This window comes from Conger conger, chromosome 5, assembly GCF_963514075.1.
Source record: "Conger conger chromosome 5, fConCon1.1, whole genome shotgun sequence".
Classification (NCBI taxonomy): Eukaryota; Metazoa; Chordata; class Actinopteri; order Anguilliformes; family Congridae; genus Conger; species Conger conger.
In genome coordinates this window covers 31,089,673-31,666,388 of record NC_083764.1, presented here as the reverse complement: position 1 = coordinate 31,666,388, position 576,716 = coordinate 31,089,673, and the positions used below count along the sequence as shown (strand labels likewise).

The 576,716-nt window shown below is 40.2% G+C and overlaps 5 protein-coding genes and 1 long non-coding RNA gene across 10 annotated transcripts; 4 read left to right on the top strand and 2 right to left on the bottom strand.

Moving 5' to 3' along the window:
- Positions 1–10,993: 10,993 nt before the first annotated feature.
- Positions 10,994–191,042, bottom strand: ahctf1 (AT hook containing transcription factor 1). The gene is made up of 36 exons (XM_061241130.1): positions 190,817–191,042; positions 182,480–182,605; positions 176,908–177,161; positions 174,809–174,989; positions 167,109–167,316; positions 83,496–83,612; positions 81,359–81,443; positions 80,832–80,982; positions 79,920–80,052; positions 78,874–79,055; positions 78,726–78,787; positions 78,486–78,614; positions 76,831–76,921; positions 74,972–75,061; positions 71,839–71,979; positions 67,449–67,553; positions 67,156–67,252; positions 66,450–66,573; positions 66,297–66,353; positions 64,045–64,191; positions 62,790–62,980; positions 62,082–62,226; positions 57,811–57,939; positions 55,128–55,269; positions 54,579–54,726; positions 44,649–44,756; positions 40,009–40,186; positions 38,708–38,905; positions 29,324–30,170; positions 27,883–27,991; positions 25,322–25,440; positions 24,675–24,898; positions 20,230–23,386; positions 16,898–17,013; positions 12,875–12,948; positions 10,994–11,535 (listed from the first exon to the last, which is right to left on the bottom strand). The coding sequence occupies exons 2-36, from the start codon at positions 182,598–182,600 to the stop codon at positions 11,340–11,342; spliced, it is 8,556 nt and encodes a 2,851-aa protein (XP_061097114.1). The 5' UTR covers positions 182,601–182,605; positions 190,817–191,042; the 3' UTR covers positions 10,994–11,339.
- Positions 191,043–212,584: 21,542 nt separating this feature from the next.
- Positions 212,585–251,678, top strand: nrbp1 (nuclear receptor binding protein 1). Of its 2 annotated transcripts, none has more exons than XM_061241696.1 (18): positions 212,585–212,684; positions 218,709–219,030; positions 220,639–220,761; positions 223,405–223,506; positions 223,679–223,768; positions 223,924–223,964; positions 226,302–226,396; positions 226,484–226,567; positions 226,686–226,744; positions 228,467–228,565; positions 232,695–232,827; positions 235,960–236,050; positions 240,317–240,367; positions 240,754–240,889; positions 241,167–241,220; positions 241,588–241,651; positions 241,856–241,911; positions 247,960–251,678. In XM_061241696.1, exons 2-18 carry the CDS (start codon positions 218,800–218,802, stop codon positions 248,053–248,055), a joined length of 1,605 nt encoding a protein of 534 aa, XP_061097680.1. In that variant the 5' UTR covers positions 212,585–212,684; positions 218,709–218,799; the 3' UTR covers positions 248,056–251,678. The 2 variants fall into 2 exon arrangements, with proteins under 2 accessions (XP_061097680.1, XP_061097679.1); XM_061241695.1 differs by having other exon boundaries at positions 212,600–213,246.
- Positions 251,679–259,499: 7,821 nt separating this feature from the next.
- Positions 259,500–351,144, top strand: micu2 (mitochondrial calcium uptake 2). Of its 3 annotated transcripts, XM_061241833.1 has the most exons (13): positions 259,500–259,737; positions 280,313–280,451; positions 281,349–281,380; positions 282,813–282,888; positions 287,029–287,076; positions 296,834–296,916; positions 303,289–303,342; positions 318,238–318,341; positions 342,610–342,781; positions 346,786–346,894; positions 347,005–347,162; positions 348,501–348,634; positions 349,494–351,144. In XM_061241833.1, exons 1-12 carry the CDS (start codon positions 259,543–259,545, stop codon positions 348,513–348,515), a joined length of 1,185 nt encoding a protein of 394 aa, XP_061097817.1. In that variant the 5' UTR covers positions 259,500–259,542; the 3' UTR covers positions 348,516–348,634; positions 349,494–351,144. The 3 variants fall into 3 exon arrangements, with proteins under 3 accessions (XP_061097817.1, XP_061097816.1, XP_061097815.1); XM_061241832.1 differs by lacking the exon at positions 348,501–348,634 and having other exon boundaries at positions 259,502–259,737; positions 318,241–318,341; XM_061241831.1 differs by lacking the exon at positions 348,501–348,634 and having other exon boundaries at positions 259,504–259,737.
- A 5,627-nt stretch (positions 351,145–356,771) lies between these two features.
- On the top strand, positions 356,772–516,326 carry LOC133128378 (serine/threonine-protein kinase MRCK alpha-like). Of its 2 annotated transcripts, XM_061241828.1 has the most exons (38): positions 356,772–357,943; positions 380,792–380,883; positions 386,972–387,055; positions 391,197–391,292; positions 393,433–393,581; positions 400,606–400,699; positions 406,701–406,901; positions 414,686–414,934; positions 418,644–418,723; positions 419,155–419,315; positions 427,281–427,403; positions 428,220–428,353; positions 439,759–440,001; positions 440,160–440,270; positions 446,073–446,320; positions 450,817–450,922; positions 453,721–453,845; positions 453,989–454,094; positions 454,343–454,491; positions 461,389–461,480; positions 468,213–468,289; positions 473,262–473,300; positions 478,329–478,448; positions 479,316–479,396; positions 482,013–482,118; positions 482,511–482,647; positions 483,539–483,678; positions 483,819–483,900; positions 489,161–489,380; positions 489,644–489,706; positions 494,642–495,235; positions 495,592–495,689; positions 496,852–496,936; positions 500,717–500,840; positions 503,479–503,596; positions 504,393–504,510; positions 507,752–507,909; positions 513,172–516,326. In XM_061241828.1, exons 1-38 carry the CDS (start codon positions 357,766–357,768, stop codon positions 513,301–513,303), a joined length of 5,313 nt encoding a protein of 1,770 aa, XP_061097812.1. In that variant the 5' UTR covers positions 356,772–357,765; the 3' UTR covers positions 513,304–516,326. The 2 variants fall into 2 exon arrangements, with proteins under 2 accessions (XP_061097812.1, XP_061097814.1); XM_061241830.1 differs by lacking the exon at positions 473,262–473,300.
- An 18,107-nt stretch (positions 516,327–534,433) lies between these two features.
- LOC133129394 (keratinocyte-associated protein 3) lies at positions 534,434–553,012 on the top strand. The gene is made up of 7 exons (XM_061243454.1): positions 534,434–534,573; positions 541,068–541,252; positions 541,382–541,441; positions 541,577–541,774; positions 542,371–542,505; positions 550,852–550,957; positions 551,177–553,012. Exons 1-6 carry the CDS (start codon positions 534,561–534,563, stop codon positions 550,936–550,938), a joined length of 678 nt encoding a protein of 225 aa, XP_061099438.1. The 5' UTR covers positions 534,434–534,560; the 3' UTR covers positions 550,939–550,957; positions 551,177–553,012.
- Positions 553,013–559,108: 6,096 nt separating this feature from the next.
- LOC133127913 (uncharacterized) lies at positions 559,109–562,549 on the bottom strand. The gene is made up of 3 exons (XR_009708686.1): positions 562,242–562,549; positions 560,360–560,560; positions 559,109–560,014 (listed from the first exon to the last, which is right to left on the bottom strand). It is a non-coding gene; the product is annotated as an uncharacterized LOC133127913 (long non-coding RNA).
- Positions 562,550–576,716: the final 14,167 nt, after the last annotated feature.

Genomic DNA, 576,716 nt, shown 5'->3' with positions numbered 1-576,716 from the left:
ATTCTAATATTTTAAGATACTGGTAAGCACTGCCACCACACAGCAAGGAAGTCCTGGGTTCGAATCCCTGTCGGCCGGGGCCTCTCTGTGTGGAGTTTGCATGTTCTCCCCGTGTTTGCGTGGGTTTCCTCTGCCATGCAGGTTAGGCTGATTGGAGAGTCTAAATTGCCCATAAGTATGAGTGAATGGTGTGTGTGCCCTGCGATGGACTGGCGACCTGTCCAGGGTGTATTCCTTTCGCCCAATGTATGCTGGGATAGGCTCCAGCCCCCCTGCGGCCCTGTTCAGGATAAGCGGGTTAGGATAATGAATGAATGAATGAATGAATATGTAACAAACAAATTTGGCAATTTAAAATGTATGTATTTGGTTGTAGCCACTGGTGTCACAGACATCCAACACCTACCCGACACCCACCCGCCCCCTGCTATATATAACACCCAGCATTAATGATCAGTAATTTCACTAATCCGTCATATTTTCACCTTAAAATTCACCAGAAATGAACATTTCCTTGATGTTCTTTTTAAAATTTTGCCACTGGTTATAGCCTACATAAAACCAGCATGACTACAAACAAGCAGTGCAGCAACAGTTATTTAAGTAGCCAACATAAACATGCATGGATGCATTTATTCAACCAACCGTTTCCAAATGGCATATTTATTCCCAATACATTTGTTAAGGACGTTACAGTGGGAAAAAAGATTTTTCACTGTGAACACTTGCGATATGCTGATACAGTACAAGTTTGTACACACCTTGCCTTTTTCTGGATTTTTTGATTAATGTTTTATTTCCACAGCAATGAAGCAATTCATATGTGGTCAAAGTGCAGATTCTCATATTTTAGTAAACCATGTTTTTATACATTTTGGTTGCACCATGTAGTAATTACAGCACTTTTTATACATAGCCCCCCATTTCTATGTTTGAGACAAATTAACATAATGTAAAATAAAATAGTCATGTTTTGTATTTGGTTGCATATCCATTGTATAGCACAACGTCCTGCTGTATGTGACCTATCAACATCACCAGAGTCTGGATATCTTGTTCTCAGGTTGCCCTACAAGTAATAATAAAACTCATTGCATTTGAATGGATCTCTATGGGAATTGGGGGGTGGGACTAGATTCGGCTGTAAATTATGCTGATACAGTATAGAATACATTTGTTGGCTAAATGGCTTTAAGTCATCAAGGGTCCGAGGTATCAACCCAGCCTCAAATAACCATGCTGCTAATAGATATACAGTAGATACTTCAAGGGTTGTTTCTCCTGAACTATTCTTCCATTGAGTTCAACAGGAAAATTAGTCAGCAGAAATGTCCCTTGTAGTATCTACAGCATATCTGGAAGCAGCAGGATGGTTTGAGGCTCATCTGATACCCTGTCTAGCTATCTAGCGCAGTGCGTACACTAGTTCACCGGGTTGAAAATGTCCTAGACTTAGTTACTGTAAAGTAAGCTAAGTTACATGGTCTCGGCCTCTGTCCAAGTGGGCAGGGAGGTGAGAGAGGACCTCTACCTCTGGCAGGAAGGTTAGTAAGCTGAGCAAGGCAGCAAAATGAGGGCTGGAGAATGGATTGTCCTTGCTTTTATGTGAAATCTTATTGCTCCTGGGGTTACAGTATTGGTTTAACCCTCTGGGGTCGGCGGTGTCACGATCAGATCAACTTTCCTTTCTATTTGGAAAATTTACTTTGTGAGTTTTATGCAGATTCAACTAACATATTGACAGAAACCTTAGAATCTTGACTTCGCATTGCACATATTGACATATAACATTAATAGTTTTAAAATGTTTTAAATTAGATGAATAAGATCACTTTGATTTCTTAATCTTTACTCATTAATATACAATAAAATGACATACAAAAGCATAGGCTATTCGCTTCTTTTGAGATAAACATTTTTAATCACAGAACACGTTTCATTATGGAAAATGGCACGGATGACTGGACGTCATTCAGCAACATACGCGTTTGTAAATTCCCACACTCTAACCTCTTGCATCTCAAAATAATACAAACGTGATGTGTAGTAGCATAGCCAGGATTCTAAAACTGGGTGTCCTCGCACAATTCATATAAGCATACTGTATCTACATTTGAGGAAAAAACAGAAATAACTCCAATAGCAAGTATATTTCTTACAATCATATTCGTAAATACGTGTGCTGTATTGCAACTTCTCTCTGTGTTTGTCTGAATATTCAGTAATGCGCTCTGCGTTTTTGCAAGACTCGCATACTCTGCACTTCCACATAGTGTTATTTTTCCCCAATGTCTATCCTGCAAAGAGTATGATGCCCCTTTGTGCTTGCAGCTACACATGAACTGTTTTGACAAATGGTACGCACGTGTTTGTGAATGGCATCTTCATTGTATGTAGTTTGTGCGGCGAAATGTACTTGTTTCTGTCTTCTAAATGAGTATTGCTTTGTCTTAGAGGTAGGGAGGGGTCAAGCCAGGTGTGAAAAGCCTACTTACCCGGCAGGACCGCATACCACATACCACATAAATATTCATTGAAGAAAGGCCATTAGCCCTCCCATTGTCAACTGGTGCTGAAAAATAGTAGAAAAATGTAAAACCTTGGTGAAAGAGTCAGCTGTTTTGTTAGTAAGTGATTTTAGGGAAGAGGTGTAACAGGAGGTACGGACACAGGTATCAGTGTGGCTATGATTCAGTTATTGTGGGGAGAAGCTATGAAGGTGTAAATATTAAAGCAGGTCGACCTGTGATTTGTGTTTGCTGCTGCTACATGAAAATCTAAGGGACTGCTGTAAATCACCTGTACATTATTCATCACCCCTTTGGTAATGAAGGTGTGCAAAAGGTAGAGCTTCTGCTGGAAGTAGAGTTGGAAGGAGACTGCAGCTATCTGACACGGACTGAACATGATTAGATAGTTCCTTGGAGTTGCTACTCAAAGAATGCACACTACTGAATCAAAGTTAGAGGCTTTAGTAGTCCTCTGAAGAGCTGAAGCTTTCTTCAGAGAAGTGGACTTTCTTGTCAGTCATGCTGGTGACTTTCAAGTTTAGGCGTACCTGGTCAGTCTTCTCTCCAGTTATGGCTAGAATTGGAATACGAGAAGCAACCACGGTGGCGCTTAACAGGGAAATTAAGCCTCGGCTGCTGTTTTGAGCTATTTGGCTTAAAAGTCGCAGTCTGTGATGTGCCAGAAGGCTTGCGTGGAACACCTTGCGGAGATGTTCCTAGCCCCTCATTCTTGGGCACAATCCTCAATGTGTCCCAGATCACTTGAGCCTTATTTCTAAACGAGTGTTGGCCTTTTGAAAACAAGTACGGATGTAGGGGTGCAGGTTGTGCACAAAGAGGGAATTGAAGGTTTCATCTATAACTGGTGAGTTTCTGCCCTGGAAAAATGCATGCCTAAGACACTGGTAAAACTGTTTAGGTTGTTCTGTGTGACCATGTTTAATCCCCACCAATTTGATCAAGGCTGTTGCCTGATCAAATTGGGGTCGAAACTCTGCTATCAATGCTTCACAGAGCTTTGGGTAGCTGGAACAAACAGAATTAGCTGTGGTTAGGAGTAAAACACTTACTCTACAGGTTACATACTGAGGAAGGAATTGGCCCTTTTTTTGATGCGTTGCTAAAAGCTGGTGTTGTGGTTCCCTGCTCTAACTCCACATGCAATACCCCGATTTTACCTGGAAAAAAGCATGATGGATCTTGCCGTGCAAGACTTACGAGTTGTAAACCTCACTGTTCAACACCATGCTCCAATTGTTCCCAACCCAACTACTATTTTGGCCCAAGTCCCAGGCAGTGCAACACATTTCACTGTGATCGATCTTGCAAATGTTTTTTTCAGTATACCGGTTGTTACTGATTCCCACTACTGGTTTGCTTTTACGTTTAAGACAAAACTATACACCTGGTCTAGATTACCCCAAGGGTATGCAGAATCACCGGCTGTATTCTCTGCTGCTCTGCAGGAAAATTTGGAACAGTTCCAATTCTCTTCAGGGCACAGTACACTAATTCAGTATGTTGATGACATTTCAATGGATTTTGACAAAAGACATGTCAGACTTCAATCATGTTAACGCTCTCGAGTGTGCCAAATAACCGTGTTGTATCCTTCTAACGTAATTTACCTAGCAACTGAACTCGCGGAATAACCAATAGCGGCCAAGAGAAATCAATGGCAATTCAGAAAATGTATGACTTTTAAAGGTTTAAAACAGGGGTGTCCAATCTCATCCGGTGTGTGTGCAGGTTGTTGTTTTTAGCACAGGACTAAGACAGCTGATTCTACTCATCAAGGTCTTGATTAAAGACCACGATTAGTTCATTCGTATAATCAGGTGTGTTACTGCTGGGTTAAAACAAAAACCTGCACCCACGCAGGCCCTTTTAGGATAAGATTGGACACCTCTGGTTTAAAACAATCCTATGGTGGGACTTTTGCCATTTATGGACGGTGCGACAGAAATTTTTGGTGCCGTTGAACGTAATTGAATGCTTTTATTTATATCGTTCGAATGACCAAGTGCCGTTAAAAAGGAAATTGTATGGCTTTGTGCTATTTGCGTATGCTAGCTACATCATGCTAACCTCGTACAGGGACCAGTAAAGGATTAGGATATGCTACCACTTAGTTATTGTAAGTTTGACTACATTCTAAAGCTCCACTTTGTCCTCCCTAATGACTCCCTCAAGCTGCTAACATTCCTAGCCACACAGGGTCACAAGGTCAAACGAGAAACTCTGTTACATATCAAGGTCACAAAATTTCCAAAGCTGGGAAATCTTTGGGAACTGAAAGAATCAGAGAGAATTAGAATTAGAAAGATTCTCAATCTTCCTAAACTCCAAAGTAAAAAACAGGTAAAGTTTTTTCTAGGCATGACAGGTTATTGTAGACAGTGGATCCCTGACAATGCAGAACTCGCACAGCCATTGCAGGACTTCAATCTCTCTGCTAACAATAAGGTTACATGGACAGAGACACGTCTTTTCAGAAATTAAAACAACAACTGGCATCAGCCCCGACTTTAGGTCTTCCTAACCGGAACAAACCTTTTCTTTTGACTCTGGATGAGAAGGCTGGTTATATGTCTGCTGTTCTTATGCAAAAGCATGGTGCTAGAAACAGGTCTGTTGCATATTATTTTCAGAGACTTGATGCTGTCACGTGGGCTTCCCCCAAGGTCTGCAATCAATTTCAGCAGCTGCTTCTGCCGTTACAGCTTCTGCATGGATTGTTGCTTATCACCCACTCACTGTTTTGGTTCCTCATGCAGGAGCTGAAATTCTGCTAAAGCAGAAAACTGCTCATTTCTCACCCAGCCCACCTACTCCATTACCATTGTGCTTTTTTCCCTGCCCAGTGAAACGTTGTACTGTACTGAATCCTGCCACACTGCTTCCTACCCCTCAGGATGGGGAGCCTCATAATTGTGTGCATGTTCTAGATCCAGTTCTTTCTCCCCCTCCTGATCTCATTTCCACCCCCCTTCACAATGCAGACTTGGAGATTTTTGTTGAAGGTTCTGCCAGCCAATGTCCTCTTACACATGATGGTTTGGTTGGGTATGCAGTCGTGACACACCACCCGATACTGGAATCAGCCCAACTTCTGGATCACTTGTCTGCCCAAGCTGCTGAACGTTTTGCTCCACTCGTCCCATGGTAAAACTGTCAATTTTTCACTGACCGCAGCTTTGCTTTTGGGGTAGTGCACGATTTTGCAGCATTATGGAAACATAGGGGTTTTCTTCCTTCCTCAGGAAACGTTATTCAGAATGGACATTTGGTCTAAAGCCTCCTAGAGGCCATTCTTTTGCCTACATCTATTGCAATATGTAAATGTCCCACTCACAGGGCAGCCAGACGCTATCTCTCAAGGAAACTCTGCTGCTGATTCAGCTGCCAAGGCTGCACGCACGCACGACTCAGTGTGCACGCACAGGCTGCAGCTCCTACTTAGAAACTGTTGCCCACTATACAGAACTGCCAAGTAGGTCCTTCACTCCAGGAGAAGGCCAGTTGGAAACGGGACAGCACCTGTACCAATGGGATCTGGCAGGCCCCACAGGTAAACCATGATTACCACGCTATTTGCTTCCCTACTATGCTAAATTGACAAATGGACAGGATCATGTGTCAAAAGCGGGAATGGTATCTTTAATTTCCAAAAAGTAGGACACGAGTGGTTTTTCAACTTATGCAAAACATTTTTTTATAAAAATGTGTCATTTGTGCTGTAAATAATGCAGGGCAGGGCCAGAAGATCCCAAATGCAGCCCACCCAGCTCCACAGGAGCCTTTTGATCACCTTATGATGGACTTAATTGAACTAACCCCATGCAGGGGGAAGAAATATTGGTCGGTGCTAATTGATATGTTTTCTAAATGGATTGAAGTTTTTTCTACAGGGAAAGCTGATGCGGTAGCAAAGGCCCTACTAACAGATTATTCCCAAGTGGGGGGATCCCCAGGAAACTCTCATCAGACAGGGGTACTCATTTTGTAAATAAAGTTTTGGAGGAGGGTAAATGGAACCATTTTGCAATATCGTTATCTATATTATATTGGCTGACCAAAGTAATGGGAGAAACAGGTCTGGACTGGGTCCAGGCCCCACCAAGGTCCTCACAGGTATCCCCCGATGAGGTGATTACAGAGTGGCCCATGAGAACTGGATGCCACCCCCCTAGGTTGATGCTGGACCTGGCAGTTACTGTGTTCAGCTAACCAATGTTCTGAGATCTGTGCATCAACAGGTTTGAGCAGCTCTCCCAGCACCACCCAGCAGCCCTCTGCACGATCTGTAGCCAGGAGATAAAAGACTTCCGGAGGAAGAAGTGGCACCAGCCTAGGTGGAGAGGTCCTTCCCAGGTAATACTCACCACACCCACAGCCGTGCGAGTGGAAGGCTGTGTCTCCTGGGTCCACACCAGCCACTGAAAAAGGGCTCCACCAGCACCTAAGGAGGGATAAGGGTCAACTGATGCGCAGGAACAGCTAGTTCTCACAAAGTTTAAAAACCTGAGAACCAACACATCAAGGAATACATGACAGTAGTCTCAGCTCCCAACATGGCATGCCCAGATAGGCAAACCGAGGGGTACAATCCCTTTAGAAGAGCAGGCTGCAGTTTCGAGGTAGGCCTTGCCCTATTAGGCCTCATCTCCCTCATCATTGTTCTGCCAATCATCTTGATCCACAAGAAAATCTGTGGGCTCAGCATGGTAGGCCGTACAGCTGAGCTGACGAAACGGTGCCCAAACGTTATGCGACTACCGGGGATGAAGCTTGGCTGACACCAAGAACTCTATCACATCACTATGCTACTAACTCCTGGAGGTGCTATGCTAAGTGGGCTGCAAAACAGCCCTCTAACCATTCCTGTTATGTTTGCCTCATTTTACATCGGCACTGCTGTTACAGGTATATAACTTGAGCAACGGTCACTCACAGTGTTTGATGGAACTGAGCATTCCAAGTGCAGGTAAATGGTGGGATGCAGTCCATTTCTCTGTTCCTTTGAATATGTCAAACTCACATTCCCCAATAGTCAATAGCAATTGTTATTTTCTGAAAGATTATCTCACATGACCACAGGTGTCATGGAAAATGCCCTCTCCAGTAGTGTTTAAACACAATCTGAAGTTTGGAATCTCTGTTCTAGGTAATGGCAAAAATAAGTTAGGGCAGCTGTAGTTGCCCCTCTATAAAACTGGAAGAATGTTTTGACTGTCTGCATAGCCTCATTTGTACCTGCAACATTACCAAGGTTGCTGATGTGTGTCGAAAGAAATTGTCATATGCAATCCTGTTACCTTGGGATAAAACACAGACTGCACTTTGTTCTGGTTTAGCACCCTCTCCTCGCCTTGGGACCCCAGGTGTTATCTGATTGGTATTGACTTTGTGGGCATGCTGTTTATTCAGCCCTCCCCGCTGACTGGAGCACAGTTTGTGCCCTCATTGCTTTATATGATTCCACATTTGTAATTCCTGACATGCACATGGGGTACAGAAAATGCTAAGATGTGGAGAATTTTTGAGAACGTTAATAGATTAGAGTTGTGCATGATTCTCCATTAAGATGCTTTTTCTTTCTTTAATATTTCATTAATAGTGATCATTTACAATATTGATATTATTGATATAAGCGCTTTTTATGTGTTAAAATGATCAGTAAAACAAAAAATGAATAATGTCAGTAAATTATCAGTAAAATGTTAGTTGCATGATCACCTATTTGATTCATACATGCTAATGTTTATTGGATCTTCTTTTCATCTACAACTTTTGATTTTGTTTATCTCCAATGTTTTGGTGTATCTGGTGTATAAAGATCATCCAGTGGTTAATGGAGTGCTGTGCGCATGTACGGTGCATCCGGAAAGTATTCACAGGGCTTCACTTTTCCCACATTTTGTTATGTTACAGCCTTATTCCAAAATGGAATAAATTCATTTTTTCCCTCAAAATTCTACACACAACACCCCATAATGACAAGGTTTTTTTTTTTGAAATTTTTGCAAATTTATAAAAAATCACATAAGTATTCACAGCCTTTGCTCAATACTTTGTTGATGCACCTTTGGCAGCAATTACAGCCTCAAGTCTTTTTGAATATGATGCCACAAGCTTGGCACACCTATCTCTGGGCATTCCTCTTTGCAGCACCACTCAAGCTCCATCAGGTTGGATGGGGAGCGTCGGTGCACAGCCATGTTTAGATCTCTCCAGAGATGTTCAATCGGATTCAAGTCTGGGCTCTGGCTGGGCCACTCAAGGACATTCACAGAGTTGTCCTGAAGCCACTCCTTTCATATCTTGGCTGTGTGCTTAGGGTCGTTGTCCTGCTGAAAGATGAACCGTCGCCCCAGTCTGAGGTCAAGAGCGCTCTGGAGCAGGTGTTCATCCAGGATGTCTCTGTACATTGCTGCATTCATCTTTCCCTCAATCCTGACTAGTCTCCCAGTTCCTGCTGCTGAAAAACATCCCCACAGCATGACGCTGCCACCACGCTTCACTGTAGGGATGGTTTGGATGGGTTATCATCGGGCCCTTGGAAAAATCATGGCAGGCCGACTACTTCCGGGAAGATTCAGCACTGTTCCAAGTGTTCTCTATTCGGACATAATGGCACTCACTGTAGTTTGGTGGAGTCCCAGTGCCTTCGTTCCTTGAACCCAATAGAAATGCTGTAGCAGGACCCCAATAAGCAGATAAGGCTCAAATACATTGATGTGAAAAACTAATATCAAATTCAAGGAAGAGATTGGTTACAATTATTGCTAGCTAAAGGTGGTTTAACCAGTTCAGTTTAAGGGGGCAATTACTTTTTCACATGGGTGTTTGATAGCTTTTTTTTTATTAAATAAATTTGTAAATGTGTTTTGTTTACCAAGGTTCCCTTTGTCTAATATTACATTCTGCCTTGAGACAAATATGCAATAATAGAGGAAATCAGGAAGGCTGCAAATGCTTTTTCCGAAAACTTTTGCATTCACAAAATAAAAATGCTAGAAATATACTACATACTCATTTTACGTCATGATCAGTATGCAGTCACAGCTATCGACTTGACTTGCGAGAAAAATACTATCAGATTATACCATGAACAGGTAAGGATCATTTTCTTAATTGATTCTTAATTGACAATGTGTGTTAACATAAAGATAATCACTTGATTAAAGATAACCTTTTATTATAATCCTTATTCCTATTAGACTACTTTCTGTGTTTAAAAGGGAGTCTTTCTTTGTCTCTCTCCCAGCAGACAGACAGCCTTTTACCTAGGTGTCTGTTTCACTCAGAAGGGGGTAGCTAGCACATTCTGGTCTTACAGAAGGCCAACAAGGGGTAACAGTGAAGACGAAATACTGATAAAAGTTAGCAGCCAGCCACCCCGGGGCAGTATACTGGTAGGCCTTCCACTCTCTTATTCTGTTTGATCAAATAAATGAGGAAGGTAAACTGAATAAATAGCTAAAATAGCTATTGTTGTTTTTACTGGGATTGTTCAATTGTTTTGATAGCACTGGTATTTGTTTGTTGATTTGGTATTCCTTTTAAGCAATTGAGCCAATAGAAAGCCAACGAGGCCTAGCCTATAGGTGTGCTTAGAGTAACGCTTGTGCCACTCGGTCCTAGTTTGTTATGTTACGTTTCACCCTATCCCAGTCTGCTCTCTCCCTCACAGACTTCATCCCTGCATATGCCCCCCTCCAGTTCCAACAATTCCTTGCCCTTACTGAGATCTGGATCACACCCGACAACACCACCACTCCCTGCTGCCCTTTCATCTTCTTCCTCCTCCTCTCACACTCCCCGGCCATGGCGGTGGTACTGGCTTGTTAATCTCCACCTCATGGAAGTTCTGTTCTCCCCCTATCTAACCCGTCAATATCCACTTTAAAGTACCATTCTGTCTCAATATCCTACCCTATTAACCTCTTTACTGCTGTTGTCTATCATCCTCCAGGGCCCCTGGGAAGTTACTTTGATGAACAAGACACCCTTCTCAGTTCCTTCCCTGAGGATGGCACACTACTAATCCTTCAATATCAACCTTGAAGCCTCCCAGGCTGCTGCCTTCCTACCACTATTCCACTCCTTCGATCTCTCTGCAGCACTCCCCCAACCCAGCGGGCAACGTCCTAGACATTGTCTTTGTGAGAAACTGCTTATACTCCAATCTCAGGGTTACCCCTCGGCATCTCAATTCTCCCTCCCCCTTTCTAAGACTAGTCACAGTAAAATTTAAATAAAATAAATTAATGAATTAAATACAATAGAATTTACACAGTCATAATGAAAACATTGTATTATGTATGTTCATTAAATAAACTGTATAGGAAAATTTCTGTGGGAAAATACTGTGTGGAAAGACAAAATAAAAAAATGGTTGCATCTGTGCTCAAAATCCATGAAACAATGGCTCTCGTGTGGTTAAAAAAAAAAAAAAAAAAAAAACTTTCACACAAATGAAACATTCACAAGTGTACAACTTTATTCAAACATTGTCTAAAAGACTATGCGATTTTATAAAAAAGTTTTTAGTTTCAGAAAATAAAATAAACTCTGCTCAGGAACAAGTCCCTTCTTCGCCCTCCCATTGTCCAGATTTTTTCTGTAAGCATTCATTAAAATAATTTCACCAAAATGTAGCTTTGTTTAGCAATTTAAAAATCATTCAATTTGTTAAAGTTAAATAGAAAACAGCTGGCAACAAACTTGAGAAAAAGAGGCCTCATTTGACAGCTTTTGGGAGTGTAGAGACTTGGAGCCCCCATCCCACAAATATAAAGCATTTTGTGGTATGCAATGGCACCATTATAACATCTTCCTCCTTGTGACAGGTTTTGGGAAGATGGTCTCCAGCAGTCGTTTCCTGCGGAGGTTCCTCCTCTGCAGTGGGGCCTCCCCCTTCTCCTCCCTCTCTACTCCTGGGGCTAGCTCTGTTGGGCTGGCCATGGGGGAGATCAGCTTTATTTTCATGGTTGGTGGGCTCCCAGCTTCAACATTCCTCCTGGAAACAAAATAGTCACACATCAGTAAGAGTTGCAGCTCACAGAGATCACCAGATTTGTCCCAATTAATCAGGAAATAGGGGAGTGCAGGGCAAATCAAAAAGGGTTAACCCATTCCACTTTACCCATTACATTACATGGCATTTAGCAGACGCTCTTATCCAGAGCGACGTACAACAAAGTGCAAATTAAACACAAGAACAAGTGCAAAGAGGACCTGAGAGGACAGTAGTTCCGAGTCCTAGTGTTAACATGCAGAAAATCAGAACCCTTCAAGAGAGTACAATCAACCCCCGCCTTGAGGGCAATTTCCACCTATTTTGTACTAGTCCTCTAAAAGTGTCAATATCTCAAAAACTATTTACTGCACACACATGGTTGAAGACTTAAATTAAAGAAGAGGCATGTACCATTCAGAACAAAGTCAGAACGCGTACGTACAGTGTAGACGAGTTACACTGAAATACAAAAAAGACAAAAAGTTTTTATAGTTTAGCAATGAATATCTCAGTTTCTAAGTCGATTGGAATCAGTTTTAGATTTTTAATAGTCCCAAACCCTACCCCCAGAGCCCAAATCTCCTCCCCCTCTGCGTCCTATGGTGAGCTCTCTATGCTAAGATTTAGCAAAATAATCCAATATATATGTCTACGTCATGTCATGTGGGAAATCGTTTTATAACGATTTGGTAAAGAATGTGCATATTTCTACCAAAATTGCGATAGTTGTAAATGAATCAGGAAGGAAGAAAAATCGAAAGCTCCAGGATGATATGAAAAGCTAAATAAAATATGCATGTGGGCCTTTTAGACTGACCTTCCCACCATAGACTCAGAAACCAGCTATTGCTCAAATGAAAGCAGGCACAACATGAAAGCTTCAGGAGATGTAAAAAGTCAACCCAAAAACATAAAAAATGTAACAAAGTTTAAAAATGTTTTTGCAATTATGGCTATAACCTTATTTGTAAGCATGCCGATAAGAGAACCATACGTATCTTAGTTTTATTTATTAAAAGAAAATTACGTACAGACTGTCTCTTCACAGGTAGATGGACGAACCAAGTTGGTCCGAATGAAAGGTTTGTGTTCTGATGCATTTTTATGTTCAATAATACTATAAATGGTGCTTCTCGTGAAGGCTGCAAGTGTCAGGGTTTTAGGCATTCAACAGTGATGGGGAAACTCCTGATCATTTCTTAGCAATTTAAAAGCACAACTTTGATGACCAATGAAATGTTTAGAGGAATAGATAATGGGTAAATTTTGTTAACTATTATGCAAACTACAAAAATCATGTAGATACTGGTGCTGAAGTAGATACTGTAAAAGCTTTTACCTGGTAGAATGTTTCTTTCTGGGTTTGGCAGTTTCAGTCTGCAGTTGAACAGCTGCAGCCGTCATTCCAGTTTCCTGCAGGCAAAGCAGACCTTTGTCACATTCGGAGAGATAAGAAAAATGGCTTGCTCTGGCTCGATTACTCATGCCTAATCCGCACATCCTGTTTGGTGAGTTGATGGAATAGTTTGTCAGAATTTGGAAAGCTTGGAGGACAATACTGTGCTTTCAAGTCTGAAATTGATAATAGTTTAAAGAAAGAAAACAAAGAAACAAAAACTGAAAATCATTGTTGCCATTCAAAGACAAAGAGGGAATTTCCCCTCCAGAAGCCGGTAATTTATTCACCTGCTTGATACAGGAGGTTTTCTGCCCTTTCATGAGAACACTTAACTGTTAGATAGTTGACCTCTATTAGTAACTAGCTAACTAAAAGGCCTGTAGGGGAAAATTCACAGAACAAAAGATCTCCCTCCTAGAAGCATGATAAAAAATCACAAGTCAAAATCAGACTACCTTAGTGAGCAGGCTGGTTCCTCCAAAGCGCTTGATGATGTATGCTAAAGGTGTATCAATATATCTGTATTAAAGTATGATATGTACCCTATATAGTTTCAAACTGATTAACTGCTAAATTGTGCTAGAATTACACAGCAGCCAGCTGGGGGGGGGGAGGCGTCTCGGACTGTCAAGGACACGGGCAGAGCGAGATATGACTGTACAGCTGATTTCTCCGGGACTCTCGATATTTTAATGCCAGAAGTGTATCTATATGCAAGTGACTTATAATCAATATATCCCATGTACGTTGCTTGTTATCAAATCAAATGAACCTAGAACATTAATAATAGCTGAGCTTGAAATGAGAGCAAAGAATGAAATGTAAATTTACTCCCTTAGAAGAGAATAATTAATGAAATGTTTAGTATGTCTGTATATTAGAAAAGTATATTAGAAGTGAATATTAATTAAATGTTTAGTATGTCTGTATATTTTCAATGATTACTGCTGCTTAGTTCGTCTTATAAAAGCGAAAGATACAGAGTGACGTGTATGGATGACGTGTGTGTTAGAGGGGGGGCATCCAGAACTTTATGAGGTCTGGTAGTTTGCCAAGAGCAGGTGCGGGGTGAAGTGAGGACAGGGGGAGTCCTGAACTTTGTTCGTAGCTGGCAGAACGCCCTGAACTTTGTACAGAGTTGGCAGAGCACAATGACGTTGTGGGAGGAGCGTTGGGAGGAGTTACGATAAGAACAGTGTGGGTGATTTGCCAGAATGAGGTTTGAGGAGGAGTTGTAGGTGGAGTAACTGTGTATAAAATGGGTGTAAAAATGACAGTCGGGTTTCAGTTCTGGAGAACTGATCCGGCTTTATGCAGGTGTGCTAATAAAGTCTGATTTTCCTGAAGAACTTGCTGCCGCGGTGTCGTCTTTTCCCTTGTGAAGATGTTTTTCGACAAATTGAAGATTTTGACTGTTGTTTCCTAGACAAGACAGGCCATGATTTTCCTCTCCAATTTATGTTGCTAGTTGGTCGGAGCCACCTTGTGCTTTTTAAGATCTGGTCTTGCTATCTTTGTCTAGGCAGTACTCAGGTGGAGATAGGGTGTAGTTTGGAGTTTGGAGGTTAAAATGTGGGGGTTGCAGGATGTTCACACTGTGAGTTAGTCTGTCACCTATGCCGGTTCATTCAGCACCTTGAAAGCAAGACCCTCGATCTTGAGGGCCAATTTGCTAGACTCCATTTCACAGTGTTCTGGAACAATAAGCCTCAGCAGTGCTAACACTAGTGTCCCTGCAGTGCCAAACAAAGGTGGCTGCATTCTAAATTGTGGTCAAACTGGTCAATGTGAAAAACTCTGATAAAACACATTATTTACACTAAACAGACTTAGTTGTTAATGAGGAACAGAAGATACACAGACAGCAGGGGTGCGCAATTCCATACCATATCATACAGGGACACAAGATCAGTCTTCGACTGTAATTAATGCCTTCATCAAGAAATGTAGCTAAAATGACCAATTAAGTCATTAGGACCAGCAGTTGGCATGAAAACCAGAAACAGACAAGGCCCTCAGTGCCCACCTCTGGGTTACAGTCATATCCACATTTCAGTTCTAAACACACTATTAGCTGGAACCAAGTCAAACTATATTGATGGGAACATAATTTATTTTCAGGGCTTTTCAGTTTGACTTATCAACTAGACCAAATAGTGAAAAGGTTTTCCTCAGTTAAATATTCATTCATTCAGACATTAACCTACTCACATCTGCAACTATGTGCAGAACATAGGCATGTTGTTTGTTTTATGCACAAGGGTAGCATACAAACAACTACGTACTGCTAGATGCATGGACACAGAATGCTGTTCATTGGATGGCTGATCATTTATTTATTCTTCATACTCGGCAAATCACGCATCTGCCGGGACTGGAGGCAAAAATTATTCTGCTATGAATTCTGCCCACTGCTTGTTAGTTGTTCTTAGTTGCTGAGTTTAAAACTCAGGCAATCTCTAACCTTTCCACAAAATCTAGTTGTGAGTAAAATAGTTCAAATACATTCTTAATATATGCATAATTGCATAATAAAGACAAAACTTCCTTGGTTCAAAAGAGCATGAACTAGCAACACCAATTCAGAATATCATTTTTGCTGATTGCAAGATTGGATGATTTGAGGTTTCGCATTTTTGTCTTGTTCGCAATCTGTGAACAAGAGACAGAAATTGCACCGCTTACAAATAAAGCCATGATGAAACAATTATTTGGGTACAAATGGAAACAAAATGTAGACTAATCATGATTTAAATGTTGACGTTTTAAATGAGTACATTTGAAGTCGTAAGTTTACATACAGGTAGAGGTCATTAAAACTAATTTCTAATCACTCTGCAGTTTTCATGTTCGCCAACTAAAGTGTTGGCAAGTCGGTTAGGACATCTACTTTGCGCATGATAAGACGATGCTTTGGTAGGAAAAGTGCAAATCAATCTCAGAAGAACAACAAAAAACCTTCTGAAGATGCTGGAGGGAACATGTACAAAAGTCTGTATCCACAGTAAAACGAGTCCTATACCGACATAACCTGAAAAGTTGCACTGTAGGTAAGAAGTCACTACTCCAAAAGCGCCATAGAAAAGCCAGACTACAGTTTGCAACTGCACATGGGGAAAAATATCTTACTTTTTAGAGAAATGTCCTCTGGTCTGATGAAATAAAAATGTAGGGGCGGCCTGTAGTGTAGTGGTTAAGGTGCATGACTGGGACAGGGAAGGTTGGTGGTTTGATCCCCGGTGTAGCCACAATAAGATCCGCACAGCCGTTGGGCCCTTGAACAAGGCCCTTAACCCAGCATAGCTCCAGGGGAGGATTGTTTCCTGCTTAATCTAATCAACTGTACGTCGCTCTGGATAAGAGCATCTGCCAAACGCCATTAATGTAATGTAATGTAACTGTTTGGCCATATTGAACATCATTATGTTTGGAGGAAAAACGGAATGGAATAGGCTAGTTGTTGGGAGTTCTTCAATCTCATTTAGAGTTAGTCAGCTATTTGACACATTGTTAAGCACAAGGAATTAATTGCCACCACTGGCAATTCTTTTTTTGGAGTTAATTTTTTTTTTCTTCTTGAGAATTTAAACTAAATTAACCTTTGTTACAGTAAAATATCATAAGCACAGTGATGCAAGGTCTCCTTTCCTTCAATTGAATGTTTTTTTTTTTTTCTTGAATTTGAACTGAATTTCTACATGTTCGTAGCAAAAAAACATTTAATGTGATAAAATAGCATTGTCCTGTTGCATTAATTGGTATATATAGGCCCAGTAGCATTAAAGTACTATTAAAAGGCACTTCAGGCTTATGTGGGAATCTCAGGATTTCCCTGGAGGGGGCACCTCATTCCGGGAATTTAGAAGCGGTCCGATTCGGGAATTCAGGGCAAAAAACGTACAATGTACTAAACAACTCAGCAGTTCATAGCGGGATTGCTTCTGCAAAGAGGAAGGTGTTTACCTCATTGTTCACAGTGTGGGACAAGGTGGAAGCAGCTGGCTGTCGGGTCCGTGTCGTGGGAACACGGAATGCAACCTGAGAGATGTCATTTTGAGGGGGAGAGTCCGCTCTCTTTCCTGCAAAGGACAAAATATTTTAACTAAGAAAACTAAATACACCATGTATGTTTAAAAAAAAGGAAACCTCTACAGCCCATGTGCATCTCAAGTATTAAATTCAGTTTCACTTCCTGTTGATTAAACCATTCAATAATGGCTTAAACCAGCAGTAATGAACCAACACATTGCCCTTCGATCGGCTGATAAAACCAACAAGTTGCCATTGGAAAAACAATGTTCAGTCCTTTTCAAATAAGGCAAGTATCAGTTCATTTGCAAATCAATAATCATTCAGCTTGGGAGCCTCTGCAGGGGGCTGTTCCAGCAGCATTTTTGTTTATTTTTTCCCATGAGCAGAGGGAGCTAACCAGCCTAGGTACTTGCCAACTGCCTAACCTACAAAGCTAACATTAGCCAGTTTAACTGAGAAAGCTATACCTACCCAGGTAACATGGAATCCACACTATCGCCGATAACGATTAGCTGACATTAAAGGTACAATCGATAAGATTTCTGTTAAAACATTGCTACGAGACCATTGTAAATCCCTTCCTATCATTGAAAAAGGTTCACTGACATGGTGACTCACCCTCTGCCTCTGTTTATAGTCCTTCAATTCAGGTTTCAAAGTAAGTGGACAGGCTGGCACTCTGTACCAAAACATTGTATAGTTGTACAATAATTCAAACTCATTGGTCGAAAATTGGTTCCAATTGCCACAGCCAATGGTGTTTCAACATCAGCGTGTTCACAGAGAAGGGGTGGGATAAACAGTGTAGTGGTTTGAGTGTTGCTGCAATCCCTCTCGACCATTCAAAGCCCAAAATTACCTATTGTATCTTTAAATTAAATGGTTTCTCAGATAAAACTAGCAAGCCAAGTTATGCAACAACAAACTCAAATATTTCCATTTTATTTGTTAACCAAGCTACCTGTTTTTCATAAAGACAAGCACTGCATAGCACTTGTGATGTTTCAAATTGAATTAAAAGCTATTTGATTTTAACAGAGAGGCTAACAGAGATTTTTTACAGCAATCTCCACTGTGAATTGCTTGCTTTCTCCTAGCTCGCATGGACAAAGCTGACTGGGCCTAGCCGTTTGGTCTGCCATCTTTTTAAAGATTACTGTATCTTCCTACAGCATAAGCCATCTCGCGCATGCATGTTTTTTAATAGAAAAACACAATTCTTGCCCAGACCCTATGGCTCAGTCCTCAGACCCCTCCTCTTCTCCATCTACACAAGATCCCTTGGCCCCGTTATCTCTGCTCATGGCATCTCCTATCATTGTTATGCCGATGACAGCCAACTCTTTCTCTCCTTCCCCCCATCAGACACACAGGTCTCTATCCGTATCTCCGCCTGCCTGAGAGACATCCAGAGCTGGATGGGCAACCACCATCTAAAGCTCAACCCAGGTAAGACAGAGGTAATCTTCATCCCTGCTTTAACCTCTCCCTTCTCTGATTTCTCCATCTCACTAGGGGATACCACAGTGACCTCATCCCCGAGTGCAAGAAACCTTGGAGTGGTGATGGACAGCAGGCTATCCTTCTCCGAGAACATCACTACGGTGACCCGGGCGTGCAGGTTCTTCCTGTATAACATCCGGAGAATCCAACCCTTTCTCACCACCTACTCCACTCAGCTCCTTGTTCAAGCAATGGTCCTGTCCCGCCTGGACTATTGCAATTCTCTGCTGGCTGGCCTTCCAGCATCTGCCATCAGACCCCTACAACTCATCCAGAATGCTGCAGCCCGTCTGGTATTCAATGTTCCCAGACATTCATATGTCACCCCCCTGCTCAGCAACCTCCACTGGCTGCCTGTTATGGCTCACATCAAATTTAAAACTTTGGTGCTCGCATACCAGGCAGTTAAAGGATCAGCCCCTGTATATATTCAATCCCTTATCAAGACCTATACACCAACAAGACCCCTCCGTTCTGCCACTTCGTTCCGTTAATTCAGATCAGATAGTATCACAATGGCGCAGAAATGTACTTTAGATTTTTTGAAAATCCTAGGAGTGCAACTGATGCCCAGATGACCCATAATGCTTGACCATTATTTTTGCTAGCACTGCCGTCAAGATCGCCGACAACACCCACAGTAGTCCTACCAAGGTTAGTGAAAAGTTTAAACATTATGTTGCTCCCGCACCAGCAGTCAGTGCGGGGGAAAAAGCTAGCAATAACCTAAAGCCATTTGAGGAACCTTCCCAGCCATCCAACTTTGATTTTCCAGGCTGTCGTTATGGAACAGACACATTTGATCGTGCATTCAAACCAGCTTGGTCCAGTAAATGGAAGTGGTTTGAAATCACACTGATAGACTGTGGCAAAAAAGTGGCATATGCTTATTTGGATATGATATTGTAAGCTGTGTAAGATTTTTGTTGCAATAGACTCTGGCAGAAATTATGGCATTCTTATTATTTTTATGCTTTTTGCAATCAATAACATGGGTATGGAGTTTATATTAAAAACGCTCATTTTCAGTCGGCGTACAACTAGGAATAGCCTGAGCAGCCACCAAGCCAGTATCATTTCTATAGAGAGAAACCCTGTAGGAGACTTCTCTCTATAGAAATGATACTGGCTTGTACATTAATAATAGAAATTAACCTCCTATAATGCCATGTCTTCCAGCTAAATCCAACGAAACGCAAACTTGCTTTGTATCCAGTACTCAGACCCATATTCACCAGATTTGCTAGAATACAAACCAAAAAGCTGCAGCAACAGAAATAACGCACTCAAGACCCTGGAAAACACTGACTGAAAATGAGCATCAATTCAAACTTTAACCATTGTAGCCTACAATATAATATTAAGCTGATCCTGAACATCATTATTTGTGAAATGACAGTTATTGCAGTTATGAATATTTCTAGTTTACATTAATTCAAACTGGCAGACTATCCAATATATTAGTCTGGCAAATGAGTTTTTTGTGAGGAGGGATATCTAATGACATTTCAAGTCTCTCGGTCAAACAGGACAGGAGTTATAATTGTTTAATAATTGCAATTTCAATTGACTATTACAGCGCCACTAAGTAGGTAATCTCCATTAAATTTGGTAAATTGGTACTGCAGACTGAGGTGACATCCTCTAGCAAAGGACCATATCAAAATATCATATCTACTTTCATAAGAATCAGCCAAGCGGTTAAGTCAGAAAAGCAACAATTGAGTAAAATTAATACGAAATATAACCACCTAGCTCACCTTTGGTTTTCCTCCTAGTTTGACGTAGTGAGGACAGTAAGGAGTCTCTCAGTGGGGATGAGTCGGTCTCTGAAGCCTTGCTCCCCAATGTGTGTCCGCTGGCTATCTGTACCTGGGACTGGGTTTGATTCTTCATGTCAGCCACTAGGCCTCTGTCCAACAACAGTTCCTCTGTACCATTTGGAGCCTCTATTATTGCCAGGGGAGGTGAGCGTGCCCTCGTGCCCTTCCTTCTAGCACGGGTGGGTGTGGTCTTGCTATTGCTTGTTGCCATGCCTCCTGATTCCTGAAGCCCCTTGTCCTTGAGCCCCCCAATTGGGGCATTGGCCACCGCCGCCCCTGGCTCCACACCCAGGGATGTGTCTAATACAAGGTGCTCTGCTTTTTTCTCCCCCTTAGAAACTGCCAGGTGGCTGCTCAGGCTATTCCTAGTTGTACGCCGAGAAAAGTTGGGTGATGGCAGGCCTTTGGCCGTGGCTGAAGAGTGTTTGTCCTGTTCAACTGCTCTGCTCCTGCTCACAGTCCTCCGGTTCTTTTTGGGTGTTGCACCTTTCCACTCCAATCCCACGATCTGCTCCTGGGTTGTCTCCAGGGCAAGGAAGAGGCCACGGGATGACTTTCTTGTCATCATGCCAGGTCTGTGGAGTGCCTCTTCTTTCGCCTCCAGGAGTGATGGAGTCTCACTTCCTGGAACCTCCATGATACTTGCACTTATTTTTCTTGCTTTTCTTGAGCGGGTCATGGGCAATGCCAGGAGATCAATCTCAGTTGAATCCTCTGTGTCTTGGATGTCTTCAGTGTTCTGGTGAGAATTTCTGGTTTTCTGGGTTCCCGGCCTTGGAAGAGTGTTTTGCGGGGTCTGCTTCTTGGAGGACTTTGGTTCAGAGTTGATAATGGTGTTGCTTACCATGGCTTTATCCTCTTTCTGGGGCACTTTCTCAACGGCTATCATCGTATTCCTCCTGGGTCTGAGAAGGATTTGAGAGTCCCGCTCATGCTTTGTGTGCCTGGTAATCCTTGTTGGCGTGAATGGCAAATTGGAGTCTACATCATGCTGAAGCTTCTCCTCTTTTGTTTGCATGTTGCTTTGGGCTTCGTCTATAGGTGAAGGAAATGTGATCACTTTCCTCTGCCTGGTCATCCTGCGTGTTTCAGCAGCAGCACATCTGATTTTTGATCCTGCACTATAACTCGCCTCCACTGATGTGTCATGGAGCTCAGCCTCTTCCATGCATTGTATCACCATTTGCTGAGAAACATCCACCCCTAATTGTGGCTCTGAATGCAGAGTAACGGTTTCCATTTCCTGAACTTCAGTTGCAGGAGCTGCATTTTTCACTATAACAACAGGCTTTATCTCTTCAGTCACAGCACCAGGCTCCACCTGTTCAACCACAGCACCAGTCACTGCCTCTCCAACCACAGCTGTATTCACTGCCTCTTGATCCACTGCATCCGTCACTGCCACTTTCATCACAGTTCCAGTCAATGCCTCCTCAACTGCAGCATCAGTCACTGCCTCCTCAACTGCAGCATCAGTCACTGCCCCCTCAACTGCAGCATCAGTCACTGCCCCCTCAACTGCAGCATCAGTCACTGCCCCTTCAACTGCAGCATCAGTCACTGCCTCCTCAACTGCAGCATCATTCAATGCCCCCTCAACTGCAGCATCAGTCACTGCCCCCTCAACTGCAGCATCAGTCACTGCCCCTTCAACTGCAGCATCAGTCACTGCCACTTCAACTGCAGCATCAGTCACTGCCACTGCAACTGCAGCATCAGTCACTGCCCCCTCAACTGCAGCACCAGTCACTGCCCCCTCAACTGCAGCACCAGTCACTGCCCCTTCAACTGTAGCATCAGTCACTGCCTCCTCAACTGTAGCATCAGTCACTGCCCCCTCAACTGCAGCACCAGTCACTGCCCCTTCAACTGTAGCATCAGTCACTGCCTCCTCAACTGTAGCATCAGTCACTGCCCCCTCAACTGCAGCATCAGTCAATGCCTCCTCAACTGTAGCATCAGTCACTGCCTCCTCAAGTGCAGCATCAGTCACTGCCCCTTCCACCACTGCTGAGGTCACTGTCTCTTCAACCACAGAACTAGTCACCATCTGGTCAACCACTGCACCAGTCACCATCTCCTGACCAACAGCTGCAGTCGTAATCTGTTCACCTATAGCACCAGTCACTGCCTCTTCAACCACAACTGCAGTCACTGCCTCTTCAACCACTGCATCAGTCACCATCTCCTCACCAACAGCTGCAGTCACTATCTTTCCACTAATGGCACCAGTCACTGCCTCTGCAATTATAGCACCAGTCAATGCCTCTTTAGGCACAGCTCTAGACACTGCCTCTTCAACCAAAACACTAGGTTGCACCTCCTCAACAATGTTACGACCAGCTTGTTCAAATACAGTGGCAAGTTCCACCATGACAGGGCCAAGTTCTGTAAATTTTACCATTGAATCCTGCCCAGAAGAACCTGGCTCAACCGCACTAACGAGACAAGCAGTTTCCTCTTCAAGGAATGACTCCTCTTTCATTCTTTCTTCCTCAAGCTCATCTTCACTGCTGCTTGCTTTTGATTCCTTTGTAGCTATACCGGGGCCTTGGCTCTCAATCAACATCGACCTCTCTTCTACCAACTGGGTGTCACAAATAACAGTCTCCTGATGAGCAGAGACCACACTATGCAGCAGCTCTCTACCCTCCTGTTCTATGAAGGCTGATTCTTCAGATGTTTGGGTCATAAGACCATATGTCCGGGCAGGGAGTGATGACATGTCTGCATTGACCGTGTCCAAGCAGATGAGATCCTGACCGTGGACCTGCTGCTGCAGCCGGGTTCCCTGCAGCTGGGGGAGTTGTACGATCAGCAGTGGGTCGCTAGAGCCCTCGATTGACCCAGTGAGCCCGTTCTCCAGAGACTCAACCTCCAGGGTGAAGCCATCAGGGCCATTAGTGTATGGTATTTCAGGCTCTCTGGCATCCTCCAACTTCTGCAGATCTAGGTGCTGCTCGTCATCTGGGACAAGGGGGACCAGCAGTGTGTCTGAGGGCCTCAACTCAGTGTAACACATCAGCTCCATGCTGCCTTCTGCCTCCAGATCAGTCATGTCCACCTCCTCCTCTTCCCCTTCTGCTTCCACAGTCTGCCGAAACAATTCACACAAATCATTGGAAATCTTAGACCCACAGCCTAATTTCTCCTCAGCTCAAACTAATAATAATAACATATAATTCCTGTGGCCAAAACACAAATAAACAGTACCACCTTCCAAACTTAAGGGGGTTTCTGTATTCAATGAGATCACATGCAGTCTCAAAGCTTGATGAATAAATGCAGATTTTTTGTAATGTTAGAGGAGATTTATAGCACCATCATGGACTGTGCATGGGCTGAAAGAAGTCATGCTACTTCTGTACAAATGTGTTCAAGGTTTCAGCAAAGTTACAAGCATTCAACAGTAATACCCAATTTTGTGAAAATAATTCATTTTTGTCTGGGGTATTTTTGTCTGGGGTATTCCATGTCTGGGGTTTTCAATCCCAATACAATCCCAAACAAAACTCTGTGCTTTAAATAAACAAAGGACTACTACCACAAGTACCACAACCTAATATAAAAAAACACTGGTATGAGCAGTATACTACCAGGCCTCGTCTCGAGATTTCATTGATTATACTCTGATGTTTGTGGTGCTCGTAAATTCCTCTGCAAATAAAATCTGGGGAAAACCATAAGTTTTACAGCATATTTGTTTTCAAGGAGAAGTAGAATCATTCTGAGGATAGTTTCAAGTCTGTACGTGATCGAAAGCAAACCTGAATCCTAAATGAGTCAATCATGAGACCTTTCGGCAAATTGTAAAGCAAGATTAAAAATGATATAAAAAAGGAAAAGGGCCCTGTGCAAAAGTCTGGGATGAAGTCAAGGCAAGATCTGGAAGACCAAGAAATAACTTTTGCACAGGGCCTTTTTCCTTATATTGTTTTGAAACTGAAAAATAAAAAGTAATCTTGGTTTAAAATTAAGAAATGTGTCATGTTTGACTTTAGAAGTATTAGCTTCTGTTCACTTAATGTTAATTGGCTTGCCTGGTCAGCTTTACCTCGTCTGAACATCCTTCTCATGTTTAAATTCCCTCAATTTTCAAAATTGCCCCTCACTATCCTCTCACCAAGGTATGATTGCTCTGATGATTCAGTCAGATTCAGTACCCTCCAAGTCATGTATTTGTGTGTTACATAACCTCCCAGCCAAACATATTTTTGGTGTGGCAAACAAATAGCAGACTTTTTATCAAATATTCTCAGGAGATTTTATGATTTTTATCCTATGATATTTCCAATATTACATGAGAATGCCCCTGAGAATGGGACATTAGAAAAAAACTAGCCTAATCCTGAAAGATGTGGTTGAAAATTGAAGTGTGTCACCTCCAGCTGTACATCAGGTGTCACCACTGAGGGCATGGCAGTAGCTTGCTCCTCGAGATACCACGAGCCAAGAGGGGGCTCTTGTTGGAATAAGCTGGCATCTTGGGGTAGCTGCTGGCATTCTTTGCCCTCCAACTGCTCAATGATCTCCACATCACTTCCAGAGTCTTCTTCCTCAGAGCTGGCCCTGGACAGCTCCTCACTGTCGTTTAGGCTTACAACAGCTGTATAGGAAGAGTTTAATCAGACAAATCAGACAAATCAGACAGTCACCTTAAATGCCCTACACTGGGTAGCAGAACATGGGGTAAACTGAATACAATGCTCATGATGTTTGGCACTACTTTTCCCTTGGGTGCTATGCAGTCAAAGAGTTGGACAGCACCGTAGTGGTTACAAATCTTAGCTTCTAAAGATTGCAAGTTCATACCTTCGATGGGCAATTGCCATTGTGTTACTCTAGATATTGTTTGGTGATACAAGTATGTGTACCATGTCAACAAACAAATTATTTAATGAAAAAAATAAATAAATTCTCAAGATACTGCAACAAGCTGTATGATAACTGAATGATACTCTGAATGAGGGCAACAAAAAAAAAAATCACCATTGTTAAAATATTAGCAACTTCTGGAAAAAATGCTTACAGTGTGAATCGGCAGTGATGTCCGCACTAGAGGACACCGAGGACTTCTTCGTCATCAGTGTTGGGGAGGCGGAGCCAACTGCCACAGGTGCCTCTTTTCCAGCATCAAACAAACACTCACTGCAAGGAAGAGGAAGCGCTAGAGCCTTAAAAAAATTGTTCTTTAAAGCACAACATATTAATTTTCTAGCCTTCATTTGATTTCAGACAAGGGATGTTAACTGTTAATAAATTGATTTTATTGTATTTTAAATTTTCCCTGAACATCAGCTGCTGGTCTCACCTTCAGCAGACTGTGCACCAGACTGACCACAGAGCACAGACACGCTCATATTCCTTAATATTCCTTTCTCATATCTTACTCAACTGCTAAGATAACGTGACCAACAGCAGTGAATTTTAACCACAAAGAGCAAACGCTTGTCTGCCTGAAAAATACATGTTAGGTGATCACATTTCAATGAAGTATGTGTGATGATTGCAACAGGTGTGGCACAATCGTAACAATATGTTAATATCTGTATTATTTTCAAGGACAAAAAACATGGCTCAAAAGAGCCATTGGTTTTTAAACCAGCAACCAATTAGGAATGTAATTTTGTTTGTTGCTGGATTGGATGAGTTTTGATTTCTCGTTTTTGTCTCGTCAACGTTCCAGAGATGTTCACAAGTCATCAAATGCAAGTCCGAATCAAGTCTCAAGTCTCTGAGCTAGACTCCAAGTCAAGTCTCAAGTCTCCAGAATGGTGCCACCTGAACAACAAAATTCATCACGATTCCTATGCCAATTATAAATATAGTTTGTATATGACATCAAGTGGGTGACAACTGAAGAAACAGTATTATCAGGGGCACACAAAAAGATGGTTATTTCATTTATTTATTCATATATCAATGAAATACCATGCCTGAGCCAATGTTTTGGCAAAGCCTTTCTCAAGATGGCTGGAGAAAGGCTTGCCAAAACCTCAGGTCTGGTGTGGTAGGTAATTGATATATGAATAAATAAGAATAAAATAAACAAACATTCTATTTTTAAGAACAATGTGTGACTCGTGATATAATGTAAGCTTTACCATGGGCTGTAATATGATGATGGTCAAGAACAAATGAGGGGCCGGTTACATGAACACAGATTAATCTTAAGCCTGGACTACATGCATTTTTTATGGATAATCTCCAATTAAATTTAGTCTAGGACTGGCCTTAATCTGTATCAGCGACTCAAGAATTATAATTATAACTTTATTCGTAAACAAAGTTAGTTGAAAATTGAAAAGTGTTGAAATTTGAATCACGTTGCAGTATTGGTTTATTAATATACTCGTACTTAAATTTTTTAATAAAAGGTAACTTAAGCATTTACTTTATTCAAAAAATCTAATGAGGGTAGGCATTGTTTATGCATGAAATCGGGAGCTATGATTTAAGGACTACATCTACATTATGCTACAGAAAAACCTTGAATCCAAAGGAATGCCATTGCACTACTGCATAGTAAAATTACAGTTCATATTTGTATGACACTGGAATACCAAACAATGTCCATGCAACTAGTACATAACGTCACTAAACAAGACATTAAAAATCACTCGCAGTCCATATCAAACTTAAAGACCAAACTAAATGTTTTTTTATTTTTTATTTTATTTTAATCTTTTTTAGATAGTGCAACCCTTGATCATGCTCCAGATCAAAATCGAATGACATGGCCGTTTTACTGAAAACGCAGCTGCTTGTGTGAACTACGTTAAATTAAAATGTAGGGGGGTTTTCAAGCTAACCTGAAGAAGTTTGTTTTAACGTTAATGTGCCTTACTCATGGTTCTCTAGCTCGCATAGCTGTTCAAGATCAACCATTTGAAATGCAAGCCAACATCACTACAACTTTCAACAAAAGAAAATATGTGCTTTTCTTATGCTAATTAACGGCCAACACAACAGTTTAGCTAACAGGAGTGGGATCAGCTCCAGTGCTGGTAAACTGACTCAGCTTTCCGTATGAGTTTTCAAATGTCTCTTGAAATTTGAAGTGGTTGCTCCCGCATCTTATCTTATTTTAATTCTGCACATTTTGTAAATTTCAATCATTTCATTCAATCATCAATCAATGAGCTGAATTATTTAAACAAAAGTTCAAGCAATGTTGACAAAGCAAACGAACATTGGTCAAAATAAAGGAAAAGCAATCACTGAATAGCAAATAATAAGTTCCTTTTGAAACAAAACATGATTTGTTTACTATTTAAATCAGAATGGTCCAGAGACGGAAATATAACATTTTCTATTTGACCAAACAGTAATTGCTCAACTCCCAACCAAGCAGTGACACATTTAATAACCCATGTATTCTCATTCACTAACATTTTGCTTTTATCGCTTAACTCAAATTTGCTCATTTAAACTGCTGCAAAATGTGTAAATAAGCAAGATATCAGATTATGAAGTTACCTGAAAGGCACAAATATCACAAGGAGAGTACTCGGTTATTAAACAGAGACACCAGAATACAGTTGGTTCTGACATAGTGCACATTAATATAAGTAAATGTATGATCACTACCTATAGGAGGAGGCAGCCCAACCCTGCGATGCCTGCCTTATGCTGGAACGGGTCAGTGGGGGAGAAAGATCGTTGCCAAATAAATGGCGCTCCACAAACTCATCCAATCCTGAGGAGAAGGTAAAATTAGGCAGTGCTTCAGCTATTCATTAAGCCAAATTTACATCTACTAATCATATATTGATATAAATGATATATTGAATCGCATCTTTTTTTTTTCCAACTGATATCTACTGGGTGCTGATAAGAAAGCCAATCAGCAGCAAGGCTTTGCAGCTTCCATGTGATTGAGAAAATGAAGCTGTACCACCTTGCTGCCGATTGGATGTTTATAAACACCCAGCAGATATCACAGTACTTCACATAGCCTCTCAGTAGTTTACTACTGCATCGGGTATGATTAAATGAAAAATAAAGATAGATCCCTATATGACCCCTGGTGGCGGTTACTCTTATTATGCTTGAGAATTACGTGATAACAAAACATAATGATGAGAACAGGCCATTCAGCCCAGCAATGTTCGCCTTTTCCAAACACTAAAGCGTACCTACAGTGTAGTTTGCCAAAACACTAAATGGTTACTAGCACCGTATCAAGCCTGGTCTGGAAAAATCACCAGTGTTTCAGCCTCCATTACATGTCCTGGCAAGCTATTCCACACAGTCTCTGTATCAAAAATATTAACTAATATCTGTGTGGAATTTATCCAAAATGGTAGATGGTCCTTTGCTAATTTCCATTTATACCCCCTCATTCTGCTAACCAATCTCACCCTGAAGAATCGGCTGTAGTTCATGAAGCATCTTAAATAATTCCTCATACCTTTTATCTTTTATACATGGAATTTGCCCTTCTTTTAACCTTTTCCATCACCTCTATATCTTTCTTGTAATACAGTCCTCAAAACTGCACACAGTACTCCAAGTCTGGTCTAACAAGAGTGCTGTAAAACGGGGGTATAACTTAATTAGATTCATACTCCAGACAGTTGGCTATGTATCCTACCATCCTGTTGGGCTTTTTACTGCTACTGCCGGAATGACTAGAACCTGAGGCTTTGACCAAATATTATCCCCAAATCATTTTCAACTTGAGCACATTCCAATTTTGTACCACCCATACAGTAAGCCTGCCATACGCTTTTATTTCTCACGCGTTGGCTTTATATTCAGAAAAATTAAATTAAATTTGCCAGTTGCCAGTTCCACCCACTTTTGAATTTGGTTTAGTTTTGTATCATCTGCAAATGTACTTTCAATGTCACAGTCATTTCTGGAAATGAGGAAAAGCAGTTGTCCCAGCACCGATCCTTGTGGGACACTACTTCCCACAATACCCTGCTCAGATAAGATCCCCCCAAGGACTACACGGTCTTCTACCCCGTATGATACACCGTGCAGCCTTAGTACAGATTTGAACAGCTACTTGAACTGAACTCACCTGTGGGCTCCATTTGTCCATGTTCTGGGCACTTCCCCATCTCTTCCTGCTGTAAGCTTTGCTCCACCTCTTCCTGCTCAGGACTCTTCCCTTGCTTGGAAGTCTGTGGTGCAGTCGCCTGCTCCAGCATAGATTGCGCTTCTTCCTTTTCTGGAATCTGCTCTACCACACCCTGTTCAGCACCAGGCTCCACCACACCCTGTTCAGGATCATGCTCCACCACACCCTGTTCAGGACCAGGCTCCACCACACCCTGTTCAGGACCAGGCTCCACCATACCCTGTTCAGGACCAGGCTCCACCACACCCTGTTCAGGACCAGGCTCCACCACACACTGTTCAGGACCAGGCTCCACCACACACTGTTCAGGATGAGGCTCCCTTGCTCCTTGCCCCATATTTAGCCCAGTCACTTCTATCCCCAGGTTAGGCACCGCAACTTCCAGTGCCGGGTTAAACTCCACTTCTACCTGCTCCAAGTTAGGCTCTAGCTCTTCTTGTTCTCCAGGAGTTTCATCAAGTTCCTCTGTGCATGTGGGGAGCAAGGGGAAGATCTCTGGGACCACACCTCTTACATTTACATCCACTTCCTCCTCCATCACTTGTTGCATATCCTCTGGGTCCTCAGGTGTGGGGGCCTCATGCAACTCCATCCTAGTGTCTATATAATGGGTGGAAGCATTGCTTACTTCACCCACTTCTCTCTCACGGTCCTCTTCCAACTGGGCATGTGGAACAAATGTAAAACAGTACTCTTCTTCCACTTCCTCCTCTGGAGGCTGCCCATTCCAGCCTTCCACTCCAGGGTTTGGGAGAAGAGAGGTGCAGATTTCATTCGCTGCAGGAATCTGTATGGAAGCAACAATACACAAAACAGTCTTAAAAAAGGACTCAAGGAATTGCATTTTCTCTATGTCAAATTCACAAAACAAGAAACTGTAGTCAAGCAAAAAAAGCAATTCAAACATAAGCCAATTACTTTTGATCCCCTAAAATGGGGGGGATTATGTATAAAAAGTGATGCAATTCCTACATGAAATACTCAATATGGAATCATAACCGCCAAATTATATGTGACAGTCTGCACTTCAACCCAATACTCATTGTTTAATTTCTAATCGAATGTGCTCGAGTGCAGAGCCAACACAGAAATTGTATCACGGTCCAAATATTTATGGACACATGGATGCACATTGACAATGCACAGGAATATATACAATTTTAAGTCTTTGGTTCACATCTCATTGGTTTAATAGTAACCACTTTACCAGTCAGCACTTGCTGGAACAAATGAGTTGAAACAGCAGTCATTTGAAACTTAACTCTTTAACCATAGCCTACAGATAACTTTAATAAAAAAGAAAAATCTGTACCCGTAACTATTTTAACAGACATATAAATAAAACTAGAGTGCTGAGTTAGAGGATGAGGTTAATGAGGCACCGTACTGCAAATTCATGTAGAGCTAAGCGATATGGCCTCAAATCATTATCATGATAATTTGATACATTTACCATAATAACACTAAATCCGCAATAATTTTTGTGGTTCAAAAAGAACACTTCCTGACTTCCTGACAATAAAGGAATGCTTGCATGCACTTCAATCTTATCTCCACGTATTACAAGCAATTTGAGGACATAAGTCAATGAAACAATCTTTTAACCCTCTGGGGTCTGAGGGTAAACTAAGGAACACTGGTGACTGTGCCATGCTCTGACATTTAAGTAATTTTAATCTACTTTATTTACAGTGATTCAAATTGTTTAATATTTTTGTTTTCAGCACTAACTCCGCTGCCATAATATGGCAGCAGTAGGTAAGTCAGAATCATATGTGGGAAGTAAGTCGCTATAAATCACAAATTGTGAAGAGTAGTTTTGAACATGTACAAGAATGTCGTAAAAACACACACCATCCAATATTAACAATGTTTGGATCACTGAAATTTGTTCATCAAGGTCTTGGGTATCAAATGTACAAAACATTTTATCAGATCCAATGAGAAATCTAAAATTAAAAACCAAAATGTAGTGTTGTCACAACGACGTTTCAACACCAGTTGCAGGCTAATGGCTGTTCTGCACTGAATATTTATGAGGAAGGAAGAACTACCTAGCTAAGTAGGCTATTAACCTCTGAGCTCACCACACCTCAGCTGGAAGACAAATCCTTATCACAAGCAGATGAGCTATGTCGAAGACAAACAAAGACATTTTGTAACAATTATTGAGAGCATTATTATTATTATAACATATATTATTATTATTATTGAACACTAACTAGTGGTCGACCGATATGGCTGATGCCAGCATGGTGGCTGATGGCTGATATAATGGCGATATACTTACAGTAACAGGTTGTACTAGATGGCATTTTATTCATTGACATTTGGATTAAAACTAAGAAATACTGTGAAATAATTCCATTCTTCCTACCACATAATCAAATACAAGGGTATCTTAGCTGAACAAATATTGGTTCAGATGGCATTTACTTTCATTAATATAACTCAATGGACTGTAACTTTCAGAACGGGGCTAGCATTGCAACCCAGGTAGCAAGGAATTGTTTTCCATCAAGTGAATGTCAACATATAGAAAGTTGTAGCACTCAGATAGCCTACTGTTGCTTTGGTCAGCAAAATTAGCCTCTAAAATGTACAGGTAGTCGTCGACTTACGACCTATGCAACTTCGTTTGTTTGCCTTTACGACCGCGACTGCGCGTAATTTCTAAAGAAAGATATAAAAAGATTGTACAGAAACAGTCAGCATTAGAAAAATATTATAATATCTCAAGAAAGATTAAAAAGATTGTTAAATTGACTAACTAAAAAAAGGTTGAACAATGTCGGAAGAAAAATGTCTGAAAAAGGGAGAATTTTTATATAATGTGTAGAAAAATAATACTGTAAAGTACATATATTGGTTATAACAAAAAGAACGTTGTTAAAATATGTAAAAAGATGATGACAGTACTAAGACTGGTGATATAATGGTTATAACAATAATGAACAAAGAAAAAATTGATAAAATATGACTTAAAGATGATTATAATATCATTACACAGTGTAATATATATAAGGTAATCATAACATAGGCCGACTTACGACCAGCTCCACTTACGACCGGTCGGTCGGAACCAATTACGGTCGTAAGTCGACGACTACCTGTATTTGAGTTGACAGCACAGCACACAACTGAAACAAATCGCTTCTTCATGGTTGAATGCTAAATAGGGGAGGAGGGCACTATCACATTCGTTTCAGTTGAGATTATTAGGATTAAATGCTTAAATTATGTGTGTAGGCCTTTTAGAATCACCATCAGTCTCGTGTTCTCTAACTATGGGGCAAAACTTAAGGGCAAACACGTCCGGTACTATGGAATTACCCAAAATAGCCTCGGCCGGTCAAAAATTAAAGAAGCAAATATTCTTCTTTGTCTTTTTGCCAAAATGTAGTTACTTTTGAGGGAGAGAGATGTAATCAATATTTCCAGATGGAAAATACTAAATTATCATAGCTGTATACATGTTTAAAATGATGGTTTTTAAAGAAAATTGCATAGTCAAACAAAGAGCCCATATATGCGATCACCAAGTTACTGTTAAATGTAATCAACTGAATGAGTCTTCATATTAACTTCGATGTTTGTATACAATGGAATAGCAATCGTTGGTTTAACTCACACTCAGCATATCAAAAACGTCAGCCAACATTATGTTCTTTAATGAATATTGCCTAAATTAGAAATATGAAACTCTGCTGCCCCCTACTGTTGGAACATTGCAAGTATTTCCAACAGCAATGAATTAGTGTGCTCACATTTGCCAATTGGTGGGGGATGTGAGAACAAGTAGTTACTGTGAAAGAAAAAAAGAAATCAGTCAGATCTTCCGAGGCAGGAGCACCAAACGCAAAACCACTGTAGACCACTTTTATTTGTGAATTCTCACTCAGGACTACGTGAATTCAATTCAGCAGGAGTCTGTCCCATTTCATTTACATGGTAATGAAATTACAATTACTAGATGGCAAGGAAGGGGTGAGGTCACGTGTGAGAACATCGACTGTAAAGCAAAATAAAATGTCATACTGAAGCATTGGCAAATTCACCAATACTTCCAGGGAAACCTTTCATTTTGTTTCTGGCAGAAATTGGCAGAAATAACAGGACTTGAAGTACTTCATACCCTGCAGGAGAGCAGTAATGAATACGCGAAAAAACTAATCATATCCTGACAGTGAAGACAACACTGAAGAGCAGAGTCATTTCAAATGGAGAACTGATCCAGCTGAGGACCAACATCACGAGTAAGAATAACTGTATTTCTTACATGTGTATTGGTAAATATGTGTGCTGTAGTGCAACTTCTGTGTGTTTGAGGGGATATTCAGTAATGTCCGGGTTCGTAAATTCCAAGTGTTCTGAATTGAGAAACTAAGGCTACAATTCAAACCACTGCATCTCAAAATAGTAGTCTACCTTTCTGTGTGTTTGTATTAGTCGCGGCTGGTAGAGACATATTCTGTGTTTGTACATATTGTAAACGTCACATTTCGTAACAATTTTAGTTTTATGTTATTTACAAAGATGACCAGAAAGTATAGGCTAACTTTATTTTCTTTACAATCGTATTGGTAAATATTCTTGCCGTGTAGTGGCGTAGCCATGATTCTATTATTAAAGATATTTTTTAGGCCTTTTTCAGCTTTATTGGACAGTATACAGTATAGAGAGACAGGAAGAACAGGAGCGAGAGAGAGGGGAAGACATGCGACAAATGTCAGTCGAACCGCCGACGTTGCGGCTCGCAATGAGCATGCGGTCAGTGCTCTACAGGCTGCGCCACCGAGACACCCGCGTAGCCATGATTCTAAAACCCAGGGATTTAGTTTAGCTAATGCGGTTTCAGTATCAATGTTAACTTGTATTATTCGAAAAATACAGTGCATCCGGAAAGTATTCACAGCGCTTCACTTTTCCCACATTTTGTTATGTTACAGCCTTATTCCAAAATGGAATAAATTCATTTTTTTCCTCAAGATTCTACACACAACACCCCATAATGACAACATGAAAGAAGTTTTTTTGAAATTTTTGCCAATTTATTCAAAATAAAAAACTAAGAAATCACATGTACATAAGTATTCACAGCCTTTGCCATGAAGCTCAAAATTGAGCTCAGGTGCATCCTGTTTCCACTGATCAACCTTGAGATGTTTCTACAGCTTAATTGGAGTCCACCTGTGGTAAATTCAGTTGATTGGACATGATTTGGAAAGGCACACACTTGTCTATATAAGGTCCCACAGTTGACAGTGCATGTCGGAGCACAAACCAAGCATGAAATCAAAGGAATTGTCTGTAGACCTCCAAGACAGGATTGTCTCGAGGCACAAATCTGGGGAAGGATACAGAATGATTTCTGCTGCTTTGAAGGTCCCAATGAGCACAGTGGCCCCCATCATCCGTAAATGGAAGAAGTTTGGAACCACCAGGACTCTTCCAAGAGCTGGCCGCCTGTCTAAACTGAGCAATCGAGGGAGAAGGGCCTTAGTCAGGGAGGTGACCAAGAACCCGATGGTCACTCTGTCAGAGCTCCAGCGTCCCTCTGTGAAGAGAGGAGAACTTTCAAGAAGGACAACCATCTCTGCAGCAATCCACCAATCAGGCCTGTATGGTAGAGTGGCCAGACGGAAGCCACTCCTTAGTAAAAGGCACATGGCAGCCCGCCTGGAGTTTGCCAAAAGGCACCTGAAGGACTCTCAGACCATGAGAAACAAAATTCCCTGGTCTGATGAGACAAAGATTGAACTCTTTGGCGTGAATGCCAGGCGTCATGTTTGGAGGAAACCAGGCACCGCTCATCACCTGGCCAATACCATCCCTACAGTGAAGCATGGTGGTGGCAGCACCATGCTGTGGGGATGTTTTTCAGCAGCAGGAACTGGGAGACTAGTCAGGAGGGAAAGATGAAAACAGCAATGTACAGAGATATCCTGGATGAAAACCTGCTCCAGAGCGCTCTTGACCTCAGACTGGGGCGATGGTTCATCTTTCAGCAGGACAACGACCCTAAGCACACAGCCAAGATATCAAAGGGGTGGCTTCAGGACAACTCTGTGAATGTCCTTGAGTGGCCCAGCCAGAGCCCAGACTTGAATCCGATTGAACATCTCGGGAGAGATCTGAAAATGGCTGTGCACTGACCCTCCCCATCCAACCGGATGGAGCTTGAGAGGTGCTGCAAAGAGGAATGGGCGAAACTGCCCAAAGATAGGTGTGCCAAGCTTGTGGCATCATATTCAAAAAGACTTGAGGCTGTAATTGCTGCCAAAGGTGCATCAACAAAGTATTGAGCAAAGGCTGTGAATACTTATGTACAAGTGATCTTTTATTTATTTATTTTTTTAAATAAATTTGTAATAATTTCGAAAAAACTTCTTTCATGTTGTCATTATGGGATGTTGTGTGTAGAATTTTGAGGGAAAAAATGAATTAATTCCATTTTGGAATAAGGCTGTAACATAACAAAATGTGGGAAAAGTGAAGCGCTGTGAATACTTTCCGGATGCACTGTATAATTTCTTGTTACTATTTTTTTTATTAGTGTGATTGCAAAGCACAGCAGCTTGTTCCCAATAAATGCTGCCCAGGTTTCATGCTATTGAGATAGTGTCTGTACCCCAACCTAAATTAAGCCTTGCTAAGAAGCCCATTAGGGGTGTCACATTACATTACATATGTGCTTGTATGGCTTATCTGAATCTGAAAAGAATCAGACGGAGTCAGTCTACTAATAATGCGGCCAACCAAACTGAGCTAAAAATTGGATTGATTAACACTACTAGCCAGATTTCACTTTTTTGAATTACTAGTCAGTTTTGCACATCCAGACAAAAAAGCAGTCAGTTTTATCCTCGTAATTGTATACAGGCCACCAGGGCCATACAGTGTTTTTTTTACTTGAGTTGGCCAATTTCCTTTCCAGCCTTGTTGTTAATTCAGATTACGTAGTAATTATAGGGGATTTAATATTCGCATGGATAGTGAAGGCAATACACTCAGATCAGCACTCCTGTCTATCATTGAATCTATTGACTTTGATCAACATATGCATCAGTCCACACATTCCCATAAGCATACTCTCGATCTGGTCTTAACTCATGACACAGAAATAGCAAATATAGCAGTCATGCCTAAAAATCCTGTGTTGTCAGACCATTTTTTAATTACTTTCCAACATTCACAAGTTTGTCATGTGTCATCAGATCCTACTATCTTCATTAGCCATAAGCTTTCCACCAGGACTGCAAATGCTTTTATTTATGAGCTCCCAGGCTCATTTGTACACTGTGGGGATTTTCTTGGCTCCAGCCAAAATGCATACACAAATTGAAGCATTAACTCAATTGATCAGCTGACCGACAATATAAATTACGTACTTTGCAGAACTTCGGATTCTATCGCACCTCTTAAGAAGAGAAAAGTCTGCCATAAGAAATTAGCACCTTGGTACAATGACAATATTCGTGCTCTCAAGCAAGCCTCATGCCAGCTTGAGCACAAATGGCGTTCTCCCAAATTGCAGGTATTCCTCCATGCCTGGAAAGACAGCCTCCTAATTTATAAACATACCCTCTCCACAGCACGTTCCTCATATTTCTTTACCTTAACTGATGAAAATCGAAACAATCCTAGGCACCTTTTTAACACTGTTGCCAAACTGACTAAGAATCATGTTCTATTACCAGGAATAGGGTTTGCCTGTCCATCCACTCAACACATGGATTCAGCATTTTCAGAAGGACGGGTGGCCTATCTGAACTCTTTCACTCTCACTGAATTTAATACCATAGTTAAATCTTCAAAATCTTCTACTTGTCTTCGAGACCCTATCCCAACAAAACTATTTGAGGAGCTAGTCCCAGTGATCGGAACACCACGGTTACATATTGTCAATGCTTCTTTAGCATCGGGACACATACCACACTCTTGGTTTAGATCATACCCATCAGACCTATATCAATTTGTGCATTTTAACAATGACTCCTCTTCTCAATCCAGGGTTAGATATGGATTACCACAAGGATCTGTACTTGGGCCCTTGCTTTTCCCTTTACAGTTATTTGCAAACATGGAATTAACTTCCACTGCTATGCAGACGACACCCTGTATGGGGTTAGCCTGAGCCAATGTCGCCCTCATTAGCCCTCCCATTGTCACCTGGTGTTGAAAAATAGTAGTGACAAATGTCAGAGCATTGCACAATCACCAATGTTCCTCAGTTTACCCTCAGACCCCAGAGGTTTAAGCGGCAGAGGCCACTGAATTTGGATGCCACTTTCCAACCAAAATTATTTAGCTAGCGAAGTTTATATATATATAATTTAGGCAGACCAAGACTCATTTATAGCCAATTATTTGCAGAGAATTAACATGGCAGCATATGATTATTTTGAAAAATTCAACAGATACAAGGAAAATTGTATATTCCAAAAAAATGTATTCCCCACAGTGAGAAGCAGTGATTTGTAGGTGATTGTTAATGCACAGTAGGCCATGACATTAATTGGTCAATTACCTTTGGAATATTAATAATTATGAATCGGTTGATATGCTTACATATATTCTAGCCCATATGTCAGTTTCCACACCTTTATCCAAAATGACACAGTTGGCCTATATAAATGAGATTATAATATACACTCTACAACACACTAATGCAGGATCTATCAATTAATCACACTAGTTTAAAAATGGTATGCTACGTAAGGGTGATATGTCGTCCCAAATCGGACACACATGCATGTTTGAAATAAAACATTGCAATAAAATAGTGCACTAATCTAAAATGTTGAATTCTTTGACAGGTTTGCATTTTAAACAATCTGTGAGCATATGTTTCATGTAGAGTAGACATTATACATGGCTGTAGCAGTTGCTGTACTGATACAGCTGGCTAGAGAGCAAGCTGATGTTAGCGTTAGGGCTCATCAATTCCCAATCTTGTGAGGCTGTCAGACATGCAAATACTTCACTTCAATTGATTTATGGAGAGATGGGCATTTCACAAAGCAGGATTAAACACTAATGTACCCTGATAACTTCCACAAACTATAATGAAAAAACTATCAGTAGTATGATTTCAATCATTATTAGCAATCGACTTAATAGGTATTATTTTCTAATTTTCTTTGGGCAGCACCAAAATATTTTATAATGCAGAGAAAACACTGCTTTCAGAGGCAGTGCTATTGGTTCTATGTCAAAAGGTAGTGGATAAAGGCTCAAAACAGCATGTTTTCGCAATCAGCAAAGAACCTGAAACTGTCTGTGGTGGCACTCTCTGGAGGCAAACTGGAGCCATAACATTACCACATTTGTCCAGAGGTCAGTACGCTTGCTTTCCTCGAAGGTGATGCGGCTCTCTTTGGGGCGGGGGGGTGGGGTGGTAGACCGGCCAGGGGAAGCCGAGGGGGAGCCCACTGGAGTGGGGCGCAGGCTGCTCCGAAGGATAGATTGTGGGGTGAAGCCTGGGAATACGGGACCTGTGGCAGCCAGAGCCCGTGCTCTCTGGGTGGACAGAAGTCAAAGAAAGCCATGTTCAGATGCAGAAGAAGCACTTTCACCGAAAGAATACAATCCCGTGCCAACTGCATTGCTTGAAAAAAGTGAAAAAAAAATACTAAGGCTTCTGGGTCCACTTGCAGTTCGCTGCAGTTGCACACCGGGGACCGAGGTTTGATTCCCGGTCCTGCCAAAAGCCAAGTTTGGCCGGCTCATGTGGAGTGGCATAATTGGCTAGCTGCTCCAGAGGGAGGGACTTGGCAGGGTTCGTAGATCACCGCACAATAAAGCACCTCACGGTCACGACCATAAGACGAGACGGCTTGAAGAAGCCGCGCCTTCGGGCCGCTGAGGGATTGCAGAGATACCCAGCCTCCCATAATGGTTTCCCTTTCATAGTGACAAAATTTCCACAATTGGACCATCCTAAAGCCACCATCATTTATTGTCCTGACTCGTGTGATTGAAAAGAAAAAAAAAAGGAAAAAAAAAAAATCAGACTTAACTGGCATGATTCTAACTTATAAACATGATTAAAAATAGGATACATTTATGTAATCAGTGGCATATCAATGGCAACCTGGAACTAATGTCAAGTGCAGTTGGGGAAAAAGACCCAATGGGCACGAATGTGTTGGTACGTCCTGTGAGACTGGCCATCCCAGGATAGATAATGTCATCTTTGTTGTTGCATTTGGTACACAAAACTGACCGTACACTCATAACTACGAACATTTTTTAAAAGCAATCAAAAGCTGCACAGCGATAATTTGCAGATGATCTGGACCCTTGTAATTTCGTATTTGTAGAAAGTCTGAATGCTTCATTTGCTTATATGAAGTTGTTTTTGCAGTCTATGATGAAATCAGCTAGCATAGCACTTAACAGTATACCGGCCGTATTAGCAGTATAAATGCCATTCACCAGGACTTCCACTTTACCTCCCTATACCAGTACAACCTAAGCTCATGCCAATAATATAAATTAAAAAAACGCTAAAACTTACTTTGAGTGTACTAAGGTCAGTATAGGCGTATGGCGTATCGGCTGCATTTCAGTCAATCAACGGAGGGAAGGGAGAGAAACCAACCAAATCAAATTGCACTTGCCTTCACAACTTGTGGGGTCTGCAGCAGGCTGAGTTCAGTGGTGCCTCGGAGGTTCTGGGAGGAGGCGGGAAGAGGGCTGGGCATGCCCTGTTTGATGACCTGGGGGGGCAGGGTCTCCATTAAACCAAGGCCCTCAGGGCTGGTCTGGGCAGATGGCCACACAATCAGATTAAGAATCCTGTACAAGGGGGGGAAAAAACAAGGTTAATGGCCTATTTTGACTCCATATACTTAATTAGCTACACAATCACAATCACAATCCCTTACCCTATGATTCCACCACCTACCCCTTCCAAAAATAAATGAACTGTGAAGCACTACCAATTCCCTTGACTGCGAAGCAGGGCAAAACTTTAACTTTTACCCAACAGGTGGCTGATCAACGCTGCGTTTCCTATATTGGTGATGTGAATTTGTTTGTCATACATTTCTCACAGCGCTTTAGTGTTTCACTATTGATTATACCGTTTGTTCGAGTTTAGTTGAAAACGAACAATGATCGATTTTCACACTATTGCCAACAACTACCATTGATTGATATTGCAACCCTTTGTCTTGAATTAGAAATACAGCTCTTTTTTACAGTTACTTTTTACGGTTTACTTTTTTTTTTTCTTGACACAAGTTTTAAAATAACAACCAGAATAAAATGGTTACCATTCTTGAACCATTTTGACTACAAGCATAATCATGGACTCTCCTGAAAGGCAGCCCTTTGGGGTCTGTTTGGCAAGAGTCAGAATAACAACAAATATTACTAAAACAAAGTAACAGAAGCTCAAACTGTTTTTCTCACTGAAAAGATTTTCTGTTTTTGACTGGATACAGATTATTGGGTCTGTTGCTGGTGCGCTTAGAAACACAATGAAGTCACAGCCAGAACACTTTCCAAATTGTTTTTTCGAAGCTGTCTAGGCATTTGGAGACTCATGAAAACAAAATTATATTATGGGTCTTATGAGGTGTAAATTACTGCATTTTGCTTACTAAACTACACAACCATTTCTACCAAGAAAAAATGCACAACCTCCTTTTCCTTGTGCCCTCCTCAAACAGCAAGTTAGAGAAGATAACACAATAATAACAATAACATCTTGTATACTGATATATTCATTGAGGTCCAAGTTATTGTCAATACACAAAACCACCATCAACAAGTCAAACAAATTCCACAATTTCACTTCCTATTCATTATTCAAAAGCAGGCAGGCTCCTTATTTATAAGCATACTGAATAAAAATAAAATATTTTGAGAATGCATTAAGATGCTCACTGATATAAAATGGGGTCACGTCACTGAAAATGCCCTCAATTGTGTCTTCCTCAGAAATATTCACTCAGACATGACAAGACAAGTCCTCCATTTAAATGTAGACATTGCAGAATACATTGTTCGTTGTAAAACGTCAACCTTTTTTGGCAGAAAGTCTCAAGAACTGTTTGTGCCGAAGCGCAACAGTCTGACCGCGCGTATTGAAAATGCTACGGTTTCATTACACAGGGGAAAAAAATGCTTTTTTTGACTTAACACAATAAGGGTTTGTCAGGTTATCATTTGCTTGCATCTTTGAATTCTTCATTACCAAATGGTTTGTTTTCGTGGTCATGTGTCCCCTCTTTCATCAATTAACAATGTGTTATTCACCATAGTCTTTAATTTTATCAGTTAAATAATTGAGTTGCCTCTTTATGCATTTGTTTGCAATATAGCATAGCAAGTATAAGCATACAACCCAGCATATTGAGGTTGGAAACCACTAGCCTGTATACTGTTCGGCATGCGATTGCTATGAGAAACTATGTGCAAATTTGGGCGGGTTGGCCTTTAAATTAGATGTGGCCTGCCATGGTCATTTTCAAAATAGTGCTATTTTAAGACAGCTGAAGGCGTTTTGTTATGACAAACCAAAACCTGGCCATCACTATTTTAACAAGGTAATATTAGGCTAGTAATGCGCCAAGATAGTGGGGTGCAAAAATTTTGGCACCCCTGGTTTAAATGTCTATTACAATGAATCTGTATGTACTGCTACTGCTAATAAATTATATAAAAAAAGAAAAAGGGCCCTGTGCAAAAGTTTGGGAACCCTTTTCGATTATTTTTGTTACTTTTTCAAAAGATGATTACTAGGGCCCAGACACAGGTGATTTACTTGTTAGGGCTTCAATGAGTCCGGTGAGTGTAATTCCAGGGCTGAACCTTTTACTCTGAACGTGCCTTCTAATGTATCCAACTGCAATGGCTGTTTTATCTGGTGTTAACAACCATGGGTGCCTCTAAACAGTGGTCCAAGGATTTCCACCAAGGGGAAGGCTACAAAAACTTTCCAATGTCAGAATCATTACTAGAAAATGAAAGCTAAATGGAACAGTTGAAGTCAAGTCAAGGTTTGGAAGACCAATACAAATTTTAGATGGAATGATCCAAGACCTGGTAAGAAATGCTCAGAAGAACCCACTCATCACAAAACAGCAGAGACAGGTCTAGCTGTTCACAGGACAAGAATACAATGTACTTTAAACAACAAAGACCTACACGGCAGAGTTGCCAGAAAGAATGACCTCAACACAAAATTAAGCATCTGAAGTATGCAAAAGAAAAAACTGAGAAGCCTGAAGCCTTTTGGAACAATGTGCTTTGGACTGACAAAACCAAAATTGAACTTTTTGGCCACCACCAAAGGCATATTTTGGATTAAAAAAAGGGTGAAGCCATTGTAGAGAAGAACACCTTGCATGCTAGCATGGAGAAGGATCCATTATGCTTTGGAGATATGTGACAGCTGGGGCAACTTGAAATATTGTGCAAGTGGAAGAAAGAATGTATTCCACCAAATGCCATGAAATTCTAGAGGCTAATGTTCAAAGGTTAGTCCAGATATTGCAATTGGAGAGGTTGGGTAATTCCAGCATGACAATGATCCAAAGCATACCTCGAAATCAACCATGAAGTAACATAACACAATCTAATGTCAAACAATGCTTGGCTTTTCCGACACCGCTGCTTAGCTTGCCTATGAAGACTAGTGAAAACCCCCAGTGTTTCTGCCTCCTCTACATGTCCTGGCAAGCTATTCCACACAGTGACCATCTGTACAGAATTTATCCTTTGCTCGTTCTGCAAACTGAACTCATCCTGAAGAATTGCCTATAGTTCACTTTCTTAAACCATTTCATGTATTTAAAAGCCTCCATCAAATCAAGCATCTTAAGTCTATCTTCATAACTCTCATCTTTTATACATGGAATAAATCTGGTCGCCCTTCTCTGAGCCTTTTCCAGTGCCTCCATATCTTTATCGAACTGCAAACAGTACTCCAAGTGCAGTCTAACCAGAGCATTGTATAAAGTGAGCATAACTTCCATAGGTTTACTCCATATGTATCCTAGCATCCTGCTGGCCATTTTTTTTATTTTTTTTACAGCTACTGAACATTGACGAGAACCAGAAGGGCTTTCATCAACTATTACTCCCAAGTCGTTTTCAACTTGAGCACTTTCCAATTTTGTACCACCCATAAAGCAATCCTGCCTACAATATCATATGGGGCGGCCTGTAGCCTAGAGGTTAAGGTACATGACTGGCACCCACAAGGTTGGTGGTTCGATCCCTGGTGTAGCACAGCCGTTGGGCCCTTCAGCAAGGCCCTTAACCCTGCATTGCTCCAGGGGTGGATTGTCTCCTGCTTAGTCAAATCAACTGTACATCGCTCTGGATAAGTGCATCTGCCAAATGCCATTAATCTCCAGGAAAGACGGATGAAGGTTTCGGAATGGCCACCACAGTCCCCAGACTTGAATATTATAATCTGTGGAGAGATCTCAAACATGCAGTACATGCAAGGACGATGAAGAATATTTCTGAGCTAGAGGTGTTCTGGCAGGATGAATGTGGAAAAATTCCAAAAACGAACTGAAAAGGTTCAATGTTTCTATTATTTTTTTCTTTGCACCACCTGACCCAACTTCGCAACATTGTTTGGAAGCCAATACCATAAAACTTTATCAGCTCATCCAGGAGGGCATTTATCTTTTTATATTTTGGCAAATACGTGCCCGTTCAAAAATCTTCTTCATTTTAGCACTCGCTTCCAGCTCAGCCAATCCATCTAGTCACGCAATACAGGCATCATAGAGGCAATAATAATGTTGTTCCGACCAGTGTGCAACAGGCCCTGTAAAGCACACCTATATTAAGCGAATTACCGGTAAATGAAGTGAAAGAAAGCAAGGTATCCTACCGTCTGACTGCGATCCGATCATAATCTTGCGAATGGCTGCTTCCTTGATATTTAATTCCAACAAGGCAGCTGTTCATTTAGCCATTTGAACTGGACATGGCAGACCTAGCTGCGATTTCAGATGCAGTAAGAGACTCGAGTGGTTGATTTGTAGATTCAGGCGTGTAAGTGCTTTGTTGGAATGAAAACCTACACCCACACCAGCCTTTATCTGTCAGGGGCACACTCTTTAAACGACCCATATAATTACATCTAGTGTGAAGTGTTTCCTGACTCGACTGCCTCTCTATTACAAGGCAGAAGTGTTTTTATCTCCCCAACAACCAACAACCGCCCCCCCCCCCCCCCCCCATGAAACATGCCGTTAAAAGTCTGTCTCTTGTCATGTTTGATTGTTACCTTGTCATCCTTTTTGAGGTCATTTTGACGGGAGTGCCTACAAAGGCCTCAGCCAGATCTGTAGAGGAGTGGCGTGAACTCGTCATGAGCAGTCCGGATGCTCTGGGGCTGAAAAGAGAGTGGCAAGACTGAGGTTAAGCAGGAGTCAAGACTATGCAGCAAAAACACCTGAACTGCTGCAGCAGATAAATTAACTGACTGACAGATCTTGCAGTAAAAGGTTTGTTAAACATGGTTTCATCAAGAATACAGCAGAAACTGCCAGAGTAAATGTGATGAGACTTAATACCAGAATGTGAGCCTTGATGGCCCAACCATAGATCTAGTTGACGCCCACAAAAACATCTCTCCAGGCTCAGTCCCAGAGGGAGAAAGTCTGGTGAAGTTTCCATAGGAAATTAACAAAGCAGTCGGTTTTTAAATGAGCACAAAATGTAGAGACTGTTTGCATTACTGCAAAGAAATGGATTTAAAACCCAGATTTGTACTTAATTTCCAAAAATCTGCAATTAAAAGTGAAACCGGTCCTGCCAAAAAGGCAAGTTAGGCCGGCTTTCGTGGAGCAGCATAATTGACTCGCTGCTCCAGGGGAGGGACTTAGCAGGGTTTGTGGGACTGCCGCATACAGCACCCTGAAGCGCATCGGAGTATCGATCGAATTGAGACGAAACTGCATGGAGAAGGCATGTCACTCTCAGGGTTGCAAGATCCTACTGGGCCGCCGAGGGACAGGGCCATAAGGTGGTCTATCCCTAGCTAGCACCAATTGGATCAGATGGGGTATAATTGGCTACCGAAATTGGGAAGAACTGGAAAGATTGTGATCAACTACGTATTCTGGTTGGGTAGACTAACTAGTTTTGGAAATCTAGTCTACGTTTCATGGTTATGGATCACAATGACTAAATGTAAATAATGTAGTTTACAGCACCCGAGTCCTCTTGTCGGGATAAATTAGCCTAAATTCCTCTGCTGGTCTCTAAATAGAACGATTGAAAGAGATGTGCAGACATTATTATTCATGAAAATGCTAAAATAGCGATTACCTACGATGGCTCCCTATTCAATTACTAATTTACACCTTGGAAGGCTCCATCTTGGCATGTTACCGACTGGATCAGTATTCAAAATCTTGGATTAAAGGATGGACATATAAATCATTCCAAATACTCCAAATATTTAGTGTCCAAAAACTTAGGGGCTGCTTGTCTTTCCCCCGTTTTCTCCCAATCTAGCAGCCAATTGTACCCTATCTATTCCAATGGCCTGTGTGTTAGTTAGGGATAGACCGCCTACACTCTGTCCCTCGGTGGCACAGACGGATGAGATGGATCCTGAGAACAACATGCAACACGCTCCAAGCCGCATTGTCCCGCCTGGGACCGTGATTCCGAGGCGCCTGGGGTGTTGTTGTATGCAACGATCTCACTAACCCCCCACGCTCAGAGCGGCAAGCCAATTATGCTGCTCCATGTGAGCTGGGCAAACTCAGCTTAAGCAGGACCGGGAATCGATTGTGGGCAACTGCAACGATCGATTTTTCCCCAGCAACAGAGACTTTTGTAATGCATGTGACTGGCAGGCTGCAGTAGGTGCTCTTTTGTTCTTGTTGTTTATAAATTTGCCTCCCATTAAAACCCTTTTCTTGAATTATCGTGGTCTCAGAGAAATTGTTGTCAATTTATACACAGTAGCCAACTTATAATGTGACTTGTGTTAACCATGCGTTTTACACGCAGATTTACAAAATGGTTAAACCTACACAACAGAGCTGCATTCCATTCGGAGTCGGAGGTCGGAATTTCCCAGTTGGCAAGCATTCCAGGTGCGGAACACAAAAAAAACAAACAACGTGTGTAGAACCACTTGAACTGTCCGCATTCCGTACTGACCCAACAGAAATGTACCAGTAACATTGCTTGTTAAATGTTAACACCCATTTAGCTCTTAGAGCATGATGTACTGTGAGCACCATAATTCAATAAGAGAATTAAAAAATTTGGCCGCATATCCTTTGCATGCAATGACTGCGACGCATAGATCTTCCCTGGGTATCTTCCATGGTGATGCTCTGTCAGGCTCTGTACTGCAGCCATCTTTAGTTCCTTCTTGTTCCTTGTTCCTTTTTGACTTCAGTCTTCAATTTAGCATGCTTATAAATGTTCAATTTCATTCAGGATAAGGTGGTATGCTTTGGATCATGGGTATTTCCCTTTTTTCTCTCCTTTTTCCATCACTCATGTTAATCTTGGTCTCGTCTGTCCACAAGATTTTGTTCCAGAACTCTCTTTTGTGAGGTGCTTTTTAGCAAACCATAAGCTTGCCTTCCTGTTTTTATGCTTATCAGTGGTTTGCATCTTGTAGTGTACCCTTTGTAGTCCTTTGACACATCTACACCTGCATCAAGGAGAGTGTTTTTGATCCGTTGTTCCGTTGCCAGAAGGGTTTTCCTCACCATAGAGGGTATTATCCAGTCTTATGACAGAGTTCATCAGCTGCTTTGTGCTTGTTAATAATGAACCAAACTGTTGACTTGGGCATGCCCAGGGTTTCTGCAATGTTCCTGATTGATTTCTGAGCCTTATGACAGCCTGCTTAATTTGCTTCCTCATGTTGTCACACTTCGCCTTTGTAGGGAAGAACACCTTCCCAACTGTGAAGCATGGAGGTGGGTCCGCTATGCTTTGGGGTTGTGTGGCAGTTCGGGGCACAGAAAATTTTGCGCAAGTAGAAGGAAGAATGGATTCCACCAAATAAAGAAATTCTACAGGCTACTGTTCCAAGGTCAGTCCAGACGTTGAAGTTGAAGAGAGGTTGGGTATTCCAGCAAGACGAAGGCAAACCATACCTCGAAATTAACCATGAAGTACATCCAGGAAAGACTGATGAAGGTCTTGGAATGGCCACCACAGTCCCCAGACTTTTTTTTATTGAAACTCTGAATAGATCTCAAACCATGCCGTAGATGCATGGAGATCGAGGAATATTTCTGAGCTGAAGGTGTTCTGCTTGGAAGAATGGGGAAAAATTCCACAAGATATGGTAAAAGTCAGAATGGAACTCTCCAAAAAGTGTTGACAAGCTGTTATAGTTGCTTGAGGAGGAGTTACAAAGTACGAACTGACAGGGTTCCAAAAGTTCTTCCCAGGGCCTTTTTCCTTTATTATTTTGAAACTGAAAAAATGAAGAAATGTGCCATGTTTAACATTGTACCATTTAGAGGTCAGATTCACTTCTGTTCACTTAGATATTACTTAAGGCTTTTTGATCGGGGTGCCCACGTTGTTGCAGTGCAATGCATACAATGATGTAGATACGGGTCAGGAGCTTCAGTTAATGTTCACATCAACCTCCAGAATGGGGGAAAAATGTGATGGAGTGATTGTTGGTGGCAGACAGGGTGGTTTGAATATCTGCTGATCTCCTGGGATTTTCACGCACACTAGTCTCTAGATTTGGCAAATGGTGCAAAAAACAAAACAAAATCCAGTGAGCCGCAGTTCTGCAGACAGAAATGCCTTGTCAATGAGAGATGTCAGAAGAGAATGGCCAGACTGCCAGGAAGGTGACAGTAACGCAAAATACGTATATTTTTACAAAAGAGTTAACCTAAGTTGTTCTTTATTGTAACTACTGCAGACCTGCTCCTTGAGTGCACTTTCGATCCTTGGTTAGTTTTGGAGGATTTCCAAAAACTGTTCTTGAAACTCCCCCACTGTCGGAGCATTGCAAGTATTTCAGACAGCAATGTTCACATTTGGTGGTTGGTGCATACAAGTACTTGCTGTGGAAAAATTAAAAAAATATATGCAAATTTGACAGATCTCCTGAGGCGGCAGTGCCAATTGAAACACAAAACCACTGAAAGCACGCAACAGCGACCTGCGTCCAATAATTTTCTGGCTTAATAAAACTGATAGGCCACAGACATTGTTTGATAAACTTTATATTTAGCTCCAGCCATTAGGATTTGAAATAACAATAAATACACTGTTAAAACACCTTTGAGGGTATTTACACCCATATCAGGTTAAGTTATTTTGAAATTGTTTTTGTCTAGTGAGACTAGTTTGTGTGGTCTCCCTTTTGCCAAGGCCTTACAATCCAGGTTGTGACAGTGAGAGGTAGTAGTGACGTAGCATGGAGGTTGTTAGGTGTTATGCCCCTCTGCTTTCCCTAACATTTTGTCTTTTCGGAGGCCGTGTTTCCAGTTTCCAGCTCTTGGGAAAGCAAGTGAAGACTGCCGCAATTGCCATGGTTGAAGCATGAGAGCTTCATTCTACCTGCTTGCTAACATTTTGTAAATTTTTTGTTTTGTTAACTCACCCATTAGAACATGTTTCTGCTGGTTCTCATGTTAGATGAAATGTGCTTTGTCTTGCTGTGGATTGTGAGCAGCAGTTTGGTACTACTTGTTATTTTTAGCTGTAGCACTTGCCTTGAAATATTTAAATTTGTTGCATGCTACCATGTGTCTTTGTAGCGTTTACAATTGCAATTTCGCTAATTCTTTTGGTTGGGATGCCCGCAAAGTTCCCAGTAACTACAATCAAAAGGTGCATCTAAAATGGTGCTTGGTCCAAACCGGACAAACTGCAGCACCGAGTCAAAGTGTTGCTGAAGACAAGCCTACTGCCATCAAAGGGGGCATTGTGTGGTTTTGAAAGTCCGATTAAAGAAAAGTTAATTAAATCACAAAACAAAAACTCCAATTTCCGTTGCCCAGAGTGGATGACTGTACAGACTATCAAAATTGCACATTAGAATGTAAATAAATTATATTTATAAAAAGATGGTAGTTTCTGCTAACCGACTGAGCACGGACCAATTCAGCTTTTGCTACTCCTGCTGTTTTATACAATCATCCTGTGATGCCATTTGGGATGCAACTCACCAGCTACATTTCAGTGCCTATCGAATTGTGTTGGCCGGCTTGAATGATGAAGTTCTGTATAGCTTGACCAGGATTGAGCACATCCAGCACATCACTACTTTGTTTAAGTGCCTGGCCACAGCAAAACTGACAGTTAACTTCACAAATTATGAATTCCGGCCAAGCCACAGTCACCTATTTGGGAAAAGTTGTTGGGCAAGGTTAAAAAAAGAGGCAATTAACCAGTTCCTTTGCCGAGAGTTACAGATTTTTTGGAATGACAGGCTATGGATCATTTTGCAAGAACTGTGCACAACTCGTTGCTCCACTTAATAGCTTGCTTAGCCGAAAGTGCCTTTTAAATGGGACCAGTCGTCAGCCTGCCTTGTAGGTGAATGCTCCAATTTGATCTGCCCCTGCATTTGATCACTCGTTTAAACTTTGTGTTGATGCTAGTGATGTTGGTGTCGGTGCGGTCCCTCTCCAGGATGACATAACTGAGGTAGAACATCCAGTTACTTTTCTAAAAGGTTCACGTCCTGTCAGAGAAATTACTATATTATGGTGGAAAAAGATGCTCTTGTACTGATTGTCTTTAAAAAAAAATGTAGGTCTATTTAAACCAGCCTTCTCCCACTGCAAGTTTTCACCGACGATATTGCCTTTGGTTTTTCTCCAGCGCTCCAAAATGAACAAGGTCTGGTCTGCGGGAGTTTTTTTTCTACAAAACTATAATTTACAAATTCCACACATTCGTGGTAAGGAAAATGTACTTGCCGATGCTCAGTCCCAAATTTAATACTCTTCATAGAAAATAGTTACTGGATACATTTTTGTTACTTTGTAGAGTTGACTTCCACAACAATAGTATTCAAGTGATAACTAATATAACATTTAGATGGCAATGTCAACTTTATCCTTCTTAAGGGTTATACCCCACTCTGGTTTCCCAAACAATATTACTGTCCTTTGGGAAGACCATCACTGCAGTAGTTAAAGAGGCTAATTGGTAAACTGGCAAAAACCTGTGGAAGAAGCCACAACATAGCATATGAGAGGTTAATACTACCATCTATTTGCTATCGGTCTTTGTTACTTTTAGTGACTAATTTGTGTTTTATATTATTGCAAGTTGCAGTTAGGATAAGGATAGTTCAGTGAATGGTTAAACAGTTAACCTAAACTGATTTGTAAACGGTTACAAAAAATTGATAACCGATAACCGTTTTTATTTCTTCTTTTTTTTTCTGAAGGTGAAATGGTAAGCTCAGTTTAAAATAAATGCATGTTCATCACTAGGCATATTATTGCGATTCTAAACTATTGTAAACTGTCAATCGACAAGCTTCAGTAGTTTGAGCAAGCAAAGCAATCTGGCCATTTCAGGGGGTTTAAAATGCACCACAGGGAATTGAATGAACGTTATGTTGTTTCTTAAGGTTCACAGAAGATCCGTGTTTATTCGTTGACACCCGAATTCAAACAACCCGCAAACTGAACGCAGCTTTCCACTATGCTATATCTACAAATAAACAAAGCAATACATTATTAGACAAATGTTGCACTAAATATTACAATACGCTGTCCACAAGCAATTGGCGGCCATTTCAGAGGGGTAAGAATGCAAACACCGCATGGAATTGAATGCTACAGTACTATAGTTGTCAAATATTTTTGTGTTTTAAATCTGTAGATGTTAGTTCACTAACGGCTTATTCTATGGCGTTTCTTCATCCGTGTTTATTTGTTGACATGCAAATTCAAACTAACAGCAAACTGAACTCCCCTTTCCACAATGCAGTATCTACATAAAAATAAATGAAGCAATACATTATCATTAGGCTATTTATGCATCGGATATTGAAAGCGAAAAATAGACACGTTAATTAGCACATTTCAACGAAAAATGGTCACATTAATCTCACAACCACAATTGTCCCACGCCATATGAAATTAATTTGAATATAAAATGCAAGTTTACTGTTACATAAAAAAATATAGCAAATTGCTCAGAGACCTGTATTGGCAGGAAAGTAAAATCATTAGACCAGTCACCTATGGTAAAATAGACCCAGTGTTACAGTCAGGTCCATAAATATTGGGACATCGACAATTCTCATCTATACACCACCACAATGGATTTGAAATGAAACGAACAAGATGTGCTTTAACTACATCCAAATCAGGTGAACAGTGTAGGAATTACAACAGTTTGTATATGTGCCTCCCACTTTTTAAGGGACCAAAAGTAATGGGACAAACTAACAATCATAAATCAAACTTTCATTTTTTAATAATTGGTTGCAAATCCTTTGCAGTCAATTACAGCCTGAAGTCTGGAACGCATAGACATCACCAGACGCTGAGTTTCATCCCTGGTGATGCTCTGCCAGGCCTCTACTGCAACTGTCTTCAGTTCCGGCTTGTTCTTGGGGCATTTTCCGTTCAGTTTTGTCTTCAGCAAGTGAAATGCATGTTCAATCGGATTCAGGTCAGGTGATTGACTTGGCCATTGCATAACATTCCACTTCTTTGCCTTAAAAAACTCTTTGGTTGCTTTTGCAGTATGCTTCGGGTCATTGTCTATTTGCACTGTGAAGCGCCGTCCAATGAGTTCTGAAGCATTTGGCTGAATATGAGCAGATAATATTGCCCGAAACACTTCAGAATTCATCCTGCTGCTTTTGTCAGCAGCCACATTATCAATAAATACAAGTGAACCAGTTCCATTGGCAGCCATACACGCCCACGCCATGACACTACCACCACCATGCTTCACTGATGAGGTGGTATGTTTTGGATCATGAGCAGTTCCTTTCCTTCTCCATACTCTTCTCATCATTCTGGTACAAGTTGATCTTTGTCTCATGTGTCCATAGAATGTTGTTCCAGAACTGTAAAGGCTATTTTAGATGTTGTTTGGCAAACTCTAATCTGGTCTTCCTGTTTTTGAGGCTCACTAATGGTTTACATCTTGTGGTGAACCCTCTGTATTCACTCTGGTGAAGTCTTCTCTTGATTGTTGACTTTGACACACATACACCTACCTCCTGGAGAGTGTTCTTGATCTGGCCAACTGTTGTGAAGGGGTTTTTCTTCACCAGGGAAATAATTATTCTGTCATCCACCACAGTTGTTTTCCGTGGTCTTCCGGGTCTTTTGGTGTTGCAGAGCTCACCGGTGCGTTCTTTCTTTTTAAGAATGTTACAAACAGTTGATTTGGCCACACCTAATGTTTTTGCTATCTCTCTGATGGGTTTGTTTTGATTTTTCAGCCTAGTGACAGCTCTTTGGATCTCATATTGAGAGTTGACAGCAACAGATTCCAAATGCAAATAGCACACTTGAAATGAACTCTAGACCTTTTATCTGCTCCTTGTAAATGAGATAATGAGGGAATAAGACACACCTGGCCATGGAACAGCTGAGCAGCCAATTGTCCCATTACTTTTGGTCCCTTAAAAATTGGGAGGCACATATAGAAACTGTTGTAATTCCAACACCGTTCACCTGATTTGGATGTAAATACCCTCAAATTAAAGCTGCAGTTAAAGCATATCTTGTTTGTTTCATTTCAAATCCATTGTGGTGGTGTACAGAGCCAAAAAGAGGAGAATTGTGTGGATGTCCCAATATTTATGACCTGACTGTATATTCCATCAGGCAAATATTGCGTGACGATGGAATTTTGAGTGTACAACCCGGTCTGCAACTAAATTGGTCACAGCAGCATATTTACAGATCACATGCCAATCAAGTCCATCAGGCAGAAGCCATAGGGAGGATGAATAGATTCATCTATCCATCTATTCTGGATGAAAACATGACAAATGAAAGTAAACTACAGGGATTTCTGCAACTGTGAGTTACACAGCACAATGTCAATGTAAATATTTAATTCGGCAATTAGGCTGACTTACTATTATCAGACTTACAATGTTGACATTGAACTATTCTCAGTAATTCAGTCAAAAAAATAAAATATATATTTTCAAAGATAAGACCCCTAGCGGTCATAAGCAGTATTGGTTAACCGATTCACTGTTTAAAAAATGGGATGGTAACTGGTTTTAAAAAAACTGATTTGTCACATCCCTAGTTCAGAGTACAAGTAGACTCACCCGTTTATGTTTTTCGGGAGATAAACAACTATTTTCCAGCTAGGGTTAGCAGTCTCCGTAGGCCTGGAGGCCCTGTTCTGGCCTGTCCACTGTCCTGGCCAACTACACCCCTGTAACCTGCTTGTGTATGTATGATTCTGTTTGTTAGTGTCCTGACCTATAGTGTTGAAGTACTGTAGCTTTTGTAGTACGTGAGGATAGTAAATATTGTCTTGCCTGCTGCAATTTTGGTTGCATGTCATTTGGCTGACGCTTTTAGACAATCCTCCCCTGGAGCAATGCAGGGTTAAGGGCCTTGCTCAAGGGCCCTGCTCAAGGGCCCGACGGCTGTGCGGATCTTATTGTGGCTACACTGGGGATTGAACCACAACCTGGCTGGTCCTTGTCATGTATCTACATTTACATTTTAGTCATTTGGCAGAACTATAACATGACCAGAGCTGGCAGTGATTAAGGATTGTATGCAAGGTGGGGCAGTATCTTAACCACTACACTACAGGCTGCCCTTTGTTTTTTGTTTCTGTATTTGTTTCTGGTTGCTTTCTGTTGCTTTTGTTACTGAAACACTTGGGACAGTTCGGACTTAACAAGTACGGTTTGCACAGGCTTAGAAATAAAACGATTTGCCTGAAGTTTTACTAGTGAGAACATCTTCCCAGTGAGCATACTACCTACATGATGTGTTGCAACTACCTCCCAGAGATGCTCAGCATGATAGAGCACCACCAACAGCTGTAAGGTAGGTGTGGAATTTGTATTTAGAGTCTGTTGTCTCAATGGCAGGCCCTCTTGAAGCTAGACAAAAGCAAAACATAGCCAGTGCCGCACACACGCAAATACACATATGGTATATGCATATTTACACTATATATATATATAAGCAGCTGAATAAAACTTCACAACATATTCCCTTTGATGAGCTTGTTTTTGGGGCACCTTTTCAGTGGAGAAGACTCAGGCTTGCTGTCTTTGACCTCCCACACCTCCCCAATCTTGGTGAGAACATTGCTGAGGAAGCTTGCCCTGGTGAGCACATCCGCCGCTGACCGCTTGGGCAATGTTGACAAGGGCTGCGGTCTAGAAACTACAGACAAAAACACCGCTCATACAAATTGTACCAGAGAAAATGAAGGACAAATAATTACTTCAGCTGATCAATGACTGCAGACCTAAGCTTTGTCTTCACGGTGGAAAAACATTAAATAAAAATAAAAAAAAGATCACATGTATACAATGTTCACAATACACGTTCTTGGAGACAGAATAAAGATAATGAAGATTAGTTTGTTATATGAACAAACCAGTGCATTGCAAGAGATAGTTTATTGATATAAATCTATGGTAATGTTAGTTACAATTACAGTGATCACATCCATCAGATTAATTGAATCATTTGGTCCCAATTCTGATTAGGTAGTTCTATGCAATTTCTGAAATTAATATTCATGAGCATTCTATGGACAAGGCTGCTGGAGACGCACACACCTTCTTTGTGTATGTTAGAGGAGTGGTGGTATGGTTTTACACGCTCTGTCGCAAGTTTTCGCTGCACTCTGGGAAGGACCTTGCCATACTGGTCCAGAATGGAGTTCCTTGTGTTAGACCTCTCCTTATACTTGGGATCATTCTGGAAAACAAAACAAACTTACTCAATCATTTCTCATTAAAGACAAACCTACTTGAAAAGAATGATGTTCCTACAAATACCCCCTAAATTATTAACTTAAGTCACAAATGCATTATATCACTATGGCTGAGTATTTTGAATGGAAAATAGCAAATTAAGTCACGGAGCAGTCACAGCAAAGTTGGAGAAAATCACAGAAAAACCAGAAAAAAGACGGAAGAAAAAAAAAGTAGCGGTGGGCAAAACTCACATTGTTCATGGTTGATTAATGACTATTGGTAAATCTGTTTTTGGCGACATTCATAAAAGCTGTATTTCATTGTGGGCAAACCATTATCTGAACGCAAAGAAACAAGCACTCGAGTGAAAAGTCAGCGTGATCGAACCGCCAACCCTCCGACTGCCAGACGACTGCTCTTACTTCCTGAGCCAATGTCGCCCCATTTTCCATTTCAACGATAATTCCGCTGTCTGAAATGCATTTCTTCAGTCAAATCTTAAGGAGACGCCAACTGTCTGCCATCAACATGGTATTCACATATGATGTTACCTTTCCTAGGGAGATTGTCTGTTTTCTCATATGTAACCTTAATGAGAAATATCAGCCAGTCAGCTAGCTAGATAATTTGTACAGAATGTGGTAGCATAGGTTGTCATCCTGTAAACTGACAGACTCTCTCTCTATAGAGTATATATAACATTAGAGCTAGGTGAAACACCATACATTTAAGTAACTTAGCTAGCTAACTTAGCTAATATAGGTGGAATGGCTTTTGTGTGGTCTAACAGTCACTTACTAGCTAGCTACACTATGGTATTAACGAGACTAGTTTGGCGTGTTGAACAAAACAGACCAATTTAGCTACTTGTTTTAACACAATTTGGATAACACAAACTAATTATGAAATGGGAGAAAATATAACCATGGTCACACCCCAGAACACACCCGGTTACATTGCGCTTGAGATATTGCAGCCCACAGGATGTGGAGTTGGGTAGCACTGCGCGAGAGCTACAGTCTGTGAGACTGTCAAAGGTGGACAGGTAGCCTACTGTTGGGGTCATCTACTACCTGCTCACAATACCAATTCTCAGGTGCGTTTAATAATAGAATGTTCAATTAGCCTAATTTGCATTAGCATGCGTCTCCTCCATGTTAAGTCGATGGGTCAAAATTAAGAATTCAAAATTAAGAGGTCTAATTGAAATGTAATAAAATGAAATGAGAAAATACATGTATATCTCTGAATTCGCTACAGAATGAGTGGTCTGTTAACCCCTTAAGTTGCACCGGTCCATATAAAACGCATAAACACTGCATTTTTTCACCTGCATAACAAAACTGCGCCGTTTTCAATACGCATGCCCAGACTGTCACACATCGGCAAAAGCAGTTCAAGCTTTCATGCCAAAAAAAAATTGCCGTTGGAAAATGGACTTTGCGATGGACTCCAATAGGGGACTCCATTTAGACTTTTGACAGGTACACAGCTTATCCAATGCAAAACATGGAAAACTCACACTTGACCAGAGCAGGACACTATTGCAACATCCTAAAGTTTAATGTACGCTCAGCAGTTTTTGCTGTAATCTGGTGATGCAGTGCTGGTCAAGCACTCTCTCAGAAGCAATAAATGCTGCTAATGCTGATAGTAAACAAGAAAATGCTCAGAGGGAGTGCTTCTCTGTGGGAGTCAGAACATACACCTTGTGGTGTGAACCAACTCCCCTTCTGCAGAATAATGTACAATTCCTGCCTCGCACCTTCTGTCTCTCTGGAGAAATTGTGTAAGCACAGTAGTTTTGGTTTTTGTGTTTTATTTAATCTTAAACAGAATTAGATCATACGATACAACCATGGAGTGTATATTTTACAGTTTTTGTATTGCACTTTATCTAGTGTATAGTTTATGAAGGACAAAGCATTTCCAGCCCACAGCAGAATTTTCTGTATGGAAAATTGACTGTTAGGGAAAGACCTTAACTAACTCGAACACTACCCCACTGGAGGGCTACCCCCAATTTTTTGGTGTCACACTTGATGGCATGAAGGTCCTAGGTTCAAATCCCAGCCTGGGCTTTTCTGTGTGGAGTTTGCATGTTCTCCCCGTGTCTATGCGTTCCTTCCACAGGACAAAGACATGCAGGTTAGGCTACTTGGGGGGGCATTAACAGGGTGTTTTTGCAAAAGAGCATGTGTGGCTCAGTCAACTTACCTGGCATAAATAAAGGTTAATAATAATCTACTATCACTTGTGTACCACTTTTATCTTGATCTTTCAGCACTTTCAAGTTGCATTAGAATCTTCATCTTGATGTTGTAGCTCGATCATATCTCTTAATTATGCCTCATTTCTGTTTTTTGAACTGCCACTGACTGAGTCTATACCTACTGTGTGCACTAGAATTGACATTCATGACCATGGATAACAGATACATTATGAAAATTCTACCTTATCTGACTTATGTTCTGTAGTTGTTCCAATGACCTTCAGCAGGTACTTATATGCTGCTTTGGATTAAAGTGTAAAAGTGAATTACCAGGTTCTTCTTCAGGGATTGGTTGAGCTGTAGTGCTGGAACATAGTTGGCCTGCTGAAGGTAGTGCACCATGAGTAGCTCTCGGTTTTGGAGCCCCCCACTGCCTTGCAGAAACCTCTCCAGACAGTCCTGGGGGAGAGAGAAAGATTAGGGTGAAATAGACACTTGAGCGAAACAGTATAGGTACAATCACAGTGGAGAGGTGTCAGCTGCTGGACAAAATAATATTGGAGCAATGCTTACCATATCTCTAAATGGTAAATGGTTGGCTTTTAATGGTTGCCGGTTTGGGTGTGTCAAAGTGTCCCTGAGCAAGACACCTAACCCCAAAATGCACCTGACGAGCTGGTTGGTGCCTTGCATGGCAGCCAATCCCTGTTGGTGTAAGAGTGTGTGTATGAATGGGTGAATGAGAAGCATCAATTGTACAGCACTTTGGATGAAGGTGCTATATAAAATCGTAATCATTATGCTGCTTGGAGTAAACTATGGAATTGCTTGGAGCACAGGGTGCATTTTGTCAGAAAGCAGATGTCAGGAATGAGACCATGCTTGAGGGGAATGTTTTATGGTAAGCCGGATTTACGATTTTGGAAAAGCTCCTTCACTTGACTCAAAGACAATTGACACATGGTTGGTGCTTGGATGGAAAATTACAAAGTGAGTCAAAAGAGTGTAAGAACTGCATCTGTTTATTAGTCTCTTAAAGGGTTCTGATTTTCTGCATGTTTACAATAGGACTCGGAACTACTGTCCTCTCAGGTCCTCTTTGCACTTGTTCTTGTGTATAATTTGTACTTTGTTGTACGTCGCTCTGGATAAGAGCGTCTGCTAAATGCCATGTAATGTAATGTAATGTAATTAGTTGGGGGGACACTCCTCCATACTTAGCTGGGTGTTTGACAAATCTTGAGTTTGGGGGACGAACTGTGTCCCCCAAACTAGTAATACAAATTATTTTTTAACGACATTGAGAAAATTCCATGACCGCAATTTGGCAACGAGGATGGGATCCTAACTTCACAGTCTCTGGAGCAAGATATGCCAACTCATATTGTCCAGCAAGCGAGTAAGTTTTCTTTTGTTAACTAGCCCACAAATATGACTTGGATAGGTTGGATAGATGGCTAATGCTAGCTCATTTTCAACATGCTAGCTAGAAGCATTTCTCCCTGGCTATCATTTGTAGCATGAGCACTTGTAGGCATTACAATGCTGGGGGTAGATGGTTGTGCAAAACACGATGTCACACTGGGTATTAAAGATGGTTATAGGAGGGAGTCGTGCCTTTTCTCTTCAATGCGACTTGTGATAAGAGCTTCGCCCATGTTTGCAATGTCAAATGACTTCTGGCACAATGTGCACTTTGCCTTTTTAACTCTCTGGGCTCTAAGGGTAAACTGAGGAACACTACTGATTGCCATGCTCTCACATTTGTGTAATTTTAATCAACTTTATATACAGTGATTCCAAAGTTTTTAGTTTTTAGCACAAACTCAGTTACAATAACATGGGAGCAGTAAGTAGGTCTGAGTCATATGTGGGTTGTAAATTGCTCTAAATCACACAGATTGTAAACATTTATTTGAAAGCACCAAACTATACATGGAAGATGCCATTCACAAATACACTTAACGAAGCCACCTCTCTTACATCCATAATCTCAGTGGCACATGATCATAACTGGGCAGTTTTACTTGCTGCACAATTTTTGTTTAACCCCTTAAGTATCGACCCTTTTCTTGACACAAGCTTAAAAATAACATAAAATAAAATTGTTACTATTCTTGAACCCTTTTGACAACAGGCATAATGCTGGTCTCGCCTGAAAGGTGAACCTTTGTGGTTTGTTTACTGAAAATATTGTCAAATATTACAGAAAACAAAGTTATCAAAGCTCAAACACAGTGAAAGTAGAACACGAACAACACTTTTCAATGTGTCCTTTTTGAAAGAAGCCATACAAAGCTGGCTGCAATTACAGTTTTATTCTCCAGCAATTAGAGAACAAATTTAGCAATAAATATGGTTGAACCCTAAAATACAAAGAATAAAGTGACTTAGTTCAAGTTTATTTTGTTTGGTTTTTTTTTTCCCCCATATTGAAGACAGGATACGTCAGTTGGCAACATTTACAGACATTCCGTAAATCCTCAAATTGTGGCCGGGGTTTTTTATTTAGTTAGGCTGCACAAAGCACAGGCCTTTATTTGGGGCAGGCTTGTATTCGAGGCAGGCCTTTATTTCTGCAATTGAGTACATGTGCCTTGCTTATCTGAATAAGAAATTGAGAGGATGGTATATACACCGATGAGCCAAAACATTATGACCACTCACAGATGAAGCAAATATTGTGGATTATCTTGTAATGGGGAACGTCAAGGTCTGGAATATATTAGATGGTAAGCAAATGATTGGCTCTCGTAGTCAACGTGTTGGAAAAGAAATGGGCAGGCATAGAGGGCCAAATTGTAATGGCCAGATGACTGGGACGGAGCATCTCCGAAACAGCATGGCTTGTGGGGTGCTCCGGGTCAGCATTGGCAAGTACCTACTGATAATGGTCCAAGGAGGGACAAAACCACAAACCGGCAAGAGGGTGTTGGGTGCCCAAGGGCAATGAAGGCAATCCCGTCTGGTCTAAACTGACAAAACTGTTATATTACATTAATGGCATTTGACAAACGCTCTTATCCAGAGTGACGTACAGTTGATTAGACAAAGCAGGAGACAATCCTCCCCTGAAGCAATGCAGGGTTAAGGGCCTTGCTCAAGGGCCCAACAGCCGTGCGGATCTTATTGTACTACACCGGGGATCAAACAACTGACCTTGTGGGTCCCACTCATGTACCTTAACCACTACGCTACAAGCCGCAGCAGGAAATTCTGACGATGGTTACAGAAGGAATGCGCTAGAACAGAGTGCATCGCAGCCTGTGTATGGCCCATGTTAACCCCTGGCCACCATCACAAATGCCTACAACCGGCATGCAAGCGCCAAACTGGGCCTTTAAGCAATGGAAGAAGGTTGTCTGAGCCGATGAGTCCCGTTGTTTATTACATCATGTGGATGACCGAGTATGTGTTCAGTTTCCCGAGGGAAAAGATGACACCAAGATGCACTGTGGGAAGAAGACAGAATAAGCTCTGGGCAATTCATGGGGGATTCATGTGGACCTCAATTTGACGTGTCACTTCCCAAAACATCGTTGGGGACCAGGTATTCCCCTTCATGTGACCGCTTACAGCAGAATAATGGGCCCTGACACACTGTACAAAATTGTATGAAAAAGGTTTTGAGGAACAAGTCGAGGAGTTCAAGGTGTTGTCCAAATTCCCCAGATCTCAGTCCAATCAAGCACTGCGGGATGTACTGGAACAGCAAATCTGATCCATGGCGGCTCCACCTTGCAACTTCCAGGATTTAAAGGTTCTGCTGCGAATGTTTTGGTGCCACACAGGGCACCTTCAGAGGTCTTGTAGAGTTAATGCCTCAGCGGCTGAGAACGGTTTTGGCAGCACACGGAGAACCAACAGCATATTAGGCATCTGGTCATAATGTTCTGGCTTATCAGTGTACAATCACATCAAGACAATCTACTTGAGGAAGTTACTGGATTATCCTTCCAAAAACCATCTTGCTGAAATGAATACAAGCAGATGCTGCCAGGCTGGGACACTTTTGTTGTACATAGCAACAGTCGCTATGGATGGCGGAACTTGTGAATATTTTGCAAAGATGTTCTGTTAACGAATAACGGATTACTTTTCATGTTACCGGAAATCAAAGAAATTCCTTCATTTTCATCCCTAGTTGTTATGCATACATGTTATACCCAACGAGCGGTGCTGTACGGCCAAGATGCATTCTAAAATTTGATTCTTCCCCAATCTAGAAATCACGATTCAATCTCCCGATCCGCAAAATAATGAAAATCACCACACCCATTTCACACATTCAGCATATTGAACTTTATGACAGCTTTTAAGATTGTTGAATAAATTAATTGTATTGTTCTGCAGGGGGGCTTTGTTTCTCTTCCACATCTCTTGTTCTAAATCCAAAATGGTTTCAAATGGTCGATTCTGAGGAACTAACTGCTAGCTGCTCCAGACAAGAGCTGGGACATTAGGATTTTGCAGAATAACAAGCTGGTTTTGTCCGACCCGACAGCTATTCCAATAATTATCAGACTTTAGGAGACCATTAGGTGACAGACATCATTTGATAAACATTATATTTAGCCATTTAGGAGAATGAAGATCTTTACCTGTTCAGCAAGCCCAAGGGGCAGTTTGAGCACCTCCTCCATCAGGCCAAGTTCCAGGCAAGTCTCATACAGGAACGTCAACAGCTCTTCCATGTTCAGCTTGTTAGAATGTTGCCTGAGCAGAGTCCAGGCCTCAACTATGCACCTGAATGCACATATGCACACATACAAACAAGACGCACACAACGGAACCGCACTAGTTAGATCGAGACTGTCAGAGTAGACAGGAGAACTCACATACTGGAAGTAGAAGCAGACACACCCACAACAGAAAACTAAGCACAGTAACGATCATTGCAACTGTATGGAATATTGTCTTTTTATTTTTCAGCGGCAACATGAAATGATTCAAGGAAAAAAAAAAAAAAATCACCACTGATATATATTGGATGTTCGGAAAACAGCCAATTGGCAGCAAGGTCATACAGCTTCAAGGTGATGTGTTTTTGTGAAGCACATGGAAGCTGCAAGTTCTGATCAACAACCAATAGACAGTGTTTTTCCTTTTTTCTGGAACCATTTCAAGTGGCTAAAGTTCAGATGTTCACTACTGCATCAGGTATAATTTACAAAAGACAAAGGCAATACACTCCACTGTGGTGCTGATGGTTATTGATCTTGCCCAGCTCTAGCAGAAACACAAAAAGGAAACGATGAACAATACCACGTACGGAGGCATACAAACACAAACAGAAATATCGCTGTTACCTGTTGTGGAGCAGGACCGAAAGGCAGAGCAATACTGGGCAGGTAGAGGAAATACGAGGGCTCATGGCGTGCAAGTAGCGTAAGGCAATGGCATGCTGCCCCTGGCACATCAGTGCCTGTAGGACACGCCCATGCTGCCATGCCCACAGGGAGCGACTGGTTGCTGGATGTAGAAGGAGCTCCACAGAGTTCTAAGGGGGACCAATCCAGCAAGTCAGAGGTCATGCAAAACAAACGCGAACAAACTGTAGAGCAGGACCTCTAATTGTTTTTTTGTTTTTTTTTGTAATCAACTAAATCCATGAACTGCAGATCTATGAACTAATAAATTTAATTCAAATGAATATAATTGTATTAAAGGAGTGAAATACAGATGTCCTACAGACCAGTGTCACACATTTCCTTTTACTTCATATGAAAGTACAACAGCCTTCTCAATATCATATCCCTTGTCAGAGGTATTGTCAATTCTGTGCTTTTGGTGTTATTCTGCGAGTCCATATTTAAGCATTCAAGACTAAAAAAAATAATACTGCCAGTGAAACCTCCCACATGTTAGATTCAAGTTCCAGCTTATGCCATCAGAGAAGCTGACAAGCAGTAGGCTCTAGAGCAGGGGTGGCCAACCCTGGTCCTGGAGAGCCACCGTAATGTAAATTGATGCAGTTTGCATCCATCTGAATATTTGACCACTTTTTTCTTTCCGAAATCGTTAGACTGAGAGAAACTGAAGTTTCTCTTCTTTGTTTTCTCCATTTTCTTCAAAAAAGAAATTGGAATGACAAACTGACTTATATGCATATCATATTTACGTGTGTTCCTTGAACCAATTATGGTTAATTGTGGGAGTTTATGGGGTGGGATACTAAGCTTGTGCACGAACATAAAATTTGAAGTTGATCATGAGAGATTTGTGGGCAGCTGAGCGTATGGAAGGTTTTTATAATCAGGATACACACAGGTTTCTCATTTTGTGCCGATGTTAACTTTTAGCATAGAAGTTTTACACGAGGCCCCAGGTGAGGTGAGCCAACTTAAATAGACTGCTTTAATTTAACAAGTGGAGAGAAAAAAGTAGCAGCAGACCGCTGTGCCTCCAGTAGTAGGAATGGCCACTCCAGCAATATGCCAATAATATGCCAATAATGTAGTTCTGGGGGTGATGTAATGTAGTGTTTGGCTCAACTAACTATTGAATAATTTTACAAAACCTTTGAGTTGACATCTTGTGAATGTGACACATTTGTCAGGTTACCTCATGGTCATGGTGATCCAGCAGCCACAAACCCTGTACCAGCTTCACCAAGCCAATGGGGATGGCAAACGCTGTGGGAAAAGACTCAATCGACGTGCCACTCTTATTGGGTAAAGAGTACATCACATCCAGCAACAAATATATAACCTGAGTGGAGATCACCGTCAAGGCAGCAAACATGGTTGATGTAAAACTGTGTATGGGTGTGTGTGTTTGCCCATGCTTGCAAGTGGGTACTAGGGCTGGGTTATAAAAAAAATAAATAATAATAATAATAATAATAATAATAATTGCATGTCATTTCCAGAAAGTACTGTAATAAGGATTAGACACATGGCTTGGTGATGGGGATGAATGTAATATACAGTGGATTAAAAAAATATTCAGATCCTTGACTTCTTGCATACTTTGTGCTCTAGATATAATTTTAAATGGATAAAATTGTTTTTACCCATCAAACTACACTCAATAACCCATAATGACAAAATAAAAACATGTTTTTAGACATTTTAGCAAACGTATAAAAAAAAAAAAAAAAAAAAACCTTAAATCTCTCATTTAGTATTCAGACCTTTAATTTAGGAGTCTCTACAAGCTTTGCATACCTGGGGCTGCATGAATAGAACTAGCGTGGATTTCATCTGACATTTTATCAGATGACCAGTTACGAAATCGTGCATACACGTGATTCATAAAATGGGTGTACGGATGAAAAGTAATTTTTAAGCCACATTTATGAATCACAAATATCCGTAAAAGAGCGCAGATGAGAACGGGCTTTGACTCATATTTAAGTAAATATTGTAAATCAAGTTGATTATTTCAGTTGCTACGTGATAAGTTAAACTATTTTCTTATTTTTCTTATTTCCTTTAGGCTAAATAACATGGTTTGTTAGTTACAAGTCTTCTTGCACGGTTACTCTGTTTGGCTGGCATTTCACAATTATTGATGCTAATGTGTTCCTGTGATCTAGGGAACACACAAAGCTTTAGGAATGGTTTAACACCCTTGGCCTCATCTATGCCTCACCACAATTTTATCAAGGAGGTCTACAGATAGATTAGATGGCTTTTTATCTAGGATTGCGTGGCTTGGTTTTTGCCCTGACATGCAGTGTGAATTATGGGACTGTATCTAGACAGGTGTGTGCCATGTCCAATCAATTCAATTTGCCACACATGGACTCAATTCTGCAGGAGCAGAAAGCTCGATGGTGGTTTTGCGGAAGGTAATATCTTTGTCAGAGCACCCTTACAGTACTGTGTGCAGTCTACTACAGAGGCTCTGAGAAAGGTTCAAAAAGGGCAACTAAACTGTCCCCTAGCATAAAAGTAATGAAGAAAGAAAAAAAGATGCTAAATTTCTTGAAGCTTAGTAAATCAAAACTTGAGGCAAATTTGATTTATGTATTTTAAATTCATAAAAGGGGTTAACAAAATTAACTACATAAGATTTCTTAGTTTGAGTTCTGTCGAGCGGGCATAAATAGAAATGAGCAAAATGTAAATTCCTCAAAGAAATTATTCATGCAGTGTAATCGCCAGTTCATTCTGCAGAGGCTAAGGATGGGCATCTGAGGTAATTTCACGTTTGAATATAGTCTTTTTTTTTTTGGACATTTGAATAATCAAAAGAGGGAAATAAAAGAAAGTGCTTAAGACTAGGCGTATTGTCTCTTCTGAAAAATAAAGGTCACAAACGCAAAATAAAATATTAATTCTTAACAGAAACTACAATGCGACCCTCCTTATAAAGTCATACTAATCATTCTTGCTTGCATGCCCACATGCTCAGGGGAGAGGCTCTCTAGATACCCTGCAAAATCCTAACAGGACATTTCTGTGAAATATTTTAGTCTGGATATTCGGTTATTCGAATAACCATGCACATCCCAAGTAGAGGCAGAAACTCTGGAGGTTTTTAACAAGGTTGATACTAGTTTGTGTGTAAGCACTAGGGTCCCCTTCCTGGTAGGAAAATTGCAAACACTGTTGGGCTGAATGGCCTCATCATTTTGTTATTAATTCTGTTATTAATAGTTATTTTCATATCCACTTATTACAGGTATTGTAACTGAAGAACTAAAATACAATTGAATTGATATCTATTAAAAATCGAATCTAAACCAAGAGAATCAAAATTGATTTGCAAGATTACTGCTAATACCCAGCCCTAGCGTGTAGTTAAACATGTGTATAAATATGTGAATTTCATTCATGCATTTGGACCATATATGGCAGTCAGGATACAACAGCATGTTTGGCAGACTGTTCCATATTTTCCAGTAGATGCATATCCAGCAAAGCCTGCAAAACCACAGCAGAAATAAAAGTTTAGCATAGTTTGCACATGAAGTGGTCAAAGACTTTGAGAAGAGGTGCATGGAGAGCATTTGGCTATACATGCAGTGTTGGGGGTGGGTACTGCCCAGTCCCTCCTTCGTCCCGTTTCCACAAGTCTCCAAGGCAGCCTGCATACTGGCCCACCAGACCATCAATAATGAGGCAGTCTGAACACCACTTCCCCCTGGAAGTTAGAGAGCAGGGTGGGCTCCATAAGGTCAGCAAAGTTACTTCAATGGGCACAAACAAAATACCGAGCTAGGAACCTCAATGAAATATTTAAAGAATGAGGGGAACCGAAGCACAGAGCACTTGATCGGTTGGATATAAAACAGGAGATGATTTGCCTCCTGTCCTGTTCACTAAATGTATTTAACAGCTGAAAAGCGAGTTACCTGGTTAAGTATTATTCAATTATCTTGGCTGAGCTTTTCTTTTATTTATATAATTTATATTCTCCCAATTTGGTTGGCAGTTGTACCCTAATCTATACCAATTACCCGTGTTATCTAGGATACACTGCATATGACCACGTCCCCCAGCAGCACGAATGGTTCTAATGATCCAAAAAGCGACACAACTTCACCAAGGTGCATCGTCTCCAACTGCGACTGTGACTCCGTGGCGATGTTTACACTGGGTATTACTCCCATTCGCTCAGAATTGCAGATCTGACTCAAGGCATACTGCTTTACCATTTGGTTCTGCCAAAAATAAACCTTGAGTGAAATAAATATCTAAACCAAAGCATCTAAAAGACTCCTACCTAGAGAGGCGTTGCAATTCCTCACGTCGACCAGTGTAGTAGTTTTTAATCACTGGGTAATTGTAGAAAGGCCTTGATATCTGCAGTACGTCATCATCTGTCAGATAAGTAACAAGTTAGGGTAGGCAGAAGGTGGAGGGGGGATTGAGAAGCAGTTGAGAGGGGTGAGCAAACAATGGACAGGTAGAAGAAATGGATGGGAGAGATGATGCCCACGAACTATAAATAATAAAATCATAGTATCAATGAAAACCAATATAAACGTGATTGTGATAACCGAATAAAGTGCTCACCTGACCCTTCGGGCAGAAGGCCAGTCCGGCAGAACCACAGCACAACCTGGGCATACTGAGAGATCAGGCTGGACACCACATTCTTGTTGATTAAACCCACCAATCCTGTAAGGCAGAGTACAGTCAAATTGATCATTATACCCATATGAACAGCCATGGGGAGCCTCCTGAGCACCCAAACAAAGACATTACTTGCCTTACTCATGAAAAATATTATGGAGGTAGAGCAGCAAGAACACGGCTACTATTTCTGTTACAAAGTGGCTTAACTGAGGACAAAGTGGCTTAACTGAGGATGCAGAGTGGTGCACCACCACAATTACATTCTTTGGGAAAGATCCCTGTATATTTTTGCATTGATGTTTCCCTATTCAATAAGCTTTTTGTTTAAAGAAGTAACATGTTGATTGGTCACATTTTCTAGGTTTTTTATGCGATCTGCACAAGAGGGCATTGAAGAAACACAGTGAAAGTATTAAATATGTCCGTTCTTTAGTTCTGGAGAAATCAGTGGTTAAAATGTATTGTCCTATTTTTAACCGGTTGAGAATGTGCATCACACAAGGATAACCACTCCCCTATAACTGGTGACCCACAGTTTGCGTCGCAGGCCTCCAGGCAAGACAATGCAAATATTTGAATAACATCAGGCTCACTTAAATGAAAGTGCCTTTTTAAGACTAAGGACTATTTCTGGTTATATTCAGGTAACTAGCTGGCTAACGTTAACTAAAGTTTACTTTCATGAGGTGACATTATTGATAAGGTTAGCTAGCTAGTTTGCTTTCATAAGAATGTTAGTTATGCTTTTATCTTAACTTGGCAAGCTAGCTAGCAATGGATAAGCCCGCGTTCTTACATTAGCTATCCATTGTTGATATACTATGTTAGCTAGCATGTGAACATTCAGTTTCCCAAGATGAGCACGTATCGTGGAGGTAGCTATGTTGATATGGTAAAAAAGAATGTGTGGAAAGTGGGGGCACAGTCTGTCAATCATAGCAAATTGACAGTTCTCATAAGCCAGACAGTTTGGGTGAACTTCAAAAAATGTAGGCTTCGAAAAATAAGCTAAAAACAATTAAATGATTGAATAATAAAAAAATTATGCACATTTGTTTTGTCATTAGCAAAAGACAACTGACAAATATCACATTCAACCAGCATGTTACCTTTAATATGCTGGCAAATTACCTCTTTTCTAAACAGTTGTCTTGGAGTCACTCCTTAACCGAACCTAGAGTGGGTTATGTCGTCACTCCATTCATTGGGATGTCGACTTCATTTTGTTACCTTGCAGCCCTGAAGACTGATTTTAACTTTTTGTGTTAAAATACTAGGCCACAGGAAAATAACAAAAAATCTACTTTGGTATTGGCATTTTGCCAAGACATTTAATATTGATACACCCATTTCGATTTAAACAATCTGCGATAAGGAGCCTGTCTTTAGTAGGCTACAATTACAATTGAAATCACGTTTTACGATAAACTGCAATTCCCTGTGCTCGTATTCTTTCTAAGTAGACCAACATTATATTGTAGGCCTCGAAATACAAACTTTAAAATAGATAATAAAAACGTATAGACACTGTTTAGAGAATGAGGTTGTGTAATTGTTTGCTCATAAGACGGTATGATATGGGGAGGGGGGAAATCGATGGGAATGTAGTTTTTAGACCGTGTCAGTGGAACGTGTATATTGGTTTGTTTATATCTGCAATGAGGATAAATAAACCCTTTCTTTTTTCTCTAACTTATAAGCCAGGGTATGTTTTTTTTTCTTGAACAAGGCACACAGCAACTGAGGTTTCACCTTATCAGGAGCATTGAAATCTACAGTCATTCAAGTTAACTGAACACACATTAGCACTCCCACTGAGGCGGGCGTGGGGAGGGTGAAGAAATGCAAACTGATCTGAAACCTCACTTTGTCCCTCATAAGTTCCCAAGACAGTAAACCCACAGCCAAAAATGAACACTATCATTGTTTTCAGGTCACTTGTAATGTTACATCCCTGTCTAGCTTTGCAAACGAATATTAACCCCAGCTGAAAAAAAAGAGCTCAAGCTAGCTTTTGAAACAACAGTAGCTGGTTGATCAGTTAGACCAGCTCCATACTCAACATGGTTTGAAACAGCAGGGTAGCTGGTATATCAAGCTAGTCATAGCTGGACTTTACACCATAGACAGCTAACATCAGCCAAGTGGTATAACAAACATTTGTTTACTTTAACGTTAAGTTAATGTTTGTACTGATGAGCAAAAGTTAACAACATCCCGTCTCTATAGGCTAATGTTTCCCATCAGCCTCACATGAAAGCTAGCATTAGCTAGCTATTTTCAATTTATTTGGATGAAATGAGTTAGTCATTCAAATTTAGTTATGCTTTCTGTGTCTGTTTGCAAGCATCACGTCATTACAAAAACTTTTTTAAATCCCTTGTTTTGACACGGTGAACATAGGCTACTCTTTAGGCTTTTTAAAAAGCCTAAAACTTTGTTCCTCTACATTTAATGTTTTTTCTGTAATGGCTATGCATGGGCATTGTAAAAAATAATAAAAAAATCATGAAAATAAAATAATAATTCATTTTCTGATTTAGATGATTAGAAAGAACTTTATTTGAAATATTATTTTAAGCAAAGTAATGATTATAAAATTTCTGTAAGCTGGAAGATAAAATAAAATGTTCCCTTTTATTATATACACAAGAAAGTTTCAAAATGTTGTTAGTCTTTTTGTTTTTTGCGCTTTCACACTCCGCTTTCTTACTTGGACATGTTCTTGGCAGAGTGGTGGCAGCCAGTAGATTCAGGGCAGCTCCTAATTCCAGCGGATGTTAATATGACGCTTGACGCACGTGACTTTGATACATTACCATTATAATTTCTTTGACGTTGAGATTTTGACTGAAGGCTGATACTGACAGTCAGAATTTTCTTTCAATTCTCGCGGTTTATTTACTTCTTTTTTTTTTTTTGGGTCTTTTACCACTTGGGGCCCATGGGTAAGCTTCTTCAGTAAAACTGCCCTGCTCGTTAATCTTAAGTGTGGAAAAAAAAAAACACCTTCATCCATATTTCAGTGAATATGAATCATAACACTAAACATGCTCGCTCATGTACAGTATTTTCATATTTTTAAGGTACAAAGAATGCATTTACAATACCTTTTTAGAACAAGAATCTACCCAGCACTTACTGCAATATACAAATAAGCATGAGTATAAATGAAAAACAGACTTCTCCATTTCAATGCATCCAAGCAGTTTTTCATTTGAAAATGCTCACTGTATCAGCTAACAACTCCGTTTCGCAATTTAGAACTTCGCTACATGCCACGACAAGAGCTGGTACTGGTTATGGGTTAGCCAACCCTTTTTCTGAAAGTCGTATTAAATTGTAAACGTGTGGTGCAGGGTGGAGCTGGTTCAAACAGCAATTAAAATGCATAATACAATGTATCAGAACTAGTAGTGTTATAGAAATGTGGATGTTGTTAATGTTTATACTTATCAGCTAACGTTAACTTAACGTTCAGTAAACAAGTTAGCTAGCCAACATTAGCTGTTGATATTTGCGTCTAAAGCCAGCAATATGTTACAAGCAATATATTATAAAGTTAGATAACTTCATGTAGGGAGGGCAAAAATGAGCTTTAGAGCGTAGACCGCTTTGTGTCACAGAAAACATAGTTTGTGCTACTGTGTTTTTGGCCTTAACTGGTCCCCATGAGGTTAGTATGATGTAGCCAGCATAAGCCAATAGTATTAACCCATACAATTAGCTTTTTAACAGTACTTGGTCAGTAGAACAATAAAAACTAAAGCATTCGATTACAGTCAAAGGCATTGAAAATTGCACCATCCATAAACAGCTAAATTCCCACTATACGATCGATTTAAATCTTTAAAAGTTATATTCGTGATGCCAGTGCCAAAGAGGATATAACCTATACTCTCATATTTGCCAACTGATGGTGGTTGCGTGAAAAGAAAACCATAAACCACAATGGACAATCCCATTCATGTGACCTAAAATAAACACTGATTGCTCCATCTCTTCTGTCTGCCCACAAAGTATGTCTATTACAATTCTAGCGATATTTAGAAAAATATTGGACAAATTTCAATTATTTTTTCAGTCTGCATAACCATTAGAACTCATATTCCACACAGGAAAAATATTTATTTTCTCTTGCGATGAGGATAAACTTTTCACGTCATGTCCACTCTCCTATGGAATAGCATATAGGATTACATTGAGCCTATAGAAATTAGTTTATTAACACACACCACCTACGTGTTACACTAGTTGTTACTGTGTTAATATAATCAATCAAGTGATCAAAAGAGTTACTGACACCAGCAAATACTTTTGGTTGTACCTTTCTGTGTGAGTTGATGAGCCTCATTCAGTAGGCAGTGGAAGATGGCACTGAGGTTACCCAGCAGGCGTTGGCTGTGCTGCAGTAGCTGGAGGGTTTGAGGGTCTGTGAAGTTGGAGGAGCAGTCAAACAGGGGGGCACCTGGAAGGTACAGAGAGAATATTGATGATTGAGCACAGTGTTCATTGAGTGCACATTCCAGCTATATTTATAGTGTTTTTCATACAATATGTTCAAAGCAATCTTCAAATAGGGTGAAAGATATTAGTAGACACTGAAAGGAATTGGCAATACAAAGGCAAAAGTAGCGGTTAATGTCAGGCAAAATACACACTAGACCCCTGCAATAGGATTGGGTCCAACAGGTCAGAAGTATGGGACAGATTTACTCTACTGCGGGCTGTCAGAATCATGTTTGCAGGATGAAAAATAGCATTTAACATATTACAAAAAACACTAAATTAGTACATTGCTTAAAGGTACAATAAGTAATATTTTAGAATTAAAACATTGTTACAAGATCACAAATCCCATTCGAGTTTCAAAATATGCAGTTTAACAAACAGAAATAAAAATAAATTGAGAATTCGTTCCGGCATGCTAGTAACTAGGGTGAGGTGGTTGCTATAGGGGTGTAACGGTATGTGTATTCATACGGACCTTATGGTTCAGTGCATGCAGTCGTACAGAGAATATGCGGTAGCCTATGTGCGAAGATTGAGGAACATAGAGCAAAACCAAATTTCGCAAAAGTGAGTTCAACCCGTAAGCCTTAAGGTGTAAGCCGTTAGCAAGTTAGCAACATGCCATGTTAAGCTTAGCTCAAGCTGACTGGTGTCTGACTGAGTCAGTCACAATATGGCGAGTGCAAATGACATACAGGAGCTAGAAATCAGCCGTACGGGAAGTTTTTGGGTTCCCGTGAACTACGACAGCAATGGAGAGTGAGTGGTGGATTGGACGAGGACGGTGTGTCGGCGTTGTTTGACAGTTGTAGGGTATGTGTGCGGAAACAGATCTAACTTGTTAAAGCATACAGTGGTGGAACTGTAACTGTCTGTTCAAAATGAGGCACAGCCTCATGCATTTGGGGTTTTTTGCTTCTTCCCGTTGTGCCGAACTGGTACCGAACCGTGATGTCCAAACTGTGGTGACTTCGGTGTACCGTTATACCCCTAGTTGCTATGCAACATTAGTAAACTGTAACATTCTACAGCCAAACTTGCGAGCTAGTTAGCCTTCAAGCTACCGAGTGAGCAAACAAAGGTATATGCCTTTTTTATGTTTATTTGTACATTCCCATTGTGCAAGCACTGAAAAACTGTCCAACATTAGAGGGATCAAAGCGAGCTAAGAAAAAAGAAAAGGGAAAAAAAACCCCCAAAAAACAATGTGTTTAATCGACGCATCTTCTGAATTGTATATTTTCGTTCTTATATTAGAACATGATTTTTTTACGTAGAGAAATGGTATCAAGGATTATTAGAATATGCCTATTATTGTCTGGTCAGGGTTGTAAAACATTAGCGTGGTGTGGGGGAGCCTGCTGTTTTATTGCCTTGCTTTGCAAATGAGGCATCTAAATTGCTGTTCTCACAAACAAGTCTTTTTAACAATCGGTATCACCATCACATGGTTTAATTACATCACAGTTTTTATTATCTTAGAAATATAAACCTAACAATAATTTGGGACGTCAACGACTCAACCAAAAGGGGGCAGCGTGGATGGGATTAATGGCTCAGCCCAGGTCAACCAACGTCACACATGACTCTGTTGCTATAGGTTACTTGATCTGTGCATGGTGCGATGTGTAAAAACTAGTCGGCCTTTTGACTGCCTGTAGAACATACAGTAGCTATATAAAATGGCAATCTCTATATTGGCTACATATTTGCAAAACTATTATCTTGAAGCATTCACACCTGAGGACCAGTACCAGTCTCCTATTGGTGGATAGGGGACTTGCATTAAAAAAATGGCACACTATGGCTATATTTCTAAAATTGTGGAAGGAGAAGCATATTGCATTTACAGGGTTTTACATTTTAAAGTCCAAAGCCCAATGGCATCTGCACTAGAATTTCTTGTGTTAATGCATCATTTTTACTGCCGTCAAGCACTTCCATAGCCTTAAATGCAGTGACAAAGGTACATGACTGGGACCCACAAGGTCAGTGGATCGATCCCCGATGTAGCCACACCAAGATCCGCACAGCCATTGGGCCCTTGAGCAAAGGCCCTTAACCCTGCATTGCTCCAGGGAAGGACTGTCTCCTGCATTGTCTAATCGACTGTATGTCGCTCAAATGCAGCCTCCCTCTCCTCTGTCCTCATCCTTCTAGATCTCCCTGTTGCCTTTCACACTGTGGATCACTCCATCCTCCTGTCCTCCCTGTCGGCAAGGGGGATCTGTGGCACAGCCCTGAACTGGATTAAGTCCTACCTCTCTGGTCACTCCTTCCAGGTTGCCTGGGCTAGTACAGTATCGACACCTCGGCCCCTTGCCACAGGAGTTCCCCAGGGCTCAGTCCTAGGCCCGCTTCTTTTCTCTCTTTACACTCGTTCCCTTGGCCCTATTATCACTGCACATGGTCTATCCTACCACTGCTATGCAGAGGATGCCCAACTCTTCATCTCATTCCCACCATCTGATACACAGGTTTCAGCCCGTATCTCTGCTTGCCTGAGTGACATCCAGAGCTGGATGGACAACCACCATCTAAAGCTCAACCCAGGTAAGACTGAAATGATATTCATCCCCATCTGGATCTCCATTTGCCTAGGGGATACCTCACTGACGCCATCACCCTGTGCGAGGAACCTTATATAATAATAATATTTTTTAAATCCAATGATCAAATAGGCCCTGGTCCTTATCTTTGTTGCGCAGGGAGCAGTTGAAATTGTACTTCCCTCTCGGGTCTTTCAGCGCACTTATCCCTGGTTACGGGTATGCACTTTGCACTTTGTTGTATGTCACTCTGGATAAGAGCATCTGCCAAATGCCATTAATGTAATGTCATATAAATTCTTCAGTAACTCAAAAAGAACCTGTGGGAAACTAAAAACAGTGTAATTTCATTCAAAAATGTTTCAATGGTGTTTGTTTGGGCACGCCTGTGAGACTCACAAATGCCATCAAGCTGTTCCTTAGCAAGCACCACCTTATTCCAGGCCCACTCTAAAATGTAGCGCAGGTTCACAGCTGATCCTGGTTGCTCTGGGTAAAAAGGAAGAGAACATTCAAGGGTTACTGCAAAGGAAAAACAGAATGACCATGACCATCTCCACAATGACAGTAGCCATCAGGCTACCCAGGGCTGCACCAGACTAAGGATTTTATTTTTTTATTTTTTCCCTGAGCCTGACACCTGACCTGATGGGTCGCGTATGCGTAGCAGTACCGAAACAAGTTATAGGCATTCTGTTACACCAGAAGCATTCTTCTATGCACAGTCCATCAGTGTATTCTCGAGGACCCCTCCAAAGTCTTTTAGCAATCCCTTGTACGTAAGTATTAATTAAACTTTTGTTAATATCACACTCACCTGCTTGCATTTTATAAAGAATTTAAAGAAGGCTACTTTACTCTTGTTAGCTCTAGTTTCATGTTTTTTCATAGTTATGTATGATTAGATTAGTCTTGACACATTTCAATTTTCCAGACAGTAACAGCATTTGCTATAAGAGCTGGGCTATAAGGCCTAAAATCTATGTCACAATATATTTTCAATTTTGGACGATATATATCATATGTGCTTTTTTCCCCCTCCTAATTTCATCAGATGCTGCTTTAAGAGGAATACAAGGTTCAGAGCTAACCATTCCCTTGAGTTATTGAGTTAATCAATGCAGTTATCAAAGTAATCCTCCTTTGTGAAACAGGGCCCAGAGCTGGACATTAAAGATTTTTCAATCAGTGTTACACTCTTTTTTCAGGAGATTATCCAGGGTGCCAAATTCCTTTCTCTTATTTACATATTATTCACGTTTTAAATGTAATACACTGTGTGATGTTTCAAATATGAATAATTTCGTCTATTCTAGCTGTTAAAAATATGCAACATTTACATTGCTAAGTTGAATTATTTACAGTGAACTAAATGCTGAGAAATTGGTTAATGTCTCTCAGAAAAAGGACAATTGAGGTTTTTCATTCATAATTTCAGTATAATACGTTTTAAATACTGTCAGTAGAAGTCACAATGTTTAAATAATTGGAAGCTAAAAGTGTGAAAATGGCAATTTACAGCACTGGTTTCAAAAATAATTAAATGATAATCTTTTATAGTGGTTTCGGCAATCAAGAAGGTTTGATAGCAGGTATGCCCATTCTCTGCTTTCCTGCGTTGCAGCTTATGGGACATGCAGTGCGAGAATGGACAAGGAGTGGTGTTTTGTAACCTCAAAAGCAATCGCAGCTCCGACAGCAGTCGTGAATTAAAATTAATTTGACTGAATTCAGGCAGCCTTGTCCATGACCTGCAAGTGGAAACCACTAGTAACGGAAAAAGGAGCAGAAGGCAGGGCAACCTGGACTTTTGTAGGGCACGCTACGCAGCCCAGATCACTCCACGTCACACGTGACGTTGTTGGCATACGTTACACAACCTGCGGCTGGTATGACGTGGAATATATTCAGTAGTGGGCGACATTAAGAGCAGTCGTCCGGCAGTCGGGGGGGTTACCGGTTCAATCCCGCCCTGTGTGCGTTTATGAATGGGCGAATGATAAGCGTTGTACAGGTGAATAACGGTGCTATTTAAATGCCAACCATTCACCATTTAGTTTAAACTGCCTCTGGCGGTCTGGAAGAATGAAATAGAACCACTGTTATCACGTAAATGTATTCAACAATTCTACCACCTAAATAAATATAAATAATCATCTGTGCTGGGTCCCATCTGCAAATTCAATTTCCCTCTATGGAATACGACAGATGGAAGAATGAAAACTGTGCCGGACAGGAAGAACAAATCCCTCCCTCACCTTCGGACAGCCACTGCTTGATGCAGCCAGTGATGAGCCCCAGAGAGCTGGTTTCCACAGCAGTGGACAGAATAGCATCAAGCTGCTCCTCCTGGAACCAGTGATAGAGAGAAAGAGTTAGCGGTGATAACTATCTTCAAAACCTGTCTGTATATTGTAATAGTGCGAACTGGGCTTGATCCCAGTGACTAGTTTTGAAAAAACAGGTCACTGCCTTAGTCTTAAAGCAGCAGTTGGTAAGTTTTTTAGTACGATACCGGGGAACGGAAAAGTTGAATTGGTAGCAGCCACAGAAAGAAAAGAAAAAAAAGATTGTATGCCTGACATTTTGGTTTATAACCAGAGTGCTTACATTTACATTCACATTTTTGTCATTTGGCAGACGCTTTTAATCCAAAGCGATTTACAAGTGCATAGGTTCAAAGTCAAAGTCAAAGCATCACATCCATAACTAGGAAAATACACATGGAATGCTGTACATATCGTCGTCATCATAAGTGCAATTTCTTATTTTTTTTGGGTTAGACAAGGAGGATAGGGATATCAGAAAGGGGGGTGGGGGAAATCACAAGGGGGGACTAACAGTGAGGGATTCTGCTGTCCTGACAGTGGTAGGCAAGTCATTCCACCACTGAAGAACCAGAACAGAAAACAGGCGTGAACGAGCAGCTCGACCGCCAGGTGCACGCAGAGAGGGAACCATAAGGCGACCAGAGCTGGCAGACCGGAGTGGTCTAGCTGGGGAGTAGGGAGTGATCAAGGATTGTATGTAAGGTGGGGCAGTCCCCTTAACAGCCTGAAATGTCACCACTAGGGCCTTGAATTGGATGTTGAAGAAGGATCAGCAAGGTTTGATAATGAGACAGTACTTGCCAAATATAGCACAATTGCCCCTTTCATTCTGCTTCACCTGCACAATTCTGCCACCTCAATGGAATGCTCCCAAAACTATTGCGGTGAAATAGTATGATGTAAACGTTAGGTTCTCCATATGCAGTATACCACTGCTCTCACCATTGCACCCCTAGCAGCGTTTGAATGCTCAAAATTGTACATTTAATCAATGTTGCCACCTAAGTATCATGGTGACTATTACTCATAACAATATGTAATTCGGTAGCTGTTTCTCAGAAGGAAATGTCAGCTAACGTTATCCATGTTGCAGGTGAAGTACCCTGCTTGCCGGATGTAACCAATAAGAGTAGTTATCAATGTGATCAGACTCCTGCATCAGGGAGAAAGTTGCCCCAAAACATGCTCTGCCACATAACGGTTCACCATAGCAGCCCATTATACTATTGGAATAGCGTTACATGAAGTTACTTTGGAAAATAAAATTAGTAGCCACTGCAGCTAGTAATGTTAACCTACAAAAATACACTCTCAATGCAGTGTGTCAAAATACAGATATATACGGCAAATGGGTTGCATGCAAAAAAGAATAGGTTACATTATGTTACGGAACTGGCATTGCAAATCCCAGTTCTTTCCAGCCAAGGGCCTGAAATGAATCACATTGTCACAAGGAAAGACCTGTACATCTTAAAAGCACAAGACATGGCCAAAATGGCTTGAACAACAATTTATTATTGTGCACAACTGTGCTGTGGGGAAGAAAGGAAGGAAGCAGGGAGCAAGAGAGAGAACAAATATACCTGCGAGAGTACATTAGGCTGCACATCCACCAGATGGGGGGAAAAGAGGCCTGACATCAAGCAGCGAGAGTAGCCATCTGGGATGGTCTGGCTCAGGCTGGGTGCAGACTTCTTCAAGAACCTCAATGTCTGAAACAGAGGAAACTGCATCAGCTAGTTTCTGGCTGCAGAGGTGTGTACATGGGGGGGGGGGGGGGGGGAAGAAGGGAGAAAAAAAAGCCAGACTTGGTCAAAACAAACCTCCTTCTGATATCCGGAACATGTCACGTGAATGATTCCAGAGTTCAGCAAACACGTTGCATCTGCAATGGTAAAAAGCATTACAGTAAAAACAAAAAAGGCACCACCACATCTATTGTAGTGAAAACCACTGGGTTGAGAAACTTGCCAAAGTTGTAGGTGGTGGGGTTGAAGAATTGTTCAGGAAGAGGGCACGTGTATGGCAGACCCCTGCTCAGGGTACGCTCGTGCACTGCAATATCCAGCAGGGAGCAGGGCGAGGTCAACTCCACCACAGCATCCAAAGACCAGACAGCCATGTATGGACAGTTATGCAGAGACTCGCCGGCTCTGATCACACAAGCACAGACCATAACTCATAAACAAAACTGTTAGTGATGGTTCACTTCCTGGGAGACCTGATTTTACTGTAAAGGGACATTATGCCTATGCATGGGGTATTATGTATATTTAATAACAGTGGAACCTTGTTACTATGCACTGCTGCAATGCTAGAATGCAAATTCAGAGGTCAAGTCAACAGAAGCATGGCAGTAATGAACTTGCAGTCTTAATCATTTTGAAAGCTGTTTTTTGGGAAAATACTTTCATTTGAAAATTCAAATAGACTTTGGTTGATTCTGAATAATTAATAAAACACACAACACGTTGGAAAGTAAAATTTGTAAGCTCTATTATTTTTTGGTTTAGTGTTTTTTTGCACATATTTAAGGTTGCCAATAATTCCAGAGCCCACTGAATGTGACATTTTGTTCATTTTAAAGTCCTCCAGTGCAGTGTGAAAGATATAAAGACTCACCATAATGGAGTAACAAACCCCTTTTTTTTGTATGGTCTTACAGATGGAGATCATACTTTATCGGTCTCTGAGTTGCAATGTACTCATATTTCATTTGATGTTTTGCCTACGTGGCAAGAATGCCGCGGGCTGGGAAAAATACTTGCGAGGTGCAACATGGAAAATGTTACATGAAAGTAATGAAACCAAGCCATCACTGCTTCATGGTTGGATTAGCACTGGCCAATATTTTAATCAACCAAGACAAAATTGGCAGCGCACAATGAAAAGCTTAATTTTAAATAAGCAATCCGTACCAGCAAACACGTGCCATGCACCTAGAACACAGTCTAGCAGTCTGCATGTAATAAACAGAAAGGACACAGTGTATAGAGGATATCGGAACTAGATCTTACCTCAGAGAGTCTGGCATTTGGGCATGGTACCATCTATTGATGTCAAAAAGCCCAACATATGTTGTGGGCCTGCCCTGCCCATATGACTTCACTTGCCAGCTGAATATTGACACACTGGTGTCAGGAGAAGCACCTGGAGAAAAAGTGGTAATACAACTTACTGAAAAAGATTAAATGTTTGACCCGTCAGATCATAATTGTCATTTTTATTGCTTGCTCAGGACTGGTGAAAAACTACACCACCCACAATACTAAAGCGCTATCACGGAGATGTCCACCACTCAGTTTTGTGGGTGAACTTTCTATGAAAAGCACAAAGTTTGCATCAGTCAGCAACTTGTTCCACTCCACCATGGACCAACACTGCTATATATACAAGAAAGTGCTAAATATAAAACATAACTAACCTAAAATATACACAATTACTATCCGTTTAAAACGCGAAAGTGAGTGGAAAGCGATTTGATTACAGTCTTTTTTCCCTTTTTCTAAAGAATTTTTTTCTTCAACAAATGTTTTACAATATCATTATTCGTCTGGTAGATGAATGGTTCACTTCATGGCTTATAAAGCTTCAGCTAACTTTCTGAAATATTTATGGCAAATATGAATGGCAAAATCTCTTTCGGAACCAAAGGGGTGCCAGTGAGCCTTTTTCAATGATCGAAAGGGATTTACAATGGTCTTGTAAACGAGCCTTGTAGCTTGCGATCACGACTGACGACCGACAAATCAACAAATTGTTAACATCCTTACTGGGGGTATACTGAAATTCATAGGCATGACTAAATCAGGCCTTGCACTCAAGCTCTCGGTGTTTGTGCCAGGTAACTTATTTTGATATATTTCTCCTTCCTGGGAATTTTATGTGACACTGTATGAGAAATGGGGATTGATGAGAAATGATGAGACCTTCATTCATGCTATCATCACGATCAGGGTGGTGCCGGAACTTCTCAATGGTTTGACAGTCCAGTAGGCGTGTGTGGGTGGCCTGAGCCCTGGAGGGGAAGGTGGTGACATTCAGGTCCTGGCTGTAGCGTTCCTCACAGTATTCCAGACCCTAAGGGACATACAGTGTGCATACGTTACAAACTTTTACAACACACTCACAACACAACATTTCTCATCTCACTCACAATAGAGGACCATCCACAACAGCATTCATCAGCCCGTCACTCACTCAAACACAGCCTTCTGAATTGCCAAAAATCACACACCACACTCACAGCACGCAACTCAGAAGATTGGTGTTTCAAACCCGAGTGTAGCAATGATAAGATCCATGCAGCTGTTGGGCCCTTGAGCAAGGCCCTTAACCCCACAATGTATCGAAGGTTATGATGGTGTAAGCCAGCAATGAAGGAACATGCTGCATGCTTCCTGAACTCATTAAAAGGTGTTTGCAATAGGCAGCAGAGTAGCCAGTATATATTTACCTCGTAAAGTATCTTTCCCAGGGCTAGACACTTCCTCTCTCCGAAGGCCAATTGAAGCAGGTGGAGACTGACAACATCCGCCTCACTGGACAAAGAACCAGTGGAAGATTTGCATGAGCAATTCTAAGAAAATTGCAACTGAACAATAAGTCAAAACACTGGCTTCTCATACACAATCCTGAAATTTTTTTTCAATTTAACATACAGTACTGTGCAGAAGTCTTAGGCACCCTAGATTATATATATATAATATATATATATATATATATATAATATATATATATATATATATATATATATATATATATATATATAATATATATATATATATATTTATTTTTTTGTGTGTGTCAGTATAAAAGAACACATTTGAGATTTCCAAATATTCATTTTCCAAAAGATTACATTTTAGAGAGAGATTTTTGTATTAAAAAGTAACATATTACTGTAAGTAAATGACCACTTTGTACATAACTTGATCAAGGCTGTCTGAGATCAGAAGCAAGGGGCCAACCAAAGACTGCAGAAGAACTGTGGCAAGTTCTCCAACATGCTTGTAAGACATCCCTGCTAATTGTCTTACAGAACTGCAGGACAGCGTTGGCTATCTCAGAGAAGTGATGCAGTTTTAACGCTGAAGGGTGGTCACAAAAAATATTGATTTGATTCAGTTTTAAACTATTCTGCCAAATTACTAAAATGTAATGTAAAATGTACAGTACGTTTATTTAGGACCTTTCATTGTATTATTTTCGAAAGAATCTTATCTTTACAGAATGTTATACAAGAGCCTAAGACTTTTGCACAGTACTGTAATTTAAAAAAAACGAATAAATTCCCCACTCATCATGAATTTGGCACATTTCTCCATTCCTGTTTCAGCAGTGTGTTCTTAGACAAAATGATATGATATCATTATGATATGATATAGCCTCAGTGAGCACTATTACCTATGTATTCAACTTATTTTTTAGACCTATTGGTCTTCTGCTGCTGTAGCCTACCCACTTTGATGAGTTTTGTGTGTCAGAGATGCTCTTCTGCATACCACTGTTGTATTGCAAGGTTATTTGTGTTACTGTCACCTTCGACCTGTCTGGCTGTCCTCCTCTGACCCCTCTCATTAACAATGAGATTTTCTGCCTGCAGAACTGCAGCTCACTAGATGTTTAGTTTTTTTGCACCATTCTTTGCGGACTCTAGACCAACCCTGGTCCTGGAGAGCTACTGGGTCTGCTGGTTTTTGTTTTCACCTTAAAATGAGCACCCTGCTGAGTCCCAGATAACCAGGTGAGGTGAGTTAGCTGTGTAATCATCTGCTCTAATTGATCAATTAAGTGCAGAGTAACAGCGAAAACCAGCAGACCCAGTAGCTCTCCAGGACTAGGGTTGGTGACCTCTGCTCTAGAGACTCTAGAGATCAGCAGTGAGATACTACCACCCTGTATGGCACCAACAATCATTCAACAGTGAAAGTAGATCACATTTGTTCCACATTTGACATGTGGTCTGAACAGGTAGACCCGTAAACCAGCTTGTTAATCCAAATATTTATATTAACAAGCTGGTGTACAGGTCTACCTAATAAAGTGGTCACAGTATTTATCTTATTTGCAAGCTGTGCTGTAAACTGTGTGAAATGTTGCCAGTGTACCCTGCATTGTGTAATGTCCATGGACGGCGAGCATGGAGCGTGTCTGAACTGTATGTCCAATGGGAATTACAAGTGGGATTCTGTTGAGCTACGATTACACCTAATTTAGGATAATTGCATTTGTTTCTGTATAAACTGAGAACACGCGTCGGCTGGACTGAACAGCTTTCAGACATGGCATTGGAAAATCGTTAGTTGTGCCGTGCATCACTACAAGTCTTTATATTCATAATGGAATATGAAAAAAAGCGTAAGACAGAAAATTGTTAGTAGTTGCCAATGTAGATGGGTAAAGAGGCGGGCAACAGAGGTTTGGGAACGATTTAACAACCCTAACCATGACCCAAAATCACCCCTAACCCCTCCTTGCACGTCCACTTCGAAGACATGATGGCCTGAGCACCACTACACAAGAATTGCTCCAAAAACAAGAACTTATAATGGTTTTGGCAGAAAATAGTATGGCGTATACGGGGAGCTCACTGATCCTGGGTTGACTGCACGGCCCACAGGTAGCAGCAGTTACGAGGGTCATTCTCAGGTTCTTGAAAGGTGAAGGCATACACAGGCACCTTGCCCCCCTCCAGTTGGGAATGGTACCTAAGAGACAATGCAGGAAAAACATGCAGCGATGGTAAATGACTGCAACATATCTCATTGTCTATTTGTGTAGTGAAGGTCAACATTTGCTCGAAGATGTTAACTGGCTTTTGCTAACAAAAACAGTGGTACAATTTATTTTCTTTTGGCTCTGTAGCTCACTGGATTTGAAATTAAACATTGCCTTGCTGTGGGATGAAGCACCATCCAATGAGTTGGGAGACATTTGATTGAACTCCTTGAAAACGGAGGTGAATGTTTCACTACCCTTGGTTTTTTATAGATTACGCAGGTTTATGTAATAAATAACCCCTCCGTGCAGCACCTATGGGGCGATCAGAAAGTCTCATACTTATGTTTGGATGATATTCATGAGTTGATGGGCCCTATTATTTGAGATAAAAATAAAAGAAAAGTTCCACATACTATATTCATTTGTACATTAATATATTCATTTGTTGACAATATTTCATACTTCACCAGTTGCCAAAAGAAAAAGCACCACCTTAGGCATATCATCTTACAAGACAATGTCAATAGGTCATTGCTTTATAAATTAGAAAAAAAATGTATTTGAATTTTATTACACAAACATTAGAAACAAACATAACCAATTTAAATCACGATATTCTTGTCACACTTTTATTTGAATTCCTGAAACAACATCTTCATTAACAGAATCAAATATGGCTTGAAGTGCCTATCGTAGTAACATTTTTTGGAGGCATGTTTCTGAAATATTACACTCCAGTGGGGCATGTTCTCAGTGCTCTTCACGCGTTTTCTGTGTACTACTGCTGGTGATGAAACGGCTGAAATTTAGTGATATGCATGTGTGGTTTTCCAATGCAACTCAAATGGCTGATCAGATGCTTCTGTACACTTGAGAATTAATTTGGCTGCTGCTATCAGCAGTTACAGTATTAATGACAGCAATTGAGCCAGCACCCGTGGCAGCCAAATATGCCCTCTATAACTATAACACTTCCAAACTCACTTCTCAGATGAGATGGGGGGGCGGGGGGTTCTTGGGCAGTTTCTTTTTAGCCTCCACACTTTGCTCTTGCCATCACTCTGATACTCTGAGTCTATCTTGGTCTCCACTGTCCACAAGACCTTTTACAGTACTGTGCAGGCTCTTTTAGGTACTTCTTAGCAAGCTGTAACCTGGGCATCATGTTTATGTGGCTAATAGATTGAGGGATGAGCACTGAAAGGACTTTATGAATGGATTTTCCATTTTCGCAAAGATTTTTTACAAGCAACTCCCCAACTCTCTTTCATATCAAAGTGTAATTGGTATTACGACAGAAATACCCTTACAGAAATTGATATTGAATTGGAAATCGAATCGGTTTCTTGTGAATTGGCATAAAGTCAAATTGAAAATGGAATCAAAACATTGTGATTCAGAATCAAATCGAATCGGGAAATCAGTGCTGATATCCAGCCATAGCGAAATGCGGGCATAGGCCGGCATTATATTTTGAACGCATAATTTTTTTATGTAATTTTGCCATTGAACATAATGCATTTTATTTTTAAATAACATATAGAACATTAGTAAATATGTATAACTAAATTATTTTCTGGGGAAAAAAACCCACTTATAAATACAATTTTATTAAATGCAGCCGAGTGAGCCAGCAGCATAACACGCCTTGCTTGGTATTTGGAGACATGCTCACTTTCTACACATTTGCTTTCCCTGAGAAAAAGGCATCCAAATTAATTAAATGGGCCACATCATGTCTCTAGACCCCATATAGACAAAGTTACTGAAGGAGCTTCTGCCTGTTCTTTGTAAATCAATTCTTCACATAATAACAGAAATTGGACCAAGATGGCGACGCAGCGTATGGTCTATGACAGATCTCTCTCCTCAAACAATACCAGCATTAGACTTAAATCTTGCTGCTAAGGTGCACGAATCATCCTGTTGTATAGGAATTATGTTACTTTCTTGAATAACATTGTTTTCTGACACTCAGCTTTCGTGTAGGTGCAATCATTTTTAGGGCCCAAGCACCGTAGAGTGCGAAGGACCCGACTGTTATTGGAAGGATTATTAGGGCCCAAGCACCGTAGGGTGCGAAGGACCCTATTGTTATTGGAAGGATTATGATTAGGGCCCAAGCACCGTAGGGTGCGAAGGACCCTATTGTTATTGGAAGGATTATTATTATTATTATTATTATTATTAGGGCCCAAGCACCGTAGGGTGCGAAGCACCCTATTGTTATTGTAAAGATTATTAGGGCCCAAGCACCGTAAGGTGCGAAGGACCCAATTGTTATTGTAAAGATTATTTAGGGCCCAAGCACCGTAGGGTGCGAAGGACCCTATTGTTATTGTAAAGATTATTATTAGGGCCCAAGCACCGTAGGGTGCGAAGGACCCTATTGTTATTGGAAGGATTATTAGGGTCCAAGCACTGTAGGGTGCGAAGGACCCTATTGTTATTGGAAGGATTATTATTATTAGGGCCCAAGCACCGTAGGGTGCGAAGGACCCTATTGTTATTGGAAGGATTATTATTATTATTATTATTATTATTATTAGGGCCCAAGCACCGTAGGGTGCGAATGACCCTATTGTTATTGGAAGGATTATTATTATTATTAGGGCCCAAGCACCGTAGGGTGCGAAGGACCCTATTGTTATTGGAAGGATTATTATTATTATTAGGGCCCAAGCACCGTAGGGGGCGAAGAACCCTATTGTTATTGTAAAGATTATTATTAGGGCCCAAGCACCGTAGGGTGCGAAGGACCCTATTGTTATTGGAAGGATTATTATTATTATTATTATTATTATTATTATTATTATTATTATTATTAGGGCCCAAGCACCGTAGGGTGCGAAGGACCCTATTGTTTTTGGAAGGATTATTATTATTATTAGGGCCCAAGCACCGTAGGGTGCGAAGGACCCTATTGTTATTGCAAGGATTATTAGGGCCCAAGCACCGTAGGGTGCGAAGGACCCTATTGTTATTGGAAGGATTATTATTTTTATTATTATTATTATTATTATTATTAGGGCCCAAGCACCGTAGGGTGCGAAGGACCCTATTGTTATTGGAAGGATTATGATTATTATTATTATTATTATTAGGGCCCAAGCACCGTAGGGTGCGAAGGACCCAATTGTTATTGTAAAGATTATTTAGGGCCCAAGCACCGTAGGGTGCGAAGGACCCTATTGTTATTGAAAAGATTATTATTAGGGCCCAAGCACCGTAGGGTGCAAAGGACCCTATTGTTATTGTAAAGATTATTATTATTATTATTATTATTATTATTATTAGGGCCCAAGCACCGTAGGGTTCGAAGGACCCTATTGTTATTGTAAAGATTATTATTATTAGGGCCCAAGCACCGTAGGGTGCGAAGGACCCTATTGTTATTGTAAAGATTATTATTATTTTTTTTCTAGCGAGCCAGTAGGCATAACGATGTATGATTTACAGCTGCAGCCTACGTGACAAAATGTATTGACAACACCCAGCCCGACGTTTCCACTTTCTCCCCCCTTACAGACTCTGATGTTTCTCAACTCCTGCTCTCCCACCGCCCTACAACCTGTGCCCTTGACCCTATCCCCTCTTCTCTTCTCCAAACTATCACACCTGACATTCTCCCATTTGTCACCTCCCTTGTCAACTCCTCCCTGTCTTCCGGCTGTTTTCCGGCATCCTCCAAGAGGGCCCACATCACTCCGCTGCTAAAAAAGCCTACCCTGGATCCCTCCATCATCCAGAACTACCGCCCGGTATCTCTTCTTCCTTTCCTTTCTAAAACTATAGAACGAGCCGCTTCTACTCAACTTTCTTCCTTCTTTTCTAACAACAACCTGCTAGACCCCCATCAGTCTGGCTTCAGATCGGGCCACTCGACAGAGACTGCGCTCCTCTCCGTCAGTGAGTCACTTCATGCCGCACGAGCAGCCTCCCTCTCCTCTGTCCTCATTCTTCTAGATCTCTCTGCTGCCTTCGACACTGTGGATCACTCCATCCTCCTGTCTGCCCTGTCAGCAACGGGCATCTGTGGCACAGCCCTGGACTGGATTGAGTCCTACCTCTCTGGTCGCTCCTTCCAGGTTGCCTGGGCTGGTTCGGTATCGACACCTCGGCCCCTCGCCACAGGAGTTCCCCAGGGCTCAGTCCTTGGCCCGCTTCTTTTTTCTCTCTACACTCGCTCCCTTGGCCCTGTGATCACTGCACATGGGCTATCCTACCACTGCTATGCGGACGATACCCAACTCTTCGTCTCGTTCCCGCCGTCTGATACGCAGGTTTCAGCCCGTATCTCTGCTTGCCTGAGGGACATCCAGAGCTGGATGGACAACCACCATCTAAAGCTCAACCCAGGTAAAACTGAAATGATATTCATCCCTGCTAATACCTCTCCCCATCTGGATCTCTCCATTTCCCTCGGGGATACCACACTCACGCCGTCACCCAGTGCAAGGAACCTCGGCGTGGTGATGGACAGCAGACTGTCCCTTTCCGAGAACATTGCGGCGGTGACCCGGTCTTGCAGGTTCTTCCTATACAACATACGGAGAATCCGCCCCTTTCTCACCCCCTACTCGACCCAGCTCCTGGTCCAAGCGATGGTTCTGTCCCGCCTGGACTACTGCAATTCCCTCTTGGCTGGCCTCCCAGCGTCTGCCATCAGACCCCTCCAACTCATCCAGAATGCAGCAGCTCGTCTGGTCTTCAACCTTCCCAAATACTCACACGTCACCCCCCTGCTTACTTCCCTCCACTGGCTGCCTGTCATGGCTCGCATCAAATTCAAAACATTGGTGCTAGCCTTCCAAGCAGTTAAAGGGTCTTCCCCAGCTTATCTGCAAAAAATCATCAGACCCTACACCCCTGCCAGACCTCTTCGTTCAGCCTCCACAGGCCGCTTGGCACCTCCCCCTCTCAGAACCTCCACCTCACGCTCACGACTACTGTCTGTTCTGGCTCCACGGTGGTGGAACGAACTCCCCGTTGAGGTCAGAACTATAGAATCCCTCCCCACCTTCAAGCGCAAGCTGAAGACACACCTCTTCAAACAGCACCTCTCCCCATCCCTCCCTACCTCCCTGTGAACCTTAATTGTTGTCTCTGTGACTTGTGTATCAGTAATTTAGTTGGCTAGGTAAGCAGTGTTCGGATAGTTAACTTTGGTGACTTTTGCTCTTTGTTTGTTTGTTCAAAAAAAAAAAAAAAAAAAAAAAAAAAATGGCCCTTGTCCTTATCATTGTTGTACAGGTAGCAGTTGAAATTGTACTTACCTCTAGGGTCTTTCAGCGAACTTATCCCTGGTTATGGGTATGCACTTTGTTGTACGTCGCTCTGGATAAGAGCGTCTGCCAAATGCCAATAATGTAATGTAATGTATTGGAAGGATTATTAGGGCCCAAGCACCGTAGGGTGCGAAGGACCCTATTGTTATTGGAAGGATTATTATTATTATTATTATTATTATTAGGGCCCAAGCACCGTAGGGTGCGAAGGACCCTATTGTTATTGTAAAGATTATTATTATTATTATTATTATTATTATTATTAGGGCCCAAGCACCATAGGGTGCGAAGGACCCTATTGTTATTGGAAGGATTATTATTATTATTATTATTATTAGGGCCCAAGCACCGTAGGGTGCGAAGGACCCTATTGTTATTGGAAGGATTATTATTATTATTATTATTATTATTATTATTATTATTATTCTTTCTCTTCCGTCAAATGGGCATTTTTGAGGGCCTTGCCCTGGCTAAAAAGTCTTGATATTTTGCAGACACATCAGAAGTGGTGGCCGTCAGGATGTATCAGATGCTCAGACCTGGGCGTGGCCGAGGGACTCCACAGCGCCCCCTAATGCTTTGTCTTCTATTGTGGACAGGCACTTTGACCTACCTTCACCTAATTTGGTGTGCATGTGGGCCTCCTCTGGACAAACACATTTCTCATTCGCATCGAATGAAATATGTGAACAGGAAGTTAGCCATTTTGAATTTTGTGCATTTTACACGTACTACACTTTTAAGTACTCCTCCTAGGGGGTTCATTGCATTCACACGAAATGTGGTCAAATTGGTCTCAGGATAGTCATGATACTAATTCTGAAGGATATTTTTGATATCTCAAACGGTATGGTCATGGCGAGGCGTACAATTTTCATGTCACGCCGCGCCAACAGGAAGTAGCCATAAATTCATGGTCTACATTGTCTGATCTGGCTGATATTTTACAAATATGTTCACTGTTAAAGTGTAATCACATCCATATACCAAGAAGAAATCAATGTTATAGCGCCACCATCTGGCAACGGAAGTGAGGTTTTTATCATGTTTGTATGCGTTCCTGCTAGGGTATTCATCACATTCACACCAAATGTAGTCATCATGATCTTAGAATAGTCCTGACCCTAAATGACGAAAGGATTTTTGATATCTCAAACGGTTTGGCAATGGCGAGGCGTATAATACACACGTTACGCCCAAAAACAGGAAGTGGGCTTAATTCCGTTCTACATCATCTGATCGGGCTGATATTTTACAAATATATTCACTTTTGGAGTGCAATCACATCCATATCCACATTCATCTGGGCGTGGCTACACAGCGCCCCCTATGGCTTTTTTCTAATATTGTGGACATATACTTTCACGTAAATGCACCACGTTTGGTAGGCATATGGGTCTCCTCAAGACACACACATTTCTCATTTGCATCCCTTAACTTTTCCCAACATGAAGTGAGCTATTTTGGATTTTGTGTGTTTTTAAGTGTTTTTTCACGTACCAAACTTTGAAATACTCTTCCTAGGGGGTTCATCACATTCACACAAAATGTGGTCAGCATGATATTATAGCCCTGACACACAACTATAAACTGATTTTTAATATCTTGGAATGGTATGGCTATGGTCAGCCTTAAAATTAACTTGTAATGCTGCCCAAACAGTTCATGTTTTAATACAATTATGTATTAAATAATTTCAAAAAGGTATTAAATTCTACATTGCCTGATTTTGAGGCTACAACTTTTCACATATGTTCATTGTTGGAGTGTCATCACATCCATTAAGCAATAATAGTTCACTATTTTCGCTGGAGACTCATTATATCCAGTCTTAAAACTTCAACGCAAGTCGCAAATGACTCTCCCATTTCTAATACGCGACTGCCATCTACTGGCAAAAGTTGGTATTGTTTCTCAAGTAATTCCTCAATGACAAGTTTTGTTTCTTCTTGCGAGCCAGTAACCATAACGATGTATGAGGAACAGCGGCAGCCTACGTGACAAAATGTACTGACAACACCCAGCCCACAGCAACGTTTTTTCTCATCCACCTTAATTATATGGATTGAATAACTAAAATAAAAGACAGGCTTTTACTGGCAGGAAAGTATCATATATTTCAAAGATTAACACATATAATGCATATCTTGCAATGACGTTCAATGTTATTTGGTTCATAAAAAACCGTGTTGTAGCATTTTAAGGACTCAATACAAAACAGCTGTTCGGAAAGTTAGCTTGAAAACCAAGAAGCCTTATTATGGATTTCGAGCCGTTTCTATTTGACTTCATTCGATTGAAGTGAATGCCGTAACCCAATTAAATGTAATTCGCGTCGGAATACACATAATAGCCTACACTGCCAACGTGAAATAAAAATATATAGAGGTTTAAATCGATCCTATATTGGGACATTTGTTATGATGGCTGGTGCAACGGGCATTTTGGGTACCGTTGACCATAATCGAATGCTAGCATTTATATCATTACACTGACCAAGTCCTGTTAAAAAGCACATTTTTGGTTCCTTTGTGGAAACAGTGAAGTTGTCTACACAATCTATTCTACTCACAGACTAACTGCGTCGCTGTAACTTCCCCCCATTTCTGATACGGGGATTCCATTTATTGGCAGAAAGTGGAACTTTTATATATTTCTTCCTTCAACTGATTTTTCAACGATAGGTTTTTTTTTTTTTTTCTAGCGAGCCAGTAGGCATAACGATGTATGATTTACAGCTGCAGCCTACGTGACAAAATGTATTGACAACACCCAGCCCGACGTTTCTTTGCATCTATTTTCATTATATGAATTGAATATCTGAAATAAATATTAAAGACATTTAATGACTGTCTTTAACTGGCAGGAGAGTAGCATATATTTAAAAGAGTCAAAAGTCAAAAAGAAACGTTAACGTTTGAGATGGCTCTGGTCGAACTCTGTGTTAACATGAGACCGTTATGTTCAACAAAGTTATCGCATGCAGGTCGTTGCGAGATGACGCGCATTGGCTAACAGCAGCCAGCCTGTCCACTGTCTGTGTGAGTCAAAAAACAGGTCAGCTACGTTTGTTTACATGAATAGAAAACTTTCAGTTAAATCGCCAGCTATGTTAGTTTATTTTGCTTGTCATTAAACACGAATTAAGAGAACATACAATTTCGCTAGGAATTTTTGACTTAATATGAAAATACCGGATTGAGGGCAGAGACTTGGCATCTCCTTTAGATTTGGCTGAACAAATGCGTTTCAGGCAGCATAATTACCGGTGAAATGGAAAAGAATGATGCTGGCTAACTCGACGTTTAATGCAATATTATCCGACACTTCGGAGAGAAATTATTTAACCAAGATAAAAGGAAACATACAACTTTTGGCCAATAGATGGCGTACGTGTATCAGAGGGCAGTAGAGCTTAATGGTTCAGACAGTGGATTAAGACATGCAAGGTCCGCGGTTCCATCCCCGGTGCAGCCACAATAAAATTGAACAGTTTCTTGAAGGTAATGGTTTTATTTTGAGTGCATATCTATAGCCTAATGACTTTTCAAGCATAAATTGTGCCTCCCCGTGTAAAAACTATGGAAATTAATTAATATCTGCTCTCCATACAGGACTGTAGCATGTTATCACAATGTTCAAGCTAGAAGTTATTTTTGTTTCATTCTACATTGTCTCATGTGGCTGAAACTTCACTCATGTTCATTTTTGGAATGTAATCTCATCCATATCCCAATAAAGGCTCAATGGCATAGCACCACCTCCTGGGAACAGGAAGTGTGGCTTCATTTCATTTCACATCGTCTGATTTTGCTGACGCTTTAGAGCAGGGGTCACCAACCTTTCTGAAACTGAAAGCTACTTCATGGGTACTGAGTCATACTAAGCGCTACCAGTTTGTTTTGTCACGTGCACAATACTGACCTTTGAACTAGAGTGGGTCAGAGTTCACCTAAACTTTTCAACTTCATGGATAGTAAACATATTTTTAAGATATTGTCATTTTTAAATCTATATAAATGCAAGTGTGATTAAAAAAAAATAGCAACAGAATAAAATTAAATTTTAGATGCAGCTCACTAGTGAGTTGTGCTATTTTTAGAACAGGCCTGCGGGCGACTCATGTGGTCCTTGGGGGCGACCTGGTGCCCGCGGGCACCGTGTTGGTGACCCCTGCTTTAGAGATATGTTCCATGTTGGATTATAATCACATCCATGTTCCAATAAATGCTCAATGTCACATCGCCACCTGCTGGCAACAGGAAGCGGCCTTAATTTCACTCAACATCTTCTGATGTGGCTTAGAATTTAGAAATAGGTTTATTATTGGAGTGTAATCAAATTCAAAAACCATACATGGTTCAATATTATAGCGCCACCATCTGGCAACAGGAAGTGAGGCTTATATCATTGATGCATTCCAATAGCAGCACCAACATCCTCATTGATCAAAGGGGAATTCCTGTGCACACTATACGTTGTCCAGGAAGGTGATTATTTCCAAAGTGTGTACATGTTGTGAAACATGTCATTGGCACAACTATGCCACCAAGGCGGTTGCGCCCATGGTGCTTGGGCCCGTTCATTGCTGCTTGCAGCTATATTTATTATTATTCTTTCTCTTCCGTCAAATGGGCATTTTTGAGGGCCTTGCCCTGGCTAAAAAGTCTTGAAATTTTGCAGACACATCAGAAGTGGTGGCCGTCAGGATGTATCAGATGCTCAGACCTGGGTTTGGCCGAGGGACTCCACAGCGCCCCCTATTGCGCTGACCCCCCCCCCCCCCTGCATTGTTGTCTATTGTGGGCAGGCACTTTGAGCTACATGAACCTAATTTGGTAGGCATGTGTGGCTCCTCAATTGAAACACATTTCTCATTCGCATTGATGCAAATATGCGAACAGGAAGTCAGCCATTTTGAATTTTGTGCGTTTTCACATGTACTACACTTTTAAGTACTCCTCCTAGGCGGTTCATCGCATTCACACCAAATGGGGTAAGAATGGTCTCAAGATAGTCATGATTCTAAATTGCCAGGATATTTTTGATATCTCAAACGGTATGGTCATGGCGAGGCGTACAATTTTTATGTCACGCCGCGCCAAAAGGAAGTGGCCATAATTTTGTGGTTTACATCGTCTGATCTGGCTGATATTTTACAAATATGTTCATTGTGTGAGTATACTCACATCCATGTCCCAAGAAGAAGTCAATGTTATAGCGCCACCATCTGGCAACAGGAAGTGAGGTTTTTATCATATTTGTATGTGTTCCTGCTAGGGTATTCATCACATTCACACCAAATGAAGTCAGCATGATCTTAGGATAGTCCTGACCCTAAAAGCCAAACGGCTTTTTGATATCTCAAATGGTTTGGCAATGGCGAGGCGTACAATACACACGTTACGAGCGAAAACAGGAAGTGGGCTTAATTCCGTTCTACATTGTCTGATTGGGCTGAAATTTTACAGATATATTCACTGTTGGAGTGCAATCACATCCATATCCACATACATCTGGGCGTGGCTACGCAGCGCCCCCTATGGTTCTTTTCTAATATTGTGGACATATACTTTCACGTAAATTCACCGAATATGGTATGCATATGGGTCTCCTCAAGACACACACATTTCTCATTTGCATCCCTTAACTTTTCCAAACAGGAAGTGAGCTATTCTGGATTTTGTGTGTTTTTAAGTGTTTTTACACGTACCAAACTCTGAAATACTCCTCCTAGGGAGTTCATCACATTCACACCAAATGTGGTGAGAATGGTCTCAGGATAATCTTGATGCTAAATTGAAAGGATATTTCTGATATGTCAAACGGTACGGCTATGGCGAGGCGTACAATTTGAGGTCTCGCCGCGGCAACAGGAAGTGGTCGTAATTTCATTCTAGATGGTCTGATCTGGTTGATATTACACAGATATGTTCGTTGTGGGAGTGTAATCACATCCATATCCCAAAAATGACTCAATGTTATAGCGCCACCATCTGGCAACAGGAAGTGGCTTTCATTTTACTCGACATCTTCCGATGTGGCCGAAAATTTAGAAATATGTATATTGTTGGAGTGTAATTAAATCCATATTCCAAAAACGACTCAATGTTATAGCGCCACCATCTGGAAACTAGAACATTGAATTGACCTTAATTTCACTCAACATCTTCCGATGTGGCTGAAAATTTTGAAATAGGTTTATTATTGGAGTGTAATCAAATTCAAAAACCATACACGGCTCAATATCATAGCGCCACCATCTGGCAACTGGAAGTGAGTCTCATATCATTGATGCATTCCAATAGCAACACCAACATCTTCATTGATCAAAGGGGAATTCCTGTGCACACTATACATTGCCAAGGAAGGTGATTATTTCCAAAGTGTGTACATATTGTTAAACATGTCATTGGCACAACTATGCCACCAAGGCGGTTGCGCCCATGGTGCTTGGGCCCGTTCATTGCTGCTTGCAGTTATATTTAGGGCCCAAGCACCGTAGGGTGCGAAGGACCCTATTGTTATTGTAAAGATTATTATTATTAGGGCCCAAGCACCGTAGGGTGCGAAGGACCCTATTGTTATTGGAAGGATTATTAGGGCCCAAGCACCGTAGGGTGCGAAGGACCCTATTGTTATTGGAAGGATTATTATTAGGGCCCAAGCACCGTAGGGTGCGAAGGACCCTATTGTTATTGGAAGGATTATTATTATTATTATTATTATTATTATTATTATTAGGGCCCAAGCACCGTAGGGTGCGAAGGACCCTATTGTTATTGGAAGGATTATTATTATTATTATTATTATTATTATTATTATTATTATTCTTTCTCTTCCGTCAAATGGGCATTTTTGAGGGCCTTGCCATGGCTAAAAAGTCTTGAAATTTTGCAGACACATCAGAAGTGGTGGCCGTCAGGATCTATCAGATGCTCAGACCTGGGTGTGGCCGAGGGACTCCACAGCGCCCCCTATTGCGCTGACCCCCCCCCCCCATTGCATTGTTGTCTATTGTGGGCAGGCACTTTGAACTACATGAAACTAATTTGGTAACCATGTGTGGCTCCTCAATTCAAACACATTTCTCATTCGCATTGATGCAAATATGCAAACAGGAAGTGAGCTATTTTGGATTTTGTGTGTTTTACACGTACTACACTTTTACGTACTCCTCCTAGGGGGTTCATCGCATTCACACCAACTTTGGTCAGAATGGTCTCAGGATAGTCATGATGCTAAATTGCCAGGATATTTTCGATAGCTCAAACAGGATGGTAATGGCGAGGCGTGCAATTTTTATGTCACGCCGCGCCAACAGGAAGTGGTCATAATTTCATGGTCTACATCGTCTGATCTGGCTGATATTTTAGAAATATGTTTAGTGTTGAACTATAATCACATCCATATCCCAAGAACGGGTCAATGTTATAGCGCCACCATCTGGCAACAGGAAGTGAGGTCTTTATCATATTTGTATGCCTTCCTGCTAGGGCATTCATCACATTCACACGGAATGTGGTCAGCATGATCTTAGGATAGTCATGACCATAAGCTGTGAAGGGATTTTTGATATCTCAAACGGTATGGAAATGGCGAGTCGTACAGTACACATATTTCGTGCAAAAAAATGACTTTTTTTTCGACATCGTCCGATCTGGCTGATATTTTACAAATATGTTCACTGTTGGAGTACAATATGAAATATATACATATCAATCGGGGCGTGGCTAGACAGCGCCCCCTATAATTATTATTCTCTTTTTTTTTCAATGTATTTAGCATTTTTGAGGTGCTTGCCATGGATGGAAACTCACGGAATTTTGCACACACATGAGAAGTGTTGGCTGTCAGGATGTATCAGATGCTCAGACCTGGGCGTGGCCGAGGGACTCCACAGCGCCCCCTAATGCTTTGTCTTCTATTGTGGACAGGCACTTTGAGCTACCTTCACCTAATTTGGTATGCATGTGGGGCTCCTCTGGACAAACACATTTCTCTTTCGCATCGAATCAAATATGTGAACAGGAAGTCAGCCATTTTGAATTTTGTGCATTTTACACGTACTACACTTTTAAGTACTCCTCCTAGGGGGTTCATTGCATTCACAGGAAATGTGGTCAAAGTGGTCTCAGGATAGTCCTGATACTAATTCCAAAGGATATTTTTGATATCTCAAACGGTATGGTCATGGCGAGGCGTACAATTTTCATGTCACGCCGCGCCAACAGGAAGTAGCCATAAATTCATGCTCTACATTGTCTGATCTGGCTGATATTTTACAAATATGTTCACTGTTAGAGTGTAATCACATCCAAATACCAAGAAGAAATCAATGTTATAGCGCCACCATCTGGCAACGGAAGTGAAGTTTTTATCATGTTTGTATGCGTTCCTGCTAGGGTATTCATCACATTCACACCAAATGTAGTCATCATGATCTTAGAATAGTCCTGACCCTAAATGACGAAAGGATTTTTGATATCTCAAACGGTTTGGCAATGGCGAGGCGTATAATACACACGTTACGCCCAAAAACAGGAAGTGGGCTTAAATCCGTTCTACATCATCTGATCGGGCTGATATTTTACAAATATATATTCACGTTTGGAGTGCAATCACATCCATATCCACATTCATCTGGGCGTGGCTACACAGCGCCCCCTATGGCTTTTTTCTAATATTGTGGACATATACTTTCACGTAAATGCACCACGTCTGGTAGACATAAGGGTCTCCTCAAGACACACACATTTCTCATTTGCATCCCTTAACTTTTCCCAACAGGAAGTGAGCTATTTCTGATTTTGTGTGTTTTTAAGTGTTTTTTCACGTACCAAAGTTTGAAATACTCTTCCTAGGGGGTTCATCACATTCACACAAAATGTGGTCAGCATGATATTATAGCCCTGACACACAACTATGAATTGATTTTTAATATCTTGGAATGGTATGGCTATGGTCAGCCTTAAAATTAACTTGTAATGCTGCCCAAACAGTTCATGTTTTAATACAATTATGTATTAAATAATTTCAAAAAGGTATTAAATTCTACATTGCCTGATTTTGAGGCTACAACTTTTCACATATGTTCATTGTTGGAGTGTCATCACATCCATTAAGCAATAATAGTTCACTATTTTCGCTGGAGACTCATTATATCCAGTCTTAAAACTTCAACGCAAGTCGCAAATGACTCTCCCATTTCTAATACGCGACTGCCATCTACTGGCAAAAGTTGGTATTGTATATATCTTGCAATGACGTTCAATGTTATTTCGTTTATAAAAAACCGTGTTGTAGCATTTTAAGGACTCAATACAAAACAGCTGTTCGGAAAGTTGGCTTGAAAACCAAGAAGCGTTATTAAAGAATTCGAGCCGTTTCTATTTGACTTCATTCGATTGAAGTGAATGCCGTAACCCAATTAAATGTAATTCGCGTCGGAATACACACAATCGCCTACACTGTGAACGTGAAATAAAAATATATAGAGGTTTAAATCGATCCTATATTGGGACATTTGTTATGATGGCTGGTGCAACGGGCATTTTCGGTACCGTTGACCATAATCGAATGCTAGCATTTATATCATTACACTGACCAAGTCCTGTTAAAAAGCACATTTTTGGTTCCTTTGTGGAAACAGTGAAGTTGTCTACATAATCTATTCTACTCACAGACTAACTGCGTCGCTGTAACTTCCCCCCATTTCTGATACGGGGATTCCATTTATTTGCTGAAAGTGGTACTTTTTTTTTTCTTCCTTCAAGTGATTTTTCAACGATAGGTTTTTGTTTTTTTCTAGCAGCAGTAGGCATAACGATGTATGATTTACAGCTGCAGCCTACGTGACAAAATGTATTGACAACACCCAGCCCGACGTTTCTTTGCCTCTATTTTCATTATATGAATTGAATATCTGAAATAAATATTAAAGACATTTAATGACTGTCTTTAACTGGCAGGAGAGTAGCATATATTTAAAAGAGTCAAAAGTCAAAAAGAAACGTTAACGTTTGAGGTGGCTCTGGTCGAACTCTGTGTTAACATGAGACCGTTATGTTCAACAAAGGTATCGCATGCAGGTCCTTGCGAGATGACAGGCATGGGCTAACAGCAGCCAGCCTGTCCACTGTCTGTGTGAGTCAAAGAACAGGTCAGCTACGTTGGTTTACAAGAATAGAAAACGTTCAGTTAAATCGCCAGCTATGTTAGTTTATTTTCCTTGTCATTAAACACGAATTAAGAGAACATACAATTTCGCTAGGAATATTTGACTTAATATGAAAATACCGGATTGAGGGCAGAGACATGGCATCTCCTTTAGATTTGGCTGAACAAATGCGTTTCAGGCAGCATAATTACCGGTGAAATGGAAAAGAATTATGCTGGCTAACGAGTCGTTTAATGCAATATTATCAGAGAAGAAATCATAGAGAAATTATTTAACCAAGATAAAAGGAAACATACAACTTTTGGCCAATAAATGGCGTACGTGTATAAGAGGGCAGTATAGTTTAATGGTTCAGGCAGTGGATTAAACACAATAAAGCACAATAAAGTTGAATAGTTTCTTTAAGCCAATGGTTTTATTTTGAGTGCATATTTATAACCGAATGACTATTCAAGCATAAATTGTGCCTCCCGCTGTAAAATCTATGGAAATTAATTCATCTCTGCTCTCCAGACAGGACTGTAGCATGTTATCACAATGTGCAAGCAAGAAGTTGTTTTTATTTCATTCTACATTGTCTGATGAGGCTGAAACTTCACACATGTTCATTTTTGGAGTGTAATCTCATCCATATACCAATAAAGGCTCAATGGCATAGCGCCACCATCTGGCAACAGGAAGTGGCCTTAATTTCATTCTAGATGGTCTGATCTTGTTGATATTACAGATATGTTCGTTGTGGGAGTGTAATCACATCCATATCCCAAAAATGACTCAATGTTATAGCGCCACCATCTGGCAACAGGAAGTGGCCTTAATTTTACTCGACATCTTCCGATGTTGCCGAAAATTTTGAAATAGGTTTATTATTGGAGTGTAATCAAATTCAAAAACCATACACGGCTCAATATTATAGTGCCACCATCTGGCAACAGGAAGTGGGTCTTATATCATTGATGCATTCCAATAGCAACATCAACATCTTCATTGATCAAAGGGGAATTCCTGTGCACACTATACGTTGCCAAGGGAGGTGATTATTTCCAAAGTGTGTACATATTGTTAAACATGTCATTGGCACAACTATGCCACCAAGGCGGTTGCGCCCATGGTGCTTGGGCCCGTTCATTGCTGCTTGCAGCTATATTTATTATTATTATTCTTTCTCTTCCGTCAAATGGGCATTTTTGAGGGCCTTGCCATGGCTAAAAAGTCTTGAAATTTTGCAGACACATCAGAAGTGGTGGCCGTCAGGATCTATCAGATGCTCAGACCTGGGTGTGGCCGAGGGACTCCACAGCGCCCCCTATTGCGCTGACCCCCCCCCACCATTGCATTGTTGTCTATTGTGGGCAGGCACTTTGAACTACATGAAACTAATTTGGTAACCATGTGTGGCTCCTCAATTCAAACACATTTCTCATTCACATTGATGCAAATATGCGAACAGGAAGTGAGCTATTTTGGATTTTGTGTGTGTTACACGTACTACTCTTTTACGTACTCCTCCTAGGGGGTTCATCGCATTCACACCAACTGTGGTCAGAATGGTCTCAGGATATTCATGATGCTAAATTGCCAGGATATTTTTGATAGCTCAAACGGGATGGTCATGGCGAGGCGTGCAATTTTTATGTCACGCCGCGCCAACAGGAAGTGGTCATAATTTCAAGGTCAACATCGTCTGATCTGGCTGATATTTTAGAAATATGTTTAGTGTTGGAGTATAATCACATCCATATCCTAAGAACGGGTCAATGTTATAGCGCCACCATCTGGCAACAGGAAGTCAGGTCTTTATCATATTTGTATGCCTTCCTGCTAGGGCATTCATCACATTCACACGAAATGTGGTCAGCATGATCTTAGGATAGTCATGACCATAAGCTGTGAAGGGATTTTTGATATCTCAAACGGTATGGAAATGGCGAGTCGTACAGTACACATATTGCGTCCAAAAAAATGACTTTTTTTTCGACATCGTCCGATCTGGCTGATATTTTACAAATATGTTCACTGTTGGAGTACAATATGAAATATATACATATCAATCGGGGCGTGGCTAGACAGCGCCCCCTATAATTATTATTCACTTTTTTTTCAATGTATTTAGCATTTTTGAGGTGCTTGCCATGGATGGAAACTCACGGAATTTTGCACACACATGACAAGTGTTGGCTGTCAGGACCTATCAGATGCTCAGACCTGGGCGTGGCCGAGGGACTCCACAGCGCCCCCTAATGCTTTGTCTTCTATTGTGGACAGGCACTTTGAGCTACCTTCACCTAATTTGGTATGCATGTGGGGTTCCTCTGGACAAACACATTTCTCATTCGCATCGAATCAAATATGTGAACAGGAAGTCAGCCATTTTGAATTTTGTGCATTTTACACGTACTACACTTTTAAGTACTCCTCCTAGGGGGTTCATTGCATTCACACGATATGTGGTCAAAGCGGTCTCAGGATAGTCATGATACTAATTCCAAAGGATATTTTTGATATCTCAAACGGTATGGTCATGGCGAGGCGTACAATTTTCATGTCACGCCGCGCCAACAGGAAGTAGCCATAAATTCATGGTCTACATTGTCTGATCTGGCTGATATTTTACAAATATGTTCACTGTTAGAGTGTAATCACATCCAAATACCAAGAAGAAATCAATGTTATAGCGCCACCATCTGGCAACGGAAGTGACGTTTTTATCATGTTTGTATGCGTTCCTGCTAGGGTATTCATCACATTCACACCAAATGTAGTCATCATGATCTTAGAATAGTCCTGACCCTAAATGACGAAAGGATTTTTGATATCTCAAACGGTTTGGCAATGGCGAGGCGTATAATACACACGTTACACCCAAAAACAGGAAGTGGGCTTAATTCCGTTCTACATCATCTGATCGAGCTGATATTTCACAAATATATTCACTTTTGGAGTGCAATCACATCCATATCCACATTCATCTGGGCGTGGCTACACAGCGCCCCCTATGGCTTTTTTCTAATATTGTGGACATATACTTTCACGTAAATGCACCACGTTTGGTAGGCATATGGGTCTCCTCAAGACACACACATTTCTCATTTGCATCCCTTAACTTTTCCCAACAGGAAGTGAGCTATTTTGGATTTTGTGTGTTTTTAAGTGTTTTTTCACGTACCAAACTTGGAAATACTCTTCCTAGGGGGTTCATCACATTCACACAAAATGTGGTCAGCATGATATTATAGCCCTGACACACAACTATGAAATGATTTTTAATATCTTGGAATGGTATGGCTAAGGTCAGCCTTAAAATTAACTTGTAATGCTGCCCAAACAGTTCATGTTTTAATACAATTATGTATTAAATAATTTCAAAAAGGTATTAAATTCTACATTGCCTGATTTTGAGGCTACAACTTTTCACATATGTTCATTGTTGGAGTGTCATCACATCCATTAAGCAATAATAGTTCACTATTTTCGCTGGAGACTCATTATATCCAGTCTTAAAACTTCAACGCAAGTCGCAACTGACTCTCCCATTTCTAATACGCGACTGCCATCTACTGGCAAAGGTTAGTATTCTTTCTAATTTTCTTGGATAAAGTGATTTCTCAATGACAAGTTTTGTTTCTTTTTGCGAGCCAGTAACCATAACGATGTATGAGTAACAGCGGCAGCCTACGTGACAAAATGTACTGACAACACCCAGCCCACAGCAACGTTTTTTCTCATCTACCTTAATTATATGGATTGAATAACTAAAATAAAAGACAGGCTTTTACTGGCAGGAAAGTATCATATATTTAAAAGATTAACACATATAATGCATATCTTGCAATGACGTTCAATGTTATTTGGTTTAAAAAAAACCGTGTTGTAGCATTTTAAGGACTCAATACAAAACAGCTGTTCGGAAAGATAGCTTGAAAACCAAGAAGCCTTATTAAGGAATTCGAGCCGTTTCTATTTGACTTCATTCGATTGAAGTGAATGCCGTAACCCAATTAAATGTAATTCGAGTCGGACTACACATAATAGCCTACACAGTGAACGTGAATAAAAAATATATAGAGGTTTAAATCGATCCTATATTGGGACATTTGTTATGATGGCTGGTGCAACGGGCATTTTCGGTACCGTTGACCATAATCGAATGCTAGCATTTATATCATTACACTGACCAAGTCCTGTTAAAAAACACATTTTTGGTTCCTTTGTGGAAACAGTGAAGTTGTCTACACAATCTATTCTACTCACAGACTAACTGCGTCGCTGTAACTTCCCCCCATTTCTGATACGGGGATTCCATTCATTGGCAGAAAGTGGAACTTTTATATTTTTCTTCCTTCAAGTGATTTTTCAACGATAGGTTTTTGTTTCTAGGGAGCCAGTAGGCATAACGATGTATGATTTACAGCTGCAGCCTACGTGACAAAATGTATTGACAACACCCAGCCCGACGTTTCTTTGCATCTATTTTCATTCTATGAATAGAATATCTGAAATAAATATTAAAGACATTTAATGACTGTCTTTAACTGGCAGGAGAGTAGCATATATTTAAAAGAGTCAAAAGTCAAAAAGAAACGTTAACGTTTGAGATGTCTCTGGTCGAACTCTGTGTTAACATGAGACCGTTATGTTCAACAAAGTTATCGCATGCAGGTCGTTGCGAGATGACGCGCATTGGCTAACAGCAGCCAGCCTGTCCACTGTCTGTGTGAGTCAAAAAACAGGTCAGCTACGTTTGTTTACATGAATAGAAAACTTTCAGTTAAATCGCCAGATATGTTAGTTTATTTTGCTTGTCATTAAACACGAATTAAGAGAACATACAATGTCGCTAGGAATTTTTCACTTAATATGAAAATACCGGATTGAGGGCAGAGACTTGGCATCTCTTTTAGATTTGGCTGAACAAATGCGTTTCAGGCAGCATAATTACCGGTGAAATGGAAAAGAATGATGCTGGCTAACTAGACGTTTAATGCAATATTATCCGACACTTAGGAGAGAAATTATTTAACCAAGATAAAAAGAAACATACAACTTTTGGCCAATAGATGGCCTACGTGTATAAGAGTGCAGTATAGTTTAATAGTTCAGGCAGTGGATTAAACACAATAAAGCACAATAAAGTTGAATAGTTTCTTTAAGCCAATGGTTTTATTTTGAGTGCATATTTATAACCAAATGACTTCTCAAGCATAAATTGTGCCTCCCGCTGTAAAATCTATGGAAATTAATTCATCTCTGCTCTCCAGACAGGACTGTAGCACGTTATCACAATGTGCAAGCAAGAAGTTGTTTTTATTTCATTCTACATTGTCTGATGAGGCTGAAACTTCACACATGTTCATTTTTGGAGTGTAATCTCATCCATATACCAATAAAGGCTCAATGGCATAGCGCCACCATCTGGCAACAGGAAGTGGCCTTAATTTCACTGGACAACTTCCGATGTGGCTGAAAATATAGAAATATTTTTATTATTGGAGTGTAATTAAATCCATATACCAAAAATTGCTCAATGTTATAGTGCTACCATCTGGCAACAGGAAGTGACTTTAAATTTACTCGACATCTTCCAATTTGGCTGAAAATGTACAAATATGTTAATTATTGGAGTGTAATCAAATCCATGAACCATACACGGCTCAATATTACAGCGCCACCAACTGGGAATTGGAAGTGAGGCTTATGTCATTGATGCATTCCAATAGCAGCAGCAACATCTTCATTGATCAAAGTGGAATTCCTGTGCACACTATACGTTGTCCAGGAAGCTGATTATTTCCAAAGTGTGTACATATTGTGAAACATGTCATTGGCACAACTATGCCACCAAGGCGGTTGCGCCCATGGTGCTTGGGCCCGTTCATTGCTGCTTGCAGCTATATTTATTATTATTATTATTATTATTCTTCTTTCTCTTCCGTCAAATGGGCATTTTTGAGGGCCTTGCCCTGGCTAAAAAGTCTTGAAATTTTGCAGACACATCAGAAGTGGTGGCCGTCAGGATGTATCAGATGCTCAGACCTGGGTTTGGCCGAGGGACTCCACAGCGCCCTCTATTGCGCTGATCACATCCATATCCACATACATCTGGGCGTGGCTACGCAGCGCCCCCTATGGTTCTTTTCTAATATTGTGGACATATACTTTCACGTAAATTCACCGAATATGGTATGCATATGGGTCTCCTCAAGACACACACATTTCTCATTTGCATCCCTTAACTTTTCCAAACAGGAAGTGAGCTATTCTGGATTTTGTGTGTTTTTAAGTGTTTTTACACGTACCAAACTCTGAAATACTCCTCCTAGGGAGTTCATCACATTCACACCAAATGTGGTGAGAATGGTCTCAGGATAATCCTGATGCTAAATTGAAAGGATATTTCTGATATGTCAAACGGTACGGCTATGGCGAGGCGTACAATTTGAGGTCTCGCCGCGGCAACAGGAAGTGTTCGTAATTTCATTCTAGATGGTCTGATCTGGTTGATATTACACAGATATGTTCGTTGTGGGAGTATAATCTAATCCATATCCCAAAAATGACTCAATGTTATAGCGCCACCATCTGGCAACAGGAAGTGGCTTTAATTTCACTCGACATCTTCCGATGTGGCCGAAATTTAGAAATATGTATATTGTTGGAGTGTAATTAAATCCATATTCCAAAAATGACTCAATGTTATAGCGCCACCATCTGGAAACTAGAACATTGAATTGACCTGAATTTCACTCAACATCTTCCGATGTGGCTGAAAATTTTGAAATAGATTTATTATTGGAGTGTAATCAAATTAAAAAACCATACACGGCTCAATATTATAGCGCCACCATCTGGCAACAGGAAGTGAGTCTTATGTCATTGATGCATTCCAATAGCAACACCAACATCTTCATTGATAAAAGGGGAATTCCTGTGCACACTATACATTGCCAAGGAAGGTGATTATTTCCAAAGTGTGTACATATTGTTAAACATGTCATTGGCACAACTATGCCACCAAGGCGGTTGCGCCCATGGTGCTTGGGCCCGTTCATTGCTGCTTGCAGCTATATTTATTATTATTATTATTATTATTATTATTATTCTTTCTCTTCCGTCAAATGGGCATTTTTGAGGGCCTTGCCATGGCTAAAAAGTCTTGAAATTTTGCAGACACATCAGAAGAGGTGGCCGTCAGGATCTATCAGATGCTCAGACCTGGGTGTGGCCGAGGGACTCCACAGCGCCCCCTATTGCGCTGACCCCCCCCCCCCCCATTGCATTGTTGTCTATTGTGGGCAGGCACTTTGAACTACATGAAACTAATTTGGTAACCATGTGTGGCTCCTCAATTCAAACACATTTCTCATTCGCATTGATGCAAATATGCGAACAGGAAGTGAGCTATTTTGGATTTTGTGTGTTTTACACGTACTACACTTTTACGTACTCCTCCTAGGGGGTTCATCGCATTCACACCAACTGTGGTCAGAATGGTCTCAGGATATTCATGATGCTAAATTGCCAGGATATTTTTGATAGCTCAAACGGGATGGTCATGGCGAGGCGTGCAATTTTTATGTCACGCCGCGCCAACAGGAAGTGGTCATAATTTCATGGTCTAAATCGTCTGATCAGGCTGATATTTTAGAAATATGTTTAGTGTTGGAGTATAATCACATCCATATCCCAAGAACGGGTCAATGTTATAGCGCCACCATCTGGCAACAGGAAGTGAGGTCTTTATCATATTTGTATGCCTTCCTGCTAGGGTATTCATCACATTCACACCAAATGTAGTCATCATGATCTTAGAATAGTCCTGACCCTAAATGACGAAAGGATTTTTGATATCTCAAACGGTTGGCAATGGCGAGGCGTATAATACACACGTTACGCCCAAAAACAGGAAGTGGGCTTAATTCCGTTCTACATCATCTGATCGGGCTGATATTTTACAAATATATTCACTTTTGGAGTGCAATCACATCCATATCCACATTCATCTGGGCGTGGCTACACAGCGCCCCCTATGGCTTTTTTCTAATATTGTGGACATATACTTTCACGTAAATGCACCACGTCTGGTAGACATAAGGGTCTCCTCAAGACACACACATTTCTCATTTGCATCCCTTAACTTTTCCCAACAGGAAGTGAGCTATTTTGGATTTTGTGTGTTTTTAAGTGTTTTTTCACGTACCAAACTTTGAAATACTCTTCCTAGGGGGTTCATCACATTCACACAAAATGTGGTCAGCATGATATTATAGCCCTGACACACAACTATGAACTGATTTTTAATATCTTGGAATGGTATGGCTATGGTCAGCCTTAAAATTAACTTGTAATGCTGCCCAAACAGTTCATGTTTTAATACAATTATGTATTAAATAATTTCAAAAAGGTATTAAATTCTACATTGCCTGATTTTGAGGCTACAACTTTTCACATATGTTCATTGTTGGAGTGTCATCACATCCATTAAGCAATAATAGTTCACTATTTTCGCTGGAGACTCATTATATCCAGTCTTAAAACTTCAACGCAAGTCGCAAATGACTCTCCCATTTCTAATACGCGACTGCCATCTACTGGCAAAAGTTGGTATTGTATATATCTTGCAATGACGTTCAATGTTATTTGGTTTATAAAAAACCGTGTTGTAGCATTTTAAGGACTCAATACAAAACAGCTGTTCGGAAAGTTGGCTTGAAAACCAAGAAGCGTTATTAAAGAATTCGAGCCGTTTCTATTTGACTTCATTCGATTGAAGTGAATGCCGTAACCCAATTAAATGTAATTCGCGTCGGAATACACACAATCGCCTACACTGTGAACGTGAAATAAAAATATATAGAGGTTTAAATCGATCCTATATTGGGACATTTGTTATGATGGCTGGTGCAACGGGCATTTTCGGTACCGTTGACCATAATCGAATGCTAGCATTTATATCATTACACTGACCAAGTCCTGTTAAAAAGCACATTTTTGGTTCCTTTGTGGAAACAGTGAAGTTGTCTACACAATCTATTCTACTCACAGACTAACTGCGTCGCTGTAACTTCCCCCCATTTCTGATACGGGGATTCCATTTATTGGCAGAAAGTGGAACTTTTATATTTTTCTTCCTTCAACTGATTTTTCAACGATAGGTTTTTGTTTTTTTTCTAGCGAGCCAGTAGGCATAACGATGTATGATTTACAGCTGCAGCCTACGTGACAAAATGTATTGACAACACCCAGCCCGACGTTTCTTTGCATCTATTTTCATTATATGAATAGAATATCTGAAATAAATATTAAAGACATTTAATGACTGTCTAACTGGCAGGAGAGTAGCTATTAAAGACATTTAATGACTGTCTTTAACTGGCAGAAGATTAGCATATATTTAAAAGAGTCAAAACTCAAAAAGAAACGTTAACGTTTGAGATGGCTCTGGTCGAACTCTGTGTTAACATGAGACCGTTATGTTCAACAAAGGTATGGCATGCAGGTCGTTGCGAGATGACGCGCATTGGCTAACAGCAGCCAGCCTGTCCACTGTCTGTGTGAGTCAAAAAACAGGTCAGCTACGTTTGTTTACATGAATAGAAAACTTTCAGTTAAATCGCCAGATATGTTAGTTTATTTTGCTTGTCATTAAACACGAATTAAGAGAACATACAATTTCGCAAGGAATTTTTGACTTAATATGAAAATACCGGATTGAGGGCAGAGACTTGGCATCTCCTTTAGATTTGGCTGAACAAATGCGTTTCAGGCAGCATAATTACCGGTGAAATGGAAAAGAATGATGCTGGCTAACTCGACGTTTAATGCAATATTATCCGACACTTCGGAGAGAAATTATTTAACCAGGATAAAAGGAAACATACAACTTTTGGCCAATAGATGGCGTACGTGTATAAGAGGGCAGTAGAGCTTAATGGTTCAGACAGTGGATTAAGACATGCAAGGTCCGCGGTTCCATCCCCGGTGCAGCCACAATAAAGTAGAATAGTTTCTTAAGCCAATGGTTTTATTTTGAGTGCATATTTATAACCGAATGACTTCTCAAGCGTAAATTGTGCCTCCCGCTGTAAAATCTATTGAAATTAATTCATCTCTGCTCTCCATACAGGACTGGAGCATATTATTACAATGTGCAAGCAAGAAGTAATTTTTGTTTCATTCTACATTGTCTGATGTGGCAGAAACTTCACACATGTTCATTTTTGGAGTGTAATCTCATCCATATACCAAGAAAGGCTCAATGGCATAGCGCCACCATCTGGCAACAGGAAGTGGCTTTAATTTTACTTGACATCTTCCAATTTGGCTGAAAATGTACAAATATGTTAATTATTGGAGTGTAATCAAATCCATAAACCATACACGGCTCAATATTATAGCGCCACCATCTGGCACTAGGAAGTGAGGCTTATATCATTGATGCATTCCAATAGCAGCAGCAACATCTTCATTGATCAAAGGGGAATTCCTGTGCACACTATTCGTTGTCCAGGAAGGTGATTATTTCCAAAGTGTGTACATATTGTGAAACATGTCATTGGCACAACAGTGCCACCAAGGCGGTTGCGCCCATGGTGCTTGGGCCCGTTCATTGCTGCTTGCAGCTATATTTAGGGCCCAAGCACCGTAGGGTGCGAAGGACCCTATTGTTATTGGAAGGATTATTATTATTAGGGCCCAAGCACCGTAGGGTGCGAAGGACCCTATTGTTATTGGAAGGATTATTATTATTATTATTATTAGGGCCCAAGCACCGTAGGGTGCGAAGGACCCTATTGTTATTGGAAGGATTATTATTATTATTATTATTAGGGCCCAAGCACCGTAGGGTGCGAAGGACCCTATTGTTATTGTAAAGATTATTATTATTATTATTAGGGCCCAAGCACCGTAGGGTGCGAAGGACCCTATTGTTATTGTAAAGATTATTATTATTATTATTATTATTATTATTATTATTATTATTCTTTCTCTTCCGTCAAATGGGCATTTTTGAGGGCCTTGCCATGGCTAAAAAGTCTTGGAATTTTGCAGACACATCAGAAGTGGTGGCCGTCAGGATCTATCAGATGCTCAGACCTGGGTGTGGCCGAGGGACTCCACAGCGCCCCCTATTGCGCTGCCCCCCCCCCCCCCCCGCATTGTTGTCTATTGTGGGCAGGCACTTTGAGCTACATGAACCTAATTTGGAATGCATGTGTGACTCCTCAATTGAAACACATTTCTCATTCGCATTGACGCAAATATGCGAACAGGAAGTCAGCCATTTTGAATTTTGTGCGTTTTCACATGTACTACACTTTGAAGTACTCCTCCTAGGCGGTTCATCGCATTCACACCAAATGTGGTAAGAATGGTCTCAAGATAGTCATGATTCTAAATTGCCAGGATATTTTTGATATCTCAAACGGTATGGTCATGGCGAGGCATACAATTTTTATGTCACGCCGCGCCAAAAGGAAGTGGCCATAATTTTGTGGTTTACATCGTCTGATCTGGCTGATATTTTACAAATATGTTCATTGTGTGAGTATACTCACATCCATGTCCCAGGAAGAAGTCAATGTTATAGCGCCACCATCTGGCAACAGGAAGTGAGGTTTTTATCATATTTGTATGCGTTCCTGCTAGGGTATTCATCACATTCACACCAAATGTAGTCAGCATGATCTTAGGATAGTCCTGACCCTAAAAGCCAAACGGATTTTTGATATCTCAAACGGTTTGGCAATGGCGAGGCGTACAATACACACGTTACGAGCGAAAACAGGAAGTGGGCTTAATTCCGTTCTACATCGTCTGATTGGGCTGATATTTTACAGATATATTCACTTTTGGAGTGCAATCACATCCTTATCCACATACATCTGGGCGTGGCTACGCAGCGCCCCCTATGGTTCTTTTCTAATATTGTGGACATATACTTTCACGTAAATTCACCGAATATGGTATGCATATGGGTCTCCTCAAGACACACACATTTCTCATTTGCATCCCTTAACTTTTCCAAACAGGAAGTGAGCTATTCTGGATTTTGTGTGTTTTTAAGTGTTTTTACACGTACCAAACTCTGAAATACTCCTCCTAGGGGGTTCATCACATTCACACCAAATGTGGTGAGAATGGTCTCAGGATAATCCTGATGCTAAATTGAAAGGATATTTCTGATAGGTCAAACGGTACGGCTATGGCGAGGCGTACAATTTGAGGTCTCGCTGCGGCAACAGGAAGTGGTCGTAATTTCATTCTAGATGGTCTGATCTGGTTGATATTACACAGATATGTTCGTTGTGGGAGTGTAATCACATCCATATCCCAAAAATGACTCAATGTTATCGTGCCACCATCTGGCAACAGGAAGTGGCCTTATTTTTACTCGACATCTTTCGATGTGGCCGAAAATTTAGAAATATGTATATTGTTGGAGTGTAATTAAATCCATATTCCAAAAATGACTCAATGTTATAGCGCCACCATCTGGAAACTTGAACATTGAATGAACTTAATATCACTCAACATCTTCCGATGTGGCTGAAAATTTTGAAATAGGTTTATTATTGGAGTGTAATCAAATTCAAAAACCATACACGGCTCAATATTATAGCGCCACCATCTGGAAACAGGAAGTGAGTGTTATATCATTGATGCATTCCAATAGCAACACCAACATCTTCATTGATCAAAGGGGAATTCCTGTGCACACTATACGTTGCCAAGGAAAGTGATTATTTCCAAAGTGCGTACATATTGTTAAACATGTCATTGGCACAACTATGCCACCAAGGCGGTTGCGCCCATGGTGCTTGGGCCCGTTCATTGCTGCTTGCAGCTATATTTATTATTATTATTCTTTTTTCTATATGCAAATGGGCCTTTTTGAGGTGCTTGCCATGCCTAAAAAGTCTGGGAATTTTGCACACACATCAGAAATGAGGACCTTCAGTATTGATTAGAGGCTCAGACCTGGGCGTGGCCGAGAGACTCCACAGCGCCCCCTATCGCATTGTCATCTATTGTGGGCAGGCACTTTGAGCTACCTTCACAAAATTTTGTACGCATATAGCACTCCTCGGACCAAAAACATTTATAATTTGCATCTAATCAAATATACAAACAGGAAGTCAGCAATTTTGGATTTTGTGCGTTTTACATGGACTGCACTTTTAAGTACTCCTCCTAGCGGGTTCATCACATTCACACCACCTGTGGTCAGAATGGTCTCAGACTATTCATGATGCTAAATTGCCAGGATATTTTTGATAGCTGAAACGGGACGGTCCTGGGGAGGCGTAGAATTTTTATGTCACGCCGCGCCAACAGGAAGAGGCCGTAATTTCATGGTCAACATTGTCTGATCTGGCTGATATTTTAGAAATACGTTTATTGTTGGAGTATAATCACATCCATATCCAAAGAACGGGTCAATGTTATAGCGCCACCATCTGGCAACAGGAAGTGAGGTCTTTATCATATTTGTATGCCTTCCTGCTAGGGCATTCATCACATTCACACGAAATGTGGTCAGCATGATCTTAGGATAGTCATGACCATAAGCTGTGAAGGGATTTTTGATATCTCAAACGGTATGGAAATGGCGAGTCGTACAGTACACATATTGCGTGCAAAAAAATGACTTTTTTTTTGACATCGTCCGATCTGGCTGATATTTTCCAAATATGTTCACTGTTGGAGTACAATATGAAATATATACATATCAATCGCGGCGTGGCTAGACAGCGCCCCCTATAATTATTATTCTCTTTTTTTTCAATGTATTTTGCATTTTTGAGGTGCTTGCCATGGATGAAAACTCACGGAATTTTGCACACACATGAGAATTGTTGGCTGTCAGGATGTGTCAGATGCTCAGACCTGGGCGTGGCCGAGGGACTCCACAGCGCCCCCTAATGCTTTGTCTTCTATTGTGGACAGGCACTTTGAGCTACCTTCACCTAATTTGGTATGCATGTGGGCCTCCTCTGGACAAACACATTTCTCATTCGTATCGAATCAAATATGTGAACAGGAAGTCAGCCATTTTGAATTTTGTGCATTTTACACGTACTACACTTTTAAGTACTCCTCCTAGGGGGTTCATTGCATTCACACAAAATGTGGTCAAAGCGGTCTCAGGATAGTCATGATACTAATTCCAAAGGATATTTTTGATATCTCAAACGGTATGGTCATGGCGAGGCGTACAATTTTCATGTCACGCCGCGCCAACAGGAAGTAGCCATAAATTCATGCTCTACATTGTCTGATCTGGCTAATATTTTACAAATATGTTCACTGTTAGAGTGTAATCACATCCAAATACCAAGAAGAAATCAATGTTATAGCGCCACCATCTGGCAACGGATGTGACGTTTTTATCATGTTTGTATGCGTTCCTGCTAGGGTATTCATCACATTCACACCAAATGTAGTCATCATGATCTTAGAATAGTCCTGACCCGAAATCACGAAAGGATTTTTGATATCTCAAACGGTTTGGCAATGGCGAGGCGTATAATACACACGTTACGCCCAAAAACAGGAAGTGGGCTTAATTCCGTTCTACATCATCTGATCGGGCTGATATTTTACAAATATATTCACTTTTGGAGTGCAATCACATCCATATCCACATTCATCTGGGCGTGGCTACACAGCGCCCCCTATGGCTTTTTTCTAATATTGTGGACATATACTTTCACGTAAATGCACCACGTCTGGTAGGCATAAGGGTCTCCTCAAGACACACACATTTCTCATTTGCATCCCTTAACTTTTCCCAACAGGAAGTGAGCTATTTTGGATTTTGTGTGTTTTTAAGTGTTTTTTCACGTACCAAAGTTTGAAATACTCTTCCTAGGGGGTTCATCACATTCACACAAAATGTGGTCAGCATGATATTATAGCCCTGACACACAACTATGAACTGATTTTTAATATCTTGGAATGGTATGGCTATGGTCAGCCTTAAAATTAACTTGTAATGCTGCCAAAACAGGAAAATTATGTATTAAATCATTTCAAAAAGGTATTAAATTCTACATTGCCTGATTTTGAGGCTACAACTTTTCACATATGTTCATTGTTGGAGTGTCATCACATCCATTAAGCAATAATAGTTCACGATTTTCGCTGGAGACTCATTATATCCAGTCTTAAAACTTCAACGCAAGTCGCAACTGACTCTCCCATTTCTAATACGCGACTCCCATCTATTGGCAAAAAAAAGGTATTGTTTCTCGTATTCTGGGATAAAGTGATTTCTCAACGACAGGTTTTATTAATTTTTGCGAGCCAGTAACCATAACGATGTATGAGTAACAGCGGCAGCCTACGTGACTAAATGTACTGACAACACCCAGCCCACAGTAACGTTTTTTCACATCTACCTTACTTAACTCGATTGAATAACTAAAATAAGAAACAGGCTTTTACTGGCAGGAAAGTATCACATACGTAAAAGATTAACACATATAATTCATATATTGCATTGACGTTAAATGGTGTTAAAAAATCGTATTGTAGCATTTTAAGGACTCAATACAAAACGGCTGTTCGGAAAGTTAGTTTGAAAACCAAGAAGCCTTATTAAGGAATTCGAGCCGTTTCTATTTGACTTCATTCGATTGAAGTGAATGCCGTAACCCAATTAGTAATTCGCGTCGGAATACACATAATAGCCTACACTTTCAACGTGAAATAAAAATATATAGAGGTTTAAATCGATCCTATATTGGGACTTTTGTTATGATGGCTGGTGCAACGGGCATTTTCGGTAATGTTGACCATAATCGAATGCTAGCATTTATATCATTACACTGACCAAGTACCGTTAAAAAGCATATTTTTATTTCCCTTCTGGAAACAGTGAAGTTGTCTACACGGTCTACTCTAATCACAGACTAACTGCGTCGCTGTAACTTCCCCCATTTCTGATACGGGGATTCCATTCATTGGCAAAAAATGGTACTTTCATTTTTTTCTTCCTTCAAGTGATTTTTCAACGATAGGTTTTTTTTATTTTTATAGCGTGCCAGTATGCATAACGATGTATGATTTACAGCTGCAGCCTCCGTGACAAAATGTAATGACAACACCCAGCCCGACGTTTCTTTGCATCTATTTTCATTATATGAATTGAATAACTAAAATAAATATTAAACACATTTAAAGACTTAAAGACAGGCTTTAACTGGCACGAGAGTATCATATATTTAAAAGATGAACACATGAAGTCAAAAAGAAACGTCAGCGTTTGAGGTGTCTCTGCTCGAACGCTGTGTTAACATGAGACCGTTATGTTCAGCAAAGGTATCGCATGCATGCAGGTCGTTGCCAGATGACACGCACAGGGTAACAGCAGCCAACCTGTCCACTGTTTGTGTGAGTCAAAAAACAGGTCAACTACGTTGGTTTACATGAATATAAAACTTTCAGTTAAATCGCCAGCTATGTTTGTTTATTAGGCTTGTCATTAAACACGAATTAAGAGAACATACAATTTCGCTAGGAATGGTAACTTAATATGAAAATACTGTATTGAGGGCAGAGAGTTGGCATCTCTTTTAGATTTGGCTGAACAAATGCGTTTCAGGCAGCATAATTACCGGTGAAATGGAAAAGAATGATGCTGGCTAACTAGACGTTTCATGCAATATTATCCGACACTTCGGAGAGAAATTATTTAACCAAGATAAAAGGAAACATACAACTTTTGGCCAATAGATGGCACCCGTGTATCAGCGTGCAGTGCAGCGTAATGGTTCGGGCGGTGGATTAAGGCACGCAAATTCAGCGGTTCCATCCCCGGTGCAGCCACAATAAAATTGAACAGTTTCTTGAAGGTAATGGTTTTATTTTGAGTGCATATCTATAGCCTAATGACTTTTCAAGCATAAATTGTTCCTCCCCGTGTAAAAACTATGGAAATTAATTAATCTCTGCTCTCCATACAGGACTGTAGCATGTTATCACAATGTTCAAGCTAGAAGTTATTTTTGTTTCATTCTACATTGTCTCATGTGGCTGAAACTTCACTCATGTTCATTTTTGGAATGTAATCTCATCCATATCCCAATAAAGGCTCAATGGCATAGCACCACCTCCTGGGAACAGGAAGTGTGGCTTCATTTCATTTCACATCGTCTGATTTTGCTGACGCTTTAGAGCAGGGGTCACCAACCTTTTTGAAACTGAGAGCTACTTCATGGGTACTGAGTCATACTAAGCGCTACCAGTTTGTTTTGTCACGTGCACAATACTGACCTTTGAACTAGAGTAGGTCAGAGTTCACCTAAACTTTTCAACTTCATGGATAGTAAACATATTTTTAAGATATTGTCATTTTTAAATCTATATAAATGCAAGTGTGATTAAAAAAAAATAGCAACAGAATAAAATTAAATTTTAGATGCAGCTCACTAGTGAGTTGTGCTATTTTTAGAACAGGCCTGCGGGCGACTCATGTGGTCCTTGGGGGCGACCTGGTGCCCGCGGGCACCGTGTTGGTGACCCCTGCTTTAGAGATATGTTCCATGTTGGATTATAATCACATCCATGTTCCAATAAATGCTCAATGTCACATCGCCACCTGCTGGCAACAGGAAGCAGCCTTAATTTCACTCAACATCTTCTGATGTGGCTTAGAATTTAGAAATAGGTTTATTATTGGAGTGTAATCAAATTCAAAAACCATACATGGTTCAATATTATAGCGCCAGCATCTGGCAACAGGAAGTGAGGCTTATATCATTGATGCATTCCAATAGCAGCACCAACATCTTCATTGATCAAAGGGGAATTCCTGTGCACACTATACGTTGTCCAGGAAGGTGATTATTTCCAAAGTGTGTACATGTTGTGAAACATGTCATTGGCACAACTATGCCACCAAGGCGGATGCGCCCATGGTGCTTGGGCCCGTTCATTGCTGCTTGCAGCTATATTTATTAGGGCCCAAGCACCGTAGGGTGCGAAGGACCCTATTGTTATTGTAAAGATTATTATTATTATTATTATTAGGGCCCAAGCACCGTAGGGTGCGAAGGACCCTATTGTTATTGGAAGGATTATTATTATTATTATTATTATTATTATTATTATTATTATTATTATTATTATTCTTTTTCTTCAGGCAAATGGGCTTTTTTGAGGGCCTTGCCATCCGTAAAAAGTCTTGACATTTTGCACACACATCAGAAGTGGTTGCTGTCAGGAGCTCTCAGATGCTCCGACCTGGGCGTGGCCGAGGGACTCCACAGCGCCCCCTATCGCATTGTCTTCTATTGTGGGCAGGCACTTTGAGCTACCTGCACCTAATTTGGTGGCCAAATAGCGCTCCTCGTTCCAAACACATTTCTCATTCGAATCTAATCAAATATCCAAACAGGAAGTCAGCCATTTTGGATTTTCTGAGTTTTACACGTACTACACTTTTAAGTACTCCTCCTAGGGGGTTCATCGCATTCACACCAACTGTGGTCAGAATGGTCTCAGGATAGTCATGATGCTAAATTGCCAGGATATTTTTGATAGCTCAAACGGGACAGTCACGGAGAGGATTACAATTTTTATGTCACGCCACGCCAACAGGAAGTGGCCATAATTTCATGGTCTACATTGTCTGATCTGGCTGATATTTTAGAAATTTGTTTATTGTTGGAGTGTAATCACATCCATATCCCAAGAACAGGTCAGTGTTATAGCGCCACCATCTGGCAATAGGAAGTGAGGTCTTTAACATATTTGTATGCATTCCTGCTAGGGCATTCAGCACATTCACACCAAATGCGGTCAGCATGATCTTAAGATAGTCCTTACGCTAAGTTGTGAAGGAATTTTTGATATCTCAAACGGTATGGAAATGGCGAGTCGTACAGTACACATATTGCGTGCAAAAAAATGACTTTTTTTTCGACATCGTCCGATCTGGCTGATATTTTACAAATATGTTCACTGTAGCAGTACAATATCAGATATATACATATCAATCGGGGCGTGGCTAGACAGCGCCCCCTATAATTATTATTCTCTTTTTTTTCAATGTATTTTGCATTTTTGAGGTCCTTGCCATGGATGAAAACTCACGGAATTTTGCACACACATGAGAAGTGTTGGCTCTCAGGATGTATCAGATGCTCAGACCTGGGCGTGGCCGAGGGACTCCACAGCGCCCCCTAATGCTTTGTCTTCTATTGTGGACAGGCACTTTGAGCTACCTTCACCTAATTTGGTATGCATGTGGGCCTCCTCTGGAAAAACACATTTGTCATTCGCATCGAATCAAATATGTGAACAGGAAGTCAGCCATTTTGAATTTTGTGCATTTTACATGTACTACACTTTTAAGTACTCCTCCTAGGGGGTTCATTACATTCACACGAAATGTGGTGAAAGCGGTCTCAGGATAGTCATGATACTAATTCCAAAGGATATTTTTGATATCTCAAACGGTATGGTCATGGCGAGGCGTACAATTTTCATGTCACGCCGCGCCAACAGGAAGTAGCCATAAATTCATGGTCTACATTGTCTGATCTGGCTGATATTTTACAAATATGTTCACTGTTAGAGTGTAATCACATCCATATACCAAGAAGAAATCAATGTTATAGCGCCACCATCTGGCAACGGAAGTGAGGTTTTTATCATGTTTGTATGCGTTCCTGCTAGGGTATTCATCACATTCACACCAAATGTAGTCATCATGATCTTAGAATAGTCCTGACCCTAAATGACGAAAGGATTTTTGATATCTCAAACGGTTTGGCAATGGCGAGGCGTATAATACACACGTTACGCCCAAAAACAGGAAGTGGGCTTAATTCTGTTCTACATCATCTGATCGGGCTGATATTTTACAAATATATTCACTTTTGGAGTGCAATCACATCCATATCCACATTCATCTGGGCGTGGCTACACAGCGCCCCCTATGGCTTTTTTCTAATATTGTGGACATATACTTTCTCGTAAATGCACCACGTCTGGTAGGCATAAGGGTCTCCTCAAGACACACACATTTCTCATTTGCATCCCTTAACTTTTCCCAACAGGAAGTGAGCTATTTTGGATTTTGTGTGTTTTTAAGTGTTTTTTCACGTACCAAACTTTGAAATATTCTTCCTAGGGGGTTCATCAAATTCACACAAAATGTGGTCAGCATGATATTATAGCCCTGACACACAACTATGAACTGATTTTTAATATCTTGGAATGGTATGGCTATGGTCAGCCTTAAAATTAACTTGTAATGCTGCCCAAACAGTTCATGTTTTAATACAATTATGTATTAAATAATTTCAAAAAGGTATTAAATTCTACATTGCCTGATTTTGAGGCTACATCTTTTCACATATGTTCATTGTTGGAGTGTCATCACATCCATTAAGCAATAATAGTTTACTATTTTCGCTGGAGACTCATTATATCCAGTCTTAAAACTTCAACTCAAGTCGCAACTGACTCTCCCATTTCTAATACGCGACTGCCATCTAGTGGCAAAGGTTAGTATTCTTTCTAATTTTCGGTATGGTTTCTCTTTCTTGGATAAAGTGATTTCTCAACGACAAGTTTTGTTTCTTTTTGCGAGCCAGTAACCATAACGATGTATGAGTAACAGCGGCAGCCTACATGACAAAATGTACTGAAAACACCCAGCCCACAGCAACGTTTTTTCTCATCTATCTTAATTAACTCGATTGAATAACTAAAATAAAAAACAGGCTTTTACTGGCAGGAAAGTATCATATATGTAAAAGATTAACACATATAATGCATATATTGCTTTGACGTTCAATGTTATTTGTATTTTTAAAAAACCGTATTGTAGCATTTTAAGGACTCAATACAAAACAGCTGTTCGGAAAGTTGGCTTGAAAACCAAGAAGCCTTATTAAGGAATTCGAGCCGTTTCTATTTGACTTCATTCGATTGAAGTGAATGCCGTAACCCAATTAAATGTAATTCGCGTCGGAATACACATAATAGCCTACACTGTCAACGTGAAATAAAAATATATAGAGGTTTAAATCGATCCTGTATTGGGACATTTGTTATGATTGCTGGTGCAACGGGCATTTTCGGTACCGTTGACCATAATCGAATGCTAGCATTTATATCATTACACTGACCAAGTCCTGTTAAAAAGCAAATTTTTGGTTCCTTTGTGGAAACAGTGAAGTTGTCTACACAATCTGTTCTACTCACAGACTAACTGCGTCGCTGTAACTTCCCCCCATTTCTGATACGGCGATTCAATTAATTGGCAGAAAGTGGTACTTTCATTTTTTTCTTCCTTCAAGTGATTTTTCAACGATAGGTTTTTGTTTTTTTCTAGCGAGCCAGTAGGCATAACGATGTATGATTTACAGCTGCAGCCTACGTGACGAAATGTATTGACAACACCCAGCCCGACGTTTCTTTGCATCTATTTTCATTACATGAATTGAATAACTAAAAGAAATATGAAAGACATTTAAAGACTTAAAGACAGGCTTTAACTGGCAGGAGAGTATCATATTTTTAAAAGATTAACACATGAAGTCAAAAAGAAACTTTAGCGTCTGAGGTGGCTCTGCTCGAACGCTGTGTTAACATGAGACCGTTATGTTCAACAAAGGTATCACATGCAGGTCGTTGCGAGATGAAACGCACGGGCTAACAGCAGCCAGCCAGTCCACTGTCTGTGTGAGTCAAAAAACAGGTCAGCTACGTTGGTTTACATGAATAGAAAACTTTCAGTTAAATCGCCAGCTATGTTAGTTTATTAGGCTTGTCATTAAACACGAATTAAGAGAACATACAATTTCGCTAGGAATGGTAAATTAATATGAAAATACTGTATTGAGGGCAGAGAGTTGGCATCTCTTTTAGATTTGGCTGAACAAATGCGTTTCAGGCAGCATAATTACCAGTGAAATGGAAAAGAATGATGCTGGTTAACTAGACGTTTCGTGCAATATTATCCGACACTTCGTAGAGAAATTATTAAACCAAGATAAAAGGAGACATTTGGCCAATAGATGGCACCCGTGTATAAGCGGGCAGTATAGCGTAATGGTTAGGGCGGTGGATTAAGGCACGCAAATTCAGCCGTTCGATCCCCGCTGCAGCCACAATGAATTTGAATAGTTTCTTGAAGCCAATTGTTTTCATTTTGAGTGCATGTTTATGGCCTAATGACTTTTCAAGCATAAATTGTGCCTCCCCGTGTAAAAACTATGGAAATTAATTAATCTCTGCTCTCCATACAGGACTGTAGCATGTTATCACAATGTGCAAGCAAGACGTTATTTTTATTTCATTCTACATTGTCTGATGTGGCTGAAACTTCACACGTTCATTTTTGGAGTGTAATCTCATCCATTTTCCAATAAAGGCTAAATGGCAAAGCGCCACCCGCTGGCAACAGGAAGTGAGCCTTATATTGCATTCTTAAGCATTATTTTTCAATGGGTTCATGACATTCACGGTAAATGTGGTCAGCATGATGCTAGGATGGTCCTGACAAAACAGATTTTTGATTTACTGGGATGATATAGCTATGGTCAGGCACATAAAAAAACACATCATGCCAGACAAACAGGAAGTGGTCATACTTAAATTCTCCAATGTCTGATGTGACTGCAACTTTACACAGATGCTCAGTGTTGGAGTCTAATCAAATCCATATTCCAAAAACGACTCAATGTTATAGCAGCATCATCTGGAAACAGGAATTGACCTTAATTTCGCTGAACATCTTCTGATGTGGCTGAAAATGTACAAATATGTTTATTTCTGGAGTGTAATCAAATTAAAAAAACATACACGGATCAATAATATAGCGCCACCATCTGGCAACAGGAAGTGAGGCTTATATCATTGATGCATTCCAATAGCAGCGCCAACATCTTCATTGATCAAAGGGAAATTCCTGTGCACACTATACGTTGTCCAGGAAGGTGATTATTTCCAAAGTGTGTACATGTTGTGAAACATGTCATTGGCAGAACTATGCCACCAAGGCGGTTGCCCCCATGGGGCTTGGGCCCGTTCATTGCTGCTTGCAGCTATATTTATTATTATTATTATTATTAGGGCCCAAGCACCGTAGGGTGCGAAGGACCCTATTGTTATTGGAAGGATTATTATTATTATTATTATTATTATTATTATTATTATTCTTTTTCTTCAGGCAAATGGGCTTTTTTGAGGGCCTTGCCATGCGTAAAAAGTCTTGACATTTTGCACACACATCAGAAGTGGTTGCTGTCAGGAGCTCTCAGATGCTCAGACCTGGGCGTGGCCGAGGGACTCCACAGCGCCCCCTATCGCATTGTTTTCTATTGTGGGCAGGCACTTTGAGCTACCTGCACCTAATTTGGTGGCCAAATAGCGCTCCTCGGTCCAAACACATTTCTCATTTGGATCTAATCAAATATCCAAACAGGAAGTCAGCCATTTTGGATTTTCTGAGTTTTACACGTACTACACTTTTAAGTACTCCTCCTAGGGGGTTCCTCGCATTCACACCAACTGTGGTCAGAATGGTCTCAGGATAGTCATGATGCTAAATTGCCAGGATATTTTTGATAGCTCAAACGGGACGGTCATGGGGAGGAGTACAATTTTTATGTCACGCCGCGCCAACAGGAAGTGGCCATAATTTCATGGTCTACATTGTCTGATCTGGCTGATATTTTAGAAATTTGTTTATTGTTGGAGTGTAATCACATCCATATCCCAAGAACAGGTCAATGTTATAGCGCCACCATCTGGCAATAGGAAGTGAGGTCTTTAACATATTTGTATGCATTCCTGCTAGGGCATTCAGCACATTCACACCAAATGTGGTCAGCATGATCGTAAGATAGTCCTTACACTAAGTTGTAAAGGGATTTTTGATATCTCAAACGGTATGGAAATGGCGAGTCGTACAGTACACATATTGCGTGCAAAAAAATGACTTTTTTTTTGACATCGTCCGATCTGGCTGATATTTTACAAATATGTTCACTGTAGCAGTACAATATCAGATATATACATATCAATCGGGGCGTGGCTAGACAGCGCCCCCTATAATTATTATTCTCTTTTTTTTCAATGTATTTTGCATTTTTGAGGTGCTTGCCATGGATGGAAACTCACAGAATTTTGCACACACATGAGAAGTGTTGGCTGTCAGAATGTATCAGATGCTCAGACCTGGGCGTGGCCAAGGGACTCCACAGCGCCCCCTAATGCTTTGTCTTTTATTGTGGACAGGCACTTTGAGCTACCTTCACCTATTTTGGTATGCATGTGGGGCTCCTCTGGACAAACACATTTCTCATTCGCATCGAATCAAATATGTGAACAGGAAGTCAGCCATTTTGAATTTTGTGCATTTTACACGTACTACACTTTTAAGTACTCCTCCTAGGGGGTTCATTGCATTCACACGAAATGTGGTCAAAGTGGTCTCAGGATAGTCTTGATACTAATTCCAAAGGATATTTTTGATATCTCAAACGGTATGGTCATGGCGAGGCGTACAATTTTCATGTCACGCCGCGCCAACAGGAAGTTGCCATAAATTCATGGTCTACATTGTCTTATCTGGCTGATATTTTACAAATATGTTCACTGTTAGAGTGTAATCACATCCATATACCAAAAAGAAATCAATGTTATAGCGCCACCATCTGGCAACGGACGTGAGGTTTTTATCATGTTTGTATGCGTTCCTGCTAAGGTATTCATCACATTCACACCAAATGTAGTCATCATGATCTTAGAATAGTCCTGACCCTAAATGACGAAAGGATTTTTGATATCTCAAACGGTTTGGCAATTGCGAGGCGTATAATACACATGTTACGCCCAAAAACAGGAAGTGGGCTTAATTCCGTTCTACATCATCTGATCGGGCTGATATTTTACAAATATATTCACTTTTGGAGTGCAATCACATCCATATCCACATTCATCTGGGCGTGGCTACACAGCGCCCCCTATGGCTTTTTTCTAATATTGTGGACATATACTTTCACGTAAATGCACCACGTCTGGTAGGCATAAGGGTCTCCTCAAGACACACACATTTCTCATTTGCATCCCTTAACTTTTCCCAACAGGAAGTGAGCTATTTTGGATTTTGTGTGTTTTTAAGTGTTTTTTTTCACGTACCAAACTTTGAAATACTCTTCCTAGGGGGTTCATCACATTCACACAAAATGTGGTCAGCATGATATTATAGCCCTGACACACAACTATGAACTGATTTTTAATATCTTGGAATGGTATGGCTATGGTCAGCCTTAAAATTAACTTGTAATGCTGCCCAAATAGGAAAATTATATATTAAATAATTTCAAAAAGGTATTAAATTCTACATTGCCTGATTTTGAGGCTACATCTTTTCACATATGTTCATTGTTGGAGTGTCATCACATCCATTAAGCAATAATAGTTTACTATTTTCGCTGGAGACTCATTATCTCCAGTCTTAAAACTTCAACTCAAGTCGCAACTGACTCTCCAATTTCTAATACGCGACTGCCATCTAGTGGCAAAGGTTAGTATTCTTTCTAATTTTCGGTATTGTTTCTCTTTTTCTTGGATAAAGTGATTTCTCAACGACAAGTTTTCTTTCTTTTTGCGAGCCAGTAACCATAACGATGTATGTGTAACAGCGGCAGCCTACATGACAAAATGTACTGAAAACACCCAGCCCACAGCAACGTTTTTTCTCATCTATCTTAATTAACTCGATTGAATAACTAAAATAAAAAACAGGCTTTTACTGGCAGGAAAGTATCATATATTTAAAAGATTAACACATATAATGCATATATTGCTTTGACGTTCAATGTTATTTGGATTTAAAAAAAACCGTATTGTAGCATTTTAAGGACTCAATACAAAACAGCTGTTCGGAAAGTTGGCTTGAAAACCAAGAAGCCTTATTAAGGAATTCGAGCCGTTTCTATTTGACTTCATTCGATTGAAGTGAATGCCGTAACCCAATTAAATGTAATTCGCGTCGGAATACACATAATAGCCTACACTGTCAACGTGAAATAAAAATATATAGAGGTTTAAATCGATCCTGTATTGGGACATTTGTTATGATGGCTGGTGCAACGGGCATTTTCGGTACCGTTGACCATAATCGAATGCTAGCATTTATATCATTACACTGACCAAGTCCTGTTAAAAAGCACATTTTTGGTTCCTTTGTGGAAACAGTGAAGTTGTCTACACAATCTGTTCTACTCACAGACTAACTGCGTCGCTGTAACTTCCCCCCATTTCTGATACGGCGATTCAATTTATTGGCAGAAAGTGGTACTTTCATTTTTTTCTTCCTTCAAGTGATTTTTCAATGATAGGTTTTTGTTTTTTTCTAGCGAGCCAGTAGGCATAACGATGTATGATTTACAGCTGCAGCCTACGTGACAAAATGTATTGACAACACCCAGCCCGACGTTTCTTTGCATCTATTTTCATTACATGAATTGAATAACTAAAATAAATATTAAAGACATTTAAAGACTTAAAGACAGGCTTTAACTGGCAGGAGAGTATCATATTTTTAAAAGATTAACACATGAAGTCAAAAAGAAACTTTAGCGTCTGAGGTGGCTCTGCTCGAACGCTGTGTTAACATGAGACCGTTTTGTTCAACAAAGGTATCACATGCAGGTCGTTGCGAGATGACACGCACGGGCTAACAGCAGCCAGCCAGTCCACTGTCTGTGTGAGTCAAAAAACAGGTCAGCTACGTTGGTTTACATGAATAGAAAACTTTCAGTTAAATCGCCAGCTATGTTAGTTTATTAGGCTTGTCATTAAACACGAATTAAGAGAACATACAATTTCGCTAGGAATGGTAAATTAATATGAAAATACTGTATTGAGGGCAGAGAGTTGGCATCTCTTTTAGATTTGGCTGAACAAATGCGTTTCAGGCAGCATAATTACCAGTGAAATGGAAAAGAATGATGCTGGTTAACTAGACGTTTCGTGCAATATTATCCGACACTTCGTAGAGAAATTATTAAACCAAGATAAAAGGAGACATTTGGCCAATAGATGGCACCCGTGTATAAGCGGGCAGTATAGCGTAATGGTTAGGGCGGTGGATTAAGGCACGCAAATTCAGCCGTTCGATCCCCGCTGCAGCCACAATGAATTTGAATAGTTCCTTGAAGCCAATTTTTTCATTTTGAGTGCATGTTTATGGCCTAATGACTTTTCAAGCATAAATTGTGCCTCCCAGTGTAAAAACTATGGAAATTAATTAAACTCTGCTCTCCATACAGGACTGTAGCATGTTATCACAATGTGCAAGCAAGACGTTATTTTTATTTCATTCTACATTGTCTGATGTGGCTGAAACTTCACACGTTCATTTTTGGAGTGTAATCTCATCCATTTTCCAATAAAGGCTAAATGGCAAAGCGCCACCCGCTGGCAACAGGAAGTGAGCCTTATATTGCATTCTTAAGCATTATTTTTCAATGGGTTCATGACATTCACGGTAAATGTGCTCAGCATGATGCTAGGATGGTCCTGACAAAACAGATTTTTGATTTACTGGGATGATATAGCTATGGTCAGGCACATAAAAAACACATCATGCCAGACAAACAGGAAGTGGTCATACTTAAATTCTCCAATGTCTGATGTGACTGCAACTTTACACAGATGCTCAGTGTTGGAGTGTAATCAAATCCATATTCCAAAAACGACTCAATGTTATAGCAGCATCATCTGGAAACAGGAATTGACCTTAATTTCGCTGAACATCTTCCGATGTGGCTGAAAATGTACAAATATGTTTATTTCTGGAGTGTAATCAAATTCAAAAAACATACACGGATCAATAATATAACGCCACCATCTGGCAACAGGAAGTGAGGCTTATATCATTGATGCATTCCAATAGCAGCGCCAACATCTTCATTGATCAAAGGGAAATTCCTGTGCACACTATACGTTGTCCAGGAAGGTGATTATTTCCAAAGTGTGTACATGTTGTGAAACATGTCATTGGCACAACTATGCCACCAAGGCGGTTGCGCCCATGGTGCTTGGGCCCGTTCATTGCTGCTTGCAGCTATATTTATTATTATTATTCTTTTTTCTATATGCAAATGGGCCTTTTTGAGGTGCTTGCGATGCATAAAAAGTCTGGGAATTTTGCACACACATCAGAAATGAGGACCTTCAGGATCGATTAGATGCTCAGACCTGGGCGTGGCCGAGAGACTCCACAGCGCCCCCTATCGCATTGTCATCTATTGTGGGCAGGCACTTTGAGCTACCTTCACAAAATTTAGTAGGCATATAGCACTCCTCGGACCAAAAACATTTATAATTTGCATCTTATCAAATATACAAACAGGAAGTCAGCCATTTTGGATTTTGTGCGTTTTACATGTACTGCACTTTTAAGTACTCCTCCTTGGGGGTTCATCACATTCACACCACCTGTGGTCAGAATGGTCTCAGGATGTTCATGATGCTAAATTGCCAGGATATTTTTGATAGCTCAAACGGGACGGTCCTGGGGAGGCGTAGAATTTTTATGTCACGCCGCGCCAACAGGAAGTGGCCGTAATTTCATGGTCTACATTGTCTGATCTGGCTGATATTTTAGAAATTTGTTTATTGTTGGAGTGTAATCACATCCATATCCCAAGAACGGGTCAATGTTATAGCGCCACCATCTGGCAACAAGAAGTGAGGTCTTTATCATATTTGTATGCCTTCCTGCTAGGTCATTCATCACATTCACACGAAATGTGGTCAGCATGATCTTAGGATAGTCATGACCATAAGCTGTGAAGGGATTTTTGATATCTCAAACGGTATGGAAATGGCGAGTCGTACAGTACACATATTGCGTGCAAAAAAATGACTTTTTTTTTGACATCGTCCGATCTGGCTGATATTTTACAAATATGTTCACTGTTGGAGTACAATATAAAATATATACATATCAATCGGGGCGTGGCTAGACAGCGCCCCCTATAATTATTATTCTCTTTTTTTTCAATGTATTTTGCATTTTTGAGGTTCTTGCCATGGATGCAAACTCACAGAATTTTGCACACACATGAGAAGTGTTGGCTGTCAGGATGTATCAGATGCTCAGACCTGGGCGTGGCCGAGGGACTCCACAGCGCCCCCTAATGTTTTGTCTTCCTTTGTGGACAGGCACTTTGAGCTACCTTCACCTAATTTGGTAGGCATGTGGGCCTCCTCTGGACAAACACGTTTCTCATTCACATCGAATCAAATATGTGAACAGGAAGTCAGCCATTTTGAATTTTGTGCATTTTACACGTACTACACTTTTAAGTACTCCTCCTAGGGGGTTCATTGCATTCACACGAAATGTGGTCAAAGTGGTCTCAGGATAGTCATGATACTAATTCCAAAGGATATTTTTGATATCTCAAACGGTATGGTCATGGCGAGGCGTACAATTTTCATGTCACGCCGCGCCAACAGGAAGTAGCCATAAATTCATGGTCTACATTTTCTGATCTGGCTGATATTTTACAAATATGTTCACTGTTAGAATGTAATCACATCCATATACCAAGAAGAAATTAATGTTATAGCGCCACCATCTGGCAACGGAAGTGAGGTTTTTATCATGTTTGTATGCGTTCCTGCTAGGGTATTGATCACATTCACACCAAATGTAGTCATCATGATCTTAGAATAGTCCTGACCCTAAATGACGAAAGGATTTTTGATATCTCAAACGGTTTGGCAATGGCGAGGCGTATAATACACACGTTACGCCCAAAAACAGGAAGTGGGCTTAATTCCGTTCTACATCATCTGATCGGGCTGATATTTTACAAATATATTCACTTTTGGAGTGCAATCACATCCATATCCACATTCATCTGGGCGTGGCTACACAGCGCCCCCTATGGCTTTTTTCTAATATTGTGGACATATACTTTCACGTAAATGCACCACGTCTGGTAGGCATAAGGGTCTCCTCAAGACACACACATTTCTCATTTGCATCCCTTAACTTTTCCCAACAGGAAGTGAGCTATTTTGGATTTTGTGTGTTTTTAAGTGTTTTTTCACGTACCAAAGTTTGAAATACTCTTCCTAGGGGGTTCATCACATTCACACAAAATGTGGTCAGCATGATATTATAGCCCTGACACACAACTATGAACTGATTTTTAATATCTTGGAATGGTATGGCTATGGTCAGCCTTAAAATTAACTTGTAATGCTGCCCAAACAGTTCATGTTTTAATACAATTATGTATTAAATAATTTCAAAAAGGTATTAAATTCTACATTGCCTGATTTTGAGGCTACAACTTTTCACATATGTTCATTGTTGGAGTGTCATCACATCCATTAAGCAATAATAGTTCACTATTTTCGCTGGAGACTCATTATATCCAGTCTTAAAACTTCAACGCAAGTCGCAAATGACTCTCCCATTTCTAATACGCGACTGCCATCTACTGGCAAAAGTTGGTATTGCATATATCTTGCAATGACGTTCAATGTTATTTGGTTTTAAAAAAACCGTGTTGTAGCATTTTAAGGACTCAATACAAAACAGCTGTTCGGAAAGTTAGCTTGAAAACCAAGAAGCCTTATTAAGGAATTCGAGCCGTTTCTATTTGACTTCATTCGGTTGAAGTGAATGCCGTAACCAAATTAAATGTAATTCGCGTCGGAATACACATAATAGCCTACACTGTCAACGTGAAATAAAAATATATAGAGGTTTAAATCGATCCTATATTGGGACATTTGTTATGATGGCTGGTGCAACGGGCATTTTCGGTACCGTTGACCATAATCGAATGCTAGCATTTATATCATTACACTGACCAAGTCCTGTTAAAAAGCACATCACCTTTGTGGAAACAGTGAAGTTGTCTACACAATCTATTCTACTCACAGACTAACTGCGTCGCTGTAACTTCCCCCCATTTCTGATACGGGGATTCCATTTATTGGCAGAAAGTGGAACTTTTATATTTTTCTTCCTTCAAGTGATTTTTCAACGATAGGTTTTTGTTTTTTTTCTAGCGAGCCAGTAGGCATAACGATGTATGATTTACAGCTGCAGCCTACGTGACAAAATGTATTGACAACACCCAGCCCGACGTTTCTTTGCATCTATTTTCATTTTTGAATAGAATATCTGAAATAAATATTAAAGACATTTAATGACTGTCTTTAACTGGCAGGAGAGTAGCATATATTTAAAAGAGTCAAAAGTCAAAAAGAAACGTTAACGTTTGAGATGGCTCTGGTCGAACTCTGTGTTAACATGAGACCGTTATGTTCAACAAAGGTATGGGATGCAGGTCGTTGCGAGATGACGCGCATTGGCTAACAGCAGCCAGCCTGTCCACTGTCTGTGTGAGTCAAAAAACAGGTCAGCTACGTTTGTTTACATGAATAGAAAACTTTCAGTTAAATCGCCAGATATGTTAGTTTATTTTGCTTGTCATTAAACACGAATTAAGAGAACATACAATTTCGCTAGGAATTTTTGACTTAATATGAAAATACCGGATTGAGGGCAGAGACTTGGCATCTCCTTTAGATTTGGCTGAACAAATGCGTTTCAGGCAGCATAATTACCGGTGAAATGGAAAAGAATGATGCTGGCTAACTAGACGTTTAATGCAATATTATCCGACACTTAGGAGAGAAATTATTTAACCAAGATGAAAGGAAACATACAACTTTTGGCCAATAGATGGCGTACGTGTATAAGAGGGCAGTATAGCTTAATGGTTCAGACAGTGGATTAAGACATGCAAGGTCCGCAGTTCCATCCCCGGTGCGGCCACAATAAAGTTGAATACTTTCTTTACGCCAATGGTTTTATTTTGAGTGCATATTTATAACCGAATGACTTCTCAAGCGTAAATTGTGCCTCCCGCTGTAAAATCTATTGAAATTAATTCATCTCTGCTCTCCATACTGGACTAGAGCATATTATTACAATGTGCAAGCAAGAAGTAATTTTTGTTTCATTCTACATTGTCTGATGTGGCAGAAACTTCACACATGTTCATTTTTGGAGTGTAATCTCATCCAAATACCAAGAAAGGCTCAATGGCATAGCGCCACCATCTGGCAACAGGAAGTGGCTTTAATTTTACTTGACATCTTCCAATTTGGCTGAAAATGTACAAATATGTTAATTATTGGAGTGTAATCAAATCCATAAACCATACACGGCTCAATATTATAGCGCCACCATCTGGCAACAGGAAGTGAGGCTTATATCATTGATGCATTCCAATAGCAGCAGCAACATCTTCATTGATCAAAGGGGAATTCCTGTGCACACTATATGTTGTCCAGGAAGGTGATTATTTCCAAAGTGTGTACATATTGTGAAACATGTCATTGGCACAACTATGCCACCAAGGCGGTTGCGCCCATGGTGCTTGGGCCCGTTCATTGCTGCTTGCAGCTATATTTAGGGCCCAAGCACCGTAGGGTGCGAAGGACCCTATTGTTATTGGAAGGATTATTATTATTATTATTATTATTATTATTATTATTATTATTCTTTTTCTTCAGGCAAATGGGCTTTTTTGAGGGCCTTGCCATGCGTAAAAAGTCTTGACATTTTGCCCACACATCAGAAGTGGTTGCTGTCAGGAGCTCTCAGATGCTCAGACCTGGGCGTCGCCGAGGGACTCCACAGCGCCCCCTATCGCATTGTCTTCTATTGTGGGCAGGCACTTTGAGCTACCTGCACCTAATTTGGTGGCCATATAGCGCTCCTCGGTCCAAACACATTTCTCATTCGGATCTTATCAAATATCCAAACAGGAAGTCAGCCATTTTGGATTTTCTGAGTTTTACACGTACTACACTTTTAAGTACTCCTCCTAGGGGGTTCATCGCATTCACACCACCTGTGGTCAGAATGGTCTCAGGATAGTCATGATGCTAAATTGCCAGGATATTTTTGATAGCTCAAACGGGACGGTCATGGGGAGGAGTACAATTTTTATGTCACGCCGCGCCAACAGGAAGTGGCCATAATTTCATGGTCTACATCGTCTGATCTGGCTGATATTTTAGAAATACGTTTATTGTTGGACTATAATCACATCCATATCCCAAGAACAGGTCAATGTTATAGCGCCACCATCTGGCAACAGGAAGTGAGGTCTTTAACATATTTGTATGCATTCCTGCTAGGGCATTCAGCACATTCACACCAAATGCGGTCAGCATGATCTTAAGATAGTCCTTACGCTAAGTTGTGAAGGGATTTTTGATTTCTCAAACGGTATGGAAATGGCGAGTCGTACAGTACACATATTGCGTGCAAAAAAATGACTTTTTTTTCGACATCGTCCGATCTGGCTGATATTTTACAAATATGTTCACTGTAGCAGTACAATATCAGATATATACATATCAATCGGGGCGTGGCTAGACAGCGCCCCCTATAATTATTATTCTCTTTTTTTTCAATGTATTTTGCATTTTTCAGGTGCTTACCATGGATGGAAACTCACAGAATTTTGCACACACATGAGAAGTGTTGGCTGTCAGGATGTATCAGATGCTCAGACCTGGCCGTGGCCAAGGGACTCCACAGCGCCCCCTAATGCTTTGTCTTCTATTGTGGACAGGCACTTTGAGCTACCTTCACCTAATTTGGTATGCATGTGGGGCTCCTCTGAACAAACACATTTCTCATTCGCATCGAATCAAATATGTAAACAGGAAGTCAGCCATTTTGAATTTTGTGCATTTTACACGTACTACACTTTTAAGTACTCCTCCTAGGGGGTTCATTGCATTCACACGAAATGTGGTCAAAGTGGTCTCAGGATAGTCCTGATACTAATTCCATAGGATATTTTTGATATCTCAAACGGTATGGTCATGGCGAGGCGTACAATTTTCATGTCACGCCGCGCCAACAGGAAGTTGCCATAAATTCATGGTCTACATTGTCTGATCTGGCTGATATTTTACAAATATGTTCACTGTTAGAGTGTAATCACATCCAAATACCAAGAAGAAATCAATGTTATAGCGCCACCATCTGGCAACGGACGTGAGGTTTTTATCATGTTTGTATGCGTTCCTGCTAAGGTATTCATCACATTCACACCAAATGTAGTCGTCATGATCTTAGAATAGTTCCGACCCTAAATGACGAAAGGATTTTTGATATCTCAAACGGTTTGGCAATGGCGAGGCGTATAATACACACGTTACGCCCAAAAACAGGAAGTGGGCTTAATTCCGTTCTACATCATCTGATCGGGCTGATATTTTACAAATATATTCACTTTTGGAGTGCAATCACATCCATATCCACATTCATCTGGGCGTGGCTACACAGCGCCCCCTATGGCTTTTTTCTAATATTGTGGACATATACTTTCACGTAAATGCACCACGTCTGGTACGCATAAGGGTCTCCTCAAGACACACACATTTCTCATTTGCATCCCTTAACTTTTCCCAACAGGAAGTGAGCTATTTTGGATTTTGTGTGTTTTTAAGTGTTTTTTCACGTACCAAACTTTGAAATACTCTTCTAAGGGGGTTCATCACATTCACACAAAATGTGGTCAGCATGATATTATAGCCCTGACACACAACTATGAACTGATTTTTAATATCTTGGAATGGTATGGCTATGGTCAGCCTTAAAATTAACTTGAAATGCTGCCCAAACAGTTCATGTTTTAATACAATTATGTATTAAATAATTTCATAAAGGTATTAAATTCTACATTGCCTGATTTTGAGGCTACAGCTTTTCACATATGTTCATTGTTGGAGTGTCATCACATCCATTAAGCAATAATAGTTCACTATTTTCGCTGGAGACTCATTATATCCAGTCTTAAAACTTCAACGCAAGTCGCAAATGACTCTCCCATTTCTAATACGCGACTGCCATCTACTGGCAAAAGTTGGTATTGCATATATCTTGCAATGACGTTCAATGTTATTTGGTTTAAAAAAAAACCGTGTTGTAGCATTTTAAGGACTCAATACAAAACAGCTGTTCGGAAAGTTAGCTTGAAAATCAAGAAGCCTTATTAAGGAATTCGAGCCGTTTCTATTTGACTTCATTCGGTTGAAGTGAATGCCGTAACCCAATTAAATGTAATTCGCGTCGGAATACACATAATAGCCTACACTGTCAACGTGAAATAAAAATATATAGAGGTTTAAATCGATCCTATATTGGGACATTTGTTATGATGGCTGGTGCAACGGGCATTTTCGGTACCGTTGACCATAATCGAATGCTAGCATTTATATCATTACACTGACCAAGTCCTGTTAAAAAGCACATCACCTTTGTGGAAACAGTGAAGTTGTCTACACAATCTATTCTACTCACAGACTAACTGCGTCGCTGTAACTTCCCCCCATTTCTGATACGGGGATTCCATTTATTGGCAGAAAGTGTAACTTTTATATTTTTCTTCCTTCAAGTGATTTTTCAACGATAGGTTTTTTTTTTTTTTCTAGCGAGCCAGTAGGCATAACGATGTATGATTTACAGCTGCAGCCTACGTGACAAAATGTATTGACAACACCCAGCCCGACGTTTCTTTGCATCTATTTTCATTTTTGAATAGAATATCTGAAATAAATATTAAAGACATTTAATGACTGTCTTTAACTGGCAGGAGAGTAGCATATATTTAAAAGAGTCAAAAGTCAAAAAGAAACGTTAACGTTTGAGATGGCTGTGGTCGAACTCTGTGTTAACATGAGACCGTTATGTTCAACAAAGGTATGGCATGCAGGTCGTTGCGAGATGACGCGCATTGGCTCACAGCAGCCAGCCTGTCCACTGTCTGTGTGAGTCAAAAAAACAAGTCAGCTACGTTTGTTTACATGAATAGAAAACTTTCAGTTAAATCGCCAGATATGTTAGTTTATTTTGCTTGTCATTAAACACGAATTAAGAGAACATACAATTTCGCTAGGAATTTTTGACTTAATATGAAAATACCGGATTGAGGGCAGAGACTTGGCATCTCCTTTAGATTTGGCTGAACAAATGCGTTTCAGGCAGCATAATTACCGGTGAAATGGAAAAGAATGATGCTGGCTAACTAGACGTTTAATGCAATATTATCCGACACTTCGGAGAGAAATTATTTAACCAGGATGAAAGGAAACATACAACTTTTGGCCAATAGATAACGTACGTGTATAAGAGGGCAGTATAGCTTAATGGTTCAGACAGTGGATTAAGACATGCAAGGTCCGCGGTTCCATCCCCGGTGCGGCCACAATAAAGTTGAATAGTTTCTTTACGCCAATGGTTTTATTTTGAGTGCATATTTATAACCGAATGACTTCTCAAGCGTAAATTGTGCCTCCCGCTGTAAAATCTATTGAAATTAATTAATCTCTGCTCTCCATACAGGACTGGAGCATATTATTACACTGTGCAAGCAAGAAGTAATTTTTGTTTCATTCTACATTGTCTGATATGGCAGAAACTTCACACATGTTCATTTTTGGAGTGTAATCTCATCCATATGAAAGGCTCAATGGCATAGCGCCACCATCTGACAACAGGAAGTGGCTTTAATTTTACTTGACCTCTTCCAATTTGGCTGAAAATGGACAAATATGTTAATTATTGGAGTGTAATCAAATCCATAAACCATACACGGCTCAATATTATAGCGCCACCATCTGGCAACAGGAAGTGGCTTTAATTTTACTCGACATCTTCCAATTTGGCTGAAAATGTACAAATATGTTCATTTTTGGAGTGAAATCAAATCCATAAACCATACACAGCTCAATATTATAGCGCCACCATCTGGCAATAGGAAGTGAGGCTTATATCATTGATGCATTCCAATAGCAGCAGCAACATCTTCATTGATCAAAGGGGAATTCCTGTGCACACTATACGTTGTCCAGGAAGGTGATTATTTCCAAAGTGTGTGCATATTGTGAAACATGTCATTGGCACAAATATGCCACCAAGGCGGTTGCGCCCATGGTGCTTGGGCCCGTTCATTGCTGCTTGCAGCTATATTTATTATTATTATTCTTTTTTCTATATGCAAATGGGCCTTTTTGAGGTGCTTGCCATGCATAAAAAGTCTGGGAATTTTGCACACACATCAGAAATGAGGACCTTCAGGATCGATTAGATGCTCAGACCTGGGCGTGGCCGAGGGACTCCACAGCGCCCCCTATTGCATTGTCATCTATTGTGGGCAGGCACTTTGAGCTACCTTCACCAAATTTTGTACGCATATAGCACTCCTCGGACCAAACACATTTCTGATTTGCATCTAATCAAATATACAAACAGGAAGTCAGCCATTTTGGATTTTGTGCGTTTTACACGTACTGCACTTTTAAGTACTCCTCCTAGGGGGTTCATCACATTCACACCACCTGTGGTCAGAATGGTCTCAGGATATTCATGATGCTAAATTGCCAGGATATTTTTGATAGCTCAAACGGGACAGTCATGGGGAGGAGTACAATTTTTATGTCACGCCGCGCCAACAGGAAGTGGCCGTAATTTCATGGTCTACATTGTCTGATCTGGCTGATATTTTAGAAATACGTTTATTGTTGGAGTATAATCACATCCATATCCCAAGAACGAGTCAATGTTATAGCGCCACCATCTGGCAACAGGAAGTGAGGTCTTTAACATATTTGTATGCCTTCCTGCTAGGGCATTCATCACATTCACACGAAATGTGGTCAGCATGATCTTAGGATAGTTATGACCATAAGCTGTGAAGGGATTTTTGATATCTCAAACGGTATGGAAATGGCGAGTCGTACAGTACACATATTGCGTGCAAAAAAAAGACTTTTTTTTCGACATCGTCCGATCTGGCTGATATTTTATAAATATGTTCACTGTTGGAGTACAATATGAAATATATACATATCAATCGGGGCGTGGCTAGACAGCGCCCCCTATAATTATTATTCTCTTTTTTTTCAATGTATTTTGCATTTTTGAGGTGCTTGCCATGGATGAAAACTCACAGAATTTTGCACACACATGAGAAGTTTTGGCTCTCAGGATGTATCAGATGCTCAGACCTGGGCGTGGCCAAGGGACTCCACAGCGCCCCCTAATGCTTTGTCTTCTATTGTGGACAGGCACTTTGAGCTACCTTCACCTAATTTGGTATGCATGTGGGGCTCCTCTGGAAAAACACATTTGTCATTCGCATCGAATCAAATATGTGAACAGGAAGTCAGCCATTTTGAATTTTGTGCATTTTACATGTACTACACTTTTAAGTACTCCTCCTAGGGGGTTCATTACATTCACACGAAATGTGGTGAAAGCAGTCTCAGGATAGTCATGATACTAATTCCAAATTATATGTTTGATATCTCAAACGGTATGGTCATGGCGAGGCGTACAATTTTCATGTCACGCCGCGCCAACAGGAAGTAGCCATAAATTCATGGTCTACATTGCCTGATCTGGCTGATATTTTACAAATATGTTCACTGTTAGAGTGTAATCACATCCATATACCAAGAAGAAATCAATGTTATAGCGCCACCATCTGGCAACGGAAGTGACGTTTTTATCATGTTTGTATGCGTTCCTGCTAGGGTATTCATCACATTCACACCAAATGTAGTCATCATTTTCCTAGAATAGCCCTGACCCTAAGTGACGAAAGGATTTTTGATATCTCAAACGGTTTGGCAATGGCGAGGCGTATAATACACACGTTACGCCCAAAAACAGGAAGTGGGCTTAATTCCGTTCTACATCATCTGATCGGGCTGATATTTTACAAATATATTCACTTTTGGAGTGCAATCACATCCATATCCACATTCATCTGGGCGTGGCTACACAGCGCCCCCTATGGCTTTTTTCTAATATTGTGGACATATACTTTCACGTAAATGCACCACGTCTAGTAGGCATAAGGGTCTCCTCAAGACACACACATTTCTCATTTGCATCCCTTAACTTTTCCCAACAGGAAGTGAGCTATTTTGGATTTTGTGTGTTTTTAAGTGTTTTTTCACGTACCAAACTTTGAAATATTCTTCCTAGGGGGTTCATCACATTCACACAAAATGTGGTCAGCATGATATTATAGCCCTGACACACAACTATGAACTGATTTTTAATATCTTGGAATGGTATGGCTATGGTCAGCCTTAAAATTAACTTGTAATGCTGCCCAAACAGTTCATGTTTTAATACAATTATGTATTAAATAATTTCAAAAAGGTATTCAATTCTACATTGCCTGATTTTGAGGCTACAACTTTTCACATATGTTCATTGTTGGAGTGTCATCACATCCATTAAGCAATAATAGTTCACTATTTTCGCTGGAGACTCATTATATCCGGTCTTAAAACTTCAACGCAAGTCGCAAATGACTCTCCCATTTCTAATACGCGACTGCCATCTACTGGCAAAAGTTGGTATTGCATATATCTTGCAATGACGTTCAATGTTATTTGGTTTAAAAAAAACCGTGTTGTAGCATTTTAAGGACTCAATACAAAACAGCTGTTCGGAAAGTTAGCTTGAAAACCAAGAAGCCTTATTAAGGAATTCGAGCCGTTTCTATTTGACTTCATTCGATTGAAGTGAATGCCGTAACCCAATTAAATGTAATTCGCGTCGGAATACACATAATAGCCTACACTGTCAACGTGAAATAAAACTATATAGAGGTTTAAATCGATCCTATATTGGAACATTTTTCATGATGGCTGGTGCAACGGGCATTTTCGGTACCGTTGACCATAATCGAATGCTAGCATTTGTATCATTACACTGACCAAGTCCTGTTAAAAAGCACATTTTTGGTTCCTTTGTGGAAACAGTGAAGTTGTCTACACAATCTATTCTACTCACAGACTAACTGCGTCGCTGTAACTTCCCCCCATTTCTGATACGGGGATTCCATTTATTGGCAGAAAGTGGAACTTTTATATTTTTCTTCCTTCAAGTGATTTTTCAACGATATGTTTTTTTTTTTTTTCTAGCGAGCCAGTAGGCATAACGATGTATGATTTACAGCTGCAGCCTACGTGACAAAATGTATTGACAACACCCAGCCCGACGTTTCTTTGCATCTATTTTCATGATATGAATAGAATATCTGAAATAAATATTAAAGACATTTAAAGACTTAAAGACAGGCTTTAACTGGCAGGAGAGTATCATATTTTTAAAAGATTAACACATGAAGTCAAAAAGAAACTTTAGCGTCTGAGGTGGCTCTGCTCGAACGCTGTGTTAACATGAGACCGTTTTGTTCAACAAAGGTATCACATGCAGGTCTTTGCGAGATGACACGCACGGGCTAACAGCAGCCAGCCAGTCCACTGTCTGTGTGAGTCAAAAAACAGGTCAGCTACGTTGGTTTACATGAATAGAAAACTTTCAGTTAAATCGCCAGCTATGTTAGTTTATTAGGCTTGTCATTAAACACGAATTAAGAGAACATACAATTTCGCTAGGAATGGTAAATTAATATGAAAATACTGTATTGAGGGCAGAGAGTTGGCATCTTTTAGATTTGGCTGAACAAATGCGTTTCAGGCAGCATAATTACCAGTGAAATGGAAAAGAATTATGCTGGTTAACTAGACGTTTCGTGCAATATTATCCGACACTTCGTAGAGAAATTATTAAACCAAGATAAAAGGAGACATTTGGCCAATAGATGGCACCCGTGTATAAGCGGACAGTATAGCGTAATGGTTAGGGCGGTGGATTAAGGCACGCAAATTCAGCCGTTCGATCCCCGCTGCAGCCACAATGAATTTGAATAGTTTCTTGAAGCCAATTGTTTTCATTTTGAGTGCATGTTTATGGCCTAATGACTTTTCAAGCATAAATTGTGCCTCCCCGTGTAAAAACTATGGAAATTAATTAACCTCTGCTCTCCATACAGGACTGTAGCATGTTATCACAATGTGCAAGCAAGACGTTATTTTTATTTCATTCTACATTGTCTGATGTGGCTGAAACTTCACACGTTCATTTTTGGAGTGTAATCTCATCCATTTTCCAATAAAGGCTAAATGGCAAAGCGCCACCCGCTGGCAACAGGAAGTGAGCCTTATATTGCATTCTTAAGCATTATTTTTCAATGGGTTCATGACATTCACGGTAAATGTGGTCAGCATGATGCTAGGATGGTCCTGACAAAACAGATTTTTGATTTACTGGGATGATATAGCTATGGTCAGGCACATAAAAAACACATCATGCGAGACAAACAGGAAGTGGTCATATTTAAATTCTCCAATGTCTGATGTGACTGCAACTTTACACAGATGCTCAGTGTTGGAGTGTAATCAAATCCATATTCCAAAAACGACTCAATGTTATAGCAGCATCATCTGGAAACAGGAATTGACCTTAATTTCGCTGAACATCTTCCGATGTGGCTGAAAATGTACAAATATGTTTATTTCTGGAGTGTAATCAAATTCAAAAAACATACACGGATCAATAATATAGCGCCACCATCTGGCAACAGGAAGTGAGGCTTATATCATTGATGCATTCCAATAGCAGCGCCAACATCTTCATTGATCAAAGGGAAATTCCTGTGCACACTATACGTTGTCCAGGAAGGTGATTATTTCCAAAGTGTGTACATGTTGTGAAACATGTCATTGGCAGAACTATGCCACCAAGGCGGTTGCCCCCATGGGGCTTGGGCCCGTTCATTGCTGCTTGCAGCTATATTTATTATTATTATTCTTTTTCTTCAGGCAAATGGGCTTTTTTGAGGGCCTTGCCATGCGTAAAAAGTCTTGACATTTTGCACACACATCAGAAGTGGTTGCTGTCAGGAGCTCTCAGATGCTCAGACCTGGGCGTGGCCGAGGGACTCCACAGCGCCCCCTATCGCATTGTCTTCTATTGTGGGCAGGCACTTTGAGCTACCTGCACCTAATTTGGTGGCCATATAGCGCTCCTCGGTCCAAACACATTTCTCATTCGGATCTAATCAAATATCCAAACAGGAAGTCAGCCATTTTGGATTTTCTGAGTTTTACACGTACTACACTTTTAAGTACTCCTCCTAGGGGGTTCATCGCATTCACACCAACGGTGGTCAGAATGGTCTCAGGATAGTCATGATGCTAAATTGCCAGGATATTTTTGATAGTTCAAACGGGACGGTCATGGGGAGGAGTACAATTTTTATGTCACGCCGCGCCAACAGGAAGTGGCCATAATTTCATGGTCTACATTGTCTGATCTGGCTGATATTTTAGAAATTTGTTTATTGTTGGAGTGTAATCACATCCATATCCCAAGAACAGGTCAATGTTATAGCGCCACCATCTGGCAACAGGAAGTGAGGTCTTTAACATATTTGTATGCATTCCTGCTAGGGCATTCAGCACATTCACACCAAATGCGGTCAGCATGATCTTAAGATAGTCCTTACGCTAAGTTGTGAAGGGATTTTTGATATCTCAAACGGTATGGAAATGGCGAGTCGTACAGTACACATATTGCGTGCAAAAAAATGACTTTTTTTTCGACATCGTCCGATCTGGCTGATATTTTACAAATATGTTCACTGTAGCAGTACAATATCAGATATATACATATCAATCGGGGCGTGGCTAGACAGCGCCCCCTATAATTATTATTCTCTTTTTTTTCAATGTATTTTGCATTTTTGAGGTTCTTGCCATGGATGGAAACTCACAGAATTTTGCACACACATGAGAAGTGTTGGCTGTCAGGATGTATCAGATGCTCAGACCTGGGCGTGGCCAAGGGACTCCACAGCGCCCCCTAATGCTTTGTCTTCTATTGTGGAGAGGCACTTTGAGCTACCTTCACCTAATTTGGTATGCATGTGGGGCTCCTCTGGACAAACACATTTCTCATTCGCATCGAATCAAATATGTGAACAGGAAGTCAGCCATTTTGAATTTTGTGCATTTTACACGTACTACACTTTTAAGTACTCCTCCTAGGGGGTTCATTGCATTCACACGAAATGTGGTCAAAGTGGTCTCAGGATAGTCATGATACTAATTCCGAAGGATATTTTTGATATCTCAAACGGTATGGTCATGGCGAGGCATACAATTTTCATGTCACGCCGCGCCAACAGGAAGTTGCCATAAATTCATGGTCTACATTGTCTGATCTGGCTGATATTTTACAAATATGTTCACTGTTAGAGTGTAATCACATCCAAATACCAAGAAGAAATCAATGTTATAGCGCCACCATCTGGCAACGGACGTGAGGTTTTTATCATGTTTGTATGCGTTCCTGCTAAGGTATTCATCACATTCACACCAAATGTAGTCATCATGATCTTAGAATAGTCCTGACCCTAAATGACGAAAGGATTTTTGATATCTCAAACGGTTTGGCAATGGCGAGGCGTATAATACACACGTTACGCCCAAAAACAGGAAGTGGGCTTAATTCCGTTCTACATCATCTGATCGGGCTGATATTTTACAAATATATTCACTTTTGGAGTGCAATCACATCCATATCCACATTCATCTGGGCGTGGCTACACAGCGCCCCCTATGGCTTTTTTCTAATATTGTGGACATATACTTTCACGTAAATGCACCACGTCTGGTAGGCATAAGGGTCTCCTCAAGACACACACATTTCTCATTTGCATCCCTTAACTTTTCCCAACAGGAAGTGAGCTATTTTGGATTTTGTGTGTTTTTAAGTGTTTTTTCACGTACCAAACTTTGAAATACTCTTCCTAGGGGGTTCATCACATTCACACAAAATGTGGTCAGCATGATATTATAGCCCTGACACACAACTATGAACTGATTTTTAATATCTTGGAATGGTATGGCTATGGTCAGCCTTAAAATTAACTTGTAATGCTGCCCAAATAGGAAAATTATATATTAAATAATTTCAAAAAGGTATTAAATTCTACATTGCCTGATTTTGAGGCTACATCTTTTCACATATGTTCATTGTTGGAGTGTCATCACATCCATTAAGCAATAATAGTTTACTATTTTCGCTGGAGACTCATTATCTCCAGTCTTAAAACTTCAACTCAAGTCGCAACTGACTCTCCCATTTCTAATACGCGACTGCCATCTGGTGGCAAAGGTTAGTATTCTTTCTAATTTTCGGTATGGTTTCTCTTTCTTGGATAAAGTGATTTCTCAACGACAAGTTTTGTTTCTTTTTGCGAGCCAGTAACCATAACGATGTATGAGTAACAGCGGCAGCCTACGTGACAAAATGTACTGACAACACCCAGCCCACAGCAACGTTTTTTCTCATCTATCTTAATTAACTCGATTGAATAACTAAAATAAAAAACAGGCTTTTACTGGCAGGAAAGTATCATATATTTAAAAGATTAATACATATAATGCATAAATTGCTTTGACGTTCAATGTTATTTGGATTTTTAAAAAACCGTATTGTAGCATTTTAAGGACTCAATACAAAACAGCTGTTCGGAAAGTTGGCTTGAAAACCAAGAAGCCTTATTAAGGAATTCGAGCCGTTTCTATTTGACGTCATTCGATTGAAGTGAATGCCGTAACCCAATTAAATGTAATTCGCGTCGGAATACACATAATAGCCTACACTGTCAACGTGAAATAAAAATATATAGAGGTTTAAATCGATCCTGTATTGGGACATTTGTTATGATGGCTGGTGCAACGGGCATTTTCGGTACCGTTGACCGTAATCGAATGCTAGCATTTATATCATTACACTGACCAAGTCCTGTTAAAAAGCACATTTTTGGTTCCTTTGTGGAAACAGTGAAGTTGTCTACACAATCTGTTCTACTCACAGACTAACTGCGTCGCTGTAACTTCCCGCCATTTCTGATACGGCGATTCAATTAATTGGCAGAAAGTGGTACTTTCATTTTTTTCTTCCTTCAAGTGATTTTTCAACGATAGGTTTTTGTTTTTTTCTAGCGAGCCAGTAGGCATAACGATGTATGATTTACAGCTGCAGCCTACGTGACAAAATGTATTGACAACACCCAGCCCGACGTTTCTTTGCATCTATTTTCATTACATGAATTGAATAACTAAAAGAAATATGAAAGACATTTAAAGACTTAAAGACAGGCTTTAACTGGCAGGAGAGTATCATATTTTTAAAAGATTAACACATGAAGTCAAAAAGAAACTTTAGCGTCTGAGGTGGCTCTGCTCGAACGCTGTGTTAACAAGAGACCGTTTTGTTCAACAAAGGTATCACATGCAGGTCGTTGCGAGATGACACGCACGGGCTAACAGCAGCCAGCCAGTCCACTGTCTGTGTGAGTCAAAAAACAGGTCAGCTACGTTGGTTTACATGAATAGAAAACTTTCAGTTAAATCGCCAGCTATGTTAGTTTATTAGGCTTGTCATTAAACACGAATTAAGAGAACATACAATTTCGCTAGGAATGGTAAATTAATATGAAAATACTGTATTGAGGGCAGAGAGTTGGCATCTCTTTTAGATTTGGCTGAACAAATGCGTTTCAGGCAGCATAATTACCAGTGAAATGGAAAAGAATGATGCAGGTTAACTAGACGTTTCGTGCAATATTATCCGACACTTCGTAGAGAAATTATTAAACCAAGATAAAAGGAGACATTTGGCCAATAGATGGCACCCGTGTATAAGCGGGCAGTATAGCGTAATGGTTAGGGCGGTGGATTAAGGCACGCAAATTCAGCCGTTCGATCCCCGCTGCAGCCACAATGAATTTGAATAGGTTCTTGAAGCCAATTGTTTTCATTTTGAGTGCATATTTATGGCCGAATGACTTCTCAAGCGTAAATTGTGCCTCCCCGTGTAAAAACTATGGAAATTAATTAATCTCTGCTCTCCATACAGGACTGTAGCATGTTATCACAATGTGCAAGCAAGAAGTAATTTTTGTTTCATTCTACATTGTCTGATGTGGCAAAAACTTCACACATGTTCATTTTTGGAGTGTAATCTCATCAATATACCAAGACAGGCTCAATGGCATAGCGCCACCATCTGGCAACAGGAAGTGGCTTTAATTTTACTTGACATCTTCCAATTTGGCTGAAAATGTACAAATATGTTAATTATTGGAGTGTAATCAAATCCATAAAGCATACACGGCTCAATATTATAGCGCCAGCATCTGGCAACAGGAAGTGGCTTTAATTTTACTCGACATCTTCCAATTTGGCTGAAAATGTACAAATATGTTCATTTTTGGAGTGAAATCAAATCCATAAACCATACACAGCTCAATATTATAGCGCCACCATCTGGCAACAGGAAGTGAGGCTTATATCATTGATGCATTCCAATAGCAGCAGCAACATCTTCATTGATCAAAGGGGAATTCCTGTGCACACTATTCGTTGTCCAGGAAGGTGATTATTTCCAAAGTGTGTACATATTGTGAAAAATGTCATTGGCACAACTGTGCCACCAAGGCGGTTGCGCCCATGGTGCTTGGGCCCGTTCATTGCTGCTTGCAGCTATATTTATTATTATTAGGGCCCAAGCACCGTAGGGTGCGAAGGACCCTATTGTTATTGTAAAGATTATTATTATTATTATTATTATTATTCTTTTTTCTATATGCAAATGGGCCTTTTTGAGGTGCTTGCCATGCATAAAAAATCTGGGAATTTTGCACACACATCAGAAATGAGGACCTTCAGGATCGATTAGATGCTCAGACCTGGGCGTGGCCGAGGGACTCCACAGCGCCCCCTATCGCATTGTCATCTATTGTGGGCAGGCACTTTGAGCTACCTTCACCAAATTTAGTACGCATATAGCACTCCTCGGACCAAACACATTTCTAATTTGCATCTAATCAAATATACAAACAGGAAGTCAGCCATTTTGGATTTTGTGCGTTTTACACGTACTGCACTTTTAAGTACTCCTCCTAGGGGGTTCATCACATTCACACCACCTGTGGTCAGAATGGTCTCCGGATATTCTTGATGCTAAATTGCCAGGATATTTTTGATAGATCAAACGGGACAGCCATGGGGAGGAGTACAATTTTTATGTCACGCCGCGCCAACAGGAAGTGGCCGTAATTTCATGGTCTACATTGTCTGATCTGGCTGATATTTTAGAAATACGTTTATTATTGGAGTATAATTACATCCATATCCCAAGAACAGGTCAGTGTTATAGCGCCACCATCTGGCAACAGGAAGTGAGGTCTTTATCATATTTGTATGCCTTCCTGCTAGGGCATTCATCACATTCACACGAAATGTGGTCAGCATGATCTTAGGATAGTTATGACCATAAGCTGTGAAGGGATTTTTGATATCTCAAACGGTATGGAAATGGCGAGTCGTACAGTACACATATTGCGTGCAAAAAAATGACTTTTTTTTCGACATCGTCCGATCTGGCTGATATTTTATAAATATGTTCACTGTTGGAGTACAATATGAAATATATACATATCAATCGGGGCGTGGCTAGACAGCGCCCCCTATAATTATTATTCTCTTTTTTTTCAATGTATTTTGCATTTTTGAGGTGCTTGCCATGGATGAAAACTCACAGAATTTTGCACACACATGAGAAGTTTTGGCTCTCAGGATGTATCAGATGCACAGACCTGGGCGTGGCCGAGGGACTCCACAGCGCCCCCTAATGCTTTGTCTTCTATTGTGGACAGGCACTTTGAGCTACCTTCACCTAATTTGGTATGCATGTGGGCCTCCTCTGGAAAAACACATTTGTCATTCGCATCGAATCAAATATGTGAACAGGAAGTCAGCCATTTTGAATTTTGTGCATTTTACATGTACTACACTTTTAAGTACTCCTCCTAGGGGGTTCATTACATTCACACGAAATGTGGTGAAAGCGGTCTCAGGATAGTCATGATACGAATTCCAAAGGATATTTTTGATATCTCAAACGGTATGGTCATGGCGAGGCGTACAATTTTCATGTCACGCCGCGCCAACAGGAAGTAGCCATAAATTCATGCTCTACATTGTCTGATCTGGCTGATATTTTACAAATATGTTCACTGTTAGAGTGTAATCACATCCATATACCAAGAAGAAATCAATGTTATAGCGCCACCATCTGGCAACGGAAGTGACGTTTTTATCATGTTTGTATGCGTTCCTGCTAGGGTATTCATCACATTCACACCAAATGTAGTCATCATTTTCTTAGAATAGTCCTGACCCTAAATGACGAAAGGATTTTTGATATCTCAAACGGTTTGGCAATGGCGAGGCGTATAATACACACGTTACGCCCAAAAACAGGAAGTGGGCTTAATTCCGTTCTACATCATCTGATCGGGCTGATATTTTACAAATATATTCACTTTTGGAGTGCAATCACATCCATATCCACATTCATCTGGGCGTGGCTACACAGCGCCCCCTATGGCTTTTTTCTAATATTGTGGACATATACTTTCTCGTAAATGCACCACGTCTGGTAGGCATAAGGGTCTCCTCAAGACACAAACATTTCTCATTTGCATCCCTTAACTTTTCCCAACAGGAAGTGAGCTATTTTGGATTTTGTGTGTTTTTAAGTGTTTTTTCACGTACCAAACTTTGAAATATTCTTCCTAGGGGGTTCATCACATTCACACAAAATGTGGTCAGCATGATATTATAGCCCTGACACACAACTATGAACTGATTTTTAATATCTTGGAATGGTATGGCTATGGTCAGCCTTAAAATTAACTTGTAATGCTGCCCAAACAGTTCATGTTTTAATACAATTATGTACTAAATAATTTCAAAAAGGTATTAAATTCTACATTGCCTGATTTTGAGGCTACAACTTTTCACATATGTTCATTGTTGGAGTGTCATCACATCCATTAAGCAATAATAGTTCACTATTTTCGCTGGAGACTCATTATATCCGGTCTTAAAACTTCAACGCAAGTCGCAAATGACTCTCCCATTTCTAATACGCGACTGCCATCTACTGGCAAAAGTTGGTATTGCATATTTCTTGCAATGACGTTGTTATTTGTTTTAAAAAAAACCGTGTTGTAGCATTTTAAGGACTCAATACAAAACAGCTGTTCGGAAAGTTAGCTTGAAAACCAAGAAGCCTTATTAAGGAATTCGAGCCGTTTCTATTTGACTTCATTCGATTGAAGTGAATGCCGTAACCCAATTAAATGTAATTCGCGTCGGAATACACATAATAGCCTACACTGTCAACAGGTCGTTGCGAGATGACGCGCATTGGCTAACAGCAGCCAGCCTGTCCACTGTCTGTGTGAGTCAAAAAACAGGTCAGCTACGTTTGTTTACATGAATAGAAAACTTTCAGTTAAATCGCCAGATATGTTAGTTTATTTTGCTTGTCATTAAACACGAATTAAGAGAACATACAATTTCGCTAGGAATTTTTGACTTAATATGAAAATACCGGATTGAGGGCAGAGACTTGGCATCTCCTTTAGATTTGGCTGAACAAATGCGTTTCAGACAGCATAATTACCGGTGAAATGGAAAAGAATGATGCTGGCTAACGAGACGTTTAATGCAATAATATCCGACACTTCGGAGAGAAATTATTTAACCAAGATAAAAGGAAGCGTACAACTTTTGGCCAATTGATGGCGCCCGTGTATAAGAGGGCAGTATAGCTTAATGGTTCAGACAGTGGATTAAGACATTCAAGGTCCGCGGTTCCATCCCCGGTGCGGCCACAATAAAGTTGAATAGTTTCTTTACGCCAATGGTTTTATTTTGAGTGCATATTTATAACCGAATGACTTCTAAAGCGTAAATTGTGCCTCCCGCTGTAAAATCTATTGAAATTAATTCATCTCTGCTCTCCATACAGGACTGGAGCATATTATTACAATGTGCAAGCAAGAAGTAATTTTTGTTTCATTCTACATTGTCTGATGTGGCAGAAACTTCACACATGTTCATTTTTGGAGTGTAATCTCATCCATATACCAAGAAAGGCTCAATGGCATAGCGCCACCATCTGGCAACAGGAAGTGGCTTTAATTTTACTTGACATCTTCCAATTTGGCTGAAAATGGACAAATATGTTAATTATTGGAGTGTAATCAAATCCATAAAGCATACACGGCTCAATATTATAGCGCCACCATCTGGCAACAGGAAGTGGCTTAAATTTTACTTGACATCTTCCAATATTGCTGAAAATGTACAAATATGTTAATTATTGGAGTGTAATCAAATCCATGAACCATACACGGCTCAATATTATACCGCCACCATCTGGCAATAGGAAGTGAGGCTTATATCATTGATGCATTCCAATAGAAACACCAACATCTTCATTGATCAAAGGGGAATTCCTGTGCACACTATACGTTGTCCAGGAAGGTGATTATTTCCAAAGTGTGTACATACTGTGAAACATGTCATTGGCACAACTATGCCACCAAGGCGGTTGCGCCCATGGTGCATGGGCCCGTTCATTGCTGCTTGCAGCTATATTTATTATTATTATTATTATTATTATTATTATTATTCTTTCTCTTCCGTCAAATGGGCATTTTTGAGGGCCTTGCCCTGGCTAAAAAGTCTTGATATTTTGCAGACACATCAGAAGTGGTGGCCGTCAGGATGTATCAGATGCTCAGACGTGGGTTTGGCCGAGGGACTCCACAGCGCCCCCTATTGCGCTGACCCCCCCCCCCCCCCTGCATTGTTGTCTATTGTGGGCAGGCACTTTGAGCTACCTTCACCAAATTTAGTACGCATATAGCACTCCTCGGACCAAACACATTTCTAATTCGCATTGATGCAAATATGCGAACAGGAAGTCAGCCATTTTGAATTTTGTGCGTTTTCACATGTACTACACTTTTAAGTACTCCTCCTAGGCGGTTGATCGCATTCACAACAAATGGGGTAAGAATGGTCTCAACATAGTCATGATTCTAAATTGCCAGGATATTTTTGATATCTCAAACGGTATGGTCATGGCGAGGCGTACAATTTTTATGTCACGCCGCGCCAAAAGGAAGTGGCCATAATTTTGTGGTTTACATAGTCTGATCTGGCTGATATTTTACAAATATGTTCATTGTGTGAGTATACTCACATCCATGTCCCAAGAAGAAGTCAATGTTATAGCGCCACCATCTGGCAACAGGAAGTGAGGTTTTTATCATATTTGTAAGCGTTCCTGCTAGGGTATTCATCACATTCACACCAAATGTAGTCAGCATGATCTTAGGATAGTCCTGACGCTAAAAGCCAAAGGGATTTTTGATATCTCAAACGGTTTGGCAATGGCGAGGCGTACAATACACACGTTACGAGCGAAAACAGGAAGTGGGCTTAATTCCGTTCTACATCGTCTGATTCGGCTGATATTTTACAGATATATTCACTGTTGTAGTGCAATCACATCCATATCCACATACATCTGGGCGTGGCTACGCAGCGCCCCCTATGGTTCTTTTCTAATATTGTGGACATATACTTTCACGTAAATTCACCGAATATTTTATGCATATGGGTCTCTTCAAGACACACACATTTCTCATTTGCATCCCTTAACTTTTCCAAACAGGAAGTGAGCTATTCTGGATTTTGTGTGTTTTTAAGTGTTTTTACACGTACCAAACTCTGAAATACTCCTCCTAGGGGGTTCATCACATTCACACCAAATGTGGTGAGAATGGTCTCAGGATAATCCTGATGCTAAATTGAAAGGATATTTCTGATATGTGAAACGGTACGGCTATGGCGAGGCGTACAATTTGAGGTCTCGCCGCGGCAACAGGAAGTGGTCGTAATTTCATTCTAGATGGTCTGATCTGGTTGATATTACACAGATATGTTTGTTGTGGGAGTGTAATCACATCCATATGCCAAAAACGACTCAATGTTATAGCGCCACCATCTGGCAACAGGAAGTGGCTTTAATTTTACTCGACATCTTCCGATGTGGCCGAAATTTAGAAATATGTATATTGTTGGAGTGTAATTCAATCCATATTCCAAAAATGACTCAATGTTATAGCGCCACCATCTGGAAACTAGAACATTGAATTGACCTTAATTTCACTCAACATCTTCCGATGTGGCTGAAAATTTTGAAATTTATTATTGGAGTGTAATCAAATTCAAAAACCATACACAGCTCAATATTATAGCGCCACCATCTGGCAACAGGAAGTGAGTCTTATGTCATTGATGCATTCCAATAGCAACACCAACATCTTCATTGATAAAAGGGGAATTCCTGTGCACACTATACATTGCCAAGGAAGGTGATTATTTCCAAAGTGTGTACATATTGTTAAACATGTCATTGGCACAACTATGCCACCAAGGCGGTTGCGCCCATGGTGCTTGGGCCCGTTCATTGCTGCTTGCAGCTATATTTATTCTTTTTCTTCAGGCAAATGGGCTTTTTTGAGGGCCTTGCCATGCGTAAAAAGTCTTGACATTTTGCACACACATCAGAAGTGGTTGCTGTCAGGAGCTCTCAGATGCTCAGACCTGGGCGTGGCCGAGGGACTCCACAGCGCCCCCTATCGCATTGTCTTCTATTGTGGGCAGGCACTTTGAGCTACCTGCACCTATTTTGGTGGCCAAATAGCGCTCCTCGGTCCAAACACATTTCTCATTCGGATCTAATCAAATACCCAAACAGGAAGTCAGCCATTTTGGATTTTCTGAGTTTTACACGTACTACACTTTTAAGTACTCCTCCTAGGGGGTTCATCGCATTCACACCAACTGTGGTCAGAATGGTCTCAGGATAGTCATGATGCTAAATTGCCAGGATATTTTTGATAGCTCAAACGGGACAGTCACGGGGAGGATTACAATTTTTATGTCACGCCGCGCCAACAGGAAGTGGCCATAATTTCATGGTCTACATTGTCTGATCTGGCTGATATTTTAGAAATTTGTTTATTGTTGGAGTGTAATCACATACATATCCCAAGAACAGGTCAGTGTTATAGCGCCACCATCTGGCAATAGGAAGTGAGGTCTTTAACATATTTGTATGCATTCCTGCTAGGGCATTCAGCACATTCACACCAAATGCGGTCAGCATGATCGTAAGATAGTCCTTACACTAAGTTGTGAAGGGATTTTTGATATCTCAAACGGTATGGAAATGGCGAGTCGTACAGTACACATATTGCGTGCAAAAAAATGACTTTTTTTTCGACATCGTCCGATCTGGCTGATATTTTACAAATATGTTCACTATAGCAGTACAATATCAGATATATACATATCAATCGGGGTGTGGCTAGACAGCGCCCCCTATAATTATTATTCTCTTTTTTTTCAATGTATTTTGCATTTTTGAGGTGCTTGCCATGGATGGAAACTCACAGAATTTTGCACACACATGAGAAGTGTTGGCTGACAGGATGTTTCAGATGCTCAGACCTGGGCGTGGCCAAGGGACTCCACAGCGCCCCCTAATGCTTTGTCTTCTATTGTGGACAGGCACTTTGAGCTACCTTCACCTAATTTGGTATGCATGTGGGACTCCTTTGGACAAACACATTTCTCATTCGCATCGAATCAAATATGTAAACAGGAAGTCAGCCATTTTGAATTTTGTGCATTTTACACGTACTACACTTTTAAGTACTCCTCCTAGGGGGTTCATTGCATTCACACGAAATGTGGTCAAATTGGTCTCAGGATAGTCATGATACTAATTCCAAAGGATATTTTTGATATCTCAAACGGTATGGTCATGGCGAGGCGTACAATTTTCATGTCACGCCGCGCCAACAGGAAGTAGCCATAAATTCATGGTCTACATTGTCTGATCTGGCTGATATTTTACAAATATGTTCACTGTTAGAGTGTAATCACATCCAAATACCAAGAAGAAATCAATGTTATAGCGCCACCATCTGGCAACGGACGTGAGGTTTTTATCATGTTTGTATGCGTTCCTGCTAAGGTATTCATCACATTCACACCAAATGTAGTCATCATGATCTTAGAATAGTCCTGACCCTAAATGACGAAAGGATTTTTGATATCTCAAACGGTTTGGCAATGGCGAGGCGTATAATACACACGTTACGCCCAAAAACAGGAAGTGGGCTTAATTCCGTTCTACATCATCTGATCGGGCTGATATTTTACAAATATATTCACTTTTGGAGTGCAATCACATCCATATCCACATTCATCTGGGCGTGGCTACACAGCGCCCCCTATGGCTTTTTTCTAATATTGTGGACATATACTTTCACGTAAATGCACCACGTCTGGTAGGCATAAGGGTCTCCTCAAGACACACACATTTCTCATTTGCATCCCTTAACTTTTCCCAACAGGAAGTGAGCTATTTTGGATTTTGTGTGTTTTTAAGTGTTTTTTCACGTACCAAACTTTGAAATACTCTTCCTAGGGGGTTCATCACATTCACACAAAATGTGGTCAGCATGATATTATAGCCCTGACACACAACTATGAACTGATTTTTAATATCTTGGAATGGTATGGCTATGGTCAGCCTTAAAATTAACTTGTAATGCTGCCCAAATAGGAAAATTATATATTAAATAATTTCAAAAAGGTATTAAATTCTATATTGCCTGATTTTGAGGCTACATCTTTTCACATATGTTCATTGTTGGAGTGTCATCACATCCATTAAGTAATAATAGTTTACTATTTTCGCTGGAGACTCATTATCTCCAGTCTTAAAACTTCAACTCAAGTCGCAACTGACTCTCCCATTTCTAATACGCGACTGCCATCTAGTGGCAAAGGTTAGTATTCTTTCTAATTTTCGGTATTGTTTCTCTTTTTCTTGGATAAAGTGATTTCTCAACGACAAGTTTTGTTTCTTTTTGCGAGCCAGTAACCATAACGATGTATGAGTAACAGCGGCAGCCTACGTGACAAAATGTACTGAAAACACCCAGCCCACAGCAACGTTTTTTCTCATCTATCTTAATTAACTCAATTGAATAACTAAAATAAAAAACAGGCTTTTACTGGCAGGAAAGTATCATATATTTAAAAGATTAACACATATAATGCATATATTGCTTTGACATTCAATGTTATTTGGATTTTTAAAAAACCGTATTGTAGCATTTTAAGGACTCAATACAAAACAGCTGTTCGGAAAGTTGGCTTGAAAACCAAGAAGCCTTATTAAGGAATTCGAGCCGTTTCTATTTGACTTCATTCGATTGAAGTGAATGCCGTAACCCAATTAAATGTAATTCGCGTCGGAATACACATAATAGCCTACACTGTCAACGTGAAATAAAAATATATAGAGGTTTAAATCGATCCTGTATTGGGACATTTGTTATGATGGCTGGTGCAACGGGCATTTTCGGTACCGTTGACCATAATCGAATGCTAGCATTTATATCATTACACTGACCAAGTCCTGTTAAAAAGCACATTTTTGGTTCCTTTGTGGAAACAGTGAAGTTGTCTACACAATCTGTTCTACTCACAGACTAACTGCGTCGCTGTAACTTCCCCCCATTTCTGATACGGCGATTCAATTTATTGGCAGAAAGTGGTACTTTCATTTTTTTCTTCCTTCAAGTGATTTTTCAACGATAGGTTTTTGTTTTTTTCTAGCGAGCCAGTAGGCATAACGATGTATGATTTACAGCTGCAGCCTACGTGACAAAATGTATTGACAACACCCAGCCCGACGTTTCTTTGCATCTATTTTCATTACATGAATTGAATAACTAAAATAAATATTAAAGACATTTAAAGACTTAAAGACAGGCTTTAACTGGCAGGAGAGTATCATATTTTTAAAAGATTAACACATGAAGTCAAAAAGAAACTTTAGCGCCTGAGGTGGCTCTGCTCGAACGCTGTGTTAACATGAGACCGTTTTGTTCAACAAAGGTATCACATGCAGGTCGTTGCGAGATGACACGCACGGGCTAACAGCAGCCAGCCAGTCCACTGTCTGTGTGAGTCAAAAAACAGGTCAGCTACGTTGGTTTACATGAATAGAAAACTTTCAGTTAAATCGCCAGATATGTTAGTTTATTGTGCTTGTCATTAAACACGAATTAAGAGAACATACAATTTCGCTAGGAATTTTTGACTTAATATGAAAATACCGGATTGAGGGCAGAGACTTGGCATCTCCTTTAGATTTGGCTGAACAAATGCGTTTCAGACAGCATAATTACCGGTGAAATGGAAAAGAATGATGCTGGCTAACGAGACGTTTAATGCAATATTATCCGACACTTCGGAGAGAAATTATTTAACAAGGATAAAAGGAAACATACAACTTTTGGCCAATAGATGGCGGACGTGTATAAGAGGGCAGTATAGCTTAATGGTTCAGACAGTGGATTAAGACATGCAAGGTCCGCGGTTCCATCCCCGGTGCGGCCACAATAAAGTTGAATAGTTTCTTTACGCCAATGGTTTTATTTTGAGTGCATATTTATAACCGAATGACTTCTCAAGCATAAATTGTGCCTCCCGCTGTAAAATCTATTGAAATTAATTCATCTCTGCTCTCCATACAGGACTGGAGCATATTATTACACTGTGCAAGCAAGAAGTAATTTTTGTTTCATTCTACATTGTCTGATGTGGCAGGAACTTCACACATGTTCATTTTTGGAGTGTAATCTCATCCATATACCAAGAAAGGCTCAATGGCATAGCGCCACCATCTGGCAACAGGAAGTGGCTTAAATTTTACTTGACATCTTCCAATTTGGCTGAAAATGTACAAATATGTTAATTATTGGAGTGTAATCAAATCCATGAACCATACACGGCTCAATATTATACCGCCACCATCTGGCAACAGGAAGTGGCTTAAATTTTACTTGACATCTTCCAATTTGGCTGAAAATGTACAAATATGTTAATCATTGTAGTGAAATCAAATCCATAAACCATACACGGCTCAATATTATAGCGCCACCATCTGGCAATAGGAAGTGAGGCTTATATCATTGATGCATTCCAATAGCAGCAGCAACATCTTCATTGATCAAAGGGGAATTCCTGTGCACACTATACGTTGTCCAGGAAGGTGATTATTTCCAAAGTGTGTACATATTGTGAAACATATCATTGGCACAACTATACCACCAAGGCGGTTGCGCCCATGGTGCTTGGGCCCGTTCATTGCTGCTTGCAGCTATATTTCGTTTTGCCACTCTTAACTAGAAAGCTAGCAACGGGCCTATAGCATTGAAGAGGCTAACGGTACAACAATATAGCATGGCCACAAGCAATACAATAAAGCGTAAAACTATGTTGATACTAGATACCAATGGAGACTTCAACAAAAAGTCCATCGAAGAAAAAGGGGAAGGTAGGCCCACTCGAAAATAAGAACATTGCTGAAAATATCATTGAAGCGCTGAAAGAGACAATTAATGAAAGAGCCGAAGGCCTCCAATCGAGTATTGAAACTCTACAGGTCTCTGTTAATTACATTTTCGAGGAAATCAAAAGCATGAAAGACAAGATTGCTAATACAAACACCAGAGTGAGCAGCTTGGAAGAAAAGACGCAAGAGTTAGAAAACCGTTTTCTTGAGCTTTCACGCTATAAATGGCGCTGGAACTTGAGATTGTTTGGTATTTCCAAAGTGAAGGGGGAGGATATTAGAGAGAAGGTAATAAACATCTGCCAAACGATAGCGCCTTACTGTAAAGGAAAACTCCCAGATGTAATTGATAGTGTCCACCGTGTTGGAAAGCCACGACAAGATGGCAAACAGAGGAGTCATCGTACAATTTACAATGAGACACTTTCGCGATAGCATCTGGAGAGCAGCCAAAAACGAGTTCCTTGAGAAAGAAAAGCTGCATTTCAAAGAGGATCTCTCACCAGAGGATCGAATGAAGCGCAGTCAGTTATGGCCACAAGTGGAGCGTGCATGCAAGGAGGGCAAGCTTGCCTACTTTGTGGGAGCTAAGGCCTATATTGAGAAAAAATAAATTTTCCTACCAAAAGAGTGAAAACACTAAAAATGTGACTCCTAATTACTTTATAGTGGGTCGCAGTGAACTATTATAGATTGTTTTCTCTTTTTATTTAATTTATTATAGACCCAACTATCTTGCAAAGCAAGTTAATGGCATAAAATAACTGTCTTGTTTTTGTATGCACCTTGGTAAAATTACTTGAATTTCAGCTGGTTCTGTTACTGAATAATATTTCAATTGTTGCTCTCTGAGGAGAGAGTTCTGTTGCACTAGGAGAGTACTGTTCTTTAACTCTCAGGGTAGTAAGCTTAGTTGTTAGTCTATTTTATTTAAACTTGTTATTTCTTCTTTAACCTTTGTATCGTTCAATGCTCGGGGACTCAGAGACAAAACAAGGCGCAAGGCCATTTTTCTTTATGCAAAAAGCTTTAATGCTAGCTTCTGTTTGATTCAAGAAACACATTCTGGTCCAGATGACTGCAATTTCTGGAGATCTCAATGGGGACAGGATTTATTGTTTTCACATGGGACAAACCGTTCAGCGGGGATTCTGACACTCAATCATAATTTCACCGGGAAGGTAATTTTTTCTACCACAGACCGAAATGGACATTCTTTTATTTTGGTTGTCTCTTTAAATGAAGTATTCTTAATTGTAAATCTGTATGGATATAATAATAGGAAAGAAAATGCTGTATTGTTTGTATCCTTAAGCACTAAAATTGATTGTTTGAGAAATAGATTTCCAGGTATAAGAATAATAATGGGAGGGGATTTTAGATTGGACAGATGGCCAGTAAGGGATGATACAGAATCCAATGCATTTATTTCCAATTTTCTAAATAGATTTGATTTACTAGAAATATGGAGCCAAGAATCCCAATTTAGTTGAGTACACATGGAAGAACAAAAGTGGCTCCCTACAACCCAGAATAGATTACTGGCAAATTTCTGAGCCTCTGTCTGATCTTTCATCCAGAGTGGAAAACCTACCCGCCCCCCTATCAGACCACAAAGCTATATTATTGGAACTGCAGTGGCCTGTTCATAAAGAAATCCAAAGAAATATTATACACTGGAAGCTGAATAACTCACTTTTGTTCAATGACCAACTGAAGAAAAAGATCTTAGACTTAATTCAGCTACAATGGCAAAAAAGTATTAGTGAGAAAACTTTCTGTAAACATTGGGAATTTTTAAAATATGAGCTAAGAAAATTAATAATGAAAACTGGAGCTGTCCTAGCAAGAGAGAAAAAAAAAGAACATAATTTGATTTCAGAAATTGTTTCATTATCAAGCATTCCATGTAGTAATATTTCAGAAGAAAATAAAGTTAAACTTGCTAAATTACAATTTAAGTTCGACAAATTATACATTTATAAAGCAAGAGGGGCTCATATTCGGTCTAGAAGAAAGTGGTTGGAAGAAGGAGGACAAAATTCGAACTATTTCTTTAAACTGGAAAAGCAACATTGTAAAACTAACGGAATAACTAGGCTTAAAATGAATGACACAGTGATCCACAGGAGATCTCCATTCTCTGTGAAAAGTTCTCCAGTAATCTTTATGAATCTAAATCTTCAGATTTAGCTCTTATAGATTTTTTAGAAAATTTGAATAATAAAAAAAACTAATAGCAACTGCAATAAGATTAATTGTGACTCTCCAATTTCTGAAAAAGATGTTGAAGAGGCTATAAAAAGTCTTAAACTAAACAAATCTCCGGGGACAAATGGTTTGACTTCCGAGTTTTATAAGCAATTCTCTAAGAAACTGTCTCCTTTCCGACAGAGTTTACACAGAGAATATTAATAATGGAAGTCTCCCCCCCACTATGACCCAGGGCTTGATTAACCTTATTCCCAAACCTCAGAAAGACACTCCGAATCTTGATAACTGGCGCCCAATTTCCCTTCTGAACTGCGATTATAAAATAATAGCAATTTGTCAAGCCAAAAGAATCAAAAAAGCTCTTATTGACATAATAGATGAAACACAGTCTGGCTATGGCTGGGAGACATATAACCAATAATATAAGACTGGTGCTTGATGTTATTGACTACTCGGAATTGGTTGATGGTAATTGATTGGTTTCATACTTTTCCCTGACTTTTACAAGGCATTCGATTCTGTTGAACATTCTTTCCTTTTTAAAGCCCTGGAAACATTTGAATTTGGGGATTTTTTCATTAAATCTATTAGAACTTTATATGCTAATGGAAATGCCTCCATCAAACTGCCGTACGGTACATCCAAAAGATTTGATGTAAGTAGGAGGTATTCATCAGGGATGTCCCATCTCCCCATTCCTATTTCTGCTGGCCATGCAACTTCTTTCAGACCATATCAAACATAATGGAATTATGGGTATATCCATTGCTAATAGAATTGTTACCATAAGCCAGTAAGCCGACGACACCATGTTGTTTCTAAAAAATAAAGCCCAAATTAGGGAATCTATCAAGGTGATTGGATCATTTTCCAAGGCCTCTGGTCTTTGTCTTAATGTACTTGGTGTATTGGATTTCTCCTCTCTAAATGCTACATTCAAAGTGAAATGGATCAAACAATACTTAAAAAACACGACATCCATATGGAATTTTATCCCTACACATATCTTTAATTCCCTTGGAGGTCTACACTTTTTACTCCGTTGTAATTATGATGTCACAAAAATCCCGCTTAAGTTATCACACCATCACAAACAAATGTTACTATGCTGGTCCTTAATTTATAAGCATAACTTCTCCCCGCACAAGTATTTTATATGGAATAATGACATAAGATTCAAAAACAAAACACGGTTTAATAAGAGTTGGTTTGACAGAGGTATTTTACTTGTTAGAAAATTGTTCAACAATGAAGGTGAATTATTTACTTATAATTTATTTCTGAATATGTGTTTCCTGTAACCCCACGAGACGATGCTGTTATATTCGATGCAATTCCAAACGGTATCAGAATACCATTATCATCTGCTCCAAAAGGAAAAGATTGCATCATTCCTCTGTTGGGTAATGAAAATCTATTTATTGATGCAGGCTGTCCTCTAATTAGTGACAAAGCTAATAACCAATGTATTAGGAACTCAATACAAAGGGATATTGAAATGTGTATCACCTTGACAAACATCTTGACTTCTGTTAAACAAACAGAAAACTCAAATAAAAACGGCAAATAAATCTCTAGCTATGTTCATTTACTAGGCAAGTCAAACAGCAAAAAAGTGAGTTCACTAGGCTAGCCAGCTAGCTGAAATGTAACATGGAAAAATGGCAGTGATAGTGTTCAGGGAAGTGAGCAGGCTGATTTTGGGCTGAGATCTATTTAATTTCCTGTCTTTTGAGGATCTCAACAAATTCAAACATTTAACTTAGTTTTTTTTTATTTTTTATAACTTTGTTTATTGGATTTTCTGCATAATCGACATTCACAAAATAATTGTCCTCATGAGTTGTTCAGCATGAACACAAAACACATCCAACAATACAATAACACACCAGAATATGATGAGGAACAAAAACACACCCTCAAAGAAGGGAAAAAAAATAAAAATCAAATCAAATCAAAACAAATTCATTAAAATAATTTAAAAGATAAAACAAATAAATAAATACGTATACATATTTCAATGCACTTGTCCGCAGGCCAGCCAACTCAGCACAGTCCTTCACAAGATCACAGACATCATATACACATACACCCTGCCTCCTACATCACCGGAGCTTGCCACGCTCCCACCTCCATCCAACAAGGACATCAATAAAGAGGAGAAAACACACACACACACACACACACACACACACACACACACACACACACACACACACACACACACACACACACACACACACACACACACACACACACACACACACACACACACACACACACACACACACACACACACACACACACACACACCACTCTGGAATAACAGGGAAATGAAGTCGCTTAACATAAGAAAAGAAGGGCGTCCACATTGCACAGAATTTGTCTAGAGACCCTTTGAGTGTGTGCCTAATTTTTTCCAGCTTTATACAATTTAAAACAGACTTAATCCAAAGAGCATGAGAAGGGGGCACAGAGGATTTCCAACTAAGCCAAATCAATCGTCTCGCCAACAGGGTAACAAAGGCAATTAAGTCCTTATTAAATATTGGTCATTTGCAACGTGGGTGAGGGCACCCCAAATAGCGCAATAAAATGGTCTGGCTTGATCTGTGTGTCACATAATTCCAAAAGTGTGTTAAAAATATCTTTCCAAAAACCATCAAGAGATGAGCAACACCAAAACATGTGCAGATGATTAGCAGGAGACTGGTTACACCTCACACAGTTAGCATTTACGTCTTTGTAAATTTTTGCTAGTCTCGCTTTGGTCCAATGAGCCCTATGAATGATTTTGCATTGAATGAGACCATGTCAGGCGCAGACCGAAGAGGTATGTACCCTTCCGAGTGCCCTCTCCCACAGCCCATCAGATATTCCCTCCCCCAGTTCCTCCTCCCATGAGGATTTAATGTCATTAAGTGAGGCAATTAAGAGAACAAATTTGTCTATAAATTATTGACAAGGTATCTTTCAGAGTGGGAAGCGGGGTAAGAAAGGTGTCAAACTGTGTTTCACCAGGAAGGACGGGGAAACGAGGATCCAAATTGCGGACGTAACTCCGGATCTGTAAAAATCTAAAAAAAATGATGCCTGGGAAGACCAAATTTAACTGCTAGTTGCTCAAACGTACTAAATGTATTGTCAATGTAGAGATCTCTAAACCTTTTTATACCAAGACTAGACCATATTGAGAAAGCACTATCAACCATGGATGGGGCAAAAGCAGGGTTCGAGGCCACCGGAGCAGAAAGAGAGGTTGTCTGAAACCCAAAAAGGCGTCTAAATTGATTCCAGATCCTCAATGTTGTTTTGACACATACATTCTTGGTGAAAGAGGAATAAGGGCCTGTAATGGAGGAGTGAGCGAGGGAAGACAATGATGCCGGTATAGATGAACCAGCTTCCATCTTTAACCAAATTGGGGGTGGGGATATCTCTCCACCTCGCAACCAGAACTGAATGACCCTAAGATTAGCTGCCCAATAATAAAATCTAAAATCTGGTAGCGCCAGACCTCCCTCCGTCTGACTTGGGTCTCTGCAAGAGCTGTTTTCGTATCCTAGGAGTCTTCTTATCCCATATGAAAGGTAGAATTAGGCCATCTATTTTTTTGAAAAATGTGTTGGGAAGAAAAATCGGTAGGCACTGAAAGAGATATAAAAATTTAGGGAGTGTGTTCATTTTAACAGAATTAATTCTTGCTACTAAAGAAAGGTGTAGCACCGACCAGCGTTCAAAATCATCCTTAGTGCGGGTTAAAAGCGAGGAAAAGTTAGCCCGAAAAAGGTTTTCAAATCGACTCGTGACCTGTACACCAAGATAAGTGAAACAACTATGAGCAACTCTGAATGGCAAGGTATGTAATGGGAATTTTTCTGCGGTCACATTAAGCGGCATCAATTCGCTTTTACTAAGATTCAGTTTATACCCTGATAAGTGACCAAAGGATGTAATAGTAGCAAGGGCAGCAGGAACAGAAACAGAAAGATTAGATGTGTACAGCAATAAATTATCTGCGTATAAAGACACCTTGTGCTCATGTCCGTATCTAACTATACCTTTGATAAGAGGGTTGGAACGAAGTGCTATTGCAAGGGGTTCTATGGTGAGAGCAAACAATAAAGGGCTTAGAGGGCAACCCTGGCGTGTTGACCGTTGCAGAGGGAAACAGCCTGACTGAGTGTTCTTAGTCCTGACAGAGGCTTGGGGGGACGTATACAGAAGTCTTACCCAAGCAATGAATTTTGAGCGAAAGCCGAATTTATTTAGTGTATAGAAAAGGTACTTCCACTCCACCCTGTCTTCTCCGCGTCCAATACTGCTTGCAAAGTTAAGCACTCCCTATAAATATCTGGAGATGGTGAAATGGAATATGCGTTATCTAATTGGGCAATGCAGCATGTTAGCATGGACAATTTATCTTTTTTAAGTTTGTTCTCATATGTGGTGTAGGAAATAATTTCACCTCTGAGATAAGCTATCAAAGTTTCCCATAGGGTAAACGCAGAGATATCTGGGGTTTTATTTGTATCTATAAAAAAGTCAATTTGGGCCGAAGCAAAGTTAATAAAATTTTTGTTACTGAGTAATTGAGTGTTAAGCCGCCAAGGCAGTCTCTGATTATTAGCTGTTTGAAAGACTACTCCCATAGTGACAGGGGCATGGTCCGAAACCACAATTGGATTATATAAACACGAAGTTATGGAATGGAGAAGTCTGTCATCTACAAGGAAGTAGTCTATGCACGTAAAAGTGTGGTGTACTGAAGAGAAAAAAAGAGTATGCTTTCCCAGATGGATTAAATGTTCTCCAAGGGTCTGAAACAGCGAAATCAGACATAAAAGTACGGACAACCCTAGCTGAGGTTGATAAAGTAGTAGATTTAGTGGAGGATCGATCCAAAAGTGGGTCCAACCAGCAGTTAAAGTCACCGCCTATGATCAGCATATGGGAGGACATATCAGGGAGTGTGGAGAAAACCGATTTTTAAAAAATCACCATTGTCCCAATTAGGACCATAAATATTAACAAGAACCACCTTCGTATTGAATAACCTACCACTGACAATTACATATCTACCATTGGGATCAGCTGTCACATTAGAACATGTAAAAGTTACTGATTTGTGAAGTAAGATAGCCACCCCTCTTGACCTACTCTGAAATGAGGAATGGAACACCTGACCCACCCATCTGCACCTAAGAATTGAGTGTTGTGATACCTTGAGATGAGTTTCTTGGAGGAAGATGATGTGAGCTTTCAACTGATGGAGGTGGTGGAGAACCTTACTGCGTTTAACTGGGTTGTTAATGCCCCTACAATTCCAAGTGAGAAAATTAAAGCCATTCCCTCCAGCAGGATGAGCTACGTTAGGCTGAGTCATGTCTTAGAGAGAGGACATGTTAAGGACAAGGCATAATGCAAGCTAAATATTTTGGCTGACCTCAATAGTGCAAATACAAAAAACAAAAACAAGTGACAAAACACAAGAAAACAAAACACAAATACAGAAGGAAAAAAAACCCTCCCGCAAAATCCCTCTTGCCGAAGCATCTCCCCAACTGAGATGCAAGCAAACCCCTAAATACAAAAAACCTTTAGAGCAATGCATACCAACTTAGCTAGCTTACTCTTAGCTACCTGAGATTTGTGACCATTGAACTAGAATAAAACAAATATGCATAAGTTGGTCTCCAGTAACATTAGGACCCGAGGAAAACTAACTCAGTTAAGAGAGATACAAAATCTATAAAGTGGCAAAACTGAGCCTCAACCATGTAAACAGCCAAATATTGGCAGTGCAGGCAGCTCAGATCAAAACAAAATGAGAATAACACAAATAGTAGGCAGTAATGTAAGTGGAATAAAATATATCTCCACATTATATCACATTAATGTGAGGAGTCCGCTATATACTCGTCAACATGTATTGAAAATAAAAATAAAAAACAAAAAACCCACTACGTTCAAGTGTCAACAATGAGCTCTGCAAGGCTAGCTTCACTCACCAACATGTACTGAAAATAAAAAACAGCTGCATTCAAATGTCAACAATGAGCACTGCAAGACCAACTTCACTAGCTAATCTGCCTACCAGCTAACCCGCTAACTAGCCTGCTAACCAGACCAGCCAACTGATATTTTGAGCTACAGACCGGGCGGTGGCATGACAGCTTTTTTCACTCGGTTTTTGATGAAATCGGCCGCAACAGCCGGGTCCTCAAATCTGTGTGTGGAGCTGTCCGGTAGGGTCAGTCTCAGAACCGCAGGGTAGATGAGACCATACTTCACGCCCGGACAGGCGCGCAGCTGGCGCTTCACATCTCCGAAGCTAGCCCGCTTCTTGGCCACAGCCGTGGTGTAGTCCGGAAATATCGAGACTCTTCTACCCTTGTAGAGGAGAGGAGACGCTTCTCCGGATCTCTTCAGCATGTCGTTCCGGACGTGAAAGAAATGCACCCTGATGACAAATGGTCACGGAGGTTCACCCTCCTGGGGTCGGCTCCGCAGGGTGCGATGGGCCCGGTCTAGCAGCGGCTTCTCATCCAGGCCGAGCAGCTCCTGAAGCAGCCCGGCTACAAATTCTGTCGGTCGCGGACCCTCCACTCCCTCCGGCACTCCCAGAAGACGGATGTTGTTCCTCCGCATTCTACTTTCCAGGTCCTCGCATCTGTTGTCCAGGTATGTCACCCTAGTTGTTAGTGAGCCGACGTTCGCCTCTAACTCAGTAATCCGAGTGCTGTGATCTGTAGCACCGCAGTCCAGCTCCGATAAAACGACTCCATGTGCGTCAAGTTTATTCTGGATCCTCTCTATAGATCTTTTAAGCTCGTCTTTGACCAGTATCATCTCTGATCTGAGAGTGGTAGATGAAGTGTCAATCTTACTGAAAATATCGGTTTTGAGGGAGCCCATCATGGATTGTAGCATTTCTGCGGTCAATACCGTCGTGCTGTCAGCACTAGCTGTAGCACCCGATGTTGGGAGCGGATCAGATTCAGGAGAGGGCACCGGCTTATTGCGGCCTGCTCTTGCAGACTCCGTTTTCGGTCGATTAGATGTCATTTCAACTTCAACGTCTTCAAATATAGTGTGAATCGTTTAAAGGACTCTTTAGACGCTTAACCACAAAAAGACATGCACGATTTAGCGAGATTAAATATATAAATTTGGTCACTAACTCAGGAGCAATAGAGAAACGTGTCCTACATCCTCGACGTCCCCCTCCCCCAACCCATTTAACTTAAAGTTTAAAGTTTTTTCTAATATACAGGACTTTTTCTGCCTTTTCTGATCAATGTCTTTTTCCACTCTGTTTGTAATAAAACAATTCACATGTGGTCAAAGTGCAGATTATCCGTTTTTATTAAAGGGTATTTTTATACATTTTGGCTTCATCATGTTGTAATTACAGCACTTTTCATACATAGGCCACCATTTCAATGTTTGAGACAAATTATGTTAAATAAAAGAAAAAATAAAAAGTCATGTTTTGTATTTGGTCGCATATCCTTTGAATGCTTTTACTTCTGATGACTTAAAAACATTGCCAGTGTCTTGATAGCTTACTTTCAGGTTGTTTTAGAGCAATACCAAAAACTATTTGCATTTCAATGGATTGTTATAGGAATTTGGGGATGGGACTCGATTCAGCTGTAAATTGCGCTGATGCAGTATGGAGCACATTTGTGGACTAAATGGTCTTAAGTCATCAAGGTATCAAACCAGTCTCAAACCACCGTGCTGCCAGTACATATGTAGTAGATACTACAAGGAACTAGTACTATTGTGGTAAGGTTCCTCTGGAAAAAGCGCATTTCAAATTACCTCCAACAGTCAATGGTAGGCTAATCTAGAATTAAAAGGCTACATTCGGCAATGCTGCTATGCTCATAATGTGATCAGGTGCTCTTGTACGATTCGTTTGTAATTCTTGGCCTTTTAATGTTGTATCTGTATTGCTAATTATTTTCTGCCTGTGCAAAGGCATACAATACAATTGTGTTGTTATTTTGCTTATAATGGCAGAAATACTAAGTCTATTTTGATCAGAACGCAAGCGAAATTATGTAAAATGCTGAAATATTCCATTGGTTAGAATGCCCCTAATGTCCATAATCCACTGCACCCCTGCACCCCCCCCCCTTTTTGCAAGGGCCTGAGCCCCACTCTGTTGAAATTTTGTTTTTTAAAGCCTGGGACCACATCTAGTTTCGATGGACCTGCACTCAAAAGAGGCTGTACTCCCTTTTAGAGTCTAGTTCTTCCCAAGACTCCTTCCGACATGCAATCTAAATTTTTCCTTGGCACGGTCACCAAGGAAGATTCAGCTTTCTTTGTGGGGGTTTAGGTAAAATATTATGTGTATTCTGACAAATAATTTTTTTAAACACAACATAAATAACATTTCATAGCTGTGACTGGCCAGGGGCAATGTGGGTGCAGTGTGCGGCAAGCTCACTCTTTTTTCAGCGTCTTCATGTTCCAGAGCTGTAGGTAGCCATTGGAGAAGCCCACCGCCAGCTGGTTTGTGCGGGTGACATACTGTAGGGCAGTGGCACTCGTGCCTGTGGGGCTGCACAGCTGAAGGCAGAGATGCCGCCCCTGCTGTGTTACCCTCTCCCGAATGTGGGGGATCTCTGCAGGGGACTTGTTTACCACTTCCAAGTCTAAACAAAAAAGAAATGAGAAATCAAGTGAGATTAGATCAACTGCAACTCCCAAAAACCTCCATGCCACTTCTTTCACTCACTCAGTCAATGAAATTGTCTTGTCTGACCAGTGAAAGCCAATTAATTCCAATAAAAGATCAGAGAGAGCACAAATCAGACTTCACAAATAGTTCAAATCAAACCTGAAAGACTACCTTTCCCGAGGATTTCAATGAAACATTGAGTAGATTTATCAATAATCATCTTTTCAAACCGAAAAAACACTATGGAAAGCAGTTATTTTTTAAAAACACACAAAATATATATTCTGTATAAACCTCCCCAATGGGAAGAAACCTCATCTATAAAGGGGGAGCCCATCCTCTGCTGGCCGGCAAGGTGTAATGGTAGAATGACATCACAGAAATGTGATAAATCTCATAGAAGCATTATAGCAATTCAAATGGGTTGAACAGGTTACAGGGACGGTAATGAACAAGCTGGAAAAGCCCAAATCAGGGGAAATACAGTGAGCAGGTTATACAGACAGGGTAGGGTGATTCACAGCTCGTAGGATGCGTCAAGGCATGGGCAAGAACCAAGGAAAGAACAGGGCTTCAGTGGTCCACGACCTAATTAGCCATCCTTTGCCAGAGATGTTATTGTCGGGATGTGAATAACGAATAATTTTGCATCTGATCACTCAATTTTTGTGACACGAATAGTATTCGGTTACTCATTTCATGGAGGGAGGTTGGGTTTGTATCAAGGAATTGATCCGATAGACCAGGGGTTTTCCCAATTAAGTAAGTGCATCATTCTGACCAGGTGTTTAGTATCGCTGCGGGTTTTCCTCTAGACGCGGTAACGTAGATTTTTTTAAATTGCTCATTTGAACAGCAAGGGTTAGGGCTTGAGCCAGGTTGTTTGTCTATTACCTGTTAATCACTTCTACTGGTTGCATACCTGTAGAGTGATTGAACATTTGTCTTAAGTAACTTAAATAGCTGTGGAATTTATCAGTAGATTAGCTTTGATTTGGTATTGCTTGTGAGCAATTGTAGGTCATTTAAATAGGCGTGTCAGAGCGACGCTCCGTCCCCGTTTGTGATGTTATGTTTCACCCCATCCCAGTCTGCTCTCTCCCTCGAAGACCCCCCCTGCGACGTGGGCCTCCACGGCGTCGGAACCCCTCAAACCTCAGCTATCCCCCGCTGACCCCCTGTGAGGACTTTGCTGTCACAGGGGGACTATGGAACTGCCAGTCTGCCACTCGGAAGGCTGACTTCATCCCTGCTATTTGCCTCCCTCCAGTCCCTACAATTCCTTGCCCTAACTGAGACCTGGATCACACCTGACAACACCGCCACTCCCGCTGCCCTCTCATCCTCCTTCTCCTTCTCGCACACTCCCCGGCCTTCTGGCCGTGGCGGTGGTACTGGTCTTTTAATTTCCCCCTCGTGGAAATTCTCTGTTCTCCCCCTCTCTGACCTGTCCATATCCACTTTTGAATTCCATTCTGTTGCAGTATCCTACCCTACTAACCTTCTCATTGCAGTTATCTACCGTCCTCCAGGGCCCCTGGGAAACTTCCTTGATGAGCTAGACACCCTTCTCAGCTCCTTCCCTGAGGATGGCACCCCACTGATTCTCCTTGGAGACTTCAACATCCACCTAGAAGCCTCCCAGTCTGCTGCCTTCCTACCGCTAATCCACTCCTTCGGCCTCTCCCTGCAACACTCTCCTCCAACCCACAAGGCGGGCAATGTCCTAGACCTTGTCTTTGTAAGGAACTGCTCATGCTCCGATTTCCTGGTTACCCCTCTGCATACATCTGATCACCACTTCATCTCATTCTCCCTCCCTCTTCCTCCCCATCCTCCTCTCCCTCCTCCCACCCACACTTCCTCAGCCCGCCGTAACCTCCGCTCCCTCTCACCCTCTTCCTTTGCCAGCACCGTCACCGCCTCACTCCCCCCTCTCGAATCCTTCTCCAAACTCCCCGCTGACTCTGCATCTGCCACCCTCCTTTCATCTCTCTCCTCCGCCTTTGACTCTCTGTCCCCCTGTCTCAAAACCACCTCGCACATCCCCTCCCAGTCCTTGGATATCTGTCACCCTCCGTACCTCCAGGGCCAGCCTCCGCGCAGCGGAGAGGAAGTGGGGGGAAATCCAGAGACGATTCCGACCTCATGACTTACCAGTCTCTCCTGGCGGCATTCTCTTCCGATGTCACTGCCGCCAAAGCGAAATACTATCAAACACAAATTCAGAACTCTGCTTCTAACCCCCGGAAACTTTTCTCCATTTTCTCCTCTCTCCTCAACGCACCGCCTCCTCCTCCTCAGTCCTCCTTCGCTGCTGATGACTTTGCTGATTTCTTCGATGAGAAGGTCACAGTCATCCGCAGATCCTTTACAACCACCGCCCCCCTCACTGTGCCCTTCCCCCCCTCTAGGCCCATCCCTTCCTTTTCCACTTTCTCCCCTTACAGACTCTGATGTTTCTCAACTCCTGCTCTGCCACCGCCCTACAACCTGAGCAAACTGCGCTCCTCTCCGTCAGTGAGTCACTTCATGCCGCACGAGCAGCCTCCCTCTCCTCTGTCCTCATTCTTCTAGATCTCTCTGCTGCCTTCGACACTGTGGATCACTCCATCCTCCTGTCTGCCCTGTCAGCAACGGGCATCTGTGGCACAGCCCTGGACTGGATTGAGTCCTACCACTCTGGTCGCTCCTTCCAGGTTGCCTGGGCTGGTTCGGTATCGACACCTCGGCCCCTCGCCACAGGAGTTCCCCAGGGCTCAGTCCTTGGCCCGCTTCTTTTTTCTCTCTACACTCGCTCCCTTGGCCCTGTGATCACTGCACATAGGCTATCCTACCACTGCTATGCGGACGATACCCAACTCTTCGTCTCGTTCCCGCCGTCTGATACGCAGGTTTCAGCCCGTATCTCTGCTTGCCTGAGGGACATCCAGAGCTGGATGGACAACCACCATCTAAAGCTCAACCCAGGTAAAACTGAAATGATATTCATCCCTGCTAATACCTCTCCCCATCTGGATCTCTCCATTTCCCTCGGGGATACCACACTCACGCCGTCACCCAGTGCAAGGAACCTCGGTGTGGTGATGGACAGCAGACTGTCCCTTTCCGAGAACATTGCGGCGGTGACCCGGTCTTGCAGGTTCTTCCTATACAACATACGGAGAATCCGCCCCTTTCTCACCCCCTACTCGACCCAGCTCCTGGTCCAAGCGATGGTTCTGTCCCGCCTGGACTACTGCAATTCCCTCTTGGCTGGCCTCCCAGCGTCCGCCATCAGACCCCTCCAACTCATCCAGAATGCAGCAGCTCGTCTGGTCTTCAACCTTCCCAAATACTCGCATGTCACCCCCCTGCTTACTTCCCTCCACTGGCTGCCTGTCATGGCTCGCATCAAATTCAAAATATTGGTGCTAGCCTTCCAAGCAGTTAAAGGGTCTTCCCCAGCTTATCTGCAAAAAATCATCAGACCCCACACCCCTGCCAGACCTCTTCGTTTCAGCCTCCACAGGCCGCTTGGCACCTCCCCCTTTCAGAACCTCCACCTCACGCTCACGACTACTGTCTGTTCTGGCTCCACGATGGTGGAACGAACTCCCCGTTGAGGTCAGAACTATAGAATCTCTCCCCACCTTCAAGCGCAAGCTGAAGACACACCTCTTCAAGCAGCACCTCTCCCCATCCCTCCCTACCTCCCTGTGAACCTTAATTGTTGTCTCTGTGACTTGCTTTGTGTATCGGTATTTTTAGTTGGCTAGGTAAGCAGTGTTTGGATAGTTAACTTTGGTGACTTTTGCTCCGTTTGTTTGTTTGTTCAAAAAAAAAAAAAAAAAAAAAAAAAAAAAATTGGCCCTTGTCCTTATCTTTGTTGTACAGGTAGCAGTTGAAATTGAACTTACCTCTAGGGTCTTTCAGCGAACTTATCCCTGGTTATGGGTATGCACTTTGTTGTACGTCGCTCTGGATAAGAGCGTCTGCCAAATGCCAATAATGTAATGTAATGTAATTTTTCCGCCTGGTGCAGTTTCTTGGATTCAAATGACTTGGCGGGCTAGCCCTCATTCAAAATTCAGGTTTATTGGCACAGTGTTGCCACCCACTGTACTTATGATTGGATAGATAGTCAGGTAGGTTTTTGTTTGTGTGCATATATATATATGTATATATATATATGTATATATATATATATCATTCTAATTAGTGAGCCCCTGTACTATTTATTTTGTTTAAGCTCTGTTTGCTTTTGCTACTTTGTTTTGGGCAGCCCTTCGTTTCACTGACCTCAGTTGTGTTGAATGTTACGATTATTATTGTTATATATTGTAAATATTGTATATACTGCACTTCCACAAGTAAATATTTTTCACTTACAATTTCCTTTGTCTGGCTCTGTATATAGTAGCTATACTACCTGTGCTTGTGGTATCCTGCTTTGGGGCTAAATATATTTAACACCCAACCCGCAACACAGCCAAACAGTTACTCACCCCCACTGGGGTCGTAACAGTCTCCATAATATAGAAATTGAGCAATATACAGTCTTCGTTCTGTATTCTAGCACTTTTGAGCTTGAAGTACAGACTGGCAGCTTTAATTTTGGGGTATTTTCATCCACAACGGATGAATGGTTTAGAAATGACAGCTGATACACTTTCTAAACATTTAAATTCTAATGCAGAAAGTCTGATATCCATGTAATGTAGGAGGTTGGCTGAAAATAAAAATAGCAATTCTGAAGATTTCCATCTTTGTCTTGATTTTTCTGAGGAGATACCAGCATTATGGATGTGACAACATTGCGTTAGGAATGTGACATCTGAAATGCATTGTTTGACAATCTACTTCCCAATAAAATTCTATAACACATTTGCTGTCATCTGAAATGGTTCGGAAAGTTTTAACATTAATTTAACATTAACATTGAAATGGTTTTCAATGTTTTCAAGATAGCCGCCATGTAGCACTGATTTCAACGGTAATGCGTAATACGATTTTTAAAGGTACAATAGGTAAAACATTGTTAGACCATTGTAAAAACCCTCCTGTACAATAATTCAAGCTAGTAATCAGCAAGTAATCCTTAGATCGTACATCTCCTGTGGTTAAACCATATAAAATGAGACCTAAGTGTCAAGTGCTTAGTGACAAATCTCGGGGCAAGACAAGGGTACGACTTTTCCAAAATGGAGAACACTGCAGGACCGATTTCGGAGAGATGCGGATCTGGCTGGATTTCTTCTGGACAGGTAAGCAAAATCCCCAGCTACCCTGTCAGCAAACTAGCCAATTTGCTTCTTGTTTCAGTGGTCGCTCATCTTGCCTGCAATTGCTACCGTGTTTCTATTGCTTCAGATGGATATTTGTTCGGAAATTCGGGATGCTGAATATAGCTACATTTTCTTGTTGCTATCGATAGCGATCTGGTATTGTTTAACAACTAGATATGTAGTCTTCACTTGGATAATAAGATTAGTATAGAGTTTCAGAGATAAGGAGTCTGGGGTGCAATTTTGGCAGCTATGCATTTTCCATTGATCTCTTTCCTTGTTCAATCATGTGTGTTTAGCTCAGACAAAATTTGTATCAAATTGTTAAGTTACAGTTCCAATGTTTAAGGAAGACCATTATATCTTAGTTACATAGCCAACTAGTTACATAGCCAAATAACTTTCTTGCTCAAAAAATAGTTGGTTAGCTAAAGTAAAAAAATATATATAAAGTTTTGTGTTGCACAATAAAGTCAACATTTCAAAAAGTCTGCATCAAGTCACCAGTTCGGCAAACATTTTCTTACTAGAACACTACGAAAAGGCGGCAGGCTCAGGCTTTCCAGCTATCGCCATTTGTCACTGTCAACATCAGCGTGTTCACAGAGAAGGGGGAGGTTACACAGTGTTGTGGTTTCAGGGTTTCTGTTGCTGCAATTCCTCTCTTGACTGCGAATAGTCCAAAATTGCCTTTTGTATTTGAGCATGTTCCTGTTCGCCTACAATTGATCAGATTTCAAAATGGTCACAATCGACTGTTTGTGGCATAAGTTTAATTGGGACGTAAGTTTGTTCATTGTTTTCATACTCAGGTTGACATTACTGTGGAATTGCCCATTTGCTTTATTTGCTTTCTTTTCACTCCTGTGGCACTCTGATGATGTCTGCAGTTCAGTTCAGTCATTTATGCAAATTAACTGTGCGCTCATGGAAGGCGGTGATGTCACAATAGCCTGTGCTATTGTTCATTAACACTCAGTGACCACTTTATAAGGTAGACCTGTACACCAGCAATCTAGGCATTTAAGCATCAGAGTATTAGCATTAGTAGCATTAGTCCACAGAGATGGCACAATCACACTCAGCATTGTCTTTAGGAAATGTACATCTCTAGTTTATTGTTTTATTATCGTCTTTACAGTGCTAAGTGGTATGTTTAACCTTTGTATTTCTCTTGTACCATTACGACTCCTGAATTGAGTTCGCTCATCCCATGCTGATGGAAGACAAAAGGATTTTGCATGCTAATGCCTTATGCTTTAACTCTAGTGAAACAAGTGACACGATTAACTAAAATAAGTCGTTATATTACCAATTTTACTTTGAATTTATTGAAAATAATTGCTAACCTTTTTTCTTAATTTTTATCAATAGAGGCAATAATTCTGGAGCCCACTGGAGATGGCGTCATCGTCAAACCATCCACAACAGCCAGTAACCTTCAATCATCTTTCGATTCCTCGCTCAGCTTTGCACTCCGAATCACCTCCCTCACTATGGCACCTGTTGGTCTTTACAGAGCGAAGAGTACAATGGAACAATGGAAATTGCCTTGCCAAAGTGAACCTCCGACCATTGGTCCCGGGACCGCGGGGAATTAAACACCCAGTCAAAGGGCTCGCGCTTTGCAGGGAAGCACTGTCTTTACAGCTTGAGCCACCCGGAGGCTCCAATTGTGTGTTGTTTTATGTTTGCTGTGTGCAGTCGGGACAATAGGACTAAAATTCCATACAAGCCATAGGAAACTCTTGACCCACTTTGCAAGTGACTTTGGACACAATCTCAGCCATAATTTTCAGCACTAATTCAATAAAACTACCAATAAAAAGAGGGGCAACATTCTCAAGACGCTCGACTCACTCTCTTCCCTCTCTCACGTGCAACATGAATAACGGGAACAGTTCCCAAGGCCTGCTAAACCAATTGACGCAAGCTAACATATGAGGGGTTGAGGAGCCAGGCTGTTAATTTTCAGATCCGAAAAACTATTACAGATCACATTTTGAGATCAAGACTAATTAGGAGAAACTGATTTATTTACCTTAAACATCACAACCCGAGGACTCTCACACACACACACACCACACATATATATAAAAAGAGATTTAACACGGTGTCAATAGCAGCTTATAGCAGGACCGAATGCACATGAATAAAGCAAAATACTAGCAGTCACAGAAACATTTAAAAACATCTGACCTGAGGCTTCAAGCTCGCTTTGGCTGCAGGACGGGTCATCCAGGCAGAGATCCACCAAAAGGACATGGCCCACGTCTGTGATCACTGCCACCACGCCAAAGAACCAGCGCAGACTCTGGTGCAGGTGCTGGGTGCTGGTGCTGGCTCCCCCATAGCTCACCAGTGGTTCGATGGCAGTGATCTGCCAGAGGGTGAAATGCGGTTAACATTTGCATTTCATTCATTTCGCAGACGTCCTTATTCAGGACTTTCAATGCAAGAGATGACGAGTCCATCCATGTTATATGGTTAATCCATTCCATCTTTTGCAGAAAGTATTAATGATGCTAAGAGAATGATGCTCATGAACAGACACATAAATCAGCACTAGTATATAGCTTCACTAGCTTCATAGCACTTGACAGGTGCTGCAGTAATACTGCGGGAGTATGAGGTACCGGGGCCGTTGTTACGGGCCATCCGGTCCCTGTATAACCAAAGTGAGAGCTGTGTCCGCATCCTCGGCACAAATTCAAGCATTCCAGTGGGTGTTGGACTCCGCCAAGGTAGCCCCTTGTCACCGGTCCTGTTTGTGATATTCATGGACAGGATCTCAAGGCGCAGCCTGCTGGCTTCATCGGACTGTGACCTTCAGCACGCACTGGAGCGGTTTGCAGCCAAGTGTGAAGCGGCCGGGATGAGAGTCAGCACCTCCAAGTCCGAGGCCATGGTTCTCTGCCGGAAAATGGTGGATTGCTCCCTCCAGGTTTGGAACGAGTCATTGCCCCAAGTGAAGGAGTTCAAGTATCTCGGGGTCTTGCTCACGAGTGAGGGTAGAAGGGAGCGTGAGATCGACAGGCGGATCAGTGCAGCGTCAGCAGTAATGCGGGCGTTGCACCGGACCGTTGTGGTGAAGAGGGAGCTGAGCCGGAAGCCTCTCAATTTACCGGTCGATCTACGTCCCAACCCTCACCTGTGGTCACAAGCTTTGGGTAGTGACCGAAAGAACGAGATCGCGTATACAAGCGGCCGAAATGAGCTTCCTCCATCGGGTGGCTGGGCTCAGCCTTAGAGATAGGGTGAGGAGCTCTGACATCCGGAGGGAGCTCGGAGCAGAGCCGCTGCTCCTTCACGTCGAAAGGAGCCAATCGAGGTGGTTCGGGCATCTGATCAGGATGCCTCCCGGGCGCCTCGCTTTGGAGGTTTTTTTATTTTTTATTTTTTTTACTTTAGTCAGCGGGCCTTCTTGTGAAGCAAGGTGAAGGGAAAACAGCGAAACAAGATTAACTCGGCTTAATATTGAAGGCTTTTTTAAAACTTTTTTTATTTATTTATTTGTTTATTTTTAACTCTATTTAGGTGGCCTGTACAATGTTCACAAATTTGGGGAGTTCCTTTCAATATGGCAGATAGATATTAAAAAAGATGAGAAATTACCATATGACATTTGCTTACATTGAAACACATTATTGAATAAGGCAGCTACTCTACCCCCTTTCCTCTCAACTGTACCAACATGCGCAGGTGCTGTTTCAATAAGAATTTGTGCACCTGCATATTTATCTAACCATGTCTCATTTAAAAACAAAATTAATTGAGAAGTAATTAAATTGTTAATTAAGTTTACTTGTTAGCTAAAGATCTAACATTTAATAGGGCTAGTTTAATTATTATCCATCTAACTATTATTAACAGGTTCAAAGCTGGCTGTTGTAGACAGGGTATTGAAACCAGATGAGAAAAGTTAACTGAACGATCGGAAAAGGATGCATTTGTTCTACATCTAGCCCTAGACATAACAGGGATTGGGAAGTGTAAAAACACATCAGTTACACAAGGTACGTGAAAATTTTTTTAAAATCCTGACAAATATGTAACAGAAAAAAAAACATTCAAATCTAAAAGGTTGAGATAAGAAAGGACAGCAAGCAAGCAAACTACACAGGCAAAAATAAAATACATTAAATAAATAAAAACTTCCAATGGTGTAAGAATTCATGAATACATTTCAATAGTTCCCCACAATCGATCAATCTCACTAATTAATGAAATAAAACTAACAGAATGCACTGAACTGATAAAGCAGAGGAAAGGGGAAGAAGGAGGGAAAAGGGACTCACCCTTCCTGGGATGACCACAGCCTTGACAACGCGGGAGATGGACAGATCATACAGGCAGAGGATGCTGCCCGCCGATTCCTCCAACGCAACCAACAGGCCCAACCTCTTCAGCCAGTAGAAGTCATGCACGGCCAGCACATTTGGTGCATTCTCATTCACACCACTGAAGCGATAAGCTGAGAACCGTTCCCCTGTGGTCGCCTGGATCACTTCCAGATGGGGCCCGCAGGCCAGCCAGGCTAGCCCGCTCTTCCCTGGGGGTGAGGAATTGGGTATCATGAGAATCAACAACTTTGGTAGGCCATACTTCAGGTTATGCCAGATAGCAGGCCCAATAAAAGCATAAGGTGTCACCGCAGAATATAGAAAAATCGCCCTTTCATTGGAGGGGTTTCAAACCTGCAGCAGTGATCAACTTCCTCACTTATACCACAATTTTACACCGCAGGAGCCACAAGTCACTAAAAACTGTAATTGGAATCAGCTTTTTCTATATCATGGTGTGCTGTGAGGTAAATGGGTCAATTGGTTGACACAAACGGGTAAATCGGTTGCCTGTATTTTCCTGCAAAAAATGTAGAACAAGGATCTTTTGCCATATTATTACTCCGTACTGCTCATTTACTTCTATAAGGCAACATGTTTGTTTCAGGAAGCGTTATTCTCTGGCGGCATTGTTCACGACCCCAACTGTTTCCCACTGGATCAGCAGTGCCTGTGGGTGTGCATCAATGAGTTGCAGGATTCTTAAGTCGATGCACCACTGCTGGAAAAAAATTACACAAGATGCATATGCAGCAAGTCTATTTGTTTCTAAATGTTTTAACATACAAATTTACTATAAAATGATACAATTTATGTTTTATCATTATATGACTGTGTGCATTTCCCAAGACCCCGCCAATGGTTATTTAAGCAGGTTAAATACCCATTTACCATTTAAGCTGGTATAAAAAAAAATACAATGAAAAAAAAGAAAGAGAGAGAGAGAACTTTGAAAATGTAGCATTCATGTCTTATTTTTGTCGAGGGGCTGGTTGAATTTAGTAATATACAACTGACAGACAGAAGTGAATGCACCAAGCCATAGTACAATGGAAGCATAGAAGCCTGAACTATGGCATATGAATAACTCCCTGTTTCATTTCATGAAGTGTTATGTTTATTGGTTATATAATTTGACTAACCTACAACAACACTTTTTCAAAAGACAATCATTAATACCCAATGGGTAGGCAAACAGATGACTATTCTGAAACTTAATTAGTTCAGATTAGGCTGTTATTCTCATCATTGAGGAATGTCGGCTACATTGTGACAGCAACAATTCAAAAGTTTGATTACTGTTGCTGTGAACTCACAAGCTTGTAGCTTCAACTTTAGAGCTTTTCAGTTAGTGATGTGCAAAAATGTACAAATAATAATATCGAAGTGAAAGTGAATCCAACTTTTAAATGGTACGAAGTTAAACAAATCAAATTTTGAAGCAAGATCACTTTATTGACATATAACATTGACAGTTTCAAAATAATAAAAAAGGATAAAGGCCCTGTGGAAAAGTTTGGGAGCCCTGTCACTTGGTACTTTGTAGCTCCTGAACACTTCTGATGAGGTTTGTGGTTCAGTTAGACTCTGCGTTTGTCACTGCTGGTGTTGGAATAAACAGTTATAAAACGTATCAAAATTTTCATCCCGAGAAATGTCACATCTATTTTTCATGAAAACTGGCGAGGAATTCCCAGGGTATCAGCCATCTATTTTAGTTCCAATCCTGTTGGTCACCTATTTTTACTCCAGCCCTCGAGGTCAATACAAACTGCAACACGTTCAAAGATGTTGGATGCGTTTCATTAGCTCAGTGTTCAGTGCTCTGAATTTCCCAACAACCAGAGAGCAAATAAATTAACGCAGCAGTCTTAAGTGACTGAGACATAAGCTACTTGCTTCTTTAGGCCGCTTTATTATTTTATAAAAAACATAAAATAAATATTTTATAAAAATATAAAATTATTTTGCATGTTGTTTTTTGTTAACTCGCCATTGTCAAATTGAATACAGCTCATTCAATGACATATCTGAGAATAGCAATGTTGAAAACGTTACAGAACTACATATACATAACAATAGCAAGCTAGATAACCTAGCATCACAGTTCCTGCATGCTTTCTTTTAAGCTGTTTGTGCATGGCCGTTGTGCTGCCGTTCGGCTTCGGGGTGCTCTTCTGGCAGAAGGCTGTGACCGGAGCACGTAGACAGTAAGCAAGTCTGTGAGAAGACCGACATTAAAGCAACCTGGCTGAAAGAGCAGATTAACAGCTTTCGCTTTTTTGAGTTTATACAAATGTATTTTCAAATTCTAGTTCATTATTTGTGCCAATAAAACATGAGGGGGATTGGTGAAGATTATCGCTTCCTTAGACATTTGTCTGGGTGTTTGAAAGCACCATCTCTCTTGCATAATAAATCGCCTGTGAAAATCATCATCTCACTCCCAAAGGAGAGATGTCACTGCGTATTAGCTACGCCTTTTTTAAATAATCTTTTGATGGATGCGTGCCTTAGCCTTTAAGCTTCTACCCCTGGGTTTTTATTTGTTTTTCAGTAGGACAAATACACTGGCCTCCTGCCTCTCCAGTCCCAATCTATTTCTCAGCCTATCAAATTGTCTTTATTGGCATGATACAATATGCATATTTTCAGATTATGAAGAATACAATAGATAGAATAAATGTATACGAAATACAAACATAAAGCATATGAAGCTGATTTGAATATTAGTCTTCTGAATGTATCAATAAAGTTAGCTACAGTAAAATTAACAGTTGGTTGGCCTCTCTGTTAACTACATTAAGAAAAAGAATATGAAAGGTCAATTAATTCAGAAAAGATTATATGAGTAAATGGTTCGCAAACCTTGCTCCTGGTTTTTGTTCCAACCAGAGTTGCAATCCCATAATTTTAACAGACAGTTTTACCTGGTTATGTGCGTTTCGTGTCTAGGGGAATCATTTACCCTCTTAAGACATATTGGAAATGGCTATGCAAGGCATGAAGAATAAAAATCATATGCGGTGTTTCTTGTGCTATATTGCAAACTACTTAAAAAGGCAAACAAAATGTTTCAACTGATCAAATTAGGTGAATTAATAGGCTCCTAATTAGTTGTTCAACACATGTTTCAGTCTGGTCACATTATTTAGTAAAGTTTTAGTCCACACACCAGAAGTTAAAAATCTTGCACCAAAATCTCATTAGAATTACTTTTTCCTTCAGACCAGCAATCATAAAATCAGCACCTCAGATCCAAATGTGGCCCTGGTTTTCCTTTTCCCCAAGGTAATTATCTGAACAATTAGTTCTTCTGATTGGCCATGACCACATTGGCTAGCTGTGCGGGATCTCCCTGAACATCTTCTGGGTCAGGGGAGTGTGCCGTTTCTCCAGAGCCAGCTGTTTGTGGATGATGAAACTGTTCACCACTGCGATGTCAACGAAATGGAGGAACAGCTTCCGGGACCAGCGTGAGGTCTTCGGTGTGACACTGTAGTACTGGATGAGGGCATCTGACAGGTTAATACTCCCCATGTTACACTGGCACATAGACTGCAACAGCCTGCCACGACCAGCTGCCATCAGGGTTCTTCACACGCCGCTGTGTCGTCCTTCCACTGTACGTCTTGTGAATGGAAGAGCACATAGCGACATCCATAGTTTCCCTCCACTTCAGATACAGAAGGGAACTATCCCTGATCCATGTTCCCTCGCACAGCACTTCGCACAGACTCGATAGTGGATCTGGTCGAGCGGCCTGAAGAGTGCCTCACTGGTGTAGTTACCACACAAACATGGTAACCCGTTCCAAGGTACGGCACCCGAATGAGATTCATGACAGCATTGTAGCTCAGACCATTTCATAATGGAGGTGGAGGGTCCATCATCTTCACTCCTGCAGAAATATAATGAAATGTTAGAATAAAAACAAATTACATGACGGAAAACGCAATGTTCTGCCCTGGGATGACATTGTTTTACAGTTCTTGCCACTTATCCAAGGGAAATTTTACATTCATTCAATTCAATTCAATTTTATTTGTATTGCGCTTTTTACAAAGGGCCTTTGTCTGCTCAAGGAAGAAACCTTGAGCAGAACCTGACTCAGTAGGGGAACCAGAAAACCAGATTAAATAAAAGTACATAAATGTCCAATAACTTGAAGCACAGATGGCAGGAACATGTGATGCATATCAGCACACCATACATTTCAATAAACATTCTATGCCCTAATGTACAAGTATAGCCCATAGATAGTAAAAACACAGTATTCCACCGGAATCAGAGAGAAATAAATTGGTTTATCATCGCTAGCTAGATACAGTAGCTATCCCTCATAAGAGGCATACTCAGTTTTATTGGCAAAGGCTATCGGTTGTTGATCAAAATGTGGCAACGGAGAGGGAAAAAATAAGGCATACAATTGAAATATTACAAACAGTAATACTTACAGATCAAGGAGCACATCTTCACTGTGTTCATATGCAGCATCTGCCACAGAATCAATGCTCTGCCAGATCTGAACAAAGCCCCTTGCTTTCTTCTTCGGATTCACTCAAACCCATTTCAGCTAGGCAAGGATATGCCGCAGCCATATCGAGAAGTTCCAAAAAAGGATAATTACACAAGGTAGATGCATGTCTTTTTCTTTCTTACGCTGTGTGTAAGCCGTATGGAAGCGCTAACAGGACACACCATACATCGTTGGAGAGCTGATTATATCCTTCACTGAATGAAGGATGTTTCACACCGATCAGAATTAATAGGAACAACCTGCCATAACCAACATGTGGTTTCACACGCAGCCATTTCAGACCAAAGAACGTTACAATTGACCACTGAACCTTGAAAGGGACATCTCAAAATGCAAAACCACTGGTAAGATTTCATCTGTATTCCATATTTAGTCTCAGATATTGATAGAATTATGTGGTCTAATTATACAAGAATTCATCTAGTTTATTTTGGTAATATTATAGTGTTTTTTCACAACTGCGATTAATGTTTTTTTTGGCTTCAACTTATTGCTATGACGGAATACACATTTTTGGTGGTTAAATATTTGCTTGTATAGCATGAGACTGGGCTCGGGGGGCTGTTTGACCGGCGTACTTGAGGTGGCAGTGGCACCATATTTTCAACCCTTTCCCTGCATCACTTAGAAATGAATTTGCAACAAAAACATTGAGGTTTCCTTTCATAGTGTGTTTTCATGAACACTGAATGTCTGAGTCAAGTAGTTACCCCATACTTGATTATAATTTCAATTCTTATGTGTGATAATGTGAGAGAAGGGGAATTGTCAATCAAAATAAAATAAAAAAACTACATAGGATAACAGGATAGGAGAACAAACAAAAAACAAAAACAAAGTTGAAACAAACTGGAGGAATAAAACAATTAGGCAGACAGAAGAGGGTAAAGAAAATAAATAAATAAATAAATGGTCCGGGAGAGTGTTCCACAGACAGGGAGTGACAGCACAGAAAGCCCAATCCCTCATTGAGGAGAACAGTCTTACCAGTGGCAAATTTCCCATGAAGGACAGAGTCAAGCCTGATCTCATCCTCTCCGAGTGCATCCATAGTCACCTCTGGAAAGGGCAGCAAGCTGCTGGTGACATGAGCAGCCAGTTCACACATGCTACCTGGGGAGAAGACAAACTTAGATCAACTACAATCTAGAACTTGAAACAACTGTGGAAAGCACATGCATCTCCGAAATCCACTATCTGCATGTCCATTTGGTAGGGAGTTGGTTGAATGAGCCTCATTCATGTCCTCAGTGCCTCACGGGAGTTCCCTGAACTTCCGCGTTGTTCAAATCTGAACATGCTGTACCTTTGTCACCACACTCCAAAGATAAGAGGTCTTGAAACACAATTTGTGAATGGTAATACAGGAACATTAACAGAAAATGTAGCCTTTTAGCAAAAAACCAATATTATTAATGAACTGAGTGAACGTTAAAATTCACCCTCATGCTGACATCTTGCTTTAAGACCCCAAACTTTACAACAGGCCTGGCTATTTACTTTTTGGTTAGAATTGGAAGTAACATCCGAGTCCTGCACCTTGATCTGGCTTTTTTCTTCTTCTTCTTTTTTTTTTTTTTAATCTCTGGCCTTTTTTGCCATTTTGGTAGGAAACAAGCTGGGGTTTGGTATTTACATTCATCCATATCAATTAACATTTTGACTCATAAGTCCAGAGAACTTGCTGCCATTTTTCTGCACCCCAGTTCCTTTGTTTTCGTGCATAGCTGAGTCATTTGGCCTTGTTTCCACGTCGGAGGTATGGCTTTTTGGCTGCAATTCTTCCATGAAGACCACTTCTGACCAGACATCTCTGCACAGTACATGGGTGTACCTGGGTCCCACTGGTTTCTGCCTATTCTGAGCTGATGGCACTGCTGGACATCTTCTGATTGCTAAGGGAAGTAAGCATGATGTATCTTAGCTGCACTAAGTTTCCTTGGTCGACCAGTGTGTCTACAGTCCTCAACGTTGCCCGTTTCTGTGTGCTTCTTCAACAGAGCTTGGACAGTACATCTGGAAACCCCTGTCTGCCTTGAAATTTCTGCCTGGAAGAGACCTTGCTGATGCAGTATAACTACCTTGTGTCTTGATGCCTCTTGTCATGGTGTATGTCTTCTGACATTAAACTGTCTTCAGCAACCTCAACTTGGAAGCTTGGAGTTTGGCTGTTTCTCACCCAGTTTTAACCCTCCTACACAGCTGTTTCTGTTTCAGTTAATGATTATGTTTCAACCTACATATTATCCGTCGTATCCGTCATCTTCTAACAGAGAAAGCCACCCAGCTCCTAGTCCAGGTGCTCGTCATTTCCCGCCTGGTTTACTGAAACTCCCTCCTAGCCGGTCTCCCAGCGTGTGCCATCAAGCCCCTCCAGCTGGTCCAGAATGCTGCAGCCCGCCTGATCACCAGTCAGCCCAGGTCGGCTCATGTCACCCCGCTTCTCATTGGCCTCCACTGGCTTCCTATTGCCGCATGCATCAGATTCAAGGCCGTAGTGTTGGCATTTCAGGTTGCTCAGGGGACTGCCCCACCTTACATACAATCCTTGATCACTCCCTACTCCCCAGCTAGAGCACTCCGGTCTGCCAGCTCTGGTCGCCTTATGGTTCCCTCTCTACGAGCAACTGGCAGTCGAGCTGCACGTTCACGCCTGTTTTCCGTTCTGGTTCCTCAGTGATGGAATGACTTACCTACCACTGTCAGGACAGCAGAATCCCTCCCCCTATTTCGACGCAGACTAAAAACACACCTTTTCAAACTGTACCTTAGTCCTCCCTCCTGATTTCCCCTGCCCCCCTTTCTGATATCCCTATCCCTTCTTGTCTAACCCCCCCAAAAAAAAGAAGAAAAAAAAAAGAAATGAAATTGCACTTATTATGACTATATGTTTAGAACAGCACTTCATGTGTATTTTCCTAGTGATGGATTTGATGCTTTGACTTGTGGAAGAATCTATGCACTTGGAAGTCGCTTTGGATTAAAAGCGTCTGCCAAATGACTAAAATGTAATGTAGGGTTTTTAATAAATGTCAGCAAGCGGATTTACATAAAATGGTAAATGGTTGGAATTTTTATAGCGCCTTTATCCAAAGCGCTGTACAATTGATGCTTCTCATTCACTCATTCATACACACACTCACACACCAACGGCAATTGGCTGCCATGCAAGGCTCGTCAGCTCGTCAGGAGCATTTGGGGGTTAGGGGTCTTGCTCAGGGACACTTCAACACAGCCCGGGCGGGGGATCGAACCGGCAACCCTCCAACTGCCAGACGACTGCTCTTACTGCCTGAGCCATGTCGCCCCCAATTACATTTTATAGTCATTCAGCAGACGATCTTATCCAGAGCAACATACAATAAAGTGCAAATCAGAACCAGGCACTTTGTGTTGAAAACGCGAGAGTTGAGTTACATGATGACAGATCCGAATTTCAGCTTTTATTTCCCGGTATTTTGATCTAGATTTGTTAAACTACTTAGAACATATCACCTTTCATATCAGACCACCAAATTTGGTGAGCAAAAGTATTGGTGTGACTGACAGGTGTTTCTTTTTGCCCAGATGTGTCCCATTAGATTGAATGGTTAAACAATAAACTGTTTCTACTCTTGGTTTTAGCATTAGGTTTTTCCTGTGTAGGCAATACATTAAATAAAAATAAATGTAATTTTATAGGCTAATGCAGTTAGCGGTTATTAGCCACGGGCTTCTTGGCAATTAAGTGCAAAACCGGAAATGTAAAATATTTCTGTGCACTAAGCCACACATTCAGCTTCCAGGTATTTAGCAAATTGCTATTTAATATACTACCTCATTTTGCGCTCACTTCAAAACTTGTAACCAACGTCTTTGTTAATTTCCTATGTCACACTTGTAAGCACCATGAGTTAAGGAAAAGAGAAATCACTCCTGGGTTTTTGTCATCAGTTTTTGTAACGGGTTCCGATCCAATTTTTTAAAAGGTTAACCGATATTGCTTATGACCGCTTAACTGAATTACTGAGAAATTTAATTGCATTTTCAAACTTTATGAAATGCATTGGTTAAAATTATTATTCTTCATGTTTTCATCCCTCATCCCTATGGCTTCTTCCTGATAGACTTGATTGGCATGCAATCTGTAAATATGCTGCTCTGAACAATTTTGGAACAGACCGGCTTGTGCACTCAAAATTACGCGGTCGCGCATTATTTGGCTGATAGAATATAACACCATGTCTATTTTACCATAGGCGACTGGTCTAATGATTTTACTTTCCTGCCAATACAGGTCTCTGTAGAATTTGATATATTTTCATGAAACGCTAAAAGCATTCATTTTATGTGGTGTTTCCATTTTAAACCCCCTGAAATGTCAAGATTGCTTGGTCAAACTACTGAAGCTTGTTGATTGCCAGTTTAGAATAGTTCAGAACCGCAATAATATGCCTCGTGATGAAGGTGCATTTATTTTAAACTGAGCTTACGATTATCGGTTACAAATCAGTTTCGGTTAACCGTTCACACCATTTCATGAGGTGAAACTTCAGTTGACACAAATTTAAACGAGCGTAACCACACCATCAGTTCTTGCAAATATTGCTTATTTCCATGATAAAAACCTGAACTCCCAATTTGGTAGCCAATTGTACCCTATGTAATCCAATTAGTGTTAGCTGGGGATTCACCACTTACGGCCCCGTCCCTTCAGCGGCCCAGATGGATGCGATCCTGAAAACAACACGCCTTCTTCAAGCGGTCTCGTCTCACAGCCTGCGACTGCAATTCCGAGGTGCATGCACATGGCGATCCTACTAGCCCCTGCTGAGTCCCTCCCTCAGAGCAGCGAGCCAATTATGCCGCTCTGGGCAAACTAAGCTTTTGACAGGACCAGAAATCGGACCCCGGTCCTCGGTGTGCAACTGTAACAAACTGATGCCTGCATCAAGGTCCGTTACCTTAGCTGGGCGCCACCGTGGCCCCTATTTCTTATTAAACTGCGAGTGCTTTCCTGGAGACATTAACCAATTTATCACCTTTTAGGTCACCTTAAATAATACACCTTAGCAATATAAATGGTCACGTTTTGAACAGCTAGAATAGACGAAATTACTAACATCACAGAGAAAATTTTTTATTCAATTTAAAATGTAAATAAGAGAAATATGAATTCGGCACCTAGTGTCTGTATAATCCACAAAAAAAGGGGCTATATTTTGGCCCAGTGGGAATGTCAGCCTACTCAGAGGAGTAGAATACTGATGAAAAAATCAGCTTAATGTCAAGCTCTGTGCACCGTTTCACAAAGCAGGATTACTTTGCTGAATAAATGTACTGATCAACTACATTAACTTAAGGGAACAGTCAGCCCTGAGCCTTGTTTTCCTCTTGAAGAAAACCGAAAATATATTGTGATATAGATTTTTGGCCATATCGCCCAGCGCTAAACCACACACAATTCAACTGCAGAGATTTATCTGAAACTGCTATGTTCCTGTCCACCAGTGGACAGCAAATTAAATGACGACAATAGTTTACAAACCTGCATGAACACTGGAATAATTATTTTGAAAAATACTGGACAAAGAAATGCACTTACGATTATAATAAACATTCTACCAGTAAGACACATTAGACTGCTCAATTGTGTACATGTAATAGCTTGCAAACAGGAAGGTGGAATGGTTATTATTTGTTTCAGAGAAATGCTAATTATTTCATTTGTATATGTTGTATATGTTGATATTACATCTCACATATATTATGGCAAAAAGAGAAATTCTTGCAGAATATTGCATTAATCATCAAACTGTGACTAGCCTTGAAATCGAAAGATTGGCTGTGGAGAGCAGTGATGAGCAGCATTTCGCCAGACAATTGCGCTACTTTGCTACACTGGTCAAGTGTAGTAAAGCACCACATTACATGACATATCCTTAAACAGTCACCAGTACCAGTCAAAAGCTTGGATAGACCCTGCCCTTTCTCCTTTTTATTATTACATTACATCAATGGCATTTGGCAGACACTCTTATCCAGAGCGATGTACAGGTGATTACAGTAAGCAGGAGACAATCCTGGAGCAATGCAGGGCTAAGGGCCTTGCTCAAGGGCCCAACGGCTGTGCGGATCTTATTGTGGCTACACCGGGGATCGAACCACCAACCTTGTGGGTCCCAGTCATCTACCTTAACCACTATGCTACAGGCCACTACAGGATGCTACAGGCCGCCCTCAACTATGCATGATTGATGACAGAAAAAATAAATGAAACAATTCACATTGGTTCCGCACTGAATCAGCATAATTTACAGTTGAATCAAGTCCCACACCTCAATTACCACAGAGAACCATTCAAAGAGGTTTTTGTATCACTTGCACGACAACCTGACAGTAAGACATCCAGTCTCAGGTTATGATGATAGGTCACAGACATCAGGAAGTCATGGCATATAGCCTAAAGGATATTCAACCAAATATAAAAACAACTATTTTATTTGACTATGTTAATTTGTCTAAAACATTGAGATGGGGGGCTATGGATAAAAAGTGCTGTGAAAATTATAGATCATATTCTCCAATTCAAAATAATGTAAATCGTCAATCTTCTGTGAAATCCAACTATGTACCTCCTTCCAAACTGACTGGTAAGAATACAACAGACGGTCAACTGTTTCATCGTCTTCAGAACAGAATGTGCATAGGTGCACTACAAAAAACTTTTAATCAAAAATTCCCAGTCATGATTTTATAATGGGTTTTTGTTCTTTTTTTGAGAGAGAAAATTGTATATTCGAAGTACACATAGCGAGTCAACCAGCCGCCAGCTGGCATATTCCGAGTACACATCGTGAGCACACATCCATCAGAGTGAGTCGAAACCCCATAATTCCTTTCCAGAACACTGTCTAGAACTTCAGCATTGTTATGGTGGATGACAGCAGCGGGATAGCAGACTCAAGTCCATCTATATCCTGAAGGGGCAAGTAGGGCCGCATCTGTTTCTGGATTTCAGACCTTCTGCTCTTAATTATCAAAATTGGCCAATCATTATGATCATTTTCTATTTTGAGAAACGAGAAGTTGAAATATCCGATTTGACTAATGAAATCACTTAATGTGTACCTACCATATTCATGTTTGTAAGTGTAAAGGTATTAAACCCTACCTTTCCTTATTAATAAATGAAATGAAGAATTATCATCTATCCCTTCAAAAAATACAATGTAAAAATAGGAATATTGAAAATGTCTCAGTCTTTGATATAATCTGACAGTATATGTGCACAGCATGGATTGTGTAATGTTTATACCCCAATGTATGGTCTGTGCTCTATTTTGTCATTTGATTAGTCTAAGTGCAATGTAGCGTTCCCATTTTGTATTGTGCATTGAATTATTGCAATAAATAATTTCCCTTCCCTCAGTGAAGCCTGGAAGGCAGCAGCTTTTAGAACTAGAAAACTTCATAACAGATTAGCAATCTAGCTAGTTGAGTAACAGATACACATTCATATTTGATAAAAATACATTAAAGAAAACCTGCCTGCAAAGGAGGCCAGGGTAGTCGTTAATTTAAATGGGCAAATCAGCTTTTTGGCACTAGAGGCTTGTTAACTTGCAATAGGAATTGTAAGCAGAGGTTGCTAAGATAAAATAATTTCAAAATCGACTGAACCAGAATTGTGTAGAAACAGTTAGCTAAATTGTGTTGTGCTTGGGGCTGTAATGCCAAATGTATTCAGGCACACAGTGGATCGGGATTTTTCCTCTTCTTAAAAGGGAGGATAACTCAGATCCTAGTCAATTTAGAGGGTGGTACCAGTTTTGACAGGTGCTTGGCACGGTCAACGAGAGCTGATACAGACATAAGTTTCAAAGTGTCAAAAGGATGGAGGAAAAAAACAAAACAAAACGGGAACTTATGATTGTATTGCTCATATCCTTCACACACGTTGTTGGCAGTTGACATTAGCTAATAAACACCAGACGTTCGGCGAAACACTGGGATTATAACTGTGCAAATATAAAACGCGGTGGTAACGTTACAGTAATAGTGTTTGCAATAATGGTTATTCTTGTTAATGCAGTTGGCTAGCTAACGTCAGCTACAACGTTAGGGAGGTGCTGACAGCTAACGTTGACGTTACATTACAGCTAGCTGGACCATATACATCATACATAGAATCATTTCATTCAGTTAAGACATCTTTATATTCCAATACTGACTTCGTTAAATGACATGGAAAACAATGCCTGCTATTCATATTCCTCAATGTCAGTAGGTAGCAGAGCCAGAGCCGTTATCAACCAGGAAGAAAGTTCTTTGCTGTTATGACGTCACGCTGATTACATCTATACCTAAAGTACATCCAGCAACCACTGGCTTCTGGGAGAATGTCAATCCCTGTCTGCAACCTTCGCACATCCCGCGCCTTCTGCACAACCCCTACAGAGACCCATTTTTACGAGTTCTCCGCAGAAGCATAACACAGCCCTAACGCTAAACAACAAATAGAGCTAGTCAAAAGTTTGACGCGCCAGTTTGACATGGTTACGAGGTTCCTCATGGGCCTAGCTAACCAAAATAGCTAACATTAGCTAGCCAACTTAACGTACACGCCAAATCCTATCATTGACAATCCTTGAGATATCGTTGCAAAAGTCAAGTAACGACGTTAACAGTAAGCAGACATGAAAAATGGACAGAAACGCATTTAGATCTGTTCCTGCACCATTTAAAAAGGTCCGTTTCGAACACGGAAATAACGTTCTAAGTTCGCTAGCTAACATAGCTGTCAACAATCAACGTGGAAAAACATAACGTTAGCTACTTTACCTGGTTAGCTATTACAGGTGACCACGTTACGAATCATGAGGAATCGTTTCGGTTAAGTAACAGGCTAGGAAGCTAGATAGTTATTAGCTATAGTTCACTTTTAGAGAATTGCTGTGCAATAAAGACGTCATTTCAATTAGCTAACATTCATTAACTTCGCTAACATTAGCCACCCGGGGTAATAAACAATTACACGACACCGAACACATTAAGCTAGCCCGTTGTAACTAACTGTAACTAGCTAGCTACCTCGCTAGCTACCAAGGAAAGTTCCCTCCCAAATTTCGGCTTGGGTAAGTTGCTGGTTTTTAACTCGCTTAACAAGGTAGACTAGCTAGCAACATAGTTAGCATAACTAACATAAAAAGACATTGACATTCGGTCCGTTAGTTTTTAGGCAGTTAGCAAGCCAATACCTTAGCTATGCGCTCGAAAGCATGTTTCACCAATTAAATTTATCCAGCGAACGAAACGCTAGTTGATAACTGCATCTTAACTTACCTGCGTCTCAGGCTCTATGAAATGATTTGCTAGCTAGCTAGCTAGCTAGTATAACTTAAAATACGTTAAATCTAAATGTAGCAACCGACTTGTGTTTGGTTACAATCCTATCTTCTCGCAGACACCTTTTTCTTCTTAATTTGTGAAAAATGACACCGCGTGATTCTCACCACGTAGTTACGAGGCCAGCTAACTGTTAGAGCCTCGACAATAATGAGCACATCGAAAGTACCTTCTTATTCTTTACATTTTTTGCGGATGAAACAAAGACGTTAAATCTGCATACCGCCACCTACTGAACTGGAGTGTGTATTTCGTGTAATTTCACCTTCGATATACAATTCTAAGAATACAGTGGCAACAGAGATATGAACGTAAATTTCCAAAGTTTTTTTGAGGAGTTTAAGTACCCAGTGCACATACTTATTGAACTGAAATATAACTGAAAAGGAAAATGATCACATGGTTCCATTCAAGCACATTCAATTAGGTTCTTCCACTAGTGGCCCTGCCATGAGATGGCTGCCATGGCCTGGAAATAGAATTATTGATGAGTCTGCCATGTATTTTCTATGAGTGTTGTCTAAACTCATCATACTCACTCCAGCGTGAATTACAGCCCCAAAGCTCACATTCCAGTCATCAATAGAAGCAGGTAATATCATTTTTTGGGTCAAATCTTTTTCTAGACTGAACCAAAAAGGATGAGAGATCATCAAAAAGAATGAAAAAATCACAGAATCAATGCAAGGAGTAAGCAAATCTCTGATTGGTTGAGGCAGGGGCTCATGCGTCCATAGTTACATCACTGTTTCATCACGTGACGAGGCCTCACTCCACTGTAGGTTCACACAAGCAGAAATCACCAAGCTGCAAATTTCACCAGGCTATTTTTTAACCTGAGATGGCAGTCAGGATTCGGGACCTGCAGCTGCAGCTGTAGTTTTAGCTAGCTCAATTCCAACTACTCAACTGTATAAGACTTGTATCTGGACAAGCTTGCACCAAGCCTCACCAAATAATGACTGGAGGCTGTTAAACTGACTCTGTGATCACATTTAATCAGTTACAATCTTGTATTAAATATATATTTTTGAGCACCATTAGGCACAAATTGGGCTATAGTTGGTTGTTGCCAATGGCATATTCCCACAATTGGTGTCATCCCACTTGAGGGAGGCACAGGGGAAAGGCCCCAGAGTGTTTGTCTTGTTTGTTTGTTGTGTGGATATATTTCCACAATCACAGAGTTTATTATTTTATTTCTGTATTCTTTTATCTATAACATGTTGTCTTTGTAATTCTTTGTAATTGGCTTATTGTAAAGCACTTATAAACAACTGTGCAGTGTGATAAGAAATTAAACCCCCATTCTGCTAAAACCCACAGCTGGAGTGCTACACTGTAAAACTTTGATGTAAATTTACAGTGAAATCTGAACAATATTGTGCTGTATTAATGTCATACAGTGTCATACTGTAAACTGCAATGCAATCTGGGAGATTCTTTTTTGACTACCGCACTTTAAGAGAATGCCATTATTTACAGGAATTTACTATAGCACTGTAAACAGCTGAGCATCTTGGGAAGGTTAAAGAAAAGTGTGTGATCTAAAATGAAAAAATTAAGTGACATAACAAGATCTTTTTTTATGCCAAAAGTTAGTTTTTGCAGCTTGCATTTTAATTTCTGTTGATTTCAACTTGGAAACAAATCTGCCAGCCAGTCTCTGTCACCACAAAGGCATGGCCACACTTCAACCTGCTGAGCCTTTTGTTACGGATGTCCCGAGCTGCATTGATAAGGCAACCTCCATTGCGTAACGTAAGTTAACCATTTTTATTCTGCCTTAAAGCATGAAAATGTTAGGAAATTGCATGCCATTATCCTTGTCAAGGAAACGAAAAAAATAATTGTGAGGCTTTCTCCAGTTGAATTTATATAACAGTGTTATAGCAAAGCTGTTAAAAAGCTTCATATTTGCAATTTTCTAGCTAGCTAGAAATTAGCACGTCAGCATTTTGTCTCAGTTTACATTAACATTAAAAGAACACTGTTGCTTTTGCTGGAAGATAATGTGACTATACTAATGTAGTGAGGTAGAAAGTCTAACCGAGTGCTTTGTGTTTTCCACATTGGCAAAAAGAGACCTTTCAAGAACTGTTTTTGTTGCTTTAAACATTACTGCTGCCTCAACTAATATTCATCATTCATTCATTTATTATCCTAACCCGCTTATCCTGAACAGGGTAGCAGGGGGGCTGGAGCCTATCCCAGCATACATTGGGCGAAAGGCAGGAATTACACCCTGGACAGGGCGCCAGTCCATCACAGGGCACACAGACCATTCACTCACACACTCATACCCACAGGCAATTTAGACTCTCCAATCAGCCTAACCTGCATGTCTTTGGACTGTGGGAGGAAATCCACAATATAAAAAATAGGTGTCAGCAACAGTACGGTACAAACTATGTTGCAATAATTAAAATGACAAAAGTGCTGTTACATTAAATGTCCACATGATGGCAGTCTAGCTTCACAAATGACGCAATCTTACGACCGCAATGGAGTTCTGAGAAATCGAAACTTAAGCAGTAACGGGAATTAGCATCCTACTAGCACTGAATGAACACTGCGGTAATTAAGCCAACATATTAAGATAATCAGATTGACATCATACACAGATAAGGCACTTAACATAACGATATATCCGTCCAACAACATCCTAGTTCGAAATGATAGCACAAACACAACATGGATGAGGGGACTACAGTTGACGTTAGTTAAGGAATGTCGGCTTTGTGCGGCTAGCGACAATTTACCACGGTTGAAGAACTAACAAATATTGGATAAGCAATTAACAGTGGTAAACGCAAATATACATCCTCTAAAGCTGTTACTTACTTAGTCAGTGACGCACACCAACACAAAGAAGGAAAATTAACATAAATACACCAGGCTAGCAGGAAAGAACTCGACTGCTATCAACAGCTCCGGATACAAACTGATTCCCGATGGGCCACAGTGCCCGCGGGAGCTCTGAGTCGACGACTTTGACGACTTGTCCAACTGCGAGGTCAGGAGTGGAGTTCCGCCACTTCTGGCGGAGCTGAAGACTGGGGAGGTACTTGCAGGTAAACTGCTCCCAGAACTGGTCGGCAAGCACCTGGCTGTGTTTCCACCACCGACGTCCTAGCAGGTCACCTGTAGACCAGAAGGGAGGCTGGTTAACTCTGAGCCATGCAGCAGGAAGGTCAGCCATTTGGGGAACCACAGGCTTGCTGCGCCACTTGCGGCACTCCCGACACTGACGTTGGTGTTTCTTGACTGCCTGGCGACCCTGGGGTATCCAGTAGGTTCTCCTGATCTCAGCGAAAACTCGCTCAGCACCCGTATGGAGTAGGTGGTCATCGTAATCCTGCACTAAGAGCTCAGGGGCGAGGACGATGGGGTGAAGAGTGTCTTCGTGTAGGTTTTCAGCTCTTCAGAGGCGTCCTCCGACCCTGATGAGGCCCAGAGTCTGATCGTATACTGGAGAGAGTGGACTCAGACAGCTGCTCGGACGTACAGGGTTAGAATGCTGTAAAGCATGCATTTCCTCTGGGAAACTCTCTGTCTGGGCTCGCTTCAGGAGAGCCACCTCTGTCTCGAGACGGGCGGAGGCAGACATCGGGGGTCCAGCCGCCCCGTGAATGGTCCCGTATGTGGCTTGTAGTAGGTCAGACCATGTGGTGCACTGAGCAGGGTCAGGTGAGGCCGCATCCGTGGCTGTGAGATGGCCGCAAAATGTGGTTTTCCTGCACTCATCTGATTCTTCTACTCTCAAAGTGGGGTTGGCTGGCCAGTGAGTCGGAGGCTGAAACAGGAAGTCAGGCCCTTGGCTCCAGCGGTTAGGTTGGGAGAGTTCGAGCAGTGTCTTCCCCCTGGTGATGTCATCGGCTGGGTTAAGCTCAGAGTCGACGTATCTCCAGCTCTCAGCACCAGTGAGCTCTTGAATCTTGGCTACTCTTGTCCCAACAAATACCTTGTACTGGTATGACTCTGACTGGATCCAGCTGAGCACTGCAGTAGAATCTGACCGCATGACAGTCTGCCTGATTGGTAGGGTGAGCTCGGTCTGGAGCACCTTTGCCAGTTGTGCCCCTGTCAGTGCGGCACTGAGCTCTAGACGAGGCATGGAGAGCTGTCTTTTGGGAGCCACTCGTGACCTGGCCATGATGAATGACACATGCACGTGCCCCTCAGCATCTTCAACACGTAGGTAGGCTACAGACCCGTAGGCTTTCTCTGATGAGTCGCAGAAGATGTGTAGGTCTACAACTGAGGTGTCTGTGTTGGCACAGGCTGGTGCATAACACCTGGGCATGGTTATGCTCTGTAGGAGGGGAAGCTCACTCTCCCACTCCTGCCACACCGAGAGAAGGTCATCTGTGATTGGCTCGTCCCAGCCCCTGTCCTTTCTCCATAGGGCTTGAACCAGGACCTTTGCTCGTGTTGTGAAGGGAATGATGTACCCGAGTGGGTCGTATTGACTGGCCAGAACTCGGTACACGTTCCGCATGGTGGGCTCCGTGGATGACACCGTGCAGTGACGATAGTCTGTGGGACAGTGCCAACGGAGGCCCAGGGTTGACTCTTGGGGGTCCACCTTGTCCGCTGTCAGCCACAGTTCACATCCCTCTGATCTGGCTTCTGTGGGAAGATGAGAGATTACCTCAGGTACGTTGCTGGCCCATTGCCTCACTTCGAAGCCTCCAGCAGCGAGCAGAGCTCTGATCTTGTCGAGGAGCTGTCTGGCTTGCTCTAAAGTAGGGAGCGACTGGAGACAGTTGTCGACATAGAAAGCTGTGAGGACAGAGTTCACCACGTCTTCATTGCCAGTGCTGTTATCCTTCACGTGTCGCTGGAGTCAGTATACTGCACAGCAGGGGCTGCAGAAAGGCAGGACACGCCACTCATAGATGTCTGGGCTGCGTTCTCTCTCCATATCACGCCACAGGAAGCGGAGTAGAGTCTGATCTTCAGGGAGGAGTCTGATCTGGTGAAACATACCACGTATGTCCCCGCTGATTGCGGTGACATGTTCTCGAAACCAGAGTAGAACACCCAGCAGGGATGGACTAAGGGTGGGCCCAGGCAGCAGGTTGTCGTTCAGGGCATGCTCCCGGTAGCGGAACGAGCAGTTGAATACCACCCTCGCCTTGCCGTTGTGATGTACAATGTGATGAGGTATATACCAGGATTCATCTGACTGGCTGGCCTCCTCCCTTGTGATCTTCACCGCATATCCAGCTTTCTCTAGCTTGTGAATCTCTTGCTTGTATGCACTGGCAAGCTCTAGGTTATTGACTAGGCGTCGTTCAGTAGCTCTCAGGAGAGGCATCACAGCAGCGGGGGGAGCCTGTAGTGGGTGCAGACTTCTTCCAAAGGAGTGGGGTAGCATAGCGGGTCACTCCATCCACTGTGACATGGACCGTCCTTTCCTCCAGTGTGTCTATGGCCACCTGGTCCTGTTTGGAGCGTGTCACCTCCTTCTCATTTCGGTACGGCAGTGTGTCGAGTTGCCACAGTCTCTCCACATGCCGGTTTCTAGTCCTGCCGAGGCTTCTCGTGGGCTATATGCAGGCAGGAGGTCTCACTTGGCGGATACTGGAGGAAATGCGTGGGTCCTTGCATAGCCCAACCGAGCTGTGTGCACACGGCCACGGGGGCGCCCGGTGGTCCTGTGCATATCGGGTATATCGGGGTTATCAAATGAGTGTGGTCGGACCCAATGAGGAGCATAGGCCGTACTCTGCTGAAGGTCTGGAGCGGGATACCTCTCAGGTGACCGTATCTCTTTTTCAGTGATTCCCACGTACACCATACTAGAGGTTGTGCTGACCGTGAGAACGTTAGCCGTGAGAGCTACCTCATGTAAGACCAGTAGGTGCTGCTCGTTACAGGTTGAACATGGCTTCTTGAGCGTACACGCCTCAGGCTTGTGACCACGCCCACATCTCCAGCATTTCTTCTTCCCCTTTACCCAAGCTGCCCTCTCAGTAGTGTTGAGCTTGGCAAACTCAGCACAGGCACTGAGGTAATGTTCCTGGGTGGAGCAGTAAGGGCAGTAGGGCTTGAACCGCTCTCTCTTCTTGGCGGAGGATGGAGATGAGCTGTGATCAGTAGTGGGAGGATCACCATGCTGAGAAGCGTTCTGAGTCTCCTGCTCGTTGCTGAGGTAGACAGTAGCTGACTTAGTCTTCCTGGCTGTTTTCTGTTCTTTGCGTTCGGCACGGGCAGGTTCAGGCTGGCTAGTCTCTGTAGCTCGTCTAGAGACCTGAATGGCTTGGGACTTTCTCTCGAGCCAGGCGGCAAAGTCCGTGAGAGTGTATGTCTGGTCGCTGCCACTGCGGATGATGCCTCGAGTTAGGCAGTGCTCGGCGAAGCTGTCTCAATAGTTGGGGAGCAGTTTGCGGAGGAGAGTGTCCACGTGAGAGCCACATCGCAGCTCATACTGGGACGGACCGTCCATATTGCTTAGCATCCCCACGAGCGTGTTCACAGCTGAAGCAAAGTCCTCAAATGCTTGGGCATCACCTTGCTTGATAGTAGGAGAGTTAAGGATGGCTTTGAGCTCTCCCTGGACAAGCTGTCGTGGCTGACCGTATCTCTGCTGGAGGGCATCCATAGCACTGGTGTATGGAGTTGGGTCGGCAGGGAGCTTGAGGTGGTCTAACAGCACCTGGTACGTGTAGTCCTCTGTTAGATGCCTGTGAGGCCGAGTACACTGTCTCTCCTAAAAAACGGTGAATCCCTATTTGCTCCCGTATCATTGATTCATCTACTGCTACAACATTTTTCAGCGTTTTCTAATCCTCTCCTTCAATTCCTGTCTCATTACAACAAATAGAGGAATTAGTCAACAACTTCAGCAGTGTATGCCTGGCTGCTTGTGACAGTGTTACCCCATTTAAAACTAATAACAATTGAGCTGCTACATGGAACAGGTTTTCCTCAAGAATTTACCTGTTTAGAACCATCCATCATTCTATAAATTCTGACCAGTTTCCTAGTCCCTGACGATGAAAAACATTGTTGTTGATGGTGTTATCGGGGTGATGGGAGGTGTTGGGTTTATGCCAGACAAAGCTTTCTTTGATGACCAAGTTAATTTTAGTCTCATCTGACCTGAGTACCTTCTTCCATATGTTTGGGGAGTGTTCCACATGCCTTTTGGCAAACTCCAAACATGTTTTCTTATTTTGTTCTGGCTTTCATAAAGCCCAGCTCTGTGGAGTGTATGGCTTAAAGTGGTTAGATGGACAGATTCCCCAATCTCTGCTGTGGAGCTTTCAGGTCCTTCAGGGTCATCTTTGGTCTCTTTGTTGCCTCTCTGATTAATGCCCTCCTTGCTTGGTCCCTGAATTTTGGAATTTTGGCCCTCTCTTGGCAGGTATGTTGTGGTGCTATATTCTTTCCATTTTGTAATAATGGATTTAATGGTGCTCAAAGTTCGGGATATTTTTTTATTGCCCAACCCTGATTTGACAAATTTGTCCCTGTCCTGTTTAGAGAGCTCCTTGGTCTTCATGGTGCCGCTTGCTTGGTGGTCCACCTTGCTTCGTGGTGTTGGAGACAGGTGCATGTTTACATAGATCATGTGACTGATCATGTGCACAGTTTTTTTTGGTTCACTTCATCAATTTGGACTATTTTGTGTTGGCCAATGACATAAAATCCAAATAAAAATCTATTTATTTAGTTTTTTAATTTTAGGCAACAAAATGGGTAAACAGCAAGTAGGAATACTGTACTTTATATGTACAGTACTGTGCAAAAGTTTTAGGCAGGTGTGAAAAAATGCTGTAAAATAAGAATGCTTTCAAAAATAGAAATGTTGATAGTTTTAGATTTTTATCAATTAACAAAATGCATGAACAGGAGAAGTGAAGGAACACAAGAAAAACCTGAATAAAGTCAATATTTGGTGTGACCACCCTTTGCCTTCAAAACAGCGTCAATTCTTCTCGGTATGCTTGCACACAGATTTTGAAGGAACTCGGCAGGTAGGTTGTTCCAAACATCTTCTGTGGATGGTATTGCATGATGGATAAGCATCTGCCTGTACTTCTCAGCATTGAGGAGACCATTCATTCTGATCAAATCCCCAACTCCATTTGCAGAAATGCAGCCCCAAACTTGCAAGGAACCTCCACCATGCTTCACTGTGGCCTGCAGACAGTCATTCTTGTACCACTCTCCAGCCCTCTCGCAATCAAACTGCCTTCTGCTACAGCCATATATTTCAGTCCTTCTGCCACCTTCTGCCATTTTTCTGCACCCCAGTTCCTGTGTTTTTTTGTGCATGGTTGAGTCGCTCGGCCTTGTTTCCACGTCGGAGGTATAGCTTTCTGGCCACAATTCTTCCATGAAGATGTTGAGGAAATATTTTTTGTCGCTTTTCCTCCTCGTCCCTTTTACGTGGGTGAAGTTGTATTGGCAGCAATGATGTTGAAGAAATATTCAGAGTCAATAGTTGCTCATTACAAATCTTTAGTTTAAAATAAAACAGATCTGGGGAATCTGTGTGCTCCGTGCAAGAAGCTTCCAGAGACCAGAGAATTCCAAAGTAACAGCAGGAAGTATCCTCGTCTTTATACATTATAGCTAACCAATCATTTGTCATATAACATCATATTGTCTCTCTTAACCCGCTGTAATATTTTCTGTCACTGTATGAACGCTGAGCTGTCTTAACCTTTCGCCTCTATAATGACGCAGGCAAATTGACTGGTGATCAGTAACTGAATACATTTCTCTGCAAAGACCCACATTGCTTGACCTGCATCACTTAGTCAAAACAGGTCGTATCCAATGGCATGGTTTGTAAACACCTGATTAAGTGTTCTCTGCACTTTAATTAAACAAACTCTGTACTTTGCAGCTCAGTGTGTTTGAACAGACACACATTTCTAATTACTCATGCTGACTTATTCACCTATTCTCAATTGTAACCATTTCACAGTTTTAATAAAAGCATTTAAATCTAACTTCATCATTATTCTAAACATTCCTGGTTAAGAGCATTTTGATCAAACTTCAACAAAGACCACTCCGCCATTCCATCATGTCCATTCTTTCTAATTCATATTTCCTGCAACTAATAAGTATGTTCTCTTCAGTTTCTGGTACCTGACAATGATCACAAACCGGTTGGATGCTTCCATATTATGTGAAATGTGTACCGTTTAGATTACTGTGTCCTATTCTTAACCTATTCATGATTGTCTCCTCTTTTCTATTTCCTCCCCTACTTCTCACATTACCAACTCTATTTTAAATGGAATGTAGCTGTCTTCCTCTTATCTCCTGATCCCATTTCTGCTGCCACTCTTTATTGATTTCCTTCCATACAGTGCCCTTTCCTTCTGATTTTGAGAGTCTAACGTGTGTATTGTGGCACCCCTGCTCCTGCATGTTGCACCACGTGGGTGGAGAACCCTGGAGGGGTCCGTGCAGGTCAACCGCGCAGACGTCACGCATTGGGAGAGGTGTGCGAAGGAGTATATCTGCCTAAAGAGGTGATAGGGAGATCAGCACCTTGGAGAGAGATCCCTCTACCTGCGGTCCAGGACCCCGGACAGCGCACGTGAGTGAGCAGAGTGGAAAATCACTGACTCAGCTGCAGCCTCTTTTCCTAATGAGCAGGGAAGGGGATTTAAGGCGCGGTCGAGGCTGCAGCCAGAGTCAGTCGGTGCCATTCCTGAGCGTGTGAGAGTGTGGAAGGCAGAGAGAGGAAGGACCGGCAACGCCCTGCCATACTGACCCTGAAGGAGACCCCACCTTTACGGACGGCAACACCAAAGACCTGGAACCGGACGCCGGTCACGTGAGCCAGATAAAATCCCTTCCTATTCACCCCCTGTCTTTGTGTTTCCCGCCAGCCCTGCCGCGGCCGAAGAGGGAAGGAGGGAGGAAGCCCTGTAAAATACCCCAGTCTGGGAAGAACCTTTGTTTATTTTTTGCCTAAATGGCCCCTTTTATTTCTCCATTTTCCCCTACCCTTGCCCCAGAGGGGGGGCGCTATCACCGATACCCTGAAAAAAAAAAAACACAGAAAAAATGAAAGTATTTTTTCTGACATCTGCCATCTCCTGTGTTGGTTTCTAGCTGTGCCCACCCACTGCACCTCAGGATCCACCCCGAGGCACCACAGTATCTATGTTTTCCTTTTTAACAGCTTGTTTAGCCAGTTTGTCCACTCTTTCATGACCAAAAATGCCTGTATGAGCAGGTATACAAATGAATATGACCTCAGTGCTTTGTTTCCTTATTCTTGTGTGTATTGACATTATTTCATGAAGTAAATCCTGTCGTTTACTGGATACACCTGACATGAGACTGTACAGAGCAGACTGTATCACTACAGATTAGGACTTTCTTTGGTTTGTTTTGGTTTCAATCCATTCCAGAGCCATCAAGATGGCATACAGCTCAACCGTATATACACTTAAGTAATTTGAGGTCCTCCTACATATCTCACCTCTAAGGCTTGGAACTGCAACTGCAGAACTTGTGTTTCCTGTAATTGGATCCTTTTAATCCATCTGTAAAAACATGTGTATAGTCTTTATTCTTAAATTCCTTATAGCCATACAATTCACTCACCAGATCTGTACTTTTATTTATTGCCTTAATTTCAAATCTACCACCGGAGTTTCCAGTATCCACACTGGGATTATAGGCCATATTACAGTTGGACAAAACTCCTAAATCTCTTGCTGCTGCCTCTCCTGTCCAGCCAAAACTTTATTTTTTTGTTCTCTCCCTTTCCCAGCTGGTCTGCAGCACTCTCTGCAGCGATCTCTATGCCCCCTCATATATATCCAGTTGTTTACCAGCAGCTGTTTCCGATGAAGACAGTGGCATTTCTCCTGCCTCAACTTGAATTGCACACACTGGCGATGTTCTCACTGCACCTAAACACACACTCAAAGCCTGAGCTTGTATTACATCCAGCCCCGCAAGCACAGATTTTGCTGCTGATCCATATACCACACTCCCATAGTCCAGTCTTGATCTAATTAGAGCTACATATATATATTTCAGTGATGCAATATCAGCTCCCCATCCCACTCCTGCAAGACATCTCATAACATTTACCACTTTCTTACACTTCTCCTCCACCCTTCTAAGATGCTCTCTCCATGTTAATGTCAAAATACACTCCCAAGAAACAAAAACTTTCAACTTTCTCGAAGTTACTTCCATATAATTTCAGATCATTAATTTCCCTATGTTTCTTTCTTGTGAAGAGCATAACTTTTTTTAAATCCCCATTTTGCGAATCCCATCTTGTATTTTCTTAACTATTTGTTCCACATTTCTCCCCTTTTTCCACACAGCCCCGTCATCTGCAAACAGTGATCTTCCCATATCCATTGCCATATTTACAAATATATAATTTATCATCACAGAAAATAAAGTGGTGTTCCATTCTCTACAACATGTTTACTTGACAGTTCTGATCCTATTTTAACCCGGATGGATCTTCCGTTCAGAGGGTCAGTAATCCAGTTAAAAACCTTCCCTCCAACTCCCAAAATATGTAATTTAATCATCAGCCCCCAACATGTCATACGCTTTTTCCACATCGAAAAACTGCCGCCACTGTCTCTTTATTTACTTGAGCTTTTCTTATTTCATCTTCCAGAAAGAACACTGGATCCATAGTGCCCCTTCCTCTCCTAAATCTACTTTGGTATGTAGCCACCATACCTCTTTTCTCAAAAATAAATATTAGCCTCTCATTGACCATCCGTTCCATCAATTTACATACATGTGATGTCAATGCGATAGGCCTGTAGTTTATTGGTTAACTGGCATCCTTCCCAGGTTTCCTTATCGGAATCGCTTCCTTCCAGTTCTCTGGGATGCTTCCTTCTTCCCATACTTTATTAAATAACATCAACTTCTTCAGTCCCTCCATACTTAAATGTTTCAACATTATGTGGCATATTTCATGTTTCCCTGGTGCAGTCTTCCCCATTTTAGCCAGCGCCTTACTTAATTCTCCCATGCTGAATGGGACATTTTGTTCATCCTCAGTGCTTTCCTTTCTCCTTAGAGCCTCCAACTTGTCAGCTTTGGTTTTCTCTCTGCCACCTCTTCCCTCCTCAGACAAATTATTGCAACTGTGTACTGCAACAAAAGTATTTACCATTATCTCAGCCTTTTCCTTATTGGATACTGCAACATTATTTCCACTACTCAAAACAAGATAACTAAACTCCCTCCTGTCCCCACCCATCTTTTTAAATCATCCTCCATACCTCTCCTACTTGAGTGGTGTTCCCAAGTGAATTGCAGTACTTTCTCCAGTATATCGGTTTTGCCTGTCTTATTGTTCTCCTTACTACTGCCTGAGCTTGTCTGTACTTTATCATTTGCTGGAAATTATGTGTCCTTTTCCCTAGTTTAAATGCTTTATCTCTTTTCACTGCTGCCTTACATTTGTCATCCCACCATGGGACTGTTTTCCTCTTTACTTTGCCTTTACTTTTAGGAATGCATGCAGCTGAACCATTGTTATCCATTCTCTCACTTCCCCACAGTGTTCTATTTGCATTAAAATCTCCACACCATATAACATTATTTCTATTCTGCCCCTCTATTTCCTCGTGTTTAACTCTGTTATGTTTCTGAGTCTGTCTGTTAGTTTATTTGTTTAATTCTTGTAATTTATTATTATATCTGGTTTTCTGTTTATCTTCCATTACTGTTCATTGTATTTCATCAACCCCTGTTATGTCTGTGTCAGGATGTTTTCAAGCCATAGTCACTCCCCTGTCTACGTGCTGCACTATTTGGGTGGTTTCGGAGAATTCCAGGTTTCGACGATTCCTTCCCAGTCTCGCATTTCCTTACTTCCTGCTTTCTTGCTAGTTAAATGTTGCATAGCACTATACTTACTAATAACTACTAATATAGCTATTGCACAGTACTAATTATATTAACACACTTACTGTCTGTCTAACTAATGAACAGTCACTTATTTTGGGTAATTTGGATTTAAACACAAACTAATTTACTAACGTTATCTCCCATTTCAATTCTGCTCCGTAACTCTGCCTCTGTTCTATCACTGATTACTTGCTTAGGTTAAGCGAAGTGTTCACACCCGTCTCTCGCTATCACTACGTCTTCTCACTCTATGCAAATATCCACTCCCTAATCCGGAGCCGTCTGTATTACATGTATTTAAAACTCAGTCTCCACATTATTCTTTGTCAGAACGTTGATCAATTTTCAGTTGCTGATTCATAGTAAGCCTGATTATTTGAGATTCATGAACGACACACTTTGCCATTGACTCCGAGTTTGCCTTACCGTTCTGTTTTGTTTGCCTTCTGATTATTTGGTTATTTTGACTTTTTCCTTCGGCCTTCATCAACTTCGTTTTTGCCTAGCCCTTTTGTACTTCAGCCTGTGATTTGAAACAAACCCCTGCTTCGTTTTTTGACCATTCTTTTGCATCTCGATTTTAGCATTGTTTGAACTCTGATTACCTGGCTTGAAATTGGACTGAATAAAGACAATGGGTCTCATTCATGAAACGTGAGCTGAACGAATTTGTGTGTAAAATGCGAGTAGAGGGAAATTTACGGGTTTTTGGCATTCATCAATATTTTAGTAGCTCCAATCTTTTCGTAGCTACTAACAAAATCTACACCTGCTGCTGACCACGCGTAGTGCTTTTGTAAATTCAAGAATGCACATAAACAATGCTTGTCACTATTGGAAATTTACGTTTTTTTCATATTGCGCTCTGTTATGTAAACAATACGCAGATGCCTTTGAAACACGTGATATGAACATGACAATTAAAAATATAATACATTTAGTTAAATTAGTTGGCAATTAGCAGGTTTAAGATCCAGATTAGGTTCATGATTGTGAATTATCTATGAAAATCAACTCAATAGATTACACATTCTTTGTGATGCATTTGCTTACATAAACCGGAAAAACTTTCATTCTGTTAATGTGCAACTGATCTGTGAGGCACACGCTGCTACTCAGGCCGTTGTGGAGCGCACAAACGGGGTCTTGAAGGCAAGATGGATCTGCCTGGACAATAAAGGTGGTACCCTTCTTTATGCACCCGTGAAGGTGTGCAAAATAATATTAGCCTGCTGTGTCCTGCACAATGTGGCCATTAAACAGGGCCTTCCCCTGCCTGAAGTCCCCAATGCAGAGGAACGACTGCCTCCGGAACCAGCTCTTGGGCCTCGAAATGCGGCTGCTATACAGACACACCAGCGACTTGTAGAGCAATTTTAAGGTAAGTGTTGCTAAGACTGAATAAGCTGTGCACATTTTAGGCCGACAAGCTTTGCAAAAAGTTAGTTTCATTTGTATTTTGTTTTATATTTACATACAACATCCTGTTTCAGTAGGCTACCTCAGTTCATTTTCAGGTCATGCTCTTTAAAATGTATACAAATAGGCTAGATTTAATTATCAGAGTAAAAGAGAGTAGCTTGATTATCTTGTAGTAAATACGTGTTTTCCCAGGATAAACACAGACATAACACTTTATTGTTGAGGACGCAAAAGTGCCTTGCAGATTTCCTTCAAGCTGGTGTTAATTTCTTGGAGGGACGTGTTGATTTGGTTGACTGCTGTAAGTAGACTTTCTTGATTCCTCAGGACCTCATCCGTAAGGACAGCCGGATCACCTCTTCGGCCTCGGTACCTGGGTGCAGCAGGAGCAGCAGCGGCGGCAGCAGGTGGTGGAGCCACATCATGGGAGGAGCACTCGCCAGCTAGAAATATGACACAACGTTTGTTTTTTTTCGTTTTATGTGTGGCTCTTTTTTCATTTGAAAGAAACATTAAATAAATCTTATTTGAAAAATGTTTAATTTACGTTGGCTGCAGACTGACTTATTTTTACATTACATTACGTTACATTACGTGGCATTTAGCAGACGCTCTTATGCAGAGCGACGTACAACAAAGTGCAAATCAAACACAAGAACACGTGCAAAAGTGGACCTGAGAGGACAGTACAGTTCCGAGTCCTAGTGTAAACATACAGAAATTCTGAACCCTTGAAGAGTTGTTTGGAGCTGTACAGTATAAAACAGAGCTTTAGGCTATTAAGATTCAAATAATTTGAAGACGATGCATACAAAACTGCAGTGGGCTATACGCTATCCGTATCCTTTCTTGAAATGAATGTTAAATAGCTCTACATTCCGACACTGATATCCATTACGCACCATATCGCACAATATAACATTACTGGTATCCCGTTTCCACTTCATTCAATCCGAAGAGAAACCCCCACAAATGTTCTGTTTGTTTGGTGGGACTGTACGACCTAGGTTAAACTACACTAACCACTAAGCTATCAGTGATGGTTTTCAGAATGTATTATGATACAACAATTATCACCTTACCATCTGGGTTTGATGTTGTCTCCAGTGGAGGCATGTCGGTGTCTCCGTCAGGTAAAATTCCTAACAGAGAGGTCTCCCCAATAATGCCAGCGATGCGCTCGTCAGCAGGTGATATTTGTGCCCGTGAGCCTCCTCCTCCTGTGGCTGATGCATGTTTTTTTTGTGCGCTTATGCGTTTCTTTGCCTCCAGTTTCATGTCAAACCATTTACGTTTAACCTCGGATATGGTTCTATTGTCTACAGAGGCAACATTAACAGCATCTGTCACCTCCTTCCAGGCCTTCGCTTTGCCTGTCCCTGTCACAACAACACTACTGATAGAAGAAAATGAAATCTTTTTTACCCAATAAAATATATTTCACCCAAGATGATTTCGATCTCCGCTTCGGAAAAGGATTTTTCTATATATATTTTTTCTCTCTCTTTCCTTGTTTGCGCCATGATGACTGACAGGTCGACTGGATGCGTCTACACCTCCTTATATGGCAATCATTGTCTATTCATGGGCGGGGATTTATGCCAATTGCTGATTACCGGGAGCGCGCTTTCACTTTACGATGGATTGGCATTCATGATCATACACATGTGTTTACGATCAGATCTGGGTTTCCCGCAGCGTTCATGAATCCGGAGTAGGTTTTTAATAGCGTGGACGTTTATGTGCAAATCTGCACATAGACTTACTAACGTTTCATGAATGAGACCTAATGTTTTTACATACTCCCCGGTCTGCGTCTGGATCCTCTGAACAATACCTCACACTCTTTTACATGGGTTGTAGTAATTTATGACTACTAACTTTTCTCTCTCACCCCACACTTCTAGTACCATATATTCCTGTTCATTCCCTACACCTAGTACTCTGTACAGAATACCCTTTTTTACAAACGTGACACACCTTCCACCTCCATCTCTCCTGTCTTGTCTAACTGCTTCACATCCATATAAGACAAAATCCAAGTTAGGCTTTAGCCAGGACTCTTCAATGCAACCATGTCTAGCTTTTCTCTTCTCCTGGCTATAAAGTGAAGTCTTGTCCATTTGCAATCAGGCTTCTTGAATTCCACTGAAGGAGTAAAATTATTAGAAGAACCCACAAATGCTGATTCTTGACTTGATTGTACACTGAGCTAATCCCTTACTTCCTCCTATTTCAACCTTATCATATCCAAGTGGTGCATTACTGCTTCAACAATAACCTGGATCTTTCCAGTTTTAGATTTCCTCTCAGATGTTGCATTCATCACCCTGCTATAAATTTCACCAGTTTCTTCTTTTCTCTCAATACATTTCTCCGCTCTTCTTGTTTTTCTGTCCAGCCCTCTTAACTGCCTCTGCATAAGAAACTTTTTCCTTCACTCTCATGTTCTGTACCTTCACCTCTCGTCTCATCACATGACAGCCCCAAAAGGCTACCCTGTGATTACCTCCACAGTTACAATACTTTGGCCTCACTCCCTCTCCACACTTCCTATATTCATGTTCCCCACCACACCTAGCACATCTTCTCTTTCCTTTGCATACCTTAGCTACATTCCCAAATTCCTGGCAGTTAAAACACCTCATAGGCTTTGATATGTACTCCCTTATACTGTATCTCATAAATCCACAGTATAGTTCCTTTGGGATAACCTTTGTCTGAAATTCAGCCAAAATGGTTTCCGTTCCCACTTTCTCGATTCCCCGTGTCATTCTTTTAGCACTTTTCACTACACTATTCCGCATCCTCAAGTTCTCCATTAGTTACTTCATACCAGGTAGGTACTCCAGACATTACCCCCTTGCAACTACCAACCCTCTTTTCCCCCACTATTACCACTTTGGCTACTTTTACTTTTCCAACATTACTCATTTCCTTTGCTTTCTCCATCTGCGCTTCAGTATTACAGCCTATAAGCAAGTTACCATCTTTAAAAACTCTTGCATATTTCACTTCTCCAACTTGCTCTCTAACAATTTTTGTTAGCTTTAGCGGATCAACTTTCACCACATGTGAACACACACTAAGCTGTAAGCAGCGCCATTTTGCTCTTACCTGGCAGAAAACTAACAAAACAGACAGGTTTATAAAGAGGGATAACAAGGGGAAATCACAATGAGGTGTGCATGATAACAAGGAAGTGAAAACAGGTGAAACGAATGAATGGGAATGAATGGGGAGACAGACAGAATACGGAAAGCACAGAGGGTAACAATACACAGAAACGCTAACAACTTAGACAAAACCTAGACAATGGTAACACAGAACATGACACTGGGTGGCTTTCTCTGTCAGGAGATGACTGATACGGCAGATATTATGGAGGAATTTTATCATCAGATTTTGTTTCTAGTTAAAAAATTAAGAACCCAAACAGATTCAACCTTTCTTCCAATCTTGCATTTTTACTTCCAGCTTTCTCTCCATTTCATGTTTGTAGATAGCACTAATATACTAATCCCAACTAACATAGAATTTGTACAGTACTAATTATAGTAACACACTAATATGTTTGACAAACTAACATTCACTAGTTTTTAGGTGTAATGTGAAAAGAAGTAGGTTGACCATTGTAGTTTAATTTGCCTAAGCTGATCTCAATGCTAAAGACTGAGTTTGGTGAAGTGCATTTTACACATTTCTGATTGCTATCCAACATGGGATGAACACCTATCAAAGTAAGTGACCTCTCACAGTGCTACATTGACCCTGTACAAATCTTGTAAAAATCTGGTGTCTTGCAAGACAGTTGGGCGATATTCCCAATATCTAGGAACAAGAAGCATCACCAGTGTAGCCAAAAGACTGCTGTGGCTTTTTAAGAATGTGATGAAAATCAGGAGCAAAGTTACATTTGCACAGCTGAATGTGTCTTAGGGCTGGTTCAGGCATATAGACCTGTAGTAATAGATGGAACGGGACACAGACTGCAGCAACTCATTTATTCTCTGTTCACCACTAGCCAACCAGATCTGTCAGATACATTTAATACATTTGTAACATCGATGTAAAACAGGCATATCAGACATTGTATCCTCCTATGTGGACGTTCTACTGGCGTCTTATAACAGATAAATAAAATAAAAGTAAAGTAAAAACCATGAATAATATGTTCATAGTAGGCTACCACCCCTAAAAGACCTGTCAATTACATAAAAACCCTTGCAGCGCCATAACAGGAGGCGGAATTAATAAAAGATAGGCTATATAGACTAGCCAAAAACATTGTATTATTTACAAAATCATGTGGTTGAATATATTTTAATAAGAAACGTCACTATTATTATATACCGTGCGTATATAATGATAAAAAAATTAGAACTGACAGACGCAGTAAGCTACCACAATCACCATATAACCATTTACAGTGATCATAACAGCTAAGTGTAGGCTGTGTATTACATTTTGGTTAAAGTAAATCTATATTAAGCGATGTATTTTTCAACTCTGGTAGCCTACACATAATAGCCTATATTATATCCGAACAACAGCGGAGCTCCAATGGGGGATAGTGGATGGGTGCACCCATGACCAACAATACAAGGAGCCTTTTAAACTCAGCTGCACTTGTTCTACGTGCCTGTATGTACATTGCTGCATGCACAATTTGATCACAACTTGATTCTTCTCGATGCAGCATCTTCATTGTTTTTGGCATTTTAGAATCACTTTATTGCTTCTTAATGTCTAGCCTTCCACGTTACCCTTATATATACATTGTTGCTGAGGGTTCTAATTGTGCCCCTAAAGCTGTGTCATATGCCAAAGCCTTGCTTGCCACAATGGAAAGCTTAGAATTTGCCATTATGCTGGTGTTCTGGAACACAGTTCTCCATAAAAAATTAGCTTTGTCTAATATCTTCAAAAGGAGTTTGTGGGAGCCAAGTTGCATGTTCTATGTTATATATGTTATATATGTTATATGTTATATATGCGTTTATATATGTTCAATAAATAAGCACTGTCTGTATTTTGTTTAACATGGACGTTTGAATAGAGACTGTAGGTTACCGTCTCTTTAAGAGATATAGACTCTTGTATTTGCTTAGGGTGAACCTGTGGATTTGTTTTTAGTTGAGGTTCTTACTGTAGTACAGTTTATGATGAGGATAACTTCACTTTCAATGCTCCTGTAAGAAGATATACAAACTGTGGAATAAATACTTGTTTATCCTTTTTGCATCGGAGTCCTGTGGAAGTTTTTCCTCCTCAAGTTAATGAACACAAGTTAAGCCAAGGCCATTATTGAGCTTCAACCACTGACAGAGTTGATAGATGTTGGCAAGTTTATTTGAGAAGCAAAATAGAGTTGGTGACTGGTCAGGCTTTAGCCTTCCTTGTTGCTAATGACATGAATAGAACATTCCCAAACCTTGCAACATTGTATCGCATTTATATCATAATTCCGGTGAGCAGTGCACAAGCAGAGTGCTCTTTCAGCAGGCAAAAGCTATTTTTGTATTATATATATATATATATATATATATTGTCTGTATACATAGTTTTTGAACAACATTGATCAGCATCGTTGTGTAGCCTTGAAAATTGTTGCATTGTTGATTCGGCAAAATTTTTCAGAATAACAAGTCAAATTAATTATTTCAATAATAACAGTCATTACTTTGAATGTTACGAAATTGTTGAATAATTGTTGGTGTATGCCTACGTAATAGGCCTAGCCCTAAACATAGCAATTCATTCATTCATTTTACCATGCCTCGCACCATGCCCTAGCAGTGGGTAGGCCTCTGTTGGTCACTTGATGTAGTCAGAACGGGTTAATCTGAAGTCACAGGTCACCAATAGCTTGTGCTTAAGTTCTCCGTAACAACACGTTGCATAGACTTATTTACACCTCACTTCCACTTCACCCGTGCTTGTCTGTCCACCATTCTTCACTCTTCAATTCAAAAAGGAAAACGATAAAAGGAATTTCCAAAAACCAACATTGGACAGTTTCTGGAATTTGGGTTTCGCGTTTTTCGATTCTGAAAAAAAAAAAATGTTTTGAAACTAATAACAGATTTACCGTTTTTTTGTTTTTAATTGCAAATGAATTACGGATTATCCAATGATACCTAGACCTAAACCCTCGACCCTTCTGAGTTTTGCCATGTTGATGTTTCCATTGAACATTATAATAAGTACAACTTGGCCTACCCTAAAATAACCTATTATACTATAAGACATTTTAGCTAAAATGTTACGTCTTATCGTTGACATGTTATTTGTAACGAACTAGTAGGTTACATCAGGTCTATTGACTAAAAGCACCTATTCTTCTAAACCTGTGTTCTGTTCAATTTTTGGTTATAAATGTATTTTTATAACCGAATAGACATTCGGTTAGGAATGTGTTTTCCCACACATAAAATAAGCCAAAGCCATGTAGTTTCATGTTTTTAAATATATACTTTTTCATAAAAATACATGTGGCTATATACAACAGTGCATAGCCCACATGATGATTGTTTGATTGTAAAAGACTGTAAAGTCTGCTGTCCAAATTAACTTTATTTAGTAAACTATATAGCGCACTATATGGACATTCACTAGTTAGGGAATAGTGATTAGTGAATAGTGAGCCATTTCGGCCTAATTTTACTCAGATTTTGAGGGCACTAGAAATATCCCACAATACATCATAAAATCTAGTGAACAACCATGGTCTCTATAAAGATGGATACGAACCACAATGCTTTGCGAACAGAATTTTCCCTAACTTTATTATACTCAAACCAATTTTCATTCCCAGGAGGAATTCAAATTAAAGAACTACACTTCTGGGTTCTTCAGTGACCTCGCTAACCCCATCCTCTCGCTTTGTAGTATAACCCCCCTGATATGCAGTGGAACGGTATAAACAAGGCGTTTTGGTGAAAGGGTTTGGAGGGGGTCAGACGCCAGGGATATAGGGAAATAATAAAGAATTGGAATACAGTTATGGGAGGATTTATTATTGTTATTATTTTTTATTTTATTTTATTTTATGAGAATTATGTACACATAATCCACTGGGTGACCGCGGTATCCCCCATACGGCATAACTGGACAATAAAACCCAAGAAGAACAAGAAGACTGAGCCATTTTTTGAAAAATAATTGATTGACAGTGAATAATGGGAATGACCGAGCATGTTTGTTTAAAATATTTTCACGGTGAAAGTCTTGCAGTGTGCCTTTAAATAAGACATTTCGTTTAAACTGGTTTAAACCCGGTCCATACTCCATTCCAGTAGGTGGCTGTAATGCACCTTTAGGTTATTTAAAAACCGACATTAAACACTAAGAGGAGGAGAAGAAGAAGAAGAAGAAGAAGAAGAAGAAGAAGAAGAAGAAGAAGAAGAAGAAGAAGAAGAAGAAGAAGAAGAAGAAGAAGAAGAAGAAGAAGAAGAAGAAGAAGAAAGTCAGCCGCCGCCATTATTCGATTGAAAGCGTAGGCATGAGTTGCATCTAACGTATTTGGCAAATATTGGATACGTGAACACTTTTGGCCTTTGTTTACACGTGCCCGATATTGTGTTAGCTAGGTAGCTTTATCTTCCGACAGAAAACGCACATCAAGTCACAGCTAAACTAGCTCACTGATGCTAGCTCGCTAGGTTAATCGGTAGCGAACCAGCTAACACTCACCATTTATTTAACTTGGCGTTGTTGGAAGCTAAACCTCACAGAGGAAGCTAGCGTGCCAATAACTTTGAACATTTCGGTTAATAAGAATTGATGTTTGTCGACAAAAAAAACAATACACTGGAAGTTAACGAAATAAGAACCGCTTACTAACTGTTGCGAAGCAAGTGCGCTTTAAGGGAATGTAGCTTTTGGTTAGTTCGCTAGCTAACGTTAGCTATTGGGGCGCATTACGGATCTCCTTGCCTGTCATCGCAAGCGGTAGATACGTGAGTGGACTGCTATCAGGAAGACGCCTTGGAAGGAGTGGCTATTTGACTGCTTTCATGCGGCGGAACTGACAAAATTCTTCTAATCAACAAGCGAAGGTAATTGTTTAGGGAATTAACGTTAGTTACCGCTTGCTAAGCAGAAACTGGCGATGTTCTGTGAGCTACATAACAAGGTAGCTTGCTAAGTAGTTAGCTCTGTATGGTGTACCTGTTCCGCATAAGGCCGCTGATTCTTCGATTGGTTCTTTTCAAAACATAATTTGAAGTACCAGCAATGGCTGACCAATGTTGGCTGGCTAACCTGCAGCCGGTTGTCTCAGGTAGCTAATAGGTATAGCTAGTTAGCTAGACTGATATATTGCTGCAAAATGTAGCTACGTGTGACTGGAAGTTTAGACAGGAACATTCACCAGGAGTCAAACGTAACGAAGTTTCATCGGTAGCTAGTTGCAATTTTGTTTAACTAATGTGGCTAGTTGGGGGTAGGTGAATTTACTTTGCGTTAGCTCACGGGTGTGGTTAAAATTTCTGCGTCACCTGAGATTTCCTGGTCATTTTGATGTATTGACCGACCGTTATTGGGTACACCTGGAGAGTGTTATCTGAAGCGAGATTACGGAGATTACGGGGTTAGCGAGATGCATGCCTGCAAGACTAACCTGGTCAGGGCAGTTTATGTTCAGGGCATCGTCTTGAAACATAAAAGCTAAGCTAAGTTTAGCTAAGCTAAGTTCACGTATGGCTTATTCTATGGCATTTGTTCATCCGTGTTTATTCGTTGACACGCAAATTCAAACTATCAGCAAACCAAATTTTGCATTCCACAATGCGGTATCTACATAAAAAATAAATAAAGCAATCTTATTATGCTTTTTTGAAAGCGAAAGTGGCCACGGAATTCGTGAGTGTATAACCCCATCTGTAACAGCAGCATATTGACAGATTTTGTGCCAATGAAGTCTCTCAGGCTGAAGCCATAGAGAAGAGGGATGAAAACATGAAGAATCATAATTTTAATTTTTTAAAAATGACGCACGATCGACCAGCATGCCTGGACGTAAACCACAGGGATTTAACTACAGATTTCTGCAACTGTGAAGTTACACTGCACAATGTCAATGTAAATGTAAATTTTTGCCAATAACTCAAGAATTCATACTTGCGTCTTGTCTTAATTATGACAATTTCGCCTGACACTTTACACCTGAGTCTGTGTGGCTATAACAGCCACCTCATTTATGGGAAGGCTTTCCACAAGATTTTGGAGTGTGTCTGTGGGAATCTGTGCCCATTCAACCAAAAGAGAATTTGTCAGGTCAGGCTCTGATGTTGGACGTGAAGGCCTGGTTCGCAATCGGCATTCATCCCAAAGCTGTTCAGACAGTTTGAGGTCAGGGCTCTGCAGGCCACTTGAGTTCTTCTGCACCAAGCTCGTCAAACCAAAACATGAAAGGGCTTTCCTCAAACTGTTGCCACAAAGTTGGAAGCACCCAATTGTCTAGAATGTCTTTGTACCCTGTAGCATTAAGATTACCCCTCACTGGAACTAAGGGGCCTCAGCCAAACATAACCCCAGACCATTAGCTCTTTCCCTTAACTACAGTAGGCACTATGCATTCCGGGGAAACGTATAGTGCATTCCAGATAGAGAAGCGTGATTGATCACTGCATTGCATTGCTCCAGAATCCATTGGCGGCGTGCTTCACACCACTCCAGCCAGCGCTTGGCATTGTGCGTGGTGATGTGAGGCTTGCGTGCAGCTGCTTAGCAATGGAAACCCATTTCATGAAATCCTGATGCACACTTGTGCTGATGTTGCTTCCAGAGGCAGTTTGGAACTCTGTAGTGTGTGATGGAACAGATAATAGGTGATTTTTACATGCGACGCACTTCAGTTCTCGGCGGCCCCACTTTGTTAGTTTGTGTGGTCTACCACTTAGTGGCTGAGCTGTTATTGCACCTAGACGCTTCCACTTCGCAATAATAGCACTTACATTTGACCTTGGCAGATCTAGAAGGGCAGAAATTGTATAAACTAACTTGTGGTGAAGGTGGCATCCTATGACAGTGCTACATTTAAAATCACTGATGCTTATTGTCATAGCAGCCACTTGGCAGAGGGGTAGGGCCAAAAAAATAATGTTAAAATATTAAGCCAGAAAAAATTAGAAAAATAAATTTTGTTATGGATGAGATGCAAAAAGACGTTAGGGGAGAATATACACTTTCTAAAAACACTGACAGTAGGTAAGTGTTGTTTTAAAACATTGTTACAAGACCATTGTAAATCCCTTCCTATCACTGAAAAAGGCTCACTGACGTTGACACCCTCTGCCTGTGTTTATAGTCCTTAAATTCAGGTTTCAAAGTGTACATTTGTAGGGCCGTCAAATGTATCAGAACATTGTACAGCAATTAAAGCTCATTGGTTGAAAAATGGTTTCAACTGCCACAGCCAATGGCATTCTGGGGGCTTATTTTGATTGTTTGTGTCCCTGCCCAAACTGTGTGTACTGTGTGTATTGCTTATTATCCATGCGAAGACTACGTATTTAGTTAAAACAATACCAGTTTATCAGTAGCAGCAAGCAAATTGTCTATAGTTAGCTTTAATAATTCACAAATATCCACTTATGGGTGATACGAACATAGCAGCGATTGCACTAGCGTTGTGCTTCAGGTGGATATTTGTACATTTAGGAAGCGAACTGGTAATCGCTAATTTGCTTGTTATAGTGAACTGGTATTATTTTTTAACTAACTAGATAAGCAATGGTATACACAGTTTCTGTGATCGCTTGTCTGGAGTGCAATTTTGGCAGCTACGCGTTCCTTTTGTCTCTTTACGTGTTCAATCATCTGTAAACCTTTATTTCTCTTAAACTATAAGTTGCAGTTGCATCGTATGTTATATCTTAATTATATAGCCAGGTCGTTACGTGGCCAAATAACTTACTTGCTCACAATATAGTTGGTTAGCTAAAGTGAAAGCTATAAATAGTGTTGTGTAGCACGCCAGTCAAGATCTCAAAGTTCGGCAAACATTTTCTTACTAGAACACTACGAAAAGACAGCATGCTCTGTTGCGTTTGTCACAGTTTTTAACTGGTGCATGAGATCACTGAACTGTATAATAACTTGCATTATGCGTTATATTCATAGACTGTGGGAATTCAATTACAATTCCTCTCTTGACCGTTTGAAGTCCAAAATTTCCTATTGTACCTTTAAAGTCGAATGCATGAATTTCCATGTAATGTAGGAGGCTTGTCTGAACATAAAAATAGCAATTTATATTTATATCTTTGTCAAATTTTATCATAACACATTTGTTGTCATATGAAATGGTTGTGAATATCAGTTTTGACATTGTGAACAATGTGAGCAAAAATATTCTTCCCAAACTGCGGTGTCCAAAACATGTTGTGAGAAGGTAGCTGCTGAACTGAAATCTGTTCGGTACTTTGCAGCCACGTCATGAATGAATGAATGGAACCTGCGAAACGGTCAACATATTTTCCAGATTCACACGTCAGAAATGATTGCACAGGGCCTGTAAAAAGACGTTTCAAGTGATGTATGCTTTGATTTTGACTGTTCAAAATATTCAATAAATAGTTAATCTGTGCGTTTCCTTCAATTATTTACAAATCAAAGATAAGATATGCACTCCTTCCTGTGAAAAGAATATCCCAAATTTAATAGTTTATATTTATAGTCCAGACTATAAGCGCAGTGTCTAAAAATAGAAAAATGTAATTATCAATATAAAATAAATAATTGTTCTTTCATCAAGTTAAAAGTTTTAAATAATTGTGTTATTTATTTTAAGTGATATCGCCCAGCTCTACTCTTACCCTGATAGGTAAGAGTAGGGTTGGGCGGTATGATTTAATCCTGAGAGATAGGATTTAATCTCTCTCGGGCTGTGCCGGGCCGCCGATTCCTGTTGATGGCAGGGGGGAGAGGAGGATGGGGTGGTTGATTGTGTCTAAGGCTGCGGAGGGATGAAGAAGGATCAGGACAGAGGAGAGGGAGGCTAGTGGGTGTCCAGCAGCTGCTTCTGTGAGAAGAAGGAAGAGAGGGAGGCTGCTTGTTCAATTGATTTGGATAGAAAAGGAAGGAGAGATACTGGATGGTAGTTCTGTATACATGAGGGGTCTAGAGTGGATTGGGGTGATGTAGGCCCTCTTGAAGGATGAGGGGAAGCATCCAGAAGACAGGGAGGAGTTCATAAACGAGTTGACAAATGGTAGGATGTCAGGTGTGATCACCTGAAGGAGGGATGAGGGGATAGATTTGAGAGAAAGGAAAAACGGGGCAAAAAAAAAACGAGGTGGTGGTGGTGAAGGTGCTGCGGATCTCTGCAATCTCTCATCGAAGAGCAAATTCATCAGCAGCGGGCAGACAAAACCATTTGCGAGGGGCCACAGTTAAATGTTTTGCATAGTTACACTGACCTACATGATAATATTTGAATGATTAGAAAGCCATGTTCTTAATATTAAATTAGCATTTGCAGTCTTAGAAATATGTATAACGGGTGCATTTCAAATTAAGCCACTTTCTGTATTTTTGTTTGAAGAAAAGTCTATGGCAGGGGTGCACAACTCCTACGATCTATGTGCTAGTTTTTGTTCCAACCAGTTACCTTCATTTTTGTTTTCTGACCGCTCTATAAACTACACATTTCATATTTACATTTGTCGTTTAGCAGACTCTTTTAATCCAAAGCGATTTACAAGTGCATAGGTTCTTCCACAAGTTAATGCATCACATCCATAGCTAGTAAAATACACATGAAGTGTTGTTGTAAACATATAGTCATCTTAAGTGCAATTATTATTATTATTTTTTTTTTTGGGGGGGTTAGACAAGAGGGATAGGGATATCAGAAAGCGGGGCGGGGGGAATCAGGAGGGAGGACTAAGGTATAGTTTGAAAAGGTGTGTTTTTAGTCTCAGTCGAAATAGGGGGAGGGATTCTGCTGTCCTGACAGTGGTAGGCAAGTCATTCCACCACTGAGGCACCAGAGCGGAAAACAGGTGTGAACGTGCAGCTTGACCGCCAGGTGAACACTGGTTCACTCCTGTACTGGATCAGTAAAATCTTTAGGATACACCTGCAGTCTGTGACTGTAGCTGGTGCTTATACACCTATTAAATTTAGACATGAAATGATTAAGAGCAGAGGTTGCCACAAAATCCTGAAACGGATCTATAGGAATGATGTCACCCAACCCGCCCTCACCCACCACTGAGCCTTGCCGCTGCTGCAAAATACAGTTTTAGCTTAATGGTTATCTTGGGAAAAGCTTCTAATTATTAAATAAATGTCATTTTTGCTTGACAAATCTTTCCCTCATGTATTCCAAGGATGAATGAATCCAAGAATGTTTCAAATTACTCGTGTTCTACAATCCTGCTTACTCCACTTTACCTCTCATTTGGTCATTTTTGTTGTCCTTTATGTCATCAAATTCAAGTTCACAGTATATCTCCTTGAGGAAATGTGCATATTTTTGGCAGTTAACATGAGCCATGCATTTGTTCTCCAGTGTATAAGAGCCTTGGGGTAAGAACGGTGAGAAGTGGAGAACAGTTGCAAGTAAGAGAGAGGGCAAGGGCTACGGAATCCCACCAGACGCCATGTCAGAAGGAGAAGGGAAACCAGCCCTGTCCTCAGCCCCAGAGGCCAAGCCAGAGACTGTGACCTTGGCCTCCATTGCCCAGAGCGTGTCTTCAGCTTCCCCACCTGTTTCGGCTGTGGCTCAGGGGCCTCCGGCCACTGCCACGGAGGACGAGGAGGAAGAGAGCGAGGATGAATCGGAGATACTGGAGGAGAGCCCATGTGGACGTTGGCAGAAACGGAGGGAGGAGGTACAGTGCTGAATAGCTTTTTATCTACGTTCTCCTCAAAAAGTATTGGAACAGCAAGGTCAATTCCTCTGTTTTTGCAATACACTGAATACATTTGGGGTTGAGATAAAAAGATGAACACGAGACAACAGTTCAGAATTTCAGCTTTTATTTTTTGGTATTTACACCTAAATGTGTTAAACCGCTAAGAACATTGCACCTTTTGTAACAAGACCACCCAATTTTAGGTGAGCAAAAATATTGGAAAAGAGTATTTAAGTAAATGAAACTCAATACCACTTAATATTTGGTAGCATATTCCTTGCGTACAATCGCTGCATCATGCATTCGTCTTTTGCGATGCTTTTCCAGACTTTTACTGCAGCCTCTTTCAGTTGTTTGTTTCTGGGGGGTTTTCCCCTTTCCTCTTCAGGAGGTGACCAGTCTACAACCTTACACTTTCTTCATAATGTTAAAGGGTTGGAATTTATAAAGTGCTTTTACCCAAAGTACTGTACAATTGATACTTCTCATTCTGCCATTCATACACACACTCATACACCAACGGCGATTGGCTGTCATGCAAGGCACCAACCAGCTCATCAGGAGCGTTTAGTGCTTAGGTGTCTTGTTTAGGGACACTTTGACACACTCAGGGCGGGATTGAACTGGCAACCCTCTGACTCCCAGACAACTGCTCTTGCTGCCTGAGCCAATGTCGCCCCCTACTGAAGTCTGTTGTGTTGGCAGTATGTTTTGGGTCATTGTCGTGCTGCATAATGAAGTTCCTCCCAATTAGTTTTCACACATTTATCCGTAAAGAATGTTTTTGTTGACTTCTGAATTCATCCTGCTGCTGCATGTGAGCCCAATCCAGAAGCATCCCCAACCACAAGCCATGACACTGCCACTGTATGTTTTGGATCATGAGAAGATCCCTTATTTCTTCACACTTTCCATCACTTTGGTAGAGGTTAATCTAGTCTTAGTCCATAAAACTCTGTTCTCAAACTTTTTCGGCTCATCTCTGTACTTCTTTGCAAATTGTAATCTCGCCTTCTGATTCTTACCGAGTCTTCGTCGAACGGTCGATTTGAGATCACTTCACTCCAGCCCTGTGGAGATTGTTTGTGATGTCACTGATGTTTTGGGGTTTTTCTTCTCAGCTCTCACAATGTTTCTGTCAACTACAACTAGATTCCCCCTCTTTTCTAAACTTGAAAATAACTTCCAAAAAACAGCTCTCTGGTTTTAAACACAAATGCAGTTTTCACAGGCAAACCCCAAGGCTAAACAATTTATTGTTTAACCAATCAATCTAACATGGGCAACAATAAAACACCTGTTAGTGACATTTTCCAATACTTTTGCTCACCTAAAAATGAGATGGTCAGATACAAAAGGTGATATGTTCTTAAGTTGTTTAACAAATCTAGATACAAATACTAGGAAATAAAAGTAGAAATTCAGATCTCATGTACATATTTTGACCTCAAACTCAATTGTCTTTGTACAGCAAAAACAATTGACTTTGCTGTTCCAATACTTTTTGAGGAAACTGTATGTTATGGTCATTTAAATCACCCAGAGTTGTCAGTTAACAGTGAACATTGATGTCCCCTACCCCAGGTAAACCAGCGCAATGTGCCCGGAATTGACAGTGCCTACTTAGCCATGGACACAGAGGAGGGTGTGGAGGTGGTATGGAATGAGGTCATGTTCTCTGAGAGGAAGAATTTCAAGCTACAAGAGGTAGGACACTGTTGGAATATTATTTGTTTTAGGCCCCCCATTATCATTACATTGTTTGTTTTAACAAGATCTAATAATTCAGTTAATACAATGCAGTCTGTAGGTATTTGGCCTGTGGTACTGTTCTATTCTTTTGATTTTAGGCATAATTTTTAAGAACAGGGTGAGACATAGGCCAAACAATAGGCTTGCCAAAATCAACAGTTTGGAACTTCACCATGCTAATGGGGCATTGTTTGACCTAAATAAACTTTTTATAATCACAGGTAGGCTAACACCTTTAGCCTGTAGTGTAAGTAAAATGGGCACTACATTCACAAGAAATACAGCCAAGAAGCAGATGGGCTTATATAATATGGGGCCAAGTAAATATATTGTGGCAAGAGGGTTTTTCCCAGTGAGAAATTGCAAAAAGGCTGAAGATTTCCAGTGTTCTGCACACACTCCGAAGGGTTCTTCTCTGTGCTCCCTTTCCTGATTTTTGATTTGTTTTCACATAAATGGTGAACTTAACAGACCTCTCCCAACACAGTTTACTGGTAATATCGATCAATCGGTTAATTGAAATGGACACTTGACCGAAACAGCCAACGTCTTAACTAATAAAAGTAAAAAATAATAATAAAATAGGCACCCGACTGTATGCTCCACGTTCACAGATTAGATAGGATGACACTTCCAAGTGTTTGCCAAGTTGTGTTCGACGAGGGGTATTGCCGACTTTCTCGACAAATAAGGGACGTCGACATCCAAACAAGCCCAAACCACTGGAGAGGATTTTGCAATTGCCGACCGTGGCTGGGAGGAGTTGCATACCTAAATCAATTGTAAAATTGAAACGCTTGTGTCCTTGAATAATAGTAGACTAGCCATAGACCAGACCGGCAACACGTCACAGCCATATTTTACCAAATTTAGCTATGTCTTTTGACAGCAAAATCCGATGTTTTTTTAATTGTATGTCCGACAAGCTGAAAATATTTTGAGTATTTCCATACCAATTTGACATTTTTACGATGAGTAGTTTTTGACACTTGCGCCAGTCTCCATCTGCACCTTCGCCAATCCGGCGGTACACTGACATTACAAAATCACTTCAGCTCATTCTCGCCGGATCGATGGATAGACAGGACAGGCAGTGGATAGATAAATAAGTTAGTTAGATAGATAGGATAGAGATATTCAGCACCAGTGTCAAGTAACTTTAGCTAGCTAGCTAGGTCCGTGTCTTGTGTATAACTTGTATCGACAGATATATCTATAGATTTCTATTTATATATATATGTAGATATTTTTATTGATTATTATATATGTTGATATTTATTATTGTTATTGAATATCTATTAATACAAATTATATACAGGACACAGAGCTAGCTGGTTAGCTAACATAACTTGACACTTGTGCTGAGTATCTATCTATCTATTTATCAATTTATCCACTACTGTCTGTATGTCTGTCTATTGATCGATCTGGTGAGAATGTGTTGGTGATTTATTGTTACAGATGGCGATGGCGATGAAGTTATAGCATGCAAGAGATAAGCTACCAAATATTAAGTGTCATTTACTTAAATACTCTGTTCCAATACTTTTGCTCACCTAAAACTTTGGTGGTCTGATTCTAACGGTGCTATGTTCCATGTAGTTTAACACATCTAGGTGTAAATACCACGTATGAATGCGCGTATATGCAGATGTAGGCCAATGTGCACATATCGTTGCTTGTGCATGTGTTTATATGTATGCGTGTGAGATATAAAAATGTATATGGGTGAGCATGTCTTGTATGTGATGTGTATATGCATAATATGCCATGAAGCATTTAGCATCTAAATGAGTTTAAGACTAATGTACACTATTGCTGTTATGTATCAACCAGTAGCTGCAGAGATGTACACTCACCTAACACTTAATTACACATACTTATTCATGCGATTGTCTAACCAGCCAATTGTGTGGCAGTAGTGCAATGCATGCAGTCATGTAGGTACGGGTCAGGAGCTTCAGTTAATGTTCACATCAACCACCAGAATGGGGAAAAGATCTAAGTGACTTTGACCGTGGAATGATTGTTGGTGGCAGACAGGGTGGTTTGAGTATCTCGGAAACTGCTGATCCCCTGGGATTGGAATGGTGCAAAAAAAGAAATCCAGTGAGCAGCAGTTCTGAAGACAGAAATGCCTTGTTAATGAGACAATCAGAGGAGAGTGGGCAGACTGGCCAAAGCTGACAGGAAGGTAATAGTAATGCAAATGACCACACATTACAACAGTTGTATGCAGAAGAGCACCTCTGGACACAAAACGCATCATAACTCTAAAGTAGATAGGCTACAGCAGTTGAAGTCTTAAAAAAAAAAAAAAAAAAAGTCTAAATACCTAATAAAGTGCTCGGTGAGTGTATACGCATATATGTATGCATGTTGTACATGCATGCATGTGTGTGCACGTATGTGGTCTATACATGCATGTATGTATGTGGTATTTGCATGTGTTTAGTGCTTAGGTGGAAGGGAGCCAAATACAGGAAGCTATGTATCATCAGGTTTAAGAAATCAGTTTCATTATCAATAATGTGAAATGTATTGTTAATAGAAATGCTAGAGTTGTTGAAAACCTTCTTGACCTTCTGTGCTAAACAGGAAAAAGTCAAAGCAGTTTTTGACAACTTGATCCAGTTGGAGCATCTCAATATTGTGAAGTTTCACAAATACTGGGCAGATGTGAAAGAAAACCGAGCACGGGTAAGTGTACACCAACAGTGATATGTGCCGTGAGGCAGAACAAAAACTGCATGTTTAATGCACACATGATAATGGTGTAAATGGGCATTATTCAAAGCTATGTTGGGAAGTAATTGTGTGACAAACTGACTGAGTAGAGAAAGCAGGTTTATGGATTTTCTTCTTCCAACAGGTTATTTTTATCACAGAGTACATGTCTTCTGGAAGCTTGAAACAGTTTTTGAAAAAGACTAAGAAAAATCACAAAACAATGAATGAAAAGGTACGGATTTTTTCATGTACAATGTGTTGTGTCTGTTAAGTCCAGGAAAACTCATGTTCAGACAAAATGAACAAAAGAAAGTCTGATGTTTGTAAAAGTATTCTCCCTGTTAGACAGCAGATGTGCAAAAGTCTCCTGTTTTTGTTTGCTTTTAGGCATGGAAGCGCTGGTGCACTCAGATCCTGTCAGCTCTCAGGTTTGTTACATTCTGTCATTGTCATTTCCACAGTCTGGCACATGTTCTTTTGGGATCATTCTGGGGGAAATGGCTCCTTTCCATCTTATCCTTTCCGATATGTGATATTTCACTTAATTTAATTCTATAACATAATGTAATGACCATTGTTATTGGGGAGAGTGGGCTGTGAACATATCAGGAAATGCAGTTATGATTCCTGGACTACATTACTGGACTAAGGACAAATTAAGAGTAGATTTTAGGCTGGACAGCCTGTAGCCTAGTGGCTAAGGAACATGACTGGGACCTGGAAGGTTGGTGGTTCAAGCCCCAGTGTAGCCACGATGAGATCCATGCCCCGGTTTACCCCACATTGCTCCAGGGGGGGATTGTCCTCTGCTTCGTCTAATCAACTGTAAGTTGCTTTGCATAAAAGCATTAGCTAAATAACTAACTCTTCTGTGTGAGGAGGTGAATCTACCGAAACTATTCCCATTTTTCTACGACAAACTGTTCAGAAGTTCAACTTCAGTTTCTTGGTAATCTCAAGCAAGGGATAGCCTTCATCTCACAAAACAAGAAGAGTAATGTGACCTCCTGGGAAGATGGCTGCCTAGTGCTTCTGCTCTGCGCTTCCTTTCCTGATTGTTGTTTCACATAAATGGTGAACTTAACAGGCATTTTGAAAGCATCGGCCGATGACTGTGGCCATGTGGCCGATGAACAAAAAGTGCCCCCACTTGTGTCAATTTAGTCATCTGCTAATGGAATGGTTGGAATTTTACTGCCAAAACTGGATGTGCTTGACAGAAAATGGAAAGATATTATTCCTAACTTTCCAAGCTTAATGTATTTAATTGGCCATTCTTAATATCATAGCTAAGCTATACAATGTTTATTATATGTTTATGCCATGGTCTTGGTGAATACTCTATTCTGATTGGATGCTGGGTGGTGGTTATTTTTGCATAATTGTTTAACGTTTGGCAGGTAGTCCAGGTCAAGCCCAATCACCGTTCTAAATGACTACGCTGCCTGCAGTTAGCCAAGGACAGACCAAAAGCCAGCAATGCGTTACGAGTTAAACATGGTTTTATTTATTAACCATGAGTTTGTCATGCCAATAAAGCAATTTGCTGTTTTTTTTGTTTTTTTTTGGGCACGTATGGATACTATAGTTATTATGACAGAACCTGCCAGACAGTCCAGTAAAAAGGGGGCTGTCTGTCGTGTTATTTAACCATGAGTTTGTCATGCCAATAAAGCAATTTGCTGTTTTTTTTTTTTTTTTGGGCACGTATGGATACTATAGTTATTATGACAGAACCTGCCAGACAGTCCAGTAAAAAGGGGGCTGTCTGTCGTGTTATTTAAAGTAAAATAGTAAAGCTGGACTTATCATGGTCACAATCATGAAAAGTCACCACGTAAGCTCAATTTTGAGCCGGGAAAAATCCCTACCTCGTATTTCTGAATTGAGTTAATGGTGCCCTAAATGTGTGGCCCTAAGTCTCGAACCCTGCTCCCAGAGACCAAAATCCGCCTCCTGTGGTCAGCTCTCTGTGATATTTAGCAACGTTATCTGATAATTATGCAAATACATACGTCTTGTATTGTGGCAAATTGTTTTACAAACAGCTCAGAGAAATTGCAATTGTTCAACTTGGATCAGTATGGAGCACAAATCAAAACCTCCACACACGCACACACACGCGCACACACACACACACACATACGTGCATACATACATGCATATACATACTTTGGCCACTTTATTTGCTTACAGGGTACATTGTACCATATATTTTAAATCTGGTATTTTTATTTTATTTTTATTATAATTTTTTTGTTATTTCTTATTTATATATAGTTTTATTTTTTTTATCTTGAGTTGGTCTTGTCGTGTTATGTTGTCATTTGCTGTTTATTTATTATGCACCGTGGATGAGAGGGAAACGCAATTTCAGCCCTTTGTATGTCTACATATATTGGATTGACAATAAACCCGACTTTGACATTGACTTGATATGAAAAGCTCAAAAACATGAAAAATGTGCGTGTGGGCTCTTTTAAATGACATTTCAAGAGACCATCCTTGTTTTTTTTTTTTTGTTTTTTTTAAACGCAGGTGCTACTATAAAGTCAACTACTTTTGAAATAATTTGCTCTTTTGGCTTTCATTGCTCGACTTAAGCGTTTCTCATCTTCTGCAGTTCCCATGAAATGGATATTAAAACAACATTAACTGTTGCATTCCACCAAAAGTTTTGTTGGGACTTTTATAATGTTTTTGTGTAGTAATTCTCACAACAGAAAACTGGACTCACTTGTACTTATCCTGTCTTTTTTTTCCAGCTATCTTCACTCGTGTGATCCGCCAATCATTCATGGGAACCTAACCTGTGACACCATCTTTATCCAGCACAATGGGCTGATCAAAATTGGCTCAGGTGCATAAGAACATGCACATAACAATGATCTGCTTTTTAAAGTGAGAAGAAGAAGGTGTAAGTGTAACTAATTTCTATTCCTTTCAGTGGCCCCGGACACCATTAACAACCACGTCAAAACCTGTCGGGAAGAGCAGAAGAACCTGCACTTTTTTGCACCGGAATACGGAGGTAAACACTGCACATCTTTCACCAGAATAGCACACCCTGCATCTCTCCATAAACTGGACTTTTGTTCACTGTTTTTTTTTTTTTTTTCATCTCTGTAATTCTCTTGCCATCTTTACAGCTGTAGCAGATGTCACTACAGCGGTTGATATTTATTCCTTCGGAATGTGCGCCCTAGAGGTGAGAAACCCGTCAGGGAGTTGTCCGGGTTGGCATGGTGGTCAGCAAGGCTTGGTCCTTAACTTCTACCACCAACCAAATGCCGGTAGAATTTTGCAGTGCCTTGTATCTTTATTCTTCTAACACTCTTTCTAGCCACTTTGGTGGGATACCTTTCGGGAGCATTTTTGATGGGGAAAAAAAATAAATAAATAAAAAGGCATCTGAAATTAAGTAAATTAGCAGTTAGACTACATGTTACTACAAATCCCATGAGCATTGTGTGATCAAAAACAGAAGCAACAATGATTGGCACAACAAACGCAGTCAACAACAAAGGCTTAGTCAAAGAGCATGTAATTCGATGGATGGATGATTTTAAAGTAGCTCTAGTTTATTTTGCACCACAAATAAATTTAATAAGAGAAGTAGGATTGTCTCAGTGATCACTTTAACCAGTGGCATGCATATATATATATGTATATATATATATAAAAATAAATAAATAAATAAAAGGGCATCATTGCATTTGTTTAATGAATGTACAGTGGCTTCAGAAAGTATTCAGAACCCTTAATTTATTGCACACTATTGTGTTGTAGATTTCATTTTAAATGGATAAAATTGCCATGTTCGCCCATCAACCTACACAAGTATACACTCCATAATGACAAAGTGATAACATGATCTTAGAAAGTTTGGCAAATATATTAAAAATCTCATGTAAGTATCAGGATTCAGACCTTTAAGTACTTTGTGAAAGCCCCTTTGGCAGCAATTACAGCTTTGAGTCTTCTTGGCTAAGTCTCTACAAGAGACACCTGGATTTGGGCAGTTTATCCCATTCTTCCTGGCAGATCCTCTCAATCGTGATCAGATTGGATAGGAAGCCTCGTCAGGTCTCTTCACAGATTCTATGGGGTTTAGTCAGTGCAGTGGAGATGGTCGCTCTTCTGGCTGGATTTGGATGTGAATTCTGGGACTTTATATACACAGGTGTCTGCCTTTCCAAACAATGTATAATCCATTTGATTTGCCACAGATGGACTCCAATGAAGTTCTAGACACATCTCAAGGATAATTAAAGCAAACAGGATGCACCAGACCGCAGTGAGAGTGGCGCAGCAAAGGGTCTGAATACTCATCCAAATGAGAGATTTGAATACATTTTTGAAACCTGTTTTCACTTTGTCGTTATGAGTTATTGAGTGTAGATAGGACAAAAAGTGAAGGGGTCTTTTTGAAGCCAATGGAAGCACATTATATTTGCGTTATGCTCAATCATGGGATATAATACATTTTATTAGCATTACGCATTGCATATTTTAATATGCATCACATATTTTAATCAACATTTCAAATTGCATACCTATGTACTCTTTATTCTTGACTCTTGAAGAGCTCTGGAATGCCCAGATTTAAGTGTTAATACAATCTTGAAACTTGTTTTGTTAGCCTGCATGTTCTGCTGAAAGCTTATGTGGTAGCTAACAGAGTAGTTTCTGTTCAAAATAAATATGTCCAAATAAATGCATGCAGTTACATTCTCATATTGTCTACAGTACATGCATTTCTTTTTTTTTTTGGTTCGGGTGGGGGTGCCGAGAAGTTAACTTCAAGCCCTGGTGGTCTGAATATAATAGGAGTCATGCCATGTTTTGTAAAAAAAAACAAAAAAACATCGGCATTTGTTTTATTTCTTCAGTTTTCAGTTATTTTCAGTCGCTTTGGCTTGTTTTGTAGATGGCTGTGCTGGAAATCCAAAGCAATGGAGAGTCTTCATATGTATCACAGGAAGCCATTAACAGTGCCATTCAGTCCCTGGAGGACCCGCTTCAGAGAGTAAGTGAGATGTACACAAACACTCAAACTCAAGGACACCATGATGTCTGTGTGTGCGGGGGGGATAATACGTGCTTTTGACCCCTTCCTGATTTTCTCTCTTTTGCATACTTGTCCAAATGGAATGGTTTCAGATCCTTAAACAAAATGGGAAACTGAGTCATTATTTCATAATATTGGTCAATTTTGAGGGCCTCTGTCCCTCTGGTCATTCTGGTTAATCAAAACCCATTTGAACACTTATTGTTTAACATAATTAAAATCTCAAAGGATGCGGACAAGAAGTGATTGGAATACCCCTGCCATGAAAGGTGGTGTAGCCAGTTATTAACCTTAATGGGGCAGTTACTTTTTCACATTGGAAATATGTGTGTTTGATAACTTTTTTCATGAAATAAATAAAATGTGGTTTTGTTTACTCACATTCTGATTGTCTAGTATTGCATTTGAAATTATTCAGTGTGACAATTATGCAATAATGAAGGTAATCAAGAATTGATTCTGAGGCTCCAGAATTATTGTCACCCCTGACTGGCAATGCAGTAAAAAAAACCAAAAAAAAAAAAACCAATATTGACGTACCCAAAACATAAAAAAAACCTAAATCAAGGTTTCAGAATTATCGCTACCTCTGGTTTAGTACTTGATAATGATATGGAGTCTCTTCCTGTAATGCTTGAGCAGGTTAAGGGACAACTGCCCCCTTGTGTCCACAGGCTTTTGATTGGAAACCATAGAAATACAGTTCCCTCTAAAATGATTGGAACAGCAAGGTCAATTCCTTTGTTTTTGCTATACAGTGAAGACAATTGAGTTTGAGGTGAGAATATTTACCTGATATCTGAATTTCAGCTTTTATTTCCTGGTATTTTTATCTAGATTTGTTAAAGAACTTCGAACATATCACCTTTTGTATCAGACCAACCAATTTTTACGCAAGGCAAAAGTTTTGGAACGTGATTGAAAGGTGTTTCTTGTTGCCCAGATGTGTCCTGTTCGATTGATTGGTTTAACAAATAGTTCTGAATGTCTACTCTTGGTATTAGCCTTGGGTTTTGCCTGTGAATACTGCATTTCTGTTAGGAAAAATAAACCAACATGAAGACCAGAGAGCTGTCTTTGGGAATAAAGCAAGCCACTTTGAAACTTAGAAAAGAGCCATTGCACAAGCATTAGGGATAGCTTGGACAACAACTTGGAATGTCCTGAAAAATAAAGAAACTGCTAGCCTACAGAGCAACATCGAACGGTTGACCAAGGAAAACAACATTTTTTTATTTTTATTTCAATCAACCGTTCGAAGAAGACTTGCAGAGACAGGAATATTGAGGCTAAACCGCAAAATGCAAACCACTCATCTGTAGTAAGAATTGAAAGGCAAGATTACGATTTGCGAAGAAGTTTTATGGACTGATGAGACCAAGATTAACCTCTACCAAAGTGATGCAAAGCCAAAAGTGTGGAGAAAGAAGGGATCTGCTCATGATCCAAAACATACAAGATTATCCGTGAAGCGTGGTGGAGGAAGTGTCATGGCTTGGGCTTGCATGGCTGCTTCTGGATTGGGCTATCTAATCTTTATTGATTATGTTACATGTGATGGTCGTAGCAGGATGAATTCTGAAGTCAACAAAAACATTCTGTCTACCAACTTAAGGAGAACTGCGTCCAAACTAATTGGGAGGAACTTCATCATGCAGCAAGACAATGACCTAAAACACTGCCAACACAAAAATGGGGAGAAAAATGGGGAGAAAAATGGAAGTCCCCTATTGAGCATGCATTTCACCTTGTGAAGAGGAGATTGAAAGGCCCCCCCTCCCCCCCACACACAAATAATAATAATAATAAATAATAAATAAATAATAAGAGACTGCCGTAAAGCCTGGAAAAGCATCACAAAAGAATACATCATTTTGGCAATGTCAACGGGTCACAGGCTTGATGCAGTTATTGCGAGCAATTATGCCAAAGGTGCTATGTTGTAAGTAGTTTAACACATCTATGTGTAAATACCAGGAAATAAAAGCTGAAATTCTCTTGTCTTGTGTTCATCTTTATCTCAACACCAAATGTATTCAGTGTATTGCAAAAACCTTGTATTGGCCTTGCTGTTCCAATACTTTTGGTGGGGATTGTATAAAGAGAAGAGTAATGGTCCTAACACTGAACCTTGTCGAATACCATATTGCATCTTCCAGCTTAAACTGTTTCCTATCATTCAAGTATGATCTAAACCAGGAAAGTGCATGTCCTTGAAGATCGATACAGTCCTGGTGTCTGTCCGGTAGAATCTCATGATCTTTTGTACCAAAAGCTGCAAAGGTCAAGAAGTACAAGAACTGACGCAGAGTTATGGTCAGGTGACCGTTATAGATCCTATGTCATTTTAACAAGTGCATTTTCAGTGCTGTGGCCTGGTCTAAATCCTGATTGGAATAATTAAAGGATGTGATTTGAGCTAAGTTGAGCACTGAGTTGCTTTGCCAGTTTTCGCCAGTACCCAAAAGGGAAGATTCAAACTAGGTTGATAGTTTTCCAGCTTGCCGGGTTCGAGATTTGGTTTCTTCAATTATACCTAAACTGCCATTCCCTGTTTCTAAGGATGTGTTTTAAGCATGTTATAGCCTAGTTTAGGAAAAAGGTATTTAAACTATTTTGTGGGGATTGGGTCGAGTTGACAGGTGGTTTGTTTTGCAGACATAACTGTTTTAGATGACTCATCCATGTCAATGGGCATGAAACAGTTTCGTGCCACTGTTAATGTTTCTTCCTGTTGCAGCCAAGAGGTTGCCTGTTTATTTAATGTGGCAGGAGTGATGCCCAGAGGAGGAGACAATTTGGTGATCTGGTCTTTATTGGCCTCATTTCAATATTCTGGTTGAAAAAGACCATAAAGTCATTGCTGCTATAATCGGAAGGATAGATTGCAGATCCAGAGGATTGTTTTTTTAGTTAACTTGTCTGCAATGCTAAACAGAAATTTTGGGTTATGTTTGGTTTGGTCAATTAGTTTAGAGAAGCTAATTGTTGTGAACGTTTTCAAAAAATTGCTAACTGATAGCCGGTAATTCTTTTCTGAACCTCACATAGGAAGCTCAGTTTAAAATAAATACGTGCTCACCACCAGCACCAGGAATTGAATGCTATTGTATTATAGTTATCAAAGAATTTCTGTAGCTGTTGGTTGACTTATGGCTTATTGTAACGTTATGTCGTTTCTTAAGGTTCACTGAAGATCCGTGTTTATTCGTTGACACACAAATTCAAACTACCGGCAAACAGAATGTAGCTTTCCACTATGTAGTATCTACATAAGAATTAACAAAGCAAAACATTATCATTAGGCTTTTTATCCATCAGATATCAGCGTAAAATGGTCCACGTTAATCTCACCACCTCGATTGTCCCGCACCATATAAAATGCATTGGCAAAGTTTAAAATCATTAGACCAGTCAGTCGCCTGTGGTAAAATAGACCGGGTGTTATCATATTATATCAGGGAAATATTGCATGGCCACAAAATTTGTCAGTACTCCAGTTTTTTTAAGGCACAGGTATCGGATCGGTACTTGGTTCGGATATTGGTATCGGCAGTTTCTGAGATACTCAAACCATCCTGATTGCCACCAACAATCATTCCACGGTCAAAGTCACTTAGATCACATTTTTCCCCATTCTGATTGTAGTGAACATTAACTGAAGCTCCTGACCCGCATCTACATGATTGTATGCTTTGCACTGTTGCTAATGCATACAATCATGTTGGATGCCACTGAACTGTGATAGAATCACAGGTTGCCACTGAACAATTATTGCAAAGCTTGCCCTGAGAGTAGGCACGATGGAACGTCAGTTAAAAAAATTCTTAATTTGGGCAGTGAAAGATTTACCATGGTCTATCTCTGAGACTCGGCTAATTAAAAAATGTTCAGCTCTCAAATTTGTTGCAAGACTTAATGTCTCAAGAGTTCCATAAGCTAATGTTTGAATTAAGTTATGGGTTTGCATGTTTAAGATGACATTCATGTTTGAGATTACTGTAATGGAGATTTAACCCTGTGTGCATGTTGAGTGTTTAATGGAATGTGTTTTACCTCATATAATGGGTGTTTGTGTGTATTGTAGGAATTCATACAGAAGTGTCTGGAGGCAGACCCTTGTAAGCGGCCCACAGCAAAGGAGCTGCTGTTTCATCAGGCTCTGTTTGAAGTGCCGCTGCTCAAGCTGTTGGCTGCCCACTGCATTGTCAGTCATCAGCGTGAGTCTCCAGACCATATATATATACTTACACATTTAAACCTCTTTAAGACCCATTTTGCTCCTGGACTTTATTGATATTGTGTGCCATATGAAATCCTCCTCCAAGTGTTTTTAAAGAGGTTATTTTCACAAAAGGCCGGACCTACTCTCCATTTTCAATAGCTCTCTCTTCTGGCTGTGTTCTGGATCTTTTAAAGACTGCGAGTGTCCCTCTTAAAAAAGACGAACCTCGATGCATCAGACAAGAACAATTACGGACCGTTCTCCAAATTACCTTTTTAGTTCAAATATCTGTGGTTGCTTAACAACTCCTTGAGGTAGTTGAAAATAGCAGCTCAGTCTGGTTTTAAGTGCAAATTCAGAATAGAACTGCTCTCGTCTAGAGCCGCGGTGGCGCAACAGGCTAAGATGCAGCAGACTTGCGGTTGCAGTTTGCTGCAGTTGCACACCGGGGACCGGGGTTCGATTCTCAGTCCTGCCAAAAGCCAAGTTTGGCCGGCTCACGTGGGGCAGCAATAATTGGCTCGCTGCTCCCGAGGGAGGGACTTGGCAGGGTAGATCGCCGCACAATAAGCACCTTGGGCGCCTCGGAATCACGGCAACGGGCACGAGACGAGACGACTTGAAGAAGGCGTGTCGTTCTCCTTCGGGCCGCCGAGGGACGGGGTACGGGCGGTACATCTAATACGACTACCTCCAATTGAATCAGACGAGGTACAATTGGCTACCAAATTGGGAGAAAAAGGGAAAAATCTGAAAAAAAAAAAAAGAACTGCTCTCGTCAGGATCCTAAATGACCTTTTGATGAATGCTGACTGGTGACTGCTCTGTTCTGGTTATGCTTGATTTTATCTGCATCATTCAACATTATTGATCATGCCATTTTAATTGATCGACTGAGAAGCTGTGTTGGTATCTCAGGGAAGTTCTCAGTAGCTATTGTAGTCTTCTCTAGTTGCAGTGCATTGCAGAAGTTAAAAACTGGATGTCCAGTAACTTTCTCCAGTTAAATATGGACAAAACCAAAGTCAAATCTGAGACCATTAACACCAGATAATTAAGCCTGTTTCAACAAATTTAGGTGTGAGTTTTGATCAGCACCTCAAAAAGCTAGTCCAGTCCTGTTTTGACCGTCTACCATTTCTATCATCTGAAATTCAGTATAGATTAAAACATTTTCCTGTCTACATACAGCCATATGAAATTTTTTTTTACAATTCATATCTTGGTGGACAGAAGTGAACCTGACCTCTAAATGGCACAGCGTTAAACTGCCTCCTTGCATGTACGGGGTGTTTGAGACCTTCATCGGTCTTTCCTGGGGGTAATTCATGGTTGATTTCAAGGTATGCTTGGGATCATTGTCTTGATGGAATACCAAACCTCTCTTCAACTTTAATGTCTGGACTGACCGACAGAACACCCACTGCAGTTGGATACTTCAGAAGACATGGAGTTACTAAAATCTTCAGCCCTGGAATTATATTAATTGAAGCCCTAATGAGTAAATCACCTGGGTCCAAACTTTTGCACAGAACCCTTTTCCTTTCTTTATCATTTATAAATAGTAAGAAAGTTTTTGTTTTAACTATGTAATATTTCCAATTCTGTGTAATATTTACAACAATTTGCTTCTTTTCACCAGGATATTAATAGTAAAATTGACCAGAGGTGCCCAAATGTTTGCGGACGACTGCAAAAGGCTTTGCATGAGCTGCCGCTGGTGTATATGGCTGTGTTGTTGGTCCCATACTCCACTGGAAGGGAGCTCAGGTCTTCAGACCAGGGGCTCCTGGCAGTTCCAGGGTCCAGGTTAAAATCGAGGGGTGACGGCGCTTTCGCTGTCATTGCCCCTAGAATCTGGAACAGCCTCCTTATATTAAATCTGCTAAATCAGTTTCAGCTTTTAAATCAATCCTTAACACCTATTTGTACAGGTTGGCTTTTCCCAATGTATGATTTTCTTCATTTGTATTTATTTATAATCAGAAACATAAAAATAAAAAACAATTTCACCAAAATCAAGGTTTCTTAATTATTAGCACCCCTGGTTTAGTACATCCACCTCTGGCAATGGCATGACATTTTTTCATGTAATGCTTGACAAGGTTAGAGAACTGAGGGATTTCAGTTTATTCCTCTTTGTAGACACTTTGCATGATCCTTCACGTTCTCGACTGCCCTCTTTCAGTTCAGTCCACAGATTGGATTCCGCCACCTGAGATTGTGTTGTCACTGAACCATTTCTGTGTGGAATTCAGGTATGCTTTGAGTCATTGTCTTGCTGGAAAGTCCACCTACAGCCAGGTCACAGCCTCGTGGCAACCAGATTGTCTGGCAAAATTTCCTGATGTTAATCCATGTCCCTGAACCTCAGGAATTATAGCAGGCAAAAAGCATCACTGACCACCACCATTTTTCACCATCAGATGAACAAATTACCAAAATGACCATTTAAATTACCAGATGAGACTAAAATTGAATGCAAAAACCTGTGGGTCGAACCGAGGAAAGCAGTTTAAGCGCAAATCCAAGAATGTGAAGGATCTTGAAAGGATCTGCATTGAGGAATGGAATTGTCCAACATTTTTCCAAATGCATTTCTTTACCTTCAAGCATTACAGGAAAAGACTCAATGCTGTTCTCCTTGCCTGTGGTGGATGCACCAAGTACTAAAAGGTGGCAATAATTATGAAACATTTTGATTGATTCTGGTATTTTTTTTATTAAATAAATGAATGATTTTGGTTGGTTACATTGAAACTATAGTTTTTGCATTGCCAATCAGGGGTGCCAGTAATTTTAGAGCGCAGCCATTATAACTAGGTGCGTGCTGTCTCAGTTTGGCCAACACGACAACAAACGCAAGCGGGAACTGTTTAAGTCTCAGGAACAAACTCGCACATTATGTCAATTAGTGTGTTAACGTATTCATTTCATATTTAAAGGCCGGCCAGCATCAGTATTCTCTTCCTGGTTCTCATATCTATGCCTAAAAAATATTTGCAAAGAGCAGTTCGGTAGGTTTTTTGAAAAGTCCCTCACCCTGCCCCCAGAGCCAAATTTGCCATGAAACCTGACCAGATGTGCCCCCCCCCCCCCTCCCTCTACTGTTCTTTCTATCTTTTAGATATGATTCCTGAAAATGCTTTAGAAGAAATTACCAAGAACATGGATCCACACCTTGTAATTGTTGAAAGCAAGGAAGGGGTTCAGCTGAAGTGAGTTTTCCATAACATTTAAGCTGGTCAGCTAATTATTTTGTAATAATGTTTGATGAAGTGCATCCATGTTAACAAGTAAGCAGTATTGTTTCCCATCATCTTCAGCAGTCAGTATTGTCCCTGCAAACTTCTAGATGGGGTATATAAGATTACAGCTGGTTTCGGAGGTAGTTCTTGGTTTGTGAAAAAAAAAAAAAAAGTTTCTCAATTAATAAAAAATTAAATGCAGTCGTCAAATCCAAGTAACCATATTTTATGATTCACAACATTTATTGGCAGGCAATAAATAAGCTTTAAAAGACTGTTTGTCTCACTTCCCATCCCAACTTTGGAATTTCATGAGGAAGCAGGATACGCTTATTAGCTTTGTAGTATTGTGAAATGAGTATTGCTGTGCTGCTGTGTTTGCCAAAGGTAACAAATTAAAATTGCAAGAAAATGTTTTGTATTTTGATACAACAACTCTTGTTACCTTGGCACACCAGTGCACAATTGGCTTAAATATGCAATGTTATGTGTGTCACTGACAAGTTGAGGTCATGTATCCTGGCCGAAAGGGATTAAAATTTTTTATCAGAATAGACAGTATTCATAGAAATATTCGACCGCCACTATTTTGTTCACATAGAAAAAAACATGTTACTAGCCTGATGCTGTTGATGCTAGCAACAGTTTTTCCAACAAAGAAGAGTTTAATTTCTTTGATTTAGTGGATATAAAAGACACAAAAGAAAAACCGAGCAAAACTAAACCTCTGGCATGGCGGGACGGCCCTCTACTTGTAAAACTCCCCAGGCTGGGAAAGTGTAACACAGGGGATAGAACTATTTTCCACAAATCTGGTAGGTGATTATGACCATGTAATACGACATGCGGTAAACTGAAGGCTAATTTATAGTCCCATTACGTATGAAAATGGATATCCATATCAAACGTTGCAGTTTGCTATGGGTAATAACAAGCAATGGTCCTGTAACAATGTTTTAACGCATCTTATTGTACCTTTATATACATCGCAACATGTGGATGCAGAATTCACTCATCCACTCATATACTCATAAATTCTGCCAAATTGAATGCGTAATGCGGCTTGAGGGCTCCATTCGTATACTTATCTAACGTTGGGCATAAATGAGCCTGAAGTCGTGCTTACTGGTAAATAGCAACAACATGTGGCGAGAATAACTTGTCCTTTATCTTTGACCGTTCTCCTCACATCAGTTAGATGGCCAACCTAAATCACATGTGGAACAGAAGTGTGTCCCGCTGCCTGCCATCACAGTAGCAAGTGCCAAAACAAAAAACAAAACAAAGGGGAAAAGTCAAAAGGAATGTCAGTGTGTAATTCCTACACGCATACATGCATACAAAGCCATTTAGCTTGAGTGGCTGCTGTCGCTCGCTATCTGAGCCATCTGCTATTTCACAAAGCAGGATTACTGTGCTTAATAGAACCCAAGAGTTGAGAATTTCAGCTTTTATTTCCTGGTATTTACACCTAGATGTGTTAAACTACTTAACATAGCACCTTTGGTATCAGACCACCAAATTTTTAGGTGAGCAAAGGTATTGGAACAGAGACTATTTAAGTGTATAAAATGAATAGCACTTAATTTTTGGTAGCATATACCTTGCTTGCTATGACTGCATCAAGCCTGTGACCCATTGACATCATCAAACTGTTGCATTCTATTATTATGCTTTTCCAGGCTTTTAATCCTTTTTTCGGTTGTTTCGGGGGGCTCAATCTCCTCTTCAGACGGTGAAATGCATGCTCAAGGTTGATTGACTTGGCCAGTCTAAAATGTTCCACTTTTTCTCCCTCATGAAGTCCTTTGTTGTGTTGGCAGTGTTTTGGGTCATCTTGCTGCATGAAGTTCCTCCCAATTAGTTTGGACACATTTCTCTGTAAGTTGGCAGACAGAATGTTTTTGTAGACTTCTGAAATCATCCTGTTGCTACTGTAGGGGTCCTCGCACGGGCTCCAAAATATGTAGAGAACCGGGGCGCCAGTTAATGTTGTGTAGCAGTATAACTGCAAAAAGTTATCAGTCTCATAAAATTACTGTTATCAGAAATATCCAACCACAAATTTAGTATTTCAATTAATAATTAAAATAACCAATATTAATGATTGAACATACTGATAACCTGAAGGTTGGAAGTTCTTCGAAAGACTGCTTTCACTCGGCTCTCATGTCTTTGTGATTCCAAAACGGACACCGGGGTTTAATCAAATATATTTATTAAACAACGTACAAACACAGAACAGATAAACTAACGGGAATTAGTAGGGGAAGTTAGGGTGTGTGTGTGTGCGTGTGTGGGCAAAAAAGTGGGAGTAGCTAGCTTGGGTAAGCTAGAGTTCTGGGTGTGTTAATGAGTTTCAGTGTTAGCTGTGAGAAGAGCAACTACTTGTATAGTTCACTCTATATATGCGTGAAAGACGACGAATCAATTCACGTACATACACGGCTAACAGAATACATTCAAATGGTAAGACTGCAAATATAGAAACACAGATTCAAAGTAACAGTTAAGACTAAGCTAACACTGGCTATGCCTGCAAATGCTTGTTTAGTCTTACTGAGTGCATACGCATTGCTGGATCCAAAAGACGTGCCGTCCTTGTAGGAGCTGCGATGGTGCTGTGAATGTGTGTCCTGGAGAGGTGCGCAAAGCTGGGCCGTTCCCGTCTTAGCTGCGCTTGCTTAGCTTGTCTGGTCCGTTCGGTTGCTGGAAGGATGTTCGTTGCAGTTGTTCTTTGGTGAGGGGGTAAACTGATGTAGCGTTCCGCGTACACCAGTTTCCACTCGCTATAGGCCACGAAGTTACCGCGAGGTAACTGGGTGTGTCCGTAGGCCTGGTAGTGCGCTGTGCAGCATTCAGCCTCTGTCCGAGTCTCGGAGCTGAAGCGAATGGCCAAAAAGGGTGCGTCGAAGAAGTGGGCAAAGAGAAGAAGCAGAAGAGAGATCCCAAGAATGTGTCTTGCTCTTATACGGGAAAGTTTATTGCTCCCGCCATTATGGGATTGGCTGAACCAAGCTAGACGTCATGCGGGGTGGACATCGCGGAATTGTCCTGTGGGAATGTGGAAGTTGTAGTTCCTACACTACCATTAACCGAAGATTATTGAGCCCACTCCAGAAGCAGCCATGCAAGCCAAGCCATGATACTTCCTTCACCGTGCTCAACATGTATGCTCGTATGTTTTGGATCATGCTCAGATCCCTTCATTCTCCACACTCTTGGTCTCATCATTCCATAAAACTTTGTTCCAGAACGTTTGTGGCTCTGTACTTCTTTGCAAATTGTAATATCACCTTTCAATTTTTACAACTGATGAGTGGTTTGCTTCTTGTGGTATAGCCTATATATTGCTGCTCTCTTAAGTCTTCTTCGAATGGTTGACCCCTGTCCCGTGGAGATTGATTGATGTTTTGGGTTTTTTCTTCACTGCTTGCGCAATGTTTCTGTCATCTACTGCTGTTTTCCTTGGTCGACCTGTTTGTCTGTTGCTCAGGACGCCAGCGGTACTCCAGGTTGTTGTCCAAGCTATCCCCAATGCTTGTGCAATGGCTCTGATCAATTTCCCCTCTTTCTAAGCTTCAAACTGGCCTATTTTCCCCCCAGCTCTCTGGTCTTCATGTTGGTTTATCTTTTCTAACACAAATCCTGTCACAAAAGACTGCCTTCACTGAGAAAACCCAAGGCTAAAGCCATGAGTAGACTCAGAACTATTTATTGTTTAACCAATCTAACAGGACACATCTGGGCAACAAGAAACTTCTCTTGTCACATCTTCCAATACTTTTGCTCACCGAAAAATTGGGTTGTCTGATACAAAAGGTGATATATAGATTTTATATATGATGATAATGCCGAGAAATAAACGCTGACATTCGGATCTGTCATCTCATGTGCGTCTTTTGACCTCAAACTCAATTTTCTTCAGTGTATAGCTAAAACAAAGGAATTAACCTTGGTATTCCAATACTTTTTGAGGGGACTGTATATTCTCTCCCACAGACTCATTCATTGTGGAGACCATGTGGTTAGTTATTTTGTAAACTATTTAAACCAGTAAATAGTTTAATCGTTGTTCAGATAAGATGCTTTATTTTAATGTATCAGCTTTTCTTCCTCCTTTGAGAGATATTTGGTGAGCAAACTTCATGGCCTATTTTTGTCTATTTTTGTCAAACACAAGTTTGACATGAGGTGTGGATCTGCTGTTGTATTTCTTACATTTTATACTTTTAGGCTTTCCCAGTTTCCTGCTCTTGAATTGGATAAGTTCCTGGAGGATGTGAGGTGAGTCCCCATCTGCTTTCACCTATTATTAATAACTAAGCTTATTTACACTAGAGGGCAGTAATCTTAGTATTCGATCAGGATATGATTTATTTTTTGCAGTTTTCAAGCATGTCATACAAAGTGCGTTACAAACCATAAAAAGAGGAATCAAATAGAAAGTGTCTGGGTGTGAGTGGAATGTGTCATATGAAATTAATAAATTAAATACCTAATAAAGTGCTCACTGAGTGTGTAATAAATTAAACTTTTAAAGCTCAGTATCTCACAACTGTTAAAATGGCAGATAACCCTGTGATTCTATGGTCTTTAGGTCTCTAATAATTTTATTTATCAAGGTTTGTGTGTTGTGGCCTGTTTGTACCCCATTGCCGTAAAATCAACAGGAATGGGATCTATCCACTCACGGCATTTGGGATGCCATGCCCACAGCAACCCCAGCAGGAGGCTGTGAAGTCACCCATTGTACCACCTTCTGTCAAAACCCCAACACCTGAGCCTGCAGAGCTGGAGACCAGGAAGGTGAGGGGATAGGAATGGAGCTGTAGTGGTTGAACAGAGGAAATTGGTGGAGCTAGGAGTGTAAAAAATGTAAATAAATTTTAAAAAAGCAAGAAAAAGAAAAAAGATGAGAGAAATAAGCAATTTGATTGAAGAACAGATTTCTAGTCACAAGCAGTTTTTCTCTTTGGCTAGAGCACAGTGCTGGTATATATCAAGATTATGTCAGTTGCGTGTTAACATTGTGTTGAATTTGGGCTGTGTGATCAATGCCTTAACTTTCATTTCTCTTTTTCAGGTCCTTCAAATGCAGTGCAATATCGAGCCAGTTGAAGAAGGGGCAAAACATCATGTAAGTTTCTCTTGTGGACACTTGTCAAGAGTACTGCTGTTGAAACTAAATATAAAAGTTTAAGTGCAATTGTAAATGTCACTGGTTCTTTAGTATTTCACTGATCTAAGTGATTTGCGGGTCAGTCATGATTCAAGTAACTTGTAGTGTACACAGATTGTCCATTGTTCACCCAAATCATTTTCATGTTATGTGGGCTTAGCCTTCTCCACTTCTCATCATGGCATCATTCTACTAATCAACCTTATGATCATATAGATGGACAAAGACAAGTTACATTTTAAAGTTAAGCTGCAAACATGTTAAATCAATCCTTGTTGCACAAATACGCATTCATTTTCCCCAAATGTCAATTGACTTCTTACAGCTTACCTTATTGCTGAAACTAGAAGACAAGCTGAACAGACATCTAAGCTGTGATTTGTTACCAAGTAAGCATTTTACATGTTGGAAAAATGTTTTACTCCAGCTGCCGCATTCTTCTAAATATGGCGTTCCCCATCTCAAAATATAAATAATTAATTGTACATTCCATATATCGCTGGCTTTTGCATAGAATATAAAGTATTACTTCTGAAGACGTGTTTGACGGGGCAGCACTGACTGACTGGATGTTGTGTTGCCTGATTGTTTAGATGAAAATGTGCAGGAACTGGCCGTGGAGTTGGTTCAGCTGGGATTTATCAGTGAGGTAAGGGAGTCACCCACATCCTCTTCAGACTGAATTTCATTTCTGCTCCAGTTTAAGACGGGTAATTTGCAGTGAGGATACTGTGTTCTAGGTGTTTGATCATTGATGATTGGTTGATATGGTTGAATTCTTGCAATCCCAACATTTATTTGTAATTGAATTATTGAATCAATATTAGGAGAGCTAGCTGTGAAGTAGCTATATTTTTCCAGAAAAGAACATCATTAGGGTTCCAAGCACCAGTGTGGTAATCTTATAACTTGCATCATTAGTTTCATATGAAACAGCTTTGCTTGAAAAAATAATGATCGCAATTGGCAAAAAATAAATGCACCAAATTAAGCATGTGGGGGTATTCTAGACAGGCAAATTTCACATTCGCAGCCATTAACTTTTCCGAACAGGAAGTCGGCCATTTTGGATTTGTGTCTTCTTACATGTACCAAACTTTGAAAGACTCCTCCCAGGGGGATTATCACATTCACACCAAATGTGGAAAGCATGATCTCAGGATAGTCCTGGTGGTGATGCTGGATGGGAGGGCTAAAAACTAAGTGTAATACCTATCAATAACTCACGCTCCAGCTTTTCTTTTGAATATGCCATTTCGAATTACCTTCATCAAGCTGACAGGTTAACGTTATGCATTTCCCCAGCATTGACAGATTGACGTTATTTCTAAAATGAGTTTCCAAATCATGGTTCCACATTTTCTCCAAAAAATGTATCGGCTGAATAAATTTAGCCCAAATGGATAACAAATCGAAGCGGTGTGTTACTATATATAAATCACATTCCATTACATTAATGGCATTTGGCAGGCGCTCTTATCCAGAGCGATGTACAGTTGAGACAACCCTCCCTTGGAGCAATGCAGGGTTTAGAGCCTTGCTCAAGGGCCCAACGGCTGTGCGGATCTTATTGTGGCTACACTGGGGATCGAACCGCCAACCTTGCGTGTCCCAGTCATGTACCTTAACCACTACGCGACAGGCCACCCTTCAGTCACACACGTCACACTTGACACTGCAATATGATGACCAAGTAGCCCTGTACCTAAAATATGTTTTTCTTATGACCATTAGATGGTGATGTTGTTCGTGGTTTTACCATAATTCGAAGTAACCTGCTTCATTTCATTTATTGACATGAAATAAGACTACAAATAAGACCTACACAAGGGAAACTTTCATGTATATCTTTTTTTTTTTTTCTTCAAAAGATAGGGAGGGCTTAGCCCCGTTAGCCCATTTATACCAGCTGCCACTGGTCCTGATACTAAACTGTGAACGATTTTTTATGTTTTGGAATGGTATGTTCGGAAGGCAAACCATTTACATGTCACGCAAAGTGGTCCTATTTTCATTCTACATTGTCTGATGTGGCTGAAATGTTATACATATGTTCATCAGTGTCATCACATTCATATACCAATAAAGGCTCACCGTCATAGCGTCACCAGCTGCCAACATGAAGTGAGGCTTATATAATAGTCTCATGTGTCCTCTTCTTAGAGGATTCATGAAATTCACACCAAATTTGGACAGCATGATATTAAATATTTATGATAGTAAGTTGCAAAGTTTTTATACATTCAACATTCAAATGTGCATTGTTTAATGTGGCAGAAACTTTACACGTTTATTGTTTGAGTGTAATCACATGCACATATCAATAGAGGCTAGTCATAGCGCCACCAGCAGGAAGTGAGGGTTATATAATATAATATAATATTTTTTGATTCTCCTCCAAGAGTACTGAGCAAATGCATACCAACTTCATTCAGCAAGATGTTTAAATGTTTATGCTACTGTATTGTACAAGAAATAGCTGGCACACGGTTGCCATGTGTTTTAGGTCAAATGCTGCTGAAACGGGTGGTGTGACAATTTCACTGTGTTCTGTTTGAAGTGGTTGAGAGGTCACAAATATAATCAGTGCTGGACTATCAAAGTTCCATTTTGGCATGCCTTTAAATGTTTTTGCTGAGCCATAAATTTAAGAAATGGATTTTATTAAACCTGGTGTCTGTTTTGATGTCACATGAACAACAACAAATTAGTCTTACAAAGAATGTATAACTTTTAGGTTATCTGAATATATTTTACCATTAATATTAGTACATTTAATTAATACAATTTCCACATTTTGATTTAGATATTAGACTGATTAATTTTTGCAGTTTGACTGCTGCACCACATAATTGGCACCATACGTGAGGATTATTAAGGTGGAAACGTCTTCATTATCTATAACTCGCAATCTACACAGTGTGTTGGGGCGTATCCCCTATCTTCAATCTGAGAATTTCACTAGGTACTGAAGGACTTTCTTGTCAGTACACTATTTTTGACTTAATATTTTTCATTCTAGTTATCTCACTCTTGGTTTATCCCCAAAGACCCTCCATGGACATTCTATGTCGATATTTTGCAGAAGTTGAGAACCATTACACCTTTTTTCAAAATGATCCGGGAAGCCCTTTCTCTATAATGAATCAGCTTTGGTTCATTTACCATACCAATATTTACCCTTTCATCAAACCTGAAAGACTAAGAATATGACACAAATGTGTGTGTGAATTACCATTGTAGTTTACGTATAACTATTCTGTGGCCTTCATATTAGCCGTCGTTAGCATCCCCTCAAGTACTTAAAAATGCCTCAACCTCCTCCGGAGATGCAAACACCCTCTGTGCTGTTGTGGACTGTATTCTTTTCGTCATGATCGGAGCCACTCACTGCGGCATACTTCATCTGCCGTCACATCACCTCCGCTGAAATGTCTGGGAAGAACATGATCTGATGTTAACCGTGCATCACTCTCACTCACCTTCTCGTGCTGCCCTCATCACGCTTACCTTATCTCGAAAGAACGTTAAAATTAGTGACCTTTGGGTTGTGGGAATGATGGGCTTTGGTCTATCGCCCAATGAGCTCGCTCGATTGTCAGTGGTGTCGGGAAGTTTTCGGCGCCCACCACCGCAGGTATCAATTTCTCCAGAAACAATTCTTCGTCACTGCTTTCAGCCTTTTCGGAGAGACCAATGATTCATAGATTGGACCTCCTTTGGCGATTTTCAAGGTCATTTTTCTGTGAGTGTTGACTAGTTTTCCCATTTCATTTGGTTGCTTCTCTTTGGGTTACGCTAGATCGGTGGCTCACGTTAGCTCAAGTGGTGCGAGCAGTGTCTATGTTGTGCTTAAATGGTTGGTTTCTGGAAGTATTCATACTTCAGGATTTTCATTGACTATTTTGATTACCATTATTTTTTATATCACATTTCAGTAGTGTAATGATTCATGATTCATGATTGCAAGTGGCGTCTATTTAGCTTTGAAAGAAAGACAGGAAGGAGTTGGATTTGTCAACTGTAAAGGAATGGGGCGATGGACAGATGGTCTATCTGATGGTTTAATAATTTGTTTTGCAGTGGAAAAAAGAGCCTTGGGTTTGCCAGATCCAGACTGTACTCAGGAAGAGTAGTAGGTGGAGCGTGTCGATTGGAGTCCTTCTACTTCAGGAGGTGATCTTTGTAGGTTTGGGTGTGTACAGTGAGGCCGGAGTTGTTAGAGTTGTCGTCCTTGTGATTTCAGCTGCTGGAGTTCAGGGGTGTACCAAGGAGCTTAGTTGGTGAAGGAGACCATTCTTGATTTGATAGGAGCAAGCTGGTCCAGGCAGGAGGTGGGTGTGTTATAAAAAATAACCCCTCTGCCACAGATTGGGTTTTTCAGAGGAGGGGGTGAAGTTTGACATTTTTCTTGAGAAAAAAGCAGAAGGTAATCGTGTCTTTGGTCCGGGGTGTGTCCATTTTTACATGTTATGTGAAATTGAAGCAGTTTAGCACTTCTAGGAAGTCTTTGGCAGGTTGAAATCACAGAGGAGCAGGATGGAGGATGAGAATGAGTTGTGTGAGGAATTCAGACAGGTCGGAGAGAAAGGCTATGTTGTGTTTGGGTGGATGATAATGGTGGAAATAACAAGAGTTTTAGGGCCAGGGAGTTGCCAGGCATTCAAAAGAGAATGGGGACGGGATGGAGATGGGACTGATTTTGATATCTTGCTGGGTGTGGCTTGTCCAAGTAATGGCAATTATTGGGAGTGGTCAGGTTGAGTAGAAAGTAGTCCAGTGGTTTGTACCAGGTTTCTGTGTAAATCAAGCTGATCTTCTGTGATAAATTCGCTGAGGATGAGGCTTTTGTTGTTCAAAGACTGAGTATTAAACAGAGCAAGTTTTACACTGTTGTTTTCTGATTGGTTGAGAGCATTTGACGAGAGGACAGAGAATGGCTCTATTTACGTTGTGCTTCGCGTTATGACGTCATGCTGAAATAGAGGTGGGGGTTTGTCGCCACGACCACAGAGAAGGGATGGACGGGATAAGATATACAAACCAACAGCCTCTGTGGGTATAGCGTGGTCGATGTGCAGATCCAAAATCATTTAGTATGACAGTTCATCGCTCTATCGAGCCGTGGTCAATCCCGAAAGCTCCAAAGCTGTGTAGCCCAGGACCACGACAGACATGGATTATATTAAGCTAGCTTTTTCTAAGTGGCTGTGACTGTAATTCAAATAAACCCTTCTCGTAGCTAGGTAATATTTTATGTCACGACAAAATACAACCAACAATTTATCCGGAATGCCTTTGTAATAGACTACAGTTAACTTTAATGTTAGCTACCCTAGCACTTAACAATGGAGACAACCTATCCACAACAGTTCAGGTTATAGTTTGGAATAGATGTTATTATAGTCCATTAACTTTGCCAAATGGCAGTAAGTTAACGCAAAGAAAAGAAACCCTTTTATGAAGTAGCTAGCCAACTCGCTAGTTAGTACTTTATCTGGAATCCCATTACAATCGCAAACTCTTTAACAACAGTTGGGATTTGCTTCCAGGAGGGTGAACAACCCTCCAAAAAACCTTGTTAGCTTGAGTTCGGTTGGATTGTCTAACCAGCTTGCCACTTAACGAAGGAAAAAAAACTGGCCCCTAACTGCAGCACAGATTGTCAACTTAAAAGCAAATCTATTTACCTTGCTTATAATATGGGTTCTTAAGATGTGAGCTAATATTAGCCTCTCACTTAAAAGCATGATTTAATCTTCTTTCTGTCCACGTCTCTGAGAAAACAACTCCAAACACAACCACTCAATATGTGACCAGCTCCATGCATCAGATGCATGATTCAAAATTTGACTTGGAAAAAGTCTTGAATAAGTTGAGGGACATAAAGCAGAACCGAGTTCCAGCTAAATTTAAGAGATTGATTATCTCATTCAAAATGCAGCAGCTCGTCATATATTAAACATCCCCAGACACTCCCATGTTGCCCCCCCTGCTCGTTTCCCTCCACTGGCTGCCTATTATGGCTTACATCAAATTCTAAACATTGGTGCTAGCTTTCCTGGCAGTTTAGTCAGCCCCAGCTTACCTCCAAAAGGCTCACGCCTGCCAGACCTCACCGTTCAGCCACTGCAGGATGTCTGGCCCTCCCCCTCCCCTCTCCTAACTTGCACCTCTTGGTCACGACTGCTGTCTATTCTGATGGAGGAACAACCTCCCCTTAGAGGTCAACAGCAGAGAGTTTGACCAACTTCAAATGTGTACACTTTATTATTCGTAGCATTGTCTTTCTCAAAACCAAAACTCAAGGCCCAAGTCCTTATCTTTCTGGTATTCCTAGCACGATTTACAACAAAGTGGGAATGCACTTTGTTGTAAATCGCTCTGGATTAGTGTCTGCCAAATGCCTATAATGTAATGTAATGATGAGGTAGCTACTGCACATCAAAGAAATCAAACAATGATTGTGGGGAAAAAAAAACCTGTCTGGTTGACTTGGCAGACAATGTTCCACTGTATCGTTCTGTGAAGCATTTAGAAGATGGAAAATGGCATTTTCATCTCATAGTTAAACAAGGGACCGAGTTTGACTCCTGGTCTGTCTGCTTGATTCAGAAATATCCACAAATGTTACTTTAAAATGACTCTCCCATGTCTCTCTTGGTCTCTCTCCTGTTTCCTCTTCCTCTTCCTCCAGGGGGATCAGATGCGACTGGCTTCAGTTCTAGAAGAGGCCTTCACAAAGTTCTACAGCCGCAACGGTTCTCTCAACCCAGTCACCGTGTCATCCTAGCAGAACAGCATCCAACCCCACCCTAATACTAGGCAGGTCCCTCTGCCATTCCCTCATGTCTCTGGGCATGGCATTGCAGAGGATGTTGGGATAGGTTAAGCAGCAATGTGGTGCAGAAACCTGGACCTGCTCCCAGCCCATCATCTTCTGTCCTCCTGAAGGAGTTGGGGTGACCTACCTCCAGCTTTTTATACTTCTCAGTGTAGACATCCACTTCTGTTTTCAGGAAAACCAACAACAACAAAAAATGCTTCTAATTAATATCAGTATTACCAGCTCTATTTAAAAGTTGTTTTCTGATCTCTGAGGTGGATTAGTTGCTGTTCATGATCACACCCTTTTTCTTGTGCCCAACAATAGGCATGGTATCTCCACTGAATTCTCTTCACGCCATCAAAGTTCTTCTTTCAGCTTTGTGCTACCCCCACCCCTGCGCATAGTTTTCAGTTATCACTGCCCTCATTCTTGTTAATCTGTTCCCTTTTGAAAAAACATAAAGATGAAAATATTATAAAGGTGTCCTCTTTTTTAATCTATTATGTTTTGTATAAATAAAGAGTTTACTGTGGTCTTAACCACATACCCAGTGTGTCTGAGCCAAGATGGGAAAATCGGAGATAAGCACAGGTTGAGTGAAGAAATGAATCTTCTTTTAAGTCTCAGTTTTGTAGTTATTCCACATCTGATGGCTAGAGGGTTTTCTTTTTCTCTGAATTTAGGTTTTTAAATGCTGAACAGTTTATGATTCACCAAAATTTTCTGGGGAAAAAATACTTGCATTGGCCTTGATTGTTCAATGTGTTCATCCTGTACCGAATATATAAGAATTGTTCAGTTAAATACCTCAACACTTTTTAAGTATGTTTGTGTGGCATCTTGTTCTTACATTTCTTTGAGGGGCTACCTGTTAAACATTTTTTGAGCATTTTACATTTTTCAATTGACCGGTTTGTAGCATACATAAGTGTTTAAAATAACATCTCCATGATGGCCAAATTCTGGCTGTACCATGATTTGTAATGTGCTTGAAATTGGATATATTCTCTTCAAAGATGCTGGTGGAGGAAAGTTGTTTTTTTCCCCCAGGAACAACAGTGAAGGTGTGCATTCCAAAGAAAAATCAGCCACAGTAACCTGCCTTATGGTTATTTAATGAAAAAAAAAAAAAAAAAAAAAATATATATATATATATATATATATATATATATATATATTTTTTTTTTTTTAAAGCACATTATCTAACTTACTGCTGGGCCGTTCCACACCAACTCAAGGAAGTTTGTGCTACAGTCTGTGTTGGTAGATATTTATGAGACATAAAATTCCTGAGAAACTTGAGCACCATTTTGTTTTCTCAGTAGATCTAAATTTTGCCGGGTGTAGCAATGAGCAATGAAAAATGTCATCACAAAATGGGATGATCAATTTCTTTGTTAATAAAATTCCTAAATCTTTGTGAATTTGTATGTAGGGATATTATTGTATCAATAATCCATATCTCACTTCAGAAAACATGCATCTACTTTGTTTTTGGAGATATTTGTCCCTAAAAATTCACCAGAGACCAATTGTGTAAACATTAACATACTTTTAGTGTAATTTCATTTGTAAATGCCTTTTAAACAGGGTTTAATCTATTACGCATACATCCTTGATTATCTTTAAAAAATGATCTGTTTGTTGTTTTTCATGTCATTTGGTAATACTGCATGAAAATCTTCAGGGGATTTATTGAAATAAACTTTCGTCATAAAACATTCATGTATTTTATTTTATTGTCCTTCATTCTATACCCATTTATTTCTCGTATTTTAGTTGATTGTAAAGCACTCTGTGTTGTTCTCAGGTGTATGAAATAAGCTTATTTCATACACCTTAGTGCAACAGAGTGCTTTATACTAAATTAAAAAACAAGATAAATGGGTACACAATGAGTACGTAAAATGCAAACTTATTTTATTATATATTTGTAGTATATATACAATATCTAATATACATCGATACATATTTCTACATTCATGACACATTTAAACATTTTTACCAATAGAATAATTGGTTTTGTCATTAGTTTTTTTGTAATATCTGTGAAGTAGAAAGTTGATCACGGATTTATGCAGTAATAGAGTACACCCCCATTTAAAAAGTGGAATAGTCCTCAGTGACAATACTAGTAATGGTAAACAGACTCCTCCATTTCAGATTATAGGGGTGTTACAGGTATGTAAAGATGTATGAAGTTGGAAGTGTTGAATAAACGGAACACACGGAGTACCATAGCTAATTTTTTTCTCAAAGTTCATTAAGGTTGTACCTTTAACATGTCCGAATTAGACAGTAGGGTGAAATGTGAGAGTTGCTGTGATGCAACCTCCTGGAGTTGGCATGGAATTGACCTGCTTTTACCAACTTACTGTAAGAGTAACCCTAACTTACTGTGAGCTATGATGACACCCACTTGACTCTACTTGTGTTTCTCTCTGATGGAAGGTCCCAGTTGCTGCTAATTACTATCGTATTTCCCTCTTAGTACTTTTCTCTTCAAGAGGCACTTATTAAGTTAGGTCTGCCAGAAGGTGGATTTGAAGGATACTGTGGATGGGACATGTCTTGTGTTCACCTTGCTTGTCCAGCTGGATGATGTGTCGATTGGTCAATGGTTGTGATTCACCAGGCTTACCTTGTAACTTTCTGCAGCATTCTTTTTTTTTTTTTTTTGTATCCTGTCTTGAAGTAAATACTGTACTGCAGCTTTCAACAGCCATTTTTGTGTTTATTTCATATCTGAAATTATATTCAAGTACATGTAAATCACCTGCTTGCTTCTAGGTTGGTGTGCCAGGCCTGGTACATTATTTTGAAGAACTATGATAATTGTTTTACCAAAAATTGAGGTAGATGGATCCCGGCATCCCTCCTAACTTCAGCTTGGTCAGGGGCTGTCATATTAGCTTGCTCTCTGACATTAGCTAGCGATGCAGTTATTTCAGTGGTAGTGAGAAATGCAAAAATGAATAATGAATAATTTGCCTCAGTCAAGTGCCCTTGACTCTTGCCTCAGGTGAGATTAGTTTTTTAAAACTCAAAATGCCACCAATAAATCCTGCCTCAAAAAAAGTTGTGTGAATCTACAGGCTTAAAATAATTGCCTCTTCTAATTACCAACTGCATGCTAGTGAAAGGCTACCCATATAAATACTAAAATATTTGTTCTCTTTGTAAAGCACTGCTTCTCAAAGCCTAAGCTATCAATTGATAGCCCTATCACTCTTAACTGTTTCAATGACAAATTGTCAGCAGATGGAGGGCTATATCATGACAAGAGCCTTGCACAAAAGCTGCAGAATTTTAGTCATCTTAAACAGTGCAATTTCCTTCTGAACAATTTTTTGTCGGTCTATTTCCACACTGTTCGTCTGGACATGGGAGCTTCATGGCTTGCTGAAGTTGTGCCTTTAGATTTTTGAACACATTGGCTGCTGGTTCTTGTTCCGTCTCTTCATCAACAGAGTTGCTTTAAGAAGCCCTTGCCCCCAGCATAATCCTTGATGGCTTGGTCTGTGGGATATGCTGTGTTGACCAGGTTGTGTAAGATACCCATGTAATAAAATGAACAAATAATTTGTTGCTTGTGTGCTTATGTTTTTGTTTATCGAAGAATTCAGTATGTCTCTCATACAACTGTTGTTAGGGGAAAAGAAAAACATTTCTCCTACCTGTAGAGCAATCATTCCCAAACTTTCCAGGCCCAAGGGGGACCCCTGCAAATAGTTTCCATTTCTGCAGCACCCCATATTGACATACTGTATGTAGGTTTCAACACTTAAGTGATAAAAAAATAAAAATAAAAACTATACAGGTACATTTCAAAAGAATTTGAATATCGTGGAAAAGTTCAAAAAGTGAAACTTATATATTCTAGATTCATTACACACAAAGTATTTCAAGCCTTTTTTTGTTTTAATCTTCAAAAATGCAGTATCTCAGAATATTAGAATATTATATAAGACCAATCAAAAAAAGGATTTATTTTACAGAAATGTCGACCTTCTGAAAAGTATGTTCATTTATGCACTCGGGGCTACTTTTGCACAAATTACTGCATCCATGCCGTGTGGCATGGAGGCAATCGGCCTGTAGTGTTTGTAAGCCCAGGTTGCTTTGATTTTGCTCGTCTGTATTGTTGGGTCTGGTGTCTCATCTTCCTCTTGACAATACCCCATAGAGAATCTTCAGATCAGGCGAGTTGGCTGGCCAATCAAGCACAGTAATACCATGGTCAGCAAACCAGTTATTAGTAGTTTTCGCACTATTGGTAGACAGCTGCGTTGACTCTGCACTTGATAAAACAGTGGACTGACACCAGCAGAAGACACGGCACCCCAAATCATCACTGACTGGAAACTTCACACTGGACTTCAAGCAACTTGGATTCTGTGCCTCTCCACTCTTCCTCCAGATTCTGCAAAATTTACTTTCATCTGAAAGGAGCAACAGTCCAGTTCTTTTTCTCCTTAGTCCAGGTAAGAAGCCTCTGACGTCTCTGGTTCAGGACTGGCTTGACACTAAGAATGCGACACTTGTAGCCCATTTCCTGGACACGTCTGTGCGTGGTGGCTCTTGGTGCACTGACTCCAGCCTCAGTCCACTCTGTGTGACGCTCCCCCAAGTTCTTGAATCGGCTTTGCTTGACAATCCTCTCAAGGTTGTGGTCATCCCTGTTGCTTGTGCACCTTTTCCTACCACACTTTTCCCCTCCAGTCAACTTTCCATGAATGTGCTTTGATACAGCGCTCTGTGAACAGCCAGCCCTTTCAACAATTACCTTCTGTGGCTTACCCTCCTTGTGGAGGGTGTCAATGAGTGTCTTCTGGACAACTGTCAAGTCCGCAGTCTTCCCCATGATTGCCCGACTAAATATTGAGTGCATAAATGAACATACTTTCCAGAACGTCTTATGTAATATTCTAATATTTTGAGATACTGGATTTTTTGTTTTCATGAGCTGTACGCCATAATCATCAAGATTAAAACAAAAAAAAAAAGGCTTGAAATATTTCACTTTGTAAAAAGTAAAAACATTTACTTGTACATTGGTTGTAAATCTGTATTAAGGTCATGAATAAGTCATTTTTATTCAGTATATACTTAATTTTGGGACATCACTGGACATGTTTGGTTTGAATCTTCAGCCTGTGTTTCCTAGAAGGTAACGGGTGCTCATACTCCACCCTTGAATGCAGAGACTGGTTTATGTACGGCCAGCCATCCGCTAAGGTTAAATCCATCCATCCATCCATTATCTGAACCCGCTTATCCTGAACAGGGTCGCAGGGGAGCTGGAGCCTATCCCAGCATACATTGGGCGAAAGGCAGGAATACACCCTGGACAGGTCGCCAGTCTATCTCAGGGCACACACACCATTCACTCACACACTCATACCTACGGGCAATTTAGACTCTCCAATCAGCCTAACGTGCATGTCTTTGGACTGTGGGAGGAAACCGGAGTACCCGGAGGAAACCCACGCAGACACGGGGAGAACATGCAAACTCCGCACAGAGAGGCCCCGGCCGACGGGGATTCGAACCCAGGACCTCCTTGCTGTGAGGCGGCAGTGCTACCCACTGCACCATCCGTGCCGCCGCTAAGGTTAAATGACGAAGCTAAATGCAGCACTCTGAGGGAAGGAATCCATTGTAATCAATGACAGCAGCTCCACTGTAGCCATTGCATCACGTTCGATGGCAGCGTCAAAGTTGCAGAATCACTGAGGTTCATTCCCATAGTGAATAGAATTTTATGAGAAATGTAGTTGTTCTGCTTGTTTCTTCTTATTGAACTCCATATAAATTATAAAGTGGGTGGCTCTGTCATCACAGTCTATAATTTAGCTAGCTAGTGAGCTAGCCCCTGTCTGGAGTGATGGAGTTAGCTTGTTAGCTAGCTACAACTGAACCAGGGCGTCACTGCTTATGTAAAGTGAGCTAGCAAAACACGACAGTTGGCTTTCAGATTTATTGATGATGGCAATGGCTGCAATGGAGCCGGTAGAATGTCAAAAAAGCTGTATAGTCAAACATGGAAGCCTCCATTGCTGATGGACCCAATTGATGACACTCAACTGTTCCACTTGACAATCAGGAAAAGAGGGCTGTCATTTTAATGTTTTCTTTTATTTTAATGTCTTGACCTATGATGCTATCGAGTTTAAATAAAGCATATTATTATTATCCCCCCCCCCTTTAATTCCATGCAGATATATGCAGATATTCACATGTGAAGGTGATTAAATTATGAATTCAATTAAGGAAAATGTGTTTTAATCACTCAGTATACCAAAAAAAAAAAACCCTCTCTGCTAACTACCATGTTTGCTTTCAGCACAGCCTTCTGTGCTTGTGTAATTCAAATATTTGTCATGAATATTCTTTGAGTGTGGGTCCTGAGGCCAAAGAGTATATGTATCCGCAATTGTAAATATTAAAATGTGCACAATTTTATGATGCTACAGACACTGCAGGACCTGGAGTTCAGTAGCGCTGCTATACTGACTGCCATAAACCTCAGAGTGACACACGACAGCAACCTGACAGCATTGGGTGAGTGAGCCAGGCTTGCAGGCAGATTGTTCCTTTTCAACTTCGGAAGAATACACTTCTTTGTCATCACCTCGTCCACTCAAAACACTGGTACGGGCCTACCTGGAAGGGAATGGCAGTCGATATACTGCTCGCATTTTGGCTATCGTATTACTTGCATTATACTGATTTTTTTCCAAGTATACCATTGGCTCTTGATAAGTGGGTTCAGATGTCTCACTCATAACTGCTTGGGTTTTCATTTACTGTCCTCGTTCCTATGCAGCTATAGATGCCTCCTGGCAGGGCCACTTTTACAATCCCCAATCCCCAATGTCCCTGTTAATAACTGCTGCTCTCTTCCCTAACAGCCGTCTCGATTTTTCCCTCTCCGTAGTGCCAGCAGGGCTCTTGCTCCCAAATCCATTTTGGTGCTGACAACTCCTGCCCTGCCATCGACTGCCTGGTAAGAAAACAACTGAACAGCTCATGAAAACAAAAAATCCAGTATCTCAAAATATTAGAATATTACATAAGACGTTCTGGAAAGTATGTTCATTTATGCACTCAATATTTAGTCGGGCAATCCGTAGTGCCAGCGGGGCTCTTGCTCCCAAATCCATTTTGGTGCTGACAACTCCTGCCCTGCCATCGACTGCCTGGTAAGACTTGGTAAATCTTCTTCCCTGCTCTAACCTCTCCCTTCTCTGAGTTTTCTTTTTCACTAGGGGATACCACAGTGACCTCACCCTCAGTGCTAGAAACCTCCTTCACCAAGAACATCACAGTGGTGACCCGGGCATGCAGTTCTTCCTGTAAACACCTACTCCACTCAGCTCCTCGTTCAAGCAATGGTCTTGTCCCGCCTGGATTACTGCAATTCTCTGCTGGCTGACCTTCCAGCATCTGCCGTCAGACCCCTACAATTGATGCAGAACTCCACAGCTTATCTGGTATTCTGTGTCCCCAGACATTCTCATGTCAACCCCCTGCTCAGCGACCTCCACTGGCTGCCTGTGGAGTTGAAAACTTTGGTGCTTGCATACCAGGCAGTTAAGGGATCAGCCCCTGCATACATTCAATCACTCATTAGAACCTATATACCAGCCAGACCCCTCCATTCCACTACTTCAATACACCTAGCATCTTTGACCATTTTCAAGCGCAGACTGAAGACTTATCTCTTCAGGCAGCACCTTTCCCTCCCAACCTCACTACCATTATTAGCGTTAATTGTTTGATAAATGTGCTATGCAAATACATTTTGATTTGATTATTTATTGGAACACTGTGTTATGCACTCTTGCGATATGTTCTTATGACTTTCAGATGTTGTGTAATGTTTTCAATGTTTTCTGTGTCCAACTGTTCATGTTGTCTCATATGCATGTATGTACCTTTGCTTTGAAATTTGCTCTCGATGAGAACATCTGCCAAATAACTGTCTTGACTTATACAAAATACACTTATATATATAACTTGATGGGCCCTCTTTTAAGTGGATAAAACTAAATGTCCGGCTAATAAAAGCTTGTAGAGGAAGCACTGAATTGCAATATACAGTATGTTTAAAAAAAAATAGCAGTACAACATCAGTAACCTGATGAGCCACTGTTATTAGTAGTAGTGATGGTTCTGCATGGCAAATTGCTAAGGAAAATGGGCCTTTCAAAACATTGTTCAGAGGAACAACATCATTTCATTAAAAACTTGATTGGAGAGGGGAAAACGTATAAAGAAGTGCCGCAAATTATAGGATGCTCAGCTAAAATGATCTCAAATGCTTTAAAATGGCAACAAAAACCCGAAAGAAAACTAACAACAACTGTTAAAACGGATCGAAAAATAGTGAGAATGGCAAAGATTCAGTCATTCATCAGCTCCAGAAAGATCAAAGATGATCTACAAATACCTGTAAGTGCTGTTGCAGTCAGAAGATGTTTGATTTGATTTGAAGCTAAGCAAAAAATGGCATGTGCAGAATCGGTTAAAATTTGCCAAGGAACACATCAATTGGCCCAAAGAGAAATAGCATAACATTCTGTGGACTGATGAGAGTAAAATTGTACTTTTCGGGTCTAGTGGTCATCGACAGTACATAAGGCGACCCCTGGGTACTGAATTCAAGCCACAGAACACTGTGAAGACAGTGAAGCATGGTGGGGCAAAAATCATAGTATGGGGATGTTTTTCATACTACGGTGTTGGGTGTTTCAACAAGACAACGACCGCAAACACACGAGTAAGCAAGCAATATCTTGGTTCCAGACAAAAATAATTCAGGGGTGAATACTTGTGGGGTGACATTAAAAATGCAGTTTCTGAAGCAAAACCCAAAAATTTACAGGAACTGTGGAATGTAGTTTGTTCATCCTGGGCTGAAATACCTGTTTCGAGGTGCCAGAAGTTGGTTGACTCAATTAAATGCACAAACAATGGTTATGCAACTAAATATTAGTTAAGTAATTTAAAGTGAAGTTAAGTGTTGAAAAATGTCGACACTACCATTTTTTTTTACAGATTAATATTCCTTTTCTTTGCTTCCAGTAAAAGAATAACGCAGACCTGATCAAATTTGTTAATGCTTTGATTTGGAATTGAATGTGTAATGTTTCCACTACATTTGAAATATGGAACTAAAAGCTATTAAAAAGTATTTGTAGTTTATTCACTTTTTTTAACACACTGCTATTTATTTGAACACAGCTGTATCTCTTGAGTGAGCTAATAAAAAACATTTTAATGAATAATCTGACTTGTGTGATCTGTCAATTTTCATACAATTACTGCAGTACAAGGTGTGCAGTATATATTGATAAATTGTCAATTTTGTCTTTTAAAAGCTATATGGTAGGTATATAGTAATGTTAGTATATGTATAGTAATGTATAGTAATGTTTTTTTTGTCATCACATGAATGTTAGAAATTGTACATATGATATAATAATGAGTATTCATTACATTGAGAATAATATCAATATAGAAAATTGGTTTAACATGATTACCAATACAATATCAGATCTTAACTCAGCCTACAAAGTAAAAAAAAACTTTTTTACAGAAAGCTGACACTCTTTTCATTTTTTTATGCATCTGCAAAATCTTTACAGGTTCCTGCATGCTGTTCACATGTCATACAAACTGCAGTCAGTATCGATATGCTGGATTTAGAAAGAATTAACATCCAGAAGTATCTAAGCTAATTATCCAAGTATTAAAAACGTGGTTATTTGAGTAGCCATTCGGAAAACACTGAGTTATGGAGTAGTGTTTGTGACGTCACACTCTAGCCAGTTCCACTGATGGATGACGTGAACATTAATCCAACACTGTCATATCAGTCATACAGTTCACCTTACCGTAGACTGTATGATAAAGCACACAGCCAATATGTTTATTAGGCATGTTTCATTCACTGAACAGAGCTCTCACTTCCTACACGTGATAAGGATAGGTGAATTCTGATTGGTTGGCACCATTTGGGCCAGTATTGTGAAATCAGTGTGGTTCTAAAAATATGTGTTCCTCGAGGGCCTGCAGGACCCCAGGTCCCAGCCACCCCTGTGGGCCCTGAAAGAGTTCCAACACCCCAAATCCTTGCTATCCTACAGGACCATATCAGGGGGGCCTCTAGTGGTCTTTTTGTTTAGTGCATGCAGACAGTGGAAATTAACTAACAGTGGATGTGCCTTCATACAACAATGCACGTTCACACATCTATATAGGTATATATTGTCTATGCATGTCTATTTCTCACATTTATCTGGATCTAAGTGCATTTTTACCAATCATGAGTGTATATATTGATTTCACATTTGTGGCTAACAATCACATTGTTTACATTAATCATCACATTAATATGGCTTCTGATATGAGTCCATATTAGGTACATATTGCCATACAGGTATATGATGTATTACATTTCAACTTAATATTTACAACATGTGGAAGCGGAGGCAGTCTGTTGCTCTGTGTCCCTGATCGCTTTAAGGCAACATTGTTGCAAGGTGATCGACGTGCATCGGCTTGCATGTAACAGGTTTTCATTTTGACTTGAATGACTGCTTCGCCGCGGAGTGATAATTGAAATAGAACTGTAAAGAAGCATTAGAACTCACAGCAGTGTATAGTTAGTCAATCGCTGCTATTAACCAATTAGATTGCGAGATTTGTCACGCCCGTTTTATAAAAAGAGGTAAACTAATGCTGCATTTCAGACCCGGAACAACTCGGAAGTCAAGTTTTTCGGACCGCTTACAAGAAAAAGTGCAATAGAACGTCACTCAAAGTCTGAATTCCTACAAATCCATCTACCCCGACTTCAAGAGAAGCATTTCTCTGACATCACACAACAATGGCAGCAACTTTGTTTAAAAAGCCTAATTTAACATCATAGTAAAACTTATTCTGCAAGTAAATTCATGTCAAAATAGGTTGCAAGTGTTATTAGTTAGCTGGTTCGGGCAAATGATCTCTGGAAGTTATCTTCTCTGCACGAAACTTATTTGGGAAAATGTAAAAACGACAAAAAACATGTTAACTTTGGGAAATGATACCATTTGCTGACTTTTGCAGATTAGCCACCAATGTAGCCATACGGTAGCACATTTAATGAGTGGTATATTCTGCCGTTTGGTCAGTGCATAATGCAGTTCATGTGGTTATACACTTGCCACATAAACACCACCAGTTTCTCACGTTGTGCCATGCTTTTTGTTTACGTTGGGCGTCGTGCACCTGGAACGCTTGGAGGTCGGAAGTTGGACATTTCAACTGGGAAATTCCGACGTCCGACTGTGAATGGAACGCAGCATAAGCACTAAGAAAGTCATACATTCAGTAGGTGGCGGTAATGCACCAAACTATTTTTTACAACTCCTAGAAGAAGAAGACGACCACAAATCCATCATGGCTAATTTAGGGAGAGTCGCAATTGCCCTAAGACATTTCCAACGAGTTTTCTACAGTAGAATATTCTCTCGTGGAGCACTTCGTCGTGGTGTTCTAGGGTCTTTTATATTTGGTGGCACCTTAGCACATCACCACTACGGAATCTCCTTGATCCGTACTCCCGACATTGTTCATGCCATTGAAGAAACCCCGGTATGTAGCCTAAACAAGACGAATGAATGCTGATGTGTCTACGTTTTAAGAGTTTTCCACTTTACTTTGCTAACTACACATTTTCTGTCTTTTAGTTTTCATTGCTTTACGACTAGGCTACTGTAATTATGCGACAGTTAACGATAGCTTGGTTTTGAAAACATTCTATAATTAGCCTGCTATTTTTTAATGTTAAAACAAAAACAAAAAACCTGTTAATCGGTCTGATCTGGATTAAACGTGTCTTTTAAGTAACGTTAGCTACACCATTACTTGCAACCTAAATAGTGCCCGTCTTTACATTGAGAAGAAGTCATGGGAATAGGTTTCTTGAAATAGAAAAATGCCTATGTTTTATGTTGTAACCTATGAAAGTTATATAATGTCGAAAACGAGCCTTCACGTTATCATGCGGGGACATTTTGGCTGTTATTAGAACGAACCAATTTTGTCACATTCGGAGTGCCTTTGCATACACTTCGAGCTCCTGGAAAGGTTCTGTTGGTAAATTGGTTGATTCCAGACTGTGTGAGAGGACCGTAAGATCGCTGCCGACACCGTAAAAAGCCGGTTCATACCAAGCACGAATTTCCGTGCGGATTTTTGGCGCAGAAATGTATATAACGCCATTTCTTGAGTTGCAATGGAAGCTTGTATAGACATGCATACACTGCATAGACTGTTGTTGCGCAGCCGTTATTTCCGCGTGGGTGCGTCCGCGTAGTTACGCCCCGAACCCACCAGACGCGCAAGCGCACAGACGCTTATTGAGCGCGCAGATTTGATCAGAACTGAACCTACCAGACGCATAAGGGCACAGACGCTTACTTCTTTTTCAGAGCGCATTCCCTGTTTAATTACTTAGGTTCTCCAAAGCCCTTTCTCGTCGTGTTTTGTCTCGGTAAAACTTGGATCGTATAGCTCTTCGTTTTTCCACCTCAATAATTAACCTCGTAAAGTCCATGTCCATTTTAATTATCGTTGGTTGAAAAACATTAATATTTGGTGATATGATGCATGATGCATTGTGCATATACAATGTTTTTCCTATGAGATTGCGCGTGCGGACGCCCAGTAAATTCCACCCAAGTTCTTGTGCGCAGCTTGCTGCTATGGTCAGCGTGCAACATTAACATGATCCACATTGAACCAGAACAGGGAGAGAGCTGGTTACTCGTTTCAGAGTCTCTGCTTATTTACATGTGATTTTATTTAATTCAGCATTGCCCACAACATTAACATGATCCACCTTGAACCAGGACAGGGAGAGAGCTGGCCACTTGTTTTCTCATCTTCTCCACTTTTTCTAATTGCCTTTGAGCATGAAATGTTTACCGTTCTAAACAAACCAAAAACACTTATCTGCTGACTGCAGTTTAGAATGCTATCCTGGCTATCGATAGGTTACATAGCGAGCTAGCACTGCCTGGTAATAATCTGGTAGATCTCAATGTAGTAGTGCTTATTTGTTACAAACCTGGTAGCCCCACTTGAAAATGTATGTTTTGCCATGCAAATTTCTTGTTTATTTAAATTATAGTATTCCCGTAAGTTCGATTGGTATGACTTGGAGAATTAGTTCCCGCACATAATTCATTTCTCCTCCATCTTGGGTTCGCGAAGTTGGTTAATTCAGTACCACCCACTCTCTTGCTATTGGCTGCGCTTTGAAAGGTCAGCGACCTGGAGGTATCAAAGTTTAATTTGGCTGAACTTTGAGTGCAACAGCAGGCAGTGGAGATGTGCTGCATTCACCACTCACCAAAGCGCAACGACTGGCAAGCGACAAATGACTAACATTGAAGACACACTGATCTCAGCAAAACTGGCTGGCACCGCACCTGCGTCCATCAATCAGCCTCTTGTGGGCTTACAATGCATTTACAGTAGTGTTCGTTTTAATAAAAAAAGTAGGGTCCTGTTTTAATGAAACCTAAAAATCACAAAAATTTAAGATTGCATTTTGTGTGTGGTTTGAGCTGGCCCTTTCTTCATGTTTTCTATGAGACTGTGGAAAGGGGTACTTCATTCATGAATTAGGTTACATTCTCAATTTGTTTTCTATCCTTATCGGGACATCGCGTGGTATTGTTTTTATTATTGTTTATTATTGGATTCATTGAAGAAGCCCATTGCGACTGGTGCAGTGTTGCAATGTTACCGTTCCTAGCCTATTGACCAGAATAGGTCAGCTTTAGTGCTGGTATCCTTCTCTTTAACATGAGACTTATGGCGAATGTTACAGCAAAGCAATGATGTTGTTCATATTGATCAGAACAAGCTAGCTTTTGTGCCGCTTTCCCCTTAAATGTGAAACTCGCAGTTAGCAATTCAGGTTATTGTATTAATGTCAGACATGTTCACAAGTAATCAAATGCAAGTCCAAGTCATGTCTCAAGTCTGTGAGCTTGAGTCCGAGTGAAGTCTCAAGTCTACAGAATGGAGATATAGACAAGAAGATATAGAAACCATAAGTGGAGATGACATTTTGTATATGACATCATGTGTCTGACAACTGCAAAAACCGTATTATCAGGGGCACACCACACCTGAGCCAACAGTTTGGCGAAGCCTTTCTCAAGCTGGCTGGGGAAAGGCTTTGCCAAAACCTCAGGTCTGGTGTGGCTGTTCATTGAATTATCATAAATAAACAAACAATCTATTTTTTAAAGAACTCTTTGTGACTAATGTGACAATGTTACCATGGGCCTGTAATATAAGACCTGTTACATGGATACAGATTAAGCCTTGAAATTAGCCTAGGACTCGCCTTAATCTGCATCTGTGAGTTAATAATAATTAGAACTTTATTTGCAAACATAATTCTTTTCATAGGATGCCACCTCCACTATAAGATCCATCCATTCCCTCAACTCTTGGGGGATTTCCAATTCCACAGTATCACTCTTGCTGCTGTAACAATACCAAAAAATCTTTTTGCCATTTATTATCCTGTTTGATCTCCAAGGAGGCATTGCTGTGGCAACAGCAGTAATTCCTGCCCCAGCCATCCCACAAAAATTCTAAGACTTCACATCAGAAGGGTTGGACCCCAAGGTGCATTCCCAGGTCAAATGTAAAAAGGTGCCAACTTCATTCTTCCATTTCCAACATGTATTATAATGAATAGTCTTTGCCTCTGATATTTCTACCAGTGTTTCATTCGCAGCCAATTTACATCAATTATACAGTTCAGATCAGCCATATTATTTTTATATTGTCACATGTGCCACTGAGTAATTGGTTAGAGGTGATGCCTTCTGACAGGGTGTGTTAAAGTAATCCAATTAGGGATTGTCATTGTCACTGATTAGAGATTTAGTGCCAATACAATTCCTAATTTGTAAATATCTCCGGAAATGTTGCATCCCTGGTAATTTGTATTTTTCCATTAATTCCGGGTAGGATATAAAAACACGCAGGCTGTATACATCCAGAATAGTATGTAGCCTGTTAGCTTGCCTTTGCTTCCAATATACCCTTCCCTGTTTTTATTTCTGGGCTATGTCAGAGTGACGCATAGGATTGTTTAAAATGTGACATTTTATGTATTCTCTTCCAGACCTCTCTGGAGTGAGGAAGAACAGGGTTTGATCAACTCAACTGGTCCTCTGGATGATGTGAAAGAGCATCAATAGGGCAAAATGGTGAAGCCAAGCTCTGCTCTATAGTTATCCATTCCAGCCCAACATCATCTCTCTTCCAAAGTTTAGCTAATTTAGTCGTTTGAAAAGATGAGTTATACAGCCTCACATCTGGTAAAATAAGGCCACCCCTGTCTCTTGGTATATATTTTACTCATTTTAATTCTAGGCTTTAACCATTTGTACCAGCCTCACAGCAAGGAGGACCTGGGTTCGAATCCCGGTCGGCCGGGGCCTCTCTGCGTGGAGTTTGCATGTTCTCCCTGTGTTCGCGTGGGTTTCCACTGGGTACTCCGGTTTCCTCCCACAGTCCAAAGACATGCAGGTTAGGCTGATTGGAGAGTCTAAATTGCCCATGTGTGAGTGAATGGTGTGTGTGCCCTGTGATGGACTGGCGACCTGTCCAGGGTGTATTCCTGCCTTTCGCCCAATGTATGCTGGGATAGGCTCCAGCCCCCCTGCGACCCTGTTCAGGATAGGTGGGTTAGGATAATGAATGAATGAATGAATCATTTGTACCACGTTGATTTTCCCCCATAAAGTTACATTTTTAACCATTTATCCCAAAAAAATTTTTTTATTCAATACTATCATTTAATCTACATTTTAATCGATGTTTTAATGGCATACTTTAGAGATTGGCAAGGCCTCTGATTTACTCCCAATTTACTTTCTAACCTGTTAAGTTTGAATACGATTGAATGGTATTCATTAATGATGGTAAAGAATTGTGAGGGTCACAAATGAATTTGCTCTTATAGCTATGGCCAGAGGTTCCACAGCAACAGTAAAAAGAGACAGCCCCCCTTGTCGTGACCCTCTAAAGATGGAAAAATAGAGTGAAATAAGGCCATTTGTTATGACTGCCGACCTTGGGGTTTGTATATAATTTCTTTATCCATGTATTAAAGCTAGAGCCAAACCCACATCTTGACAGAACAGGAAATTAAAATAGCTTCACTTGACCCTATCAAAAGCCTTCTCCGTGTCAAGAGAAGGCTTGGAGCACTACCTGAGGAATTTGATCACATATGGTGCAGTAGTCTTCTCACATTTTCAGCAGAGGATCTGTTCCTTATGAAGCCTACCTGATTAGTATGTATAATACTAGGCAAAACCCTCTCCAAATGCATTGCGAAGATTTCGGTTAAGATCTTGCAGTCTACATTATTGAGGCTGACGGGTCTAAAATTGGCGGGTTCTGTTGGATCACTGTTCTTTTTTGGGTTTCAATGATATCAGCGTCTCATCAAATGTGCTAGCTAGGGATCCAATCTCAAACACCTCTGAATACACTTGTGTTCGAATTGGGGCAATAATTTCACTATTTCTTATAGTACTTGTCTGGCGTTATTCTGGTTTCCAGAGAATCGGCTTGTTCTGAGGATAAATGAGATGGATCTATACTTGCAAATAATTATTTCAACTTTTCATGATTAGAATTAAAGGATGATGTGTACACATTTTTGTAAACATTTTGAAAGGCCTCATATATTTCCTTTGATGAAGAGACTAAGTCATTACCCTTCCTTATTGCTGGAATAACCCCAGAAGCATTCTGTTGTTTTTACTGTCAAGCAAGGAGCTTACCTGTTTTCTCACCCGCTTCATAAAAAAAGTTTCAGTCGAAACAATGCATATTCTGCTTTTCTATTATATAATTCATGTCGTTGGAATTTAAGTTTATGTATTTTCGTTTCATAAGGTATCAGAATATTGCTAAGTCCTTTTCCATTGCACAGATTTCCAATTCTAATTTCTTATTCTTGCCCATACTCTTCTTTTTCTGTTTTGATGTTTGTGCAATGATTTTCACTCCTATCAATCAATTCATTTTTATTTGTATAGTGCTTTTAACAAAGGGCCGTTGTCACAAAGAGGCTTTACAGAGAAACCGGAGAAACCCCAAGAGTACACCTAGGGCAACATTGGCAAGGAAAACTCCCTGGCTAACAGGAAGAAGCCTTGAGCAGAACCTGACTCAGTCGGGGAACCCATCTGCCGCTGGTTGACACCGGTTTGTTGGAAAAAATGGTTTTAAATACAAACAGATGAGTGAAAGTACATAAATGTCCAATTCGAATCAATTAGGTCCAAGCAGAGATGAGGGAGAGGGATGACAGGAACACCAATGGGTGGCACTGCCAGGCAAGGGGACAGCCTTGGTGCTACAGCTGAATCAGCAGTGGCAGGAGGGTGGTTTGGTCTTGGGCTGGAGCTCTGGGCCAGGAGGTGGTCTCAGGAAAAGTTGGGCTTGAGCTCCGGGCAGAAGAGGAAAGTATCATTGTTAGGGGGTTCAGACGGGGGTTCTGACAGTAATTGGTCCATCACAGCAGGAGAGAGAGGTGCCTGCATGCAATAAGGAAAACCCTGGCGGAATAAGGCTATGGGAGCATAGCTAAGGGAAACAGAGGCACTGCTCAACACAGCCATGAGGGCAGGCTTGATACAGCCACCACCAGACCATGACTGGTTCAGCTCAACACAGTACTACCAATAATGATCCAGTGACTGCTATGTCCACCAGAGACTATTACTTATGCCACTCCTGCCCCTCAACTATAGGACAGACTAAAAAGATACGTTTTTAGCCTAGCTTTAAATAAGGTGATCGTGTCTGCACCTTGAACATGAGTAGGCAATTCCACTGTTCCACTGAAGAGGAGCATGATAAGAAACGGCTCTGCCACCTATGGTGTTTTTAGCTATTCTATGAATAACAATGAGGCCTGCACCCTGCGAACGGAGCATTCGTAAGGGAGTATTTGGATGAAGTAAATCATTTAAATACAGAGGGGCAAGCCCATGTATGGCTTTTAACAGGAAACCAGTGAAGTGAACCACTGGGCTAAGGGCTCAAATCTCCTTGTTCTAGTAAGAATACGAGCTGCTGCATTTTTAATTAGCTGGAGCCCTTTCAGAGAGGAATTTGAACATATGTTTGCAAGGCATTGAAGTAATCTAATCTAACAAGCTTATACAGTCACCAAGCACTTTATTAGGAACATTTTTACTTTATTACACCTACTTATTAATGTGATTATCTAATCAGCCAATTGTGTGGCAGCAGTGCAATGCACAGTCGTGTAGCTAGAGGTCAGGAGTTTAAGTTAATGTTCAACCATCAGAATGGGGGGAAAAATGTGGTCTCAGTGACTTTGACTATGGTATGATTGTTGGTGGCAGACAGGGTGGTTTTAGTATCTCAGAAGCTGCTGATCTGCTGGGATTTTTACGCATACTTGTGAGCACAAATCCAGTGAGCAGCAGTTCTGCAGACAGAATTGCATTGTTAAAGAGGTCAGAGGAGAGTGGCCAGACTGGTCAAAGCTGGCAGGAAGGTGACAGTAATGCAAATAAACACATATTACAACAGTGGTATGCAGAAGGGAATCTCTAAACACACAACGCATCATAACGCTACAGCAGTAGAAATCTAAAAAATAATAAGTAATAAATACGTAATAATGTGCTTGAGTTGTGACAATAGGAATACAATGTACAGGTGCATCAAAAAAATCTGAATATTGGGGAAAAGTTATTTCCGTAATTTACTTAAAAAAGTGAAACTTTCATATATTCTAGATTCATTACACATAAAGTGAAATATTTCAAGCCTTTTTTTTGTTTTAATCTTGATGATCCAAAAATCCAGTATCTCTAAATATTAGAATATTACATAAGACCAATCAAAAAAAGGATTTATAATACAGAAATGTTGTTCTTATGAGAAGTATGTTAATTTATGCACTCAATACTTGATCAGGGCTCCTTTTGCACAAATTACTGCATCAATGTGGCGTGGCATGGAGGCAATCAGCCTGCGGCACTGCTGAGGTATTATGGAAGCCCAGGTTGCTTTGATAGCGGCCTTCAGCTCATCTGTATTGTTAGGTTTAGTGTCTCATCTCTCTCTTGACAATGCCCATAGATTCTCTTTGGGGTTCAGGTCAGGCGAGTTGGCTGGCCAATCAAGCACAGTAAATACCATGGTCGGCAAACCAGTTACTAGTAGTTTTGGAACTGTGGGCAGGTGCCAAGTCCTGCTGGAAAAGGAAATCAGCATCTCCATAAAGCTTGTCAGCAGACAAGCATGAAGTGCTCTCCTGGTTGATGGCTGAGTTGACTCTGGACTTGATAAAACACTGTGGACCACTGTGGACCAACACCAGCAGATTCACTGACTGGAAACTTCACACTGGACTTCAAGAAACTTGGATTCTGCGCCTCTCCACTCTTTCTCCAGACTCTGGCACCTTGATTTCCAAATCAATCATCTGAAAAGAGGACTTTGGACCACTGATCAAAGGTCTAGTTATTTTTCTCCTTAGCCCAGGTAAGACGCTTCTGACATTGTCTCTGGTTCAGCAGTGGCTTGACACTAGGAATGCAACACTTGTAGCTCATTTCCTGGACACGTCTGTGCGTGGTGGCTCTTGATGCACTGACTCCAACCTCAGTCCACTCCTTTTGAAGCTCCCCAAAGTTCTTGAATCGGCTTTGCTTGACAATCCTCTCAAGGCTGCGGTCATCCCTGTTGCTTGTGCACCTTGTCTGACCAGTCTTTTCCCTTCCAGTCAACTTCCCATGAATATGCTTTGATACAGCACTCTGCGAACAGCCAGCCCTTTCAGCAATGACCTTCTGTGGCTTAATATCCTTGTAGAGGATGTCAATGAGTGTCTTCTGGACAACTGTCAAGTCAGCAGTCTTCCCCACGATTGCCCGACCAAGTATTGAGTGTATAAATTAACATACTTTCCAGAAGGTCAACATTTCTATATTATAAATCCTTTTTTTGATTGGTGTTATTTAATTTTCTAATATATTGGATGCTGGAGCTGTAAGCCGTAATCATCAAGATTAAAACAAAAATGGCTTGAAATATTTAAATTTGTGTAATGAATCTGGAATATATGAAAGTTTCACTTTTTGAACTTTTCCATGATATTCTAATTTTTTGAGATGCGCATTTATGTTCCTTTTCACATGGATTTACCAGTCGCCATATATCCACAAGACCTATATCTTCTGTTAATGTGTGAATGGCAGCCCTATCCCTTGGCACCGGTGACGGCTTAAATTTGTTTACAGAATGCCATCACTTGGTTTAGATCCCCTGCCAATATTATTTGCCCCTCCATGTTCCCTAATACATTGTTCACCTTATGAAAGAAGGCTGGGTCTTCTTTGTTAGGAGCATATACACTCAGTGAGCACTTTGTTAGGTATTTATTAAACCTTTAGACTTCTACTGCTGTACCCTAGCCACTTGGAGTTATGATGCGTTGTGTGTTCAGAGATGCCCTTCTGCATACCACTGTTTCAATGTGCTTATTTGCATTACTGTCACCTTCCTGCCAGCTTTGACCAGTCTGGCCATTCTCCTCTGACTTCTTTAACAATGCAATTCTGTCTGCAGCAAAACAATTTTTTAAATGTATTTATTTATTTATTTATTTTTGCACCAATCTTTGCAAACCCTAGTGTGTGTGTGTGTGTGTGTGTGTGTGTGTGTGTGTGTGTGTGTGTGTGTGTGTGTGTGTGTGTGTGTGTGTGTGTGTGTGTGTGTGTGTGTGTGTGTGTGTGTGTGTGTGTGTGTGTGAAAATCCCAGGAGATGAATAAAGATCCCTAAATTCCTTTAGCATTATAAAACACAATTTCTTGTTTTAGAATTATTACCCCATTTAGTTTCCTGGAAAATGAACTGTGGAAGACATGTCCCACCCATTCCCTTTTGAATTTAACAGCTTCATTCTCATTCATAAGCGTTTCCTGGATAAATTCAATATCCTTCTGTTTGTCTTTAAGAATTTTTTTTTTCATTGCCGTTCTGCAGGCGTTAACATTCCATGACATTAACTTAATATAACTATTACTATCCTTTGTCTTTTGGGGGGACAACATGCTCCTTTGTCAATCGCATCATAGGATTATCAACAAAAAACCCACTGTCTGTCAAGCTGAATTATACTAAATCCCTTGATGTAGTAGTATGCTGCTGTACCGTTAATCAGTCTAAATATAAAACATTTCTGAATTGAACAGAGCAACGTTTAACCTATGGTTGCAACCACTTGGAACACAAACCAAACTAAGAGCTTAAAATAATAAAGAAATAAGAAACTTAAAAATACAGCATACACAATCTTTAACCCGTTAACCCAATTTCGTTTCGTGGCACGTAAAGCCTGTCCGCCTAGGCGGTTTTAAATGGCTGTATTTAATAACAGCATTCAAAAAAGGAGAGTCTGCACCCTTCCCATTCAATTCCTCCTTTCTTTCTCGCCGCCTTGAGCACCTTCTCCCGTGCTGATGAACATGAAAATTTGACCAACATCAGCCTGGGCATTGTTCATTATTTGGTCAGGTAGCGAGAGAGCAGTGTGCCCTCTCAATATCGAAATCACCATCCGGATCGATGTTGAGCTCCTTGAACAGGATTCTCTGTACACAATAAATCATTAGTCCAATCAGCCTTACATTGTTGTGCCAACTCCTATTCTCGAGATCTTCCACTCGATTCCGCAGTCTCCATTAGTTTATTTTGTTTGGCATTGAGACAACCGTCACCACATTGTGCAAAGTGCATTCATCTTGAATGAAATTACCAATCTCAAAAAACTACAGTGGTAAATTTCAACAGGGGACAAAAATGTTGGGGGAAATTATGGGGTGTTAATGAATTTGTATGATTTATTGGTGGGGTCTGAGGGCTCCGCTAATGTGCTGCCGACGTCGCTACATCTCGACAGTCAACAAAAGAAGAAATTTCTTTATAATTTATAATAATAAGTAATAATCAAAATTGAACAAAAAATCATTCACGATAGAAAATGTTGTACACTTAGGCACAGTATCAGTTTGACAGATTCATTATTTACCTTAATTTATAATCCCCAAGAGTAATTTCTGTTCATTTATTCCCTCCTGTTATTATTAGTATCCACATTCCTAGATATAAAGAAAAATGAAATATAAAAGTGAGTCATTATAGAATGAATCCATTTACATTTTATTGCATAACATGGATTCGAAGTTATCCCATATTTTTTCATGTTCTTTACCTTTGCCTTTTATATTAGCTCAATTGACTGTTCATCCACTCAGATGATGGAGATTCCTCTTCTTTCCAGTTCCTCAGTATTATTCTTTCAGCAAGAGTTAGAAATGTTTTAACTACTTCTGTATTTTTTTATCATATTCTGATGGCTGTAATCCTAACAGGATTATATTCTATTCCCAAATGCATTTACTTTAAGATATTCTGCCACCATATTTACTAGTCCTGCTTTATTCGGTCTACATTTCCGTGATTTGCTGTCTTTTAATATCCTGGGCCGAGTTTCCCCAATAAGACGCAGTCTCTTAGCATTTCAGGAAGATATAAATAGTATACTGTATTTATCGCTGGTGGGAACTCATTAATAGAATTCAAAACTTCGGTTGTAAGTTATACCTTAAATTCTACCTTAACGTTTCAGCGTGTTTTCTGAAACATTCTTAGCTAAGTATACCTTCTGTCAGCGGTATTGTCGTAAGGTTGACCACTCTTAGCTATACGTTCTCAATGTTGTCAGCTCACTCCGTTAGTGGTCACCACCGTTACTGCTGCAAGCCTGTGAAATCAGCTGTTGCTCTTAGTTACATCTCAATCTGTTAAGCAGTATGTACACTAATAATTATACAGTTGTAGTTGGCTAATAATATTACTAAAATACCACATTAATGGGACTGTTTTCATGCAAAGAATAAAATTGTACATTACGAAACCAACAATTTCCTGGAGCGATGTTTAACCATAGTTCTTTCTTTGTTTTGTTGGACACCATAGTCCTAAAACTGGAATATAATTTCCACACCACTCCTAACAATATCTCCATTTCATTTGCTGTGAAGCTGCAAATGCAAATTTTTTTTGCCATAGCTTATGTTTTTGTGTTGGTGCATTTTGCTTGTTATTGCTAGGTGGCGTAGCGGGACAAGGTGTGATACCACAATCAGATATCCCAAACCGTATAATTTGGCGAAATGTTTGGCCCACCAGTTGTGATTAATGCAAGTATTCCTGCAGTGTTTTATTCATAAAGAGCACTAATTTCTCTCATAACGCAGTCAAGCAGTCACTGCATGGGGTGAATAATCAATCTTAGGAAGGTTGATGGGCCTTTGTAACATCACACGTAGAAGCTATCCCTTAAGCAACCACCTGAGGGATAGTTCGGGAAACACGCCTAGAAAAGTAAACAATTTTTCCAGTCTTCGTAAAACGCGAGACACCGTTATCGGGAAACGCAGCCTAGATTGCTCAAACTACTGAAGCAAGCCGATTGCTAGTTTAGAACCGCAATAGTACGCCTGGTGATGAACGTGCATTTATTTTAAACTGAGCTTACAATTTCACCTTCAGAAAAAAATATTGTTTATTGGTTATACATTTTTTGTAACCGTTTACAAATCAGTTTTGGTTAACCAGTTAAACGTTTAACCGTTCATACTCCTAATTACTGGTGTAATTCACAATTCTCTCTGATTGGCTGACGTTTTCAATAAAAGCGCAGCAACATGCAAAACGCAGTAACACGAAAACAACATAAGCTATGGCGGTAAAAAAACAAAGGAAGAAGCGGTCCCCCAGTTTCACAGCAAAATAAATGGAGATATTGTTTGAGGAGGTGGTGCTGAATAAAGAAACATTGTTTTCCAGGTTTAGGACTATGGTGTCCAACAAAACAAAGAAAGAACTATGGTTAAACATCACCAGGAAGCTCCAGGGACGGCGCCGTCTTTGATTAAGCAGAACTATACATTGAATCACTGCCATAGTTTGGCCTTACTTATCACCATAATAACTCCTATATATATTGACTCCTACCCATTTATCCCCATAATTATTTGCCAGTGGATATCATTTTGGGGAAATATAATTTAAAAGGTATTTAGGCTACATGTTCAATAAAGTGCAACATGCATCCATCGTAATGTACAATTTTATTCTTTGCACTGAAAACACTCCCATTAATATAACATTATTAGCCAACTACAACTGTAGAATTATTAGTTGAATTGAGATCTCGTTTTAGCTTCAAAACAAACTGTTTTCTTATGAATAGGTATCTGGAGATCATTCCATATTGACGTTTGTGATTCCATATGAGACTTTGCATTTACCATCTACTACTTGAAGTGTATTCCAGAATGCTGAAATTTTGGTAATAATCCAGAAGTCATCAGTCAAAGTGGTTTTTGCCACACTTGATAAGAACGTTACATTAAATGGTTTCCTTGTTGTTAAAGAAATGTCTTATACAAGGCTGCAACTAACGACTATTTTGATAATCGATTAGTCTGTCGATTATTTCTACCAATTAATCAATTAATCGGATAAAATCGCAAAAAAACTTTTTTCCATAATTTTATTAAAAATAACAAAATGTCATTCTAACTTTAAAATATTAACACACACAACATACATAAATGTATGCTGTTACATGTTGTAGAGCATACATTTATGTATGTTATTTGTGTTCATTTTTATAAGTAATATTGCTGCAGTCTATAGCCATGCGGCTAACATTCTAGCCGGGTAGAGCCAAACTATTTCTCATTACAAATTAGCTTTCCAGACTAATGTTTTGGATCAGTTCTATCACTGACGTTTAATGCACTTTGTGCAATATTGAACTTCTTTTTTATTTTTCATTTGTTTTATTTATCTATTTATTTATTCATTTATTTTTCCTTTTTTGGCGATAGCTAGGGCAATGAGTATAGGTTTGGTATTTTGATTTGGTGGGTTGATTGTTGAGAGGTCTCCTAGTAGACAGAGTGGAATGCTACAGCTCATAATGAGAGATATTTGGTCTGTGACTTGTTCCAGAAATGGTGAGTTGGTGGGCGGAGCCTGGTCGAGTGGAAGTAATTATCTGGGGTGTTCAAAGAGCAGTGAGTGCAAATGTCCCATTTTATATATCTTTTGGTGGGTGTTATGAGTTTTGTAAATTACCTTATATTGTATTTGTTGCAGTTTAGTATTGGTGGTCATCGTGAAGGTGTTCCTACAGAGTCCAGAAGTCTGAATTGTAGCAGAGTGATCAGTCTTTTTCCCAGGCTTGGATGGGGTGTGGGATATTGTTAGGTCTGTGGTTGATATTAGTTTGTATAATTTGGAGTTGATTATTTTATTAATTTCATCCATTAGTGGAGGTGGCTGTAAGTAGTTGTTCATTATTTTAATTTTACGTTTTAAAACAGATTTTAATTGAAAGTACTGGGGGTATTGCTGTTTCCCAATATTGTACTTATGGACCAAATCCTGGAAGGTGATGAAGGTGCCATCCTGAAAGATGTGTTGAAGATGTGTGATACCTTTTTGTTTCCATGAGGTGAAGGAAAGTGGTGTTTTGTTAAGCAGGATTGTGCCATATTGGTGTGTATTTGCATGGGGTCATTGTGAATTTAAAGATTTTGTTAATTTTCCACCAGGCAATCAGAGTTGTTGAAATAGCAGTGTTTTTGAAGCAGTTGTTGCGTTTTATAGAAGGACTGAGGAATGGTAGATCGGAGATGGAAATGTCTTTACATTCTTATTGTTCTATTTCTATCCATAGGTTGTCCTGTTGGTTGGGATAAATCCAGTTTGTGTTTAGCTGGTTTGCCAAATAGTATTGATAAAAGTTTGGGGCTTCCAGTCCTCCTTGAGTTTTGAGTTTCTGTAAGGTAGAAAGTTTGATCCGGGGCGTTTTATTTTTGCAATAGAATTTAGTTGTGATGGAGTTTAATTAATTAAACCATTTTGTGGTGGGCAGGGTTGGAATCATTCTGAAGAGGTAGCCTAGTTCATTTTTGGTAGAATGGTCATTTTGCCAATTAGAGATAGTGGTAAGTTTGTCCAACGGTTTAAATCATCTTCAATTGTATTTATTAATGGAATGAAATTAAGGAGGAACAACTCTGACAGCTTGGTGGAAATATTTATACCCAGATATTTAATATTGCTAGTGGAGGTGAGGGGTGAGTTCTGAGATGTAGCATTCCAGTTGGCACTATTTATGGGTAAAATAGTTGATTTTGTCCAATTTATAGCATAGTCGGATATTTGAGAGAATTAATTAATGAGACTCATGACCTCATGCAGGGAGTTTGATGGATCTTGTAGGTTGAGGAATATGTAGTCTGCGTAAAGGCTGATTTTGTGGTGTGTAGAGGGGGTATGGATTCCCTTTATTTTATCGTTTTGACGTTTTTCAGTGGCTAGTGGTTCAATGAACAAGGCACATAAAGCTGGTGAGAGTGGGAATCCTTGCCTGGTCCCTCTGTGCAGTGTGAAACTCTGTGATGTTAGTCCTTAGTAGAAACTGGCCATTGGTGAATTATATAATATTTTTATCCAGTGAATAAACGATTCTTCAAAGCCAAATTTGTTGAGTGTTTTAAACAGGAATGTCCAATTTACTCTATCAAACGCCTTTTCTGCATCTAGTGAAGTGATTATTGTTTTAGTTTTGATTTGATGTATGAATTAAATTGAAGTCTATGCATATTGTTTGAAGAGTGTCTTCCTTTGATAAATCCGGTTTGATCTGGATGGATTAGTGATGGGGTAACCATTTCAATTCGGGTGGCTAGTGCTTTACTGATAATTTTGAGATCGGTGTTGATGAGCGATAGGGGGCAGTAGCTGGAACACAGGGTTGGGTCTTTATCAGGCTTCAGTAGTACTGAGAGGAGGGCTGTGTTGATGTCCGGTGGTATTTTTTAGTTTTGTTTGATGTCAACTGTCTGAAGAAGAGTGGTGAGAGTGCTTAAAGAACTCAGCGGGGAAACCACCAGGTCCTGGTGCTTTATTGTTAGGCATCTGGTTAAGTGCTTTATAGAATTCATCCAGTGTTAGGGGTGCATCTAGTTCAATTGCTAGTTTTTCATTAAGATGAGGTAGGCCTACACGGTTAAGAAAGGAGTGGGGTTAGGTCTACTAAATTTTGTTTGTGATTCGAGGTATATAATTTGCTGTAAAATTCCCGGATTGTATTGTTAATCGCAGTGGGTGTGCTCACGGGTTCCCCTGCTGAGTTCTTTATGACTGAGATGAGAGATTTGTCTTTATTTCGCTTGAGTTGGTTTGCCAGATATTTACTTGATTTGTAATTGTGTTCAAAATTGTCATGTCTAAGTCTTTGTATTAGGAACTGGGTCTTGGGTTTGTTTATGATATTGTTTAGTTGAGAAGTGGTTGCCGCTAATTCATTATGTATTTCCTCTGTGGGATTACAAGCATATATGCCATTCAATTCTTTGTTCAATTCTTTGAGTTTTTGTTGAAAAAAAGATTTCTCGCTGAAGTTCTTTTTTTTTCTTATGTGAAGAGTATGAAATTATTTTTCCTCTCAGCACTACTTTAGCAGTTTCCACTTGATTAAGAAGATTTCCAAGAAGGATGCCCGTTCTTTCGTGAAGAAGGTGTTAAAATCAGCATCTTTAAGCAGCAAGATATTGAAACGCCATCTAGTCATGGGTAGTTTGAATTGCTTAGTGTTTAGATTGAAGAAGGAGACGGGCATGGTCACTGAATATGATGGGGTGGATTTTATAGTCTGAAATATCAGATATGATTGAGTTACTTGTGAGGAAAAAGTCAATGCGAGAGAATGATTCATGAACTGGAGAGAAATATATGTATTCTCTCTGATGGGGTTTTTTAATAGCCAACTATCGCCAAGACCAAAATCACTCATGTACTATTTCAGTGTTTTGGTGGTATGCCAGTTTCTAGTATTACCTGTGTGGCTAGATCTGTCTAAAGCAGGGTTGATGACGGTGTTGCAGGCGCCTCTGATTATTATTGTTGAATTTGAAATATAATTTAGTGAAGAGAAAAATGTATTGAAGAAAGTAGGATAATCAACATTGGGGCCATATACGTTTGCAATGATGATACTGTTGCTATTAATGGAGGCATTGATGATAACATATCTTCCTTCAGGATTAGTAATTGTAGCATTATGGATTCATAGTATTCTTTTGTTTATTAGAATAGATACGCCTCTTTTCTTGGGGTTGTAGGTAGATGAGAACTTGAATGAATTGTGAGGATTTTAACTTCTGATGCTCAGAGTCTGTTAGGTGAGTTTCTTGTATGAGGCATTTAGCATGCAATTCGGTGAGGTGATTTAGAATTTTAACTTTCTTTGTTGAATTTAATGTAAAGTGTTCATACTAAAGAAGATTTTGGTCTAAGAACAGGTCTCTCCGCCTCCGCCATGTTTCAAATGCGTTTTTCTCTTTCTTGAAGTGGTGTACCCAGCCCCGCAAAAGAGCGTGCAATGACATGACCCAACGAATCGATAATGAAATTCGTTGCCAACTATTTTAATAATCAATTTTTATCGATGTTATCCATTCGTTAAAACCGACAATGATGAGCCTTGCATATTAATTAGTGTCTCAACGCAAAATGTTAATTCATTTCCTGGAATTCTTTCGAGATTTGTTAAACAACTTCAAACATATCACCTTTTGTATCAGTATCAATTTTTAGGTGAGCCAGAGTATTGGAACATGTGACTGACAGGTGTTTTTGTTGCCCAGATTTGTCCTGTTAGATTGATTGGTTAAAACAATAAATAGTTCTGAATATCTACTCTTGGTTTTAGCCTTGGATTTTGCCTGTGAAGACTGCATTTGTGTTAGAAAACATAAACCAACATGAAGACCAGAGAGCTGTTTTTGGGAGAAAAGCAATTGATGTTGAAGCTTGAAAGAGGGGAAATCGATCAGAGCTATTGCACAAGCATTGGGGATAGGTTGTACAACAACTTGGAATATCCTGAAAAAGAAAGAAGTTGATGAGAGAAACATTGTGTCAGTGACATCACAAACAATCTCCACAGTGTGTGGGGGTGAAGGTATCTCAATCAACTGTTTGAAAAAGAGAGCAGCAATATAAGGCTATACCACAAGATTCAAACCAAGATTCAAACCAATGAGTGTCCCCACACACACACCAACACAACAAAGGAATGAATTAGTGAGAAACAGGTTCTCACTAGGTTTTAGATTGGCCAAGTCAATCACCGGACCTTAACCCTACCCCGGGCAAAATAGGCTAATTCTTGCCTATTTCACGAGTGTCAAATAATGCTCTCTATCTCAAAAAATATACAGGCTACAAATATGGTTCACAGCTTTTATTTAAGCTAAGACCTGTACCGTTCTGACAATCAAAAATGCCCTCTGTGCATCATTTTGCCATTAATATAAGTAGTTAATGTAATATTTTTGCTGGTAAATATAACATTAACTAGTTCGGCAAATGTGAAATTCTTTGTTTTCTTGTAAGTCACAATTTCCTTCGATGCTTCAACTGTAGTGTCTAGGAAATGACAGAATTCTCAGTCCAATCTCTAATTTGTCGAAAAACAACTTCACGAGACGCCACGGCAGCAAGCTCTTCAGGAAAATCAGACTTTATTAGCACAAGTGCACAAAGCCGGATCAATTCTGCAGAATTGAACCTTGATTGTTGGTTTCACACACATTTTATACACTTCTTTCAACATAACTCCTCCTAAAAAATACCAGCTGATCTCTGTCACGCCACAATGATTCATCATTGTGGCAATCGCCCAAATTATAATTTCGCTTAAATGACGTTTTGTTTTGTCAGCTGTTCAACGTTCGCAAGCTAGCGAGGTTACTTGTTTCCAGAAACTTGTAGTATGTAGTGAACATAGCTAGCGAACACGGTTTGCAGCGGTTTGCTCTTTAGAAGAGTCCCCTTCAAGAAAAGCACTTGTCCAAAGACTTGCTGCAGACAAACTCCTCCAAAACCTAGACATGGCTTGCTAATGAAATGAAAAACACCCTTACATTGCAAAAAATGACTGTGAAAACTAAACTGAAACTGTTTATTATTTATAATTTAACCAGAGTGGCTACATAAGCTATCGAGGCGAATATGCTATGCCAGTGGTGCGCCTGTATATTACACATGGCCGTAGTAAAAGAAAGGGTACTACTTTACCCACAGTCATTGTAAAGTGCTTACGAAAGGCTGGGGGTCGTGAAATGTATTGGCTCTAGAGAACGGCAAACCCAGCCAACCAAATTACTTGTGACTAGCACTGGAAAAGTCCGTCTAGTTAATGGTAAAAAATAATACTGAAATTTCTTAATACTGAAAACAGCCATACTGAAAGTTTTGAAGTGTATTTTGGTAAAGACAAAAGGTATGACGATTTTTCAAGCGTAAGTTTTGTGAAAAACAATCAGTAGGAACAGTCTGTTTGGCAACTATTTACAGCCGCACAGCAGGGTGCATTAAATGTACCATAATATGGTGGATTTTCCAACGTCATTAACAACATTATATCTTGTCATTGGGGCTTAAAACCCACTTTATCAGAAATAATTGATGTCTCTTAAGAATATTTAATGAAAATATTGACATGATCATTTCATAACGTTGTAATAAATGAATAAAATATAAAGGAGATTAAAGGGCCAGAATCCCTCGAAACAAACAACAACTGCACTAAAAGCCGATTGAAGCAGTTGTTGCAAGCAAGGGATCTGCTGCCAAATATTAAGTGTTATTTACTTTCTTTTCCTTAAATACTCTCTGTTCCACTACTTTTGTTCACCTAAAAATTGGGTGGTCTGATACCAAAGGTGTTATGTTCTAAGTAGTTTAACACATCTAGGTGTAAATACCAGGAAATAAAAATGAAATTCGGAAATTCTGTCTTGTGTTCTTTTTAACTCAACCCCAAATGTATTCAGTGTATTGCAAAAACAAAGGAATTGGCCTTGCTATTCCAATACTTTTGGAGGGGACTGTTTATCAAAAATAAATCTTCTGTCACATGGTCGTTGCTCTCTTCCTCCCCAATATTGGGCAAAGTGAATTAATCTATTAATTTGACAGTTTAAAAATTGTGAATTGGTTACATTCAATGTGTTTTTACAATGCATTCTAAAAACATATTACATGACATTATTTTCTGGTTTTCAATGTAATAATAGTTGGAATTGATTTTACACATTAATCTTAAATTTTTGCATCTCATATATCCATTGGGATCACATTTTTATCTGGTATCTTGCAGCACTAGACTCACACACACACACACACACACACACACACACACACACACACACACACACACAATCTTGCTAAAAAGCTCACATGCAATATTGCTTAAAAATAACTATGTTTTGGCTGCTGTTTAGAGGCTAAAACAGTCTTGGATTTTCTTTCCAGAGAATAGCTATAGAGATCACTTGCCAAGATCTGCTGATTGGCAGAAAACATACTGATTGATCAAACACAGTGAAGCACGCAAGTATTTGTATTTAATTGTAGGCAGTTTTCACGGCATACCAAGCAGTAACCAGAATTGGCCTCATTGAGGTTCCATATTTTAAATTAATCTAATCTGTGATCCTTCTTGGCAATTTCTTCTCACTGTTGCTCTCTAATTGGTTGATCTATTGTCTTTCTTGCTCAGCAGCTGTGGTCTTAAATGGTGGTATGGCCACAACATGCATTTTGTTACCCTATTCCTGCTGCATGATTGGCTGTCCATATCATATTTCTTTTCATGCAAGCTACATGATGTTGAATTGAAAGTTTGTTTTTGTGGGCAAACTTATTTTGATTGACTGTTTTATTGCCTATCCTCAACTCTCTTAGAAAGTTCAATGTTGTTTGATGGACCCTGACAAATTCAAGTTACTGCCAGGAGTGTGCATTTGATTTTTCATTGTGAATACTTGCCTTCAGTTTGATGACATTAAATCAATAGTTTGCCCTGAAAATGGTTTAAACTGCTGCCTTTGAATAAACATTTACCTTTTCTTTATTCACAAACACATTTCACATCTCTAGACACTGATATACTTTATGAATCCAATTTTCTTACCATTTCAGCCTGTGACAGGGAATACCATCTCTCCATCCTCTGCCCGACGACTGCGCTTCAACCAGTTTGCCTCCATTGTGCATGAGCAGGAACCCTACATGACACCAAGGGATTTTCTCTTCTCTGTTATGCTCGAGAATGTGGACCGTAAGTTCTAGACAGAATTTAAATGCTTTTGCAGGACTCCCCTGATTAATTTCAGACAAAATAAGGTTTAGTGAATAAAAGTTATCACCCAGCAAACACCCTAGAGCTCTGCACAGAACCTACAGTGTGGAAAGACCAGCACTAACTCAATCTTTTTTGTTATTTAAATTATGTTGTATTATAATGATAGCTTAGTATTCCTATCGCTATACCTATTACATATGTGCAAGCAAATTAGACAGAACAACTAATGGGATAGGTATGAGTAATGGATGAATCGATCAGTCGCAAGGCTATGCATGTATTCATTATTTATGCATATTTAATTTAACATAAAAGAAGAGCCTCATTAAATAGGTTCTCTTCATCTTCTATATATAGCGTAAAGCAAATATATATTTTGAAATTCACATTTTGTTTTGTACATATATCCTGTTTTTGGTAAGCTTTTGTGTGAGGGGGATAAGGACTAAGGGCATAGCTTTACTTTGTTTGAATGCCCCTTGCTGCCAGAGGCGTATTTTCTACCTCAAACTGCGTAATGCCCTGACCATTGTTGTATAAGCAGACCAATATTCTGCTTGACCTGGTAAAGTGGACCACACAGGTCCAAAAATAAAAGAAACTCAAAAGGCCAAAGCAGGGGAGGTGGGCGGGACTAAAAAAAATTTAACCCACCAAGAATGTATTGGGTTTATATAGAGTTTTACCCTGAATGTATGGTGAGCAAAAATCACAAGCATTCTTGTTATCAGTTTAAATTGTGGGTCTCTTAATTATTAAGTGCTTGCCATTGTTCTACTGAAGGTGATTCCGTAGGTTTCAACTTTGTAAGTTCTACTTATTACCTGGAAATTTGGCAATTAACATAAGGCTTCTCTGTTTCTGTTTTTACAGGCAAGCTGGAACAGAAAGTTTTGAACAAACAGGTGAGTAGCTGCAAATGATCAATCTGTTGAAATACTGGCCTTTCTGAGTAATTTGATAGAGCCATGCATATGTACAGTTCACATTATTTTAAATGTTTTGTCAGTTTAGTTAAATTAAAATTTAACTAAATTTGTAACAACAAAAGCATTGCATTGCATGCACATGAATATGTCTCATCAGCTAGTCAGTTCTCCCCCAAAGAATGTAACCGTGCCGGTGTGCCACTCTGTTCCCTCACTTGTGCCACTAATGAAAAAAAGCCTGTATCACCAACATATTGTTGCCAGTCTACCAGCTTGCAATCAGGCGAGAGACCTAATTTCTGACTACTTTGTCAAGGCTGGTAAAAAAAAAAAAATCTCTTTTTTTAATAACCAGATTTTTCGTTACAGTTACAGGATTTAACACATGTTGATGTGTTTTTGGGGAGTTGGTGAGAAAAGCAGCAGAGTGTGGACACAGGAACATGGCAAAGATGCACATATTACTGCTAACAGTGGCTTCAGAAAGTATTTGGACCCCTTTACTTTTTGCACACTTTGTGTTGTAGATTTCATTTTAAATGGATACAACTGGCATTTTTGCCCATCAATATACACTTATAAACATAGATCTCTCATTTACATAAGTATTTACACCCTTTGCTGTGGCACTCGAAATTGTGGTCAGGTGTGTCGTATTTGCTTTAATTATCCTTGAGATGTGGCTAGTACTTGATTGGGGTCGACCAGTGGCACATTTACAGGAATTTAACAGGCAACCAGTGAAGTGAAGGTAACACTGGGCTAATGTGCTCGAATCTCCTTGTTCTAGTAAGAATATGAGCTGCTGCTTTTTGAATTAGCTGCAGCCCTTTCAGAGAGGAATTTGCACATCCAGACAGAATAGCATTGCAGTTGTCTGATCTTGAGGTAACAAAAGCATGGACTATCCTTTCTGCATTATGTAAGGACAGTATTTTCTGTCTTTTAGAAACATTCCTCAAGTGATACAAAGCACCCTGAGAGATATTTTTAATATGTGCATCAAATGCAAATCTGGATCAAAAGTAACACCAAAATCTTTGATGGCAGCACTTGAAGTGATGGAAATCAATTTGCATCTCAGGGACTTGGGCCCCACTACCTTTATCTCTCCATACCATTATCCTCTCCATAATCTCAGAAATTGCGCCCATTTCAAATAAGTTCTGAGTGGATATGCAAATTTGCCACTGCCCAGCAGGTCTCCCGAGGGGGAGCGCCAGATGAAAAAGATAACCACTGTATTGTGCATTCTAATACTAGTTGTGTTTTGGTTTGTTTTTTGTACTGCTATGGAGATAATATTTGAAGGTCAGATTTGCCCTTTGGAAATGTCATTGGCTTCAAGTGCAAATATTTTTATACTTTTATACAACTTGTCATTGTTGAATTTTTGCCACTTCCTCAGGAAGTGGATGAAATGCTGGACATTGCTTCAAAAGCTGAGGCTGGCAAGAACCTATTCCGAAGCTTTGGAGATAATGGTAATGTATTGTTTTTCATCTGAAAGTGCTGTAATATTCTTGTGTGGCTTGCCTACTTTTAAGTGATCTTTAAAACAGATTATCCTTTCTCGTGACATTTGAAGACCATTACTTTTGCCTTTGGATTTTTTCTTTTTATTGGATTTCCAGAATGGCATAGTCAAGCCATTAGAATAAACTAATTTCAAACGTCATCACTTTTCGTGTACAATGCAGAATGGCAGCATTAAGAAACATGGGAACGGACATCCATTAGAATAATGTTATGATGCCAATGATGTTGCATATGATGATATGATTGTTTGCATATGATGGCCATGATCCATGAGCAATATCATTTCCACGATCAAAAAATTGGATCAGGCAAATGTAGCCAAAATATCGCAGAATGAAGAATCATTCAATTCTTAAGAAGGCATATATGCCGATGCACTTTATCAATGAGTAGGGCTTAAGCAGACAGAATTCTAAAATTATTTGTTTGCTTTAACACATTTCCCTCACAATCCTTCCTTTTGATGAATCCATCACTCGTGTATTCATCTCCACTGTAAGCCAACATTAAAATAGAATTCTCGCCATTGTTGCCTCCTTCCTCTGTATCATACATAACATGACTATTAGTTGTATGTTTGCCTGTCTGTTTCCTGTGGGTAATCGCTTGAAACACCCTCGCTCTAAAGTGCTACCTTGCGGCTGCACATCTGTTGAACATTTAGAAGTGTGGCCTACGGACCCTCAACCTAGGCGTGGGTGTCACACATTCCGACATCTTCTGAAGTAAAACAAGTAACCTATTCAGATGAAAATGCCCGGCTAAATCAGGCTCACCTGGGGTCTTATTTATCAAGCATTTGTGTGCACAGTTTTGTTTGTAAGTCATGCTTACATACCGTAAATCCTCAAATTGTGGCCGGGGTTTTTTATTTGCTTTGGCTGCACAAAGTACAGGCCTTTATTTGGGGCAGGCTTGTATTCGAGGCAGGCCTTTATTTCTTATTAGGCTTCTGTTGTAGAATTTTATTCTTAGAAATAAAGTAAAAGGCTACACTTAAAGTGGGCCAACACTGTTCAACACTTCCTGTAACCGTTTAGAAATCAATTAGTGTACGCTAATCAGGAACACCGTTTGGTAAGTCATAGTGTCAGTCTTAACAGACTTAGTTTATTGCAAATATTCTCAAACACAATAAATCACATGCAAGTCCAGAATCCATAAAATAACAACTTGCCAGACACGCCTTCATGAACAATAACAAATTAGTGTAGATAACCGCAAGTTAAGGATCTTTTTTTCCTAAAGTGCTTTTTATTGTGAGACATGCGTTTCGTTTGGAGCAGCATACCAGTAGGCTATCAAAAGATTTTTGCTTTGGTTTGGGATTTAATTTATTTTTGGACTTTCATTCTATTGCTAAATGTTGGGACTGATGGGCACTGAAATCTGGGGGGTATTTGATGGTTCACTGTTAAGTTTTATGTAGTTGAAAGAGTGTCGGGATTTCCACCCGTCTCTTTACTGCGAGCCAAGGCAGCCGCTTTCATTCATTCATTGAATGTGCGCTGTGCTGTAAATACATGGAAACCTTATTGCGTAGCCAAGTAGCCTAAATTGAGTTCATTTTTTATTTTGCCTGATTTACTTTTTTATAAAAATGTGTAGGCTGGAATGCCTCGCGGCAACAATTGTGTTTAATTTATACTGCTTCAGCCTTTGGCAAGCTACTCAGAAGGAGGCGACAAGCGACTGGTAGCTTGAGAGCAACATGTTGGAGACCCATGGTGTAGGACAACGACTTTTCATTGGCAACAGTATTAAACCAACCAACAATATAAAATATTAAGAACAGCTCTAGGGCTGTCTCAGTCCTTTTGGTGCTTCCTAAACTCAGACCAAAACCTCTCATACACCTTTTTAGCCTGCAAGAAAATTGTTGAGCTGCATATTTCTCAAGGAACTTTGAAATGGCAGGTGAAAAGAATTACAGCAGAAGAAGCAAGGAAATAAAAAATAAGCCTAAAAGCAATAAAAAGAAATTGCACAGTGCACCAAAGAAAAACTAGGTGACATGAACCCCAACATTAAAACCTATGAGACTAGACCTGTGTAATCAAACTTGATCCAACAATAAAGTTCTAAAAGTAAAATAAGTAAATTGTAAAAAAAAAAGAAAAATAATAAATTATATTTATATATTTCAGGTTACCATGAATATTAAAGTGCAGACTGTCACCATTAATTTGAGGAAATTTACGTCCACGTCGGGTTATCTGTGTAGGAAATGTATCCCTTTTTCTTCAGTCCCTTCATTTTAGGGGCCGGAAGTGCCTGCAGGGGTGTTCTGCTGCAGTGCTACAGGACTCAACTTGATACAATTTAGCCCAGTGTGCGATATAAAGCTGCTTCAAGGATATGAAGTTGGACCCTGATACCCTGTTTCAAGCCATCTACTGCCTCAGAGACGGCACATCCACAGATTGTCAGACACAATATCAGAAACGGACAAAAAAAAAAAAAAAAAATATATATATATTTTTTATATATATATCTTTTTTTTTGCTTCAGCGCTGCTTATTAAAAAAAAGAGTAAATCAAATGAGCGGTTTTCCTGCAGGCTACAGGAAGAAGAGCGTATTTAACGGACAAAAATCTATATGAAATGGCTGCGCAGTTTAGCTTGAAAAAACATCAAAATGTACTGTGAAAGTGGCATGCAATCTAGAAAATGTATTTGGGAGAATGGGCACAATTGTAACAAATGCATTTTCTCATTGAATGCATTTTCTTTTCTTTTTTTATTAGACAACTAAGTTGTACACAGTTTTAAACATAATACCGTATGCTCTTTTGAACCATGAGTTTTGTCCTGAAATGCAGTTATTTTGCGTTGCTCCAATAGTTACTTCACCTCTGTTACAAACGTCCCACAGATTTACATTTGTTTAAATTGTATATGAACTGTACATGGTCACCGCAAACATAATGTGATTATTTGTAGCTGACATGTGCATGCTCTTTGTAGTCAAATTTCACGCCTTTTGATCACATTGTCTTTGAGTAACTGAGTAAGCAGTCAAAAATAGTTGTGCCCATTCTCCCGTCCCTTGGAAAATATTTTCATGGCAAAATGATTACACATTGCACAGCATATGTTCTGAAGGCCTAGATCCTGTCTCTACTACAATGGATGCATTTTTCCATTTCATTTTGACACTGGTTTTTATGTCCAAATTCAGTTTTTTCACCCTTGCTGCTCTGGTTTTCAACTGTGCAATGTTGGCACCTCTGTAATTGGACATTTGCCTTCTTGGCTGTTTCAGATTAGTCAGGTGTATTCCACTCTAAGTTTCAGTAATATGTCAAGACCATCAGAGATTAGTTTGTTCACATGAGCTGCTTTAGAGGTAAGTGATGTCATACAGTGCCCTCCATGATAGTAGATGTTATGTAAATGAAATGTCATGTTTAGTGGTTTGTTGTATATCCTTTGCATGCAATGAGTCTGGGATTCACGGATATCACCTTTTGCTGGGTGTCTTCTCTGGTGATGCTCTGCCAGACCTGTATTGCTGCCATTCATGATTGTTTCGGGGGCTAGTCCCCTTAAGTTTTCTTTCCAACATTTGCAAGGCATGCTCAATTGGGTTTAGATTGGGTGATTGACTTGACCACTCAAGAACTGACCATTTTTTAGCTTTGAAAACTCCTTTCTTGCTTTAGCAGTATGTTTGGGATCATTGTCTTGCTGGAGAATGCAATGTCTGCAGCCTGTCCTTTGGTCTGAGTAGTTAATTTCGAGAATTCTGACTGGAGGCTGTTTCTTGCTGAGAGTGGTGCCCTCCCAGGATTGATGAACACTGTCCCTTTTCAAAAGAACTAGCAGGGAAGGGAAGGGACCAGAGGATGTTACTGACTTGTCATTGTCTTTACCATCAAACACCATGACTCAAAAGAACTGTGGTTGGCTCAATCAAATGTCATTATTACTGGTGTGAAAAATAATTTTGGAAAATTAGCATTTACCCATATCCAGCTCTTTCAAATTGGCCTCTTTGTTAGTTGCTTTGACAGCTTTACTGTCTGTTCTGGAAAGCATTTGAAACATAATGTCTGAAATAATGCTTGATTTCTTTTTATAGGTTTGATTTCCTATACGGAATACCTGTTTCTGCTGACTATTCTGACAAGTAAGTTGAAAATAATTATTGGTGAAATTGTTTGACCTGCTGACACATTTCTTGCAGATTTTTGCAGCTTGGCTAAAATGCTTCAAGGTTCAATCGTTAATTTCGGACTTCTAATGGTCAAGGAATTGCAACAACAAACAACCTCAAACCATAACACCGTTTATGCATCCTACAGTCTATGTATATAACGCGTAATATCAAGTGTTATTATACAGTTCAGTGTTCTTGTGCACTGTTTTGGAAAGCTGACCACGACAAACGCAACAGAGTCTGCAGTCTTTTCGTAGTGTTCTAGTAAGAAAATGTTGGCCGAACAGGTGACTTTATGAAATCTTGACTTTTGTGTGCTACACAACACTATTTATATTTTACACTGTATACTATTCCTTATCTAGTTAGAAAACAATGTCAGTTTGCTATCAGTAACAACACGCAGATTAGCTATTACTAGTTAGCTTCCTGAATTTACAAATATCCACGTGAAGCACAATGCTTGTGCAATCGCTACTATGTTCGTATTGCCTATATTTTATCGTAATTAGATATTTGTAAATGTGGTCAAGCTAACTATAGCTAATTTTCCTGTTGCTACCGATAACAAACTGATATTGGGCAAAGTGCAATTTGGTTTCAACCAATGAGCTTGAATTGCTGTACAGCTGTACAATGTTTTGACACAGGGACGGCCTGATAAATGTACACTTTGAATCCAGAATTGAAGGACTATAAACACATGTGAGGCAACATGTCAGCGATTTTTCAATGATAGGAAGGGATTTACAATCGTCTTGTAACAATGTTTTAACACAAAACTCTTACCTATTATACCTTTAATGTACTTAAGTTTTGATGTTAATGACCAGTGAAGGCTTCTCCAGGTAGGGAGCCATTGCTTTTTCAGCTTAAAAAAAATAAAAAAATTTGCCAGCAATGCCAGCAATCTTTATTTTGAATAAGGTTTCTTATCAATAAATGTAAGCACCATGCCCTCCACAATGCTGGTTTTTCCGTTTTACAAATAATTGTATTACAAATAATCCTTTAGGACAAGTACCGGTCCCTATCTAAGCCGACAATGGTGGTCCCTGTGGTGGAGACTGCAGTGGAAACATGTATCATCCGATCGCATTTCCTTCATGCCCCCCCCAGTGATTGCAGATTGTGATTGCACCACCACGCGCAGTCACATTCACCCAAATGGCCAGGCAAAATAGAACAATAACATAAATATTTGTTCTGTTAACAAGCTTCTTTTAAGCCTGTTGCACCAGTATAACGTCAGTTCATTCGCAAATGTTATGTTGTAACTTTCGTTTAAAAAGTCGTTTGTTTGGTTGCACAATCCATACTCTACATCTTCACTAAATTGGCCAAAACATTGACGGATACAGTGACGTTTCTATATTCAGATCACGCACATAGACACATAGTCGCTATTCACTTCTTGTGTCCTTCTAATGTCAAGTGTCAAGTATGATGGCTTAATCATTCTATCTCAACCATTATATTACTAATAATAATAATAATAGCTAACAATAAGAACAATAATAACAATAAACAGCATGTGGGCTTGGATGGCACCACACAGCAGGGGGGAGATCAGGAGGTGGCAACAGTGTCATTCTTGTGATGTCCCTCTCTGCAGTGTGACTGGCAGCATCTGCTTCACAGAGTGGCATGACCTTCAGAGTAGACAGGCACTTGAAGGACTGAGCATGTGTCTTATGTAAATAGTTGTCAACATTTTTGATTATTTTTCTTTTCACCGTTCACTGTTAATGTTTTATGTCTCTTAAAGTCCAACCGATAGGAGTTGGTAACAGCACATTGTCTTCTGACAGGTTGATATTATAGTGGCATTATTTTTTGTTAATACTTATTGTGATAAGTAACTGCGCTTGCTAACCATGCTCTGGTGAAAAATGGCAATTAAAAATGCTTTATACTTGACAAAAAACATTTCCTTCTTGTTTGGGGAGGATTTGGGTAGGTTCGACCCCTAAATATTTTAAGACCCTATGCTGTTGAAAATATAGTAATTCTCACTCGGAAATGATGTAGAAGTGAGTTTCATGAGTCAAAACTACGAATCTGTTCTAAAATATACTTATTTTATGATTGACTGCAATGCACAATTTATCCATTTCAATCTTTATTAGTTCTATCTCTCATCCTCAGATTTTGCACACTGGTGAATGAGAAAAATGTATATATAAATGTGTATAATTAAGAAAATGTATAGGTTTACCTCATACCTGTTTGTGATTCTTAGTATTCCATTGCAAAATGAAGAACAACTTTATTTTAAGCAAAGGCGTTAACCAGACGTGTTAGAACCAGTCGTGTTTGGCTTTGCATCACAGAGACTTAAAAAATGGCTGAAATGAAGCAAGACACCATTGTACCATTTACAATCCTAACACAGTTCAGTTTAGTTACATCTAAATTATGAAAATAAAGTGCTACAAATTAAGTATTGGTAAGCCTGTACATTTTCTGAATCATAAACTACTTGACCATAAGTGTGCAAAATGCTGAACTAAGAAAGATCTACGGAGCAAAATGTAAGCTGTGTACCCTTGTCCCTTAATGTCTCCACATCTATCTACATTTTACTACAAATCAACTGTTTTGTAACCCACTTTTGCATATTTTTCAAGTGGGTATGACAATATTTTTGTCAGTATAGGTTTGAAGATATCTTGCTGTCAGACCTATCCAAACCCACTCTTATGGTGGTTTAAGATGAAGCATCAATACCACATTGAGAAATAATGTAACAGAAGTGACACAATGTGGTACACAAACCTAAAAATGTAATCGATTACTCTTGTAAGTTTTCTGTACTCTAGAGTATGTCAAGTTTTTCTACATGGGGATTTCAAAGCTCAATATTATTGTGACTGCAGTGAAATGAAACAAAGAATGCCACACTTCCTCAGGTGTTTTGGGGCCAATAGCACTAATCTGAACATGAGAACTTGGTTATAGGTTAATTATTTGATAAGGAGCTATTAATGACCAGTCTAACATTTTTTTCATGCTGAAGAAAGATGCAAACTCATTTGTTAGCCTATTAACAGTAGCAAATAAAGTATGGGTATTGCCGATGTTGCAGTTAATCTAAATAAAGGACTGTCTAGCCTTTTTGGCAGAAACTGACCTGTACTGAACATCCAGAGAAGTGAACAAATCAAAGAAAATGCAGGAATGGTCCGAGAGGGCCAAATCCCAAACAATAACAGTTTCAATGTTTGTACCTGCGGTGATAACCAAGTCCAGAGCCCCCAAGTGTGTGTGGCCCTTTCACATGTTGTGTTAGATCAAAGCATCAAATAAAGCAAAACTTTATTTCGCTGTACTGTCCTTGGGGTTATCTATCTGGATAACAGTCAAAATCAATGGAGATAGCTGAGAGCAGTTCAGCAAAGTCATCAAAAGGTGAGTAGAGCATTTTGGAAGCCTGTATATAATTACAGTAGAATTCTGGGCAAACCTTTCAGCACAGTACAGAGATATTCAAATGAACTGAAATCACGCATCACCGATCTGCTTGCATTGGAATGCATCCTTAAATGCATCCTTCCTTCATCGAACCCAAGATTCAGTTAAAAACATAAAATCCAGTTTATACACAGAATAAGATCATTAACTAAAAATGATTTATTCGAAAGTGATCTGATATTATGAAGAGCAAGCTGTAGTGTTAATAGTAGTCCCCAGGGCAGTGTGAATTTGAAGTGGAATAGATTGCAGATTTGATGCATTTGCCTCATGAGTTGAGTGCCCCTTGTTCATTCATTCATTCATTCATTACCAATCAAAATAGAAATGGAGAAAGGCACACAGGGTCCCGGCTTGTTCTAAAAACCACAGTCCTGAGTGCCATTCCCATCATAGCAGGGACCCTACTGAGTGCTGGCAGTGCCTAATATACTGAAGGGTGGAAATCCTTTGTTCTAGTTCGGCATCGTCATTGTTTTAAGATGGTCTTTTTTAAGATGATTACAGCTAAAATAATCAGAATAAAATAATAACGTAAGTAAACTAAACTAAATTAAGTGATAAATAAAACCGTGAGCTGTGAAAAAAGTCGAAAATGGATAAAATTTCAGGAGCTCACAGTGACATGTCCGCTCTCTTTAGAGTCAGATGTCAGAAGGTGATTCTTACAGATCTTACTAGGTGGTTGCGATGGTTTACTAGTTGGTTGTGAACATGTTAGTACATGGTTGCCAGGGTCTTAGTAGGTGCTTGCTTGGGTCCACTATGTGGTTGCTAGGGTCTTACAAGGTGGTTGCTCGAGTGTACTAGGTGGGTGCTAAGGCATTACGAGATTGTTGCAAGGGTGTTTCTAGGTGGTGCTATGGTGGTACTATGTAGTTGCTACTGTGTTACTTGGTGGTTGCTTAGGTGTGTTAGGGGGTTGCTAGGGTATTACTTGTGGTTGCTAGGGTGTTTCCAGGTGTTTGCTAGGGTGTCACGAGTGGTTATTAAGGTGTTGCGAGGTGGAACTTTATTTAATATTAAAGTGGCCTGCATTCTGTGTTGGGAATCTAGGAGCGTTTATAGACTTTGCATGATGACAATGTTCGGCAAATTTTATTCAAGGCCAAGGTCAGGTAATTCAGCAAGATTGATATTCAGTGCCCTCCATGTTTGGTTCAAAGCCATTATGTCTTGATTTGCCTCTGATATGCCACAATTTTAGATTAGCAATCTCACAATTATCATGTGATAAAAGTGTACATTCTCAGATTGTATGAAAGGGTATTTTTATACATTTTGGTTTCACCATGTAGGAATTACAGCGGTGTTCATACATAGTTCCCCAATTTCAGGGCAGCATAATGTTTGGGACACATCGCTTCCCAGGTGTTTGTAATTGCTCAGGTGTGTTTATGCAGATATAAGAGAGCTCTCAGCACCTAGTCTTTCCTCTCGTCTTTCGATCACTTTTTGAAACTATTATTGCTGTTTATCAACATGAGGACCAATGATGTGCTAATGAAAGTCACAGAAGCCATTATGAGACTGAGAAACAAGAATAAAATGGTTAGAGAGATCGGTAAAACCTTAGGCTTGCCAAAATCAACTGTTTGGAACATAACTAAGAAGATGAGCACTGGCAGCTTACAAAGGGACTGGCAGGCCAAATAAGACCTCCACAGCTGATGACAGAAGAATTCTCTCCGTAATAAAGAAAAAAAGCCTTTCTGACAGATCAGAAAACACTCTTCAGGAGAGAAGTATAGATTTGTCAATGACCACTGTCCATAGAAGACTATGAACAGAAATAGAGGCTTCACTGCAAAATGCAAACCACTGGTTAGCTGCAAAAACAGGATCTTAATTATGTGGTTCCAAATATAAAATTGTGACAAATCAGAGGCAAATCAAGACATAATGGGTCTTTGTGCCAAACATTATGGAGGGCATGGTACATTAGGACACAAACTAATCCTGTTCTAGTAGAACCGATATTATCATATCCTAATGGGATTTATATTATTGTCAGTGGTGCATTATGTACATTTTTAAACAGTAACTGCAATTACACAAAACAAAACACAAGACTGTTTCTGGCGGGTGTAGTGGTTAAGGTACATGACACAAGGTTGTTGATTCGATCCCCGTTGTAGCCACAATAAGATCCGCACAGCCGTTGGGCCCTTGAGCAAGGCCCTTAACCCTGCATTTCTCCAGGGGTGGATTGTCTCCTGCTTAGTCTAATCAACTGTACGTCGCTCTGGATATGCCATTAATGTAATCTAATGTATTCTGAAGTACATAGTTTATAGTGGCATCATGAGAGGATTGACTAATGTCCTCTAATGATGTCACAGACACAATCCATTTTCCCAGTATTTCAAGAATTTATTAATACACAGATTAACCAAAAGATCTTTCTGTGTTTTGAATATGATTCACAATTCTATCCATTCAGTCTTTTTCAGGGGTTCTTTCTGCAACTTGTTTTACAAGTTTCTTGATGGCTCCTAATGGTAAAACGTTTTGCCTTTTATTTTTCTTGTAGATTGTAGATTGTGTTGGTAGAAAAGAGTAGTCATTTTCTTCTGAAGATGTTTTGCATTGCTTTTATTACTGTTTTCCTTGCAAGTATGATCAAATTACTGGGCAGCTCTTAAATATATGCATTTTCTGCCAGCTGTTCTCCACATTTCCTCCAACATAGACATCTTTCCTCCTCTCCTCTCTGCACACAACTTAGATGTTTTATCACGACATTCATCCAATTCTGCCAGCGAATCTCTCCGAAAGCCTGAACTGGAGGTAGCCTGTACAGAACACATATTTAACCAGTCTTCCTCTGTAATGGCAAGTCCTGATTCTTTCTCCCATTTGAATCTCACTTTATGTGGGTTAAATACCGAAGTATAATTTTGAAACAAGTTTCCTATTTTACTTAATTTTACACACATCCATAAATATGCTAATTATCTTGGCATCACATTTCTGCATGGGTCCCCCCCCCCCCCGGTTTGTAAGTACCAAAACAAAACCCTAAAAAACAAAAAAAACATTATCTGACCCGATATGTGCCCAAGATTTTATGAATGCTATCCAATTGAAATCTGTTTCAAAGGCGACCCATCTCATGACTGTCTTTCAAGTAATGGTGCTTTGCTGTCCTTATACCAGATTTTAAGAAACTTTAGTCCATTGATTTAAACTGAGAGTGTTGCTCATACAAAGTATGATATTCTCTCAGTAAGCACTTTATTAGGAACTCTATACTAATACTAGGTAGGGCCTCCTCCCTTTGCTCTCAAAACTGCCTCAATTCTTCATGGCATGGATTCCACATATGTCGAGATCAAGATCATGTTCTTGGTGCCTCTGTGAATTTCCTGTCTTTTTTGGCTTTTGCCAATCGTTATGACATTATCTCTCACTTTACATTCAGTTTTTGGGTTGAATTTCCAGACTTTTTTTAACGGAAGGTAATGGAATCATATCTATATAAGCAGTGGTTGCCCTGACTGATTATATCTTGTGTTTTCAGAAAGTAAACCATTTGAAAATCAGCATTTTACAATATTCCACTTGCGTTCTGAATAAACTCCGCAAATTTTGTGATAATAATGTGAACTATTAATGACTAATATAATTTGTAGTCAACCATTTAAAAAGAAAAGAGAACCGAAAGTAGTTTAAGACTGTTACATATCAAATACATAATGGCCCTTACATGTGAATGTCACCGCAGAAGCCATTTTTTAAATGGTTAACTGTTTAACCGATACTGCTTATGATGCTAGTTTTTAATTTCTTTATTATTTAAGGCTTTTTAAGAGGCTATGGGGCAGACAACCTGGCCTTTTTTATTTGTATAGCTCTTTGTTTGGTTTGCTATTTTTAAACTTGAGACTATTACTTTATATTTGTGCACAAACTTGGTCTCAATGTGTGTCAAGTATCTACAGGCATTTAAATTCCACAAGTTTTTCTGAAACTGCACCCCGATGTCCTCAAGTATCCCCAAATCTCTCCAAATCTATGAAATAAAAAAAAATAAAACTTAAATTAAAACTGAAAATTAACATTCACGTGTGTTTCATTCACATATATGAGAGTATGTTTTCTAAACCATGCCGAAGGTGTTGAAAAAGGTTACTCACCCTAACGAACCTGCATCACATTTAAAATTGAACTTTATTTCAAAATTTGGATTACCAGATTCTCGCTAACGGGGCCAGTAAAATTATGGGTTTATCAATAGCGAACACTCACTTTGTGTTTTACAAGCGCCTGAATATTCATTCTGCTATGCGAACGCAGCAATATTCCTAAACTGTCCATTTCCTGAATATGACACATTATACCTTGTTGGAAAGGGTAGGCAACCCCGTACAATAGATCGCCATGTGTTAAATTAGTTCTGTACTGAACTGACCTAGCGATACATTTATGCAACAAATAATTCAAGACCGCATTTGCTTTGATATAGTCCCGGTAATAAAAAAAAAAGGTGCCTGCTATTTTATTGCCCTGCATTGCAATTAAGAGGCAGATAAGAATCTAAGTGCTGTTTTTGCAAGCGGATTCTTTTTAACGACCAGGCATCCGCAACTTGCGGCTTTATTATGTTGCAGTTTTTATTATCTTAGAAATATTAACGCAACAATAATTTGGGATGTTGATGACTCAACCAAAATGGGACAGTGGGGTTATAATTGGGGTTAAAATTATAATACTTTGTGTTTTCATCCCTCCTCCCTATACCTTCTGTCTGACAGACTTTATTGGCATGAAATCTGTAAATTTGCTGCTTTTAAGATGCTGCTTTGTTTCAGACAGGATTGTGTACTCGAAATTCCATGGTCACACAATATTTGATAACCCCGGGTCTATTTTACCATAGGCGACTGGTCTAAGGATTTAACTTATAATCTCTATGCAATTTGATATATTTTCATGTAACGGTAAACTTTGGCAATGTATTTAATATGGCGTGGGACAATCGTGGTGGTGAGATTAACATTTTTTTTTCCCCACTGAAAGCAGGTAATTTTAATATCTGATGGATAACTAGCCTAATGATAATGTATTGCTTTATTTTTATATTGATACTGCATAGTAGAAAGCTATGATCAGTTTGGCACTAGTTTTAATTTGCATGTTTTAACAAATTAACACGGATGAAGGAATGGCATACAATAAGCCATAGGCCAAGTGAACCAACAGCTACAGAGACCAGAGCTGGCAGATTGGAGTGGTCTTGCTGGGGTGTAGGGGGCAATTCAAGTTCCAGCAGCCTGGAATGCCAACACAAGTGCCTTGAAGCGGATGCATGCAGCAATAGGCAGCCAGTGGAGGCCAATGAGGAGTGGGGTAACATGAGCTGACATGAGCTGACTGGTGGTGAGGTGGGCTGCAGCATTCTGGACCAGCTGGAGGGGCCTTATGGCACAAGCTGGGAGGCCAGCCAGGAGGGAGTTGCAGTAATCCACCTGGACTAGGTGCTGTGTGGCTTTCTTGCAGGTTCTGGCAGTAGAGGATATATGTGGAGTGAGTGTGAGATGGCTGTCAAGGGTCACCCCAAGTTTCTTGGCTGAATGGGAGGAGGATACTACAAAGTCCTCGACGATCAGTGAGAGGTCTATTGTCAGAGAGGACTTAGCAGGGATGTAAAGAAGCTCAGTCTTGCCAAGGTTAAGCTTCAGGTGGTGGGAAGGCATCCATGGAGAGATATCAGCCAAGCAAGCAGAGATCTGTGTGGTGACCTGGGTATTGGGAGGGAAGGAGTGTCATCAGCATAAGAGTGGTAAGAAAAGCCATGGGAAGAGATAACAGAACATGGTGTATAGAGAGATATACACACTCACCATGGACTTTATTAGGTATTAATTACACTTTTTTTTTACTTCCACTGCTGTAGCCTATCCACTAAAGAGTTATGATGTGTTGTGTGTTCAGAGATGCTCTTCTGCATACCACATGTAATGTGTTTGTCATTTGGCTGATTAGATCACATTAATAACTAGGTGTAATAAAGTAAAAATGTTCCTAATAAATTTCTTGGTGAGTGTATGTATAGATATATGTAGTAATAGAGAAAATAAGGAAGGGTATACTTTTACAGCACTGTATATGGTAGCACCAAACAAATAATGAGACTGCTTTTATATTTGACTTCAATATCATATCTGCATAATAATCTGTCTTTGTTTGAAGTTACTGCACTTTCCCTCTCTGATTGTTTATGTTTTTTTTTTTTTTTTTTTTTTTTTAGAGCCGCACACAGGATTTCAAATTGCTTTCAAAATGCTTGATGTTGACGGGAACGAACATGTGGAGAGAAAGGAATTTTTGAAGGTATGCACTTCCTTTGCATATGCGGTTTCACTTTCGGTGCACATGCAAGTCGAAATTCAGTTCAAGATTATGTTGGTTTTTAATCTGTTTCTGTTCATTTTATTTGGATTAAATGCTGAAATTATATGTGTGCGGTGGCGCACAGCTAAAGTAACCGACCTTGATGCAGGCATCAGTTCATTACAGTTGTACACCGAGGACCAGGGGTTCGATTCCCGGTCCTGTCAAAAATCTGAGTTTGGCCGGCTCTCATGGAGTGGCATAATTGGCTCGTTGCTCCATGGGAGGGACTCAGCAGGGACTAGTAGGGATTGCTGTGTGCATGCACACCGGTGCGCCTCGGAATTAGCACCAGGGGGCGGGGTGTGGACAGTGTATCTAACGCTAACTCGACTTGGAATAGAGAGGGGGCTACAATTGGCTACTAAATTGAGGGAAAATGGAAAAAAATCGGAAATAAATGTATTTAAAAAAATAAAATAAATATGGGGCAAACGTGGATGTGTTTGGCTTGAATCTCCAGCCTTTGTTTCCCAGAAGGTAACGGCCGCTAAACTCCACCCTGGACTCCAGACTGGTTTATGGATGGCCACCCATCCAGGAAATCACATGACACACCCAGAAAATACGGTACTATTAGCATACAAATATCACAGAACCTACCTTGGCTATCCTGATGTGAACGACAGCTCTGACTTCCTGAGTTAGAGGATGAGTTATTCGATTTTGATGAAGAAATACAACCTTACAGTTTTCAGCTGGGATTTATAGAGAAAGAATTGCGAGAGAGACAGACAGCAGAGGAACATGGACAACCGAACATTGAGTTTGCATCAATGCCAATAATAACTTTGATCAGTGCTTGAAGTGGAAAAAAATAAGTGCCAGTACTCCTTATTCACGTGTTGGAAAGTGTATCGGCCGGTATCAGCAAACCCTTAAGTATTACATTTGAAGTTTTCAGTGAATAAATGATACTATGAGGTATTGCTTTTGTTCACAATATACTGTGTGTTTATTTTGAAAAGTGACACGCATTTAAAATTTTGAAATGCTCAAGGCAGCTTCGGTGTATGACGAAAGGTCAACAGGCCTGTAATGGAGAGCTCTGCGTAGCTGGGTGGGGCACTCGATGTTCACTATGGACAAACACAACACAGACACAGGTAGAAGAGGGAGATAAACAGAAAGAAAATGAGAGGGCAGTTAGTTATGCAGGTGGCAATGAATTCAGTCAAGTGATTTTTAGCAGGCAAAAGTTTTAAAATCAGAAATACATAGGTAATGTATTTTATTTTTTCAGGTAAAGCAATACTTTTAATAAGCATATTTAAATGATTCATGTGGATGTCTAGTTTTAATTTGTTTGTTTAAGTACAGAAATTACATTATATATATTTGATGGTAGCAAAAATTCTGAAAGCACTAAACATTTTTGGGAGGACAAACATTTATTGATAAGGAATAAGATGTTCACATACTTAAAGAAATGGCACCAGTATGCCCTGGGGATGAACTGAAGAATTGATGAACTGATGCATCTGTAGATCTTCTTCCTTTTGCCAGGCAGAGGCAGAAAGAGACAGAGAGAGATCGAGGCGGAAAGATACAGAGAGAGATTGAGCCAGAAAGAGAAAGAGAGAGATAGAGGCAGAAAATGAGAGGGTAGTTAGCTATGAATGTGGTGATGAATTCAGAGAGGATATCACATTGGAAATGGTGAATTAATTCAACAGCTCTTGTCATCTATTGTGAAATAATGATACACATTAGCAAGGTTGACCAAATACTCACTGCCAAAGACAGGAGAGGTAAGTAGCCTAAAATTGTCAGCAATGTTAAATTATTAGCCTAGATTTTACTATTCTGCATGCACTAAATAGGTAAAAGATGTCAACGTACTTAGAAAAGGCTCCAACAGGTCTTGGGCTCAGATGTGCTTGAGCGGTCAGGGGCTTTGCATGCTGTTTCGCTTGCAGAGCTTCTTCCCTTTGTCAGCCAAGACCTTACATATCTCTGCGGACTGAACTGCTCTAATGGTGGTCCATTGCATTTCAGAAAAACAAGGTTGGACAGTCGGCTTATAGCAAGGGAGTTCCTTTTGGCGGTAAGAATGTTGTTCATGCTGCTGAAGGCTCGTTCACATTCACTGGTGGAGACCGCAATGGTGTGGACAGCTTTAAGTAGAGGCTCCAGGGTTGCTGGTGTCCGGGATGCCCTTAGCTCCTTGTATTCCCGGAATCCCTGGATACTTTCCCTTTTATCTACTTTTAGTGTGTCACAAACAAAGCACCGCTGCATCACCATGGAGTATGTCCAACTGTCCCTCAGGCCAACTGTCTGGTTGAAGGACCTTCATGTCTGTCATCAGTTGGTCACCACCTCTATTTGAGCAGCTTGCTTGTGTGCTGACATGAGAGCTAGTTGTTGGAGCCATCCTGCATTTCAGATTTTCTGCAATGCTCCGGAAGAACTGTCCTGCATTGATTTTCACTATCTTTTCATTATCACGTAGGGCTACGTTCTTGAATGATTTCTCAGTTTGAGCTTGGAGGGCAGATGCTGTGTAGGGGCCAGGTGTTGAAACCATGGACTCAAAGACACGAATCTGTCGAGCCAGCAGCTTGTCCGCGTCAGGAAGCGCCATGTCTCTCTTTTGGAGCAACCTTGACAGATCACTCAGTTCTGTGAGGGCATCATACATAACTCCAAGATTACAAACAAAAGGCACAGATGTGAGAACATCATGGAGTCCCTTGTACTTTGCTTTCTCTCTTGAATCCCTGCTAACATCATTGGCAGCACTAGAAAAGTGCACCTGAAGCACTTTGTAGCTCTCCCAGACTGCTCTGACAGTCCTCTCACTCGAAGCCACCCAACGGATTGACAAAACACGTCCTATGACAAGTAGACGCTGCCCAACATCCTGTGCGCACTGAGCCAATTGTCTCTGATTTTTTGGAGATGCATGATATAATGTATACAGCTTATCAAAGAAAATCTGAAAATGGTTAAGTCCACTGACCTCTTTGACAACATCCCCAACTGCCAATTCTAGACGGTGATTAGAACAGTGCCATACAAACAGGTCCGGGAATTTAGCACAAAGCTGTGTAGCAACCCCTGCTTTTCTGCCAAGCATAACTGATGCTCCATCACATGCAAATGACACAAAACACTCACCTAATAAGTGTTCATCAAAACTATATTTGTCCAGGCATGCCAGCAATGTCTTTGTGATATAATTTGCTGTGGTCCCATCCAATTCCAGGAGTTCAAAAACTACAGTGTCTGGCTCTGCGTCAGCAAAAGCTACCCGCAAACAGACCACCAGCACAGTCTTGCCACTGATTGTGGTGGATTCATCAATCAACACACATAATTTCCGTCGGTTTGTGATGATGTCGTCGACCATTCTTTTCTTCATTTCAGTTGCAATATGGTCGATGATGTCAGCACATGTCTTGTTTGAGTGCAAAACACGGCCCATGTTAACTCCATTTAACTCTTGCAAGCTCACATCAATTGGCATGTCTGTAAATGGTCTCCCATGTTTACCAATTTTATAGGCTGTTCGGAACACTTTGCAGGTTGTATCATGTTCAGCCCTGTGCATTTCTTGAATCCTCTTGTGAATTTCATTACGTGTGGCCATCTTTTCAATCTCTGGTGCTTTTATGTGGGATTTGGAATCTTTGTGTTCCTTTATTTTCTTACGCAATGAATGTTGTTGTCTAGCCTTATCAGTGCCAAAGGAGGAAATTGAACATTCACTCCACTCAGTTGACAGCCTCAATCCATGCTCTTTATGAGCAGCCAGCGATGTAACTTTACTACATACTTTGCACCCAAGCTTTTTGTCTTTGACAATGAGCCAGTCATTCTGAGCGCAAAAATAAAGCATTTGCTCCTTTGACCAACAGTCGGGCCGTTCATCTTGACTCACGTTGTTGTTGATAACGTCGGTATTGGCTGCGGTAGGTGCAACGTTACCTTGTTGAAGCAGCTCCCGACCTTCATTTAATACTGGCTCTGGCTGGGGAGGATTTGACACACTGTCGTGTCTTTGCTCTGTTGTTTCGCACTCGGAACGTGCTCTCTTGCCCTTCTGTAACCAAGCTAACATAATGGCGGCAAAATTTACTGGACCGCGGAGAAGTTATGAGAGAAATTTTACTCCGCGTGCACCTTACCGCACACACCTTACCGCGCGCACCGAGTGCACCCTGGGTAATGAAGTTTAGGGGCTCCCAACAAAAGGCTGTTGTAGACGTAGTACATGACGATTCATAGCGAAACGTCATTACTAGGGTTGCCAACTCCCTGAAATGGAAATAAGGGACACCTAGTTTTTTTTTTTTTTTTTGCTAAACGATTTTTCACACTATACTTGTACAGAACTTTGGTCAATTACAGTTGTTTTAAATGTGCTTTATAAATAAAGTTTGAGTTGAGTTGAGCTCTGTGCTGCAGTCAGACGTCTTTGCTGTAAAAATAAGTATTGGGGGTGCAATACCATCTGTGAACACGGACACGGGGGCAGCATCGCGGTCGGGTGCTGTGGCGGCACCAGAAAGCCCCGCGAAGAAGACGTAATGCTCACTGAGCATAGCTGCAGAAGACTTGCCGGTTCCCGTTTGAAGCAACGAGGATTCCGATCAGTGATCAGAGCACAGTGTGAGTGTGCTGGTACTCCGCAGAGTAAAATGTAGAACTTCCGGTACTGCGTACCGGTGAGTACCGGCCCACTTCAAGCACTGACTTTGATCGAACCCTTGCTACATCCGGCAGTACTTACCAACTTCTTCTGCAGCAATAGGAGGATTCACGGCCAAGATTTTGATACAGCTTGTTAGCTAGATTGCTTAGTTGCTCTCCTGGACCTCACTCACGGAATTCTTCCTCTGTAAATTCCAGTTCATTTCTTGATGGTTGTTCATTCCCATATAGTGAATTGATTTTAATGAGAAATGTAGCTTGTTTTTTCTCATTTAACCCCATTCAAATTATAAAGTGGGAGGCTATTCAAGGCGGCTACGTCATCACAGTCTTTAATTTAGCTAGCTAGCTAGCCCCAGGCTAGACCGGGGTTAGCTAGCTAGCTAAATTAAAGACTGATGACATAGACGATGTGAATAGCCTCCCACTTTATAATGTGAATGGAATTATAGCTGGTTACAACTGAACCAGAGCATTGTTGCTTAATCTAATGAGCGAAAACATAGCTATCGACATCCAATGTAAAGTAAGCTAGCAAAACACAACAGTAGGCTATCAGATTTATCGATGATGGCAATGGCTGCGATGGAGCAGGTTGAATGTCAAAATGATGGCTGCAGTGGAGCCGTGCTGTAACTCGGTGAAGTCAGAGCTGTCATCATATCATTCAAGGTAGCCAAGGTAGGTTCCATGATATCTGTATGCTAAAGTTAGTGTCATGTGATTGCCTGGATGTGTGGCCGCCCATAAACCAGTCTCTGTGTTCAAGGGTGGAATTTGAGCTCCTGTTACCTTCTGGAGATTCAAGCAAAACACTTTTGTTTTGAGAAGTTTTGCCCCATATTTTGAAAACTGCTACACTGACAGTGATTTTATAAATGCCTACGCACATAATTTAAGCATTTAATCCAAATAAGCTCTACTGAAAAGCTCTACTCTACTTAAATTTCAATTACCGTAAATGTAGAGTTCCATTGAAGTGGTTTGCGAGCTTATTGGCCTGCCACCCATTTCAGGTCATTGCATTTATCATTTTGAAAACACAAATATCAGCTTGCTGATGTGGTAACAAGTGGATATCCTTTTTAGAATGAGTTGGTCAGGAATGAGTGCACAACAAAGAAAACCTGATTTGGAACTATTTAGAAAGGTCAACTAGTTATTTTTTATGAAAATCTAATTTTCATTATTTGCTGTCATTATATCCGGGATGAAATTAAGAATTCAACATCATAACATTTGTCCATTCATGTATTAGTGAGAAAAGTACTGAGTGATGCTATATTTATTGATAAAGTAATATACAGTATTTACTTCTTTTTCAATCATTAATTATGTTTTTGGTTAAACATATTCCAAGTTAAAGAAAATGTACTGTTTAACCATGAATTACATGTTGGTTAACCTTGATATTTGATCTATTTTAATTATTATTTTTGCTATTGCTGGCCTTCCATTGGATAATTAAGATGACAAAGAGGTATGTAATGAGTATGGTAATCATCCATGAATTAATTATATCGGAGCCTTCATTGGATCATTACCCACTTCGACTTTTGCATTATTTTATCATTGTGCTTTTTAATTCAGAAGACTATTTGGTTTGTAAAAGTGTTTTTAAAATTAATTAAAATTAATTCCTTTTCCCTGAAGCTGAAAAACATCATTGGGAAGAGAAAAGAAAAGGTTCAGAAGGAAAGTGCTCATGTAAGTAATCACCTGAACTTCCATTTGTAATTTTCTTCAGCAACAATACTTGTTGACATCCTGTTCTACACTCACCGAGCACTTTATTAGAAACATTTTTACTTTGACACCTACTTATTCATGCAATTATCTAATCAGCCAATTGTGTGGCAGCAGTGCAATGCAGACAATCATGTAGATACGGGTCAGGAGCTTCAGTTAATGTTCACATCAACCATCAAAATGGGGAAAGAATGTGATCTAAGCGACCGTGGAATGATTGTTGGTGGCAGGATGGTTTGAGTATCTCAGAAATTGCTGATCTCCTGGGTTTATAACACACGCTAGTCTCTAGAGTTTGCAATGGTGCTATAAACAAAATAAAATACAGTGAGCAGCAGTTCTGCAGACAGAAATGCCTTGTTAGTGAGAGTGTATGTGATCATAGAACCCAATTCTTGTGTAAGGTTATGTAAATCCGACAGATTTTTTGCTGGACCCTGGAGGCTGGCCTAGATTCGTGTTTGTCTCTTGACTGTCTCCTGACTGACCAATATTGTTGAAACGCACGTGTGAGAAGGCTTACGCAGTATGTCTACCATAGTTTCTGGCCCTGCATACATACAGCTGTAATAAGATGGCAGGGAAAACTCTTGCTTCAGGGATTGCAGTGATTAGCAGGCTCATATGGTCTGGGGGCAAGGGAGACGTGCAATTTTTTCCTCCAAACTGGGTAACTGGTGAATAACGATTGACTCACATAAAGAGGATCAGAGTCATGAAGCAATTCTGTTAAGCCCAAACTTGGCCATGCACAGTGGAAGAAAGAAAGCAATTCTTACAACCATGGAGTAAAAAAAATCATTTGAACACCTCAATTACAACACAATGCTTCTCTTTTCGAATAGCTTGCAGTTTTTCCGGTAGCCCACAGATAGCTTGGTTAACAGATAATGTGGACATTTTGAGTTTTCTGTTGCACAACAGTGCTTTGTAGCTGACTTAAGTTTAACATTCTCCAATTCATCCTAGAAAGAATATACTTTTATATATTTATTTATATATATTATCTCACATATACACAGACCTATTCAAGGATAGACTGTATATTTACATCTAAAGTGCTTTTATCAGAAATGAGTACTGCTGGGATCTGGCCAAATGTGATCTCAGATCGTTCAGCTGCATATTGTAAACTTGCTATTTCCACCATAACGCGTAGACCCAGGAGATGACGGTTTTACATCATACTGTTACAAAGCAATGATTTTTGCACCATGTATGAATTGAAACAAATGTTTCAATTTTAATTATGGAACGGTAAAGGATAATGCTCATCTATTTTGGGGCTAATCAAATGTTTGAATTAATAGGCCTCCTAAAGTGATGAACAAATATGTTAATTTACTTTCAATCTCATGCATTGGGGAAAAGAAAGAGTGTTGTATAGAACATTGTATAGCAACCACATGCTCGAAGTGCTTTAATAAAATAGGTTTACTATGCCGAAAAGCACAAAAAATGGGATTAAAAAAGGAGCAATGTACAGTTGTGGTAAAAAGTTTACATACACTTGTATGTCATGTCATTCTTGGGTTTCCAATAATTTCTACTACTCATATTTTTCTGCGATGGAATGATTGGAGCACGTACTTCATTGTCACCAAAAACATTCATTTTGGTTCTTTTATGAATTTATTATGGGTCTTCTGAAAATGTGACCAAATCTGCTGGGTCAGAAATATACATACAGCAATGCTAATATTTGGTTAAATGTCCCTTGGCCATTTTCACCTCAATTAGGCGCTTTTGGTAGCCATCCACAAGCTTCTGGCAGGCTTCTGGTTGAATCTTTGACCACTCCTCTTGACAGAATTGGTGCAGTTCAACTAAATTTGTTGGCTTTCTGGCATGACTTGTTTCTTCAGCACAGTCCACATGTTCTCAATGTGGTTTAAGTCAGGACTTTGGGAAGGCCATTCTAAAACCTTAAATGTACAGTAGGTAAGATCTTTGTGTTAAATATTCCTATAAAACCATTGTAAATCCCTTCTTTTCATTAAAAAAGGCTCACTGACATGTTGACTCACCCTTTGCCTGTATTTATAGTCCTTAAATTTCCAGTGTACATTTGTCGGGCCGTCACACAGTATCAAGACAGTGTACAGCTGTACAACGATTCAAGCTCATTGATGTTAATTGCCACAGCCAATGGCGTGGGGGCTTATTCAGATTGTGTGTAGCTTCCCAAATTGCACTCCAGACAAGCTGAAACTCTGTATACTATTGCTTATAAGACTACATGTCTAGTTATAAAACAATACTAGTTTGCTATTGGTAGCAACAAGCTAATTAGCCATAGTTAGCTTCATGAATTTACAAATATCCACCTGAGGCAATATGAAGATAGTAGCGAGCGTTGCGACCATTGTTGCACACGCGTTGTGTCTTTGGTGGATATTTGTAAATTCAGCAAGCTAACTAATAGCTAATTAGCTTGCTGCTACCAATAGTAAACTAGTATTGTTTTATAACTAGATATGTATTCTTTGCTTGGATAATAAGCAATAGTATACAGAGTTTCAGTGATAGCTTGTCTGGAGTGCAATTTGGGAAGCTTACACGTTCCTTTTATCTCTTTACATGTTCAATCATGCATGTTTAGCTAAACCTTTATTTGTCTAAGATATGATAGTGTACCACAAACTATGCAAGTTGCAGTTGCACCATTTGAGGTACACTCTCATATCTTAGTTATATAGCCAGCTAGTTCCAAAACAGTATTGTGGTTTGACGGTGTTTGTTGCTGGATTTCTCTCTTGACCGTTAGGAGTCCGAAATTACCTATTGTACCTTTAATTTAATTTCTTAACACTTTTGATGTGTGCTTGGGGGTCATTGTCCTGTTGGAACACCCAACTGCATCCAAGACCCAACCTTCAGGCTGATGATTTTAGGTTTTCCTGAAGAATTTGGAGGTAATCCTCCTTCTTCATTATTCCATTTTTTCTGTAAAGCACCAGTTCCACTGGCAGCAAAACAGGCCCAGAGCATAATACTACCAACATCAAGACATAATACTACTTCTTGGGGTTAAAGGCCACACTTTGTCTCCTCCAAACGTATTTCGGGTCATTGTGGCCAAATAGCTCAATTTCTGTTTAATCTCACCACAGAATCTCACCACAGAGGCCTTTTCTTTGTCCATGTGATCAGCAGCAAACTTCAGTCAAGCCTTAAGGTGCCACTTCTGAAGCAAGGGCTTCCTTCTTGCATGGCAGCCTCTCAGCCCATGGTGATATAAATCACGCTTGATTGTGGAAACTGACACCTGTGTTCGATCAGCTTCTAATTCATCGCAGATTTGCTTTTTGGTGGTTCTTAGTTGACTCTTAATCATCCTGATCAATTTTCTCTCAGCAGCAGGTGATAGCTTGCATTTTCTTCCTGATCGTGGCAGTGACACAACTATGCTATGCACTTTATACTTACAAACAATTGTTTGCACAGTCGATCTTGGGACCTGTAGCTGCTTTGAAATGGCTCCAAGTGACTCTCTTGACTTGTTCAAGTCAATGATTCGCTTTTTCAGATCCATGCTGAGCTCCTTAGACTTTCCCATTGTTGCGTTTGTGGCTGAGACTAATGAGTGTATCAAATGAGCCCTATTTAAATGGGCTCAGTGAAGTCACCAGCTGTAGTCAATAAAATGACTCACAAGAAATTGAGGCCGTGCCACAAAGCAAATGAAACAAAGCAAAGCAAACTTTTTACCTCATCAAAATTGATAATTCGATTTGTTGTCTGTATATTTTTGACCCAGCAGATATCCAGAAGACCTATAATAAATTTATAAAAGCAAAATGCATTAATATTTTTTGTGACAAAGATGTGTGTGTTCCAGTCGTTCCATCACAGAAAAAAAGAGCTCATTGGAAACTCAAGACTGCCATGATATACATGTTCTTTACAAGTGTATGTAAACTTTTGACCAAGATTTTGTGCTAACCTGTTTGTGTATCCAATGTCGCTTTTACAAGTCACCTGGGCACATCTTATAACATGCATTGTAACAAACGTGTAATTTCTGTCAGCTATTTGGGCAATAGCTAACTAACTGATATAGGCTACTGCAGCAAACTGTACTTCTTTATCCAGTAATATACAGTACATTAAAATGCATTGTGGGAAAATTATGCTAATGTGTAGTGTGGTCAGGCATGTGCACAGATTGGGCCCAAGGAGGGCTTGAGCCCTTATCCTTTTGCCCTCTAAAAGTGCCCTTTTTTTGGCTGGTGTTAATTGTGTTTTATTATTGAAATTCCATCAAATATAAAGAGTGAAATGTATAGTATACAAAAAAACACCAAATCCATTTAAAAGTACTCCGCTCTCCCCCTCCCCTCCAAATGGTTTTGTCTCAGTCAATCAATGAACGTTGCATCTTCCAACATTCTACATATAGCTTGTCATGAAAAGTACCGCATCCCCAGATTTCTGAAGTAGTTTGTTACGTTTTGCATAGTTTTGATCGTGTCGTGATTAGTCACCCCCTTTTGTTTATAGCCAGTTTTCTAAAAACATGTTTAAAAGTGTATTATTGTTTGGGCATGTCACAGTGTTTTCCCTGTTAAGATAGAAGTTTCAATCAATCAATATTGATTGGGAAATAAGAAGCACAGCTTGAAGAGGCAAATACAGCAGTCTCCAATGAAAGGCAAAATACTTCTCACTTAAAATACAAATCTGTCTTCAATGGTGCAGCTATGTTCGACCAGATAGATTTGCACTACTTCTGTTCTGGACATTGGTAGAAAAACACACTTTCTACAGTTGGTGTGGGAGAGTGAATTTTGATGGCTCCAGGGGTAAAAAGTGTTAACTTAAGTCACCATTAGGGACGCTGTGGACAGTAGGTTCCCCAATATTATATTCTCTGATTGGAAAGCCATTAGGGACTGAATAAATGAAAATAAAAGGCTGAATGATGCACACATTGGCCCATGGTAGAATTTGCCCAATAAACATTTTATTACAATTGACTGGCTTTTTCTTTATATTTTTACATACACTGCAAGAATGAATTTGTGTAAACTTAACATGCAAACAGTGGAGGCCCCTCCCATTATTAATAAAAAATAAAATAAAAATAGTAAGCAATCCAAATAAACATACAGAAATGTAAGCCTTATTAGTAACTGGCACCAATGAAACACTGACAAGAATCTGGTCTACTGTAAGTCTTGTTAGATGTATTGCTAGATATATTGCTATCCAAGAGATTTTTTAGAGTCACTTGAATGTTGAGTGCGCGGCACCTTTTATGGCTTATTGTAGCTCCACTTTTAGCAAAATAGAGAAAAAGAAAGACGTTATTTGTGGTTGGTACATGTCCCCTGGGTAGTCGATACATGTCCCCTAATGCGCTAGCAGGGTGACATCAGACTTGTTCTCTTTACTAGGGGTGGCCTGTAACGTAGTGGTTAAGGGACATGACTGGGACATGCAAGATAGGGGGTTCGATCCCTGGTGTAGCCACAATAAGATCCGCACAGCCATTGGGCCCTTGAGCAAGGCCCTGCAATGCTCCAGGACAGGATTGTCTCCTGCTTAGTCTAATCAACTGTACGTTGCTCTGGATAAGAGTGTCTACCAAATGCCATTAATGTAGTATCTAGTTATCCTACATAACTAGGTACAGAGTGCATATTTAGCATATTTTTAAATGGTTGCATATAGGTTGCACTCTGTTATGCAGGCTAATCTTCAGCTGATTAACCTTAACATTAAAAACTGATACCCTATATAAAAATATGTGTGTGTACATGCGTGAACAATTTTACAAGGAACACTTTTGGCTGAGCTGTAAAAGCCTGTCTGGTTTGTATTCTCTCGTTAGCAACGGCTTCCCCACCACAGTCACAGCGGAGCACCATTACCATGTCACTGTATGCTCAAACGGATCGTGGAATTGACTCATAGTTTTTATGAAAACAGAAGGAATTTGACTTTACACACACACACTAAAGGGCTGCAACGATTAGTGCGGGAGGGAGTTCATCTAAAAAATTTGAGCATCCAAGTGTGGGAAATTCTTTAAGCACAAACCCAATAATCACAGATCACACCCAGATCACAGCAGCACAACAACCATGCACGATAGCAAGCTTCCAGGAGCTGTAATGCTCGGTTATCTAGCTTGCTATTGTTATGCATATGTAGCTCTGTAACATTGTCAACATTGCTATTCTCAGACATGTCATGAAATGAGTGGAATACAAATTATTGTGTGATTTTAGTGAAATTAACCTAAAACCCCATGCATGTCTGAAATCTAGCTTGAGTTCTTGTATTCATGTAAATACAGCCATGATAATTGTTGGAAACTTAGACCTGGCATCAGCAATCAAGTGCTTTATAGGGCAAACAAAAGGCAACATCAGCAGTTGTTATAATTCTCAATGTAAATATGGAGATCCCGTTTCAAAAAAAATCTTTAAAAATCTTATCTAAATCTAAATCTTATCTAAATGAACTAGGTTAGTTTTATAACGTCTCTGATTTTACTTATGTGCCATCTTTGCAGTGGAAATGGCACACGTTCAAAGTCATAACTTGCGTGACATGTGTAATCTAACTAGTCTGCAATGAATGTGTCACATTCAAAATATAAATAACTTCTCTTTAAATGTTTATTCAACAATCTCCCTAATACACCCTAATAAACACATAGCCTAATAAACTGCTTGGTGCACAGATGAACACAAATAAGTAATCTGTAATCATAGTTCAGCTCCTCCATTGGATAATCTTGTTATAGACATAGCTAAATTGTATATAATGTTTATAAGAAAAAATATGTCATAGTAACTGGTAGGTGTTATATTATTTCAAGATAATAAAATATCTATAGTGAGTCAATAAATTAAAAGCAGTAAGACATGGCATGTAGGTGACTCGTCTATGTGCAAAATTGCGCAACTGCAAACTAATTCTGACACTTTTTTCTTGCACTTGCTTTTTCCTTGTAAAAAACTAATCCATGTGGATGATTTGAGCTCTTTACTCAAAGATGGTCTACTCTGGGTCTTCTGCAAGTGATGTAAGACAGGCAACTACCCAAGTGATCTAAGGATAGTAGTATTGCACTTCAAAAACATGAAAATACATTTGGAAATGTTCAACTGCAAATTGAATGAATCGATCTGGAAGTAATTTCTTATTTGATCATCATGAAAGTTGCACTGTTCGAAATGTTGTGAGCCAACTTGGTGTTCAGAACATGGTGAGTCTACATTACTGTACTGTACAAACTACGTTAGCTGTTCAACTGCATGCTAGCTAGCACACGAAACCATGCACACCCATTACAAAACTCAGTAGGCTGGCGATTACAAAACTGAGAATAATTCCATGTTGATATTTTTATTTTCTACTATCCAAATAGCATAACCCCCCAGTCTGTGATGAAAATATTTTTTCTTTTTCCTTTCGCCATTTTTTTAGTGTAAAAAATGTGAAATAAGTCGGATATTGCCCTGCGAGCACCGACCACCAGTTTTTCTCAATTCTGCTAAAAGTGGTACCATTCTAAGCCATAAAAGGTGCCGTACATTCAACTCGATTTGAACATTCACTACTTTATCTTTCAAAAGATATGTAAATTACCCTGTCTTCTTGGCAGTTTATTTTGTAACATCATCACCTAATAATGCCTGAAGCTAACTACGTGCGGGCTGCAGTCTACATGACAAAATTATTTTATAATACCCAGCCCTTTGTTCTCTCATCTACATTAATTATATGGATTGAATAACTTAAAGACATGTTAAAGACATTGATCATAATCATTATAGGGGCTAATGGAACTTATCTTTATAGTGCCTGTGCAGTCTCCTTTTTATGACATTTAAATTGTTTCTTTAGTTACTAAATTACTATATATTTCTTTCTACTCATTAGACTTTGAAAAGAAAAACTGCTTTGATGTAAAACTTGAGTTTCTTAATATAGCAGACTCGAGCCTTGCTGTCAGTTCTGTCCTAATTATTTATTAATTTACTTTTGCTCGTCAGCCTGGGTCACTCACTCCTTAGCTATACCACATAATTTGTGTTCCCTAGTAAGGTAAGACAAGATAGAAATGTTCGCGGAATATAAGACGGAACTCCCCTATAAAATCATCAAGCTAAGTAGGTTAGTATCTGGACTGTGGACTCTTCTGACTAGAACATGGGGAAGCGCCGCTTCCACCTGAAGTTAACGTTTGTTCAATGGTAGTTTTTCTCCTGAGGAATGTGGTTTATGATTATGGTTTCTTTTTTTACTCTCTCATATACTAAAACACTTTGATGTGAATTTGGCCAATAATTCTAGAGAAAGCGACTGCACAAGGTCCATGTGTTAGGAAGACTGTGTTAGCTCACCTTGGTCCGACCACCGCTGTATCAGCCTGCCCGGTTCATAGTCTCTCTTTAGCAACAGCTACCATAATGTGACATTGGAGCACTATTATCATGTCACTGTATACTGAAATGGATCACGCATGTGACTTGTACCAAGTTTTTTTTTAAACAGGACTTAGACTTCACACACACAAAAACCATTCATTGTGAAAGTTCCACTGTTCGGAACATGATGAGCTAACTTAGTGGTGAGTGAGTGAGGTTACGTTAACTCTAGTTGTATGTATGTATCTGTGTATGTATAGATAGATAATTAGATTGATGGACAGATTTGTTGATGCCTCTGATTGCGTGATTGGCGTTTAGCGAGAGACCCCACCTATATCTCTTTTTGGCAGCAGCATGAAGCATTGAGAATAAAGTAAACGCACCAGCTAACTTAGCGAGACAAGATGGACAGATAAGATGGGCTCTTTTTACCCCATACATAGTGCTGCATGTTCTTCCAAAACAATTCAACATTCCACAAAGCGTTTTCCCAGTAGTGTTTGTGAAGGTGCTGGTTGGCAAATTTTGGCGTGCAGTGATGTTTTTTTGAAAAGCACTGGCTTCCTCCTTGGTGTCCTGCCTTGGAGGACATGACAACACATGGTTCAAATCAGCAGATGCTTCTTGTGAATAATAAACTCAAAATTTTTGAGTGTTTTTTAATCAAGATAGGTCTCGCCCAAATCTCACATGGCCTCTCTCAGGTTTGATGCCTCCAGACTCCATTTCGCTTTTTCTGAAGTCATTTTCCTAGGGGTTCACATACTTTCTCCAACCTACACTGAATGTTTGAATTATGTATTCAATATGGACAAGAAAAATACAATAATGTGTATTTTTAGTTAAAACTGTATGCTCATAATTGGAACTTTGATCAAGATCAGACCTTATTTTATGACAAATTTATTCATAAATGCAGGTAATTCCAAAGGATTCACTTACATTTTCTTGCCACTGTAGATAATTGCATTGATAAATATGATTTTAATTTAAATACCTCAAACAATATTGGAACAGCAAGGACAATTCTTTGGCGAGCACAACATAAAAAGATGAGTTCAGAATTTCAGCTTTTATTTCATGGTATTTACACGTAGATGTGTTAAACTACTTTGAACATCGCACCTTTGCTATCAGACCCCCCACCCAATTTTTAGGTGAGCAAAAGTACTGGAACAGTGATTATTTAAGTAAATGAAAGTAAATAACACTTAATATTCGGTAGCATATCCCTTGCTTGCCATAATTGCATTAAGCCTGCAACCTATTGACATCACCACCAACTGTTGCATTCTTCTTTTGTGATGCTTTTCCAGTTTCAGTTGTTTGATTTGGGGGGTTTTTCCCTTCAATCTCCTCTTCAAGAGGTGAAATGCATGCTCAATTGGGTGATTGACTTGGCCAGTCTAACATTTTCCACTTTTTCTCCCTAATGAAGTTCTTGGTTCTGTTGGCAGTGTGTTTTGGGTCATTGTCTTGCTGCATGACAAAGTTTTCCTCCCAATTAGTTTGGACACATTTCTCCATAAGTTGGCAGACAGAATATTTTTGTAGACTTCTGAATTCATCCTGCTGCTACCATCATGAGTTACATCATCAATAAAGATTAGTGAGCCCACTCCAGAAGCAGCCATGCAAGCCCAAGCAATGACATTTCCTCCACCGTGCTTCACAGATGAGCTTGTTTGTTTTGGAGCATGAGCACATCCCTTCTTTCTATTTTGGTCACTTTGGTAGAGGTTAATCTTGGTTTCATCAGTCCACTAAACTTTTTTGTAATCTTGCCTTCCAATTCTTACTACTGATGAGTGGTTTGCATCTTGTGGTGTAGCCTCTATATTGCTGCTCTCCAACTTTTCTTTGACCGGTCGATTGAGATACCTTCACTCCTGCCCTGTGGAGATTGTTTGTGATGTCACTGACTGATGTTTTGAGGTGATCTCATCTTCTCACATTTCGGATAAAGTCAAGAAACATACAAAGACCATCTGCAAATGGCATTTAGCCACTCACATTTTTCATAACAATCCACTGTTTGCAGACTCCCCTCCTTTCTCATTTCCTCAATGTAGAAGACAGGTAATTCATACCTTTACTGTAATTTTTGAGCGAAATAGCCTCCATATGTTCCAGGATTTACAATCACACTGCAACTTACCTGCTACATGATGGCTGCACCAAAAAAAAAAAAACACCTATTCTACTGCAGCGTTTCCCAACTTATTCCCTTCCCTGGCACACTTTCCAAGTTTACAGATTCTGACAGCACACCACTCTCAAAATCGAGTGACATACAACGATGTGAACAGTAGGCCTGAATGTTCTTTTGAGGGTTGAATTCAGCGAGAATGCATTTTAGTTCAATTTATTTCAGCTTTTGACCGGGATTTGGTGTTTCACACAGGATTTTAGGAAATTGTGGTGACTGGAACCAAACAGGAGGACCCAGAGGCCAACTAGATTCTGGAAATAATATAATATTAGCCGTCTAGTAGAGTATACAACGTCAAGTATACAAGTATGTATGTAAGTATGTAGCTAACGCCAGTTGTTGTTAACAACTTTGTTCATATCAACATATATGTAAGCCAGTAGATGTAGACTTACATCAGAAGATAAACATGACTTTACTAACTTGTTGCTGGAAATTATGTTCAAACCAAAGGATGAGAAAGCCAGAGAATTAGATAATTAACTCAAACAATAATGTCTCCTCAAAATAAGTCCTGTAACGATGGCTTGCAGAATATGAGATGCAGCGCTCTCATATTCAAAAGACTACAGTCTGTGTCAAAAGCCTGCTCTCATCTCATGCACATGTATAGCAAGGGATTGTGCAAAGCACAAAGTGATCCATTACAGTATGTTTAGTGTGAGAGTTAAATACTTTTTTTTATTATTCATGTGAACTTCCTAGTAAGATCCTATTTGCATATAAGTGCCCTTGTCTAGCAGCTTGTTTGAACTTTTAATTAAGGACAACTTCTTTTTTAATCCCTTAAGAGATTTGTTTTTTATTGCTTTTGTTACAGACAAGCAATTTCCTTTAAGATGACAGTGTTACCCTTTAATATTGCCAGGAGATCCGATCAGTCATTGGAAAAAGAGGTTGCACCTTTCTTGAATCTATATCAAATGGACAGACCAATGATTCCTTTTCTGGGTGGGGATCTTTATAGTATTATCTCATCTGTTATGGATCACTTTATCAAGCCTGATATGATGGTTAATGCAACCAACCACTGTATAGAAACTGATGTCAGTAGATGTTGCAGACAAAATGTTTTATGGAAAGGGCTGACCCTTTCCATAAAACAATGGAGAAAGCCAATCAAAAACTGTGGAATGTGGTTGAGCTCCTCCTACTGCTCTCACATGGAAATGCATCTGTGGAGATGCCTCCAGAAAGATACTGCAGCCATGGAGGAATCTGCAGATGAACTTGCATTGAAGGTAGAAAGTACAGGGAATGTCACATTTATTGCCAAGTCAAACAGTTTAAGACAGCGTGAAACAAAGAAAAAAGTAAAAAGCAGAAGAGAGCCCCTGGGGTTGTCCACCTAAAATATCTGGCCGATTGGGGGGGTGGGGGGTAGGTCATGCCGAAGCTGCTATTGGTTGCTCGGAGTACATGCATAACTGATTTTTAAGAGCTAATCTTATCAAACATGACCACATTAGCCTCAGGTTAAGGTGTGATGATCAGCTAGCAAGCGCAAGAATGTGGTGCTACAAGATAACCACATACACTAGACTTTCATATCCGCTGAGTACCAGAAACTGTCTTGTTACTTGTATAGAAATGGCAGCATTGTGAGCTAGCCTGGAAAGCCGCTAACACTACAACAGTCCCTGCACAGGCGAGAGTGGCTTCTGAACGAGACCGCACATCCACATGCACACACAACTATTAAGTTAATTCATCTTTTCTTAATTTTCCATCCTATTTTTAATTTTAACAGCAACATGTATTCAGTATTTCCTAATATTTTGAATGTTGGTACTTAAAAAGAAACTACACTCACAAATAATAGTCAATTTGAGATGCATTTTAGAATTTATTTTCATACTGTGGACCCAAGCAATTCTGCCAGCTTTTCTCATCTCCTTTCCAGTTTGTTCTTTTCTGGAAGGACCACACAAACACACACACATACACACACACAACATAGCATGAACTAGCAAGCTAGCAAACATTAACGTTAATGTTAGCGCAGTCCTCACCAGAAAATCTCCCTCAGCTCCGTAGGCCTATATCTTCCTTGCAACTTTTTCTTATTTTTCTTATTTAATTTTTTTCTCCCTCCTTTAACAACTTTATTCATTCTTTCCTTCTCTCTATGTAATATTTTTATGCAGTTCAATGTTTGACACCAACTGTGTGATTGAATATTGAATAATAATAATAATTGATAATAATACAGTATATTTATCTAATCAACATGGTTTCATGGCAGCAGTGTGTTTGCTAGCCATTCCAAAAAAACACACCCCGCAACTGAATTTTTCAACTGCGACTGGACTGTCAAAATAGCCATGAAATTTGCTGTGAAAACCGTGGAAACTGGCAACCAAAACCAAAATGCAATGCTCTTAATGCCACAAAATACATTTTCTAACATTCTGTTGTAATACAAGTAACCTACTGAGAAGGAAATCTCAATGAAGGATGTAAATGTAGCCTATGGGGAAAAACGGGAGTTATATTAAATATCGCTTCTGGTATCATGGGAGAGCTGTTTCATCACCCATATAATGTTCTATGCCTTTATTATTAATTCTGCATTGGCAGGCATAGGTCTACCCATATAGTTTCTGCCACACATACTCCCCCTTTCCTCATCTTTGCTAGGGTGCGGCTAAACCAGGCTTGCCTGGTCTCGTTTTAATCATTCCCACTGCTGAACATGCAGTCAAATTGGCCTAATTGAATCAATTAACATTAAAACAACACGGCATTGCCAATCAATAATCTGCTTTATGTTCCCCTTAAAATTCACCAGAAATGATAATTTCACAGCTGTTCTTTTAATTATATTGACAGTTAAGTGGTTGTTGTTCTTGGGTGCTATGTATTCCAATATTCCAACTAAAGTTACACCCTTGGCTGCGCTAAGCAACTCAAAAGTTTTCATGCAAATACCTGCCACGTTGTGCAGATTTGCTGGTATGGAGGTGCCATTTAAAAAAAACAAAAAAACTTGGTGACACCAAGACACAACCACTGCCTTTCTTATGGCCTCCCTCACCATCTTCCTTGGTGTCCATGGGGATAATATGCACTTACATCCTCTTCCTGGAAAATTTGTAACCATTCAATATGTTTTACGCCTTTCTATTATTTTCCTCACAGTGCTAAGTGGTATGTTTAACCTTTTATGTATTTTTTGTACCCAAAGGGATTTTGCATGCTTGTTACCCAATTGTTATACTTTTAGTGAAACAGGAAGTGATGGAATGACACAATATAGTTTATTTAGGCTGAGATTAGCTAAATTAAAGTAATATTGTAATGGAAATGTATCTTTGATTTAATTTAAAATAATTGTTAGGGGTGCCAATAATTTGAGAAAAATTTAGATTACTAAATAGAAAACATTTAAACATTCTCAATGTATTGGAATAAAAGTATATAGTTTCCCGTATGTTTTAACATAAAATATAGATCATTATCCAGGTTGTTTTAAATAAATAAATAAAACTTATATGCAGCCTTTTCTCAATTTTTATTAAGGATGCCAATAATTGTGGAGCCCACTGTAGCTATGTTGTAATTTGGCATTTTATGTGTTAATTATTTTGTTATATTGTTTAATTTTTTTTATTGTATTACAATCCTGTATTTATTTACTGCCATTTGCTATTAAAATTTTGCACTGTTGATTTTTAGATTTGTTTATGAAAATGTATTCTCAGTCATGAAAATTAGAAATGTTTTTACTATTTTCCTGACTAACTTTTGTTTATAATGGCTTAAGCCTGGAAAACCACTTAAGAGCTTTAAGTGGTCTCATTTACTGCATTTTATTTTCTTTGTTCATTTCATTATCAAGGCGGCACGGATGGTGCAGTGGGTAGCACTGCCGCCTCACAGCAAGGAGGTCCTGGGTTCGAATCCCCTTCGGCCAGGGCCTCTCTGTGCGGAGTTTGCATGTTCTCCCCGTGTTTGCGTGGGTTTCCTCCGGGTACTCCGGTTTCCTCCCACAGTCCAAAGACATGCAGGTTAGGCTGATTGGAGAGTCTAAATTGCCCATAGGTATGAGTGTGTGAGTGAATGGTGTGTGTGCCCTGTGATGGACTGGCGACCTGTCGAGGGTGTATTCCTGCCTTTCGCCCAATGTATGCTGGGATAGGCTCCAGCCCCCCTGCGACCCTGTTCAGGATAAGCGGGTTAAGATAATGGATGGATGGATGGATTTCATTATCAAGACAAATTAATTATTCTAGTTTCCCTTTTTTTCAGAAGCGTTTTTCAGATGACGATAGTGATGATGTGAACACAACCTTGCAAGCATTCTTCTTTGGAAAAATGGGAAAGTACAAGCTTCAGTACAAAGAGTTTTGCAGGTAACACAGCTATTTAAAGGTGACAATTTCCAATTTAAATGGTTTTGCATAGGATGTAGACATTAGGTAACTTTTTTGGAAGAAGGGTGAAACTGATGTAGGATTAGGATTTTCAAATATATCTTTATTTTTTGAAATATGGAAAATTATTCATGTCCTGGAGCATCTGTTAAGATAGATGTCATCATGAACACCAGAACATATCAAAATATTTAAATAACAAACAATAACTCCCCCCCCCCCCCCCCCCCCCCCCCCATGAGCTTACAAGATTTCCATTTTCATTAAAAGATTTAACTTGTGAATGCAATTCACTTATGATTATCTGCTTATATACGTACACATATCATATAATGAGATATTAAGTGTTTATAGAAAGGTTTATACAGTTTCAAGCCAGAACCTGATGTGATGCTCTTACTTGTCAGTGTTGTTTGTTGAATGGAGTAGAGTAAATTTTCAACATAATCTGGGCACATAAGGGTTAAAAAGTCGCAGATTTGGACACTTTTCGGGGCTAGGGATCATAGCTTTGGTGCATTCATGGTTATTTCCTTGTTTCATCCATTTTAAATTCTGCTTTCATCGTTTATGTTTCCAGTGGCATCCTTGGTGATTTTGCAGCAGTTTCCTATGCCTTGTCCAAATAGATGGACTTAGAGGTTTCTGCAAAAAAGCACAGATGGAAATCGTGGGTTTTGCAACAAAAGGCAAACAAATGTGCTAAAAAATTATTAATTGAATAAAGTTACATTTCTGTGATGAATAACCTTTTTCATTGCAATTAAAGTGAAATTAGTGAACCTGAACTTAGAAACCGAATAACAATTGCTAATTTAAAACAAAAGATGTCAGGAAGTCTTCAATTTCTCACAGGGAATTTGTTCCCTTCTGGTAGTTTTTATGGCTGGAAAGCTGTAAACTGCTGTTGTCTTAACTGGAGGAGGAGGAAGCCAGGTCACTTCCAGTCCTGTTGGTGTCACTGGAGGTTTTAGCTGCATGACCATGTGTCAGAGGCTGAAATTCGTTTGGTTCAGTTCAAGATTAATCAGGGATAAATATCGTTGTTACGACCTGGTACTCACCGATGTTTCAATAACAAAGAGAGTTGATTACGGCATAACATTCACTATCACAAACCCTTCAGAAAGAAGTAACCAGTACGCAGCGTTATAAAGAAGTCCGAGAATGTTTAATAATTACAACGCTAAACAGAGTCCTATACTAATAATATCCTTCTTAATTAAAGGTCCGTGATTCGAAAGTCTCACCGTCTAAGTTGTTCTACAACGGGGTGAAACTTCTCCAAAGTTCGGTCTCTTAAAGTCACAGACAACTTGTTGGTAGCGGAGGTCAAAGCGGCGTAGCTTCCAGCTGCATGTGAATTGATGTAGACACGCTCTTGACAGCGTGCAGCTCCTATGTAGTTGCATTCTTCTTGGCATGTGTCCACGACGACCGCCGGCATTCTTAGCAACGGCTGCATCTGGTCCGGTCTCCAACATGACGAGATGCTGCATCCTCTTTGTCCAAGTGTGTCTCTCAGCAACGGAATGCATGCTCCCCTCCACCTGTATAGGGAAACACAAAAAACACAGGAGTACCCAGCTCAAAACAGCCAAAAAGCAACAGCGTTATACATCCCAAAACACTGGTACGTAACAATCGTCATGGTGGAATTTTAATGAGTGGCACAGAGGCCTCTTTTTCGCTTTGTCATGATACTGTGAATAAATGGTGTGTCCTTTGGATAGAATTGTAAGAAACGGTTCTGGGTCCCTGATTGCAGATTGCCGTCTAGAGCACATACAGTTATCATCTGACGACTGCATGATACAAAAATAATTTCCTCACTGCTATCGTAGTTGCATTCCACACAAGCGATTTAGCTTGCTATTTAACTGAAGTTACTCGTTTTTGGATTTAGCTAGTAGCTAGCCTATAGTTAGCTAAGATACTCTGTCTAAAATTCAGTAATAGTTGCATTTAAAGTATGCAAGTATGACTGACGCATCTGATTACAAAAACCATATGCAGAAATTATGGGGTATGTGTTTTGTTTTTTGCAGATCTTTGTCCTGTTAGTAGTAGTTTGTAACTTCATTGCACTTAACCATTTTATTTAAACTATTTACTTTTATCCATTGACTGTGATTAATTCTGACTGTGATCCTGGTGCTCATCTTTTAAACACTTAATATTTAGCATATCATATTATAGCTTACAATAACTGCAAGCCAAATGCTATTATTGTAATGTAATGTGATGCTTTTCCAGGCTTTTACTGCAGCCTCTTTCAGTTGTTTATTTTGGGGGGTTTTCCCTTCAATCTCCTTTTCAGGAGGTGAAATGCATGCTCAATTGTGTTAAGGTCTGGTGATTGACTTGGCCAGTCTAAAATCTTCCACTTTTTCTCCCGAATGAAGTCCTTAGTTTTATTGTCAGTGTGTTTTGGATCAGTGTCTTGCTGCATGATCCTTCCAAGTTCCTCCCAATTAGTTTGGACACATTTCTCCGTAAGTTGGCAGATAGTCTTTTGTGGACTTATGAATTCATCCTGCTGCAATCATCATGAGTTACATCATCAATAAAGATTAGCCCACTCCAGAAGCAGCAGTGCAAGCCCAAGCCATGACACATTCTCCACTGTGTTTCAGAAATTAGTTTATATGTTTTGGATCATGAGCTGATCCCTTCTTTCTCCATACTTTGGCCTTTCCATCACTTTGGTAGAGGTTAATCCTGGTCTCATCAGTCCATAAAACGTTGTTCCATAACTTTTGTGGATCATCTCTGTATTTCTTTGCAAATTGTAATTCTTACTACTGATGAGTGGTTTGCATCTTGTGGTATAACCTCTATATTATTGCTCTCAAAGCAATAAGCACCTTTTTCGAACGGTTGATTGAGATACCTTCACAATCAACCATTCGAAGACGTCACTGACTGATGTTTTTGGGTTTTTCTTCACAGCGCTCACAATGTTTCTGTCAACTACTGCTTGGTCGACCTGTTTAATGTCTGTTGCTCAGTATGCCAGTGTTTTCTTTATTTTTCAGGACATTCAAAGTTGTTGTTCAAGCTATCCCAATGCTTGTGCTCTGATCGATTTCTAATTCTCAAAATGGCTTGCGTTTCTCCCAACGACAGCCCTCTGGTCTTCATGCTGGCTTTTCAAACACAAATGCAGTCTTCTCAGACAAAACCCAAGGCTAAAACCAAGAGTAGACATTCAGAACTATTTATTGTTTAACCACCTAAAAATTGTGGTCTGATACAAAATGTGATATATTCTAAGTTAGCCCTGTAGCAGTCTAAAAGTTTTCTGCTTTATTTGGTCGATATTTCTATGGATTTAGCTTTCATTAATTTTTTCAAACTCCTGTTTGAATAACTTATTCTTTTGTGCCTTTTGGCAATCAAAGCTTTTCTCTGTTTTTAGTTATTTTAATGTTTATTGTTGTTTGCATGTGAAAAAAGTGAGTCCCAGAGACATCTGACTATTTTCCCAGCTGGTTCGAAACTCGATGGCGTCACTTACCTTGTGAACTAACATGCACAGAAAGAATAAGTATTTCATCCAAAAAAGTAGTTGGTAGTGATGGGAATGTTTGTTCATTTTGTTGAGCTGGATCTTTTGGCATTTGTTTAAAAGGTTTGTTCATTTGGCTCACTTGTTCATTCACTTGTACTTCCGGAAAGTACGCGCATGAGTCTCATATGTTACTTAGTTCATTGTTCGTTCACCGCATGTGGCTCCCTCAGAATATCACCCAGTCCAGTTACGGAATTAATTAATAATTTCCCCTTTTTACATTAATTAACCAAAGTGGTTAAATAACCATAATAATTACCCCTCTTTGAGACAGCATTCATTGACAGCACTTGTTGACCTGTTGTGTCGCCTAGCCTATTAATCTGAGGAAAATAAAACATTTGCAAAAGTCACTTGCTATCCGGGCAGCTGGTCAATAAATTGAACATTTGTTTAATTATGCTTTGCAGTATGGATGATACTGCAGAAAAGCCATCTAGCCTAAATAATACATTCATCACTTTTATTGCATAGCTTATCTGACTATATTACAGAAAATTAAAAGAGAACACGATTTAGATAAATATTATCTGTAATATCCTGTGATAACCATTCAGCTGGTCCGCGGAATGTACATGCGATGCTTGGCTATTTAAAAACATTAAAATGCTGGCCTAATAAGTAGCTATTTGACACTGTGTAAGTCACTAAAGTTACTGTCTTTGGCTAAAGAGATGAAGGGGGAGCAGGCAGATCTCAGTGCTTGGGGAGGAAGCCAAACAAATCATTTCAAAGATTTGTTCAAAAAGATTTGTTCATTTGCGAACTGCCTATCACTAATCGTCGGCTTACATGGCATATATTTTCCTGTTAATCAGATTGTCAAAAGATTTAGACAACCCTTTTAAACCAAATAAAAATTTTATCTGAATAGGATTTGTTTCAATTATGGATGTGAGAAATCATCAGTTTTTGTAAACGGTTACCATCCTATTTCCGATACTGCTAAAGACCACTAGGGGTCGTCTAACGCCGTGTACTAACAAATGTTATTGCATTTTCAAAACTTTATTTTGGGCCATCTTAATATTTAAATGTCAACATTGTAAGTCATATAATAGCCTAATTGTCAAATTAAAAGATTTACATTTATATTGACATTGTGCAGTGTAATCTCACAGTTGCAGAAGTCTGTAGCTAAATCCCTGTTGTTTACATCCAGACTGCCTGACAGACTTGATTGGTAGTATGTCTGTAAATATACTGCGAAGAACTCACCGATGTTTCAATAACAAAGAGAGTTGATTACGGCATAACATTCACTATCACAAACCCTTCAGAAAGAAGTAACCAGTACGCAGCGTTATAAAGAAGTCCGAGAATGTTTAATAATTACAACGCTAAACAGAGTCCTATACTAATAATATCCTTCTTAATTAAAGGTCCGTGATTCGAAAGTCTCACCGTCTAAGTTGTTCTACAACGGGGTGAAACTTCTCCAAAGTTCGGTCTCTTAAAGTCACAGACAACTTGTTGGTAGCGGAGGTCAAAGCGGCGTAGCTTCCAGCTGCATGTGAATTGATGTAGACACGCTCTTGACAGCGTGCAGCTCCTATGTAGTTGCATTCTTCTTGGCATGTGTCCACGACGACCGCCGGCATTCTTAGCAACGGCTGCATCTGGTCCGGTCTCCAACATGACGAGATGCTGCATCCTCTTTGTCCAAGTGTGTCTCTCAGCAACGGAATGCATGCTCCCCTCCACCTGTATAGGGAAACACAAAAAACACAGGAGTACCCAGCTCAAAACAGCCAAAAAGCAACAGCGTTATACATCCCAAAACACTGGTACGTAACAATCGTCATGGTGGAATTTTAATGAGTGGCACAGAGGCCTCTTTTTCGCTTTGTCATGATACTGTGAATAAATGGTGTGTCCTTTGGATAGAATTGTAAGAAACGGTTCTGGGTCCCTGATTGCAGATTGCCGTCTAGAGCACATACAGTTATCATCTGACGACTGCATGATACAAAAATAATTTCCTCACTGCTATCGTAGTTGCATTCCACACAAGCGATTTAGCTTGCTATTTAACTGAAGTTACTCGTTTTTGGATTTAGCTAGTAGCTAGCCTATAGTTAGCTAAGATACTCTGTCTAAAATTCAGTAATAGTTGCATTTAAAGTATGCAAGTATGACTGACGCATCTGATTACAAAAACCATATGCAGAAATTATGGGGTATGTGTTTTGTTTTTTGCAGATCTTTGTCCTGTTAGTAGTAGTTTGTAACTTCATTGCACTTAACCATTTTATTTAAACTATTTACTTTTATCCATTGACTGTGATTAATTCTGACTGTGATCCTGGTGCTCATCTTTTAAACACTTAATATTTAGCATATCATATTATAGCTTACAATAACTGCAAGCCAAATGCTATTATTGTAATGTAATGTGATGCTTTTCCAGGCTTTTACTGCAGCCTCTTTCAGTTGTTTATTTTGGGGGGTTTTCCCTTCAATCTCCTTTTCAGGAGGTGAAATGCATGCTCAATTGTGTTAAGGTCTGGTGATTGACTTGGCCAGTCTAAAATCTTCCACTTTTTCTCCCGAATGAAGTCCTTAGTTTTATTGTCAGTGTGTTTTGGATCAGTGTCTTGCTGCATGATCCTTCCAAGTTCCTCCCAATTAGTTTGGACACATTTCTCCGTAAGTTGGCAGATAGTCTTTTGTGGACTTATGAATTCATCCTGCTGCAATCATCATGAGTTACATCATCAATAAAGATTAGCCCACTCCAGAAGCAGCAGTGCAAGCCCAAGCCATGACACATTCTCCACTGTGTTTCAGAAATTAGTTTATATGTTTTGGATCATGAGCTGATCCCTTCTTTCTCCATACTTTGGCCTTTCCATCACTTTGGTAGAGGTTAATCCTGGTCTCATCAGTCCATAAAACGTTGTTCCATAACTTTTGTGGATCATCTCTGTATTTCTTTGCAAATTGTAATTCTTACTACTGATGAGTGGTTTGCATCTTGTGGTATAACCTCTATATTATTGCTCTCAAAGCAATAAGCACCTTTTTCGAACGGTTGATTGAGATACCTTCACAATCAACCATTCGAAGACGTCACTGACTGATGTTTTTGGGTTTTTCTTCACAGCGCTCACAATGTTTCTGTCAACTACTGCTTGGTCGACCTGTTTAATGTCTGTTGCTCAGTATGCCAGTGTTTTCTTTATTTTTCAGGACATTCAAAGTTGTTGTTCAAGCTATCCCAATGCTTGTGCTCTGATCGATTTCTAATTCTCAAAATGGCTTGCGTTTCTCCCAACGACAGCCCTCTGGTCTTCATGCTGGCTTTTCAAACACAAATGCAGTCTTCTCAGACAAAACCCAAGGCTAAAACCAAGAGTAGACATTCAGAACTATTTATTGTTTAACCACCTAAAAATTGTGGTCTGATACAAAATGTGATATATTCTAAGTTAGCCCTGTAGCAGTCTAAAAGTTTTCTGCTTTATTTGGTCGATATTTCTATGGATTTAGCTTTCATTAATTTTTTCAAACTCCTGTTTGAATAACTTATTCTTTTGTGCCTTTTGGCAATCAAAGCTTTTCTCTGTTTTTAGTTATTTTAATGTTTATTGTTGTTTGCATGTGAAAAAAGTGAGTCCCAGAGACATCTGACTATTTTCCCAGCTGGTTCGAAACTCGATGGCGTCACTTACCTTGTGAACTAACATGCACAGAAAGAATAAGTATTTCATCCAAAAAAGTAGTTGGTAGTGATGGGAATGTTTGTTCATTTTGTTGAGCTGGATCTTTTGGCATTTGTTTAAAAGGTTTGTTCATTTGGCTCACTTGTTCATTCACTTGTACTTCCGGAAAGTACGCGCATGAGTCTCATATGTTACTTAGTTCATTGTTCGTTCACCGCATGTGGCTCCCTCAGAATATCACCCAGTCCAGTTACGGAATTAATTAATAATTTCCCCTTTTTACATTAATTAACCAAAGTGGTTAAATAACCATAATAATTACCCCTCTTTGAGACAGCATTCATTGACAGCACTTGTTGACCTGTTGTGTCGCCTAGCCTATTAATCTGAGGAAAATAAAACATTTGCAAAAGTCACTTGCTATCCGGGCAGCTGGTCAATAAATTGAACATTTGTTTAATTATGCTTTGCAGTATGGATGATACTGCAGAAAAGCCATCTAGCCTAAATAATACATTCATCACTTTTATTGCATAGCTTATCTGACTATATTACAGAAAATTAAAAGAGAACACGATTTAGATAAATATTATCTGTAATATCCTGTGATAACCATTCAGCTGGTCCGCGGAATGTACATGCGATGCTTGGCTATTTAAAAACATTAAAATGCTGGCCTAATAAGTAGCTATTTGACACTGTGTAAGTCACTAAAGTTACTGTCTTTGGCTAAAGAGATGAAGGGGGAGCAGGCAGATCTCAGTGCTTGGGGAGGAAGCCAAACAAATCATTTCAAAGATTTGTTCAAAAAGATTTGTTCATTTGCGAACTGCCTATCACTAATCGTCGGCTTACATGGCATATATTTTCCTGTTAATCAGATTGTCAAAAGATTTAGACAACCCTTTTAAACCAAATAAAAATTTTATCTGAATAGGATTTGTTTCAATTATGGATGTGAGAAATCATCAGTTTTTGTAAACGGTTACCATCCTATTTCCGATACTGCTAAAGACCACTAGGGGTCGTCTAACGCCGTGTACTAACAAATGTTATTGCATTTTCAAAACTTTATTTTGGGCCATCTTAATATTTAAATGTCAACATTGTAAGTCATATAATAGCCTAATTGTCAAATTAAAAGATTTACATTTATATTGACATTGTGCAGTGTAATCTCACAGTTGCAGAAGTCTGTAGCTAAATCCCTGTTGTTTACATCCAGACTGCCTGACAGACTTGATTGGTAGTATGTCTGTAAATATACTGCGAAGAACTCACCGATGTTTCAATAACAAAGAGAGTTGATTACGGCATAACATTCACTATCACAAACCCTTCAGAAAGAAGTAACCAGTACGCAGCGTTATAAAGAAGTCCGAGAATGTTTAATAATTACAACGCTAAACAGAGTCCTATACTAATAATATCCTTCTTAATTAAAGGTCCGTGATTCGAAAGTCTCACCGTCTAAGTTGTTCTACAACGGGGTGAAACTTCTCCAAAGTTCGGTCTCTTAAAGTCACAGACAACTTGTTGGTAGCGGAGGTCAAAGCGGCGTAGCTTCCAGCTGCATGTGAATTGATGTAGACACGCTCTTGACAGCGTGCAGCTCCTATGTAGTTGCATTCTTCTTGGCATGTGTCCACGACGACCGCCGGCATTCTTAGCAACGGCTGCATCTGGTCCGGTCTCCAACATGACGAGATGCTGCATCCTCTTTGTCCAAGTGTGTCTCTCAGCAACGGAATGCATGCTCCCCTCCACCTGTATAGGGAAACACAAAAAACACAGGAGTACCCAGCTCAAAACAGCCAAAAAGCAACAGCGTTATACATCCCAAAACACTGGTACGTAACAATCGTCATGGTGGAATTTTAATGAGTGGCACAGAGGCCTCTTTTTCGCTTTGTCATGATACTGTGAATAAATGGTGTGTCCTTTGGATAGAATTGTAAGAAACGGTTCTGGGTCCCTGATTGCAGATTGCCGTCTAGAGCACATACAGTTATCATCTGACGACTGCATGATACAAAAATAATTTCCTCACTGCTATCGTAGTTGCATTCCACACAAGCGATTTAGCTTGCTATTTAACTGAAGTTACTCGTTTTTGGATTTAGCTAGTAGCTAGCCTATAGTTAGCTAAGATACTCTGTCTAAAATTCAGTAATAGTTGCATTTAAAGTATGCAAGTATGACTGACGCATCTGATTACAAAAACCATATGCAGAAATTATGGGGTATGTGTTTTGTTTTTTGCAGATCTTTGTCCTGTTAGTAGTAGTTTGTAACTTCATTGCACTTAACCATTTTATTTAAACTATTTACTTTTATCCATTGACTGTGATTAATTCTGACTGTGATCCTGGTGCTCATCTTTTAAACACTTAATATTTAGCATATCATATTATAGCTTACAATAACTGCAAGCCAAATGCTATTATTGTAATGTAATGTGATGCTTTTCCAGGCTTTTACTGCAGCCTCTTTCAGTTGTTTATTTTGGGGGGTTTTCCCTTCAATCTCCTTTTCAGGAGGTGAAATGCATGCTCAATTGTGTTAAGGTCTGGTGATTGACTTGGCCAGTCTAAAATCTTCCACTTTTTCTCCCGAATGAAGTCCTTAGTTTTATTGTCAGTGTGTTTTGGATCAGTGTCTTGCTGCATGATCCTTCCAAGTTCCTCCCAATTAGTTTGGACACATTTCTCCGTAAGTTGGCAGATAGTCTTTTGTGGACTTATGAATTCATCCTGCTGCAATCATCATGAGTTACATCATCAATAAAGATTAGCCCACTCCAGAAGCAGCAGTGCAAGCCCAAGCCATGACACATTCTCCACTGTGTTTCAGAAATTAGTTTATATGTTTTGGATCATGAGCTGATCCCTTCTTTCTCCATACTTTGGCCTTTCCATCACTTTGGTAGAGGTTAATCCTGGTCTCATCAGTCCATAAAACGTTGTTCCATAACTTTTGTGGATCATCTCTGTATTTCTTTGCAAATTGTAATTCTTACTACTGATGAGTGGTTTGCATCTTGTGGTATAACCTCTATATTATTGCTCTCAAAGCAATAAGCACCTTTTTCGAACGGTTGATTGAGATACCTTCACAATCAACCATTCGAAGACGTCACTGACTGATGTTTTTGGGTTTTTCTTCACAGCGCTCACAATGTTTCTGTCAACTACTGCTTGGTCGACCTGTTTAATGTCTGTTGCTCAGTATGCCAGTGTTTTCTTTATTTTTCAGGACATTCAAAGTTGTTGTTCAAGCTATCCCAATGCTTGTGCTCTGATCGATTTCTAATTCTCAAAATGGCTTGCGTTTCTCCCAACGACAGCCCTCTGGTCTTCATGCTGGCTTTTCAAACACAAATGCAGTCTTCTCAGACAAAACCCAAGGCTAAAACCAAGAGTAGACATTCAGAACTATTTATTGTTTAACCACCTAAAAATTGTGGTCTGATACAAAATGTGATATATTCTAAGTTAGCCCTGTAGCAGTCTAAAAGTTTTCTGCTTTATTTGGTCGATATTTCTATGGATTTAGCTTTCATTAATTTTTTCAAACTCCTGTTTGAATAACTTATTCTTTTGTGCCTTTTGGCAATCAAAGCTTTTCTCTGTTTTTAGTTATTTTAATGTTTATTGTTGTTTGCATGTGAAAAAAGTGAGTCCCAGAGACATCTGACTATTTTCCCAGCTGGTTCGAAACTCGATGGCGTCACTTACCTTGTGAACTAACATGCACAGAAAGAATAAGTATTTCATCCAAAAAAGTAGTTGGTAGTGATGGGAATGTTTGTTCATTTTGTTGAGCTGGATCTTTTGGCATTTGTTTAAAAGGTTTGTTCATTTGGCTCACTTGTTCATTCACTTGTACTTCCGGAAAGTACGCGCATGAGTCTCATATGTTACTTAGTTCATTGTTCGTTCACCGCATGTGGCTCCCTCAGAATATCACCCAGTCCAGTTACGGAATTAATTAATAATTTCCCCTTTTTACATTAATTAACCAAAGTGGTTAAATAACCATAATAATTACCCCTCTTTGAGACAGCATTCATTGACAGCACTTGTTGACCTGTTGTGTCGCCTAGCCTATTAATCTGAGGAAAATAAAACATTTGCAAAAGTCACTTGCTATCCGGGCAGCTGGTCAATAAATTGAACATTTGTTTAATTATGCTTTGCAGTATGGATGATACTGCAGAAAAGCCATCTAGCCTAAATAATACATTCATCACTTTTATTGCATAGCTTATCTGACTATATTACAGAAAATTAAAAGAGAACACGATTTAGATAAATATTATCTGTAATATCCTGTGATAACCATTCAGCTGGTCCGCGGAATGTACATGCGATGCTTGGCTATTTAAAAACATTAAAATGCTGGCCTAATAAGTAGCTATTTGACACTGTGTAAGTCACTAAAGTTACTGTCTTTGGCTAAAGAGATGAAGGGGGAGCAGGCAGATCTCAGTGCTTGGGGAGGAAGCCAAACAAATCATTTCAAAGATTTGTTCAAAAAGATTTGTTCATTTGCGAACTGCCTATCACTAATCGTCGGCTTACATGGCATATATTTTCCTGTTAATCAGATTGTCAAAAGATTTAGACAACCCTTTTAAACCAAATAAAAATTTTATCTGAATAGGATTTGTTTCAATTATGGATGTGAGAAATCATCAGTTTTTGTAAACGGTTACCATCCTATTTCCGATACTGCTAAAGACCACTAGGGGTCGTCTAACGCCGTGTACTAACAAATGTTATTGCATTTTCAAAACTTTATTTTGGGCCATCTTAATATTTAAATGTCAACATTGTAAGTCATATAATAGCCTAATTGTCAAATTAAAAGATTTACATTTATATTGACATTGTGCAGTGTAATCTCACAGTTGCAGAAGTCTGTAGCTAAATCCCTGTTGTTTACATCCAGACTGCCTGACAGACTTGATTGGTAGTATGTCTGTAAATATACTGCGAAGAACTTTGTTACAGATGGGGTTGTGCACTCAAAATTCTGAGGTCACGCAATATTTGCCCGATATTATACACCGGGTCTATTTTACCATAGACGACTGGTCTAATGATTTTACTTTTAAGCCAATACAGGTCTCTGTTCAATTTTATATATTTTCATGTAACGGGAAACTTTGCCAATGCATTCTATATGCGCGGGAGAATTGTGGTCCGTTTTTCGCTGAATTCTCGCTTTCAATATCCGAATAGCCTAATGATAATGTATTCCTTTATTTATTTTTATGTAGATACCGCATTGTGGAAAGTGATGGGAGGTTTGCCGGTAGTTTCAATTTGCATGTCAACAAATATTCACGGATGAAGAAACGCCATACAATAAGCCATAAGTGAACCAACAGCTAGAGATTTAGAACACACAGAAATTCATTGATAACTATAGTAGCCTACTGTAGCAGTAAATTCCCTGCAGGGTTTGAAGTCTTAACCCTCTAAAATGGCCGCAGATTGCTTTACAGTACGACTTGTAAACTTAGAATGTAAACAGTGTATTGTAATATTGTGTGCAACATTTGTCCAATGATGCCCTATGATTAGCACAATGATATTGTGATCTTGACACCGTGTGATGATTTGAATCATCCTTAATATCATCATCTGGCAAAAACAAAGCTATCATTCTGTAATTTAGAAATATTCCTTGAATTCTTACAAACAACACAATTTATAAGATTGTTTTGTGAATAAATGAAAACTGTAAAAGGAACTATTCATGTTATTATTTGATGCATAGATGCATGTATGCATAGATGATAGGAGTTAAAAGGATATATGTTACTTCGGGAGGTAACATAATTTGGAGAAATTGATATCAACAAAAGACCAACTGCTTAAATGGTCATACAAAAAAATATTTAAATCCAGTCTACTGTCATCAGGCTCCTTGTACATTATATTTATATATACAGACTGATAAACATTACATCAGTTTAACATTTAAAGCTAAAATGCATGGAATGCCTCTTCCCAGCTCAGCCCCAAATGTATTCAAACCTTGGTGATGCTCCCCTGACACACACAATACTAGTCACCACACTCTGATAAAAAGCATGGACAGCATTCCACACATTGGAATAGCACAACTTCATCACAATCTCCACATCTGTGCGCTGGATGGTGATGGGAATGGGTGGTGGCACCCTCTTTCTTCTCATATCAATCAGTTATTCTTGGACCAAGTGACAAAATTAAAAAATTTACAAACTACATAGTGATCTTTAGGTCCTTGTGAACACTGTCAGATCTTTATAAATGTTATTTTGAGGTGTCATAGGTGCACCAAGAGCCTTTTCCTATTGTTGAAATCCCGTTTGTCCAGACCAATGGACATGAGGTATGTTTGTTTTTCCAGGTAAAATTATATTGATAGCTTCAATATACCTCTAATTGCACCGGTTGTCTCTTGTTTGAAGGAGTGTATCGACCAGGAGTGTTGGCAAACTTCCCCCGGCTGCTGCTGCTTTGGTGTGGTGTGGCTTCATCATGCAGTATAATGTATTCCCAGTTGATATGGTTATTGGTCCCCATCCAGATTAAGGAGTCACTGAAATTGTTTATCTTATTACAAGATAACAGTATGGCCACTTTAAGGCAGCCTCTAATAAGGGTAAACTGGGTATTGTCACATGCTATCGGAATATAGAACACTATTTATTTGTACAATGCACTTTTTGAGATGTTATGAATTACCCAACTTGGTAGGTAGCCTGGAATTACCCCAAATTATTTTTTATAAATATGAGCGTCTCAGAAAAGGCATTATATGAGAGGGAAAACATAACATTTTGTTCATCACTTCAAATGATGAAGTTGAGTAGTAAGTATTAACATTTATATAGCATTTTCTCAAATTCAAAGCACTTTACAACCTCAACTGCCACCAATGTACAGCACCCACCTGGGTGATGTGACCACAGCTATATTGTGCCTGAACACTTACAACAATGACATTTATATGGGACTGTAATTTTGAAAGTTTGGTTGGTTTGAACGTGAGGCAGAGTGGACAGTGAAATAGTCTGCAACAGGTTAAAGTCACCTAAGATCACCAGTTTGTCATAGCTTATAACTAATGTCGTGTCTAGGAAACGACAGAGTCCAAATCTTCAATTTGTCGAAAAACATCTTCGCGAGGGAAAAGACGACACCAGGCAGCAAGATCTTCAGGAAAATCAGACTTTATTAGCACACGTGCATAAAGCCGGATCAGCTCTCCAGAACTGAACCCCGACTGGCATTTGTACACCCATTTTATACACAGTTACTCCACCTACAACTCCTCCTCAAACCTCATTCTGGCAAATCACCCACACTTTTCTTATCGTAACTCCTCCCAACGCTCCTCCCACAACGTCATTGTGGCAAATTGCCAACGGTCCTTATGCTCTGCCAACTCTGTACAAAGTTCAGGGCATTCTGCCAACTACGTGTCCTCACTTCACCCCGCACCTGCTCTTGGCAAACTACCAGACCTCAGAAAGTTCTGGATGCCCTCCCTCTAACACGTCATCCATACACGTCACTCTGTATCTTTCGCTTTTTATAAGACGAACTAAGCAGCAGAAATCATTGAAAATATACAGACAAACTAAACATTTCATTAATATTCACTTCTAATATACTTTTCTAATATACAGACATACTAAACATTTGATTAATTATTCTCTTCTAAGGGAATAAATGTACGTAGCATTCTTTGCTCTCATTTCGACAGTTTTCACTGTGGTTTCTTGCGTTTTCATAAGCTCAGCTATAATTAATGTTCTAGGTCAAATAGATACACTCCTGGCATAAAACATCGAGAGTCCTGGAGAAATCAGCTGTACAGTCATATCTTGCTATGCCCGTGTCCTTGACAGTTTGGTCTACACAGTTCAAGACGGGGCCCCCCCCCTCCCAGCTGGCTGGGCTCACCGTGTAATCCTAGCACAATTTAGCAGTTAATCAGTTTGAAACTATACAGGGTACATATCATACTTTAATACAGATATATTGATAAACTTTTAGCACACATCGTCGAGAGTTTTGGAGGAACCAGCCTGCTCACTAAGGTGGAGTCTGATTTTGACTTGTGATTGGTTATCATGCTTTTAGGAGGGAGATCTTTCGTTCTGTGAATTTTTCCCTACATTCCCCCCTTTCGGGGTCAAAACCTATGGCCCCGAATATCTCCCTTGGCCAATGCACCATACTAAGTTGGGTTCCTGCACATCCCCTGCTGCTATAGCAGCATCCAATTGCCTCAGACTCCTCAATATAACGGCGTTTCCATGGTTCCTCCAACACTCTCTGCACAAGTGCATCCCGCGTAATTTGACTGGCCATAGCCGTATCACAGCTGTATGTATTATCCTAAGTGACTCAACTATTAAAATTATCACACACTTCTTTTAATTTTGTTAACATGTTGATTCGTAGCACGAGGAATTGCCATAGTCCATGTAACAGGTGGGCTCCTGGATCCAACCAGTGGATGTGGTCTGCACGTCCCTCCACTGGTGAGCCGGCTTGATCTTCCAACCAGTGGATGTGGTCTGCACGTCCCTCCACTGGTGAGCCGGCTTGCAATTCTCGTACTGGGTCCGCTGGGGCACTGTTGGTGCTTCTGGCACTCCCAGCTGTAAGCTGGAATAAAGCGACCCTAAAAAAAACAAAACCAAAATAACAACATACAACCCAGAAAAAACACTAGGCACGGAAATAAAGAACCATGAGACGCAGCTCAGGAACACAAACCAAAATACAAATACCGGGGACAACGTCCCTCACCCACAAGCTCACATGAGCAAGAAAATAAAAAGAGACAAAGAACCTTTAGGAAGGCGTCTGGTTCTATGTGTTACTACTCTGTTTAAGTTCACCAAGTTTACTTTTATTTTTACTTTGATTATCTACTCCAATTAGAATCAGATAAATACCAGCTATCATAAATACTACCCCTACCAGCATCATCAAAATTGCGCTGATTCTGCTGCCCTTTCCCCTGATTGGCTTGCCCACCATTCCCTGGCCCTCCCTTCATTTGGTTCCCACCCATTTGTAGTTCCCCCCCTTGTATATTACCTTGCATGGCCACTGGGTGAGGGATGCCGGAGAAGTTGTAGACCACCGCTGGCGGGGCGCCATCGGGCTGCTCCATGGTTCAGGTGTGGGGGGTGCTTTTGTTCTTTGGCTTCCAGCTCCTTCAGCTGCACAGTAGTTTTCTTTGAATGTCTTTTGCTTGATCTTCCAACTCTTTTCCATCTTTTCGCTGTCTCTCTTCAGCATGCGCCACATGATCCACAAACTCCCTGTGTGTCATGGTGTTCAGTCCCACCACCTCATCGAGGCGGCACCCCACTCCTGGTGACATCGCCTCCCGTATGGCTTTACGGCATTATGGGATCTGTTTGTGCGTCCCTTTCGGTTATCAGCCTCCACCTGCGCAGCACGTACATTGTCAAATGGCCCACTGTCCACTGCTGTAGGTTTGCATCTGGGCTCTGACAACGCCAGCCTGCTCGAATATATCCAGCATTGTTTCCATCCCCACAACCTTCCCCAGGAGAGCCTTCAGGCCCCCGACAGCCAAGATTCGGCCACTCATCTCCTTCTCCAGCACCCTGAACCAGTGGCTCACTCCATTCTGTAACTCAGGGAGATTTGTTATTACATGTTGCATGCCCTGAGTGGACCAGGGAATGTATCGAGGTACAGCAACCCTAATTAATAATGGCCCTACTATTTTGGGGAGCTCCTCCTTATCGCAAAACCGTATGGGTTTCTGTGTTGTTCTTGTTTTATTTTAAAAAAATTATAGTTCTGTATCACCCAGCTAAGTCCCTCTGCACCTGTTTTGATCCCCCTTCTCCACACTCCTCCTTCCCAAGGCCACACGTCATACGGAGGCGGAGTCGCCTCTTCGCTTCAGTTTCTACCCGCCGCCATTACGCTCTCCTTCTCCTCCGCATATTTTTCTTATCAAACGGCCATTTTGCCACCATTTTCTTAGTTCTTTTTTTGTTTCCACTTATCGGAGATAGTTTCTATCTCCTGTATACATTTAAGATACACCCCCGCTATTATCTCAATCGCAGTTTTCTTTCCCTTTTTCATTTTCATATACTGCCCGTAATACTTTTATATTATTATCTATTTATTTATATTTTTTCCGCCTATTATTATCTATATTATTATGTCTTTAACCTTTATTTTCCCTATTATTATCTATATTATTATATATTTTATCTTTATTTTTCCGCCAGAGCCTGTATTTTCTCCCGTTAATACTTTTATTCACTCTTTGCGTTTCTTATCTTACACATACATAAATAACGATTTTTACCTCCGTTGTCTCAATACAACGTTATATCCGCACACGCACAAGCATTCTAAGCCTCAGCACAGCGTTATTTTTACCTTTGTTGCCTCAATACAACATTATATTCGCACAAGCCTTCGAAGCATCAGCACAGCGTAACAGTATTTTCTCTTACATCACAGCAATTTTTCTCTTACATCACACCTTGAGGTAACTACCTAGATATAGCTTGCAGGATCCCCTTTTTGGGTTTCTTTCCTTCCAAGTCTCTGGCACCTCTTATCACATAACTTAAAATCGTTAGCAGCAACAATATAACTTCAGTCCGCAGTATCAATACTTTTTAGACTTAATACAAGTTCTGCTAAAAAAACATTTTCCAACACAATTAATAAATTCCCACACCGTTTACTCACAGTTCACCTCGCGCACGTTTCCTGAAAAGTTTGCTACGTTTTTCCCCTTAATTTAGTTGCCGGGTTAGTTATACGAGAGAATGTTGCCTCCGGCGTCCGGGAGAGGAGATCAGAGTCCTTGAATACTTTCATTCCCTGATAAGCTGGAGCTGCAGCCTATCAAAAAGTACTCTCCACCCTGGTCTCCAGTCGCCGGGAGCTTCTCTTTCTCTTTCGTATCCCGGACGAGCCCCCAAATGTCGTGTCTAGGAAACGACAGAGTCCAAATCTTCAATTTGTCGAAAAACATCTTCGCGAGGGAAAAGACGACACCAGGCAGCAAGATCTTCAGGAAAATCAGACTTTATTAGCAGACGTGCATAAAGCCGGATCAGCTCTCCAGAACTGAACCCCGACTGGCATTTGTACACCCATTTTATACACAGTTACTCCACCTACAACTCCTCCTAAAACCTCATTCTGGCAAATCACCCACACTTTTCTTATCGTAACTCCTCCCAACGCTCCTCCCACAACGTCATTGTGGCAAATTGCCAACGGTCCTTATGCTCTGCCAACTCTGTACAAAGTTCAGGGCATTCTGCCAACTACGTGTCCTCACTTCACCCCGCACCTGCTCTTGGCAAACTACCAGACCTCAGAAAGTTCTGGATGCCCTCCCTCTAACACGTCATCCATACACGTCACTCTGTATCTTTCGCTTTTATAAGACGAACTAAGCAGCAGTAATCATTGAAAATATACAGACAAACTAAACATTTCATTAATATTCACTTCTAATATACTTTTCTAATCTACAGACATACTAAACATTTGATTAATTATTCTCTTCTAAGGGAATACATGTACGTAGCATTCTTTGCTCTCATTTCAACAGTTTTCACTGTGGTTTCTTGCGTTTTCATAAGCTCAGCTATAATTAATGTTCTAGGTCAAATAGATACACTCCTGGCATAAAACATCGAGAGTCCCGGAGAAATCAGCTGTACAGTCATATCTTGCTTTGCCCGTGTCCTTGACAGTTTGGTCTACACAGTTCAAGACGGGGCCCCCCCCCCCTGCCAGCTGGCTGGGCTCACTGTGTAATCCTAGCACAATTTAGCAGTTACATTACATTACATTATTGGCATTTGGCAGACGCTCTTATCCAGAGCGACGTACAACAAAGTGCATACCCATAACCAGGGATAAGTTCGCTGAAAGACCCTAGAGGTAAGTACAATTTCAACTGCTACCTGTACAACAAAGATAAGGACAAGGGCCATTTTTTTTTTTTTTTTTTTTTTTTTTTAAACAAACAAACAGAGCAAAAGTCACCAAAGTTAACTATCCAAACACTGCTTACCTAGCCAACTAAAATACTGATACACAAGTCACAGAGACAACAATTAAGGTTCACAGGGAGGTAGGGAGGGATGGGGAGAGGTGCTGTTTGAAGAGGTGTGTCTTCAGCTTGCGCTTGAAGGTGGGGAGGGATTCTATAGTTCTGACCTCAACGGGGAGTTCGTTCCACCACCGTGGAGCCAGAACAGACAGTAGTCGTGAGCGTGAGGTGGAGGTTCTGAGAGGGGGAGGTGCCAAGCGGCCTGTGGAGGCTGAACGAAGAGGTCTGGCAGGGGTGTAGGGTCTGATGATTTTTTGCAGATAAGCTGGGGAAGACCCTTTAACTGCTTGGAAGGCTAGCACCAATGTTTTGAATTTGATGCGAGCCATGACAGGCAGCCAGTGGAGGGAAGTAAGCAGGGGGGTGACGTGTGAGTATTTGGGAAGGTTGAAGACCAGACGAGCTGCTGCATTCTGGATGAGTTGGAGGGGTCTGATGGCAGACGCTGGGAGGCCAGCCAAGAGGGAATTGCAGTAGTCCAGGCGGGACAGAACCATCGCTTGGACCAGGAGCTGGGTCGAGTAGGGGGTGAGAAAGGGGCGGATTCTCCGTATGTTGTATAGGAAGAACCTGCAAGACCGGGTCACCGCCGCAATGTTCTCGGAAAGGGACAGTCTGCTGTCCATTACCACGCCGAGGTTCCTTGCACTGGGTGACGGCGTGAGTGTGGTATCCCCGAGGGAAATGGAGAGATCCAGATGGGGAGAGGTATTAGCAGGGATGAATATCATTTCAGTTTTACCTGGGTTGAGCTTTAGATGGTGGTTGTCCATCCAGCTCTGGATGTCCCTCAGGCAAGCAGAGATACGGGCTGAAACCTGCGTATCAGACGGCGGGAACGAGACGAAGAGTTGGGTATCGTCCGCATAGCAGTGGTAGGATAGCCCATGTGCAGTGATCACAGGGCCAAGGGAGCGAGTGTAGAGAGAAAAAAGAAGCGGGCCAAGGACTGAGCCCTGGGGAACTCCTGTGGCGAGGGGCCGAGGTGTCGATACCGAACCAGCCCAGGCAACCTGGAAGGAGCGACCAGAGAGGTAGGACTCAATCCAGTCCAGGGCTGTGCCACAGATGCCCGTTGCTGACAGGGCAGACAGGAGGATGGAGTGATCCACAGTGTCGAAGGCAGCAGAGAGATCTAGAAGAATGAGGACAGAGGAGAGGGAGGCTGCTCGTGCGGCATGAAGTGACTCACTGACGGAGAGGAGCGCAGTCTCTGTCGAGTGGCCCGATCTGAAGCCAGACTGATGGGGGTCTAGCAGGTTGTTGTTAGTTAGTTGTTAGTTAATCAGTTTGAAACTATACAGGGTACATATCATACTTTAATACAGATATATTGATAAACTTTTAGCACACATCGTCGAGAGTTTTGGAGGAACCAGCCTGCTCACTAAGGCGGAGTCTGATTTTGACTTGTGATTGGTTATCATGCTTTTAGGAGGGAGATCTTTCGTTCTGTGAATTTTCCCCTACACTAAGTGAAAGTGAAATTCTGAAAATTCATGAATAAAGCCAGGAAAGGGCCGGGGGGTCTATAGACTGTCACCAGAGTATGTGAAAAAAGGCGGACACCACCAGCATCTAGCTGATAAAGATTCATGACTAATACTCAAATTCATCCTGGGACTGAATGAATTAAATGAAGTGATTGTAAATAACAGCAACACTGCCCCCTCTTTGACAGAGATGGGGTTTTGAATATAAATGAAACCAGGTGGAGAAGATTCATTTAAAGTAAAGTTTGAGTGAGACATGGTACATCAAGACAATAATCTGCTTTAGAGTTAAAGGAGTAACATGGTGGTTGAATGTGACACTTGCCAGTTGTCTTTAGGCAACAACAAAACAAATGTGCATAATCTTTTTTTAATTCAGTCATTTAAATGTTTTTTTAAATGTATTTTTATTTAAGCCTACATTTCCCACTATAAATGTTCACCTAAACTGTCTGGGTGTGGTAATGAGAACTGTCAATTTGCTATGATTGACAGACCATACTCCTACTTTCCACACATTGTTTCCACACAGTACCATAGCTACCTCCATGATACGCGCTCATCTTGGGAGACTGAATTTTCACAAGCAAGCTAACGTAGTACATCAACTATTGATAGTTAAGGTAATGATGCTGGCAATTTTTGCTTGCTAGCTTGCGAAGTTAAGATAAAAGCACGACTATAATGTCCTTATGAAAGCAAATTTGATATAACCAAAAATAGTCTTATAGTCCTTAAAGGGCAATCTAATTTAACTGAACCTAATGTTAGTTAAATATATGCATTGTCTTGCCTGGAGGCCAGCAACGCTTGGTTCTAATAAATAGTTCAGAGAAACTATCAGACATCTCTTTAGGACAGAAAGTCTGCATCAGAAAGGGCCTGTCCTTTTCGAGAATTTAGACTGCAGGCCATGTTTCTGGATAAAAGAGCTGTGCCCTATCGAGATGGATGAACCCTATATCCCTTTTTATTCAAGCAGTAGTATTCACACGACTGTCTGAAGCACATGTTAAGACCCTCTTCTTGTTCCCCAATTATCTTAATTCAAATATCATCACTAGGCATGAGTTGGTCACTTTCTGAAATTTCTTGTCCCTTAAGATTTTCTTTTACATAAACAAGCACACCCCCATCTCCCTTACTGGATCTGTTTATACCTCTCTATATTATATTCATCCCCATCTTTATCCCAAGCTATGTCTCTGTCATCCCTACTATGTCATAGCCCCTACTATGAATATCAGCTTCTAGTTGCAGAAAAGTTTTTTATACTTGTGTATAAAATTGGTGTTATACTACCATTTAAACAGACATTTCAGACTGTTGCTTCTCCACATCCTTTCCCATTCCCTCACTCCCCGCTATCCCAAGACACAATTACTAAACTTTTGCTTTAAAAAGATTTTATTAGTGCTCTCACCATTTTTGTAGCCTTGATCGTTTCCATCTGGGCAGTCTGTGCCTCCCTGCCCATTTCACCCTCTATCCTCCCTGCCCCCAAAGTCCCTAGTTTAAATAATCCTGTGCTACCCTAAGCTTACGCTTACCCAGTGCGATGAAGTGAGATGATGTTTCTTCAAGGCTTCAATATGAACTTTAAACTTGGGGAAGGAATTAAATTGCAGAAGGAGATGAATCTTTTGTTGGGGTTATGGGGTGTTGGTAGAGGAATGTTGAAGACTATTAGGTTGTTTAGGTTGTGGTCTGATAAAGGGAAAGGTAGGAGATGTAAATTATTAATGGCTAGATCAGCAGAACATACCAGATCAAGTGTGTGAACTTTGAGATGTGAAGGGAAGTTGAAATATTGGGCCAGAGAGAAGCAGAAGTACACAAATGAAATCAGAGGTCAGTTTTCAACCAGGCAAATCAACATGGACATTACCAACCAGTAGAATACGAATAGAAATGCAATCATGAGTAAAGCCTGGAGTATTTCGAGAGGGTGTCCCCCAGCAACCTGTTTTGTTTTAACTGCTATGACAGCTTTGCTCAACATTTGGTGTTCAGTCTCTTTTGACCAAGTTCAAGATATTTGATATATTAACAGATGGCTGAATGATGAGCCAGTGAACTTGCTTCTGCTTCATGTAATGTGAGTGCCTTGACAATCACAACAAGAGTCCAGCCCTAAAGGACTGACTCAGTAAAATCAATTTTATACATTGTTTGAGCATATGTACACACTCACTGAGCACTTTATTAGGTATTTATTAGACTTATTTTTGGACTTCCACTGCTGTAGCCTATCCACTTAGAGTTATGATGTGTTGTGTGTTCAGCGATGCTCTTCTGCAAACCACTGTTGTAATGTGGGGTTATTTGCATTACTGTCACCTTCCTGTCAGCTTTGACCAGTCTGGCCATTCTCCTCTGACGTCTCTCATTAACAAAGCATTTCTGTCTGCAGAACTGCTGCTCACTGGGATTTTCACTTTTCACTTAGTTAAACCCCCCCCCCCCCCCCCAAAAAAAAACCCCATTTTGCACCATTCCTTCCAAACTCTAGAGACTAGTGTACGTGAAAATCCCAGGATTGAGATGCTCAAACCGCCCTGTGTGCCACCAACAATCATTCTACGGTCAAAGTCACTTAAATCACATTAGTGTTACATGATGCACAATCACATTTGATTGTGCATCATATATATCAATGGAAAATACAATTCTTCATTTTGGGCCAGTTTCACAGACACAGATTAAGCTTAATTGTGGGCTAAACTGAGTTTTGTATGGATGGAGAATTTAGTCTAGGACTTAATCTGTATTTGTGAAACTAGCCCTTAATGTTTATTGTCTTCTGACAAGGCTGCCATAATGCAAATTAAAATGTTTTTCCCCTTTTCCCTATGCACAGTAAAATTTGCATTCACATTTGCTGTTATATCTTGGCAGTGTTGGAGTGGCACAGATAGAGGCAATGAAATTGCTAACCCAACTAACCTCCATTTTCCATTGTCGCCATGTGCTACAAAGGAAAAGAAAATAGTAAATGTTGATAAAGCATTACAGTTTCAATATTGGCCTGTAATTTGCTGTCTCAAGAAGGAAATTTAATTAACATTCAACATAATTTCATTTAAGTAACATTTTATTTTTTGTCATGTCAGTCTTGGCCGGAGCATTAAAGGCGTCACAAAGTGCTGAAAATTGTGGCAATAATTGTGAGGTTTTTTGGAAATACATGATGATTTCAGAAATGAGATTTCTTGAATTTCTTGAATCACTTAATCATTAATACAAATATATTCCATTTTACAAAATTACTATATAGCTTGTTACTGGTATTATTTTTTATAATGGCTTTTTTATTCATCTTTGCCAATGGTTCAAATAATTTAGAAATCAAAACTTTGTAGATTCATGGAAGACCTGCAAGCTGAAGTGCAGGAGATGGAATTCCTGCAATTCTCCAAGGGAATGGACACCATGAGGAGAGAAGACTTTGCAGAATGGCTCTTGTACTACACGAATGCGGAGGACAATGAAGCCTACTGGGAGAACATGAGGAAGAGAATTCCTGCAGGCCAGGTAACATTCATCACAAGGGTTCAGTCAAAATCCCTGTCAGGTTATGCAATTCTCAATTGGAATGCAAAATATCAAATGCTAGTTTGGGCCCCTTTTTTTAACTCAAGCCTGAAAATGACATTACCAAAAATAAATGGTTACTATTCTTGAACCCTGTTGACTCCAGGCATAATCTCGGTCTCTGAAAGGTAACATTTCAGAGTTTGTTTTCTAAGAGTCAGAATTACTTTCTATATTACTAAAACAAAGTAACATAAGTTTTTATCTTTTCCGCACTTAAAAGATTTTTGTTTTTGAGTGAATTCTGTGTCTGCTGGGCTTAGAAACGCAGAGTCACTACCACTAGTCTGGAGAAATCATGTTTCAAATTTGATGACAATGTCACCACAAACATAATAATATTGTTAGATTGATAGAATAACTAGAATATGTAAATAAATGGAATACAGATTAATACTGATCCTCCTCCTAGTTTATACAGAACCATTTTATCACTTTCAGTATGTCCGGGGACTAGTTTGATTGAACATTTTACCATGGAAAAAAGGGATTTAATGCAAATTAACCCACTCGGTTGGTTAGTTGGTTAGCTGTGTTGGGAATATTCTCCCATTGTGGAATCAAGTTTGGACTAGCGAAGTAATACACAAACAACTACTTGGCATTTGAAAATCTTGAATTACGATGCTTAAAGGGATATTTGCGAGTGATGTGTCACTTACTACACTTTATTACATACACCTGTACACCAGCTTGCAAATGGCATATGTAAAAAATGTAGTATTAGCAGTATTGGTAATCGTCTGCAATCACACTCCATATTTTCTTGAGGAAATGCACATCTCTAGTTATTATTCTGTTTTTTTGACGGCTTACTCCTCCCACAGCTATCGAAACCAACCCAACTGGAAAACATCTGGTATGGTCCCAAATGGTGTCTTGCTCATAGCTTTTTGATATTCCCAATAAGTTCTGAGATATGTACGTTTTTCTAGGGAAAAGAGTGTGACATTAAAATTTTTTGACATGTTTTTGAAACTGCCATTACTCTCCCGATTTTTACACTAGATACAGTACTCTGCATAAGTCTTAGGCACCCTAGACTTTATTATATGCAATACTGTGCAAAAGTTTTAGGCAGGTGTGAAAAAATGCTGTAAAGTAAGAATGCTTTCAAAAATATAAATGTTAATAGTTTATTTTTATCAATTAACAAAATGCAAAGTGAGTGAACCAAAGAAAAATCTAAATCAAATCAATATTTGGTGTGACCACCCTTTGCCTTCAAACCAACATCAATTCTTCTTGGTACACTTGCACAAAGTCAGGGATTTTGTAGGCATATAGTTAGGTGTATGATTAACCAATTATACCAAACAGGAGCTAATTCATCAATGTAATATGTAGGTTGAAACTATCATTAACTGAAACAGAAACAGCTGTGTAGGAGGGTTAAAACTGGGTGAGGAACAGCCAAACTCTGCTTCCAAGGTGAGGTTGCTGAAGACCGTTTAATGTCAGAAGTCATACACCATGGCAAGGCTGAGCACAGCTACAAGTCACAAGGTAGTTAGTTACACTGCATCAGCAAGGTCTCTCCCAGGCAGAAATTTCAAGGCAGACAGGGGTTTCCAGATGTGCTGTCCATGAAGCTGTTGAAGAAGCACAAAGAAACAGGCAACATTGAGGATCATAGACGTAGTGGTCGGCCAAGGGAACTTAATGCAGCAGATGAAAGACACTTCATGCTTCCTTCCCTTTGCTATCGGAAGATGTCCAGCCGTGCCATCAGCTCAGAATTGGCAGAAACCAGTGGGACCCACGTACACCGATCCATCTAGTGGTCAGAAGTGATCTTCATGGAAGAATTGCGGGCAAAAAGCCATACCTCCGACATGGAAACATAGACAAGTGACTCAACTATGCACGAAAACACAGGAACTGGGGTGCAGAAAAATGGCAGCAGGTCCTCTGGACTGAATATTTGGCTGTAGCAGAAGGCAGTTTGTTCAGCTTGGAGAACAGTACAGGAATTAGTGTCTGCAGGCAACAGTGAAGCATGGTGGATGTTCCTTGCAAGTTTGGGGCTGCATTTCGGCAAATGGAGTTGGGGATTTGGTCAGAATTAATGGTCTCCTCAATGCTGAGAAGTACAGGCAGATACTTATCCATCATGCAATACCATCAGGGAGCCATCTGATTGGCCTCAAATTTATTCTGCAGCAGGACAACGACCCCGAACATACAGCCAATGTCATTAAGAACTGTCTTCAGCTTAAAGAGCAAGGAGTCCTGGAAGTCATGGTATGGCCCCCACAGAGCCCTGATCTCAACATCATCGAGTCTGTCTGGGATTACATGAAGAGACAGAAGCATTTGAGGCTGCCTAAATCCACAAAAGAACTGTGGCTAGTTCTCCAAGATGTTTGGAACAACCTACCTGCTGAGTTCCTTCAAAAACTGTGTGCAAGTATACCTCAAAGAATTGATGTTGTTTTGAAGGCAAATCAAAATATTGAATTGATTTAGATTTTTCTTCTGTTCATTCACTGTTCATGCATTTTGTTAATTGATTTTTAAAAAAAAACTATATATAAATATATTTTTAAAAGCATACTTTTACAGCATTTTTTCACACCTGCCTCAAACTTTTGCACAATTCTGTATGTTTTTTTTAATTTGAGATTTCCAAATATTCATTATCTTTATCGATTTAATTTTACAGAGACATTTTTGTATTTAATTTAAAATAGTAACATATTACTGTAAGCAATTGACTACTTTTAACATAAAAACTTGGCTGTCTGAGATCAGAAGCAAGGAGCCAACCAAAGTCTGCAGAAGAACTGTGGCAAGTTCTCCAACATGCTTGGAACAAACTCCCTGCTGATTGTCTTTTAGAACTGCAGGACAGCGTTGGTTATTTCAGAGAAGTGATGCAATTGTAACGCCGAAGGGTGGTCACAAAAAATATGGATTTGATTCAACTATTCTGCCAAATTACTAAAATGTTATGTAAAATGTATAGTATGTTTATTTAGGACCTTTCATTGAATTATTTTTGAAAGAATCTTATCTGTACAAAATGTTATACAGGTGCCTAAGACTTTTGCACAGCACTGTACATATATTATACATCAAAATATTCTGCGTTTTATTCTCAAATTTTTAATTATGAACATTTGTTTAAGAACATTACTCTGTCAAAATAAAACAACAAAATAGTGTCTCTGTCTCTCTCGGATTGTTCAATACAATAAATTACCACTGAATCTTGAAGGAGACATGCCTGAGTGTAAAACCAATGGTAAGATTGTATGTATATTTATTCCTTATTTAGTTGCCGATATTGGTATTACAATCATGTGGTATAATTACAGAATAATTTTTCTTCTGTATGTATATTTTTTGCCAATTGGTGGACTGCTCATATGATGGTGGATTTAGCAAGATGTCAAACAGAAATATTTACCTTTGAGGAAAAAGACCTGCTCCTGCAGGAGTCCGTTAAAATAGTCTGAATTGTATCATTTGACACATATTTGTTTTTAGTGTCTGAATTTTTATTTTTCTGAATAAGTATTTTAGTTCTCTTTAGAATCGTTTTGTTCAATTATGGAGAAACAGGTGAAATCGCCAGGGTATTTCATAACTTAATTTGTCAAGGTCTGGTCACTGTAATTAAAAACGAATGTTACGAACTAAGAATAGGGTTAAAAACTAGCGTTGAAATGGTGACATTCGAATTAATCCTGTTTTTAGAATGTTATCCAAATCTTGAAAATGCACAATGAATCCCAAGGACCAAAGAATTCACAGCATGCCACAGAGAATATCCAACTGATCTGAGGGCTGTGGTGTTATGTTCCACCTGACTTAGGTAAACATCTTAGGCACATTTTCAGCAGCCTACTACAAAACTCCTCTCTATTTGGCTACAGTGCATGTTTTCATGAGTTTTCCATTGAATGATACTCATGATATATAATTTTTCTTCCTTGCAGAGCATTTCTTTTCAGGAGTTCAAATCGTTTTGCCTCTTCACAAACAACCTGGAGGACTTTGCATTTAGTGTGAAAATGATCAGTGAAGCCAACCGTCCAATTGGAATGGGTAATTTGACTCTGAATATCATCTTGCTGGACAGATAATTAATAGACTATTTACTACCTTTTTTTTGGAACTTTGAATGTAACGTCTCTTTGTTTATCTTTTGCTTACAGCGGAATTCAAACGAGCAGTAAAAATTGCAACGGGCAATGAGCTTTCTGAAAATGTGCTAGATACAGTTTTCAAGATATTTGACCTTGATGGTGATAATCGCCTCAGTCACAAAGAGTTCATTGGAGTGATGAATGACAGAATTCTCCGTGGGCTGAAGGTAAAAATATATCCCAAAGTCAATGCCTACCTTTCTGTTTATGTAGTGTTGTATATTTCTAAACCTCAGAGTGAAAGACTGACCAATAAACTGAATAGAAGTGGCAAAAACAATTATACACTGTGTCAATGAGTGACGCATTCTATTGCTTAAAAAAACGTGCATGTTAGATCAATTTAAAACGGCCCCCATTCCAAACATCCTCATTCCAGAGGGGTTTATATCTCTGACATTCTCCTGTGTACAGTGACCTCCAAAATGTTTCACACCCATGATAATGGATAGAGAGGGAAGACGCACACCCAAAACTGTAAAGAAGAAGATCGTCACACACTATTATCCGCCAAGTAATTTATTACAAATAAAACTAGTTTCGACACAGTGTCTTCTTCATGTTATATGCTGTGCCAATGGTGTGTGGAGTCCTATGTATAAAATACAGGTGGTTAGTTATCTTTCAGAATTGCAGCTTTTATTTCCTCGTATTTACGCCTAGATTAAACTACTTTTCGTATCAGACCACCCAATTTTTAGGTGAACAAAAGTATTGGAACAGAGAGTATTTAAGTAAATGAAACTAAATAACACTTAATAACCTGCAACCCATTGACATCACCAAACTGTTGCATTCTTCTTTTTTCGATGCTTTTTCAGGCTTTTATGCAGCCTCTTTCAGTTGTTGTTTTGGTGGGCTTTTCCCTTCCCTTTAATATCTTCTTTAGGTGGTGAAATGCATGCTCAATTTGGTTAAAGTCTGGTGAATGTCTTGGCCAGTCAAACCACAGATACTTAGCAACACTTAAGCAAGTTTAGCCTGTGATGTCACAGTAGCCTCTGCCCTCTAGCAGAGTTCATATATACTCACTTTATTATGTACATCTGTACACCAGCTTGTGAATGCAAATACACTGCTCAAAAAAATGAAGGGAACACCTAAGTGACACATCAGATTTGTTCAAGTTGAAAATCTTTACTGATGTACATTCTATAATTTGTTGAGAACAAAATGACATAAACACAGTCAAAGGAAACCAAAATCATCAACCCATCGAGGACAGGATTCAAAATCACACTGAAAATCAAAGTAAAAAATTGAAATCACAGGCTGATCCAACTTTTTATCAATCCAAATTTTATCACGGCAGCTCATAATGTGGCTCTTTAGTGTGTATTGCCCCAGTGTGCCTGTACACACTCCCGACAACAACTGGTGTTCTGGGGGATCTCCTCCCAGACCTGGATCAGGGCATCAGTGAGCCCCTGGACAGTCTGTGGCGGTACTTGGCGGCGTCAGATGCACCGATACATAACGTCCCATATGTGCTCAATTGGATTTAGGTCAGGGGAACGTGAGGGCCAGTCAATGGCATCAATGCCTTCCTCATCCAGGAACTGCCTACACACTCTGGCCACATGAGGCCGGGCATTGTTCTGCGCCAGGAGGAACCCAGGGCCCACTGCACCAGCATAAGGTCTGACAATCGGTCTGAGGGTTTCATCCCGGTACCTAACAGCAGTCAGGGTATCATTGGCTATGACATGGAGGTCTGTGCGACCCTGTGTGACTTGGTGTTACACTGTGATGATTAAGTGTTCCCTTAATTTGTTTTGAGCAGTGTATTTAAAGACCATAGTATTAGCAGTAGAAGCAATAGTCCTCTGATTTTCCACAATCACACCGCATTTTCTTCAGAAAATGCACATCTCTGGTTATATAATGAAAACAGAAGGAGTAATTTCTTATTTATTTGTCATGCAAGTTGAACTGTTCGGAACTATCATTCCTCTACATTATTGCATGAATCAAGCTAAAATTGGTAATCTTTTAAGGCAAGGGTCCAAACAACCAAATCCTCAATACATTTAAATTCCAAACGCGGAGAAATATCAAACAAAAAACATTTAAAAAAAGAATTCAGGGGTAACCAGGGGTAACCGACAATGATGAGCTTCACATATTAGTTAATATATGTCGGGTGGGGGATAGGCAGGGGTGTCTTGGTTACCACTGAGATAGATTGTGAACAGTTCCAATACATGTAAAATGAAAATGAAGAGACTGAGATGGCCACTGCAACATAGTCATTTTATCGTCATTTAACCATTTCTTGAGAGATATTTCCTGGAAATATTGTAAAAAGTTGTATTAAAGAACTTTTCTATTTTAAAATAGAACCTGTATTGTTTGCTTCCTTGCTCATCTTCATCGAGGATGTGAAAATTGTATGGTGCATGTCTACGTGGTGTGTATAAAATTTGCATGTCAAAAGAAATGACAGCTACAATACTGTTAAAATGACTAGTGTAGTACTGAGTAATGTTTTTCTGCAGGTGCAACATCAGCATGGTATCACTGGCTACTGGCGGTGTGTAAAGAGAGAGACCCTAAAAGGTGCACAAGAGGTCTTCAGACAGACAGGAAGTCCCTTTTAAGTTATATTTACGGAAGCTGTGGTCTGCTGTGTTCATATCACTATTGTTACCCTTCATAATGTATACATCTTGCATGTAAATTATTGTTAACATATACTGTATCAGTCAAATGGTTGGACACACCTTTCCATTTTCTGCTTTTTCTGATTGATGAAAAACAGAGTAAATAAAACGTTCAAACAACTCACATGTGGTCAAAGTGCAGATTCTCAGCTTTTATTTAAGCATATTTTAATATATTTTGGTTTTTGTTGTAATTGCAGTGCTTGTTATATGTAGTGTCCCCCCCCCCCATTTCAATGGTTGAGATAAAATAACATAATGGGAAAAAAAATGGTTAAATGTTTTGTCTATTGTCGCACATCCTTTGCATGCTATGACTTCCTAAAGTCTGTGACATATCAACATCACCAGAGTCTGGATATCTTACTTTCAGGTCGTCTTACAACCAATACGAAAACCTCTTTGCATTTGAATGGATCTGGATTGGGGGGTGGAATGAGATTCAGCTGTAAATTATGCTGATACAGTATGGAGCACATTTGTTGGCTAAATGGTTTTAAGTCATCAAGGGTTCAAGGTATCAAATGAGCCTTAAACTATTGTGCTGTTGCCAGATATGCATTAGATACTGCAAGGGTTGTTTCTCCTGATAATTTTCCTGATGAGCTCCATGGAAAAATTATTCGGGAGAAACAACCCCTGTAGTATCAAACATTGAAATGGGGGCAATATATGAAAAGTGCTGTAATTAGTACATGGTGAAACCAAAATGTACAAAGATACTCTTTAATAAAAGGTGAGAATCTGCACTTTGACCACATGTGGATTTGAATGACAAACAGAGGAAATAAAACGGCAAAAAAAACAAAAAACTTTTGACTGGTACTGTACATAAACATTGCTTGTGACAAATTACATTTCATGAATCCCTCAAAATAGGACTTATGCTTTCTGTAGAAACAATTTTCGGTAACACTTTACAATAAGGTAACATGAACTGGCATTAACTAATGTAACTGGCAAACTACTAAGAAATTAATCTGTTTTTGTATTTATCATTAATTGATGTTCACAAATATGTTTTAATGCCAATTCATACTGGAATTAAAAAAACAGCTAATGTATTTGTTAATGGTTAACTGATAAGTTTAACCAATGGTTTGCTAATGTATACAATCAATATTCATGCATTAGTAATACTAATACATTAGTTAACAGATGCATTGAAATGTTAAAAGAATGCATTTGTATGTCAATTCATTCATTGTAATAACTCCATTATTTATTGCCAATCTATGTACCTTATAATAAAGTCTGAGGCAATTTTCTTTGCCTAGTTTTCTCCTTGTTTTCTTGTGAAAATGAACCTTTTTTCTTTTTTAATTGCTTTTTATTTCTTGAAATTCTATGTCATTGGAAGTGTCTCTTCAGTCAAATCAACTGAAACATTTATGTTGGCAATCTTTCAATTCTGTGGCTGATCTTTTGGAAATGTTCAAATTTTTACAATATACAAATAAAGGAAACATGCACCGGCTCCCATCAATGAATAGTGTCATAACTGAGTTCAACAATCTGCTATTTCTTACCAGAACTTCTCACATACCAATGCTGATGATGGCAGATACACATATATATGAGATGGAACAATTCTTGAATAACAAGTGGAGTACAAGTGTTCTTTGGATGTAGATGAGTAACTGGTGTTTCGGAGGAGGAAGGCTGCCTCTGGTAGACCCTGTACTTTATACTGTTAAACAAAATTTGATGAGGAAATACCTATATTTCCTTATACTGGGTACCACATATGCAGGTATAAAAAACACAAAAGCGGTATAAACACACAATTAGTAGAAAAAAAGTTAAAAGGAGAGACTGTTTCCAGAGACGTTCTACTAACTGTTGTTAAATGACCATTGTAAATACCTTCCTATCATTGAAAAAGACTCACTGACATGTTGACTCACCCTCTGCCTGTGTTTATAGTCCTTAAAGTCAGGTTTCAAAATATGCAGTTGACGGCCCGACACTACCAAAACATTGCCTAACTGTACAATAGCTCATTGGTTGAAAATTGGTTGAATTTCGAAGTAAAATGGGCCGTTCCAAACATTGTTCGGAGGAACAACGTCATTTGATTAAAAAGTCGATTGGAGAGGGGAAAACATATAAAGAAGTGTAGCAAATTATAGGATGGTCACCTGAATTCAAGCCACAGTACACTGTGAAGACAGTGAAGCATGGTGGTGCAAAAATCATGGTATGGGGATGTTTTTCATACTACGGTGTTGGGTTGCGTGTACCAGGGATCATGGATCAGTTCGAATACATCAAAATACTTGAAGAGATTATGTTCCCGTATGCCGAAGAGGAAATACCCCTGAAATGGGTGTTTCAACAAGACAACAACCGTAAACACAAGTAAGCAAGCAACATCTTGGTTCCAGACAAAAAGGATTGAGATAGTGGAGTAGCCAGCTCAATCCTCTGACCTCAACCCCATTGAAAACTTGTGGGGTGACATTAAAAATGCAGTTTCTGAAGCAAAACCCAATAATTCACAGGAACTGTGGAAAGTAGTTTGTTCATCCTGGGCTGAAATACCTGTTTCTAGGTGCCAGAAGTTGATTGACTCAACTGCTGCGCATCTGCGTTGCATTATCAAAAACAATGGTTATGTAACTAAATATTAGTTCAGTAATTTAAAATGAAGTTAAATCTTGAAAGATTTATTCAGTTTATATAGTTTGAAGAGCGTTTGAAGAGAAAAATGTTGACACTGCCATTTTTTGGAACAGATTAATATTCCTTTTCTTTGCTAAGACTAACACAGACTAGTTAAAATTTGCTAATGCTTTGTATCCTACAGTGCATGTCATGACTCGTCAGTGCGGCCTCTCACTCTGCCTTTTCCTATCTGGTGCCACCATTATTGAAATTTGGCACCAGCTAACGATTCTGAAAGAGAGGGTCTCTGATTTAGGTCCTGCTTTGATAGGCAGCTGCTCCTGATTGACCAGCCAAAGGAAGTTCTACTATTATCAGAACCAAAAGGTCTTTATGTTACTTCCATGTTCGCGAATGCTGAAGCATAAGTAGGAGCAATAAATATATATATTTTTTAAACTAGAATGGTAAAGTGTACACCAGGGATATCCAGGCCTCATTCCAGATGCTACTAGGAAGAGAGAGAAAACACCAGTTTTATGTATGGTGTGCACTGAAAACATGGCAATGGATGTAAAAAATGCGACCACTGCACTTGCCCGATGGACATTTCTGCACCTGACGAGTTAGCGCATAAATGAAGCGTGGAAAGTTAATTCAGGTCCAAAACCTGCATGTAGGCGACAATTTACTTGGGAGGACTGAAAAGTCGGCGTCGGAGCACACTTTCTGTTCCCAGCAGTCAATGATCAATACGAAGAGGACGGATTCTACCACAACATAACTGGCACCTGATTGGATTGCACTGTGTTAGTTTGTTTTGGAAAAACAGAACAATATGGTGTACCATTTATAAACCTTTTCTTATTCCTCTTAAACAGTTCACTAAAACATGTGAGACGGGTGCGTGGGGGTTGGACCCAAAATGCACGACTCAGAAACAATAGTTAGATAAAGTCCCGTCAGGGCTTTATTCGGGACGAATCCCAGGAGCGTAGTCAAAACAAGCAAAGTCCATACACGTAGATCCAGCCAAACAAACAATAAACAAAAAGCACGGTGCCGAGGGAAGAGGCAAACTCGTAGTCGGTACACGTGCAGGGATGTCCGGTAGTAGGAGAGCTGTCAGCGGGGCAGAAGTACAGGCGGACGGCAGGCAGGGTCGTAGTCGAGGGCGATGCGGAAGTCGAAACCATAAAACAATCAGCGAGGCAAAGGTACAAAAACGGTAGGCGAGGACGTGGTCAAAAACAAACGATGGTCAACGAAACAGAAATCAATAAACAGTGGTCGGTAAACAGGCTTGGATCTTAACGTGTAATCTATGACGGTAATGCTCAAGAGTTGCTTTGACGTACAAGAGGCAGACAATTTCGCAACGAACAGTAGCGCGACTGGGCTATAAATGCAGGTGTAGACAGGTGTAGACAATTAGTTAGAGCACAGCAAGGAAATGGAAAACAGGTGCGATGGATGACAAGTTTAACAAGGTAATTAGTAATCGTTAGTAATAAACCTATCCTGCCCTAGCATTAGTAAATTAGTAAATGACATGCACGAGTAACGTAAGGTAACATGAACACATGATTAGTTTGTTAGTTCTACCCAATCCTGATCTAGCGTTAGTAGTTTTAGTAATTAGACAAAATAGAAACAATTAGGGTGTGAATGACAGAAAGAGAGAGAGAAAGGCGGAACGCCAGGTTTGCGGAAAGACATGTAAAAGTGTATGTTTAACCAATGACTAGTCTACGTAACAATAAACATAAATCAAAACATAACACTAAACAAACTAAGACGATAACCACTCAACATAACAAGGTAAAATAATCCTAACTAAACATAACTAGACATGACAAGAAAATAAATCGTAACAAGAAACAAACTAAACAACATGACGAACCTAGACTAACATAATACATGATAAGACAATACGTGACTAAGACAAACTGAATAAACATAAAACATGGCAAGACAGACCTGAAACGTGACAACATGTTTCTGAAAACATTTGAAATAAGCAATATACAGTAAATCCTCAAATTGTGTCCGGGATTCTATTTGAAGCCGGGCCTCGGATAATAGCCGGGGGCGTGGTCGATTCGACAAATAAAGGCCGGCCCCCAAATACAAGCCGGGGTAATATTGCCTACCAGTAGGGCTATCAGTCCATGAGCACTAGAAGACATTGTTTCGATTTAACTCCATAAAAGAGCTCTTCTTAATATTTTATATTGTTGATTGGTTTAATACTGTTGCCAATGAAAAGTCGTTGTCCTACACCATGGGTCTCCAACACGTTGCTCTCAAGCTACCAGTCGCTTGCCGCCCCCTTCTGAGTAGCTTGCCAAAGGCTGAAGCAGTATACATTTAAACACAATTGTTGCCGCGAGGCATTCCAGCCTACGAATTTAATAAAAAGTAAATCAGGCAAAATAAAAAACTAACTCAATTTAGGCTACTTGGCTACGCAATAAGGTTTCCATGTATTTACAGCACACTGCACATTCAATGAATGAATGAAAGCGGCTGCCTTGGCTCGCAATAAACAGGCGGGTGAAAATCCCGACACTCTTTCAACTACATAAAACTTAACAGTGAACCATCAAATACCCCCCAGATTTCAGTGCCCATCAGTCCCAACATTTAGCAATTGAATCAAACAGTCCATCCATCCATCCATCCATTAGCTTAACCCGCTTATCCTGAACAGGGTTGCAGGGATACACCCTGGACAGGTCGCCAGTCCATCGCAGGGCACACACACCATTCACTCACACACTCACACACTCATACCTATGGGCAATTTAGACTCTCCAATCAGCCAACCTGCATGTCTTTGGTCTGTGGGAGGAAACCAGAGTACCCAGAGGAAACCCACGCAGACATGGGGAGAACATGCAAACTCCGCACAGAGAGGCCCCGGCCGACGGGGATTCGAACCCAGGACCTCCTTGCTGTGAGGCAGCAGTGCTATCCACTGCACCATCCGTGCCACCCTGAATCAAACAGTCCAAAAGTAAATTAAATCCCAAACCAAAGCGAAAATCTTTTGATAGCCTACCGGTATGCTGCTCCAAACAAAACGCATGTCTCACAATAAAACGCACTTTAGGAAAAAAAGATCCTTAACGTGCTGTTATCTACGCTAATTTGTTATTGTTCATGAAGGCGTGTCTGACAAGTTGTTATTTTATGGATTCTGGACTTGCATGTGATTTATTGTGTCTGAGAATATTTGCAATAAACTATGACTTACCAAACGGTGTTCCTGATTAGCCTACACTAATTGATTTCTGAACGGTTACAGGAAGTGTTGAACAGTGTTGGCCCACTTCAAGTGTAGCCTTTTACTTTATTTCTAAGAATAAAATTCTACAACAGAAGCCTAATGAGAAATAAAGGCCTGCCTCGAATACAAGCCTGCCCCAAATAAAGGCCTGTGCTTTGTCCAGCCTAAGTAAATAAAAGACCCCGGCCACAATTTGAGGAATTACGGTTGCTTATTCTTGATTCATATTTCATCTGCAACAGTTTAGTTTTTGTGAGCCATGCAAGCTGCAAATACAGAACCATTAAACTCACCGGAGTGCAAACTTCACACACTGCAAGGCACTCCATCGAAAATGAATGGAATGCGTTGCGCGCCTGATTAGGTCTGTGAGCATGAGTGTCGCATTGAAACAGTGACATCCGGTTTTGTCCTGCCGTCTACCGTTAGCTGTGTAAACGGCCCTTCATTTTCCCAATAATGCATATTTGTAAGCAGATGCTTGTAGCCAATGGAACAATGCATTTGTAAATAATGTTAATTGCATTGAAGGTCGTTATTTAAAATAGGCTATTTTAAACCTCTAAATTGAGTTATCCTATTATAAGCCCGTTAAAATAATTTAGTGTAGGCTATTGTAATTCTACATCAATGGCTTACAACAGGCTTATGGCTTAAAATATTACATAGGCTATGTCAGGGTAGCAGACAGCGTACGGTCTTACTACCGACAAGTAGCCTATGTGATACCGTGCTTGCTTTCTCTGTCTGAAAGCTATCTGTAAAAATACTTTTCTCCCTCTGTGTCTTGTCAGCATTAAGAACACTCACTCCCGCTGAAAAATGGGAAGTACACTCAGGGTAAAGTGATTTGTTTCTGTCGGTTATAATTTGCATCGGTTTATCATTCTGGTAAATTTATTAGTTTGCCTACAGTCCAGGCTGCTATAGACTAGATATCCAAAAGACAAGCTTGAAAGTTTAAATGGAGCCCACGTCACTTTCCATTTTTATCGTTGGCATTGGCAACTTGTTTTACTACTTTCGTGTCAGGGTGTTTACATTAACATTCTTTATTTATGTTTGCCCATGGTTGTAAATATTACAACTTGAGAAATACAAAATGAAATATAACATTTTGCAGAATAATGAAAAACGGTCTGGAATCTACCTAATTCGACTGGACCTTATGATACAGGCTACCACCTCAAAAGTTATCCTATTATCAGGCTAAATAGGCCTAGGCTACATCCTGAATGTCATTGAGCGGGGAATTCTTGACCGCATCGTTCCCTCTTAACGTCCGCAGTTCCCATTCATTACGTTTTGCCATTCCTCCAGTTTCCCTGCATTCCCTGCAGTAGGCAGAAGTTGCCGTGACAGTCGCCATGTTGGTCTCAGTTTTTGCCTGCAGTAGGAAGCAGTAGTAGTTGAGGCTGAAGATTGGACCTGCTGGAAATGTAACTCATAAGCGAAATGAGCAACATCGCCAAATTATTTTGCCGAACCAATGCACAATCCAACACGGGCATTGGGGAATAGGCGACAGCTACAATGATGAAGGAAGCCTTTATGAACAATGCTTTTTTCACCTGAGATCAAAGGAATTGACAAAAAATATGAGAATGGAATTTAGAAAAACTAGCAAAGCCTTTTTTTTCCTCGCAAACGTAGACCGAAAACAGAGGCGGGACATGGGAGCTTTGTGGCATTGCAGATTTACCGTCGATGCAGTTTTTTTGTGTCTGTATTGCTGACGATTCATTACTAATAATTCGTTTTCACGGTTATTTCTCACTGGGACGAATTTCTCGTGGTTTTCTGGAAGAGGCTAACTTTATATACGACAGCATTGTGTTGCCAGTGCGCTAGCTGGCTGCTAAGCTATCTAATAAGCTAGGTAGCTGGTTACGCTACGTCAAAACAGCTGGCCAGGGCAGGGTCTGCATTTGTGGATCTCCGTAATTGATAGTCCTCAGCAGAAAACAATAGTCTACGTTGAGTAAAATGAGGAAATACTGCATGCCTCCCCTTCGTCCTGTGTCCATTACATTGATTTGAAGATCATCGTGCTGAATCTAATTAACTACTAGCTCACCGGTGACATTCGAAGTTTTAAAAAGGTGAAACATTAGAAGTAGGCCTCTTTCCTGCTTCTGTGTAATAATTTACATTTATCACCATCTTCAAATTCTCGTTTGGAAAGCACACATTTGTACATTTTACACCATGTCTGGAGAGGTTCGTTTGAAGAAACTGGAAAAACTGATTTTGGACGGGCCAGCTCAAGCGAACGGCCAGTGTTTCAGTGTGGAAACGTTATTGGATGTCCTAATATGCCTCTATGACGAGTGCAACAGCTCGCCGCTCAGAAGAGAGAAAAATGTGTTGGAATTTCTGGAATGGGGTAAGTCATTGTTCTTTCACGATACGTTTTCCTGTACATAAACTGGCCAACACATTACTGCAATGTTCCTCCCGATGGCAGTTGCCTGCCCCTATAGCTACTCATCATTCATCAGCTTTATTTCGAAAATCACATGCTAAAAGCATTCAACTAGGGACGTCTTCTTTTGGGGTAGTGGACGTTAACTTGCTACATTTCCAAATAGCAGGTACTCGCACTACATGTAACGTTATTTGCGCTGGTGCTGTTTGCGTCTTTTTTGTTGGTAACTTTTTGTTGCCATTTAACACAAGAAACATGAGCAGCAATAATAATTTCTGACCTTGCAATTAAATGCAAATTTGTGCAATGCGTAATAATTCAACATTTTTATCTAGTATAGCAATGTTAGTATTTACAACTGAGAGGTCGTGTTTAAGCATAAGAAAATTGTTTATATGCGTTGGTTTGTTGCCAATACTAACCCTTGTTGCGGTAGGGTTAGTTTCCTTGTCCTGGTAGACTTGTGGGAAGGTAGATGATGTCCAAGTGTGCCAGCATGCTGACTTATGTCGTACAAATGTACGGAGGCCGAAAGACACGAATGAAGACAAGCTGAAGGGTCATTCCGTGAAAAATCAAACCGAGGTATTGGGAGTGACCACTGCAATTTTGCTCAAACTTTGTAAATGTCCCTTATATATTCAATAGAGAACATGTAAAATATTAGCCTCATTGGAGCACATTTGGACCTAGTTGATGGACTGACACTCTGTACCAAAACATTGTATAGCTGTACAATAATTCAAGCTCATTGGTTGAAAATTAGTTAATTGCCACAGCCAATGGGGTGGGGTTTGAAACTTTCTACCTTATCTACTTTGAATATCTCACACTTTTTTGTCATTTTCTGGCCTGATCCATCTTTGGTGTTGTACATTTTTTAAAATAAAAGATTTGACTTTATTTTGCTTGTGGCCGTTTCTTAACCAATGGAATAATATGGAATGGAATGGAATAACATACACCAAGTGGTGCTGATGTAGGAAGCTATCAATGTATGTTTTATTGTGAATTAAGGTTCTCTTTGAAATGATCAAAACATGCGAAGACATGGCAATAACAACTCACTTGTTTGTACAGGCTTAGGCCTTTTATGCCTTTTGAAGTACTCAAACTTTCATTTAGATCGGAAACTTTCCACCTTACCAAGTACTTGGTTGAATATGCAACGCTTTGTGGTCTTTTCTGGCCGGACCCTACTTTGGTATTGTATAATTTTTGAATTGATTATCTATTTCACTGAATTTTCCTTGTGGCTGTTCTTAACCAAATTATCTACTATAATATATATATAATATAACAGAATCTATATTATAGTAGAATCTATATATAAGTAGAAGTGTCCACAAACCCCAATTTCCACTTCCCCATTTTGGGTTCCACCCCCAATTTAAGTTTTTTTGAAGGAGGCAAACACATTTTACAATTTTTACTATTTATTTTAATACTCTGTGCAGTACAGAACATAAGCATGCACACAAAATAAAAAATGAATAAAAATACTAAATTGACTTGACGGCTGTACATGCATAACTGTTTTTAGACAGATCAACTGCATGATTGCTTGAACTTGTGCATGTCCAATGCATCACGCCTGTCAGTTGTACAGGGGACCTCTACGAATGGCCTTTGAGATGGGCCATATATTTGATGGGCCATGTTTAAACCTCTGCTTCTGCATATTCTGCAAAACATCCCTAGGCATAACACAGTGACTTAACATTTAAAATAGCCTATATGGTATCTTACAAAAATTAATTAAAATAGCAGCAATTCACAATGTAATAGTTTTTTACAGGAAATATATATATGAATACTGTACATGTGTATATATATATATATATATAATATGTATAATACACGTGTACAGTATTCATAAAAGTGCGTTATTTGAATGGGTCTTTTATAATGTAGCCTATTAATTCTCATTTACGTTTGTATTGTGTGAAAATAAATAATGTACTACTGATCATGTTCCATTTTGTAAAGCCAGCCAGAGTACTTTTTGTCCGTATACCACTCCGGATTCTACCCAGTCACTCTGTGGTTAGAGGTTTGCGCATTATCAAGCGGAGGAGGAAGCGGTGGTGAGGAAGATGGGGAAGTTTGGGTCTGCTTGTTCGGCTTGTCTGTGGCTGGAAGGAGCCTGATATTTTGGGCTGATTTTATCTGCCATCTCTGCTTACAATGCGAGAGAAATGGCAAAGGGCCCTGTGCCAAAGTTTGGGAACCCTGTCAGTTAGTACTTTGAAACTCTTCATCGGGCAACTTCACCTGTTTGTAACTTTTCCTCGGGCAGCTATCACAATTCCCCTTACTTCCTGGCAGAATTCGGCCTCTTTGCATGTACAGCATTTTTTAGATCTCACCACAGATTTTCTGTAATATTCAAGTCAGTGGACTGTGGTGGCCATTCCAAAACCTTCATCCTTCTTTCCTGGAGGTACTTCATGGTTGATTTCGAGTTATACATTGGATCAGTATCTTGCTGGAATACTCAGCCTCTCTTCAACTTCAATGTCTGGACTGATCATTGTACATTTGCCTCTAGATCTCTAGGATTTCTCAATATTTGGTGGTATCGATTGTTCCTTCCACTTGCACAATATTTTAGGTGCCCCCAGCTGCCACACAACCACAAACACGGTGGATCCACCTCCATGCTTCACAGTTGGCATAGTCTTCTTCTCTACAAAGGCTTTACCCTTTTTTCTCCGAACATGCAGTACTGTGCAAAAGTTTTAGGCAGGTGTGAAAAAATGCTGCAAAATAAGAAAGAGGAATGCTTTCAAAAATAGAATAATAGTTTATTAATAGTTTGTTAATAGTTTATTTTTTATCAATGAACAAAATGCATGAACAGAAGAAGTGAATGAACAGAAGAAAAATCTAAATCAAATCAATATTTGGTGCGATCACCCTTTGCCTTCAAAACAGCATACATTCTTCTAGGTATACTTGCACACAGTTTTTGAAGGAACTCGGTAGGTAGGTTGTTCCAAACATCTTGGAGAACTAGCCACAGTTCTTCTGTGGATTTAGGCAGCCTCAACTGCTTCTGTCTCTTCATGTAATCCCAGACCGATGTTGAGATCAGGGCTCTGTGGGGGCCATACCATCACTTCCAGGACTCCTTGTTCTTCTTTATGCTGAAGATAGTTCTTAATGACATTGGCTGTAAGTTTGGGGTCGTTGTCCTGCTGTAGAATACATTTGGGGCCACTCAGATGCCTCTCAACTCCATTTGCAGAAATGCAGCCCCAAACTGGCAAGGAACATCCACCATGCTTCACTGTTGCCTGCAGACACTCATTCTTGTACTGCTCTCCAGCCCTTTGGCGAACAAACTGCCTTCTGCTACAGTGGTCACACCAAATATTGATTTGATTTAGATTTTTCTTCTGTTCACTCACTTTTTTGTCAAGTGATAAAAATAAACTATTAACATTTCTCTTTTTGAAAGCATTCTTATTTCTTATTTTACAGCATTTTTTCACACCTGCCTAAAACTTTTGCACAGTACTGTACCTTTTTTGGTGGTAGCCAAAAACCTACATTTTGGTATAGTCAGTACAAAGCATGTTGTTCCAAAAGGCTTCAGGCTTCTCAGTATTTTCTTTTGCATACTTGTGTTGTTTGTTCTTTCTGCCATGTCTGTCTTTGTTTAAAGTAAGTTGTATTGCTGTCTTGTGAACATCTAAACCCGTGTTTGCAGCTCCACTTTTTTGCAGCTCTTCTGCAGTGTGTGGTTTCTTCTGAGCATTTCTCAGCAGGTCTGGGGCCATTCTGTCTGACCTCTTTCTTGGTCTTCCAGACCAGGGCAGCATTGGCTCAGGCGGTAAGAGCAGGTGTCTTGGTTGCCGGTTTGATCCCGCTCTGGGTGTGTTGAAGGGTCCCTGAGCAAGACGCCTAACCCCCAAATGCTCCTAAGAAGCTGGTTGGTGCCTTGCTATATGAATGCCAGCCTTGTACCATTTCCCTTGCCTTGACTTCAACCCTTCCATTTATTTAAAATTTTTCAGTGACAAAGAATAACCCAAAGGGGTTCCCAAACTTTTGCACAGGGCCCTTTTCTTTAAAAAAAAATAAATAAATAAATAAACTGTAAAAAATGTAAAACTTGCTTTAAAATTTGCAGAAATGTCTCATGTTTAACTGTGCATGTAGCCTAAAGAGGCTTTAAAAACAACTGAGATAAGAAGTTTGGGGAAAAAGCATTTTCTTTTTACAAACCACAAGTGAGCATAGTGGCTAGCCTTTTCCATTTCCTTTCCCAACTGATGTACACTTAAAATGGTGGAGCCAAACAGTTGCACCTGTGTTTCATTTCAAGTTAATCAATCAACCAATTCAATTAATTTACTGGTGACTGGTGAAGGGCCACTCCTTCACAGTGCCATTTAGAGTTCAGGTTTGCTTTCGATCACATACAGATTAATTGTAACAGACAATTAAACCGGGGGTTCCCAGATCTTTGCACCCCACTGTAAACTGTGTTTTAAACTTCTACATTACATTACATTACATTACGTGGCATTTAGCAGACGCTCTTATCCAAAGCGACGTACAACAAAGTGCAAATCAATCACAAGAACAAGTGCAAAAGTAGACCTGAGAGGACAGTACAGTTCCGAGTCCTAGTGTAAACATACAGAAATTCAGAACCCTTGAAGAGTACAATCAGCTTTCAAACTAGCATACCACTGTTGGCAGCTAGAATACAACAACAGTCAATAAAAACAACAATACCTATACAAGTAACGATATCTATACATAAGTGCCATTACGGTCTAAGGCTAATCACAGTGATTGTGAGTTGGGGAGGGAAAGGTGTAGCCTGAAGAGATGGGTCTTCAGTCTGCGCTTGAAGGAGGTCAGAGACTCTGCCGTTCTGACATTCACCGGGAGGTCATTCCACCACCGTGGGACCAGGACAGACAGCAGTCGTGAGCGTGAAGTGCAGGTGTGGCGAGGGGGAGGCGCCAGACGGCACGAAGTGGCAGAGCGGAGGGGTCTTGTTGGTGTATAGGTCTTGATAAGGGATTGAATATACACAGGGGCTGATCCTTTAACTGCCTGGTATGCGAACACCAAAGTTTTAAATTTGATGCGAGCCATAACAGGCAGCCAGTGGAGGTTGCTGAGCAGGGGGGTGACATGTGAATGTCTGGGAACATTGAATACCAGATGGGCTGCAGCATTCTGGATGAGTTGTAGGGGTCTGATGGCAGATGCTGGAAGGCCAGCCAGCAGAGAATTGCAGTAGTCCAGGCGGGACAGGACCATTGCTTGAACAAGGAGCTGAGTGGAGTAGGTGGTGAGAGAGGGTCGGATTCTCCGGATGCTGTACAGGAAGAACCTGCACGCCCGGGTCACCATAGCGATGTTCTTGGAGAAGGATAGCCTGTTGTCCATCACCACTCCAAGGTTTCTTGCACTAGGGGATGAGGTCACTGTGGTATCCCCTAGTGAGATGGAGAAATCAGAGAAGGGAGAGGTTAAAGCAGGGATGAAGATCACCTCCGTCTTATCTGGGTTGAGCTTTAGATGGTGGTTGCCCATCCAGCTCTGGATGTCTCTCAGGCAGGCGGAGATACGGGTAGAGACCTGTGTGTCTGATGGGGGGAAGGAGAGAAAGAGTTGGGTGTCATCGGCATAACAATGATAGGAGATGCCATGAGCAGAGATAACGGGGCCAAGGGCTCTTGTGTAGATGGAGAAGAGGAGGGGTCCGCGGACTGAGCCCTGGGGGACTCCTGTAACAAGGGGGCGAGGGGTTGACACTCCTCCAGCCCAGGACACCTGGGAGGACCGGCCAGAGAGATAAGATTGGATCCACTCTAAGGCTGTGCCACAGATCCCTGTAGATGCCAGGGAGGCTAAGAGGATGGAGTGGTTGACCGTGTCGAACGCCGCAGAGAGGTCAAGAAAGATCAGGGCAGAGGAGAGAGAGGTTGCTCGTGCAGCCTGAAGGGACTCGTTGACAGAGAGGAGTGCAATCTCCGTCGAGTGGCCAGGTCTGAAGCCGGACTGGTGGGGGTCCAGCAGGTTATTCTTATCACCATTGACAAATTTACATATCTAATTTATGGAAGGAGGCGGGCGACTAGTGTGTACTGTTGGTTGACCATGGGAGAAATGTGCATTGGAAGTGGGGGAAAACGTGTGCCAAAGTGTAAATCTAATTTGATTTTTGGTCTAATGGGCAGGCATTGTGTTGCATGTGGGCAGAGGGCCATATATGAGGTGAGGTTATAAAGGGCTTGTTTCTGCCGGAGCGAGAGAAACAAGGATATATCTAGTTAGCAGCAGGGCTTCAGGGCTCTGGGGCTGCATGCTGCTGTAATGGGAGCTGTTTAGGCAATTTTTAACATTTTTTAAACAACAGAATGAATTGGCCAATTGCGTCTTTTAAGCAATGTCAATTTTGCATTGTTTGTGAGCAAGCTTAGAGAAGGGCGTGCACTGCTGGAGTCCAGTGGTATTGAAGTGGATGGGTTCTTCCTGGAGAGTGGCAGGGATACCCCAGGAACTTTCTGTTAGGGGTGACCGAGTAGCGCATTACTCATATGTGTTTCCGTATCTGTTAAACCAATTAAATCAGCTGTTACTCGTTACTCGTCCTCGGAAGTGGGCATGACGTAACCCAGCAGACGAGTCGTTTAAACAATCCCCCGTATTACATTGCGTTTTGCAGTACATTGAAACAAAGACTTTCACCTGAACTACTACAGTTTTGCACTTCAAACCAAAATTTTAAATATAAAATGATGTGTGTGTATGTGTATGAACAATTTTACAAGCAGCACTTTTAGCTGAGCCGCATGCCCATTCGTATCAGAACCACTTTCTGCGTTGCCGTCATACTCGCCTCTTTAAACACACACCCACATTTTCCTGCAGCACTATTCTCTCAAACAGCACCTGCGTCACAGTTTGTTCCATAAATAAAATCATGCAGATAACAATCACTCATACCGTAAATCACAAACACATTTGTGACCAGCAACCACACTCCCGTCTAGATCCCTGGACCGCTAACTCTCATGGCAATCTGTGACAATGGCAATGGAGTCAATACACCTGATTCAATACACTCGGCTCGCATTGATTATCGGTACGCTTCAAAATAAGTTGGAACACAACTGCTCTATTCCCTTCTTTCGGATGATGTCTATCCATCACCCACACTACAGTACAGTTAGCCTAAAGTAGCCGGCTAGGCTACCGACCACTTAGGTTACAATACAATTATTTAAATTCTAAATAGGCTTATTTAAATTCAGCCTTTAGGAGCTAAAAATGTATTCATTGCCCTGATTATTAAAACACTGTATTCATAAGTACGATTGATTTCTTTAACAACCCCGACCGGAAAATTCTGCATGTGTAGGGCGTTACGGGTTTATTCAGAGCAGTAGCCTAATCCTGCTTTGTGACATACCTCCGGTTCAGATTGCTTACTAGCTAGCTAGCTACAGCAGATACTGTAGCTAAATTGCTATACATGTAGCAACAACAGCATTAAGCCAACAGGGTCCACCATGATAAGAGTTTAATGTTATATTAGACCAACTGTTGGATTAACTAACACGAAGGACCAGAAACCGAGCTGTTGAGTAGTTAAATGTTGGCGAAGAATGGCTTGAGATTAAGGATTTTCAGATGTCCTCACGCATTAAAGTATGTTCAGACCACTTCAGATCACAGGTAATCTCACCAGAAGTCAAAATCACTAGCTACATTAACAAAAAACTTGAACAAACAAATCAAGCCAATTTCAATCGCCCACATGTTCAGCACAATCCCAGTACCTATCCCAGCGACACAAGTCTCTTGATATGTGCAACAGAGAAGTGAGGAAAATAACAGCAGGCAGTAGTTTTTAGTGACGTACAGCTACTGAAACCAATGTAAACAAATAAAGCAGGCCAATTCTCCAATTACGAATAATGAATCCAATTACTCATTCAACATTTGTATTCAGAAAATCCATACTCGAAACTGAAACGAAAAATCTGCTCACCCCTACTATCTGTGTGTGTCTGTTGGTTAAGGGGGGGGGGGGCAGCTATACGGCAGAATGCCATATCAGCGAATTATTGTTTAAAGGGGCACCTTGATCACTCTAATAATTTTCTATATTTGATGTATAGATTGATGTGGTGTGTGTCAGCTTTAGGTTTGTGCTGTGCAATAATTACTTGGATTGTGTTGGATTGTGTTGTGTTTACCTGTAAAAATCAGTATTTTGTATTGATACATATATGGGCATACACATTCCACAGTAATGTTAACACTTATTTCCCAATCTTTCTTTCACTTTTACCATTAGGGTGTATATTTTAGTGAACAGTCTTAATTTGCCCATTGTATTAATACATTGTTATGCTATTGCTCTTAGTGCTGGATGCATTGTCACAAAAATAAGTATTTTCAGTCAACTACATTCAATGGCTTTTTGAAGGAGCTCACTGAACTAAAGGTAAATAAGGAAAAGTGAATCTAATTTTAGAATGTTAAGTTTTAATAGATAATTCTACAATCTTGTAAACATGAGAGGCTGACTGCAACTGCTAATGTAACATCCCTCATGTTTCTGGAAAATGGGTGTTTGAAATAGGATTGCATTAAAAAAGCTAACTTTCACAGAGCTTGAAATTCAAATTGTTAATATCTTTTTGAACATTATGGGTGTGACAGTTAAGGACGCTTCATAAAATAAGAAGACATCTGTTTATTGCAAATGCACATCCCATTGTTTGAGTGCTTTTGCGTAAAATACAGTGACACTTTTCTGTTTTTTGACCGAGTTTGTCATCTAGCTTGCTGAAGTACCGCCTCTCAATGTGTAGACTCTGCGAGTGTACTGTAGTGTCCTGCAATAATGAAGGTGTCATTTGGGCATAATTTGCAGCTGTTTGCAGCTTGGGACGCTGAGGGAACTAATCCATTGCAATTAATTGACAGCTGCTTTACTGCAGCCATCACATCAAGTTCGATGGCAGCATCAAAGTAAGAGAATCGCAGAGGTTAATTTCTTGATGTTTGATGCACGCATTTATTCCCATATAGTGAATTGAGTTTAATGAGAAATGTAGTTCTGCATGATTTCTTATTTACTTGATACAAATTATAAACTGGGTGGCTATTCATGTTGGCTACATGATCTACAGGTTGTAAACGTGCACAGCATTTGCACACATTTTCTCACTGCCTAAACTTCAAGCACTAATGGATGACGAGCGCCTTATTCTTGAGGTAAAAAAATAAAATTGTGTATGACCCGACTGTACATTAACAAACTAGTTGACATTTGATGGCTGCAGTAGAACCGGGAGAATGTCAAAATGATGGCGATGATGAAGCTGTGCCGCTTAATTGCATTACATTAATGGCATTTGGCAGACGCTCTTATCCAGAGTGACGTACAGTTGATTAGACTAAGCAGGAGACAATCCTCTCCTGCAGCAATGCAAGGTTAAGGGCCTTGCTCAAGGGCCCAACCGCTGTGCGGATCTTATTGTGGCTACACTGGGGTTCGAACCACCGACCTTGCGGGTCCCAGTCATGCACCTTAACCACAATGCTGCAAGCTGCCCTGACAAAATGACAATGACAAAATATGTTGGAGAACGCATAATTATGAATAGCAGCCAACAAGTAGTATGAACATGACAAAAAATCTTACGGAAATGTATCTTAAAGGTACAATAGGTAAGATTTTTCTGTTAAAACATTGTTACAAGACCATTGTAAATCCCTTCCTATCATTGAAAAAAGGCTCACTGACTCACCCTCTGCCTGCGTTTTATAATGCTTAAATTCGGGTTTCACAATGTACATTTGTCGGGCCGTCAAATCAAAACATCAAAACATTGTACAGCTGTACAGCAATTAAAGATCATTGGTTGAAAAATGGTTCCAACTGCCACAGCCAGTGGCATTCTGGGGTCACTGCCCAAATTGCACTCCAGACAAGCAATCTTATCCAGAGCGACGTACAACGAAGTGTGAAGAGGACCTGAGAGGACAGTACGGTTCCGAGTCCTAGTATGACCATACAGATACAATCAGAACCCTTGAAGAATACATCAACTTCCAAACTATCATACCACAGTTGACAGCTAGAATACCCTGAGTACAACAATGCAATATCTAATACAAAACACAACAATATCAATATAACTCCATCAGTGCCATTATAGTCTATGGCATATAAAGGCTAATCATGGTGGTGAGTCTTCAGTCTGTGCTTGAAAGAGGTGAGAGACTCTGCCGTTCTGACATCCACTGGGAGGTCATTCCACCACCTTGGGACCAGGACAGACAGCAGTTGTGAGCGAGAAGTGCAGGTGTGGCGAGGGGGAGGTGCCAGATGGCACGAAGTGGCAGAATGGAGGGGTCTTGCTGGTGTATAGGTCTTGAGTGATTGAAAATGATTGAAAATATACAGGGGCTGATCCCTTAACTGGCTGGTACACGAGCACCAAAGTTATAAATTTGATGCAAGCCATAACAGGCAGCCAGTGGAGGTTGCTAAGCAGGGGGGTGATAAGTGAATGTTTGAATATTGAATGCTAGATGGGCTGCAGCATTCTGCATCAGTTGTAGGGGTCTGATGGAAGGCCAGCCAGCAGAGAATAGCAATAGTCCAGGCGGGACAGGACCAATGCTTGGACAAGGAGCTGAGTGGAGTGTAGGTGGTGAGAGAGGGTTGGATTCTCTGGATGTTGTACAGGAAGAACCTGCATGCCCAGGTCACTGTAGTGATGTTCTCGGAGAAGGACAGCCTGTTGTCCATCGCCACTCCAAGGTTTCTTGCACTAGGGGATGAGGTCACTGTGGTGTGAGATGGAAAAATCGGAGAAGGGAGAAGTTTGAGCAGGGATGAAGATTACCTTACCTGGGTTGAGCTTTAGATGGTGGTTGCCCATCCAGCTCTGGATGTCTCTCAGGCAGGCGGAGATATGGGTAGAGACCTGTGTGTCTGATGGGGGGAAGGAGAGAAAGAGTTGGGTGTCATCGGCATAACAATGATATGAGATGCCATGAGCAGAGATAACCGGGCCAAGGGGTCTTGTGTAAATGGGGAGGAGGAGGGGTCCGAGGACTGAGCCTAGGGGGACTCCTGAAACTCTGTGTACTATTGCTTATTATCCAAGTGAAGACTACATATCTAGTTATAAAACAATACCAGTTTGTTATCGGTAGCAACAAGCAAATTAGCTATAGCTAGCTTGAAGAATTTACAAATATCCACTTATGATACAATATAGGCAATACGAACATGGTAGCGATTTTTGGCATGTGACTATTGGAAAACAATTTCCATTTCAACTATCATCTGGATGAGGTCGTATCTATTGATCAAGGTAAAACATTTGTCTTTGTTTATAGAGGTCAAATTAAATTCTGATTCTTATTAATAACTTAAAATAAATTGTGTGACTGCCATTGCAAAACATGACTGCCGTTGCTTGCGACTGCCATTACATTATGAAAGGCACAAAAAAAATCATGATCATGATGTTTTTTGTGACTGACGCCACGTACTGGAAAAATGTATTCAAAGTTTCTCTTGACAGATGTACACCTAAAAATTGGGTGATCTGATTTACAAATCTAGATAAAAATGCCAGGAAATAAAAGCTGAAATTCGGATCTGCCATCGTGTGTACATCTTTTGTCCTAAAACTCGATTGTCCTTCAGTGTAAACGGAAAACGAAGCATTTGACATTGCTGTGCCAATACTTTGAGGGGACTGTAAATCATCTTAAATCGTTTTTAATAGGGATTAGAGACTCGTTTTATGGGTTGAATTTTCTGATTGCATTTTGGCGGATGGCTGCAGTTAGAGGCAGAGATGTTCACAAGTCATCCAATACAAGTCCAAGTCAAATCTCTGAGCTAGAGTCAAGTCTCAAGTCCCCAGAATGGTGCACCCTAAACAGTATGGCTATAGAAATTAATCACGATTCCTATGCTCATTGAAGATATAGAAACCAGAAGTATAGAAGACATATTTAGTATTTGACATGAAGTGTGTGACTGAAGAAGCAGTATTATTAGGGGCACACAAAAAGATAGTATAGTGGTTATTTCATTTATTTATTGATATATCAATTAACTACCACGCCTGAGCCAACATTTTGGCAAAGCCTTTCTCTAGATGGCTGGGGAAAGGCTTGCCAAAACTTCGTAATTGATATATCAATAAATAACCATTCTATTTTTTAAGAACTCTGTGTGACTCATGTGACAATGTAAGCATTACCATGGGCTGTCATATAAGATGATGGTCAATAATAGGGGCCGGTTACGTGATGGTCAATAATAGGGGCTGATTAAGCTTAATCCTGGACTAAATGCAGCTTTGTATGGATAATCGCCAATTGAATTTAGTCTAGGACTAGGCCTAATCAGCATCTGTGACTGTGAATAATAATAATTTGTAACTTTATTTGTAAACTAAGTTACAAAGTGTCGAAATTTGAATCACGTTGCAGTATTGGTTTATTAATATACTCTTACTTTTTAATTTGAAAATGTAAGGTAACTGTTAAGCATTTAATCATTCAAAAAAATCAAAATGAGGCTAGATATTGTTTATGCAAAACATCGGGAACTATGTAATCCTAAGGAATGCCATCGCACTATTGCATAGTAAAATTATAAATTTCAAAACCGCATGCAACTACAGTACATGCCAAACTCGGGTTCTGCGGTAGCTTTTAATGTTAACGTGTATTAAAAGCAAGCTCTCTCAAATACAGTTCATATTTGTATGACACTAGAATACCAAATGTCCACGCTACTAGTACATAACATCACCTAACAAGACATTAAAAATAACTTCCTGTCCTGCTTGGATATCGATCTTAAAGACCATACTGAAAGGTTCTTCAAATGGTGCAACCCTTGATCAGGCTCCAGATCAAAATCCCATTACATGGCCGTTTTTACTGAAAACGCCAACCTGAAGAAGTTTGTTTTAACATTACTGTACCTTACGCTTGCGGTTCTCTAGCTTGCAGAGCTTTTCGAGATCAACCATTTGAAATGCATGCCAACATCGCTACAACTTGGGAATCAACAAAATAAAATATCCGCTTCTTATATTATACTGAGTCTGAAACGCATCATTTGGCCAACACAACAGTTTAGCCAAGTTACGTTAATGCAACAGTGAACAGCGGTGGGATCAGCTCCGGTGCTGGTAAACTGACTAACCTTTTTGTATGAGTTTTCAAATGTCTGTTGAAATTTGACGTGGTTGCTCCTGTATCCTTTATTTTAATTCTGCACATTTTACTAGTTGCAAACATTTTGTTTGGCTTGAAGAACCTGAATAATTTAAACTGAAGGGCCACAACATGCGGAACTGTAATCTTAGTGAGCTATGCTGCTAGAAATTCAGCGTAGAATGTTGGTATGGTTGAAACTAAAAGGCGCACGGTGTGGCGTGTAAAATGACGTTGGGTGTGTTTTAACTAATTAATATCTTTCATATACATAATTGAAAAATAATAATTGTCTGTGATAGTATTCACTTCGTCATTTTTACGATGCAATTTGGCAGCCTCTTATTGTTCACGAGTCTTTATTGTCGAGTCTGGAGTCTGTGTATGTGCGACTCGAGTCTGAGTCGTTGACTTGTTCCTTGTCTTGTTCCTTGGTGTAGGGAAGAGCTTGATGAGGTGGTGCCATTAGTTGACTGCAGTGTAGTTTATAGTGTTTTTATCCAATTACTAAATGATTCTCCAGAACCACATTTTTCCAAGGTATGAAACGGATATGTCCAGTTTACTCTGTCAAATGCTTTTTCAGCATCAAGAATTATGTGTTTTTGCGTTTTTGTGTTTCGATAAATTCACTAGATTAAAGAGGCAGTGTGTGTTGTTTGAAGAATGTCTACGTTTAATGATACCGTTTTTTGTCAGGGTGGATTCAGAGATGAATAACTGATTCAAATAGTGGGCTTTAACTTTTAAAATCTGTATAAATGAGAAAGAGAGGGCGGAAACTTGAGCAGCTAGTTGGATATTTGTTAGTTTTAAGTAACATCAGCACTGTATTCACATGGGGTTTGTTGATTTTTATTTCCTTTACAATTCTCATGAACAGTGGTGTGAGAGTTTCTAGAATTCCACAGGGTAACCATCAGACCCTGAGGATTTATGTTGGACATGGATTGAGTAGCTTTTTCTAATTCCATTATTAAAAGTGGGGTGTCAAGGGCTTCTGATTGTTCTTCAGTGACCTTTCGAAGGTTAACATTTCTTTAGGAATTAATGAATGTCTGAAATATTTGGGTCTCTGTCAGAAGTATATACGTTTCTATAGAATGCCCAAAAGGTGTTCGGCCTAATATATTTGTGTCTACATGATGTTGCCATCTGAATCCTTTAACTTCAATGAATGACTTCTCTTTTGCTAGCCGATTTGTGAAGAATTTACCTGACTTATTGCTATATTCAAAATGATGTCCTGACTGTTGGATTAGAAGCTGTTTTTTGGTTATAATATAAAAAATCTTTCATGTTTTGTTTTATTTGATTTGTTGAATTATCTGCATGAACGTTACGCTTTTTTTCCCCAGATTGTGTTTTTTCTTCTATAAATGAAATTATTTCTCATCACATTAATACTTCAGAGGTTTCCCCTAGTTTGGCCAGTCAAACAGTGCCTAGCCCAGTCTCATATGCAACTTCAGTGACCCACTGGATAATAAAGTATATGTGGAAGCATGAACACAGGGATACAAAGGAATATTTAACTAAAAATGTGTATTCCGTCATAGCCATTTTCTGATAAAGTGATGAAAAAGCTGTTCACTGAATAGAAAAATAAACTAGATTAATTCCTGTGTAGTTATACCACATTATTCTTCTCTCAATATCTGCCACTGAATATGGAATACATCTCAAATCTTACCATTGGTTTTACACAGAGATGTCCCTTTCAAGATTCAGTGGTCATTTGGACAATCATTGTCTTGGACAGTCAGCTTTTGAAATACACTCATTTGCAATGCCCGTCTACCTTTTGAAATAGCTGCGAGTAAAACCATGTGATGTTTACCTTGTTGTGGAACTTTCCAATGAATTATGATTTGAGTCACATACCTCAACCAGTAGAGTACCCGATCTCCTTTCCAACAATGTATGATGTCCAATTAGAGCTTCCATACAGCGTAACAGCAAGGTACTTTGTGTTACGCATTCTTAGCTTATCGTTTCTCGTCTTCTGTAGCAAAAAAAAAAAAAAGATTTTTGGGAACGTCTCGGCATGGCTAAGCCATATCCTCGCCTAGCTAATAGGAAATTGGAGAGTGAGTCAGAAGAGGGGAGCGAGGGAGGCTCTTCCAAGCTGGACTGCATTATTTCTCTGGAAGAGACTGCATTTGTCCACGTTGAAGACTGTAAGTATTAATTTTATTATTTGCACTATTTTATTGTATGAGTTTATTTGCCACGTTTTATTTATTTTTTATTTTTAATGTTAAAGAATTTTTCCCTTTTTCTCCAAATTTGGTAGCCAGTTATACCCCATCTAATCCAATTGGTGCTAGCTGGGGATACATCGCCTTATGGCCCCGTCCCTCTGTGGCCCAGTAGGATCTTGCGACCCTGAGAGCGACACGCCTTCTCCAAGCCGTCTCGTCTCAATTAGACCCCTCCTCTGGGGCAGTGAGCCAATTATGCCACTCCACGAGAGCCAGCCAAATTTGGCTTTTGGCAGGACCAGGTATCGAACGGTCCTCGGTGTGCAGCTGCAATGAACTGCAACCGCAAGTCCGCTGCATCTTAACCTGTTGCGCCACTGCGGCTCTAATATTTGCCACATTTTGATCTACAACTGATAGATGGTCTTTGCAAACCAAACTGAGCATACTTGTGCATTATTTCTTTGGGGGATTCATCTAACTAATAGCTATGAAAAACAGCATTCGTTCCCTCACCTGACCTAGGTTAGGTTTAAACAGGGCTAGGTTTTAACCCATTATGGACTAAGGTGCCCTTTGGAAAACCCATAGAAAAACCCAGAAATCACAATGCATTTCAACAGTCATGCGTCTTAAAATTATCATATTACAAATAGAACGCTGCCGTCGCATCTGTCTGTTAAGGGAGATGTAATGTGCAGGTTGCTGGTCATAAAGCTGGTCTAGCTGGGTATGAGCTGGTCAACCAGGTACTGCTGATAGCTTGTCTGAGCTCGTAGATGGTCAACCAGCTACTGGCTGTTTCAAAACATAGCTTCAGCTGGTCAAACCATGTCAAGCTGGGAGCTGGTCTGAACTGGTGAACTTGCCACCAGTTGTTTCAAAACCTAACTTGAGCTGTTCTTTTTCAGCTGTGTGTGTGTCCGTTGGAATAATATATTTTTATTGTGCTTAAGGCAGGCTCTATGACTCTATGAGACTGTTAGTGTATCTATTGGCTATACTTGTCAGGGCAATAGAAAGTACTTTTTTCTTGTGGTATGTGCTACACGAATATAAAATTTCCTGTGGACTGATTATATATAATAGTGGAATGCATACAGAGGAATGTCATCTCAGGGTAAGCAACAAAATATTAAATTCATATAAAGTACAGAACAAAAGTGTTTTTTTTTATTTTTATTGAAGTACCGCAGTGTATGATTACATATTCACCGAGCACTTTATCAGGAACATTTTTACTTTATTACACCTACATATTCATATACAATCATGTAGATACATGAGTTTCAGTTAATGTTCACATCAACCGTCAGAATGGGGAAATGGGATCTTAGTGACTTTGACCGTGGAATGATTGTTGATGGCAGACAGGGTGGTTTGAGTTTCTCAGAAACTGCTGATCTCCTGGGATATTCACGCACACTCGTCTCTAGAGGAAAAAATCTATTGAGCAGCAGTTCTGAAAACAGAAACACCTTGTTAATGAGAGACGTCAGAGGAGAATGGGCGGACTGGTCAAAGCTGACAGGAAGGTGACAGTAACGCAAATAACCACACATTACAACAGTGGTATGCAGAGGAGAATCTCTGAATACACAACGCATCATAACTCATAAGTGGATAGGCTACAGCAGAAGAAGTCCTAATAAAGTCCTCACTGAGTGTATTTATGTATGTGTACCATGGTGTGTTGTGCTTTTTGAATAATGTAATTTGTTCCTGTTCTAACATTTCACCAAATTTTTGCAGGGATGAAGATTCTGGACCCTCTACCTATGCTCTGACTGCTGCTCCTTAGGCCTGCTGCTTGCTGCTGCTACTGTGCCCTGTTACTGTAGCTGTTCCTCCACTTTATTGACATCGCAGTGGTGAACAGCTTAATCATTCTCAAAGAGCTGGCTCTAGAGAAACTGCACACTCCCCTGGCCCAGAAGAAGTTCAGGGAGGTCCTCTGCACACAGCTAGCTAATGTGGGCATGGATAGCAGTGCACAGCAGGTGGCAACAGTGTTGTTCTTGTGATGTCCCTCTCTACAATGTGGCAGACAGCATCTGTTTCAGAGAGTGGCATAACCTGTGGAGACAGGCACTGAAGGACTGAGCATGCAGTTCACTGTCTTATGTCACCTTTCATTGTTCAGTTTGTATGCCTCAAAGGCCAACCCCTTGTCCATGCCATAGGAAGTGGTTACAGCACATTGTCTTCTTACAGGTTGATATTATAGTGGCATTCTTTTTTCTTAACCTCAAATAATTATTGTAATGAGTACTATGCTTTCTAACAGGGCTCTGGTGGGAAAATGTCAAATATAAATGCTTTATACTGGACTTTTTGTTTGGGGACGTTTTTTGGACCAAGATATTTTAAGACCCTATGCTGTTGATATAATATAATATAGTAATTCCCTCTTGACAATGATGTAGATGTCATGAGTCAAAACGACAAATATTTGTTGTAAAATGTTTATTTTATGATTTACAGCAATGCACAATTTAGCCATTTGGATAGATTACATTACATTACATTATTGGCATTTGGCAGACGCTCTTATCCAGAGCGACGTACAACAAAGATTAGAGACACTAAGGGACACCAGCATACAGCGTTTACATTTTGTTTTAGACACTAGTCTTGTCTATTGCCCTCAGGTTTTGTGCACTTGTGCTCAAGGAGTTCATAATCCAGAAAATGTATAGGATTGTGATTCTTAGTATTTAATTGCAAAATAAAGTTTTTTTTTAATTTTTTAATTTTTTTAATTTTTTTTAACATTTTCACCTACGTTGTTTGGTATTTGTAGCACTTTATTTATACCAAAATGAAACAATTTTTGAAGTATCTCTGATGCTCATCTCTGGAGTTCTAAAGCCTCAATGTAGAACACTGCAAAATGGTTGGGTGTTGCCAGATTTTGCGTGATGAGTGGCTTTAGTCTTGCCACTCTACCATAAAGGACTGATTGATAGAGTGCTGCTGAGATGGTCATCCTTCTGGCAGATTCACCCATCTGTGCAGAGGACTTCCGAAGATCTGTTAGATTGATTGTTGGGTTCTTGGTCACCACCCTGACCAAGGCCCTTCTTGCCTGGTTACTTAGTTTGGCCGGACTGCCAAATCACGAAAGAGTGCTGGTGGTACCAACTACTTCCATTTCACAATTATTGAGGCCACTGTGCTACTGGGAACTCTCAAAGCCTTAGAAATGGTTTCATCTATGCGCGCCACAATTATCACAGATGTCTACAAGAGAGCTCCTTGGACTTCATGGCTTTGTTTTTGTCCTGACATCCTGACATGCATGTACTTAGGTGTGTACATTTCAAAACTCAAGGATAATTAAAGCAACCTGCAGCTGACCACAATTTGGAGTGCCACAGCCAAGGGTCTGAATACTTAAGTAAATTAGAGATTTCAGTTTGATTTTTAAAAATGAGCAAAAATGTCTAAATACGTTTTCACTTTGTTATGATGGGTTTTTGAGTGTAGATTGATGGGTGAAAATGGCAGTTTTATCCTTTTACATTTCATTCTACAACCCTATAAAGTGCAAAAAGATTTTTGTTTTCTTTGGGAATGTATCCATTTCATGTTTACTATATTCAATGCTAGGTCGCATTTATTTTCTCTGAAATTAATCTGTAGAATTAAGTTATTTATCGATTCAAGTGCTATAACCTTTATTTCGGTTGTGGCGTAGTCTTGTGTATCTGTGGAGGAGTCCATCCTTTTTTTTGGGTTTTTTTATTTTTTTTTTAAATTTTTTTATCATTTCACCTCTGCTCTTGTGGAAGTTCAGAACTCAGACATGCACTTGGCATACCAAGCACTGTCGCTGGCATAGCTTGGTCTGCGTGTGTCTGCGGTCGTATCCAATCAGGTTCCTTAATCCCGTGTCTCATAACCCGTGATTCCTCCCTTTCATGCTAAAGTCGAGCCATGTGAATCCCAGGTAATCCCAGGTAATTCCAGGTAATTCCAAGTAATTTCCAGGTCGTGGGCAGGGTCGCGGTCCTGGGGCGTTTGACCCTTTTCACCCCACCATCAAACACGGGACAATAACCGTGTTGTTGCTTCTGTGTGAAAGTAACAATGGACACTACTTTCCACGTTAGAAAATAAAGTTTATATCAACAATTTTTTATTTTTTTTTGCCTCTCCTCTCATATACATTTCTAATACAATCCTGTTTCAAACACCTGTTTTACAGAAATATTTCCTCAAAAATATGATGTTACATTAGTTGTTGCAGTCAGCATCTCACCTGGGCAGGTGTGAGTGCAAAAAAACTTGTCAGTGAGCTCTTTCAGACAACCATTAAATGTAGTTAAATGAGTACCTATTTTTGGGACATTGAAGTCTAATGGTACTAACATGCCATTTCTTTAGTCTACTCCAAAATATACACTGAGGGTAAATGTGGAAGAAGTTTTATTGGGATGTAAGTTTATTTATTTTTATTATTTTTTTTTTTTTCTCTTCTTTCTCCTCTCCTTTCCTTCCCATTTTCATGCTCAGTTTGTCATTACTGTGGAATTGCCCAAATACAATTGGATTCCAATCAGATTAATGATTTAGTCAGTCAGAATTTCCAGTTTTGGCTTTGACTTTTTTTGTTGCTTTAGCAGTATGTTTAGGACAGTGGTGCACAACAAGGGCTGATCCGTTTCATGATTTTGTGCCAACTGGTCTTAATTATTTGATTGACTCGATCATATCTTTTCTTACATGTGTATGAGTACCAGCTACAGACAACATGCTTGAACCAGGGTCATTTATAGGGCTGTCAGCAAATTTAAAACTAGGCAATTGGTTGGAACAAAATCCAGTACGCAGACCAACCAGGAGCGCTCCCCTGATTTAGAATCTTTGTCCTATGAGTTTGGCGGCATTTGCTTGAACCTTTACAGATCAGACTGCAGAATTAATTCTGTTGCTGCAATGAGCAATTTCTTCATCAATCAAGGCAAATTAGCCAGTACCTGTGACAGCACTACATAAAACACAAACCTTTACCATAACACCCCAACCACCATTCAGAGATGAGCTGGTGGGTTCCTTTAGTTCCCAAGACCTTTTTCCCCAAACAATGCCATACTCTATAGATGCATAAAATTGTACCCTTCACCGGCAATATGTATAAAGGGTACATTTGGGAAATGTGATTCTTGAAGAACAAAAATCTACCTCTACTGTCACTTTATATCTGAGAGGTGTAGCCTGGCCATCCTGTTTTTGTGGCTGACTAGTGGTTTGCTTCTTGCAGTGTAGCCTCTGTGGTTCAGTTTGTGAAGTCTTCTCATTTCAGATGGTCTTCTAAACTGACATTCAGAACAATTTCCAATGACAACAAATGTGTTATAATAGAATTTGATTGGGAAGTAGATCGTCAAATTATGTGAATTGCATTCACAACGCAATGGCATCACATCCATAATGCTGGCATTTCGTCATAAAAACAGGACAAAAATATTAATATGTTCAGCCAAGCCTCTTACATGGAATAGATATCAAACTTGCATTAGACATTAAAAATGTTTTATAAATCTGTATAAATTCTTTTTATCGAAGGCCTGTAGCCTTTAGGCTACAGTTGTGTTCAAATAAATAGCAGTGCGTTAAAAAAAAGTGATAAGTGCAAAGATCTTTTAATGGCTTTTAGTTCAATATTTCAAATGTAGTGAAAGCATTACACATTCAATTCCAAATCAAAGCATTAGAAAATTTTATCAAGTCTGCGTTATTCTTTTACAGGAAGCAAAGAAAAGGCAGATAAAAAATGGCAGTGTCAACTTTTTTCTCTTCAAACCCTCTTCATAAACTGAAGACTTCAAGTCAACCAAATTCTGGCACCTAGAAACGGGTATTTCAGCCCAGGATGAACAAACTAGATTCCACAGTTCCTGTGAATTATTGGGTTTTGCTTCAGAAACTGCATTTTTTAATGTCACCCCACAAGTTTTCAAGGGGGCTGAGGTCGAGGGATTGAGCTGGCCACTCCATTACCTCAATCCTTTTTGTCTGGAACCAAAATGTTGCTCGCTTACTCGTGTGTTTACGGTTATTGTCTTGTTGAAACGCCCATTTCAGGGGCATTTGCTCTTCGGCATACGGCAACATAACCGAACACCGTAGTATCAAAAACATCCCCATACCGTGATTTTTGCACCACTATGCTACTGTGACTTGAATTCAGTACCTGGGGTGACCGTGCTATAATTTGCTACACTTCTTTATTCGTTTTCCCCTCTCCAATCGACTTTTTAATCAAATGACGTTGTTCCTCCGAACAATGTGTGGAACACCCATTTTACTTAGCAATTCATTATGACAATATATTTTATAACGATGTGTGCAACATTTGCTTCCCTTCTTCCTTAATGAAGGACAATTAATGACACCTAATTAAATCTCTAATTAAACTCCACAGTGCTATTATTTGGAACACGCCCCTTTCAATGAATGAGTCAATTACTCAGAAGAAGCGGCGTGCATGTCATGAAATTTGGGTCTGTTGTTTTTCTATTATACAACTACATCCACAAGTAAAGTATTTGTCATGCAGAAATCAAATTGAACAGTACAGTAGATCCTGCACTCTCTTGTATTACTGCTGCGTGGCCACGGTACAGATGTCACTCTTAAACATGTTGGGTGGACGTGAAAGGACAGCCTCATCTGTATTATGCTGTGGGATTTGAAGTATGTGTTGTGTCGGTTGTTACTCATGCAAAGTTGTCATGTCAAAATGGCCTACTATAAGGTCCCAATTTGCCTGGATTGTAGTTGTTGGTATTATGATTGTGTTTTTGTTTGCTGACTGGGGGGGGGGGGGAGGGGGGAGTGGCATCAACACAGTAGGCTTCGTTATTAAATGGCCAGAAATGGTAGGCTTTTCACACAGCAGCAGGCGGAGATGTTTTTGTAAGACTGAAGCATACACTCATACTTCCAGCCTTTATTTCTTGCCTATTTTTGAGGTTGGTGTAAAAGAATACATTCAGCCTTTAAAATTTTTTATTTATTTATTTATTTTTATTGGGGGCTCAACACCCCCTCTTTCACATGACTTGAAACTTTTAACGAGTGCCAAACTTGACCAGCCCACTGTGATGAGTGGCAGCTGGTTGATGGACTGGTCTGGTAATTGCCAATTTTCCACTTATCCGAGTGACACTCAAGCTTTCCCACTCAGCTTGCACTAGTCTAGGACCCTTCATTCATGGTTTTGCAACACCGAACACAACCACTTCAGATCTGTTGCATGGGCTTAGAAATCATTGGCATCCTGCTAGTTTCATAATCCTTTTGTCTCCCTTCTTTTTCCTCTCCCTTCCTCTCTTCCCATCACCCCCAGCCAAACCATTTGCCTCAAAAGTGAAGCAGATGAGACTACACAAAGAGGACTTTGAGATCTTGAAGGTGATTGGTCGGGGTGCATTTGGAGAGGTAAGAAACCATGCACAACACCACAGTCCCACTGGTAAAAAAAAAAAAAAAAAAAACCCCCAAAGAGATGAAAGGGTGCGTAACAGAATGAGTTCTTCACCCAAAGGGTCTTTTCCATGTACAACCCCATGGGAACAAAGTGAATAAGAATTAAAATCAGATATTGTTCTGATCGGTGGAGGAGAAGAAAATAACATATTTAAGATGCAAGTTAACGTTAATAAATTGTCGTGGCTTATTACTTTCGTTCTGCATAGCTTGCCATTTTCAAACCATACCAAGCCATACCAAGCACCAGCTTGTTGGAGAAGAGGATCTATAACCGATTGAGTTTAGATTGATCTGCGGGGGTTCCCCGTCCGGGCGCCGCGGTGGGCGCCGCCTCGCCAGCCTGGGGGCCGGGGCTCGGGTGGGCGCTGCCGCGGCGTTGGGGGCCCGGCTGCCCCGGCCCGCCCCTGGGCCCCGCGCCCCGGGGGGTGGCGTTTCCGTCCGCCTGCCCCCCGCCGCCGGCCCCGCGTGGTCGGGCGTGTGGCCACCTGGGGCCGGGGTGTGCGCGGGGGGCCCGATGCTTGGGGGCCACTGGTTGGCGGGGCCAGCCGCGCCGTGTTGCGCCTCTCACGTCCACCAACGTTCCACAGGAAGTGACAAACCTGCTCACGCCCACTTACATGCGCGTATACACATATACCACTTTAGTGAATATTTGGTTAATCTTGATGCTAACCTCACCTCTTGTTACAGCCAAGTCTTTAGTGTTGTAGTTGTCTTTGTACTGTCTTGAACGTACGTCTTGTTATGTTTTGTGTCTCTCCCCATCACTTGTGTCCCCCTCCCTTCCCCTCTCCTATGCCACTCCCCCCCCCCCCCCCCCCCCCCCCCCCCCTCCCCCTCCGGCCCCCCTCAATCTGCGGCGTGGGGGAGGAGAGCAGTAACAGCCTACTCATGGAAGAAGACGAAGACGAAGACTCGCTACTTCACCCCCCCCCCCCATCTCATATCCCATCCCCATATGCCTAAATAAAGTATGAAATAAGCAACAGGGGGAACATCTGACACCTCTGGAGGAATACAAGGGTACCAATACTCCCCTGTTATAGATCAAACTGGCCCCAAAACACACGGCACCCAGATAAATCATACTGCTTGCCCAAGATACCGGGGACACAAAATTTTTTTTTTTTTTTTAATTAAGTAAGCATTACATTAGTATTGCTGTGGCAATTGTGGTCAGGTTATTTGCTTTAATTATCCTTGAGATGGGCCTTGTTCCAGAGCCTGACCCCAAGCCTAATGTCTTTTTTAGAAAATGAGTCCTTACCTGGCCCGAAGCTTCCGACAGGACTTTATTTACTTCCTTCAGACTCGGATCGGATTGCAGGCCTCTAAGCCTAACTAATACATTTGTTCGTCGTTAACGCCACTAACCTTAGCTAGCTTGCTAGTTTACGTTACACCAGAGACAAAAAAACATTTGATATCAGGACACTACCAGATAACGTGCAGTTATTGAAATAACTCGTTATGAGACATCATTTGCTTTGCCCGTGTTTGGTGGTTTTGCTGGTATTTCGATCCGAGGATGTTGTATTTTTTTTAGTGCCAACTCCTTTTGTAAATCAAAGGACACTTTAAACTCACTCATTTTATTTTACTTTGGTAGGCTACTAGCGGCGAGATGATGATAACGTCAAGTTACTTTCATCTTGATTTCAAAGTAGATAACAGTGATCTACAAACGCAGAGTAATATTAAAAGATGTGTGAACATTCCATTTAGCCGTGCGTATATCGTGGATATTGGCACGGCTGGAGCGTAAACTGACCAATAGAGACAATGGACCAGACCTATCTGTTGTATCATTTAAAATATATGATGGGTTAAATATCAGTGTAACCTCTGACTAAGAATATAGACCTATATGCCTTCTCTGTATCTTTGCATACTTTCCGCCAGTGTATTGCAAGCCCGGCAGCCTATGTTGACCCCTGCTGGGCTTTTTTTAAAGTTATTTTTTAAACAGTGGGGTGGCTTGGTTGGAAAGTTCACCAGTAACATCTGTTGGTTAAAACGTGAACGCACTATAGGAAAATGGCTGTTCTGAGGTCAGTGTGTAAAGTTACCTAGAAAGCCACCATTTCTTATTTAGTAGGCTAACTAACCTCGTTACAAACTGCCTTATAACCTCATCTCGTCAGTAAGTAAACTATTTTTATATTAACTTAAGCTGTGTAGGAAACATTAAACTTGTTGCATATGAGTGTAACGTTTGATACATTGTAACGTGACATGACTTTTTAATCGCCATTGAAATAGCGACTTCACTTGTTTATTAGTAACATTAGCATGATGACATTGATGTGCAGGACAACGTGGTCATTTAGCTAACTTCACTAGCTAGCCAAACAATCAGTAACATAGATACTTCCTGAGTGACATTTAGGGATAATGCCAAGGAGGAAAGGTAGACTAAAAGCCAAAAAACCTTGAACAGTATTTTCAGATGGCCAAATACTGGAGGTGATTGCGATGAGGAAGAGACTGGATAGTTTAATGCAACATTCTAGCAATACGACTTTGCTTGCTTACACCTACCCAGTCTCTTTTTTACTCCAGTGCTCATGTAGGAGAGTGCACAATTGTAATGCACCAAGTGCCGATTTTTCCATTTTTTCAATTTGCGTCTCTTGGTTGATCTAGCACAGTAGCCAATCAGGACTTGAATAAAGGCTAAAGGAGCCCAGTTTGGGGAGTTGTATTTTTTTCCCTCATGAGGTTTTTTTTTCCTAATCCCACACTGGGCCCCCCTACTGTGCAATGACAATAAAGCTATTCTATTCTATTCTATTCTATTCTATTCTATTCTATTCTATTCTATTCTATTCTAATACAAGAGTTTTGTGAGTGACATATTCTTTACTTTTATATTATTTATTTTCATTTATTTTGTTGTTGCATTCCAAGGCTGTACATTATTGTAAGATTCAGTAACCAATCATGACTTGAATACAAGTTGTTTGTAGAGTGCAAAACCTTGATATTATTTATTTAAATGTATTTTGTAATTGAAATGTGCCAAGCATTCCAAGGCTGTAAGAATCAGTAGCCTATCATGACTTGAATACAAGTTTTTTGTTGTGCAAAAACATTGATATTGTTATTTTAACTGAATGTATTTTGTTGTTTAAATCACATAATTGTACAGACTGTACATTGTTGTCAGATTTTTTGTAAGACTCTATATAGCTGTTGATTTTTTTAAATGTGTGTGAAATAAATGACTTATTTCACATTACGTAGGCATATTTTCAAGTCTGTGTTATAGCTTTTTTTAATATTCTCCGGGCCCCGGGATGCCGGCTCCCATCAAAAGATACTTGCCACCAGGTCTAACAACTTTTCTGGGGAAAACCCTGCTTTATATATCCCTTCATCATTCTGTCACTTCAGTACATTAACAGTAGCTCTTCCTATTGTTTTTTTTTTTCAAAGAGCGTATCAACGAGTGCATCTACTCGGCTCTGACTGCTGATGGGCTTCTGATGGCTGTTAATTCATTCCAAATGTTCTTTGGGGTGGTGTGGGGAAAGGAGGCAGTGTTAGTGCATATGAAGTCTTGAGACACTGAATTAGTCAATAAATGGCCATTTAATTGACCCAATAAGCTATGACCAGCTTGAAGCCAGCTGGTCAAACCATGCTGAGTATGGAGCGGGTCTGAACTCTTCAACCGTTCAGCAGGGTTGTAATTGGTAAATAGTCTGCATTTATATAGCACCTTTATCCAAAGCGCTGTATCAGCAACACTCTCACTGCCAGACGACTTACCTCCTGAGCCAGTGTCGCCTAATTGTCTCCCATCAACACGGATTTGTATTTGCTAGCAAGATCACGTTCTCTCATGTCTCATTAGAAGTATCCCAGTATCCCAATATCATCCAGTCAGCTAGCAAGGTAGATTAAAAACTACTTTTAAAAGCGTAACTATAACGAGTTATGTAGCAGTAACTATTTACTGCTATTTTTCTGTGTAGCTAGAGCTAGTTAGCTAGTGAATTCACTTTGTCTGTGTTTATGATCGTTTGGCCCAGCTAATGAACTAACATTGCTGGCAATTTAGCTGTAAGTTTTCGGTTTATTTATGCCGACCTAGCTGGTCTCTTTATACATGTTGGAAAACCTGCCAGGAACTGTATTATTTTTTAGTTTACAACATTTATCTAGGCTGCCAATAATTTGGAAGCCCACTGTAAATGGTGGCTTTATGCCACATAGTATTACATTTTTACATTTTACATTTTAGTCATTTGGCAGACGCTTTTAATCCAAAGCAACTTACAAGTGCATAAGTTCTACCATAAGTCAAAGCATCACATCCAGAAACTAGCAAAATACACATGAAATGCTGTTCTAAACATAGTCTGGATAAGAGCGTCTGCCAAATGCCAATAATGTAATGTAATGTAATAGTTGTCATAAGTGCATATTATTATTATTTTTTTTTGCAAACTGTTTATTATTGTTGTTTATCGCCCCCCCGGGTCCTCTGGGGAACTTCTTGGATGCTTTTCAGTTAAAGCAAGAAAGTCAAGGTTGAGGTGGGAGGCATAGGCAGATATGAAGTCTGCTTTCTGGACGGCGGACTGGCAGTTCCAGAGGCCACCAGCCACACAGAGATCAATACCAGGGGATCTGGGAGGGAAGATGAGGTTAGAGATATTCTGCCCATGTTGGCGGGAGGCGAACCTCCTACCTGACTGGGACCTGGGGAGAGGAGAGAGGACAGGGATGGGAAGGAAACACATGGAGGGAACTAGGGAGGACAAGAGGAATACTACACAGTGGAATGAGGGCAGGCAGCAAAAACAAAATCAAACATCAGGCTCTCGGACAGCCTGGATGGACACCCGTAGATAGACACCCCCGACTTTGTACACCTGCAACTTCGTATGCCGAGGCAAGTAGCCGAGGCTGCCTACACAACTGCTTAAATAACACTGACGCTGAATACAGAAAATGCAACCAACCCACTGCAGAACGCTAATGCACACTGAAGTGAGTTCAGGTGTGCCAGTAATTATACCCTGAGCAGGGTGCAAAGTATTGGCTCCTCCAACAACAAAAGCTGTGGCCTGCCAGCCAGTAAAACAATAGCCTAACTTAATAGCCTAGCTCACCTGAGAGAAACAAACACCTAACCCAGTTTCACTGAATCTAAATAAACACCACTTGTAATAGCTAACAAACAAACAAGTACACAACAGAACACTATAATGACAACTAAACTGAATTTAGAATCAGCAAGCAAACAAATAATACTTAACTAATCCAGGAGAAAATGCAACCAACCCACTGCAGAACACTAATGCACACTGAAGTGAGTTCAGGTGTGCCAGTAATTATACCCTGAGCAGGGTGCAAAGTATTGGCTCCTACAACAAAAGCTGTGGCCTGCCAGCCAGTAAAACAATAGCCTAACTTAATAGCCTAGCTCACCTGAGAGAAACAAACGCCTAACCCAGTTTCACTGAATCTAAATAAACACCACTTGTAATAGCTAACAAACAAACAAATACACAACAGAACACTATAATGACAACTAAACTAATGACAACAAGCAAACTAATCCAGGAGAAAATGCAACCAACCCACTGCCGAACACTAATGCACTAATGCAGGCTTATAGGCATCGCGTGTTTGCAAAGGATATTTCTCACACTGTGGTGCTGTGGTGATAGCCTAATCTATGTACATACAGTATACTGTATGCAGTGCAGTGTCATAGAAAATGTTACTTAAATAAGTGATACACTATCAGGCAATCTTAATGCTTGTTTCAGGATTATCTTTTGAATTTCATATGATAGTAATTTCCAGTGAAGGGTATATGCATAATAATGCCAAGTAGCCTATTAATTAAATGGTGTAAAAACTAAAGAAATTAATCACAACATTTAAAACATTTCACACATATTTTAGTGATGAATAAAATAACACTGTAAATGCTTCCAGTGAGTCTTGTTAAGTCTGTCTGCACCCTCTTCTTGTTGTCCTTATCTTTCTGTTTCTGACATTTCCCGTTGTGACTCAGGTCGCTGTGGTGAAGGTGAAAAATACAGACAAGGTGTTTGCCATGAAGATCCTCAATAAATGGGAGATGTTGAAGAGGGCAGAGGTACGGAAATAATACTCAGTCATTATTTAATGTCATTGTTTATTTTCTCGTGTCTGAATTATTACAGTGGTTTGAGAGTATTCAGAACCCTTCACTTTTTGCATATTTGTGTTGTATATTTGAATTTAAATGGATAAAATTGCCATTTTCGCTCATCAATCTACATTCAATAAACCGTAATGACAGCATGTTTTTAGAACTTTTTGCAAATGTATTAAAAATCTAAATTCAGGAATTTAGATTCAGGCCCTTAATTCAGTACTTTGAAGAAGCCACTTACACCTTACACCAGCAATTACACCTTTGAGTCTTCTTGGGTAAGTCTCTACAAGATCTACATACCTAGATTTGGGCAGTTTATCCCATTATCCCTGGCAGATCCTCTCAATCTCTATCACAGTTGATGGGAAGTGTATGTGAACTGCCATCCTCAGGTCTCCTTGCAGATTTTTTGATGGGGTTTAAGTCTGGGCTTTGACTGGGGCCACTCAAGGACAGTCAGAGACTTGTCCTGAAGCCACTCCAACGTTGTCTTGGCTGTATGCCTTGGGTCATTGTCCTGCTGAAAGATGAACCGTCACCTCAGTATAAGGAGCTGGTTTTCTTCAAGGACCTCTCTGTATTTGGCTGTATTCATCCTTCCCTCAATTCTGACCAGTCTCCCTGTCTCTGAAAAGCATCCCCATAGCATGATGCTGACCTGACCACAATTTGGAATTTGGAATTCAGAACAGGGTCTGAATACATGAGAGATTTCAGTTTTCGATTTTTAATAAGTTAGCAAATAATTCTAAAAACATGTTTTCACTTTTGCCTGCGGGCAGGCGGGCGGGCGAGCGATTGAGGCTGTATTAACATTTCTTGAGAATGTTGGGAGGAAAAAAGAGGGTTTGGTATTTTCACTCATCCATTTCCATTGTGACTGTTATATGTCTATGTTTGTAACCTTCATTGTTTTAAGGTAGATTAACTATGTCTTTAGAATACACATTAATAATTTTGTAACTAAATAAATCTGGTTGCAAGTTGTGCATTTTGATGAAGATTGATCCAACACGTTGCTCTGCCTATAACTGAATTTGGCGATTTAATTTATAATTCATATCTTTGATAATGATTACCAAATTAAATCAAACATATTTGACATGTTTGTTAAGTGAGGTGTTTTAACTGTTGACACACTTGTTCAGTATTGGACATTTAAATGAGGGTGTTGACTGTTACAACAGCTGGATTCAAAAGTTGCCGCTTTAAACACATTTGAATTAATCCTCGCTTCCCCGACACCTTCTACAATACCCTTGTCAAACCACATTTACAGTACTGTGTGCACTTCTGGGTACTGCACTATAGGAAAGATGGAGGCACTGGAAATGGTTCAGAGAAGGGCAACAGATTGATTCCATGTATAAAAGATAGGAGTAAAGACTTAAGATGCTTAATCTCTTTAAGCTTCGTAAAAGGAGACTTCTAAAAAATACAAATTAAAAAATTTAAAAGAATTGATTGAAGCTATTAAAGGAATTAACAAACTGAACTACACTCGATTCTTCAGGTTGATTTTGGTTAGCAGAACGAGAGGGCATAAATGAAAACTGGCAAAGGATAAATTCCACATAGATATCAGGAAATATTATTTTAACACGGAGAGTGGTCATTGTGTGTAATAGCTTGCTAGGTAGTAAAAAAAATGGCAGCCTTTCTATTGATGAAATAACCATTCACTACATGGTTGTGTTTCTTTGGAAGAAGAAACTTATGTTATGATTTAGCCCAGAACATACAATTAAAATATATACAATTGTGAATACAAATATAAGTGCAAATAGTAAAAAAAGGAATTCCAATTAGATTTTGGTGCAAGATTTTTGACATTGTGATCTTGCTTACTGAGTAAACTTGAGTGCACTATAAATGGGATAAACAACCAATAGAGACCCTGTATTCTTAATTCAATATAAATAGCCTATTTTGAAAGTTCAAAGAAAAACTCCCAACAAATGCAGGCAGGCTGATTCCACTATGTGTAACAGTAAAAAAAAAAAAAAAAAACCTATTTAAGAATTTGGCTTCATCTCTATTGAAGTCCACATAATTCCCTCCAATCTGAGGCAACCCAAGGGACCCAACTCAATCAACAAATCAATTTCAATTTCAACTGCTGACCAAACTGAAATTAGGTAAAATTATAGAAAATGGTGTAAAGTCAGAGTATAAAAGGGAGTAAACCTAATTATGAAACCAATCAAACACTCTTATTTGGAATGCTGTGATGCTGAAACAAAATCTCAATACAAATTTGAATGCTAATGGGCCCTAAAAAGATCATCATTTCATAACTGAAATTATGCTGCTGTACGGATACTTTTGTACTGCAGTGTACATATGCAAATAGGAAACACACAGGACAACCATAAACAATAAAACACTATAAATTTAAAAATGGTAGGCCAAAGTTTAGAGTCTAGATTTAAAAAGGGAGATGAACAATAATAATATGATAATTATGTTCAATAATAATAAATATTGCACTTACGATGACTGTCTTCTTGTTTAGAACAGCCCTTTATGCATATTTTACTAGTTACGGATTTGATGCTTTAACCTGTGGAAGAACCTATGTAAGTCACTTTGAGTTAAAAGTCTCTGCCAAATGACTAAAATGTCAAATGTCAAATGTCAGCTGTTCCACAGCCTCAGAGCAAATGCTGAAAATGCACGGTCACCCTTTAACTTAAATTGGGACCATGGAACAGCTAAGAACTTGATCTAAGAACCTCAGAGACCAAGGAGTCAAGTAAGGGGAGAGTAGGTTTATGATATATGAGGGAGCCAGCTCATTATGTGGTTTAAAAACAAAAAGTAAAACTTTAAAATGGATTCTAAATGGTGCGTTCCATTTGTACTGGGAAGTCGGAATTTCCGAGGTCCCAGTCGGACATTTCAACTGGAACGCCCCCTGAGGTGGGATTTCCGGAAAGTCGGAAGGACCGAGTAACCCCGAGTTAGAAATCCGAGATGGCTGCTCCGTGCGTCAACGGTTAATAAAATCTCTCGTAATGTATTATTTAGCACTTCTGTTTTGTTTTTGTGTAATTAAATAAGTGGTATACGTAGCACTGTCCAACGTCTATCTGTGGACGTGATTTTATACCTGCGCATACTATGTCCCCGGGGGGAGCATATCAACTCACTGACAACTTTTAGGATTACCTACTTAATCATGTGATTATCTAATCAGCCAATCATGAGCAGAAAAGCATCTCAGAGTGCACAACATGTTGAACCTTGCCACTTCTGCCAGCCAAGAACAGAAAGCTGAGGCTGCAGTGGCAGCAGTGCACGATGACTGACACTGGTCAGAGAAGCTCATATGGGGTCATTGTGTTCCGAAGATCCTATACAAAATGTAGATAATAGCATTGATATGTGCAATTACTTTTGTAGAAGTATACAATGAGGTAACAGACAGCAATACTTCCTCCAGAGAAATTATAAGTAAACAATGGACATTCTAGCAACGTTTCTCCCAAGTTTTTGGAACGAGAAACTATGTAGTTACCATAGTGATTTGAAAATGGCAACATGAAAAAAGGAATGAATGCAGAAAACCAGCCCAGCCCTGGTTGAACATTATAGGAAATCTGCCCTTGGTTTTAAAAAGTGTCAAAACATGAACACGAACAACATTGGTTTTCATGTGATGTTCATGTTCATGTAATGCTGGTCAGTTTATTAACAGAGCAATAGTCAGGCAAGAAACTTGCATGATTCTGGCTAGGATATATAATTTCTGAACAAACCTAATATTGATCTGGGATTAGGTTGTGGCTAGGGGAAGTAAAATGGGAATTTTGACGGTTTTGGATGCCGCTAGTTTTTTAACGTCAGCTTGGTGTGTCTGGGCCTGAACAGGCTTTGCCAATAAATACCACTTTCATTCACTGAGTCGTCTGCTCCACTGCTCTTTGGCAGTGACGCACAGAGAAAGTCATTTAGGATGACATGTTTTTGGAGCTGAGGTGGCTTATAAATCTGTTTTGTGATTTGTGGGATTTTTACCATGTTATATTTTCCTGCATAATAAAAAGATGGATGAATTTAATCATACATTTCTTCTGCTTGTTTTTGTGGAACTCAGACAGCATGCTTTCGGGAGGAGCGAGACGTGCTGGTCAATGGGGACAGCCAGTGGATCACCACATTACACTATGCCTTCCAGGATGATAACTACCTGGTGAGTCGTAGCACAGGCTTCTGGCCAAGGTTGTGCACAAACCTTTTGGGGGGCTCAAGCAATAAAAAAAATGGCACTCAGCCCACTGACACACACACTTCCCATCCCAATTTTGCCACACCACCGCTATCCATAATCGCACATTATGTTCATAACATTGGACCTGTTTAAGTTCTACTGAAACACATTATTCCATGAGGAAACCACAGATTTGATGTCGTAATGCAAGTCAGTCAGTGTAAGTAATGCAGTCAGTCAGTTTTTTAGACCAATTCATTCACATTAGATCAGTGGTTTCTTTGAGAAATAAAGTTAGGAAGGATGCAATGTAATGGTATTCAAAGAGATCATACCTTTCCAGTATGAACACTTCCAAAGTGTGGCATGGTTCATGCTCTATAGTTGTATCACCCTGTCTACAGCAGCAACGTCGAAATGTGAGGCTAACGTGAAGTATGTGCTTGGCAATCCGTTGACCTCCTGGAGCAATAGCAAGTGCTCGAACATTGAAAATATTTTGCCATCTTGCAATTGGCTTCCTAATTCACATGCCGTATGTGAATGTCCATGAGCCCTGTCCCTGGATTACCGGCTCTTTTGTTTGCTGCTACACAAGCCAGGTGTGATAATGAGCTGTTTTGGCTTTTGATGCTGTCAATTCGGTAGCTATTTGTTTGATGTAGGAAGCACGCTTTTGTCCACTCTGGTCAGAAAAGGTCTGCACACAGTGCAGTACATTGCAGGTATCGCATCATCTTCAAGCCAAATATGAAGTTCTCCCTGAATTAAGAAACACTTATTTCCTTTTATGGTTTTTCATACACACATGTTGGATTGTCCATTCTGTTTCCATGCCCCCCAGTAGCGTTTAGCAACATTCTAATGTACTTAGATTGTTTAATTGTTGTTGTTGCAGTGTTCGTGAGAGAGATGAAGCAGGTGCGCTAGCTGTTTTTTGGCAATTGTATTTGACTTGGCATGTCAGTGATAGGTTCAATTGGCCCGACTTACATTTTTTGTTGGATCCCGGGCAATCAGCAGTCCTTATTTTCAGATCATGTACATTATAGAGGTGCTTCATTTGCTCCTAACACAACCCCACTGAATTCCCCATCAAGTCATGTGGGAAGATTGGCCAACAGAAGCAAGTAATCTTAGTCACGTTATTACTGTGCAGTCTGTGTGTATTTAGACAGTTGGTACAATTTCTGTTCTTTTCTGTATTCCAGCACATTGGATTTGAAATGAAACAATAAATGTGTCCAAATACATACAGACTGAACTCTATCTTTGTTTTGACCTTATGGATGTGATTGCATCTGTGCTTTAGCCATAGTCAACAGTGACTTACAGCCTTTTTTTTTCTTTTTTTTTTGTGGTTACATGGTGGGGAATGATGGAATAATGTACTTATTACATTAGTAGGACTACAGTATAGTATTACTACATTTACAATAATTGCACCCATATTGAGGGCAACTTCTACCATACTAAGGCTAGTGTGATGCAACTGTAGAACTGTAGAACCACCGCTGCATGCACTAAACAAAACTGGGGCCACTGTAAATATTTTCAAACTTCAGCTTGTGACTAATTGCAGCTATATTTATTGTATTAGCCCAGTTTACTGGATTCAACTTGCCTTCACTTCTGCAGTAATTAACTTGGCATACAATGGCTTTTGGGTGACTAGCTTCATTGTTTTAATAACATATCTTCTTTCTGGCACTTCACAAAAGTAGGCAGCGAACACATTTAAACATGAACTTATTGAAGAAGACATTACCTATGCATCCTAAAGAACAGCGCTCACAATAATATTTTCAATAAAATTAAGCTTTTATCATTATCATAGGTAACAAAAATACATGTCTCTATGATGCAAATGCTGTGCACTCGCTATTTAGCGGCCCACTAACATGAAAAACAGGCCAGAAGAAGGTACGATAGAATAACTCTTAGAATCAAACCTCAGCAGAGGAGGAGACGCCAAATTATAAAGAATTATAAAAAATTAATTTAAAATCATTGCCCATATTTTTCTGTCATGCAATCATAGCCAAACAACAATTTTCAGCTTTGCACAGACATAGTTATGGGTGTGAAGTAGCATGAGGCTCAACCTGTGTGTCCTCCACAGTACCTAGTGATGGATTACTATGTGGGAGGCGACCTTCTGACCCTGCTGAGCAAGTTTGAGGACCGGCTACCAGAGGACATGGCACGCTTCTACCTGGCTGAGATGGTTCTGGCCATTGATTCTGTTCATCAGCTGCATTATGTTCACAGGTGAGTTGAGTGCAGCCTCTTGACCCTATATTCTCACTGGGAATCATCCATCCAACCATGATTTAATTAGGTCGTTTAGGAAGGCAGGAACTGCGACGCGCTCATCAGACATTTCAATCTGACTTCATTCACACTGACAAAATCAACTACAAACTGCCATGAGAACATTATGGGAAAAGGCTCATGCTTCTAGGCTGTGTGTTTGCCCTCCTGGCCCTTTCAGTACCCTGCTGCTGGGGTAACCAAGTCATGAACATGCAAGAAAATGAAGGACAACCACCTTTTACTCCTGACACAGTGAGCCAACAATCTATATACGAAGCGGCTGGGCTATCGCACAGATTGGACAAAGTTGCAGAAGTCTGGAGTTAAATCCCTGTAGTTTATGTCTTTGCATGCTGATCGATCGTGTGTATTTTTTTTAAATGCATCAGTTAAAATTATCATTCTTCGTGTTTTCATCCCTCTCCCCTATGGCTTCTGCCTGATAGACTTGATTGGCATGAAATCAGTAAATATGCTGCTGGTAAGAACTTTGTTACAGATGGGGTTGTGCACTCAAAATTGTGGTCACGCAATTTGCCTGATATAATATGATAACATTGGGTCTATTTTACCATAGGCTACTGGTTGAATGATTGTACTTTCATGCCAATACAGGTCTCTGTACAATTTAATATATTTTTATGTAATGATAAACTTTGCTAATGCATTTTATATGGAGTGGGACAATCGTGGTGGTGAGATTAATGTGGTCCATTTTTTGTTGAAAGCAGGGAATTCTCGCTTTCAATATACGATGGATAAATAGCCTCATGATAGTGTATTGCTTTATTTATATGTAGATACCGCATAGTGGAAAGCAAAGTTCAGTTTGCTGGTAGTTTCAATTTGCGTGTCAACGAATAATCACGGGTGAAGAAACTCCATACATCTAACAGCTACAGATTTAAAACATACAGAAATGTTTTGATAACTATAGTACTGTAGCATTCAATCCCCTGCTGTGTTTGCATTCTTAACCTAGCCGCAGATTGCTTGCTGAACAGCGTATTGGAATATTACGTGCAAGATTTGTCCAAATGGTTTTTGCTTTGTTTATTTGTATGTAGATACAGCATAGTGGAAAGCTACGTTGAGTTTTCCAGTAGTTTGAATTCGTGTGTCAACAAATAAACACAGATCAGAACCTTAAGAAACGACATAACGTTATAATAAGCCATAAGTCAACCAACAGCTACAGAAATCATTTCATAACTCTAGTACTGTAGCATTCACTTCCATGTGGTGTTTGCATTTTAAACCCCCTGACATGTAACATTACTGTAGCTTGTCGATTGCTAGTTTAGAATGTAAACCACACTAATACGCCTGGTGGTGAACGTGCCTTTATTTTAAACTGAGTTTACCGTCTTGGCTTCAGAAAAAAATATCGGTTTGCAGTTTTTTGTAACCATTTACAAATCAGTTTCGGTTAACCATTTAACCGTTCGCACCCCTAACATAAACTGCTGATTTAACTGATGGCGACCCTCCTTCTCGCTGGACATGTGGAACCGAATCCACGCGCGATGCCACCATGCAAATGGAAGCTGGGAAGATCTCAATCAATGTAACCCCTCTGTGTTGGAAAGTGTCTACCGGTTCATTTTCGAATGCCAGTGGGCTCCGAACCAAGGCCGTAACAAAATGTGACCGGCTCCATGCTTCAGATACTTGTTTCAAAATGGAACTTTTTCAGTTTATCATTGCATGTTAAAATACAGAATGAGAGCTACACAATAATGCATCACTTGGTGGGATTTTTTGGAGATATGACTGTTTGAATGTTGCATTTTTGCAAAACATAGTTTTGAGGAATTTTCGCTTTTTCTCATCAAAGAACACACCCACAAACCAGGAAGTGTTTGCTATGAATTTTATTGGTTTGATTATGATAGTGTTTTAACCCATAATTTAATGACAATATTAAATAGTACATGTCTCAGATTTAACCTCTAATTTAGCTTCAACTCTGAACCTTTTTCATTCTTCCACTCCCGTCATTATTTTGTCATGACTCCCCCCATTATCATATAACTTCATAACACTGATGACTGCTCTCCCTATTGAGATATTACAATAATACATGTAAATACTATTACAATAGTGCCCACAAATTTTGATAGCCCTAATCAACTGGTATTCACTTGTTTCCAGGTAGCTATTCCACAATACCTTGCATGTGAATGCTTGGCGAAAAGTGACTCCACCCAAACTACATTTGTAGTTTGTAAGTTGTTTATTTATTTGTTGTTTTCGCTAGTTCTTTAGAGTGTCTGGGATGGCCAAAAAGTAAAAAATAAATTACAGTACATAAAATAAAACTACCATTGAAAAGAAGTTAACTTTGGTGGAAGCGGTCGCTTCCCCGTTTTCTATTTGGAACACGACGGTGAGTCTACATTAGTCTATGTTTAGTAGTTTGATTTTGTATTAGTTTCAATAATTAATCCCATCTTCAACATCTTCGTCACTCGGCCCATTGCAGTGAATGCATTTTGAGTGATTGATTTTATGTACGAAATTACTTTCAACAATGCTTATTTTGCGATTAGCTTCAATGTGTTGACCATTACGTTGCTGAATTCGCTCCTGAAGATGGTGCAAAATTAACTGGGGAGTAGATGGGATTATATACTTATTTTCTAAAAGCTAAAATATCATATGGTTGAATGCACGTGACCTTTTAGAGTGTATGCACTGTTATAAAGACTGCGACCTGTGGTCAATACACATCCCCTGTGCTCATGCAAGCAGGGTGACATCCGACTTATTTAACATCCGACAAAGAAAATATAAAATTAGCCCTTTTGCGTGTAGTATCACAAATATGTGATCGCTCCAGAACTGGCCCAAACGCGTACAATCACAAATATGTGATTAGAACGCATCAGTAGAACTTGATAATGTTGTCTCAGTGGGTTAATTACAAATTATCGACATCTTACTGACAGCAAAACTGCGCTAGCTAAGCAATTTAGTAGTTCTTGACCACAGATCTAACACTTGTATCTTAATGTGATGTGTAAACATGATTCCGATATGATGCGAGTCGTCTTGTAGGCTACACATTTGCACCTTTACAAGTTTCAATGTGTTCTGAACAATTCACATGTATCCAAATGTTTTTGCATCTGGGATCGCCAATGGGCAACATAATCATAAATGGCATTCCTCTTGAGAAAAACTACCATTGAACAGACGTTGACTTCTGGTGGAAGCAGCCGCTTCCCTGTGTTCTGTTCAGGACACTGTTCTGTTCAGGACACAGCGAGTCCACGTTAGTCTAGCTAAGTTAACGAACTTCGCTTAAAAATGAACTAACTTGGCTATATGATCTGTTAGCTATGTTTTATCATGATGTGCCACCTAAAATGCAGCATAGTGAAGCACATTGCCGGAATTGTATTTTATGGAGGCGACAATTACACCATATAATTAAGCTAAATGAGCCATTTTGACATTTTGTACACAAATATATAGCAATAACCCCAATATAGGGTTTGCCAGGATATAACTACCTACATCTGAATCATCTAGTAAAGCTTTACTTTCCAATCAAATGTAGAAAACCAAGATCGGATTTCACCAGACTTTTCACCACAAAAAATGTTCAGCAGCTAACGTTAACTATAGGTAGTTGTACCATAATGTTACTTGGTTTACTTTGTATTTCTTCCAAGTTGTTATTTTTAGTCACCATTGAAATATATGTTGTCATTATCAAAGCACATTGTGACTGGACTGGACTGAACGGGGAGTTCAACAACATAATATAACGCTGTCGGCTTGAAGAAATGCCTCTGATCTCCAACAACAAACTATTATTTCTTGCAGTAGCTAGCTTAATGGAAACGTAATCTCATAGTTAGCTCACGATGCAACTTTCATGACGAATAAATAAAAAAATACTTCCACATCAGCTTTGGTTTTGTATGTGTGTTAAGTCTAATTCTTTCATTTTCATTAAAACTTACGAATCACATAGCCAATCCATTTCAGCACACAACGACATGGTAATGCTGATCCAAAGGTGACATTGACTATGAATTGGGCAGGCTTATACGCCTCAGCCGGCTTAAGAGAGTGAATTGGTGTCGGGACCAGCGTGAGCTAACACTGTCTTCCGAACACAGGGACGTTTTGCAGTTATTTGTCATTTTTTATTGAAATATTGGCGCAATTCACATCAATCAAAGGGTTTTGGTGTCTGGGATAGTCAATAAGCAACCTTAATCATAAAGCACATTTCAAGGGAGAAAAACTACCATTGGACGGACTTTAACTTCTGGTGAATGCGGCCACTTACCCATGTTCTGAACACGGTGAGTTTTTACGTTATGGGTAATGGATTTATAGCCGAATGATGGACAAGTATTTGAATATTCCAAATCTGCGCTTATGTCATTTTTGACCAAAATCGAATATGCACAGTTTAAGTATTCTGTAAAACTGAGAGCTGCGCGATGTTACCCCCTTTTCCTCCCGGCGTCACATTTGTCTGGACTTCATTTTGTGGAAGGAAAGGATGAATGAATAGCTGGCATGATTTCTTCTTTTTTGTCTTTGCTAATTCAGTGTACCCCTTATGACATTCTTCTGTTTTAATACTTGTTCTGCTTTAAGTATGATATCTTGCTGCGTTCTGTTAGATTTTCACCTTGTTGTCTCCATTATAATCTTAAAATACCATGTTATATTGTAGTCTACATTGCTAATGGTTCCTGTTTACAATTGTTGGACACATTTTTGTGACAAAAAAGAAGCAGGCCCTCATACCTGTGAACATATCTTCCCTGAATGGAGACACAAGTCCATCTGCTAATTGTTAACTGTTCTAGGAAGGCTTGCTGGGCCATCATTGTAGTTCCTCTTTATGGCACGTAGGTGTGCTGTGAATGAACATGACATAATATAATGACAAGAACAGGCCATTCAGCCCAGCAATGTTCACCTTTTCATACCACTAAAGTGTACCTACTTTAGCATCTCTAGTCTTTCCTCATCTTTTATACACAGAATCACTCTGGACCTTTTCCAGCATATCTTTCCTACCATCTTTCCTGTGTATTTTGCTAGTTTCTGGATGTGATGCTCTGACTTATGGTAGAACCTATGCACTTGTAAGTCGCTTTGGATTAAAAGCGTCTGCCAAATGACTAAAATGTAAATGTAAAATGTAAATGTAAATCTTTCTTGTAGTATGGTCGCCAGAACTGTATGGTCCCCAGAACTGTACACAATACTCAGGTTTGACAAGGGTATTGTAAAAAGTGAGTATTGCTTCCTTAGATTTATACCCAATACTCTTGGTTCCTAGCATCATGTTGGCCTTTCTCCTACAGCACATTGGCTAAATGTCTTTTTCAACTTGAACACCTTCTAATTTCGTACCACCCATAAAGTAATCCTGCTTTATGTTTTTACTTCCCACATTTAGTTGTATTAGATTACTTCAGTAGATTCCAAACTGTTAGCTAGCTCCGAGGTTTGTATCATCTGCAAATTAATTAAAGTACTTCAATGACCTTAACAGAGACAGTGAATGAGGAAAAGTCATTCACCACAATGCCATTAGGTGTAGATCAGGGCATGAAACCACTTTGAGTCTTCCTGAGATCAGACTGGCCTCAATAATTGTGAAATAGAAGACTTCTTAGAGTTGACCGTCCAGCTAAACGGAGTAACCGGGCAATAAGGGCCTTGGTCAGGGTGGTGACCAACAACCCAACGGTCACAATAACAGAGCTTCGGAAGTCCTCTGCAGAGATGGGAGAACCAGCCGGGCGACCATCTCAGCAGCACTCCATTGGGGGGTTGGGGGGGGGGTGTGTGTGTGACTGTGACTGTGCAACTGTGTGCGTGCATGCTAGGGCCTGTTTCTGGCTGCGTATCTGTCTCAAGGGGGGTGGCCTACCAGACCTCATGCTGACATCCTGCTTTAAGATCCAAAATCTTGCAACAGACCTGGCTTGTTCTTTTCTTTTTTCTTTTTCTGGTGTTCTACATTTTTGTCTAAGACTTTTGGAATGTTGGGCTGTCTTCTTGGTTTTGTCTTCTCTGGGACGAAACAAGCTTGATTTTCTTGCATCCATTTCCTTTGTGACTGTTATCTGTCTGTAACCTTCAAGGAAGTGAACCACGTCTTTAGATTAGACATTCATATTTTTTGTAAACTAAATAAATCTCTTGATTTTCACCTCATTGCATGTTGTACATTTTGATAAAGGTTGATCCAACAGGTTGCTCTGCCTATGAACAAATTTGGTAATTTTGATCTTGACCATAATTACCAAATGAAATAAAATCAGTATAATTTACATGTTGGTTAAATGAGGTGTTTGAATACTGGACACAAGTGTATCAACAATTAAGAGTGCCTGCCATTAAACAAGGGTGCTGACGGTTAAAACTGCTGGATTCAGGAATTGCATTTAGCTAAATCCTTGCTTCCCCGACATGAAGATAGATATAGATGATGGACAATGCAAGCTGGAAAAAGATAGTGCTGTCCATGAACTAACTTAGCTTATTAGAGGTGATTCTTTTCCACTCTATGACTTAAGATACCTCTGTTGCATGAGGAAAAGTCCATATTTTAGCAGAAAGGCCACACCATTGTGCAGTGGGCTTCACTTGCTTTGCGCTTGTTATATACTTGCATGTATCACTGCTTGCAGCTACATTTTATACATAACCATGATGTATAAAAATACCTTCCCAGCTTTCAATGTGAATAATTTGATTACAGATGTAAAATTGTGGCCAAATCAAGATATGTCTTTATCCATTTGGGACAACTAGATTTTTGTATGTCCTTTTTGTTTGCTCTTGTATTTTTAAATTTTGATTTATTTTTATTATTATTATTATTATTATTATTATTATTATTATTATTATTATTATTATTTTATTTAACCATTTGAAGGAATTTTAGGGTTTTTTGTGTTTTTTTGTTTTGTTTCGTTTTTTTGCCTCTCAGGGACATCAAACCGGACAACATCCTGATGGACATGAATGGACACATCCGGCTGGCAGACTTTGGCTCCTGCCTCAAACTAATGGAGGACGGAACAGTGAGTTCAGTGTGCTACCCAAAAACTAATCCTCTCTGTTCTTTGGAGCTCAGTCTTTATTATCACATAGAGAAGGCCAATTATAGGCAAAGGTGAATTAATGAGTGAGCTCAGTGCAGTTCAACACTGACCAATTAGCCTACATTATTTGATGATGATGTGATACTGAGTTCAATTTCCATGTATCGGGAAGTGAGGATTAATTTGAATAGGTTTTGCTCTGAAACCAGCTGTTTTAACAGAGATCATTACCCCTGTATAATCTCTGCACTCTGAATACTGAACCCAAGGGTTATTGGGTGTTCAAACACCTCACTCAACCTACATATAAATTATAATTACAAAGATATCAATAAAACCTAGAAAAAAGAAACAACAGGGCGAACGAGGGTGCGAGTTATTCTTATATTATTGTTGGCGGGTGTGTGCTCTGACCCTATTGTTGTATGGAAACCTTTCCTCCTTTGGGGTGGTCGTAACACCTTAAGTGGGCTGGACTCAACTAATAAATGGGTGCATTGTATTGTTATTTAAATATATTGGTACATACTGGTGTTCATGGTCATGTCTATCTTCACAGGTGCTCCAGGACCTGTAGAAGAAAAAAAAAAAAAAGAAAGCACTGCAATATTTCAATGGTATCTATTCCTACGTAAGTTTCTGTTAAGATGGATATCGTGAACACGGCTATGTACCAAAATAAGAAAACAATGCACCCCCCCCCCCCCAATGAGCTTCCAAAATTTCAATTTTCATTAAAAAATTCTACTTTTGAATGCAAGTCACTTTTGACTATCTGCTTATATAAGTATACATATCATATAATGAAATATGGACACTTTTTGGGTCTAGGGAGCATAGACTGCCATCCGTCTTAAAATTACATTTTAAGTGAAGTTAGTGAACCTGAACAGAGAAACCTAATAAAAATGGCTCGTTTAAAACAAAAGATGTCACAGACAATGCTGTCTACACCAGTAATAATTGATAGTGGGGGACTCAATTATTTGAGGTGTAGACAGCACAGTCTGTGCTCGCGAAAATGAATTTTGCACGGTGTGTTGCCTGCCTGGTGCCCAGGTAGGAGCGCATAAGACCAGCTCCTGGCCAGAGCAGGGAGGGATCCAGTTGTCATGGTCCATGTTGGGACCAATGACATAGGTAAGGGCAGGTTTGAGGTTCTGCTGCACAAATTTGTGGAATTAGCAGAAAGATTAGGAGCAGATCCTCCACGGTAGTGGAGCAGAGGGAAGAATAACTTTATCTGCAGGTTTAACATGTGGCTCTGACATTTTTGTAGGAGAGAGGGGTACAGGTTAATGGGGCATTGGAACTCGTTTTGGGACATGGGTGAGTTATACAAGCGTGACAGGCTGCACCTGAACTGGAGGGGAACCTTTGCACTGGGCCAGCGTTTGCTTAGGGTAGCGCAGGATTATTTAAACTAGAGACTTGGGGGCCAGGGAGGATAGAGAGGGTAATGGGCAGGGAGGTACAGACTGCCCAGCCAGAAACTGCAAAGGCTACATGTCATAGTGAGAGAAATAACAAAATCTTTTCAGGGCAAAAATGTAATGGCAATGGTGCCTTGGGACAGCAGGGAGTGAGGGAACAGGAAAGGATGTGTAGAAGCAACAAACTGAAATGTCTTTGTTTAAATGCTAGAAGCATAAAAAATAAGTTTTTGGAATTTGAGGCAGTTCTTATTAGTGGGGGCTATGACATTGTAGGGATTGCAGAGACATGGCTTGGGGATGAAGATGTGGATGAATATAAAATAGAGGGGTATAAACTTATTAGGAAGGACAGAAGGACAGTAAGAGGGGTGGGAATGTGGCTGTTTATGTAAGAGAAAATATTAGTGTGCAAGAGATTCCAGAAATAGACCAACACATGCCTAGTGAGGATATTTGGATTAAGCTTACAGGGGAGGAAGATGAGGGTCTTAACTTTGGAGTGTTACCGACCACCAGCTTCGGACTGTAATTCTCTTTTAAAATATGAAACAAGCTTGCCAGGGAGGCGAGACTATTATCCTGGGAAACTTCAATTACCCAAATATTGACTGGAATTTGGTTACCAGGCAGGGAGAAGGCGAGGAGGAATTTTCAGATGTTATAAATTATTTTTATATATTTAAATACTTTTTTGACACTGCATGTCAGTCAGCCGACAAGAGGGCAATTGATTTTAGATCTGGTGATATGTAATGATTCAGACAGAATTTGCACGATAGAGAGGTAATGGAACCACTTGAGACAAGTGACCATTCCACAATAAGTTTTGATATATTTTAGAAAATTAAGAGGAGTTCCTCCAAATCCAGGAAAGGGGACCGTACCCATCTCAGAAACTACAGGCCTTTCAGTCTAACTTGTATCACATGTAAAATATTGGAATCTATCATTAGGGACAAACTGAAATTATTTATTGAAAATGATAACATTCTAAGGGATACCCAGCATCGTTCAAAAGGGTAGGTCAAACCTTTTGGCATTCTTTGAGGAAGCTACCAAGTGTTTTGATGATAGCAGGGCTTATGATTATTGTGTAGTTTGATTTCCAAAAAGCATTTGATACTGTACCACATGACAAACTCATTATCAAAATGAGGACGGTCGGAATTGTAGGAGCCATTTCTAAGTGGGTTCGGAATTGTCTACGGGAAAAGACCCAGAGTAGTAGTAGGAGGGGCCTTATCCGAGCAGGGTATTGTGGGAAGTCCCACAGGTATCGGTGCTGGGGCCACTGCTCTTCCTCATTTACATAAATGACCTTGACATGGGCATTGAAAGTAATTTAGTTAAATTCGCAGATTATACAAAACTACGAGGTTTAGCTAACAGTATAGACTCTACTAAAGCAATCCAGGCAGAGTTAAACAGAATCCAGAAGTGGGCGGAAACCTGGCAAATGAAAAATGAAATGTACATGTAGTGGAGGCAGAAACACTGGGGGTTTTCAAGACCAGGCTTGATACGATGTTATTTAGCTTTTTGGAAAACTAGGCAGCACTGAAGGGTAGGAAAAGGCAAGCATTGCTGGCCTGAATGGCCTGTTCTCGCCATTACCTTATGTTATGTTATGTCATATAATTACAGAAGAGAAAAGAGAATAAAGTTCATGATCCAAATGTATTATCACATATAAGGTGTGGGGTGTTTACTGTTATTCTTGCCATGAGAATGATGGTGTTAGGAACGAGGCCCTTTGCTATAATGTTACTTTTTGCGAACAATATCAACAAAATGTCAATTTGCGCAATCGAGTATATCAACAATGTATCAATTACATTTACATTTTAGTCATTTGGCTGACGCTTTTAATCCAAAGTGACTTACAAGTGCATAGGTTCTTTTACAAGTTAAAGCATCACACCCATAACTTTTAAAATACACATGAAGTGCTGTTCTAAACCAAAAATACAGTCATCGTAAGTGCAATTTTATTATTATTATTATTTTTTGGGTTAGACAAGAGGGATATCGGAAAGGGGGGGGGGGGATCAGGAGGGAGGACTAAGGTACAGTTTGAAAAGGTGTGTTCTTAGTCTCTGTTGAAATAGGGGAAGGGATTCTGCTGTCCTGATAGTGGTAGGCAAGTCATTCCACCACTGAGGAACCAGAACGGAAAACAGGTGTGAATGTGCAGCTCGACTGCCAGGTGCTCGTAGTGAGGCAACCATAAGGCGACCAGAGCTGGCAGACCGGAGTGGTCTATCTTGGGAGTAGGGAGTGATTAAGGATTGTATGTAAGGTAGGGCAGTCCCTTTAGCAGCCTGAAATGCCCACACTAGGGCCTTGAAGCGGATGTGTGTGGCAATAGGGTATAGGGCATTCATTAAACAATAATATTTAGTGGCTTTTCGGCAAGTTTGTATAGCTTAACAGGCTCAATAATAAAATAGGCAACTTAAGTGCAGCAGCACAAATTAAATTAATTAATGACATGAAAGGCAGATGACAAGCATATATAAACTTTTCAAAATAAAGAAAAGCAAAAGCTATCATGGGCTTTAACACAAGATTAAGATATTCTATATCAAATCTACTCTAGGTTTTTTGGTTTAAGAAGAGATTGTGTGGGGCTTAAAATGTTGCCTGCTGTGCTGAATACATGCTCTGATGGAGTACAGGTGCATCTCAAAAAAATAAAATATCATGGAAAAGTTCCGTAATGTAATTCAAAAAGTGAAACTTTAATTTATTCTAGATTCATTACACATACAGTGAAATATTTCAACCCTTTTTTTGTTTTAATGTTGATGATTATGGCTTATAGCTCATGAAAATAAAAAATCCAGTATGTCAAAATATTAGAATATTAGATGAGACCAATCAAAAAAAGGATTTATAATACAGAAATGTAAACCTTCTAAAAAGCCTTTCATTTATTCACTCAATACTGGTTGGGCAATCATGGGGAAGACTGCTGACTTGACAGTTGTCCAGAAGACACTCATTGACACCCTCCACTAGGAGGGTAAGCCACAGAAGGTCATTGCTGAAGGGCTGGCTGTTCAGAGTGCTGTTATCAAAGCATATTCATGGAAAGTGCACAAGCAACAGGGATGCATTGAGAGGATTGAACTTTTCCACGATATGAAACATTTTATAGATGCACCTGTACTTAACAAAACATAGCATAAGGTAATGGCGAGAACAGGCAATGCAGCCCAGCAATGCTCGCCTTTTCCTACCCCTAAGTGTACCTACTGCCTAAATTGCCTGAAAGCTAAATAGAATCTAACACTGTATCAAGCCTGTTCTGGAAGACCCCCAGTGTTTCTGCCTCCACGACATGCACTGGCAAGCTATTCCACACATTGACCACTCGCTGTGTGAAGAAATACATACTAATATCTGTACGGAATTTCTCCTTTGCCATTTCCATTTGTGTCCTCTCGTTCTGATAACCGAACTCAACCTGAAGAATCCCCTATACTTCACTTTGTTAATCCCTTTAATGAATTTAAAAGCCTCAATCAAATCCCCCTAAGGCTTCTTTTACTAAGCTTAAAAAGATTAAGCATCCTAAGTCTATCCTCGTAACTGTTATCTTTTATACATGGAATCAATCTGGTTGCCCTTCTCTGAACCTTTTCGAGTGCCTCTATGTCCTTCTTATAGTGCGGTCCCCAGAACTGCACACAGTACTCGCAAGTGTGGTCTAACAAGAGTATTGTCTATGGTGAGTATAACTTCTTTGGACTTAAAATCAATACTCCTGGCTATGTATCCTAACATCCTATTGGCCTTCTTTACTGCTACTGCACATTGACTAGAACTTTGGTCAGCTATGACCCCCAAGTCTTTTTCCACTTGAGCACTATCCAATTTTGTACCCCCCATAAAGTAATCCTGCCTTATATATTTTTTTTCCACATGTTGAACTTCACATTTATTTGTATTGAATTTCATTTGCCAGGTTTCCACCCATTCTGGATTCTGTTTAATTCTTCCTGAATTACTTTAGTAGAGTCTATACTGTTAGCTAAACCTCCTAGTTTTTGTATCATCTGAAAATGTAACAAAATTACTTTCAATGCCCATAGTCATGTGCACACGTCACTCCCGAATGTTTTTGCTGAGATGCGTTCAAATTGGCAAATGACAAAGTAATGCATTTACTGCAAACATTTTCAGCTGTTCGCTGAATTTGAATACACCTCAAATTAGTTAACCTCGTCCATTATAGGTGAGCCCATTAGAACGACCCAGAGCAGTGACGATTAAAGGTGATTTAACCTACTCCTTGGTACATTGTAAAACATCATAGTATTTTACTTTTTTGAACGCTACGGGCCGTTAGAACAGAATGATGAAATACAGAAGTTGCAACTGCTGCATAATTATTTTGACAGTATTGTCGTGGAGACCATCAACCATTTTTTATTATCGCAGGGTAGCATAACACCGTGGCATTGAATGCCAACAGAAAACTGTGAATACAATTCTGCTTGTTGGTGGCCTAATCCTTGTTTCTCCATCCTTTCCCACAGGTCCAGTCATCTGTGGCTGTGGGCACGCCTGATTATATCTCCCCTGAGATCCTGCAGGCCATGGAGGATGGGAAGGGGAAATACGGGTCGGAGTGTGACTGGTGGTCTTTAGGCGTCTGCATGTATGAGATGCTCTTTGGGGAAACACCTTTTTATGCCGAGTCCCTGGTGGAGACCTATGGCAAAATCATGAACCACAAGGTGAGGAAAGTTGTGTCAAAGTTGCAGGTTAAAAATCAAAAGGGTAGAGACATGGCTGGAGTCCCAACTAGGGATGTGACAAGTAATTGTGTTAACCATGTACCAATACAGCTTTTGTCCGCTAGGGGTTGAATATTATTCATGAAAAAAAAAAAGCTGAAGTGGCCTATTGACAATAATGCAATTGCATTTTCAGACTTTATTTTGGACCATTTGAAATAGTTAACTTTAAATGTCAGCATTGTAAGTCAGATAATAGCCTCATTGGCAAATTAAAGATTTTAATTTACATTGGCATTGTGCTCACAAATGTCCGGCAGTCTGTAGGTAAAGCCATGTAGGCCATGTCCAGGCATACTGCTGGTCAATCGCAATGAATATGTAATATTTTTAAATGCATCGGTTAAAATGATAATTCTTTGTGTTTTCATCCCTCTTCCTTATGGCTTCTTCCTGACAGACTGAATGGCATGAAATCTGTTTCTGTTGTCAACTTTGTTACAGACAGGTTTATGCACTCAAAATTTCTTAACATAGATGTCCAATATTTGCGTGATATAACATAACTATAAACCTTTTAAAGTCTTTTTTTTTAGTCAGGGAGTCAATATAGGCTGCAATTTGGCTTATTTTTCTGTAACCGTAAACTTTGCCAATGCATTTGATTGAATTCTTTTTAATTTATTTTTTTAAAGATTTTTTTAGGCCTTTTTCAGCTTTATTGGACAGTATAGTATAGAGAGACAGGAAGAATGGGAGCGAGAGAGAGGGAATGACATGCGACAAATGTCAGACGGTCGGATTCGAACTGCCGACATCGCAGCTCGCAATGAGCATGCGGTCAGTGCTCTACAGGCTGCGCCACCGAGACACCCTGCATTTGATTTTATACGTTGCAGAGCAATCGTTGCGGTGCCATAATTAATGTGATCCATTTAAGGCAGGGAATTTTCACTTTCAATATCTGATGGATAATGATGCTACTGGTCTAGCTAAGGGTTCTTCTTTTATTCCAACAATTCTATTAGATTTTTAGAAATATTTATACTACGCAGTCCTGGAAAATGTAGGTAAGCTAGCTCTGGCTAACATTAGCGATATAGAACACAGCACTTAAATGGATTGTGAATGCTATTAAGTAGAAAAATTAATTGGAAAATTGTTGGATTTAATAAAGTTATTAAAAGTGGTTACACACAGTTATAGCCAACTTAATCCACTTGCGTACTTAGTAATATTGCCTACAACATTTGTTCAATGATGTATTGCTTTATTTATTTTGAAGTAGATACGGTATAGTGGAAAGCTACGTTCCTTTTGCCGGGCATTTGAATTTTCGTGTCACCTATGAACCTTAGGAAATGCCATCCAATAAGCCAAACGTGAACCACACAGTTTTCAAACACACAGAAATGATTTGATAATTGTAATACTGCAACATTCAATTCCCGGTAGTGTTTGCATTCTTAACCCCCTGAAATAGCCAGAAATTGCTTGCTTAGAACTAGCTTGTCGATTGCTTGTGTAGAATGTAAACAGCCTGACAGGGAGTTATCTGCATCCATAATCTTTCACTTGTCCAAGCACTTTGTGAGTTTTGTCACTGGTGGTGAAAGTGCATTTATTTTGAACTGAGCTTACCTTTTAAAATTCAGAAAAAAAGAATTGGTTATCGGTTAATATTTCTTTGTAAACATTTTCAACTATGTTTCGGCTAACAGTTTAAACTTTTAACCGTTCACACCCCAAGTACCAACCCAGCTAATAAGGAACATTTCAAGATTTTTTTTTGTAAGATAACATTATAAGACCATTTCCCAATCCACATCACTCTGCTCTTATGAGCTAGCTAGGTAATAGCTAATATCTACTACTAATACTAATAACTACTGTCCTGTATAATTTCTGCATTTATTCTGGATATGACTGCAGTTTGACCAATATTTGTTCGTGGAGAGAAGTTCCAGGTAGCAATTTTCACTAGATTCATGTCCAGTAAATTCCGTAAGTATTTTCTTTTAGTTTTTTGCACCATTCTTTGCAAAATCTAGAGACTAGTCTGCGTGAAAATCCCAGGAGATCAGCAGATTCTGAGATACTCAAACCACCCTGTCTGAATGCAACAATCGTTCCATGGTCAAAGTCACTTTGATCAACCATCAGAATAGGTAAAAAATTTGATGTGAACATTAACTGAAGCTCCTGACCCGTATCTACATTATTGTATGCATTGCACTGTTGCCACACAATTGACTGATTAGATAATCGCATGTATATATGCGTTAATGCAGAATAGGTGATGACCGTAGCTGTATATGCTACAGAGCAAGGTGGTGAACGTCATGTAAATGTTGCTGTGGCAATTTGGTGGGACAATTTTATTATTTTGAAAAGCCACTTGGTGTGCATGAGGAAGGACAGGACTTATTGTCATTAATTATATCTTACCTGCGCTGGGAAATGGGAGGGACAACAAAAGCTCATGTCAATTTAGTGTTGCTTCTAATCAACATCCAATTTGTCCCATTGAACTGTAATATAACTGGAAAGGAAATGTGGTCACATAGTTTCATTCAAGCCCATTCAATTTAGTTCTGCAAATGGCACCACTGTAAGATGGCTTCCATGCCCCGGAAATAGAATTACTGATGACCCTGTCATTTCTTTTTAGTGTTGTATAAACTCATCAGCCCCAAAGCTGACATTCCAGTCATCAGTATCAGTCGATAGCATTCAATATCAGCAGTCAATATCATTTTACAATTTTCCAGGGTCAAACTTTTTTCTAGGCTGAACCAAAAAGAGAACCATCAAAAATTCCTGAGGCAATGCATCGAATATGCAAACCGTAGTTGCATCACTGTTTCGTCACTTGACGAGGCCTCACTACACTGTTGCTTCAGTGACAGTCTAGCATATATCTTGATGCAGACTAGTCTCCAAATCACAGCTAAACAAATTACCCAAGTTACCAAATAATTGACTCCGGGGGAACTAGCTTCTTGGCTGTTTCTCAGCTAAAACTTATAAAGGTTCCATTGCTTCGCTAGCTAGCCATAATTGCCACTTATCGTGCACACAATGTTTTCAAATGCTTTGCCGCATGTAATATTTCTGAGGGCATATTTGACATCTGAAGTTAAATGTAGGTAACATTTTGGGGAGTTGCCTATAGTAACTCTCCGAAATGTCTAATGGTTAGCCTTTACAAAGCCAATGGTGGTAAGTCGCCAAATGGTCAACTAAACTGCTTAGTTAACCAGTTGTTTGAGCTAGCTAGTTAAAGAAAGAGTTATTTTAGTTAACTACTCGTAGCTTGTTTTCCTTGTTTTGTGATAGCATTTAGGAGTACGGCTGTATTGAAAACTTGCGTATGGCAAAATGCTGTGACTTAACTGGGCTATTCTGTTAAAAGCGAAGTCTCATTCCTGGGCTGCAAAATAGGCTATTTTTTTCCACCGTGGGTATTTTGTGAGCTCATTCGTGTCTAGTTGATAGCAAGGCAAGGCTGGCAGAAAGCCCAAGATGGGGTTTGGACAAGCTCCCAAACATCGTCCAAGAATGACAGATCAGACTGTTTGCTAACCTGACCATGATCACGTCTAATCAGTTAAAACCTTTTATTTTAGTTTTTTTGTGCAACATTTAGTATGATTTAGACTATTCACCCTGGTCCTGTTTCTTTACTTCATGGATTTGCACCTGGATGAAATCAAGGGCTTCATACAGAAGTTTCTTTGACCTGTCGGCCGCCTTCGATAGTCAACCATGAGATTCTGCTCTCATCGCTGACTGGGATGCGTGTCACAGGAGCTGCACTCGCATTGTTTTCTTCCTACCTCTCTGGTCCTTCCTACCAAGTGACTTGGAGGGGCTCAGTCTCTGACCCAAGCCCCCTACAAACTGGAGTCCTGCAGGGCTCAGTTCTTGGTCCTCTCCACTTCTCTCTATACACCATGTCTCTTGGTTCTGTTATCTCTTCCCATTACTTTTCTTATCATTCCTATGCTGATGACACTCAACTCTGTCTTTCCTCCCCCCCCAATACCCAGGTCACCAGACAGATACCTGCCTGCTTGGCTGATATCTCTGCGTGGACGACTTCCCACCACCTGAAGCTTAACCTTGGAAAGACTGAGCTTCTCTACATCCCTGCTTAAGTCATCTCCGACAATCGACCTCTCACTGATTGTTGAGGATTTTGTAGTATCATCCTCCCATACAGCCAAGAATGTTGGCGTGACTCTTGATAACCACCTCACTCACGCTCTACAATATGCACCGTATCCATCATCTCCTGACGGAGAAAGCAACCCAGCTCCTAGTCCAGGCGCTCGTCATTTCCCCTCCAGATTTCTGAAACTCCCTCCTGGCCGGTCTCCCAGCGTGTGCCATCAAGCCCCTCCAGCTGGTCCAGAATGCTGCAGGCCACCTGACCACCAGTCAGCCCAGGTCGGCTCATGTCACCCCACTTCTCATTGTCCTCCACTGGCTTCCTATTGCCCGCGCGCATTAGCTTCAAGGCACTAGTGTTGTGGCGCTACTGCCCCACTTTACATACAATCTTTAATTGCTCCCTACTCCCCAGCAAGACGACTCCGGTTTAATGCGAATTGGACCAATAATTATTGAGAAACTGAGATGGATAAAATCCCAACTACTTTCCTGTGTGTGGAAAATAACACATTATGCCTGGTGTTGCAAACACCAATTCACATTCTGAACAGTGCACTTGAAGCAAGGGCCTGTAGGGTTTTTTACACTTTACGAAATAGTGATATAATTATTTGAAACGTATACATCTCAGTCCTCAAGTGGGTGCCAAATATGTAGGTGAAGCAGTGTATAACTACAATTAGTAATCATTCTCAAAAAATTACGATTATCTGAAATATCTAACCACAAATTTTGTATTTAATTAAATTATATCATTTTTACCTTGCACTGGTAAAAATATATATCAGTGTTTGTGATTATGCACTGTAGCATACGTTGCATTTTGTATGGAATGAGAGGACAAATAAAGTTGTAAATATTGTATTAATCGCTGGAGGTAAATGATTCCCTAGCTGCTAAATCGGAGGCACTCATTAAGATAACATTAAGAGGTATTGTCGTTCTGAAAAAAACATGGTCCCTTCTAAATGCTCTTCTTACAAAGATGGCTTGTTTGTCGAAAAAGACAAGACCAGTGTGATTTCCCCAGGGAATCAGAACATCGCCGTGATTCAAAGGTCTGATTTGTGTCTGGAGTTTTGGGCTGCACACACAGCATAGATTTGTTACCAAATAGTTTTCTCGCATGATTTTTGGCATTGATTTGCTGCCATGTTTTATTTTTTCTGTTGGTGAAGAACTCATTCTCAGCAGAACATTTATTGAAAACCCTAAAGGGTTTCAACCAATCCCAACATTATTTTTGATAGCTTGCAATTTTGTCCAAATCCCTGCAATATTTCCGCATAAAATGGTCACAATGGCATTGCTTGCAAATTTAGTCAATCACCACACTTTCGTGGATTCTTATGAGCCCAGATCAAATCAAATCGCACCTTGACCTCAACAAACCAACTTTGACCCCTTTCAGTGTTTGTAAACATTGAAGCTGTGCTTGCAAACTGATTTTAAGTGGTGGCTAGCAAATCCAAAACAATTTCATGTTGATGGCTCCTCAGGAATGTTGCTCCACTAACTATAAAAGTTTATCGGCACAAGCTGAAGAGAGGTAGGGTAAAAAAAAGTGCTCCATTTAAAAAAAAAAAAAAGGAGACTACTCTTAGCACCGGAATTACGTTACATTCTTGCTGCCTTCCTGTCAGAACGGGTTCTTGCTTCTTATTTTATAGATTTTTGTTGAAAGAACACTTCTTTAATAGTCCCAGCTGAGATGTACTTGTGTATATATATTCTTGTTAAACTTATTGTTATAATTCATATTTTAAATTTTTTTTAAAGCAGTGAAGTAAAGATGGGATGATGCTGCTGATAGCAAGCAAATTTTCTTTTGGATGCTTGGTGGTTGGTTTGGGTGCTTTCCGATTGATGATGTAGGGCCCTCGCACCGGCCGCCAAATAAATGTAGGGTCCTTTCACGGGCCGCCAAATAACGTAGGGATTTTACTCTCTACGAAACCGTGGTGCCAATTAATGTTATGTAGCAGTATAACTGCAAGAAGTAATCAGTCTCATAAAATTACTATTATTAGAGATATCTAACCACAAATTTAGTATTTTAATGAATAATTAAAATAACCAATATTAGGGGCCGCGGCGGTGCAACAGGCTAAGATGCAGCAGACTTGTGGTTGCAGTTCGCTGCAGTTGCACACCGGGGACCGGGGTTCGATTCTTGAAAAAAAAAAAAAAAAATTGCTGCTCCAGGGGGAGGGACTTGGCAGGGTTAGTAGATCGCTGCACAAAAAAAAAAGCACCTCGGGCGCCTCGGAATCACGTTTACCAGCATGTGGCGAGACGGCTTGAAGAAGGCGTGTCGCTCTCCGTAGGGCCGCCGAGGGACGGGGTGTGGGCGGTGTATCTAATACTAGCTCTAATTGAATTAGACGGGGTACAATTGGCTACCAAATTGGGAGAAAAAAGGGAAAAAATCCGAAAAAAATTTAAATAAATAAAAATAACCAATATTAATGATTAAACATATCGATAACCTGTAGGTTGGAAGTTCTTCGAAAGACTGCTTTAACTCGGCTCTCATGTCTATGTGACGCCTAATCAGACACCAGGTTTAATAAAATATATTTATTAAACACAGAACAGATAAACTAACGGGAAGTTAGTGTGTGTGTCCCTTGGACAAAGGAAAGGTAAATTGGGCGTGTCAGTGATAGAGTTAGCTGTGAAAAGAGACTACTTGCGTAGTAAATACACGAAAGACGGCGAATCAATTCAGGTATATATATATATGGCTAACAAAAATACATTCAAACGGTAAGACGGCAAATATAGAACACAGATTCACAAACAGTTAAGACTTGCGATGGTGCTGCGAATGTGTGTCCTGGAGAGGTGCGCAAAGCTGGGGTGTTCCCGTCTTTGCCGCGTGTTGTTGTCTGGTCCGCTCGGTTGCTGGAACAATGTTCGCTGGTCCTTTTTCCGGGTGGAAAAGTTAGTTGATGTTGTTCCTTGGTGAGCTTTGCAGGGGTAAACTGATGTAGCGTTCCGCGTACACCAGTTTCCACTCGCTATAGGCCACGAAGTTACCGCAAGGTAACTAGGTGTGTCCGTAGGCCTGGTAGTGCGCTGTGCAGCATTCAGCCTCTGTCCGAGTCTCGGAGCAGATGAGCTGAAGCGAATGGCCAAAAAGGGTGCGTCGAGGAAGGGAATGAAGAAAGGGAAGAAGAGAGGGATCCCGAGAACATGTCTTGCTCTCATACGGGAAAGTTTATTGCTCCTGCCATTACGGGATTGGCTGAACCAAGCTAGACGTCATGCAGGGTGGACGTCGCGGAATTGTCCTGTGGGATTGTGGGAGTTGTGGTTCCTACAATGACTTGAATTAGTTGTGTATGACTATGCAGTGTACTTTGGTGATGTGGTTATGGGATTTTGAGGTGTTTTTGTGGGAGAGGCTCACAGAAGACCTTGGTTTGAAATGAATGGCCGGCTACTCATTTATATATACATTTTTTTACAGGAAGTTTGTAAAAAAAAAAAAGAACATTTAACATTCAAGTACATTTTGGTGTATTTCTTTGCCCATCCCTGTCTGTGACAGACCCCTAACCATTAACCCCATGCCCCATTCTTGTCTTGGAATCGCCCTGTAGGAGCGCTTCCAGTTTCCCATGCATATGACAGATGTGTCAGAGAATGCCAAGGATCTGATCCGGCGGCTCATCTGCAGTCGAGAACACCGGCTGGGTCAGAGTGGCATTGAGGACTTCAAGCAGCACCCCTTTTTCTTTGGCATTGACTGGGATAACATACGCACCTGCGAGGCCCCCTACATCCCCGAAGTCAGTAGCCCCACGGACACCTCCAACTTTGACGTGGATGATGATTGCCTGAAGAACTCTGTAAGTTGCTCCATGTTCAGTATCAGTTGATTAATAAAAATGCATACATTCTCAAAAATCAACTGTTGTCAGTTGAGCGGCTCAATCATTTATTTGATCAGAATTTTAGTTAATCTGATATGGATGTAAATATCCACTTAATAACTTTTAAGTGGATAGGCTACAGCAGTAGAAGTCTAAAAAATGTATAATAAATACCTAATAAAGTGATCGGTGAGTGTATATATGCCCGAATCCTGTGGTTCCCAAACATGATCCTGGGGATGCTGGATTTTGTTCCAACTACAGTTGCAATCCCTTTTTTCTTTTTAAAATCTTTTTTCTTAAAGGTACAGAATAGGTATGATTTTTGTGTTAAACATTGTTACAAGACAATTGTAAATCCCTTCCTATCATTGGCTCACTGGCATGCTGACTCACCCTCTGCCTGTGTTTTAGTCCTTAAATTCGGGTTTCAAAATATACCCGGCCCGACACTCTGTACCAAATCATTGTATAACTACAATAATTCAAGCTCATTGGTTGAAAATTGGTTCTAATTGCTGCAGCCAATGGCGTTTCAACATCAGCATGTGGACAGAGAAGGGGGAGGGATAAACAGTGTTGTGGTTTGAAGGTGTTTGTTGCTGCTATTTCTTTCTTGACCGTTAGAAGTCCGAAAGTACCTATTGTACCTGTAATAATCTTTTCTCAATTATGTGCTTTTTGTGTCGAGAGATTATTTACCCTCTTAAGCCACATTACTTCTGAAATATGATGCATTATGAAGATACCAGTTTGATGCTCATTATGCTATGTGGCATAATTGCATAAAAAGACGTAATACAATTATTCAACTGATCAAATTAAAGACTGGGGTAAATCATTAGGCTCCTAAATGGTGAAAGTGTAGAAAGTGTGGACACGTGGCTACTAAAACTAACAATTCGTAGCTGATAACGAGCCAAACCTGCATTATTTTAATAACTTTAAGGAAAAAATATGGCCAGACTGAAACGTGTTGAACGACCTAATGAGCCTCCAAATAGAAAGGAAAGTTGATCTGATCGTGTCGTAGTCACCAGCCGACGCCGACACCAGAGGGTTAACCACTACGCTACAGGCCAAGACAAATGGCATTGATTCTGAGAAGCAGATGGACTTTTCTATATTTTAGCTAGCTAAGTATTCATGAGTGCTTATGTACCGTTTGTGACCTGAAAATAAGAGCATCCATGGCATGAGCCAAGTTACTAAGATTACTTGGATTACTAAGATTTCTAAGAATAACCCGACACTACACCACATGGATACCTTCATAATATGAGTGTTCAGTACTACATAGGCGGCTGACTCCAGGCATTATATAACAAATGTACTGTTCACAGTGTAAAACCCGCCGGAACCCTTCCGAAACTCAAATATGGACTCAAGTAAAAACCATAAATGCCTGTTCTGGGTTTTACTCAGTGAACGTATCTAGCTAACTGGATAATCCTGCTTGGTGACATAACAAACATAAAATACATAACAGTTGTGCAGATGTAGGCATAGTTAATTGCCATGTAAGGCAGTTGGGTGGGTTTTACTGTAGTCGCGAACTCCACCTTTTTGTTCCACTGTGCTTGCGTTGGTTGCAAAAATCGCAATGGTTGCACAATTTTGGCATCATATGTCAGTGAGCTACCAGCCATAGAATGAGTGACACCACAAGCTTTTTGTCCATATTTTTAGACAGTCTTTAGTCTAGCTAGACTGCTGGTTGCTGTGGTTCTTAGGCAACTAGGGGATGATATGCAGTCGTGATTCATCTGGCGACTGAGATGGATCATTTTCCCACTCTGTAACCACATAAGTACAACACTCGAGTCATGTTTATTTAGGCAAAATACATCTGCTGGTCTTTAAATATAGCGATTGAATGCAGTTTGCTGACATTATTATCTGTTCAAATATGCATTGCCGACTAGATGTATAGCTGCCGTCAAATTAAATGTCTGACAGGATCTCAGGTAATGACTTTAATATGTACCTCCACTTGAATGGCTTGAACATTAGCAAGCTTCTCTCAAAATCATTGTCCAATTATGAATTGGCTACACAGGCTTATTCGCTATGCCAGCCTACTAGGCAAGCTATGTACAAGGTGGATATATCCTGCTTTGCTGGTCAGCAAATGCACCCACACATGCGCATTTGACGAATGGCTAACTACCTAAATAATCAACCACGCATATTAAAGTAATTATATGAGATCCTCTGTCAGACATTTGTTTGCCATGATAGCTTGGTAATGCATCATAGGCAGGTAGGCAGCAAGCTGGAAATCAAACCCGCATCTTCTGCGGTTCTGAATAGAGACCCATTATAGATAATGGCTATTTTAGTATTTTAACGAATAATAATGTCAGCTAATTGCGTTGTAAATTGCAAAGCTGACATATGTTGCCAAAATAAACTGAACAGGACTGTTGTCCTTATTTGGACAAATTATCCAATTACCGAAGAAACCATGACAACTAGTCTTGCTAGACTAGCGAAGTTATCATAATTGATCGGTTCCACTTTTACTAAAAATCCAATTTCAGAAGCAGTGTTAATGTTGTCCCAATTTATGGGCTATCGTTAGTGCCATTAGCTGTTGTTAGCCACAGGTTTTTTGGCAGATAAATGAAAGTGTAAATCCGTGTTTTAAAATCTGTTTGTTGCCCAATTAGCAAAACAAATATTTTAATATAAACTGAGTGCTTCATTGGTTTTCCTATGGAAACCACCACAGGCTGGCACTAGCCAGTGATGTCACGTGAGCATTGATGGTATAGACAGGCCTCTCCTCTAGTCCAACCCCTATGTAAAATGTGTGATATAGTATATTATCGTAGTAAGTATAATTAAAAAGGAAAAGTATAATTCAAAAAGAAAAAAAACATTAGAAGTGGAAGAATATATATATTTTTTAATTGGAAGAGTATTTAAAGCATGGAAGTTAGTGGTCAAGTTATCAAGTCTGTCCCTAACTGAAGGACAAACTGGTAAGTACACATCAAATTCACGGTTTTCTTGTACTTGGGGGGCAAAAATTGCTTCGTAGCATACTTTTCTTTCCTGGTTGTCATTGCATTTTCAGAGCGGACCGCAATCAAATATAACAGCATTTAAGCTATCTAGCTCAATATACAATGCAACAGTTAATGAGTGCTTAAAACCACATATGCCAGCTAACGCACTGACTGAAGTTGCCGTGATTATCAAGTTTTCTCTCATATTAACCTTATTTTACATATTGCTAAGTATTTCCAGTTGTAAGCTAAAATTCCAGTTTAGCTAATAAGAACATGAGTGCAAAGGGGCCCCCTAGTGATGAGGCCCAAGGTGGTATCTTTGTTCGCATCTGCTTAAGGCCAGCCCTGCTCCTCCCACTTCAGTGCACTGCAAGTCTCGGAATTACCAGAGAGGTCAGGATCATTTAAATCAAAAATACAAAGTCGGCAGTATGCCAGCCCACAACATGCCTGGCGCCAGTTGGAAAGTAAATCCCTAAGTTGAGTTGCAACAAAAATCAGCAGACCCAGATCAGGACCAGGGTTACTGTTGTCAGACATCATCTTCATGGGAAAGCCACTAATGTTTATGTAATGCATATTGTGTAAATGACTAGATATAGCCATATTGTAGTTGAACAGAATGCCATTAATCACTCACTCCTTACTCTTATCCTTAAACTTTTCAGGAAGCAATGCCCCCCCCCTCTCACACGGCCTTCTCTGGACACCACCTACCCTTTCTGGGTTTCACGTATACCAGCAAATGGTGAGCTTTTACCACACTGCAACAGTATCACATGACTTACAGCAAGGGTGTTATTTATCTGGCTTGTACATCTTTCTAAATTAGGGTCTGGGGACCAAAGCTACTTGATTCATGATTTGACACAGTAAAGCAATCGGCTGTTTTTCCATTTTATTTCTTTGGATTTGCATTTATCATTCCCATATACCAATATATGCAATCTTATTTGATAAGGGCTAGGCTGGGTGTGGTTTTTTTTTTTCCCCAGCAATAAAACATTGATTCAATTAATCAACTAATCCTTAATTTGCTGAATCAGACATTTTCTTGTTGAACTACTGAAGCCTACTCTTGCCAGCCTTTCTCAGGTGTGATTGAACAGCTCTGTCATTAATCATAAATATGACTAACTGTGTCACACTTTCTGATGAATGTGTCTTCTCCCCACTCAGCAACCTCTCTGACAGAGGCTGTTTGCGCGAGTCTGCTGACCCTACACGGATGGACATCAGAGTGCAGCGCAGCCTGGAGGAGAGCCTGGCCACTGAGGCCTATGAGCGGCGGATATGCCGCCTGGAGCAGGAGAAGCTAGAGCTCAGCCGCAAGCTTCAGGGTGGGAACTCTTTTTTGCTAGACCAGGTGTCTGCAAACAGTCCTGAGGCTTGCGTCTACTGGTTTTTGTTCCAAACACAATTGTAACCCCAAAATTTGAAGGTGGTAAAGGTACAGTAGGTACGATCTTTGTGTTAATAGATTGTTTTACAAGACCATTGTAAATCCCTTCCTATCATTGAAAAAGGCTCACTGACATGTTGACTCACCCTCTGCCTGTGTTTATAGTACTTAAGTTCAGGCTTCAAAATATGCAGTTGACAGGCCGGCACTGTACCAAAACATCGTATAGCTGTACAATAATTCAAGCTCATTGGTTGAAAATTGGTTCCAATTGCAATGTCAGCGCATTCACAGAGAAGGGGTGGGATAATCAATGTTTGTTGCTGCAATTCCCCTCTTGACCATTAGAAGTTTCCGTTATTTTACACTTATTTAGAGGTTGTAACAGTGGCTACTGGAGAATAATTTGCCCTCAATGCCACATTAGACCAAATACGTATATATTTTTAATGCCATGAAGAATAAATGACCCATTTACATTTCCACGGACAAGTCTGCAGAGGCTATGCAGATGGACGTAAAGGTGCAACACAGTCTGGAGGAGAGCCTGGAATAATTATCCCTATATTTTATTTTCTATAATGTTATATTAATGGACAGTGCAATGTTTATGCCTATTGACTCTTATGTTTAACACTAGAAAGGAGTTTTTTATGACTGAGAATCACCAACCATGATGCCCAGCGGCGTTAGGCATGTCCTGCATTGCAGCATTCATTTCTGCAACCTGGGCTGTGGTCAAGTCCGTTAAATGTTCTGCCGTTGTGCACTTCTGCTCGCCCTTTAGGGGAATCCCTTTAGAAACAGTAAGTTGTACGTGGCCTTTTTAAAGTACAGTCCAATCAGTTAGAAATGCAAGTGAAGTAGACAAAATAATTCCCTCGACCCTCTTCATGCAGTGAAATTACCTAGAATGCTTTGCTGTAACCCAAAACTTCCTGTTTCAGAAGTTTCAATTTCACCCCTAATCTCCTTGGAAAAATTGTAAAATTGGAGAAACCACCATAAATATATTTAAAAAAAATATATATATATTACTAAAATGTTAAATTGACGGTTTTCGTTGTAGTTTATCTTATTGGGAGGTATTTTATTACACACATTTGACTGTAGGCTATTATCCATTCCAGTTTACAAGCTTACATCTTACAAGTGCGGCCGTAATCCTAAACCTTATTTTTTAGTATTTGCAATAATTTGATTGTCAATCATTTCCAAGCATTCTCCTTCCCCAGAATAGACATTGGATATTGGTTGAAGCTTGCTGTCTTATGCAATGTATTGTGTTTTGCACAAACTCATTTGTGATGGACGATCCGATTTAGGGCAGCAAATTATTTGTTGGCTACGCATTATTTGTGTCAACAATGTAACAAAAATCATCATACTGACTTACATGAAGAGCTACAATGAATAAATAAAAAAATAAAGCTACTAATAAAAGCCTTGCTGGCTATTGTCAGGTATATTAAATATTATTTATCAACAACTATTATTTATACACTTCTATCTTAATTTAATTTACTCTCTGTGTCCAAACAAACTAAAGTGTGAAATAGAATTACATTTGTTACTCACACGAGGACCGGTGTTCGATTCCCGGTCCTGCCAAAGCCGAGTTTGGCCGGCTCTCGTGGAGCAGCATGATTGGCTCGCTGCTCCGACGGAAGGACTTGGCAGGGGCTAGTAGGATCGCTGTGTACAGCAGCGCCCCGGGCGCCTCGGAGCCCCAGGCTATGAGACTAGACTGCTTGAAGAAGGCGTGTTCGCAGGCTCGCTAGATCCATCTGGGCCACCGAGGGACAGGGTCGTAAGCGGTGTATCCCCAGCTAACACTAATTGGATTAGATAGGGTGCAATTGACTACCAAATGGGAGGAAAAAGGGAAAAAATAATAATAATAATTACATTAGTTACTTTTGCGAGGGCAGAACATTTTATGGATTGGACCGCAGCCCCAATTTCATAAAATACGTTCTGTGAGTTAATTGAGGTATACCTGTATCTTTTTACTGCAACAAAACACATTATGCAGATATTCGGCAGAAGAGACTGATTTAAAAGCCATTGCATTCTCCTCCGTTGAAGTGACAGGCAGAGTGACATTAGGCCACTAAAATGTATACTGCCATCATAGAATTAGATCATAATGATTCTGATCATTTTTTTTTTTTTATTCTAAGTTCCCCATACAGTATTGTGATGTTTATTGTAACTTCAGCAACATTAGCATTCTTACATTTGAAAAAACAACCTCCCATCTCAGCTACCCATCTCTCTGCACTTCTCTTTTCTAGGTCCCTCCCACAAATACCAAGCTTAATACGGTGTCAGATTCTATTTAGCTTTTAGGCAAAGTAGGCATTAGGTACGCTTGGGGGTAGGAAAAAGCGAGCATTGCTGGGCTGAATGGCCTGTTCTCACCATTACCTTATGTTGTGTTAAATACAGAGTACAGCATTAATTGTCTATTTACTTGTAACGTACAACCAATCAGTGGCGTAGAGCAATTCTGTGGGGCCTCCCCGCAATGTTGAGACATGAGGCCCCTCCCATATTCACTTACAATGAAGTACTTAGCCTGAGTATTGATAACATGCTGCAATAACGGGCATAGCTTTAGTTGGAATATTAGAGAAGTAGAATATAGCTGGAGAATGATTGGTATCTAGGGGGTAATTTTTAAAAGAACAGATAGGAAATTTCCATTTATGATGAATTTTAGGGGGAAAATATGACTGATTACTGATCATTAATGCTGGGCGTTATATATAGCAGGAAATACTCACTGAAGTGACGAGCAGACACACAGAGAAATTCATTTTTTAAATGGAATAAAATTGAGATCTCATGCACATAATTGACAATAACAACATGCACAACTGTAGCAACAGTAGGCCAACAAGTGCTTCAATTTTCTAATTGACCTGTATTCAAGTCCCCTTGCAAAGGAGATTTAGACCTCAGTTGGGTATTCCTGGTTAAATAAAGGTGAAAAAAAAAGTCTAAATAAAGAAAACCAAGGAGAAGTTGTCATAGGAGATGCTGCGGGACTGCAAACCCAAAGAGGCACATGAATCTGAGCTAGAGGAGCGTATTATTTTATTTAAGGTTTTTATCAGCAATCATATCAGACAAACTAATGATTACGATATTTGCAAAATATGAATATCGGAATCAGTCGACCCCGAGAGTAGATACTGTATGCAGTGACACTAAAACATTTATTGCCAATCATGTCAGGACCTTATTGATTTCTTGGAGGATGTGGACGAAATATGTCAGAGTCTGGCAATAAATTGAACTCCAACCAATTTAATCCCCACCTAGGAGTAGATGGAAATGTGTAGATTGATATACACAAGTCAATATTGTTATGGAAAATGTGGAAAATAATGATGCAAAGTTTGGTGGTACTATAATAACATAATAGTAGTAATAAGATTCTAGCTGGTGTCACTGCTGATGGCAAAACATACAATTTCCTCCTCCCTTCATCGTTGCTGTATTTATAGTTCTGCTTTTTGAGCTGCATGACCTCAGGCTGTTTCTTCCTGTTTAAACAAATAAAGACAGAACAAATCCATAAAACTGACCAGACAGGTCACTACATTTCCAAGCGACCATGAATGGTGCCCATATAATGAATGTGTGCTTGGATGGATAGGAGACAGCTAATGAAGAATTATGAATCAATTAGCTGATGCCTTAGTTGTGGCATTAATGTGGGCTGGTTAGCAACAGCTGAGCTGGTATACAGTACTTCAGCTAAGTTGTTAAGTTTGCTAGTGAGTTAACATAGTAAACTAACATAACCTCTTGCTCATGATTTTATAATTAAATCAACACAACATTACAGACCCCTAATGAGTTTAAAACAATGAAACATTGATTGACCTCCTTTTATTTTTATTTTTTTAATCACACACTTTTTTATTGCCCAAGTTTGGCCAGGCACCTGCCCCAGCAAATGGGAATGATGCCACAGCTCCACCGTTGCTGATGTTTCATATATATACAGCCCCTTCAAAAAGTATTCAAACAGCAAGGCCAATTCCTTTGTTTTTGCAATACACATTGGGATTGAGATAAAAAGATGAACATTAGATTCCCCTTATCCACCCCTTTACTGCAGTTCCCTCCATTTGTTTCCTTCCCATTCCTGTCATCTCTCCTCTTGCCAGGTCAGGTAGGAGGTTTGCTCCCTGCCAACATGGCCGGAATGTCTCTCACCTGATCTTCCCTCCCAGATCCGCTGGTGTTGATCTTTGTGTGGCCGGTGGCCTCTGGAACTGCCAGTCAGCCATCCAGAAAGCATACTTCATATTGGCCAATGCCTCCCATCTCATCCTTGGCTTTCTTGCTTTAACAGAAACGTGGCTCTCACAAGAGAACACTGCCACCCCGGCTGCCCTTTCCTCTGCCTTCTCTTTTTCCCACACACCCCAACCCACTGGCAGAGGAGGCAGCACAGGTCTCCTGACCTCATGGAGTTCTTGTGTCTGCTCTTCATCCTTCTCCTCTTTTGAATTTCATGCGGTTTCTGTTACTTTGCCGTGTAAACTCTTCATTATTGTTGTCTATCGCCCTCCAGGTCCTCTGGTGAGCTTCTTGGATGAGATGGACATCCTGCTTAGCTCCTCACCAGACAATGGCACTCCCCTGATCCTCCTGGGTGACTTCAACCTGAACTCAGAGTCCACCCAGTCCACCTGTCCCTCCCTTCTTTTGACCTTACCCTCACACATTCTCCTCTGACCCACAAAGCAGGCATCCTTCTTGACCTGGTCTTCACAAGGAGCGGCACAACAACCAGCCTCTCTGTAACACCCCTCCATATATCAGACCATTCCTTCATCTCTTTTTCCCTTCCACTTCCCTCTAACACTTATCCATCCCTCCCACCACCACTGTCACCTGTTAGCGCAACCTATGCCACCTGTCTGCCTCTACTCTCTTCTGTAATCCTCTCCTCCCTACCATTTGTGGAGTATTTCTCTCGACTGTCTCCGATGATGCTGCCACAACCTTCGTGTCCTCTCTCTCATCTTCATTTGACTCTCTGTGTCCCCTCACTATCAAACTGGCCTCCCTCTCCAGTCCTTTCTGATGCTCTACAAGCTGACTGAACCAAACTGCAGGCAGCGGAGAGAAAATGGAAAAGGTCCTGTCTCCCCAGTGATATTGCTTCCTTCCTTGCCCTCCTGTCATCTTTCTATTCCTCTGTCTCTCTTGCTCACTCTAAAATTAACGCAGCCGCCTCTAACCCTCGCAAACTGTTTTCAACCTTCTCCTCTCCTATCACCCCCCCACCTCCCTCACAGCTGATGACTTTGTCTGGAAAAAAAGGTAGTTGACTTTGCATAACTTTGCTAGGAGGAATTTAATTCCGTCTAATATATCAATTTGATAACATCCCTTCTTTTGTAACATGCAACACAAGGTCTGAAAACATAAATGTCATACCGCGATCCCACGTGTCATTGTTTTTGTTCTGGACATGTCTTGAGAGGGGAGTGAAAAATGAATGGAGATGGGCTTGGGTTGGAGAAAATGGTGGGGACGGGCAACCGCTTAACACTTTGTGCAAAAAACTCTGTGAAGCTGGTTTTTGTTTTGCACAGTGTGTGACAGGAAACTTATACATGCCAGTAGCAATGTTTATCTGACAAGTTGAAAAATTCAGGTTTTCCTTAAATGCTGATGAGTCTACAAGCCTGAACATGGATATAATTTTTAGCGTCCTAGTTAGCTGATGATCTTGGCAAAACACAGCATCTAGCTCATTCAGTGTTTCCCACAGCGGCCCTCCTTAACTATCGTAGGATTAAAAAATTAAAATCGATAATAATATAAAATTACAAGTAAAAAAATTAAGAAATCTGACTTCAAACAGCGGCATTTGCCAGTTTAAAATAAGATTGCACGTTTTGTCGTGAATCGTTATTAAATTGGAAAGTGACTAATCGTAACTCCGTAAAAGACCAGAATAACTTAATAATACTTCACTAATTAATCATAATAACTGATAACTGCATCAAGCCTGCGACCCATTGGCATCACCAAACTGTTGCATTCGTCTTTTGTGATGCTTTTCCATGCTTTTACGGCAACCTCTTTCAGTTGTTTGTTTCAGGGGGTTTTCCCTTCAATCTCTTCTTCAGGCGGTGAAATGCATGCTCAATTGGGTTAAGGTCTGGTGATTGACATGGCCAGTCTAAAACCTTCCACTTTTTCTACCTAATGAAGTCCTTTGTTGTGTTGTCCATGTGTTTTGGATCATGAGCAGATCCCTTCTTTCACTTTGACCTTTCCATCACTTTGAACAGCTTTTCCATAAGTCTCATTTGTCCATACAACTTTGTTCCCAAACTTTTGTGCCTCATCGCTGTACTTCTTTGCAAATTGTAGGCTTCTGAAAAGTGCACTTTCCGATTCTTACTACTGATAAGTGGTTTGCATCTTGTGGTATAATGTCTATATTGCTGCTCTCTAAGTCTTCTTTGAATGGTTGATTGAGATACCTTGATTGAGATACCTTCACCCCTGCCCTGTGGAGATTTATTATGTGATATCACTGACTGATGTTTTGTGGTTTTTCTTCACAGCTCTCACAATGTTTCTTTTATCAACTGCTGTTGTTTTCCTTGATCAAACTGTTTGATGTCTTGTTGCTCAGTAAGGCAACTGTTTCTTTCTTTTTCAGGACATTCCAAGTTGTCGCAGTTGAAATTGTACTTCCCTCTAGGGTCTTTCAGCGAACTTATCCCTGGTTATGGGTATGCACTTTGTTGTACGTCGCTCTGGATAAGAGCGTCTGCCAAATGCCAATAATGTAATGTAATGTAATGTTGTACAAGCTATGGCCAATGATTTCCCCTCTTTTCTAAGCCTCAAAAAATGTCTCTGGTCTTCATTTTGGTTTTTCTTTTCTAACGCAGAGGCAAAACCCAAGGCTAAGAACAGACATTCAGAACTATTTATTGTTTCACCAATCAATGTAATAGCACACATCTGGGCAACAGAAAACACCTGCCAGTAACATGTTCCAATACTTTTGCTCACCTATGAATTGGGTGGTCTGATACAAAAGGTGATATGTTTCAAGTTTAACAAATCTTGATCAAAAAAATACCAGGAAATAAAAGCTTAAATTGGATCTGTCATCTCATGTGCACATTTTGACCTCAAACTCAATTGTCTTTAGTGTCTAGCCAAAACAAAGAAATTGACCTTGCTCTTCCAATACAGGGGACTGTATCATGATACCCCCATGCAATATAGCCATGGTTTTACCTTGACAGTCACTTTAATTATTTGTTCATGGTGAGAAGGTTAAAAGGTTAGAACAGCCTTGAAACTGATGGCAGATGAGACTAAACTGGTGAGTTTTAAAATGTTTCTGAGTAACGATGCGGCAAGTCCAAAAAATTGCTGTTAAAATAATTAATGGCTTTGTCTTCATTTCTGGACTGAATTATTGACATATTGAATCTGGGAAACTACAGCAGACTTTCAAATATTTGTAGTTCACATATTTGAGGGGCGACATGGCTCAGGCAGTAAGAGCAGTCATCTGGCAGTCGGAGGGTTGTCGGTTCGATTCCCCGCCCGAGCTGTGTCGAAGTATCCCTGAGCAAGACACCTAACCCCCAAATGCTCCTGATGAGCTGGTCGGGGCCTTGCAAGGCAGCCAGTCGCCGTCGGTGTGTGTGTGTGTATGAATGGGTGAATGGAGAAGCATCAATTGTACAGCGCTTTGGATAAAGGCGCCATATAAATGCCTGCCATTTACCATTTGCCACAATGAACAAAATTTCTCAAGACATTTTTGGAAATACTGCAGCATTCTACCTTCATAGTTCTTAACCCTGCCCTAATCCTGCTCCTCCTCTCCCCACAGAGTCTGCCCAGACCGTGCAGGCTCTTCAGTACTCAAGTGTGGATGGGCCCCTCACTGCCAGCAAGGAGATGGTGATTCGTGGCCTGAAGGATGAGATTGAGACACTGAGGAAGCAGGTTGCAGGTGTTGTCTTGTTGTCAAGTTATTGTATTTCTTCTTCAAGAGCCAAGTAGACTGGAAATCTGTGTTCTGGGAAATGAAAACGGAGAGGTCAATCTGACAATCAAATGTCGAGATATAAAAATATAGTGATTAAGGGGCTCTCTTCTGCTTGAGGTACCATTGTTGTGTCTGATTGGCCCACCGTCTGGAATCATGCCAGTGTCAATTGTGGCTAGTCAAATCAAAATTAGCCACGATCCATGTTACCCTAGTTACCCAGCTAGTCAATCCGACAGTGTGGTCGTAAAAGCTGTGTTTGAAGTATATTCAGACTCTAATCTGTCCAACACTGGCGTGTCCTTGGTATCACATGCTTTGGAGGAGAGTGGGTGCTTGTCTGCCCTCTCCTGCATCAGCAGCAGGATCTCGGTGAAAGCATGGGATGTGGCATTTCAAATTGGAGAAAATGGGGGGGGGGGGGATGCAGTAATATCTGAAGAACTGTGATTCATCTTTTAATATTTTGATTATATTTGAACATCTACTGGAACTGGATTTTTCTCACAACAAGTGTATATCTGTTGTTTTGCAAGTTTAGCCACAGAGCCAAAACCACTGTCTGAGTCCATGATGGGCTAGGGATGCCTTGAACACTAATGGGCTAGGGATGCCTTGAACCTTGTTCATCGAGATGTGAAGCGTTTAATGATTCTTTGAAAACTGGAAAAGCACAGTGGCACTGATAAGGGGGATTGTGGGGACAATGAGCTTCTGGAAAAGGTACTGCATAGAAGCTTGATCATTGGACCTCACTTTGTGTATGCATGCATGTCTCAGACTCTGGACAGTTGGAACAGCAGTTGGAGCAAGCCAGCACGGTGCGCAGAGACTTAGAAGACTCGTCTAAACATATCAAGACCCTGGAGAAACAGATGAAGAGTATGAGGCAGGAGAGGGACGACATGCACAAGGTAGTCCCACATGCTAAATAACAGCCATGGAAAATCCATGTTCAGAAAGTAGAAGTCCTCCCTGGATTTGCTAATTGTCACAATTCTTCAGAAGGTAGAACTAATTAGTGAAATCAGCTGGTTGAGTTTATTGGTGGAAGAAACGCATTGCAGGACAACTGATCTCTTGACTTTCCATCTCTGCTAAAGAACACATCTGAAACACGCTCCATTATACACTGTCTCTTAATGGTAAAAGGCATCTAACATTTATAATTCAATCACATATCAACCTCCCCACATACAGTGCAGTCTGTAAGTATTTGGACAGTGACACATTTTTTGTTGTTTTTGCTCTATACTTCAGGAAACAAATAGTTGGATTAAAGCAATCACTTTATGTTTAGCGTGCAGACTTTTAGCTTTGATTTGAGGGTTTTTACATACATATTTAGTGAACACCATTGGAATTGTAGCTGTTATACATATTTTCCCCAACTTTAGTGGACCAAAAGTAATTGGACATTGGCTGTTCAAATGTTTCTTGGACAGGTGTGTTAAGTTTCATCATTACGTAATGCCTACAAGAGCTAGCAAAAGGTCTATAGTTGGTCTATCTGCAGTAAGTCTGTTGTTTCTGCCTCTCAACATCAATCAATGCCAGTAAACCTGGCCATCATTAGGCAGGAAAATAAATAAATCAGAGACAAAAAATTAGGAATGTCAAAAGCAACAGCTTGATACATTAAGAAGCAAGAATCGACTGGTGAGCTCATCACTAGTCAACAACCTGGTAGACCCCGGACGTCCAGTGTAGTGCATGACAGAAGAATCATTCGAATGATGAAGAAAAATCCTTTGGAACTGTTCAACAGATCAAGAACACTCCTGGATGTAGGCGTAGATGTGTCAAAGATGACTATCAAGAGAAGACTACACCAACATAACTCAAGTGGGTTCACCACAAGATGCAAAAACCTGGCAAGCCTCAAGAATTGAATGGCCTGGTTACACTTAAAAAATACAGCAAAAACTTACATTAAATAAACTGAAAACTGATTGAACGACGCTTCATCAACAGGAAGCATGATCCAAAACATACAGCCAAAGCAACCAGGGAGTTTTTTGTTGGACAAAAAGTGGAATGTTCTTAGCTAAGTCAATCACCTTACCTCAATCCAATTGAGCATACATTTCACTTGACCAGAGACCAGACTGAAGGCAAATAGGCTGCTGTACAGCTGTGGCAGAGCATCACCAGGGTATCTTCTATGGGTCAGAGACTTAATTTGCAAATGTTTTGCAACAAAATATTGAATATGATGACTTTTTCAGTTTGTGTTTGTCCAATTTCTTTTGGTCCTGTAAAATGGGGGGGGGGGGCTATGTATAAAAATGGCTGTGATATGGCTCTACATGGCTGTCGACATGGTTCATCCAATATGGATGTAAAAAGCTTGAAATGAAAGTTTTTGACTAGATCATAACAACTGTTTGTTTGCTAGTGAATAGAGACACTGTCCAAATATCCTGTAATTGGGATAATGACCTCAGGGATGTACGTTATGCAGTTTGAATGCCCTCCAGTTTGAAAGCTACCGCAAACAGGTGAAAATAAATCTGCACAATCTTTAATGATGCTAGATCACCTTTCACAAGGATCAGCATACTCATTGTGCTCAAAAGGACCACCTCAGTTAAGGCAAGCCTCCGACTCGCCCGTGGACTGAACGTACATGGTTGTGATTGGTTACAATCATCAGCGTCACCAGCATCAAGCTTTTGAGGGTGTTGCCGGGAATATTTTTTGACTAGCTCCAAATCTTTTTGGAAAAAATATAGGCCTTCATTTCATGAAATTCCATTACAACCTGGGCTTGAACCACATAAAAGTATGTCTCGCATTTTGTCCCATGTTACATTTGGGGCAAAATGCTCTCTTCTTCTCTACATACTGTAGGGAAAATACTTCCAATATTTACACAGGGCACCACTTATGTTGAGAATGTACGTACCTCTGTATTCTCGCACTGGGCACCACTTATTTTGGCGAAGCAGTTGTACGACACAATTCAAAATCAGTCTCATAAAATGTATTTTATTGAGAATATCTAAACATACATTTGGAACTTCAATTCATAATGAATATTACAAATATACAATTAAATATAATTATATTAAAGATTTACTAGATAATCTGAAGGATTCTCTGATAGAGTTCTTGGGCTATTCTGGCTCAGACTTGCATTCATACAACATCAAAACCGATATAGGTTTAATAAAATGTATTACCTAGACTACTAACAGAGGCATGGACTAATATTTAGTTTAGTTTAGTATTTAGTTTAGTATTTTGCTGTTTGTAACTAATCCGGTTATTCACTCACTACCGACTATAATATGAGTGTGATTGTTAGATGTAGTTAGGGGAAAGTTTGTCGCAACAGAACTGTACTCTCTCAGTAGCTAACCAATTTAAAACAAGTACACCATGTTCATAATTTGTTCAAATTATTACTGATAAAGAAAAACAGAAATGCACAGATTTAACACCAATCTCCAGTAAGACCAGTTAGCTACTGCCTGGGAGGTTTAGTCAGGAAGTCCATTCATACACATTGCCTGCCAGTACTAGGTCCTTGGGAGATCGCGGTCATGAGTGGTGCTTTCCTGCAGGTTTTTTTATTTTTTTAAATTTTTTTTTTTAAATTAAATTTTATAGATTTTATATATAGATTCATATATTACATTCCATGGGAGGGGGGCGTCAAAAAGCTATCCCAATTTGTACTGAATTGTACATGATACATAAAATGCACCTTTATTTTCCAAAAAGATACTTTTCTTTATCAATATTACTTTATTAGCTTTTGTCAATTTATTTATTTTTATACAGTGTCTGCAGACCATTAATTTCCCAGACATCTTAACTAGTTCTTTTTTCCAATTCTGTGGTAGAGACGAGAGTAAATTATTATTAACCAGCCTGTCCTCACATTTCTTTGAAATGTGAATTCTGAACAGATCTATATCACCATCTGTCCATCTAATTGGCAGAGAGCATGGTAATGTAAATGTCAAGACCCAATTCGTAATATGGTACATTTATCATAATTTTGTTGGTCTTCTAGAAGTCAAAAACTAAAGACTTTTATAAATAAAATCCAATCTTGCCCGATCCAATCTTACGCCTTTTCAAAGCTATAAATATTAGGCCTGGTTGTTTGCTTTGTCATAATTCTCTATGGTCTGAATTATCTGTCTTATGTTATCTTCAATGAAACAACCTTGGATGAAACATGTTTGATCACTGTGTATAATGTCTGACATAACATTTTTAATCCTGTAAGCGATCCACTTGGCAAATATTTTTGCATCACAACATTGTAAGGTAAGAGGTCTCCAAATTTTAGAAATGAAGGCATTGAGTAGTTAAATGTAGTCGAGGAATGACTAGATTTTCAGCCATCCTCACACATTAAAGTGTCTTCAGACCACTTCAGATCACGGGTAATCTGACCAGAAAAAACGGGAGGACATAAAAAGCAAGCTCACTAGTTAATTCATATTACAACAATCTAGGAAATCCACCGCAAGCAAAATCACCACAAACAGCTTCAACAAACAAATCAAGCCGATGGCAATCCCCCAGAAGTGTCACAGCTACATTCAGCACAATCCCAGTACCTAGCTAGCTGGCTTATGAACACATTTAAAAGTGAATAACTAAATAACAAGAATCACCATCAGTGATTCACCAAATTGACTAAATGTACTACTTTACCTCTTGCTAAAATAATGTCCATGTCCACAAAATTGTGACCACCTCCTCCGTCCTGAAATTAACTTGGGAATTTTTAATCCTGGATCATTTAGGTCTAACGTTAGCTCTGTACTGTAGCTCGTTTGAAGCACATGGCTGTGTGTTTACAACGGATCATGTCAGAGCTAGTGAGCAGAGCTGAGCGGTCAGAATATCCCGCTCCTCACTCAGGTGGCTGTTCACTCGGCCGCTCCTCCGCTCAAATTCGCGTCAGGCCGCTCCGCTCAATTTCACTCCGCACTTCACTTAAAAATCCTCCCGCTCCAGTGAAATCGCTCCACCCTCGCTCCAATTTGAAAGAGGAAGAAATAATCTACAAGCCGATACAAGAAGAACTAAGGCAATGGTTTCACTCATAGAACATTTATTTTTAAAGACATAGACAAGTGCAACAACGAACAAGCTTGGCAATGTCGATACACATAAGCCTAAAAATAAAGGGATCAGTGGGATTAATTGCCTAAAGAATACAGGCTAAGCATCTAAGTTGTAAACAAACAAAAACCGGATAAAAGCGTCTATGGCTAAGAAACCATAACAATAGCTATGCGGCCACAATCAGCCCAGAAATGTAGCCTATTGAACTGCCTTCATGTAACCTATTCCAAAAATCAAGTGAGCCTGTAATTACTGTCGTCCTTAACATTAAATAAAAATATGAATTAGGCCTAAAAATAAAAGAATTAGGCAGGCTAAGCATCCAAGAGTGCACTTTAAAAATGAAATGTGTCTGTAGGCTATGCCTAACAATTGCCATCCTATAGCCTAAATAATAGCCTAATAAATAAAATTTAGATAGACAGGCCTACATTAGTTATTTTGCATTCACTTTCAAGAAAACAAGTCTGGCCAAGGTCTGAGGCTTCAGACTAGTGCGGTGACTTCTGGACAGCAGGCCAGCAGCGGAAAACACCCTCTCGGCATTTGCAGAGCCACTTGGGATGCTGAACACTCTGCGAGCTACTTTGGCCAGGCGGGGAAAAGACATGGCATTTTCTTTCCAAAACAGGATTACCTCTGCGTCCGGGTTCTGCCTCGGAGATGAAAGATATTTCTCAACCTCACCTTTGGTGTCAGCAGGCGTGTGCAGCTGCTCGCTGTAATATGAGCCAAACAGTCGAGACTTTGGTTCAGAATCAGTGTCGGATGGGCCTGCAGTGTCGGTGTCGGGTGTTCCGCTGGAAGGGTTAATTCCCATGGTTTCCTCTATGAGGAGGTCGCGGACCTCTCCAACCTTGATGCACACAGACTCATCTCAGATTATCCATTCAGTCTTGAATCTGGGGTCTAATATTGATGCTAAAACAAGATGTTTATCTGTGTAATATCTCTCGTACCGAGTTGACATGTTGTTTGCCAATGTTTCCGCAAAGGCTGCGATTGTCATGGGCAGACCAGCATCATTAGAGAGCAGGGATTTTATTTCGGTGACTGCGGGGAGAATCATTCCCAGGTTCCCTAACTCCTTCTGTAATTTTTCAGTTAGGTCTGCCAGGGGGGTAAGCACTCGGACAAGGTGCGACCACAATGGGTCTTTCTGAAACAGTCGGAGGATCGAATCAATCATGTGTAACTGGCTGCTCCATCTAGTGATGCAGGCCGTTGTGGGCCGGACACCTAATCGGTCTGTTACCTCAGTGTTCAATGTGCTCTTGCGCACACTTCTCACCAGCTGACCTACTTTCAGGAGCAGCCTAGTAATGCTGCTGTGCATGTTAACGGCATCTTTGATTGCCAGCTGGAGCATGTGAATCGGACACCTCAGATGTATGTTGGACACGGTGAAGTACTGGTTGATCATTGTCTCAACGTTGGCCGCTACCTCTTCCACCTCCATCTGCGAGAGCGCAGGTGGTCTATCCTCCTCCTGGTCTTGTCAGCGCTGCTGCTGCTGGCACCTGCAGCCTCCTTCTCCCTCTCAGTCTCCTCTTCAGTGACAGGGATGAGGTTAAATGCCTTTACCATATTGCTGGCACTGTCAGTGACGACCCTGATCACCTGCCGCTCCACATTCCAATATTGCAGGACACTTTCGTATTGAATACGATCGGCGGTGTGGTTCCCCTGTATGTGGTCTCGCATCTCCTCAAGAGCATGCGGCATGAGGGTGTTGTAGCAGGGGGGTGTGTAGCCTGGCTGGGCCACGCTGGCAAAGTGTCGCATCCCTTCTCGTTCTCCTTTACTCAGCGGTTCATAGTCCATGTAGATCATTTTTAAAAAGGCTGTGTCTAGTTCCTTCTTTCTCGTCCTAGATATGGTTGGGGCTCTGGCTGCAGTGAGGATACTTTTAAATGCCTCACTTTTTTTCTGTTGTTGCTGCTGCTGCATTTCTTTCTCTATGAAATACAATTTCATGAACAGCGATGAGTAAATAAAAAAAAAATCGTATTAGGCCTACTTTGAATGGCAAAACTTAATTTATTTTATTTGTATTATTAGCCTGTATTTCATTTAGCCTTCTACTTGATATGAAGCATATTCAAATTGCTCACATTTTTCTTTGCTCTGTGTGTGTTTGCGTAGCACACGCTCATGTTTCCGCGAAATGTGTCTTCTTAGATTCCAAAATGAATCTTTACTCACTGAAACAATGTCACCACATGGTTGTTCTTGCTCTACGTTGTTGGTATCTAGTTGTTTGGTAGGAATAGTACACTTGTATGACTTATCAGTTTACTTTCTAAAATATTTGGCGAACTCCATCTCCAGCAACAAGTTGGCCAATGGCCAATTTTTTAAGTTTAACGGTCTTGGTTGTATTAGGAAGAAATTAATTCTGGGTGGATTTGGGCATGCCTCAGACTCGTGGTGTGAGCGGTATCGGAGCGAAATTGTAGCGAAACAGAGCGGCCGCTCCGGCCTCTAAATTAAAAAGCGCTCCAACAAAATTCCATCTGCTCCGCTCCTCGCTCGCTCGCGCTCCGCTCGCGCTCCGCTCACTAGTTCTGGATCACGTCTTCCATCCAGCTATTTCTGTTCACAGCACTACCTTTTCAAATTGTAACAGAAAAACGTTTTTATATGTTCGCTAACGTTTGTGATCACATGATGACAAGATACTAGTTAAGTAGTTATATCCTTAATCTATGATCAGAACAAGTACACACAACACTCTCTTGACATGCACAAGCAAGAAGTGAGGAAAATAACAGCAGACAGTAGTTTTTACTGATCTTAGGAGGAGGAACCAGAGGGGAACTGCCCTATCACGAAACAATGTTAACTTTGTTACACTTTCGTCACTGATGTACAGCTAATTCAGCCAATGTAAAAAATAAATAAATAAAGCTGGCCAACTCTCCGATCAGGGATAATGAATCCAATTACTTGTACAACATTCAAGTAAATACTTATTATGAGTACTTGTCTGAAACGAATACTAGGCTCACCCATATTGAACATGCAATGTGGGCTTTTGAATTTTCATTTGAATTATGGCATGGTTTTTACGTACATGGAATAAGAACGGAATGTATTTGCCGATTTACATTTGTATTTTGGCCCAGATATGCTTCCATACTAAGACAAATTATCAGACCACAGTGCAGCAATAGGGTCTTATACCACAAGGATACACTAGGGGGCTGTGTACTGAAAAAGTAGGCAGGCAGGCTTTAAAAATGATGTGAGAGCCACATTCTCAGAATCTGCACAAATTCTGCACAAATGACTCTAGCTGGGTAACTACAGAGGGTTTTTTAGATTTTTAGTTTTACTGATGAATCATTGAGAAACTATGTCGAGTGCCTATGGAAAGTCATCATACCCTGTGAAAATCTTTACCTTTTGTCACATTACAAATGTAATGTTGAAATTAAAATAAATTAAATCTAACTTTTTTGTGCTGTACGTGCAGATTATAACCCTCATCATCAAAGTGAAAATAACATTTTGAAACATTCTGGACAGTTATTAAATTACTATTAATTAGTGAAATACCTGGTTTGGTTTAGTGATCAGCCCTTTAGAGTTTACCCTTATAAGTTCAGGTGCAAGCAATCAACTTCCAGATGGAACACCAGGCTAATTGCCCAACCTGACATCAATTGTAGTGGTTTTGATTACTTCCGAATAAAACCAGCTGTTCCTTGAAGATTGTTGGGAAAGTGCTTTCAAAAGGCCTCTGGGATAAAGTTGTAGAAAGGCACAAGTTAGGAGAAGGCTACAAAAAGATTTTGAAGGCTTTAGCTATCCCTCTGAGTATCGTCCAGAGCATCATTAAGAAGTTGGAAGCGTATGGCACCACCAACGCCTTGCCTAGATCAGGCCGTCCGTCCAAACTGGATGACCGAGCTAGGAGGACATTGATCAGAGAAGCTACCAAGAGGCCAAAGGCAACGGTGAAGGACTTACAAGTCTTTATGGCTGGGACTGGTCGGTCTGTGCATGTGACAACAGTCTCACAAGCTTTACACAAAGCTGGCCTGTATGGCAGGGTGGCAAGAAAGAAGCCTTTTCTGAAAACGTGCCATACTCAGTCTCATTTGTGCTATGCAAAAACACACCTGGAAGATTCTGATGCCAGGTGGAAAAAGGTGCTATGGTCAGATTACACCAACGTTGGCCCCAAGCGGTATGTTTGGCAAAAACCAAACACACCACTCACCACCCAAAACACACCATACCAACTGTGAAGCATGGTGGTGGCATTATGTTGTGGGGGTGTTTCTCTTCAGCGGGGACAGGGCAATTGGTCAGGATTGAAGGCAAAATGCCAAGTACACACAAATTCTTGAAGAAAACCTGCGTCCCTTTTTTAGATCGTTTTTTTAATGGGCTTTGATTTCAGGCTGTATGACTAATGAAGTAACTATTTCAAAGGGGTATGATTATTTTCTATAGGCGCTGTATATGCCAGATAATTCTGATTGTCTGCTACTTTTCCACATAAAATATCCCATAAAATAGAAATGACATAATATATCAAGAGCCCCTCTGTAATTCCCCCAGCTAATTTTGTTCAGAAGCAAAATAAAAATTTGACAACTATATAAGTTTATATTGTTTAGAAAATTCCTATTAAAATCATTTTTGGTGCTTGGTTCAGTTGACACGGCTGGTATAACAATATCTGCAACTGAAAGTTGCTTCTGATCATTGGTTCATATAGAGTACTGTGCAAAAATGCTGTAAAGTAAGAATGCTTTCAAAACTGGAAATGTTAATAGTTTATTTTTATCAATTAACAAAATGCAAAGTGAGTGAACAAAAGAAAAATCTAAATCAAATCAATATTTGGTGTGACCACGCCTTGCCTTCAAACCAGCATCAATTCTCCTAGGTACACTTGCATGAAGTCAGGGATTTTGTAGGCATATAGTCAGGTGTGTGATTAACTAATTATACCAAACAGGAGCTAATGATCATCAATTTAATATGTAGGTTGAAACACAATCATTAACTGAAACAGAAACAGCTGTGTAGGAGTGTTAAAACTGGGTGAGGAACAGCCAAACTCTGCTTCCAAGGTGAGGTTGCTAAAGACAGTTTAATGTCAGAAGTCATACACCATGGCAAGACTGAGCACAGCAACAAGACACAAGGTAGTTTTACTGCATCAGCAAGGTCTCTCCCAGGTAGAAATTTCAAGGCAGACAGGGGTTTCCAGATGTGCTGTCCAAGCTCTGTTGAAGAAGCACAAAGAGACGTGCAACACTGTGGACTGTAGACACAGTGGTCAGCCAAGGGAACTTCATGCAGCAGATGAAAGACACATCATGCTGTTCAGCAGTGCCATCAGCTCAGAATTGGCAGAAACCAGTGGGACCCAGGTATACCTATCTACTGTGTGGAAGACAAATGGGCCAATAATGTTATTATTAGACAGGTAGTGTAAAAAGTAACTTGACTTGCCTGAACTTGGGACTCGTCTTGACATAACCTGTGACTTGACTTGATTCGACTTTCCAAAGACTTGCTTGAGCCTAGGACCAAATTACTTGAAATCTACTTGTGATTTGAATGAGAGACACTTGGTCCCATGTCTGCCATAATCTACAATGTCACCACGTTTTTCATGATGTCTGAACCAAAAATGTTGTATTAATGTTGCATTAAGCCAAACTTTGTCTTTAAGCCTGTTTTTGCCAATTTCAAAGGTAAGGTATCTGATTGGAACACAAGCCATAGTACCATCAAAGCCTTCTATTGTGATAGTCAATTATGGACAAATAGCACCCCTATCCATGAACCAATTATCGCATTGGCCTCCGAGTGTGCTTTTCATCTTCTAAATTGCTCCCTGCAAATGAACATTCTCTGCATTCAATTTTTTTATTTATTGCTGACTGTATACTATGGCTGGCTCAAACTGGAGTGATGGGGACCATAACTGTGAAAAGAGTTGCGTAGATTTCCTTAGCTATGTGTCCTTCCTTTCAACATGTATAACGTCTTCCATCAGAATTATAGCGTGATGGACTCTCTCCTCTTTGCTGCTAAATGTCATGTCACATATTCACTTATTAATTTCTCTGTGACACAGTCGTATGTGAAGTATTGTTATGAGGCCTTCCTCTAACTGCTGCTACAGGATTTCTTATTTACCAGCCTATTGTCTTTGGAGTTGGAAAGGTGTTGGAATCCGTGTGAAGTGTTAAGGCCTCCTGGGTGCATGTGCCACTCTGTGCAATCAATACAGACATAACAATAGGGTCTTGTGGATCAAATGTTGCACACCACTAGTTTGAGAGCTCCCCACAATCTAGAAGCATATGCTCCAGAACCTGTTAGCTTTGTCTGCATTCTTGTTTTGTAGTAATGAGCAGAAAGCACATGGAATTAATGTAAAACGAGCATCAGCATAAGTAAGTGTGTAGATCAACCGTGCATTCCAGTGATGCGATGAATTCGAGCAGATTTCCATTAGAAGGCTGAAAGTAACTTGTGTTTTTGATAAGCCATTCATTGGCACCGGGTCAGAGAAGCCTAAGTGTAGTAGTTGTGGTTGTTCGTTCCCTCTGTCCCCCCCTCCCCAGGCTGAATAGTAGTAATTGAATGCAATGGGGCCATAGGAAACTAAATTATGTAATCTGAATAGCCATCCCAATTATCCCATTCAGATGATTATCTAATTCAGTCACTTAATCCCTCAGGACATATGGCAGCAGTAGGGGTACCCCTTCCTATATCATATGTGAGTTCCAGGAGTGAGATTTGTACATTTACTAATTAAGTAATCATACATAGTTGTATGTGATTCAAATCATTCACTTTTTTCTCTCGTGATGACACAAGACTTGTTGAGTGTTGCATTCTCTTGATAACTTTTAAGAGTAACTGTATTTTCTTTGATTTGCTGTTGAAGTGTTTGGTTTTCTATCTCTGTATAATCTCTTTTTAGTAATTTTATAAGATGCCAGAATTGCATGTAATGCTGTAGCAATCTCATCCATCTTTTTTTTAAGGCAATTTAGGATAGTTTTCAAACTGAGACGATGCCTACTCTTTACTTGTCTGTCCCCGCAAGTGCACTGCACTTGCCATGCTTAACAATGTTCCACACACAAAGTTTTCCATCCTCTACTTTGCAGTTCACAAGACAAACAATATTGCCAAACCAGTGTTGCTGACTTGGAAAAAAAAAAAACTCCCATTTCTACAGGAGCTTCTGGAGTCAACTGAGAAGCTGAAGTCTCAGACCAAAGAACTGAAGGAGGCACACAGCCAAAGGAAGCTGGCAATGCAGGAGTTCTCTGAGATGAGTGAGCGGCTAACAGAGCTGCGCTCACAAAAGCAACGGCTCTCCCACCAGCTCCGTGACAAGGAGGAGGAGATGGAGGGGGTCAATCAGAAGGTGGAGGCATTGCGGGCGGAAGTGCGCAAGGCAGACAGAGTTAAGAAGGAGGTTAGTGGAGCAATTGGGCCTTGTGGCAGAGAGTGTCTGAATGAGTGTATGAGTGTGTGCATGACAGATTGTTTTGTCTGTAAGTATTTATGTGTGTGTGTGTGTGTGTGTGTGTGTGTAATATAATGGTATATAATAACACAAAGTAATATTTTTAGTTGGAGATGAAGGTGGAGGAGCAGGAGTTGGAGGCTCAGGGAGAAAGGAAGCTGAGGGAGCACAGTGAGCACTGCAGCAGACAACTGGAAGAAGAGTTGGAGGGACTGAAGGTAAAACATGCACAGAACACACTGTACAGTATACACACATGCACGTGTACACACATAAACACACTGCAAGAGTACTATTCTTCCTCAGGACTGCAGGTAAAGCACACACTGTACTCAGACGCGCACACACATACAGTGCAGTCCAGTGCAGTATTTGGACAGTGGCACATTTTTGTACGCTCTACTCCAGCACATTGGATCAAGCAATAAATATGAATATGTATATATTGAAGTGCAGACTGCCAGCTCTAATTTGAGCTGTATGTTCATCCATATCAGGTGATCTGTGTAAAAATTACTTATCTGTATATGGGGGACCAAATGTAATTGGACAGTTGACTTCTTAATGGTACAATAGGTCATTTTGGACTTCTAACGGTCGAGAGGAATTGCCGCAACAAACACGCTCAAACCACAACACTGTTTAACCCACCCCTTCCCTGAATGTGCTGACGTTGAAACGCCATTGGCTGTGGCAGTTAGAACCAATTTTCAACCAATGAGCTTGAATTATTGTACAGCTATACAATGTTTTGGTACAGAGTGCCGGCCCGTCAACTGCATATTTTGAAACCCGAATTCAAGGACTATAAACACAGGCAGAGGGTGAGTCAACATGTGGCTGCCCTCTACTGTCAGAACGTCAGAAGCACTTTTTCCCGGCCATTGGCATTCTCAAATGAAACACGAAACCACTGTAAATAGAAGCTAACAGTGAAGTGCTTTGGGTAAATTGGGCCAATTCAAAAAGTGCTTTACAAATATAAAAAGGAGATAACGATGTGTGCCTGCCTGGAACATCTGTAGTACTCTCAGTTGCAGGTGACACTGTCAACAGAATACACACTTGTTGGACTCCCGAGAATGTTGGCATGCTAAGATTTTTGAACAAAAACATTGTTTGCAGCTTGTTTAAAAGGAAGTATAGCCTGGAGTTCATGGAAATTAAAAATGCAGCCTATTAGCTTAATTGAACACATTTTAATTGATTTGAATTCATAAACCTTAAAGGGTAATTCTGCAACAGTTATTGTTGCATAAAAGTATGAACACGACAAATATTTCTGAATTGATTGATTGATTGATTTTGGTCCTTATATTGACAAAAAGGTTGCATAGGAGAGGGGAAGGGAGGGGGACACAAGTGATGGGGAGAGACACAAAACATAACAAGACACGTTCAAGACAGTACAAAAACAACTGCAACACTAAAGACTTGGCTGTAACAAGAGAAGAGGTTAGCATCAAGATGAACCAACTATTCAGCAAAGTGGTATGTATGTACGCGCATGCAAATGGGCGTGAGCAGGTTTGTCACTTCCTGTGGACGTGAGGGGCGCGACAGGGCGCGGCAGGCCCCACCATCCAGTGGCCCCGAAGCATCGGGCCCCCCGCGCACACCCCGGCTGGGTCCCGGGGCCCCCGCCGCCGGCGGAAACGCCGCCCCCCGGGGCTGCTTGTTCTGAGTAATTGACTCATTCACTGAAAGGGGCGTGTTCAAAATAATAGCAGTGTGGAGTGAAAATAAGCTGTCGTTAATTCTTATAAAATATATATTTCCTTCTGAATTGCTAAGTAAAATTGGCCATTCCAAACATTGTTCGGAGGAACAACGTCATTTGATTAAAAAGTTGATTGGAGAGAGGAAAACGTATCAAGAAGTGCAGAAAATTATAGAATGCTCAGCTAAAATGATCTCAAATGCTTTAAAATGGCAACAAACAAAAAACAATAGTTATGCAACTAAATATTAGTTCAGTAATTTAAAGTGTAAGTCTTGAAAAGTTTCTTCAGTTTATCCAGTTTGAAGAGAGTTTGAAGAGATGTTGACACTGGCCATTTTTTGAACAGATTAATATTCCTTTTCTTTGCTTCCTGTAAAAGAATAATGCAGACTTCCTAAAATTTGCTCATGCTTTGATTTGGAATTCAATGTGTAATGTTTCCACTACATTTGAAATATTGAACTAAAAGCTGTTAAAAAATATTTACACTTTATTCCTTTTTTTATTTTCCCCTTTTCTCACAATTTGGTAGCCAATTGTACCCCGTCTGATTCAATTAGAGCTAGTATTAGATACACCGCCCGCACCCTGTCCCTTGGTGACCCCGAAGGAGAATGACACGCCGCCTTCAAGCTGTCTCGTCTCATGCTCGTGACTGTGATTCCGAGGCGCCCGAGGTGCTTTATTGTGCAGCGATCTACTAACCATCTACTATCTACTATCTGCCAAGTCCCTCCCTCTGGAGCAGTGAGCCAATTATGCTGCTCCATGTGAGCCGGCCAAACTTGGCTTTTGGTTGGACCGGGAATCGAACCCCGGTCCCTGGTGTGCAACTGCAGTAAACTGCAACCGCAAGTCTGCTGCATCTTAGCCTGTTGAGCCACCGCGGCCCATTCACTTTTTTTAACCCACTGCTATTTATTTCAACACAACTGCATCAAAACATTTTGCAGCTGTACAGCAATGAAATCACATAGGTTGAAAATTGGTTCTAACTGTCACAGCCAATGGCATTCTGGGGGCTTATTCTTATTGTTCGTGTCACTGCACAAATTGCACTCCAGACAAACAATCATTGAAACTCTGTGTACTAATGCTTATTATCCAATCGAAGACTACATATCTAGTTATAAAACAATACCAGTTTGTTATCGGTAGCAACTAGCAAATTAGCTATAGTTAGCTTGTCAAATTTATGAATATCCACTTACGATTAAATATAGGCAATACGAACATAGTAGTGACTGCACACTTCAGGTGGATATTTGTACATTTGGGAAGCAAATTAGGGATTACTAGTTTGTTTCCCAAATGTACAAATATCCACCTTGTTATAGTGAACTGGTATTGTTTTCTAACTAGATTAGCAATAGCATACAGAGTTTCAGTGATTGCTTGTCTGGAGTGCAGCTACACGTTTTTGTCTCTTTACGTGTTCAATCAACCTTTATTTCTCTCAAAGTGTAAGTTGCAGTTGCATCGTTTGTGCATCTTAGTTATGTAGCCAGCTAGTGATGTAGCCAAATAACTGTCTTGCTCACAATATAGTTGGTTCGCTAAAGTGAAAACTATAAATAGTGTTGTATAGCACACCAAAGTCAAGATCTCATAAAGTCACCTGTTCAGTGAACATTTTCTTACTAGAACACTACGAAAAGATGGCAGGCTCTGTTGCATTTGTCACTATCAGCTTTCCAGAACAGTGCGTGAGAACACTGAATTGTATAATAATGATTTCTATTACGTGTTACATTCATAGACTGTTGGCAGCATAAACAGTGTTGTGGTTTGAGGTTGTCTGTTGTTGCAATTCCTCTCTTGAACTTTAGGAGTGCGAAATTACCTATTATACCTTGAAATGATATGCATGTTTTTTTTTTTTGTTTTTTTTTTTGTTTTTTTTGGGTGAAGCACTGCTTCAGCTGTTGTCTTAGAGGAGGCTCCGCTGATATACAGTCCCCTCCAAAAGTATTGGAACAGCAAGGTCAATTCCTTTGTTTTTGTTATACACTGAATATATCACCTTTTGTATCAGACCACCAAATGTTTAGGTGAGCAAAAGTGTTGGGACATGTGACTGACAGGTGTTTCTTGTTGCTCAGAGGTGTCTTGTTACATTGGTTGGTTAAAGAATAAACAGTTCTGGATGTCTGCTCTTGGTTTTAGCCTTGGGGTTTTCCTGTGAAGACTGTTTTTGTGTTAGAAAAGATAAACAACTTTTGTCCTGAAAAGAAACTGTGTACTGAGCAACAGACATTAAACTGATCGACCAAGGAAAACAACAGCAGTGTGACATCACAAACAATCTCCACAAGGTAGGGGTGAAAGTATTTCAATCAACCGTCCGAAGAAGACTTAGAGAGCGTCAATATAGAGGCTATACCACCAGATGCAAACCACTCATCAGTAGTAAGAATCTGAAGGCGAGATTACAATTTGCAAAGGAGTACTGAGATGAGCCACAAATGTTCTGGAACAAAGTGTTTTGGACTGATGGGACTAAGATTAACCTCTACCATAGTGATGGAAAGGCCAAAGTGTGGAGAAAGAAGGGATCTGCTCATGATCCAAAACATACAAGCTCACCTGTGAAGCACGTTGGAGGAGGTGTCATGGCTTGGGGTTGCATGGCTGCTTCTGGAGTGGGCTCACTAATTTTTATTGATGATGTAACTCATGATGGTAGCAGCAGGATGAATTCAGAAACATTCTGTTGCCAATTTACGGAGAAATGTGTCCTAACTAATCTTGCAGCAAGACAATGACCCAAAACACACTGCCAACACAACAAAGGACTTCATTATGGAGAAAAGGTGGAAGGGTTTAGACTGGCCAAGTCAATCACCAGACTTTGACTCAATTGAACATGCACTTTACCTCCTGAAGAGATTGAAGGCAAAAAACCCCTGAAACAAACAACTGAAAGAAGCAGCAGTCAAAGCCTGAAAAAACATCGCAAAAGAAGAGTGCAACAGTTTGGTAATGTCAATCTTTTTGACATTGCAGGTTATTGCAAGAAAGTGATATACTACCAAATATTGAGTGTTATTTACTTTCATTTACATGAATACTCTCTGTTCCAATGCTTTTGCTAAGTTGTTTAACACATCTAGGTGTAAAAACCAGGAAATAAAAGCTGAAATTCTGAACTCTCGTCTCGTTTCAACACTGAATACATATCCCAAATGTATTCAGTGTTTTGCAAAAACCAAGGAATTAGCCTTGCTGTTCCAATACTTTTTGAGGGGACTAGGGGACTATACATATATATATATAATTTATTTTTTTATTTCTAGGCTGCATATAATAAACAACATGGATATGATAAGGTTAGAGAACACATTTGGAGGGATCTTTGACTATTCCTCCATGCAGAATTTTTCAGAATCATTGATATCCTTGGGATACCCGTCTCTTCAGTTCAGACCACAGATTTTTCATGGTATTTAAGTCTAGAGAATGAGATGGGCATTGAAGATCAATGTTGCTGTTTTTTACTTAACCATTTTTGTGTGGGTTTTGATGCAACCAACCTGCAAAGATTTCCTGGTACTAGCTCATTGGAATTATGCCTGAAATAGAGGGCTATGGTCAGCTGAGAACACAATGGAATGCTTTGGCCATACACATCATTGATATGTTTGGCAGCAAAACAGGAATGCAAAAGGAGAAGCACCTTTTCCCTTCTGTGAAATGTGGCTGTGGGTCATTGATGCTTTGGAGATGTTTTGCTGCCAGTGGTCCAGGGACACTATTTAAGATCAATTCAATTCAAGTACCAAGACATTTTAGAAGAAAATCTGCTATGAAGCTGAGTACATTGTCCAGCAGGACAATGATTCCAAACATACATCAAAACCCACATAAATATGGTAAAATCCACAACCACAACCTAATGCATACACAATCTGTGGTCTGAACAGAAGAGGTGGGTCCATACATGCAAACTCAAGGATGTCAATGATTCTGAAAAGTTCTCCATGGAGGAATGGTCAAAACTTTGTTCTCTCACCTTATCACAAATTATAGGAAAAGACTAATTTTTTCTCGGTATTAAATTAGGGCTGCCAATGATGATGAAACATAGTTTGGCCTCATTTGGTTATTTAAATTATGATTGAACGAAGGTGTGGTCAGATGACATCATATATATTTTTTTAATTTAATGTTTGATTATTATTTTGTCTCCATGATTTTGAAAATTGTAATGTCAGTAAACGTCAGATCATGCATCATGACCAACTGTGAAACCGTGACACTATAACAACAGAAACACATTTGACCATCCCTCCCTCAGCAGAAACAGGTAGGCCGAGTATCTGGCATGGTTAGCTCGGATCAGAGCCAGGACCTGGGCAAACTTCGGGTGGAACTGGAGAAGAAAACACTGTTCTATGAGGAGGAACTGTCCCGCCGGGAGCTGCTCCACTCCAACGAGCTCAAGAGCCAGAAGAAGGAGTTGCGGGATGCCGAGGGCCAGCAGCTCACGCTCAACAAGGAGATCCTTGTCCTCAAGGACAAGCTGGAGAAGACGCGCCGGGAGAGGTGAAGAGATGCTCTGCACTATGTTCTAATTATACAACATAGTGAAACACTGTAATTACACAGTACTACATAACACCATAGACACAGGTTATAATCAGGAATTATAGTTCGATAAGGTCTACAGTCAGTGTTCAGACTAGGTGAAAAAATGTAAACGTTTCAGAATCATGCCTTCATCAGTGAAGTGCTGAAATATGCAGCTGGCAGTCTGGCTCTACAACATCACCACAGGTGTACAAGCTAATTTGAGAGGAATTGCCAATTAGAGGCTCTATTTTCAGGTTGGGTATAATGGGTACTAATCCCCTGGCAGAAAATCCTGACTAATACACTTTAAATAGCAATGGATTTGGTTCTTATTTCAGCCCTTTGGGTTAATTACATGACACTGCATCTTTTTTTAGCTGTCGCTTTTATCCAAAGCAACTTACAGTTGATAACACTTGATTCAGCAGGGGACAATCCCCAGTGGGGCAATGCGGGGTTAATAGCCTTGCTCAAGGCTACTTATTGTGGCTATTTATGGCTTATTGTGGCTACATCGGGGATTGAACCACCAATCTTGTGGGCCTGCAATTATGCAGCACTGCATAACAGCAATTGTCTTTTCTGTTCTGTTGGCATATTTGCACCTGTGAAACTGTTGTCAAATGCCTTGGTCAATTACACTCAGGACATTCAGATATTAAAGCAATACACAAAGAAATGTTTTGCCTAAATATTCTATATACACTCACCGAGCACTTATTAGGTATTATTAGACTTATTTTTTAGACTTCTACTTCTGCAGCCTATGCACTTAGAGTTATGATGCGTTCTGTGTTCAGAAATGCTCTTCTGCATACCACTGTTGTAATGTGTGGTTATTTGTGTTACTGTCACCTTAATTTATGCTTCCTGTCAGCTTTGACCAGTCTGGCCTTTCTCCTCTGACATCTCAATTAACAAGGCGTTTACATCTGCAGAACTGCTGCTCACTGATTTATTTATTTTTTTGCACTATTCTTTGCAAACTCTAGAGACTAGTGTGCGTGAAAATCCCAGGAGATCAGCAGTTTCTGAGATACTCAAACCACCCTGTCTGCCACCAACAATCATTCCATGGTCAAAGTCACTTTGATCATATTCTGATGGTTGATGTGAACATAACTGCAGCTTCTGCCCCGTATTTACATGATTGTATGCACTGCTGCCACACAATTGGCTGATTAGATAGTCGCATTAATAAGCTGGTGTAATAAAGTAAAAATGTTCCTAATAAAGTGCTCAGTGAGTGTATATTTAATAATTTTATCTCCATTCCAGACAATATTATCAATATACTCTATATTGTTAATGGCTGTCATTTACCTTGGCTGGATCATGTCATTCATTTTTTGTGAATGTCATAAAAATCCATTATAATGAACACATGGAGTATAAATCATTCCAGTTTGGAAAGCGTGAAAATTGGGTTCATTTAACCCCAACTGAGCATGAGGGTTAAGCAGAACTGCATAAAATGCCAAGCGATACTTCACAACACTTATGAAACAGTACTGCGTAACAGCAGAGAATTATGCAGCGCAACAGTAATTATGCAGTCCTGCATAATAGCATTGTGATATACAGCATGTATATTATGTAATTACTCAATACTGCCTCGTGACAAACGGCACACCTGAAGCTTCAGAAGCAGGTCCCCCAACCTTGACTTCTATCCCTGTTATCTGTATAGTTTGTTCCTGGATTAATTTATTTGGATATGTTGTAGATTGGTGGTGTTCAATTTTAAAGCACTATGAAATGTTCTGTTTCCAGTGAATATTTATACCAGGAGTTTATATCCTGTTAATAATGATCAGATCCTTTTTTCTTTTGTGTTATTAATTTTACGCTACCTGCTTTATGCTACACTCACTGATTATACTAATCCTGGGCCGGGCCTCCATTTTCTCTCAAAACAGCCTAAATTCCTTGTTCTGTTCCATATTGTCATGATTGCATCACGCAATTTCTGCAGATTTGTCAGCTGCACATTCATGCTTAGAATCTGTTCTATTGGATTCAGATTGGGTGACTGGGAAGACCATTTAACTCATTGTCATGTTCATGAAACCAGTTTGAGGTGACTTTTTCATTGTGACATGGTGCATTATTATGCTGAAGGTAGCTATTAGAAGATGGGTACATTGTAGCCATGAAGGAATGCACCTGGTCAGCAACAATGCTCAAATAGGCTGAGGCATTCAAGCAATGATTGATTGGTATTAACAGGCCCAAAGTGTGCCAAGAAAACATTCCCACACCATTACACCACTGCCACCAGCCTGGACTGTTGACACAAGGCAGGTTGCATCCATGCTGTTGCTGCCAAATTCTGACCCTACCATCTGTATGCCTCACCAGAGATCAGCAGTTACAGAAATACTCAAACCTGTCTGGCACCAACCCACGGTCGGAGTCACTGAGATCACGTTTTTTCCCCATTCTGATGGTTGATGTGAACATTAACTGAAGCTCCTGACCTATATCGGCAATTTTATTCATTGCCCTGCTGCCACACGATTGGCTGATTAGAGTATTGCATAAATAAGTAGGTGTAAAGGTGTTTCTAATAAAATGAGAGCACTTTATTAGGTAGGCCTGTACACCAGCTTGTTAATGCACATATTTAATCAGCCAAATGTGGCAGCAACTAAATGCATAAAAGCATGCAGATGCGGTCAAAAGGTTTGCTGTTTTTCAGATCAAATGTCACAATGGGGAAGAAATGTGATCTAGGTGGCTGACCATGGAATGTCTGTTGGTGCCAGACAGGGTGGTTTGAATATCTCAGAAACAGCTGATCTGCTGGGATTTTCACATTTGCAGAGAATGGTGTGAAAAACAAAACAGTGAGCAGCAGTTTTGCAGGCAAAACTGTGTTGTGAATAATAGAGTTCAGAGGAGAAGGGCCAGACTGGTCAAAGCTGACTGTTAAGTCAGCAAATAACCACGCATTAAACTGTGGTATGCAGAAGAGCATCTCTGAACACCCAATGCTTCCAGCTTCTCAGTGGATAGGCTACAGCCGCAGAAGAGTTAAGTCTAAAAAAAGAAGTCTCATACATACCTAATAAAGTGCTCACTGAGTGTATTCAGTGAGCTCCCTCGCGCTTGATAAAAATGAAGAAAATGCGATGACAGATAATTTATATGTAAAACAAAGATGACTGCCGGAGTCTGTTCCTACAATTTGTGATAAGGTTAAAGAAAACATTTGAAAGCATTTTTGACCTTTCCTCCAGCCAGAACTTTTCAGAATATCTGATATTCTTAGGTTTGTGCTGATGGACCCCCTCTTTAGTTCAGGCCACATGTTTTTGATGGGATTGAAGTCTGGAGATTGAAATGGCCATTGCAGAACATGGATGTTGTTTTCACTTAACCATTTCTGTGTGAATTTTTATGTATGTTTGGAATCTTTGTCCTGCTGGACAATCTACCTATGACCAAGTCTCAGCTTCCATGTAGTGATTATTATCTTGTTTGTTATATGCAGCCTTTTTTCTTAATTGCTCCATCAGAAAATCTGGTTTGTCTCTGGGAAGCTTGGTTGTAGGTAGATTGTCCAGCAGGACAATGTCTCCAAACATATATCACATCCATATAGAAATCGTGAAGGGAAAACATCCATGTTCTGCAATCCCATCAGAAACCTATGGTCTGAACTGGAGAGGGGGATCCATAAGCACAAACCCAAGGATATCAATGATTCTGGAAAGTTCTGCATGGAGGAATAGTCAAAGATGACTCAAAATGTGTTCTGGTAAATGTGTTCTCTAATCTCATCACAAATTGTAGGAAAACATTCATGGCTGTTATCTTTAGGGGTGGTTGCGTAAAGTTTTAAACCAGCAGTGCCAACAATGGTCAGTTTTTTGGGAAATACATTTTTTATTTGAAAAATGATTCCATTGGTTGATTCCTTTGAGTCTTTCATATAGGACACTACTTTACACAGGTTGGAAAATAAAGCTTGTCAATAACAGTATTATTTTATCGTTTTCAGTATTTTTGTGTATATTTATCAAGGGCGCCAATAATTCTGAGGAATTATATAATATAGAGACCCAAATTAGAAATACTTTTATTACCTGGACCCAAATTAGAAAATTGGTACGCATGTTTGCACAGTTTAGTGGACTGCGGACTCATTCCGGGACCCGTCCACCCCATACACTCCTGCAACTACACTCCTTGATCTTGACCTAAATAAGAGACTCTGGACAAGATTATTTTACTGTCACATTTACAAAAAAGAATTATTGTTAATATTGTGTGTAAAATATGCATTGTACTACAGTAAAACGAAAGTATTTCAGTGGCGTATACTCCCATTCCCACTGTGTAGCAATTGGGGTATCACCAGGCTCTCTCTCACTTCAGTGTATCTGACTGAATACCAATTACTGTTTAAAAGCAGCAACTGCACTTACTAAATGGTATGGCCTGTGTTGACTTGCCTCCCACAGTCAGAGCGAGCGAGAGGAGTTTGAAACAGAGTATAAACAGAAGTATGAAAGGGAGCGGATCCTTCTCACAGAAGAGAACAAAAAGCTATCCAGTGAACTGGACAAGGTAAGATACAGATACAGGATCAGTAACAAATACAGACGGGTGAAAATGTAGTGGAAGTTAAGATAAATATATTTTTCTTGACATACTTTCCTATAAATAAGGCCACTATGTTAGAGACATCACCAGATGCTCTTCCCTGTTGATGCTCTGCCAGGCCTATAATGCAGCCCTCTTCAGTTCCTGCTTGTTTTGGGGGCCATTTGCCTTCAGTCTGGTCTTCTGCAAGTAAAATTCATGCTCAACTTGATTGTGGTAAGGTGATTGACTTGGCCAGCAAATAACTTTCTGCTTTATATCCCAAAAATAACTTTTTAATAATAATAATTTGCTTTGGCTGTATGTTTTGGATCATTGTCCTGCAGCATGATGAAGCATCATCCAATCAGTTATGATGCATTTGCTTGCATCTGAGCAGACAAGATATTTCTGTATACTTTGGCATTCATCTGCTGTCAGCAGTGACATCATCAATGAACACATGTGAGCCTGTTCCAGTGGCAGCCATACATGCCAAAGCCATAACACTACATTTACCTTGTTTCACTGATTGGGGGATTCTATTCTCAAGGTTTGCGCTAGGTGTTTTGTGATTACAGTGATTTCATGTTTAATTTGGTGCTTTTGCCTTGGGAGATCTGCCAGGCGGTGGGAATTTTATTTCATTTTTTTCTCCACAGTAACTACTTTTTGTTTGCACAACCACCACCAGATGGCAAATGTGGGCACTCTAATCCGTCGATATCTGAAATAATTGTTAACCGGTTAACCGAAATGGACACTTGACCGAAATGGCCAACAGGTTTTTTTTTTTATCCTGCATTATAGCTATAATTATTATTATATATTATATATTATATATATATACAGTACTGTGCAGAAGTCTTAGGTACCCTAGAATTTATTATATATATGTTTATTTTTTTGGGGTGTGTTAGTATAAAATAACATAACATTTGAGATTTCCAAATATTCATTTTCCAAAAGATTTAATTTTACGGAGACATTTTTGTATTTAATTTTAAAAAGTTACATTTCTGTAAGCAATTAAATACTTTTCACATAAAAAACTGTGCCAAGTTCTCCAACATGCTTGGAACAACCACCCTGCTGATTGTCTTAGCCAACGCTGTCCTGCAGTTCTATATCTCAGAAGTGATGCAATTTTAACGCCTAAGGGTGGTCACAAAAAAATATTGATTTGATTCAGTTTTTAACTATTCTGCCAAATTACTCAAATGTAATGTAAAATGTATTGTACATTTATTTAGGACGTTTCATTGAATTATTTTTGAAAGAATCTTATCTGTACAGAATGTTATACAGGTGCTTAAGACAGTAATGTACACAGTGAGGCATGGTTCCATTACATTGGGTGATCGAGTTCGCCTTCCAGGTTGTTTGCAATCTCGTAAATAGATTGACATGCAAATCTATAATTCAAGAATTAACTTTTTTCGTCTGTCATGTAGTCGAGAGGATTTTCCCTATCATGAAAGGTTTTCTGAGGCACATTTTCCCTCAAATGGCTAAATTATTTTTTTTTTAGCTATTCCTTCGTTTACTGAGTTTAAGGTAATCTGTAGCTAACCTTAAATTCTGCTTAGGGAAATTGTCATTGAGGTGTTTTATGCACACTTTTAAGGGATTACTTAAGGGAAAATGCAATACTTAAGGCTGTTTTTGAGGGTTTCTGACATTTCACTTAAGGAAAGCCTTCAGTGATGCCTTCAGGGGAAATTACACTTTGTTAATACTTTGTCAAGGTGTTTTATGCAACTGGGCACAGATCCCTAATCAGTATGGTCTGAGCTAGCTACCAGCTATTTCAATCTACAGTAAGCTTGCCCAGTTCAGGGAACAAAAGCCATTTTTCATAGCTAGATGAATCCCCCAAACAAATACAGTAATTAATATGTATGCTTAATTTAGTTTGCAAAGGCAAGGCAGTTGTTGATCAAACAGTGGCTAAGGCAAAGTTGAAAAAATAACGTACCTAGCTAGCTGGCTATATAATTTCAATAGTACAAACAATAACATTAGCTAATACTTAGATTGTGCCATGCACAAATGCATGCTGTTCCAGTTGTGGAACAGTGCTTCTCTTCTCACTTCTCTCTTCTGATTCACTCTCCAAATTCATATTAGCTAGGTGAGGATATGCCTTAGCCATGCTGAAAAGTTCTCAGGAATAAATATTTTGTTTGATGAGAAACGGCAATTCCAGCCAAGAGGCACACACGATAAAACTCATGGTTATGCCAGCTTCTAAAAAAACTGTATGGAAGCGTACATATGATACATAGTTGGAAAGTAGTTATTGTACTCTACTGAATGAGTGGTCTGTCACTCACATCATTCATTGGAATGCCCCACAACAAACTCAACAGCATGTGTGGTATTACACACAGCTAGTTCAGACGATGGACAGGCTTTGCAAATGCGCCTGTTTTTCCAAATGTGATTGTCCAAGACGATAAATGACCACTGAATCTTGACAAGGTCATCTCTATGTACGATTTTGTATTTTGTAATTTATTGAGCAGCGTTTTTTTAAACAGCCCAAACTCATCACCCCTCCACCATCATATAGGTTGGTATGAGGTTCTTCTGGTGATCTGTGGTGTTTGGTTTTCACCAAACCATATGCATGTTGGTTTCACCTGTTCCAGAAGTCTTTCTGTTCATTCTGGTTCAATTTTGAATAAAATGAAAATGGCTCATTAATATAGCCACACTCAGTGGCCTTAGTTAGTAGAAATGGATACATTCATCCCAATTCCCACTCCCCATATTCCCAGCTGGCGACCATGTTTGAGAAACTGAGCAGCAGCAACAGGCTTCTGGAGGAGGAGATGCGTGAACTGGCAGACAAGAAGGAGAGTGTTGCCCATTGGGAGGCTCAGATCACAGAGATCATCCAGTGGTGAGTGGCACATGCATTGATCAGCCATTGATCCAGCAGCAAATTAACTACCATAGTTAAGAGAAAGGCAAACATTTTAAATCCATGCCAAGGATAATGTAACCTGACCTGAGTGGTGAGGTACACTTGTCCTCCTCCAACAGGGTCAGTGATGAGAAGGATGCACGGGGATACCTGCAGGCCTTAGCCACAAAGATGACCGAGGAGCTAGAAGGCCTGAGGAGTTCTAGCCTTGGTGCTCGTGCCACGGTGAGTAACTGCCCCATGTCCCTGACAAGTCTCAGAATCCGGAGAATCGGATCTTTACCTTCCTCTTTGCAAACAGAATTTACACCAGATAATGTCAGATGGAAATTGGGGAATTGTTTGGTACCTGCCTCTCCGAAGAAAATTGTCTTACAATTTTCTGCATTTACTGTTTTTGTTATTGGGAATCATGGACCGACTTTCACAGTTGATGTGATTATTTGAAAGATAATTGTTGCATCCTTTTTCAGGACATGCCCTGGAAGATGCGGCGCTTCACCAAGCTGGACATGTCAGCCCGGCTGGAGCTGCAGTCTGCATTGGATGCTGAGATCAGGGCCAAGCAGGTCATCCAGGATGAGCTCAACAAAGTCAAGGCTGCCAGCATCTCCACTGAATGGTAAGTACAGCTTTCTGAGATCTGACTCCAGGCATAAATGTCCTTTGTTCAGTCCTCATCTTAAAGGGTAAGCACCAGATATTACTAACTTCAAAAAGGTTGGTGGTTCGAATCCCGGTGTAGCCACAATAAGATCCGCACAGCCGCTGGGCCCTTGAGCAAGGCCCTTAACCCTGCATTGGGGAGGACTGTCTCCTGCTTAGTCTAATAAACTGTATGTCGCTCTAGTTAAGAGTGTCTGCCAAATGCCATTAATGTAATGTAATAATGTAATGGAAATGTTGAATTAATTGTGCCATTGATCTTAAATGGTGCCCCTGGAGAGTTGGCAGCAAAAACTATCCTAATTAGTTTCCCATAGCTAAATAAGACGAAGGCTACAGTTAACAAGCAAGCTATAGAAAACAAAGCAGTGAAAGTTAGGTCTAAGCAGTGGCTGTTAGGTTAGCAGATCAGCAGACAGGTGGTGTGTACACTCTGGTCATCATTTGGTGGTAGACTGACGTAAAAAAAAGATGCACTTATATTTATAGTCCTGCATCTTTTTAAAAATGGTGCTCCATGACGGTCCCTGCACCCTCAAAACAGGCATCACTTGAAGATAATTCTGCATGGTTTCCTTAACAACATGCGTCTCCAGGGAAGGGACGAGATACAGCTACGTGCGCCAGGAGTGCGTTGTCTAACATAGATCTCTGGAACGAGACTGTGACGTCATCCTCTCTACCTACAAGCGCAATAATACACAGCAATACACAAACAGAAAAATACTGGGATGTAACACCCCCACCCTTAAGACTGTAAATAAATTCTGTTAAATAATGTACAATTTAATTATTGTTAATCCAAATAGGAAATCTGCAAACACTTTATCAAGTCCTAGGATAACCATAACGTCAAAATCACAGACCGATATAAACAATAAAACAAACTCCACCGCATGAGATGTCAATTCTTGTTACGCATGCGATGAAGAAAGACGAGCAGGTGACGATAGCTCAATTGGGAAAATGTGTATATGCGCACTTTACAATGAGACATTACAAATTTCTGGCATTGTTATGTTGTGTGACACCGAACACTATTCCGCCATTAAACCCCAAACCAAGCCAAAATAAGTGATCTGCCACGTTCTTACAATCTCCAATCACCTGCATACAATCAGCCTGACAGTCACCAGGAACAAGACCAGCCACATCAGAAGGAAGTATTTACAATCAAAACTACTATTAACAATTTATGTAATTCTACAGCAATTTACAACTAACATATGATTCTGATCTACTTACTGTTGTCCATATTATTGTAGCTGAGTTTGTGCTGAAAACAAAGACGTGAAACACTTTGGAATCACTGTATATAAAGTTGATTAAATGATTAAGTGTGCATTATTGTTCTGCAGTGGGTTGGTTGCATTTTCTCCTGGATTAGTTAAGTATTATTTGTTTGCTTGCTGATTATAAATTCAGTTTAGTTGTCATTATAGTGTTCTGTTGTGTACTTGTTTGTTTGTTAGCTATTACAAGTGGTGTTTATTTAGATTCAGTGAAACTGGGTTAGGTGTTTGTTTCTCTCAGGTGAGCTAGGCTATTAAGTTAGGCTATTGTTTTACTGGCTGGCAGGCCACAGCTTTTGTTGTAGGAGGAGCCAATACTTTGCACCCTGCTCAGGGTATAATTACTGGCACACCTGAACTCACTTCAGTGTGCATTAGCGTTCTGCAGTGGGTTGGTTGCATTTTCTGTATTCAGCGTCAGTGTTATTTAAGCAGTTGTGTAGGCAGCCTCGGCTACTTGCCTCGGCATACGAAGTCGCAGGTGTACAAAGTCGGGGGTGTCTATCTACGGGTGTCCATCCAGGCTGTCCGAGAGCCTGATGTTTGATTTTGTTTTTGCTGCCTGTGTAGGGGAAAATTCACAGAACGAAAGATCTCCCTCCTAAAAGCATGATAACCAATCACAAGTCAAAATCAGACTCCACCTTAGTGAGCAGGCTGGTTCCTCCAAAACTCTCGACGATGTGTGCTAAAAGTTTATCAATATATCTGTATTAAAGTATGATATGTACCCTGTATAGTTTCAAACTGATTAACTGCTAAATTGTGCTAGGATTACACAGTGAGCCCAGCCAGCTGGCAGGGGGGGGGCCTGTCTTGAACTGTGTAGACCAAACTGTCAAGGACACGGGCATAGCAAGATATGACTGTACAGCTGATTTCTCCGGGACTCTCAATGTTTTATGCCAGAAGTGTATCTATTTGACCTTGAACATTAATTATAGCTGAGCTTATGAAAACGCAAGAAACCACAGTGAAAACTGTTGAAATGAGAGCAAAGAATGCTACGTACATTTATTCCCTTAGAAGAGAATAATTAATCAAATGTTTAGTATGTCTGTATATTAGAAAAGTATATTAGAAGTGAATATTAATGAAATGTTTAGTTTGTCTGTATATTTTCAATGATTACTGCTGCTTAGTTTGTCTTATAAAAGCGAAAGATACAGAGTGACGTGTATGGATGACGTGTTAGAGGGAGGGCATCCAGAACTTTATGAGGTCTGGTAGTTTGCCAAGAGCAGGTGCGGGGTGAAGTGAGGACACGTAGTTGGCAGAATGCCCTGAACTTTGTACAGAGTTGGCAGAGCATAAGGACCGTTGGCAATTTGCCACAATGACGTTGTGGGAGGAGCGTTGGGAGGAGCTCCGATAAGAAAAGTGTGGGTGATTTGCCAGAATGAGGTTTGAGGAGGAGTTGTAGGTGGAGTAACTGTGTATAAAATGGGTGTACAAATGCCAGTCGGGGTTCAGTTCTGGAGAGCTGATCCGGCTTTATGCACGTGTGCTAATAAAGTCTGATTTTCCTGAAGATCTTGCTGCCTGGTGTCGTCTTTTCCCTCGCGAAGATGTTTTTCGACAAATTGAAGATTTGGACTCTGTCGTTTCCTAGACACGACACCTGCCCTCATTCCACTGTGTAGTATTCCTCTTGTCCTCCCTAGTTACCTCCATGTGTTTCCTTCCCATCCCTGTCCTCTCTCCTCTCCCCAGGTCCCAGTCAGGTAGGAGGTTCGCCTCCCGCCAACATGGGCAGAATATCTCTAACCTCATCTTTCCTCCCAGATCCCCTGGTATTGATCTCTGTGTGGCTGGTGGCCTCTGGAACTGCCAGTCCGCCGTCCAGAAAGCAGACTTCATATCTGCCTATGCCTCCCACCTCAACCTTGACTTTCTTGCTTTAACTGAAACGTGGCTCTCACCAGAGAACACGGCCACCCCGGCTGCCCTTTCCTCTGCCTTCTCTTTTTCCCACACACCCAGATCCTCTGGCAGAGGAGGTGGCACAGGTCTCCTAATCTCCTCATCCCTCTCCTTCTCCTCTTTTGAATTTCATGCGGTTTCTGTTACTCTGCCGTGCAAACTGTTTATTATTGATCCTCCTGGGTGACTTCAACCTCAACTCAGAGTCCACCCAGTCTACCTTTCTTTCCCTCCTCTCTTCTTTTGACCTTACCCTCACTCTTTCCCCTCCCACCCACAAAGCAGGCAACCTTCTTGACCTCATCTTCACAAGGAGCTGCACAACAACCAACCTCTCTGTAACACCACTCCATATATCTGACCACTCCTTCATCTCTTTCTCTCTTCCACTCTCCTCTAACACCCATCCTGTCGACGGAACCTACGCCACCTGTCTTCCTCCACCCTCTCATCTACAATCCTCTCCTTCCTACCATCTGCGGAGTCTTTCTCTCGACTGTCTCCCGATGATGCGGCTACAACTCTCATGTCCTCCCTCTCATCTTCCTTTGATTCTCTGTGTCCCCTCACCACCAAACTAGCTCGGGCCTCCCCCCCAGTCCTTGGCTTTCTGATGCTCTACGAGCTGTCCGAACCGAACTGCGGGCGGCGGAGAGAAAATGGAAAAGGTCCTGTCTCCCCAGTGATATGGCTTCCTTCCATGCCCTCTTATCATCTTTCCATTCCTCTGTCTCTCTAGCTAAATCTTCCTTCTTTCACTCGAAAATTAACGCGGCCGCCTCTAATCCCCGCAAACTGTTTTCAACTTTCTCCTCTCTTCTGCCCCCCCCCCCCACCCCCCTCATCACTCACACCTGATGACTTTGTCTCCTTCTTTGAAAAGAAGGTCGATGCTATTCGCAATTCCTTCTCCCAACCCTCCACCCCTGCTGACCCTCCTACCCTCCCCAACTCCCTAACCTCCTTTTCTCCCCTCTCTGACGCCGACACACTGAAACTCCTTACTTCCCACCGCCCAACCACCTGTCCTCTTGACCCCTTCCCCTCTCCCCTCCTATATCTGATGACATTCTCCCTTTTCTCTCCTCTCTAATCAACACCTCCCTCTCTTCCGGTACCATGCCCTCTTCCCTGAAGAGGGCCAGAGTCACTCCCCTGCTCAAAAAACCTACTCGTGACCCCTCTGCCCTGAACAACTACCGGCCTGTCTCTCTTCTTCCCTTTCTCGCTAAAACTCTGGAACGGGCGGTCTGCTCCCAACTGTCCACTTATCTTCTCCAGAACAATCTCCATGACCCCAACCAGTCTGGCTTCAAGAGTGGCCACTCCACTGAAACCGCCCTGCTCGCGGTCACTGAGGCACTCCACTCTGCTAAAGCAAAATCCCTCTCCTCTGTCCTCATCTTCCTCGACCTGTCAGCCGCCTTCAATACAGTCAACCATGAGATTCTGCTCTCATCGCTGTCTGGGATGGGTGTCACAGGTTCTGCACTCGCTTGGTTTTCCTCCTACCTCTCTGGTCGCTCCTATCAGGTGACTTGGAGGGGCGCAGTCTCCGACCCTCACCCCCTACGAACTGGAGTCCCGCAGGGCTCGGTTCTTGGGCCTCTCCTCTTCTCGCTATACACCATGTCTCTTGGTTCTGTTATCTCTTCCTACGGCTTTTCTTATCATTCCTACGCTGATGACACCCAACTCTTCATTTCCTTCCCCCCCAACACCCAAATCACCACACGGATCTCTGCCTGCTTGGCTGATATCTCTGCGTGGATGACTTCCCATCACCTGAAGCTCAACCTTGCTAAAACTGAGCTTCTCTACATCCCTGCTAAGTCCTCTCCGTCAATCGACCTCTCATTGACTGTTGAGGACTTTGTAGTTTCCTCCTCCCGTACGGCAAAGAATCTTGGGGTGACTCTTGATAACTGCCTCACCCTGGCTCCACAAGTATCCTCCACTGCCAGAACCTGCAGGTTCTTTCTGTATAATATACGCCGTATCCGTCATCTCCTGACTGAGAAAGCCACCCAGCTCCTAGTCCAGGCGCTCGTCATTTCCCGCCTGGATTACTGCAACTCCCTCCTAGCCGGTCTCCCAGCATGTGCTATCAAGCCCCTCCAGCTGGTCCAGAATGCTGCAGCCCGCCTGATCACCAGTCAGCCCAGGTCGGCTCATGTCACTCCGCTTCTCATTGGCCTCCACTGGCTTCCTATTGCCGCACGCATCCGTTTCAAGGCCCTAGTGTTGGCATTTCAGGCTGCTAAGGGGACTGCCCCACCTTACATACAATCCCTGATCACTCCCTACTCCCCAGCTAGACCACTCCGGTCAGCCAGCTCTGGTCGCCTTACGGTTCCCTCTCTACGTGCACCTGGCGGTCAAGCTGCACGTTCACGCCTGTTTTCCGTTCTGGTTCCTCAGTGGTGGAATGACTTGCCTACCACTGTCAGAACAGCAGAATCCCTCCCCCTATTTCGACGCAGACTCAAAACCCACCTTTTCAAACTCTACCTTAGTCCTCCCTCCTGATTTCCCCTGCCCCTCCTTTCTGATATCCCTATCCTTGTCTAACCCCCCCCACCCCCCCCAAAAAAAAAAAAAAAAAAAAAAAAAAAAATGCACTTCTGATGACAACTATGTTTAGAACATTTCCTGTGTATTTTGCTAGTTTCTGGATGTGATGCTCTGACTTATGGTAGAATCTATGCACTTGTAAGTCGCTTTGGATTAAAAGCGTCTGCTAAATGACTAAAATGTAAATGTGATACAAATGTCAGAGCATGGCACAGTCACCAGTTTTCCTCATTTTGCCCTCAGACCACAGAGTAACCCTCTAAACTGGGGACCTGTTTTGTCTCAGAGTGGACCACACCTTAGTTTTTTGCAAGCTAATTAACCAACAATATTAGTCTTATAGTTTTATCCTCAGGTGTAAAATGCAAGTCTCTCTGCAAATATATGGATGGAATGTTCACACAAGAGGTTGGAGAGCTGGCTAGAACCATACTGAATAGTGTGTGCATGAACACTGTTATGTTCATCTTTATGATTCATACATGTTACTGTTCTATTAATATATCTTGTTAAATTGGGAAACAATGCTTGTTAATGGTGTTTTTGGCAATACTCCCTTTAATGGACCTAGCTAGCATAACACTAGATGTGTAATATAATTAGAATTTTTGATGTTATAATTATAATAAAATATTAACAAAATATTAACTGAGACAATCCTGAATATGTGAAAAATAACGTTCTTTATGAATGTTCCAAAATCAAACATTCATTTTATAGAAAATAACTAATGTCTTTGAAAAATTGTGTGCCAGCCCTAGTTTGCAGTAATAGCCCAATCGAGGCCATTTATTTGAAACATGCACGAGTGAAAATGGGTGTTAAGGAACTGATAAACGGAACCGAAATTCACATTTCTTATTGGTTGCCCAGTCCTTAGAATTTTGGATCCGCTTCTAATTTGGAACTGGTTCTCAGTTCCCAACCCTATGTAATAGTCAGGTTAAAGCTCCCATACCTCTGTACTTCTGGCGGTGGTAGGACTTGGTTGTGGTTGGTTGGTTGGTTTGTTTCAAATGCACAAGGAGAGTCTGATGTGTGCTTCTACTCCTTTACCTCACCAGCAAACTGCAGGAATCTGAGAGTAAAAACCAGGACTTGCTGTCTGAGATTGAAAAGCTGAGGAATGAGACTGAAGAGCTGCGCTTGGGGAAAGGTGAGAACAGTTACTTGGTTCACCGCACTGTTAACCTCATTATGCTCCACCTGTGGTCCCTGCGCTACACGACTGACCACTGTCGTCATTTTACATCTCTGGTGGCAAATCATTGAGGAGTTCAACTTTTCTGACAGGCACGCTCACAAACATTCACATATCTCCATACCTACAACCCGATTTTTAGCTAGAGCCGAAAAACATAAAGAGGTAGAACTTCGGAAGTGGAACATAAGCAGTTGGAACTTACAGCCGTTAACAGAACATTAGAGTGCACCTGATTTTCGTTGTATGTCTGTACAATGACAATAAAGAATCTTGATCTTGATTTGGTAATCAATGGAGTTTTTCATAAAACAGTTTATTTAAACCTGGATCCAGGCAGACAAAATCCATTTTGTTCCCTTTCATTTTTAATGGTATTTTTAATTCCCTTTAATTTTGTCCTCTTTCTTTTTTTAAATACCTTGGTAGCTGATAGACTATTATAAAATTTGTTAACGTTATTGCAACCAGATAATTAAGTCACTGCAAGCACCCATAATATGATGTTATGAGTTGATAGCTGTTGATAGCTGTCGCCCTTGTCTATTTTCGGAATAGAAAACCAAGCCTACAGCGGTACCAGCAAAACATGTGGTGGAGTCTTAACATGCACACTGTATCCTGAATCTGTGATCATATAATATATAACCATTATGTTTTGATGAATAGTGAAGCTTCTGCTTGGTCTGTATCTGTATCTGTTTTCAAAGCAATCGGAATAATGGAATTGTATCCAGTTACATCTAGTTTTTAGTATACTATTTTTGAAACATTGCGGTTTTAACAGTCAGTAAGTTATCGTTAACAATAGCCTTACAGGTGCATCTCAAAAAATTTGAATCTCGTGGAAAAGTTACTTTTTTCCGTCATTTTATTAAAAAAGTGAAGCTTTCATATATTCTAAATTCATTGCACATAAAGTGAAATATTTAAAGTCTTTATTTGTTTTAATCTTCAGAAATCCAGTATCTCAAAATATTAGAATATTACATAAGACCAATCAAAAAAAGGATTTATAATACAGAAATTTCAACCTTCTGAAAAGTATGTTAATTTATGCATTCAATACCTGGTAAAATTAAATAACATCAAACTAGTTAGCTAGAAATTACTTGAATGCTGTGTTTCTTTATTATAATATGGCCCCCTCGCTTACTACTAGCAAAATTAACTAAATCTATATAGCCACATCCCTAACTGATCTAGTTAATTAGCTAACGTAACGTTGTTAGAATGTGTATTTACATGATAATATTGTACCCACTGTGTAGGTGCTGGTACATAATTCTTATTGTATTGAGACATTTTGTGCGACATGTTAATTGATGCAAGTACTCAAGACAGTAATTCATTCATATAGTTTTCAAAAGCTCTTTAAAATGTAAACATTCTCCTCATGTCATATTGTGACATCGTTCTGACCCCTCTATTGTTTTAAAATATTTATATTTTTTTTGTTTGTGTTCTCTGTATTAATTCAGAAGAAGATTTGCATGAAGTGACTGGATAAGTTACATGCATGCTGGTGAGAATGTGATTTTGGACAAGCAATAATGTGTATTATCATCATTTTCATTCATTTAATTAAGAATTTTAATTATTAGCACAGGCTTAGTTATAGGTCAGAGCATTATTTATTGTAAAAAATCACAGGTACATCATGATGATAATACACTTTCTTGCTTTGTCCAAAATCACATTCTCACCAGCTTTGCATGTGTTACTTACCAGTTACATATTATTCTTCTTCTCAGATTGAAACAAGCCTGTAAAATGGTATTATGTTGGTGTAGCATGGCAAGGATGGCTCTACACCTTGTAGTTTGTTGTGCAGAATACAATCCATGACTTTAATGGCCTTAAGTATGGTCAAACAATTGTTTTTATTCTTGGTCCATAAACATCTAATTCTCTTATGATAACAATATATGATGTAATGTATGATATACTATGTAATTCAGTTTAGTCATATTTGGTGCAATTTTGAGGCTCTTCGGTGCACTGTTCACTAAAGCAGGCAGTGTGGTATGGAAAATGGAATGGTATGCTCTGAGTACTGTATGTGTATTCCATTTTCCATATGCTTAGCCCTTATACCATGCCACATGTTTGACACACTGCCTGTTTTAACGCTTAGAGCACTAAAGTGGTCATTGCCCATTGTGTCAATTTAGAGGCAGATAAAATCCAGGGTTTACATAATGCATTTTTGTTTGGTGGTTAGAGCATTTGTCTATTGAATAGCCTTAACTTTTGTAAGTGAGCTCAGAGAAGGGTCTTAGGCGATAGCCTGTCTTAGTAGACAAGTAATGCAGTGTTTTTTGTTTGCATGTGAAACAATAAAAACAACATGAATAACCCCCAAAATGTTTTGTGGACGCAAAGATATGGTGGCCACCCCCAGACAAAGATTTGGGCATCCCTGTTTTAAATGTCTTTTACAATCAATCTGTTTGTTATCGAAAGCAAACCTGAGTTAAACATGAGACCTTTCAGCAAAATTTCAAGGTTTTTACGGTTTATAAATGATAAAAAAAGAAAAGGGGGCCCTGAGCAAAATTTTGGTAACCCTTTTGGATTATTGGATTATTTCTTACTTTCTAAAAAGATGATTACTAAGGCCCAGACCCACGTGATTAGGTTAGGGCTTCCATGAGTCAGGCAAGTATAACTTCAGGGCTGATATTTTTATTCTGAAGTAACTCCATGCCTTCTAAAGTATCCAAATGCGGTGGCATGGTTCCTCTAAACAGTTGTCCAAAGATTTCAGAATGAAGATGGTTCATTTCCACCAAGAAGGAGAAGGCTACAGAAGCTCTCTCAATGTTTCAAACTACCTATTTTCACTGTCAGAAGCAGTATTAGAAAATTGAAGATAAATGGAACAGTTGAAGTCAATGCAGAAATATATTTTCTGATAGAATGGCCCACAAGCTAGTGAGAAATGCTCAAAAGAACCCACACATCTCTGCAAATACATTCACAGGACAACAATACAACATACTTTCAACAAAGTAACCTACATGGCAAAGTTGCCTGAAAGAAAAACCTCAACACAATATTAAGCATCTGAAATATGCAAAAGAAAACATTGAGGTGCCTGAAGCCTTTTCAAACAATGTGCTTTGGACTGACTAAACCAAAATGGAACTTTGCCTTTGGCCACCACCAAAGAAGGTATGTTTGGAGAAAAAGGGTGAAGCCTTTGGAGAGAAAAACACCTTGCCAACTGTGAAGCAGGGAGGTGCTTTTATTATGCCAGTCCAGACATTAAAGTTGAAGAGAGGTTGGGTAGTCTAGCAAGACAATGACCCAAAGCATACCTCGATATCAACCAGCACAGACGGATGAAGGTTTTGGAATTGCCACCACAGTCCCCAGGCTTGAATATTATTGAAAATCTGTGGAGAGATCTCAAACATGTCATACATGCTAGGAGGCAGAATGATATTTCTGAGCTAGAGGTGTTCTGCCAGTTATAATATCTATATTACGATAGAGATAAAACAGTGGGCCCCAAAATTATCGGCACCCCGACTGGGAATGCACAAAAAATATAATTACTGAGACAATGCTGAATATGTGAAAAATAACGTTCTTTATGAATGTTCCAAAATCAAACATTCATTTTATAGAAAATAGATTTCACCAAAATCAAGGTTCCATAATTATTGGAAGCCCTGGTTTCAATAGTCTTTTCCTGTAATGCTTCACAAGGTTAAGGAACATATTTGGATGGATTTTGGATCGTTCCCCTATGCAGATCCAAAACATAACTGACCCGCCACCAAATTTCACTGTGGGTATGACGCAAATCTTCTCTTATACGTCTCTTTTTTCAATGGCCGATATACCAATGCTGTATCTGATTTAGTTGTTCTGCACCAAACAAGTGAGACCAAGTGAGTGCCAACTATTCTGGAGCCAATTGTATTTTGTTAAAAGGGCAATTCAGAAAAAAAATGAAATTCAAGTATGTTTCCACTTACCCAGAGTACTAGCTGTGGAGCTTCTCCACCCTAGCTCCCCATTGGTGCAATGACCTCCCCAAGAGCTAATTTGCACCTGTAGTCCCTGAGCTGGAGGATGATTGAGAGGTGCATTAAAAATAATTTGTACAAGACACAATATAGCAAATATCAGACAATATAATGGGATAAATAACATACCATTACAGAAAAAAGAGAAAATTATACTAGGCATTATACTAATCGTATCCTTACTCAAAACATGTAGATAAAAATCACACTGCAATATTAACATACATAACATCTGAACAGATACTGTATGTGCCCTATATTCAAAACAAATTATCCAGTTGGAGACATTATTCATGTGTACATGCTTCGATTTTAAATAATATTTCAATTTAGTTAAAAATGTGCTCCCTCGCTGCCCATTTTCCGCTGCAGTCTGAAGACTCATCTCTTCACACTATACCTTAACTCCTCTGCTGGAGTCCCCAAACCTATTTCCCTTTACCCCCTTGTATTTTATTCCTTAATCTATGACTTTGGAATTTGTATTTGTCTTAGGCCAATTCTGTATCTACCTTGTGTACTGACAATGGCCCTACAACCAGTCCTATATGAATTGTACCTTATCATGTTTGGTTGTTAGTTGTATTATCTTGATATGCACTGTTTTGTACATCATTTGGATAAAAGCATCGCTAAATAAAATGTAATGTATCCATCCATATAGTTTCACTGACATGGAACAAATGTAGAAATATCTCTTATCTGCATGAAAGATCGAATTAATTTCATTTGGGACTTTCCAGTCATAGTGTAGTTTTATCTAAGATGTTGTACTGTCATTGGCCGCGTTTCCCGAACGCGTTAAGAACGTTCTTAAGCTAAGAACGTTCTTAAGGACCTTCTTAGGCCTCCCAAAAGAAGCAAACGCGTTTCCCGAAACACCTTCTTAGCCTAAGATGATCTTTCGTAAGAAGGTTTTGTAAGAAGGGTCCGGAGCGTTCTTAAGAGCCTTCTTATCTCTTAAGAACGTTCTTTATCGGGAAACCCGGCCAACTTAACAGGCTTCGTAGCGACCAAACGCTTGCAGATCCAGCCGCATCAGGCAACTGACACATGAAATTGAGCACGGCAGATTAAAGATTAAAGAGTAAAGATTCCTTTATCACTGTGCATTTGCATACAAGAGAATGAGACACCGTTTCTCAACCAGCAACTGCAGTGCAAATAAAAGAGTCAAATAAACAAAACTGTGAGATCCGTTATCAAGCAAACGTATTTTATTTATTGTGAGGGCTAAAGTTAGATACTCGTGCGCAGTAACGTTACGTTCTTTACCGCGTAAATCCTCCGTGAGTCAGCAGGCAGTCGATGGTGTAGTGGTTAATGTTACCGTTTTTCGTGTGGAAGCCTCGGGTTCAAATCAGACCTCCACCCTTTCCACAGTTATTTAACACCTTATTTCCGGTTTAAACATTTATTATTATTGTTATATTTGTGTAATTGGCCATGTTTCGCACACGAAGAATTTAGAAATGTTACGGGTGTGGAGTGTAACTCCAATGATTTCTACTGGGGAGTTGTTGACCCAAAACAACATGCAGACGGAAGGTTAAAAACAAGATTTATTATACTAAAACACAAGTTAAGAACAGATTAAAATGTCTCAGTGTTAAAAGAGTTCCGGGCTCCGCCTCCCTCCCTCGGCCTCACTCGCGGATCCTGCGGGATGTCAGCTGTTCCCGGTTCTTGCACTCTTGCGACCAGGCCGTAGGCTTGCAAACCGTAGCCGGTTTCAAGCCAATTTTCTGCTGTCTGTCTCATAGGGTCTGTCTTTGCCAAAGTGCCCCATGGTTGGGGTAGTAGTACCGGCAAGAATTTCAATCCACTTTCACCCCTGATTCATACTAAAATCAAAACTTTAAAGTCAAGTTATTTATTCTCCACATCCTCTTATTTCACTCAAAGGCCTTTTTGCCCCGAAAATGAGGAAATTCCTACCCTGTTACATAGCCTACACATGGCAAATTAGAAAAGAAAAGTGTGGATTCAGCCCGCAATTAGTATTATAATCGCGTTCTGGCGCCTCATTTCCCCGCGCGTTATTCTCAGTGTTGTTTTATTGTAGGATGCCACTTGTTACATCAGAACTTCATCTGGGAGCATGTAATTATGTGGAACAATGGATTAGCCTGGCATCGATTGTTTTGAATCCAGCACTGAGGGGGTGGACAGCTCCCATTAAGAACGTTCTTTCAACCCTTCTGAAGCGCAGTCTTAAGAACGCCACTAAGAAGGTGTTCGGGAAACACTCGTAACTTAAGGATCCTTAACTCCTTAAGAACGTTCGCTATAGGGAAACGCGGCCATTATTGGTACAGCAGTGCTTCACAGTTACCGGAAGCACCATAATTACTCAAATCCCCTCATTAAATATGATCCAAATGTTTCAATTAAAAAATAACTTTTGTTGCTATATTGTGCCCCCTAAGTTTGTGTACTTAGTATACCACATCTGTATTTCTATCATGTCTCACCTCCCCTTTCCCCAAGCAAGGCTTGTATTTTAACTGCTTAGACACCAATATACACAGTAGATCCCCTTTAACGCACAGAGCATTTGCATCTATAATTAGTGTATGCTAAATTCTCATGTTGCTGTATGCCCTATCATCAATATTTTTTTGTTCACTACCCTCCTCTTTTCTAGGTGTGAAGCACCAGGATTCCCAGAACTCATTTCTTGCATTTTTGAACGCTCCAACCTCCACCCTCGATCAATTTGATGTGAGTATTGAAAAGTCACTTTTCATAAAATGTATGGTTGTCATTCGCCGCTCTGGAGAAGACATGTCCGTCAACGGATTGATGTCTAATTATTTTGTGGCTATAGATTGTTCAATTGATAACAGAAGTTGAAATTTTTTCCAAGGCTGGCAATGTCAAAACTTTTGCACCATTGCCTTTCTCTATACTGAACCTCTCTCTTTTTCCCCCTTATCTTTAACTGAGTTTTGACCTTGCTGTTCCAATACATTTTAATTTAATTTGCCGCAATTCTTGATTTGGAATCACACAATTAACATGTCAGTCTCAGATTTTATTAAAGGGTATTTTTATACATTTTGGATTCACCACGTAGAAATTACAGCAGTGTTTATACATAGTCCCCCCATTTCATGGCACTGTATTGTTTGGGACACATGGCTTCACAAGTGTTTCTTATGTGTATTTAATTGGTTACCCCCTGAATGCAGGTATAAGAGAGCTCTCAGCGCTTAGTCTTTTCATCACCTTTGGAAACTATTACTGCCAAAGTTCAAAAGAATAAAACAGAGACATCAATCAAACCTTAGGCTTACTAAAATCAATTGTTTAGAACATAATTAAAGAGAGAGAGAGCACTGGTGAGCTTACTAATTGCAAAGGGACTGGCAGGCCAAGGAAGACTTCCGCAGCTAATGACTCTTCAGGAGTCAGGTGTGGATTTGTTAATGACCCCTGTCCACAGAAGACTTCATGAACAGAAATACAGAGGCTATACTGTAAGCTGCAAACCACTGGTTAGCCGCAAACTCAACTGAACCCAATTGAGCATGCCTTTCATATGCTGCCGAGAACTTGCATGAGCAAAAGATGTCTACAATACAGGCCTGGCAAAGCATCACCAGAGAAGACACCCAGCAAATGGCGATGTCCATGAATCCCAGACTTCAAGCAGTCATTGCATGCAAAGGATATGCAACGAAATACTAAACATGACCACTTTCATTTACTTAACATTGTTGACCTCCCTCACCATCTTCCTCACTGCCCGTGTGGTTAACGTGCAATTGCATCCTCTTCCTGGCAAGCACTTTTTTCCAGTCATAATTCCAATGAGGTTTGGCAAACTCCTGATGTTTTGTTTATTGTGCTCAGTAAGTGCTGTCTTTGTGCCACCCTTACAGAGAGTTTGTTGGTATGGAGGTGTCATTTTATGATTGACCCCAATTCTGAAACTGTGATCCTGGGTTTACTTATGGCCTCCCTCACCATCTTATTTTCAGTTTGTGAGAATAATACGCACTTCCTGGGAAGTTTTTCAACCATTCCATGTTTGAATTAATTTTATTATTGCCCTTACAATGCTGACTGGTATGTTTAAATGTTTCCGGATTTTTTTGTTCCCATTACCAGACTGTGTCAGTTACTTACGATCTGTCTCTTCTGAATTGACAGTTCTTTGGCTTTTCCCATGCTGATCGGTGACAAAGGAATTTAGCATGCTTATTACCTCATTTTTATATGCGATGTGATGGAATGACACAATATAGTTCCTCTGACCTGTACTAAATTAAGTTAAATTGTAGTGTTTATTTCACTTTGTTTGATTTGTTTGTTTATGACCCATTCACATCACAAGACAGCTGCATTCTTCTTCTGTGATGCTTTTCCAGACTTTTACTGCAGCCTCTTTCAGTTGTTGTTGGTTTTGGGGGGGGGTTACATCATCAATGGAGATTAGTGAGCCCACTCCGGAAGCAGCCATGCAAGCCCAAGCTATGACACTTCCTCCAACGTGCTTCACAGATGAGCTTGCATGTTTTGGATCATGAACAGATCCCTTCTTTCTCCAGTTTGGCCTTTCCATCACTCTGGTAGAGGTTATTCTTGTTCTCATCAGTCCATAAAACTTTGTTCCAACTTTTGTGGCTCATCTCTGTACTCCTTTGCAGAATTTGCTTGATTCAGTGCAATGCAGAAGTGCAGCAATCAAAAACAATAGTTATGCAACTAAATATTAGTTCAGTAATTTAAAGTGAAGTGAATTTAAATCTTGAAAGATTTCTTCAGTTTATACAGTAAGTGTTTGAGTTTAAAGAGAAAAGTGTCTACACTGCCATTTCTTTTGAACAAATTAATATGAATTTTCTTTGCTGTAAAAGAATAACGTTTGATAAAATGTGCTAATGCTTTGATTTGGAATTGAATGTGTAATGTTTCCACTACATTTGAAATATTTAACTAAAAGCTATTAAAAAATATTAGCACTTTATTCACTTTTTTTAACACACTGCTATTTATTTGAACACAACTGTAAGTGACCAGTAATTTTGGCAGCCATACATGCCCAGGCCATAACACCCCGACCACAGATGTGTCACAGATGAGTTGGTATGCTTTGGATCTTGGCAGTTCTTTCTCTCCTCCATACTTTACATTTTCTATCACTCATCAGTTCATCTTTGTCTCATCTGGCTGCAAGACCTTTTTCCAGAACAGTGTTTGCTGTATATTAAGTAAACTGTAACCTGGCCATCCTGTCATTGCAGCTAACTAGTGGTTGCATCTTGCAGTGTAGCCTTTGTATTTTTGTTCATGAAGTCTTCTGCGGACAGTAATAACAAATCCACATCTGTGGGACAGGTCTTTGGGGATTTACTTTATTATTGCAAGGATTCTTCTGTCATCAGCTGTGGAGGTATTCCTTGGCCTGCCAGTCCCTTTGTGATTAGTAAACTCCCCAGTGCGCTCTTTCTTATTAATTATGTTCCGAATAATAATGTTAATTTTTGTTTCATTCTTGTTACTCAGTCTCATAATGGCTTCTTGGGCACAACTTTACTCTTCATGTTGATAAACAGCAATAATAGTTTTCAAAGTTGATCAAAAGACAATGTGCTGAGAAGCCATGTGTCCCCCAACAATCATGGTACCCTGAAATAGTGCCACAGCAAAGGGTCTGAATACTTATGTACATAAGAGATTTCAGTTTTTAATTTTTTATAAATTTGCTAAAATGTCTAAAAACCTTTCTCTTTGTCATTATGGTTTATGGAGTGTAGATTGATGGGCAAAAAATGTGTTGAATTAAATTGTCTGAATACTTTCTGAAGCCACTTTAAATATTACCCCGATGAAACCCCTCACCAGAAAAAAAAAAAAAAGTATACATTAATGGACATGAATCTCTTTTATATTTTAATGGTACACACACACAAAATGGTGGCCTTGTGTGTGTGTACCATTGTGTGACTAAACAGAAACACTATAGCAATGGTCAAAAAATCAAGCTATTTTTTTTTGTACGCTAAAATGTTTTTTTTTTTTTTTGCCTTCCGTATGTCCATTCCCTTTCGTCTGAGTAGCTGGTACATAGAGGTCCTAGGAGAGGAGCTTGATACTCTGCTCTCCACTCCTGCTTCCTTCTACAGCAGATCCTCAAAACTAGTTAATTCTATTGGAATAGCTATGTGCACTTGTATTGATCTGCATACTGTAATGATCAAGCTTTGTTATTGTATTTTATTTAAAGGGTAAGCACCACATAATGACACACCCCACAAATATTAGACCAATTATTTTTATTATAGAAGTTTTTCATTAAATTACACTGATATTGTGGTTAGTATGAATAAGAATGTATCACTAAGAATGAACACCCAATGTCATGCCAGAAAATTACTTCTCTGGTGTATGATTCAAGCATTACACTAGATTACTTTAATGGCATTTTGGCAGACACTTATCCAGAGCGACGTACAGTTGATTAGACTAATCAGGAGACAATCCTCCCCTGGAGCAATGCAGGGTTAAGGGCCTTGCTCAAGGGCCCAACGGCTGTGCGGATCTTATTGTGGCTTCACCGGGGATCGAACCGCCAACCTTGCGGGTCCCAGTCATGTACCTTAACCACTATGCTACAGGCGGGTCCCAGTCATGTACCTTAACCACTACGCGACAGGCGGGTCCCAGTCATTTACCTTAACCACTACGCTACAGGCAGGTCCCAGTTATGTACCTTAACCACTATGCTACAGACTGGTCCTAGTCATGCATCTTAACCACTATGCTACAGGCGGGTCCCAGTCATGCACCTTAACCACTATGCTACTGGCCGCCCCAAGCAGCTCTGGTATTACAGGTTGAGAATATGGCAGAAATAGACTGCATCAACATTTATTCTGGATCAATGGACAGTGTCAATGGCCCGATGTCTCTGATGAATATGTAGAAGACATTACTGATCCTGAGACAGTCCTTGAAGTACTTTGACAATTCTATGATAGCATCGGATAATGGCACAAGTGTAGAGCAAGCTAATTAGTATAGTGAGGCTACTTATAATAGCTATCTCATTGATTAATCACAATTTGGGGCTTCATGGAAGTTTCATAAGTAGAGTTTCTTGAATACCTTCACCCCATTATACCCCTAATATTTGCATTTACGTTAAAAACGTTGGTGACCTATTCTGTTAAAAATAATTCCATCACTGCCAGGATATGTGCACTGGTGTGCCACTGTAACATCGGTTGCATCCGAAAACAATTATTTTAACAAAGGATACCTTTGGCGAACAATGCTATTTTCACAATGCTACAAAGCTAATAATGATATCTTTCTTGCTCACACCATTTCTTCACAAAATATGACGAATTGGCTCATTCCGAAGAAAATCAGAGGCGGGGTGAAAACATTAGGCAATTACATCTTTTCGGGCTTATTTATTGCAGGCCAAATTATGCTTTTAAACATTGTGAATCATAGAATCTTTCTCCATTTGACGAGTGTAGTTCATTTTGGAAAATATCTGGTGCTAATGGTGATAATGTTTGTTTCTCTCCTTGGTGATGCTTTATCTAAATTTGTTTTCCTTGTATGTATGTGTCCCATTCTCACTACCTCTCACCTTGTCTCTCTCTATCCCGCTTCCTTTGTCTTTCTGTTTTTCTGTCTTCCTCTCTCCTCCTGTTTCTTCCTCTCCATTTTGAAGCGTTCTACTGCCTCCGTGACCGCTAGCAAAGGCAGACGTGTAAGCTCCCGATCTCATTTCTATCTGTGCTCAAGATGTCATATCAACTCACACTGGCCAGTATGTTATGTTTGGAAGTGATGCATGGCCATGCACGTTGTGTATTTTTTCCCACAGTGTGCCATATGGCAGAAAACCACAAATTCAGTGCACTCACTCGCTCAGATACTCACTCAGTCGCTCACTCAGGGACACTCTGACATGAAACTGCTCACAAGCACCACAAGTATTGCACCAATCATTGGTTAGAAACATTTAGAACCCAAAAAACTACTAGGTAAGTGTGGCTGATGATACATGATTGTGTTCCTGGGAACTAGATAAGTGCATTTCCTGCGGGGTGTGATTGTGGAAAATCTGTGGACTCAGTGGCTACTACTTCTAATACTATGGAATACCTGGTCTTTGGTAGGTGGTTGCTAAGGTGTTGCTGGGTGGTTGTGAAGCTGTTGCTAGGCATTTGCTAAGAAGTTGCTTGGTGGTTGCTAATGTGTTGCTACAGTATTGCTAGGTGGTTGCTAGGGTATTGCTAAGGTGTTGGTCAGTGGTTGCTGAGGTGTTGCTCGGTGGTTGGTAGGTGGCTGCTAGGTTTTTATAACAAGGCAAGGTGTTACTGCATAATGCAAGGCAATTGGTTTATTGGAAGTATATGAAGCATATGAGCATTTTTGTTGAATGAAAGTCTCTGAAGCATATAACCATTATTTATATTTATCAGAAGTATTTAGGCTGCTAGGGTATTTTCAGTCAGTTGTGAGGTGGTTACTAGGTATTCATAACAGGCAATCACAGTCATGGGGTGTTATTGCATAATGGAAAGAAAAAAAGTTACATTCTGAGAATCAGTATGAATGTTGAACATTTTGATGTATAATATATTTATGTAGTGTAAAGACTCAGAGAATAATGTCAGTAAAAAAAAAAAACGTCTTAAAATTCCAATTCCGTCAGTCCACTATTCATTTTTATGGGACTTTTCCCCCGGAAAACATTAAATATCTTGGAAATTAATGGGAATAAGCTGTGAGCAAGCACGCCATTCGGGATCATGTTGAACGTTTTCCAGTTGGTTTGGTGTCGAAAACTGGGAGGAGATGATCAGTATTAAGAATGCAAAATATAATGTTAAAAGCAAAAGATCTGCAAGAGACAGGCGGTGTTAAACGTAACTACTATGCCCCACCACCATAGGTGGAGGGTAAACCAAGGCTGTGATGTATAGGAGAGTAGAGATTTGTCCTCCCACATATTAGAGAGTTTTCCTTTTTAATGTTATGAGCCTGAATTATTGTACAGCTATAGATGTTTTGGTACAGAGTGCCGGTTCATCAACTGCATATTTTGAAACCAGAATTTAAGGACTATAAACACAGGTAGAGGGTGAGTCAACATGTCAGTGAGCCTTTTTCAATGATAGGAAGGGATTTACAATGGTCTTGTAACAATATTTTAACACAAAAATCTTACCTATTGTACTTTTAAATTCCATAGGTATAATCACATACCATTATATAATGATAATTATTTAAGCTGATCCACTGCCAGCAGACATGGGTCATTACTAGCTAGTGAGGACTATTATATACCAACAATTCAACACACATATCCACTTCAGGGCTGCTCATGTTTTTTTTTAATGTACAATAGTCTCTCAACAAGTCAAACATGTGCAGAGAATGCAGATGCAAAACTTTTAATTTAATTATCTGGTAGCCTACTTTCTTTTAAAGCTGTAGGCTATTGTTTTCTCTTCTGATAATATGTAAAGATTGGGAAACACGAGGTTGTTGTCAAGTGACTATTTTTTCTGATGGTGCAGAATGATGGAGATAACCATAGCTAGTTTTCACACTGAAGTTTGAATGTCAGCGACAGCTTGTAGTTAGGAAAATAGCAAAGACGAGTGAACTGCACCATTGTTCTGATTTAGAGCGTTTGCCAAATTACCTATGTTATGTAATGTAACTACAGCGAAGCAAATTAAAATGCCTTTAAACACTAAAATGGAAAACATACCAGCAGAAAAGGTAGCCTTGTCCAGGTTGGATGGATTAAGAAAAAAAAAAAGGAAAGTAGGTGAGATATGATAATGACAGGGAAGCTGGAGCAGGTATGACACCTGATTGACCCTCCAAAGGACGTTTAAGGGCCCCACAAACTGGGGGCTCAGTTGGAGGTAAAGGTTCTTGGTGGAGAGTCAGACATGATCCTCAGGCTGATAAATGGGGGGCCTCACCGCAGTGCCAGTCAGCTTGCTTTTTCTGATGCTGGACTGCTCGCTGGAGTCAAATGTGGGCTGCGTTCCATGCTTCCTCTGAGTAATGGAACCACTCATCCACCGACCACTGGAGCCTCTGTCTGACTCAAATTTGGTGTTTACTCAGCCCAGGGAAGTAACCGGTCCCACTCACCTTGCTGGTTCTTGCAGTGGCTTTGGAGAAACCTGCCAGGCTCCTGGTTAGTCCACCTGCCTGTGACCAGACATGAGACTCACCATAACCCCCAGCTTCTCCCTGAAGGCTTTCCATACACACAATGTGAATTGGTGGCCACAGTCAGAGACAATGTCCTCTGGGAGGCCGTAGTGCCGGAGGCACTTCTCAGCCTTGACATACAGCTGGTTGTCCAGATGAAGTCTGAGGACTGTTTTTCGATGTGCTCCTCCAAGATGGCATAGTAAATTAGGATGTCATCTATATACTCAATGATCTGGGCCCAGTATTTAAATACTTTTAATCTAGAATACGAATTATCCAGATTTTTTAATCCCTTTTTTTGCTATCCCAGATCAAATTGATCCTGCCAGGTTTGTCAAATAATTTTCAAGTGGGATCATTCTGATCCAGATACCACAAGATCAGGATGACATAATTTAGATTTGCTTTTGTCTTTGGATATGTCTCTCTCTATTGGTCAAAGGCAAACATTTTTAGACATTTAAACATTAACCAAAACATGTTGGAAAATGTATAATTAAGTTTGCATAATTAGTCCTATTCAGATATTTTGGTCCATTCAAGGCTTTAAAAAACGAGAAGTACTTTAAAATCGATGCACTTTTCGACAGGTAGTTTCGGCATCTTGCAATCGCATCATATTTCAAATTTTAGTGATCCTTTGAAAGTGAAAGATATGTTTTTAATATGGACATCGAATGAGAGATCTTGATCAAAGCCTAGGTTCTTAATATATGCGTCAGTAGTAGCAGGGGAGTTCAAGCGGAGAACGTTGTGTGCCGTCCACTCTTGTGTACCATCTCTGAGACAAGCATCCAGATTAGAAAGTTGTGAAAGTTCATCAGGTTTGGCAGAAATATAAAGCTGCTTGTCATCTACATTGCAATGGAAATTGACACCATGTTTTTGCAACACATCACCAAGGGGGGCATATACAAAGAGAATAGGAGCGGCCCAAGCACAGAACCTTGGGGAACACCACGTCTCACCCTAGAATATGTGGAGGGCTCCTCATTTATTTGCACAACTTGATAACGATCTGTGAAATAGGATCTGAACCATGACAGTGCCCCATCTCTTATGCCAACAATGTCTTTGCATCTATTCAGAAAGATATTGCGGTCTACTTATCACACAAGGCACTAAGATCCAATAGCAAAGAGTGAACTTCATGAATTTGACCAAATACTGTAATAAATTATTTTGCCTGATTGGCTCAAGCATTACATTACCTGCTGTTGTTTTGTCTTTACACGAACAATCATATTGCAAGAGCACTTAAAAGCACAGATAAACCCAAGTACATATTTGTACTATTACAAATCGAGGCAACCAAAGAGTGCATCAGGACAACCAAAGGTTGCGATCAATAGCAGAAAAAAGATTGTTTGCTACCCTAAGGCTATCTTTATGTTCTAGTATGGTCTAAATCCAGACTGAACTACTTCACAACGCTATTTTCATGTAGCTATGAACGGAGTTGGTGTGTACTACAGATTTATCTAATATCTTAGACAAAAAGGGAAGATTACATTACATTACATTACATTATTGGCATTTGGCAGACGCTCTTATCCAGAGCGACGTACAACAAAGTGCATACCCATAACCAGGGATAAGTTCGCTGAAAGACCCTAGAGGGAAGTACAATTTCATCTGCTACCTGTACAACAAAGATAAGGACGAGGGCCAATTTTTTTTTTTTTCCTTTTTTTTTTTTTTTAGAGATTGATCTATAGTTTGACAAAGCCTCGGGGTCCAAATTAGGTTACTTTAGAGGAGGCTGAATTACAGCCACCTTAAATTACTTTGGTACATATCCAGCTGTCAAAGACACAATTGTGATGTTTAGTAATGGCTTGCCAATAGATGGTAAAAGCTCTTACTAATTTTCTAGGTATCTGGTCCAATAGACATGTTGAAGACTTTGCAGATACTATAAGAGCAGTGCAATCACGTAATTAGAAGGGACAAAGGATGCAAACTGCTCTGAATGTTGAGACCTGGCCTCCTCTGCACAGAGCATGTGACTGAAAGAAGTTAAAAGATCCTTTGTTTGGTCTCTAAACCTTTCAATTTCAATTACATCAAATAAAATCATAAAATCATCACTGCTACAAGTAGATAGAATTCTGGATTTGGTTTGTAAAAAGGAATCTTGTGTTATTTTTCTCGTCTTCAATAAGGCTGGACAATAAATCATTTTTTGCCATGAGCCATTAAAACATTTCATTGGAGTACGGTGTTAAAAGTCCCAACTTTATGATCACTTATTTGAATCTTTGTTGAAGGAACAGCTCACTTACCAAAACATGATTCAGTAATATATTTCTGAACACTTTTCTTAACCCCTAGATTATATTACCTGAAAGAGAAACTCACTTCTAGTGGCACCAGGTGTGCAATTTAGAGCTTGATTACAAATTGGTACTGTTGAATTTCAGGGTGGCTTTGCAGACCACTTGGGTTGCATGGTGTCTGACTGGGTTAGATCTCCCATGTCATATCTGTCTCTGTCTCTCCCTCCCTGACTCATTCTCTTTCTTTCCTTCTGACCCCCCTCTCCCTTCAGATTGACTCAATCGACAACTTCACTTTGTCTAACACTCCATCCCGAGATGAAGAATCCAAGTCCCACCTGATGTCCCACTCCCGATCACCCTCAACAGCCAGTGACATGGAGCCCATTGAGGTAATACCCTAATTCTGGCCCCTGTAAGCCTTATTAAGAACTCATTAATAAACACCCTTTTTATTTACACCTTCAGTTTACTTGCACTGTAAAATCTAGTGTTCCTCCCATATTCTGCGTTATTTCATTGCAGTTTTGGATTGACAATTAATAGCAAAGACCTATGTAATGTAAAAGCGAAGCAAATTAACATGCCTTAAAACACTAAAATAGAAAATGTACCAGCAGAAAAAGGTAGCTTTGTCAAGGTCGGATGGATTAAGAAAAAAAAATAATGGAAAGTGGGTGACACCTGATTGACCCTCCAAAGGACGTTTAAGGGCCCCACAAACTGGGGGCTCAGGTGGAGGTAAAGGTTCTTGGTGGAGAGTCAGACATGATCCCCAGGCTGATAAATGGGGGGTCTCACCGCAATGCCAGTCCGCTTGCTTTTTCTGATGCTGGACTGCTCGCTGGAGTCAAATGTGGGCTGCATTCCATGCTTCCTCTGAGTGATGGAACCACTCATCCATTGACCTCTGTCTGACTCGGGTTCCATGGAAACAAGGAAGGCTAGTAGCCAGAGACACACTGGTAGGGAGTCAGGCTGGTAGATGGAGGGTGGAGGGAATTTGGTGTGTACTCCGCCCAGGGAAGGAACCGGTCCCACTCACCATGCTGGTTCTTGCAGTGGCTTCGGAGAAACCTCCCAAGCTCCTGGTTAGTCCACCTGTCTGTCACCGGACATGCGACTCACCATAACCCCCAGCTTCTCCCTGAACGGGTTTTGTTTGGTTCATGGACAACCAGTTCAAAATCTGGTTCTGACAACCAGTTTGTCCACCCCTGCTCTTAGAACCTCACACCTTTTCCTTCTCTCTTGTCCAGGTGATAGACCACCCCCCACGCAGTATCCAGACCCCCACCATGAGGTCTGGATACAGTGCTTCTGGTCTTCTAACTCCGAAGGTAAGACCACCTCTCCTGCTGTATGGCGGATAAAGCCTCATACTCCTTGTTTATACTGCTACTGGTTTTACCAGGTAAATGGTAAATGGTTGGCATTTATATAGTGCCTTTATCCCAAGTGCTGTACAATTGATGCTTCTTGTGCACCCATTCATACACAGACACCAATGGCAATTGGCTGCCATGCATGGCACCAACCAGCTTGGGGTTAGGTGTCTTGCTCAGGGGTACTTCGACACAGCCTTGGTGGGGAATCAACCCCACCAACCCCGGCAACCAGCCAGACCTGCCAGAAAACTGCTCTTCCCGCCTGAGCCAATGTCACCTAGGTCATATAGTTAGAAATGCTGAAACTCTGGTTGTGTTCAAAACCAGACATGGCACAGGACTGGATATACCTTATATACCTGCTTAACCAATTAAGCTATCGGCCAGCTCCAAGTGGTGCAAAATTCAGCTGCTAGGCTGCTAACAAGGATAAATTCAACCTCACATATTTCACCAAATTTAGCTTCCTTGCACTGGTTACGAATTGCATTCATATTTAAAGACCAATGTTTTATGCGTCCAAGACCATGGGTTGTGTGTGGAGATAATCCATCAGCCTGGTGATAACAAGACCCCAGAGCAGTGATGTTCCACTCTGACCACACCCCAGAGCAAGGGCACACAAACTGTGTCCTACTGAGGTCATTTATGGACTTTAATAGTTCCTCAAAGCCTGGATTCCACCCTTATTTCAAAAGCAATACATTCTGTGCAACCCCCCTCAACACTTTAGAAATTAACCATATTAACCCAGTATATCTCATTTGTTTCTGTTGTGACTGATCCAACTTGTCTGCAACTTGTTCTAGCCCAAAGAATCAACCTCACAAGTGGTTGCACAATTGTTGTTTACCACAGTGTGCTTAAAATCCTATCTCGGTGGAATCTCCAATATGTATCAACTTTGAGATTTTCAATCAATGATTTCAGTTAGATGTCCTCACTTCAAATAAAAAGGTCTTTGTACCTTGCAGCATGCGTAATGTTTGGCGGCGGAGTTGGGGGGGCAGGATGGTATGTGTTCCTCTAATATGGCAGGAGTAATTCCAAGTGGAGACGACACTTTGGCGATCTGGTCTCTAATAGTCTTAATCTTCTGATTGAAAAAGAGCATAGTCATTGCTACTATAATCAGAAGGATAGATATAGTTTTTTAGTGGACTGCATGACTGCACTGGGTAAAACTCTCCCAAATCTGGAACATGTACTTAAGTAAAAAGAGTTAACAAATTATTCAAACTTCAAACTTACAGTGGTTTCAGAAAGTGCCCACTTTATAGTGTTGTAGATTTAATTTTAAATTGATAAATTTAAATTTCTGCCCATCAACCTACATCCAATAACCCAGAATGACAAATTGTTTTGCAAATGTATAAAAAAATCTAAAACTAAAATTTAATTAGTATTTAGACGCTTTGCTGTGACACTCCAGATTGTGGATGGGTGTATCCTGTTTTCTTTCATTATCATTGAGATGGGTCTAGAACTTGATTGGAGTCCACCTGTGGCTAATTGAATTGATTGGGCATAGTTTAAACAGGCACACACCTGTATATATTAGGTCCCACAATTCGCACTGCCATGAAGTCCAAGAAACTCTGCACAGATCAGGGCAAGAAGGGCCTTGGTCAGGGAGGTGACAAAGAACCCAACAGTCGCTCTAAGAGAGCCACTGTTGAGTAAATGGCATATGACAGCTCGCTTGGAGTTCGCAAATGGCATTTAAAGGATCCTAAGAGCATGCAGGGGCAGGGAGACTGGTCCGAAATGAGGGAAGCATGAATGCAGCCAAATACAGAGTACAAGCAACCTCAGACTGGGGCAATCCAGCAAAAACAACCCTAGAGTGGCTTTGGGACAAGTCTCTGTCTTTCCTTGAGTGGCCCAGCCAAATTCCATAGAACACCAGTGATATCTTTTAACTTTAAACTTATTTATTTGTGATTAATCTATGATATTTAGGGTGGCGGGGTAGCCTTGTGTAGAGTTGCTCGTTCAAGCCCCTGCTTAGGTCTTTAAATGAAAAATGAACCCTGCTCTTGGGCTCTTGAGTAAGGCCCTTCATCTCCAGGGCTTTACCCCTGTTCGGGATTAAGGGCCTTGCTCAAGGGCCCAACAGCTGTGTAGATTTTATTGTGGCCACACCGTGGCTTGAACCACCAACCTTCTGGGTCCCAGTGATATAACATAACCACTTGGCTACTGGCTGCCCTTACACATTCTCCACTGCTAAAAAAAATAATGGATCTTATTCCTCCCCTTCAATATCACTTCAAGTTATCTCAAAACAATGAGTAAACTTTGCAATTTTGTAGCAATACTATGGGAGTTAATGGCTTAACAGTGAAATTTAAATCATCATCATGGATGGTAATCCTGCAACTTCCAGTAGTCATTTGACATTTGTGATTTTGTTCGTTTACTGCTATTTCTATTATTTGTTCTGTTTTGGTTCTGTCCTATTTTTGTGGTATAAACAAAAGGAAATCATACTTTAATGTTCTGATGAATCCATTCTGGCATTATGTCTTATCAAATAATTTGGTTGTGCATCATGTTCCCTTGCAGCCCAAGGCTCACCAGTTTGTGGTTAAGTCCTTCAGCACACCAACTAAATGCAATCAGTGTACCTCACTGATGGTGGGCCTGATTCGACAGGGTTGCACATGTGAAGGTAAGGATGAACAAGGGGGATGAGAACGACTGAAAAAAGGGTGTGATGAATGGATGGGGATTGTTCTGTCGTAAATGCTCAGCTGTACTTTGCTTCCAAAATTTCAGAACTGTTATAACATTTCTTGTGACATTTTTATGAAGTGAGACGTGCATTCTGAAGTGTTTTGAACTTGAAGATTTTGATGGTTCCAAGGTTGCCTCCAGCCTCTAATTTGAATTGTTTGATTACCTTTCATTTCCATCTTTCACTCTTTTTAATTTTTAATTTTTTTTTTTTTACTTTGGTCCATTACCAAGCAGAGAATAGCAAAATCTTTTCTTTTTTTGTAAAAAAATTATTAAAAATTCAGTGGTTCACAAATCAGTTTATCTCTCTCCCCTAATGTCCAGTCTGTAACTTCTCGTGTCATGTGACCTGTGCGGACAAAGTGCCAGCAGTGTGCCCTATTCCACCTGAGCAGACCAGGGGACCTCTTGGTATCGATCCACAGAAGGGCATTGGTACAGCTTATGAGGGGCACGTGCGGGTAAGGAGGGCTGTCGCAGCTTCACAATGTTCCCTTGCTGCAGTTCTGATCAGCATATTTTAGTTTGCTTCATTCAGGAAGGAAGTCATACCATGTGGGATGTCATTGGGTAGGATATATCAGAAAGCCATTGCTGATACATCCTAATAACGGGCTTTGTTAACCTTGTAATCGATGTAGCTGACATTTGATGGCAATTAGTAATGTGAACTAATCAAAGGATAACGACAATTATTCTCCACAACATATAAATTTAAGGTTAAACTGATATTCTAAAGGAGTAACATGGCGGTAAATGTCTCCGTTCTTTAGTTTTGGAGAGTAAGAGTTTTACATTTGTTGTTCTATATTCTACAATGTTCTCATAGTGCGTCACATGACGATAACCACTCCTCTATCCACGCAGTTTGTGCCGCTGACCTCCAGGCAAGAGAATGCAAATATTTGACGTTAGGTTCACTTAAATTAGAGTGCCTTTTAAGGACTATTAAGACTATTTCTGGTTATATTAATTTAGCTAACTAGCTAGGTTGTTTGCTTTCATTAGGTGACGTTATCAAAATTCAGTCTCCAGAGATGAGCGCGTATCATGGAGGTAGCTATGGTAGCTATGTGTGGAAAGTGGGGGCATGGTCTGACAATCATATCTAATGGACAGTTCTGATTATCACGCCCAGACACTTTGGGTGAACTTTTATAGTGGTAAATTTTGGCTTATAAAAATGAGTTTTAGATTTAAATGACTGAATAATAAAGAAAATATACACATTTGATTTATTGTTGCCTAAAGACAACTGGCAAGTGTCGCATTCAACCACTATGTTACTCCTTTAATCATAATATTCATGTTGATTTCTAGAAATACATTTTGGTTATCCTCCCTACTCTCAGGTGCCCAAGCCAGCAGGGGTGAAGAAAGGTTGGCAGAGAGCCATTGCTTTCGTTTGCGACTTCAAGCTTTTTGTCTATGACCTGGCTGAGAGCAAGACAACCCAGCCCAGCGTAGTGGTCAGCCAGGTTATCGACATGAGGTGAGTGACTTCTGTCCTTCTTCTCCCCCACTGTCAGACAGAAATGAATTGTTTTTGACTCGGATGCAGTGGTTTAGTGGTTTAATTCTCTAGTGTGTTACCTAAGCAACCCTTATTCATACCTCCCACTTGTTTTGCAGGGATGAGGAATTCTCTGTCAGCTCAGTCATGGCTTCAGATGTCATACATGCCAGCCGGAAGGATATACCCTGCATTTTCAGAGTGAGTGTGAGAGTGCACAAAAGGGGAACAGAAGAGAGGACAGGATGATGGGTGTGTCAGTGTGACAGGAGGAATGTATCACCAGAGAAACATATTTTAATCATAATAATAACTAGAGATGTGCATTTCCTATTTTGTTTATATAGATAGTTGTGAGCCCAGGTCAGCATGCATTCAGAGGGCTCCTTAAGGCTACTTTGACAAGAACCGACATAGATCGTCCATGGGTTCTCTTCGCATCAAATCACCAGAACCATGCACCACCAATCCCGTTTTACTGGGGACTGTACTGAAGTACCAAGCCACTGATCAGTTGGTTTTTGGTGAAAGAAATTCCCCCCTGAGTATTCAGTCATAATTTAGGCTGTAAAAGGTATGAAATGGGTAGTCATGGAGATCACAGGCAGGTAGGTCATTAGCTTAGAATTTGGTGTGGGAAGTCGGTTACAATCTTCCCAGACTTCTTGTCTTTTTCTCCATATAATCAAAAATTAGGCCTTTGATCTTGACCATAAAAATGGGTCCACAATGAACAATCTGGTGTTTATAACCATTTGGAATTGAGGCAGTGAGATTTCAGTCGGGGTTGAGGCAAATGGCTTTCACTGGGACAGATTTCCGCAGTTTTCCCTAGGTTCCTGGATGGTTATGATGTCCTGGGTATACTGTTGTGGAAATTAGACCATTGCACCAGTCACACTGAAACAATCAGAACAATACCAAACATTTACTATGTTCTGATCTGGGATTGTCATGAAACATATTTATGCCATTTACACTATTTCAGCACTCCAACCCTGAAAGGAATGTGGGAGTAGGGGATGAATTACAGGGGGTTCAGGAAGACAGCTGTTTTGGGAACAATGCATGAGAGACTCCAGCCTGTATGGGTACCGAGAAAGTGGCGGCTAAAGATCAAGCTGCAATATGTGGCTGTCAGCTGACCAGTGCACTGAGTGACGACAGCAGATTTAATCTTTTCCGCCTTACAGAACGCAGCAGCATAACTTCCAGAATTGAGTCTGCTTGAATCGTGGAGAAACCATAGACTTGAATCATGGAAAAACGTTACAAGGCTGGAGTAGTCTCAAACAGCCCGCCCACAGTTAGACTCTCATTGGCTGTCTTCAATGTCAATCACAGGAGTGTGGACAAGGAAGTTGGCAAACAATTCTGAACACAGCAAGAACACTCAAAAAGATTTGGAGCTAGTAAAATAAGATTCCCGGCTGAAGCCCCGGAAGCCCGTTGCTGGTGATGGCACTGTTGCTGGATAGCTACCATTATAATTTTCATGTTTCTTTCATCAATAGACGTTTTATCTGAATATAATAGAATATGCCAAAGCCACAGAATGTTAATAAGTACATACTGATTAAAGTTAGTGTCTTGGGTAATGGTTCCTTTGGTAACTTGGTTAGTCTTTTTTTGCCAAGTTAATTTTCTACGCAATCTAGACATATGAAACGAGTTTGAAAACAAAACCCATGTTTTTTTTGTTTTGTTTTTATTTCAAATTCATTTAGGCCTCTTATTCAAATAAGACTTGAACTTTGAATGTAAATGTAAACAGACAAAAAATGCCGACAAACACATCTGCCCTGGACCAGTGAGGAATTTGCCAGGACCTACACATCTGCCCAGTACCTATCGATAGGGTAGGCTAGTTCATGCGTAAACAGCATGTGGATTTGTCAGTTACAAGCATGACTACAGCATCATAAGCCACATTTCTATTTCCATAGGGTGAAAGATGGACTGTGGTAAACAGAGTTAGAATGAGGAAGAAGGAGAGGAGAGTGAGTAGAAGAGTAGGAGCATGTAGATACGTATATGATAAAAATAGCTGACGGATTTAATTTACTTTTGGACTGTTTGATTCTATTGCTAAATGTTGGGACTGATGGGCACTGAAATCTGGGGGGTATTTGATGGTTCACTGTTAAGTTTTATGTAGTTGAAAGAGTGTCGGGATTTCCACCCGTCTGTTTATTGCGAGCCAAGGCAGCCGCTTTCATTCATTCATTGAACGTGCACTGTGCTGTAAATACATGGAAACCTTATTGCGTAGCCAAGTAGCCTAAATTGAGTAAATTTTTTTATTTTGCCTGATTTACTTTTTTATTAAATTTGTAGGCTGGAATGCCTCGCGGCAACAATTGTGTTTAAATGTATACTGCTTCAGCCTTTGGCAAGCTATTTAGAAGGGGGCGGCAAGCGACTGGTAGCTTGAGAGCAACGTGTTGGAGACCCATGGTGTAGGACAACGACTTTTCATTGGCAACAGTGTTAAACCAACCAACAATATAAAATATTAAGAAGAGCTCTTTTATTTCATTGAGTTAAATCGAAACAATGTCTTGTAGTGCTCATGGACTGATAGCCCTACTGGTAGGCAATATTACCCCGGCTTGTATTTGGGGGCCGGCCTTTATTTGTTCGAATCGGCCACGCCCCGGCTATTATCCGAGGCCCGGCTTCAAATAGAATCCCGGACACAATTTGAGGATTTACTGTATGTGTTTTTACAGCAATGTGTTCAAAACTGCTATTTACAATGGTAAATGGTAAATGGATGGCATTTACATAGTGCCTTTATCCACAGCGCTGTACACAGCGCTTGATGTTTTGCATTCACCCATTCATACAACCCTCTGACTGCCAGATGACTGCTCTTACCGCCTGAGATAATGTCGACCCATTATCGCCCTTTACAGCGTGAACACTCCGGTGTTTTATGAGATTATTTGAGAAAGAGAAACTCTTCCCACACTCTGCACACTTGAAAGGTCTCTCTCCTGTGTGAAGATACTTGTGTTTTTTAAGATAACCGGGACCAGAAAACCGCTTCCCACATTGGATGCAACTATATGGTTTCTGCCCTGTGTGAGTTCTCTGGTGTGTTCTAAGATTACTCATTTGGTTTAATTTTTTTCCACTGTACGTACAACTGTATGGTCACTCCCCTGTGTTAATGCTGAAGTGCGCTTCAAGAATTTGTGCACAGCTCAATCGTTTACCACATAAAGTACAAATCGTCCACCTCTTCTCTCTACATTGAATCTTACGGCTTGATGACGTGGTCAAGCTTTTACCAGACATGACCGTGGTACCTGAATCTGTTGGATCAATATTTGATTCAAAAGGAGACACATTTTGACCGTCCTCCAGCTCCAAATGAATGAAATGGTTCATGTCATCACGTCCTATCGAGTAAGAGCAAGATGGATGCTCTGTGTCTGCAACCTCTTGAGTTGTGGAAGGTAACTGTTGATTGTGTCTCTCAAAACCAGTGTGCCCATAAGCCAGTTTGCTTGGTCTTGCTGAACTTCTTGGTCCTGACAGGATCTCTTTGTTCCACGTGAAGCATACATCAGCTCCCATTTCAAAAGATACAGAATTATTTCCACAAAGGGATCCCGTGGATGACACACTCTTCCCACCATCTTTTGCTGTGGTAGAAATGAGTGGTAGCTCTGACTGAGCCAACAGGCTGTCGGAGTTGGGTTCTGTAGGATAAGAGTGGATAGGACCTTTGGCGGTTCTTTTTGTAAAGAATGTATCCACTGGACTGGGTGCTTCGTACAAAACATATGGTCCCATGCTGTTCGGTCTCCCGGCTGTGTGTTCAGATCTCGTATCCTGGAGGCTTACAGGCTTGAGAACAGAGCGCAGTGTCATCCCAAACACTGTGTTTAATACTGTGCTGCTCAGATAGCACAGATAGCTCCTTCAGCCCTTTCACTGCCACTGGACTCTGCAGTTCTTTTCTCACATATATTCAGTCCTTGATGTGGGTCACTGCTCTCCCAGTTTTCTTCAAGCCTTTCCACTTTAATATGATGCAATTCAACCATTTCCTCACCTGCATACAAAGACTTTTCTTCGCAATTCCTGTGATTTTTCACCGTTGTGCATTCATCTCCACGACGGGGGACTCCCAACGCAAACCTTTGTCGTCCGTCTTTTAACATCTCCATTAAACGGGACTCCACGATTCCTAGTGTTAACTACAGGTTTAAGAGGTCTGTAGCGTTCTCTTTTTGGTGTTCTTCTGAATCGCTAGTTGCCGCGTCAGCTCCTCGTTTTCCCAGCTTAATCTGCTTCTGCAACTTAAATAATAATAATTGTGACTTTATTTGTAAAGGACGATGGGCAATTCCAGCCTTATGGGTGTGACATTTGGGCACACAACGACAAAAAAAATCCCTCAGAAAAATGTATCTTCTTACATGATACATTTTCTTAATGCATATTACCACATGGCTGAGGGGATGTGATGTTGGTGGCTGAACATAGCAATATAGATATTTAGAAAAAAATGGATGTGACACTATTGCGTTATGCATGTGATATGTCTGAAATGCACATTGTTTGACAATCTACTTCCCAATCAAATTTTTATCATAACACATTTGTTGTCATCTGAAATGGTTCAGAATACCAGTTGTGACATTCAGAAAACCATCTGAAATGGTTCTGAATTTTTTCAAGATGACCGCCAAATAGCATTGATTTCAATGGTAATGCGACTAATAAATACATTTGTAAGCATTTTCCTCTTTTAGCCTACATTTTATCAGATTTCAAAATGGTCACAATTGACTGTTTGTGACATAATAAGTTTAATTGGAAAGTAAGTTTAAATTTTTCATGCTCAGGTTGACATTACTGCGGAATTGCCCAGTTACAAGGTGTGATTTTGTGACTATATCTGCATTATGCTATAGGAAAACCTAGAATCCTAAGGAATGCCATTAACCAATCCATAGTGAAATTATACATTTCAAAACCGCATGCAACTACAGTACATGCCAAACTTGGGTTCAACGGTAGCTTTTAATGCTATTGTCTATTACTTTAGAGTTAACTCTAAAATACATAAAGTTGGTGTAGGGCAGGGCCCACACATGGGTTGGTGTAGGACAGGGCCCACACAACACAGTTTTCTGCCCATGCGGGATAGACCCGCGAGTGAGCGGGTCTATCCCGAAGTTGGCTATAAAGTAACCCCCCACCAAGTGCAATAATGCATTGCATGCAGTTGTGTATTCCATTGCTGCCATCTTTAATTGGTGGCCATTTTGCAATATTGTTACTGATTTTCCTCTATTCATTCTATTTGGCCTAACCACATGGATCATTGTAATGAGATTTAGCACACTAATAGGCTGTTATGAATAGACAAATATTCCACTTCTACATCGCTGAGCTGGTGAAACCTGTCGCTGTCCTTCATCACATCCCATCCCATTCACAGGTGACTGCATCCCAGCTCTCAACCTCCAGCATTAACAAGTGCTCCATCCTGATCCTGGCAGACAGTGGCCAGGAGAGAAACAAGTGGGTGGGTCTTCTGAATGAGCTGCACCGCATCTTAAAGAAGAACAAACTGAAAGAGCGCTTTGTGTACATACCCAAGGAGGCCTATGACAGTACTTTGCCTCTTATCAAGACGACGCAGTCTGCAGCTATCATAGGTAATGCAGTCTCCCAGGCATCTCCCACTACGCACACAAAACATTCATGAAAGCCCACGAGAGTCCTGGAATACACAGACCAAAGACCATACTGTGTCACAAACATAGCTAGTCTTGCACAGCACATAGTCTAAAGACCATTAACATTATTGGAACCTCACTGTCCTGCCACTTATTATTGCTCTGTTAGGCTTCATAATTGTATTGTTTTAATTGAAGACTTGTTTTGATTGAACTGTATCTTCGTCTTTTGTCATCTTCAGACCATGAGCGTGTTGCACTGGGCAACGAGGAGGGACTGTATGTTATCCATGTTACCAAAGATGGTAAGAGTGAAAGACTATCTATTTCTTTGACCTCAGTGAAGTTGCCACCCCATGTGATCAGAACATAAATAAATATATTGTCATTTGTTTGTGCTGCACTGATCAAGAGAAGTTGAACACGGCCAAACAGTGCTTGTGGTAAAGAAAACAAGGCTAATGAAATCAGGTTGTTGAACTGGTTGGACAGTGAGGATGGCTCTTCTTGCCTCCACTTTGCGCCGATTCGGAGCATGTTGGGGTGGAAGATGATGTCATGGGTAATAATACAATGCTTCATATCTTAATAAACATAACAGCACTTAACACAACACAGCACAAACCGGCACAAACACAGCACAAACAAATGAGACTACGATGGAGCGATTTGGACAATGATGGGGTGGAAAATGACATCACTCGTTTCATATGTAAATAATAAAAATAGCTCTGTACAAAACACCACATTTTACACCACCTCCAGTTGTTAACTGTTAACAACTGTTATATGCTTTCTTACGGAGGGGAGTGAAAAGCTCCCGGATTTGCTTTGCACCGTTTATTTATTCCCTCCCTGAACTGAAATGCAAGTTGCCTACTGTTGGCCACAAATTCTACTTGCACTCCATCAGTTATGTGCAGGCTCCAGTAGGCTTTTCAATCTGTGTTTTGATGGCTCCCCATTCATCAATCCTAAGACCAATCATCATCATCATCATCATCATCATCATCATCATCATCATCAGATCATGTTATGGGTAGGATTCCAAATATACACCCCGCACACAGTCCGTTCAATGGCAATGGAAAAAGCCACAGGTAAATCCATTGGTAGTGTAAGTGAAAATATACCCATGTTTGAAACCAGTTAAAGTAAAGCCGACCCTGGCACACTGCACTGTGTTTCAATAGCCAACAGGGAAGGGTGAACAACTGTAAAATATATTGAGGTAAGCGTCAACTCACTGCTAGCTAACGAATATCGTAGGTAATGTTATCTTTAACCGCCATGAAGAATTAGCTAAAATACTATTCTCAAAGTTAAGTAAAGAATGTACCACTATATGTATTGCAATATACCATAGCTAAAAACCTTTTTGTGTTTGTTTCTGTATTAATTCATTTTACAATGGACTGGTGAACTGAAAAGACAGACATAGACATGATGAAGATACAAGATTTATAGGCAAATAGAATGGAGCGATGAACTGAGAAACATCCAAGGACAAACACTTCTCACTCACTACAATAGGCTAGTAGTGAGTAAGAAGAACAGGCAACCAGGGCCCTGTTATACGTTGCTAACTTTGTTAGCCCGATTACAGTAGATTGTTGATGTTTTGTAAAGTCTGCACGTTTGGTTTCATAAAGGGATTTCACAATTTAGACGGGTTTGTTGCGGGAACAACAGTGTCTTGAGCACAAAACTGCAAAACCTGAGGTTTAAGGTTTAGTTAAGAGGATAACATGTACGCAGCCAATGTAGTAAATCACCTGGTGAAATCACATTCAGAGTGCCTCCGATTTAGTTGTAAGGGAATCATTTGCCTCCAGTAATTAATAAAAGTACATATTGCAAAACGAAGCAAACCCTACAGATACTGTATTTCGCTCTCAAACAGGCACATTTTTAAATGCTCTTGGTGACGCTGAAAATATAATAAACTGTAATCTGTCCACTCGTTTCATACATACATACATGCAGTGTACAGTGCATAATCACTAACAAAGGTTAACCACTTGTCCAATAATGTTCACAAGTTATTGCTTAGGAATTTGCAATTTTATACATACGAATACTTTGACTTGATAATGCCACCGCAATGAAACATCTTCCCAGCACATGGGAAACCATGATAAATTATATAATTTAATGTTTCATTGTGCTGGCATTATTCAAAAGCAAGTAAATCTTATTACAAATTGAATTTATCTGCAAAAGCCTGCCAGTTCCTCTCTTATTTCTTTTTTTTGTTTGTTTTGCGAGTAAAAGACAACATAGTTTAAGTTATGAAAATTCAAAATATATTACTTTGTAATGAGTAAACTTTTTGGATCTTTGTGGGCTCTGTAGCCTACCCTATTTTGACACTGGCACTCGGCAGAGCCCCACCTCTCTTTGTATTTTTTGGGAGTATGATCCTTTTTTTCCCCCAAAGAGATTCATCTGCCCTTTATAGCAGAGCATGTATGTGCAGTAATCCGAGTTGATTCAATGCTAGATTCACTAATCAACTCGTAGTTCACGTTTTTGAAATTGAGTAAGGCCAAATTCAATTAATCAGATCATTTTAAATGAGGCCATCAAATTATCCCAGATTGTTCAAGCGATGCATATGAAATAGGGCCCAGGAGAGTTCACTTTATTTTTTAAATTAAATAAGTTAATTAGCAGACAGGGGAAACGATACTCAAAGGGTACAGACAACAAAATGTGACATTTTATATGCAAGATCAAGGGGGGAGTGTTAAGATTTTTGCTCTTTTTTATATGTGAATATGATGAAGATGCAACAATAAAACTGAATCTGAATCTGAAGATTCGGCATAGGTAGGACCTATTACTCATAATTCACATTCAGGAGCTGCTAAATAGGGTTATACTAGGAATAATAAGAGATAATATGCATATTAGAGAACTTTTTGTTTATTTGCGATTGCAATGATGGCGACAGCAGTCCCCTGTTGGTTAGCTACATTCATGACATGTCTCTCCCTGAAATGCCCTCTGAATCTCCCTGACATCAGTTTTGTCAACTTGGGATATCTGCATTAAGGCAATGGTGTTTTGCAAGCTTGGTGCTGACAACAATGTTGTTGTTGGTTTAATGTATATGCTTGACAGGACTTAATAACATAGCTTGCTAGCTAGAAGTTGCCATCGTAGCTAAATTGTCATGTTTAACGTTACATAGCTAGCTAGCTAACACAATTAGCAAGTAATGTTGACGTTACTTTGCCACCAAGCTGATATAGGCTCCCTAGGTTAGCATGGAGCTTGCTAGCTATCCCAACAAGACATACTGATAGATTTTCAGTGCCTAGAATAGCTACAGACTAACCAGAGATGTAGTTTTTTCTGGTGTAAAATATGTTACCCATTGATCCAGTGTCACAAATCAGATCCTCAAGTATAAATAGCTACCTAGGTAAGTAACCTAGCTGTTGGAAATGTAGCCAGCTAATCAGGTCAATACCTACTAGCAAAGGTTTTAGCTAGCTTATACGTTAGCTCTGGCTCGCTGAAAGCAGAGATGGCAGGGAAATTAGTAACCCCCTGAAATAGCCTAAAATTGCCTGCATGGACTAGCTTCTCAAGTGACTTTGATATGACTTTGAAGAATCTCAAGAAGACTTTGTGCAAAATACAATTTAAATAGCACCCGACACGATCCAAAAATTACCTTTCACCGCATCCATCGTATGGGCCATCCAAGGCCAATTGTGGCTAAGTTTGAGCACTTAAAAGGAACTAAAAGGAACCAATTTCGGTCTCAATGACCTACATATTTCCAAGAGAAATCTCAGAAAGATGTAAAAAACTGTAGTCTGCCCAGTCTTGAAACAAGAGAGAGGAAAGGGAAGACAACTAACTCGTAATAGTCGATAAACTTTATATACTACAGTGGATGGTGAGCTTTTCCCTGATAACATGGTAACACCATGGCTATACTGAAGTAATAGTAATTGTAGCGAGACTAAACAATAATGATCTCCTTTGCACTATTGTGCGCTACCATAATTGTTCTCTAAAATACTCAAAACGAATAACACTTAACTCGTAATATAAATCTGCGTCCCCGTATATTGTCCCTGCATCCATCTACTAGGGGAGAGCCGGGTCGAAAGTAACGTAGGGCAAAAGTAATATGTGCATTTTCTCAAAACGATGGGGGCTGCAATGACATGGTTACTTGTGCATGTGCAACAGTGCATGAATATCATACAAAATTTTGGTGCCATCAGAGCAGGTTTGGTGGAGCTACCATCGAAAAGTTAAGTAAAAAAAAAAAAAAAAATTTTTTATTAAAAACGGTCCTGTAATTGTTTTTTGGTTGTAGAATTATGTTTACTTGTTTAGGTTTGCAAACATATGTAATTTTCTTAACACATCTAGTGACTAAATGATAGCATAGTTTTCAAGTTTCATGCTAGCATGTTTTGGATTTTAGCCAGGGAGAAGTGACAGGAGGGAAGGGAGGGACAGACGTAATGTCCCATGGATGGACAAAAGTAACATTATTAATTTTGTCCCGTGATATTTTGCAATGACTTATAATGCATTATCTTTTGTTACATTTATAGAAAATGCCAAGAATTAGAATTAGGAAGACACAGCAAGGTCTCTTTTCAACAGAGACATATGTCCTAGTAGGAAACACAAATAACAACAGATTACAGCAGTGGTATGGAGAATAGAATCTCTGAACACACAGCGCATCATAACTCTAAGTGGATAGGCTACAGCAGTAGAAGTCTAAAAAATACCTAATAAAAAAAGTGCTTGGTGAGTGTACACCCTAAGGGTAAATGTGAAAGGAGTTTAATTGGGAAGTATGTTTATTTTTTTCATGCTCAGGATAACATTACTGTGGAATTGTCAAAGTATGTTTATTTTTTCATGCTCAGGCTGACATTACTGTGCAATTGCCCCCTCTAAAAAATGGAATACAAATACTGATTTAGAGAGTTACTCTAATATTTGAGAGTTGTGTATTTAGAAATAGGAAATTCACTTTAAATAAATGTTTGAATTTCATTAAATTGGATCTGCAACACCTTAAAAGCAGAAATAAGTAAAGTGGGGTGAATATACCTGAAGGCACTGGTGTACACTTATTTACATATCACTGCCTTCAAGTACACATGCATTTTCTTTTGTTTGTTTGTCTTTACTACTTGAATGCATTTAGTTACTGTTCAATTGCCTTAACTTTCTTAATTGTCCTTGTGTTGCAGAAATTATCCGGGTCGGAGACAACAAGAAGGTCCACCACATTGATCTGATTGCATCAGAGCAGCTGCTTGCTGTCATCTCCGGCCGAAATCGTCATGTGCGCCTCTTCCCCATGTCTGCGCTGGATGGGCGTGAGACAGATTTCTTCAAGCTATCTGAGACAAAGGGCTGCCATGTACTGGCATCTGGCCCCATACGCCATGGGGCTATAATCTGCCTGTGCGTCGCCCTGAAGCGGCAAGTGATCTGCTATGAGCTTAACAAGAGCAAGGTTCGCCACCGCAAACTGCGTGAAATCCAAGTTCCCGGTGTTGTCCAGTGGATGGCATTGCTGAGTGAGCGGCTCTGCGTTGGCTACCAGGCTGGCTTTGTTCAGTACAGTCTACACAATGAGGCAGCACCAATCAGCCTCCTGCACCCAGAGGACCACACCCTGGCCTTTATTATCCAGCAGGGGCTTGATGCTATCTGCGCAGTGGAGATATCTGGCAAGGAATTTCTGCTCTGCTTTAGTTGCCTGGGTGTTTATGTGGACTGCCAGGGCCGCAGGTCACGGCAGCAGGAGCTTATGTGGCCCGCCATTCCCACTGCCTGCTGTGAGTCACCACTGTTTATATCCCTCCATTATAAGCCTGCAAAAAGCAGTGTAGTTCATAAATCTGTAGCCAATATTTTGTTAGCAATCACGTCAATTCAGTGAACACAGGTCCCAACTTAAGACTTGAAGTGATTTAAACTCGCAATTCACACTATAACTCTATGGAAGTGTATGATCATTGAAAAGTGTGTCAAGTACTGTATGTCACACTTGTGCAAAACAGAATCTGCAGAATCTGTCATCACTTGACACCTGTATTGACAGTGTTAATGCATACTAAAAGTTGGGGGTTTGTCAGTGCACTTCTATCTATCTTCTGGGAATTTATTTGTATGTGACTTTTTTTGTCCTCAGGCTACAATGCCCCCTACCTGTCAGTGTACAGTGAGAATGCAGTGGATGTGTTTGATGTTAACACCATGGAATGGATCCAGACTATACCCCTAAAAAAGGTACCAAAAAGTTTTGCCACAGAGGGGAGACTGGGGATGATTCTCACACTTTTTTCTCTATGTATAACTCAATGATTGTTTATGCTTGGGCTTTCAAACTTTGACATAAGCTACCCATATTTGTCTGCTATAGATAGTTGTCACAGAATGTGTCAAATATCAGGAGTGCTACTGTTACAACCTACCCCACTCCCTGGATGAGTTGTAACACTAGATAGGGATGGATGTAACAGGAACAGAACATTTTCAATAAAACAACAGGAAAGAGTTTTATTCTTAAACAAGAAATCTAAAATGGCCTATTCAAAAATATAAATCACCCTTTTCAAAATTATTGTTTTCAAATAAAATAATTATTCTTTTTAGTCTTTAAATATAAACAGCTTTATTTCAAAAAATATTTTTCCAAAACAATATATTGTAACTTTGTGTGTGTCAAAAAACATTTCATTTCAATCAGAACTAAGTGTCACAACCATCCCCGAACCAGGCAGCCATTACACAGCCAGCTGTTCTAGCATGTGGGTTTGAAGCTAGCATGTATTTGAAGCATCACATTTGATGAGAGAAACTGCTTATTACTGCCATAGAAGTTTAAGACATTTTAAACGCCTGCAATAGTGTGGCTGCTAAACTTCTCCTCTGAACCCTAAGGGGAATATGGGTCTGGACATCTCTTATTGGTCAAATTGATGGCGTCAGCTAACCCAGTGTTTCAACCATCCCCGGTCTACCCTTCTCCGCCAGTCATACTGTTAGTAAATCTTAGTTTTACCAGGAACCAGTAAGATGACCGTTGTCACAGGAAGAAGCAGATCCGATGTTCATCATTAGAAAACAGGAAAGTTTATTACAATCAGGAAAATGTTCCAAAGAGCAATGGTGTTTGGGATGTTTTAAAGGATTACATTTACATATATTCAAATATGTCTACAAATCCAAGTGTAACCTCTGATTGGTGGTAAGGAATTGCACCTATCCCGAGCACCTCGGATTGGGCCATTCAAATCCTTAATGGTTGTGAGGCCTTGCCCCGCTCCCCCCTGGAGTCCAGTGGAAAATACACAGTGGTCCAATACACAAATTTGTCTGTCTCCCAACAATACACATACATTACATTTGGGTTCTTTGTTTCTTGTCTGATCCTGGCCATCCCCTGCAGGTGCGGCCCCTGAACACTGATGGCTCCCTCAACCTCCTAGGCCTTGAGACTGTCCGATTCATTTATTTCAAAAACAAGACGGCAGGTAAGCAAGCTGAGCGGGGAAGGGCGAGAAAGCAGGAGTGATACCAGAAATAAACCGAAACGTCTTCGTCCATCACCCTCATGGGATCTGGGTAAAAATAATAAAGGCAGAATAACAAAGGCAAAATAAATTAAACCAATCTGTTGCTAATACTAGCGAGATTCCGATAGCAGGGGGCAGTTGCCTAGCATTTTGGGGCACCTCGCTACATGTAGATTGCTCAGGTGGCAAATGTGAGCACTCTACTCCAGGCTGTCGTGAGCCCACGTGATTGACGGGGCTTTAAAATATACAGTACTGTCTACCATCTGGCGGTACGCTTACAGCTGTACAAGCTGCAAAATTAGCAGTACCAGTGTGCACCATTTAGTTTCCTGTGAATGCAGTTTTTGTATTGATTGCAAAACTGAGAGTTTAATATTAACGTCAATAAGGTTTTAAACCTGGAATTAAAGTTGTTTTTAATAAACATAGGCTAATAGGCGTATATTTGTTGGAATGTACATACATACAAAAATGCAGTGCAAACCATTTTAATTACATAAATATTAAAATCAGCTAACATTACCTATTAAGCTACTGTAAAGAATTTTTCATTCCCCACATCCCTTCAGTGAACAATTCACAGCGATCAGCAGTGGCATCAAATACTGTAGGAGCATATACTGAGAATCCTTTTTGACCATAATTGTTTAATTGTTTTTAAGACTTGTCAATCTGCCATTTAATTTCCCCATATGATTCCTGAGAGTTGGTGGCTGCGACAGCTGCAGCGTGATAATATTTATTTGCGAATCTTGACACATCTAGCTGTGTTAAATGTGAATCCTGATTAAATTCCATGTCCACATGTCTCCTATATTAGAAATCCATAAATCCAGTTCTCCTGTTTGGAGAGCCTTGGCCTTGTACGAACCAAGATACTAAAGTAATGGTTGTCATAATATGTCAAGGGAAACAATATTACACATTATCAAGTGACTATATATCAGTATTGAAAAGTTATACCCACTAATCATACCCATTAACTGTCTGCATGCTTATTGGTATATGTCCTGATCTCACTGGGTTCACATTTGTTTATAACAGAAATGGCATCAATTCCATGCACAGTACTGTATACACTTAGATGTGTTAAACTACTTTGAACATAGCACCTTTGGTATAAGACCACGCAATTTTTAGGTGAGCAAAAGTATTGGAACAGAGAGTATTTAAGTAATTGACACTATTTGGGAGCATATCCCTTTCTTACAACTGAAGCCTGCAACCCATTGACATCACTAAACTGTTGCATTCTTATTTTTGGCTGCTTTTCCAGGCTTTTTACTGTAGCCTCCTTCAGTTGCGGTTGTTCCTGGGGTTTTTTCCCTTCAATCCCCTCCTCAGGAGGTGAAATGCATGCTCAGTTGGTCTGGTGATTGACTTGGCCAGTCTAAAATCTTCCCGTGTTGTGTTGGCAGTGTGTTTTGGGTCATTGTCTTGCTGCATGATGAAGTTCCTCTAAATTATTTCAGACTCATTTCTCTGTCAGTTGGCAAACAGAATGTTTTTGTAGACTTCATCCTGCTGCTTTAGCTTTTTTTGTTGTTGTTGCCATTAGGGGACAGAGTGGGAATTTCCCCCTTTTTCCGTTGTTAGCACTCAGCCATTTAGATAATCAGACTGTATCAAGATTAGCCCTCTTGGAAGCAAATCCTGTTGGTAGTCAGTTTGCCTCCAGCGTAAAGGTTACCGTTAACTTAAGTATAAACGGAGTCCGGATAATATTTTGGGTGTATTTTTGTCCAGAGAAAAATAAAGGACTAGCTAGATAGCTAGCTGCGCATTGCAAGGGCACTTTTCTCTTCTTTCTGAAGTCAAGCAGCAACACTTAAGTTAGCAGTTCATATTGTTGATTTAACGTTAGCGCCTGATAGTTTTATTTGTGCAGTACAGTAAGTTAGCTAGCCAAGCTTATAGTTCAGGGATGTTTTTATCTCTCCAGTTTTCTGCTGCTAGTTTTTCAGTGCCACCCCTTGCTTTTTTTAAACTGTGGTTTTTGTGGTTCCATTTGGGCATTGGCTTTCCGATTTAGGGAAAGCAAAGGAGCTATGTGAGGGCTGCAGAATGATCACTCTGCTGGAAAGTGATTTCCTTGAGACGTTCGTCTTGTTGAGCATCTCAAGATTCTTGACCTGGAGGGCCGGCTCGCAGGCCAATTGCATAGCAACGCATTTGAAGAGTTCCAGGAACTTCATAGTACGTCCTTTAGGGAACTAGTGTGCACGCCACAGCCGGGAGGGGGGGGGGAGACTTCAGACCCCAGGCAGGACGAGAGAGATCCTTGGGGCATAAGTGAAGGAAAAGGCATGTTTTTTTAGTTAGAACTGCTATTTATGCCTGTTTTGCTATTCATGGATTGTATGTGTTTAACTTGTTGAAGATCCAGTGCACTTGTAAGTCACTTTGGATTAAAAGTGTCTGCTGAATGACAAAAATTTAATGTAAATGTAATAAAAGGCGGTAATACTTCTTTCTTTTAGCTTGTCTGGTCTGTCCACCTTGACCAGTGGCCAACCCCAGCTCTGCACACAACAGATACAAATACAAATAGTGCCCTCTCTGAACACCCTGATTTGACACTTCATATCTCCTGAAGTTTTCTTGTTGTGCCCACCATCAGTTGAGCAAAAGCAGACTTCTGAGTTTACAATTGGTATGACTGCTTAATTACATTACATTACATTATTGGCATTTGGCAGACGCTCTTATCCAGAGCGTCTGCTTTTTTTAATCATCACATGACTGAAACACTGAAAATTAAACTGAAATGACATAAAGAGGAAGCTTGAGTCAGCAAAATGTGTGTTGTGCAAAACAAGGTGATCTTTACTTTTTACATTACATACATTTTTTACATTAATGGCATTTGGCTGACGCTCTTATCCAGAGCGACGTACAGTTGATTAGACTAAGCAGGAGACAGTCCTCCCCTGGAGCATTGCAAGGTTAAGGGCCTTGCTCAAGGGCCCAACAGCTGTGCGGATATAATTGTGGCTACATCAGGGATCAAACCACCGACCTTGCGGGTCCCAGTCAGGTACATTAACCACTACACTACAGGCTGCCCCATGGGCTGGTTTTGCTTTGCTCAATTTGAATGTAGAAAGTATGTTCTGCCTGTTGCTACGGATGGCTCCACTGATGTGAGCACATCACCCAAATCAACCATGAGTTGTTCAGGATACTTCTTTCAGGGAAAGAAAATGATCTGGAAAGTGAATTTCTTCCTGATGTTGCTTCCAATCAACAGACCCCACTATACCAAGCGACAAGTCTCTGGCATACTGATTTCTGACATAGCCTTTAATTAAAGATCATCATCCTCAAAGAGTGTACTTTCACATTAATCTCCTGAACCATCAGTAGAGTAAAGTATTGCTTGATGTGCCTCTTCTAATAACATGTTTTTTGACGCATGTTTCTGGAGTATTACACTTCTAGTGCTCTGTGTTTGTGTGTTTCAGCCAGTACTATTGCTGGTCACAAAACTGGTTAGATTGAGTGAAATGTATAGTGGTCAAATTTACTAGTCACAATTAAGTCTGGTTATACCATCAGCCAATTCAACATGTTTGAGTTACAAGTCTCCCCTGCATAAAAAAAATATAGTACTATCCTACATTCAGTAATAAGAGTTATTTGTCTGAGATTTAAGGGAGTGCTTTATGATGCCAAATGGCATCATCCAGATTCAAGTTAATATTGATTGTGATCTTGATGCTTTTGTTGATACAGAGGGAGATGAGCTTGTCGTTCCTGAAACATCAGATAACAGCCGGAAGCAGATGGTACGCAACATCAGCAACAAGAGGCGCTTCTCTTTCCGTGTGCCTGAAGAGGAGCGGATCCAGCAGAGGAGGTTGGTCCTCATGCCTTGAACTCATTGAAATGCACTGCATCAATTACACACACTAACTCACTGTCTCTCTTACTTTCAACACACCCCAACACAGCTCTCACAAATAAATTCCCATGTAACACTCTATTACAGACCTCCTGTATCAATCCTGACATCCTGTATCAATTAATGCATTGACTTACTGTCTTTGATTTGTATTATTTTTTAAATCCCTCCACCACTGCCCCCCCCCCCCCCCCCCAAACTTCTTGGGACGACTTTTATGAATACTGAAATTTAAGATAATAACATAATATATTTACAGTAGTAATAGTTTCATCCTATTCCAACAATATTTACAGTTTTAGTGCTTTCTTTAGTGCAATTCATTCATTCTGACGAAAGGATTTCCTATCTCTTTTCTTCTCATTTTATTTCTTTCTTCCCTTTGTCTTTATTATTATTATTTTTTTGTCACCAATCCTCAGCCTGTCTGTTTTTTTCCCACCTTGAACCGTACTAACTATATTTATAATTTCCCTGAGATTTCCCTCTGCTGTGATGTTTACAATTGATTTAAAATGCCCCTTTTTTAATCCCCAAGCAGAACAGTCTGTACATCCTTTTCAGACACATTTGAATTTGAGTCCAGAAAAGGCTCACTATGGGACAGTACCAAATTCTGTTTCATCTTGGTATAATCTACATACTGGAGATTGTGTAATATAAAATGTCTTTGGTGGATAAATTTCTATACAATAGTTTAAACAGTTTATTATTGAGAGCTCACTCAAGTTCTTTGGAATGTGAATTCCTAACAGATCAATATCACCATCTGTCCATCTAATTGGCAGAGTGCACGGTAATGTAAAGGTTGTATTTTTTAAAGACCAAATTCGTAATATGGTACATTTATCATGATTTTGTTTTAAACCTGATAAGATGGCAAAGAGATCTAGGTCTTCTAAACGTCTTTTTAGGCAGTTGGACATAGAGACAGCTTGTTACATATGTGGATATCATGGATACAGTGGGGCAAAAAAGTATTTAGTCAGCCACCAATTGTGCAAGTTCTCCCACTTAAAAAGATGAGAGAGGCCTGTGTACCTATTTTCATCATAGGTACACTTCAACTGTGATAGACAGAATGGGGGGAAAGAATCCAGGAAATCACACTGTAGGATTTTTAATGAATTAATTCGTAAATTCCTCGGTAAAATAAGTATTTGGTCACCTACAAACAAGCAAGATTTCTGGCTCTCACAGACCTGTAACTTCTTCTTGAAGAGGCTCCTCTGTCCTCCACTCGTTACCTGTATTAATGGCACCTGTTTGAACTCGTTATCAGTATGAAAGACACCTGTCCACAACCTCAAACAGTCACACTCCAAACTCCACTATGGCCAAGACCAAAGAGCTGTCAAAGGACACCAGAAACAAAATTGTAGACCTGCACCAGGCTGTGAAGCCTGAATCTGCAATAGGTAAGCAGCTTGGTGTGAAGAAATCAACTGTGGAAGACATACAAGACCACTGATAATCTCCCTCGATCTGGGGCTCCACGCAAGATCTCACCCCGTGGGGTCAAAATGATCACAAGAACAGTGAGCAAAAATCCCAGAACCACACGGGGGGACCTAGTGAATGACCTGCAGAGAGCTGGGACCAAAGTAACAAAGGCTACCATCAGTAACACACTACGCCGCCAGGGACTCAAATCCTGCAGTGCCAGACGTGTCCCTCTGCTTAAGCCAGTACATGTCCAGGCCCGTGTGAAGTTTGCTAGAGAGCATTTGGATGATCCAGAAGAGGATTGGGAGAATGTCATATGGTCAGATGAAACCAAAATATAACTTTTTGGTAAAAACTCAACTTGTCGTGTTTGGAGGAGAAAGAATGCTGGGGGTGGAAACATCATGCTTTGAGGCTGTTTTTCTGCAAAGGGACCAGGACAACTGATCCGTGTAAAAGAAAGAATGAATGGGGCCATGTATTGTGAGATTTTGAGTGAAAACCTCCTTCCATCAGCAAGGGCATTGAAGATGAAACGTGGCTGGGTCTTTCAGCATGACAATGATCCCAAACACACCGCCCGGGCAACGAAGGAGTGGCTTCGTAAGAAGCATTTCAAGGTCCTGGAGTGGCCTAGCCAGTCTCCAGATCTCAACCCCATAGAAAATCTTTGGAGGGAGTTGAAAGTCCGTGTTGCCCAGCGACAGCCCCAAAACATCACTGCTCTAGAGGAGATCTGCATGGAGGAATGGGCCAAAATACCAGCAACAGTGTGTGAAAACCTTGGGAAGACTTACAGAAAACGTTTGACCTCTGTCATTGCCAACAAAGGGTATATAACAAAGTATCGTTATTGACCAAATACTTATTTTCCACCATAATTTGCAAATAAATTCTTTAAAAATCAGTGTGATTTTCTGGATTTTTTTTTTCTCATTTTGTCTCTCATAGTTGAGGTATACCTATGATGAAAATTACAGGCATCATCTTTTTAAGTGGGAGAACTTGCACAATAGGTGGCTGACTAAATACTTTTTTGCCCCACTGTATATACGTGGTGTAGGCCACAGATATCTAGACCATTAATTTGGGTATTGTCTCTGATCTTAATTGTCTTTGATTGCCATGTGGCTGTTCCGATTTGCAGAGAAATGCTGAGGGACCCAGAGATGAGGAACAAGCTCATTTCAAACCCAACCAACTTTAACCATGTGGTTCACATGGGGCCTGGCGATGGCATCCAAATCCTCAAAGACCTGCCTCTGGTAAGGGTGTATGCATGTCCCACACAGGGTGGTATTTGCTGCACATGGGCATCACACTGCTCAACCACCCTCACCATTCACCAGTCTAATTTGAAATGATTGTAAAGTTGCAGGTATATTTTATATCTCTTTTCAGTTACCTGTACACACAGAAAATAGTGTCTTCAGGATATCTACCAATTTGTCCAATATAAACTACACATCATTCTCTCCGTCTGCAGTGGGGGAAATTGTGATAATGGGCATCACGTGAATCAAAGGATTCACGTGTCTGCCATCTCTTCCTGACATTGGCAGAAACAGATACTGGTGAAGTCTGGGGGTTGGAAATATTTGAAAATCTGGAACACAGTGGCCTCAATAATAGCGAAATGGAAGAGGACTCTTCCTAGTGTTGGCCTTGCGGTATTCTGTCGGGGCTCCTTTTGTAGGCTGTCCACTCAGACCTAGGATTCCCCTCAGGTGTGCTGTGATTCTCTTAGCTTGTTGAGCATTAAGTCCCAATATGGGCACCCCTCACTAGTCTCTGCTGGCTGCCACACAGGTTAGTAGAAATGAACAGCCATCAGCTGTAAAAGCATACAAAAACACTTTGCCTTCCAACATATAAGGTAACTATGACATCATATACAGTCCCAGTAGCATAATGATAGAATTATTATCTGTTTATGGTTCATTTGCTAGATTCGGTTTCATTTTCTCTTATTTTAGAAAAAGCTACTTGCCTTAATATCCCCCTCCCCTCCTTTTTTTTGTCTCCCTCTGCTGTGGTGTGCCACTTGCACCTAATCCATAGAGCATGCGTCCCCAGGAGAGCCGAACTGTGTTCAGTGGGTCTGTGAGCATCCCCTCCATCACCAAGTCCCATGGTGAGCCCGGCCGCTCCATGAGTGCCAGCAGTGGGCTTGGCATACGTGAGTAACTGCGTTCCTACAGTTTCAACATCACCACATACTCAGCTCCCTATTCTAAATGGGAATGAAAGTCTCCTGACCTAAACCATTCCAGTTTGAACCAAAAACGCCTGTAATTGGGAAGAAGGAAACAAAGGAAACTATTTGATTGGGGAAGTGAAATTTAAGGTGGAATATGGTTCATTTCCAAATCCAGCAGTTTTATCAATGAACACCCTTGTTTAACCTTCAGCACTCAGAATACCAAACAAAAGTGCATCACCCCTTAATGCTCATGTGGTGTTTGTTTTAAATTTCATTACATTACATTATTGGCATGAGGCAGACTCTTTTATGCGGAGTAATGTACAACAAAGTATATATATATCACCGGGAATAAGTGCGCTGAAAGACCCTAGAAGGAAGTATAATTTCAAGTGCTAAGAGTAGGTAGGACTAGGGCCTATTTGATGAATTAGATTAATAATACATTTTAATAAAAGAAAAATTATATTCAAAATCTTACTCCATGGCCTAGGCTTATTGTCTGTGAAAAACATGTTAAAGATCATTTTATATTATGTAAATTTTCACTGAGTAGCCATGCTACACCTCCCCTGCAAATGTACGTCCCTGATCTAATCTTTGGGTCAGTTTGACCCGGGAGTAAGGAAAGGGTGGAAGCTCTCAGTGAAAACCAACCAGGTCATGGTAAATATGTTCCAAAAAGGGGACTTCACTGCTTGTCACATTACTTTTATCTCTTATTTGCTCTCTCACCTGTGCACACACATGTGCATGCATGCATACACCCAAGCACACACACATCATTTTTTCCTTTCACTCAATCAGATTTGCAGCATATTTCATGGATTTAACATACAGCCGAGACGTATTGCCTCAAGAAAATGTCCCATGCCATGTCCATATGCACAACACCCCCCCCCCCCCCATTGACAAGATCAGACCAACCTTCATTTCTATTTGGATGATTAACTTTGTGAGATTTTACCATACAGATTCAATGAACACATTGAAAGAAACCTTCGAATCTGGACTTCCCTACACCTATTGGCACATAATTTTAATTGTTTTTAAATGTTTTAAATTAGATGAACAAGATCACTGTGATTTCTTCATCTTTACTCATTAATATGTGAAGTGCACTCAGCACGAATTCCGGCCCCTCTCATTCACATTGAAATTAGGTGATAATTATTCTCTGGCAGGGGGAGGGGCGATGCCATGTGCGAGAAGACCAACTGTAAAGCACAATAAAATAACATACAGAAGCATAGGCTATTCACTTCTTTTGAGGTAAACATTTTTCATCACAGAACACATTTCCACCCTCCTTAACTCCACTCCTCCACTCCAGTGGAAGAATGTGGAGCAAAGGAGTAGATTGAACGAGTGGTGCAAAGAAGTGAACGAGTGGGAGTGAAGAAAATTTGGACAAGCTTTTCGGCTTCGGCGTCATCAAAGTCAGCGTCCTGTGTTGAAGAAATAGCCCTGTCATAATTGTTATTTTTTGCCGAGCCCACATATATTCCCATAACCAATTACAGATCATACATGTGGTCAGCCCATTTAAAGCTACAAAATCGCTTGTAAGTTTCAAGTACAAGTTGGATACAGAAGCCTGTAAAAACAGGAACCTGACATTATGGTTCGCCTTGAGACACTTAAATAATATGTAACCAGCAACATTGGATCAAACTAAAAATCTGTACAAAGAGTGTCCAATCTGAACACCATGTACTGTAATAGTTTATGTTCTTGGCTATTGTCAGTTGCATCTCGTAAACATGATTAGTGGAACGTAGCCTATCCTATATGGCGCATCATATGTGAGTTATCACGAGTGTTCACATTGAAAAACAAACCTGCTTCCCTGTTTTACATTGCCGAATTTGTTTGTCACATATGAACCACAAATTGACGTTTCACAATCTGGGTAGGATGATACGTATGATAATAACGACACAACATTTTGGTTAAATATTTTTGCAGAATTGGGGAAATTCAAGTTCACTGCCATCTCTGCATTCTGGATCTGGTCAGTGCCAAAGACTGCTGCTGAACACTCAGGGGGAGTGGAGGAGGGCGGAGTTGTAGCTGCTTTGGTCGTACACTTCGAAAATGGGACAGTAGAGGGAGGGAGTCCACAAAGATTGGTCTTCAGGGAAAGCAATGGAGGAGTGGTGTTAAGGAGTATGCATTTCCCTGCTAATGGGACACATTATTTCTGACCGCTTTCAAGATGGCAGTTAGCTTCTTAATTAATGTTAATAGCTAGCTATGCAACAAGGTACGACTAACACAGTCGTACGACTAACACTGGCTAGTTATCGACCAGCACATAGACCAGGAAGCCAGAGCTAACATGTAAGCTCAGAAAAAATCTTTGCTCATAGTTATTGTCCTAATTAGCTTGCTAAATTTCCAACAGCTGGGTTATTTACTGCTCTGTTCATTCAGATACACACTATGTACTTATGTAATTTGGCAGTGATTACCTCTTTTAGTTTCTTTTACAGAGCATGAATTACTTCAAACAACAAGACACATAATTGCTACATTTTACGTACATATAGCAACAAGATATTTACATAATTGATTTCTAGAAATTCTCTCAACTCCTGTGTTTTTCTGAAAATAATCTATTTTGTTGTTGATTCAAAGAGAATATTTGATTGAATCCTCAGCAGCCTGCCCAGTGGTACATGTTGTTTGAAGTAGTTCACCATAGTTGCAGTATCCATAGCAGGTATTAATGCATTCTGTGTTGGAAGCCTTGTCAGTCCATAGGTCAAGATAATGGTCTTGGTGCTTGTGTGAATTTCCTGTCTTTTTCGGCCTTTGCCAATCATTATAAAGAAGAATTCAAGTACAAAATTCAAAGAATTCATGTACAAAATCATAGGGCTGCCAATAATTGTGAAACCTTTTTCTAAATAACTGTATTATTGTAAAAAGGTATGCTTTTGTTTGATTTCCTTGACTCATGAATGAAGTGCAATATTTTCCATAAAATGCATCAGTGATGGTGTTATCTGTTTTCGAGTCTTTTTGTGCATCTTTATCAAGGGTACCAATAATTCTGGACTGGAAGGTACACCGCTTGCCAGCTGTATATGACGTGGGGATGATGTAGCCTTCATTGTATTTTTATATAAAGCCAACATATATCTTAGTGAATTGCATACCTACCATCCCAGTGAAAGATCCTCTAATGAACACCATCTCTTCTTCCACACAGGGACTTCACAGAATGGCAGTGCCCTCCGGCGGGAGTTTTCAGGTGGGAGCTACGGGTCCAGACGGCAGGCGATGACCTCGCCCTCTGAAGGGTCCCTGTCATCTGGAGGGGGGATTGACGGCGGCAGTGATGCACCTCTCTCTCAATTTGACCGAGAGGTGAGGGATTATAGTTTGAGGAAATATCAGTTTCATGGTTTTATGGTTATTATGGGATAATTTATTTTGCAACTCTATGGAGGGAAAAACATAAGCATTTTATGATTAAACATATATTGGATTTGGCCACACCATGGTCATGCAAATAAAACATGCCAGCCTACTTTATACTGAATATATATATATATATATATATATAGATAACATGGGGAAAAGTTGGCGCATTTTAGCGATGCTGTATCCCTGCAACATCAGCTTGAATGAAAATGAAAGTAAATTTGCATGGAGAACTGCTCCACTGTGAACTGCCCCAGGGTGAGTGTGGCCGCTGGGCTCGGTTTGCAGGAAGGAAGCAGGGCAATCTTGAGGACCATGCCTCCTGGTTAAGACGTTACAGGCGTGGTGAAGACACCACGCAGCTTTTAGTGCCAAAAAACCATTGGAAAATGTTTTTTTCAGGTGGCTCGCAACAAGCTGATTGCAGGTCATTTTTGGCAGGATAAGATGCATAAATGCATAATGGCACAATGCCCATTTTGACTCACAGCACATCAGAACTTGGCTTCAATGTCGTGAAACAGCTGCCCTTCTCTGTGCTATTTGTCAAGGCTGATGATGTTGCGATAACCACTTGACTATAACTTGCTACTTAAGTTAAGACCGGGGGTTGTGAGCAAAGAGTTTTTTTGTTTATCCATTTTTTTTATTTTTTATGTTTTGTTCTTGTGATCTGCACTGATTCAAGTTGTAGAGTGTTTGTATTAGCTGTAACCTACATCAAACCTTATGTTTTTGCTAGCCTATCCTAAATGACACTCCGGTTGCCTTGTGCAATCCAAAGACATGTCACCAAACTCACACGGGTCACGGATTCCATAATTTAGGCCATTTTTTGGCTTGGGGATGAAGATGGGAATTAATGTAATATAGAGGGGTATGAACTTATATGGAAGGGCAGATCCTGTCAGAGAGGTGGGGGTGTGGAGAGAAAATCTTACATAAGCTCATGCCTAGTGAGGATATTTGGATTAAGAAGAGGGTCTTATCTTAGGTGTGTGTTACTGACTGCCATCCTCAGACAATAGTGTGAATACAATGCTCTTTAAAAATATAAAACAAGCTTTTCAGGGGGTTGAGACAATTATCATCGGAGACTTCAGTTACCAAAATATTAACTGGAATTTGGTGACTGGACAGGAAAAAGTGAGGTGGATGTTATAAATGACCTTTTTTTTGACACAATAGCCTTCAAGAGGGCAATTGATTTTAAATCTGGTGATATGTAATTATTCAGACAGAATTTGCAATATAACGATAATGGAACGACTTGGGACAAGTGACCATTCCACAATAAGTTTTGATGTATGTATTTGATGTCCAGGATTTTTCATTTTAGGTGTGCCAACTTAAAAAAGAAAAAATGTGTTCACATTTAAGCAATGTAGACTGGGAGCAAGTTCTTGATTGCAGGTCAGTGAATGTAGAGTGGGGCAGGTTCAAAACGTTTATACTTGATGCGCCGTCTCCACAGTGGATGAATAAAGCTATACGTAAGAGTTTGCCAAAAAATAATAAACTATATTACATTACATTACATTACATTATTGGCATTTGGCAGATGCTCTTATCCAGAGCGACGTACAACAAAGTGCATACCCATAACCAGGGATAAGTGCGCTGAAAGACCCTAGAGGGAAGTACAATTTCAATTGCTACCCGTACAACAAAGATAAGGACCAGGGCCTGCCTTTTTCTTTTTTTAAACAAACAAACAACAAAGCAAAAGTGACCAAACTTAACTATCCAAATACTGCTTACCTAGCCAACTAAAAATACCGAAACACAAAGTAAATCACAAAGACAACAATTAAGGTTCACAAAGAGGTAGGGAGGGATGGGGAGAGGTGCTGCTTGAAGAGGTGCGTCTTCAGTTTGCGCTTGAAGGTCTTGAGCAGAAATAAAGCCTGCTCTCCACACTATGAAGGCTTGAAGATATCTATATAAGATATATAAAAAGGACAGCACTGAGTAATAAAGCTGAATATTGTAAAATGCGTGCTAAGGTTAAAAAAAGAACTAAGGTTAGCCAAAATGATATTTGAAAGGCAAATTTCAGATAATGCAAAATGCAATCGCAAATGCTCTTTAAATACTGTAGGAGGAAAAGGAAAGCTAAAGAGGAGGTTAAGTGCTTTAAGAATAACAAAGGAGAATAATATAACTATATAAGAATAACGATATTGCTGATGCCTTAAATGGCTATTTTGTTGTGAGTTTTACCAGGGAGGAGGTTAGTTTGCTGGAAGGCATACTCAATACTCAGAATGTCTTAGGCAGTATTAAGCTAGGGGTTAAATACTACATAAATACATAAATTACATAAACTAAAGACAAATAAGGCGGCAGGCCCCGATGGCATATTCCCAAGGCTACTCAAAGAGAGTAAAATGAGTGAGATCATTTTTAAACAGTCTTTAGAAACTGAAGAAATACCGGATGACTGGAAACAAGGTAATATAATAAGGAAGGGGGCCGTACCGATCTAGAAAACTATAACTAACTATGCATCACATGTAAAATACTGGAATCCATCATTAGAGACAAACTGGATTTATTTCTTGGAAAATAACATAACCAAATAACATTATAAGGGATAGCCAACATAGTTTTCGTAATGGTGGGTCATGTCTGACAAATGTTTTGGTGTTCTTTGAGGAGACAACCAAGTGTTGTTTGCAGGGCTTATAATATTGTATATTTCAATTTCCAAAAAGCATTTGATAAAGTACCGCATGACAAACTCATTATTAAAATGAGCACGGTATGAATTTCAGAGTGGGTTCGGAACTGGCTAGGGATAGAACACAGAGTCGTAGTAAACGAGTCGTTCGGGGGAGCGGTGTTACAGTTTGTGATCGATAAAGCCTAGTCTACTCCCCAAGGAGATCACCAACTCTCCAACCAACAATGTTTTTAAACATAATCGCATTGTAAAAAAGCTTAATTGACTCCATGTTGCAAGACATAACATTGCAAGCCCAAAATGCAAGCACATTAGCTGCTAACAGTCCTCAAGCTCTCACACTGAACGAACGAAGTGTTTGTGAACTAATCGGTCGGGGAACTGTGTGTGTTTCAGTTCGTGAACATTAAAGCCTGCTCTCCACACTATTAAACCAACTTATACAATTCATTTTATTTTACATTTTAAAGAGTGAGCTATTTGTGGATTTTTCAGGTTAAATATGTACTTTAAGAATTTTTAAGGGATGGTGGGGGGATTAAATATTATTTTATTTCATTTAATACATTTGATGAATATATCTTATTAATATAGAGGGGTAAAGTAATTACATTATACGATGTCCAGCACCTGAAATACATGTTCGTTGTAACATCAAGGGATTTTTTCTTAATTGGCATAATTGCCATCAATGAGTATTGCATGCTTTCAGGGGCAAATTAAGTGGGAATTGCACACATTTTAATGATTTCAAGTTTCGTTGTGCCAATGAATGAGAATCTCAATCTCGCCAACCAACCATGGTTTTAAACATAACTGTGCAAAAGCATTCAATAATGTGATGTTGCAGGACATTATAAACCCAAAATGCAAACACTTCACTTGCTGGCAATTCGCAAGCCTACTCAATGAGCTATGAACCACAAGCGCTGTTTGCCAGTCAGGGGGGTCCTATGCGCCCAGGTCTTACTGAATCAAGTGAACAAAGTGATTACTTCAAAAGATTCATTCTTTTGACTGAACGAATCGAAAGAGCATTCATGCTCTTTTGCAGCACTGCCCTGTTAATTCCCCACCAAGTAGTCTAATCTGCATGAAATCAAGACTGCTACCAAAAAAAAGGAATGTATTGCTTTTATTATGTGAAATGCGGTAGATGGTTCGCTAATGAAATCCGGTGCCTTAAACTAATAGTTTGGACAATAGTTTGTTAGACACAAGTATCTGTATCAAGATATTTCAACAGGTCAGTTATGGGGAAAAACATTTCTTGAGAATGAAATACAACAGATGGAATGTGTAATGTCATGTGGATGGCATCTTTTATACAGTGCTATAGTAATCTAAAATGCTTTACAAATAAACAAAATTATAGTAATAATACCAATACTAATAATAACATTAATACTAATAATTTAACAAGAAAGCAATAAATAAAATATGAAATACTGTTATGAATGGCATCTACATGGCATCTTTCATACAGTGCTATAGCAGTGAACAATACAATCACAGTTTAATAAGTAATTATTTCCCCTACATCTGGTGCTCCGTCTGAGGATGATTCCGGGGTTGATTACCCTGGGACTAATCAGGCCAAGGGTGCACGGATATGAGAAAAGACAGGAGTGCTTGTGGCTGGACTTTATTTTGCGTCCCACGAGTTGCGGGTGAAGGTTTATATGGTTTGATTTGATTTGAATGGGGACCCATTTATAAGCTGGAGTTTGAATGGGTTTTGAGACTCGAACACGGTAAGCTACGGGTGACAACATTCCTACAACTTCATAAGGACCTGAATCTTCTTCTGGTCTATAACATTTTTTTTAAAGGGCTAAATGACTTCCAGTCCAGTTCCATCTGGATGATGGGGTGACAACTGTGGAGTGGTGGGGTGATTTAGTAATGAAATACTCTATTTCTAGCAACGTTCTATTGAATTAACCCCTTCTCGGTTGCCCCCTAGTGGCCATGGTGCCAGCGCCATGAGACTGCTTGACTCAAACATTCAGTGCTCCTGCAACCAAACAATGAGAGGAGGCAACAAGATATTTAGTCCCATTTCATTACTAAGCAGAACACTGTAGGTTATTAAAAATATGAAGCTTCCCCTTTCCCAGTCTCATTTGCAACCAGCGTCTATCTGGGAGCATGAAGTCAAAGAAAAAAACACTTCACCACCAAAAATGTATTTTGCCTTAGCAACAAGATAAAGCCAAAAATGACCCCAAGGCATTCCAATACATTCTACAGACGAAGTGACTTAGATCACATTTCTTAACCTCTGAACCAACTGAACCTCTTGACCATGTCTGCACATGTTTATGCATTGTATTGCGAGAAAGTATCTACAAATCTCATCAGCACTATTGTCCAAATTTTGGCCAAAGTTTGGATTGGTCGACCCTTCACTTTTTTCTGTCTGTGAGGTGATGTCATGACTCTCTGTCCCTATTAATTATCCCTGGTCAGAACCAGTAAGTGAGTGATTACATCCCTGTGCATTTTCCCCTGTGCAGGACTCTGACTCCCCCCGGCACTCCACAGCATCCAACAGCTCCAACCTGAGCAGCCCCCCGAGCCCTGCCTCTCCGCACAAGACCAAGTCCCTTTCCCTGGAGAGCACGGATCGCATGGGCTGGGAGATGTGAGCTGCTGGCCAAACCACCCCCTCTCATGAAGCCCTGCCCACATCAGCACATCTGGAACTACAGGCGAACCCCTTTCGTCACCATTGGAGAGCTTTGAAAGCTGAAAAAATTGCATTGAAAGGAGATTCTTAAAAGTGGGGAAAAGAATGATGCGTAATCTTCTCCACCATTCCGCAAACAGGAACAGGAAATGTATGTATGTGCTTGTGTCTAAAAAAAGAAAAAAATTGCCCCCAAAATTTGCCCAAGATTGAGTGGGACAGCTGACGAAGAAAAACTCTCAGGAGTCATTTCACATTGATAGGACTGCAAGTGGGCCATATCCACTTCAGTCACCACATTGTCACATATCACAAGAGAAAAAACATGATTGCATTTGCAATATATTTAAATTTTGTATTAGAAGGGTTTCCCTCACTTTAAGAGAAGGGGAAGTGAGAGAGAAAAGGAGTATCTTGATCTTTTCCTTACCTTATTTTATTAGTTTATTGTGGATATTAGTAAAGTTCCCCGTCACTTCCCAACTAACATGAGAAAATTATGAACTTCAGAGCTTATAAGTTCAGAGTATGGAAATACATAGCAATATATCCAAACAAAACCAGTGCAAGAGGATTGTTTCTGTTGTTTTTTTTTTCCCCCTAATTTGGCTTTTGTAAATGTTGGTGAGTGTACTGTGAATTGTTGAAAACGACAAAAAACAGGAAAACAAAGCAGTCTGTATATCAGCTGTCCAGTAAGAACAGATGCCCACTTCTATAATGTACATAGGCTTAAATGAGAGTATAATATATATCAATTACTATAAGTAGTATAATTGCTATAAGGTAAAATTAGTATGACTACAAGAGCAAAGTGTACCTTTTAAACATGATTTCTAAAGCAAATATTGCTCCCTTGTGCATATACAAGCAAATGCCATTTTAAGCTCTGGTTATTTGTATCATTATTTGTAAGTTTATATTTTTATTTATCAGACATTTAGGAACCTGAATTGTTACTTTTTTATTTTTTATTTTGCTGAACTGGGTGGTCAAAACCCATGCTGTTTGCGTACGTACACACACACACACACACACACACACACACGCACACACACACAGACACACAAACACGCACACACAAACACACACAAACTAAATTCTCTAACATAATGCTGATAATTACAGACATATGCATACATACACTCACAGAGGAGCCTTGCTGTGCATTCCTTGCCTCCATCCCTCTGTGGTCCCTTACTCTCACTGAAGCAATAATGCTCCATTTCCAAAGATATTTTTAATGGGGAGGCAGGTATACCAAGCATTGCATTCAAGTGAATTGAAGAGACTATTTTAAGAGACTTTTTGTGTAAAAAGACTACATTTGTGCAACTGAATGTTTGCCTTGTTGAAAATTCAAACATTCTGATTTTGAGAGAGGAAAGTAAAACCAGGAAAGGGAACCAACTCTTTTAGAACTAAACACTTATGCCAAACATCTTGTTTTTCAATGGCTTCTTCTAATGAGATTATAGAGTAGAATGTGTCTCTGGGTCAGGCTTAAGTCAAGAATATAACGTAATATGCAAAATGAATATTCTTCTTTGAAATAGTATCATTCCTTAGAATTCATGGGCAAGACAAGGTAGCGCAGGGCTATTTGTTACAGCTGAAATATAATGGACCAACCACACATGGGGAAAACTAAACATGGTTTGGGACATTAACTCAAAGGCTTTGTACACAAACATTATTTTAAATGTACATGCTTGATAAAATGTTTGGTTTCATAACTGCCTTCATTTGCTTAAAGTTTCCCTCCAACAAAATATCCCCTCATTTTCTTCATGTTCAGCTAAGGAGTGACATCTTGGTGAGATGAAAATCCATCACTCATCTTAGAAATAGTTTATTAAATTAGTTTGAGATAAACAATTGAAATTGAATAGGAATCCATTTTTTATAATTCCTTGTGTGTCAGTTCAGTGGATGTGTTGAAGTGTATAAAACGATCAGCTGCTGTCAATTGTCCTCCTCATAGAGAACATTTGTCACTTTTTCAAATTTGGACCCAACTTCTCAGCTGTTACTGCTCTGAGAACTTACCATAGCTTGAGCATATTCATATATAAAAGCAATGCATATGTTTCAGTGCTCAAAACAAAAATCTGACTTGTCTGTGCTCTTGATTAAAGTTTGAAATGTATGCATTTGAGCTGGGCCACAGTTTATAAGCAAAGGAGTGTATAAGTATGTCTGTATCTATATGTATAGACACATTTACAGCAGTGGAGCTTTGACAGGATTTCAGCTAGGAAACCAACTCAGGAATGTCACAACCAATGATTATATAAGAGAATCTCAGTAGCCACTACAAAAAAAAGACATTCACAGTACACTATACAAGACATTGGCTACATGTGGATAGGGAGATTTTAAAACTTGCAAAATTGGGACAGATTGGTGTCTTGGTTGAAAACAATTGGAGTTGTGAAGGGTGTAATACAGCTCTTTGGCAGTAAACTGAAAAACAAAAGCAAATGTAAAACATTTGCATTTTAGTGATGTTTGAGCGGACTTATATGTTACTTCCTTTTTAATACCATATATTGAGTTTTTTTTTATTTTATTGTAAGAATGTGTACAGTTTTGCATGTCACTTTTATTGGAATGCTAGATTTTTTTTTTCCCATTTCAATCTCTTGTATTTGAAAGATTGTAGTGGTTAAAGAGGACAACCTGCTACTGGTGATATAGATTCTTTATTGCACAGAAATATTTAAGGAGAAAGGTCAAATTGATGGGACTGGCCACTGCTCCTTTTATGTGGGAAATCTCATATTAACCTGACTGATGCATTTCAATAAAACAGGGAACTGTTACCAGTTATGTTTACCATGTGTAATTTCTTAAATGGTGACATTTATTTGAAGTGATGAACAGTTAAATACAAAATTATTGGGACCTTGTTGGGATTATTGGGAATTGTTGTTCCTCTGTACTAATACGATGTAATAAAACACTGACTATGAGGCGAAATTCACAATGTTCGCATTTATTTCATGTTATTTATTTTTGTTTTGATCTATATTTCAACAATGCCAAGCAATAAACCAAGTGCCCCTGTTCCCAGTCATTATAAATCAGCATAAGTATTGAGACAAATGACTGTCAGCTGTTTCAAAGTTCAGGTTTACAAGATTACACAAATTATTTATAAATAGAAAGGGCATGGAGTATGTGCTTTGGAATCATTTGTAGTCTACTTTATAAGCTAAAAGATACAAGACAAGTGTGTAACACTTTGACATAATGACAGGAACAGGCCATTCAGTTCAGTAATGCTTGCCTTTTCCTACCACTAAAGTGTTCCTACTGCTTAGTTTGCCTAAAAGCTAAATAGTATCGAGCACCATATCAAGACACAGTGACCACTCTCTGTGAAAAAGTACTTCATGTCTGTGTGAAATTTATCCTTTGCTAATTTCCATTTATGCCCCCTTGTTTTGTTTTGTTAAACCCTTTAATGAATTCAAGTCAAGTCAACTTTATTATAAAGCACTTATAAACAACAGTATGTTGACAACAGAAAGTAAAAGTACATGTTACACACAATTGCACACCACTAGCCACACAAGAGCAATCTGTCATCAATCTAAGAGACGTGGAGGTGGGCTTGAGGTTGAAGCCTGCAACACAACACAAGTGAGAGGTGCCGAGGCGCAGAATTATCCAACCTTGACAGAAAACATTCTATATTTCAGGTAGGAGTCAAACCACTCTAGGGCAGAACCTTGAATGCCAATCCCATTTTTGGGCCGGTCCAAGGGAATGCAGCGGTCGACCGTAAACATGTAAAAGCCTCAATCAAGTTTCCTTTTACTAAGCTTGAAGAGATTAAGCATCTTGAGTCTTTGCTCATAACATTTAGCTTTTATACATGGAATCAATCTGGTTGCCCTTCTTGGAATCTTTTGCAGCGCCTCTATATATTTTTATATATTGCATACATTTCCATTCACCTTATTTCTAGCAGTTGGCTCATGATACTACTTGCTATAAGTATGTCAAAATCCTTTTCTGCACTCCATTGCACTTCGGGCATTTATTTTTTGCATGTCCTACAATGTGGAGAGTTCTTCTGTAATGGACCTGGGTTTGTTTCAATTCAATTCAATTTATTTTGTATAGCGCTTTTCACAGAAGACTGTCACATTGACGCTTTACAGAGTGAATTAAACATATCAGCCCCCAATTGCATATGAGATAAACGACTCCCTTAGGATAGAAAAACCTTCAAACAGTGGCAAAAAAAATTTTTACCGATGGGAAGAAATCTCGGGAATGAATGTTTCTTTATAATATTCAAATTGGATTGAGTTTGGACACTCCCCTATTCTGGCTAGGCTTGTCGGAACTATAGAATGTCTTCCATCCATCCATTATCTTTACCAGCTTATCCTGAACAGGGTCGCAGGGGGGCTGGAGCCTATCCCAGCATACATTGAGCGAAAGGCAGGAATGCACCCTGGACAGGTCGCCTTTTGTCTATTCTCATGCTACAGTCATAACCCCAACAAATAAAAATGAAACAAGCCTGCATATCTGGCAATATTTTTTGTGCAAGAAGATAACAAAAATAATTATTGACTTCCAAGTTGATTGCTCGCACACCCAAAGTCTCCGTTGCTGGGTAGAAAGGAGAGGCCCTCACTGATGGTGAAATAAAGAAATTCACACATACTAGTGTCCAAGTAGTGTAAACGTTTAATGTTGTTCTCTGATAATTAATATTGAATTCAAATGAAGTCATTAGTGCAGTTCCAAAGATGACACAAGACACTGTAGTCCAGCATCAAATAAAAACAGATGTCTTTTGTTTCCGCATTGTTAGTTGCAAGCAAGCCTACTCTGGCTATTCAAATGATTTGATTGATTGGCTAGAATCTAACCAAAGGGTAATTCTGTGAAAAATCAACCAGAGGTATGGGAGTTGACTCATATCTCAAGCTCTTAAAACTTGGTTCCTGAAAGTGGGGAAGCTTGAAATGGTCATTCTGGTCATGTCTCGAGCTCCTAAAGGTGTTTATGGCTAATGTGTGTATATATGACAGGGAACCTTCCACCATCATACATTTGTAATTTGGAAGCAATAAGAGTATTCTCTTCAAGATTTGCACATTTTGACGGACTAGGATTCTGAAAGCGGGGAGACCTAAAATGCTGATTATAGTCATATCTCAAGCTCCTAGAGGTGTATATGGCTAATGTGTGTATATATGACTGAGAAACTTCCACCATCATGCATTTGTCATTTGGAGGCAATTTGAGCATTCTGTTTTCAAGATATGCATAGTTTCAAAAACTTAGTTCCTGAAGGTGGAACTAAGTGTTCGTTCTGGTCATATATCAAGCTCCAAAAGGTGTACATGGCTGAATTAAGAATATATGGCAGGAAACCTTCCACCATAATACATGTCATTTGAGATCTCTTCTCTCTTCAAGATATGCTCATTTTGAAAAACTAGGATCCTGGAAGTGGCAAAGCTAGAAATTATCCTTATGGTCGTATCTCAAGCCCCTAAAGGTGTTTAGGGCTAAATTTAAAATATATGGCAGGGAACCATCCACCATAATACATATGTCATTTGGAAGCAACTAGTGTATTCTCTCTTTAAGATATACTAATTTTGACAAACTTGGATCCTGAAAGTGGCAAAGTTTGAAATGTTCATTATGGTCATATCTTAAGCTCCGAAAGGTGTTTTTGGCTAAATTAATAATATATGGCAGGGAACCATCCACCATAATACATATCTCATCTGGAATTAGCTAGTGTATTCTCTCTTCAAGATATGCTCATTTTGACAAACTAAGATCCTGAAAGAAGGAAAGCTTGAAATGCTCATGAGTTTTGTGCAAGATTTACAAGCTGCTGTTCAACACCATGCTCCGGTTGTTCCCAACCCAACACCAATTTTGGCCCAAGTCGTGGGCAATGCCAAACATTTCACTGTGATCGATTTTGCTAATGCTTTTTTCAGTATACCGGTTGATATTGATTCCCAGTACTGCTTTGCTTTTATATTTAAGACAAAACGATATACCTGGTCTAGACTACCACAAGGGTATGCAGAGTCACTGGCTGTATTCTCTGCTGCTCAGCAGGAGAATTTGGAACAGTTCCAATTCTCTTCAGGGCGTAGTACACTAATTCAGTATGTTGATGACATTCTTATCTGCTCACCAGATAAGGACAGCTGCATCCAAGACTCGCTCGAGCTGCTAACATTCTTAGCCACACAAGGTCAAATGAGAAAAACTCCAGTTCGGCCTGAGTGAAGTTATATATCTAGGCCACCAAATTTCAGAAGCTTTGGGAACTGAAAGAATCTAGGCAAATATTATAGATCAAGTTCTCTCTCCCCATTCTGATCTCACTTCCACCCCCCTACCCAATGCAGACTTTCGTTGACAGTTCTGCCAGCCGCTGTCCCCCAGGTGACAGTTTGGTTGGATATGCAGTCGTGACACACCACCAGACACTGGAATCAGCCCGACTTCCAGGTCACTTATCTGCAAATAGCGTGGTCAATATGGTTTACTTGTGGGGCCTAGCCAGACCCCATCGGTGCAGGTGCCGTTCTGTTTCCTATTGGCCTTCTCCTGAGGCGAAGTACCCACTTGGCAGACTGACAGCCTGTGAGAGAAAGCTTGCACATTCCAATCTTTTTGCAAGTTTGGACTTTATCTGAAGACTAAATATTAATAATCCTAAATTGTCAGCATCATGTCTTCTTTGTTTTTGTCTCTGCCCTTTGTCGAGGACCCGGCCCTAGGCCCGCCTGATGAGAGATTGACAGAGGAGGGGTTAGGCAGGAATGCATTGTTAACCCCTCGCACACACCGTTGAGGTGGTAGTAAGAAAGCTTTTAGATGTTAAAAAAGCCTTAACACACCAGGTCTTAACAAGATATCTATGGGCTGTTGAGGAGAGAGCAACGCGGGACAGTTATAATCAAGCTGGAGTGGCGAGCTCCCTCTGCCTAGTGATGTGTATCTGCAATTCCCCAACGACTTACGGAGGAATCTACGCATTACCAGGAATGTCTGGATATGGAGAACGGAGTGACGTACGCGGTGCGGACTCAGCCCAAGAACAGGACAGATAGCGAAGAGGTGTTCATGCGCATCCCTCATCATACAGAAAAGCTGGTGAAAGAGTTTAAGTGCTTTTACGACATGCTTGGAGCCATGAACTGCACCTGGCGGCCAACAGACGGGACGCGGGGTCCCTCCACGCTACAGAACACCTTCCTGCTGGACCCACGCAAGAACCTGAAGCCTCCCACATGCTGCGGCTGCACTGCAACCCCCCCGACGTGTTCGAAGACTGCTGGAAGTACACGTACCACTACAGAAGCAGCGGGTCCTCTGACTGGCAGGAGAGATATAGTTTACCGGACATACCAGTGCACATCCCATACAACAGGCACTCGCGGTACGAAGTGCAGGTGAAGGCTGTCTCCAAGGACATCTGCGGCATTGGAGCCAGTGACTGGAGCAAAGTCACGTCTTTCAAAAGTCGGGGTCCTGATCCTGCCACAGATTCCCAAACCAATGCAGCTGTTCAAAGACCTCATCAACAGCAAGGAGGAGGGATCAAATCCCGCGGAAAATGAGACGGCTATATTTAGGGCATGGGTGGTAATTATATTTTATATTACTTATAAGGTAGAAGGTAGCATTGTTAGGTAATTTAAAGTTATAAGTTTCCTTTCATTTTTATGTCTTTTATTTTTCAGTAAGATACTTTATAATCTAGGAAAAAAGTAGAGAAGTTTTAGGGTGTTTGTGCCCATAATATTCTAGGAATAGTTACGTTTATATCCCTGAAGGGGGAGCTATAGGATAAGGTAAAGGCCAAAGAGGATAGATATTTGAAGGGTGTATCTTGACATTAACATCCGGTGGAAAGGTGAAAGGTGAAAGGTGAAAAATCAACATTTCATAAAGTCACCTGTTTGGCAAACATTTTCTTACTAGAACACTACAAAAAGATGGCAGGCTCTGTCGCTTTTGTCACTGCTTTCCAAAACAGTGCACAAGAACACTGAACTGTATAATAATGCTTTGTATTACGTTTTATATTCATAGACTGTGGGAAGTCAGTGCTGTTGTTTGAGGGTGTTTGTTGCTGCAATTCCTCTCTTGACCGTAGGAGAAGTCCGAAATGACCTATTGTACCTTTAAAAACACATGCAATTGGGAAAAGCCATGGAGGATATTGCATTCATTGTGTTACATTAATTTTAGAATATAAACAAGGTGTGGCCTCCTGTACTGTTAATGTAGCACGTAATAGGGTTGTGACAATCGTGACATTTAAAAAAATCTCATTTTTATTCATAATACACACAGAATGCAATAACGGTGCAAGATGGGAAAACCAAGAAGGGATTTCACCAGACCTTTCACCACAAAGAATGTTCAGCGGCTAATGTTAGCTATAGGTAGTTGTACCATAATGTTAAAGGGACAATAGATAAGATTTTTGTGTTAAAACATTGTAAATCCCTTCCTATCATTGAAAATGGCTCACTGCATGTTGACTCACCCTCTGCCTGTGTTTATAGTCCTTAAATTTGGGTTTAAAAATATACAATTGACGGCCCAACACTCTGTACCAAAACATTGTATAACCGTACAATAATTTAAGCTTATTGGTTCCAATTGCCACAGCCAATGGTGTTTCAATGTCAGCCCGTTTACAGAGAAGGGTGAGGGATAATCAGTGTTGTGGTTTAAAGGTGTCTGTTGCTGCAATTCCTCTCTTGCCCGTTATAAGTCAGATTATTGTACCTTTAAGTTACTTGGTTTACTTTGTATTTCTTCCAAGTCATTATATTTATTCATGATTGAAATGTATGTTGTCATTATCAAAGTACTTTGTAACTGGACACGCAAACAAGGAGTTCAACAATATTATGTAAGGCTCTCGGCTTGAAGAAATGGTATTTGATCTCCAACAACAACCTATTATTTCTTGCAGTAGCTGAATTAATGGTAACATAGCTCACTATGTTCTGAACAGTGCAAATTTCATGACAAATCAATACAAAATTACTTATAGATCAGCTTTGTTTTTTTGTGTGTGTAAAGTGTAATTCCTTCTGTTCATAAAAACTGTATGAGTCACATACAGTTGTGTTTGAGAAAATAGCAGTACAACATCAGTTACCTTATGAACCACTGTTATTAGTAGTAGTGATATTTCTGCATGGCAACTACTTCACTTGTAGATGTAGTAGTGTAATAGAAAAACAACAGACCCAACTGTCATGACATGCACGCTGCTTGTTCTGAGTAATTGACTCATTCATTGAAAGGGGCGTATTCAAAATAATAGCAGTGTGGAATTCAATTAGAGAATTAATTAATTCTGTGAAAAAACAGGTGTCATTAATTGTCCTTTATTAAGGAAAATGGAAAGCAAATGTTTCACACATTGTAATTATTACCTTCTGAATTGCTAAGTAAAATGGGTCATTCCAAACGTTGTTCGGAGGAACAACGTCATTTGATTAAAAAGCTGATTAGAGAGGGGAAACATATGAAGAAGGGCCGCAAATTATAGGATGCTCAGCTAAAATGATCTCAAATGCTTTAAAATGGCAACAAAAACCTGCAACAAGCAGAAGAAAAAGAGCAACTACTGTCAAAACAGATTGAAGAATAGCCAGAATGGCAAAGTTTGAACCATTCATCAGCTCCAGAAAAATCTACAATTACCTGTAAGTGCTGTTACAGTCAGAAGACATTTGATCGAAGCTAAGCTATCAGCAAGAAGCTCCCGTAAAGCACCATTGTTGAAAAAAGGGCATGTGCAGAATCGGTTAAAATTTGCCAAGGAACAGATCAATTGGTCCAAAGAGAAATGGTGTAACATTCTGTGGACTGATGAGTTTAAAATTGTTCTTTTCGGGTCTAGTGGTTGTGGACAGTATCTCAGACGACCCCCGGGTACTGATTTCAAACCAAAGTACACTGTGAAGACAGTGACGCATGGTGGCACAAAAATCATGGTATGGGGATGTTTTTCATACTATGGTGTTGGGTTCATATACCAGGGATCATGGATCAGTTTGAATCCATCAAAATAGGATTGAGGTAATGGAGTGGCCAGCTCAATCCCTGGACCTCAACCCCATTGAAAACTTGTGGGGTGACATTAAAAATGCAGTTTCTGAAGCAAAAACCAAAAAATCACAGGAACTATGGAATGTAGTTTGTTCATCCTGGGCCGAAATACCTGTTTCTTGGTGCCAGAAGTTGGTTGACTTGATGCAACGCTAATGAGTAGCATTATGGTTATGCAACTAAATATTAGTTCAGTGATTTAAAGTGAAGTTAAATCTTGAAAAATGTCTTCAGTTTATACAGTTTGAAGAGAGTTTGAAGAGACAAATGTCGACTGCCATTTTTTTTGAACAGATTAATATTCCTTTTCCTAATTCCTAATATTTCCAATTCTTTGCTTCCTGTAAAAGAATAATGCAGACTGGATAAAATTTGCTAATGCTTTGATTTGGAATTGAATGTGTAATGTTTCCACTACATTTGAAATAAAAGCTATAAGAAAATATTTGCACTTTACTCATTATTTTAACGCACTGCTATTTATTTGACACAACAGTACACGATCAATTTCAGCATACAGTGACATGGTAATGCTGATCCACTGTGACATTGTGGTGGGGAAGCTGTTGCTAACCAGAGACTACAAACTGGGCAGGCGAATAGGTGTTCAGATCTTCGGTCTTATGCAGTTATTTGTCATTTTCTCTGTAAACATTGGCCCAATTCACATCAATCAAAGTGTTTTGGTGTCTGAGATAGTCAATATTTCTCAGGAGAAAAACTACCATCTAACTAACTTCTGGTGGAAGCGGCCACTTCCCTGTGTTCCGTTTGGAACATGGTGAGTTTACGTTATGGGTAGCAGTGTCTTGAAGGAATGTTTTGACTGTAGTTGCTAGAGTGGGCGGAGCTTAGGAACGGTCAATTACCATATACCTCATTTTCATCACCACTTCATTTGCAAAGCTACAGCTGATGCACCAGCAAAGAAGAATGTGAAGGACTGACAGGAAATGCAACCGGACTTGCATAGATTTTTTTTTTGCCGTGGGTGTCCCTACCAGCAGTCCAAGGACTGCATGCAATGTAGCTTTGAGGGTCTTCAGCACACGCAAGCCTCTACACCTTGCCAAGTAGAGGGCAGAACACAGGGAACAATAAATAATAATAATGTACAATAAAAGTGTCCTCCACTCACTCAAGTGGATCAGCATCCCTGGGCACTTTGCCCCTGAGCATCCTTCATCTCTGCCAACCACTCGTCCACAGACTTGCCGGCAGAATTGGAGCAGAATGCAGTGTTGCCGAAACAGCCGTGCCCAAATTCTTGCAATTTCAGCTGTCCGCACTTTAGGCAGACATACTGCTCTTGCATACCGTTTTTGTTTTGGTGGCCCGGTGTCCTCTGACTCTGCTGGCACCTCTGCCTTTCTCCGCCGCCATGCTGTCATCCATGGGATTAACGGTGGTATTGCACCAGCCGGCACGGTGGTGGCGGTGACAAGCCAGGGCTGGGCTGGGACGGAGGGTGGCAGGATGAGCACGTGGGTAGTCCTTCCTCACAGGGTGGCCTGGCGTGATCGGTCTTCTGGGGTGACAAAGACCAATGGCACTAGTCTGGTCGCTTTGTCACCCCGAAGGAGCTGCCGTGGTGGAGGCAGCTGCTGGGAGGCAGCAGCAGGGTACCCACCACGTCCTGCTGAAGCCCAGCTCTCTCCCACTCCTTCTGCCTCCAGGAGAACCTGAGAGTGATAAACACCACATGTTAGCATGTCAGCAGAAAGTTACACATCACAGGGTTATGGTGTACAGTTTCTGCATTGTGTCACCACTTACCACTGGGAGAGAGTGCGCTGGTTCAGCGCAAGCTCGCAGATGTGGATGTAATGCGCAAGCACTGCCGCCCACACATCAAAGTCAAAGTTGGCACCAACATAAGGAGCTACGCACCAGTGTACTCGCCAGGCTTGGTGTAATCCTTAACCAGACTGGTTAAGGGTCCCTTCAAGTTGTCCCTTCAAGCTGTTGAAGGTCTTGATGAGCTCACTGATGCATGTGGCGACAGTAGGGCTGCACAAGCTCCCTTTTGGTGAGCAACATCAAGACCTCAGCGTCCATCAGGTTGACCTGTGCCTCCCCTTCAGCTCGGATCGCTTCGCCTCCTGCAAATGGCAGATATCCTCTTTGTCAAAGTAAAAATCAATACAATCGATGCCATTGGTGTGTGAGTATGTGTGTATGAATGGGTGAATGAGGAGTGCTATAAAGTAGAGTACAGTGCAAAAGTTTTAGGCAGGTGTGAAAAAATACTGTAAAGTAAGAATGCTTTCAAAACAAGAAATGTTAATAGTTTATTTTTATCAATTAACAAAATGCAAAGTGAGTGAACAGAAGAAAAATCTAAATCAAATCAATATTTGGTGTGACCACACTTCGCCTTCAAACCAGCATAAATTCTTCTCGGTACACTTGCACAAAGTCAGGGATTTTGTAGCCATATAGGGTGAGGTTAAAACTGGGTGAGGAACAGCCAAATTATGCTTCCAAGGTGAGGTTGCTGAAGAGGTTTAATGTCAGAAGTCATACACCATGGCAAGACTGAGCACCGCAACAAGACACAAGGTAGTTATACTGCATCAGCAAGGTCTCTCCCAGGCAGAAATGTCAAGGCATACAGGGGTTTCCAGATGTGCTGTCCAAGCAACGTTGAGGACCGTAGATGCAGTGGTCGGCCAAGGAAACGTAGTGCAGCAGATGAAAGACACATCATGCTTACTTCCCTCTGCAATCGGAAGATGTTCATCAATGCCATCAGCTCAGATTGCGGCCAAAAATCCATACCTCTGACGTAGAAACAAGACCAAGTGATTCAACTATGCACAAAAATACAGGAACTGGGGCGCAGAAAAACAGCAGCAGGTTCTCTGGACTGATGAGTCAAATTTTTTATTTGAATCTAATATTTGGCTGTAGTAGAAGGCAGTTTGTTCGCCAAAGGGCTGGAGAGCGGTACAACAATGAGTGTCTGAAGGCAACAGTGAAGCATGGTGGAGGTTCCTTGCAAGTTTGGGGCTGCATTTCTGCAAATGGAGTTGGGGATCTGGTCAGAATTAATGGTCTCTTCAATGCTGAGAAGTACAGGCAGATACTTATCCATCATGCAGTTCCATCAGGGAGGCATCTGATTGGCCCCAGATTTAGGACAATGACCCCAAACATACATCCAATGTCATTAAGAACTATCTTCAGCGTGAAGACTAACAAGGATTCCTGGAAGTGAGCCCTGGTCTGAACATCATCGAGTCTGTGTGGGATTACATGAAGAGACAGAAGCATTTGAGGCTGCCTAAATCCACAGAAGAACTGTGGCTAGATCAGGGCAGAACGTGAGCGCATGAGACCTGGAAATTGTTGATGAACCAACGATATAGTGTGGCAGCATAGTAGTAGCGCCCAAACCATATGGCACAGTCCGGATTTGGGTGGACTTGAAATAAGAGTGCCCTGAGGGAATTTCATTGGTTACCCTGTGTGGAACACTTTTGGGCAGTTAAAGGACACTAAGATTTTCACCAAATTGGGTGCTCAGGCAAGGTTTTGCCAGATAGGGTTGTCAAAAGCCTCACAAAAACTAACTACATTCATTAAACCCTTCAGATGATACTCCTTTAAGAGGCTTCTGTTGGGTATCTCTTCAATCCCGGAACATTTTCAGCACCAGATGTCACAACTCCTTGATGGCCTTGAAAGTGTTGTCTGCCAAATTGTCAGCTGTCAAATGTCAGCTATCACTCCCCATGTGTGTGAAGTAAGGAGATGGAAGGAGACTTATGGGCTTAGTCAATCACCTGGGAAATCCATTCTTCACCTTGCAGACATATTCAGGCCCATCAGGGAGCTACTAAACAAAAACAGTGCATGGAACTGGGGACCCCAACAAAGTCAACTTCACTTTATCAATAAAGCCTATATGTGTTATTCAAGACTAGATTACATTCATGGAGATATATACTGACTGAAACAAATGGATGTTGATATTCCTCTATGACTATCTATTATTTCCTCCTCATACCTCGAATGTGAGTGATATTTTGTTTTTCTTCTTCAGAGCATTAATTACTAGAAAGTAACAATAATTTTAAGTACATATAGCAACAAAATACTTGCCTAATTGATTTCTAGAAATTAATCAACTCCTGCATTCCTGAATCAACTGTTGATTCAAAGAGAATATTTGATTGAATCCTCAGCAGCCTGCGCAGTGGTACATGTTGTTTGAAGTAGACCACCATAGGTACAGTACCCAGGTATTAATAGCAGGTATTAATGTATTGTGTGTTGGGAGGTTTGTCAGTGCATAGATCAAGATAATGTTCTTGGTGCTCTGTCTTTTTCAGCTTTTGCCAATCATTATCTCATCTTTAAAACATTATGACATTATCTCTCACTTTAACATAGTTTGTGTGTTGAATACATATATAAGCCACACAATAACAATACCAATACAAATATGCAGCATGTCATGATGCAAACAGGCAATAGACATCAATTTAATTTAGTGTAGAAAGGCACATATGCATAACCACACTTGTCAGAATTAGCCCAAAAAGATGGTCCGCCCACACACCCTGAATGGGGACAGAATAATGCCCCAGGTGCATGGGGTGTGTATTAAAGGTACTCTGCCCTGTAAACAAAAGAATAAAAAAGTTATGTTATTGTGGTGTACTTGTACTGTACTTCAGAAGAAGTAAAACAAAGTTATACATGTTATTTGATATTTGTTGACATTTTGGTATTGACTTCCCTCATACCGTTATATCACAGTATATAATAAATAGGGTTTTAGTCTTTTGTTGAGAGAACCCATGGGGATGCTAACTTCCAGGTTGGCCAACAAAAATACATTGTGGGCATCCCAATTCATTTTCTCCATGGAGAAAAATGTTTTGATCCAGAAATCCATAGTTGGGCGTGGGTTTCACAAAGACAACCCACAAACAAATGCTACCTAACTAACTAGTTAAGTTGTGTGCTACCTAACTAGTTAGACAGCTGGGTTTTAGGCCAATAGCTAGTTAACTAGCCAGCTTTTAGTGCAGCTAATTTGGTTGAAAGGGCAGCTAGCTGGCTAGTTAACAAATGTATGTTAATAAGCTGAATCATAGGCAGCTAGCTAGGGAAAATGGGCTGGTAGCAAAAATTAAAGGATAGCTAGTAAGTCAAATAACGAATGGATTGCCATAATATGATGCCCTTAAAATTGTGCTGTTATACAGAATGCCCTGACTGGTTGGTGAATAGTGTATCATGTCACAGCATATTGTAGCCTGCCAACCAGCTAATTTGTACAGAAGCACTGTTCTCTCTGAGAGGCTCTTGTTTTAAGCATGCAATGTATGTATCAAGTGGCCTAGGTGTTATGCTCGATGGGGGGCCTAGTGGTCAGCTCACACTTTAAGCACAGAGGGGCCTCACATTGTAAACGCTATGGGGCTGGGGCCCCTAGTGGTCAGCTCATGCTTTAAGCACGAGGGCCCAGGGACCCTCACACTGTAGGTGCCAAGGGGCCTGGGGGCCCTCACATTGTAAGTGCTGAGGGGTCTGGGGGACCTAGTGGTCAGCTTATGCTATAAGCACGCAGGGGCCTAGTGATCAGTTTGTGCTGTGCACATTGAGGGCCCTGGCATTCAATTTCCTTCTGAAGTCTCTATGCTCTTGTATTCTAAGTAGTTGACTTGTTGGTGCACTTGTAAGTTAAACTCATAATAACATGAGTGCACAGGTACACAAGTGTGCAATTTGAGACACAGGGTGTGTCCCATTAGTCACTCCTTCACTCCACTACCACCCTCCTCCACTCCGTGTCCAGGAAACTGATCTTTGTGGACTCCCTCCTCCACTCCCCCAGTGGAGTGTACAATGATGTACATTTCAGCTGAATTCTTTTCACATTTCTGGTGCCTACACACCATAAAAGCCCACCCCAGAAAATCTGAGCTGACATTTCACATGCAGAGAGCCAAAACAATGCATGATAAATAAATATTCAGAGGACACACAGAGATGGCAGGGAACTTCAATTCCCCCAATTATGCAAAACAATTTGCCAAATTTGTGTGATGTTATTATCACGTATAGCATCCTACCCGGATTGCAAAATGTCAGTTTGTTTTTGTGGCTCATATCCTACATATCGGAAACGGACAAACAACTTTTTCCAGATTTATGAAACACTTTTTTTGTATCTCGTGTATATGTTGATAAATACCAAGTAATCGTAATCGTTTGTGACTAGCATAAATTGATGCCCCTAAAACACCTTGTATGGAATTTTGGCTTTTTAAAGAGATAGATTGAAGTTAATGGAAGTACAACAAGCCAAAAACATACAGCCAGAACATTAAAACCACCTGCTTAAACCAGTTTTTTCATGATTAAAAATGCTTTAAGCTGTATAAGCTTGTATATACACACTTAATGGTGCATTGTTTTGTTATTTAAATATCTTGGTACATGCTGATATTCATGATCATGTCTATCTTAACAAGCGCTCCAGGACCTGTAGAATTTTTCATATTTAAAAAAATAAAGACCCATCATATTTAAAAATGCATGGGATCTATTCCGACATAAATTTCACCACATGCAGTACCATGCAATCCCAATGGAGGGAAGAAGGGTGAAACTGAAGTAGGATTAGATGCCATGCATTTTTAAACATGGCGGGTGGTCTTTACTTCTTGTAAAATATGAGAAATTATACAGGTTCTGGAGCATCTGTTAAGACAGACGTCATCATGAACACCAGTACGTACCAATGAGTTTAAAAGATTTCCATTTTAATTTAAAATTTTAATTTTTGAATGCAATTCACTTTGCAACCATGTGCTTTCATTTCCATGCACAATATGAACAGCTGTGTTACGGCAGGGCGGACAGAGGAACCAGAAGCAGACACAGGGGTGTGGAAAATGGCAAGTTTACTCACAGGTGATGGGGCAGACAGAGCGTAGTCACAAAACAAGCCAAGGTCAAAATCCAGGGGGTCAATCCAAACAGGCAGAGGTACAGAATTCCACAAAACACAAAGAATAGTCCAGGGAAGCAGGCAGGGGTCAAAACAGGAAAACCAGATAAGCAGATAACCAAGGGCAAGGACTCAAGGGCAAGGGCAAGGGCAAGGGCAAGGGCAAGGGCAAGGGCAAGGGCAAGGGCAAGGGCAAGGAAACAAGGAGGCTAGAACTTGGGGAAGGAATCAAGGGCTCGGGAACAGAAACAGGACAAGATGAACTAGCAGCGTGCAACTGAAAAGGACAGGTATAAATACACAGGGGAATGAGACAAACTAGGCGGGGCATGGGAGTGAGGGCGGTCTAACAAATAAACATCAGGTGAGACACATGAAAGGGTAATGGGACAATAACGAGGGGGAAAACAAAAACGTGGACTGGATTCACAAAGACACACATGTAAAACAAACGGCTCTGGACTAGAGAGTAGACAATGCATAGATTGAAGACGTAGTGATAGTTAAGAGACAGGTGCGAACACTTCGCTGAAACAAACGAGTAATAAGGGATAGCATAGGAAGGCGGAGTTATAGAACAGCGCAGAAATGCTAAGAGATGCGTTAGTGAGTTAGTAACGTGAATATTTCTAAACTACCCAATAAAAGTGATTGTTAGTTAGACACACAGTAAGTGTATTAATCGGATTAGTACTGTACAAAACCTAGATTAGTAGTGGTTAGTAAGAATAGTGCTTTACAACATTCAAGAAAAAGCAGGAAGTAAGAATCGCGAGTATAGAAAAAATGTTGAACCCCGAAAACTACCGTAACCACCCGAATAGTGGGGCACGCAGACAGGGGAGTGACTCGACTGGAAAACATTCAGACGCAGACATAACAGGGGAGGACGAGTGCAAAGACTAATGAAAATAAACAGAACCAGACATGAAATATGAAAAATAATAAATTACAAGAATAAATAATACTAAACAATGACACACTAACACAAAGAACACAGGCACATAACAAGCTGAGACAACTTGTGCAGTTCCTTCAGCTCCTACGAGAAAACTGACATCCGAAAACTTCAACAAATCCCACATTATTTGTGCAAATGCATTTCCGTTTGTTTTACTTGGGCGGCCTGTAGCGTAGTGGTTAAGGTAAATGACTGGGACACGCAAGGTCGGTGGTTCTAATCCTGGTGTAGCCACAATAATATCTGCACAGCTGTTGGGCCCTTGAGCAAGGCCCTTAACCCTGCATTGCTCCAGGGGAGGATTGTCTCCTGCTTAGTCTAATCAACTGTACGTCACTCTGGATAAGAGCGTCTGCCAAATGCCAATAATGTAATGTTTTACGGTGAATTTTATTCCCTCTTCTGCATACCACTGTTGTAATGTGTGATTATTTTCAATACTGCCACCTTCCTGTCAGCTTTGACCAGTCTGGCCTTTCTCCCCTGACCTCTCTCATTAACTGCAGAACTGCTGCTGTTTTTTGTTTTTCATACCATTCTCTGCAAACTCTAGAGATTGTGCGTGAGAATCTCAGAAGATCAGCAGTTTCTGAGATAATCAAATCACTTGGTCTGGCACCAACAATCATTCCACGGTCAAAGATCACATTTCTTCCCCATTCTGACATTTGGTCTGAAAAACAGGTGAACCTCTTGACCATCTCTGCATGCTTTTATGTATTTAGTTGCTGCCACCTGATTGGCTGATTAAATATTTGCATTAACAAGCTGGTGTAGAGATCTACGTAATAAAGTGCTCAGTGAGTGTATTTATTACCAATAAATGTGTTTGAGGTGTAATCGTTGGAATCATTGGAATTCTGGGATTACAGTAAATAGTTATGTTTGTATAGATTTTTACTTTGATCCAATGTTGGGGGTTGGGACAAGATTCAGCTGTAAATTACGCCAAAACAGTATAGAATACATGTGTTGGCTCAATGACGTTATGTCATCAAGGGTCCAAGGTTTCAGATGAGCCTCAAACCATTGTGCTGCTGCCAGATCTGCTGTACATACTACAAGGGACATTTCTCCTTACAGCATGGTTGTTTGAGGCTGGTTTGATACCTCGGACCCAGGGCCACCCCTGGCCAAATTGGCCATTCTCCTCTGACGGCTCTCATTAACAAGGCATTTCTGTCTGCAGGACTGCTGCTCACTGGATTTCTTTTGTTTTTTGTACCATGCTTTGTGAACTCTAGAGACTAGTGTGCGTAAAAATCCCAGGAGATCAGCAGTTTCTGAGATACTCAAACCATCCTGTCTGCCACAAACAATCATTCCACAGTCAAAACGTAGATCACACTGAAGGTTTTGACCTGTATCTATATGACTGTATGCCTTGCAGTGCTGCCACATAATTGGCTGAGTATATAATTGCATGAATAAGTAGGTGTAATAAAGTATGTCCCTAATATGTCCCTAATAAAGTGCCTGGTGAGTATATATATATATATATATATATATATATATATATATATATATATATATATATACACCATATATAGTATATGTAATTACTACATGGTGAAACCAAAATGTGCCCATTTTTAAATGTTACACCTCTGACAGCAAGACTGTAGTTTTTGGTGTTGTTTATTTTTTACAAAATCATGAAGTGTACAACATGGAACTATACAGTACAGAAAAAGTATATTAATAAAATAAAGAGCAACAGTTTCATAAAAAAATAACATTGTGTGCCACAAGTACTTTATTTTATTGCTATTCCATAATTCTAAATACCCATTGTAAAAACGCACGTAATCGATGGCACGGATACCTGCGAAGGTGCCTTTAATGAATAACCTATAGTGGAACGTTGAAAAAATTTCGAGTCGACTTTTGGTTTTTATGGAATTAAATTATTTGTATCACCATGCATTAAAGTATTGTCACTTTTTCTTTAAGAAGGTAAACAACTTTCTCATTTTCAGGACGGCAGCATAAAATTCTTTAATAAAACAAAATGCAGGTGATCAATATGGTAAGCGTCACCATGGAACCTACAAACTCTGCCGTCACCGTGGTCACTGAAACTTTCCTTTTCGCTGAAATGTGCAAGAAAAAGGTTCCAGCCCTTCCCCTCGAATCACTCCCCTCGTTCAGGAAGAGCTTCCTTCCATGATATGTCACAAGTATGTCACTGGAGGGCTCACTTCATTGGAGGGAAGAAGTGAAGGGAGCATTTTATTTTGGTTTCGAAAAGGGCCCTTGTCCCAATTTTCTCAATTCCCCCTCATTCACTCCTTTGTGCCACTTTATTTATTTTTTTATTTTTGGATAACAAAGGAATACAATAGAAATTCAGTATACAGGGGAATCAGCTGGGCTGATTCCTAAAAAGTATTAAGGTGTCTGTGATGATGAATAAGATTCCAAATTTAAATATTTAAAATTAGAAAATGCTTAGCCCAATTGATTTTATAGGTATTTATGGTGGGAAAATCCAGGAAATTAAGCCCTCCAGATTCATAATTATTCATAACCACACTTTTTTATATAGTGTGTACGATTTTTCCATATAAAGTAAGTTAAAGACCATCTGATCAACAGTTTTACTGAATTTACTGTCAAGATGTAAAGAAAGAGCAGCATATGTGAGCCAAGATATTCCTTCAGCCTTAGTAATTGACTCTACCTTTCAAGGACAAATCTCTTTTTAACAGGGCGTTGCTGCAAAAGAGCATGCATGCTCAGTCAACCTACCCTGTATAAATAATGGTTAATAATAAATAAATAATTGTTAATAATATAGGTTGTGAGAATATGTGTATAAAGTAAAAACAGATATGGTGAAATCCTTTGCGCCACTCGTCAACTCCACTCCTTTGGTCCACATTTTTCCGCTGGAGTGGAGGAGTGGAGTTAAGGAGGGAGGAGTGAAAGATAATGTAACCCACCCTTGGTTTTGCCCGCTTGTTTCGGACACGGCTAATGACCTTTGATATTTTTATTCACTTCCGCATCTCAGGTAAAGTGTATTACGTCACGGGCGACTTTGTACAGCTTGAGAAAAAAGGAAGACAAAAGGATTATTTTCGGCCACACCATTCTAACCCCCTTAACTTCTGGAAAAAAGGCTTCCTAAGCCGACGAAATGTGTGGATTCGGTGAGTATGTTTTTGTGGAGAAATGATTGTGCTGTGGTAGCTAACGTAGGCTTACCGTGTTCCGAACGCTACGTTTGCTCACGATGTTCCCAACAGTGCAACTTTCATGGCGAATAAAATGTGCGGAAAGTCTAATTCCTTCCGCGACCCGTTTTAGCATACAATAAGATGGTAATTGTGTCCCTGTGACAGTGTGGTGGCGAAGCTGAGAGACTGCGAATCGGGAAAGCTTATACAGCTCAGCCAAAAGTGTTCCTTGTAAAATTGTTCACGCTCTTACACACATCGTTTTATATAGACGGTATAGGTGAATAGGTGTTTGGAACATTGTGAGCTAACACTGTCTTCCGAACACAGGGAAGTTGTGTAGTTATTTGCCTTTCATGTAATATTCTCTATAGTTATTGGTCCAAGTCACACGAATCCAATAGTTTTAGTGTCTTGGGTAGAAAAATGAAGAAACCATAATAATAAGCTATATTTCTCAGGAAATATAAAAAAAAAAAAAAAATTTAATAAAAAATAAAAATGTGCTACTACTATACCCCTGGGCTGTCCTGTGGGCAATAGAGGAGAATGCAATTCTTCGCTTTGTACGGAGAATATCGCTGCCTCGACCTTTTGGGGCGTGGCGTAAGCACTGTGTAACGTACTTTCCGCAAGGCTTCGATGCGGACTTTAAAGGTCCTTACACACCGGATTTTTTAGAACTGCTGGTTTCCTATGAGTCCTTACACACCGGGCGCGAATATTTCGCCGCGAAAAAACGACGGGTTTTTTTTCGCATCCAGGAGCGAAACTTCTGAAGTTTCGCGCTGCGAATAAACGCATCAACCAATCACATTGCGTGGAACGACGTTACGACAATGTACACTACGCACGGTACAGCAAAGAGTGCCACAAGTGATTCCAGATTAGTTTACAAAACCATATAAAAATAGAAAATGGCGGACCAGTTAATTGTTTGTGTGTCTCAAAACCCCGTGTTATATGATAAGGAACATCAACAGTACAAAGATAATGACGTTAAGGACAACGTGTGGAGCAGCATCGCCGAACAACTCGGCTATCAGGATTGTAAGCTTATGTAGTTTACTTTTAGAAGTAGAGGATAATACAGGATGTACCCAAAATCTCCTCTTCTTCTGTCGAGTGAGGAGGTAGAGGACCACATCGTCATCACTGGATGAAGTTGAATCCATGTTTTTTTTCGTTCTGAAACTTAGGCGAATCTTTTGTAAAAAAAAAAATTCTCGCAAAGTCGCAAATTCGCATCGCGTCCGGTGTGTAAGGACCTTAAGACAGAAAAATAAGACTTGTTTGAGCTTTTTCAGGGAAATGAGCTACATTGCGTATAAATGCTAGTTGAAACAGAACATGTACATATATGTCGTTATAAACTAACTCGATTTACTTGCGTAGCGATTTTAACCTTCCTTCATTGAGATGGCAGTAGGGGAAACCCTTGATGATACCGATGCCCTTATTTGGACTGGTTACTATGGCAACGATGTTAAACATTAAGCAGGGGTTGCTATAAACTAAGGCATCCTTACATCTCTCATAAGTGAATAACCTGCCAAAAAACAATACGAACCATTAATTTGCTATGGAGCAACGGAAATGAAGAGTGGTGGCCAGGACACGTGGATGGTTATATATTTGAACCTGAATACACAGCGGAGTAGGGAGCGAAACGCCGAACATGCCACCGTGGACGCAGCTGCAGCAGCGGTAGAGCCACAACTACCAGATCCTAAACCGAGGGTGGGGGATTGGTGGTGCTTGTTGTAACTGTACAGCGATGGAGACTGAATGGGACTCGTCGTGTTGCAGACGGAATGCATCCTTGTTGCCCCCTATTTGAGGGCAATGGAGGACGAAAGAGGTCCAGACAAGATCTGTTTTCGTGACCACGAATACTTCTTCGAAACTTTTTTCACGTGCCCAAAGTGAACTGGAGACGCAGCTACTTCCAGCTTGACCTAATGGCTATCTATCTCGTGAGTAAGTAGGCTCTTTTCATAGCTCAAATGCAGAGTATTGTATTATTAACCTGGGATAGAGGTAACAATACGATTGTAGCGGCTTCCATAGGTTTACCCTACGGTCATCTCCGCTCACGAAGAGCGAAAGCAAGTCATTCGAGGTAGTTTACAATGGCATATCGGTATATGTTGTGTTTCACAGGACCTACCATTTATACGCAATGTAGCGGAAAGTAGCCTACATAATGTTTACGCTAAGCCTCAAAAGCTCACTGTGGCCACGCCATCCGCACTTCGAAAAACGTCGGTCAAACTATCCGCACTTAAATGTCTGGTGCGCATATACGGTTTACGGTAAATCTTGTTTTAACGACTTTATACTACTCACCCGTTCAATACTCCAAATGCTACCGTTTGGTTATTTAAAAAATGCAATCATAAAAATAATAACATTGAATACTCCAAAATGGTAATTATTTTTAATGCATGATCATACAAATAATTTAATTCCATAAAAACCAAAAGTCGACTCGAAATGTTTTCAACGTTCCACTATAGGTTATTCATTAAAGGCACCTTCGCAGGTATCCGTGCCATCGATTACGTGCGTTTTTACAATGGGTATTATGGGATTGAAAATCCTCCAAAATGGTAATTGTATTCAATACAGGGAAAACATTGCAATCAAATTGCTTTCAGGAGAAACCACTAGATTCTTGAAGTACATCAGGCCATGTATACATGCCATTGATTGCGTGGCTTTTTACTGTGCAAACTTTGAATCATGGGATTCCAAAATCATCAGAAATTGCTATTTTATTCAATACATGGCACTATATTAAAATCTATTAAACCTTTTTAATCAAACAGCTTTCAAGAAAAAACACTAAAATCTTAAAGAGCTCCATGCTAAGTATATATGGCATTGATTGCATTCATTTTTACTGTAGGAATTTGGGATTAGGGCATTGCAAAATCCTCCAAAATGGTAAATTTATTCAATACATAGCACTATTACGAATTCATTAAAAAAATAAAAATAAAGGTGTTTTCAAGAAGTACCACTTAAATCTTGAAGAACACCATGTCAGGTGTACATGCCATTGATTGTGACTTTGTACTGTAATTTGTAATTTGTAATTATGTGTTTGCCATGTCCTCCAAAATGGTAAATGTATTCAATACGTAGCATTTAAAAAAATAAAATGTAAATCAAACTGTTTTTAGGAAATACCACATACTTCTTGAAGAGCAAATGGCCAAGTAAATATGGCATTGATTGCGTCAATTTTTACTGTAGGAATAGGAATTATGAGATCGCAAATTCTTCCAAAATGGTTACCATATTCACTATATGGCACTATTTAAAAATTTACAAAAAATGTAAATCAAACTGTTTTCAGGACAGAACTCTAACCCAGGTATACATGACATCAAAAATCTGCATTTTTACTGTTGGAATTTTGGATTAGGGCATTGCAAAATCCTCCAAAATGGCAATTGTATTCAATACATGGCACTATTTAAGAATTCATTTAAAATTTAAATCAAACTGTTTTCAGGAAGAACCACGAGAATTTTGAATAACACCATCCCAGGTATAGGTCCTTTCAACTATGTGAAATTTCACTGTAGGAATTCGGAATTATGGGCTGGCATCTCTCCCATATTTTCCATGAATTGCAATTCATGGCACTATTAAAAAAAAAACTGTTTTTCGGAAAGTCAACTATAATCAAGAGGAGAACCATCCCATCCCAGATGCCAAGGATTCTGTGCATTCTTACTGTAGGAATTTGGAATTATGGGATTTTAAACTCCGCTATAATCGCCATTCTATTCAATACATAGCACTTGAAGAGCCATGCCAGGTGTACAGTGGCTATTTAAAATCAACTGAAAACTGAAATCTCTCATTGACATAAGTATTCAGACCCTTTGCTGTGGCTCTCCAAATTGTGGTCAGGTGCTTCAAGAATCTGTTGGATTTTCCTGAAAACAGTTTGATTTAAATTTTTTATACATTTTTGAAAAGCGGCATATACAGAATACAATTGCCATTTTGGATTCATTTTCATTCATTCATTCATTCATTCATTCATTCATTCATTCATTCATTCATTCATTATCCTAACCCGCTTATCCTGAACAGGGTCGCAGGGGGGCTGGAGCCTATCCCAGCATACATTGAGCGAAAGGCAGGAATACACCCTGGACAGGTCGCCAGTCCATCGCAGGGCACACACACCATTCACTCACACACTCATACCCACGGGCAATTTAGACTCTCCAATCAGCCTAACCTGCATGTCTTTGGACTGTGGGAGGAAACCGGAGTACCTGGAGGAAACCCACACAAACACGGGGAGAACATGCAAACTCCACACAGAGAGGCCCCGGCCAACGGGGATTCGAACCCAGGACCTCCTTGCTGTGAGGCGGCAGTGCTACCCACTGCAACATCCGTGCCGCCCTTTGGATTAATTTTCAATCCCATAATTCCAAATTCCTATAGTGAAATTTCACATAGTCATTAGGACCTATACCTGGGATGGTGTTCTTCAAGACTCTAGTGGTTTTTTTCCTGAAAACTGTTTGATTTACATTTTAAATACATTTTTAAAAAGTGACATGTAGTGAATTCAGTTGCCTTGTTGGAAAATCTTGCAATCCCATATTCGTACAGTACAAATTAATAGTGTCAATGGCATGTAGACCTAGGATAGTGTTCTTCAACTATTTGACTAAATTTGTTAATGGTTTTTTAAATAGTGCAATGTATTGAAATGAATGGCCAATATGCTGGAGTTTGCCATGCCATAATTCCAAATTCCTACTGTAAAAAAAGCACAGAATTGATGGCTTGTTTACCTGGGATGTGTTCTTAAAGAATGTCATGGTCTGGCCTGAGAACAGTTTGATAAAAATTTTTTTATAGATTTTGAAATCGTCCTAAGTATTGAATACAATTGACATTTTGGAAGAATTTTAAATCCCATTATTCCAAAGTCTTCCAGTAGGAAGTCAAAAAATCAATAGCATACCTGGTATGGTTTCTTGAAAACAGTCTGATTACATTTTCTAAATAGAAGTGTATTGAATACGATTTCCATTTTTGATTTATTTATAATAATCCCATAATTCAAAATTCCTACAGTAAAATTACTCGCGTTTGTAGATCACCGTTATCTACTTTGTAATTGAAATGAACGTCACTTTACGTTATCATCACCCCACCGGTAGTTGCCTACCAAAGTAAAATAAAATGAGTGAGTTTGAAGTGTCCTTTGATTTGGAAAGGAGTAGGAACTAAACAAATACAACTTAGGCGACATCCTCGCATTGATATACCAGCAAGACCACCAAACCCGGCGAAGCAAATGTGTCTGGCAGTGTCCAAATAAACGTCTACAACAAAAACAAATTACAAATGACAAATTCAGTGTCGTCTGCTGTAACGTAAACTAGCAAGCTAGCTAACGTTAATACAGTGGGGATAAATTATTCCTAATATGTCCTATGTTAGCTAACGTTAGTACCGTTGCTTTGATAGTGGAGTGGGGATACATTATTTCTTGCTGACATTCACAATACCATTGTTTAGCAACCAATAAACTACTGTTCATCGGGAAAATACATTTAGCATAAAAATATCGTGAATATTGGTGCAGCTAGGGGGTGGGACAGCACTCCGCTTCACATCATGCCTAACCACCCCGCTAGTTGTGTTAGTGCTAGTTGATCCACGATATACCACAGGTTCTCGTTCCATAATGCTTAAGTATACTATGGTTAGTGATCTTCAAGAATATAATTCTTGAATACAACAGTTTAATTAACATTCGTAATTTTAAAATTGTGCCATGTACTGAATTGAATAGTGAATATTTTAGAGTTTGCTATTCCATAATTCTTAATACCCAATGTAAAAACGCACGTAATCGAAACGGATACATGCGAAGGTGGTTCTCATGATTATTGTGGAATTTTGAAAAAATTGCCATGCATTAAACATAATTATTATTTTGTAGTATTCCATTTTTTAAAATTTTATTATTGGGTGTTAAAATAAGCAAATTGTATCATTTGGAGTATGTAGATGCGCACCAAAATTTTAAGTGCAGATCGCGTTTGAAGTGTGGATGACCCGCAGTAAAAGCTTGAGGCAGCGCGATTCTCTTTACAAAAGAACAACGAAAAATATGACTCTTTTTCTATTGCCGAAAGGACAACTCATGGACACATTTTACTGTTTAAAATGCTTGGTATTCCCCTTTAACTTATGGTGGAAGCGGCCACTTCCCCATTCACAGTGTGTCGTTTGTCAGGTATCTAACTCTATGCCCAAACATCCGAAATCGTGTTACTGTCCCACTACCGTTGCATTTAACTGTATGTATACACCGTCAAAATGTGTCAGTGGCATAAAATATTTATTTTCTAATCGTAAATTGCACTTTAAGTTTTCAAGTCAAGCTACACTGTCGAGTTGTATTTTTTTTTCAGATAAACGCAAGGGGCCACGGCGACTAATGAAGAAAGGAATAACATTGATTTTCGTGGGGCACATAAACTTACTCTTGGGAGCAATTGTTCACGGCAGCATTTTACGTCATATTTCAAAACCGAACGCTAAAATCACAACCGAATACTCTGCTGCCAACATAATATCTGTGACTTCGGGACTCCTGGTCAGTAAACGTACTCGTCTTAGATTGTAGATTTACGGTTTCTTTAATGGTTTTTATTTTAAGTCAAAGTATTGCAATACATATTTTTGTCTTGTCACCCTTTCATGTAATATTAATTTTTATTTTCAGAGCATTGCAACTGGCATCATTGCTGTTTTGGTGTCAAAAAATCTCTATCTTTGGAAAATGGTAATTTATTTTACTATCCTGGTCTCAGTATTTCATTTAATAGCATTTTTCCTTGTACACACAACTTTTTATTAAGACATGTAATGGGTGCCAAGACAACATTTTAAACACCTTATTCATTAACCCCTTCTTTAGCATGTGAGTCTTCTGGTATCATCCTTCCTGAATGCCCTGTTGTCTACTGCATGTTGTGTGGGTCTGCTCCTGGCCATCAGTCTCACCATTGATGGGAATGGTCGCAGTCTCATGGTGAACTGCAACTCTACTGACCATCCCATTAGCCCCCACTCATCCTTCATGACAGACTGCCCCTTTGACACCACCCGCATTTATGTGAGTCTCCTCCCGGTGGTCCTGTCTTTCTGTGGTTTGCTTAGTTAGTCCAAGATGTGTTTTTTGCTTTTTGCTTAGGCCTTAAATGTGGCCATGTCCAGTTTAATTGTCCTGAAATTAATCCACTTAAAAAATAACAAATGAGGTTGAAAACAGAACATCTCATAAAAAAATTTTTTTAACTGGAGAGTATATAATTTCAAAATTTTCTCTGAGAGGCCTCCAGGTGTCTCAGGCTGTAACACCGTGTTTTTTCAGCAAAAGCATTCCCTGAGAGGCAACAATTGGCTCAGCCTCAGGGACTGCAGTCGGCAGTCTCACAAACCAAAAATACACTGACCTTGTTCTCTTCCAGTTACATGGGCAGTGTGTGATTGGTGTTGCTTCTGCATTTTTTGAAAATAGTGAGAATAGGCGTCATGTGAAACGGAGGAGGAACTTCTCCTGACATTGGCAGGAATGGCAGCTGCCAGGAAATCAACAAGTTTGGCTGAATTTGGCGGTTGGAAAAATCGGGGAATAAAATATCAATTCTATATATAAAAAAAGGGGTTTTATTAGTGTGTGCATGACCAAAACCAAGTATCTGCTTTCAGGACACCACTCTGGCATTGTGGTTTCCCAGTACACTACTGGCAGCAGTGGAAGCAGGACTGTCCATCTGGTGCTTTATAGTAGGGCTAACTCTGAGGGGCCTTGGGCCCTGCTTGCCCACCTACCTAAGAGAGCAGGTACAACACTGTTAAACATACACATGTCGACTTAACAAGAACAAGTACAACAATGCCTATACAACACATGCACATATGTATGTACACACATCAAAAACAGCAGATGCAACCTCACCTGTGCAACATGCGCACACACACACACAGCAAAGTGTGTGCTAATCTAGGTGTGTCCAGTCTTATCTTTAAAATAATAACATCCTAAGGGTTAGCCAACATGGTTTTTCACAAGGGAAGGTCATACCTGAGAAACTTTCTTTTGGCAGTCAACATTCTGAGGAAGCTACCTAGTGTTTTGTTTGTAGCAGGACTTGATGAAAGTATATATTTCAGTTTCCAAAAGTGCTTTGATAAGGTCCCACATGATTGACACATTATGAAAATGAAGATGGTAGGAACTACTGGTGGCATTTTGGAGTGGGTTCGGAAGTGGTAATGTGGCACTTGTAGTCTACTGTATACAGGTGTATCAAAAAAAATTAGAATATCATGGAAAAGTTCCTTAAAAAAAAAGTTTGTTTAAAAAAAGATTAAAACAAAAAAAGGCTTGAATTATTTCACTTTGTGTAATGAATCTAGAATATATGAAAGTTTAACTTTTTGAATGAAATTACAAAAAAAAATAACTTTTCCACAATATTCTTATTTTTCGAGATGCACCTGTATATGACTAATCAAACTCTTCAGAGTCAGATTCACAGTTCTGGCACACATAAATGCCTGGTCTTGCCTGGTCTTGGGATAGTCAGACTAGGTTAAATTGTGTCTTGTGTACTCCAGGTATATGTACTATTGTACTATTATAAGAAACATAGGTGGTGATTACACAGCATCACAATGATTTTTGAGCAAGTTCTTTGTGCCAATTCATAGTGGGGCAAAATTGTCACAACTTGCTCCAAACTGACATGTATGCTAATTATGGCCAAAGCCCAAGGTCAGTTTAACAGAGGACTGCAGCTATTCTTTCCTCTACTCAGTACAGAAATATAATTTTCACCATTAATGCCTAAAAACATTTTATGACATAAAATGCTTTTTTTAACTTTTGAAGTTGAAAAATAAGAAGAAGAAATAAGAGAACAGTCCTCACCTCAGATTAGTGTGTACATGACCACATGTAAGCAGGAAGTTAGCCTCAGAATATGAAGTGACACAAAATAGCAATTTTTGTGGTAATCTCTATTATTTTGTCAGTGTGACAACTTACCATGTGTCAATTTACCCCACTCCTCCCTGCATTAGTTATATTGAATTAGGTAAATTTGTTAAAGCAAACTGGGAGGTATTCCCCTTTAACTAAATTAATCCAATACGATTGAAAAAGAATCCAGAAGTGGGCAGAAACCTGGCAACTGAAATTCAATATAACCAAATGTAAAATTATACATGTGGGAAATAAAAACATAAGGCAGGATTACTTTATGGATGATACAAAATTGGAATGCGTTCAGGTTCTAGAATAAAGTATAGAGTATCCATTTAAGTTATACTCTCCTTTTACAATACATTTGTCAGACTACACTTAGAGCCCTGTTTACAAGAATCAACTTCACAGGGTGCTTTGGTGCAGTCACTGGCAAGGTGCGTGGTGCGCTGGGCGTGGCTATCGAATGTTGGTATTTTCGTAAGGAGAAGCAAGGAGGGCACAGTTCAAGGTGCAGGTGTAAAATGCGCTGGATTGTTTCAGTAGCGAGGGCAAAGCTTCAGAATGTACGCTGTGTGTGCACGTGAGTTCGCCAATACATTTCCACTTTTTTGCTTCACAGTAGAGGTGGTCAAACTTACAATAACTAAGTGCTAGCGTGTTCTAAGCCTTTACTGGTCCCTGTACGATTTTAGCATGATGTAGCTAGCATACGCGAATAGCACAAAGCCATACAATTAGCTTTTTAACGGCGCTTTGTCATTCGAACGATAAATAAAAGCATTCAATGTTTTAAACCTTTAAAAGTTATACATTTTCTGAATCGTCATTAATTTCTGTTAGCCGCGTGATCAGAGAGTTCAGTTGCTATGTAAATTACGTTAATACAACACGTTTATTTGCTACTTAAACGTAGGCGCACGCTCGAGAGCGTTAACATGATTGAAGTCTGACATGTCTATTGTCAAAATCATGTCTATTGTCAAAATCATTGAGAAAACTATTCAAAAGTAACCAGGGACTTTGGACTTATAAGGCTGGACATACCGAGTATCCAGCGAAAATATTGGCCTGGCTAGTCACACTTTTGACAGTTCGAACTGCCACCAACTGCCATGTATGAGCGCGTGAATTAAACCAGTAAAAGCTATTGTTGCATCACCATTTTCGAGCTCCATAAATGTAAACAATGGAATGGTCAGTGAAATCTGCCTGTTTTTCGGTGCCGTCGGGGTCCTGCATTTAACATTGATGGAATGCTGGTAAAATGAGCGCTTAAAGGCCACAGAACAGTCATTTCATCACATTAAAATTCCACCTAAGCAGAATTATTGTCCACAACACGTTAATTTAAGGTTAAACTGAGATTTTAATCATAATATTCATGTTGATTTCCCGAAAGTTTTCGGTTATCCTCCCTAGTTTCAGTGGGAAAAGGGAAAAGATTATTCACCACAAGGCTGCTTATTCATTTGTATATGCTATTGGGGGCTTAGGGCTGATATGTTTAATTCTCTCCTGTGTTACTCTGTAAAATGTCTTTGACAGTCTTCTGTGAAAAGCACTATACAAAAAGAAGAAGAAATTGAACCAAAATTGCGATATTAATTGTTAACTGTGGTCAAATCGAAACATTATTCATTCAGTTTCTGCCAAATTAATAACACCAATGATTCAACAATGTCACGTTTTTTAAGAACATCTCTACCTACTAAAAAAAAAAAAAAACTTAGAAAGTTTGATATCCATGTAATGCAGGAGGCTTGGCTGAACTTAAGAATAGCAATATTGAAAATATTCTTCGTCTTGATTTTTATACCGCCATTGCGTTATGGATGTGACACGTATGAAATGCACATTGTTTGACGATCTACTTTCCAATACAGTTTTATCATAACACATTTATTGTCATCGGGAATGGTTCTGAATGTCATAGCATTGATTTCAATGGTAATGGGACTAATAAATATTTTTTTATCAGATTTCAAAATGGTCACAATTCTCTGTTTGGGACATAATCATTTTAATTTGGAAATAAGTAAGTTTTATTTTTTCATGCTCAGGTTTACATTACTGTGGAATTGCCCACAATCCACAATTTGTCTGTGAGCGGGTTTTTCTTTACAAGTTCATTAGTTCTCCATATGGAGTTATGATTAGGTGCCTTCTTCGAGCAAACATGGGAAGCAGATAAGCTCATTCTTAGCTATGTTCACTGTTAGCTAGCCAGTCCTTTCGTTGAAACCAAGAAACACAAAACATTTGTCCTATTGCCTAAGCTGCACATCGTTTGGTCCTGAATCTCTTTAGTTGTTTTCCTCTAAAGACATCTTAGAAAACAGATAATAAGCAAATTATGGTTTCACCATAATTCAAACTAAATCGCTTCAATTCATTATTTCATTGACATGAAATAAGACGACAAACGAGACCTACACAATGCTACATTTTTTGTCAAGCGATAGGGAAGGCTTAGCCCCGTTAGCCCATATATACTGAGATGGCCATTACAGAACATGTTTGTTTTTACTTCACCATTTCTTTCTTTTTTACCATGTATGTTTGGAGTCCTTGTCCTGCTGGGGGTGTACTACAAAGCAAGTTTAACATATGCAGGGTTTTGTAGCGTCAACTGGCTTCACAAAAGCAAACAACCGCTATTGGACTGAACTGGTACTACGAAGGTGGTTACCAAGTGGAGATGGGATTTGTTAACCAAGTGCTGTGTGCGTTCCTGTAAAAGTAGCAGTGTATGCAAAAACGAGCCTTTAGCAGTGCAGCTTGGGCTGTAGGCTACTTGAGCGGCATATTTCTCACCTAAGGAAAAAGCTGATATATAATGGATAAGAAGTTTGAAATGGGAAAATGAAACACTCGCGAACAGCAAACAAAGTATTCCACCAGCAATGCTATAATCTAACAAATTGGCCTACAGTTTATTTCTGCTATGGGAATTAGGCTACACATTCTAGAGCTCCTAAAATGTAACTTGATACAAGATATTTAAAATAAAAAAAGGTTTTTCTTAAACTGAAGAATCTTATAATTAAGGGAAGGTAGGTATTAACGCGCAGGGTTCGAGAAGCTTGCATTATTTTAGCTACTATATTCTTTCCGTTGTCAGTTAGTTTACATTTTTCGGCTTACCACAGAGAAAGCCAGCTGGAATATAACCAGATTTAAAGTTACTCATCTTCGTAATACAGGAAACCCGGGGTTAGATCTTAAATTACCCTGTAATCTTGCTTCGTAGTATACTCCCCCAGGACAATATAGGTTGTGTCTAAATGGTAACCCTCTTGTGTTGTACTCTCATGCTGCTACCAAGTCTTGTCAGATCTCCAATGTAATGCGTTTTAGGCGATGTGAACCTGCATGCTACGGAGCTGCTGTGAAGTTACGGAATATTGGACCAATACTCGCTGTGACTCTAAATAAACATTTGTGTTTGTGGGTGAGAGAAAGAGGAAATAGAACTTTTCAGAAAGGCATGGCACTCGTCAATGTCACTTTTCATGATCCGACTAATCACAGCTTAGATGGGGCAGGACTTAACACCCTAACGACAGCTTCCTAACATTGTTTCAAATACAAGAATATGGAGGAGAGGCTTGTTTTGGCAGTGTCAGAGTGTCCTTCAGTTAGTCGAAAACAATAAATAAATAAACAACGCGTGATATCTTCTGCAACCGACGGATGGTGTACGTTAAAATGTTTAGGTGAGATGTTGCCATAGATACATAACCCACACACACCGCTTTCTTTCTCAGTGCTCCAAACCTTTTTTTTCAAGTGCATCGTCCCAGCGTTTCCCAGCTTTTTCTGCCAGAAAAGAAGTGTAATGGCTCAGATCTCCTGAGACAAATGCGTCAAATGAACCACTGTATTAGGTACACCTGTACACCAGCTCGTAAATGCAAATATTTAATCAGCCAAAAGTGACATTGGCTCAAGCGGTTAGAGCAGTTGTCTGGCAGTCAGAGGGTTGCCGGTTCAGTCCCGCCCTGGGTGTGTCGAAGTGTCCCTGAGCAAGACACCTAACCCCTAAATGATCATGACGAGCTGGTTGGTGCCTTGCATGGTAGCCAGTCGCCGTTGCTGTGTGAGCGTGTGTATGCATGGGTGAATGAGAAGCTTAAATTGTACAGTGCTTTAGATAAAGGCGCTATACGAATGCCAATCATTATCATTTACCAATCATGTAGCAGCAACTATGCATAAAAGCATGCAGACATGGTCTCGTGGTTCACCTGCTGTTTAGACCAAACATCAGAATGGGTAAGAAATGTGATCTAAGTGACTGATTGTGGTTTTAGTATCTCAGAAATCTCCTGTGATTTTCATGCACAACAGTTTATAGAGTTTGCAGAGAATGGTGCAAAAAACATCCAGTGAGCTGCAACCACACATTACAACAGGGATATGCAGAAGATCTCTATACACACAACGGGTCAAACCTCTAAGTGGATAGGCGACAGCAGAAGACTTAATAAGTCTAAAAAATACAGAATAAAGTGCTCACTGTGTATATCAGTGCAGTCTGTGTGTACAGTGGTGTGCAAAAAGCCTTTTACAGTTAATATGATAATATTCTGTTGAGTGAACAGAAGCTAACCTAACCTCTAAATTGTACACTGTTAAATATGACACATTTCTTCTAATTTTAAAGCCAGTTTACTTTTAATTATATTTTTTACAATAAAAAAAATATAAAGAAATTAAAATGGCCCTGTGCAAAAGTTTGGCGACCCTGTCAGTTGGTACTTTGTTGTAACAGCTATAACAGCTTGCAAATGCTTCCTGTAGCCAGCTAAGATGTTTTCAATTCTCGCTTTTGGAATTTTCCTAGCAGAGCACCTCTAGCACAAAAATATTATATTGGCCTCCCTGCATGTACAGCATGTTTTAGATGCACACAGATTTTCAATAATATTCATGTCTGGGGACTGTGGTGAATCAATAATTTCTTCTAATTGCACAATATTTCCTGTACCTCCACCTGCCAGACAACCCTAAAGCATAATGGATCCACCTTCATGCTCAACAGTTAGCAAGGTGTTCTTCTCTACAAAGGCGTCCCCCTTTTTTTTCTCTAAAAATACCTTCTTTGGTGGTGGCCAAAAAGTTCCATTTTGGTTTCATCAGTCAAAAGTACATTGTTCCAAAAGGCTTCAGGCTTCTCATTGTTTTGGCCTATCGATGGCAACCTGCAACATGTCTGACCATAGCACCTTTCGCCACATGGCATCAGAATCTTCCAGGTGTTTTTGCATAATGCAAATGAGACTGAATGTTTTCAGAAAAGGCCACCCAGCCATACAGGCCAGCTTTGTGTATGGCAGCCAAAGTTGCCTTTGGCCTCTTGGTAGCTTATCTGATCAATGTCCTCCTGGCTCAGTCATCTAGTTTGGATGGACGGCTTGATCAAGGCAAGGTGTAGTGGAAGGCATAGGCTTTCCACTTCTTAATGATGCTCAGAACGATACTCAGAGGGATAGCTAAAGCCTTCAAAATCTTTTTGTAGCCTTCTCCTAACTTGTGCCTTTCTACAACTTTATCCCGGAGGTCTTTTGAAAGCGCTTTCGCAACCATGGTGAACTATTTGCAGTAACGTGCACTACTAGTAGTGGAATCTTCAAGAAACAGCTGGTTTTATTCTGAAGTATCAAAACCACTACAATTGGGTAATTAGCCTGGTGTTTGATCTGGAAGTTGAGGTTGCACCTGAGCAAGTTTATAATGGCATACACTAAGGGGCTGATCACTTAACCAAACCAGGTATTTCACTAATTCATTGTTAATAATTGTCCAGAATGTTTCAAACTTTTATTTTCATTTTAAAGATGATGGCTATAATGTGTACATACAGCTCAAAATAGTTTAATTTAGTTTAATTTAATTGATTTTAATGTGTAATGTGCCAAAAGGTAAAGCTTTTCACAAGGTATGATGACTTTCTATAGGCACTGTAAAGTTGATTAAATTTACGCAAATGGGTGTCTCGGTTGGCACAGCCTGTAGAGTACTGACTACATGCTCATTGCGAGCCGCGACGTCGGTGGTTCGAATCCGACCGCCTGACATTTGTCGCATGTCTTCCCCTCTCTCTCACTCCCATTCTTCCTGTCTCTCTATACTATACTGTCCAATAAAAAGCTGAAAAAGGCACAGTCACCATTCACCAATGTCCCTCAGTTAGCCCTCAGACCCCAGGGGGTTAATGATGTTACAAAAACAATATTTTGGTAAGCCTATTATTTGGCTTTTGTCTTTGACTGTATTTTTCTTATTTCCCAGTCTCATAATGGTATCCTTAACTGTAATTGTCGACAAACACAATAACAGCCTAGAATCAAGACCAGACACAGAAATTCGAGACACTTTCTTCTACCTGAGCCATGGAAGTAACTGTATAAAAAGGGCTGTAATTTCTTACAGAATTCCAGTATGAATGCCTTCAAATTAAGCCGATAGTCTGCCCTTTAGCCTCGTAGCCATTATTTCATTTCAAATACAATGTGCTGGAGTACAGAGCCAAAAGACCAAAAACTGTACTGCTGTCCAAATACTTGAGTAAAACCCAGAACCGCTGTTTTTACTTCTGTCCATGTTGCAGTTTTATGAGGGTTTCCGGGTTTTACTTCATTATTCCCTCTTTGTGAAACGGAGTGGCAAAACTACTGGTCAGCCAATTAGATATATTACCACCAGCGACAAAGCCAAGAAATAAACTATAAAAAAACGTATATATTTCGTTGTTCGCTACGTATTTAAGCATGAGATTTCTATAATGCCTGACGTAAGCGTGTCTGTGAAATCTGGACCCAGTGCATGAGAATTTTGAGGTCTGGCCTGAGACTGAGATTTGGCCCCAATGTGTGAGAATTGAGAGGGATGTTTTAAGTCTATGCGTACACCCAGACCATGCCAGTAGAATTCCTCCCACAGCATTAAGGAAACTTCAAAATCCTTCACTATTGGAATACTGTTGTTTCCATGTTTTCTTCATTCCATACACCTTTGACACAAGCAAACACCTGCATAAATGTGTGCATTGTACATATACACATACATTTATTTTTTTAGATGAACATTTAGCATCATGTTCGATACATATGCTGGCGGGGCCTTTGCTAGCTGGATGTGGTAGAGTGGTTAAGCTCAATTCTGCAGGACCTCATACCCACTCTCTTTTCCCCCAGCTTGAAGAAGAGGCCATGGCCATCCGAATGGGGGCTGACCCAGATGTCTTTCCTCATCCGCTCATTGAACCCCAATCTGTTCACTAATAAACAAGAACTCTGGAAGGTAGGTTTGGACACAAGGTTTAGGACATCATGCCTAAATTGTATGTGATAGAGCGCACCATGCCTGTTTTATAAATCACTCTGCAACCTGAAAATATCTGAATAAGTTGTCATTTTTCTGATTAGTATTACTGCTCCTGTCTCCTAGACCAGGATTACCATATTCTTACTTTATTGAAAAGTTTCCTTGTGACAAACATGATTCTTTCTGTTTCCCTAGTAATATGCCACCTCAGAAAAACCACAAGACAATGATCACGTGCGTTTGAGGAGGACTCCTTTCACCTTTACTCCTTTTAAGTTTTTTAATGCATTATAATGTAAGAGGTCTGGTTTGCACACTTGTTCTGCTCATCATGTCTGCACTGCATATTCTTCAGATGAGGCTTTGAGCCATTAATCAGAGGCACATGTTTTTACTGAACTGTCTACACGTATATGATACGCTGAGTGAAATTGTCTAAAATGATTTGTACTGCAAGATAGATATGTTTGTATTGGAATCAGGGGAATGTGAAAACATTTCAGTTTGACACCCCTAACAACTAGTTTAGATTAAATCAAACAAAGTGAAATGAACTAAATTCCTGTAGCCAGTCTAAGTCTAGGAACTATATCCTCATTCCATATCCTCAACATTAATGACAAGTCATTCCGTCACTTCCTGTTTCACTGGAGTATAGAAAATGAAGTAATAAGCATGCAAAATCTCTTCATCAACCATCCGCATTGGAAAAGCCAAAGAACTGTCAATTCATAAGGTTGGGTAATGGGCACAAAAAAGACATAAACTGTTAAACATACCACTTACCACTGTGAGGGCAACAATAAAAAGGTGTAAAACATATGGAATGCCAGGAAGGGGATGCAATTGCATATTATCCCCAGGAAGATTGTGACAGAGGCCATAAGTAATAACAAGAATCGCAGTTTAAGAATTGCAGAAATTGGTTCTGTCTTGTGGTTGCGAAGTCGTAAAATAATAACAATAATAATAATAATAATAATAATAAAAACATAAAATGGCACCCCCATACAGTACCAGCAAACTATTTTGAAGGGTGGCCCACTGAGCACAATAAACAAAACCAAGCATCTTGAGTTTGCCAAACCTCATTGGAATTATGACAGGAAGAGAATGCTAAATAAATACAAAAATGTAATGTTTTGACTATACACACCATCAACAAGTTTGGTGGCAAAATGGAATACATACTAGGAGAAGCACCTGTCAAATATGGTGGTGGCTTATTGATGTTTTGGAGATTTATTTTTTGGCAGTGGTACAGGGGCAGTATTTAAGATCAATGGCACAATGAATTAAACATGGTACTAGGGAATTTTGGAAGAAAAATCTGGATGCCTCTGGTAGAAAGCTGAGTCTTGGACGTAGGTAGATTGTCCCACAGGTCAATGACTCCAAGCATACATCAAAATCTACAGAGAAATGGTGAGGTAAAAACAACAACCATTTTCTGCAGTGGCCATCCCATAGCAAATCCCCTGACATCTCATCTGAACTGGAGAGGGCGTATCCCAAGGATATCAATAATTCTGAAAAGATCTGCATGGAGGAATGGTCAGAAATCCCTCCAAATGTGTTATCTAACCTTATCACAAATTACAGGAAAAGACTCATGCCTGTCATCTTTGCCACAAAGTATTATACTAGGGGTGCCAATAATTGTGTAATTGTGTTTTTTGGGGAAGTAAGACTTTGGTGGATTCCATTGAATCATTAATGAAGTGCACTACTTTATGCATGTTGGAAAATAAAGCTTATGTCAATAAATGTATTATTTCTTGGTTTACAGCACTTTTTGTGCATATTTGTCAAGGGTGCCTCTAATTCTGGAGCCCACTGTATATTTATGGTGCCTTCGGAGAATATTCATCTTTAAAACGTCACGCTTGTTTTAAATTTGTCATTCACAAAAGTTTTCATCGTCCCCCCATAATCAGTACTGAAGATAGGCATTTGGCAGCTTTTACAGCAGAAGGTACAGCTCCAGAACAGAATGCCATACTGTAAATCCAAATAAAATGTCCCATTTCATTGTTGTTTCCATTCTTTGAGCTTGGTGGCTGGCTGATTCACTCAATGGCTCTGCTGGGTTGAGGGTCAGGAGGGGAGGGTGAGTGAACAGGAACAAGAACTGCCCAAAACACTGATAACAAGTTCAGGAAGTTTGGCACCTCTCAGCTAGCACAACAAGCTTAAAAGTAGAAGAAAAACACAATTCCAGTGTCGTCCATACGTGATTGGACAGTGTTTTTGTTGTTTTCGCTCTGAACTCCAGCAAACAAACAGTTGAAATAAAACAATCATGATGAGGTTAAAGGGCAGACTTTCAGCTTTCATTTTAGGGTTTTTACATCCATATTTGCACCATGTAGGAATTACAGCCCTTTTTATATAGTGTCCCTCCAATTTTAGGGGACAAAAATAATTGGACAAGTTAACACAAACTAATAAAGTCATCATATTCAATACTTTGTCGCAAATCCTTTGCAATCAATGATTGTCTGTAGTCTCTGACCCATAGACATCACCGGATGCTGGATATCATTCCTGGTGATGCTCAGCCAGGCATATACTGCAACCCTCTTCAACTCCTGTTCAACTCGCTCCACTGTGTGTAACTGCAATGAACTACAACTGCAAGTCCACTGCATCTTAGCCTATTACGCTACCACGGCTTGGGGGTTTTCAGCTTATGTTGAACCCTTTGAGGTTATGCTTACATCCAGGGGAGTGTTTGTGATCTGTAAAAGAGTTACAAAGGGATTTTTCTGGCTTCCACTACACTGGGCTTCTGTGGTCTACCAGGTCGTTAGCCATTGCTCACCAGTGCGTTCTTGCTTCTTAACAATGTACCAAACAATTCATTTTGACACACCAAATCTTTTGGGTATGTCTTGGATTGATCTATTCGGATTTTCAGCCTAATGATGGCCTGCTTTACTGGCATTGACACTTCTTTGGTCCTCATGTTGAAAGATAATAACAGACTCCAAATGCAGATGTAGTAACTCCTGGAATGAAGTCTAGACCATTTTCAAGCATATACACCCGATTCTCAACCCCTCTTCTCGTTGCAGACGCCCATGTTCAGTGATGGCAATGAGCTGAGAAACCGCGGTCTAATATAATGAATAAAACATCAGCTTTAGTAGGCACCTTCCTCAGGTCATTTAGCTAGCTTACTCATGTTTGTATTTAACTTTAGCTAAACGTTAGCTAGCCACTGATGCTAGTGCTAACAGTGGATTTCAATCCTCTCTCTAGCCTACCTGCACAATTCTGTAACATGAACATGCATACTCACAAATGCATCAATTCTTTGTCTCTTTATTTTTATCAGACATCTCAAGTCTTCTCAATGTCCAGGAGTGTTTGGATTTAGGCATAGGCTCCCATAAAACCCTTTTAGACAAACGTGGTGGTGTATAATCATCATTGCACACTACTGTATTTGGAAAAGGCCATGGAAGGAGGAGATGGGCTAGGTACTGTAGCTGAAATCATTTTTGTCATGTAGGCTGCAGCCTAACTTAGAATCACTGTGTTCCGAACAGAACACAGGTAAGCAGCCGCTTACAAAATAAACTAACAAAATAAATAAACTGGAAACAAAAACCTGCATACACACCGGCCCCCCAGGACTGGAATTGCCCATCCCTGCTCTAGAGTTTGCAAAGAATGGTGCAAAAAAAAAAAACAAGTCTAATAAATACCTAATAAAGTGCTCACTGAGTGTATATGAAAATACTATGCCCTCATTAATTATGTAGCCTTATAGGCTATTATGCAGGGGCAGCCTGTAGCGTAGTGGTTAAGGTACATGACTGGGATACGCAAGGTCGGTGGTTCGATCCCCAGTATAGCCACAATAAGATCCGCACAGCTGTTGGGCCCTTGAGCAAGGCTCTTAACCCTGCATTGTTCCAGGGGAGGATTGTCTCCTGCTTAGTCTAATCAGCTGTATGTCGCTCTGGATAAGAGCGTCTGCCAAAATGGCAATAATGTAATGTCTCCTGCTAGTCTAATCAACTGTACGTCTCTCTGGATAAGAGCGTCTGCCAAATGCTAATAATGTAATGTAACACAATGGGGTGGGGAGAACATATTTCATAACTAAATTCCAGTGTTCCACTGGCTTTGAAATAACCAATTAAAATATATTAAATGAATTCAAACAAATACAATTTTAATGGATTTAAGTTATGAACCAATTATAGAAACTAACACTGATAAGCCAGCACTGGTAAATGAGAAGTGTAGCCTATATCCGTGAATCTGTCAGAATGAAGTTGAATTTGGCTACATTTTATTTGTATAACACTTTTTACTGAGATACAGTCTCAAAGTCACTTTGCAGTGGAAGTGCAAAAAAACATACTTCAGCCCCCTCAATAGAAAACAAATTGCAGGGTTTAATTCATGTTAATTCACATTGATATTAATTCACCTAGCAACCACCAAGCAACACCATAGGAACCACCTAACACACCTTAGCAACCACCTAGCAGCACCCGAGCAATGCCATAGCAACCAGCTCACACACCTTAGCAACAACCTAGCAACACCCTAGCAATGATTTAGCAACACACTAGCAACCATGTAGCAACAACTCAGCAACCACCTTGCAACACCTCAGCAACCACTTAGCAACTCCCTAGAAACCACCTAGCAACACCTCAGCAACCACCTAGCAACACCTTAGCAACCAACTTGTAACACCCTAGCAACTACCTAGCAACACCTTAGCAACCACCTAGTAACACCCTAGCAACACCCACGCAACCATGTAGCAACCACCTAACACACCTTATCAACCACATAGCAACACCCTAGCAACCAACTAACCCACCTTAGCAACCACCTAGCAACACCTTAGCAATGACTTCATAACACACTAGCAACCATGTAGCAACACATGTGCAACCACCTAGCAACACCTTCGCAACCACCTATCAACCACCTGTCAATTCCACATTGTACAAGACAAAACTTGAATGGAGTGAATGAAGTTGAACTTGATGAAGCATGAGTCTTATGAAGATTTCGTTCAACACTTTGTCCAAATGGCCACCTAGCAATACCATAGCAATGACCTAGCAACACATTAGCAACCACCTAGTGTGAGCCAATGAAATTGACCCTTACAGGTGTCTCCATTTAAAGAACAAATTAATTCCAAACATTGCATTTGGCCTTGAATCATGTTATCGATCAAAGGCCACACTGTACAAGACAAAACTCAAATCGAGTGAATAGCTTGAAAAATGTGGCCACTATAAAATAATTGGTCATTTAGCATTGTTAACCTGGAAAAAGTGACCCAGGAAAAAGAAACAAAGAAGGATCTTAGGCACTACATAATGCATCAGGACAGAGTTCTCATGCACTACTTCTGGCTACTAGTTCTGCTGCTAGTAGAGCGGTAACACCAAAGACAGTAACACCACAGACATCTGCACACAAATATGATAATTTATTTAAAGCTAACATTTTAGCTATGAGTAACTATAAACGAGTAACACCTTAGACAAAAAGTAATTGGGACATTCAAAAGGTGTAAGAGAGTGCCTGGTAGGTCAAACCTGTCACAGTTCCCATTTCTTTGTACAATCATTTCAAGCAGGAAGTAGTTTATAAGTTCTTCCTGCTTATTTTTAAATTTTTAAATTATCTATCTTAAAATAGATAATATATCTGTTGGGTAACAACAAAGACACCAAATCTTCGGATGAATCTAATCTGGATAAAGTTTAAACATTTTTATTTTATTTGGACCAGAAAATAGTAATTTAAAATGTAAGATAATGTGGCTAAATTGTCATCATATTGTCAAAGTAAGACTTCGGAAACACTGGGCCTCATTTATCAAACGTGAGCTGAACAAAAAACTATTTCAAATTCCTCTATTTTTTTCAAATCCTAAAAGAGGTTAATAAAAATAAATCCATCAATTTTCTGACAATATGTATGTTTAACATTTTGTTATGTAATGTGAAATTGCTTGGACATGGTTTGCAACAAAAATCTAACAATGACCCAGGATCAATAACAAGCACTGTTATAACATATACATTCAATAACATTCACATTCATAGAACATGTCCATCATGCAGGCAAGGGTGGGCTCACAACAGTTGTGGAGTAGAGTGCTCACATTTTCCACCTGCTGGTGGTCCCCTCTTCAAGCAGCACCTCTTCTTCAAGCAGCACCTCTCCCCATCCCTCCCTACCTCCCTGTGAACCTTAATTGTTGTCTCTGTGACTTGCTTTGTGTATCGGTATTTTTAGTTGGCTAGGTAAGCAGTGTTTGGATAATTAATTTGGTCACTTTTGCTCTGTTTGTTTGTTTCTTTGTTCCAAAAAAAAAATAAAAAAATAAATAAATAAAAATTGGCCCTCGTCCTTATCTTTGTTGTACAGGTAGCAGTTGAAATTGTACTTCCCTCTAGGGTCTTTCAGCACACTTATCCCTGGTTATGGGTATGCACTTTGTTGTACGTCGCTCTGGATAATGCCAATAATGTAATGTAATGTATGTGAAAACAAACCCTAAACCACAATGGATAATGGGTAATCTTGCTACAAATGACTGCTCAGCCTGTTACAAGCCAATATGAAACTCTGCTGCCCCCTCACAAGTATCTTTTCCCTGGCATTCTTGCAGCATGAGGTAATTTGTCAAATTAAACAGGAACTTGGCAGTTACATTTCCAGTCCTGCTCCCCTCTTTATTCTCACATTATCACAGTGAAAATTCAATAACAATTCCCCGTTGCCATTCCCTTAAATCTGCCTTTTTACATTTAATGATAAACTCAGATAAAAGGGGTAACACACTTGATCAAGATGCTATTAAACACTAACATTAGGCAAATATTGACGTAATCGCTACTTGTGATTGTGATAGGGTATATGTCAATCTGCTCGATGTGCAGTAATGTTCTTAGCTATCAATAAACAAAGGTGAATGATACTCTTCAACACAAAAAGAACCTCCATGTTGTACACAATAACTTTCACCCAGTCTCATAATAATAAACACAAATATGTTTGCCCAGAGTTTCTTTATTTTAATGTTACAAACATGACATCGGATCTAACCGGCTCGCCAACAATGAAGTTGGGCATGGATATACATATATTTATGTTGTAATTATCATTTTGGTTAACATGTTTCTAATAATGTATAGGGCCTAAAGGAAGACAGGCTTATTTTCCCTAAATCATAACTCACAAGTTATTTGAGTAATATGTGTGAATGTTTAAACCACCATTAAAAAATTTTTATGGTCTTTGTTGATTTTTGTCTTCCTCCATCTTCAAAACAGGAATAGGGGAGGTGGGAGCTGATTGTAACAAGGTGCTACTTAATGTCTACTTTGGCCTACTTTCACTACTCCATTTTGTGCATTGTATCATATAGTGGAGTTAACATTACGTTGTTTATTTTTATCAAGAATTTACTGTATACATATATGTATATACACTCACCGAGTACTTTATTAGGTATAGATATGTATTAGGTCAGGGGTCGGCAACCCTGGTCCTGGAGAGCCGCAGGGTGTGCTGGCTTTCGTCTCCACCTTAAAATAAGCAAGCGACTCAGACCCAAGAAACCAGGTGAGGTGAGTTAACCGTGTAATCAACGGCTTTCATTGATCAATTAATGCCAAGCAACAACGAAAGCCAGCACACCCTGCGGCTCTCCAGGACCAGGGTTGCCGACCCCTGTATTAGGTATTTAAACTGTGGCCTATCCACTTAGAGTTATCATGCTTTGTATGTTCAGAGATGCTCTTCTGCATACAACTGTTGTAATGATCATTCACGTTACTATCACCTTCCTGTCAGCTTTGACTAGTATGGCCATTCTCCTCTGAAATAGATTTTTGCACCATTCTTTGTATACTCTAGAGTATGGGTCAGCAACCCAGGTCCTTGAGAGCCACAGGGTGTGCTGGCTTTCGTTGTTACTTGGCATTAATTGATCAATGAAAGCCGTTGATTATACAGTTAACTCACCTCACCTGGTTTCTTGGGTCTGAACCGGTTGCTTATTTTAAGGTGGAGACGAAAGCCAGCATACCCTGCAGCTCTCCAGGACCAGGGTTGCCGACCCCTGCTCTAGAGACTGGTGTGCGTAAAAATCCCAGGAGATCAGCTGTTTTTGAGATAGTCAAACCACCCTGTCTGCCACCAACAATCATTCCACGGTCACTTAAATCAAAATCTTTTCCCATTCTGATGGTTGATGTGAACATTAACTGAAGCTCCTGATCCGTATCTACATGATTGTATTCATTGCACTGCTGCCATACAATTGGCTGATTAGATAATTGCATTAATAAGGAGGTGTAATAAAGTAAAAATGTTCCTAATGAAGTGCTCGGTGAGTGTATACCATCTATTAGTCTAAGCGAAAGACTACATATTTTGGGTGTAGGTCGGGACCACTTTTTTTGTTCCAAAGACAAATTCTAAATAAGTGAAAATTGGTGAATGTATTCTTATGAGTAATTTAAGAACAAATATTTTTGTGGTTCTTGCATGACAATAATTGTTTGTTGGAGCCAGGTTCAGTCCATATTTCCTATCATGCAATTGCATTACAGCCTTCTCTGAAGTATTTCATATGACTCCCTGCTAAACAACTACGCATAGGTGCTTTTTTCTAACAACCATAGCATTTATATCAACCACAAAGCTTCAATTGGTCTTTTTGTTTCATGAGCCTTCATACCAGCCCAGTCGGTTTTAAATGGCTCCAAAACAATATGTAAAAGATGCTCCATATTACTGAACAAAAATGGGCGAATTAAACATGATGACCGAGATCCAGATGTTATTTGTAGTGGGTCATCTCTTGCTGGGCTGGTTGGGTCATCTCACAAAAGTGGTCTTTGTCATGACAAATGTACATAGAAGCCTGAGGGGTTACAGCGGTTACAAGTTTGTATCTGTAAACATGGTGTGCTCCTTTCGCACTGTGCTGAACCCTTTGATTGTGTCCACAAATTCCTCATCATCCATAAACTGGAAGGATACAAAGAAGAAAGGGGTATAATTTCTGCCTGAGGCTGTAATACACAAACTACAATCAAATCAACACTCCTTCACATTAAATTATACATTCATTTGAAATATAAATTAAGTTTTGCAAATAATTGCTGGTTTGTGAAGAAAAAACAATTACATTTTAAAGCAAAGACCAGGGGTGTTGATCCATACCAGAATTTGTCACACTTAAGAACCGGTTTTGTATAACAGTAGTGGGTTTATCCAGGTTGTCTTTTAAAAGTGTTGTGAGGGGCTCCCATGCTGTATACATGCATACATGCCCTGACAGCTAGGATATGGGTTTGCATCATTCAGTCTTACCAGGCCACTATCATGACCCCGTACAACAGGGCTCCATATCCCATCATCCATCAGAAACTTCCTGTCCTGTGTGTCAATGAGTTGACTGACACTGCGGTGCAGGGAATTCTGGGAGTGGGCGTGACTCAGCTGGCTCAGGGCAAACATTGTATTGGGGTCATGAGAAACACTGCCTGACACAATCTTGTTTTCAGTGATCCCCTAGGAGGAAGGTGGGGGGAAAGGTGCACAAGAGAAACATACATAAAAAAGACACCAAATAGTCATTTTCACTTATTAGCATAACATGCAGCACTTTTCACACTTAAATGGTATCCCTTGAGTGTGTCCTGCACAAAAAATGTGGATAAAATATTCAGCACTGGTTTTCCATTTACACTGCATTCCTATTATCGCTAAACTGAAGTCAGTTAGTGCTAATCCCTAAATTGCAAGAAGCTTTGGACCAAGCTTTCTAAATTGGGACCAGCAGCATTTGGTGAGCCGAAAATCGGTGGGGCACAAAACGTGAAACTGATCATTGGTGCCAACCTGTTTTTATTAGTTTTCTTTGATGAACAAGTGTGCCATAATGTGACTAATCAATTAGCAGATAACACACTTTTTCCACATTGAGTAATAAATAAATTGAATTAGGAAAAATACATTTGAATCATAATTTAATAACATAATTAAGTACACTTAAGAAGTGGGAGTGCACAGAAGGATGAGGTCTACATGTGTCCACAAATAATGTTGCTAAAATCTGCACAATATTCCGATACAAATAAAAATTATTTTATTACTCGCTAAATGGCCTAATTGAGGATAGCAGGCTATATCTGGCATCCATTCCAGAAGTCTCACAGTTCCAAAACAGTGAATCCAAAATCAGGTGATACAGATTGATCCAGCTCAAAATGGGTTAAACCCAACCATGCACGTCCATGGTGAACTTTAAAAGCCATTTCCACACGCAGAAACAATGATTTAACATGGAGTCTGAGAAACACCATAGTGGGGCTGGTATAGAGGTGCTGTGGGGCGGCCTGTAGCGTAGTGGTTAAAGTACATGACTGGGACCCGCAAGCCGTTAGGCCCTTAAGCAAGGCATTGCTCCAGGGGAGGATTGTCTCCTGCTTAGTGTAATCAACTGTACATCACTCTAGATAAGAGCGTCTGCCAAATGGCATTAATGTAATGTAATGCTAATGTGATTATTTGTAATGTTGTCCCATCTTTGTGATCTAGAGTGTGGTGGATGGGATCAACATCTCTGCACATACTGTAGTTGTCATATTTGACACCATGAGCACACACTTCAAAGTATCTTGACACAGTACGTGAGCGGAGTTGCATGATAAATTCTAGATTTGCAAAGGTGTTAAAATAAATTGGTAATACTAATTTTATTCTGCCACACTGTAAAACATCCTATAATTTCCTGCACTTTTTTATAAGTTTACCCCTCTCCAATCAACTTTTTAATCAAATCATGTTGTTCCTCCGAACAGTGTTTGGAACGGCCCATTTTACTTAGCAATTCAGAAAGAAATATATTTTATAACAATATGTGAAACATTTGCTTCCCTTCTTCCTTCATAAAGGACAATTAATGACACCTGTTTTTTCACAGAATGAATTAATTCTCTAATTAACCTCCACACTGCTATTATTTTGAACACGCCCCTTTCAATGAATGAGTCAATTACTCAGAACAAGCAGCATGCATGTAATGACAGTTGGGTCTGTTGTTTTTCTATTACACTACTACAAGTAAAGTATTTACCATGCAGAAATATCACTACTACTAATAACAGAGGTTAATTAGGTTACTGATGTTGTACTGCTATTTTCTTGAACACAACTGTAGCAGCGGCTATACGGAGCAGTTGCAGCCTACCTTTTAGAGATCAGGAAGAGTACACAGCTTGGCTCGAGTTCATGCAGCCTTGCAAAAACCAGACACTAGTTGAAAACCCCGGGCCTCGTGCATTAACATCACACTTGCAGATCAATTATGTGAACGTTGAAATCGCTGAAATCCATGTCAACGCAAATGAATAAACCTTGAAATTGTGGTGAAAAGTGTGTACATCCAAGTGCAGGACCAACCTGGCCAAACTATTCAATTGGCTGTTCTGTTGAAAATCAGGCAGGAGTTCCTCAAACTTGACTTTCGATTGCATACTAAGCACAGCTTACTGCCATTCCAAGCCATTCAATGTGACGATAATAAGATGGACCAAATCCATCTAAGCTAAGGATAATTGAGGGCATTGGCTGGGTGGAATGGAATAGAAAGCTGTTTACATACAGAATATTCAGGCAGGAATTTTCTTAATTCCAATTTAATAGATCTGGATATTTTGCAAATAGTGCTTTCTGGAATGGACCCCTGATGGCATTTTGTGAATTAATTGCTGTATTGATAATGAAGGGAAATGAGTGAAAATAGGTTCAGACCAATAATCAACTTTGCTTAAAAAACATTTAACTGCCAATTTGCTTATTTCCAATGAGTCAATTTTTGGAATTAAGTTGACTGTGCATGTGTATCGCAAGTCCCTTTCAAGTGATCAAATGACATGTTCAACAGGAGCAACTGAAACTTCCTCTCCCCGGGAAACTCTGCCTTACAGAAGATAGCTCTCTCTGAGGATATACAAATGTAACATGCTGAAAATGACAAAGCGGCAATGTCTGTCTCAATTGTCATCTAAAAACATTCAACGTTTCTCACTCAACATGGTGATAATGCATCTACACCACTGGTCTCCAGGCCTGGTCCTGGAAAGCTATAGGGTCTACTGGTTTTTGCTTTCACCTTAAAAGCACCCTGTTGAGAACCAAGTAACTAGGTGACTAGTTAACTGTTTAATAAACTGCTCTAATTGATTAATAAGGCCCATCATTTTCTGAGTTTATTTTTTTTATTTAAAAAATCTTCTATTTGAATTGTAAACATTGTCCTTTCTTTTAACCATAAGCTTTGTTAATGGAACTGCATATTTATTGACGTTCACACAATGACGTATACAAGAAATAGCCCTAACAGTACCATAATAATGAATACATTATAGTCATTGCAATGCAAAATACATGGGAATCCTGTTTAATCCCTTAAACTGCACAACCAGAGTGCATTTATTTCCAATCAATCATTTTTAACAGTGAAAGCAAGTGTTCGATCTGCACTTTGTGGTACGTCGCTCTGGATACGAGTGTCTGCTAAATGCTTGTAATGTAAGGTAACGGTTCTATTCATATACAATATTTTACAATACCATTGTTTAAGAAACAAGGTATTTTATAACAAGTGACAAAACAAGCATGGGGCGACATGAATTAGGCTAAAATTGGCATTCTTTTCATGGTGTTTCAAGGTAAGTTTCTATTTCCTTCTTCTGTCTCTAAACCGTAGTTGAGGGGAACCAAACCACTATTTATTTTCGATTCCAGGGACAAAGCTGTTATTTATATAATTGGATTGATGTCTGGTGCCTGAGAACAAAGAACACTCAAAACAGAAATAATCCCCATACCCTAATTTACTAACAATGATCCAGAGAACCAAATCCATAATAGATTCTAATTCTAAAAACATTTAAAAGGAGTAGAAACACATAGCGAAAATCGTTTTTTAAAAATCCGGGAATTTTTCTTGGGAAATCAGTTAAAACCGACAATGATGATCCTAGTTGATTAAAATAGTGCAGAGTAACCACGAACACCAGTGTTTTTGTGGCTCTCTAGGACCAGGGTTGGAGATCACTGATTTACATGAATCTCACATTACTACTGAGTAATTACAATACAACATAACAACAGAAAATCTAGAATCCATGGTCAACAAGGGCAACATATGTGGTGTGAAAAAGTGTTTGCCCCCTTCCTGATTTCTTATTTTTTTGCATGTTTGTCACACTTAAATGTTTCAGATCATCAAACAAATTTAAATATTAGTCAAAGACAACACAAGTAAACACAAAATGCAGTTTTTAAATGAAGGTTTTTATTATTAAGGGAGAAAAAAAAATCCAAACCTATATGGCCCTGTGTGAAAAAGTGATTGCCCCCCCTGTTAAAACATAACTTAACTGTGGTTTATCAAACCTGAGTTCAATTTCTCTAGCCACACCCAGGCCTGATTACTGCCATACCTGTTCTCAATCAAGAAATCACTTAAATAGGACCTGCCTCACAAAGTGAAGTAGACCAAATGATTCTCAAAAGCTAGACATCATGCCGAGATCTAAAGAAATTCAGGAACAAATGAGAAAGAAAGTAATTGAGATCTATCAGTCTGGAAAAGGTTATAAAGCCATTTCTAAAGCTTTGGGACTCCAGCGAACCACAGTGAGAGCCATTATCCACAAATGGCGAAAACATGGAACAGTGGTGAACCTTCCCAGGAGTGGCCGGCCGACCAAAATTACCCCAAGAGCGCAGCGACGACTCATCCAGAGGTCACAAAAGACCCCACAACAACATCCAAAGAACTGCAGGCCTCACTTGCCTCAGTTAAGGTCAGTGTTCATGAATCCACCATAAGAAAGAGACTGGGCAAAAATGGCCTGCATGGCAGAGATCCAAGACGAAAACCACTGCTGAGCAAAAAGAACATTAAGGCTCGTCTCAATTTTGCCAGAAAACATATTGATGATCCCCAAGACTTTTGGGAAAATACTCTGTGGTCTGACGAGACAAAAGTTGAACTTTTTGGAAGGTGTGTGTCCCATTACATCTGGCGTAAAAGTAACACCGTGTTTCAGAAAAAGAACATCATACCAGCAGTAAAATATGGTGGTGGTAGTGTGATGGTCTGGGGCTGTTTTGCTGCTTCAGGACCTGGAAGACTTGCTGTGATAAATGGAACCATGAATTCTGCTGTCTACCAAAAAATCCTGAAGGAGAATGTCCGGCCATCTGTTCATGACCTCAAGCTGAAACGAACTTGGGTTCTGCAGCAGGACAATGATCCAAAACACACCAGCAAGTCCACCTCTGAATGGCTGAAAAAAAACAAAATGAAGACTTTGGAGTGGCCTAGTCAAAGTCCTGACCTGAATCCTATTGAGATGCTGTGGCATGACCTTAAAAAGGCGGTTCATGCTCAAACCCTCCAATGTGGCTGAATTACAACAATTCTGCAAAGATGAGTGGGCCAAAATTCCTCCACAGCGCTGTAAGAGACTTATTGCAAGTTATCGCAAACGCTTGATTGCAGTTGTTGCTGCTAAGGGTGGCCCAACCAGTTATTAGGTTTAGGGGGCAATCACTTTTTCACACAGGGCCAAGTAGGTTTGGATTTTTTTCTCCCTTAATAATAAAAATCTTCATTTAAAAACTGCATTTTGTGTTTACTTGTGTTGTCTTTGACTAATATTTAAATTTGTTTGATCTGAAACATTTAAGTGTGACAAACATGCAAAAAAATAAGAAATCAGGAAGGGGGCAAACACTTTTTCACACCACTATCTATATATATATATATATATATATATATATATATATATATATATATAATATTTTATATACATATCCCTTTTTTATACACATGGACAGCTGCACATATTTTTGCCCACAGTGCACACTGCACATTCTTCTTTTTGAAATGGTACCATGCGCCTTACCTCCATATGCAATGTGAATCCTTTAAGAGTGACACTGCTTGAGGCATTAGTAGTGTCCGGGACTGTGTCAAACTGAAAAGAGAATAAGATCATTTGTGTGTCAAAGGAAGGTCCCAATTTCCATATGAGTGAGAGTACTGAGGCGTAACCATCTTAATCTAGCTGAGATACTGTCAAAGAGTAAGGGTGTGAGGGCAAATGATGAAAATGAAAATTGGGAAAATGTGACATTAAGAATAAACTGGTTACCAAGGTAAGAAGTATAACTGGAGAAGACAAAGCAGATAATAGGACGTGTTATCCATAAGAGTGTTTTTGTTGTCAGAAAACATTCCTGTAACAACATGGCCTGACTAGACAACATACAATAGTGAATCTGTACAGTTCATGCTCCATATAAATCCTTAAATTTGAGGGGATATACATCCATATGGAATGAACCCTGTAGGAATTACAGCCCTTTAGAATGGTTTCGCTGTCCAAATACTTAGGGACTGCGCTATATAAAAGGCAGGGGGAAATTTGGCCTCAGGCCCTTTGTGTGACCTGCTGTTTCAGAAAGTCCTGATATGATCTGCATGTCATATGATCTTGCTTTATGTTTGAATATGAGCAGGCAACCATATTGAAAATGTTATGTCTTGTTTTTATTTTACCTTTACTAAACCAAATAGGAACCCTTTGTGATTCAAAATTTAGTTTATAAGGGAGACCTAACCAAGAGAACGACAATAAAACAGATTGCAGACGGACAACTAGAACATGCAGTGGGAGCCAGAATTATTGGCACCATTGACTGGCAATGCACAAAGAATACTTAAAAAAATAAACAATATGATTCGTAAGACAAACTCAAAATGCTGAACATGTGAAAAATATTGTACTTTCTTAATGTTTTGGTGGAACAAACCAAAATCAAAAATTCAGAACTATTTATTGTTTATCAATCAATCTAACAAGACACATCTGGGCAACAAGAAACGCCTGTCAGTCTCATGTTCAAACACTGTTGCTCACCAAAAGATTGGGTGGTCTGATACAAAAGGTGATATGTTCCAAGGTCAACAAATCTAGGTAAAAATACCAGTGACAAAAGAATAATGCAGTATACGCTATTGCATTTCATTCTGTGGCCTTTGTGCAGAGCTTTCATACCAATATTAAAATACAATACAGACCATTGCATTTCGCTCTGTGACCACTGGTTGCTGTACGGAACATGGCAGAATTAAAACAATCCTCATTGCATGTACGTATCTTACAACAAAGCGGCCTCTAATTGCATTAATCAAAGTATTCATGAAACTGAAATCCCTGTAAATCGATGTGTTTGTATTTGTCTTTGTTTTTATTTCATTTGAATGCATTCTGTTTGCTGTATACTTTTGCGAATCGTTTCGCCATCTATCATGTCTGTGTCTGTTAGGAGCGCAGAACAACAGACCCAAAAGCGAAACACAGGAAGTAGCATTCAGAGTTTTTATTTCAACTTGGCAGAGTAAACAGGCAGAGGTCTGCAAACAGAATCAGCAGGGATAAGGCAGTTCATAGTTAAGTGTCCAGGCAGAGGGTCAATACACCAGCAAATAGGGATAGCAAGGATAATCCAAAACAAAGTCATAGTCACAGGCGAAAGGTTGATAACAATCGGGCAAAACAAACAAAAACAGAATCCAGAGGCAGAAGTCGGAATGCCAAAACGGGTTGATAAACTGTGGTTCAAAACAAGACAGAAAGATAAAACAAGAGGCGGATGTCGAAAACAAAACAGGTCGTAGCAGGTATCAATCAGAATCTAACGCTGGAAAGTATGGTCGGGATATATAACACTATGGTGATGAACTAAACAAAGGGGTTTTTATACACTGGTAACAAGAGGGAAATGGCAATCAGTGGTAGGGAAACAATCAGGAAGTGAAACAGGTGAAATGAGTGACCGGGAATGAATGAACTGACAGACTGACTACGGTGTGCAAAACATGGAGACGTGTAAGACACAAACTAGACAATAAAAAACACAGAACCTGACAGTGTCATGGTTGCCTCGCTTCGTTGGGCATACTTTTTAAAAAGTCTTGGGATTACAAGAGGGCGTGCCTGATACATTCATACTGCCCTCGTGCAGCCAGTATCGCTGATTGTTTGGGTGGTTACGAGCCTGGAGGCTTTTTGGCTGTTTGGTCTCTCTATCTGAGATTTGCTTTTCACCTTGCGTATTAGCTGTTTCTCTTCAGGGTTAGCTAGAGGCAGAGTCTGCCTTGCACATTTCCTCTTGTTTCCACATCTTATCTTTTCATTTTGTAATTTACCCATAGAAAGTACAAGTCAATGGGAGAACTGCGTTACTCTTATTCTATTAGAGACGCAGAAACTCTCTGCGTTTAATTTGGGCTAGAGTTTTTACCCTGGGCTCTCCTGTCGCTGCACTTAATACTGCAGTTACATATATATTTTTAGTGTTCACCTTGAACTGCCCGTCATAATAAAGAGCTGGAGGCAAGAGCCTAATTCGGTCTAAGTTTGTCACTTTTAGGTTATTCACTAAGCCACATATACGATTGGCTCTGTCATGATTAGTAGAGCAAGTTAGCCGTTTACTCACCGGTAGAAGTATGGGAGGCTGGGTGGCTTTATGCAATTATTTTTGTTTCTCTTTTCTGTTGGTTACAAAGCTATGGTTGCGTTATCCAGAGACTGCACAAAATTATGAACACATGGGTAGGGCAGGCAGGAGAGCTTCACAAAAGCTCCCCTTCACAGTCACGCTTGGTCCTCCAAACCCACACCCTTACAGTATGTATAGAGTAAACCACACACATGTCTCTCTCTACTCCAGCTAAAACTCTCTAATGATGATACAATTGCTGTGTATGATGACACATTCACTCTGCACGCTGATCAGCAATTTTAACTTCAAGCTTAATGTTAAGGCCTGGATACACCTAGCTGATGAACTAGCGCCAACCAAGGCCGACTGTTTACGGGTTTACGCTTACGGGTGACATGGATAGGCTGTGTTGTATGCATAAGCACCTAATACAGTATACGGGGACAGACCGGTAGAGAAGACAGGCAGTGACTTGTGGGTGTACTCCACCCACGGGAGAGAATTCACCCAGGAGGAAAGAAACTTTTCCACCATGCAGCGCAGGGTCTTCTCTAATTCCTGGTTCAGGCACTGTCTGGCCGTTGGTCTAGGGGCGAAAGCCTGATGAAAGTCGGGCCACTCTTCGAATGCTAACTTGACTGCTTGAAGTTCCTGGTCACCAATGCTGTAATTTCACTCGGTAGGTGAGAGACTGCGAGAGAAGAAAACACAGGGATGGACCTTGTTGTCCGGGGACCTCTGGGACAGTACGGCTCCGACTCCTGTGTCAGAGGCATCCACCTTAAGGGTGAACGGTCTCTAGGGGTCAGGCATGGTCTGGACCAGTGCAGAGGAGAAGTCCTTCTTCAGCTCCAGGAAAGCAGCATCGGCTGCAGGGGTCCAGCGAAAGGTAACCTTGCCTGAGGTCAGCGCAGTCAGGGGAATATCAATGGAACTGTAGTTCCTGATGAACCTTTGGTAGAAATTGGCGAACCCCAAGAAGCATTGCAGCTCCTTGCGGTTGGTGGGAGGCAGCCAATTTTCCACAAGGTGACGGAGGACTTACTGACCGTGACAGATATGTTCTTCTAAGGAGGCAGAGAAGATCAGAATGTTCTCCAGTTAGACGAACACAGACTTGGAAATTATGTCACAGAGGACGTCGTTTATGAGGTTCTGGAAGACAGCAGTTAGTGAAAGGCATGACCAGGTACTCGCAGTGACCACTAGGGGTGTTGAAGGCTGTCTTCCAGTCGTCCCCCTCATGGATGCGAACAAGGTGATAGGCATTACGAAGGTCCAGCTTGGTGAAAAATTGGCAGCCTTGCAGAGATGAGAAAGCAGATGAGATAAAAGGGATGGGGTAGCGATTCTTGACTGTAATATCATTAATTTCATGGTAGTCGATGCATGGGCGGAGGGACTTGTCCTTCTCTCCACGAAAAAGAAGCCAACCCTGGCAGGAGAGGAGGAGGGACGGATCAGACCAGCAGTCAGGGACTCGTTGATGTACTGTTGATGTCCCTCTAGAGGGAGTGGTGCTGGGGAGCAGGCCAATAGCACAATCGTATGAATGGTGAGGAGGCAGGGAGCAGGCCTTGGACTTGCTGAACACTTGTCCAATGTTGTGGCAGATGGGAGGGATGGAGGACAGGCCAAGAGGAGTCTCAGGTACAGCAAGTGCGGAAGCGGGCTGACTGAAAGCAGACAGGAGACAGGATTGGTGGCAGTTAGGGCTTCAGCCGGTGACACGGTCCACTTGGGGGTTGCTGGAAAAGCCAAGATCTGCCCACAACCACAGGAACGAGAGGGGACTTCATTATGTAGAACGCAATCTCCTGGTGGTTGCTGGAGATTTGGAGTCAAACAGGAGATGTGACCGTGTTGACTGTGGCCAAGGGAGCGCCAGTGAGCACGTTGGTGCACAGAGCCTGGAAGAGCGTGGAAGTGGGAACTGCCAGCCGACGGATCAGGGTAGGTAGATAAGGTTGGCCTCAGCCCAAGAGTCAATCAGAACTCGCACCTGGTGGTGAACCCCCTCCCAGGAGAGGAAGGCGCGCAGAGTGGATCGGGACTTTGAGGGGGTTGGATCCATGGCGGCGCCCGTCAGGACCCCCTCTTTCACTGAGGGGCATTGTCTTTTAACGGACAGGCATTGACACGGTGACCAGGTCCGGCACAGTACAGGCACAGGTGCTTTCACATTCTCTCTTGTAGGGAGAGACAGGTCCATCCCACCTGAATAGGTTCAGGTTCAGGTTTTCTCTTGGGGGTAGACGACTGGATCAAGGAGCAGGTCCCAAAACAGCCCGGTCGAACACCCTCTTCATGGCTGTGGCGAAGAGGGCGGAGTCATAATACTCGGGGGCGCCAAAGTCCCAAAGATGGTTCCCCACTCTTGGGCTCTGCCGGACAGGAGGGTGATGACGTGCGCCACTTCGAGAGCATTCAGTGGGGAAAATAGATGGCTGTAGTTCGAATATCAGCAAGCACAGGGACAGGAATGAGGAACAGTGGCTTGACATTTGCTATCAATCTTCACAGTGACAGCAGCAAGCTGTATTTCTTTTTAAAAAGTCAGTATTTCTTAAAAGGTTGTTTTTGTTCCTTTCTCTCTCTCTCTGGGTTATTTTATTTGGAATTTAAAGCTTAAGCTTTAAGGAGGTACCTAGGTTTGAATAGGTTTGTTATTGTTATGGGTCTTATGGGTTATAATTTAGCTTCTAGCTAAAAAAGGTAAAATGTTCATGCCACTTGATAACCACAGATGGGAGTTTGACTTGAAAAATAGATTTTTGTTATGTTATTGGGAGAGTAGGATATGAAAATATCTTGATGTGCAAATCCGCACTCATGGTTATGTAGGAGAAAGTGAAGGAAGCCATTATGAGGCAGAGAAAAGAACATAACATAAACATAAGCCAAGCAATAGGCTTTCCGAAACAAACTGCCTTGCCTGCACGTCCGGGCTCAGGATTCTTTTCCAGAGCTGTTGCTATCGTAAACTCTACACTATGCACTAATATAATAAAATACCCCCGACGAGAAAACAGAGAAGTGATATACACTCAGTGAGCACTTTATTAGATATTTATTTAGACTTCTTCTGCTGTAGCCTATCCATGTTATGATGCGTTGATTATTCAGACATGCTCTTTACATTAACAACCCATTTCTGTCCACAGAACTGCTGCTCACTGTATTTAAAAAAAATATATATATTTTGTAATAAAGTAAAAAAGTTCCTAATAAAGTGCTTGTTGAGTGCAAGTGTTTGCCCCCACTCTTTTCTCTCTCCCTCTATCTCTTACCTCTCTCTCGCATCAAATTCAAAACACTGGTGCTAGCCTTCCAAGCAGTTAAGTGGTCTTCCCCAGCTTACCTCCAAAAAAATCATCAGACCCTACACCCCTGCCAGACTAACCCTAACCCTAACCCTCCCCCTCTCCGAACTTCTACCTCACGCTCACGACTACTGTCTGTTCTGGCTCCACAGTGGTGGAACGAACTCCCCGTTGAGGTCAGAACTGTAGAATCTCTTCCCACCTTCAAGCACAAACTGAAGACGCACCTCTTCAGGCAGCACCTCTCCCCGTCCCTCCCTACCTCCCTGTGAACCTTTATTGTTGTCTTTCTGTGATTTACTTTTTTGTGTATCAGTATTTTTAGTTTGGTTAGGTAAGCAGTGTTCGGCTAGTTAAGAGGTTTGGTCATACTTTTGCGTTGTTTGTTTGTTAAAAAAAAAAATCAAATAAAAAAAAAAATCAAATAGGCCCTGGTCCTTATCTTTGTTGTGCAGGTAGCAGTTGAAATTGTACTTCCCTCTAGGGTCTTTCAGCGCACTTATCCCTGGTTATGGGTATACACTTTGTTGTACGTCACTCTGGATAAGAGCGTCTGCCAAATGCCATTCATGTAAATGTAATGTAATGCATACATTGTGATTTTATTTTCCTGATTTTGAGAGTATTAATTATTAATGTATTGACGATTCCTTGCGAGCTGCATACACACTTTTTGTTGTACCTGTACAATGACAAATGACAAAGTGATCATACTAATAGTAATAAAACTAATCTTACACATGCACATTTTAAAGAATTTGAATTTGTAACACAGAACCCACAATGTGATTCTGCACTTAAATGTCACTAAATATACAAAACATATCTGACACGACTTGTTTTTGAGAAGCTTTGAGTGTCGATGGGGAAGTTAAAAACCTCAGTGTCCTTATTTTTCCATTTTCCAACTCAAACTATTCAAACATGTTACAATTTACAATACATTCAGCTGCCTTGTTCAAAAACAGGCATATTTCATGTGGTTGAATTACCTGAATATTTTATGTGAGGCCACAACATATTTGGCCTGACATAAAATAAATAAGCATAAAAATGATAAAATAAAAATAAATGTATTTGTTTTTAGCTTGAAATCTGAGTATAGGCTGCTCTTGGAAATCTTACGTTATGTTGGTTTTCAGATGGATACATTTCCAGGACAAAGGAGATAGAGGTGGTGGTTAGAATGGCAGAGTCAAAGAAGTACTGGGAGGTATAAAATGTACAGGCCAAACTACATTACATTACATTCCAATAAGAAAATATTACAATAAAATATTACCTATCCTGACAAAATTAGTTCCATCTGGCATTATAACAACAGGCTGCTATCTCACCAAATACGAGTCACTGGGAGGGTAGACCCCTATTGGGCTTCTCTTTTGCAGGGGCAGTGGCACCAGTGGGGGACGCTGTCTTGTGAAGGGGGCCCTTTTCAAAGCCTTGTGGAGTAGCAGGCCCAGGAAGATTGTCAACAGGATCAGGCCCAGGCCCGCCATCAAGACGATGAACCATAGCTCATTATAAAACTTGGGTGTGGACTCCTGCATGCCCACTTTCCCCCTGGGTGTGGGCTTGATGATATCTGCAGAAGAAGCACAGAAATTACTTGTGTGCCTGTCCTTGGAGGACAGGACTCACTGTATGTACCCTGCTGGTTAAATATCATTGGTGTCAAATTCAGGTCCTGGGGGTCTGCAGGTTTTGTGGTTTTCTTTCAAACTTTCAAAACACACCAAATTTCAGCTGATACTGCAGTCTTCCAGGACTGAATTCTGACTAAGCATATACAGTATTTTCTCAGGAAACATTCACAGCCTAGTTGAGAGAAAATGTGTCTTCTGAACTGAAGAAAATAACTCGCAAATAACTTTATACTCTAAATAACTGTTAGAATCAAGATTCTTAGGAAAATAATTATATGTATTTGAAGACACTTTTCATATGAACACTTTCATTGCAAAATACTTCACATTGGAATTGATATTATGATGTGAAGAATAAAAAATTCTAATCACCATAAAGAAGTTTTTAAATAAGCAATGAAATACGGTGCTGTGAAAACGTTTTTTTACCTCCTTCAAATCAAACCAAATCTTTAGGCAAATTATAAGGTTAGACAAAGGACACCTGAGTAAACATAAAACACATTTTTAAAATTATTTCATTTATTTTATTTAATCAGTTATAAAAAAACCCCCCCAAAAAACATTTCACCCCTGTGAAAAGTAATTTCCCCTTGAACTTAATAATAGTTTAATTAATGAATAGTCTTAATTGTCTTTTAGAATTTTTTTAAAGACATTTTTATCTCCCATTCCCCTGCTAGGTTGGGCGACCAGCCGTTTTAGTAGGTTACTTAATCTAAACTGATGGCTTTTCTGTAGGTTGCAGATTTTAAAAGGGACGATCTACACCCAAAACAACTGTAAACATCAAACATATAATTCAGCACCGTTGTTTGCCCTCTACTTACACACTCCACCTCCTAAAGTAATCCTGCTCTAGGTACTTCCTCTTCCTCAATTCTATTTCCTAGCTATAGCTCCCCCGAGAGGCCTGGATGTTGCCCACCAGTAATATAGCTATTCCTGTGATTACGATTAACAGGCCAAATAAAAATTATATTGATGTTGTTCGACACATTAGCAAGTTACATACAGTCCAGACAGTATCAAACCTAAGCCTGTTTTTAATGAAAGGTTAGAGAACACATTTGGAGAATCATTGATATCCTTGGGTTTGCATTGATATATAGCCCCTCATTAGTTCTAACTGCAGGTTTTGGGGATTTAAGTTTGGAGGCTGAGATGGCCATTGCAGAAACATGCATGTTGTTTTCACTCAACCATTTCTGAATGAATTCTGATGTATGCTTTGAGTCATTTTCCTGCTGGACAATCTACCTACAACCACGTCTCAGCAGATAAACATGCTTACAAGTTTATAAGTGCTTGCCCTAATGCCATCAAACTTGGAAGTCCAGTCACCAGTCACATTTTTGTATAATTATAGTATAATTTTTGGCCTAATCAAACAATGATGGTGCTACAAGGTTCATTTCTGTCAATATCATTATATCAGGTGTCAGGACTGAAGAACCAATCACAACCAGGAAGTAGGCAGGTACTGGTCAAGTGCAGGCCAACTTGTAGTCGATAATCCAAAGAATGGCAGTATGCAGAGAAGGTTAGAACATGAAACAGACAGGCAGAGAACCGCTGGAAAGAACGGTCGAAACAGATTACAATCTGGCAAAGTAATGGGGGAGACAGGCCGGTTTAAATACACAGATAATGAACTGAAATGTAGAATAGGTGTGAGTAAAAGGAGACTAATAACAAGACACACGCAAAATGAATGAATGATGAAAACTTCAGAGAATGAACTGGGACATGAGGCACTAAAGACAAACACAGGAAAACAGAAAATACTCGGCAGGTGTAGGGACCACATAACTATATTTCCCATGATCCCACAGGACACTTTCGCAACACAAACCCAGCGTGAAGTCTAGGTACCATTAAACCAATACAGTAATGCCGGGAGCAATTCCTTACTTTACTTAATTTAAACCTTTTCTTAACACAAGCTTGAAAATGACATGCCCAACATCAAATGGTAACTATTCTTGAACCCTTTTGACTACAAGCATAATTCTGGTCTCGTCTAGAAGGTAACCCTTTGTTTTCCAATAGTCAGAATTACTCTAAATATTAATAAAACAAAGTTGATGATGCTCAAACACAGTGGAATTGGAAGCTTTTTTTCTCACTGAAAATCTTTCAAATTTTATGACAATAGCACCAAAAATGAGTGTTCTGCATAGTTTTTTTTGAAGCTATTTCAAAGCCGTTTTCCAAAAATGACATTTGGAGACTCCAAAAGGACACATGGAAATTAAATGATATTATGGGTCCTATGAGGTGTAAAATAATGTATTTTACTTACTAAATTAGACAATATGTTTTATCCTGGAAAAAAAGTGTTCACTTTCCTCACATATCACCCTCCGCCAACCTCTCCCTCTCCTTGTCCTCTCAGGTCGAGAATATTGTAAAAAAACAAGTACAATAATCACAATAATAACATCTTGAATACTAAAATATTGATTGAGGTCCATTGATTGAGGTTTTTGTAAACCCCCATCAACAAGTCAAACACATTCCACAATTTCACATGCTATGTATTATTCAAAAGCAAGCTTGCTCTTTATTTATAAGCAAACGGAATAATATTAAAACATTTTAAAATGGTCCCTCTATTGTGAAGTCAAATGTGTTTTCACTGTCTTCCTCAGAAATATTCACTGAGATGTGGAAATTCCCGAAGGAAGTCCTATATTTAGACGTAGGCATTGTTGTAAAACGTCAAGCTTTATTTGCATAAAATCTCAAGAACTGTTTTTGCCAAAGCATTACAGTCTCAGTGTGCATATTGAAAATGCTACATTTCGTTATGCTGGCAGAAAATGTTGTGTTGTTTTATGCAACCCTAACAAACTATATACACTGTTGAAAACATAATGTCATTTTCTAAAATGTTTCTCAGTCATCACTTCAATACCATAACCCTAGCTGTCTGTATGGTGAGCAGAACTTGTACTGTAGTTTTTGGATCAGGGATAGATATATAGATCATTAAATTTATATAGCGCTTTAGCGCTTTTCTAGACCCTCAAAGCGCTTGCAGTGATTAGGGGGAAACTCACCTCAACCACCACCAATGTGAGAGCAAGAGAAAAATGTTTTTGCCAATAATATTCATTCAGCCATTTGGCAGGAGCTGGGTGCATTATGGTATGACTCTGG

Bases quoted from the DNA above. Each gene is read 5' to 3' on its own strand.
- LOC133129394 (XM_061243454.1), top strand. The intron at 541,442-541,576 runs GTAATTTATTTT...CCCCTTCTTTAG, and splicing joins ATCTCTATCTTTGGAAAATG to CATGTGAGTCTTCTGGTATC. The intron at 541,775-542,370 runs GTGAGTCTCCTC...ATCTGCTTTCAG, and splicing joins TTGACACCACCCGCATTTAT to GACACCACTCTGGCATTGTG.
- LOC133128378 (XM_061241828.1), top strand. From the start codon at position 357,766: ATGTCTGGAGAGGTTCGTTTGAAGAAACTGGAAAAACTGATTTTGGAC. The intron at 380,884-386,971 runs GTAAGAAACCAT...GTTGTGACTCAG, and splicing joins GTCGGGGTGCATTTGGAGAG to GTCGCTGTGGTGAAGGTGAA. The intron at 387,056-391,196 runs GTACGGAAATAA...TGTGGAACTCAG, and splicing joins AGATGTTGAAGAGGGCAGAG to ACAGCATGCTTTCGGGAGGA.
- micu2 (XM_061241831.1), top strand. From the start codon at position 259,543: ATGGCTAATTTAGGGAGAGTCGCAATTGCCCTAAGACATTTCCAACGA. The intron at 282,889-287,028 runs GTAATGTATTGT...TTCTTTTTATAG, and splicing joins CCGAAGCTTTGGAGATAATG to GTTTGATTTCCTATACGGAA. The intron at 296,917-303,288 runs GTATGCACTTCC...TTTTCCCTGAAG, and splicing joins AGAGAAAGGAATTTTTGAAG to CTGAAAAACATCATTGGGAA.
- nrbp1 (XM_061241696.1), top strand. From the start codon at position 218,800: ATGTCAGAAGGAGAAGGGAAACCAGCCCTGTCCTCAGCCCCAGAGGCC. The intron at 223,507-223,678 runs GTAAGTGTACAC...TTCTTCCAACAG, and splicing joins TGAAAGAAAACCGAGCACGG to GTTATTTTTATCACAGAGTA. The intron at 226,397-226,483 runs GTGCATAAGAAC...TATTCCTTTCAG, and splicing joins GCTGATCAAAATTGGCTCAG to TGGCCCCGGACACCATTAAC.
- ahctf1 (XM_061241130.1), bottom strand. From the start codon at position 182,600: ATGTGTGAACTGGCTGCTCATGTCACCAGCAGCTTGCTGCCCTTTCCA. The intron at 177,162-182,479 runs GTAAGACTGTTC...CCTCACCCCCAG, and splicing joins TCATGGGAAATTTGCCACTG to GGAAGAGCGGGCTAGCCTGG. The intron at 67,554-71,838 runs GTACAACCAAAA...TCTGCCTTACAG, and splicing joins TCATCAACTCACACAGAAAG to GATTGGTGGGTTTAATCAAC.